Below are 461029 nucleotides of genomic sequence, written 5' to 3'. Positions count from 1 at the left end.
TCTTCGGAATTGTGTTTTTATTTCACGCTGTCATATTTTTAAGCAATATTTTAGCTTTTATCTGCCTGATCTAAAGGAAAAACTTAAAAACGGTCAATAATATTTTCGCACATGCGACACCTTCAGTGTAACGCGAGTTGCATTTGATAATTTTATTTATTTAATTACAGTAAAGAAATCCAGATGGCGGATATTGCTTTCAATAAACTGTCAAACACATTGTTTCTTATATCATATGACACATGAAGTTGTTGGTAAAATCTTTGTTTCATTATTCCTTGTTCCTGAAGACCTGTAGGACATATTTCAATACATTTAATAAGCTCGATAGAGGAGCTTGGACGGTGGACGTGCGCGTTTAACGGGCGTTAGATAGGGGTAGCTTAAACCTACACCTGGGTAGCAAGTCCCAGGCACTGTTGAAGCTCTTCACCCTGCAACGCGGTATACGGTGAATACCTACGTCAATATCTTTTTTCCCATTTATTAATAGATAGGGTAGTCTTAACCCAGTATCAAATCATTTACTGTAACCACCATAAATACTAGTAGTTTTTATAGTAGCGGAAGTCGTAACACCAGTAGTAGAAGGTATACTTTAAATTTTTAATAGAAATAATATTATTAATAAAACAAATCGTTTAGAAAACAATTTTATTACTCTTAACCATATAAATAAAATATTCACACCATCAACAATCCTTTTTAAACCATTTAATACCTTTTGGTACCTTTACCATTTATTTTTTATGACATATATTTTTATATTGTACTAAATTATTAAAGCTTAAGAAGTGTCTGTTTTTTCATTGCTCTGTGTATAAATACTCTGTGTATAAATTGCTCTATGTTTTTCTATCAATTGGCTCTAAATTTTTTTGGTGTATATTTAGTACTATCTCATAGAGATCGCGAATTATTATCTGCATCTTGGTCTTGCTGTTTGATGAGGTTCCAATAATGTCCTTTCAGTTTCTTCAACTGGTCGTGTGTACCCATCTGATATACAAAAAAAAATATACAGATATTTATTGCCAAAAATATTCTTTATATTTAAAAATATGTCTATAGTTCTCTAAGGAGACCGAAATTTCGTAAAACTGAATATAAAATCGCTAAATATTATTGAACGTTTGGATTCAGAGGACGTTACATATTGTTGGACTATAAAAATATTGTGCAAAATTACTGTATGTATGGGCCGCCTTATACGACGTATCCTACATACATACATACTACATAAATTTGAAAATCTGTATGGATGCTTGTTCCTTTTCCACGCAAATGCTACTGAGCGGACTTTGATGAAACTTCATAGTCAAGTAGTTAACACATTAATGCCGATGTTCCGCGGGGTCAGGATATGATAGTTGTATGTATTTCATATGAAGTCCCGTGACACGGACCATAGATGGTTGGTTGACGCTGTTTAGTCGTTACTACATAATTTTTTTTATCATATCTCTGAACAGAAATACCATATTCACACGGACTATGACGTGATCGAAATCTTAAAATGTTATTATGATATTCATGTCTGCACCTCGACTATCTGTCCCTTGTTGAGCACCACTATGACGTCAGCTGATCTAACGGTCGAGAGGCGGTGAGCTATCACAAGGACTGTTCTACCGACCGAGGCTCGCTCCAACGCTGCCTGGACTATCTGCTCGCTGGCTCCGTCCAGGGCACTGGGGATTAGAATATTGTTACATCATTATCATTGTATTTCACTAGGACATTATTTTATATTAAATACATAATGAGGAATGTACGACAGTAGACCCTGTTGCGTGCGCGGAACATGTTGAAAAATAAATGAACATCGCGGTATGGATAAAATATCAAATAACGAGTGACGCCGCTGACTCCGCGGAGCGAACACCCAGCCGTGTGACCCAGGAGATTCCTGATGCCACATGAGCTATGGAATGTCGTTACTGTCCTACATAATGACTCTACTGGCGGTGCTGTTGTTGTCGTTGTTGTTGTTGTTGGACAGCTATCAGTCAGTAGTGGAGTAAGACAAATGATAAGACCAAATATATTTCAGTATATATGAAGTGTTTTAGTATCGGTCTCTACAATCACATCCTGATGAATATTAATGAGGTTGAGTATGGGGATAATTTTCATCTTTCGTTAAATTGAGAAAAATGTAACAATTTTTACAGGATATAGAAATGATATAGAAATTTAAGTAGCTCTGTTTTGTTTACTACGACAATGATTTTAATAAGATAAGTATGCACTGAGAAGCACAAGTCTGAGATGACATCAGGGATTGAATGTGGAAAAACAAGTTAGCGTTACGATAAACTACGTCTTTTATTTTTTAAACCAAATAATTTGCTTGAATCTGTCATGCAATAAATGTCTGGGTTTATATTTCTTAGATTTGTTTTATGATCGTAATTAATTAACTTTCCTGCTTATGACATTATGAAAAGTAATATATCAGTGGTGTGCACACCATATATTCTAACAAGCACTGCTACCCTACCCATACAACTAAACCTACATTGTGTAATTCTCACTCACATACTTTTAACCGCACATTCTGTAATACGAATGTTTATGGACATTTAAAATGTCATTAGATTCATGATCTAGAGGATAAAGGAGGAAATTATGACGAAAATTGCTATATTTTTTTTTCAAAAATATATTCTGCTTACCCTACCCCAAATCTCTGCATATAATAACATACCTCGTAGCTTCGTCTAATATCATAACGGGAGGGTTTTTCAGCACGGCCCTCGCTATAGCGATCCTCTGTTTCTGCCCTCCGCTCAGCGCCATGCCTCTCTCGCCCACCATAGTATTGTATCCGTCGGGGAAGTTACGAATGAATCCATCAGCGTTCGCGGTTTTCGCCGCTTGGTATACCTGAGACATATTCAATTATAAATTAGACTAAATCTTTACAATCAAAATACATACCAATGATTATGTCCCAGCAGCGTCGGCCAGTATATTGATTACTTGTAAATGACCACTTAATTGAAATGAACGAACGCATTCGATTACTTGTACAATAACTTACTTAAAATATAGGTGATTTATAATTGAATCAAAGTAATTATTGAGTTATAATATAATATATATTTAAGAATATCTATGAATATATTAAGATTTTGTGGATCAATTTCCTTTATACATATATAGAATCTGGACAAACGTAAATTTACGATTAATTCAAGAGGGAATCGTAATAAGACGAGTTCGACTGTATGTAAGGCCAAAGCTTCTTTAATTCTAGAACCTTCTACCTCATCGTCGGAGGCGTGAGGTCGTCCGTATCTTATATTCTCCATGACGTTCGTAGCGAACAACACCGGCTCTTGGCTGATCAGACCCAGCGCCCGGCCGCGAAGCCATCGAGGGTCCATCTCTTTGACATCAACACCGTCTATAGTCACGGAGCCTTGGGTCACGTCGTAGAACCTGTAGCGTGACAACGTTAAAGGAAACATACGGAACACTGAAAAAAAATTCTAAATAAAATTATATATTAAATAAAAGTAATTGATTGTAAGGCTAGATATTATTTTGTAATTTATGAGATTTATGAATTATTAAAAGATACTGCTTTACTTGGTATTTGAAAACATATATTATTAGTGTTGTGTACAGATTCTGGTAAGCCATTCCTGAGTTAATAGCTGTTACAATAAACTGTTCAGATAGAAGGCCAGATCAATGAGAAGTAGTTGGAAGGAAGGAATGGCTCGAGGAACGAACCTGTTAGTTGAAACATTAAAAATAAGCTTTAACTACTACAACTAAAAGATGATCCAGGGAAGGATCTATTGACGAGCCGTGAGACGTCTGACCTACCAAAAATACATATATATATATAAAGATATGAATAAGAGTCATAAAGATATGAATTTAATAAGATGGTCGGGAAGCGTAACGTTCAAAGATAAAGTACAACAAATACAATATGAATGAATGGAAAAAATGAATGATTTTCTATACTCTCACATCTGTGTACCTTTCCAATAGAGCAGCGATAGTAGATTTCCCATTACCAGACGTGCCAACAATAGCGACAGTTTTACCTGCTGGTATCTTCAGATTGAAATTTCTTAAGATAACCTGGAATCAGAATTCATAACATCAAAACTGTTCAATAATAGTTTAACAATTATTTCTTACATTACAGACAACAGGAGCGAATAAAGTTATATGTATATATATAATAATCCTTAATTAATTAATTAATTAAATAAAAGTGGTTACATAGTTGAAATAGCTCAGAAAGTTCTTGAAATTTTCCTAATTTTTCAAAATTCATTTATTTCTCGTACCATATTAGCCTCGCTTCATATTAGCGTTACATCATATAGCCGTCCTTTGACTGAAGGCTATAAGACTAACAGATTTATCAATTCGGACCAATAGTTCCTGAGCTTAGAGTGTACAAACAAACAGCTCAGCTTCATAATATTAGTATAAACAAAAAGCATATAAATTATTAAACACGTCACCGCTTCCGGTCTCGTTGGGTATGAGAACGTGACGTCTTTGAATTCAATGTCCCCGTGGAACTCGTGGTATTTGATGGTTCTTTTGCCGGAAGTGTCCATTACTGGCTCCTTATTTATATACTGAAACATGTACATCATATAATATGCACTGTATAAATCTAAAGCAAAATCCAAATGTCCTATTTGATAAAATATTTATAAAAAGAGATTGACTAAAAAAATTAATGCAAACTTATAATCAGAAATAGTTTTCAGAATTCTAGATAAAATATATGACTCAACTAAACCAGTACTGCTTAAAGGCATGATCACAGTAAGTTGGGCTAGTCTAGTTAATAAACGAATAAAATGTTTACCTCAAAAACTCTTCCTCCAGCGCTGAGCCCCTTCACAACTGAACCGAACAGTAGTGATAGCTGTGCTACCGATCTTTGTACGGTCTGCGCGTTAACAAGGAAGGCCATGACGTCACCAGCTGACATCTGGCCGGTTGACATGAGGTGGCCTCCGAGGAACATGGTCGCTAACACCATACTGGAATATATATGGTAAAAGGACTATAGCAGAGCAAAAAATACTGGCATGGCCTTAATAGATTGGTTATTTGAAAATATATATAAGGAAATTCTTAATATATTAATATGTAAGATAAATAAATAGCTCAATGAGACAAAGTTCTAAAATGGAAAAGTTTTCACAAATAAATACATCAGGTTGGCCTCAAAACTATGGTCTATAACGAAAACCAAGGAATAAGGCTCTTCACCCACGAATATGATGATAACATGATAACATGATATTTGTTTTCAGAATGTTGTCTTATGAGAAATTCCAAAAAGGACCAACATATTTTATTGTATCATTTATTCTGAAACACTTATGATTACAGATCAATAGACATGTTGTTTTAGATTATCAGAATATTTTGTGTAAAAGTTAAATTAATATTACAAAACATAAAACTTATATCCAAAATAAATTTTTATGAGTCTAAGAAAAATCTAAGATCTATAGAAAATTTTAAATAGTTTTTATAGTTCTAACTTACCCATTAAGGAACAAGTTGGTCCCGGCTTGGAACAAACCGACTCCGAGTCCCAGTTCCATGCTAAGCTCAGCGGCAGCGTTACACTCATCCCTGAACATCCTGGCTTCATTATCTTCGCCAGCAAATGCTCGGACAGTTTTTATATTGGAGATCGCTTCTTCAGCCACTAATGTTGTTTTTTCTATCTGTGTTAAAATTGTTGTCATTTATCTATTAAAATATATATATATAATTCTGAATTATTGTAACCGAAATATTAAACGTATACGGAATTGTTAATTCTACTAAATAATTAGGACAAAAACAATTTGCTTCTCATCAGTAGTTTGTGCGTTTAGACATATAAAGAAGGTAAGAAGGTTAGGGTATCAATATTATTCGTAATAACTTTATGCAGGAAGGTGAGATCTGATAGAAATGAACTCTATAGTAGTTTTGTTTCATCTTAAAGATATTAATTAGTTCAATTAAAAAGAAATAATGTCTTATATTATAACAGATACAAACTATACCTGAGCTTGTGCCTCTCTTGATAACTTTCTTAATAAAGATCCAATAAATGTGCCACCAATGACCACCGAGGGTACACAGATCAATGTGAGGCCGGTGAGATGGGGCGAGATCACCAGTAGACTCACAGCTGAACCAACTACCTAGAACACAAATACATAAGTTTGATAACGGAATAATGATATATGATTGAAGACTAATACTAATTGCTTACTTTCATGATTTCTTAATCCATGAAATAGTTGTTTTATGATTTCAAATATATTTTTCTATTTGTGAAAAAAAAATACTTTTTCCTTTTTATTCGTAAACATTTAAACTATTTAACAGAAAAAAAAATGATAAAATTTAAACGAATAATAATAATAGCTTGCGAACGTGACGTCATTGTGCATGTTCCATTCATAGTTCGCGCCAATCCTCTCACAGACTAAACAAACACGCATAGGCTATATAATACGCACAATGACGTCATCAATCAATCAATACATCACGTTTATTACATCATATTGGACCAGTTTTATTTATTTATTTATTTAAAAAATATTTGTTAAAATAAAATTTTAATCTTACTTAGGTATTTTATGTGTATCAAAGAATTTATTAACTGAACTTTATTTGCAAAATCGTTTTCATGCCAACACATAAGAGCTGCACAATACATGCTTTCGCATATTCTTGTAAGAGATTATTATAGTATATATGAAAGACGGTAATGTATGACAAAAAGGGACAGTTTTTGATTGAATTTAAAATTTTTGCAATAAAATTCACTTTAACTCACCTGAGTTATGGCTCTTAATCCTCCAGAGATAGTTTGCTTAAAGGAACTTTTGAAATCTTGTACATCTACCGTTATTCTGTAAATAGGTTATATTAACAAATTAAATAATATTAGCAATACAGATAAATTTTTCCCCATCACCATCATCGAAAATCAATCTTCTATTGACTAATTTACGAAATAGTGAAGTATTCTATAAATTTACTGAGTACCTGTTTTATTTAGTTTATACTTTAATGTGACTGTATTGTAGTATAATAATTTTTCTTGTATGACCTTACTCGCCAATTTATAACCCTCAGAATCTTTCTAACAATTTTAATAATTTGCCAGTTTTATAAACTGTTCTCTTAATAAACATACTTTTATTTTAATATTACAAGAATAAGTTAGTTAATAATTGTCACCTATTGACTAATTCTCCGGTTCTCTCTTGATCGAAAAATGCTATATCCTGTTGTAGGATTGACCCAAACAAATCTTGCTTCATCTGTGCCGCAACCCGCTCTCCGACTTGAGCTAGGAGGTGAATGTATAGGAATGTGAATGCAGCCTGGAAATATAATAGTATATATTTGAATATATTTGCTGAACAGTCATAGGTCGCTACAGTCATAGGTGAGTTGTATAACTGAAAAAATTTACATTCGATTTTGTTCCATATATATATACATTATTAAAATAATATTTTTATTACAATTTATATTATATTATAGTTAGATACCTTGTCTTTTATTAATGGTTCATTTTCTGCAATAATTTTATCAATGATAACAAAATTCTTCATAGCGTTGCTGTCTTATAAAATTACAGCACAAACTTTATTCTCACCTGTCCAATATATAATGATATGAGCTTCAGAGCAGGCAGCTTAATTTCGTCAATGAAATCAATAGTGGGATTAGATCTCATACCAGCAAGTATATTCACAATTACACCCAGCATCGCTGGAATATACACATTCAGGAAGGCAACCGCTAGAGCTGACTGCAACAATATCCAAATTAAATAGATACTCTCAACTTACGTACTTATTTTATGTGACACATTTTCTGTTTGATAATAAATTGGAACATAAATAATATAAGTGTAATTAAAAGTACAATATTACCTGGAATGAACATAATGTCGGCAAGAACTATGAATTTGTTCAAAGATTATTATAAATAATGTATATACTTACAGCAACCGCAGCAGTTAGAAGCCATTTATGAGGCAAGAGATATTCCCAAAATCTTTTCCAGTCAAACTTTGAACTATCCTCGTTATACTTTGGTCGACGCTGTATAATTCTAGATGGAAGAGCTTTACAAAATACTGAACTATTACTATATAAAAAACGTGCTGCTAACCCCAAACCAACGCCAGTACATAGCTTCCATGGACTGGAAAGTTGCAGTAAAGTATACTTGACATCAGTTTCCTTAACATTCTTCACGTTTGAGAAGTATCGCTTAACAGCATCCGATGGTTTATTTTTGATTATATTAATAAAGTAACCATTACTCTTAACGTTAATAAGCCTGAAAAATACATTTTGCGTCAATATATTGTTGTATTGCAAGCGGGTTTAATTGTAGAATGTAGAGTATTTACAAAAATAACGCAAACCTTTGCCGCATTAATTGACATGATTGCATTTGCAATAACTGCCACATTTTTTTTTTTTGCTAGTGACCAGGTAGGTTTTACTATAAATATTTAGTCATAATTTCATTGATAAGAAAGATTTATGAGGGGAAAATATTCGGTTACGTTAATATAATTTGTGTCATTTCCAGTTAAAATATAAAACGTTATGTCAATGTCATGTTAACGTCACAAACAAATACTCGCACTAACAATTTTACAAGTTCTTTCGATAAAAACTTATTTTATAATACAACTGAACCAATATTTACCTCTTGTTATCATATAAATAATATATCATTAACTCGATAAAGAATTCTCATTTCTTGATAGTTCAAGAGATATGTAATAGTCGTTTTAAGTTGTGTTGGTGTTGAGTTTTTTAATAAAAAATAAATAACCAAAAATTCTATTTACCGACAAGTCAAGTCTTCCAGAATATTCTTCTTCTACCCCTCATATTTTCCTTTCTCAACCTTCCTCCTACAGTTCCTATATATTATATATTCCAAGTTTTATCAATTATGCATGCAGCCGAACTGTAACTTGAAGTATAAGAAATTATATCAAGTTTTAACAACAAAAAAGTATAAGACCATATTTTACTATAAGTATTTATTTTTCATCTAAGTTATGCCGGAAAGTTAAAATTCATTAATAAGAGATTTTTTTGCGTAGTTGCTTCCACGAGAACGTTTTCTTTTGAAGTCCTCACTTATTTACAATAAAGTAGATACTAAAATGAATAAAACCTAGCTTTTGAAGGAAACTATATTGCAAAATGAGAACGATATATTTATTAGTATCAAGAAATTCTAAAATCTCTAAAACTTGAATTACTGGGTTATAAATATAAATTAAAAGAAGTTGTCACTTCTTTCAAATCAAATTGCTTGTCAGAATCAATATAAACCGGTAATCATTGAACACGAAAGCCTTCCATTTCCTAGAATTAATTAATTAATATAAAACTTTACCGTTTCTGGGATACTGCCAAATGAGAATAATAATTATTTAAAGAAACACTCCTTTATGGTTAACAAAACTAAAAAGTGGAAAATAAGCTTAAATTACAAAGAGTTTCTACCAAAATAGTAAGTTGAACAATGAAAAGCGTGGGTTGATTGATATTTTTAATGTTACAATCATCCTATTGGCAACTATCTATGAGAGGAGAGTTACGAAAATGTTGTAAAAGAAACCCACGCACTTTACTATTAGTTGAATTATTCCATTAATAACTTAAACTTTATTATACTTTGAAGTAGTTAATTATGATTGATTACTTTTTCGTTGATCTTTAGCTTGTATTGAAATATATAACGAATTATATCCTAATTTAATGAATTCATAAAAAATATTTGAACGTAGTTTCGCCTCTTAAATGAGAGCATTCAAGTTCTTCAACCCGAATACCATAAAACGATGTTGGACGACTAAATCCGACGCGAAATAATCTTGTAACAGCTAAAAGGAGGAAACCTAGGAGTATGTTTCATCGACTGAACAAATTTGCAACCTATCTCCCTGACTCCATACGGAAAATACCTATATATAAAAGAACTTATTAATCGTAGCGATCCTAATACTGAAAATATAATTTTATAATATTATTATATTGTGATTAATGTTGTCATGTCCGTAATAACATACTTATTTAAAAGTTTCATATTGATTGGCGTTTTTCTAATTGGCGAAAATTATGTCCAAAGATTCCGTTACATATAAACATAGATTGGTACAACCTTAGTTTATAAAACCGTGTTAAAATATGTAGTTAATTATTGAATTATTTTCTCTCGTGCAAACAGGAAATTTAGGAAATATTAAAAGATAACTTGATACTCATTAAAAACTAATAACCTTACTTTTTTTATTTTATTGACGCTACAAAGTGCCAAACTATTCAGCCCCCAGCGAACGGTGATTAAACCTAACCACCCTTTATTGTAATGCTATAATCCTTTCCAACCCCACAAATGGCCACTACAAATCGGCAATAAAGGCAACGAAGGCCATAAAATGTATTGGTGTTTGACCGCTCTACAGAAAATAAAATAGATATTTGGTATTTGGCTTTTAGCTTTATTAAATTTTATACATTTATAATTGCAATCGATTCATAAGAACATCTTTGAATTAGGCTACTCAGAAATTATCTTAATCAAAAGAATGTGTTCCATTTATGAAATTTAAAAATGATTAAGTTTCAAATTTAATTCCGATCATTTGAAATATGAATAATAATAATAAAATGAAATTAATATACAAATAAATGTCTTTGATTCTTTTACTTTTTTTTAGATGGTATGAAATTAATTTAAAAATGCCAGTACATTCTGATTTATTTAAAAGGAATCTTATTTATTGTATCATTAATTAGATATATTATTTTTCTTAACACAACTTTTCATAGTACATATCATAAAAACATCTGATAATTACATGAAAATAAGCGGGAGTTACTTAAGTATACCTTATTACAATTAAAACTTTAAGATTTACTTTTGTTTCATGAAAACTGTAAACATTTACTTTTACCTAAAATCTTAAATTATCTAAACAGTAATAAAAAAGTATTTTGATTTCTTTTTCTTCAGTCAGTTACTTAATATAAAACCTCAACCTCCATAATACGTCTATGAATTTAAATACATAACAATCGAATCAGAAGTTCCACAATCACAGATGGTCGAGTAGCGCGTATGCACCCTGATTTTGGCGCCAATAAACCCATTGTTTAACTCAAGTGCTGCGAGTTTAACGCAATTATTTGTATATCGATGTTTTTTATTTGATTGTACGCCATTTAAAGTTTCGAAATTCAATCGTTTGATATTTTACAAGTGCTGTTATACAAGTAAGAAAATAAGTTAAAAAAAATATTTAGAATTCTATTAATACCTTAATATATATCTATAGAATATTTTTTTATATTAATAATTAAATATTTTAACTAGTAGCGAGAAAAATTTAATTTTATCAATAGTTAATCATAAAAATAATATTAATGATTATTATTATTGTTATAAACTTCTAATTGTACACAATAGCACCGGACACCCCATACCTAATCTATGAGATACGATTTAGTAGGTCATAATGCCAATAATGATCTATGGTTCCCAGACTGACCATAGACATTGCTTGAATTAAAAGTTTATAGTCATTTTCCAATAATAAATAATTATTGATATCAAAGCAATAAATCCTACCTAATAAAGGTTGTTTGTGCGTAGATGTATCAATAGTTAAACCGATGTATATTTGGACGCTAAGTAATTTGACAATAAAAGGGCCGCTTATTCAGTTTTAGAGAGACATTAAAATTTTATTTTACTCACACATATTCGGTAAAGCCAACATTTGATATGAGAAAAAAATTATCATGCATTTTGATTTTACATAAAACGGTCAAACCATCGTCTTATAATCATTGTAACGAGACCTCCTAAGTCCTAGTCAAACAAATCCCTTCAGACTCTTTCTTGTTGTTATGAACCAGCTTCAGACTATTACCATCAGATCGTAAACCATAGACACAAAGCTAAATCACTCACTAACTATCTCACTAACTCAATCGTATCATAAATATCATTGTTTATCGAAATAAGTTACAGCGTGTAAAGTAATCAATATTTTCATTAATCAATACAAATTTTATATAATTTATACATATTAGACAATACAGAACAAAGGACGCACCAAAGCATTGAAAATATATATATATATATTTTTTTTTTTTTTAATTTTTATAACATAAAGGCATACGCTGAACAGAAAACGAATTAATATATTCTATAACAAACTCTTAGGTATGTAAGCTAGGTGTAAATTTGAGAGTGTGTGTTCTTTTTCCAATTACTATTGATTATAATAAAACTATTTAAATTTTCTATCAAACTGCATCTTTGAGTAATATATAAGTCGTGTTCTCAGCGAGAACGTTTTCGCATTAACACTTTTAGTCTTAACTTATTCAAAACTATTTTTGGCTTTCTTCAAATATTAGCTACCTACGTTTTACGAGGTTTTTATTAAATAATTACACTTAAATTTCTTGAGACTATTTAGATGAAACCTCGCACAGTAAACTATTAGCGATATTGGTTTTGTTGTTTTTTTAAAAGTTATATAACATCATTGTCTATAGTATTGTCTATTGAGCATTCATAATTATATTTGATATTAAATATTTAGAATCAGAATTATGTCACCAAATCTATAGTATAAGGCAAGATAAGGTAAGGTATGATGATAAGGCAAGATAAGGTAAGGTATGATGATAAGGCAAGATAAGGTAAGTATTAATTGAAAATAAACCAATAGTTTTGAATTGCTATGATTTTTTTTTTATTTTACACTACATACTCCCGACGTTTCGGCTACTTTGTACCAACCGTGATGTCTCTGTACGTGATCTCTCACAATATGTACCTCGTTTAAAATAATAAAAACGCGTAATAATCAGAAAATATTTGGTTTAACTATAGTATATGTTTAATGATACCTCCATGTCAGCTGAAGATCGATAGATGCTGCCGGCGGATCAATTTTCTCAAATCTCATTAAATGGTTACTAAACTCGACAATGCGAACTTTTAGTACCTGTCAATTCACTTTCAACACATTATATAGTAATGATTTAATAAATCTAAAAGCATAAAAACGAATAAGCGTATTCTACTTTAGCGATAGTATTACGAAAAAAGTCACCATAAACTGTCGTAAAAAATTCACTCATTTATAGGAATGATCTACCTTTAAAAGTATATGTAAATTGTTTTATACCACACGTTAAACACTAAAATGTATTTCGCAAAGATTATTCGATTGAATAACAATTACAACAAGACGGTAGTGCGAAAAATCAAAGTATTGAAAAATAATATCATCTTCTACATTAACAGCGTCCAAAATATTAAGGGTATTAAATTAATAGTATACCCATATGTCTGTGGAAGTAATATCGGATGACAAATTCTAATAATGGTAATATCTTCTAATACCACAATTTATTGGTTCTGGTGACGTCAAAATATGCAAGCATTTGTTCACTCAAACCCACCCCTAACTCTGAGGGCGTGATGATACAAAATTAAGATAGATTACGCTTTTATTGTACGAACATCACAATAAGAATTTAAGTTATATAATAAACGGCTCACAAGCCGATGTATAATCATGTAATTAAAATAGGAAAATATAAGAAACCTCTTTGGAATTGCTTTATTGATTTTTTTTTAAAATAAAAAATAAGTTTTTATTAAAATAAAGTTCCCCATCCTGTAATTCCTAGTTATTGCTAGTGAGTTCTAGGAGTGATGTCTGCCAATCTCCCTATAGTTGATTTAATCGCATCAAAATACCTAATCCTATTAGAGCAGCACTTGTCCTGCAAGTGTTTAATGAATCAGTTTATGACGAAATTTCAAACATTGAGGGTAACTAAAACGGCGCTTTTGTATATCGTAATAGAATTAGGATATACATTCTATTTAGTTTAAATCTACCATCATATTGTATATTTAGTTGTATTATTATGAATGAAAAAATAAAAATATATTTACACTTAAGTCAATATAAATTTATTATTTTTTTATATAACAGTAAAACATTGTATAAATTTAATTCATATATTTCACGAAACCATATCTATCGAAATAAAAAGAGGGTCATTTTAGCGCTCCAGTGACATCACAGCTGGTAATGGCCACCCGCGAGCTAGGAAGCTCAGTTTGACTTTACATTTACTTAAACCTATTATTATATCTACTGCTGAAATCACCCTTATTACATACAAAATAAAGTTTTGTTTGTACCATTTTTTATGATTTTCGAATCGCTCTTAATATCATAGCAGTAGAGTTCAATTCCATTGATGTTTCGTATAGCAAGTCGACAGATGGCGTTGTATGATAATACCACACGTATTATGGAGTATTCTTTATGAGCAATAAATATTGTTTGTTTTTTAATCGATATGACTTTATGAGTTATGATGGATGGGATGAACAGAATGTATGAGTGTTTAGTTTGAGAATTGTAAACAAAGCAATACTGGATCATGGAGATTTTTTATAATATATATTTTTTTATTAATGGAAGAAAAATTAAAATTAATAAGTATATCCTTTATGAAAATATATTTATAGTGTATACAAATATTCTTAGTTATAAAAACATCTGAATTACTTCATTTCAATAATTATCGAATTTTAGGTATATCACATACAAATCTACAAATTAAGATTTCCAAATACATTTAAATTGTACAGTCACTGGCGTTTCAAATTGACTAAAGAGTATAAAGGTAACTTGTTTATATGTTGATATTAAATAATAAAGTTTGTACGCCTATGATCAAATCAATAGCGAATGTCTGAAGGGAAATTATTATTGGTATTTGCTATTTACAAACCAAACATTATTTCATCACGCTTGATGCAACATAGATTTTTAATCAAAAAGGTTTTATTCATGGACGGACACGGTCAAAACAATCTATATAAAAAATGACTATGTATTTAGGCATTATATGTGTATATAATAGTTATTATACACGAAAATTTAACAGAAATAGGTAGACGAAGTGAAAAATACGTGGTGACAAATCTTCCAGCGATTACAGCAGAGCAAAACTTTTGTAATTAAAAATAGCTTTATATTTAACACTTTAAAAAAATCTTCAACAATGTATTCAGGACTTATAAAAAGTATAATTTAGTAAGTGCGGAGAATATCAACATCAAATATAGATAAAATTAACGTACCTATAACATTCAAATAGACGAGGTAAAAAATCAGTTGTGAATGCTCACATTTGATAAGGCTTAAATATCTGAATTAAAAAAAAATTAAATATTATAATTACTTGACTAATATGCATTGTGTTTGATCGTTTTATTAAAGGGGTGTTAAGAATAGGATATTGAATATATTTTTGAAGTAAAGTGAGCTGTAAAGGAAGCGGAACGTAGGGATTATGTAGACATTAAATAATTAAATGAAAAGTGTTGTATCCCAAACACTTAATAATCATATTTTATACGTAAGTAAGTTAGTAAGGTATACTATTAATTTCAAAATAAAAGACATTAAGATTGTTTTGAACAATAAGAAGATTTTGCTGTTTTTAAAATATTCTAATCAGTGAGTGTCGCATATTTCTTTTTTAATAACTCTTTAATATTAAGAAAAGTTAACAAATACTAACATTATTAGTTATTACCTTATCATTCCGATGAGAAATATTGAAAAAAAAAATTCTTTTATTTTTGTAACAGAATCCAAGTAAAGCATTTTTTGCAGCTTAAAAATGATTTAATTTTAAGCTTTTCTAACAGGACCACAAAATTTTGTTTTTTTGACATATTAATTTTCCGTAGACATCTATGAAACGTCTGTATTGTTTTGACTGTTTGTCATCCGATATTCGACATATTTAATTATTTTATGATTTAATAAAAAAAAAACATTAATTTACGACGAGCAAAGCTATTGATTATAACTAGTTCAGTTAGACGTCCTCGTCTTAGGGATTACGAGATTTTTATTGTGAGAAACTTTATCGTTAATGATTTGGGGGTACGGTACAGTAAACAAATGGGGCAAATAAAAACTTAGGTACAATTACGACGATCAACTAAACTTTATTTACAAACTATAGTAATCCCCGACACATGTTGTTTAAGATTAACAAAGTATATTTGTTTTATTATTATCTTAAATGTTATTAAATTCACCTCGAATCGTTATAAACTACGATTGATTACCTAGTTATTGTTTGCAATTCAATATACGTACAATATGAAAATATAAAACGAACAGTAATATATAATAGAATGTGTTTAAAACGGATAATTAGTATAAAAAACTTAATAAAACCGTTTTTTACATCAAACTGGTAAGATCAAAGTTCACGTAACATCTTTGCCGGCAAATGGTCCCGTAATTCAACACAGCCCTTTGACTCTGCCGTGTATCAAATTCATAATAATTTGAGGAACAATTAAGGTACCCTTCCGCATCATACACCTTTGTGGTTTGAGCCCATTGCGTCCTATTTGACTTTGAGCGCTTAATAGAGAGTAACCTCAAAGAAAAATGTACTTACAAACAATTACACCTACGTATGTAACTATGAGGCACTTGGGCGGAGCTGACTCAGTAGCTAGTGCTGGCAGAAACATCGATAACAGCTATTTAACATACAAATATTTGATGTAAATTATTGAAACTGATATATTTCAGTGAAGCTTTAATATCGATATTTTAAAAACAGTTTTATATAAATCATCTATTGGAAATGCAATTTATATTTTATTTTTAAACATAATCGAATTTATTAGCAGAATCATAATTTGACAAAATTATTTAAATCCATGTTAATATTATATAAAAATTTACTTAAACATTCTTATAATTATGATTTTACAGTTTTAAGTCGCTTCTAATCTGACTTGTTAATATATCGATATAACTAAAGAAGACAGTCGCCTCACTAGAGGAGCCGGCGGGTGGCTTTTGTGGAAGCTCTCCAATATTCGCTTTGTTACTCTGAAAAACGTACCGTCGGCGTCTATTACTCTGTCTCAAATGTTTTCCTTCATAATAAATACATGTAAATCCTCACCAAATATTATAAAAACCATCGGAATCACCTCCTTATCCGTTACTCTGTATGTTGCCTTAATTTTGTTAAACAACATAATATATTATATATATTCTTCTATTACGACCATATAATACACCGCATTCAATTGATATGTGATTAATAAGAAAGATCTAAATATGAAGGGACATTCAAAAATTTTCAATTAATTTGTTCGTTGTTTCATTTATTTTTATTATAAATAATATATATATTAGTTCATTTCATGTCATAATTATTTTATATTTGTCGTATATATAGCTAGCAAAACAATACCGTTCTATTTCTTCACTAACGATCTGTTGTCTGTTGACCAAATATAATTAAAAAAAAAAACAACATGAAAATCAATCTGTGTACGAGAGAATTGGATACTTTTTCTGTACGATTAGCTTATGGCAAAAACATGCTGACACGATTAATAAACGAATTACGAAACAAGATATACGATATTTTTCAGACCAAAAAAAAAATTTTTGCCTTTTTCATTGCTAAAACTACTATGACGAGTTCAATAATTTTAGACAGATATGATTATATAAAGATTTTTTTAATCAAACCCACTAACTGTACGTATAAAGTTAAAAACTGTAATACGTACTAAGGATAACCAAATAAAGAAACTCAAATGTACTAATACATGCGTAGCTTTACAAAAAACATTTTTATTTCTCCTTACTCTTCTCGAATAATTATAGTTTCGCCTTCAGATTAAATAAGTTCTTATGAAACAAACTTTAACGTTATTTATTAAAAGCAACGAAATTATTAGCCGATAGTAATTTTATATGGAATTCCTTAATATAAAATGCAATCAACGAAGATATTGGATAACCGCTTTGATGTAAATATATCGCTAATTAAAATTCACCTATGACTTCAAGAAACGTCCGCTGAACTATAATATTAGTAGTAGTAGTAACGTAGCAATAATATGTACGTTACAAGACGTTCCCAGTAAATTGTCAGCAATATCGCGATGGCCGGCGGCTCATTTAATCACGAGGTGGAATGTGCCGGTATGAAGACAACAGATCGGTAAGGATATGGAATCATTCCTGGAAATTTCTGGTATATATTCTGAAACAGCTAAATTAAAGCCAGTGGATCGTATTCTGGAATTCTGGAATGGCTTCAATAATGCATGAATCGATATTTACTCTATTTTATTTTTTTTTAAAGCGGGAATCGAACATACAACCCTATAAAACAAGACTTTGCTAGCAAAATATTTGTTTTAGCTTCATATAAATTATTTTAAGTAAATATATCATTAAGGCATTTAGGTTGTAGTCAATATAGCAGCGAACTGCGGTCACTATTCTTGGTTAACGAAAAGGTTTGATTGTATTGTATTGTCTTATAAGAATATTGTTTATTGTAGGAAGTCTCTCTCCATGGTTTGGTTCCAGTGAACTGGCAAAAGGCTCGCGTCTTATTGGACGAGTCAATAATGTCGAAGCGGACTGCTGGACGCATACTTGTGTATAAAGCAATAAGCGATGTCTGCCATAACTACGACGTTTTGAGATCATGTTTGGGATCTGGTTCAGCGATTATTAGTCATCATAGATTTGAGGCATTCTAATACGAACACTAGCTTGTATTAGAACGGCTTTGTTTTTAAAAAGTACGTTTAATATTAGTACCGCTGATAATATATTTAAGAATTTCAATAGCAGATACCTATGGGATGGACTATGTATTTGTATAAACTAGCTGGTATCGAACTAGTTGCCTTAAGTCACAGGTTGTAGCCTGTAGGTTCAAACCCGGCTCATCCAACTGAAATCGTTGAATTTTTCATTCTATACCTCCCATTCAAATTTAATTTAAATCATCAGCTCCGCATTCCTTTAATGTTAAAAATATAATTAAATCCATTTTGATAACACATATTATATATATATATAACAAATCGTATTATTTGTATATTAAAATGCTGCCAACCTAAAACACGACGAGTATTGACAGCCGCAATTTCAATGTGTACCAACATAAAAACGTTACAATCAAACAGACTCGTCAATAACTGACAATGCGCCATCTTGGAAACAAATGGTACAACCATTGTCCGTGGAACATCTCCATTGAGGGAATCTTCGCGCTTTCAAGTGTCTAATCTTCAAGAAATCGTCACCATTGTATCTAGTGCAGGACATTAATCCTGCCTTTAGAAGACAAGAGATATCCATCAATTGTCAACATTGGACTGGGGGATTCCTGCTCGGCTCCCCAACGCCCCCACAGACCCACTCACACAGGGAAAAACCGTCAAAGAATATATCATGTAACATTCAGTGGGTGCATTTTCATATACGTATTTACTTTGGAATCATATAAAGTTTAAACCGAAATATACCTTATAAGAATTTCACGGAAGTTTTTAATGAATTCCCACATCAGATAACGATGGCATTTATCTGGTGGATGTCATAGTACAATATCTGTTTGCGAAATAATATACATGAAGAAGGTATTTAAAAATTACACGCTTCTAATTGAAACAGACATTAAGTAACTAAGCTAGTGGATACTCCAAAAAAAATTTTTTTTTTTACTTCATCATAAATATGTATGTACCTATCGCATCCAGACCTTTCCGTCGAATAATCTTTGTCTGCAATCCGCCAAACATAGATATAGCCGAGTGAGCTAGTGATTGTCAAAATTTGGCTTCGTAGAACAAAGCGTTATTTACCGAGCGGGGAGGCCCTTTGTGGAACATTACACCACTCTACATAATATTGTGAAAGTTCTAACAATACACTGTTTGCAGCTAACGTATTATGAGGCTTTCTGTTTGGAATGGCGACTTATTTAAATCTTTCCTCGCCTGTGATTAGTTTTCGGTTACAACTTTTCGACTCCGCTCCGATCCTAATTAAGTGACGGTTTTTGTTTTAGGGACGGTTCTTTCTTTGTTGATAATAATTTCGGAATTGTGTCGTCTTCGTGTTGTGAAAGATAGGTTTGTATTTAAATATATTTCTGGTATAAGTAGCTGTGTATGTAAAGGATATCATTTGTTGACCTATTATTATATGTTATCTTACATATAAAAAGCACAAGGGTTTTTATTAATTAAAAAATATGTATAACCTTATATTAATATAAACATTATAATAAATTAACAATATAATATTCATGTATAAATTTACTCATATTAAAAGCGACCCCAAGTTATAACAAATTAAACAGCGACAAAGCAAAATAGAGGAGCTATAGACCGCATTATTCTAAAATTAATTGGCCGAAAACCAGTTTGGAAATTCGAGCACACGTTCGAAAAGCTCGGGTTCGAAATTCAAATGAGGCGGCACGCCCCACCCCTGCCCCGCCCCGGCGCCATCTTGAATCCGTCCGGGGGGTGAGGGCTGAGGGGTGACGGGTGACGGGTGCCGGGGGGTGCTATTAAATTATTTCATTCTGCATCGGGCCGCGCCAGCTATCGGATTAAAATAATTGCCTGCGAAAGCGTAAACGGATAATGATTTTTGCGAACAAAATAATATGGTATGAAATGTAATTTTGCTTGAAGCTTACCGTTTTAACGGAAGTGGGGATTTTAAATGAGTCATTAACGCCGACAAAATAAAGATGTACGGACAGCAGATTACGATTTTAATTATGTTACATTGTTTTTTTTTTTTAACTGTACTATAATACTAAAACTGAGAAATAGATTAGTAGATGATGATAATTATTTGATACAAGCCTCTAAAACCGCTGACCTGAGTTATAACGTGTATATAAATAAGAACAATGAAATATTAGGTCATATATCACATGCAAGACACACACATATGTATCATAGAAGCCGCTATTTGATCACACAACAGGTATTAAGTTACAAACGAATCCTCGTTTCCGCGGATTAATATAAAAGTATAGAAGATGAACTCAGTTTAAAAGCCAAGTGTTAAGAACATGTTAATCCCACTACAGCTGAACTGCGAGGTGGAAGTGACCTGAACTTTCAAAAACTCGCACCGACTTAAGAAATGTTGCAAACTTGCGGCTAGGCTAGGAGCTGATACCGACTTTATTGTGGTCTCGGAAACACCGACTGACGTATGCTCTACATACGATTTATCTATCGTTTTTAGATTAAATAAACTATTATATTATCTATAATTAATACTATTGGAAAGTATACATACAAAAGACATTTGACACTGAAAAATATATGTTATACTACATATACATACATATTCGATACAATACACACGAAACATTGTTATCGTTGAAGTTAAAAATCGTTAGTCAAGTAGAGCATACTGAAGATGGCAGTTGGAGTCAGGTGCGAATTGAACACGATTTAGCCATCAACACGACACCGTCACCCCCCGACCTCCCCCATACCATGGAATTGGATGGAGTCGCATCCAATGAAGCGGACGACTTCATACGGTAATGCGGTAGAGTTGTTTGCGAACACTTGCATAGATAATGCGGTAAGAGGTGCCATCCAACTGTCTATAAGGGAATTATATTATGTTATGTAGGTAGTTTATAAATATAGATTGGATACATGTGGTTGTACTGTTGATTGGCAGACTGTTTATCCAGGAAGATATTTTATATACAATTATTATGTTATTGCACATCCGATAATACCAAACATATTAATTGAATTAATTTTGCTTGTTTGTTCAATGTCACATTTATTTCTTGTAAATCAATTTACATTTATATATAAACAACTTTTCCTTATTATTTATGGCAACAATATTTCTTACAATTATAACACTACTTGAGATAAACAGTAAATTATAAAATTAATAAAATGCAGATCGAGAACATCTTATTCACATTTATCTAGGACAATCAATTTCTAAAATTTATTTTGTATTACTTAAATTTAACTTATTTTTTTGTTTGATTTCTTAACGAAACAAATACTTATATTAATGTCTAAAACACAATTATTTATGTAACTTTAACATCGTGTAAATAAAAGATTGCCATATCTTTTTCCTCTGTTATGGCAACACGAAAATAACCGGAAAATATCGCCTCACAGCCAATTGTACTCGAAGCTTCATACTGCTAACCTTCCGCGGAAAAAGGGACGCCATATTGAACTATGCTCTTTTAGCGATATTTTTTTTTTTCAGTTTGACACTTATTTCAAGTTAAGCGGACGGATTTTAAAAAAAAGTGAATAAATCTATAAATTTTCTTGGATGATTATAAAATAACAGATTAAATATGTTTTTGTTGTAAGTATATTCTTTACTTGCGATATAACTTCGTTCGAATTTTTTTTTTCATTCCACCCGTAGGTACAAAACTGAAACAGAATCGTTGTGAAATTTCAGTACAAATATTATAAAATCAACAATACAAAACATCGCAAGCTATATATGTAGGTATATTCGGTACAGGGCTGTTAAATTGGGCTAGATGGGGAGCCCTGTTACGACATCAATAATGCAAGCAAGCGGACAAATCACTTAGCGGAGCCGATCTATTTATACATACAACGTATATACAGTTTATTGGCTGGGGTGAAATACACCCGGTTTGGAATATATAATATTGTATATATATTCTTAAGAAGGAAATATTAATAAGTAGTGCACTGTAGTTTGTAAGGACTTCATGTGATATACGTCTTTGTCTGCGACTTCTTCTGAGTGAACTTCTACTTTGGTCTTAAAGAGAAATGTGTAAAGTGTATTTAAGCAATGGATGTAGTTTACAAAAGGTAGTGAGATACATAGTCTATGCCACGGGTATTCATACAACTGTGACGGCCGGATCCCGCGAGGAATTCACAGAATTCCAGGATATATTGCAGCCAAAATCTTATTCTAATGTCCAAGTTATACTACTATAACGTATAATTGAATTGCGGTAACCAGTCTTTGCCAGGACAAAATCAACAAACAACCATACATCCAGACAAAGTTTCACATTTATAATAAAAGTAGGATTGTTTAAACTCAATGTCATGCAGCAAAGAAATATTGACAGCGATGTAAAAGTTGGGTCTATCGTTACTTCACTCGGTAGTTGAGGACTAAGTTGCATCACAAATGCGACTTAAGTTCTCATAGTCAAATTAATATTACTGCTTTAATGTTTTTCATTGCTGGATCTGTGGGTTAAAGATATGATTTTTGGCTTAGCAGTCATAATATTGTTCGGTTCTTGCTACACCCGATCCTAGACTTGTATGATTAGATTATCCTTTGAAATGTATGGAAAAAACTTAAGGTAACCTATATACGGGATATGATGAATTAATAATATATGAAAGTGAATATAACATGACTGCTGAAGGCTGATAAGAAATTTTATTTGCCTAGTTGACTTGACCTTAAAATTACTGAAGAGGAAAAGGCAAAAAAACAAATACTGAAGGAAGACGCCTTTAAAATGGACATTCTTCATTAGAAAAGTCGATGGAATCTCAGAATGTGCGATCTTTTCTTTCAGGATTCCCGATGGATGAAGACTTAATGAAATACCTTTTTGATGAACCCGTGGGGATTTTTTTTTGTGAGAATTTTATTTGTTAAAATATTTCGTGGGTGAGAAATATAAATTGTTTTTTTTTTTCTATTACTTTCCTCTCGAAACATCGAACGTCAATGTTGTAGAACTTATCTCACACATTCGTTTTAATTATATAAACACTAAAACACAAAGAGGATTTAATTGAATCCTATCACAAATAGCTTTAAACTCTCCAGTATTTAAAACAGCGGATAAAGAACACAAAATCTTAACGTAATACCATTTCCATGGGAATGAGCAGATCTCACAAAGAACATTCTCAAATAGTACGCCACTCAAACGCAGCAATATCCGAAGAGTAAACGACAAACAATATTTAAACCAACATTACATTGTAATCAGGACTGAAATACAACACCAAAAACACTCTCTAACACAATATACATAGAGCATATATTAAATAAGTCATCTTTTTAGGGTTGAATATTGACACGGTTGTATTATATGGATACATGTTGACAACTTTGTAGGGGCGTATAGTCAAATAAAAAAACTAATATCGACGCAGTCGGGCCACGTGCCTCAGGCTCAAAGAGCGCCAATATTGAGATGGTGTTGTGATAATTTTAGTTTAATTTGTCGAGATGCGTGTTAGAGCATGGCTTTGGGAAAACAGTACTCGAGTGTGATGCTGTAATCTGTGTAACCATCCACTTGTAACAAATCGATACAGCGGAATTAGTTTACACTGTCTCTTCCAACGTTTGCATAGATACGGATTCTAGATTTTATTGATTACAATTTCTTAATTCAATTATATTATTATATATTAATTGTTGTAGGGGTATACATATACATATATATATTTATTTGTGATGAATAAATATCGCATTGTAATTATAAATCCTGAAATCTTACTAATAGCCCTATTTTTTATTTTTTTATTTAACTATTTTAAATTGATGCATTCCATTTCAGTTACAGAACATTATTGACAGCATATATATTTTGTTTTTAATTTTATGTGTATATGTGTACTTTTTGTTTAACCGAAACGTTAAAAATAAATGAAAAAACAACTCGAGCCACTTGAGACGGAATATTGGTGTAGTAAATTATACACACGAACACAGGCTATGAAAAGTAACGTTTTACTCTTCAAACATAAAACAATAATTGCAAGCTGTATTTTAACGGGCGCGTATCATCCATAATTTGAAAATATTTCAATTACAGACCAGACAGATTCCACCCTGTTTTTAAACGTACAAATTTAGCTATGTTTACTATTTCAGAATTGCTGGGAATGGTTTTTAATTATTAAAAAAAAAAATTCTTTGGTTGTAATTTTGTTTAAATAAAATATATTTGAAATGTAATAATTTATTTAATACTTAGTTATAAATGATTTGATCATAGTACTCAAAGCGTGGCAACATTTTTTTTTTATTCTTCTATAGATAATAAACGTTTTTACCGTCAAATAAATTAAAAACAATAAAGTGTGAATGTTAATAAAAACGCAGCATTAAAATAGAAGCGTTATTAAAGGGGATGAACAATTTTCATTATTTGAGAGTTAACACTCTGATCGTAATAGTGCCGGCTCCCCGCTTAATTTATTTCAGTTGCGATGCTTTTATGTATTAAATAATATTTTATACGAAAAAACATTGATATTAATTAATTTTAATTATAATTTTTGCTTGTGTCTTTATTTTATGTTTATCATCTTTTTAATTCTTTATGTGCTTAATATATATAAATTTCAATGTCAGTCTCATTATTTGTAAGTTTTGTGGCCAGTAAGACTTAGAGACTTGTTATTATGACAGCAAAAATATTGGCCGAATAATTTGGATCGTTCGAAAAATTTTATGCAATATATAACAGATGAAAAAAATAATAACTGTCATAGATTTGTCATAAGCAATATTGTCGGAATTACAAGAGCTCCCTATATCTATTACAAGTATGTAATTACCAGGTCACGTGTCGCTGGCGGGGTGTTTGCTATTCGCACCGCTTTCCTTGTTTGTATCTATTTGTAAGGACTTAATTTTTTTCTGAACACCCCTAAAGTAAAAGCAAGTAAATCAAATAATACAAGGAATATTTCGCTTTAATGATAAGAAAATTTATGTTGTAATATGTGTCATGTTACGGCACGATTAGACTTTCACCGGTAGGCATCACGAATAAAACAGGTTCCAAAGCATAGAATTATAAAATTCTTAAGATACTGAAAAAATATTGGTATTTTCGTACATTTTAAGACAAAATTTAAACTATTTTCTTATACAGCAATGGTGAAAACTGAAGCTAAACACTGTAATATAAAGTTTGCTTTATAATATCCTTTACGTATTCTCTATTAAAAGTATGACAAATTACAAATACATCAAGCTATTAGACGAATCCAAACACGATGGAGATCAGAACGTTTGAAGTGTCGCGTGTCGTCGATCAAGTCAGTCTAGTGCGAATAACACCCGCCTGTACGAGATTTCATTTTCAATTATCGACTTCACAAAACATTAGCTTCTTATATATCATTGGTGTAAATATGGAAATTTAAAAAAACTGTTTCTATGCAATAAGATAATATCTGTTCTGATACAACAATCTAAATAGTGAGTTGCCGATATTAACGACTATCCTTATTTATAGACATGAAGAGAATCTAATGAAGAGACGCCTTTGGAAAGAGAATTGGTATAATTTTGAAATCTATTTAGATAGCCTCATCCTTAGATTTTATGTAACTTAGGTACTTAGGGTTGCAAAAAATTCAATTAAAATGGAAACCAGTTGGAGAAGATGCATCTCTTCTAATGGTGTATCGGTGGTGGATATTAAGATCTTATGAGTGAATTATCAGCACGAACCAAAGAAATTGAACAGTCTGACTTATTTGACGATGTGCTGTTCATCAGAGTGGTGTAAGTGGCCATTATTGATACTTATTTTAATATTTCGTCTATATACTAATACGCTAGATGACAGCAGCGCTGCTCCACCACAACCAGTAAATTTTTCTTGGTCTATTTTCACTTGAAAAAGAATTTAGTTCTTTAGAATGTCATCACTGATAACCGTGGCTGTTGGCGTAGAGTATGATCTCACATCCCAAGTAAGGATGTTTATCAAAACTCACTGTTTATTGTACACAATATGATTGATGTCATTTTTATTTTATAATGTAACTTAAAGAACAAATAATAAGACGGTCCACCTGACGGTATTTTGTTACCGTCACCCGTGAAAAGCTACGGCTCTAGACGAGTTATAAATGAGATGTAGGAAACGTTTTCTGTACAAGACTTATAAAATACACCTACAATATATTATGTAATTAGGTTTTTTTTTGTTTATCATACTTTTTGTTTATTTAATGCTTCTTATAAACTACTACGTGAAGCTTTAAATATACGAAATTGAATTTAAGATACATAATAAATAAAAACACGATTAACTTATTAATTGAATACTTGTAAAGTTTTCGGAAAATGTCTTAAGATTTTGATATTTCAATCTGAAGAGAAAATTCCATGACTGTAGCACCAACTAAAATAGTTAAATAAAAAGGCTTGTGATAAATAGTGATGAACGCTTGGCTGAGATTTTCCAATTCTACGGATAAAGACCGGGTTGAGATTTTTGTTGTCTCAAGTAAATTTCATAGATTCTCTTTTAAACTGTGTACTATGTGGAAATATATCCGTCAAAAATTAACCCGTCCACTCTATCAGTCAATAAAAAATGGATAGCATTTGTTTAAATTTCTATCAGCATCTATAAGCAAAAACAATTGCACCACAGGCTTGTTAATGCATTGATAAAAAAAACAACAATTAACCTCCCTCCTTCAGTAATCATAGATAATAAGTCAAAAATAATCTTCCCTTAACTCTCATATGGTAATACCATTTTTGGGCTAGTTTCTTGCTCTTCCTAGTCCTTTTACTTTTGACTCGTAGACCTGGTTGCCAATAATCAATTGCCTCGACGGAATTTCGGTTAATTACCTGAAACGTCCAAACGCCTCCAATTCAAACGTTTCGCATATCTCTTATAGAACAGTCTATTGATGCATAATTGTATAATATGACCTTGTTTATTATTATGTGTCTATATTCAGGATATATTTTTGTGCTCTAGTTCTAAATATTTTGTAAAAAACCTAATTGTTATACGTAAAATTGCGATCAAAAAACTGAACCTAAATTTTATTTATAAAATTTCCGTCAGTTAAGTTTTTTAAACCCTTACAGTATAGATTTCAAAGCTATTTTAGAGAAGCAAATTCTTAACTTAATTTATTGTTAAAAAACACTTTCAAAATTCCTATTTATTTACATAAATTAAATACGAAACTAGTAATTTATTTCAAATAACATTTATGACGTTACATACAAGACATGTTCATACGAGAGCCTTTTACAGCAAAAAAACCACCCAAAACAAAACTACCGCCATCAATTTGTTTCTACATAGGACACTAGCACTATATAATAAACTCCGTAACAAAAGACGTCATACATGTCATTGTTGTATGTACGTTTGTATGTACTCAGTAAACCGCTGCCTGCCTTAATCTCACTTGAGCACAAAGTCTACTTGAAAATGTGTCATCACACTGAAAGGCACTATTTTCATATGTGCCTAGTGCGACTATTTTGGATTGGTCGATGGGATTTTTTATTTTTACAAATATTTGTTATATACACTCAGATTTGAAAAATATTTTTTATATTGTAAAATCTTTTTTTTTGTTAGGGATATATTATATGCCAATATAGAAATGAATGTTCGTGCTCAAAATAAAATCCCCGTGTAGTTTAGTTTTTAAATTTTAACGAAAAAGGTTTAGATACAAATATTACATTCAAATATAAATGCAGTCATTAAGAATTATCTTTAAAGACATTGTTGGTCTCTTATTAGTTTTGTAACATTGAAAAAGTAAAGCTACTTTCATGAAATAACTTGTCTCACCCTTAAGGCTTTATGCACGCAAGACGTCAGTCCTAAACAGCCTCACTACAGGTACATCCTGGCGCGCCAAGAGATCCGGTTTATTTGCGCTTATATTGTGTGGGCACAATACTTGAGAGGGATAATGTCGCCGACTGTACTCTTATATGAATAATACATATAGATTTGTACTCTGTGAAGAACTAGTAAATACTGTGGATTTGTACGTCTTAGGTGACACGATACGGGGTTTAACTTAGACGATTAAAGTTAAGGTATATCTTTGGCGTGAGAACACAAAACGTATTATATGTATTTTTTAATTAATAAGTTAATAAAATGATTAATCTAATGCGAGTGTGAGATCTCGTCATATTCGTTTAATTCTCCGAACAAAAATTTCACTACCGATTCCCATAATACTTAGGTGTAGCGTCAATTTGCCCATAAATTTTATGAAATGGATTATATTTGAAAAATTAAAGATACTAACTCAAATGTAGTTATCATTTGATTCTAACGAGGTTTATATTAAGAATCATTCACGGTTAGTTTTTTTTTTTTAACTTTTTTATATGATTTATTTCATCTTCAATTCTACACCTTTTATCCTATAAATTCACAAAGCAAAAAAATCTTAATAAAGTAACAAGCAAACTAGATAAGACTGAATGGAAGCATTTTTTTGAAACGAAACTCAGCAAATAAAAACAGCTATAGGTGGTATTAGACCAAAATAAAAACACAAACTATATGATAAATTATATAATACATAACGTGAATATTATTTACTTTTATTTAAACAGAAAAAAACACATAAAATTTAAACCTCTCACTATTTTATTTATAAGAATACGACTAAAAAGACATTTCGAAAGATATACAAATACTACGATCATTTGTAAAATCAATCTTAATTAACAAAAACGAGACATAATGCTTACAAATTAAATGTTATTAAATCTTAATTGTAAATACGAGAACTAAAACGAGTGGATAGAAGAACGTCAAGATCTGATTCCATCATGAGAACAGCACATCTGTTGAGCCTAACAGTAAACAGATGGGGGTAAATGTTTTAGGAGCTCCGCGGAAACATCTTTTATCGAGATTAAAAGACACTCCGATTTTCCTACACAGTATACTTGTGTGAAAAGTCGTTAGTTTTACAACTAATCCTAAGTCTCTAATAAGATTGGCTGTTATTAACCGACTAAAAATAATAAGTTACACATTAATCCAAGTCGTTTTTATCTATCATGTACGTATCTCAGAAAGTATGAACGTGAATCGGACAGATTATATTACGTTATAATACATTTTACAAATGATTTTTGAAATAAACCTCAATTATTTATATCATACTGAAATAGTGAAATAATTGTTTATAATCTTTATATGTGTGATGATTATACACATATATATATATATATATATATATATATATATATATATATGTGTATATATGTGTGTGTGTGTGTGTGTGTGTGTCAACAAGTATTTTCCAGTCCTTCCATTCACAACGTCAAAGCGTACTCTAGGTATACGTATAATATTAAAACGCTAATAAACAATATGAAATCCCCACTCCTATACCCCGAGGTGTTATTTAATTTGTATTTGTAGTTTTTAGTTTGCTCTGTAGACACAACTTATTTGGGGGTAAGCGACAGAGTATGGACGGTATACAGATTAGACCGCTCGACATATTTGTTTATGAGGGAGATCAAAGATATGTTTAAATTCTTTTAAATGATTGCCAATTCAAATATTGTATTTCTTTATTTGGTAAGCTTATTTAATTATTAAACGTTTTGCTGTAGTCGTAACATGTGTAATTGTCCTTTTGACATCGTTAAAGCTAACTCCAAAGTTTCTCTTTTGTCCGTGTCGCTACTGTATAGCCACAAAACAGGAGCTGATGACCTATGGTTAAATTATATGCAACACAAGGATTTCAATGTGTCCCCTTTTGTTTAATTCCACAGATTGTGTGACACAAACTAATCGTTTTCTCTTTAATTCAAATACAAGATAATAATCCGTGAATGTCCTAGATGATCCAAGATTTGTATCATGTCCTCTAATGAGTAAAATTAATATTCAATCGATAAATAAAACACCAAGAGGCTTGCGGTAGTTTCAAAAGTTTGTTATAATGAAACGAATGACTACCTACAAAGGTTGTATATTTTGAATTTTAAGTTATTATGAATCAATAAAACGCGAGGACGTGTATTTTATTGTGCGTTAAATCCACGTCTTTTCGTTTCAATTGTCTGATGCGGTGACACGCCGAATGTCAAGGGTACATCGAGTATACTTTAATGACTGTTTTATTCTTTTATAATACTTTACTGTAGCGACAAAAACGGGAGTTAGTTTCCGCCCAATCTCACGCAATTTTCATGCTACTTTACCGCAAACAATTCAGATGTTTTACGAAACGTCCGGGTTCTACAAATTGGGGGTTTGACAAGTCGGGCGTTATCAAATCTGCCCCACCGGCAAAATATTTCTTTCATTACTCCTATTCATAGGCCCTAATCTACGTTACGGGAGAATCTGACTCTGGGACAAATTTAAACTTTCTAGTTTTTCTTGCTATTTAATTAATTGATGGCAATTTTTTTATTTTTGTGTCCAGAAATTAAAACATCAAAAATCAATACCCGTCAACACTGAAAAAAATTAAGCCTTTTTATACATAATAGGAAGTAAATAATTAAATAAAGTTTAAAATAAAGAGTATTAAAACCAGAAAAAAATAATTTGTATAACTACGATTGCATTGGAATTCAATCTGAAATGTTAATAAAATGTCAAAGTGATCATCACTACAGCGACTAGACAGTATAGAAACAGATCATAGCTTACTTCGCGGGGCGTCGCAATCGAGGGCTGGATTTTTTCGACCCCTGTGGTGATATTGTGACTTCCGCCCTTCGATAACAAACCTTATTCCACTAACAGAATGTTCTAAATCCAACATCAAGTGCACATCAACGTAAGTTCAATTCGAAGCACTATTGTCAGGATAATGCCACGATCAAACGCACTTCTATTGTCAACAAAGTAAGGAAATGATTTGTGACTTTGATACTTTGTTACAAAGATTAAAATCGAGTGTATTTAGTTGTGCATAGTAATAGCGGATAAGGGGTAAGTGAGATTCATTTAATTCGTCCACACTGTCACTGGGCCTCTTAATTTTCATTTTAATAAACATGGGGACATCTTGATGTGTTTTTATTGAAGTGTCGGGCTTTGAGATCCGCTGAAATATATCAATAATACAATTATCAGTTAAAAAAGATACTGTACTTATACCACGCCATTTTTTCAACAAAGAAACTTGTAATGACTTAGGCAGATAATTCTTTGTTCATTTGATGTTTTGCTAAACACTCATTTCAGTTCAAGGACTCAACTATTTCCAAGGAAAAAGAACTATGGATATTTTTTTAATTCTCTACACTGTACTGCATTCTATAACAATGTTACTGAAACTCTTAAGAACTTATTAATCTTCTTGTTCGATAAATAAAACTGAAATTATAAAGAAAAGTAAAGAAACAATTGGAGTGACATTAAAGGGTTTGATAAAAAAATTTGAAATTACTCTGCATATATGAACATCCACAATGAGAAGCACGAAAGTTATCAATAAGTAAAGAAAATGTAGCGAAATTCCTACTTAAAAAAAATAAAAGTTTTGTTCCCAAAATTAATTGTCATATTTGTGATTAAATTTGATCTCGGAAGTTGGAAATACATTTGTCTTTCAGAAAATTGTCTCATCTTCCAGAGAACACAATATAATTATCATATATAACTTAATGGGTAATTCAGTTATTAAATTCTATATTTATTAGCAAAATAGGTAAATATATTTACCGGTATGTAAGTGAACGTAATTTATGCCAACATCGTCCAACACTAGGTATGTGAGAATCAAAGCCTGCACGGACCGGTCTGACGTTAATAGCATTCATGACGAGGGACCATTCCTACTTTAAATATGACGTATGAAAATATGAGATGTTTAACAACAGTTTTTCACTAGCCTTACCTTGTGTTTGGCTGGACAAACTAAAGACTATCAGTTTTCCGTTTTTTTCGTGAATGAAAAAGTGAAAACTGTATGTTTAGTCTGTAGATGCAAAATCTTAGGGAACTTTTGGATGACCAAACTCAAAGTACAAGTAAAGAATAGGATTTTAAACTCCTTTATAATAATTTCCGAGACTATTTTTTTCATTTTTAGGATTCAATGTTTCATTACTGAAAATTAAATGACTTATAAAATTACATGCAATATTCTATATCTAGTTAGTGCATTAGTCTTAAATTTAAAAGATACAGATAACATTATACCATTCAAAAATGTATTTATTACTTTTACTGAATCGCGTGCAGGACATAGATAATAGTATTTTACATAGCAAATACTTAATAGAAAATAACTTGACAATCTTCTGAGACTGAACTCAAACAGAGCTGTAATCCGACTATAACAATTTTCTTTGACGCTTACGATACTAACGTGATCATTCAGATTGTTTTATCCTTTGAAACGAACCAAATTTTATCATATCTGTTCAAAACTTATAACAATTACCATGTTTTTTAAAAATTGCACATAAATATATTCGACACTCGAATGTTCTCCGCTGGTTTTTAAACAAAACCATTTAACAGCGGGGCGCACAAAACATCTTCAGCAAATTCAATAAGAGTTGGACGGTGCATGTGTTCGAGTGCTATTGTCATGTTACATTTGTTCGCAATTTTATAATTGACATGGAAATTATGGGGGCTGTTATATTCTGAGCTTGTATGGAATTGCCTGATAGATGACGTCATTAAACTTGTGAAGACCTGCAGCAGTTCCGAAGGTTTAGATAGAATGACTCAACACGCACACATATACTCAATATATAGAGCTTTATGAATTTGAAGCAATGTCGTTTTGTACGTAGCAAACATATCAGAGCTCTGGTGAGATGTCCGTTGTAGTTTTTTTTTATGACACATCGCCAATCAATAGCTATGATATAAGTAGCACGCATTGTTATGCAACGCAACGGATGTATTGATGGTAAGCCACGCGTGAGTTTTGAGTGCCCAAAACACGGCATTACACACTCGATTGATCCCAAATCAATAATAAGAGCAGAAGCAGAGATTATATTGAATGTTAGCACTCTTACTTACTTGCAAGTGAAGCTTGAAAGGTAGTTGAATTTGATGGTAACCTCGTCTTTGTTATGTCTCATTTGTGTATTTCTATAATAATTTGTCACTCATATAGGTTACGGAATAGAATAGAATAATATTGGAGCTTATAGAATTGTTACGATACAAAATTAAAAAAAATATGCATCGCTTCAAGAGAATCTGTAGTTTATTTATTTAATCATTTGTATATATAAGTAAAACTGACAAATGTACTAGGACGACTAATCTCTTTGAAGATATCTTTTTCTGTTACCATTAAAGGGTGGAAAAAATGTCTTATAACAGAGGCATAATAAAAAAAAATCTATATATACATGGCGTTCAGAATGTTCCCGACCCTTTAAATATAAAGATATGTATAATTTAATCAACCCCTACCTTTCTTGGTGACGCTGTAACCTGAGACGGGCTTTACCGATTTCGTTCAGCTGTTTTTAAATGTTTTGAAATACTTTGTACAGGATTCTCACATTAAATTACGTCTTACGTAAATATAAAAAAATCCAGTAACTTCATGAAAAATTAGAAAATTTAACAAGGCCTTTATTATAACAGTTTAAATGTTCTACTTGCTGAGTAGCTTTGAAATAACCGTTAGTTATTTGACATTGTCTATCAATTGTTCTGACAGATCACTGATATCGTTTACAAGGATCGCATAATTACAACTTGTGTTATATTTTCTCTAGGAACTATTCAGGGGGTTTCTAATATAAATGTACAGTCAGCTTTAGGAACGCATGTCCCTTATCAGGGAATTGGAACCAAATCTTTCATGTCACAGGACAACATTTGTAGGGTGTTCTACTTGCTAGTGTACTATATACATAGGTCAGTCGGGGACAACATATAATATAAAGAAATACTTTGTAACAACTTATGTTATAGATTGTACACATTTTTAAGTAATCATCATAACTCCATAATAATCATTCTACGTGTGTGGTAACAGAATAAAATCTACGTTATTATACTTATCATGATAAGGAGAATTACGTCATGGGAAAAAGGGGATAAAGGGCGTACAGGTCTGGGTGGTCTTCAGGAGATAACATGATATGCCTGGATGTATTTTTTTAAAGATTATGTATATTCTGTTATAATAATAATGTCAATATTTACCGACTCTATTATTTACTTATTACGGCTGACATATATTTTTGTTTGAGTAGATTATCCTGGGTATACTTTAGGAAATAATATTTTGAATATATTGTTTAGTTTTCTACTCGCCATATGTATTCCTTGTATCACCTGTGTATTAAATATTTATTTTAATTTCAGTAAACTTAATAATATGAATTAAGTATCTGATAGTATCAAGACAGACGATCTGTCTAATAGAATGTGATGTCTACATTTAAATATGGTAAAAGGTTTTTGGTTCTCTCGCTTATGAAAAAATTATATCCAATTTATGCTACTTTAAGTTTGTTAGAAGTAATATCACTATAGGTATACGGTAGGATATCCGAGTGATAATAATGTTTTGATAAACCATATTTTAAACTGTTGAATTTTCTCTTACTGAAATGAATAACATAAAAAAATATTATACTCATATAATATGTAGTTCCGATTTTATAAAGAAATTATATATTTTATGTTAATGGAACCGAAACGAAACAAAATTGACAAATTTTAATTATCAAATTCGTATTTTTTTTTTGGCCGCTTGTTTAAACGGTAGTAGCTAAGGTAGATAAAAATAAAAGTGTTAAGTACTACGTGATTTTTAAACGATCATGAATCAATGAAAAACTACGTTCTTCATACTTCAAGAGACCACAGATTTATGTTAGTGAGGTACCAAGCATCCGGACTAACTTGATATCATACTAAGGAGAGAGTCATTATATATCGTTTTAAAGTAAATACAAAGGTTTATTTAAAATACGCATAGGTTTTTTTTAAGAAAAATAACTTTATGTTTATTCCGAAATAAATGTATATTATAGAGGTTTATGCAAATAGATTGCGAACTAAATATTTTTTATAGTATTTTGCTGCGCATTTTAATACTTTAAATGAAAAAGAAAAGGACGTTTTTATAGCACCTTTAGCAAGATTCAATCTCTGAATCATTGTGTCAGTAATACTTCCATGACTTGGTTAGACACCACTTCAATGTCAGGTAACTATATGATATGCACTTAGGAAGGCTTTTGCGAATCCTTGATATTCTAAAGCAACATCCGATAATTACCTCCTGAAAATCAACACATTAAATAAATACATACATACGCAATAAAATCTTTAAAATCCATATAATATATGAAAAGATAAAAAAAATTAATCAGGAAGTATTTATTAATGTTTTTATGATCGTTTTACGAGTCATTAATATATAAATGTATGTATAATTATTAACTTATTATGTTTAAAAAAAAATCCAAAAAACAAGAAAGAAGTCGATAAAATTTTTCTTTATTTTAAAAAAATCACAATTATATTAATGTTATATGTATATAACATTAAAAGCTATTAGCTTTGAGAAAAATATATATATACCGAAGTTCCTAAATCTTCTTTTGTTAATTTTTTTTAACCTAACATGATGAATTTAAAAAGAATCCGATTTATAAGGCCACAACATGATATCGCTTCAAGCCATAATAATAAAAAAATACCAATAAATTAAACTAAGTCATGGAATTTTAAAGTAGGTATAACAAATACATGAAAAAATAGGTTTATCTTATTTACAAAACACGCTTTAGAGCAAATAGAAAAACAACAATTTCATGACACGAGCCACAAACTTCGCTCATTATTTGACTAGAGTTGATACAGACGCGAAGAAAACGACTTTAATATTCACATTACTATATTAAAACCGCGTTCATGTTGCGGCTGTAAATATTAGAACTATTTATATATTAATTAAATTACATAAGGATTGAAAAAAAACACTTATTTAGATGTATATGCTTTGCACTGTATAAATTGTGACAGAAAAAAACTAATACTTTGACAGCTACCTTCAGTGGTTTAAGTTTTTTTAATATACATATATATATATATATATATATATATACGTATCTTTGGATAAAAATGAAATTCTGCTTATTATAAATATAATAAATAAATAGTTATTATCACGAATGTACATCCGTGAGTAATTTATGCTTGATAAACAAACGTGAACTCATTTGAAAACATTTTCAAAAGTGAGTCTTTGATAAAGTACCTCCTAAATACAAACAGCGGAGCAGAGAGTTATTTAAAAAAATTATGAAATCTTTCTTTGAATGTCGTCATTAGTCTTCATGTTTCAAAATGCGATATTTTGTTCAGGGAAATTTCAAGCCTTATAATAACTTCGGCTTGTGTTCTTCTAGAAAAGTTTTATTAAAAAACATATATATATGTGAATGTTGCTTGCATAGAATCGCGCTGTGTTGTTTTTGAAAAACAATGGTTGGTACTGTTTTATGAAATATTTCGCTTATCGAATACTATTTTATATTTATTTAAGATATTTTTTTTTTTGTTATAAGTAATAGTTTTCGATGATTTTAAAAAATTTACCTAGATAACCGCTGCCCTCGCAACGTTGTCAAGGCAATAATAGCACATCTTTTTATTTAAGATATTCCTTAAATATGATGTAATTTTATAATAATGAATACGAAATAAAAATTTAAAGTGTCATTAGTGTTTAAATTTCGGACGTCAAGCCAGCTGTTTCCACACAATTCTTATCAGGGATCCGTTAAGTTTTCGTCAGACGGTATCTCATGATACACCATTCGTCTCCAACATTGACACAAGAATTTCTGTGTATAAGCGACACAATTAAACTGTAAATAATCATAAAGGCATCTTTTTTGGTGTTTCTTACGATTAGGTTTCGTAATCTGACCCTTTGTGCGGGTTTCGTTTAATATTTTTCATTTATATTGAGTACCTAACACCAATTTTTTTACTGATATACGTAATTGTTTATAACCTCATTTGATCTTTAACAATATAACGACAATATTTTTTATGTACATTGAACTTTTATAAATGATTATAAGATCTTGATCTATTCAACGTAATATTGATAACCGCAGATTCCACAGAATTTTTAATCTGTTTAACAAAGATTATCAAACAATTACACATATACATACCTAGTAAAAATATAATATTTTTCTACAATCTCGATATAATTCTCGGATGAACATTTTCTATACAAACAATGTGGAACGGAAAAATTCAGAAAAACCTTTTTGCATATAAACATAATGTAGGGTCGTGATTTGCATAAGTTATAAATAATTAAAATAAACAAATCGTTTCGTTATATCTTGTTAGTGCGTGACGGCGAGATAACGTCTAACACCAACTACGATTTCCATTATATTTGCTAAGACAACATTTATACATACGTGCACTGCGCGAGACGAGGGTTGGTGTTTTGGAATTACTTGTTTATCTTAAAATATCCAAATCTTAGATCAGTTTTCAGAGTGAACAATGTTGTGCTATTTTTGGATTTGGTAACCAAAGACATTATGCAGTGTCTGGTATACACATGCCTGAACGACTGAAAGGAACCAAGAGTCTTAAGACTCCTACACAAAGGAACAAAACCGGCAGTCGTTTAAAGTTGGTGCACGAAAATGATCATATTTTGGTTCTATTATTTTTAAATAAAATTTTGTTTTATATGAATTAGTTTTGTTAGAAAATATGTATAAGTTATTACTATAATGTCAGTGTTCCAAATATTTTTTTAATTTTTTATTACTTTTCGTTTTTTTTCCTTATTAACAGACTAGCCAATTACATAGTATGCATACCAATAAGAGGCTACATGATACAAATAAAACGGATAAAGAGCTCAATTTACTGCAAATTACTATCAACGCGCATATGTACATCTGTAACATAGGAAAAAGCTTTGGCTATCCAGGAGACACCTGTGAACTGTCATTTTTATCTATTTAAAAGCTTTCCGATGACACTTGAGGAAGAATGTTATTCAATCTGCATATGCAGGAGGACGAAGCATAAAAAAATTTAGTCCGATACCATCGACAGCAGTGTACAAAATTCTGAAGTTACCCATATTGCATCAGTTATCCCGAAAGAAAATAGTTAATATATAACCTTAATTCTGACCGGACTCCGCTGCTTTTGATCTTACCAAAAGAATTTAAATAATTAATGTATCCCGTTCTTATCTCGTTATTATGATAGACAACCCTGCAGCAAATAGCAACAATGTAGGATATAATAACAAAATTAGCAAGTTTATATAAACTTATTACAACCGGCTCGAATCTTATGTAAATGTTTGAACTATGATATTTAATAATAATATTAAAGTAACATTGTTTTAACATACAGCATGTGTATATTTCATATGCTATTATTTTGCACACCCCTGGTTTTCTGAAACTTGATTTGTTCCGCATTCGACCCGTTTGTTCGGTTTTTTAGTACGAGTAAATTATTTCTAAAGAAAATAATATATTATCAAACTTTTCGTCGGTATTGTGAATGCTTAAGATGAAGTGTGTATGCTTTAACGAAAAAAATTATTCTTTATTAACGAAATAATATAAAATAAAATATGATGTTTTTGTTCTTGCCTTTTAACTTAGTCATACCGTTTTCATAGACACATAAATTTAATAAAGATTTTAGATATTTTGTTTGTTTAATTTTTATTTAATATAATATACTAATAGTATGGCCTTTGTTTTGTTAAAATCGTTAACAAAAGCTTTTTTCCTCACACAATAAATTAAATTAATATATATATATATATATATATATATATTAATTCCTGGTTATAAATTTTTCAGTTATGGTCAGCAAAATTTTAATTGAATCATTACGAGATAAAACGGTTGCATTCAGATCTTTTGTTAGTTTTAATTTCAAGCCGAACAATTTTGGTAACGTTTCATAAATAAAATATCGTTGAATCTTCTATAGTTATATATTTGGTATTTTAATTAATAATTATTATACAAGAAAATATTCTACAGTCATAATATAACGCAGCGTCGGTTGGGCAAAATATTTTAAAAAGTGTAAGTTATCTACTTATTAGCTAACTAGTAACGAAATATTACAATATATTTACAAAACTATTCTTTTTACCTACTTTGTACAAATGACTAGACTTAATAATTTATACATAGACATTATTTATCGCAACTTTATTTTATTTAAATAATACAAAAATTTTAATTACATGAAAAATATTTTATAATTTTTTAAATTAAAAAAAAAAAAAAACATTAAATAAATAGTCCAGCTTAATATTTACAGCAAATATTCCGTCAAAGTTCATAAACGATTATATTTTGCAGTCAAAAATCATTTTTCATCAAACGCCAAATGGTCGCGATTATGAAAAACCTGGTACAATTTCTACCTTACATTTATATTACGGACGAAATTCAAAATATTAACCATAGACTATATTATAAACATGCTGTAGATGTCTTTTTGCAATAATCACACCGAGATACGTTACTTATAAAAATATGCGATACTGCCACAATCTGGTTTGGTCTTTAAATATGCAAGCAAAATTTTACTTATGAATTAATGACACTTAACGAGACGGTGACCCGTCGCTGTAATGTACATTTGTTTTTACAATGTCACCAGACTATACACATTTCTTTATATACCGTACCGGACACACACAATTCCATAACATTGACTACAGCATCCAGAGCCAGGTCCATGGGGACGTTCTAAAATGAATGGGAATTAGAGACGCACCCGTTCAAAAACATTCATCTGGCCCAGTCGTCGGGCGGGCCGTTACCAAGGTGAAGCGGCGAGAAAGCGCTACGTCGCGGCTCGCTGACGTGGTTCTCCTGAGAACCGATGATAGATTCTATAGAAAAACCGTTTCTTGATCGCTTCCCTCTAGTGTCTGTTGTTTCCGGGACTCGGGGCGGCAAAGGAACGGGACGCAGCGCCGCCGGCGGAGGACGCGGCATCGATAAGAGAGGCGACGGCGGCAAATAACACGGCAGAGGCAGCAGAGGAGCGTAGGCCTCCCGGGCCAGCATAGCGACTACTGCATGGGCGTGTTGGAGGGACGGCGCCGGACGTTTGTATCGCTTCCGACGGCGGAGGAAACTGCCATTGTCAAACATATCCTCCGCTAAAGGGTCAAGCGTCCAATAATTCCCTTTCCCCGGATTACCTGGTTCGCGGGGGATCTTAATGAAGCAGTCGTTAAGGCTGAGATTGTGACGGATGGAATTCTGCCATGCTGGAAACTTTTCACGGTAATATGGAAACCTGGTCATAATGAACTCACAGATCCCGCTAAGCGTCAACTTCTTGTGCGGCGACTGGAGGATGGCCATTGTGATCAGAGCGATGTATGAGTACGGCGGTTTGATGAGCTGCGACGAAGACTTCTGTTTGGATTTCTTGGGGGAGCTCGGCTTGGACTCGCTGGGGCTCGAGGCGTCGTATCTGTCTGAGTCGCTCGACGGCGGCGGTAGTTCCGGTGTGTCTTCGTCCACGGATACGTAAGTATCATCTTGTTGATATTCCTCGCGATCGTCTCGCAGGTAGTGCGGTATGTAGAGCCTCGGCGGCGGCCGGAGGTCCAAGGGCAAGTCTCCTTCGATGATCATGTCGCGGTACTGGTTGAGGTCGCAGTCCTCCATGCTGTACGGTCACATGTCAGAGGTGCGTTGTATCGCGCGGCGCGGCACAGACTGCGGGGCAGGCCCGCCAGGCCGGGCGTTCAGCTCCGCCCCCGGGGGACACTCGCTCACTCACTCCGTTTACGTTTCAGTAAACACAACAATTGTCGTTATTATTACTGCGGGTCGGTGCTTTGTGCATGAATTTCAGGCCGTCAACTAATTATTATTAGGCTGACTATCGATTTAACTTTGTTGTGGTATTTATTTTGGCTGTTTACGTATTTGGAGTACAAATTTCTACGTATAAATTTTAAATTTACTTAACAGTAACAAAAGGCCCATTGATTTATATCACATATTATGGATCCATCCGGAATTTTTTTTTACGTTTTTAAAATTCTATTTTTTTGTTTTAGCCAAAGAAAAAAATAGTTTTTGTTAAAATATTTGTTTGCAAGAATAATATATATTTTTATATTATTACAAGATGTCAAACAGGAGTTGTGCTAAACATTGTCGAGTTTAAAATAAAAGCAAAGCTTTTAAAAGAACCATCGAAAATTGTAAAAGAAGGCAACAAACGAGGAAAAGTAACTGTTTACGGAGATGCGTAAAAAAAGATCCTTTAATCCCGCGCTAAAGAACTCTGAGTATTGAAAAATCTCATAAAGCGAATTCTAACACACAATTCAGGTATCTACGAATAAAATGCGCGTAAAAAATATCTCTTAACGAAAACTCCCCAACAATACGCGGCTCTGGAAAACCCTCGTATGTGTTTCCTACCAAAACATTTACCCCTCGGGCGTCGAGGGAAAAGCTACACGTGCGAGGGAGACGACCCTCGAGCTGGACGGAGACGAACGATCCTCGTGGCCAATGGAAGCCAGCGGCTGACGGGGCGGAGCCGCCTAAAGCTAACATGTCAGGGCGGGGCAATAGATCCTATTATTGTCTGGCAAGGCAAATAATATTTTGCACAATGTACACATTGGGGAAATGGGGGGAGGGTGGTTGCTAATTTATTCTCAACTTCGGTTACGGGTTGTTTTTCAGCTTTGCGAGGTTGTTATTTAAATTGGACGCTGCCAGTTATTTGTATGTAGCCGACTGTAGGCTTTGTTGGCTGTAATGAAGGAATTTTGCGTTTGTTTACCATTTTCAAATTTTACGAACGCGTTGGGTGCTTTTGTTTGTCGTTTTGTCTGAGTGTGTGCTAATTACCTCGCTATTCATTGTCACTGATCATTTTACATTTTTTTTATTCATTTAACGTTATTTTTTCTATTTGAAATTTTACGCTACTATGTACATATATTGTTGAACTATATTTATTATAATATGATAAATATATATAGCTGCTTGAAATTCAACTTTAAGCAAATTATAAGAACTACCCGTGTAAATATAACCAGGAAGTTATTGTTTAATATTCACTTCCTGGAACATCGACCTTGTCAAGATATTCGCTGCACTATAACTGTGTAGTCACTTATCTTAGTTAAATCTACAATATACTGTTATTGCATGATCTTCATTATTCCATTCATTACGGTTCATCAATATAGAAATGTTTTAATACAAAGCTAAATATTTAATTCACGTAAATAAGAGAATAACTTTGCACTATTATTACGGGAACAATACGAAAAACATTATTATTAATAATATTTTGTAATATTCAAGCTAATTTATTAAACTGTAGTGTTAATGGTGCTCGTGATTAAATGAGTATTGTATCATAGTTAAAATTACAACGAATTAAGACTCGACACGAATCTTGTTAGTGCCCTCACAAGGGGGCCTCGATTTTAAGGGGGCCTCGACTGTAAAGGGGCCCCGCCGACATCGTGAACCGTCTTCGGTTGTAAGCAAATTTTTCAAGATTCCATTTTAATATTACAAAGTAGTTTTATGAAAATTTCTTTGAGCGTTAGGTTAGCACATGAAAAGTTGGAGTTCAGTGATCGAGTGTGTAATGGTACGGAATTAAAGACTTTGAATAACTTTCATGAAATTAAATTTCATCATAGCAAGTTATTCGAAGTTCCCATGACAATAACAATTATATAATAAACATTAATGTATTAATAAATATACAAAACAGTTAACTCGCGAACCGTTCGTCTCTGATTCTTTCATGTGATCCATTCGTTTGTATTTTTTAACAGAAGCTCTATTTGATAAGATTAATATCACATTTAATTGTTGAAAAAATTATTTAATGGCATTTGAATTGTGGGATTTTTTTTTTCTTAATTCTTAAAAATCTATGAAGTTTTCAATATTCTCCATGATTTCTGTTATTTCAGTTACAAAAGACGTTTTTCGCGAATTACTACTCGCATACAAATAATACAGTTATTTGAATGGTTGCTACAACGACGCTTGAGACTAATAACTGGTAATTTAATGTAATATGATGATTTACATACATCATATATTGTCTATCTTTAAAAATATGACCAAAATAAAGTAAAGGCTAACCGTGACTTAAGCAAAATAAAATAATATATATTATAATTAGCGCACAAGTAATTTCAAACGTACCTAACTAACAGAATGCAACTCTCTCGCATTCAAAAATTTTTAATTGCATTTAATTATTTTTTTCTTTTGTCTCAGAGATAGACTTTTAAAAAGGGATGTTTCAGCGTACAGTAATAAGTATTTAGCTTATAACCTCCGGCTTACAGTTCACAACTATTTTCTTCTCGGAAGCGGGGATATTGAAATATTTAACGGGAACTAAATCAAAAGCTTTGTAAAATTTCACTAAATAGAAAACGTGTTGCAATCTCGACTTGGCTTCGGGATAATTTTTCATTTGTATTACATAATGAACCTTTAAAAATACATGAACATTACGTAAAACACAAAAAAAATGTCCAAAAAAATTTGCCTCAAGATACTAAAACTTAGCAGTTTCTGTATCCCTGGTGGAAACGTAAAATTGACACCACAGATATAGTAAAATACTTTTAGGTACAGTCAGGATATTCTTTACTTCAACTCTATTAGTTTTTCAATTATAGAAGAGTAACAAAAAGAAAAAAATATCAAAAGGTAATCAGAGGAAATTGGAAATACCTAAAGTTATTTGTTTTAAGCATTTTCTAGTTACAGAGCCAAGAATCTGTTGACGATAAAATTCAATGACAAATAATTGTGGTGTTCATACTTTTGTACATCTAATATCAAACTTCCTATTTTCATATAATTAGATATATTATATTATTTCATAAAGTTCGAATACTTAGTCAATGAATAAACTTAAAAGCTTTTCATATAAACGTGCTCTAGCTGTTGGTCGTTTTGTAAACAATTATCTGAAACATTTCAACATTTGTCTATTTATATTTCATCGGGTCTTTGATAAACGCACTAACTCTCTATAGTAAAATAGCATTTAATAATCAGATTGAATTTGCATTCACGAGATTCTGTTCTATAAATATTTTAAAGGTAATGCAGCTTTCGCCTTAACGTTGGGAGGATAATCCGTCCGCTTATCTTTCAAATAGAAATGTTTGCACGACGTCTCATAATATAAAGCTCCTTGACGGATTACCTCGTCATGTTTGCTAGGCATTACCTAAAACCCCTGTTGACGTTTGTACAACTACTTCGTGAATACCTATTGTGCAATTTAAATAGGGCTTAACCTTCGGGTACAGTTTTTGAGGGAAATTTAATTGAAATGTTAAAAAAGTTGCTTAGTTATCAAACTAATTTATAGGAAAATGAAGTGAAGATTCAATAACCTATTTTAATATTTTTTTTTTATAACTAATTAACTTATTTAAAATGACTATAAGCGCCATCTAGAATTGCAGAACAGTAAAACATATTTATTCTAACCGCCATCTAGTGAAAAAGGTACAAACAACCTACAGCTCCAATTCTATGGACAAAAAGTTTTCTAATTGTATAACAGATGGCACTTTTCTACAAATAATATATGTATGATGACAGATGGCGCTTTTGTAAATTCAGTTCAGTGTCAGCCGATAACTGTCTCTAATCGGAAAAACTTGTAGACGCCATGTAATTCATATTTATCACAGTAATTAAACACACTGTTACATACTATCTATGATTTTAAACAATGTACTTGAAAGTCATTCCATTATATAAATTTATTGAAGTTAATCAAATATTGGGTATACTCTTATTTAAAAACAAAAACTTTTAAAAACTATCATGTGGCCCATATAATTAATAAAAGTTATAATTTATGTCAAGTAATGATTTTGTTAATATGTCAAACGAATTTCTTCCATAAGGTTTACAGACAATTTTTTGGTCCAATATTCGTATAACAATACTTTAAAGCAAACAAGAACACAAAAGGCCCACAGGTGTCACGACTCACGTCTAAAGCTACCGATTACCATAAAAGCGGCAGCCTTTGCTTTTAATAAAAAAAATAGGATTATTGAAACTTCTTTGTCACGTCGAATCTTCACGGCTGCCGCCTTAAACAAGATGTTAAAAAAATAAAACATTTTATCGATGCATATCGGTAAATTAATATTTTTATGGCTTCATTTCTCATGGTTGATGTAACTAATTAAATTACGTTTCACTACCTGGGGTAGCTCTGATTTATAACTTAATACTTTAACATCCGTTTTTTATGAACGGTTTTTTTATACAGAATTTTATTTTGTTCCAGTAAAATTAAAATTTCCTTTTATCCCCCACTAAGACGGAAATTAGATAAAAAATAAATTATCATCAATTATAACATTAATCGGTGTAATTATTATTATCTTTGTATAAATGTGTGCTTTTTGCGTCTATAACTATTATAGTTGCTATAAATTTTTTAATGTAAATTAACAAACAAGTAGCTGGCTCTGAAAACACTCGTTACGCTGCGACTCGCGTGTCCCAGTCGACGCGCGCATGCGCTGTGTGTTTGACGTGTGTATTGTTGACAGTTCGTCCTCTTTTGTTGACGTTTGGTTATGTTAGTATTATAGTTTCGTAATTTAAAAGTCCGTTTTTAATCGAAGTAAGTTATTGGTTTCCAAAATGGAAAGAAATGAACGTAAAGCGAACTCTCGAAATCATTCAATCACTATAGATCGTGATTCGAAGTTTATCTTGCGAAAAGTGTTATTGGATTTCGCGATATTATTTGTCGGTAAGTGTTATGTATTTAAATTACCTTTTACATTATTGAATTATTTATAAAAAGATTGATAGTTAACAATTTTATAAAACACTTACGTAAATAAACAAGTCATTAATGAGAATACGTGAATTGATATTCAAAGTTTCACGAATACAACTATCAGGGAACGAAGCCAAAATTGATATCTCCTTATCACAAGTCGGATAAATTTAGTTTATAACAATCTTGATATATATTTTAGGTACTATGTCCTATAACAATTACGAATGGTTCCGTAAAAAGGAAATGTACATAAATTTATTTAATTTTCGAATTTATCTGTAAAAATATTAGTCCAAGCCATTCTTAGATAAAATAATCACTTGTATCTATTAAAATTTGTTGTATGATTTAATTATTTTACACACTTCTATTGATGTCAATTGATTCAGTCATAAATGTTTTATTGTTTTCCTTTCACTTAATTAGAGTGTATTTCATTCACAATATATTTATTTCCTTCCCATATGATATCATTAAAACAAAGTGTACTTTAAATTTGGAACTTAAAATTATATACTTTTTTTTTTTTACTTCGACTGTATTAGTTGACTGTCATACTACCAATTTACTTGTTTTTAATTTATACCTGATAAATATATTATACATATACATAAGTGATAGTTCCAAATCGAATAATTATTTTATTCACTTTTTTATTCTTAGATTGTCGTTATTATTCTTATATATGTACATTTTACTATACAATTTCCCCAACATATAATAGTTTTAGATATGTAAAAAAAGATTGCGTCTCATATTTATATTTGTCTGTTTGTTTTTGATTATCAAAGTAATAATTAAAAAACATTATATTTATTTAATAGTAATTTTATATTGTTAAAGAATTATAATACTATATAATTAATACTATGAGCCGATGCTGTTAAAATGTCCAATATGATTAGTCTATTTTAAATGGAACATGATAACTGGCATAAAATGATACATTACAGTCTTAAATAATCATAAGAAAATAAAATTTCATAATGCATATATGTTAAATATAAAATTTGATGTAAACTAGATGAAGTAGACTATAGACTAGTCCACGAGTGTACACTCTCATCCAAAGACTAAATAAATATTAAGAAGTTGTTCTACATCTCATTCTAAATTTGTCATAAATGTTACATAGACTTCAGTACACAGCTATTTATAAACTGTACAGACGCAAACGTAATACATATTACACATAATTGTTTTTAAATTCTTAACACAGAAATATAATCCTAAAAAATATTGTACATAAGGTCAATATCTGTATATAAATATGTTATTATATTTATCTAAATAATAATAATTACGTACGTAATTCAACAATCACGTCCAACTAAAATTGGTACATAACATGTATTAAAATTCAAAGCTCAAGTGTTTCAATATTCACAATGCGTTTAAAAATGGCGGCCATATTAACAGAGTTTGCCCACATTAGTGCATGTTCCCAAGCGCACAGAGGGTGCATTGACGCCTCAAGTGGCGATTCATTCTTCGCTACTTGGAAGTGTAGTTTAATTAAATTAGAAGATACTATGTGTGTCAAACGTCCTTACACTTTTTGGGATTTGTTCCATACCTTATATTACGTTTTATATTTAACTTTCTTGAGTTTATTAAATTATATGTGGTTGTTTTTAACGCTCGTAACAGTGTTGTGGTTGAATGTACACACTTTTTAAAACGATATTTTATTATAAAAGTTTGTTATTATATAATAAGGATTTCATTCAAATGATATTATACGTTTTGAACTTTAATTAGAGTTTTCGCGTGTTTTGCATTGTCCGTGTCGACGGTAAAACAAGATGGAAATGTTTATTAAGATAGATGTAAAAACTATACTCAATTTATATATGAAAAAAATGTTTCATTTTAATATGCAATAGATTCGCGTAATTTTTTTTTATGAAATTCATAAAGATTCAAAGTTATTAAAAGTATTTTTTTCTTATATTATATTATGATTTATATGAAATGCTAGAATCGAAATGAAAGGATTTATGGTCTTAAAGCAACGCATATTATCACTGTGAAAATGTTCACAGTCGCGATCGGACTGAACAACAAATGGAGACAGAGACTCGCAAAGATAACATAGTTATTAAGTTGTTGTCTTTCAACTTTTAAAGAGGTTTAACATGTCGGTCAAAATATTGAAACTCTTTAGTGGCAATTTAATTCCCAGGTCATAGCAGTGCAACGAACGCAGGATGTGAACGGTGGGTGGAACCGCCAAACAAAGTGGCAGGTAATTGCGGTGCTGTCAAAACATCCGAGTCCTGTCAGATTAACCGTATCCGTTAAGGAGGTTTTATATGTTGGCATGACAGCAGGATGCTTTGCTCTGGGGGAATTAAAAATATAAGCTGCGGTATGACGGCTCTTCGGCCGCTAATTTCTCGCTCGTCAAGATTGTTTTTCACTGTACGCGAATTAATCGCACCTTAAGTCGTCATACCACGTTAATACGTTTAAAAATAAATTTTCATCTCATCTTTTCTTGTTCATTCAAACTTTTTGTCCACCGATTGTACGTACTTGTCTTAAGTACTGAACTTAACGTTCTAAGTGGCTAAGATATTGGTCCTAATGCGTCTTATCTTTAGTACAAACATGTTCCAAACAATTAGCGGCCTTTTTTTAATAGCACGGCTAAATGACAGTATAATTTTAGGACTTTTTTTTATGAAGAAATATCACAAAATTATTTACTATGACATATAGATAAATATATATTTCAAATTAAACCTTTTCATAGAAACAAGACGGTAATGTTTTTAAACTTTTTAGTACGCTCATAAAGACTGCGCTTAAACAAAATAAACGCAGTACATAATGTGTAGATTTATATATATATATATATATATATATATATATATATTAATATGTATGAATGAAAATACTTTGTATTTAGTTTTACCAAGCAAATTCGTAGTAATGGTCCAGGTATCCGTCACACCCAGTATCCACACCCATAAATTTATCAAACTTCACTTAGAACACAAATAACGTTGCTTATATGTTATGTTACATTTTCTATGAATATTGAATTATTCGAATAAATTTATAATTTTAGATTCCCCCATTGCGAGTGACTGTCGCGTAATGAAATATTGAAAGTTTCGTTTCCATCAATATATTTTTATCATCTATAACTAATGTATAGATGACATTGAAATTGTCTGTTATAATGCAGACTCGTTTATTAATATAAATATATTTTTGTAATTTTACCTAAAGACTGCTTATTTAAGCACCAGCTGTCATCAAAGGGTTAATGTTTTTTTGAATAACAAGAGAGCCAGATACAATCACAATGGTTTGTAGTCATAAATCCAAATAGAATATTTTTTTGTTGAAAAGGAGGTTTATTTATTGGTTTAAAAAGATGTATTAAACATCTTTGGTTTATTAAACTTAACTGGTAACTTAACTTATATCCCCGATTAGTTTAATTTAATTTGGTTTATTAAATTAAACGAATCGGGGGTGGAAGAAGTATTCTCATATATACAACTTAAATAAGTTATATTCGATAAAAACTTAATATTATCCTTAAAAAGTATTAAATTAGCATAAACAATATTAAAATGTATAAATGTAACACACTGTCCCTTTTAGTGCGACTAAGGCCAGGGTCACATTGAGGCTATCGACTGTACATTAGAATCAATTATTGAATGCATGATTAATTTACTACAGCCGTATTACTATTACTACTAAAATAGTTAATAGTTAACATTCCAAATTTAAAAGTGCTTGTATTTTTCTTTTTAATTTATTAGTCACCAGACCGATACACGTGTGATTAAATTAGAAAAAGATATAAAACCTTAAAATTACCGATAATATAATACCTCTTTATAACGTCGTCTATATTTAGGGCCATAGATTATAAGAGCTTTTTATACGTCTAGTAATTAAATATGTTCATTATATCTGTTAAACAATTCGATATTCGGATGCGCCTTCCGTATTCGCATATAGCATGACGAAGTTTAAACGATGTCATCCTGGGCGTGGGTGAAAATAGGTTTCAGACCAATTGGCACACTTAATTATGTAAGGAAATTTTGTATACTATTTCTATGATATACGGTACTTTGCATCCTTAGCGGAATTTCATATCAATTGCACAGTTTTGTGCTGCTGTGTGTGATAGGGCTACTTAGTTAACATCAATTGACACACTGTGCTAGATTGATTGTTGTAGTTTAAAATAAGTAATGCTTTGCGGCTTCCTGCTCACAGAAATAGTCGTTTCGTTTTAAAATATTATTACAATGCTGTTATAAAATTTAAGCGTAATCAATAAAAAAAAAATTACAATTTCTGAACATAATAAACATTTAACTACCAAGTACATTATATTTCTGTATTCTATTCGTCAGTTTTATGACTAATCAAAATATGAAGATTGAAATATTACTAACTATATTGTTGTTATTATTTAACAGTATCGTAATAAGAGAAATGTAATAGGACTATCGATATAGGATCCAATCCAATATCAACATTACGTGGACCACCTACGTGAATCCGTTTCAATACGATTATTACTCAACATATCATTGAAATTGTTCCTTTGGTTTATGTTAAATTATACTTCATGAAACATCGGAGATCATCTTACGATTGTTATATTACGTCTCTTTCTATACCCGTACATAAGATAAGGATGTATGAATTAAAATTCTATGGAACAAACCCATCATGGCATTATCTCGTTGAATGAAAGTATACTGGTTTTAAACAAGCCCAACGTCATATTACGAAGCGCACTTAAGTGCCATTGTTTAAGTATTTTTCACTGCAATTCTCCAGCTATTCCGCCTTCATGAAGAAGGAAGCCGGGTGTATTATATGCTTGCTATCTAATTGTGTTGAACAATTTGTTATTAAATTGATGGATTGAAAATTGCCTGTAATGTATGGCTTGTCTTCAGATGCGTCTCCTCGTGATCCATTGCAATTCTTTCACGTATTTTCTTTGAAGCAATCGGTACCTACATACGAGTGTGTAGTCCTGTTCTAGTTTATATACACATATGAAAAACAATAATGTTATCAGTAGTCCTTAATAATATTAATTAATTTTACAAAGAAAATATTTTTCTTTGTGTTTTATATTTGAGATCTGTACCAAAGTCACGAATGTAAATTAAGATAAAGATGAAGAAATAGATAGATCGTCTTAACAGCACCGGTCGAACCGAGATCAATATATCAACATCACGGTTATCACGCTTTATTGAAATAAAAAGCTGTCTTGAGATGGGAATAATTAATGCCCTTTGTAGATTTATACCTTCTTAATATCCCCACACCTACACCCTAAGGTTTATCTCGATCTAGCTTTGTCGATTTTTATTTTAGACTTTATTTCTTATTGTATAGAGTATATTATTCTATAATAGTGAAGATGGTATCATTCTGAATTAAATGATAATTGCAATACATAAATGTCGGACATTATTTCTGTGATCCTTAAAGGTCACGCTTTTATTATAGGGTTGAAGAAAATTTATTTACAGTTCAAAATGTTTTAATATATATATTTAATTTAACACTTTATATTAATATGACATTATTTTGATTTGTTAGTATATTTTCAGAAAGTATAAAAAACCCACCTAAGGTACCGCGTAACACACTTGGTGACTTAATCTATATTTTATAATAATTTAATTATTTTTTAAAACATAAAGTTAAGTTTAATTTTAGAGTACAACACTGTGAAAGTAGAAAAAAAAATCACATACAAACAACCCAGGTGGTCAGACGTAGATCAGGAATAGGTAGATTAAAACCCAAGTGCCTTCACCATCAGAGTATAGACAATGGTATCATGGATCATAAATCTCATACATTTGTAACACAATGAGATTTATCGTTCAGCGTTCAAATAACATCGACCCTATTGTAATTAATTACGGAGGCTGTACCTACACGCCCAGACGCCTCCGCCGCTCTCAGCCCGAATGCAGTCTGAGTTAATCGTCTTACAAGTCTACAAATTAGGTGTGGGTGTAGATTATGACTTGCTTGCACACAGTACATGTCATAAATGATGTATTTAAAACCGAAATATAATGTCATGTCTAGACTTATATAAATATTATAAGTCTGAATATTTTTAAGGATGTACCTACAAATGTTCACAAGTGTACCTGAAACTACGAAACGAGTACATGTTATAGAAAATGTCAATTGTTATATTTATAGTAATTCCGCTTGATCCATAACACATGTTGCTATGACAAATAAAAAGAATTGTCAGACATTTTGGATTAATAAGACATTGATTACATATCGTAAGATAAAATTATTATAACGGTATTTTTTTACGCTATGGTTTATATTATACAGCCTTATTAGGCGATACCGGGTTGTCAATTTTAATTACTTTACGTTTTAGTGTTATATGTAACCTCCGCGAAGGTATTATATGTTCGAGAATGTAATTTTAATAAACCTCTATACGGTAGATTCGCATGTTGTTATAATTTTTATATCCGTCTTCAAAAAGTAGACCATACATACAAGGAACGACTTTGAGATTGGATATGGCTGATTTGAGTCTCCATTCATATAAATAATCCCAAGGTTTCGAACATCTTTGTTATACAAATATGGCAACCGTATGAAATCAAACAAGAAAGACATCTTTTATAATAAAGACAGAAAATTTATGGTTTGTTTCTTGTTGGAAGTAAAATTGGGCCAAAGAAGGAAGTGACTTGAAAATATATCGACTAAACTCATGTGTATGACTAGTTTCCTATACCAGGATAGCAGTACGGTCGAGAGTCGGGACAGTCCAAATAAGGTCGTGTAAACCAAACAGCAGTTAACAATCTAACAATCTAAATTCATATAGAATAATCGAAAAAATACATGAATGAATGAATGAATGATCGGCTAAATGCCTTCCACAATCTGATATATTTATCTGGACACACAGGCGGCTATATAGATCATTTTATTATGAACGCAATATCAGTCACGTAACGGTCGGATAAATTAGTTAATACGTAGATATTTACGTTGTCATAACTACGATTTCGACGTTATATAATTATAAATAGAAGTGATTTATATTTATGTTATACATAATATGAAAATATATGTTTTCTCTCTCTGTCTCTAAAGATATAAATATTTTGATATATTATGTAATTGTACATGAAATACAGGGTAGAGTTAAAACTTAACCGTTCCGACTTAACTAGTCAATAAAACTGTAATTGGAATTGAAGCTAGTGGCATATTTCCTGCCTTTGATAAAGAGGATGTTACATAGACTATATTTAAGTGACGCACAGACAATCAGTACGTTTACCAAAAGTTTGCATTGTCACACTAAATACGGTGCGTAACAAGGTTTGCGGTAATAAATTTTCGCAAATTATACCACAGATTTATTTTATTTAATAACAAACGTGAAACGCTTCGTATATAGCGTGAGCGTCAATGCAAACTTGTGGTAGGCGTACAGAAAAATTTAATATACTATTTAAATACATAATTAGTGTTTTTTTAAATACAAGTTACATAGCGCTTGAGATTTATAGAACGTTAAGTAACAAAAAAGGAATTTGATATAGATTTTTATATAATTTTTAAGTTACGTTAGGGGATGTTTAAATTTCATGAATTATTACATATGTGTTCTGTTTGAATGTTGTTGTAAGTCAAGTTTTAATGATCACTCACAGTGCATGAAGTGTTCGAGGGAAGATTTACAACGGCTTTTACAACGCTGCGAGTGAAAATATTACATTCGAACATTTAACTAACAAAAATAGTGTTTCTCGATGTTTTATATATATATATATTAATATATGTATATATGAAAATATTTCACATTAGTTTTAAGATTATCTTCCTTTATGATGTTTCGATGATTCGGCAATAATGTAAAAAAAATGAGTTACATTATTGAATATATGAGAAAAAGATGATTTTATATAAAAAATGATATTTGTTTTATTTATATGAGAAGACAGATTATGTTCAACAATACCGCTATTAATACTTTGTAGCGGTACAGTCAGAAGTATTTTAATAATATCACTGCAAATTTCGCATGATTTATGATAGGGAATATATATGGTACTAATCAAATTTCGTTTCTTCATCCTTCGTTATTAAAATCAGAACTGAACATTACATCCTCGTGTAATTTATTTATAGATAATAAACAACATTAATTAAGACAAATGTATGATATCAGACAGTGATGGGATCGGTTCTATTCTTCTGTTGCTTTGATTAATTGTTCTTTTAATGCAGCGATAAAAAAAGCTATCCCGACATGTGTTCTGTCGGCGCCAACATTTTTGTAACTAATTGAAATCAACTGATGTCGAAAGCGCGTCCGAAGGTTCAGAGCTTCAGAGCTATTCTATTAAAAATCACCTATATCCTCCTTACTGTGTAATACAACCAATATATGTATATGACTTTTCCTTTTCCTTCTTGTCTTCTATACTATGAGGTGCAATTGTATTGTTTTTTTTTTAAATAAATTCATATATATCTAATATCTATACCAACTGCTTAAGTAGGAAAGATTTATAAATAATTTATAAATAATATCTCGATCCTTAGTGACGTCATATCAGGTGGAGAAGTGGATAAAATACTAGTATATAAATAGCAAATTTTTGCTTGTTTTGTGCATTGTATTTGTAATTATAAGAATGAGTAACCCTAACCAGTATACTAAGAGGTCTTTTACTATTATTTACCCATACTTAAGTTTCACAGAAGTAAGTGTTGCTGCTAGTTGTTATTATTATATAAATGAAATAAGCTTTAAGCTGATCTGAAAGCTTTATGCAGATGCCGGATGCAGATTTTTTGATTTCATTATATTTTATTCGTTTTTATAAATATTTAACAAAAAAATAATCATAGTGTAGATTGACCTTCATACAAATATGACCTGAAAATAGTGATGACCTTTTATGTCGTCATTATACAAGTAAAGGCATACCAACACTTTGTTACGACTACCCTCAATAAAAAAGGACAAGTTATACTATACTATACTACTGACATAAAAGCAAACGTTGTCGTTGCGAGAACAAGTTAGTAAAACTGTTTATTGGCAATAGTTTTAGGAACTGTTTGTATGATAAAATATTTAAATTTAAATTTCAATTGAATTAAATAAATTTATAAACATTAAATAGTTATGGGACTTTATTACGTGTGATTATTAACAACGAAGTTCTACAGTTGATATCTTTGATTGAGTCTGATGTTTAAGGGCACATGTATAGGATAATCCCAAAACGAATGTAACAGCTTCCCTCCATGGCGGGGTCAACGTGCGATCCCCATTAAGTGACCATCGCCTATTACGTGTCGTGATGGCAATAACCTTTAGTGATTGACATCAAGGACATCGGCTGAAGCGATAATTGTGATCTTGTGCATTTGTATTTGTTTAGTAAATTTGATATAATAAGGTGTTTCAATAAAGCAAGATGTAAAATATAAATATTTAAATGGGATCCATTTAATTTTGATATTAATATTCTTTATATTAAATGCTTTTCTAGAATATATAATAGTGATGGCAAAAATCTGTAATGTAAAGACTTAGTTGTTTTCATACACTGAATTCTGTTTTTCTTTTCAATCCAGTTATTTTAATATACTTCTGACTATATAAAAATATTTTTTTATTATTTTATATTAGATTTAATTTCCGTAATAGGTCAATCGAAGTCAACAGTGCGTCCATTGAGGCGGCAATGACTGTTTTTATTCGAGGGCTCAGCACACGAGGCCATTATTGTATGCAACTGTACTCTCAATGTGAATGCTTAGTATGTTTTGTTACATTCTTGTTAATGTTACGTATAAGAACAAGAAGGTTTTTGGATTTGTTTCTGCTCATTTCGAAGTATACAACTCAAACAACGAACCATTTCACAAGCTTTTATTTAACTTGCGTCTTAAATGTGGATTTTAAAGCGGTTATTGTCGTGACTTTTGATGAGACGTGACATATTTAGTATAGATGTATCAGTGTAATGATAATAACAATATCGAACACCCAAAAATTACCAGTTTGTAATTTAATTAATCGTATTATGTTAATTATAAGAATAGGAATATAAAATTTTACGTACGTATATTTTTAATAAATGAAAATATAACTATTAAAATGATATTTTAACTTACATATAACGTTCCACAATTATTTTTTTACAGCCATATTTGTAAATATGTTACCAATATAATCAATGTTGGAGCCAAAATCGAGTAATCAATCTGTCATTCACTCATCACCGATCTGAACTTGTTTCAATCTCCCGTTCGTAGTTGTTGATTTCGTTCTTCATACATTCACTCCCACTCTTCTATTATCTGTTGTAATATATTGTATTTTAATGTATGATGTAATATTGAGCGGGCGGTGATTATGTCATTGTCGTATAAAAACAATTGTTTTTTTCCAACCGGTTGCAACCAGCGTGGGTCCTTTGTAGGCGGCCAGTGTTGAATAAGTGTCAAAAATTTAAATGATATTATTTATGTTCCAATTTAATTGTATTAAATCGAAGCGTATTTCAAAATGACGATATTTATCTGAAACTAATTTGTAAATTACATAATATTAAGTAAATGTATGTAAATAATTCTTATTCAAGTAAAAGACATTTGTGAAGTGAAACTTTTAATGCGACTTCCAACAAGGTTGCGTTAAACGTTCAACGCTCCTGGGGAGGGGGAATAGAAACAGAAGGAGCGAGAGTAAATGGGCGTGTCAAATGTGAATTAGGGAAATGTTTTTAAAGTTTGTCTTAAAGAGACAATACGAGTTCACTAAAAAACGTTTTCTACTCCTTCCTATTTTCATTTCCACTGCTTCACTTCTTCCATGCGGAGGAACTCCACGAAACCTTTTTTTATTATGTCTCTCTACATCCGTCCGTTTGTTCCATCTGATTTTTGATGGTAGCATAGGCATATAAATATGTAGTGAGAAAATTATAAAAAATAATCAAAATTCCAATAAAATAAGCCGAAGCATACAACGCAGATAAAGTTGCGAGTGACCTTTAGTCTAGTCAAAAACTCTTAACAAACATTTTTAAATTTTCTATATATTCATATATGTAACCTTAAACTTTTTCATATCAATAAGTGCTTAGAACACTAACATAGAAAGGAGAAACTGATAACAATAATATAACAGAATAACATTAAAACAAACAAACTCAATTAACTAACTTAAAAACAAACCGAGCGTGATCTATGATTTTCATACAAAATTTATCTGTAGTTCGTTGAACTTGACAAACCTGAGTTATAGTATGATAATTAAATTTTGTACGTAACACTTTTCATCACATTTACGTGTTATCTGTACCAGGAAGACGATAGAGATGAATTTACCCAACTCCAGTTTGTCATGGCCTTAAATTGCCTCCATAACTGCTTATCATTTTACACCTTTCAAGTTATAAATTCCTCTTTGTAGTTAACCTGTGATAAGGCATGTTTAAATAACGATTCTTTATCGATTGTTTGGTCGTGCTTAAAAAAAATAGTGTTGTACCACAATTATCGTATTTTTTGGTCATGCCTAAAAAAATAGTGTTGTACCAGAATTATCGATTTTTTTGGTCGTGTTTACAAAAAAATGTGTTGTTCCCGAAATATACATTGTTTGTTATAATATCAGTTTATTAAATTTAATAAAAAGAATGTGTACGAAGTTGAGACTTTTGCTGTTGTGTTTTAATGGAGTAATTTATGAATAGTAAAATTAATTTATTCAATATAAGAACATCAATAAAAAACTGAAATGAAGGTATCTAATACAATATAATTCAATCGACTTATATAAATTCTTTTATAATTGTAAATATTACTTGCTTGTACTTAAATAAAGATATTTTTTTAAACTTTTTTCTTTTTAAAGCTGTTTAATAAAAAAATACATGTTTCTTTCTCTATATGTGTAAATTTTTAAACCTATGATATTTTCAAAGCGCGTCCACCATAAATTTTGTTAAAAGTTGAATTATCATGGAAAACAAAAACTCGGTCGTTGGCCTTTAGCTTAATTGTGTTGCCCTTACTATGATTTTGCATCGTTCAAACGCCGAGTCTACAGTTTTTATCCATACATCGTTACATGATGGTAACGAAGTGGATACGTGAGTGATAAAGTCGTAACTATAGTTTTATTATCATCGATCTAAACTGGAAATGGAAATTTATTATAAACGAAAAATAAACATCTTATACATATCTATATCTATATCTTGGTGACGTCTTAAAATATTAGTATAAATAAGTTATTTCGCCTTGTTTATTTCGTAGCTCGCTTATTTCAATTTATCAGAATACTTACTTAAATATATATATTTCGTTAATATTGGCATTACAAACAAAACGATTAGTCATTACGAATTTACATTTATAAGGTTTGGTTTACACACTGAGCTCGAGCGATTTATTATAGCGATAAATATCATTGTTAAAACCCGATTCAAAAAAGTTGTAACTTTGGATTCGAGCTCTGTGTGTGTGGGCCTGTTTTTGTGTAGCATCGTAGTTCTCAAACGGATGGATCGATTTCGATGCGATGTTTTCCATTTCATAGTCAGGTTCTTGGGCCCTGGCGAAGGCTTTAAATTATGTTTGATTAATATCGGTCCAGCACTGTAAAGACTAAGAGTATCACCTCTTTCTTAAATGATGATAGATGTGGACGTGTTATCTAAATCGACATATTAAATAAAACATTTGCAGATAAAAATCGAGTGAGGTAATGTTTACAAATAAAAATATTGCATTATATAAAACCGTTATATAAAAATATTTATTTTAGCATAAAACCTTCGGAAACGTTGACAATAATGTATAGTAGTAACAGTTAAATAACAGATCTCTACAAATGCTTATAATTTGGCCTAAGATTCTTATGAAAAAACCTTGCACTTTTTTTATTTACATAATACGTTATGTTTTAATAGTTAATTTTTATAAAGAATTAAACATAAAAGAAAAAGTGGAATAAATTAATAAATCTCAAGTATTATTCAGTCAAGGTTGAATTATTCCTTGGGTCAAAGCATATTTATCGTTATAAGAAAACAAGTCTATTTTTGGTGACGTCAATTTATTACTAATATAATTTTCAATCATAGCAATCCCTTCTGATAGATTAAGTCCCGGTTCTCGTTCCATTGTAAACGCAGCCTTATTAGCGTTTATTATAATTTTAACCCAGAAACGTTAAATCGTTCTGTATTATAACCGAGACTCAATCAGTATTAAGTGCTCAGTAAAAGCTCGCCACAGAACGTCCCGGACGATAATGTTTTGTTTGTTATTTTTAACTAAGATCAATAACAAAGGGGATCGCTTTACGATTTTGGTGATAGCTGCTCTAGATGAGACAAGCTACCAACGTACTGATACTTAGAATGGATATTTTTATTAGTTTTAAAATACAACTTCAATATGCCATATAGTTTGTCTCATTTAAAATCGTATCATTGTTTAATAAATAATATTAATATAACAAAGAATATTATTTCTTTTTATCACTCTCATTGTGTTAAATAAAACAGTGATCAATACAAATTTATTTTAATAAAATTCTTAACAATATAGCCGTTTCCAGTGACTTTATCTCCGCGTCTCCCTCGTATCATACCTGATGTTTTTTGTCCGTCCCTAAGTTTGTTTTGAGAAGAAACAATCGGAGTAGTTAATCCAGCGAGAATGGGATCACTCTGCACCCATTTAAATTGCTCTCACAGATTTCCATTTGATTTGAATCGTCCTTAATCGTTGTTCCGACGTTATTTATTAGCTGCTTGTTATTTTAAAACCATATGTATTTTATATATATATATTGTAAATAATCCTAATGTAATCACCGTCGAAGAATATATTGATAATGTATGTGCTAGTTTATAGGCGAAATTTTAGAATGTATTTTGTATGAAGCTGTTCAGTGATGTGTACCATTTATCGAGACGCAGTTTAATATATAAGGATATATTTCTCTAATTCCTCCGTTCCACCGACCTAAGCCATATGAATCCGTTATAAAATATGTATTTTATTTCCATGATAAATTTCGTCTTAATATTTCATATTTCTAATACAACAGCGGCTTTAGGGTTTAGAGTTTGCGAGTTTGTATCATCTCACACACAAATTTCTATGGTTATCATTTTCTAATTCTTTGTTATCTATTCCAATTATTTAACAAAAACATTTGTACTAATAGTATTGAACAACACGTAACTCTTACTAAGGACATAGATATATCAACTGATATTCCAGCTATCGTAGAATTGTTGTATAAATGTGTTTTGTTTGTTACAGTCGGTTTTTTGATCCTGGTGTTCTACTTGTGGGGTACACCGTACGAAAGAGGCTTCTTCTGTGACGATGAATCGTTAAAGCATCCATACAAGGATTCGACTGTCACGAATCTGATGCTGTACATCATTGGGATCGGCCTACCAGTTTTATCGGTAATTGTTTTTCCTAATTTCTTAAATACATGTACATAAAGTTGAATGAAATGTTGATATCGTTTTAAATAGATAAGATCTACTTAATTGGATTTAAACGAGTTCCGACCTTAATCCTCTACCGATGCAAGCTTAAAAGGTGGAATTTTTTTTGGTATTTTCACGTTCAAGCATATGTAATAAACTAATTGATAAATCAGTTAAAAGCTGAAAGTGATAATAATCTGTAATTTCGTTCTGGCGCTAATATATCTGAAAGGGACAATCCTGTCGATGTATTTGTTCTAGCGATCTAGTTTTGACTTCGTTTAGGTGTGAGTTATTGATAATGGGCAATATTGATTCTGACGGGACTGTTTGGTGCCCAAATACAATTTTCTCACCTGCCTCTTATCACGGCCATAATATCTGTAAATATTGTTCGTGGGTAAACATATTGGGAAAGTTTTTTGAACTAATTAGTATCTAACGGTTTTATTTCTGTCGTTTAAGAATCAATCAATCAATAGCGACGTTAGAGCGTCGGGAGATTAAATTTCAATGTTTGGTATAGATACGATGTTAAAATAGTTGATAAAGAGAAAGTAGTTTTTTCAGTGAGAACATTTTAAGCCTCTCCGTAACTATGTTTTGGGTATTTATTTTAAAGATATTAGAATATCTCAAATTCTTAATTACGCTCAATGATTGTATCATGAGTGTCAAATTCCTCGGTTTGTCAGATTCCCATGGAGATACCGATAGAATTTTTTCTTCTCAGAATAGCTTCCCGTCTTCCCGTCTTTATGGGACACTCGTAAAATCTTAATTGGATAAAATAACGCTATATCAACGCTTAATGTTTTATTAATGATATTACGATCTTTTTTCGAGGTATCAGATACAAAAATACCAAATAATAATAAAGTAAAAAATAAACTAGGGCTGCCACAAACAATGCAGTGTCGATTTCATTTGTTTGAAAGTTATTTGAAAAAAAATGTTACGCAGGTAGAACAGGAGAGGTGTTCGTCCATAAAAAAAGTTTAATTCTCGTCGTAAGCTGTCAATTCTCCGAAATTCCCCTTCTTTATTTGTCACTACCCTAGATAGTGGATTTTTTTTATAGATTACGTTTCTCCTACTTAAAAAAGAAAAAAATTTACTCATTTTCGCCAACCTTAACAGATGAAGTATCGTTTACATACGTTATTAGTACTTAATTTTGTTTTTAGATGTCAACGATAAGTTAAAATTACGAAAATCCTTGAAATTTTTGCACTCGAATGTGTTGGCAATATTTTATATCGATAAAATAAGTTTAAGTTATCTCAAATAGAAATGATTGGACGGAATTCTTAAAGCATAATATTTAGCAGCAGCCTGAAAAAAAACGTTCAATAATAATAAGTTATTTTATTACTAAAGTAACTTTGTCCTGATCTTATAATTTTGGATACGCAGTATAAATACCAGCAAAAGAAATAACTGACAAGATTAGTCAACATGAAATAGTTGCGTTCAAAATAAGAAACATTGAATGACTAAAATGGTTATTTACACTTGTAATTTACAACCAAACCCGTGTTTGCAATTGTCGGAATTTAGGAGGTGTCAGTTTGGGGAAGGAATGAATTCGAAAGGAAATATTATTAACTTGTAGATATGATATTTATCTGTGATTAAATACCTAAAAACTAAGCATGTAGCTCTTTTAATTTTAAAGTAAAATACTATAGTGTACTCGGTACGGCTGCCAGCATCTTATACAGAACATTGTTAACCCTAACATGAAAAGAGTGGAGTCGTATGTGTGAAATTTTGTCTGTCTAAGATTAGCGTGTCTTTCATTTGCTTAAACCGAATGATGATGTCCTCTACAGGGGCTGGAATTAACAATAATCTGTTCAGGAGTTTGATAATAATTGGCATGAGAAAAGTTTTTACTTCACAAAAGTATCTTACTGACTATCAAAGATCTCTTAACAATATTGTACTTGTAAAAAGTGTTTGCCAAAAAAGGAGGCTTTTTAAGAAGAAACAAAATTGAAAAATTACTGGCAATGTGTAGATTTTTGTTTTTTATTTTTGGAAAAAGGAATGCTCATAGCTGTCAAACATCTGACGTAAATCTAAAGCAGTCCAATAACTTTTAAAAGAAAAAATAAGTCAGGTTAGTTACTTAATTTGAAAAAAAAAAATTAAAACACTTTTTATATCGGCTTCTTAAATTGAATGCGCCCACTACCGTGTTTTTTTACGATGCTTGTGAAGCGATTGAAAAGCTATTCAACTAATTAATTCAGTACGCACCTGCACGTCAAATGTCATTTAGTTTGACAGGTACATGTGTGTGTTTGTGAGTAACAAAAGACAGTGATGTCTTTTGTTGCTTCACTTCAATATTCAAACTTCAACTTCAATAATCACACGTTTCAAACATAAGACTCTGGGTTGTTTATATATTTCTTATTACTAATAATAAGGTCCTCAATAACTTTTTTTTTATGGACTCACGAAAGGAAAATGTTCTTATAAATTGTTCCATTGTCTTTATATACGATATATGAATTCGTTTTTCTATCCCAGATATGCATATTTGTGCTGTGATCTCTGGTGCTAACGTGCTAACTCTTTCTCCATACATGACTCATTACCCACATTTGTTGTAAGGTTTATTATTAAATTAGAGCGCAACGCACTGATTCCCTATAACAGCAATTATAGCGGAATTTTAAACGTTACGCTTTCAAGTTTATACTTAATAATATGAGTCGTTAATGAGTTAGTTACAATGAAAAAAACAACAATATTTATAGAGGAATAGTTTTAACCGGACTTCACACGCACACAGACGCACAAGTGATACAATCTCTCGTATTTATAATAGTTGCCTGGCGTTTATATGTTAGTATATTTTCATTCAAAGTAAAGAATTAGTGTTATTTTTATAAAAATACCTTTCATTTTTACAACACGATAATAGTCTTAAGATTTTTCTGTTTAAAAGAATTGTCGTCACCTTGACCGCACCGAGCTTGTTGGCGTCACGCCATTTTTTTTTATGTTTGTAACATAGTTATCATTCCGTTTCTAAATTATGGGAATGTTTATGGTGTTACAATAGGCAGGTGATTACTGATTAATATTCATTCGTTCCTAAAAAACGTATTTTTATTACAGCTTTTGAAAATAAGTAGCGTTTAATAGCATGACGTGTCATTTTAAAATTATTAATCTATCCGACTTTACATACTCTTTTTTGCTTAAATTAGGTTTTTTTTAAAGCAAGTAATGTTTTTTTTTGGTTTATTTGAACACATTAGTTGTAGTAAGCGTCATTTAAACAAACGCAGCGTCTCATACTAACCGAAGTAGATGTTTTAACCGTTTTACAGATCTTTACTCTGAGATAATGATCTCCACTCAAATATTTGTTTTCCATTAACGCGTTTGTTCCACACCATTCATTGGGTTTTGTACCCGAAATGTTGAACTTGTTTACTCATTGACTGTCAGTTGGTAAGTTTCTTTTTAAACAATCACAGTATTATGACGGCGTATGGGATGAATTTAAACATTCAAAATAATATGTGAATATTATAACAAAATCCTAAAAATAATGTGACCGCATTTTCCCATGTAAAGTCCGATTGTTTCAATGTACTTGTATGAAAACTCACATTAAGCACAATTTTCTCGCGTACATTACTTGGATATCTATTGACTCACGTTAGTGAAATTAAGTTGTTATAAACATATGCAGATCGTGATTCGGTATTCACAGTTGAAGAAAATCTCTCGCAACTAAGTTCTGAGCAAGACTATTTAGATGCTTTTGTTTTACAAATCGATTGTTCTACAAATCGATCTATGGGTCAATGAACTGATAAAAAATCAAAGAAACATTATATAGTCTCCTTATTATGGAGAAGAAAATTATTCAATTTCCATGCCTCTTGTTATCTTGATACCTAATTTCGATCGAACTATTCAAAATATTTTTTGTGAAAATTTACAAAATCAATATATAGCTCAAAATACGATACATTAAGTAGACATAGTGTAATAAGTAGATATAGTGTATATAATTACTATACAAATACTTAACTTTCAATAAAAAAGCCATGTCAATAAAAACATTTTCATTTATTGCTTATAAAAATGTATATATATTTGTTTCGTTAAACGAAAAAATGTGAACGCTCCGTTTGTAGTGTGACGATGCAAACACATGTAGTAAGGATACTGGTCGCGTTTAATTAATTCGTTTCATTGATACATTGTAACATGCCGTACTTTCTACCACTCGTTTTTCTTTCAATACTTTCCTTACTTTCTATATCTTGTTATCTGATATGATAGAATGGAGTATACAATTAATTGCATCGCATTTATTTACGAGACATTCTTTAAATGTTCTACCGTTGTACATATTTGGTGTTTATTTTTTTTTTGCTTGAAGTTATCAAAGAATATTATTATTGATCTCTGTTCGCGATGTCTATATACCTATATAATATACAGAAAGATAAATTTTTACTGGTCACATTATAAATAGAGAACGGTTTTCCAATTTACATGAAACTTTTTTTGTTCCTTTAAATAAATATTCGCTAATAAATCGTTACATTAAAAAAAAAGAAGAACATTTTCCAGAAACTTAAGAAAACTTAAGAAACCTTAACTAACTTTATTAAAAACTCTTTGCTTAGCACGTTAGAAGTAACTGTTAGTCATTTGACAGTTGCCTGTCAGTTGTTCAGACAGATCGCACACCACTCATGTTACAAAGATCGCATCAGTCTGATGTAACATAATATAATATATTAATATTTGATTTAACTGAATGTATCGGTTGGAATGAATGACTTTACCGAAGAAATTCAAGGTCTGTATTAATAACGGATAACCCTTGTTTATGTGTCCCTATGATATAACAAGTCTGTATCTGTTTGGATCTGGTAGTTTGGAACAAGTTTGGATCTGGCAGTTTTTAATAAAAGTTAATTGTATTAAACCACAGTTTAATATACATTACTGCGACATTCAAGCCAGACGTATCTTTTTAATGGTTTTCTATAATTATTATTGTTTTATAATATACAGCAATAAATGCTCACCAGATGTTTGAACGATCCCGTCTTATCTTACAGCGGTCATTAGGAGAAGTACTTTATCTCTTCAATGGCTATTGCAATGCTATTTGCATAAAATTTGTCAATATTATCAACAGCAAAGTGGTTGTAGATATTTTTTTTATTTTATATATCTCTATGGAAATATTACTTTTTGCGGATAACTACTAGTTCATATGAACAGCTTTCATCAAGGCTAAAAATGGCATCGATTTATTTATTATTTGTGGATGAAATATATTCAAGGTTTTTTTTTATAATAATTAAAGGTCATTTATGGATATTTTGTCATCAGTATCCTTACCATACGTCTAAGAATCTTAAGAAACCACCGTTAGGTACGAGCTATTTAATAAATTTACCACATTGATATCAACATATGCGAAGATTTAAGAACAAGAAACTGGAAACTATATTATTTCGTTTACTTAACGTTAAGGACCAGTGGTAAGGTTCTGCTCATTGAGTTTTAATTTAATTTACATATTTCTTTTAAGAAACACGCGTATAAAGACAAATTTATGTACATCAAATAATATCTTTTTACCAAAACTACAGGTATTTACAAAAAAAAAATCTATTTTTAGGCTATTTTCTAAATAGTGTGAACAATGTTTTTTCGTGTCCCTCTATCAAAGAGATCTTAATGTACGGGAAGCATGCTAATAGTTTTTTTTTTAACTTGCAAAACGACCCGCATACTATTTATAGAATGCGGCAATGACACAATTTTACTGTACGTTCTATTGCTATAGAACGAAAACTGCCACTTCTAAGTCACTTTTAGTACAAAAATACGATCGTGAAAATGTGTCTTATTTATATAAGAATAGAGTTTTATTTACATAGATACATGGCTTTGCGCTAAGCTTTACCAATAAGACATCTAATAAATATATTTCAGTGTAAATTATGACATATAAATCTTTTATTAAGGTTTTAAATTCTTTGAACTCTCGACGGGTATTAGCGGCTTAGCCATCTTTATGAGTCTGTCAATTAAGATGTATGCTGAAAGTATTATTGTTGACTTTAACAGACTCTCGTATCCGCTACTTTAACAGACTCTTGTCGTTGTAATCAATAAAGTAAATATGTATATAAAATAAATAACTATATATTTTCCATCGTTATGCAAAAATAACTAATTTCCCCGTTACTTATCTATCCACCGTAATTTTCTTGTTTATTTATGATTTACAAGAACAATTAATGTAACTTACAAGGAACACAACAGAAATTTATATTTTCCTTATTTATTACTTTAGATTAAATTTACTATAAAAATATATTTAAGTTATTCGTGGTTAATTGATTTTACAATAATTTATCTATAGATATTTTTATGGGAATTTTCATCTTCTAAAATTTAGATTAAAGTAGTAGGCAAAAAATGAAAAGAGGATTAGCGAAAACGAATTTTATCAAGATAATTACATCATTTATTAACAGTACACATGTAAAAAAAATCAGTATCAGTACGTTTCACGTCCTTCTAAATATACTTCTCTGGGAGGAACTATTTACTTAATGTATTTATCATAGAAATATCAATATTAAGGAATGTGTCACATTAATATGAGTGAAGTAATCGTAAAACTGTCACTGAGCGACAAATGCAAACAACCAGCGTAAATTAATTACATCAAGATATCACTAAACTTGACGAGATTCAGCACTGAATTGTGTCACCCTTGACAGAGGGATCTTGACATTATACGCTATGTAAATATTATTTATAGAAGTTCGCAAATAGACGGCAATTTGAATTATATTATTATTCATTAATTATAATTTTTGTTGTTTTCTTAGTACTTCCTTTTACCTTTTTTTGTTAAATTATTTAATGCTACCTCAGCCTTAAATTATTGCACGCTTTTTATCTTACGTGCATTTAGACACAACGATTTTTCTATTCGTATAGGAGTGTTATGTTATAGTATCGCTTATCACAGGCCTTTCCGTTTATATGTAGTTTACGTAACAATACATTTTATTACTATGTTAATATAAAAAAATATATTAAGTTACATAAAACCTGATGTAATAGTGTAGATAAGAATAACAAATTCGTCATATTGCTATTTGGTTAGTGAATAACAAAAAGAACATTGGTATCATAGCACTAGTTTTATTCCATGATTTCCTTTCGTATTTTTTTCATACAAAATATATTTATACGTCATATGAAATGAACAAAGAATATCGTATTTGTTATTCTGTAGATACAAGCTTTTAAATGTTATTCATAGTTGCGATTTACATGCTATTGTAAACTGTTAAGTGAATTTTAATATCAATATCATATATATATGTATTGTTGGTTTATTTTAGTGCGCGTGTCCGTTGTTATTTTAATTTATAATCCCGGAAACAGTCCTGATCCTTATTTACGTCCCGTGACATGCCAGTAATCCACGGGAACGCACGCTTTGAAAACGATACTAGGCAATAATAAAATGTTATGCTGAGGTTACTTAAATAGTCCGGAAGAAGGTTTGGGAAATACGAGAGTCATTTCAAAGAAAAGTTTATTTAAAGACCGAATTTAATTAATACAAAAGAAAATTATCCAATTGTATTGAATAAAGATAAACGAGCTGGTGGGGCAAATAATGATACTAGCTATCATTACCCTGGACTTGAAGGTTTATTTCAAAATTTTATGGCATATATATTATAGTAATATATAGGGAATTATGGGTTTGGACTTAAAGGTATAGTCATATCAGGGCTGCCTATATTCTCACTCATCACACAAAACATACCTGTTGCAATTACTTAATCCTTCTTTAAAATGGTCGCACCACCGACATCGAGACAACCCTGTTTCTATTCAACTGACTGGTAATCGCAATCAACTGAACTCGGTTCCAACAACATAATAATATTTCACTGATAAAATAGACATTCTCATTATATTCTAAGAGATTTATCTTAAAAACTAACTTATCTGAATTGAGCGGAAACTTAGATCGAGGTTAAATACGTGTTAAACGCTGAAAACAAGTAATAAGCTGTGATTATGCATTCAACCAGCATCGTATTAACGATTTACGCAAGAAGCGAGTCGCAGAGGATACTTGCATCTCGGTACGGTTGTAATATAAAATTATTCATTTTTATATGTATCGAGAAAACTTGCCATCAAAGAGGAGCTACGGACGTGTTTTTTGGGGGTTTGCGATTAATCTTCAAATAAAATTTATGGGCATATTTACGAAAACAAATGTTTTAGGGAATGTCTCTCATAAATGCTTCCACATTTAGTAAGTACAGGTCACAAAAAAAAAATTCTTTTTATGCCCACTTTTTACAATGAAATGTATTTTATATATTATCTTAAATAAAATTTATCAAAGACTCTTGATCTCATAACAGTAAAATTATTAATACATGCCATAAAATTATATGCATACTTTTTTGTCGGCGGTTCCGTTCTCTAAATATATTTTCTTGTACGTGCTCTAGAAGTATCAAATGCTGATATCTTATATTATCACGTAAAAACAAACAGAATGCTCTCAATCGTATTATTAAGGATGTACGTTATGTTTCCGCTCCAACGCTACGCGACCTGTGTGGCGAGGCGACTGTATTTACGCAATTCTTATCTCGATTTGCATTAAAATCGTAATTTAGAGCACTCGGTATAGATGAGAAGCATTTGTTTTATCTGCTCTTTGGTTTATTAATGTATAAGTACAATTACGATGCTATTTGCAATAATGAAAATCTCTCATACATCGTACCTTAATACATATAATACACCTTATCAAGTATGTTATGTTTTCTTAGAATTTTTTTTATCTATGATATAGATATAGGTCTTATGATTATCATTAAAATGAATCATAAGTATTTATTGCGTGCGAGTTGCTTCCGCCAAAACGTAATACAATTTTTTTTATATATTTTGTGTTATATTAGAATGTAATTATCATTTCCCACTAAAGTATCGCTCCCACACCATCCCATGCATCCAATGTCTGAACGCTCGTAATTGTATTTAGTATCATTCAGATCACATATGATTCAAACATTTAATAAGATTTCAATACAATTGAGTTAGTTCCGAACAATCGGCTGATCAGACTGTCAGATGTAATGAACTGGCAGCCCATTCATGTTTGTCGATGCGAAACACGTCCTGCTGGTATACTAAGAGCCTTATGGTTATATTATAAATCATACCTAAGTTATTATAAAGGTACCTTCAGACGAATATTCGCTCGAGATATCAGTATACGACTGATCAATTCTTGATTACACCAGATGTTTTATGTTACATTGTAAAATATTTAATTTGTCAAAGGATGGGTGTTCCTGTAATATATATTTTAGGTTTAGATAAATAATAAAAGTATTTAAGTCTCCTCTTATTTCACTTATTGTCATCAAGCTTTAGTATTTAGTGTCCATATTTTAGAAATATTTTATACTTAAAAAATATTTAGTCCGCCATGTTGAATCAAGGCAGATGACAATGCATTGTAATCCAAAATCAACGTATAAAAATTCAACTCCATACGTTAAAGATATCTACTTCAAAATCGAGCTGCAAGATTCCATCAGAACACACAGTTACCTACATAGTAAGTTAAATAAAAGATTGGTACAAAACCTTAGGTTAACTACTTTATTTTATCATATAAAAAAATTCTTACTAGTTGAGTGTTTTTCAGTTTTCATGTTCATTTAATATTTTAAAACTTTTTTCAATAACCTTTTTTGTTAGTATATTTATTTAAAAAAAAGTGGAAGAAAATTCTTTTTTTAAAATATGGTCTTGTTTTTATATACAACAATTTTAAAGAAATGTATGTTACCGAATACTGAATGAAGTACATACAGTTTATCAATACCACAGATATTTATCAGAAGATATAAATAAACAAATTCATATTTAAATTACGAGAAATTCACTTTATCTATCGCCTTAACTATGGGATGAAGAGGTAACAGGCGACGGTTGTATGGAATTTTTTATGGTAATTTTCTCTTGTATGGGATTCATTTGCATGTTTCAAATCAAACATGTATTTGGATAAGCTCTAACAATGTATAACGGTAGTGGATACTTACAATATAAATGTTAATATTGTATGGTGTAAATATGGTAAACAAATTTCGGGCCCGTATTCATAGTTATATTTTAGATATATAATTTTATTAATCTGGCTTGCTGCCTGTATTCAAAAAGGAGGCTGTGACTATGTATACGACACAATTTTAATACAAAATTATATGCAATTTCTACCTGAATCTCTTCTCATAGTAATTGGTACATTAACGATGCTAGATTTTGAGCTAGATGTTTTCCGTTTTTTTGCGTGTCATTAAAATATAGTTTTGGTTTATCGATCTTTTTTTATTAAGGAATTTTTGCTTGGACTATTTTCGATTATATTCAAGAACAAACAAATACAAGCCAATTTTTTTATATCCTGTAACTATTAAGAAAATACAGATTGTACCTTGAATAGGTTTTAAATCATTTCTATAATTTTATTTCTCTGTTTCTCATACTTATGTTTAACAAATTTTAAAAATGCTATCCCTTCAATTGACTGTCAATTCGGGCACACAATAATGTGTGTAACTTCCTGTTGCATGTACGATGGCCTCGGCGAAGCAGGTCGGGTCGTATGCGCCCGCGCATGCACGTTATGATATCAACTGTGCAATCTTATTTGGCAAATATAAATATATACAGTCTTGTAATAGCGCTTATCAACTTTACGTGATGAACAAAAATAATTTATTTAAAAAATATATATTTAAATTAAAAACCGTCGTTAATGTCATTTCGTTCAAAAATTTAAATTCGCAAATCGTCAACAAGCTTTTTTTGATGTAATTATCTGAAACATTTTTCACGTCACGAACTCATACAATTTGTTTTGGGGGTCACGCCTTTCTACGTGGAGGTCATTCCCATTGCCAAACGTGTCATACGAATTTATGCCAGCAATAAAATGTCCAAATGGTGTATCGTAAAAGACAATTACATTGCCATTTAACTTGTTTAATAACATTAAATTGCTATGTAATATATGACCTATGAGAAGCTTAGTAGAACTTGTATTTTCACTGTAAAACCTATTTTCCTAATCATAATAACGAGAGCGAGGATAGTGAATCAAATCTGCATATATTTTTATTTATCGTGAAACTTTTCATAAATAAAATCTTCTCGAAGTAGTGCCTGTCTAAAATTTGTAGAGAAATCTCAACCTATTTAATGGAGATTAATAATAATTAAATCATTTGTCGTATCTATATTATGTCTTCTATTCAATACAGATGTGTCTCACGGAATGGATCAGACTCCGTGACTACAAGGGCGGCCGGTCTAGGATGATCCTGGGTAAGGAAGTTCCCGCCTGGTTGTGGGAGGCCTACAGAGTGGTCGGTGTGTTCCTGTTCGGATGTGCCTGCCAACAACTCACCACAGACATCGCCAAGTACACCATCGGAAGACTTAGACCGCATTTCTTCGACGTGAGTATTTTGCGTTTATGTCACAATTTTTAGAATTTTTGTCATTAGTGCCTCATTATTTTTTGGTTATATTTTGGTATCCCCTATTCATTAATTACTTAATTAGATTTCGATCCAATTAAATCCAGACAAAAACCTTCTAATATAAAGACGATTTATAATGAACCGATGCATAAGATTCTATCATAGATTTTTTATTAAATGATCTTATCCTATATAAAGGCTGTCTTCTAGGTAAACGTCCAAGCCGTTATTTCGTAAAACATGTGACATCGGTAAAGTCGATAATTTTATGGACTTGGCCTTTTTCGTTGTGTTCATAACAATTTATATTACATGTCATAAATGTCACAATGCATTACAATTAAGTATTATTTCACGAGAAAATGCTTTATATGCTAACAAGAACTAACAATACGATAACACGAATAAAGTTAAATCTATTTGTCACAATGCTATTGTTTCTAAGCGTTGTTTGTTTTTCTAATCGAATTATCTAACGAGATTTGCGTGAGAAAATGATATTTTTTTTATTGCTCCACTGATAAAGTATGTTCTCGTACGTCTTTAGTCACGTATCTATCACAAATATATAAAAATATGATTTAAATAAAATTTCCAAAGAAACAAATTGTACGGTATTGAACTTTAAAAGGTTTTTTTAAAAAACGATTAACATAATTATTGGCATAATTTATCGTTAATTAAATTATGTACAAAATCAATTTAACCTTTAAATATCATGCACATATCTGATATTCGGGTACATTCCGAAGAAATGCTTACTTAATTCGTGCATGCATGCATTCATAAACTTAATTGGGATGGCAGCATCAGTTTAATATTCACAACCAGATCTATAATTATTGAAGACGGCAAATACAGTATCATTATTATAAATTACTATGTTACTTTTATATTAGCAGTGTTTGTATTTCTTGTTGATACAATCATTTTGATGATACGAATCTTTGTGACTACATAGTATATATGCTTGTGCCCTGAATTTTCTGTTATTGAGTAATTCATAAATTTTCGTTAATTGTCCTGAACACTCTTCATTATAATATTAGCTATTTTTATAAAAGTACCGCTTAATACTATTCGTCAGTTTTAAACATTATTTGTGACAAACAAATTGATTGACGAATGTTTTGAATTTGATCTAATTTAGACAAATTGTCATTTTAATAAACTATAATATTTAGTTTGTAATTATTTACGTCAAAAACACCTTTTTTTTTAATTTCACTTTTTTCTCTGTCTTTTTTTTTTCAAGCTATGGCTTCGTCTATTCTTATTCGTTGAAGTGTTAAACGTGAAGGTGACGTCATCTGTATCTGTAAGCTGAATGTCATTAAGCCTCACATAATGTATGTGATCGGAAGCCCGACTGCGGAATCTTAAGCCGATCTGACTGTCACCCAGTCTATTGTGCTGCTCGGACTTATCTCACTGGTAACGAATAATTTACATGACAAAAAGTTCTTTGTTTAAGTCACCAAAAAGATCGTACATATAATTTAAATTTCTAATTATATGCAGTATGTAGGATTTATTTTATCTTATTTCTAATACAGAAAGGTATTTTTTTTATTAGCTTCACATGTATGTTTGTATGTTTGTTTGTAACCGACTTCTTTGGGCGCGATTTTGACGCACTTTAAACGGCCAGATTTCGTTCAAACTTTGTAGTTTTATTGAATACCGATGACAATACACTAATTTGATAAAATTATTCCATTTTTCAATTTGCAAAATATGATTTTTGTTAATTTATATAATTTTCATCTAAAGTCGATAAGGTTAGAAACTTTATTAAAATTAAATAAACAAGCTATTATAAATAAACCAAACTAAAAAGTAGAAAATAAATTTTAATAAATTTAAATTAAGAAAAAAGTGCTAAAATTTCAATAAATATAAATCAATAATGGTGTGAATAAAAAAAATGTATTTTATTTTAAAAAAAGCGTGGGGTGCTTTTTAAGATATTATCGAAATGATAATCACTCCACTCATATCTGTCAATAAAATATTTATAACTATTGACGCCATGCACTAAATACAATATAATAATATAAAAGTATTTTTGTTCCTCCCCTTTTATTAGGTGAAGTAATATATAACAAAAATAAGATTAAATTTGGAACATTCGAGTGATGTTAATAAGAAAGATCTAAAAACAATCTCTGTTACCTTTAAAACAGATGGTATTGTTACAAATATAAAACTGTTTACAACGTTATAAAATTATCTATGAATTTTATTAATTTTTATATAGGGAAGGTCGCCGCAGTGTTGCTTACACGGTATATATACCTTTTTTATTAGTTTCGGTTGTTGTTGGAACAATTAAATTGGTATAACGTTCTAAATATATTGATCCTACATAAAAATACCATTCATTCATTCATTCATTCATTCGTTCGTTCGTGCCCTAATTTAATTAATTTGTAAAGGAGTAATGCCGTGGCCCGCTTTGCATAATTCTATTGACCGCAGCAATTTCTTAATTAACGCCACTTACTCTACTTATGATCTGACACACTTCACTTCCTTGTAATAAAATAAAATACATGTAAAATTTAACTTCATATCTATTTTCATATAATACTTAAAAAATAAATAACATCAGTGCTTAACAAAAAATTCCTTTGAGATTATTCAATCTTCTTTATGTATTTACAACCAAAATATTTTGTTTAATGTTTGATTTAAAAAAAAATATAACTTGAAATAATATTTTGATATTAAAGTTTATAAGGATATTTCATTGAGTAATATCTCCACGTTCCTCTCTTCAGACCGTGTGACAGGCTAATGTTGGTCTCGTCTCAATATTAATAGTCAATTTGATTCTGATGTATGTCGATTGCTTTTGCATAATCCGCTGATTGATTAAAATAAAGATGACATGATGTATACACTGTGCCGTTGACGTCCTGGCAATAAATAAGACTTGCTTACAAATATTATCTTATGTACTATAATAATTTTAATATAAGTATATTTTTTTAGTTTCAGTTTTGTATTGTTTTTGTATTTTTATCATATAGTATTCTATGTCTCTTTGCTTAAAACTGAATATTTTACATTTGTTAACTCACCACCTTATTTATTGACTGTATTGTCTTGAATAATTAAAATAGTTTGGTGTAATAAAAGTTAATTTTTGTCAAAATTTTAATAAGTTCGTGTGATCAATATAAATTAAACTTATAATGTATTAAGTTCGGAAAGCACCAGTTTCTTAGCTGGTGGCACAACAAAAAAATATTTCGTATTTATGTTATTTATTGTCTTAACTTTTTAGTAAGTTCAGAATAAAAAATAAAAGAGAGTCGGAACAAATAATTCCATCAGCGTTTGTCTTCACTTCTATATTTATAGCTAGTTAAGTTTTGTTCTACCGTCTGGTTTAACAACGGTCTTGTTGTGTGCGGAATTAGACATTGTTTTACTACTTTATATATATATTAACAATGAACAGACCTGCCGTGTGTGCCACAGATAAAAAATTGTGAAAAGTAATTTTCTAAAGAAATATTAATTTCTTATCGTGTAACCTTCATGTAGTGAATAATAAAAGATTATGATCTGTAAAAAAATGGAAGAAGAATTTGTAACAATACTAATCATATCGAAAAAATTATGTTCACGGTCTATAAAAATATGAAATTTATAAAAGTAACGACTTAACTATAATTAACGATTATATAAAAGATACGTGGCTATTATTTTTTTTCGGGAATTATTGTTCATAAGGATTTCCAAGAGCATGGATTGGTAATGATTTCTGCGAATTGATAGGGGTAACTCATTTAAGTATCATTCAGACAATAACACGTAGAAAGATTGATGGAGAGTCTGATGAATAGAATCTTTCGTTGGCCGAAGTCCGTTATGATCATCAGATACTAAGGTAAATTAACATTCAATATATGCAGGACAAGGACGGTACAAGGCTTGAATAATATTTATCTTAGATGGAGAATTCCAAGCTTTCTTTATCTCAAACAGTAAGCGTTTTAAAAATACCGATGGATACCTTTACAAGTAAAGCGTTTAGAAAGATATCTACTTTATTAAGATATGAAAAATAAATAAGAAATATATGTATAGTTGAAATTGTATTAAAATTATATTGTGTCGTTAAAGAGTAGTATGCATTGTGTATTATTTTTGGGACACTCATATTAATAATGTCATCTGATATAACTATTTAAATAAACGCTTTATGTTTTCGTGAGATGAAAAGTCTTAGTGTTTTATTAATTGCTTTCTATAAAGAATTTGAGTTAATTTTTGGTCTTCGTCTGGTAGTACTAAACTGACGTGTGCTGTGTCAGGATTTATTGTTTGAGATTAATTTAAAAGGATTATCGGCGAAAGGATCTGAAGCGGCGTTGAAAGAAAACCTTATGGTTTTTATTACGTAAAATACATAACCTCTAAATACATTAAAGGTTAAAAATTCCTTCACTTTTTTTAGATTTGGATATTATAAAGTCTTCCTTTTCATTCACTTAATTACTCAACTTGAAACGTCTTCATATTATGATTCATACAATTTCTTTGACATAATAAAAAAATAATAATATCAATTAACTGTTTGAATTAATTGATGTTATTATTATTATTATTGTGACAGATGATATAAAAAATATATACCAAGAATAAATAAATAAATCAATAAAGCGTCACAACACTAACGGATCGGATGCATATGGTGTAATACTCAGGTACGCTTCGATGGTCTGTACAATGTATGACATATTTCACTAACGGTATTATGAAAACGTTGGGACATCAAAAGCCTGTTGTCGCTTAATATTAAGTTTATAGCCCATAATGTTGTCTAATGAAATTTATTTATGTAATAATTATGCTTATTTCTAAATACTAGTTACTTGAACGATACTAATGATGTAACAAAATTTGTATTTATATTTGAATTTGGAATTGGAATTGGGATTGTTAGTTCATTAATATAAATTGCTTTCATATATAATAAATGATTAGTCACGGTATAATGAAATAAAACAATATGTCTGAAAAGAAACTCGAACAATGTCAACGATCGCTGTTAAAAAGATATTTTTTTTTATCTGTGACAAATCGTAAACAGCTGATAAAACATTAAAATATATCGGTCAAAATATATATAGCTTGTATTTATTTTGTATTGTATGCTAAAATAAATTTATGTCATATACTATTGCTTAAAAATAACAAAGACGTCTAAAATGTAGACATTATTTAATATGTAAACGGTTATCGTTAATTACCTTTAGAAAAAAAATCACTGTTGAAAAACAAAATATTATTTCTATTATATTTATCATATAATATGAATATACATCTAACCGACTGTTAACGCGGAATGTCGAAAATAAATGTCATGTGCTCTCCCCCTCGTAAAACTATTTCGATGGTGTCCAAATGACTGAGCACAACGGTTCTGCAAATAGTATACAGTTAGCATTTGTGTTGTTCGCGTTATCTTTACATCATTCCATTGTATTGGAATGACATTTGAAAGAAGTTTGAAAATAGAATAAATATATTTGATGTTCGGAAGAGGTCCGTTATGATTTGGCATATTAAAAAAAATCAATTTAGTTTTTTTATTTCGAATATTTTTTGTAAATGACAGAAAATGATACTGGCTAATTAAAATTAATTATTGGTCATACTTGATTATTCATTATTCCTACATATATTTGTCCAATGTATCTTGGTTTAGCATATATGTTAGTAAGACTAGTATAACGACGATCCGATAAACACAAAACAAAGAAATGTCAAAATAACAATACACTGTTTATTTTCACACATTTCATAACCCGCTGTGATCGTTCAAGCAAAATACAGTAGGATACATATTAAATAATCATTAATATTAAATTTCAAACAGTGTCACGTCCGTCCCTTTAAGCTCCGTCACTTTGATAAGCTCTTTGAAGTGTTTGAAGTTTACCTGACAAACTGACAGTTTTATTCACATCTCTGATTGACTGAATAAAGAAGCATGATTTGAATTTTTTATCTTGTTTTTACTCGTTGGCTTTATTCGTTGTGGCCATATTTAAATAATGAGTTTGTAAAAGTTTTATGTATGGTTTAATTAAATATTTATTATCGATATAACTTACTGAAACAATTTAGAGACGAATCTAATTTTATACTCAAAAAAACGATTTTCTAGAAACATCAGCTTAAATTTCTGTGTTTTTATCGAAATTATTACTTCATAATTCTAACGAAGGAGAATTTATTTTGGATATTACTTTGAATTCACTTTAAAGGTTGCTTTGGAAATAGAATACTTAATAAAAGATGCATCTATATTCGCTGGAAGTGTATTGCCATAAATCTGCAAACTATGATCTGCGACACATAATCAATATTAAGTTCTTTTGTTTTCTTTATTCTGACAGATGACATATAGTCTGCATCTTGTTTCTGAACTGTACTGTTATTTCTGGACGTGTACAAATAATTGCCTTACAGAGGTTTTGAGGGATCCATACACTTTTGCGTATTTATACAACAATAGACTCAATGAATACTATAAACAAGGCCTAAAATCATTCAAGTCTTATTTTTATTACATCAAAATGTAATTACGTTCATAGTAACAATTTCAATTGCTTAATTGAATAAGTTTGTATGTAGCCATATGATGTTTTCAAAAATGGAATCCTTTTATTGTTTTGTACTTTTAAATCGCTTCAACATCAATCCAATTAAATACATCCAATGTCGTGACAAAATTTCACTCAATTAATAAGCTCTCTCAGTTCGTTCACTTCAAGGACGCCATTTATAAAGATCTCCGCGTACATAAATTATTTTGTTGCCGCAATAAATAATTCGATATCTTATATAAAGATACACACTTGAACCCGAGTTCAGCTTACTACTAGCAATCATTTTTATTTGTCTTCCAAATATAAGGAGGGAGACAGTAGTTTTATTCAAACCTAACCTTTATTGCATGGCAATAAAAGCGAATTATTTTGATGGCTTTGATGTGATTTGTGTAAAGCGTAATTGAGATCATTTTCGAGGTTATCTGTACTTGAATATATGGGAAGGTTAGTTTTATGTAGGCAGATTTTATTAAATAAATGATTAATAACACATGTGGAGACGTACTTTTTGATATAAAGATAAAAAAAGTGTTATTTCCTGACAAAGGTCACTTTGTAATAGTTCACTATATCATTTATTTTGTTACAATTTGATTTATAAGTAGGTTATACTCTACAAAAACTATATATGCTTTCTTAACCCGTATATATACATTCATATATATTAATTGGCTCTGAAACTCGTGATCACTAATCAAGTTGTAGTCAAGACATATATATCATATGCCGTATCTATTCAGGAGAAGTAAGGATATTTTAGTGTATCTGAGAATAGTCAAAGTATTGTATCTAAGTGAAATGTTTATTATTCCACTAATTCCGTTAATGTTGGTCGAGGTGGGTCTGTGTTCGGCGTTTATTGCGTGCGCATTAGCGGACGGCGTCTCAAACGATCAATTAGAACTATCTGGAGACGAATACTGATAAGGGATTTTAGTTCTCGTGGTGCAAGTCATAAGCGACATGTTCTTTATATTTAATACGTATTTATTTTATGTGTATGTTATATATAGGTGGAAGTTTAGGGCTTGTTATTTTAAGCTAAAACCTATTTTTTTTTGGATCCCGAATGCATTAAAAAAAATTTATCTTTTTGCTGGTATGAATTAGTATGAATTCTCTTACAAAAAGTACAATATGGACTCAGATAGATAAATTCAGTTATATATATGTATATAATCGCTGATTTTTCATAACTTAGCCCAATGGATGCTATTTAATTTCAACCATAAGTTAAAGTTTTGTAATTGAAACTAGTGAGAGTTTGTATCGAAACATGTTAATTGATTTCAAATTCAAAATACAAACCATCGAAGTAAGCGAGATAAAGCGGCTTTATATATATGAGTACAGTGAATATTTTTTAATTGACACGTGACTTATTAAGTCTTAGTCGTTACTTTAGTCGTTGGGCGATTTACGAATCAGATTTTGTTTTGTGTGAATATTGACGCAGTTTTGAATTTGTTATTTAGGAGTTATTAAATCTTCATACTTTTTGATAAAAAAAATATATGTTTTATTTCATATTTATTTATGTATTAGTATCTCAGAAAAAACATTCGTCGGAAATCAAATAAACATTGTACAAAGGATATAACTAGCTTTTTAATTTAAGTCAAATTGTTTTTTTTTTTTCGTAAGATACATTCCAAATTTGAAATGAAATTAATCTGTTGGAGCAAGGTCCGAGGGAAAACATCAGGTTACATATTCTGGTCGCTGCTTCTCTCATCTAACGACAATAAATTTAGATGTAGGTTTGCTCCTGAAGAAGAAGAAGTAGGCTTGATTTATTTATATTTATAATTGCATCAAGTTTTTCTTGAGTAATCGTCTTGACAGATCTGTAGAATAAACTACATTTCACCATCAGCATTGGTCCTGCAAAAATACTCACCAGTACCTTTTTTCGAGTCCACTTCCGCTTGGGGCAGGATTTGACCGGTTCTCCAGCACTCAACCTCTGCGATGAACATTTCCCATTGACTCATATCCACTTTTTAATACAATTAATTTTATGTTCTTCATAAATTCAAGCGTATCTATTTATTTAGCTACAATGATATTATATCATATTCGTAATTCTAAATAATAACAAATAAAAGAAATAAATTTATCCACAGAAATAAATTGCACAAGCATTATTATAAATTACATACAGCTCTGGAATTGTTGCCTTAAATAGGTTTGAGATCAAGGCCTCTGATTCGGTAGAACGCAAACTTCATTTGTACAGAACTAATTTGGATAAAATTGAAACACTTAGTTACATATTGATAAAAATTAATTACGAATGGGTAATTGTAATATGCATAGATTACGTTTATGTGTCGAGGTTTAATTATAAAGAAAAACAATAAACAAACTATTTCGCTTTTAAAAGTTCACAAATCCTTACCACGATAACGAATGTTCCACATATTAAAAATAATCAGTATTTACTCACTGCTTAGCAGTTTACAAAGGTTCAAACAAATTTTGTTGTATAATTTTTTCGTATATTAAAGTAATTACGCCGAGAGCAAAATTTTCTAATTTGTAACTGACACAATTATCAATTCATCATGACATCGGCTGTACATAAATCACAAATCCTGTCCATGTTTCAAACATTATAACGATAGCTGAAATAAATGACGATAGATGTAATAAATGCACCAATCGCTTCGTAACATTCGACAGGATTCCTAAGCAGTTATACGCAAGTGGAAAACAAATTAATTGACCTGTCATTTTAAAGCGTCCGTAATTTCCATATTTATATCAACAGACTTCCAATGAGATAAGTAGTATACTTCCGTTTTTTTTAATCTGATTCGCTTGATATTGTTGACTTTGTCTTTTATATACTCTGTTAAAAAATACTCAAGAAGAACGTAAATCTCACCAACAATTGCATTAACAATTGACTATAGAAAATGATATATTGTTTTTTCGTGTAATTTTGTCGTTTTCGCGATGATTATTATCTTCTTTTATGGAATTTCGTTAATTTTGATGATATTTGTAGGTAGTCGTACAAGATAGGATAGCTTGGCGTTTACTTTTAATTCAAATAAATAACTTGTGGTACAATTCTTTGTTTGTTTTTGTCGACTCGGTTCTGTACGAGCAGGGTTTATGATAATATAATTAATTCAACATTACTTAATAAAACCATTATTTAATCTAATCTCATTCCCATGTTCCTTAAAAAGTCGTTTTAAATTAACATTTACGGCCACTTTTATTCTTGCGATAAAAAAAAACAAAATGACATTTACTGTCCGTTCAGAAACAACAAATAAAAGTATCTGTCCTTAATAGAGTTCTTGTCGCATTTGCATTAAGACGGTTTACGGACATTAAAAAAATATTTATGTCTCCCATGAACATCTTTTTTAAATACATTTTTTACTTTTCACCTATCTAGATGAATTTATTATTGCACTCAGAAGATATTTTATATTATTTACTATCTGGCTCTTTAGTAATACATTTAAATTGTTAATCAAAGCCACACCCACGTGTTTGAAAAAAGAAATGAGATGAAAATAAGGTGTCTCACGTTATTTTCATCTCATTTCAAAGAAAGTTATTTATATTATTTTTAATTTGGATGTAAAAGATATATTAATAGCAGCGTGAAAAGTACCATTGTTTTCAGTCGAATGATTTAATATACGTATGACGACCGCACTTCTCAGCGGTCGTCTGTCAAACGTACTAAGTGCCTCGTGCTGTATGACATTAATATTCTCCAGAAATACTTACCGTTGTGCTTTTATTATTTTTTTTATTTTAACCTCGTACTTTTCACTTCTCTTAAACTCATTACCTAATGTCATTAACCCCATTCCTGTGTTAAAAGTCAAAACAAGTCCGTTTTGGAATTGAAATATGCTTGCCCAGATCTATTGTTTGTGTGTTACGCGTGTGCGTATGTATATACATATATTGTGCCTGTGCGTGTGTTATAAAATGCTTTCCGCGATATCTCATTGAAGTTTAATGTGTAAACAATTGATTTGTAACAGCTATTATGTTACATATCTTTGATGTTGTGTTAATGCGTTAGTGTTATGAAATAGCTACAGAATTGTTAAGAGAATTAAGAACATTGGTTTAATGGGAAGTTTTTTTTAAGTTTTGTTGATAGTCTATGTGATTGATAGACTGCACATTGGTGTATTATTTTACGTAATACTACATACTATTATATTATATAACACAATTAAACATAAGTATATTAATAAAACCATGACTAAAACAGTCTTTACCTAGAGTATCTATAAATCAAAGTGTAATGGGGAATTAAACAGTCATAAAGCAAGGGAAAGCTGGAGAGAATTTACTGAATTGAACTAATTTGATGTCGCAATGTATTTAAACATTAAATAATATATTTGTTTCTCTTATAAAATATATATTTTTTTATAATATTATAATAGCGATGATACAAATTGTAAAATGAAATTACTTAAAATCTAACTAATGATAAAGTAACCCAGATTAAGTGTAACTTAACCAAACCGTTATTATAAAATATGTCCCTTCAAGAAATATTAGATTATAAACGATAATTAATTAAAATCAAAAAGAAATTACCTAAGTGTACTCATTAACGAGTGCGCTATCAATTTAAAGTATAAAAATTGAGAAGGCATAAATTAAAACTCACTCAAGTCTATGTTAATACGACGCTAACTATTATACATTAAGTTAGTAAGTAACAAGTCGAGTCTAGTCCCCCGTCCTACCTACTGATTGTCATCCAGCATCATTAAATTATCTTACAATTAATTCACAATAGCTGTACATGTTTGCTTCTACTCTGAACTTGTTATGTCATCGCCACTTGATGTAGAATAATGCATTGTAAATGATTCTCGACGGACTCGAGTGCTTCACTTTCCATTACGTGATACTCGTTCAAGAGCTCGCTGAGATGCGACTCTCGACTGTTCATGGATTGTAATTATTAAGTATGGCCTTAATTTATTGTTGCACGCTACCGTTCAGAGTGAAATGCGTCTTATACTTCGTTGCAGCAGTTTGAGTTATAACATTAAAAATTTATAGATATTAAATTGATTAAAAATTTTGGTTTCCTAAGTTGAAAACGATGTGATAAACTCGTTCGGATTAAATCCGCCAAAAAATAATCAAGGAATTATTTACAATCTTAAGTTGTCTATGAAGTTTTAAAATTCAATCATAATTTAAGATTAATTTACAAATAATATTTCTTTCAAATCTGATGTCAATGTCGTGCCTACGTTACTATTAATAATCGGTTAACAAGTAAAATTTAACGCGTTGTAACTGTAATTTATTATATGTAACAATGCCACCACCTTAATCGATTACACGCCTCGTATTAAATCACTCTCTTCCTTTTATTTTTTATATTTTTGTTATCCGCCCTTAGTTCCATTCTAATTAAAACTTATGATATATCAGAAGCCCCTACTTTTAACATACAATGCTTTGTACAATGCCGCCCCATTTTGACCTCTATAACACCCAACATACAAAGAGCCCTGACGTATCTGTGATTCAAAAAGATTTTTTCCTTTGCACGGGGTTCTATCGAAGCTGGGTCTTTGTCAAACGAACAATTCCTCGCGTGAATACATCCAAGCAATCACAGTCTGTATTCAATGCTTTCACGGTTTAGTATGGATTAAGTTCTAGTTACAAAAAAATTTACCAACACACGGTTCTTTTATACTATAATAAAAAAGTAATATGAATTACAACGAATAATTACAGACAACAAAACATACATATATAAAAAAAAAATAAAGACCATCGTGTAAAACAATGAATGATTTTATTTGACAGAATTGTAAATACTAGAAATTAATCTTATTAAATTATTAACATAATTAGGATGAGTAAGTTAAACGAAAGTATGTTTTTTTTTTTATAAATAGTGAAATTAAAATAAAACGCGAATCATATACGAGAAATATACTCGGTATATGCTTATTTAAGGTAATTTAGTTCAATATATACAATTAATACTGAAACAAGTGGTATGGTGACAATAAAAATCGGAGTTACTTCAATAAACAGCTGTCAGTTTGATAGAAAGTTGACGTTTAAATTTTAATAGACGTCAATTGATCGTGATTATTGGAGTGAGAGTTGTATCGTTTTCTGATTATAATGAACAGTTTTGATCGAGCGTTGATTCGTATTAATTGAACTTGTTATATGACCTCGATGTTATAGTAATATAAATAATGTTCATGTTCATGACTTAATTGTAAATTAATCACGAATAATAGCATTCGTGGGTAAGTGTTGTAATTTGATATTTTTCTCGACGCTGTATTTAAGTTTTCCTTATTATTTACTGACTGGCTAGTAGTGTCACTTTCGGTTCAGTATTTTTTAATGCAATTGATTCAGTAACGAGACGCTGAGTGCTCTAAGCCAATGTCCATCTTAATGTAAAGAAAGAATATTATCCTAAATCACGATGACGACATTGCATTGTTTTTACCTTTTCCTAAACGATTTTAATGGACTGCTATGCACTGCTATCCAAGATTTTCTCGTCTACACAAATGAAACTATATTTTTTGTATATACGTATTTAATTTTATCGTTTTATTTTAACAATTTCAACACGTTTCTATTACTTTTTAGCACTCTTGATGACGGACAGACGAGATTTAGGTGTCTGTCAATAAGTCTTGTTATTTACATCTACGATTCCTACGTTCACTCTAACAAATTTTTGTTGATATATAAAAATTTATTACGATTACGATTTACTCTTTTTTTCCAAAAAAATATTCTGTTTAAATTTATTTTAGATGAATTACAACAAAATAAACATATGTTTCATAATTTTTGGTACAGAATTTCCACATGTTTAAGACTAGAGTACAAGAAGCGCAACAACGGTACGATTCATTTGAAATCATATCAGATTAGAATTTAATATAGTTTCGGATCCAAGCAGCTTAGTATTAAAGACGGAAATAAATAAAAGAATATTGTTGAATGATAATTTCAAAGCCTTCGGCGGAAGTGTCGGAAAAGCCATCAGTCAAGGTTGGGTTGCTTCTTAAGAATAATTACTCTTCCATTGTTACATTGTTATCACGAACTGAAAACTATGATCGTAATCACATCGAGTCTCAAAGAAATAAGCGTTTTCTTATAGCCTTTCATAGAAAAGACGGCGATAAAGTGGAAGGATTACTTTTGTTTTATAAGTAAGTATGTTGGTATACCACGTGTAGAATGTTTTGGTTCTGTACACGGAACACGAATTCCTTTGTTCATTGTGAAACTCGATACGTATTTTGGATTGGTTATTGCTAAATTGAGGATCAAGTCTTATAAGACGAGGCTGGTAAAATTTCAATCTAGGTATTCCAAAAAATATATATATGAGACAGCCTGCGTGTGTGTGTGTGTGTGTGTGTGTGTGTGTGTGTGTGTGTGTGTGTGATGTGAATAATATCTTCTATATCAGGGTCCCAATTGCTAGAATATTATTTACGCTACAGCCACGTTCTAACAAAAGTATTCCTTGCGATCGTGAACCATGCTTAATTATATGAGAAATCAATAGAGAATTTCTTCAGCAAAACTTGTTATATAGCCCTGAGTTATATTGACTATATTTATTTATTCTTATTTCAATAGTAAAGTCTCCAAACGAGTCGATAGATTGCTAAATCATTCGTTCTCCTAATCAATATCAAATCGTCATTCATTCGTTCCAAATCAATCTTTCAGTGTATTGTCTTCATTTGCGTCACCGTCGTAACTTTCATTCAAGCACCGGAAGTAATTAGCCGTTTAAATATATAATATATCGAGTCTGGCCATTCATTGGTTCTATTATGATAATCTTTACATTATGTCTTCTGAATGCGCTTAAAACAAGTTTGAATCGCCACACTGCACACGAAGCGTTTCTCATTTTTTATTCAATAAGCTACTTTAACATGCGAGGATTTATTTTAAAAAAAAGTAGTTAAAAAGTTCATAGTAAAGAATTTAAATTAAATAATAAACATTCCTTATACTTTTGATAGCCTATATTTTTGTATAGGATAAGTATTATAATCAAGCAAAAAATATATATTTTGCGAAATAATCATAAGATACGATATAATCCTTTTCTGCCTATTAAAATAGTCAAATCGGCAAGTACCAAATTTGATAGAGAAAATTTGCAATCATTTTTTCTGTTATTTTATATGTAGAAATAACACTATATCAACATAATGAGATCCTATGAGGTTGCTGAAAAGTAACCGAAACGTCGGGATTATGTAGTTTTTAAATAATAAAATCCGCGTAGTATATCCGAAAATATATTAGTTTCATTTAAACTATATCAACATATCGAGTGTAGATTCTAATAAAAAAATATGTAAAAATACACAAGGTGTAGGTTATCCAATACGTTACTATTATTGAAACTAAACAATATTAGAGTATTAAAATATCCCATCTTGTTTAAGAACCCTACGTATTATTCTATCGTAGTTTACGCGAGCGTGTACCTTGGGTACAGCTTTACGACGTTGTAAATCCAAACTGGTCGAAAAGCTACGGGACTGTCAGTGTTCATTTTATACAAGATTCTAGTGTGTTTGTCCAAAAATTTTACTTTTTTTTTAAGTTTAGCACAATTTATAAAGGCAATGAAATTGTATGAGAATATACGTATATAATAATAGAAAAATGTTTTGCATCTTTAAACGATCTTAATTCGACATGAAAATCTGAATTCCGTAATACTTTTGTATTTATTTCTCTCAGTTCTTATATTTTTTTATTATTTTTGTTCAATTTTTTTTTAAATATAAACAAAATTGATACAAATTTTTATTTAATTGTAAAGATTGAATAAGAAATAGAAATAATCTTTATCAGTTGCTATTCTGACGACATTAATCTTACGAAGTTACTTAATGTTCAAAACATTAAAATGTCTAGCGGATTGCATTATTACTGAATGGGTAGTATATTTTTGTATTGAGTATGTTCAATGGAATTACAAATTTATATCATGTGTATTTAAAGTATACATCTGCTTGTTATATTTTTCATTTTCTATTATATCCTATATCCGTATGTCGTTATTTCATATAACATAACATCAATATTTTTTTTATTTATGAATAGTATTAACTATTCTAATCGAGAATCGAAAGACATAGAAATCGATATTTACGCCGTATCTTTGAAATCTCGTCTTATCTCGATTAAAGACCAGTTTCGTGTTGAAACACGTTGTTGAATATTGATAACTTTACAATTTAACTGTAGCATATATTTATATATAGCATACTATTTATAGAATCTTTACAAAAATAATAATCACTTTTTCTAGAATTTTATTTAATTTACTTAAATATCTGTCACACTCCTACATTTCATCGTAGGAACAGAGTTGAAACTGGCAGTTTTATTCCCATAACTTTGTCTAACAAAATATTCAAACATGAGACATGAACATGAGAACTTTCGCAGTTATGTATTACCATTAATATTTCCTGAATGATAATTCACGCCTTCACGTATAAAGCTATTGCCTCTTTTATATGTCCATTAAACGCAATGTTACTGAGCGTCTATTCCTCATATCAGATGGTGTCCGCAGATCGCCTCGGGCTCTCTCAACAAGTCCAGTATTTTCACAATTCGTTACTATGTTTTATTTTGTTCGTACATGTTTGTGTATTTCTTGGCGGTTTTAATACTGTCCTTGGTTATTTATTGCTTTGCAAAATTACATTACTCTAGTCTACCGGATTCAATATGTTCTTTTAGTTAATTTAGAATATTATTTCTATTCTATACTATATGTAAAAAAATATATAATATTCTTCATGTGTCATAGACAAACACAAAATATTGTTATCTGTGGTCTATTTTAAAATGTATTTAACGTATAAGGAAACTGATGTCAAGAATAGAACTTTTAAAATAAATAAATTTTATATTAATTGTGATATTGTAACGACATTTTAAATTAATGGCTTTAAATGTCGTTTCTTTTCTTACAGGTTAGTCTAGTAAACTATTTAATGTGAACCTAATATAGATTGTGACCTTTGTAGAAATCCTAACGATAAAATCTTTTAATCGATTGTGTCATCCTAATCACGATATTATATTATCCTTATATATTTTTAATTTACCTTTTCTTTTCATTCTTAACTATTTTCTTTTTATTCGTTTAATGATCATCGACCGTGTCGTAAAGCAATAAATTATCTTTACCGATATCTATACATTCGTTACGACTCGTTAATCATACATCGATTTATTTTACTCAACTTTAATGTTGCGAAAACATCGAAATGTCTTATTATAGCTGCTAATGAATCTTTTAAACCTGGCAACATTTAAAAAAAAAGTAATTAAAAAAGAGATTCAATAAAAAAATCCACAAAAGCTCATCTCAAACCAACCTAAGTACAGAAATACAAAAAGTATTAAAAACCACAGAGGACTCACAACAGTCTTACTCGTGTGTATTTAATAGCTATGATTTGTTTAAATTACACCCATCTGGAAACGTTTCAAAGCTAAAGAAAGGGTTTGTCAATCATAATTGTACATACTCGTTTTAATAATGCATCATACCAGCTTTGTTTTGCCATAGAAAAAATTATATACAATTAATTGTACGTGTAGCTCTGTGTTTGTATAACCAATCTCATTTATTTCATAGGATTATTCATATTTCTCTTGTAACAGTTAATTAAATCTTTTAACTATTTGTAGTTCGAAACACGTAGAATACCAAGAGACGCGAGGTCTACTTTAATATTTTGAATAAATTTAGAAATGTAGACTACTTTGAATACAAGAAAATGTTTTAAGACAATTTTATCGTTTGTTATATCCTTTGACGGTGTCAGTGCCTTAGTACTGACTGTATATCATCCGAAGGTTTAGACTTTCTCATATAAAAACCATTGGATGTATTCAAAATGTCAACAATATGTGGATTAAAAACGTTTTGACTGTCGGTGTCGAGTTAACTATGTAGACTCGCACTAAGGTTACATATACTTAAAATTCATGAGACGTACCTCCACGTTCCTTCATCATCAGCGATAACTTGAATAAAGTATACGCAGTAAATTAAATAATTCAAATTTAGTAAAAGTCACATCACAAAGTTGAATTTATTACGTAAACATTCAAACATATATGAAATCTGATATAAAAGACTACCCTTAGTATTTGCGGGGGTAAATACGGACGGTGTATGATTTTTCATTCAAAAATCATCGCAAATGATATTATAGACAAGATATAAATACACTTCGAGCATCTTATGATATTTAAAACGTAATCAAATTTTATTTCTTTTAAGAGACGATCGTGACGTCACAAATTAATCCTATAGTAGTATGGATGCTGGTTATGTTAAACAATTAACAATAATAAAGTCGCAAATATATTACAAGCATATTATTTTAGATATTCAAATGCACTTAATTTAATTAACGAAATTTTTCTCTGTAATCTGATTAGTTATAATAAAATATTGCCATTTTTTTTATTTACATTAAAATCTAAAATATAAGTAAGCACTTATAAAGCAAACATTTATAATACCGAATGAAGCAAACTAGATTCGTATCGAAATAATAGCTCAATCAGAAAATAAATAACGTTATAGAAGCAACAAATAACCTTTTAAAGTGGAGGGGGACTCCGCCGCTGAGATCCGCGATACAGCCAGCGGCTCACATCTCCGTACACATAATTGCTAAATTGCACCAGCTTAGTATGCAAAATGCGAAAAATAAATACATACAGGCCTTATAAGAGCAGCAGATCGTTAAAGATTTCGGTATAAAAAAACATCATACAATAAACTAGTTGCAGAACCGGGCCTCGTGATTGATGAGAGGAAAACATCGGGCCGTAATAACACGGTGCTGATGTTAACAATCATATTGATACAGCGTAAAACAATCAAAAATCAAGAAGCCCTATACGGTGTTGACCTTTGAGTTTTGTTTGCTTGTTTTATTTTAATTTCGCGCCATAATATTTATAAAATCCAATGAGGTTTTATATATTCTCATTGGGCTGAACATCATGAGTTCTTGTTCGGCTAAGTACAGTTTACGAGATCTTTACAAACCTTTATTTGTAACACGCACGTCCCGCGGCTTCAAACGAAATTGTTTTTAAATTAACTCCGACGTTCTACAAGCGGACGTTATAAAAGAGGTTGTGAAAAGGAGGTTATTTAAATTTATTTATAGAAACTAGATGCCTCGTAGAAAATATTATATTATTATGAATTTAACTTCAAAGCAGTTATTATGACGGCATAGAAGCTAACTGTCTTCGATTTAATTCAATATCATCCCGCAATAAAGTCCTAGAAGGAAAATAGGCAGAGTAAATCATCTTACCAAGGAGGTTGTTGTGTAATTTTCTAAGCTACGTGCTAATTTGATAGTTAGTAATCGGCGTAAGGCATTACACCAATGACGGTGTAACGCTCGCTTAAGTGAATAAAATGCAGTTAACATTTACTTTATTAATCTCCATTACAAAATTTAATTGAAAATATGTATTGCAATATATGTATATATATCAAACAGAATTTAAACAAAAGCAAGCCTTGTTGGGGATGATTCGTTATTCATTAATATGTATTTTCATAATTTATGGTTCATTTCATATATATAACGTTAGACACGAGATCAACCTTTAACCTTTGTGTATCATTTGCCATCACCGATCACATTCTGCTGTATGTGTTTCATTCTTCAAAATTAAAATTTTTATCTAAAACTGTCACATTAAAGTAACATTCGTATCAACAGGTTTGCAATCCAGACATCGACTGCTCGTTGCAGGCGAACAAGTGGCGTTACATCGAGAAGTTCACGTGCCTTGGGACCGACACCAAGCTGATGAAGGAGATGAGGTTGTCCTTCCCCAGCGGTCACTCTTCCTTCTCAGCATACACGATGCTGTATTTTGCGGTAAGTTTATATATGTATGTGTAGTAAATAATATATATATATATGTGTGTGTGTGTGTATGGTTTTGATGTCGGAGTAAATTATACCATCGAAACGTAATTTTTTTTTGTTGCCAGTATTAAATTCGTTTTTGTATACCGTCTTGGATATTAAATATATGTAAACCTTTTTTTTTGTGATTTGCGTAATTTTAGCGACTAAGCGACTTCATGTATTTTAACTATCTGTTATATATTAGATGTAAATTAGATGATTTAAACGAATATTTATATTTCTGTTTTAGATTTAATCGAATTTTACCAACTACAGAAATATGTGTTACAGTTAGTTCTCCAAACCACACAACTTAAAGTATTACGAGCAAAAAATACGTGCTAAAATACAGACCTCCTTTATATTAAACAGTTAAATATTGAGTTTAACTAAAATAAGGTCTCTCTGATGTTCTTCGTAACAAATGTGCTTTTTTCACGTGTACCGCAACCCCATAGCCTTCAACAACTATTCGTTCCGTCCCAATAAATAGGAGAATCACCCTCCGTGGAACCAACTAACGACATAACATTTGCACGGTTAACGGACCAACGTTGCCTCAGACAACTTAAATAAATTCGGATTTTATTCTTAATTAAATCTAATAGTTGCTTATTACCAATATCATAAAATACGCCGATGGCTAAAATTAGTAGATAATTATATAGCATGTATTCTCAATAATAAAGTTGAATTTTCTTCAGCACGCTCTTTTTATTAAGGTCATAACATTTCGTTATTAGCTCGTCTGGCAAAAAGTAAATTGGGCCAAGGACAAAAAATGCTAATGCTCTGAACATTTGATGTCAGACAAAAAGACATATAATATAATCCATTGATAGTTTCGCTTATACCGCTACCACGAAAAAATGCTCATCGTTCCAGATGTACCTCCAAAAGAGATTCACTTGGCGCGGCTCGAAGCTGTTGCGACACGGGATTCAGTTTCTGCTGGTGATGATGGCTTGGTACACGGTCATGTCGCGCGTATCCGACTACAAACATCACTGGAGCGATGTTTTGGCCGGCTTCAGTATTGGACTTCTGTTCGCTATTATTGTGGTGAGCTAAATAAATCTTTCAAATTTATAAATTTTTCCAAATTCTTTTTCTAAATAATTTCTATTGGAGCTTTGGTTGTGGTTCTAGTGACGTATCGCTCCCAGATATCCTATAACCTGGATGAAACTGTAATGGGACTATAACATAATGACGTCACTAGACTTAATCATTAATAAGACAAATTGCTTTAACATTTATCACAACGTTACTAACGCATGCCGTCTCCTCTGCTGCAAGTAATGTACTGAAGTTATAAATCTAAATTTACAATCATTAGTTCACGTTCGTATCTGATCTGCGTAAGACTCCTCGCCGTCAGACATCCAATCATCACGACAACGAGCTCGCCACAAACGGAAACACACGCCCGTGGAACGTCTGACACACGGACACACAGACGACCTCCAACTACATGTGATGCGATATGACCTTTCCATACACACGGGATTCATGTCGATATACAAAACTACCACAAGTTTGAAACGAACTGAAACATAGTATCGTTTTCACTCACAAAACTTCGCAAGTGATAGTATCAACGTAGTTATACGAATGAAAAGTACATAAATACTTTTTATAATAAATTCGGGCAAACTTGTGGTAAGGATTGTTGTGGATGTCTTAAACGTCACTATCGGCGTAACTTGTCACTTGGCATAATAGAAACAGCATATACTTTAAGCATAGCAGCTGTAGTGAAATAAAAAAAATGTCTGTCAGTTAGAAGAGAATGATTTGACTGAATGTACGTTAAATTGTATATATATAGTATTTTTCATGTTTATATTTATATTTCTTTATATTACTTCGCATATTTTACGCCTACGTAACTCGTATCCCTTCTATAATATTAAGATTTTTACACAGTCTATGTTATACAATGTAATCGCATTAATTTAGTGTCAACAAAATAATTGCTATGGGGTTCAATGAACTCTGAAACACGATTTTCGTGATACATATAATGTCTGGCGTCTTCCATCTATTCTAATCTACCAAAATCTTAAAAAACCTCACCAGCAATTACATCTGTAAATATGTTTTTCTTAGAAACACCGTCCCCAGTGTGTTCATGTACATTTCTTATTTTCTTTCACCGAGCATAATAATACTAACATAATCTTCGCAATTTCTGTTTGTAATAGTTTTATTATAAGACGTAACAATTTTTTTTACAGTAATAAAAGACTTAAGTGCAATAATAAATATCACATTGACAGAAACCTGTACGGATAAGTTCGCTGACAGCGGAAATATTTTTAATCTGTGAATGTAAATTTATTCGAGAACAAAACTGTGCTATGACAGAAAATGGTTAAAGTGACAATTCATTTTATGTAATAACATTTAGCAAAAACAATTGTAGCACTAATATAATATTCTGCGTCGGTACAATTATATTAAGATTTTAATATTTCTAAACGAATTCGGTTGCATTTACCGCTAAAACAATATAGAGTGCACAGCTAATCTATTTATTGGTAGACTAAAAATTCGGTCTCGGAGACCGGCTATGTATTTTTACTCTGTGATATAGAAAGGTAAATAAAAAAAAATATTACAGTTGTTTTAGTTGTAGTTATATATATCATAGGTTATTTAAAAACTTATTTATTGTAAATAATTCTTATAAAAGTTTTTGCTCTGAATTTTATGGCACTATGAAGTAAGGCTTATAGGAGTACAACGAATTTTTTATCACATACATATTTAATACCTACCGTGCCTCTAAATTTAGACTTAGCTAGATTTTAAAAATATTCTGTGTGTGTTGAAATTATATTCAAAGATGTATATTTATAGTTGTATTAAATGTATTTTAAGAAATTTACAATCAAACAAAACTTTTAAACCTTTACAGTGGATTACTGCCACTGCATTGCACTACTTTATTTGGCAGCTATTTATTGATTATATTTTATATTGTAGTTAGGTTTTGAGCATAATAAACACGTTCATATTAAATAAGATTTTTATTTTTACTATTGTATTTTAATTATTGAATACCATACAAAAATAAAGATATATAAAAGTATAATTTATTACACTGCAATTGCAAAAAGAAGTTTTTTATTTAAAATGTTTTGTAATTAAGGTGCAAGAAATGGGTGACCAGTGTCGCCATCTATTATAAACATCTAAGACTATCTTGACTCTTATAGTACCCCTTAGTTCATTAAGTCCACCACAGAGGTCACTGTAATAAAATCTTTATTTTATAGAACATTATACCTTAAGTAATAATAATTAATGCAGCTATTACAATGTTATGATTTATAATTGTGGATACGATGCAAGGTGCAGAAAGTCTTCAAGGTCAATGGTGTGCCTACAAGGTTTAAACACGGTCTGAATTCGTAATTTCTTATGAATAAATTGAAGTCAAAGTATCTTAATGTACTATATCATAAAGTTTAATTTGCTTTGTCTTCTTTTACTTTCTAACAAAACGTACAAAATGACATCACGAGTGACTAACATCCACCCTACTTCAGATATGCTTTATTATCAGTGTCCTTTATCAGAATGATTTGCGTTCGCTCGCAAATCACACATCGGTTGATTTGAGTAAAAACAGACTCCGAAATGTCGTATTGTGTTGACTGTTTAATAGTTTAGAAAGCCTTGAAGGGTACAATTTGTAATTAGAATTTACGGCTGGATCGTTTCGTGTAAAAAATGGCAGTGGACAGAATTATATGGAAAATATTATTGGACTTTATCGTTTTAGCATGCGGTGAGTAAATTTCACTATGTATTTTAAACTAATTAATTTAGATAAAATTTTTGTTTGAATTATATTTCTAAATATTTCCCAGTTTATTTACTGTAATGAAAATGTTAAATTTGTATTATGTATTTGTTAAAAAAATGCTAATGTTAAATTTGTTGGTTAAGGAGAAATGTTATGGCAGTGTGAGCGGTGATTTTCAATTAAAATAAGACTTGTCTTGACATACAAGACTTATGTACCTGTTAAAAAAATTACAAATATAGTTTTAAAATCTCCTTATCTAATTATCACACAACTGAATCAATAAAAAACAAAGTTATCTTAAGAAACAGATTATAACAAACCTCATTATACTCAAAAGATAATTTGAAATATTTACACATATAGAAACAGTCTGAGTATGCGTTTTATAAAAAAAAATATAAATATATCTTGTTCATATAAAGATTATTTCTAAAAGGCATATTGTTAATCGCAGTAAGAAGGTAGATTATATGTAATGACAGTAAATTTCTGTCTCAATTCCTACAGAAACATTTATAAGCGGGCGTTGTACCGTTAAATCGTTTTGGTACTGTGTTGGTACTTTAGCAAGTTAAAAATTATATAAAAAATATATATATTTATTATAAATAATCAAACATTTCACACATATGATTTTAATGATTGTGTTAAGAAGGTAAACAAGGATTTAAAAATAATCTCAAGGATGTAACTCGCAGTGAGTTTGAGGTGGACTTAGGTCATAAATGATGCTTGCATCGTTCTAAGTAGTTCCAAGCCTTAAGGCCTCAGTGTTACTTTATAAGACACATACCATTTTTGTCAATTAACGATCCGAATGTTCTAAATATTTGTAATACTTAAAACCAGACATTTTTTTTCCCGTAGTGTTGGAACTCTTTGCCAACCTAAATAAATAAAAAATATATATTAAAAAAACCACCCGCCTCTCCTGAGGCACTTAATCCTTAATTATTGGCCAAAAATGTCAAACATCAATTTGGAAAACAGCTGCTGATAGTCGTACACTATTGAACCGATTTTAACAAAACATAGCTAAGAACCATCGCAAGGAATATAGGTTCCAAATGGAAAAACCGCATCGGAATCGGTGGATCCGTTTGAGAGCCACGAGCTCAAACAGACACACACAGACATCCACGTCCAACTTATAACACCCGACTTTTTGTGTCGGGAAATAAAAAAAAAATTTGGAGAGAAATTGAAAATTAAATTTAGATACACCTAAGTTTGATGTTCTTATTCATACATTAGTTCTCTCTTATTTTAGATATTACACTAAAGGTGGTTTGTGTCGCAAACAATAAGTGAAAAGCAAATAAAACATTCATTCACAATTTTTTTGAAATCATATTCGTTCCAGTAACATAAGTATCGTCACATTCTACTAACATTATAAATGTGACTTTATGAAAATGCACGTATGGAAGTACGGATGTTTGTTGCTCTGTCACTTAAAAAATAATTTACGAATTTTGTTGAAACTCCACACCAGTACAGCTCAGATACCTCAATAAGATATAGGCTATAGACTATAACGAGATCATGCGTGATTACACTCTTTCATACACATGAACTCACGTGACGTAGACTGCTAATGTCGGTGCCGGCTGGTTACCGTATCTATTGTTTAAACACACTATATATTTCTCTCCGAGTCAAGTCCACGCAGACAACGTTGCAGATAAAAACTAGTATTGTAATACATAAAATATGTTGAATATTTTTATACGAATCGAACACCATTAATATTGTAACACCATGTCCGATTATTTCTAATAATTAATTCCACTGTTTTTATATTAATAATATAATTGTCGATAAATAAATACTTATATTGTTTTTCATTATATTCCAGTATATATATGCGCCTGCGCCTTTTTCCGCAGATTTAAACAGAAAAAACACCCGATGAAGCTATGTGAAATTGCTAACAGTAAAAAAATAATATACATGTTTGTACTCCAACAGCGTGTTTTTCTTTAACTTATTTTATTAATGATTCACATAATTTACTTAAATTAAAAAAAAACCTAACCTAGGTTGCTTCTTAGTATACTAGCTACATGACAGAGAAAGTTCTCTCAAAGTCGCTAAAGCTGTTACGAAGACAACTCAAAATAAAAAGACAAAAGAAGAAAGGGCAGGGAAATATTTTAAAACAATTTGATTGCGATAACATATCCTCATATTCTTTTAATTAAAAAAAACTATTATTTAATGTTTATTAAAGATTATTTATTAATGGTATCTAGTATCTACATCAATTTCGGATAATACTGCGCGTTTTTTATTATTTTGTGACTCCAAAATCCCGACGTTTCGGTGCCTATACAGCCACCGTAATCACGGGCAGACGAGATGAGAATGTCTGTCAGTTAGTCTTGTTATCATCTTTTAGCACAAAAGATTAATTTTCTAACGTACCGCTCTAGATGCATGCAGAATGCGCTCATGTGTCTTGAGGTCTTGCGGTGTGTTCACGGACATGGGATTTTACATTTTTAATGAAGGGGTCCCAGCTGATAGATAATATCAGCCATCTTCCCTATTGAAATAAGGATGTTTTAATTTATATAGCCTCTCGGATTAATCGCGGTATGTACTTGACTTCACGAGCGGGGATAACACCGCAAAAATATAAGGCTTCGTTCTCACGGCATTGTCCTGCACGTTTTTTTTGCAGTATACGTCTTAACGTATAAATAGTGACCATACAACGCACATACGTTTTTCTACCGTACAATCGTCGTGTGAATGGATCTATGTGCGTTGTATGGTCACTATTTATACGTTAAGACGTATACTGCAAAAAAACGTGCAGGACAATGCCGTGTGAACGAAGCCTAAGTAAAATCATATGATCAAAAATATCTCTGTCCTCATTATCTTTTCTCTTAGTTAGATATAATTTTATTAATCCAATCTTAACGGGACTAATACTGCCCTTATTCGAAAATAAACTCTATCAGAAGCAAAACAGATGATACAAAACTTATCTTTAATTAAACCTTATGCGCTCATTGAAAGAAACGAAGTCAGGTCGAGATCCGTTATTTTTAATCTATATTTTACATCAATTCTATGTCAAAATATATATTTTGTTATTTAAATTTAGAATATAATAATTCAAAACAAATAAATACTTTTTGGACTCAATATATCAAACAGTAATGAAAGATTAGGTACAGCGTCACGTTACTATATTTGTTAAAATATTATAAGTACTTAGGAATAGTGAGAGAACAAGGATTAAAAGAAAATTATGTAAGGTTTGCGTACTATTGCACCTATACCTATGTATACCTTTTAATGTATGGCCTTTTTAATGTTTTCAAATAATAAAATCGGAATTAGTCTCATAAAATTAGACTTAACACGGAGTAATGTTTTTCTCGTATATAATTTTAATTGTATTACGCTTGCAACCATTATTTTTATACTACCTTTGTGTTTATGGCAAGTTTTTTAGACATTTCAGCGATTAATGCTAAAGAATTTTTTGTCAGATATTCTGGTTTCTATATTTTTTCAATAAATTATTTAAAAACTAAAACTTTTTTTTTCATGTTTCTACGTATATTTTCTTCGTATGTTTCAATGTTCCAACCCGCACAAGAGTTGTGTTGTAAGAATCGTATACAAAGTTATAGATAAAAAATGATAATTATATTTTGCGCCTTTAATCAGCAGCACATATTTTTATAAGAGATATTTCATAACAGTAGGTATTCCCTCAACAATAAAGTACTTATTGCAGTGGCTCTACCCTTACTCCTGATATATCTGTTCGCGGAACCTTTTCACCGTGGGTACTTCGCAGACGATGACTCCCTGAAACTTCCCTTCAAAGAGCAAACGATATCTGAAAGCCTGCTGGCGAGTCTGGGCTTTGCTTTAAATGTAGTAACAGTACGTTCAGGTTTATTTAATATCTTAAAATAAAGCAAACAATAATTATAACTTCAAAAGGATGATTGTTATGATAAGTTGTAATTACAATTACCTGGAAATTTACTTACGTCATCTGATCAGAACATACATAGATATTGATTTTAATATGAAGAATTCTTATTATAAAAAAATAATATATAATTCCAGATAATAATAATGGAGCTGGTACGTGACAAGCGGGGTAAGGGTATTGGAGACAAGTTCGTATCTGGCACATTATTTCCTGGCTGGGTTTGGGAGTCTTACTGCGCTATTGGCGTGTTCACATTTGGTGCAGCCTGCCAACAACTTACAGTCAATTCAGCCAAATACGTCATCGGAAGATTAAGACCTCATTTCTTTGATGTGAGTGTAATAAAACGAAATGAATTTTATAGAATAACTTTATGCCATTAAAATATATAGCCACAAGTATTTCTGTACTTAAGTGTTACGTTACTGATCACATTAGTTACGATATTTGATTTCGACCCGTAAAAATAAGGAAATTGTAATCCTTTGTTAAGCAAGACCTAATTAGATATCGGCCGATTATGTATATGTTCATGTAACACTTAACATTCACCGATAAGATAATAACTAACGCAATTTTACAGATAAAGTCCAAGATATTAATAGACTTACTCTATTCGCTTTACTATTTTAATGAACAATTTTCTGGTTCAAAATCGTTTCTAAATATATTTTGCAAGTGAAGTCTGTCGTCTATTTACATGTACTCGTAATTTCACACATACATACATACCTGGGCATTTATAATAGCAAAAGAATATTAAAATTTTTGTTAACTAAAATACAATGCACATTTCCTTTCTTAACCGGTTTTACGCCATTCATATCCAATAGAAAAGGAGGCCTATAGGTATACGCTTACATAGTTCTCCAGTGTTCCGCCAAAACACGCTTCACTGTTTTCCATTCCCAATGATTATAACAAATTATACTAGATAAGACTTAGATTTTTCACTCTAGAACTACAAAATTCCAGTCTTTGTTGCAAATGTTGCTTATTCCAAGATCAAGTAACCAATACTTGAATTGCATTAGTTTCATCTACTTTAGCTTAGGCTCCTCCACCTGTATTTTTTATCTCCTAAGTCCATCTATGTAAAAATATTCTATATTTTACAGGTTTGCCAGCCAATACCAAACAACGCTTCAAATACAATGGGCTACATCCAAGACTTCACCTGTGTGGGTGCGGACGCCGCCCATCTGAAGGACATGAGGCTATCATTTCCCAGCGCTCACTCCAGCTTCGCTATGTACAGCGCTGTATTCTTCATAGTAAGCTATTATAACAATATATAGAGAATGCTTTTATAACGGCCCGAAATATAAGAGAAAGTTGCTATGTGATATGAGGAGTTAATATTCTATTGCTAACTTTAATTAATAGTAAAGCTAAAGGTCAAATATAATAATAATTTTTTTGTACATTAATTTGTCAATTTCTAACGCTGGAATAAATATTACATGTGTGTTATCAGCTTAAGGATATCCATATCTTTAAATTGTTAGTATTAACATAGATATCTAACATTTACATAGCTTTAGCCGCTATAGTCCGGACTTAAGAGTAATTATTTTTACAAATCACAAACACTTCCACAAACTTAAATATACTTTTAAAACGACCGCTACATCCATGGACAGGAATATTTTGCATTTCCAAAAAGATTCTGTTCCAAAAAAAAAAAAAAAAAAATCGTCGGAAAAGAAGAAAACAAAAGCGTTGTGGTAGTTTTATAAGACACAATATTTTCAGTTATACGTTCAAGTGAAGGGTAAGTGGCGCGGGTCAAAGCTCCTCCGCCACGCCGTTCAGTTCGCGGTTCTCATGGCCGCCTGGTACGTGGGGCTTTCTCGTGTGGTGGACCATATGCACCACTGGAGCGACGTGGCAGTGGGTTTCGCTGTCGGAGCTGTGTACGGAATCATAGTGGTGAGTATTAGATCCAAATGTTGTGTGTATTGTAATGAAGCGTACTGTAATGGAATATTTTGTTGTTAATAGCCATGGTTTGTTTATCTCAAGCAATATATACTATCATCATAGTGAATTGAGAATAACAATTTATTTTGACAACCAAATAAATCTAATTGCTGGTACGAGTATTATTCTTTGTGGCTTAATTTTATAGCAATTAGACTAGTAAGAGTTAATTTAAGGTATAATGATCTTTAATAATATAATAATATAATTTATATTTCTTCTCAGTTCATATTTGTATTAAAACCGAAGAAGTATGGAGATCCAACATGGGAACCGCCTCCTCCTGAGATGTTGCCACGACCCGTGCTCTCGAGATGAATAAAAAATGGTCACCTACTACTCCACTATCATCATCACGACCTGATTTCAAATATATTAATTAATAATAAGACAAATATCTATAACATTCAAACAGGCCATATATGTTAATGCTGTTCCAAAAACTTTTGTCACGATGAATCCAACGAAACAAGATAATTCAAATATACAAACTAACACAAGTTGTGCGCAGCGGATACCTGTATTCATATCACTCGGATATCTACGGATATCTGAGCTAAGTGAATGATCCGTATCCTTTATTTTATTTGGCGAAACTTTTAAGGAGCATTTATATTATTAATTCTCTATACATAGATATATCTCTATATATAGGCGATGATCTAATATAATAAATAAATAAAACGAATAATCCCTGTAATATCACGGAAAGCAAGTGTTGACAAAATTTATCTCCTTTCGTTGGCTTTTACTATGCATAAGATAGGATATTATAAATGAAAACAATCAACAGGGTATAGTTAAATTTTTCTTTGTACTGTCGATCTTGAGATCCTTATATATAGGTACTAATAAATATGGGATGAATTTATTATCTTTATATTATGATGTGATATTAAAACTTAATAGTGTTAATAAAAATAATTTATTTTAAAATACAGGATGACATTCACGCTTCAGTACCGTATTTATTGACGGGAGCCAAGTTTGCAGACATTATTTATTTTTCTTATTTATTTAATGTTTATATGATTATTTAAAAGTTATACATAATTACAGAAAATAAATATTACTAAGACACCGAAACCTTTATTTGAAACAAATCCACAGACAGTGTCATACATTTTTTAAAACTATAAACGTTGAATGAAAATTAATGTATAGGGATTACCTTGGAATAATAACTATAAAAAAATCGTTAATCGCAAACTAGTATGGGGTAAAGTTATATAAGACCCACACGCTAACGGAAGGGTATTCGTTTAATTAAACAAAAAATATGTACATATATTCCTTTAAGTACATACAATTAGAGAACTGACCATAAAAAATTTTCTTAGAGCAACGACTCGGGAGGCAGAAACACAGCAAAAAACACATTTGTATTGATCATCAAAAAACTCATGTGTCCGTTATATTGACCACGTTTTTTAAGGCCAACGTTACTTGTTCTATGGGGCCCGCGGGCGTGGAGTGCTTAGTATACCAAATAACCATGGTTCATCATCAGAAAGGTAATCATTATATATGATATTGCCGAAAAAAGGCATATTAACCGCAATTATCCTACGAATCTAAGCCAAATTACTTTAAAGTAGCGTTTATAGTATGTATAAGTAACCGTCAGGACACAAAAGTGCAAGATAGGAATTAGAGATCACGTAGACAAATTTTGTATGTATTTTCGTGTATCCATTAATCGGTTAAAATAAATAAGGAGACAAAAATAATAAAAGGGCTATTTTAGATATTTTTATATTCTTCATAGAGACTTGAATTTTACTTCACAATTATGTTTCGTTGAAACTAATTTTTATGAAGCGATAGATGTTTTACCATCATTTAGAACAGTACGTATACTAAAAAAATGAAATCTATTCCTTCAGGGTAACTGAAACAAATATTAATATTAGAATAACAGGGCTATTTCTGTTTAAACGCATACCAACACCCTATAAGTTTAGCCTCACACACGTACATTTACGACGATGCTAGCATTTGCGAGGAGTCAAAAAGATAAGACTGAAAACTGCCTCTGTTTAGTTATACGTACACTTCTAGTAAGGCTAGTGATGAGAATCTCTCAATAACTTTACTGCTTGATTTTGACATACCTATTACCTTAAATATTTCTAAAGATGGAATATGAAGGTTAATATCTTTATTACTGTTTCATGGTTGTATCTTACGTTATTAATGAAAGGATTTATTTCATATTTTTTTACTCATATATGTACTAACCGTCAGTTATTGAAGGGATCGTCAAAACTCAACACTAACCTGACGTCTTGATTTTGACTTTCTTTAAGGCTGGATATAAAATTGACTAGTTATTTTTATAATATATTTTTATTTCATTATTATAAAATCAGTCTTAAATATGCTTAAATTTGAATTATATTAGTGAGACCCTTAAAGTAAAAAAAGTTACTAAATATTAAATTTGATTTGATTTGATTTTCTTTGAAGTAAAACTTTTTTTTCCGATTTACTCTCCCTATTAAATTATTGTATAGCGCTGATTATTTGATAATCTTTCACTATAGATAAAAAATAGTACAGATAGTTACTAAGGCGTCGAAAACTTTAACAATAAGTTAAAGCTCTATTTAAGTTTAAATTATTTATAAGAACATCTTAGACGGCATTCACGTTTGTTAGATTAAGAGGTCCGTTCAGTTTAATATTAAATTGAACAGACCTCTTAATAGATAGAATGAGTGATATAAAGTCAAGTGCAACCATCATACAAGCAAAATCAAGTAGACGCGTTCCATACTCTTTTACGTCCAATTTTAATACAACAATATTTATGAGTGATAACTGAATGAAATAGTTTAATGATAATTGAATAATATTTGTATAAAAAAAACATTTGATAATTAATTCTGTTGAATCAAATCAAAATACATTTTTGAATAGTTGACTGTTAAAGTAAATATTTATAATTGAAATAGGTACATATTATCAATTATATCTGTTTTTGCTTTCATATGAATTAATGTTAGTGCTGAAATATTAAAATATTTTTTTATATGAAACTAGAAAGTAGCTTTTATACCGGAACTAAATCATTTTATCCAATTAAAATGAAGCCTTAACAGGTATCAACATAAAATCATTCTATTAGTTATTATGACAACTTACCTATGTTTCATTTTATATTTATTTGTCTCTCATTCCTGTCAAATTTACTTCCACTCATACAAGACTTGGTTACAATAATATTTTTTTCGATTAAACACATTAAATCTTCCTTATTTATAATCTATCGCCAGTAACTATTCCTTGTTTATAGTACAAAGATCAGTATTAATGTCATACAGATTATAGTGTATTGTAAACTTTGCACTCTCCTAGCATTTTCCGTATTGAGTCATTTATAATAATAAAATATTATATTATTATTATTATTATTATTAGTTTTGTTTAAAATATCAATTTTGGTTAAGTATTGAAGGTAACTTTGGAACTTATATTCTCGAAGCCTATGTATCGTCGTCCTACTTTCTATGAGTTGATTGTAAAACGCGAAAGTTCTTGTGAGTGACTGTTGATGTATCACGTAATAAATTAAATGCACCATTCTCAGAACCACTATTATATAACAATCGAATTAAACCCAGAAAACGTAATTTGATTGTATTTTTTATTATTAGAATGCAGCAATCCTATGAGGCATTTCACTTCAAAATGAGACAAATCTCAAGCAAAGCTCCTTTATACAGTAATAGCTGTGTTTTAGATTATTTGTGCCTTAAAACTATGTCTAAATATTCATTTAAAAAAACTTTATTAAAAAAAATGGGTAAAACGGAAAATAAGCGCAAATCCCGTAATTAACGTAACGTTAATAATGCGACTTTGTATAAAAGGAAATAGGGACGAGGTCTTGAAAAATGTATTTTGTTATTTAACATCTGTTGGAATTTTATTCAGAAACTTAAATTTATTGAATCTTTTATAAGTAAGAAATATGTACTTGTTAAACAACAAACAGGTTTTTCAATTTGCTAATATAACTCTTCTATAACCTTAAAACAACGATCACATTGAAACCGAACACCTTATATAGACTTTAATAAATACAATCCTTTGACTGTCAATGAGAAACCTTTTTGCAGAATCAGCTATAATATATGAAAGTATTATAATGTTATTTAGAACGAAATTTTTTTGGCGAGGGCTTTTTAAACATCTACCGATTTTCATCATACATTACGAATCTTACTCAGTGACCGAAATTTGAAGAAAAAAGCTCTTCCCAATTGTACAAAATTAATTGAAATTTATGTACAAAACAACATAAACATTAACAGCTCTCCATAAACTCCCGACTTCTTTGCGTCGTGTCTTAAAAGTAATGAGCATGTCTAACTAATACACCCACAATCTTTGAAAGCCTTGACACATTACAACAAAGGGTCAGAGGGATGGCACTTTATTTATAGATAATAAATACACACGCCTATATTTCATAGAGTTATACAAGTCTGACGTCAGTAAATACATTTAGAAGGATATCGCTGCGACCTTTAGAACCCTGATATAATAATAAAGTCGAATACAGAAATAGTATAGCAAGATAAATTCTAATCAAAACATACACGATTATATCAGATCAGATTTAGAGTTACAGAACATTGTAAACAATAAAAAATCCTCCGTTCATAACATCGAGCGTTTATTGATTGTTGATGAACAGTTGTAGCAAATTGAAGCATATTTAGGCTTGCCTGAGACTGATTGTACATTTTTAAATGCTAAGGCTAAGTGTCAAATTATTTGAGAACCTTAAATCTTTGGTGCTATCCAATATTATACCGATTAGTTTATAATAAACTGGATAAAACTTGACTATCATTCCACAGTTACCGTAGCTTGAAAGTTGAAAGGGAGTTGAAAGAGATACACGTAGTATCCCCGTAACAGCCTATTCACTCGTAACTTGAACACATCCAAACTGAAAGTGGAATAAAACACATTACCTTCTTTCCTTCTAAGAATTCGATTTTCGAATACCTCGTTAAAACTGGTTAAACAATCTTTAAGGTAATGAAAATGAGAGCTAAAAATAATACTGAAAAAATAAAAAAAACATGGCCGTCATATGTAAACATTTAAATTTCAATTAAGTTTTTTCCGCAATTAAAACAGTTTGATTTAAAAATTCTAATACGTCTTTAATACAACTTATCAAATTAAATTATATACAATTACTTAATGTAAACAAAATGTTTATAGATCCCCTGGTTGTGTTTTCATTCACAAAAATATATTGTAGAATACTTACTTATTAACTTACCTATACTCATCAGAGCTATTGATACTATTTAAAATTAGACGTAAGTCTACGTGTAAATAAACACAAGTTAAAATAATAAACTTTGTAAAAACTCATCTTAGAATATGTTTAGCCTAATGGATAGGAATTTATATAATCATTGTAGATTCATGTCTTAATTCACCGTTTTTATTTATCAAAACCGATTGATGAAGAATATTCGGTAAAAACGTGATAAATACATTAGCGAAAAAAAAAACCTCGAGTGATATCTGGAAATACAATATCATTTAAATTGTACATTAATTATATGAAGAAAAAAATGGGTAAAACAAATAAAAAGACAAAAAAATTGGCTAAAATAAGGTAAATATATCAGATATAACTACTATTTCTCTAGTTTGAGAGGTGGCAGTTTACATGTGAGCATTTGCATAATGTTATCACAGATGATTATTGGCATAACATAATCTGTATTCCAATAAACGTGTTTGTCTTTTAATAGTCTTTAACTTTACGACCTTTTCAATTTTCCTAGTTATATGTTTATATTTATTACGTTTTAAATGTCGGCTTTGAAACGTCGTTTGATTTAATCGTTATATTAAAACGCTTATCTTTTTAACAAGACACTTATGGAATTACATAACAGTAAAAAAATATTTATTTCTATATATAGCTTTATATATCGGAGGTTTGATAACTTAGAATTAATCATTCAAATATATAGAAATTTATAAACAAATTTATTTATATTATCTGTGTGTAAATATATTTCATTGTTCTAAAATATTTTTATCTTTCGACGAATTTCCAATAAATGATATCTTCCGTTCTCGTTCCTTGTTCGTTTGTTTTGTTGTCATGCGAGAAAAATTTCATCAACATCATTATTTATATAAAGGTTTTTGACTCTGAACAATATTTCTTAATGTATTATTTTTTCATTAACCCTTATCAATTAATAATAACAAAAAAAAAAGTATTCACGTGGTCATTTCATTGCACTGGCCTTTGAGACAATAAAATAAAAAAAGTACAATGCTAAAATCTCATTACTTATTATAAAAACAAAATATTTAGGTATAAAATATAATGATTATTTATTATTAGTACCATGTTTAAAAAAAATGATTATTTTTGGTCACCATTCGTATACATTTTAAGATAAGAATAACTGTTTTAATGGCCAGTAATATATTTATCCAAACGAAATTTAAAAAAAAAAATTACTCACAATTTTAAACGATTCTGAGTCTAATTACGTTGATCTCTACAATAAATATTTCTTTAAGCGTGTTATGATGTAGTTATCAAAAAATAGGTCTCTGTTATCTGTCACGCCTCCGCTGACGGCAAATCACACGCGAACATGAGATTACAACACACAAAAAATTTATAAAAAAAGATTTGGATATTACATAATTAAAAACTCGTACGTCAACATCGTCAGATATTTGTTTTATGATAGATTTATATTTATAGAGAATTTGGTTAGAGTCAACACACTACAGCTCGATTTGAAGCTGATCCTCGATGAATCAAGCTGTTACTAGCTGAATTTAATACTTCGATAGTGACGGCATTTGTAACCCTCAGTAACTCACAGGTCTTCTGGCTCGATACTATTGTTCTGCCTTCCTAACTGACCGCTTACTATAACAGAAAATACATACAATACAGTGTACTTCATTATAAATCAGAAAGTGTGTACCATGCTTTATAATATCAGTTTTTGTTTAAGAAAACGATCGCTCTCCTGATTGGTTTTTTCGTGAATTTCTATCTTTGGCAAGTATTTTGGTTTTGTTTTCAAACAATTATTTAAATAAAGATCTATATGACATAAACAATATAGACCACATAGTTATCTCTATGTAAATCTATTCGTTCAAACTCGTCAGAAAAAAGCAATATTAGGTCTGAAACTGAAAAAAAAAAATCTTTCTTTTTTTCCCTCAAAGTTTTTAAAAATAAGATATATTAGATTTTCATGTATCTTTATGTATTGGCAGTTAATTTAAATATGCAACTTAAGTAAGAAAAAAAAACAAAAAAATCACACAAGATTTTTAAATTTTGCACTTTTGTTCGATTAATAATTACACCAAATATATTTCAACAATGCTTTAAACAGTGATACATAGTTTGGATAAAAAATAAACACGAAATTACTGGCCAGTTGATAAATCAAGTTCCTTAACCTATAAATATATATTTAAAACATTATTGTTACTTTAAATAAAATTGAATGTTGTTTTAATTTAAGATACGATACGAATCTATACAAGAGAGTTAATGATTTCATCATTAATACACATTGGGAAAACATTACGCACATATAAATGGGTCACTGACGTTCTTGTAACATAAACATTAATAAAAATACGATTTTATATAAAAAAAATATATATGCATAATATTGTTACAAGTGATACGAGATAAGAATGTGACTGTTTTTGAAAAAATAACAAAATTAGTATGCAATTCGTATACCTTGCTTTTTATGAAAATGGTAAACAAAAATTACATAAAAAAAACATAAATGGCCGTATTAATGGGATACATTTGATGTCTGTAATATAGGTGGGTTATAGCTTTAATATACTTGTTATAAATTCTTAAATTAAATTCTTAACTTAAATTAAACTTAAGAAAATAATGGGACATATCCCACCACTCTTACAAATTCGAAAACTTCTAAAGATGTATGCTTGTATGAATGTTCGTTACAATTTCACTCAAAAAAATAATAAATCTATCTTAATGAAAATTGGCAGTAATATTTCTTTGATATCAGATTAAGGTAAAGGCTATGATTTATTTAGAACTTCCGTGTAGTTACCCCAGGGTCCTCTGACGTCACGTGTAGCAGACTACAGACGTCACTGCTTGTTGGCTACCAGATTCATAGTTTTAACACGCTGTTCATGCCTCGGAGCCTTATTCCGAATTCCACACGGACGATGTCGTAGAATATTACTTGTTATAGATACATATATTTGTTTTCATATAATCAATTATGAGACGGTGCAACAACATCATGAGATACGCCGATTAAATGTTAATGTCCTGATAATGTGAATAAAATAATAGCTTCTGTAACTTTCATTAAAACGAATTATTGAATGTCACTAATATATATATATATATATATATATAATAAATTTGTACATAAATAAAAAATATTTCAGGCTTACCAGTAACAATGTAACCTTTGTATTAATATTTCTAGAATGAAATATTTAAAAAAAAAGTCTCTTTATTGGATATAAAACCTCTTTTGTAAGTGGACTTAAAATTATTTTTCATACACTCCGTCACGCCTACTTCCAGGTTTTGTAATTGGTTTAGATTGAGATCATAAAGACAGCCGGCCCAAACTGGAAGCAAATTGCGCAGAACAGAGACAATTGGGCAGCTTTGGAAGAGGCCCTTACCCAATAATGGGATTCCTACAAAATATGCTAGGTTAATAATTAGATATAGTATAAGTATACAAATTAATAAAAAATAAACTAAATAGAAATACAGTTCAAAGCTATAAAAGAAAAATGTATATTATTTTTTAAAATAAACAAATTTGGTTAATTATTAAACATATAAAACGAGCTTAAGTAAATATATTTAGATTTAAGTATATAAATATATATTAAACATGTATGTTTAGGCTGTACAAGTTAGTAAATTTAAAAAGAAAAATTATGTAAAACTAATTAGTAGGAAATAAAAGGCATTCTTATTTTATTTTTTTTATTTTATAGATTAAAAACAGGTTTGGGATTAAAATGGTATGATCGTTTAAAATGTACAGAGTCCTTTATCATGAAAAAGATGAGAACTATGTATAAATGTAAAACATTTACGTAATAAAAAAAACGACATAAATATAAACACTTTCAATGTTAGTCATAAGTTGTTGATCGCATGCAGACGGAAAAAATTTGGAATATTAAAAAAAAAAGTGGTTCTTTATAAGCAGTCCCTAGTAAGAGTTTACGACGGCCAACTAAATACCGGACGTCATCACGTTTTTTATTCATACATTCGGGTCGATAAGATTACACACGGGGATTTGTGATGAAAAAAGTTTGAAAGCTGGGGATATTTAGAAAAATTGCTTATTTGATGGCTACAATACATTTAAAATTTTATAATAATTCTATTTACACCGTCTCTTCAACATTTTGTTAAGTTATAACATTGCTATTACTTAACAATTTTGAACTTATGCAGAACCCAAAATTATGTAACATAAAATCAATTATTTATAATCAAGATTATTATTAAATGTAAACGAACTGTCTGTTCAACACCTGTAATAAAGGCATCTGATAAACATAACATCAATCTATAAGAACATATGCCAACTTATAAAAATATGTACAAAACATAGATCATAATTTAAATTTAGTAAAGAAATATTTATTTTCTAAGACATATTAAGATGAAATAGGTTTTAACACGACCAGCCTCTTCCAGATAATCTATGTTATCTACAATTATTGATACAATTTCCTATTTACAATGAGATGTTATCAGTATATATACCGCGGTGGACCCAAGTCGCCTTCAGTGTTGATTGGAACGTCAAGATGGCGCGGCAAGGCAGAGACATGTTTAGAAAGCTAGTTGTAGACGTATTTCTCATCAGCGCGTGTGAGTTTACAATTTTGACATTTCTATTTATTAATTATCTGTGACTCTGATAATTTATTAAGTTTCGCTATTAAAGTTAACGACTTAGGCGTTAATTGGACAGCCTAGATGATTTTTATCTGAAACATTAAAAAAAATATATAATTTGTCTCGATTTATTGTGATCGTGTTTCAATGTTTAAGATTCTTTAATTAATTAAATAAATGATGTGTTTTTTTTTTTTAAATAGTTTTAATTAATGTGTTATCTTTGAAGAAGAATTTATGTTTGTTTTCAGTGGGACTATCCATATATTTGTTGAATTCTTTGGTGGTGCCATTTCGAAGAGGCTTTTTCTGTGACGACGAGAGCCTCATGTTCCCTTATAAGAACGACACTGTCAGCACTCCGGTGTTGAGAATTTACGGTTTAGCTCTACCAATATTGGCCGTAAGTAGGAATTTCCTTTTATAAGAGATCTTTTATTGTGTCGTTACTGACAGGAGAATCAACACTGCTTGGATTTAATTCCTAACTTTTTAGACAGTAGACAGTGCTAAATCTGTTTATTAAAACAATATCACATGCTAAATAAAAAAGAAACATTTGCTATCCATAATAACATTAAAACTTTTCGAATTCTTTTCCAAATTTGAATCATAAACGATTTCAATTATACATATTACCTCAACATTCATAAAACCACATATTTTCCATCAAATCACATACAACCATTGCCGATGTAATAGATATGTTAAAACCAAACGTGCAAATTATCACGGATATAAGAACAGGTTAATTTATAATGTAAATGTTAGTACAATTACGCTATTATTAAATGGCTGCGAAGCTAGTCTGAGTGCCATTAATTATTATGATACAGCTCTTCGTATAAATGAAGTGTAAAATTTAATAGCACTATTGTAATCCTTAATAATTACAAGCTTTTACAAATCTTATATTGTAGTTGGTACTATTAAAATATTTTACTAACATTTTATAACTATAGAATGTTCGAGAACAATACGTAGGTGTGTAAGAAATATTATAATGTGATTTCTTATAGCTATGTATTTTCTAGTTCCTGGTATGCGAATGGGTGCTGTTCAGAGGGGAGAATGAAAAAGTGAAACTCCTCTCGTTCAGTGTTCCAGCTTGGCTGAGAGGCTTCTATTGTCCACTGGCATCATTTTCATTTGGAGCCTGTTTCATTGAGCTCACAACGAATATCGCAAAAGTCGTAATTGGAAGACCACGGCCACACTTCTTTGATGTAAGTCGATCGATTCATCTCTGTAATCACCAGCTGAGGCATATTGTTTACTCTACCTGTTCTAATCACTTGTAAAAGAGATCAGAGCAAAATATTTTGAAAGTCAATTTAGTAATTTTTAATAACTATCAAATGAGGCAGTTTATGTATAATAACTCTTGTTTGTAACCCAAATTAAATTTTGTGTTTTATCTAGTTATCTTTTTAATGTTTAGTAACTTTCCAAAAGATAAGTTGAGTTTAACGTTACAAATTACAATGGCGACGTCACATTACCTAATTATCCTATGAAAAGATTCTTACAAGTAGGATTAACCTTTAAAACACAGGCATTTCTGAACTTCATTTCATACATCTATTATTATAAAGTCGGATCTTGTTCGTCTTCTGTTTTACAAAATTAAAACAAAAAAAGAAGATTTGATAAGAATTGAAAGTCTCTATGAATAAAATGATGGAAGTTAGCAGTTGTTAATCAACATTTAAAAAAAGAACTGGATAGTTTTCAACTACTTTTATGTACGATTTAGACCTTCAATGATATGAAAAAATACGTTAAAAATACTAATTATATTTAAAATAAACCATAATTGACAAGTTAAGATTATTATTTGTTTTGCAAGTAAGATAAGCTAAAGTTTTCGAACGCGGAAAAATGAAGCACAGTTGTATCTTCATTGATTTATTAATTAATTTATTTATTTATAAAAAAACACGTTATAAGTTCATGGCCGCAGTCTTGTATGAAAAAAAAAATTGTAACCTTATATTAAAAAAAAAAAAACTACAAAAAAGTATTTAGTCATAGATATAAAAAAATATCCAAAGAGCGATTGAAATGACACGTTATAGTTGTCAGCAACGAGTGATAAATAAAAACCACAAGACGCTCTGACATACGCAAGGCTATTTTTTATTCGGTTGATTGATATTCCTTACATTGCTTGTAAATTTTTTACGACACTGATTTAATTTAAGCCCAATGATGTTTCAATTACCTTTCATATTTACTAATTTAAAATCTGTAGTGAGCTATGAATGTGTAAGATAAAATGAATTTTGTATGTATTCAGCTCTGCAAACCGTCAATAGACTGTAGTGCTCCTGAGTGGCAGCGGAGGTACATCGAATCTCACGAGTACTCCTGCACAGGAGACAGGACCGAGCATATGGGAGACATGCACATGTCTTTCCTCAGTGGACATTCGGCTTGGTCTGCTTTCACCATGTTCTATTTGGCTGTAAGTGAACCATTATTAAACATTAATTTATCTTAATTTAATTAACATATTGGCTTAGTCAACCTGAAATAGTTGTTTTTTTTAATTATGTATATGAATAATATAAATAAAATTTCTACAATAAGAGTAAGCTAAGTTACTCATTATTACATCAGCTATTTGCCAATGTAAGTCCCGTCAAAATTTGTCATGTCGTTTCAGAGATTAGCCGTAAAAAACAGACAGACAGACAAGTCGAAAAACAGACGAAAATTTTATAGATTGTAACGTTAGTATAAGAAGTATGTACACATAAATATGCATCAGTAATAAGTGACGATTTAAATATTTCAAAAAGACATTCATATTTAACAGATGTCAAACTTTGAGATTTATTTATTTTTTTGCGAATTAATTCTTCATGTCATTTATGTTTCGTATATTAACATCCGATTCTATTGCGGAATTCGTTTTTCCTTAACAAGCCTCTTAATTTTTTTTATTGCGCGCTGTCAACTAACTAAGCTATGATGATTTTTTTTTTTTGGAAAAATTTTTTCGACGATCATTTTTTACATGCTTCCGTCTAGAAACAGATATATTCATTTTAATTGTATTCACTGTGACATTAGCAATTTTTTGTGACAGTTGTACCTCGAAAAGCGTGTTGTATGGCGCGGGACTCGCGTCTTACGTCACTCCCTTCAATTCGTCGCTGTGATGCTGAGTTGGTTCACGGCCCTATCTCGTGTGTCTGACTACAAACATCACTGGAGCGACGTACTCGCTGGCTATTTCATGGGCATGACCTTCGCTGTACTAGTTGTGAGTATCACAAGATAATGAACATGCAGCCATACACAGCATACATGCATATTTAATATATAATATTATCGTTATTATAACTTCTTATATACATTAATTAATTCATTTTTAATCTAACATATAGGTTACATATTACATAAAATAGTAACAATTGTATATTTTAAAAAACAGACATAATTCACACTTATTAGTTACACTTTTTGATTGTGCTGTGCACAACACAAGACGATTAGGAATGTTTCAAACAAAAAATTATGTAATATATCAATAGCAAGAGTAAGGTGGGACTTTTGTAATTTAACATGTGAGTCCATTTAAACTTGCCCACACATATCTACCCATAGTTATAAATTAAAATAATATTTGTAGTATTTTTATTTTTTTATAGCCATAGAGCTTTTCTTTAGTAACGACTTAGTGAAATAGGGAAATTATGATAATAATAAAATGAATTATGTATTTCATCAGTGGACATGGGGTACGGACATTTTGGAACCAAGACAAAAACACAGGCCAGTGCCGAGCGAACTAGCTTCAATACAACACCAACAGATGGCGCTGCCTGCTTGATTAGAAATATTGAATATGATATAATTAAGATGTATTAGTTTTAAGACCTACTTAGAAATACGCTAAATACGAAAATCTTGAAAACATAATTAAGTAGACTTATTTATTTATAATAAAGGATCTCAATATAAGCATCTACGGTATGATTTATTTCTATGATCCTATGGCTCATACTATTTTCTCTCGTGTCTGATAAGTAAAGTTAGAAATGTTAGGAATATAATTAAATGATGGCATTGTTCTAGGATTTAACGAATATCAAATTTCATAGTTTAAAAATACACAAGCGCCTAGTCAAATATAATAGCAATTTTGTAGATATGTTTTTTGAACAGTCACATTTTTTCCACGTCAGTGGTATGTTATTTAGACACAGATCCCTTTTTTTTTCAAACTTAATGTCATGCTAAAAAAATGATTCACTGCAACACACTGTCGGTATTCTATAGACACTATATTTCAAGTGTTGCTAGTTTAAATATTTTTTATAAAATCGTCCATTACAGTCATCCTAATATGCTTATTCAATTCTCATTAAAATTTAGCCTCTATCATAACTGAAAATATATTCTATACGAAAGACTTTATTACATTAACCTATGCTGGGACCCGGCTCCCGTTGATGTCTTCTATATTAATAGTAAGACTTCCAAAGTTACTCTAAAATCAACATACATACTCATTCATTTATATCCAAACAAACCTCATAAACAAAATATTTTAGGTTCGATTGTAATAAGTACTATAAAAGTTTTATTCGCACACTGAGATGCTATTGTTGATATACGGTTCCACTCACCTGTGTTGACCGTAGATGACTTTGTAGTTTAAAGAAGTCAATTTTGAATCTTATTGCGTTAAATTAAGGTGCAAGTTAGCCTTTAAAGTTGAATTCTATATTAGTAGAGTTTACTTTCTCCGGCGGGCGATTTAGTCCGGAATGCCCGATGTACTGCCCAAGCCGCTTCTTCGCTACCTTTGCTTGTCATAGACTAAAATACTCACATGTTCCGTTACGTATAAGCACATAAAACCTGAATTAAAAACAAATCAGAATAATATGGATATCCTGTAGTACTGTACTGTACTATATAAAAATTTCCTAAATACAATTATAAAAATAAGAGTATAAAATGTTCTGCTACATTTACAAACATTATATTTGTTAAAATTGTTCATTCATTAAAAATGTTCTAAATTACATTCCTGTATAAAGCTTTAATGAAGTATTTCCAGTTTTCTTTTATTATATTATGTGAAAATTAAAAAAAAAACCTTTAATAGTCGTAAACTCGGAGTCATTCAACAAGAAGGTTCTTTATCATTGCCTCGAGTGCCGTAAACAATCGCGGGCAGTTCTCTGCCGGCCCCCGCGAGCGTCGCGCGTCCGATGACCGTACGGCTGACAGGTGGCAAATTAAAAAGTTAAAATGTCACATTCTATGCAATGACATTTTTCGTTTTTTTTTAATTTAAAGTGATGCATAGATTTTCTTACGTGTCAGTGTTGTGAGTGTGCAAGTACGTTACTATAATTGACACCGAGAAGGTTATATATTTCAATGTTGGCAGAGTTTTGCTCTATCATTTCGTTAATATAACCTGAGCTAACGCAGGGACTGTTTTTTGTTTGAAATGTTTTATGTTTAAGTTACTCGCGTATTTGATAGCCTTACGTATCCTATTATAATTAAAGTAATTTTATTCTATTACAACTGCTAGCATAAATTGTTCTTTTTATCGTTGAATAGGTAAAATTTATCACGTCTTTTATGTTCATTTCATTACGAATACGAAGACTCTTTTTTAAAAATATTTATCAAAGAAAGCAAAGTTTAAATTCATTAGTTGTAACATAACAGAAAGCACCTCGAAAATCCGTGTGAATACTCGTAAGTAAATAGCGCGAACGGTTTTTCATGAAATTAACTAGTTAAAATTGAACTAACTGTGCAGCCAGATAAATATATTTATTATTACTTTTAAACAAAGTCAAAAATATTGAAAAAAATACAGCATTAGAACTAATGTGAATAAAGTGCCAACAGTTTAATTCCTTATTTCTAAAGCCCGCATAACGACCGCATTACCATAAAATGTATATATCTCAACATTATCGTCTTCCTAATGAAATTGCATGATTGAACAACAATAAAGAAATTAACCGGATGTAACCGACAACCTTCGGCACAGATAACAATATTTAAAAAACAGAAACCTGTATAATATTTACAATATTTGTATTTGCAAAAACTTATCACTCTAGACATATTTAAAAGATGACATTTTGTTCGGTATTATTAGATTGTATGGATGTGGATTTTAATATTCATAAATAAACACATAAATTTTACCTTATATATTTTGTAGAACATTAAGTATTAAGTAACATATAAGCTAATAATATATAATTTAATATAATACATTTATAAACTTTGCGAACCTACCTTCTAAACTGCACAAATGTTAAATGTAAATTAATTTAAAAACCAAGTCTAGTACATTTATAATAATAACCGAGAAAGAATAAATGAAATATCAGGGATGACTTTATATATTTATAATATACATGTCTCACATTAAGGAAAGTATGGCGAAAAACCTGACCTGACCAACAACAAAAGAATACAGAAATTAATAATATATTTTTTTTATATTCCTAATTATATAAGAACTTTGATTTGAATTATGAAGCTAAAATATTCTTTAATGTAAAGTATCTGTTGATGATGAAAAGGTATTGTAAAATTCACAAGAAGTAAAACGTCGCTTGTAAAGTTTTCATAGCAGAGCAAGTCACGATACTTATCCGAATGTACGACGAATATTATATTAAAACCTAGAACCTATAAAAAAAAACATCTAATCAGTCTAGTAATAACAACATTTATGGTGCATCTTTTTTCAGCGTAACTTTAAACGAATCAGCTAGAGAAATACTACATACACAATACTAGGTTGGTTTTCGTGTTTGTCTAGCTTGTATGTATATGCATATGAAGGACATTATTACGTCAGTGGCTAGTATTTTTAAGGCTTATATAAGGGATTTAATTCATTGAGTAAGTCGGCTTTAACGTCACCCACACGTCACCCACGTGTATTGACCAACACTGGCCAAAACCCACCAACATTCATACAAAATTAATACTGATATAGTTAAATCTAATTAGAAAGTCGTTCGATTTCCTCTTAAATTACAAAACCAGGATTACAGTTTAAAATAAACATTAAAATGAATAAATTACAGAGAGAATATGAAAAAATCTTTTATATTGTTGCAAATAAATTTTTATAAGGCGTAACATTATTTGATTGTGAAATTTTTTAACACTTATGGAATGAGTTGGCGCGCCCGTATCCAATTATATCCATGTCGTAACAAATGCTTAATAACAAAGATTAATTCTATTCGAGATTTAAAAAACAGTAAAATCCAATTTCAAACAAGGCTCAACTTTAAATTTTCAACAGATCTTACTAAAAAGTGAATTTATATAAGTAAAGTGAAGTAAGAAGATTGTTTTATGACACGTTTTAGCACTCGTCACTTCTATAATATATACAACTTAGGTGGTATTAAATATTAGTTCCAATAACCTGTATTTTTTTTTTTTTATAAATTTAACATATTGTAAATTTTCTGTATAATCACAGACGTCTGATGTCATTGTTTTATTATAACGCTAATATTTATTAGATTTGTCTGACTAACCGATTGTAAACCGATTTCATAGTAAATAAAAGGTCAAATTTTCAATGCTGAACCACAAAAAAGTGCGTTTTTAAATATCAGTGAATATAATCTTTTATTCTTTCTGAAAGGAATTTCTTAATGCTTGGAAATGTCCAGCAAATGGAAAATCTTCATTAATATATACATTTTAATTTCCTAAACAATAACAATATAATAATTTTTCTGTGTAAACGATATATATATAGTACATAATTTTTAATTTGTAACGTTTGATCTAAAGCATTCTGCCTCGCACGTCAAAATATACATACAGACTTCAACAGTCGTCTGTTCAACATTGACAGCTAGATTAATAAACCTTCAATAGACAATGTAGACAGAGAGCTTTCCACATCACTCGTCTAATGATTTATTACGTGGAGAACATAATTACAAAATTATAATTAGGATTTCATCTAAATATAAATGATCATTTAATCGTATATGCGTCCTGCATATCCTTTAGTATAATTTTATGAGATTATAAGACTTTAGAAGAGGTTAGAAGAAATTATAAGACTTTAGTATTCATATTTTTCCTCTATCTCAACAGTTTTTTTTTTCGACAATTAATTATTCAGCGTTCGCTTACTTATACATATATTCAATTAAGCATACACAATAGCATACAATGGTTGGTCCTAACAAGGAACAGAACGATCCACGGCCTATCATTACATCGCACGCTCCAATACTCTGTACTAACTGTACTCGAGTGCAAATTATAAGAGAAACGCGATTTCTAGAAACTACTACATACTATTAAATTCGACTATGGACCTCCTTCTTGCCTACCTCGTTTTATTCGTATGTTAATATGCAACGGATAACTATTGTTTCGTTAATTATTGGTGGTATTGTAGCTGTTACGAATAAGTGAAAATCTATAATGAATTAACTTCTATGCTATAGCTAAGATGTCCTTGAGATAAACAAATTTAGATCTCATAACTTTAATTGTTTCACTTGTAGAAATAAGAAAATTAACATGTTAATTTTGTTATAACAAAATTATAGCTTTTGTAATGTATCCAAAGGGTTTTAGGTTTGCATGACAACATCCTATCACATAATACCCCACTAGCTTAAGGCAACGGTACGCGGCGAGCATTAATTTGCTAATAAACAGCACATGCAGACAACAGTGCAATCATAGCGAATAAAATGCTATACGAGCGTATACAGTATAGAGGAATATGTAGGACATATGAGAGAGAGAACATTGATGATTTTGGACCTAAATTTATTCTGATAGTCACTGTAAAATAGGGTAAATAATGTTATATAGGGCGAACCAGGGGTTCCCGGATCGATATAACTTGTAAGCTACCGTGTTAATGTGTGGAGGTTAATGAACTTGATAACTCCCGAAAACTCCTTGGTCCGTATAAAGAACGAGTATCTAATATATGTAAGTGTGACAATGTTGATGTGAGTGTAGTGTTGAATTATGACGTGAACGTAGAAATAGCCATGTATCGGCCAAATTTCTACGAGAGCACGTGCTTTCGTTGCAACGAAATTGTGTATCAAGTGGACAGGGTTGGCCCGTTGAAGGATTTCACATTCTTTCACAGCGGATGTTTCAAATGCGCTGTATGCGGCACCAAGCTGACTTTGAAGGTAAGAAATTTGTTGTTTATTATGTATATAATTCGATTAAAAAAAAAAATAAAGCGTAGTTAATGAAACAAGCCTTTAAAGGACTTCTGCCGTTCACCCCAACTATACATTGTACCCTTACCTTTGGGTAAAATATTCACCGCAGTCATGCCGTAATTATGACATTGAATAGACAGAAATGTAAATGTCATTTAATATTTAAAAAAAAAAACAGAAAGTTTAAAGATTGTAATGAAATTATAATTTTGGATATAACTCACGTACATTTTCCATAATATTTTAAGATTTCCAATTGTATATCTTAAAATGTACGTTTACTCGTGAAAATCTTAGAAATTGTTATTTAAATAATAATTTCTCGGAAACTTTTACCTTTCTCCTAAAAAGTTGTTAGCTTGTATCATAGTACGAATGTTCTCACACAACAATCAAATTTAAACTTAAAACTTCAATGATACCTTACACAATAAGCATCATGAATCAAAATGTTTACTTCGCCTTAAGCATTTGATATACAACCGTTCAAAAACATAAGTGCATTGTGAACTTTTATCATTGAATAAAATTTAAACGAAATACTTTAAAAATTCTTATCTCCTTTTTATTTACATTATACCTGGCACTCGGAACAACAAAAGGACAAATTCGTTTATAGTTTTGAAGGTCATTTAAATGTCAACTAACACTTGTCCCGAAGAAGGCAATACTCAGCAAGGTTGACGAGTAATAAAATACATAAGAGAGATTTCATTATTAGGATAATTTTATAACAACAGAAGATATTTTATACATTATAAGAAAACTATTTTCAATTATAATCTTTATTTAACACAATAAACAATGTAGATTTGTCTTTGGGCGGTGTCAGAATATTACGGCTATTGATAGAATTATTATATGTCCTATATATTTTACATACATGAGACGAAATCGGTCAGCAATCCATGGATTCAACGTGCGGGTCTCGGGTGCATAGCGTTGGAGGGAGAGGAGCTTCAACAGTGCCTCCGACCTGCGGCCCAGGTGTCGGTTTAAGGGGCCTCTATCGGGGCGTTAAACGCTCTCCTCCACCGCGAAAGCTCCTCTCTCTACCTAAACAAATTTGAAACGAACCTACTCAGGCCGAATAAAAAATACTTAAAAGTATTTTTAAATATATTGCCTAAATCTTCTATTATATATTTGTAAATGTACCAGAAGCTACGTGTAAATCCTGGTATTAGAAATTTATATTTTTGTATTTTGTATGTGGTGTCAGGAATCGAATTCATTCTCACGGCGTAGTGACGGTAGAGCAATGGTCAGCATCTTCACACGTTACATGATATTTTGCCCATACAACAATATACCACCCGGCGCCGTTTCCGAGTTTGTTGATTAAAATATCACGTACTTAACGTTATAATAAATATCAATGGTTTTTCACCCAAACTTCGTAATACGATTAGTAAATCACTTTAGTCTATGAGACTGTAGTGTCATTTCGTGTAACAGAAATTATAAGCTATTCTTGTTGATTCATGTATAAAAATGCTACATTTTACGAACGATTTGGCACTTATCTTAAATTTAAGTTTAAATAATATATATATATGGAAATTTTTGATTCCGAGCTTATAACACAGGCCGCTTGTGTTTCTTTTGATCGAGTAACATAAAATTGCTCATACAAAATTAAAACATTTATTATAATGAATAGTAGCTACATATACAGGTAGTACATATTAAGATAACCAAGTAATTAATAATATCAGTCAAACAAATGTATATACTTATATGAATTAGTTTGTTAGCTACTGTATAAATATCAAACATTTAATTCTCTTTGTAAACGTCCTCACTAACAAACAGTTCAGCTTCTCATACAGTTTAAATGAAAATCAACATCATATAGTAAATATAAAATGAAAATGTCTACATATAATTTGGTAAACAAATATGAGTCACAAGTTATTAACCTGTCGGCTGTTACTCACTGTATTGTAATTACTGTTACTTTTACTTATTGTTTTATTTTGGAGGCCGTGCGTTATGTTCACCAAATATGGAACGTATTCAAAAGTGAATTAATATAATCATTACGTACTAATATAATACGATACGATAACTCGACTTTTATAAATGATGTTCGGTATTAATCATATTCGGTTTGGTACTTAAATATTATGATTAAAGCGGTATTATACAAATTATGGCTATATAATATGTAGACAATTACCTGATTCGGAACGTGATAAAAAAGCTATGGATTTTTTTTTTATTCAATGTCAATGTCAAAAAAAGCTGCCTGTTAAAAAAAGATATAGTAAATAAAAAAAAAAACAACCAAGAATAAAGAAATTCATTAATTCAATTCAAGCAAAATAAAAAAAAAATATAACAAAAAACTGAATGGTTCAAAACTCTTCGTAGTCGAATTAAGTTATTAATTCTATCGAATTGAATTCGTAGCTTTATTTATTTATAAATTCTTTATAAAAATATTTTGCAGAGTTTCTACAGATTATAACAAAAATAATATATTTCGCAGCTTTAAGTACTTTAAGCCATAATTATCAAGTTAAACCACTTAAAGGGGTGTGAACAACCGTCTTAACTTTGGAGAAATTCTAGAATATTCACTACCAACCCACTTTAGTTCAGGCCTTGAGTTATTTAATACGTAGATATTATTATAGCTTTATAAAATCATTTTACAGTTCTTTTATTTTGTATTAAAATTAAATTATTATATACATATCTAAGTGATGTTTTTAGGTTTGTGTGTAAGCATACTTATTACTCCAATGTTAATAACAACTAGAACAATTTACGTTTTTATTTGAAGCTAGACGTTAACATTGCATACTTTATTATACTGTTACAGTCATTATATATTATAATTTCAGATACTGTGAATGAGTCGTAATAATACCGCCTTCTAAGACATTTATTACTGACCACAAGTGTGTAATCGTAACACTAACACAGAGTTACCAATTTGTCATAAATAAATCAAAGTATTTTAACACGCTTTTATTAATGAGATCTAAGATTTTCGCGAGTTTTATTCATTTAAATGAAACTAGTATTCTTCGGATAAACTACGCGTGACTTATTTTTGTAAAAAACTACGAGACTACGAGACATCTCGTCTGCCCGTGATCACGGTTACTGAAAAGTAACCGAAACGTCGGGAGTATGTAGTTTTTTACAAAAATAAATTACGCGTAGTTTATCCGAAAAATACTAGTTTCATTTAACACGCTTTTATTAGTTTCACTTGTATGTTTGTTTGCATGTAATCGAAGCTTTGACTCGAATTTGCACTACTTCTAGCGATTCGATTTTATTTAAACTTTGCACACATAATAGTGACTGGTGACGTTGCGATAATTCGATTGATTTGTCTCATTGTCCTGATTAGATTTTTCAGGATTCATCAATGTCTTTCCGCATCTTTTGCGTGAGAATAAAAGAGATAGAGCTGGTAACTAGTAAGGCAATTAGCACACACAAACTCATGGATAGGTAAATACTTGCTTGTGCTCTAATTTTTGTATGAAAAACTTGTAACTTTTTGTATGTAGTGTAAGTATACAAACTTTTGGAAAACTTTCGGAACCAAACGATGATGACCGTCGCTCCTTTCTATATGAAACCAATTAATTCCACAATTACCAATATTTCACCAATCAGCTATGAGATTAATTAAATAGATTTAATACCGCTGTTAATTAATAAAATATTAAACGATTCCGATAGAAAGTTTCATTGATTGAAATATTTTTATAAATCGCCCAAGTCGGCGATATGTTTATATAGCAAAAACTTTTAAAGCACATCAGCGGTTTATGAGAAAGCGATGATCAACAAACTCACAGACTTACTTTTAAACACTAACAATATCAACTTTCTCAACGATTTGGATATTAAATTTGAAATATTTATATGAAATAATGTTGATACTGATTTGAAAAATGTTATGTATTTTTTAAATTGGATAAGTATGGCTTAGTAATGGTTAGAATCTTTGTTTGAGGATTCAAAGAAAAAATACTGTTAGTGTCGGGGTACTAGCAAAATAAGCCGTTTAATGTGTAACAGAAATGTTTGACATCATATAAAATTTTCATGTACCTATGAATGCTACCATGGTAACTTTTTCTTGCCATCGTCTTTTTTGCGCCCATACATCTGCGATCATATCAGAACAGAAAATTTTCCTTGCAGCTCTCCACATAGATTTCATTTTTATTTAAAAAAAACTTTTGACCTCTTTTCTTTCTTTTTTTGACCCATATATTGTATTTCAGACATACTACAATAATCAGCATTGGACGGAGGATAAGGAGGTTTATTGTTCGAGCCACGTTCCTAAGATCGGACCAGGTCACTTGGATAACTCCTCAGTAGGCATTAGGAGTGCGTTGAACGTGCCCAGAAGTAACAACTACGTGAACGAGCAGATCCGAGGTTACGCCAGGAATAGCCATGAAGCTGAACGTAAGGGACTTTCTTTACCTTAAGTAAATTATCTTTCAAAGAAAATTTCGTATGTTTAGCTAAACGGCGCGCGTGATATAAAATATGAAGGACAGCTTACAATTTTTTTTGTACATTTCACAATATGATAGTTTCACTGCTGACATAGAATACAATAATCGAGTTATGACATCTTGGTTAAGTTGGATCCAAGATGTAGATGCCAGAGAATCTTACGGCAAGCCTTTTAGTAACTTCAATTGATTTTATTTAATTACAAGTTTTAATGTCTACAAAAAAAAAATCTAATATTTTCTCGGTGTGTCACTTACCTATTATAGTTTTAAAATGTTTGTGAGTGTACATATTCTCTGACATATATACAGATATAATTAATAAGACGTTCAATGTTTTCTGTATAAATAAGAATGATATACGTATATTATTTTAAAACTGCAAAAAAAAAATAACACACAGACAAAATCAAGTCACACACATTAATTAATTATTTATTCAACAAAAATATATTCTGATCAAGGGATTTGTGTAAAAGAAAGCTGCTCACGTATCTAAGTACGTAATTAGTATTGATAATTAATATAATTTACACGTAGGTAATATTGTTCAAACATAATTATTACTGATAGTAAACTTTATTGGGATATTACAAGTGAAGGTCAAGTATAAAGTGTTTTAAATTCAACTTCAAACATTGATTTTAAACTCGTTATTTTTATTCAATTCTTAATAAAAATTATGGTGTAAATTGGTCTTAAAGACGGTCAATAAATTTGTCAAATCCACACGATGACTTAAATAAGTGCATTTTCTCAAATCTATTTTAATGAAATGTTCTTTAAAAAATAATACAGAAAATTTTATTATTATGCTCATGTATATTAAAAAAAGTCTTACTTCATATTTGGAAAAGAGCTCATAGTATAACAGTTCTTGATAGATATTTTATCCAAAAACCACCGCGAGGAAACTGTCTATCCGGTGACATAAACCTCATCAAAATCGTCAAACGCGTTTGAGAGCTGTGATTAAACAGACATCACAATAATATCAACACTCACAACAACGTCACATTTACAACAACAAATTTAATCGATCTTAGATTACATTTCTTTAATTTTGATAAATTCATAACATACATACGAAAACTTTATTGATACAACGAAACCCATAGATCATGTGAAAATGCAGAACTTGATATGAGCAACAGGTTTATGTGACGGGATGTTAAATAACATTTATATAACATTAATAAGTAATTCACGAGACTGACTGAACGGCTTCACAAGTGTTTCATATATATATTATATATGACAATGTATGTAGGGATGTTTGTTTCTATTCATCGATCATCGCTTTCATTATAAACATAACTTAAGTACTTGAATCATTTGTTGTGGTAACTCAATTTTATTTTTAAATTTCCATATATCAAAGAACCCGTACGACTAACTCTTAGAGTTTATCAAAAACAGACTTTCCGTTTTGTTATAATTATATCATATTTATGATCATTGATATTAAATATTAAATTAATTTACACAACATTTTTAAGTTAAGTTAAACCGATGTCTTGAAACAAAGATTAGAACGTTCGAGCAACAATAAAAGAGATAGCAATAATTTTATCCAATATTAAAAGGAATGATATTATATATTAACTAAGCCAAAACGAAATTATTTTATATCATTGGCTCTTCGCTATAATTTTATTTGCAAATCATCTTAATCAACTGTTCTTATTAAAGACGATTAAACATTATTCATTAATTTATTTATTTATACGGAAAATAGTATGAACCGTAAAATGTAGTATAATATTTGAATTCAGAACAAAACTTAGTTGCGGTGACTTCCTAAAGGTAATTCAGAAAATTTCGTTACCGCCGTGAAAGAGTGAGAGAGTCGTTTGAAAGAGATGGAAGAACTTGTTGCAAAAGCGGTCGCATTCCAAGCGATCGCCCAGTGACCTAAAGCCTGCTTTGGACCCCACAGTGACCCGAGCCATTAAAATATGAATGGCGGAATGGAATTTACTTATTAAAACAAATTTCCGCCCGAAACGTAATAATATAAATGTTAACAGCTTCTGAACTATCAAAAGTCTTCCATGCATAAATTTTTATTATCATTTTGGCTGTTAAATTAAGATTTTGTTCTATTTTATCGAGTCTGTTTTTTTTTTTATTCAATCATTATATTTATTCAAGTTGAGTCCCTGCCGGCAGATATTTCCACGGTAGATATTTCCACTGTAACCTAATTTTTTTATAAGACTTACATATGTAGTAGGTACGTTTTGTAAGATAGTTGCCATATACAAGTATTAAGCAATACAGCTGTTAGAAATTGTATTTGCGTTATAAGAACTACTATTCGATATCTCTTTTTAATTCATATATTATGTGAGGGACAAAATATTAGTTTTACAATACAAATGTACTGTATGTTACGTTTATTTTTGTCAATAATAGAATTGAACGTTCTATGTTTCAGTAATATATAAATAACATTTAAGAACACATTAAAACATGCATTGCTTGCTAACAACTGGTTAAGTTTAAAAAAAAATCATACAGTCGTTTGTAATGAACGCGTACTGCGTACTTAAGATCATAGATTTGAGTTTTAATAGCCAGTGAAAATAATTAGTTGTTTGTTGAGATGCTAGCTGTTCTTAGAAACATATCTCTTAATCTTAAAAGAATCTATGTACACACTACATCCATCAAGTACTTTATAGCTCATTATGGAATATAATAATATTAAAGCTAAAATATATATAAGGTATAATTATTAGCATATAATTTATACATACGTTTGTATAAGTAAAAAGTAAGAGATATGCTGTCAAATACAAAACTCGTATTAGGGATACACAAGAGTTCATTGACATCATTCCGATGTAAATCTTTACATGGGAACTTAAACGCTATGTACATGCAATACGGAAGATATTTGCATAATAACATTTTCATGTTCACAGCCCGAGAATATTAAGAATCACCTATGTATGTAAATTTAATGTCTCTACTCCACATATCTGAGTATGGATATAACGATATCATAACGGAAATTGGGTGTTAAAGTTTCTCCTTATAAAGATGTTTAAATCAATGTAACAAATGTCCATGTATATATGTCTTTAAACGAGAATTAAAAATAAATCTAACAGAAGCATATTAAGTGGCATAACATTCGTACTAATGAAACCGATATTAAAATAATAATGTAGAGTTTAAATGGGCTAAAAAAACCTAATAAAATTATATGCAAAAAAGCTTTAAGTACTACATAGAATGTGTTACCCAACAAATGAACTGACTTATTGAATTATTTAATAGACAAATCACAAAAGCTCTACCAACATAAAATAATTTCACGTAATCAGACTCCAATTATAATCACCATGTTATTGGAATATTACTACATATTTTATTTACAATATAATAACGAAAATTATAACCTGCTTTTAAACAGGTAATTGCTAGACTCATAGTATAATTTCAATGTCACTGTCAACAGTATCACCAACTCGCGTCACCAATGGCAGCGTCAATGCTTCTCCGGCGCGTGAGCTGTCACGTGACACTCCAGATTACCAATACGGAAGGTTTGATGCGAGCGCTCTGCACATCGCCCACGCTCTCAAACAGACGGAACTGCAAAAAGCCTATCACAGACCAAGGGAGAAGCCTATCGACTGTTACTTGGTAAGTAACACGCCTGACCGAAACTTGTTTAAGAATTACTTCTTGATTCATTCGATCTGATCAAATTTACACTCAGACACCAGGAAGCTTCACATTTATAGTCAGTTGAAATCTCCTATTTTAGTTTAGTTTCAATTTAAACTAAAAAAAGTGCCAGCAAAATGTTCCTATGGATTGATGGGCGTTAACAAATAGCATAGGAAACTATTCAAGGAAGACGAAAGTTCTGAACCGTTCCACGGCAAAAACGAATTTCGTCATATAATCGTATGCAATGATACATAAAGACAAACTTTCAAATTAAAAGTCCATCCTTGTGAACGTAGTACAGTGTAAAGTAACCACTACGTAAACTACAATCACATCTTCAACTTTCATCACACAGACGTCGTGTCTGGCGTACATTATTTTAAGGACAATTTGTTTAGTACAACACAATCCTTGTTGCAACCGTTAGGTACATATGTTTTATTATATACCGTGAAGTATATTGAAAGCACTCAAGTAAATAGCATCCTACCCGTCGTTTTTTTTCTTTTAAAGTCTATCCAAACTTTTCTGATATTGTGTCGTTCCCAAAAAAAAATTTGTTTACCAAACAAAATAAGAATACATCTCTATTTCAGACACGCTATTACAACCCAACACATTAATAGGAAATAAACATATCCATATTATTTACCTATATTTTAATTGTAAAGACAACTAACTGATATAGAAATAACAAAATTCAAAGCAATAAGTTTGAATAAAATCAACGTTTGGTAAAAAAATAATACAAAAAGATACAGACAATAACTCTCATTCCATAAAATATTTTTTAAGATTCCAAAACAACGAATGTGAAGCCATCAGTTTTTTGTCTTCAAATTGTAGGTACTTATGTCGAGGTCACGGTCAGAGATTTTTTATGCAATATAATCTCACAACACGAACAATTAAAAAAAAACCATTGAAATTAGAAAACAGCTGACTATAATATATTCATTACATCTCTCTTGAATCTATAACTAGTTGTCATTTTAAAATATCGTTGTTTATTTTAAGAAACATGAACAATGGATGCATTACAAATATACCGAGAATTTTAATGTATAAGCAAAACGTTAAGTATTCATAGACGTGTAGTTTCTTTGTCAGCTGTATATCATATTAATATTTTCTATTACGTTGGTAATATTGCACTGGACCTTGCAAGGCTGTGCTGCTATGAGATCATTGAGATACTTTCACTCGATACAAAGCAATTCATAGCTCTGTTAGGTATAAAGTGGTTCAAGCTACAATATTACTTATACTATTTCACTAAATGCTTCGAGATACTACTCCGTTATCCCTAGATTATTTGGACAAAAAGTACCTAGCATAAAAGTGCATAGCAATGCATATACTCGTATGTATACGAGTGTAGAACAGTCGCTATATTTTTATTCCGATACATCATAACAAAATAATTATTAAACTTTATAACTATGCATGCATAATGAGAGTGATTTAAATAGGAAAGCACATGATATATCGAAACTGCTATAATTAAATAATCTATAACCAGTATCAAATGATCTAAGCATTCCTCGTTGTCGATCGTGAATGCATCGCGTGCGCTGCAGGAATTTAAGAGGCTGGTACAAATTATGCTATGAATTCTTTAGTGTCATTTAGAATCATGAATAGTTCATTAGGATTTAGGAATTACATTTTTTATTACAGTTTGAATAATACACAACAGTTTCTATATAAATTGAAATCAACAACTGTTGGTAATGTTGCCATCTAAACGACGTTCACAAATAAATGTTGAGAAATATAGAGAAATCTACAAACCAGCTGTTAACGAGTGTCAAAACTGTATTTCTCTGATATCGATCCATTATCTATTATTTATACACTAATAGAAAATTTTCCTGTAATTATACCAAAAAAAAAATATACATATCTTATACCGCTATTAAACATCCGATTATGATCTAACTTTCGAATTTATGGTCGAGAAACTTTTATTGCCGATTAATTATCAACAATAATGAAATAAAAGATAACTATATTGAATATATAGATATTTTCGTATATCTAAATTTCTCATGTGACAAAGCAATTATCTGTCTGTCATTACAGATTAAAAATACAAAGATCGACGTAGGCTTTCGAATAACCATAGACTATTGATACTAAAATAAATTATTATTCGACAGCCGGCAACTGCACTAATGAACTTCGAATTTCAAATAACAAAGTCAAATTTATTACGAACCATTAACGACGGACTTGCAGTTTGGTTAATTTGCATTCATTAAATGTAGATGACAAATACTCGAATCAAAACTTAACGAGACGTTTCCGGTTATAGCAGATATATTTACTTCAACTGAAGATTATGTGACATTAGGAGATCTGTTATATCGTGACGCATTTTTTGTTTTTGATGTTTAAGACTATTTTAAGCTATGATCAGGTTTTCCAATGACCACACCGATCTTAAAGCGAACCAAATATAGTACGTTTGTGTAAACGTCTCCGACAGTGATAGCGTTGTCTTTTTTGGTGAAAAACGAATTCAGTTGGCCGAGGACAGTGTCCATAGAAGGACACGTTTGTCGGACCACTCCGGTGGGAGGGTGCTGTGATTTTCATTCCGTCTGACATCCATGTCATGCGATGACAACGCTTTTGAAATTACTATTTGAGTTCAAAATTTCATACTAAATCTGCAAGATGATAACCGTTAAATGATTTTCCGCCAATTCTTAAGATTTTTCACAAATTCTTAGTACCTAAACAGACTAATATTGTCTAGGATCTAGCAGAAAACTTCATGCAATTTTAAAGAATAGTCGTTGAAAAATATAAATTCGTCAAACATCTCAAAAATTTTACATCATAGTAATAAAATGAATATGAGTGATAGTCATATCGACATTTTTTTCTCTTTGACACATAAAATACATAATTTGTTTATAATATTTCGTGTAGTTTACTTTTAATATTTTCAACAACATCAACGACCAAAGTTCATTGACGTTCATAAAATGTATCTGTCAATGCTTGTGCATGCAATTCCTTTTTCGAATCGTGACAGCTGAAAGTAAAAATTAATAATTTATAAATGGCCAGGTCCCGAGGATTTCGTTCGGCGATTTCTCAAACGTGTAATACATAAAACATATTAATAATTTTACACACATATATGTCCTCTTGAACCGGATCCTCATTTTTAATCCGTGGATATGGTGTATCGAAAAAAATGTTAAAAGTTTCGAGTGATGGGAAAAAATATTAAGATTAAAAATAAAGATTAATATATTAGACTTAAGACTTCATAACACATATTTTACTTGTCTATGATTTAAAAATATATTTTTTTATATATTTTTAACAAAGCTTTTAAATAAGCCTCATCAAACAAATTATGATAGAAAACTATAACTATTTAATTTGTCGTCCATAATCACATTTATTGTTAGAAGGGAAAAGTATATTATATTAGAAAAGTCGTTTCGATTACTCGTTATACTCGCTACGTTTTATTGAAAGTCAAGGTTGAAATGTTGCAACTAATGTCACTTTCATTGACAGTTAGTATTGAATATATTGATTATAAAAGGGTGACGTTTTAGAAAAAAAAAACATACGTTTTACGTAATTTTATATTTTAACTGCAACAACAAAAGTAAAATATAATTAAAAAATGAAATTTATCAAATAAACAAAAAAGAGGTTGGCTGTGCAATCTCGAAAAGGCTGGTGTTATTATAAAGCTATCAGGGTAAGGACAGCAATAGATGTTACAGAAAAAATAAATGTTCTTACATTATTTTTTAGTTACAACATGAATATACTTTATCTGTCTACAAAATCCTTTCTACTTAATAAGAAAAACATTTTTTTGTTAAATTAAATGTTCTTAAATGAAATATTTTTTACGAACAAATGCATAAAATTAATGCAATCGTGAATGGAGTGGGTCTCAGCCTTACTCCCACGAGTACGGTGTGATTTGTGCCTTTAAAAATTAGTTTATTTTTATTCACCTGTCTTTTTATGACCCTGGTTGGAAGTCGATGGATATTATTTCACATAGTGCTCTGTTTACTTGTGCTTTTGTTTAGTGAAAATCAGTCGATTCCTAAACGAAAAAAAAAACTTTGGATTCTGCTTACAAATATTCTAAGGATTGACAGTGACTAAAAAGTTTAATACTCTCATGTAATTTAAAATGCCTTTCCTTACCGATTTCTTTTTTCTGACGAGAGCTGCGCAACGTTATAAAAAAACATTCCTATATTGTTTACAACTATTGCATCCAAAAGCTGACTCTATTATACCATTTGAATGTTATAAGATTGGCCAAAAGACAAATAACATTCGAAAACCGAATAAAAAACATTGACAATTAACTTTAACAATATAAAACGCAATTTATGTCACAGCAACTGTATTCGTAACATCCGCAAGCGACGATAAAATACCACATCCCATGAAACTGTTGGTTTTGATACGATATATATTTACAATCAAACTATGGGAACAAAATAATGAGGTCACATTTCACAATTAAGCCAACATGATTCTTATAAAGCTGCAATTTTTTTTTTTTTGTATAAAGGAAAAACCTTTCAAAACTTAGGAGACCAAGGAGAGACGAGATTCACCAAGATTATCGTTTCTCATTATTACCACACAAAGCCACTTAGAGAACTCGTAAATCATCATGCCATTAAACAATTTCTTAATTCATTTTTAAATATAAATGTTACTTTCAAATAGAACGGGTCTCTTTCCCAAAGGAAAACACGTTTAATTTCAATCGCACCGAAATCTCCATTCAAGCCGCTAACATAACAAAAGATCCAATTCTCACGCAAAAATTACCGTAAAGTAAAATAAAGAATAAATATACCTTCAGTTACTTTCTCTCTAAACATTTTTCTATGAACTACTGTCTACTATTAAATGCGTACATGAACTGACATATATATATGTATATACTATATAAATAATATCATATTTTTATTAAATTATCGTCTTACTGTTATAGTCATTATTATTATTATTTAAATATACTCTACATAATATAATATAAAAAAAAATACGCATTTAAAACTTCATTTTCGAGTTTCAACCTCATAATTGTATCAAAATCATTTGAGATGAGAAGTAACGGCGAATAAACGAATAAATTTTTAATCATTCCTAGCGTATGTTTTATTGATAAAGTATAACTTCTAAACAAATTAAATTTATTTTACTCGCGTGGGATTAACTGGTCTGTTAATGTGTAACTCCGCTCTTATGACGTCACAGACTTATCGTTGTTCGCAACTAGGTCTAGGACTTCTAGACTAATTAAGTTTTCCTGTTAAATACACATTAAAACGATGCTACATTCTTTGTAAACTATCGAAGATTAACAGCTTTATTTTTTATTTATCTAGTTCTTTGAAACGGAAATCTTTCAATATTATTTTTGGAGTATAGAACAGCGAACTACGAATGTAATAAGTATTGTTCAGAAGTAGTCTTATAAGAAAGTAGTCATTGTATAAATAAAATTCCCATTTAGATATTTCTTATTAAAATGCTTTAATTTTATGTTGACTATAACTAGATTGACTTAAAGACAGTAGCATCGAGTCAGATGTGTGAATAGCGGTCTGTTTACCGTTTCGTACACAAAGACTAACATAAATCATACGGTTTCGCTCCCGCAGCAAAAACTTGGACATTTATTATGAACAGTTATTTATGTAGCGATCGCTATTACAATATTATTAATATAATGTTATACTTATGAAAATGCCTTACGTTTATGTATTTTTATACTGACGTTTCTGATATCAGTAGTAGGTATTATTTTACTGTCATAGTCATGTCCAGTACGTAAATTTTTAAAGATATATATAGTATTTTATATCATTGATAGAAAAAAAAATAAGACACTTCTAATGTAATATCTATATAATTCTTTTTTCGAGCGTATTTCTTATTTTTCTTTATATATTTTATTACTTATTTCAATCACTACTTCTTGTTTATGATTAGAAATTTGATATATTATTTTACGGTAAAATTGACATAAAAGCCATAGAAGTTTAAATCGAATATTTTACGTCAAAATTTCGTTTGCGTAATTTTTTTACATTTACTCTCTATTAAAAATTCAATACGATGTCATTATATACCTAGGTTTGGTTTTATTATAAACTTGTTACACTTATTTCGTTCTAATTTACTTTCAATGTAACAATCTACTTTAACATTGGCCACCTACTTCTTTATGATAATTTTTTTGTGTTCAGAAAGCCGTGACATTTCGTACATTATATCTTTTTAATCTGTTTTTATGCGTACTACACACAGACGTAGTATTTATTTAACTGTTTATAATATTCCATACTGTTGTATTTTATTTAATTTAAAGTCAAAGGCCTCGATTCATTCAGCCTTTACTGTATTTAGGTTGCGTGTGGGAACACTATTGACATGATTTATATTATAGCACTTGTGCAATGAGTATAAATATATATTTTGTAAACGATTTTTTTTTATTGCGTCAGACCAATAAAATATTCATATTTTTACTCAACATCTTAGTAGTAGAGTTGAAGATGAAAGCTTCTATATCGGAATAACACGGTTTGAAATTTATGGATTTATAATTTGTTGTCTTCAACACTAGAGGTGGAGAACAAAACGCCCTCAGGTTTTTTATTTTGAACACAATTCTCCGCCGTTCATTGACTGTCAGAGAAAGTTGTTAATTAAGAGCGGGTGATTGCTTCGATTGTATAACCGAATACATCGTAGGATTACACCGTCATTGATGACGTAATTACCTTTCAACAACATCAAAGAGGTTCTATAGAGTTATGCCTGTGTTAATATTCTTATATCTCTTTGTGTCAAAATTGAATAGATTTAGTTCCTTAAAACCTCCGTAAAGTTTGTAACGTTAGCTTATATTTAAAGAAAATATAATAATACGTCTGTAATATACCTAATCCTTTAAGAAATCAAAAAGAAATAAGACAATTTTAGGTCAGAAATCATTGAACTACTAAATTTAATTGTCTTAAACATTTATAATGTATTAATATTAACCTAATTAGTAATTAATAGAAACGTTGTTAAAACGTTTTTCATAACCTAAAAACACAAATAAATATATATTCATAAATATATATACAATGAATGCAAATTTATACGTCTTATTCCCGGAAGTACGTCATAGATGTATATTGCAATCTCCATCTTAGCAACAACAACTTATCAGATATAAATAATAGAATTTTCTCATAATGGCGTCCTGTAAACATTCATTTAAGTAACAGTATATACAACGCCCAGTATCACAGATAGTGTTTTTCATCGCGTGTATTTAAATATTTTATTCCTAGCAATAATAATATTGAATGTTAGATTTCTAAGGATGTTCGCGAACGCCTTAAACAATATTAATTGATATTGGCTTGCCTTGAAATAACATGCAGATATTGAAGGAAAAATATAAAGATAATTGGAAATTTATAAAGATAAACACAGATTTTTCTTTTTTTATATTTATGAAACTTACAAATATAGTCAACAATATATATTATAATAATATTTTATGAATGTATTTAAATACCGCTTTGCTTTACGTTATAATTATGATTTTCTAAAATAGAATTGCAGGAAAGCCTCAGAATAAGACATTAGAATAAGTATATGTTGGGATGCTGTAACGTGTTGTGACGGCGTCTTAAGTTCCGTCTTCCTTGTTATAACTATCCGTTATCCTGAACAGCAATGATTATTTATGAAATGCAACAATAATAAGATAAAAATATATACGATTCTTGCAACGCTGGGATAAATTAACGTCACAATAGAACCATCGGAAGGCCAAGGAGTTAGCAGAAACAATAAATGAGTTTTACACGATTGCAACTGACTCGTATCTTCGATAATCGTTAGTAATGATTGCAGTGGGTAGCGAATAATTGTTAGAAAATACCGAATAATGAAGAGGCGATAATGTTATTTGCATTATATCCGACTATCGGGCAAATAACGCGACATAAAATATATAAAATACACATAATCATACTGTTATTTAATTCGAAATGAATATTGAATGACAATAAATGTTGTTACGAAACAAGATGATAGTATAGTATTGTAATATGTTAAAACTCTTAATTGACCACCTCTGTACTATCAAAGGCAAGGTCCAATGCTAATTGGACGATGAATAAAACAAGTACAGTTCATTCGACAACCATTGCTTAGTAATTATGATGACAGAACTCAGAGGACTATTTATACACGGTACATGCCGCTATTATACATAAATACCGCTAAGAATTAATTAGTCATATAAATTCCATCAAGATACGTTCGTATTATATAAGCATCTAACGCTATACGCGTGTTATTGTTGTAAATGTTGTTTGTACATTGATATCATCGTACTAATATTATAAATACTATTTATTTTATGCGACAAAACGAACCTAAAAACTATGTGTAATTTATTATTTTTACAAGTTAATGCGATGATTTGAATAAAATTACAAAGAGATAAATTTTATATTAAAATAAAATTATTTATTGTTACTCACACATATCCAGAACTAGTCGTAACGAACAATTCTTATGCGTTAAAAATAATGTTTGAATAAAATGGTCCGCTTGTTCTCGATACCAAAGTAATTTTCCTTAAGACAAAAACGTATCGCCATAGATGTGCATTCGGCATACAAATCAGCAATTAACTCATCTAATAGCGACCGAAGAATTTCTTATGAAGAATTTTTGCAGCAAAAAGTCAGCGGCTAAGAGTGGAAAGCGTAAAATGTATGATGTATGGATTCTATCGAGGTATGTAACAATCGTGATTGACGCGAGTCACCAGATCAGTCCCGCTGTTTAATTATAAACTATATTAATTTATTTTACCTTATAGAGACTTTCGTTAATACATTTATACTAACTAACTAACTCAGCGAACAGTTATTTTTGATCAATTGAAGTCATGACTTCTAACAATGTTTCCACAGTCCATGACTATCGCTCTCAAACTATAACAAGAGGACAATATGTAACCCAAGATTTGCATATAAATTAAACGGATATTGTTTTTATTACACCATTGTTCTCACTTTTGATATGCTTAATGTCAAGCAATTTGAAACTCGATGGAACGTGCATTAGAGCTTGTTTCAATTTGTTGAGATGAAAGTAATTTAGGGATTGATTGATAGGTTAATGGGAAGTGTAATGATAGGCTTTCTGTTTAATAATAGGTATGTTTTATTATAAAAAATGCCCTCATCATCTTATAATTAGGTTCAATAGAAGATAAAGTACTCCACTTATTTTTTATACTATAACACTGTTCTTAAGTACTCAAAAACTAGCACTTCAGTGACGATAAAGTTCTCGTTTAAAAATAAATATTTTAAGGCAACAAAATTATCACCTTACTGATAACACAATAACAATTAAATCATGTTTTCTATACTCATAAAGCATTGAAATGAGTAATGTACGGTCTGTTATCATTCGTTATCACTACAATGTTAAGTGTTATCTCACATTCTGAATATGCCAAACTTACTGTCCCTAAATGGTGCGTTTAGTGCCGCTGATATACTCAGACCCACTACTTTCCTGGTATCCTTCGGGGCCAAGATCCCATCATCCCATAAACGAGCTGTACTGTAATATGGTCGGCCTTCAAGATCAAACTTCGCTTCCAATGGATCTTTCACTTTCTTTTCATCTTCTTCTGTCCACTCTTTCTTTTCCCTGTTCGCCTTTTCTTTTGCAACTAATGAAAGCACTGTAGCAGCTTGTGGACCACCCATCACAGATATTCTGGCATTCGGCCACATATAAAGGAAACTTGGTGAATATGCTCTGCCACACATGCCATAGTTACCAGCACCGAAACTGCCACCAACTAGTACTGTAACTTTGGGCCCCTTAAAGCAACTCACAGCTGTGACCAATTTGGCACCATTTTTAGCTATACCTCCAGCCTCGGCTTCTGGACCTACCATGAAACCAGTGATGTTTTGTAAAAACAGTAAGGGTATTTTTCGCGCAGCACATAGTTGAATAAAATGAGCTCCTTTTAAGGCAGCTTCTGAATGTAAAACGCCGTTATTGCCTAAAACTCCGACAGGATTACCATAAACAGATGCAAACCCACATACTAAAGTCTCACCATAAAGTTGTTTGAATTCATGGAACCTGCTTCCGTCAACTATTCTAGCAATAACTTCTCGGATGTCAAAAGGTCTTTGCAAATTCGCGCCAACTATTCCGTGTAAGTCATCGATATCATGTAATGGTTCGTCTATATCCGATGCATAAACTCGAATTCTTTGGTCATTATGCCAGTTTAGATTAGCAACCACATTTTTAGCCAATTGCAAGGCGTGCTCGTCATCTAATGCGTAATGATCTGTGACACCTGACTTACGGCAATGTAGGTCTGCCCCACCTAAATCTTCCGCTGAAACTGTTTCTCCAGTGGCTGCTTTAACAAGCGGTGGACCAGCTAGAAAAATTGTACCCTGCTTTTTAACAATGATACTTTCGTCAGACATGCTAGGAATATAAGCGCCACCGGCGGTGCAAGATCCCATCACCACAGAAATTTGAGGGATACCTTCAGCAGACATATTAGCCTGATTAAAAAATATTCTACCGAAATGTTCTCTGTCAGGGAATACGTCCGCTTGATCAGGCAAATGGGCGCCACCAGAATCAACGAGATAAATGCAAGGTAGACGACATTCCTTAGCGATTTCTTGTGCCCTTAGATGCTTTTTAATGGTCATAGGAAAATACGTGCCTCCTTTAATAGTAGCATCATTGGCAACAATCATACAATCCCGACCTTGAACTTGGCCGATAGCTGTAACTATGCCGGCGCCCGGGACCTGACCTTTGTACATGTCCGTAGCGGCCAGAGTACTTAATTCTAAGACGTCACTTCCATCGTCCACTAACCGGTTAATCCTGTCTCTTACAAGCAGTTTTCCTCTAGCAATATGTCTTTTGACTGCTTCCTCGGGACCGCCTTTGATAGCGTCATTTGTTTTCTGACGGAGTTCCTTCACGAGCTCGTCCATTTTCTCCTTGTTCTCAGCGTAATAAGGATCATTTCTATTCGGCTCACTTCCTATCACGTTGGCGTAACTGTAATGCCGGCTTTGGACATTTAATCGCCGTACGCCTTTAAGTAACGTGAGCATTTTAACTTTATATATTAATCATAAACACGACCGGACGCGTTGTGTGTTCGGCTGCACTGACGATAACAAATTCTTTTATCAAGGTGATTGAATAATTTCGTTGTTTTGACCCCCGTTGATAAAAACTTTAAATAATATTACGAAAATGACTTCGTTTTAACATTGCTTGATGTAATGTTTACACTCACAATCGTATTTATCTACAATCGTCACTCAAGTCGCGTAGTCACAGCGTAATTGAAGAGACAATGACATGACTGAATATATATGTATAAACATTTTCTAAGTAATAAAAACATAATGACAAAATTTTAAATCTTAAAATTAGTAATTAATTATAATTTTACTAATGTTTTTCTTGACACGTCATTAGAGATGTTTTAGGTATATATCCACGAATAAACAATATGGGCCAATGACCATTTAACTTTCTATAATCTGTCACTAGATGGCGGAATATTTGAAGTATATAATACAACGAACTCCCAATATTTTATAAAAAAAATCTTGTTTTATGCAGATTAAGCCAATAGATAATTATCATCACATTCAGATTTTCTAAAAAGTCTAATGAACATGAACTGTAAATACGCAAAAAAGTACGTTCATAGTTCAAGAGTTTTCTCAATCATTTATGAAATGTTATTTACAATTTTTATGTGTTGGCACTAACTTTTACTGAACTTAGATAATGTTGGCTTCTGTTATACTTTATTATTCCTGATTAGTAACATTATTTAACTGTATTTACATACAAGCAATTATAACTACGATATTAATTATATATAAACAATATATAATTACATAAAAAAACATTAATGACTTAGGAAATTATAGGAAAGCTTTATTAAGCTCCTATTAGTGTAACCCCAAAATTAACATTAATTATCAAATTTTTCATGTATAATGTATTCAAGAAAATAATATTAATAGTGGATTTAAGATAAATCAAATTTTACCAATTAATTAATGTTTTAATTAAATTATCACCAGTTATTCATAACGAAAGTATTTAGAGGAACTGAATGTATTTATTTATTTCTATAGCTAAAAATAAAAAGTTATATTTATATGACAGAAATCGTTTTCTTAATACGTTAAGAATAAAACAATGATCTTGTAACAACTTAAGTTGTATGTTTATGACAATGAATACTGTTGTTGTAACCATGTTCTCGAGATGTCACACTCCATATATGTAATCATAAAATAGGCTTTGGTCACGGGAGTCATGTTAATATCTCATTACAGTAGAATATATTACATGGCTCGGAACAGCACTGCCTCTTTCACAATGTCCATTTGCCAGAGCGTTGCATACACCAAAACAATGCTAGGTTCTGGTGTCGCCGAACTGTTCAGCATTATAATAATATTTATGTCATATGTTTTATATAAATTGTCAATGGAATTTATTTTGTCAAAAGGTCGTTTCATATCTACATTAGGATCAGCTTGTTAAGAATAATTGCTCGTTTGCATTCTTTTAGCAAAATAAAGTAATTTTTCCAAATAACTGACCAAAGTGAGATATCAATGTTGCTATTGATTAATAACAAACATTTTTTGTTTAAGGATCGTGACGAACAAACAAAACTGGAAATGAAACACAGGCAGGAAGAAGATGATTTGTATAGAAAGTTTTCTAAACACAGAGAGGAAGAAAATCGTAGAATACGAGAAGAAATACAGGTTTGTAAGACATATGGACGTTATTAATTAATAGCATTACAATAACGATTGAAATAATATGAAGGAACATTCGTAAATTGGAAATTCCATGCAATATTATATCAATTTTTAAATGTTTGTTTCTAGGATGAGTGGGAGAGGGAGTTAGAAAGATTAACAAACCGATTCCAACAAGAGATGCAAGTGAAGAAACGAAGACCAGAATCTGAGATAGGAGCCCTGACACTTCGACATCAACAGGAGAGAGCTGATCTGGAGAAGAATATGACTCTCCGGAGAGACAAGAAGAAGGAGAGCTTGACTAGAAAGATGTTAGAACACGAGAGGTAATTATGATAATATTATTTACACCAATTATAGATTACTAATTTGCACTTCTAAAAGACATTTGTATGAAAGGCAAAAATTAAAAAAATATCTCCAATTTACGTGACATAACTTTCAATTTTAATGTCAATACTTCTATTTTAGAGCGGATTTTTAATTTTAAAATCTATAAATTCGAGTACTGCTCACTTGTATTTTCGGACTTTAATTCAACTGCCTATATTTTGTTAATGTTTAATATACAAATGAATTCAATATCTGTGTTAGAAATCTTCTTTTATAATAATATTTTTGATTATAATTTATCTTATGGCGGTTCAAAAAAATATTTAAATGTGCCAGTCATTTGTCAGTCGAAAAGACAAGTGACAACGCAAGTTTATCGGCGGAGTTCAAACAAAGGGGAAACAACTTTCATTAGCACCCGGATGTGTGGTGCGTGCGAATATTGTTCCAACGCTGTTTGATTATGTAGATTATATATCTGACGATTTATCTGTTGTTTTAACTGTACCAAATAACTGCTTTGTAACTAATTTAAAAGTCGAGTTAATTACTGATTCATAATATTTTCTAAACAAAAACCAATCCGCTTTACCAATGAAGCGGTCCTGTTTGAGTGCGTTCTCGAGTCCATGATATAATATTAATAAACTTCATTAATACTATTAATTTGATTTACACTCGTCAACTCGTTGACATTCAATTGTTTATCATAATTAAAAAACTTAGATACACAGACTCACCAATAGAGAAGGATATTATATCGAACTAAAATTGCCAATTTAGGGTTGCCAAAAATCAAGCCTAAAAGTATTTCCTCTATTTCAGGGCTGCTACTGCAGCACTGGTTGAAAAGCAAAGTCACGAGATGATGGAACTGATCCAGGAGCGTAGATCTGAATACATGGCAGCATCCTCCATATTCCTGGACGGAGAAGAAGCACCCCCTTATCCTTCTCGTGCTCCGCCCCCTTTGCCGCCGCTTGTATCCAAATTCCACATATACACAGATCCTGCGGAATTCGCGGATGTTGATAAGATTGCTATTTCCGTAAGTTCTACATTAACATGAGAATTATGATAGTAATTATTACGCGTAATAATACTTTATTTTAACAGCTTTAGAACTGGGTTATATGGTTTTTCATTTATCTAAGCAATACGGATAAGTTATTCTTTAAAATTGCATTTAAATTAATTGATATATTTGTCAATAGGTAGCGCAAGAGGATCAAAAAACTTTTACCGATTTGGTCCGACAACTCGTGGGTAGATGTGCGAGTGATGTCGAGAAAGCGAGAACCATTTTCCGCTGGATAACTGTGAAGAACCTCAACAACATACAATTTGACGAGAACCTCCGAGGGGATTCCCCCCTGGGATTACTTAGAGGCATCAAGCACGGCACCGAGAGTTATCACGTCCTGTTTAAGAGACTGTGCAGGTAGCTATGAAATGATTAGACTCGAAAGCTGTGAAAGAAACGGAGGCTTGAGGAAAAACATATTTTACGTTTAAATGTATTAGTATTATATAGCAATGTTTACAAAATGTTGCGGTTGAATTGTATAGTTTCAATAAGTAGAACAATAAAAGCACTTAAAATGAATAACGTTTTAGTTATGCTGGTCTCCACTGCGTGGTAATCAAGGGGTACAGTAAATCAGCTGGCTACCAGCCTGGAGTACGTTTCGAAGACAATCGCTTCCGCAACTCGTGGAACGCGGTGTACGTGGCCGGGGCCTGGCGCTTTGTGCAATGCAACTGGGGGGCGAGACACCTTGTTAACGCTAAAGATGCGCCCAAGCCAGGAAACAGAGGAAAGAGCGACAGCTTGAGGTGGGATAATTGACGACGATTTAGTACACTATTGTAATTTACGCAATTAAAATTAAACTCTATATACAGTTGCTAAAAATAGAAATTACATTAAAAATAATTACATATACATTTTTATAAATTTTTGACGTAATTATAGCTATATCCTTTTTGTATATTTCTTCATACTGAAAAGTGTTATACAACAGGGTTTGAATCTTTAACACCTACAAACATAACGGCTTCTGAACCCTCTTTTATAATCAATCACTTCGGCTCTAGATATGAATACGACGATCACTATTTCCTGACGGATCCTCGCGAGTTCATCTACGAGTTCTATCCGCTTCAGCCTGACTGGCAGCTGTTGAAGACGCCCATCACTCTACACGATTTCGAGGAACTTCCCTTCGTGAGGTCGCTGTTCTTTAGATACGGACTCTACTTCAGCGATCCCAACACCAAAGCTGTTATGTACACCGACTCTACTGGTGAGAGTTTTTTGGGTTACGGTTCTAAACCTTTCTTGTTAAAAACCGCAAACATGTGTGATATGGCCAAAGAGTTTATGAACGTAAGAGTAATGTTTACGAATATTAGATTAGATATATTGTTTAAATTGCATGTATTTTAAAATATAAAAAAAAAATTACGGAAATGCTACTCGTTATCCATCATTCCACTTTTTATTTCATCGTAATTTTACTTAACGTGTAATATCATATCGTTCTTATGAGTTTAATTGTTAAGAAAAACCTAATTATTTTAACATCAGTTATTGAATAACATTTTTACACTGACACATTTACCGTAAGTTACACAAAGGATTTTGTTAGCAATAATTTTAACAGTCTAGAACATTGCTGTTTTTAAACTTACATAAGTAATTTATTGTATAGTTTTAATGTTCTTTTATGTCCAGGTGCGGCGACTATGCGTATAGCCATGCCGGCACACATGCAGAGCTCGTTGATCTTCCACTATAACCTTAAGTTCTACGACACGGAGGGCGACGGTTTTGACGGGGTCAGCCTTAAGCGGTTCGTCATGCAGGTAAACTAGATATGTGTCATTATACAGAAGCCGGTTTCTTTCGTTAGCTTAACATTTTAAATGCAGAATAAAATAAGTATATTTTAAATTGAAGAATGATTTTTTAGTCCTCTGTTCATATAATAAGTTTTCAAGCAATGTTAAGCCCAACTTGATGCTCTATAGTTTTAATATTTTTTTTATTTTTAGTACGAGGATGACCTTCAATGACTGTAAATAATATTTATTTCTATTCCAGTCTGTGGTTGGTAACGTTGTATCGTTCCGTGTACACGCGCCCTGTTCCGGGGCCTTTCTCCTGGACATTTTCGCGAACGCCGTCACACCCAGGGAATACCTCACCGGCGAGCCCATGAAATTCAAGAGCGTTTGCAAATTTAAGGTATCATGGACTTCATTTAAATGAATAAAACTAGCGAAAATCTTAGATCGAATCATTATTCTTATAATAATTTAGAAAAAAATCATATCCAAGTATTTCAACTTTCTTTAATTTACAATTACTTGAAATTATTTACTTAAATATAATTAATCATACAGATTTGCTGCGCCGAACTACAAACAGTAATGGTGCCGCTACCAGACTGTGCTAGCGGTGAGTGGGGGCCGACTAAAGCGACCAGACTCTTCGGCCTCGTCCCCATCACGCACCAGGTATTTAATATGATGCTTTAAAATCTTAATTCCTAATAAATATATTACAGGGTTTATTAAGATTACACAGTTTAAAAATAAAAAATATTAGAATATATATGTTTTAAGTCAAATAGTTGCACGAAATAGTACTGTTACTATACATCTACTGATAATGTGCTGGTTACGGTTGCAATGCGAATAATCAAGAAAGTTATTTTTGTAATGCCCCGTATACATAGATAGTTAACATTCTATGTATTAATGATAAAGAAAAATTAAAAAAAGCAACGCCATCTTGATTAACTTACGACGACGAAAACACATTCAGCACACTCGAAAGCGTCAAGTATTGCCTATGGTCATTTAAAGGTCACATGACGATCTCGAATCTCGATTGTGTAAATATATTTAAATTCGTAAATTCGTATTCTTATCCAGGGATATTGACAACGGAAATCCTTTATGTCCATGGGTAAATATTTTTAGCGATCCGGCACATCACTATCTAATATGAATAATAAATCATTGTGGAGTGACCTTAATAGAGCTGTATTATACTTCTTTTTATAAAGTTAAATTTGTAAAAAAATAATAACATCCTTTTTTATATAAGAACGTTATATGTATTTTTTTGTTGTTGTAGGAAGCACTTGTATTCGCCGGCAGAGAACTAGAGATTCAGTTCCGAATGTCGCGCCCTCTAGCGGACTTTATGGCGACTTTACACAAAAATGGCATCGATGAGAAACGGCTGTCCAAATACGTGCAACAAAACGTCTCGGACGATATCGTCAGCTTTTACATAACATTCCCAGAGGAAGGTAAAACGTTTAATTTATTATCATAGAGTTTAGGTTTTCATATCTTTATAGTTTAAATCAAAGAACAAAGTTTTCTCAGTATTTTGATTTCTTCTTTGACGTTGTCAAAACAATGTCGTGTACATTTCAAGGTCAATACGGTTTGGACATATACACTCGCGAGCGCGGGGGACCCACGGCCATACACAACGGCTCCAGCGAGAAGGAAAAGCACCTACTTACACACTGCTGCAAATATCTCATCAACAGCAGTAAACGAAACTAAATGAAAAATATGTATCGGTTATACTATAGAAGATATGTTTTGTAACTCATAAAATTCATACGAGCCGTTTAATGTAATGTTTCTTCAATCTTGGAGTCTACTAAAACGTCTCCAAGTACTGTCAATACTTTGAAAAAAAACAGCAGAAGATTAAAAATTTTATAACTATATCTATTGTTAACAATTTTTAATAGTTATAACTATATCCAAATATAGGTAGGTTATAGGAAAATAAAACACCGAATACATTGTATACAGATCTTTGTCAAATTTATTAACTCTAGGTTGTGCCGAGCAATCCAATTGCTAACATATAATTAATATCAAAACATATAGTTCTTATATATTAATTATAAGACATCTAGAATAATGTTTTTTACTTAATAGATATAAAAAAAATAACACTACATTAATATTAAGTGCAATAATTATATAATATATTTTTTATATATATTTTACATAGAACAATCCGGAAAGTCAAGATACGAGACAGTTTAAAGGAAATAATGAGCAATAGATTCTCAGACATTTTAAGTTAAGACTGACAAACTTATCTAAAATATATTACTAAGAAATATTTGATCGAATTAAATAAATTAATTGTACATAAAATGATATTTTCCTATGAAAGTAATAAAAATCCATGACAATATATTAAACAGCTCCCGCCAATGAACTCTAGTAGATTCAAACTGAAATATTTATATTAAAAAAAATTAAAAAATATTCACTACGGAATGTCACCATTACGATAACTGTAAACTTGCTCCACTTACGCTTAACCAAACATGAACTAACATTAAGATCGTACGTAATTTATACTTATATTTAATAAACACTATGTAAATTTTTATATAAAATATATGGCATGTTATTTTTATTAAGTATCTCATTTAAAACTATCAGATCCATATAGATTGAGCACCAAACACATAGGGACGGAATTGTATGTGAACTACTTACAAACCATTCTGAACTTTTTCACTGTTGATAGTGAGGTATAAATACTATACAGTATACGTAATCTACCCCCGTCATATACTGTGACATAGCTTAAAAAATAAAGTATATTAAAATAAAAATTACAGTCAAAACAACCCACCGCTGACTTATACTTGATTTAAGTAGCTGTTTTTGTGATAAAAAAATATATTATAACGATCACACTCCTCAATCAACTGTAAGTAAGCAATTCATTTTCATATTAACATTCAATTATATGTACATGTATATTTTAATATTCAATCAATCGAACCAGCGACTAACGGTGGTTTAACTATTAGACTTAATGAGTACGTCAAGTAGCCGTTAAATTATAACAAGTACAGTTAAACTAGAGTCTTAGTGGCCTTGAGTGTGGCGCGCTGTTCGACCCCACGTATGAGTGTTCCCAGTAATCCCTCTAATTCGTGAGCCGTTTTCTTTAGTTGTGCGTTGTCGAAGCAGGAACCTGAAAAAATATAAATATGTATTGTAATATGATAGGAAATATTATGTTGCACTTGGTAGAGGTATTCTTTGACTGTCCACTAGTGGCAAAGAGTTGTCATGTGATAAAGATATTGGATACTTAGTTTCATCAAATTCAGGGACATGTGTGCTATACATATATAAACCTAAAAAAAGGTTAAACCTTAAAGGTTAAAAGTTAAACACAATCTAAAATGCAACCTCCATTATGCCAAATAACATTGTATTTAATTAAAATCGACTTAATTTTCTGTTACATACAGTCGTCAAGATTGTATGTCTTTTTTTTAGTATTTCTGTTCTAATTCCGTATTAGACAAATTCACCAAAAAATATTTTTTAATTGTTTGTTTGTTTGCTTGTTTGGTCTAATCTCGTAACGGCTGGGCCGATTTCGATGGGACTTACAAGGTAGATATCTAATATAATAAAGAGTAAAGTTAACTGCTTTTATGTTATAAATATTAGTCCGCGTTCAAGTCTTATAAATTAAGCCCGTACCGTCTACAGTGAATGTTTGTGTGACTATCTCCTGGAGCCTGTCCAACACAGAGTCGATGTCTGCGCTGAGTTCTCTCACCCGCTCTGTACCCTTCTGTACCGAGCGCGCGTCACACAAGTAACGTTGTTCTGTACGAGATATACTGTCCACACGACTCGGCTGAGTCTCTGAAAAATCAATTAAAATTTGTAAATTACTCATTGTAAACTAATTTAAATATTTTATTGTATGTTCTTTATCAAAGAAAATATCTCCACTACTGTATTTTAGTTGTAATTTAAAAAGTTCGAATACAAAGTTCAACTAAATGTCGTAATATCAGAAAATAGTTTAATAGTAAAGTGCTCGTTTTTGTTAAATGTATCAAATACGCCTCTAGTATTAAAAATCTTTTTAAAGAGGCATTTCTTTCTATTACATGTAAAAATATGCCACAACAATCATAACTCACCATTGTACCAATTGCTTATATCATTCATTGACACCGTGGAAACGCTATCAGACGTATGACCGACCACAGGTTTCCAAAAATCCCCGGACATAGTGAGTAGATCCTGGCTGTGATGTTTTGAGGTGGCCATTAAATTCTCTGAGTCCATACTGAGAATTTTTTTCTGGTCTAAATTTTTGGTTACCTTCGAATGTTTGTCGGCAACTGGGATCGGACTGAAAATTTCGAACGCTCTGGGCCATACGTCTTTTTCTACAACTAACTCATTTGACGAGTCTGGATTCGCTATATTGTCCTGGAAATAAAATTATCGTATTAATAAAAATATGAGTGGTGTCCAGTATAGGATTTGTCAAATTCCTTACCTTTAAACTTTTCAACCTGTTAATCTGTTTAGATATTTGACTATAGTGTGCATCTACCCTTTCTTTCAGTTCGTTATTTGTATCCTTCCCTCCATCTTGCAATTGGCCTGATAGTTCCATTAAGGCCCTGAAAATTATTTCAAATCTTAAGTAAATCAGCAATACTGATGTTTTAATTACAGCAAAGTTTTTTGGCCACAGATTTTTAATTATAATACATAATTTTAGCTTACTTATTTTGATTTTCCAACTGTGTTATAATATCTTGCAGTGTGACCACTGGATTGTTAGCCTTATTCCCGGAAGCCTTTCCCACAGTTGAGGTAAACATACTCGGCGTCACTTCCTTTGTTTTGATGGATTGGCTTGTTAGTATGTCATTTCTCTCTTGACCTCGCCTGTTTGGCTTCTTCTTTTTAGTTCCCATACATAAAAATAATCTTTCCATATCTTCTACAAATCTACTCATACCTTCAATGAAACCTAAGTGTTCTGGAGGTTTGATCTGAGAATAATTTATTAGTCAATGAAACATTAAGTAATTTTAGTCAATTCTATATGTGTAATTGTAACATACCTCCCCATCAATAATTTCATGAATCGAGTGAGTTTTCTTATGTCCAGATACAACTGTCAAATCTTTGCCATAAAGATAGCACTTCTCACAGAAGTATATGTTGTGACATTTTGAACATCTGAATTTTAATACCTGAAATGAAAAAAATATAATTTTAAATCTATTGAATTTACTTTAGTATAAATTATTTCACATAATAATAGGACACAAAATTAATTTCAGATACAAGAGACTACTGTCAAATATTAATAAAATATTTGTTAGAATTTAGTATGCAGAACACTTAGTGCACTAAGTTTTACTTTTATTTGATCAAATTTTATGACAATTATAAAACAACAGGAACTAAATTCTTGAACTCAGCCATTGTTTTTGTCAAATAGCGTTGAAAACAATACATATAAGGCTTACCAAGATATCCACATGATGAAGGCATAGAAAATATAATGAAAAATTACATGTATATGATAAAATTATACTTTAAAAAATATTCTGTAAATATCTTACTTAGAAAAAATATTATCATTAAATACAGTGCAGTTGTAAAAAAAATTTTTTAAATGTACTAAAAGAAAGAAAATAAATTTACCAACTTTCTGTAGGAATTGAACCTACCTTTAAAAAGGTTTACAATAATAATACACAAGTAGACCTTTGTATTAATACAAGCTACTTAATACTGAAGACATCAATAACTATAGATAATGATTTAACAGTACAAAAGGAAACTTAGAACATGTGAGTAAGATTTGTTCCATATACACAATTCTTTTAACAAATTACAAGAATTTCATCACGAGGAATTGATAACTACCCTCAACTAACGGTAAATATATTTCACATATCCTCTATACAGATTATTATGACAAAGAATAATAAAATCTTTGTTTTAATATCACTACCAAATACTCAAATATGGACTTATGCATATATATAATTACATGAGATATATTCGGATTACTATGTGTATTTTATTATTTTAAAAACTACACACTCCCGATGTTTAGGTTACATGAACCGTGATCACATCTTGTCTGCCCTTGATCACGGTTGCTGAGAAGTAACCGAAAAATAATAAAATACAGGTAATAATCCGAAAAATATTAGTTTCATTTACATGAGATATACCTGTATCAGGGGCTGTGCACAGATAGCGCACGCAGCGCTAGCCGTAGCACAGTTTCTACTGTCCAGCACACGCTGCACCACCCCCAGCCACCTTGTGCTACCACAGTGAGCCCCCCACTCAGCCACTGTGTGAGCACTTATTCCAAGCATACCAGCACTCTAGAATTAACAGTCATTTATTATTAATGTAACAGTGACTCCTATGCAAATGCCATTTCACATACTCATGTTACTAATAATTCATACAGATAAAAAAATAAATTTAACCAAAAAATCCCTGAACAAATTTCTGTAGCTTTTAAAGAAATATGTCACAACTCAATCACTACTACTAGAATAACTAACTCCCTATATCAAGTGATATTTCACTCACTCACTCACATATTTGCATAACGATAATGATATTTGCACAAGTTGAAGTTTACTAGGGACACTTTGAAATTTGTGATCATTTGCTATAATATATAATGTATAAATAAAAAACGTTTATAAAAACTGTAGAAAAGTAATATCTAAAATGTTATCTGTGAACTTGTGCTGCCATCTGTGATGGTTTAGTTAACGTCAAAACTACTTTAAATAAAAACGTTAGTTCTGTTCTGCACTAAATAGCGTTGTTTTATTATAGGTTATGGGCCCAGAAAATTAATGAAAAGTAGTGTTTTAACAAGTATTTCGTCACGGTACGAGTGTTAAAAAGACTGTTTCGACACGCGTTTACACTGTGTTGTGTAGATTGGCTGGACATTCGTGAAATAAAAGTATTTTATTCAGAATTACGATGGCGGCAAACTACTTGGTAAATGTACCCAAATTACGCGGGCGGGAAAATTACAGCGAGTGGAGCTTCGCGGCAGAGAATTTCCTAATCCTTGAAGGCATGAAACATTGTGTAAAGCCAGAAGGAGCTGTAGTAGGAGCTGCAGACGACGAGAAAACTCGAGCAAAATTGATTATGACAATCGACCCGTCTTTGTTTGTACATGTGAAAAGTGTAAGAACAACGAAAGAACTCTGGGATAAACTACAACAGTTATTCGATGACAACGGTTTTTCAAGAAGGATAAATCTGTTACGGAATCTAATTTCGATAAGATTGGAAAACTGCAGTTCAATGACGTCCTACGTGACTCAAATTATTGACACGGCTCAAAAATTAAGTGGCACGGGTTTTGAAATAAATGACCAGTGGACAGGCTCATTGTTATTAGCAGGATTGCCGGATCGATTTTCACCGATGATCATGGCAATTGAGCATTCAGGCATTAGCATAACGGCTGATTCTATCAAATCGAAATTGTTAGACATGGAGTCAACCATAGAGGAACGTGATGAAGTTGGCGGCGCGTTCGCAGCTCGTTCGAATTCTAAGTACAAGAAAAATAAAATGGCGTCAAGAAAAAATGTCAATGTTGGTAGCACTGCCGATACGTCAAAGTCAAACGTGACATGTTACAGATGTAAACAAAAAGGCCATTATAGAAATCAATGTACTAATAACGAAAATAACGCATCGAACTTCAAGGAAAAACCCCGAATGCAGTCTAATGCGTTTAGTGCTGTGTTCCTGAGCGGGAATTTCAGTAAAAATGCATGGTATATTGACTCTGGAGCCAGTGTACACCTTACGGCAAATGAAAGTTTGGTTATGAATGCGTCGTATGATCAGAAACAGGAAATTATCGTTGCGAACAGTGAAAAGTTGTCAGTTTTGTGTTCTGGCGATGTGAAAATTATAACTACAACTGGTGATATTGATTACGAAATTATGGTTGAAGACGTTTATTGTGTTCCAAGTCTGGCGACTAACTTGCTATCAGTCAGCCAACTCATAAGCAAAGGAAACAAGGTATCTTTTTCTGATAGTAGTTGCTCGGTATATAACAAAAATAATAAGTTAGTAGCAACAGCATTACTAGAAAATGGAGTGTACAAAGTAAACTTACAAAACCAGGAACATTTGGCTGCATCAGTTGTATCAGGTGTTACATGGCATCGCAGATTAGGACACATTAATAAAGACTACCTGAATCAGATGAAGACTGCAGTACAGGGTATGTCTTTTGATGAAAAAGTGGATATTGGTAAATCTTCATGTGATACATGTTGCGAAGGCAAACAGTGTCGGTTACCTTTCAAGAGTATCAATCAGAGAAGCAGTGACCTATTAGATATAGTCCATACAGATATCTGTGGGCCTATGGAAAATATATCCATAGGAGGATCCAAATACTTCTTGTTGTTTGTCGATGATTGTAGTCGAATGGTGTTTGTTTATTTTCTAAAACACAAGAATGAGGCTTTGAGGTGTTTCAAAGAATTCAAAGCCCAGGTGGAAAATCAAACTAAGAAGACAATCAAAGTATTAAGGAGTGATAATGGATTAGAATACTGTAATAAAGAGTTTGACAATTATTTAAAAGGTGCTGGCATAATACACCAAAAAAGTAATCCATACACACCGCAGCAAAATGGATTATGTGAGCGATTCAATCGTACTATTGTTGAAAAGGCAAGATGCTTACTCTTTGATGCCAACCTAGGGAAAGAATTCTGGGGTGAGGCTACTAACACGGCAGTATATCTACAGAATCGAAGCGTGGCTGCAGCATTGGGTAATAAGACACCGTATGAGATATGGACTGGCTGTCAGCCCGACATAAGCCATATCAGAATCTTCGGTAGTACTGCAATGGTCCATGTAGCTAAAGAGAAGCGCAAGAAATGGGACAAGAAGTCAGAAAAATGCATTCTCCTTGGATATCCAGAAAACATAAAGGGATACAGGCTGTATAACCCAGAAACAAAGAAAATATTGACTAGTAGAGATGTGGTTATAATAGAGCAGGAATCAAAATCTGAATGTCAGATGGAAGTTTCCTCTCAGAGTTTTGATTCAGTGGGGGAAGAAGAAGTTAATATAGATGAACCAAACTCGGAATCTGACCACACAGATAGCTCAGAGGACACATTTCTGGATGTGGTTGATGAGACATATAAACCTAGTGATTCTGAAGCTGAAGATATCCCGCAGATTAGACCTCAAAGACCTACACGAGAGAGGAAGCAACCAGACAGGTTCAAATGTTCAAATTTTTGTGCTGGTGAGAGCACATATGATGATGTGACAGGATTGTCTCTTCAGGATGCCTTAGCCGGACCTGAAAAAGAACAGTGGAAAATAGCTATGGCTGAAGAGTTACAAAGTTTCAAAGAGAATGATGCATGGGAGATTAGCAATCCTCCTCAAGATGTTAGAGTTGTAAAGTGCAAGTGGGTGTTACGTAAAAAATATGATTGTGATAATAACATTCGGTTTCGTGCGCGTTTAGTGGCGAAAGGTTTTTCACAAGTTCAAGGTGTGGACTATACTGACACTTTCTCACCTGTAGTGAGGCATACCACATTGCGGCTTTTATTTGCTCTGTCTGTTCAACTTAATCTTGATATAACACATCTTGATGTGACAACTGCTTTCTTGTATGGAATTCTTGAAGAAGACATTTATATACAAATACCTGAAGGTTTTTCTGAGAAAGTAGAGAAAGGTCAAGTTCTTAAATTAAAGAAATCTATGTATGGTTTAAAACAGTCTTCAAGAGTATGGTACAAGAGAGTAGAGGAATGTCTTTTAAAAATTGGCTTTGTTAAATCTAAGATAGAACCTTGTATGTTTTTGAAAACACAGGATAAGTTAAAAACTATTGTTACTCTGTATGTCGACGATTTCTTCATTTTTTCAAATGATATTATAGCTACTAAGCACTTAAAAGATGTTTTATCTGACAATTTTAAAATTAAAGATTTAGGTGAAATCAAGAAATGTCTTGGAGTAAATGTAAAAGTAAATAAATGTGAGAAAACAATATCAATAAGTCAGGAAGATTATATTGATCAGCTGTTACTTAAATTCAAAATGAGTCAATGTAAAACTGTTCAAACTCCAATGGAGACTAAGTTACATGCATCTAAAGATGAGAATAATGTAGATAAGTTATTGTTTCCTTATCAACAAATGATAGGTTCTTTAATGTATTTAGCGGTTCTTACAAGGCCAGACATTGCATTTGCAGTTAGCTTTTTAAGTCAATTTAATAATTCCTATACCAAACAGCATTGTTCATATGTAAAACGCATATTGCGATATTTAAAATTGACCAAACATTATGGTTTAAAATTTTCTGCAGATGGGAACTCTGTCATTGAAGGATTTGTAGATGCTGATTGGGGTGGGAACACTATTGATAGAAGATCCTACACGGGTTTCTGTTTCACTTTGTCAGGTTGTGTAATTTCTTGGGAGACAAAGAAACAGAAGACCGTGGCTTTATCAAGCAGTGAAGCCGAGTACATGGCTTTAACTGAAGCATGTAAGGAATCTCTTTATTTAAGAAATTTACAGTTTGAAATAACTAATAAGAAGTACACTATTGAATTATATAATGATAACCAGAGTGCATTAAAGTTAACTCAAAATCCAATCTTTCATAAGAGAAGCAAACACATTGACATACGTTATCATTTTTCTAGAGAATGTGTAAATAATAATATTGTGAATGTTAAATATTTACCATCAGCTGAGATGCCAGCTGACTTACTTACAAAGAGCTTGTGCTCTAATAAGCATTATTATTTATTGGATAAGTTGGGGGTTCAGCACATATGTTAAAGTTAATAATTGTTCATTATACTGATTTTTATCAATATAACATTGTTAGATATAGTGGGGGTGTAGAAAAGTAATATCTAAAATGTTATCTGTGAACTTGTGCTGCCATCTGTGATGGTTTAGTTAACGTCAAAACTACTTTAAATAAAAACGTTAGTTCTGTTCTGCACTAAATAGCGTTGTTTTATTATAAAAACAACACCAAATAGAGCAGTAGTAAAAAGTATTCAAATAAAAAATATACCTTTTCAAAGCAGTTATCCACATCAGTTTCTAAATAATCACATTGGCAGCCGAGGTATTTAGGTAATGCTGTGACATGTATCAATAAAGCGGCAAGTCTCTTCCGTGACACACAACCATTATGATCAGCACAACAATTTGCTAATGCCAACCATTTCTCTGATATTGAATCCTCACTAAGTAATATTAATAAAGTCTTGGCTGCTAGAACACGGATTGGTGATTTTCTCTCTCTGAAAACATTTTTTTCTCCTGATAAACATCTATACAAAATGCTATATTATCATCACATAGTCTTTAATTTTTATACTGATATTTGCATTAATATATAACTTAAAATGAATTCTTATTAGAGTTAAAAATATGTACATATTGCACTAAGAACACTCACCCATCATAAACATTAAGTAATAGGTTAATTAACAGATCCACAGATAAATCCACATCACCAGTAAACAGCCCTTCTTTTTCCGCTGCAAAATAAATGTCTGCGAGTACAGCTTCAAGCTCTGCGGTATCGAGAGAAAGACTAGTTTCAGACAAACTTAACTGGTGACGAGCAAAGACACCAGAACTTATCCGTAGTGGTGGAACTAGAAGTATTATTGAAAAATTTGAAAAAAATAAAGTTTAAAACTGTTTAGTAAACACAATATCAAAAAAACTTATTTTTACCTTTAAGGCTCCGTTGAAGAGCGAATATTTTAAACGCTATTCTATAAGCACTATACTTAATATCATTATACTCGTCCAAGGTTTTCAAGATTTTGCTAAATTGAGGGTGGTTATAACTTTGTTTGCCGCTAGCTTCACTATGATTTAAAAAAATGTTTTAGATTAATAAACGTTTATGTGAATTAGTTTTGCCAAGGGAAACTTCTATTTCTTACTCAATGTAACAAGGATATCCTGCTTCATTTTCTACTTTTTTCCACTTTAGAAGGTCCATTATGGATTATACAAGGAATGTCATTTTAGAAAGGTACACCGTACAGTAATAACTCGAAAGAAAAAAATAACCGACATAATATTATTCAAAATGGATTTAGTGTTCGTCACTATTTTAGCCAATATAATAGTCAATTCTCATGCGGTAAAAGACTATTCTGAATAACAACCAATAAAACGAGAAAGGTTAGTTTGTGATTGGTAGAAATATAAGACTTCTTGTTTTAACAGTTACAGATAAAATAAAGTTGAATAACATCATATGTAGCAATCAATCTTGATTTTTGAGAGTACTATTTTAAAGTTATTACTAATAAAAAATGTAATCTATAAAGTAAACCAGATATCCCAACTCAATGAATGTAACTTTTTACATAAAAATACTAACAATAAAGTCAAACATTTTGTTTACAATATATCTTATAGGATAAGAAAGATATTTCTTGGAAAAAAATATTTTCATATATATAATAAGAGTTATTAATATTTTTGAAATATAGTTGCTTAATGGTTTAAGGCCAGTCCAAAATTTATTTTATTGTAAGCACGTTCTTGCTTTACATCGCAAATGTCATTTTAAATGTAACCAATGACAATCAAGTATTCTTTGTTTACATCATTCAACGACAAATGAAAATGATTTATTTGAAACAAATTTTGGCTCTCTTTTCTTGAATGTAAAAGAGACGCCATTTTGCAAGCGTCACTTGGCGGCGTGTCGGGTTTCGGCATTTTTACCTAACTTACCTTAAGGCGAACAATAATACTGTTTTGTTTTTGTGTAATATGTCGTATCAATCTAGTGTAGCGCAGGATTCTCTTTCTGCAGCACAACTAGAAATGGCCGGTAACCCCAATGCTTTGGCTCTACGTCGGCCATTCGACCCTGTGGCACACGATTTGGAAGCTAGTTTTCGTCTAACAAGATTTGCTGATTTAAAAGGAAGAAGCTGTAAAGTACCGCAAGATGTTTTATCTAAACTCGTTGAATCATTACAACAAGATTACTCCCAACAAGACCAGGATCAGTTTATGCATGTTGCGATCCCGCGTATTGGCATTGGCTTGGACTGTTCAGTTACACCGCTAAGACATGGTGGACTATGTTTGGTGCAAACTACTGACTTCTTTTATCCTTTAGTGGACGATCCATATATGATGGGAAAAATTGCCTGTGCAAACGTTCTTAGCGATTTATATGCTATGGGCGTGACTGAATGTGATAATATGCTGATGCTTCTAGGCGTATCCACTAAGATGACCGAGAAGGAACGAGATGTTGTTATTCCTCTTATTATGCGTGGCTTCAAGGATTCAGCGCTAGAAGCTGGTACGTCTGTGACTGGAGGTCAGACTGTCATTAACCCTTGGTGCACTATTGGAGGAGTAGCCACTACTATCTGTCAACCCAATGAATATATTGTGCCCGACAATGCTGTTATGGGTGATGTCTTAGTTCTCACAAAGCCTCTTGGTACCCAGGTTGCTGTGAATGCTCATCAATGGCTTGATCAGCCTGAACGTTGGAATAGAATAAAATTAGTTGTGTCAGAAGAAGATGTTAGAAAGGCTTATCATCGTGCTATGGACTCTATGAGTCGGCTAAATCGTATTGCAGCTAGACTTATGCACAAATATAATGCCCACGGTTCAACTGATGTTACTGGATTTGGTCTTCTTGGCCATGCTCAGAACCTTGCCTCTCATCAGAAAAATGAAGTTTCATTTGTTATTCACAACTTACCAGTGATAGCCAAAATGGCAGCTGTTGCTAAGGCTTGCGGAAACATGTTCCAACTCTTACAGGGTCATGCACCTGAGACATCTGGAGGACTTTTAATCTGTTTGCCTCGTGAGCAAGCTGCGGCATACTGTAAGGATATTGAGAAGCAAGAGGGATACCAGGCATGGATTATTGGCATTGTTGAAAAGGGCAACCGTACAGCTAGAATTATTGACAAACCTCGAGTTATTGAAGTGCCAGCTAAAGATTGAGCAGTTTATGCATAATTAAGACATTATTACACTATAGTTAAAAATTTTAATTACTGATAAAATCTTAAATTTACAAACACTTTTTAAAGTTATGTATATAACTATCATTTTATTTCAATTTGATAAATACCATGTTGTTATGTGACAGAGTAACAATCGGGTGGGATTTCTTATTCATTTACAATCTCAAAAACTAGCGATCTTTTCTAGTGACTTGGTGTATGTGTATAAGTAAGATATTACTATTAAATGTAAGAAAAAGATTCCATTAGGTATCCCTAATAAATACAATGTTGTTTGCAGCTTGTGAGTTGATTCTGCAAATTCTGATATAAGTATAATTGACTAGAATAAAAATATTTTTCATTCATATGTAGTTTTATTTGTTTAAACCTAATGTTATGAACGTAAATGTAACTTAGTTTCTGGATTGAAGATTTTGGATCTCGTGACAATTTTAATTCTTAAAATATATAGATTAAAACCATTAACATTAATTGCATAAGCTATTTATAGTGTTATTGGATGACCAATAAAACTAGTCTATATGTATATTAAATATATTTATAAGTTTTGTTATATAGATAACCAGTTGCCTGAATTCATCTACAACTTTTTATAATAATGATCAGAAATCAAGTTATATAAAAACTAGTTTTACATTAGTTTACTTAAACACATGTACTATTGGAGTTGACAAGAAATGTATGTGCTCTTTAATTATAAGAGGTGATGACAAGATTAACTCAATATTCATTACGATAATACTTCAGTCACTTACACAATTTAGAATGATTGAAATATCAACTGGCACCTTTGAGCCAAAACAGCACAGCTACTCATGTTACATTTATTAAAATTTACAAACAAATATATGAAAGAAATACTAACATTATAATAAACACTTTTACAACTTGCCCATTCGGTGAGTGCAGTTTGCATTAAAAGTATTGAACACATTTCTACTCAGTAGTACCCAGCAATGAAACTTGCTCCAAGGTGAAAGTTAAGATATTAAAATGGAATGGCTAACTATGCTTTTATGATTTAAAGTCAATCTTATACATAAAAGTGAATTGCACAGAATGTTCAAGCTAATAAGAAAAATAATCTTATTTGCAATCAGCAAAATAATAATGTCATAAGTAAATGTTACTTGCATGCGTAATCAAATTTAAAAGATAATTAAAGCTCCCAAAAACATAGTACCAGTTTGTTTCAACAATTATTTTATAATTCAATCTAAAAATGTGGCATACAAATGTAATTATAAAATGGCCATACACTTTGTAAAGTCTGTAACTCAAGCACAAGGTAAGTGATGTGAGATACATTCATTTTCAGTTGAGGGGTGAGTTGAGACATGGCCTTTTACGTGGTCTGCTTTCATCACCATTTTGTTCTATATGGCTCTGATCTCTTTTTTTGGGTGATGTGTTGTTCTGGAATTAAATGGCATTTATTTAAGATTTGAACATATCTATCATAAAAATACATTAATATAATTAGCATTTCATTCAGGTAATTTTTATTTATAGTTTGCCAACATTACCTTTTTCTCCCATTGTTGGTGTAGATATCTTAATAAGATGTTTGTTTTTTCGGTTACAATAACTGTAAGTGTTAAATAGAAACATTTTAAATGTGTAACACATGCTTTAACACAAAATATTATGCTTTAAAATATTATTTTAATTCTTATTGGACTTAATAGAAGCGTATACTCAACTTTGTTCAGAAGGTATATCTTTGGTGGGCAGGTAAATTGAAGGTCTTTTGGAACAGTTTCTTATACCGTGATCGGTATTAAATAAGGTGAAATTATGTTCGTCGTAAGACGGCAGATCTTTCAAGAATTCCATAACCGACTGCAATAACAAACCAACGTTTAATATAGGTAATGCACGAAAATAATGCACCATTGAAATGTGTTCATCAAAATGTATTATACACAAAAATTACATAAGTATTACCATTATGACACAACGCTAGTGTTTTTTAGGATTGAAATTTCAATGGAAACTACTTTTCTGGAATCATAAACGATAAATAAATCCAAAAATAAAGAAACACGAATGGCTCACAGAGACAAACCAGATGAGAATGACATTTGGAAATGTTGCCTTTTTCTTATTATTTACTAATGCTTTGCGTTTATGAACCAAATACCGACTAGATGAATAAAGTTCCAGGAATATTTAAAAATTACTCCTCTTGATTTTAAAAATTACTCCTCTTGATTTTAAAAATTACTCCTCTTGATTTTAAAAATTACTCCTCTTGATTTTAAAAATTACTCCTCTTATTTTAAAAATTGTTTTTTTTTAATATTTCCCATTCAATAAAATAGTTGATCAATTAATTTGTTAAAATTTTACCATTGTATAAAAAAAGAAATTTAAATTTAGAACTGAACTTAGATTTGGAGGTCTTTATACAACATTATATTCTTAAACAGGAACTTTCCCTAACTCTTTTTAAAACTGAATAAGTTATTTCAGACCATGTATAGTTTAGTCAATTCTAACTTCAGTCGGTTATATAATCCTGGCGGGAAACAAAATGCCTTATGTGATATTAAAAGATTATTAACATCCAGGGATCCGAATGCCCAAAGTAAAGCATGTGGCTACCTTTTAGAAGTAATTAATAGATATGACGTTAACAGTTCCGAGAGAAGACGGATGATCAATTATTTACTAGATAATGATATTACTGTGTTTTTGTGTGAAGCAACTTCGAATTTAGACTATTCTCTCTTTCGGTAAGTTCGTGGAAAATTATCAATACCCCTTAGTTTATGCAATAATCTTATTACCTTTACCAAAGTAAACCTGGATGTAACTAAAAAAAATTTTCAGGTCAGTTTCTGATTGCATACGTCTTATTTGGCGGGAAAAACGATTCTTCGTTGAGGAGCATGCAGCAATCTCATTGGCGGCCGTTGTCCGTGCTTTAACACATTACACAGCCATCGACGCGTTCAGAGCTATTGACACTTGCTTACACTTTACATGCGACTTATTAAATGGGTCTGTGATGTTCATAATAACTATATGACTTAATTAAAGAAGTATGTAAGTAATGGTTATTCTAATCAACAGAATTAAATTTCACGAGACAACTTCACCGCTTTCCTATCAAAGCGCTTACAGTGCCGAACAACTTTTATTTAGTTTTATGAACCTATCAAGTCGAATCTGTAATAAAGAAGGCACTGTTCTGTGCAGTGCTTTAGTACTACATGCCCTTATATCGTATCAACCAGAGAACTTAGACCTAAGAGGAAATGTTATTAGTTCGTTAGTAGAAATCTTAGAAAAATGGTTTGATTTACTATTTGGAGTTTTAAATCATACTGTTCTAGTAGGGGACAGCGGAAGTCTAGGCATGCTTTTTGTAACATCTTGCCAACTAGGAATAGATTCTTTAAAGTAAGTTAGATAATTCTTTTTATTCGTAAAGCAAATTTTAGAATAAAATAAAAAAAAATACAATCTGAAAAAAAAACAAAACATTATCAAGTATCTATTAATTATTTTAGGCTCATAACTGTTCTGGAAAAAGGTAAGGAGCCTTCGAAATTAGTACAAAAAATATTAATCGATCAGCAGGAAATTAATTTGAGAGAACAATGTTCTTTAAAAATTAAAAGTTGCGTTCAGAAACATATAAACGATATCGTAAATTTCGTGAAGGTAATTTATAATAATATTTTATCACATAAAAAATAGTTACTGTTACTGTTGTTGGCATTAAGTGTTTCTCAGAAACGGTACATTTGAATTAAGAATATCATGTTTATGTTAGTACAAATTAAATGTGAATCATTCTTAGTATACTCGAAAGATTAAGTAACAAAATCAAATTTGTTTCTTTCATTATGGCTTAATCATTACATTTTCATATTCGCCTTAAATCGGTGGTATAATTATAATTAATTGTAATTTAGAAAAACAAAGCCAGTAGATTCAATGACTCGGTTAAACTGAAAATTATTGAAAGTCTATTTTGCACTGTCCAAACATAGGAATATCAAGAAATCACAACTAGTGAGGAGTACAGCATATTTTTAAAGTTTCTTTTAATTTTTATGAACAAGAACGCTAAAACAGATGTATTATATGACCTCTGTGACAGTTTACTTTCAAAAGGATATTTAGCGATGTTGCCACAAGCACAGATTAAAAGGTTTATTTATTTTTTTTAATCCGAAAACATTCGTCTGTATTTAAAAAGAAATAAATTCAATAAATATTTTTTATTTCCGCAGAAACGACGTAACTGTACGAAAAATAAGTACCCTCGTTTTGGGTGAAATTCTGAAAGTTTTAGCCGAAAAATATTTATACGTAAAAGACAATAGTAGTACCGTGGCGTGTGTTAACGATATTAACGTTAGATAGTGATACGTTTTATAACAAACTAAATTATTTAAGTATTTATTAGAAAAAAAAATATAATTATATTAAATAATTTTACAGTTAGGTTTAGTTGAATTACAATACGGAGTGGAAAAACCTCAAGACATAGGGAGACAGCTTCAGAAAAATCAACCTTACAGTCTATTGATATATATATATTTCTACTGTCAATCATCTGACAAGTATATATTATAATACAAAAAATCCATATCGCGATTTACAGTTATGTTTATTGAACAACGTGTAACTTTTAATTAATTAAATAAAATACTTTCAGTACGAGCGTCGTAACGGCGCCACTTCTGCCGTATCTTATCGAACACATACTAAGGAATCCGCTCAATTCAAAACCACCGGGTTATATTATAAAGGCTCTGTGGCTTGTTTTCGCTGTAAATGCATATATATATTTTTTAAAAACCTTAACATTATTTGAGTGTTAAACATTTGTTAATTACATAAGAATAATACTAAATGCAATAAAATATTCTCGGTAAACTCTTCAGATGTCAACATTATCAAACGGGTCATTAGATTCTCTCGACCAAAGGGTGTATCTAGAGAAGGCTACGGAGCGCCTTTTGTCATTCTTACATCCAGAACCCATGATATATTACACACACAACCCAGCTATATTGTTTTGGACTTTCACGTCTTTGAGAATACATAATAATTTTAAATTAGTTGTCGTAAGTACTATTAGATGTTGTGATTTCTTTGTTAATAACATTAATTCGTACTGTTATTTTTTAAGTTTGCCTTTTATACGTTATCAATCCAATCTGTACGAGTCTCAGGCTTAAATTTCAGTCCCATATCATTTAACGTTAACTTGATAGGCGTTTATAAACACATATTGCAGTTGTCTGAATGGTTTAGAACAGAGAGTTCCTTACCCGAGGATATAGCTAAGGAAAGATTAGTTTGGGAATTAGTTCTGAACGTGATAATTCAAAGTAAGGACAGGACGATATCGGCGAACTGCATGGAGGCGCTGAACATCATTATAGAAGACGGAAGTGATGCTGACAAAGAAGAATTTGCATCTCTAACCTGGGGATTACTCCCGGAGGTTTTATCGAAAGCCCTGATAGATTCCCATGATGCACTACTAGGTAATACACATGATTACAATTCTGAACAAATAAATAAATTTTATACAAAACACGAACAGAACGAGAAAGGTATGTCTATTTTGTTTATTGTGTGCAACCAAAGAGTTTGTATATATTTTCATATACACCAGACACAAACATCACGTATATCCTCGACATTGCTACGTCACATCCGCCAACTCAGATCGAACAGTCGATATGTATAAAAGTGGCCGTTTTCATCACGACTCTCTTCACTAAGTCAATAACAGATATAGATTTTAAGGCTAGATATGATTATGAGTACGTCTGTTTGAAACTGTGCTTGATACTGCTGGGAATGTCCAAGGAGGAGAGCGATAATAAAGGTATCTCATACAATTTAATATATATCTACATATATATATATACAAGATCAAGCTCTTCAAGTAAGACGGTTTAAAGACTATTAAGTTTGATCTTTTTATTATCATTATCTTAATTTGTCATCGGATTTTCTCGACGTTGGAAATATTTCTGACTTTTCGTTACCTTTGATAACATTAAACTCTTTTAAGGCTTTATAAAAATTTACGACTTTTCTATTTAATATATATATATATATATATATATATATATATATATATATATATATATATATATATATATATATATTTAAATCGCATTTTTATGTGAACCTAATAAGTTTAAAAAGGGGAATGATAATGACTCCTGCAAGTACGGAATAGATAATGGTAAATTCCGACATGCGATAGAGGAAGCAAAATTTTCAGTTTTAAAGTTTCACTTTAAAACAATTTCAGTTACATGAAAAAACTCCCTCAACAACCTTTATACATGCATATAATTTTTAATTAAAACTATGACATAATAATTACGCAGCTTGATTTAATTAATTATTTAAAATCTTACATAGTATTGTGTTAAATAACTATAGTTACTACACGAGTTTCTTAGTAAATATAATTATTCTAGTATCACTAACATATATAAATCGCGAGGGATTTCTATCGTGCGTTTTATCTTCTATCGGAAGCTCCGATGATGGCGTCTCATACGCGGCTGTAGAACTACTGACTTACATAGTATACAACTTTACTAAGAATAACTACCAAGTAAGCAATTCATATATTAAGTATAGCAAATATAATGATTAAGGAATTAATGAAGATATTTGCCTTATATTTTGTTGTAACCCATAACACAAAACATCCGAACCAAAAAATATTAAAACTTCTAATGGCTTACAAAATCTTTAGAAGCAGTCACTATTAGTCTTCTTTTGTCTAACAATCCTTTTTCGATCTATTTGTGAACGCCAGTTGGGTTGCTCGAAACGAGAATTTGAATTTTTGGAATATGTTGTAGAATAAAAGAAAAATAATTTAAATAACAAGCTTCGCCTTAACGTTTAAACTTCGCCTTAATTTGAAACTTGACTCACAGAAGTAATTCATACATTCATGTATAAATAATGTCTCTTCTCTCCATTTCATAATATATTCTTTCAGCCGACGTCAGTTCTAGAAATACAAACAGATGTTATAATAAACTACCTGCGTCAAGATTGTGATAACGAGCGTTCGACGTCTTTATTACAATTAATTTATATGATATTCAACTCTGGTGGCAATACGCCATTGGTTCTGAATTATAATTTCTATACGAATCCTTCGGAAAATCTTAGTTACAACGGTTTGAGAGCTTTAATGTTTAGAGTTCAAATGATGCTCTGCAGTAGGGTTTGTGCACGAATTTATAATTTTATTTTATTTTTTCTAGAAAAATTCCATTAAATAGATTTTCTTTACAGGACTCTAAAAACCAATCACCAACCGGATGGAAAACTCTTAGCTCAATTTTCAAATATGCTATCTCATATAAAAACGATCCCAAACTAGTGGCAACCCTAACATCTCAGCCGTGGACACACACGCTCATAAGATTCCAACTAACACAGAACATAACACAAGAATTCCTAACATTCACAAAAAACTGGTTGACACTACTCAAAATAACGATAAAGAAAAATAGAGACGTTACCAAATATTATATATCTAAACATAGCCTTATTTATCGAACTTTAACCCTGTTGAAGAATAACTTGAACGGCGATGATTTAAAGGAATCTAAAAAGGAGGTTTTAGTTATTGTTAATGACATTAAAGAGTGCGGTCGAGGTAGAGATTAAATAAACAGTAATGTGGAATAGAATTTATTTGTGAAAACCTTTCCTCTAACAGATATCGATCAATCGATAAACATATCGGAAGTTCGATACGGAAGTTATTAATTCCCCAAACCATTGTATAATATGAAAATTTATTAATTTGTTTCCTCGTGTTACAACGTTCGTTCGTAATTTGTTACACGTAACAAATTAACATTGCTTACTTTTTTGTTTTTATCAGATAATATATTATAGAAAACAGTAAAAATACTTTTTGTCTTTTATAAAACGAGTTCTAGAATAAATTTAAAGTCAGCTAGGTTTTTCAAATTCTAATTAATTACATTATTAAAATTTCTCTTAATTATTCATATATGGGGGGCGGTTAGGGCATTAAGGTTCAATTGGTTATAGCTATAGGCTATAACTATACTGGATACAGTATCTCAACAAGTGCAAGTTCAAATCCTGCTCGTGTCAAGGCATTTTCAATTATAAATGCTTTACAATCATTAAGCTCAGTATTGCTTACATGTGAAATATATAATCAGTTATATAGGAATGAGTTAGCCTTATTTGTCAAAAGTTCTAAGGACATTTTAATGACTGTATAAATGTATCAGTTTACTTAACCCTAATTTTTTAATCCTCATATATATATCATATCATATGACTAAAGAACTTTCTATTTCATTGATTGCCCAAAAAAATTCCGGAACCACTTTCCATACATTTTACATTCTAAGGGACGAGAGAAATTATAGCATCACGCATCCATATACGCAGGATACTTGTAATGAATAGAAATGAGCCTGAACGATGTATTATATATAATAATTTATTGTATTGACAGCGTTTTCTTATTTATTTACATATAAAGTATAGTTACTTCAGCCTCCTGTAAACAGTTTCGTAGTTCGCAACGAGTATTTTCTGGTTTTTGTAGGTACCTTAAAGAGTATCCAGATCCTCGTGGCATATCTATATTTTTTATGTATACTATATATGTATATATATATAGAGAGAGAAAGAGAGAGATGAGTTTAAGGTTATTTAAATATACCCAATTGTACAATTTTAAACCTTTGTTATCATAGACTCTAATGAATTTTATATCAAAAATAAAAAAAAAATACTTTTTCCTAAAAGTTTGTGATAAATAAAAAAATAAACTGTATCTGCCTGTACCTATAAAAAAGATAACATACTTACCTTAATTGTATAAGAACTAATTAAAAGCGTTTGTCTAAAAAAAGAAACCGCTTAAATTAAGAATAGCTTCACAAATAAAACCTTTTTCACTTTATCAATCCGTTATTATATTTAATTAAAAACTGAAATAAAGAAACTTAATAAGTGCGATTGAAAATAATAAACGTTAATAGAAGCGTAGTTTCTAAACGTGGACGTGATTCCTTGTTCAAATACCATCAAGTGCCACCACCAATATGGTGAGTTCACAACAACCGAGTCTCAGACGCCGGCTGGCATTGCAACGGTGAGTGCGCGAGTGTTGTGAAAGTTATGATAACGTGTGTACGCAGCTTTATATTGTGATCACTGGAGTAGCCGTCTTAAAATGTTTGGTAAGTTGTATACAGTACTGCATCATTCACAGCATAGTATCGTTCAGTATATAACTGTTTTAAATATTTAAAAAAATCTTTGCGATTTTTCTTTATTAGTACATTCATTAGACTTGTATTTTTTTACATTTTTATTTCTAAACAGGCATTTTGTTCACTTTGTTGTAATTTTTAGAATCAAATATCGCCATTCGCTGAAAAGTTCATCCATTGTGTTGTCCCCACAAAATATATTTTTTAAAAGCTACCATTGTTGAGAAATATCATTAATAGTGGATAAGTTTTTATTTAAAACTTTTTTAACAAACCTAGAGTAATGAATTATTTAGTTTTTCCATATGTACCAGAAACAATATAGATCTATAATTAAAGCAAAATATCCACTATCCGTTAGCAATTATCAGTGCGTCCCGAGATAAGTCTCGATCTAGAACTTACGGGTATTTACAAGTTTTATTAAGTAAAAACGCTATAATTATCTACAACACAAGTGTTCTACATATTGTAATAATTTTAACATGAATAAAATGATTTAAACGAGAAGATAACTTATCTAAGAAGCGAAAACAATTTTTATATACATTACAATACGCATTTATTTATTTAAAACTCGAACAAAACTAAATAGTAAATATCAACAAAGAAATTTTATTTTTATAAGAACACTTTTTCTTTTTTCTACTTTTCTTCCAGTCCAGATACATTAAACATGTTTTATGGAAATGCAACGTACCTATAGCAGGTGAACGAGCACTTCACCAAGGCAAGTTTTTGCAACGCTTGCAGTTTCTAAATGATTATTTGAGAAATAAATACATTTATATTAACATTGCAATACATAATTGTTAGACGGAGGATACTTTGGATTGGTTACGTTTCTTTCTTATATTCATACACATAAAAGTGAAATTTAAATGCATTATAAAATGGTATTTATATAAAATTGTATGCTTACACCAAGTTTGCATGTGGCGAGGTGATAGTTTTTCATTAACAAATCTCCGTACATTATCAACCTAAATTATAATTGAGAAACGGTAAACTTAAACTCGTCCTAAGCGTACTCTTATCTGCAGCGGTTCAATAAATAAAATGCCAATATAAGTATCAATTTGTTGTTATTAAAGAACGACGCAACATACATGTGAGAATATTTTACTATAAAAACTATTTGTAAGGCTTCTTGGGCAAATCCGTGGGAAGATATTACTAAATCATGTTGTGTAAGAATTGATTTATAATTAATTACGAAATACAAAATTTTTCACGTAAAATGTATATAATTAGCAAATAAAAATAAAATCTATTACATTTTTAATGACTCTGTAATTGGATCGCCTTTGAAAAAGTCAATCAATAAGACCTTTACACTATATATTCATGTATTAGAAGTTAAACTATGAATTTCACAGTTTAACAGAGAGGTAATGGTACAGGAAACTCGTTACAGTAACTCGAGTGGAACAAGCTCGTGTGCTAGAGCTATGTATAAAGGTTATATGTACGGAACTAATTCAGACCAGAATTAGGCTGGATTGATTTATATGATATACACGGAAGAATTTTGCATGTTACTTGCAGGCTTTAATGTTCAACGAAAGGAACATGATGATTTTGACGTAAAGATTAACAATAGGAAAAAAAACAGTACACATGGAATTGTATATAATTATTTCATTATATATTTGGTATTCAACATGATATTTAAACGGGAGTTAAAACTCGTGTCTAAACAGAGCTTTCCCATCGTGAGAATTTTCAACAAAGGCTGAAATAGCCCCCGAGTCATGTTTTTCCTTCAAATTGTCATTCAAAGTTTTAATTCAATGGTTTTCCGCACTATACAACTTTCTAATCGCATGGGAACATTGATATCATTAGTTAGGACGATTCAAGTAACCAGATTGTGCCTGCATATGAGACGATTATTGTACGATTTACTATATCAATAAATAATATAAGTTAAATTTCAATTCCTCCGTCTAGTTTTGTTTACTAGGCTAGCTTTTTATTTTAAAACTTCAATAAGTTACTAGTTCGAATTTAAGGTTATATACCATATGCTGAGATAGTCGCTATTTGACATAGATTTTCTTTAGATTCCTTCCACTTGATGACTAGGAATATTTTGTCGCTTATGTAAATTTTGCTGTTCTATGAGTCATCACTACGAAAGGATAGAAATACGCCTGTCAGTTACATGTTAAGGGTTAGTTAGAGCTGTAATCCTTGAGACCAGCATAAAATATTGATAACAAATTTCAAGCTCTAGCCGAAAGTGATCTAGTAATCAAAAATTTTTTTCTGGTAATCCGTGTAACCGTAATAAACTAAACAATAACTAGCTAACACACAATATGGCTTTGCAATATCCTCGCCCCAACCTCTCCTTCCTTAATGATTTCAACGAAACAATATTTTAGGAATGCTGATATTTGACTAGCGCTTCTGCATTTACGAATCCGGTTAACAAATATTAAGACGTCACATTATTAAATGTTATCTACTTGCGGCACATGAAGAGGGAACTTTATATTCAACATGAGAAGACAAAATTGTCTTGTTAACAACAGGAATACCATCCGGACCACTCATAAAAAAGGTTTAGACAGAAGATTGTAGACACAAGGAAAATATTCTCATATATCAATCGATACTCGGCTATGAAAACCTCTTTACAATTGTTTGGTTTGCAATACGCTCTTCTAGCCTAAATACGACGATTCTTATATTTTCTCTCATAAATAACAAAACCCCGTAATTTGATTTTCTTGTATTTTTTCACAAATAGGTATATAAAAATATATTATTATCTTATATATAAAATTATCGTGTCACAATGTTGGTTCCCGTACTCTTCCGAAACGGCTTGACTGATTCTCATGAAATTTTGTGAGCATATTGAGTAGGTCTGAGAATCGGCCAACATTTATTCTTCATACCCCTTAGTGATGAGGGTTATTCACCCTTAAACTTTTTTTTTTAATTTTTGAACGAAATTGTTTGTTTTTATTTTTTTTAAATGTGGCATCAAAAAATACATACAACCCAAAATTTTTGCTTTTTTATCAACAACCCCTATTCTTTTATATATGTATATGTAAACACAATACGAGTGTGTGTTTGTTTCGGCTAATATCTAAAATAGCTGAACCGTGTTTAACGGGACTTATTGGCAGGTAGCTAATGTAATAAAAAGTAATAAAGAAGGAAGGGCGCTTACGGGGCTTTAAAGTTTTGTCATAGTGTCTTATTATTTTTCTTACACAGACGGAGTCGCGGGTAACAGCTAGTAGGTATATATTATTTCTAGTCACAACCCTTGCATACATTAGTCTTGATATATTTTCACTTTCACGGCTCTCGAACAGCGTGTGCCATACATCTAAGTTCCGATGTTAATCAGACCGAATAAAATATCCCGTTTTTGGCAGGTAATTACAATTAACTTTCTAGAATAATGCTGTACCTAAATCGGTAAAGTTTTGTAACATTTATGACAGTCCGTTACGATTCGCACCAAATTTGGTGTGTGAATTGAAATATGATGCAATTTTATGATCGACTATTGTCTATGTGATATTATTGCGTTGTTATTGCTTTTCTGTTGCAACATATGTTATATGTGTACAGATATTTTATTAAAGCAGACATAATAAGTACAAGAGTGACTTCTTTTGTGTTAAAGTTGTCGAAGATTAAGTAATTCAACAAAAACTACCCTTTCTTTTAATTGACCAATATTGTTTACTTTTCTTCCAAATAAATCTTGGTTTTAGATAATGATATGAGAAATTTAATAACATTTACGATGACGTTTGTAAAACCAAAGACGAAGTATAGCTGCTTTTTAACTTAAATGTTCTACTTCAGAACGGTTTAAGATATTACACATTGAGTTGTCAATCAATATCTTATAAATGGTATCGAGCATCAAATAAATGATGCTACGGAAGTGGGAACAAGGTTAATGGATATTTTTTATGTACTGAACGAGTACAGTTATGAATCTTATAATCTTAGTGCGATCATAGTCACTTAAACAGACAGTTTGAAAATTTCTTATTTGTGAAGCATAGAATACATTTGCATAGCCGACGATTTATTATTGAAAAACTTAAATTATCTGAATGTTTCGACGATACAAAGACATTTTTTCATTATAAACCAAAAATGAATCTACTATAAAAATGAGACCTAATACTTTTTTTACTTTGAGATTAATTCTAGTATCAGTGGCAACTGCACTTCTATTAAAAATTAGGACTTAGTTAGACATTATAAGTTCTGTTTTCATACATGAAGCCAAGATGTACAATGATATTAATTATATTTATAATTTTACAAAAAAAAAATATATTTTTATTTATAATGTTAATAAAAACAAAATTCATGGTTTTATAACTTACTTATCTACTAATTATCACGGTTGAATTTCGTGCAATTATTCATAGAATAAATAAAAATAAAGAAAGTGTTATCTGTGAGGGGCGCTGCGAAGTCATCACGTTGTCATGGAAAGTGACCGCGGAAGGTCACGGGCGGTGAATGGTAATGAAACACCAGCGTCCGAGGAATAATGATCACCATTGTTTACTTTTTGAATGAACACGAGAAAGTAATTTTCACGAAGATGACTTCACGAAATTATACGTAATGAATCCGTTTGTCGGACAATACGATAAAAAAATATTCAGTTATTGAGCACTTTTATGGGAAAGTTTAACTGTATTGGTTGCGATACATCAAGTATGTTATTTTTAAGAAGATAAATTATATATATATTTTTTTTTTTACAAAAAAATTGGATGGTGTATGAAACATGTTGAAAAGGCATTCGAAAAAGGGGAGTTTGGAGGGTGTGAAAAAAGGGAACAAACCTGCCTAATTACGTTTTTATTACAGACAAGGATCCCATTATAATAAAAAACGCAACATATTTTTGTGTTTACTAAAAATGCCTTCTCAAGGATTTATTGCCTATTACCCAACGTTTTAATTATTATTATTGGAACAAAACACTCTCAGTTGGCTCCCACAGCCCGGCTCATCTTTTTACGTCCATGAAAGCCCGACGTTACGTATTATTACAATACAATCGATGGAATGTGGGAACATTTTTTGTAGGTCATTGAACTTTAAATAATATCACCAATAATAATATATTATAAATGCGATCCTTTTAAGAATTCGTTGCATTAAATTAAAATTGTTGTCTTAATGAAACTTAACATTAATGTAGCTTTTGAATAAAAATAACGGATAGGCTGAAATAGGAAGTGTGTTCGTTAAAGATTTATAATTGTTCCTATAAATACCTAACCTAAAGGAGTCCAGAGATAATAATTTCCGTGAGTAATTTCTTAGCGTGAATTCTTTATAGATAAAGTATTCAAGTTAAGAAATTGGTAGACTAGTATATTGGATAACGCGTCGAATCTGTGACACACTGAAACATAAAAATTGTAATTACTACTGTCATTAAAACAGCTAAACTTTTTATTATATAATACTAGCGTGTTTAAAAAAAATATATGTCTTAACAAAACCACGGTTAGTGGGTGAATTGTAAATAAACACGGAACTCTCTTTGAGCAAACTTAGCACTTGCTATACTCAGTTTACTGAAGAGACTAAGGAATATTTTAATATCATTAAATACAAGATAATCTTTTACAGTTATACTTTCATTTGGTCACTGGATTTATACTAGATTTTTGTTCATACTGTTATTTAAAATAATGAAAAAAAATATGAAATATCAAATTTATACTAAATATTATATATTGTAATTTTTTTTTAAAAGTTAAAAATAATTTTTGAACGTGAATTACACACAGCAAATGTAAAGTTTTCTATTTTTTCCAATATTTAGTTTTAAAAACGCTAAATTGTAATATTTTTGAGAAATGTACAATGGGCATAAAAATTTATTGGATAATCACTTCTTCATGCTTGCACTGAATTTATTTTTATATTTCATAATCAAAAGGTCTTTTATCTTAAGAAATACCAGTTTGTAGGATAAGTCTGTACATTCAGTGCCATGGATATATACAAGTAAAATATTCTAAAGTACAAGAAGACAGAAGTTCTTCGCTCTGATTATCTGACTCCTGCATGCCCAATTTACGAAGCATCGAGACAGAAGTTTCGAAATTATTGATACAAAACAGATAAATAGATAGTTAGATAAAATGTTCCATTGCAGTCAAATGAAAGTCAAACTTATTCTGTATGAGAAGTAAGTAAAAGATAATTTTGTACATTTTAATAACGTACATATTTAAACAAACAATGAATTTATTATTTAAAACCATCCCATTAAACAATACAAGGAATATCAAGAACAATGTCAACACGCGTTTTATTAAAATCAACATTATCAGCAAATTCTTAACTTTACTTACGAGTATTTAATTGATCGCTTTAAAATATAAGTTGAGTGACAATTTTCAACAAATATATTTACGTCACGTTATTGAAGAAAAATAAGGACTAAATTTTTACTACAAATTTATTAAGTTCGAGTATATATCACATTTAGGTCATTATGTTGGTTTAGTTGTATGAAAAATATACATACTGTTGAAATGGGAATTATTTCTTACAGGAGTTATTTAGATTTAATTTAATGAATTATTTTTAGTTGTATTTCAGTGCGAAGTAATCACATATTCTATGTCTATTTAAAAGTGTACAATTTTATGTTTATTCAGTAAAAGTGATGATTTCTCCCCGTTATTATTATTTTGCATACGATCTCGTTGCTCGCTCACTATTTAACGTCTTTATGATAATTTATTGCGCTAGTTTCATAGTTGTATCTTTATGTCTAATTCAATGCCACTATGTTAAATTAAAATGTCAACAATTACTTTATTATTAATATAAATATAGTCACTTAATCGGTTTTATAATATGCATGTGGCATTCGGACTTCCTGTCTGTGTAATACATAAGTTAAAAAACGCAAAATTATTAAAAAGTAGAAATCTAATAATTGTTTTTACAAGACGCCACTTGATTTTTAATCATTACACGGTGTTCAATATAACTTATCTTTTCCTAAAGATTAACAGATAGTTAGTTATAACAAATCGATTTTAATTATACACAAGTCATTATTCTAATAAACTATCAAATAAAAACAGTCAATTTGTCAGAATATACACCGAAATCGCGTTACCGACGGAGGCACGAGTATAAGTGAAAAATCACTTTTATTTTTAGCACACTACGGTTCACTTTTATTTGTTGTTTTAAGAAGTTTTAAAAATGTAGCTGTTTTCTCAAAGCGAATAGCTAGAGTGAAACGTGCCACGCTTAATGAACAACGATAGTCATGCGAGCTGAGACAATATAAGGGATGTTATTATGTATTACATTAAACGTAAAGGAATAAAGGTAAGTAAAAAATATTTTTTAAAATATTTGTAAACACTCTGATGCCAAAAATATCTACCGGAGATTATATATAAGAAGCAAACAAGGACTAAAGCCTTTTAAATTAATTATCAACTATTGCGTGTTATTAAATATTAACTTTTACTACTAATTTATCATATATTTTTCATGTACAGAGTTATATATAATATTATGATGTATAAACGTACCTACATATATGTATGTAAGGTTATATGTTTGTAAATGTTATAAGCAAAAACTAATAAATAGGATTCTATCAAAACTTATCGTCACTTAACTTAGTTATCAGTAGGTATTGAATTTAAAAACTTAACGGGTGATTTGATTGATCCAAAAATATCCATATAAGCGGAGTCGCAGAATTTAGCTAGTAGCTTATAAAATAAATAAATAAGCGAATAACAGCGTCTGACTCTCAAACCTTTTAACGTCATAGTAAGACTAAGAGTAGACTTATCAAATACCTTTTCTGGATTGATTGTTACATAAGATGTCTGCTGTGTATAAAAAGGTTTTATAACGTGGTACGATAGAAATAATTTATTATTATTAATCGAGATTCTTATGATTACTGGCAGTATTTTTTTTTTATTTTTTTTTTTTTGTAGGGTATGGTTTACTACATTCAAATAAGACTACCTATATATATATGTGCATGTGTAAATGTATCTAGTTTGACAGGGGAGGGGATTAAATTGGTGCTTTTTTTATATTTAACTATCCAATCTTTTCAGTTCAATCTTAACAAATTAATCGAATTAAAAAAAAGATAATAATTCCTTTATTTTTTTTAATTCGTTTAAAATATTAAAATGTTCTCCATTTTTATATAATAGATACTATAGTAGTATTTTTCAACATATTTTAATTTCTACATATATTTTATCATAAAATTTTTTTAAAACTGAAATTTAATTATACCTGAGTAATCGAAGCTAAACATTTTTTAACCTTCGATTTATATTGAAATAAAAAAAAGAATTTTAGAAATAAGTACCCCTAAATTGTACTATCTTTATAGCGGTCACCATAATGAACCACAGATCAAATTAAATTGTGAGTTTTATTTACTTTCAAAACAATCACTATAATATTCAATATCATTTTCAAATAATTTTGCATAGAAATTTTATTTACTTACATAGATAGGAAATATTAAAAACAAGCATATGATTTACTTAAAAAATCATGTTACGGAGATAAGATTATAGCGTGTTTCAATCTACGTCACGTTAGAAGAACAATAAAATTTCTAAATGCATTATATTATTTGGCACATGGTATATGAACCCATGTTCTATGGTCAGACATCGTTATGTCCAATGTAAATCACGTACGTTTGCGTAACCAGTAGAAAGTGATACCTATATAATTATTGTCACTTTTCTTTGAGTCCTGCTCATAAATACGTGTTATGAAATATAAGTACGTACATATGTAATTCTAAATCATTCCTTCGTGTTCCTGTGTAATTTAGCCTATTAAGAATATTTAAAAATAATGTGAAATAATCAGAAGAATATGAACGAATGAATGGAAAATCTAACAACATTGAATGAGTCACAGTCTGAAAGCGGGAACACATTCATTTATTTGTCTAGTTTGACTGGATGTTACTCAGATGCTTTCATATTTTTTCTTCTAAGAATGTAGTGCACACAGTAATTGGGTACTTTTTCTTTGATAAGTATAAAGGTATTATGTTTTTTTTTGCATTTACAATTTACTCAATTAAAATAATTTATTACAATGAATTCGAATAAAGAAAGCATTTTAATGTATTTAAAAGTTAAAAATAAATTATATTTATATAGCTTAAATAGAATACAAATCAAATGTAAATAGTTTTCATCATCCGAAAGTGAACTCTAACCAGAAAATACGGACAAATTTTACTCTTAACAATAATAAGGTACATCACAAATCACTGAATTTAGTTTAAATTGTAATCTTAGCTAGTCGACGAATAAAAGATTTTGTGAATATTCACAAGCTGAACGGTCACGAACCCTAACCATAACTACAATTAACCGTATTGATGATATAAGAAATAAAAATATGTATAATGATTTGACAGAACATCACCACACAGATGAAATTTTGACAACTATTTATATAGCAATTGATAAACTTTAAATAAATTAATTAAGAATATCAATAATATTTAAACACCCCGGTTTTGCTACTCAATATCTTAAAATAGAGCACGTAATTTTTATTGATTTACGATATTCTATAATTAAATTATTATTTTAATTTTTTTTTTATTTAATTGTTTCTCTTTTTCTAACACACTATACTGAGATTAAGATTTATTAGGTTCAGTTAGTAAAAGTAAAAGAGATAACCGTGATTCCGACACATCACATTCCTTCATTATTCATATTCAATATAATTGTATAGCTTCATTAAGATACATTTGGTAGTTTTGTATGGAGAATTAACAAACAAACACATATAGGGTTAGCCTTACAAATTTTCAAGTTATAACAGTACAAGTATTCATATGTATTATGTACGTACGTATATTTGTTTCCATATTGCATACGGACATAAAGCTTTTGAAATAATGTCGTCATTGGTTTCGGTTTGATGTAAAATAAGACAGTCAACAAACAAAAGCGTATCAAAATCCGTGGGAATGAAGACGTTAGCGGTCACGGTCAGTTCCGCTCTATATCCGGTTATTTTCTTTCGCGTACATTTCATATTAACAGAAGTGATGTTTTTTTTTATTTTTAAGTTAATGTCGTTTATCATACATCACACGAGATGCAAAATAGAATTTAAATAAAAAAATATGTATAAGTTATTCGATAAGTACCTTTTAATTAAGGATATTAAGTAGGAAAAATAAAAAAAACTTAAATTATATGTTCCGGCCGGCCAACGGTCTCCATGAAAGTAAATGACAACGGTATTACATGGCTATCGCTTTCCTGTGGCAATTTGTCTTAATTTATTAATGCCGTTATAACGACATAAAAGAAATAGAAAGCGTGACCTGTATGACTCCAAATAACTTATGACTTTAATATGAGTACTGACTCTTAATCTATGTAAAATTTTGCAATACGAACACTATCTGCATATATATAATCTGGGTTTAACCCGCGTTGAACAAAAGTTCACCCAAAACTCAAGTGAAGAATTCAGATGTAACTATTTTGTTTTTCAGGAATGCGGCTATGGTTCGCAGCGCTAACACTACATGCTTTTTTGTCGACCATCGAATGCGGCAACAGGACACCTCATAACCGTCGTTCGGTGGGACATACGGTAATATATTAGACACAAAAATAATTTAAAATCTAAAGTAAGTCATTCTTAGCGATTATTTTGTTTATTTCAGAATTTACCAGTATCTAAGGGTGGCTGGAGACCGGTTGTGGGTTCTGGTGGCCTGGTCTACGGACCCCTAGGAACCGCCCCACTTCACGCTCCTTACAAAATCCCTCTAGTTGATTTATACCCATCATCAGCACGTCCAGTAACCGCAAGAGATGTCAATAAACTAACGTCAATCGCTCAATCTTATCGACCTACCACAATAAGAACAGTGCCAGTCTCAGTATCACCACATGCCTTTCCCAATAATCAGCCAATTAATTCTTATCTTCATCAATTCGCTCTACCAAATGCCAATAACTATTACAAATTCGTACAAAATTTCCCAGCCGAAAATTTGCTCATTCGGAATCAACATAATACTTACTCTGCTCGTCCAGTCTTGCAAAAGCAACAAACAAAGCCGAAACAACAATACCATAACAATATACTGCACCAATTGACTAATATACAACCAGTTCAATTCGGGCAGTATCAAACGGCAAAACCAATAGATATATATAATACGAATGAAGCCAACTCAAGACCGGATGGTAAGCGGCCACAATCGGCGGAAACCGAGATCTTCAAACCCGAAGTATACAAATTACCTGACAGTTACACAGCAAATCAGTATATTAATCAGCCCGTGAAAACTGCTCAACAACAATCTTTCGCTCAACAACAAAAATCCTTTGTTCAGCAACAACAATCTCTTGGTCAGCAACAACAATCTTTTGGTCAGCAACAACAATCTTTTGGTCAGCAACAACAATCTTTTGGTCAGCAACAACAATCTTTTGGGCAGCAGCAGTATTTCGGTCATCTAACAGGACAACAAGCGGGAGGGCAAAAAATAAACCAATATGGACATCCGTTCCAAGACACGCTAGCAAACTTCCAGCAGTTCCCTCCCAGCATATTAGGTAATATTTTAAATTACTTGTCAAGCACCAAATATGACACTTATGAAAGAAAATAAATTATGTACCTCACTATATTTTCAGGTACGTTTGGATCATTTGGCGTTCAGTCCGTTAAAGCAAGAGACCCTTATCCAGCTACTAAAACGACATATGCCCCTCAACAAACAACAAAACAAGCTTTCTTAAATTCATTGAACTATTCCCCTAATTTATTTAAATCTACCCCAAACATATTTTCAACAACCACGCCAAGGTTAACTACAGCACAAAATAACCTATTATTTGGGTCAACGCTTAACAATGTGGGATTTACACCAACGCAGCAAAGTAAATTGGCGAACCAATTAAAAGTGGATCCTAATTCTAATGTTAAAAACTTCTTCAAACCAAGTCTTCAGGACCCCTTTATAAAAAATTTGCACAATATTGATTACAACAGAGTCACCACTTATAATCCTCAATCTCAACATACGTCTACATTAGCAAGTCCACTTTATAAAGATTACAGTTACCAGTCGCAAAATGTTCCTGTTCATAAATATGATAACACAGATTCTAAATTGAAATATAACACTAATAAACATACAATATCGGATAGTGTCGGTCTTACTCAACAAGTGTCCCAACAATATACCAATGCGCCGGGCTTATTCGACTTGGAGAGCAGTCTGGACGCCTTATCACATCGTCCTGCATATGCCGTCGTGGAAAACTTTTCTGAAGATATAATAACAAGTGCTTCACCGGCTGCGTGGACAGTAACGCCGCAGTCCTATAGTGAAGAAGCAGTTACACAACATGAAAAACCAACAACTAGTAATCCTGAAGATTTTTCAATTGTTACAGAGAATGTAAGAGGTTATGAGGATACTGCAATCAATTACAGCACAGAGGTCGATTCTCAAAGTAGGCGCCCTCTAGGAGATGACTTCGAACCAATCAATAAGAATAAGCTAAAAGATTATTATTACAGAGTATCGACGCCAACGTCACATGAAGATAGGCCATATAGAAGATTAAAAAAGCCTACTGAATCTTACAGACAGGAACCAACAACAGAATCGAGTGTCAATAAAGAAATTAATAACATAGATACTGAATCCCTGCCTACACTGCCTCCTAGTCTTCACTTTAAGCGACCCAGTACTCAGGAAACTGTTGATAAAGACAGAATCCGCAAACGCAATAAAATCAGAAGGCGTCGTCCACCGCAAGTAAACCGTTATAGGGAAGAAATTAGTACCAAAAGTGAAACATCCCCGTCTGATGAAATCACTACCACAGTTTCTTCAGAGATACATACAATACGACCACGTATTAAGCCAACCAAGTCACGAACCGAACCTACTGCGACCACTCCTACTGTCACTACAGAATTAACGACTAGTGCTTTACCAACTACGTCTCCCACTAAACCTACATTGATAAAGAAAAAGTTGTTAGGTTACCGCAGGCCGACTACAACTACCACCAGTCCAGTCGAAACTACTACGACTACTGCTACTCAATCAATAAAACAAGACATTCAGCAGGACGTTATTAAGGAATCATCTATAATGAAAATATTTTCGCGCCTTCAAACGCCGAAAGCACCAGAATATTCTTACGAGAGGGTAAATGAAACTCCTGACTATAGTCATAAGCAAGACGAAAAAGACACTCCAACAAGTGACGTGTCCGTCAGTATAACGGATACGTTGAAGACAACCGACTCCTTAAAAGAGTATTCATTCCACAGAGACGCTCGACCACTGGAAAATAAAGAAACGACCACTGAAACTTTAAAACTAAAGAAAGAAAATGAACCAACAACCACACTCCGTACGACTACTTCATCTCAGAACGTTGGTAAAATACAAAGACCAAGGCAAAAGAACAAATTAGACAGACCTAAATTTAGCGTTAAAGATTACAGGAGCCGCTTAAATTCCACTACAAGCACTACTGAAAAAATTGACAGCACCACTAAGGGCAAATTCCCTTCACGTAAAAATGTATACACTGAAAGTCTTTTCAGTGATATTGAAACAACAACTGAAAGGAAAAAATTTACACCAAAAGAACCGCGACACAAATTTAACAGAACTGAGAATAATGAACAGGAAATACATTCCAGACACAATAATAGAAACGGGCAGAAACAAAATGCAGACGAAAATGGAGGCCATAAGATTTCTTCTCGAGTGCGGAACGGTCAGCGGAGACAGAAACCCGTAGAGGAAACAACCGAACAGGGTTCAACGACCCCACATAAAAGACCACAGAGGAAGAAACCTCAAGACTCTCAAATTGGAGAGTCGGTGCAGGACGTATCAGTAGCAGAAACAACATCAAACTTCGACCAAAGAAACGATGTAACTTCTGAAAGAAGTCGTTCTGAGAGCGCTATAATGAAAATAGCGGACAAGAAGCATCAGGATCACATTGAGCGATTATTTGAGCATTCTAAACGAGTGTCAGACTTGACGTTGGCTGCCAGCAAAGACTACAACACTCCGGGCATGTTCAAAACGGTTTCGTCTAATAGTAGACGGATACCCAGCTACTTCACGATAGCCACGGATGACCCCATCCTTCCCATCGAGGCGTTCTTCCCACAGCTTAACCAAAAGAAGGAATCGTAACCCTTCCATGTTTGGTAACAAAACCAAAACATTTTTTCTGCCAAAGCATCAAAATCTATTATCTAGTTTTATGCAATATTAGTGCTAGCATTTACGATACATATTTCTTTGCAACACGTCTTTCATATATTTTATCATATCTATAGAAGATATTGAATAAAATTGCCTTTTATAGGAGTGCTTAAAAATTAAAAGTATGAGTAACAGTATTTAAACATGTCTTTGATACTATAATGTTTAAAAATATGAACTATGTTGGTGCTCATTTTAGTTATAAGTCTTGATAGTATTATGTGCGTGATTATATAAATGTCTCTGTGTTTGTGTGCGTGACTGTAGATCCTATATTTATATTGTACTGCTAGTAATTTAAACGTGTAAATAAAATGATTTTTCATTATAAATAGTTTTTAATTTATTTCACATAAATTATTCATTATCTGTATTCATGCTAAACGAGTTTCCTCTGCTTGTATTTTAGCCATTCGCTGTATACATTTCACTGCCGCCTGATGGATCGTTTTATCTAAAGCATCTGAAACAGATTATACTATATATGTATATATACTGAAAATATTATATATTTATACGTATATAATATAACTTGTATACTAACAAATCTTATGCTGTCCTTTAATTGGAAATCTGAGTCGTAAACTTATTGGATTCGAGCAGATGAAAACATACGGACTGTCACTCTCACCGTCTGGGTATCTGGGAAAATATAATATAAATAATAACGGTTTCTCGTCCTAAATGTAGATGTCCTCGGTGTTGAGTAAACACTTAGAAGGGACGAGGTTATTTAAAAATATTTGTAAATTAATATCGCCTTTCGATTTGGAATTGAAGGAAATTATTGTATGACTAATGCTAGATAACTAATGTCTTACTTCTTGGCGTACTCCTCCTGTGACAGACAGTCGTCAACCGTCACACATCCCAGAAGACATCCCGTCGGATAAAAGGACGGGAACTTTATTTGCTTGTCTGAGAAGAATTTTAAAAAATTTTAGTTGATTTAATTAGTCTACCGTCTACCGTCTACTGTCCTTAACAGTAAAAAGCTTTCAATACTTCGGAGTCCTATATATTAGCATATCCCTTCTTTTCTGAACATTAATCTTCTACGTGTTATATATATGATGTTGGATATATATTTAAGTGGTATTTATCAGCAACATAATTATTTCCTTACCTTGCAAAAATATACGTTGCCAATCACGTATGCCTGCACTATATAGAAATATGTACTATCCATCTCCTTCCCTCCCCAGACCTTTCTCACACACCCACTCACAGTAACTCCTTAGATCTATATTTCTTTCTCTATCTCTCACACACAAATTGCCGTCTCACTTACCTGGATACAGCACACTGTACTGGTTCTCTAGTGCTCGTACAACGCTGTCTTCGGGAGCGCGCACTGTAGACGCTATCCAGAGCCGGCCGCGGTGGGACGTGTACCAACTACGACCTTCGTGCCTTTAAATAAACAAAATATATTCCAATATCAACACGACTGGCATAAGTATCAGAAACACAACATTTATACAGTTTATAAAATTAAACATAACATAACACATTTGAAATTTTACCAAAAATATTCCATTTAAAAAAAAAAAACAAAAACTTTCAGTCATTAGCGTCAAAGTTACAGGCTTCTTAAAACAACTAAGAACAACTGGAACAATAAAACTGAATTTCCACTTTTGTTACAAATCATTACTTGGTTTATAAACACTGTATCTGTCTTTTACACTATTTATAGCTGGAGACTTTATTTTATTTTTTCTATTTGGTACAAATTTTGCACATACTATTTGATTCCGTAATAAAGAAAAAAATAAATAAACTTACATCTTGATTCCCTCCACGAGTAGCGAGGCCCAGGGTTGGTGCATTGAGAGACAGCGACCAGCGTCACTCATCTCAAGCAGTTGTCCGTCCTGAACGCGGCCTGTCACACCCCACGACTGAGACACTCCAACGTTACTTTGAACGGCCACCGATGTATCGAACTGTAAATACAACAAGTTAAAAAAAACTACTTCCAAAACAATTACAATTACGTCAATAATCGAATTACATCAATAGATTTATGTTCTGTTACAAAACAGTGACACATCAACACAAAATAACAATGTAACTGTTTAAATTTGAAAAAGATTAAGTTATATGACGTTAAATGTATTCTGTTATAATATTTAATTTAAATTTATTTTTGAAGAAATTTACTTTTAAAGAAGTTTTATATTGTATTTTGTGATAATTGATTATTTTATCAATAATTATTTTTATTTTTATTACCTTTAATAAAGGCGCGTTGACACCGGGCGCGACGTCTCTGTCGGCCGACGAGTCGAGCAACAGATCCGGTGTCAGGAACTGACTGTTATTTTTATTATTACTAGTAATTTGTCTGATCTTGTCTTCGTCTACCTCGTGGTCTATTGTATTCTCTTCGATTATTTGACGACCTTGTAGTTGAAGAATATATAACAACATAGTCATATAAAAACACAAATATATATGTAACAGTATAAGTACTTATAATAAAATAAATAAAATTGTAACAAAACTTTAGTTACTTTAAAGTACCTATCTAAAATAAATTTGTTAGGCGATCATTCTATTTATTTCTAACTTTTAATATCTATAACAGTATATCCTGTTATAAAAATTTAATTTAATGAGTATTTATTAATATAGAAATATTTTACAGTCCCAACAACCAATACGCATATTACTGTTAAGGATGCTGATCAAGAAATATCAGAAAATTAAGGTGTATAAGTAATAATAACCAGCGAAATCGAAGGTCATCTTCTTGTTAAGTCTAGAAGCGTGTTTGTTTTCGTGCAGCGTCTTCTGGTACGCCTGCAGCTTATCTCGCTCTGTTGAGCTCAGCCACACGCTGTTCGCGCTGAAGTAATCGCTGTCATCGTCTGTCACACGAGTGCGACGCTCGCTGCATTCAAATTAATAATATAAAACCTGTTTATTAAAATGTTTTGTATATAAAACCTCAATACAAGCAGAACTGAAAACATTTGTGTATATATACATATGTGGGTGTGTATTTTGAAGGCTTGACCTCGAATACCTAATCCCCTTCTTTCGCCCTTATGTCATCCGCTTGTCCAATCCCAAAGCACGCTTGCTTTTTAGTCGTTAGATACTCTTAATGAAGACAATATTCCTTAAATGTTTTAGGGCAATAGTAGTTTATTATAAGAATGTCCACTGGCCGTCCCTACACCACATTCAAATGATCATAAAACAACATTACCTAGTTCTATCATATTCAAGTAGCCTATTCCGTTGGGAGATTGCAGCTTCCCATCCTTTTGGTCGGTTCCTTTCCATTAAGGATTCCATTAGTTTGGCGCTAGACTTTGTTTTCGCGTTTATCTCTCTTTGTTCTTCCGGAGTACAAACCTACGGAAATTAAAGATTATAATGTTATTTTATCTCTTTTCAACAGAAATTGTTGTTAATGTCGAATGACTACTGAAATTAAGACAAAATTGTCAATTATATGTGATTATTGCAAACTTATTACAATTAAAAAATTATATACATACAAGACTCCCACAGAACAGACAGGGTCCGGAGCCCTCTTGTTTGCAAACAATTCGACCGCACTGCAAACAGTTATTAACCAACTCATGTTTAGAAGCTTGACAGTCACAGTGATGGCGACCTGAACATAGATAAAAGTTTGTTGCTAAACTGTATTACTTTTAAATTAATTTTGTAAAATTTTTTTAAAGTATGTTATGTTGATTGATGAAACAATTTATTTTATAATGCCAACATATTTGGGGAGGCCATCACAATCATATAGGAGCACAATCGTATAGGAGCCTTGATAATGGGAGGTTAAGGTAAGAAAAAATAAAATGTCTATAAATACAATGATTATGAATCATCACCTCTTACCTTTTAAGAACACAACCTGAGCATTCTTGCCTTCTTGTGAATATAAGTTCACATATTTGGTCTTCTTCTTTGATTTATTTTCAGTCTCGTTAATGTTTTCTTTTGGTGTATCTGTACTGACAAACTCTTGTTGCTGTTTATTCTTTGATATTTTCTTCTTTTGCTGCTTTGATTGATTTCCACCTTTTTAAATAGAAATAAATCAATAACAATATATCATAATATTATAAAATTAATGTACATACCTCTATTGGAAAACTTTTTCTTTATCAATTCCAAGTAAAAGTTTTTGTGTTGTGAATTGTCAAAATTTAATAAAGTTCTAAGGTAATCATTTAGGTCACTTTCTTTTTCAATTGATAAAATGTACCTGAAATAGTAAATCATATTTTTTTATGTTGCTGATCAGATGTAAAACATACAAACCGGGGTAGATTTGCAAATGGGATAAGAAAAACATGCTTTTATTTTATATTTTGAATTCAGCAATATGTTTAGTTAACTTATATTAATTAAATAGATATTGTTTTACTTGCTTTATTAAATCCTCTGGAACCTCAAAATCTAATATTTTAGATAAACCCTCACTAAGCCACTGATCCATTATAAACGGTATCAAGGTTGCACAATAATTAACAATTTTAGAGATTAAAATTTCTAATAAGTGTATGAAGTACGTTTAAACAGTCACCAGAATCCAGATTAACTAACTTTAAGGTTAAATTTTGTCAATGTCATCAATATACCGCTGTCATCAACAGCTGATCAAGTCTACTTTATAAACATACTAAAAACGACACAAACTAAGAGAGAAGAAGAACATACTAAAAATATATAAATAATAACGATGTAGTTCATGATAGAATATTTTTTTTTTAAGTTGTTTAGGAAATTCTAATATCTATTAGCTTTCCTAATACACCAGTAATTTTACCACGTTTTACGTCATTGATGATATATAAATCATACTAATATTGTAAACGAGAACGTTTGTATGGATAGATGTTTGTTACTCTTTTACTCAAGAACTACTAAATCGATTTGAATAAAACTTTACTAAAATAGAACTTATATATCAGAGCATCACAAAGGTTACAATTAATAAAAATATTGCGTGAATTATCCAAAATATGTGTAGAAGTGTAAAGTAAATAGAAAAAAATCTAAATTTTATTGTATTATTTGTAATATATATAATTCTACTGTACGTGTTTGTGTTACTAAGTTCCTTGATAACTGGACCCATTTGAATGTATTTTTTATATACATTTAGCCGTTGGGTGGTTTCCCATGTGGTTTAAAATTAAAATTCACCCCGGCAGATGGCGCTGCAGTCGGTACGGATGTTATTTAAAATGAAAAAGCTGCTATGTAAAACGAATTTTACTATATGTATTGTTTTAACACACTTCATACATTGGGCATCTCTGATGGAGAGAGGCGGCAAATATAGTTAATGTATGTCTATAACCCTTTTAATTATTTAAATTCATATGAAAAAAATTCTCTGTCTCATTATTCTAATCCAACACCTGTCCGAGGGTTTATTTTTAATCCTTATTATCAAATTTACATGTAATAGATGATCAGTATCATATATTAATAATTGCAATCCTTTTTATTCTCTATCAATCTCGTTTAGTTATTGATTTTTTATTTTATTTCAAATTTTATATTATTTTCTACAGATATAAATAAAGAAGTATCTATTTGTGGTCCTAGAAAATGATTATTATTTACTAATGTATATGCTTTGGATAAAATTTCCAGAAATGAATATATTTTTAATTACTCTAACCATCCTTCCGTCTCTTTAAGGTAATCTACCGAATAAATTAATGTTACTTAGTGGAATTACAACCTTATTTTTGAATTGTTAATTATATGAAAGAAATAAAATATTATCTTAAGAATTTCTTTTACACGGTCTATATAAGTAAAGAGTATTTACTTCATAAGTGGAAAGAAATTTAAATAAATTAAATTCCTAGTATTCTGGTATACAATAATTTATATTTACAAATAATACAGAAATAATAATAAAACAGTTTATTTGGCATCACTACCGAGTACTTGCAATAAATACAGCACCCGCTCCCTCACATCCTCCAACGACTTGTCCAAGTTCTCCGCTATCTGTGTCAGAAGATGTCTCTCTTCTATTATCTCTATTATAGTTTTGTCCTTTATCTGCTCCGGAGTCAAGAACTCCTTGAGCACCTCCAGGATGAGCTTGTCCTCATCACGCTTCCACTCGCACGGTTCATGTTTTATAGCTTCATCATCAGACATCACCAACATTGACATGTCTGATGAGTTACTGTCTTGTAGTTCCGCTTTCGTGACGCTCAAGTCCACAGTTTCGATAACTTCCTGCGATAATAATAAAACAGTAATATTAAAAATACATATAACTTGTAAGTTATTGATTTAAAATCTATTCCGTTATTTACTCACATGTTTGATTGTAGAGAATAGTTTAACATTATCATTATCTACTTCCGGTGTGCTCGAGTTTTTTTCAACTAACGTTTTCTCTGCATCCTCTTCATCACTGAAATGATACAAATGTTATTTTCCGTTTTAGCTTATTAGATAGCTTAGTAGCATAAAGAATGTTGTCATATACAAAGTGACATACTGGAATTGATCAATTGTTTTCAGATAAGGTATTAGGCTTGTGTAGATGGGAATAGGATAACATAATAACTACAGACTCAATACATATCTATAGTAAAGATTTAATAATTTAAAGGGAATTATATAAGAAAATATAATAAAAAAATAGAAGGTCATATATTTTAAAGATCACAATAACCTTGTAGAATCATCATCCGCTTCATAGTCCATAGTTACAGCAGTTTCCTCACATGTCACCGCTGTCTCATTGTGTTGATTATCGTTTACTGGTTCTGACATGTCAATGTCATTTCTTTGATTGATTATTATTGATGGGTTTATGTTCGTCACTTTTATGGCATTCTGTTGAAATTCAGAATTAATAAAATCCTGCCTGCAAAACAAAAAATATTAAATAATACCTTTAAATAGATCATACTAGACAACAACTGCATAGCGCCATATATTTTAAACCTATTTTTTTGTGTGTAGACCAGAGAATAAGAAAGACTGTCATATTAGTGACAGTGTCACTTATTTTGAATACGCTTTTTTAGCTTCACTTGTGTGTTTGTTTGCATGTAATCAAAGTCAAAATCTCGTAATATCAAACTAAAAAGCACCAGAAACAAGCGCCCCACGCTTCATCACAATAATATTAATATTTTTCGTTCATTACATTTTCTTTCTATACTAAAAATCTATTTTAGACGTTTTAGTATAATATGCTATAAAATGGTGATTTTTCTAAACTATGTATATATATATTTTTTAATATTACAATTGTACCGTTTTTATAGGTAAATTATTTTTGATAACTTACATCTAGACATAGATAATATACATATTATAATATATATATATATATAATATATTATGGTATAACTCAGTACTTACTGCCTCCATTTGTGTGGGAACAGTTCAAATGTATATCTAGCGAGGTCTGGATGGCTGTGCATGTGCTCTAACAGACGGCAACACATCTCACACGCGGTGAGCTTACTGAATATAAATGAATTCAATTCGCCCAGAAGCTTATCCTGAATTGGATTTCCTTTTAATTGCTCCTATAAAAAAAAATACTGAGATATATTTCTTAGCATAATATAACCTCATATAGAAGCCTTAATAGACATTTTACAAATCAACTAGCCTATTTTCTCTACACAAACCTTAATACTATGTGTAAGTTATGATCATTAATAGTAATTTGTACCTCAGTTTTTTTTATCAAATCCTTCATGCGGCTTGTAATGAAATAATCTTTGAACTTATCGATTTCGTCAGCTTGCTTTGGCGTCAGAAACATGAGGAACTCGTTGTAGAGGTCCGCCAACTCGACATCGAATATTTTATGCAGCTCACTAGCTAAATGCAAAGGATTCCCTTCGTCTGTATCGAACTTGCCCAACGTGTTGTTCACTTTAACCTTCATTCTATTGTCTCTCGCTATGTTGGCCCTTTGAATTAACTTAATTTGATATTTCATTGCGTCAACTGAAAAATTATATATGTCACTATAAAATACATGTCTATTTAAGTTATTTAAATACTTTTCATTGTTCCACTTACTAAAATCTTCTTGATTCGTTTCTATTTCTTGTGTCTCACTTGACCCCGTCTTCATCATTTCTATTCTCGCCTTCAAATCATTATACACGGTCACTGATAACGATTTGTAACTATTTACTAATAATTTCAATTTATTAGTTACGTTTGGATATTTCCTGTTCTTACATTCACAGACTGTTATTGACTTTTTGTTACTATTGAAGTAGTCGGTTATTAGTGACTGTCGAGTTTTACATATTCTACGCAAGAGATGGCAGCACTTGCAATGACTTTGTTTTTCCTTTTCCTTCTCTTTAATTTGGTCTCTGGTGTCGGCGAAATTGCGAATGACGTCATCCAATTTTAACCTCACCGAATTTTCTGGTAAGTTATTTAACACTACCGGCGTGCATATAGGAGCTGTAGCTGTATCGACGGTGTTGGTTGTAACCTGCAATGGCATCAGCTTCGTCCCGTCGCTCGTATTTACGAGAGTGAAGATATTAGCTGCGATATAGACAGTGGAGGTCGGGTTGTCCTGCGTTTCTATGGATATATCTACCTTGTTCGTCAGGACGCTTTTGGGCCTCTGTCTGACGTTAATTCTACCGCTCTCTATAGGTTTCGTGAAGTCTATGGGTAGCGGATTTTTTTGTTGCGGTATCACATTCGTTGCTACATCCACTCCCGCTGGCTGTATTGTCGTTTGAGACTTACGATACAGAGAATCCTGTGAAACGATATATTTTATTATGTAATGAATAAATACAACTTGGGAATTTAGACACAATTTCTATAACCTATAAACCATACAATATTTTTTTTCTTGCTCAAAATACTGAAAACCAGCGGTGAAAGTGGCACTAAGGAACAAGGCCTGTGATCAAAGTAATATATATATATATATTACCAGGTCATACATACTTTAAACCGTTTGCTTCCTTTCGCCAGATATCTAATCCATATTCTTGGTATTTCAAACTCCGGTTGCTCGTATAACGTCAGTGAGGGGTTGAAAGGCAGTAACTTGTGTTTAACGGGGACTATCGTGCCGTCTTGGAAGTATTTCTGAAAATTGTATATATTTCAAGTAATTTAATCTGTGTAATTGTGTTGTTATATATCAGTTGAGAATCGTTCAGTCACACAAGATATGAAATGATCCGTATTTTTTAACCGTAATAGCAGTTTTGCCGCTGCCTTTTATTTCAGACAGTCGTTACTCTTATCTTTATAGGATTCGCTTTAATTCATCTCATATATCCATACACACATTATTTTTGTAACTAATTTCAGCTATATCATATCATCTCATCAAAGAGTTTTGTCACTATACTTTATTCAGTTTATTATCACGAAACCAAATAGGGTTGTCGCTACATGACATCCAATTAACGATTTTCAAACAACCATTAGGGTTGTCACTACACAATCTACTTACAACTATGGGGTTGCTCTTGTCTCCGGTCCTCCTCACCAGGTGAACATGTCCCAGTAGGGAGCGCACGTTCATCCAAGGGAACATGTACTTGCAGGTCAGCTCAGCAGCCGTAGATAGACTCCACCGCTTGCGGGGATGGACGCGAGGCTTCTTATATAGCGAGGGGTTATCTTCCACGTACTTTGAGAACTGATCCAAACCTAACACCATCAACCTGTATGATGAAACATGTCACTGCTATATTCAGTGGGCCTACAGACAAAAAAATAAAGATGGCCGGCAAATATATGTACATACAAGGTATGGTAGGTATTTGTACATATAAAGTTATGACATCACTCACTCGTCTTCAGATATGAAGTAACCGTATTTTTTGTTAGTGAAGTCAGCTCTACAGGGACAGGGCGGCAGGAGGTAAGGGTACAGGAACACGGAGCTGTTGGACACCACTCGCTTGAACAGTTCCGGGAAGTCACCCAGGTGCACACTGTTCTGGGATATCCGTTTCCGACTGGAATAATTAATTAAATATATTATAATGATATCTAAGATATTAAATGAAACTAATTTTTTTTATTACGCGTTTTTTTTATTATTTTATATCTACGTGTTCCCGAAGTTTCGATTACTTATTAGAAGCCTGAAAAGTAATAAAAATATATTATATTTATATAAAAATCAATAGTGTGTTCATTCACACGTACAAATGCTTAAAACTCATACATAGTGTAGTTATCGGGCTTGGAATTATGTATAAAATGAAATTAATGTTTTATTAACAGAAACCTTTTAATGAAATTTCAATTATGTAGTTTATTATAAAAAAAATAACTTTAAATACCATGTACGATCTCATTTCCTACAAAGTAAGCATCTCTTTCACGAATGGAATAAAATGTATAAATCGTTGCTTGTCATCTAGTGTAAGGACACAATGGTTCAATTATCTGAAACGCTGCGAGAGGACGATTCAGATATCGGAGATTCGAGTCCTACGTTTATATCTACATTAGTCATTTCATTATCCTCGAACACAAACATAAAGATAGTACATAAACATACCTTTTCTCGACTTCCTTTTGAATAAACCTGTAATATAAACCATTAAACAATTAAGATATTTCAATGGCCCGCACGCCAAGTATATTTATTATATTATATGTATACAACAATATCCAGACAGCCATAGACTCACTCCACCATTTGCGCGTTCTCCGGTGTATTCTCGGAGACGGAGTCCTCCCAGCCCTTCACCAGTTCCAGAGCTGGTTTCAGATTACAAACATTAGCCACCGAACGCGGATTGGCCCTCGCTAGTTTATCTAGAGATTCCTTAAACAAAAAATAAGCAATATAACTATACTAGCCTTATCTATCTCATCTCATATATCTCAGTGATATATTATATAATATATTCTACGTGGGTTATTCTTTTGTGAAACTACCAATTCGTTTTTACGGACACTGTACTTGTATAGTAATGAGAATGATAAAAAGAAGTCAAAGTTCAAAGCAGAAACGAGCCAAAGCTAGGACCTGCTCTCTGACACGACCTCCACGCGACACACCCATACATTATAATAAAAAATATAAATGTTTGATGTAACCATACCAAGTACTCTTTATATTTGGGAGCGTGCGCCCAATGCACGGGGTGTACGTACAGCTGGAGGAAGTAGGTGGTCGACAGCTGTATGTGCTGACGGAGCTGCTGCTCAAGGATCAGAACCTGCTCCGGATATATCTATAATATATAAATAATATTACTTATCAATTAACACATCGAGAGCGAGCGAGAGGAACTAAGACTTGGGCCTGTCTGGAACTAACACCAATTCATTCTGAGAGCGTACTTCGAAGGCAACCCTTGTAGGTTCGTTTCAAATTTGGTTAGGTTGGTAGAGGAGTTTAGACGGTGGAGGTGAGGTAGATGGGGGCCCCCGTAAACCTACAGCTAAGTCGCAGGTCGGAGGCACCGTTGAAGCTTCTCACCCTGCAAACGCGATGGCCCCGGCCCCCGAGCGGTGAATCCATTGAATGCTGAGAATTTTCGTATCCGTTTTTGTATAATACCTTTGTGTGTGTGTGCGTTCAATGTGTGTATGCGTTAATTTGAGTGTGTGTTTGCCCTCGTATTTATACCTTCGATTGCGGGTGTGGATGTTGTATTACGAGTGAATATGCCAGATGTATATTGACCTGCATGTCTCTATCCAGCTGTACGCGAACGGCTGTGGGCGGGGCGTCCCTCTGTTGCAGGTGTCTGAGGGGTGCGGGCGGCGTCAGGCGCGGGGAGAGGGGCTGGACCCCCGACTGATGCTCTACCACCGAGATCTGAACCGTACCAGGAGCTGTGCTGGAAAAATGTTGAAATTACATTAACGACAATAAATCACAGTTAACAGATATAATAAATATTCATATACTGTATTTGTATTGTTTAATAATTTAACAGTATAAAAGCGAGATAAGAAATGTATTACTTTAACATTTGATATTCGCACAAAAAATATAAGATACATAGTTATAAAACTCAAAGAAATTGTTTGTGTACATAGGGACGAGACACCCACAGAGCATTTCATAGAGGACAGAAGCCACACCTGACCATACCCGCAGCGGGCGCGTGGTTCTCCCCGCCCGCGCCAGCCCGTGTATCATTGTTTCCGCCGTCGTCCAGGTCCGCAGGCTCCTCCTTGCCGACGGATCTCGTGTCGTATCTCTCTACAGCAGCGATCGTTAGCTTCAACTCCTCGTCTGAAGTCGGCTCTTGCTTTCCTTCCCATGTCGCTTTCATCTGAGATGTTAATAATTTTTTCATTAATTTAAATGCAGTAAATATAGTTTCTTTGTTTTGTTTATGGTGATAAGTTACTAATATAACTTTAAGTACGAATTATTTAAGTCCAATGTTACAAAATGTTTTTAGAACGAATAACCACAGATAATTACAATATAAAATTTAAGTATCTTGTTATTTCCAACAGAATTTGATCAAACATCAACATCGAAGTTGCATTTTCTTTCTCTGCCTATCTGTTTGTTCCAATATCTAGAACGGTTGAACCGATTATGATAGGAATTACACTCAAATGGAGGAGGGGGGGGGGGTATTGACATAAGAAGTAACTTAAGCTGTGTTTCAACCGACTTCAAAAAGGAGGAAGTTCTTAATTCGACTAAATATTTATTACGCTATTTCAACTTCAATTGAAGGCCGGCTTTCTAAATAATATTTTAATAAGAAAGGGCATTAATCTTGGGTAGTTCTGTTGTCTCCAAGTTTGGGTACTCAATCTCAAGAGTGGTTTAATATGCGAGCAAAGCCGGAGGAAATAGCTAGTATATAATAAAAATGATCATAAGTACATTTTATTTATTATTTTATCAATTTTACCTAAAACAAGTTAACTACTACTGATTTTATGGATAGTAAAATGATGTGAGGCGAAAACTGTATTGTTTTTACGAAAATTGGGTGGACGTAGGAGTATAAAATTTCGCACCCTTAGAGATTATACAGAGAAGTAGTGACTAATGCTGATATTTAAAAAAAATATAAGTAAAAATACATTTTTCCAAGAAATAACACGCCACAGACACTACCGTTCATCACACACACATAGATATTCTTTTGATTATTTGGAATCCCAAGACAATATAAATCCTCATTTTAAAACTACTATCAACGTTTTCTAAGCCCACCATATCTCCGCTCCCAGCCTCTATGACACCCATTTCACTGGCCAGCTGTTCCTCGGAGCCCTGCGGTAACACATTGAGCAGCTCCGTCACCAGGTCATTGAGTTCCTTTTTGGATATCTTTATTATACTATTCTCTAACGCCTCCTCGTCTTCTTCATCTGCAAAGAAATATAATCACTATTATTCTTATTACCGAAGACGATAATAAAGTAGGTACGTACATTAAATCTGTAGCATACGAGTTGTCATAAACAATGACATGACAGAGGATCGTAAGAACGTTTTGATGCAATGTATAGGCATGGTTGACAACATTATTTATAACAATACAATCAAAACTTATTAATAAAACAGGAGGTGCGAAATACAAAATATATTAACCTAAGACAGAAGGTACATTGAAATAAAAACCTAACGATACATGTACATAACATATAAATTAGCAGAATGAGAATAAAGGGTGAATACAACGAACTGAATTAAACTGAGAATAATAAAAGTATCTAGCATTACGCCACTGCAAGAAAAGTTCTTCTAATAAAACTAATATTTTCCGGATTTACTACGCGATTTTAATTATTTTAACTGCACACTCCCGACGTGTCAAGTGACCACGGGCAGACGAGATGTGAATGTTCTAATGTTCTAGAATCTTTATTTTGAATAATTCTAGATAATTCCAGAATGTTTTTTATGCTACACATATCGTACTAGCATCAGGGTCGGCGGCCACGTTGTACTCGGGGTCGGTCTCGTCGTCGTCCTCGTGCCTCGCGTTCGGGGCCGGGTTGAGGCACTCCTCCAGGAACTTGTTCCAGAGGTCGTCGACGGCCGGCATGGGGATGTCGTCGGGTGGTACGAACGAGCTCTCTATATGCTCTATGGACGTTGACGACAAACTCAGCTTGGACCGAGTACGGAGCGCGATAGTCGCCTCCTCATCCTTCTTTAATGATTTCGTTGTTAATTCCTAGAAACATTGTTTATTGAAAAAAAAACAAAAATAATTGCAAAATATTGCGCAAACAATACAATACACGACCTATTTGTTTCTATTGATAGAAAATTCAAATGTAAGAAACAGGAAGTCTCATAGTAAATGTGTATTTTTTTTACTTGAGGTATTTTAAATGGTCCATCCTGTAAAAGGTCAACAGTTTTCTGTCTCTGCGGCGTTGCCGGGGTCCGCGGTTGGGACTCCAAGTCGCTACAGGATTCTAAAGCGTGCTCGTCGTCGCTCTGAAAAGTAACACATATATTAAATAATAAAACATATTATAATTTTTTACATAAAGGATTTTTTTTTTGTCGCCTCACCTTTTTGACAATCCATGGATTGAAGAATAGTTTGAAATGTTTACATTTTTATTCTTAAGTACTGTTCAAAATTTTAATTTAATTTTTTTTAATATAAAATTGTTAAACATATTTAGAAAACAAAAACGAAAAAATTATTTAAAAAAAAGACCAAAACAAATCTCTCCGGCGGGGAATCGAACCCCGGTCTCCCGCGTGACAGGCGGGGATACTGACCACTATACTACCGAAGATCATGCAAAAGCAGCTAAAAAAGCTGATTAAACTTGTCAAAACATATGATTACTAAAAAAAATTTCAATATATCATAAATAAAAATTAGTAAAATAATCATATAAAATTGATCGACTTATTGAAGTAAAACAAAAAATATACAAAGAATCTCTGTGAAATCTGAAAATATACAAAAAGAAAAAAGTATAAGCAAAACAAAATGGTTTTTGGGTTCATGAACATCTGAATGCATGATGCTACTTCGAGTATCCTATACAGTAAATATGTCTATAATCTTACTGGTACTTCATCATGAGCTGGCTCATATTCATCATCATCTTCATCATCGGGGAGCTCCTGTGCTATCAAAGCCTTCACTTCAGGTCTCGTCTTCACTGGTATATGTTTTATTGGTGTCAATTCTATGGAATTCCATGTTGCTGTACTGGGTGATACTTTCATCAGTTCCCTGTAGAAATATCACAAAATACTATTATGTTCATACATTATAACATTATAAAGATTATATTACTTCAGCTATACAATGTGATATAATATGTCTGTTACATTGTTGTTACAACAAGGTTTACTTACTTGAATTTGGATCTTGTAAGCTTTGGTTGAAGTCCATCCTCCGTTCCTGAATCCATTTCCTCCTCTCGTAATTTCACAAGAGCAAGAACATGATCGTTTGTTACAACTTTCTGAAATACATTTGATTTGATTAAATTACTAAATAATACATATTGCAAAAAGTATTTGATACAGATAAGGAAATTATAAAGATAAGTCAGAACAGTCCCAATACAGTTTCTAGGTTAAAATAGTATTTGTAGGAGATTGTACAATCACAGTTATGGCTTAATTCACTTACTTATAATATGTTAAATGGGAATATTTCAATGGGAGTTAAAGGAATCCATTGAAATATAATATTGAACATTCAAAGATAAGAAACATGGAAATGCTATAATGAAAGATAAGTTTTAATATTTTTTTATATCAAATGACATAGCATGTACCTTTAAAATTTTTTTTACACTAATATCATCCAAATTATTCTTCAATGCCGCAGCATGAAGATTCTTCTCAACATCTAGAGTGTTTTCTGGCAGTACATCATCCAGGTCCGTGCTAGAATTGCTATTAATTCTGAAAAACATTTTCAGTAGATTATAGTTATAGTCAAATAATACTTGTTGTATGGATTAACATAACATAAATATATTTATAGTCTTCCAAAAGATGAATTTATAATATATTCTGTCTAATATAATGTATCATCATATTTTTGTTGTTAATTCTGAAATATTATGTGATAACTGAGGCCAAGTAAGTTCATATATAGTGAATGCTTATGAATATTTCTTCTGTTCTATTACAGATACATCCATCAACATTTATTATTACAAAAGTTATCTAAACTACCAGAATAAATGTTTGCTAAGAACACAACATACAAACCGTTTTCTTTTTCTACAGCGGTTTTTTAATTTGTTTTTGGAAGCTGAGTCTTCTAAAGAAGAGTTATTATCAATTCCATCTTCTTTATTTTTATCCATCTTATTATTATTTTTTTCAACAAACTTTTGGTAACCAACTTTTAATTTATAACTTAAATTATTGAATCAAATAAGTATATTCCGATAATTCAGAAATATATATTTATATTGGTTTATACACAGCTTATTCTTATTAATAAATAGTAAATTAAACTTCCTTTCGTCCGATCGTATAATAAAATATTAATGCTTTAACCCAATTTGATTTAAAGTTGGTAAATTTCAAATAAAACAATAAACTTTGACGGATCACGGAAAGCTTAAAAATATTTGTCAGTTACTACATACAGAAAAAAAAAAACGTTCGGAAAACGAAAGCTACATGTCTAACCTTAAAATTTTTAATTGTTTAATAATATATAATTGTAGTATTTAATTTTTAGTGCAATTCTAATATTTAATAATATGCACAAGTTTAATTATAAAAAGAATGACATATATTTTTTCAAAAAGCTATTTTACCTAAAAAGAATTTTATAGAAAATTATCAAAAAGTGCCTAAGTCAGCGTATTAATATTGAGTTACAAAAAGTAATCCTGCAAAACTAAGGCAAAAAAATGTTTTAATTTTACTAAATTTGAGTAACTAATTATTAAGATAGTGTTTTCAATATCTTAATATAGGTGTTACTAAAATTATTAAAATTCATAATATGAAAGCACAACTTAATTTCATAATGAATTAAGTATTTAAATTAAAGGTAAACAAAAACAGTAGTCTATGATCATCACTAAATTTTATTTATTACAACTGGAAATAAAAATATCACTTATAATAATATATATTTGCTAAGCAAGTTTGAGAGCCTTCACATGAAATTCTTCTAAAAGTTTATTCATATCTTCAAAGCCAGATATCTCTTGTGCTTCTTTCAATTGCAGCCATTTTAGATCTTGATGCTCATCAGACAATGTTATCTTTTGTTCTGGATTTTTTAATTTAGCCAACCAGTAGACAACTGCCTTTGGTTTCCCATTCACTGCATAGTTAAGAGTTTTAGTAACATCTCGATGAATCTGCAAAATAAGACATCATATTGCATTACGACTATTATTTCTTACTACTTCATACATGAGATAAGTATATTAGTTATGGAGTTAGAAATATAATTGGGAAGCAAGAAAAACACAGATGGTGTCTTTGGCAGTGGTTGAAATTGAGTTTGTTTTTTAATATAAATAGGTAAAGGTCTGGTTTAAAACTTTATTGCTTATTGTTGTACCTCTAAATCATTTTCTGACAGTCCAGCTTCTTCTTTTGTTTCTCTTAATGCTGTTACCCAATCTGACTCTCCTGGATCCACATGGCCTATAATGAGACCAATAATATATAAACACTTTTAAGGCTTTTTTTTCCATCAGATATTATTACATCTGCATAATCAAAAGTTAAACTTAGAATATTTGTGGCAGATTAAACAACTATTTAAATTGGTTAAATATTAATATGCCATTTATGTGTGAAACAATTTATATCAGTGAAAAAAATTATAAATTTCAAATAAGCTTACATAAAATGATAAATAAAAAAAACCTTTTGGTGGAGTCCAATGGTGTTGGCCATAAGATGTTTGAAGCAAAAGAAATTGTATATATTCATTGCTTTTTCTGTATATGACCAAACCTGCAGCTCTCGTTGCGGACATAGCCAAGAACTATTTTCTCAATATCAGAACTAAAATATTTACAATTGGATTATTATAATCAAATTACAGCAGTTTCTATTGTATTCTATGCACCTCCAATTATCAACACTTGTATTTTTTATTTAATTTAAAAAGAAACATACGAATACTATAATTTTACGCTTACGTACATTATAATTTGCTTATTTACAAATTTGTGATTAACAAATTCATACTTTCTGATATTTTTTATGTATATATTTTGGCAGACTTGTCTAAATTCCCGGTGAAATCAACCTTTGACAAGTGATGGAAACTATGATTTGTCAAAAGAACAATAATAAGAATAGCAAAATTGTTAAAGAAAACTAAAATATTTCTGATATAATTTATTTTTTAATTTTTTAATAATGTTAGTTTAATATAAATGTATTGACACTATTTACATAAATATTATTAAATACGATTGCAACGACGAACATATAAACTTTTAAGTTTGTCTGTTGAAAGACGGTTGAGTACTACAAAAAAACATTTCAAACTGCAACGGCGAAGTAACAACAACTGATTAAAAAACAATCAAATTTTAAGTCATTTGTTTGCTGGATGTATTATGTATTGTTTTTAATTTCTTTTATTACTTTATCATCATTGTGTTAATTTAAACAAACTGTGTACTCATGATTTAGCCGTTTATTAAAAATAAAGTGAAGATGTTTCAGAAATGGAAAATAATTCTTGCGAACTGGGTAAGTCACGTTATTAATTGTTTTAATTTAATTATAAGAGTGTGTAATGATACTTGTTTCTTTTTATTAGTAGTAAATACAGCAAAAGTTTGAGTTAGTTATTTATGTTGCTTTTTTGTCATCTGTTCCTATTCAGTAACGCCAGGTGTGTTGCGAGAGCCTCGCAATGGGTGAAATTTGTAACGGTCGCTTAAAAAATATATAATTTGCAAAACTTATGTATTATTGCAATAGTCACTTACTTACTATATATTAATGAAAATAAATATAAATATTCCTTAATAAGTCTCTTGTTAATACGCTCTACCTTTTTCTCGTGAATGTTTTATATGAAATGTTTGTATTCAAATAATCTTCCTTCCTTAGATTAACTGCTATTTTGAAGAAAGCAGTAACGAAAAATTTCCAGTCACACAAGAATCCCTATTAAACATTATAGTACATTTGAGAGAAAATTTTAATTTGGATGAATCAAAATCTTCTATACTCAATGCACACACCATACAGGGATTCATATCGGAAAAATTTCCGAGTTTTAGGTTTGAAAATGGTACAGTTGAACCAAACAGTGAAGAAGAAATATACATTGCAGCCTCTTTATTACTTTATTTTGTGTGTGTTAATTCTAAGGATGTTGACATTAAGAAGGCAATGTGTTCCAAACTGGCCCCTGATGATCAGGAGGTTATTCTAAAGTTCAGTAAATGTTTGATGGACTGTCGTAATATATCTTTTAGGGATGTCATAACAGCAATAACAGGTACATTAGAGTGTTTTTTAAAACACTCTTAAACTTATTTTTAAATAGTAAAAAAATTGTGTTTTCTTTCTCTTTGAGTTTGAATTTAAGTTGTTGCTTTATACAGATTTAAGACAATCAAACTTCTTTAACCAAGTGCAAAATCTTTTTTTTATATTTTTTTTTTTTATGAAAACGTAAATAGTTACATTTTATGTTTTAGAAGCGTGTGGGCAAGACACAGCTGGTCCACTCCTCACTGTATCGGAGACGCCTCCAGCATTACGGTCCTTACATAGTGAAGTCAGACACCTGAAAGCTGCTCTGGAAGCCGAGAGATTTGACAGGAATTATCTTCAAGAGGAATTAGCTAGAACTAATTTAAAGATGGAGAAGCTTGGTATGATAATATTACTTTATTGCTTCACAACATTTTACATGCAATAAGTGTTCAGGGTCACTTGTTTGCTTAAAATATTATAATTGTTAGTATCTTGTAAGTATTTAATGAATTAAGAGGAATTATTATTGATTCAAATATTTTATTACAGTTAAAGATAAAGAGCAATATAAACAAGATATAGCAAACTTGAAGTTCAAAATGCTGAGCTATGGACAAGAGAATGAATCTCAGAATGCTGAAGCCTCCAACAACAACGTAACCAAACTCATGAGGGATCTAGAGGAAACGGAGCAGCGCTTGGCCAATGTTCAGGAAGAGATGGATGAAGTGACATACGAAAGAGACACTTACAAGACCAAGGTTTGTTTGGTAGTTGGTTCATCTATGACATTAACAAACTGCTATACGAACTGTTACAGTTATATATTAATAATTCGTTACAAATAGATTTCATTAGTTTCCATTTTTTCTAGAATTATCCGAAAGACAAGCAAGGAGCAAGAGCTTTTATTTCCAATCTCATAAGTACTTAGTGACTCTTTGTTCTTAATATTATCAAAAATTGTTTTTCACTTATTCTAAAATTAATATAGAGGTTTCCACCTTGAAGTAATCTTGATGTTGAATTGATGAGATTTGTTGGCTATAACTAAAATTTTATTACATACATTGTTTAATTAAAAAAAAAAAATTATATGAAATAAATTTGTATTTGTTAATTTTACCACTTCCATTATCATTGAGCTTTAAATTTTTGGAAACTTTATTATGTATCAGGAGTTTTAAAGCTGTCCTCATACGAAAGAGGTTTGTTCTGTTGTTACTTATGACTAAATTAACCATTTGCTGCCACATCAAAAATAGAATTTCTTTTCTAGTATGTCAACTAATTTCACATGTTTATTAGGAGATTTAATTTTAGATAATGATTAGAACGTATTTTTATTCCTATAAGTAAACAAGACTACTGCTTTCGTACAAACTTTCGGAGCTTTATGATAATTATGTCATAGATGTGAAAGTTTGATCATCCTTTCCTATGGATTTTTGATACTCTTTCATCAAAGAACCGCAAGGGTTAAAGGATTTGTATGCAACCTTCCATCAATGTACCGAGGCAGCAGAATAACAAAGATTCTATTTTATGATAAGATGAGAAATTTTATGATAAGACTCGTGAAATTCGATAGGATTTTCCGTACGGTTGATTGCCGTATATTTTTAAAGTGCACATTTTCTCCCCGATCCTAAAATCGAAGTCAACTTGCACAAAGTAGTGAGCAGAAATTAATATTACTCTATACTAAAAAAAATTACTGTCTTAGGTGGAAGAACTTAAACGCGAACGAGATATGTTATCTAGTTTAAATCAGGAGGAATCGCTCAAGAACAGCCAACTGACAGAGGAATTAGAAACAGAGCGTAGACACGTGAACTCTCTGAAGGAATTGGTCTCAGAGCTACGGCAACACAACAGACTGAACGGCTTGGACTCCAGCCAGCTTGAATGTGATGACTTGGATGCCAGCGTACACTCACTACCCCATAATATATGTGTGTAGATTTTCAATCATAATAATAATGTTATTGGTCTCAAAGAAAAACAGGTTACATTTATTCTTCTTCTGCTAATTATACGCTTACATTAAGTACAGAATTGTTATGTTATGTTAGCGGAAAAGATCTTCTGTGCCTTGTGCTAAAAAATTATATTACAGGGCACTTGTGTGACGGCTCGATGAAAACTTAGGTTGTTGTACATTAAATTTATGGTAGAGATTGAGTTTCTGTTGAAGACATGTACTGAAATTTTTCACAGTTTTCTAAAGTTTATCAAGAGTGTTGAAGTTATTTCAATTATATTACAGCCGTTTGCAGCGAGGTATGTGTTAATGTGGTTGAGGTGCAACTTAGCGAGGAGCGCGCTAAGATCGTAGTTCTCAAACAACAGATACAGACGTTGCAGGTTAATAAAATATTTATATAAATGATTTTACATATTATTTGTTCTTTTTTTTTTCAAAATAAACATATAGTTATGATTTTAATAACCTCTATAATAGCTTGTTTTCCTTATTTTAAATTTATATTTGGATTTAGTTCAAAGTTTTTTATTTTTTGTTAGGATCAACTCACGGATGTACAGAAAAAGTTTGAAGAGGAAAGCAAAAAGTATTCGGTGATTGTTTCTGAAAAAGATACTGACATATTAAATTTGAGACATCGGATTAATGAAGAAATTGAAGAAAGAAATACATTAAAAACACAATGTGATAACGAAATGACGAAATTGAATAACGAGGTCAACGAACTCGAGCAAAGGTTGAGAGACACGGGCGAAAACTCTAGGAGGATAATAGATTCTAAAATTCAAGAGATTCAAATTTTACAAGAAGAGAAGCTTTCTTTATTGAAGAGTTTGACCGACGAAACAACGAAACTTGGCAGCATTATACAGGACCTGAAGACGAGCTTGGACACCGAACGAAGCTCTAAGATTAAAATGAGGGAAGAGATGGACGGTCAGATAATGAAATTGAAAGAGAAAGTTCTCAATAGAAACAACGAGTTGGTCGAGTTTCAAAACAAAATATTCGAGAAAGGTGAAAGGATTGAAATTCTGCAATCCGAGTTGAAGAAAGAGAAAGAATCTCACGGGGATTTCGTTAACAAATACAATAACGACATCATGAATTTAAATACGAGAATTCAAATACTAGAAAATGATCTGTACAAAAAGTCTGAAGAATTTAAAAACCTTGATGAACATTGTAAGGCATTACAAACGGAGATACAGTATAGGGATGAGAAAATTATTATGTTACAAGTGGACATTGAAAAACTCAAGACGGAACACGAGAAAGAGAATCGGGAGTTGCAATACAATCTGGACGAGATTAATGCTACCGTTGGTACATTGAAAATACAACTACAGAATGAGATACAGTACAAAGTGACCGTGGAGACAGAACTACAACAGCTCAAAGAACATCTCAACGAAGTTACTAAAGAAGTTGATAGACTGACGAACACGAATACAGATTTAAATAAAGAATACAAACAAGAATTGGAAAAGAACGTCATATTACAAGAGAGATGCGCAGAGTTGGATGAAGTCCTCGACAAGTTGAACAAAGATATTGTCGAAAAAGATTCCATCATACAGACAGCAGAACGAAATCTATTAGAACAGAAAACACAGTTTGAAGAATCATTACACAAGTTGGAAGAAGTTCTTAATTCAAATAACTGTAAATTAATATCGGAGACCAGTGAGAAAAATACATTGATTCAAAAATTAAATTCACTGTCCCAAGAGAGAGAGGCGTTAAATAAAGAAATTAATGACAATCATAATACAATATCTATTCTACAAACGGAAATGGAAAAATCATTAGAAACTTCACAGGAATATATAACAAGTAAGTGCCTGTACAGAAATAATAGAATAGTTTTATTATTACTTTGAATGCAAATTAATATTTATTTACAGCTATAAAGAGACTTGAAGATGACATCGTTGACATCAAGAGACAGAAGGAATTAGATCAAAGGAATTACGATGTTGAAACGACCAAGCTTCTGACGAAAATAAACGAAGCTAACAAGACCGTGAAGGAGCTGCATACACTCAACAATAACACCGTTAAAGCTAAGGAACTAGAAAATGACACTTTGAGAATGAATATTGGCAACATTGAAGCGAGGCTGCAGAGTCAATATGAGGAAAATAATAAGTTAGAACATGAAAAAACGGTTCTGATTGAACAACTCGGACAGTTGAATACACACAAGAACAACATCGAAAAGGAGTATATCAATAAATGTGCCTTGTTGAACAAAGTGAGCGCACAGATGAACGAGGAGATATTGAGGAAAAGCAAGGAGATAAAGATATACGAAGAGGAAATAAAATCTCTGTTGAAAATAAACAACGACAGAAAAGAAGGTACCATCCGCTTACTATATTATATTTATAAAAAAATGTGTTGTTTTTATAAATAAATATACCTAATAGAACATTTAAAAACTTTTGTTTCAGAAATTAACTATTTGAAATGTAATATTGAAAAGGATATACACGAAAGAGATGCCAAAGTGGCGGAGTTATGCAAAAATATTAAAAGTCTAGATTCACAGTTGATTGATTCTCAAAACGAATTGAAAAACGTCATTGAGAAACATTCACAAGTGGTTGAGGCGCTTCAGGCGGAAAATGTCCAGTTGCACTACACCATAGAGGAGGACAATAGCAACCACGAACTGCTGGTTAAAGAGAAGGATGCTGTGATTGAAGAGTTGGAAACACGACTGAAGAATGTTAACGACAGCATGAAACTGTTACAGACAGACTATGAAAACGATAAACATTTGTTTGAAAAGTTCAAAATCGACGTTCAGGAAGAGATATTGAAACGGGAAGAGCAGATAACGGAACTGAATGATAGAATAAGTAAATATGAAAGTAATATAAAGGAGAAAGAAGCAGAAATACATAACGCTGACGCACAGATTAATATATTGAGGGAAGAGAACGCTGTGCTAGTGAATGACTTGAATACTTTGAGGAAGGCGTATACAGAGAGCGCACAGAGCAACGACGTGCTGAAGGAAAGTCTTCACGCTGAGAAATCAGCTAAAGACCTAATAGAAAACGAAAAACTAAGTTTACAAAGAGATAATGATTCTTTAGTCAAGAGAGTATCGGACAACGAACATGCTTACAAAATAATACTTTCAGAGAGAGACAGCCTGTTGAACGAGAAGGCGATATTAGTACAGCAGTTAATGGAAGAACGATCGGTCAGGAAAATAGCAGATGAAGGCAAGGAAGCGTTACTGATGGAGGCCAGAGAGATGAATAGCAACTTGAAGTTGTTTGAAGAAATGAAACATATGTTACTACAGGAAAAAGAATGTCTAACGCAGCAGCTCGTCGAAGAACGACATAGCAAAGAACTGGCTGAACAAGAAAAGGTAAATATCATGGAAGTCAAACACGCGCTGGAAGACAAATTGGCGGAAAATAATTCACTGATAAATAATCTACAAGAAAAGAACTATGCTCTACAAGAACAGGTACAAACACTGTCTACAAGCGTGGATGATTATGTTAGGCTGAATGAAAAATTACAAGGCGATACAAAACAGTTGCAAGAAGAAATAGATGAGTTAACGAAAGACAGTGAAACACAAAAGGAAGAAATTACAAAGCACATCGGAAAAGCAGATGTACTGAAAACTGAAATAGAAGCGCTCAGCAAAGAAAATGAATCATTACTGAACACTTACAACCAAGCGAAAATCACGCTCGACAAGACGGAGTCTGAGAAAAGAAAGGCTGAAAACAAAATTTGTGAAGCAAACGATAAATTTGCTTCCGAAATTGAGAAAAAACAGGAAGAAATAAAGACAGTTTGGTTGGAATACGATCAACTTAAGGCGGAGTACAAAAGTATGCTATTTTTATTATTCCTTCAATGAAAAATACTTAAATAAAAACAAAATGAGAATATCATAATGATTTCATTTATTATTTCAGCTCTGGAAGAAGACAGAGAGAAAATGTCCTCTTTAGTTAGTTGTGGACTATCGAAAGTTATAAGTTGTTTAAAGAAAGATAATATTTGTAAAGAAATTATTCAACATTGCGATAAACATAACGAAACATACGAAGCTCAATGTAACATGATATTCGATATAATAAACAATTTAACGTCAGACTTAGTGCTACGGAAGAATCTAGAAAAAGCTGTCGAACAAGGCAACACTGCTGTTAAGGACATAACGGAGACGTTGAAACAAAAAGAGCTCTTAGTGAACAAACTACAAGTTGAAATGAACGCTTTGAACAAAGTCATAGATGATTCTAAAATAGGTAAGCCTGAAATAAAGTCTATTGATAGAAAACACTCTGTACTAAGATGTAAATGTTTGAATTTAGTTATAAAGATCATCAAATTTGTTTTCACTACCATCATAAGTCATCGATCGAGAAGCTTTAGGGTTAGTCTGTGAGTTATAATAAAGTTTATATATAAGAAAAAAATATATTTTATTTACCATAAACATTGGAGATTTTATAACAGTATGAATATTTCAGAATTTGCAAAAAAACAAGAGAAAAATGATAAATTGCTAGAAACAAAGACAATTGAAATACAACATCTACTATTAGAAAATCAAACGCTTCGTAACGAACTTAACGATGTTAAAATACAGTTGGAAGTTAAGGTGCACTCTCTGAAAGACAAACTGATAGACAACGAGAACCTGACGGACAAGCTGAAGAAAACATACGAGTGCCAGATAGATAACTTGAACATGATGATATCAAAGCTGACGGCCTATCTGAAAGAAAAGACTTCAGAGCTGGACGCGATGAGGAATGACAAGGAGAGATTACAGCAAGCTCTCCAAGACAGCAATACAGGTTCATATTATACATTCCTGTTTATACAGAAAACGATATTACTCAGTCAACACTTATTACGTATTTTAATGATAATCAAACGTATAGAAGCCATTGAGTAATTGAAAAGTAATAATAGTCTGTTCAAGCTCTATATGCGTTCGGTTTTATGAATGGTTTTCTTAATATTAATTACTATATAATATATATATTTTTAAGTTATTCTATGCATATAATTTCAGCAATAAAGTCACTGGAAGAGGAATTAAAAACTCAAAAACAAAATCAAGAAAAACTCATAAGCGACTTTGAATCAGAGCGACTTGTTCTCAAGAATATGGTGACTGTCACTGAATCTGTTATGGAGGATCAGAAGATCGGTCTGAACAAGATTATAAGTGATAATATGAAAGAGAGAGAACATTTGATGAATGAAATAAAAGCCATGAAAGAATCTACAGACAACGAAAGAAAGGATTACGAGAACAAAATCATGGAGAAAGAAGTAGTGTTACAAACGATGTTCAAAGAATTAGCCGACCTCAGAAACGAAAAAGACACTTTAGAAATGAACACGATCTCACAAACTAATATGTATGAAAATAAGATCGAGACTTTGGAAGGAGATATTGTTAAGAAAACACGGGAAGTGGAGAGATTATACGATGAAATAAGGGACTTGAATGATGCATTGAATAAATATAAAGATGGTGAGTTAAATATTTACTATAATTTGTCAAAGTGTTATATTGTTGTTAATAATAAAATGCTGATGATGCTGGTGTAGCACGTTAAAAAGCTTAATCGATAATCCCTGTTGTTATTAACAGATATAACCGCCTTAGAGGAAATGAATAATGAATGGAAAATTAAAAACGATTCAATTGAAAGCGAATTTGGAGATAGAGTAAAAAAATTACAAGAAGATTATGATGTTCAAAGAAAATATACGGAAGATTTAAAAGAAGTCGTAGAGAAGAAATCAAAGGAAAATAACGAACTACAAAAAGTCATAGAGGATTTAACAAATAAGGTGGAGGCAATGAAAAATGATGTAGCTCGGTTTGAAAACAGCAAGGCAGAATTATTGGAACAGATAAATAACTTAAATACAGAATTAGAAAATGAGATAAAAGCCAAAGAGGTTTTAAAGGTTAAAAATACAGAAATATTCAACGTCCAGAAAGAAAAGGAATCAGGTAAAGTTATAAAGTGTGTGTTTTGGCCATTTTTATTATATTTATTTAATACAATCTTCTTTCAGCGCTGTCAGATCTGCAAAAACAATTGCAAATCGAATTAGATAAACAAATAGAAAATGGTAAAGAGATATTAAATCTTAACAACAAATGCTCCATACTAGAAGAGTATCAAATTAAAGCTGACACGGAACTTGAAAGACGTCAAAAGGATATCGATGCTTTACACAACGAGATTAAGACACTCCACGCTCAAGTAGAAAATATAATGAGCGAGAGAGACAGAGATATTCGATGTCTCAAAGAGGAAAGAGACGCAAATAAAGATCTCGAAAAAGAAATAACAGAAGATAAAGACAGTCTAGAAATTCTTAAATGTGAATTGAAATTAAAGGAGGAAGAAATAACAGAATTAAAGAGAAAGTTGGCCGGGAAGGTGGAAGAAGAAGACGTTATACGCATTTTAAGAAAGGAAAATGAGGAATTGATCAGAGCTATTGGACAAAGAGAAACTTGTAAGTAATAATTACAAATAAACCGTTTACACTTATAAGTGATAAATATTAATGATTTAATTGTTTTCAGTCTCCGTTGTCGGTCAGGAAAGGTCAAGCGTTCAATATTCTGGACAAACCGAAGGCCGCGTCCTCAAACAGGTAGATAACACATCTGACACACTTTCGTCTTTGGAGAGCATTAAAACCATTTCAGACTTAGAAAAGATAGTAGAGGACAAGAACAGGACAATAAAGACATTGCAATGTGACGTGGCGTTCATGAAAACCTTGTTCGCCGAGTCTGAAAACAAACTCCTAGACGTGACCAGGGATCTGGAGATGAGCAGAGAGAACTGTCAGCAGCTGTCGAATCAATTGAAGAAGATCGTCCATCAAAAGAACGAGGAGATAGCCGACCTGAAGAAACAAGTCACCAAGATGAGTGTCACGGAAAATAGAGCCACGCAAATAATAAAAGTGTCGGCGAAATATCAAGCTATCATATTGAAGAGGATCGCCGAAATAAAGTCCAATACGGTGCTGAAGGAACTGACGAACTTTGGAAACACGAACTGTGATAACGAGCTACGAAGGAGTTTGACCTCCGGCAGCATCACCATGGAAGACTTGGAGAACTTCCTGGAGACCACCGAGAGACATCTGAGACGTTGCTCCGAGAAGCAGATATCATTGCAGAAGGAACGGGACCGGCTCGCTGAAGTGAACAAAATAAACGAATCTGAAATAATAAACATGCAAAAGTTCCTAACGGAAATGTCAGTGAGCGTTAAGACTTTCAATTCGTTCAAGGAGTTGTATTCACAGAAGTTGACCAAAGTGACGTCCATACAACGGACGGTCAGACGGGAGATATTGAACCTCGAGAACAATATAACGGACTCCGCCATGTGTAGGTTAGAACGCGGGTACGCCGCAGCCATGCAAGACTTGTCAGAGTGTGCTATGAACTTCCAAAGGTGGATGGAACGTTGCATATCTCGTTCGATTTCCTCGGAGAAGATCAAGCAGGCGTTCTACAGTGAAACGGACAGAGTATCTCTGACTTCTGGGAGCTTCCAGAACGCTGGGTTGGAAGTTCAACTGGATGAATTGGATTGTAAGTTCCAGAAGCTTCTAGAAGAAATCACACGAGCGCAGAAGGGCGAGGGCGCTAAGGACGTCCAGTCGCTTACCGTTTTGGAGGTACGAGCGGAATACGAGGACAAACTCAACAGGATGAAGGCGAAAATGGTCAGTACACTCCCCATACTGTTGTTGATACTTGCCTATCAGGTCGTGTGGTGGTTCTATTTGCAAATGGACTTATGACGGACCGCGTTCTCTGCATATATTTATTTAAATAAATGTTTGGACACTTTTTTTGTTTTATTTCTTTTAAATGTAAGTGTTCTTTAAAATATGTGGTAGTTTAGAACTGTTTTGCTTTGGATTATAAAAGGTAATTAGTTTTTTATAAAATAAGCATGTGCATGGATACGATACGGCATGTTATACGTCGCATGTGCATAACGCGTTTCGATATTTCTACGACTCCTGTTGTGTAACTGGGGCTATGTGTTTCAGAAACAATTGTACCAAGAACAGATAACCATATTCAAAGAGAAGCAGCGACAGGAGATTTTGAATTTGGAACAAGAACTGCAAAAGGCACGCCAAGATCTGAGAGAGTCGAGCCGAGGTTACGAGGAGTATATAAAGGAATTGACGAAGGAGCTGTGGAACGTTGGAGAGAAGTTTGTGATGAAACACGACGAGGCGGAGTGGCTCAGGAAGAAACAGAGGCACGGCTCGCTCATGTCACTGCAACATGTACATTCGGTAATATATATCCTTACGGTAACGACACGGTTCCAGTTAACGTATGTTAACACATTAATATGTATTACTGAGCTCCCTTAGAACCTTGCTCTAAAAACATTTTCCATTCATTTAAAAATATAAAGAGAAGTGAAAGATTATCATTTAATATTGTCAATATACTGGACAATCAAAACCTTTCATATTCAGCTATATCAATTAACAAAAGGTAGAAATCTTAAAATTTGTATAAACAATATTAATATTACACATGGTTTATGTATGAAGTAATATAACCTTTCAGTCTGGCCTCGTTCCTCTTCAAGAACCTCCTCGACCGTCAGACACGCATTCTCTCCGGTCGCTGCCTGTGAATAATAACGACAAAACAAAAGGTGACCATTATATGAAACGTATATTTAGTTATAATTAGTGTTGCCCGAAATCGGTCTTGGTCTTGCAAAAATGCAAGAACAAGACAACTTAATTTTAGCAAGACCAAGAGCAAGACATATATAGAAAATGTAATCTGATCCGATCGCTTAGGTCGTGGGTTCGAACCCCAACCGGTGTCAGTTGATTTTTTGAATATCTCTTGAAATTTTTAGACATTTTCAATTTGGTTGGTCTGTACTCTGTACCATTTCTATGTTAATTCAAGCTCAAAATGTACCTACTGTTACGTTGTGCTAATATCTAAAGTAACGTTTAATAAATAGCGACAGGCTAATAGGTAATTGCAGACTTGCGAGATTTGCTGCAAGACCCAGACCAAGACTGACCAAGTCTTGTCTTGTTCTTGCATTTGGGCAACACTAGTTATAATCACATAATATGTTATTTATATTATAATTACAATTCCTATGCTCGATATGTAATTAGGAACTGGTGCGTGTCAAAGTATTGATTGTGTTGCTGTCTCGGTGATATTGTATATTGAAGTTAGCTAAACAAGTTTTGTCAGACATACCGCTGTGAATGTTACATGTGATTCATATTTTATATATAAATTAGGGTGGTTCCCAAACTGTCTACCAAAATGATCAATTAGAAAGTGCGTGATTTTCTAATTACTAAATATATGGAATAATAAATTTCAGAAGGTCGCACCCTTCACATGTCTGATGAGGAAGGAGAGGTGTTCGACAATCGTTGGCTGCGAGAGTTAGCTTCGACGCCGCGAGCTCACCCTCGAGAGTCGCACCCTCAGGAGCCGCACCCCCCGCACCGCTTATCAGAGCTGCGCTGGCGTAACTCACTCTGCCCGCCACATCTGAAGAGCTCGTATCCCGCTGAGACGCAGTTCGTCTCCGCGTTGCACGAGGAAGACATCAAGGTTTACATACTATTATACATTTTTTACATAAGTTGCAATGACACAATTTTTGTGTAATCATTTTACTTACATTTATAGAATCGGTTATAATTTTTTTCCGTCACTTTATGTGACAGTGTCTAAGTGTTTGGTATTTCGTCGATACTTATCTTTTATCTTGGATTAATGCTGGTCGGTCGTCACTCCGGGCGCTGAGTCAAAGAGTGGGGGGTGACCGTCTTTGGGGTTCAGATTTTATTCTCTCACATACCACTCGCACCTGTCGCCAAGGGAGGAAAGCAGTGGCCGGCTTTATCAACTTAATTAATGATGTTTGGTAACAATAGGGAAGATGTTTCATATGAAGTTTAAATTAAGAATTGTTTAAAGAATTATATAGTCGTATTGACCGCATGAGGCTGGCTACATCGTGATCCGTGATCGCGAGTTGTATGTATTGATTAATGTTGTATTATTTTTATTGTTAGGTTATTTTGTCGTCTTTATTACACATATTGTATTACCCTTATTAATATAATTATTTTGATATTTCCAGAACCCCGGCGGTCCGAGCATGTCTCTGGGCGGTCGTCAACGTAAAGAGGTTGGCATCACGGCGTACAAGAAGCCCGGGCCCCCCACACCCAGCAAGCAGGCCGGCCGACTGTCCGCTACTGTGAGTGTACAGACAGACAGCATCGACGCATTTCATAATAAGCGTTGATGTAAAACTACGTTGAAACTGTGACTTGTCATAAGTTTTTTTTTATAAAATAAAATTGAATATACATTTATGTACATAATCCAGGACTCGGAGCTCCGGGAGTGCGTGCGTGAGGCGAGAGACGGAGCTACCAAGCGAGGGACTCCTTCACGGATACGAGCCTTGTTCAGATCGAAGAATGACACCGTAGAGGTGAGGACGGTGGATGATGTCGAGGGAATTTATATAACTATAGACTTTCATTGATTGTTTAAGTTATTTGTCGTTACTTGTTTCAAAATCAAATGTTCCAAGTAAGTTAACTGTGCGAATCAAGACCTACCAGGAAGAGAAAATTTACTGTTATTAACATACTTATTACATTTAAATTATATACAACGGTATTTAATAATGTTCTTTATATGGTTCAAGTAATGTTACGCTTCCAGGTTTTGTTTTTTTTTTATATATATTTTTATTTTCTTCTTCCAGGGCACACCCAAAGGCAGGAGATTGAGCAACATTTTTAGAAAGAAATGACATTCGCCGGATGTCTCGTTGGACTCGCGTTTTGGTTGAATAATAAAATTCTATTAACTTATTATTAAAGATCTTTCAATAAAATGTCCCAAATATTACAGCTTATTTTATTTCAATAGAAGTACACCACAAAATCGCTATAGCACCAAACATTACTTACAAAATGTACAAAATTGTGCCTGTTTACATCTAGAATATTAAAATAAATAAATAAAGTCATTCACAAACGAAATTCAGATTTCGACCCGACGAATGTTACATGTGATGACGGTATGAGTATTGTTTAATGAAGTTTACAAAGTTACCAAAAGAGGCCGAGTCCTTAAAGCGTTCGTGGCTCGTTACTCTCGATGATTTATATAATAATAAAATCTAAAATAATTTAGTAAATTAATAATCGTCGAGTAGAAACGCTCGCAGATCCCATCATGTTTATAACGATATCACTGATCCGTTGATATGCCATTTAGAAGATGCTACACGCTGCGGGCGGCGCGTGCGTGGACATTGTGTTCTGATTACGGTCAACAGATTCATTCGCTGAGGTCAACGCTCGTTGACAGTGACCACACTCACTCCGACTGACCCGGCGATGAATTGTGAAACCCGAACGCCGTACATTTATAAAAAGATTACACGATTAATAAGTGATTGTGGTTTTTGTACTTACACATTAAATCGCGCAGAAATAAATGTCCTATGTGAGGAATTTTAAGATTAAATTGATAGGATTTTCGGTTCTTTCTCATATATATCATAATGTGTACAAAAAAAATCAGCTGATAACAATATAAAACGGCATTGAATTTGAACTTAAATAGATATAAACAACGTTGTTATTAACATATAATATATTTAACTCCCATTACTCGTGTCGTTGGGCGTGTGGAGTGTGCACATACAAATACAGCAATACTATGTTGTCATCGTACAACTAATTCATAATAACATTTTATCACGATCACAAGATTTTAGACAAAAAATACTGTAAAAAACAATAGTGTAAATAAAATAAATAAGATTTAGAATTATTAAAAATAAAATAAAATAAAACATAGCAAAAAACTTGAGAGCCTTCTCTGACGATACATTTTTAACAATTGTTAGCCTTTTTTCATATACATTTGTAAATAACACTACTCCTTGTGTCTGAGACCTTAGCTGTTATTTAACGTCAACGTAAAACTCATTCAGGAATATTTTAGTTAGTTTAAAATTTATTTATAATTGCAACAAACAGCATTTAAGTTCCTTCGTGTTGTCATTCCGATATGAGCTTTTCGGAGCGATGATTTTATTTTCGTAAACGCTAATTTCCTAACGCAAACCATCTCTCACAGTAACGTAACTCTACGAGTGTGCTTTACGACACTTGTGCATACCTCCTACAGGAAATAGCTTTATAATTGTGACTAAGGTGGCAGTCGATTGAACCTATCTACGTTAAATATAATTAGCTAATTTAATCGTTTAGTATTACGAGTACATTTTAATTTATTATTATTAAGTTCAGCTTCGTCTACATTAAGTGCTGTACAAGTCTTAGCTTGTAACTTAAATAATATGATTTTATACAAGTATTTACAAAAAAACATCAACAACACGTAATAAGTAATAGTGGTATTAAGAACATGTGACACATTCGGTATACTCCGTCGGCTATCTAAATTGTTATAACTACACAAACACACTCGTCGGCCGCCGCCCGGCTCCTGTTAGACAGGCCGTCGGGTTTAAACTAAAGGCAGGCGTGAGGGTTGTGAGAGCACCACCGCGGCCAGAGAGGAGCGGCTTGGATCCCTTTATCTAGGAGTCGTGATCGTTGTGTGTCGAGTCGCAGGTAGACGTCGGCGGTGGCGCCCTCGGCGCGGTCCGACCAGAGACGCTCCGCGACCGCCGCAGTCCTCGGCCACACTCTAGCATCCAAACCTCCGGAACCCAGCTGTTCCGTCCACTGACACGTCGCGCCGCCTTCCACTTGCCATGGTTCCACTCCGGTAGACATGGCCGGCATTTCCTCTATCCAGGGTCTGTGCTCGTAAATTTGCTGCCAAGACCGGTAAGGTCCACAGTGACCGTCGGAACTATCTCGCCAGGACCCGAAGCCGCAGTCTAAGTACCAAGCGTCTACGTGAGATATGATCGTTCTGTAGCCCGCGTCCAATACCGCGCGAGATTCCGGCCACCGGGACGAGCCCCACACCTGCACGCCGTGTCTCTTCTTATCTAAACGTTCCAGGTACGGTGTATGAGTTAGCCGAGAAGACCACAGTAACGTTAGATCTGGCAGTTTACCGCCATTGGCACGTTCGAGGGAGGACATGGCGCGACGAGTGAACTCAAACCATAACTCCATGGGATCCGTGTCGTTAAAGTGTTGAGCCCAACACCGCTCCGAGACCTCGTCCCCGCCTAAATGGAAGATATCGTCCACTTCCGTCAGTTGAATGATTTCGGCATAAATCTGTTCAAGAAGTGAGTAAACGTGTGGATTTCGTGGGTTTAATTGCCCACAAGGCGGTTCACCACAATAAGTACTCCAAGGTTCTACTTCAACACAATGCGCTAAGTGTCCTAACCCAGCAGGAGGGCCCCACGACCACGCTCGTCCAACATGCGCCGGCGCATCTACTTCTATCAAGACACGTATTCCTCTCAATCTAGCTCGGCGTACTATAGCCCTTACATCGTCAGTCGTGTATATAGCACCAGGCCCATAAGCTCCGTGCTGAGCTAGTTGAGGAGCGCTGTTCAGTCTCAAAGGAAAGGACTGCGAGTCACTCACATGCCAATGGAACGTGTTCAGCTTGCACGCTCCCATAGCATCGATTGTACGCAATATGTCAGTTACGGGGAAGAAATTCCTGGCTGTATCCAATAACAAACCACGATATCTAAACCGAGGGCCGTCGTCCACGGTGGCAGCTTCGAGTATTAAGAGAGATTCAGCGTAAGGATCCAACCACACTAGTTGAGACAGAGTTTCAAAGCCGTGCCGAGCTCCACAGAAGGAATGCGCTGTTATATCAGCGACGAGGGACTTCCCTGACGGTCTGAGAGAGAGCTTGTAGGTTTCATCGGTGTCTTGTCGCATGCGTGGATCAGCGCTGCCGTTCACAGCGACCCTTACAACAACATCACGAGGAGTTCCACTATCTGATCTCCTATTCTCTACTCCCGCGTTTTTCTCCAGAATTTTCAAGTCGTCGCGCATTAATTGGAAGGCATCGTTGAGGTTTTCTGTCACTTCTCTTGATGGAGAGGATATGACTTGTAGTGAGAAGCCGCTGGATCTGACATGAACTGAGGCCGTAGCGAGACTGACGGGGCCGGTTGGCTGCGGCCATAATTGAGTGGACGCGCAGAGCATGTTGCACGTAGGAAGTGATTGAAGTATAGAGGTCTCTGATGCTAGGAGTCGCTCACAACGATCGTTCCGACATATCCAAGACCACTGTGGCTCTACACCACTGTAACAGATAACAACTGTTCATATAGATGCTATATGAATTAAGAAACAAAGATATAAAATATTAATAAAAATAGCAAACATTAACAAGATTCAAATATTAGTAAAAACTAAAATACATATACTGTAATAATTCTACGAATGTAACCTACATGAATATAAATTCTGGCAATTAATTTGATCATTTCAACATTGATTTAAAAAAAAAGTTAAAATGAAAAATACGAGAATTCAAAAAGCTTATATGAATATGTTGTTAATAATAGAGGAATACTAATTCCCTTATCAAAAGTTTGCATCCTCAAACTGAATACAGAGCGTTTCCAGTTATTATCCATAGACCTAAGTTAGTATTACATGTGATAATATTTATTAACGATAAACTGATACCGCTCCGTATTTAATTTTTATATGCACACTTGTGGTCAGGGAAGATGTAGATTTAAGACTTACGCGTACAAGTGTAGCGGTCGTCTAGCAGAGTCGTCCGTCTGTTGTCTCCAATAGAGAAGGCCCGCAGCAGTACAGGCAGCGGCAGCCAAGAGCAGCAGAGCTCGCCGCAACCTGCCGACTCGGTACAAGTGCGAGGAGGCACTCCGCCATAACGTTTCCCCCCACGACTTCATTTTAAATGATCACCTAAACCATACACAGCTACATGAAAAATTGATTACTGCTTTAGAAATTTTTTATTTAATTTATATTATATTAAAGTTTTACGGGACGTATCGGAGGACTCAATGAAAAATCTTTATCTAATACTATTATTATACAAAAATGTTTCCTCACATTCTGGTAAGAGGTATTTTCCTCGTGGGACAGTTTTGTCTAAGAAAGCCGGGAGACGTGTTAAATTGGCATTGGTTATACAAGAAATCAGTGTGTCTATTTCTGAAGACTGACGAGCTAAAAGGCGCCCTAGATGTGGAGGCTTCTAGGTCAGCCATCAAGTGATTTAAACTTCACATATTTATTTTAAAAGTACTCTATATAGATCCTTCTTACAAATATATTTTGTGTAAGTAAAATTTAACATAATCAGGCATAAAAATTCACCCTATCTTCATGATATAATTCATATAATGTTATCTTATTAGTACATATAATTGGATTATCTTTATCTATATGTGATTATGAGACGATTACGTATATTCTTTTATGTGTCACAACTAACTTGTACCGTGTGTACTTTGTGCGTACTGTGTGAGTGTGTACTTTGATAACTACTATTGATTGAGATTTTCACATTAGAGATACAAGCATCAGTAAAACATCATCTGAATCAGCTGTTCTCTGAATATTACATAAATATTACTCTATACTTAATTGAAGGCAGTAAATACATTTAATTTTATAGCCTGTGTCAGCCAGCCGGCCGCTGAAATAGGACAGTCAACATACGTATAATCCGAGCAGCGTCTGAGATGCTTTAAATGAATTGAAAATTTTTAAAACTTTTACTTTAACTAAGATGTGAATCATATAAAACTATCTAACTATACTGACATGTATTCATAATGTTTTGAGATATGTTCACAAAGGGTCTACTGTAATTTATTTATAAGGAAGGACACAAATTAAATTATAATTTTTTTTATCCTAAAATATTATAACTTGTGGATAAGAATTTTACTGTACCATAACATTAATGAAATTGTGAAATATATATTATGTGGGCGACATTCCATGAATATTAAAGGAATACCTTTCAAGGTAACAATGTAGTGTTTCGTTTTTCCTAAGAAGTTACCAGGAGAGCATAAAGTATGCAGAGCGTGTTAGCGACTCAGGGAACTATGAAATGCACTACCACCACTACCCCAAATGCAATATTGAACAGGCTCATCTCGAGCAGAGACATTTTCATCACTAAACTAGTTATTTAAATTATAATTAGTTCAACGGAAAGTAAGTGATATTATTACAAAAACACCTTATGATTATTTTTTTCTTATATATTAGACTGTTAAAGCTCCTTTTATTATATGATTAAGACATTTTTTATTCTAGCTCAAAAATAAGTAAGTAATATCAAGACTTCAAATAAAGAAAAAAAAAATAGTATATTTCAATAGTAAAATGCAATTTAAACGTAAGCTTTTAAGAAGTGAATCATTTCAAGAGTAGTTTTATAGACGACCATTGACGTGGTTCCGTATCATTGGTCGGACTTACGACTCCCAGGTCATGTGTTCCCGTCTCTTGGGAAACGACACATGCCATCGATATACGTCGTAAAATATATAAAACTTAATGTCATACTTTTATTAATTGCACATGTAACGTAAGTTATTTGGTTTATAAAATAAACGTTATAAAGGTTTTAAAAAGTTTTTTCTTTTGTCAACACGAAAATTTTGTGAGAAAAACAAGTGACTGTATATTGACAGACGGAAATAAGTGGCGATGTTTTATTTAAGAAGACATCGCTCGCGATTGTCTCATAAAATACTTTTGGTATCTCGATCCCGATACGAGGAAAGAAAACATGTCCCATTATTTAGATAAAAGTAAGCGTTTAAAAATGTAATTTAAATACAATTGTAATATTCGTGCTGGCTACGGACGTAGGAGTAACAGTTTATAAGTAGCCGGTAAGACGTCACGTCATGTAAAAGTGTAACCGAACCGGCCGTTGCTTAAATAATTCACGTGCATCGATCAGATAATATACGGGCATATGAGAAGCAGACACGAGTCATAGTCAGTGAAGAATACGGGATATAATAGAATACATAATGAAAGTTCTAGAATACGTTAATTGTTATTGTATGTATTATTTATTGTATTCCGTGTTAATGTCGAAATATATATCGCAATTCATAAGTGGCCGTACAATACGCTGCGAGAAAGATTGGAATTCCTGTATTCCTGAACATTGCAGAGGTTTCCATTGTGTGTTATCAATAGATACATCTTACCTTTGTATTAAGAAGTATTCTTTAACTTTTGAAAATATTCTATTTGTGCAAACACACCGCTACGTTAAATTCTAACGTTTCAGAATGCCGTTTTAATAATTTCAAACACAAATCTCAATTTTCTTTTGCGATGCCATCGAAAACTATTGAATTAGCGGAACTAATCAATTGAATATTTATTATTATTGAAATTTCCACATTTAAAATATAATACTATTTATCCTAGAATAATGTAAATTGAGTATTGATAGACCAAGATAAAGAGCAGCAGCAGTGGAATATAAAATGAAACGAAGTTATACCAGCTCTCTAACGCTATAGAGACCTGTCTCCAGAACAAGAATCCGTGTTCGAGATTAAAAATAAAATGGATCGATTCCGATTCAAGGAAAAATGTAAAAAAACATGAAGACGCTCGTCAAATAAATGAGTCTGGTAGTTCATGGGACGGAGCAAAAATTGGATATTTTGAGAAATTGTGTTCTCATGTAGGAGATAGCTTAGCATTATATGATTTAACGTTTGTATGAAGCATTATTTATTACTTTACTGATTCAATTTTGTTGGAATTCAATTTTCTTCTTCATCGATTCCAAAGATACCATTTTTAAAGGTCAACAATGTTGAAATACTCTCATAGAAACGCTTCAAGGTACAATAAATGGAGGATAAAATTAACTCATTCTTACAATATTTTCGTATTACCACAAAAACACCAAAACACGAACAATGATAACACTAAAAATAGATGCCCAATTACAACGTGTAAGGTAAAATCGTTTGGAATTAGATTAGACAGAACGGCTCTCACCCCTGGTAATAAGGTCGAGAATTGCTAACTACAATAAATACGTACCTTATGACAGCTTTCAGATGTCCTTGCAATAAGGTTTAGAATCGCGTGTGAGTTGACTATTAGGGAACTGGCTTGTAGCGTTGGGGACGACCGGCGAGTGACAACAAAGTTCAAGAGTTGGGAAACACGCCAGCAAGGTTGGACCAACCACACGAACGTTGGCACATTTGTACACTTGCGTGCTTTTAATTTGGTATTTGGTAAAAACATTTATTACTAATAATTTATTTATAATAAAAGTTTTATCAAAATAACATTTTAAGTTACCGTAAATGGCGTCAATCGTCATAAATTACATACAGACTTATAGATTATCTAGATAATCTTAATCTTAATAATGTTCTAGAATATTTCTTATTCTTTTTCATTGTTTTCATGAAATATATAAACGAAAGCCACCTTATAAATATAAAACAAAGAAACTTTTATTTGAAAAATACGTTATAAAACAAACACCTACATTTAATTACTAATACTAACAACACCACAGTACAAGTGTAGGAAAGTTCCTATAGGAACTTATTTCAATAGAAAAATTATGTTAATTTAATATGACCTGGTGACTGTTGACTCCTCACACAGCCGCGGGTGTTATCTGGTATCATTCAGAGATAATGAAACCAAAACTAAAAGTATGTTAAGAAACATAAATATATATATGTAAATAAAACCCGTAGCTTTAATATGCGGAAGTTTGTAACAATAAGTGATCCTGAAACTACTCTCAGTTGAGTCACAGTTTCTGGACATTCAATTTCGACACTCGAACAAAGTTGGAGCGCCGGTTCGTTTTCAAGGCTTATTGGGGTTGGGGGCTGCAGGCTCTCCAATAATATTGGCCAACTTGGGCCAATTTCACGCCGGAGCTTGGTGATGTTGGTCGATCGGTTGGGGTTGTTTGTAGAGTACATTCTCTACCCGCGCTCGGTGCACGTGAGACGTGTTCCCGCTCGTCGTAAAAGTTTTTCGCGAACGCGTTGTGTTTAAATTTAATAAGTTTTTACATTAAGGTAATTGTATATTTATATTGTAATATCAGTATAGATTACTAATCCATTGTTTAGTGTTGATACAACATTTTTTAACTGCATTTATCACAGACGTACGATTCATTTAATTTTATAACTCGTTTTTAACATATAATGATTTGTTTGGGAGTTACATTTGAATTTCATAGTGTACTGTAAGAAAATTGGTTCACATATAAAATATCTTCAAAGATTTAACTACATATATTGTAATGAAAAACGAATTCGTGTTTTTACGTAAAAGTAAGGAAACAAGAGCATAAAATTTAAGATGATAATATTTGAGAAATATTTTATTTTAACTGTGACATATTAATATGCTACTCACCTACAAGTTTATTTTCAGACAAAATATTTTATAATATATAACATTACAGTAACATCAAACAAGATATATTAATACTAAAAAAATATAGATACTCGAAAACTATGTCATTTTTTTGGAATATTTTCTATTTTAATTAATTAATTAATAGATTTTAGATTTTTTTTTGTCTATTAATAAAACTGCATTTCATAGGTCTTATAACCGACGAGTCGATCAAGTCGTGTTTCATACGAACCCTTAGTCCATTCTAACACAACCAACATTATTCTTAAGGCCTCAAACTTAAATCCTTTTAAAAGTTGCCATCGTAAAGGAAAGTTCACTGACATTAATGGCATAAAACTTTCGGATAAAAACTACATAGAGAGCACAAGTTTGCATAATCTCCGAGAGAAGTTTTAATGTATAAACTAGAAGAAAAAAAAACTAGAATTAACGGATTACATGAGATAGCTCGAGTAGAGCTTTAAAAAAATGTATTAGCGCTGAAATAGTAGATACTTTTTAAGTGAATTTCAAATTCAGCAAGTGTTTCGTTTCATTAATAAACTAATAATGAAAAGTCGTTAGTCCGTCAGTAGACAGTTGGCACATTGACTAATGTATATTGATGTAGCATTCCAGGACAACCCGGAATACAAATAGAGACTTGTAATTAGAATTATTGTTCTTCTTTAAATGCCACGGGACGTTCTAAATGCCTCTCATAATTTGATCACCCTCAGTTCTTCATTGAATTCCGCTCACTTCCTTTAGAGATACATAATGGTTAGAATATAATTTGCAACTTTACTAATTAGCAAAAACCCACTTAAAACTCACAGAAAATATTATTGTTTTTAAATTCAGAAATCATAGTATAGACATTAATTAGATTCAATTCTATTGTTGCAGATGTTCAACGATTTGGAATCGACGAATATAAAGCCGAGCTGATGAAAAGAACCGAAACGGAATTATGTTAATGACATAAAAATAAGTAAATAGACTGAGAATAGACGGCGGGTAGAGAGGGTATAGCGGCCGTGCCGCACGCGGTGGTGGCTGGCCGGCGCCTGGTGGGCTGGTGGGCGGTGGCGAGCATCAGTGCCAGCGCTCAGCGGAGCCCCTTGGGCTGGGCCATGGGCAGCTCGCAGCGCCTGGCCGCGGTCGCTGCGGTCTCGCACGCCAAACACTACTACAACCACACGACACCGGACGTCGCACGGACGGTCGACGCTCATTACACTGTCAATATACTCTTCGTCAGGTTTGTTCTTATTATGTATTATATATAGCATTATTGAACAGCCGCTTGGTGAACTCCGTCCTTTTAACATTAATATAATGGTAATAGCGTGTAATGTATAAAGCGTGACTTTCCCGTCCCACGTGTATTTCGAAGTGTGCTTTGAATTCGGACGAATGATTTACAATCGATGATATTTTTAACTGCGCCATTTTAAGCATTGTATCGGATTCGGTATAAGAATAATTTTTATTTTGGTCCCTCTCCACTTTTATATAGTTTATAAGGAGAATCATGTACTTCTATATTCAGACCACGGTATGTATTTTAATGTATGACGGGATTCTATTACTATAGGAACAATCTAAGCCGTTGTTTTGTTAGCGCGGGTTGTAGCAAGTTCGTAGCGTCGTAGCAATCGTAGCTTCCGTATCAATTACAGCTGCCAGAAGTTTGCCAAGTCTGTTAATACGAGGCGAGACATGTTACGTAGTCACTTGGAGAAACCAGGTTGCTACGAGAATTTAAAATTAGAATAGCGCACACATTATGCATCTAACAATTATTAAATAAAAAAGGTTTTATATTATATCAATATAAAATTAATACTTTTAAATATAATGTAATAACATAAACATATACAGTAATTAAAAAACGTCACGGATACGCTTCAATAAAAAAAATACACTTTAAAATTCATCATCAATATGTAACAACTGACATGCATTTTGTAAAATCTGTCATTTTAATTAATTTTAACATTAATCTGATATTGAAATACTTTTATATTTAGAATAAAAAACTGATATGTTTAAAAAACTAATATCGTGAATACATTGAAATCAGATATAAAGTTAACATCGTCAGCGATACGAACTGTCCTGAAACAACCTTTTGATGTAATGAAAAGATTAGATATATATATGACAAAGAAGTATACGATTTGAATAATAAATAAACACTGTAATAAATTAAAAGACGGTAAGTACGGTAACGTACGAGAGAATGATTGAGTAAGAAAGAGAGAAACAGAGATAGAGATAGAGAGAGAGAGAGAGAGAGAGAGAGAGAGATAAGTTATTGTTAAAGGACAAATAAATATTTATTTTTTTCATCGCAGTTCAATAAATTGAGATATTTAACATAATTAAAAGTGTTTATTAAATATAAAGCTACGTATTTTGGGATAATGAATTAAATAATTCTATAGATTCAATAGATTGAAAACATATATATATATATTTTTATTAACGAATTTACAAATATTATTTTCATTTCTTAATACAGCTCACAAATGTATAAAACAATAGTAAAATAGAACTTTATATTTTTTTATGTGAGATAAAAATGTAACAAAGAATTGAAAGTTGAATAAAGTTAGCAAAAATTGAATAGTAATTGAGATGCGGCGAACCGTTGGGTTATTTTCCTCGGTTGAATCTTCACTAATAAGGGAATTTAAAGTCGGGATCCACTTCAATTTATGTTTGGAAGTTACATTGTTTAAAGTAACACACATGTACATACATACAATACAATGATGCAACCGGGACGTTACTTTGTTAGGAGTTTTGTATTCTTAAGAATATCAAACTTTGGAAAATATACAGTTACTATGTACAAGATTTGAGTAAATAGTTTTGGCAATACAGTCAATAAGAAACTGAGACTACAACAAACTGTAGATGGACTACAGTTTACTATAAGAGATAGTAGTGAATAGACTACAGTTCGGTCTACGAAACAGTAGTGGAGCATGGTCTGCAATTCAGTCTAGGAAAAACTAATAGTAGGTGGACTACGGTTCAGTCTACGAAAAAGTAATAAAAAATGGACTATAATTCAGCTTACGACAAGCTGTTAGTAGGTGGCATACTGTTGGGTCTATCAAAAATTAGTAGAAATCGGGATACAGTTGAAACTATAAAAAAAGACATTTGGTAAATAAAGTTCTGTTAAGTGTGGGGCAATAATGATTGTTTGGTGTTTGTACACTCAGGCACTATATTCAGGAGATTATACTTTTGACACGAGAGAGTCTACCTTCAGAGTCGATAAGCCCTGTCATTGATCTGGTAAATCGTGCCGTCACCGGCAGATAAGCCTCAGACGGAAATGACACTCCTATAATATCTGCGTACACCTTGACGGTTCAGAAACAACCTGAGAATTTATTCACACACACAGACACATGCACTTATACACTCTCATACAAGGACCGTCTTCCGGCGAACTCAATTACTGCAAAGAAATCGAAATGTCGGATTAATGTATAGTATGAAATACACGAAGAAGGGTTTTATTAAAACATGTATCCCGGAAAATACAAGCCTGAGAGATCTTGATACCAGTGACGTCATATTATGAACACATAATATGACACGTCACACTTTTGAGAGTCGGATTTAATCGTTTATTTTTTTTTTTATATGCTAAAATTACGTGACTTTTCTTATATTTCGGAAAAGATTTGTTGCTGGAAATGTACACGTGTGGCTTTGCTGGAAAAAGAATAGTAGCGTTGTATTAAAAATTGTAAATATATTATTATTAATGTGCTCGGGTCGTGCGGAGGTGGTAAATAATTTCTACTGTTTTTTTTATCAGAACATCAAATTAAAAAGATTTTGCATGAAGCTTTATTTTTATTTTCAAAAGCACTCAATTAGGTATTTCTCCCATTTGCCCCGTATTCGTATTTTAAGCGTCGAGACGAACTTTTTGTGGCGCTAATTGCTGCGACTGAAATTGTCAATTGACATTTCAAAATTCATTTAAGAACTATCATGGAACACTCGAAACTAGTCAACATAATAGGTTTAGGTTGTGGAAAATGTTAAATTTATTTAATATCAAAGATACATACATGTATTCTGACGAAAAAATACTATAAAAGTAATAATAATAACGTATTTTTGTTACAAAACAATAAATTAACAATTCTATAAAACATCTTTTTTAAATTTTTTTCTATTTTCTATTTTTATATTATTGATTAATTTATTTAAAAATTCAAACATAGTTTGAAGAAAATTTTATTTCCGGACTAGACAACATCTTACGACAGGTTCTAACAAAGTCCCTAAATGAATTCTTATTTTGTTGAGTAATTTTCTTTGTTTTTTATCACTAGTAGGGTTACTTATTACAATCTCTATATATTAACCAGTCCCTACAACAACTTTTAGTCCACATGCAATATTTTATAGTAGTGGAAGACGGTTGGAGTCGTCGAGAAGGCGGTCAAACTGTCAGTCCAAATAATATATCAAATAATTCTTCATACATTTCTAAGGCATTAACTTTGGGGTCAGAAGTTAGCATGTACAACTTATAAAGTATTAAAAATTTTGTATTCTTAGGGCCCTGTATTTTCCAAGTCATAATTTTATATCTGACGATGATATTAAAACTATTATGAGCACTTAGCTCACAAATAAATTGATGTCTTTATGCTAATATAATTCCATTAATTTTCAAACAAGACACTGCTGACTTCACGACTGTTGTTTTTGTAATCCGTCAAGCTTGGTGATAATGTCATCAATGCATCATGTTGAAGTTGTTCGTTTTTTAAATTCCTTCACTAAAATAAAATTCTGAGTATTTTGAGTATTTTCGGAGTATATTATTTTTATGAAATTAATTTTAGTATGAATTTAAAATCTTGAGTATCGTATATCAGTATTATTTGACGATGGTTTAACATTCAATCAATATATTTACACGGCAGTCTTCGTATGAGAAAATATTTAATTTAAACTTCCTTCGTTATCTACAATAAGTTAAACAATTCGTTCGTGTTGGAGATTAAACAAAAGTTAACGTTTGTTAAATCTCCCGTTTTTTTTTGCTTATTTTTTCTCACACACACATTTTATGCAGATTTAGTGAGTGTTAAGAAGTGTACAGTTATTATTCGTACTTTTTCATTCCTTTGTTTGATTTGAGTACTTCAGGTATATATACACATATATGTATATACTTTTTTTAAAAATCTAAAACCGACTTTTAGACCATTAAACTCATAGCTGACAGCCCTGTTAAGTATTTTCTGATAATGTCCGTTATTGGACAGCCCTAAGATATACATATATTTAATATCCGTATTTGTAGTAGTGTGTCTGTTAATGAGGTCAATTCTTATTGGGTAGTGCAACTCTTTGCGGGGTCCTGGTGGCTGTGTGTGCGGCTTGCTGGCGTCGCTCGTCCTCCAACAAGCCGGAGGAGGTGGCTGAGTGTGGGGTGTACACTGTCAGCGCTGACGCCAGGCTTACACAGGTGAGCCGATTAATCTTGTAAGGCTTTGTTTACACTAAAGGCGTTTCATTAAAATCACGCAATATAGCAACAGTTACTATCATTATTTATGAATAAAATACAAAAAAGGTATTACTTCCTGATCAGTAAAGCGATTATAAAAATTCCATTTATGTATCGAATGTTGTCTGAAACATTCCTTATAAAATATATTCATTTCAAAATGATATTAAAAACTGAAATTTGTAGCATAGAAAATATAATATTTATATATGTGAAATGTCAATGAAAAGTTCACAAAAGTTCACAGTCGAAAGTTATTTCAATATTGGCTTTGTTGAGATGCAAAATGAGAATAATATTGGAAATAAGATCAAGTTATCTCTTCAATACACGAACCGACCGAGACCAGTTAATGGCCATTTCATATTTATAATAAGACGACAGTTATCTAACTTTTTATCTTTTTACTGATAACTTTGAAAGGCCGTATGAGATTGATCTGATGTATCAATGAAAATTACAAGTAATTTACTTTAACATATACTCCTAATATAACACAATTAAACATTGTAGTATATTGTGACAATTAAAAAAATATATATATATATAACACCTTTCATCAATAATAAACTTAACATTATGAAAATAATAATATTTTTCTCGTCTCGAAACGTTTCACTCGCATCTTGATTTCATAAAACCGCATTACAAACTTTATATTAATTTTATTTCTTTTATTGTCTAATAGGCTTCTTCTTTCGACTCGGATCGTATAAAAGAATATTTATAGGAAATTCTATAACAGAGTCTTAGAGTTTAGAACTTAATTTTAATGTCACTTAAGTCGATTCAAATAGGATTTTAAATTGATAAATATAAAAGCAGAAAAATTGATATTCATCGAAGATTCAATTGAACCCATTTAGTTTAATTTCATATAAAGTTATTTTTAATGAATATACTTAAATTAAATACTATTTTTTTTAATATAAATCTTTTAAATACGTGTGTTGTGGCTAACCGCGAAAGTCTCCGGACATGTCAACTCAACAACATATTATATTATTTAAGATTTTTTAATTCAGTTTTGAAATAATTTCATTAATCATATAAAATTGTAAATATTTAGTTGCAATATTTGAATGAAAAATTATTCGAAACTGGTACTGGAACGACTGTGTACAGACACCAGCTCGTTAACAAAATCAGATGTAGCAAAATACTTCTCTCACTGTTACTTAAGAATTGAGACGGTGTGCAGTTTGATAACAATGTTGCATTAAGTTAAACTTACTAACTCATACTAATTAGTGTCAACTCTTAAACTAAAATGTTCATATGTTTCCATGTGTATTGTGATTTTTAATGGTCGAATTTAAAAATTTTAGGACTTATATTAGTTTTTGTCAGTGTTAATTAAAAAAATTATAGGATTATAATTAGGCTTATGTTCGTTATCATATCGAAAATATATATCAACTTTCATTATACATGTGGAGAGGGTATACGTTATAAATGGGATAAAAATCATTGAAAAAGCAATTAAATTTGTAGGTAATCGCAACTAATTGCAGATTACATTCGTAATATGTTAGAGCCGTGCGATGAAATGAGATTATCTAAATGAAATTTATCAATAAATAGGTCAAAGGCCGCATTACCGACATCTCTCCTAGTAAATATCAATACGACACCGTGTTTATGGAAAATTTGGAAATGTCAACAGTATTGGAATGATATAGCTTTATTATTAAAGCTAAACTTACTAGGAGAGATGTCAGTGATGCGGCCTTTGACCTATTTATTGATACATTTAATAATAATATTAGTATTACGGAGATCTAGTTATGCGTACATACATACATTTGTTTTCGATCGTGTGCTCTCTACTTTATAAAATTTTATTAGTTTTCCTTGTTAACAGTTATAAATAAAGGGAGAAGGTTTTTTCATTTAATAATTTTTTAATTAAAACAAAAATCTTCTAATGTATTAGATAAGAATTTGAAATTGCATTTTTTATAGGAATCCTGTTTTATGTATGTTCTTTATTTTCAGTAAACCAATAGTGTGTATGTGACATGATATACCTTAATGAGTGTAGGATAACAAATGACAAATTTACAGTAAAAAACTGATATAGACATACTAAACTAATCTCAGTTGTTAACATTTGTCGTTTATCAAACGGCGATGTTTTTTGTACTTATTTGGAAATACTACGTCGATATCGTTATCAAAAATCCTTTTTAATCTAACAAAATGTCGGACAAAGCTTTTAACTTTATCACATGAATGCAAGCAATCAATGGGAATTTGTTTACGGTACTCCACTGACGGCGCCATTTTGTTTTCTAATTTCCTTTATCGAAAACCTTATACTGTATGTAGTTCGTATTCTAAAATATGGATAAAAGGCAAGCGAAGCTTCACAATCCAGTAAAGGGTCTGCAGCCAGTTTGAATGCGGTTTATTGAGAGGAAGCGTTTCAAACAACTTCCGCCAGTGGCGCTGCTAACGCTGTTAGCTAGTTTCCGTTGAGGGATTGTTGTGGGGCTTTCATTGGCGTGACGTCACAATGATCAAACTTTGACGGAAATGTCACGGTTATTCTATTTTCAGGCATATTGTTAAGTTTGATGTGATCTAAATATATTTCTTGTTGGGTGATACATCACTAGTACATTAATATTTGTACTATTCTTTTTGTGCTTTTATAACAACCGATATATAGCGTGTCGTATGTTTGTTAGTGTTCATATCTCAAGACAAGTTGAAGGACGGAGCTGGTGTCACAATAAGGATTTTTATTAACTACGAATCGCGTCATCAATAATCGAAATTGCTTTTGAGTAACGAAAAAATTAATTAAGCTAAAATCATGTAATTTAACGATAAGGATTCGTAGCATCGTGTGTTTCGCTTCGAAAACCTCACGCTGCGAATTAATGGTATGATTTTAATCATGAAGTAACAGTAACCGATACTCAGACGTGGTGATGTTCGCCGCAGGGTTTTTAATTTATCATCACTGATGTACATACGTTACCAATATCCGTTAATGTGTTAGCTCATTATTATAATGGATTTATTAAAGCTTCATACGACTTTTAATTGTTCTGTTATCACTGTTCACTTATTTGTAACTGATTGTTTTATTTTTATTTTTATTTTTTTTGTACTCCACAATCGGATTTCCTAAGACCAATTGATCTTATAATAAGATACAGTCTTCTCCAGTGATGCTTATCAAATGTAGCTGTCTGAGTCTTGTTTGATGGAAATATTTTTTTTTAATCGTAAATTTTATTATTTTTATAAAGCACTTAATTCCATATATTCTTTAATTACTTATCAATACTCTGATCTGTCCAATACACTAATCTTATGTATTTTTATTAAAAATATTATATAAATAATAGTTCAACTTAAAGTATTTATTTTTTGGATAGTAGTAATAATAGAAAAATACCTCATACTACACCAGCGCCACTTTAATGATCTACATGTAATTAGTGTCAGCCTTCACACCAAACAAATTGATTTTTAGTCCACATAGGTTTACTTACAACTCTTGTATAAATGAAGGAAACCGTATGCAATGAATTAAATATTTAATAATTTTGATCGAAAAGTAAATCCGTCAGGTGATGCTAGGAAATTATAGAGCAAAGGATTTAGAAGTAGAAATGTAATTGTTCTGGAGTGTGTAATTTAGTCGTTACGTCCTTTCTACTTTCTGGAAGCCAGTAGTTTCTAGTGTTGTCGAACAAACGGCTTCGTAGCTTTTAACGCGTAGGCTTCAGCGGTAACGTTCATGTACAGAATAATTGCGTTAAATCCTGTTACATTTTATGTATGATATTTACTATGTTTAAAACCAGTTCAGTGTTCATGGATTTTTACTATGAAGTCTTCATTGTTACTTAATTAGATAAGAAGCAAAAAAAAAAAATTACACTAAATTTATACAAAAGATTGAAGCGTGTTAAAAAATTAAATCCTTTGTTTATTATTTTTTTCATAATGCAGTTGTAAGTACGTAATAAACAAGGCGTACTACCTAATTATACTACACGAGTAGGTTTATCTTTTTTGACTTCAAACTTTGTTATTCATTCAGTGTCCATATATTTGATAATTCTTGTATACATACTTCTATAAGAACCTTTGTCGTGTCCGCCACATTTAATGAAATATATTTTGATTGATACCGTGATGTTTACAGATAAAATAAATTGGTTTGATTAAAGTATTTTAATTAAAACGATATGCTGGATAAGAAGGCTTTTTTGTTATCACTTTAATTATATATATGTATCGAGAATATCACGTAATAATATCGGAAACTCCATCCACTACTCAGTGTAAACGAGTCAAGACTGATGGAAGCTCCCAAACATGTCAGCTCTCTTCCCAACCACATCTAGTGGACTCCAGTTGTTTTCACAGTCGTCAGGGCAAATAGTGGAAAGGCTAGCGCCGCTTTGACTTATACTTGCAATTAAGTAAATTAATTATATTATTAACATTTATATTTTTATATATTTTATGATTGTATAAAATAGCATTATTGTAAGTAAAGGAACGATACAAATCTAGTTTTAATATACATATATATATGTATATAGGACATTTGTGCATAACGACATACTTATAAGAGTATTTTGAATGGAAGCGTTATAATTTCTCTTATATCGAAGCTGGTAACATTCTGTGTAAGAGTTTATCATTTGTCTCATTCTAGAACACGATCGGTCACTTTAATGAGAGTGTAAATTGAAACTCTAATTCATTTATAAAATGCTAGACTAGGTGCGGCCGGGTGCCGGGTGGCGGGTTGTGTACTGACATATTATAGGAAGCTGACGGTCTGAACTTAAAAAAGACACGATTAAAATACTTGTACACATATATTGATATATTTAGTAAGGAGTTAAATGATCGCTTTACTTGAGTTTTCAAAAAGGTGCTTTTCAGTTTAAGATAATTGTTATTTCTAACAGGAAATTTTTATTATATAAATTATACTCTAACGAACATCCGTTAGATAATTAAGTTTTTATATACGATTTAATATTAGTACGTCATTGGTTTAAGAAACATACTTGGTTTGATTATTTAAAGTAATAAAAGTACATGTCCGTGTTTACGGGCGAGCTGGTCCACGAGTATGTATCCACATACATTGTTTATGTCGTGTGGAAGGTATAGTAAAATGAATGAAAGGTATTCGTGAGTCGTATTCGATCAGACGTATTGGAGTGGCCTCGTATTCACGTCGCTGGCAATGCATTCTGTAAGCCGTCTCGCGTTAAACACGTCTGACGGAATCGATAAGAACTTATTATATTTCGGATGTGTTTTGATTTATAATAATGTTTTGTTTATAATGAAGCAGATCTATCTTCTAGTTTATATGTTCCTGAATGCATCGATAATGAATTTGAACGTATCATAATTCGTGAATTGAATAAGTTTTCCTATTTTTTTTCACAGTAATGTGAAATATGTTTTTCATAAATAAGGCTATATACATACATATCGATATAATAGTTTCCTTATTATATTTAACTATTGTTTAAAGCCTAGTATATTACAGCACGATCATTTACAAAAATTGTGAAATTATCAAAACATTCCCTCGGCTCATTCGTTTCTTTCGTTTCAACTAGGACACGTATTCCAGATATCTCGATATTTTCGTCTCATTCAAGTCGTATCATCCAGTCTAGGCAGCCTAATTAGTTCCTTCAATAGATTGCGGCTTGCAACGCTTCTTTTTAAGTGACAGCTATTATTTAGGTGCACTAGTTTATAAAACATGCATACACGAGGCGCTTTGATTGATATCTTTGTAATAAAGTCTACACTATATTATTTCGATTCAATCGCTATTTTTGACAGTTGTGTCTTGACATTATAAGTGTGGATATGGAAACGTTTCCGTACATCAGACCCATGTTGTATAATCGATTATACATTCCAGGAGTGAGTATTCAACGAGCACTAGACTAGTTCAAAGCGAGAGATTCAATCTGCATGCCATGGTGAACAAGCTTTAGATTCAAAGAAAATCTCGAAATATACTACATTAGGAAACTATTTCGCGTTATAAAAATTTTAAATAGTGGCTATTAATAGAAATACTTCTTAATCATGATTGAAAGGTATATGTGACATTAAAATTTCGGGCAAGTGAACTCAAAGGATCATATTTTTTATATGTTTTACATAATAAATATTTACTTAATAAAATAATTACGTCATAATTAATATTAATACTGCCAAAGTAAAATAATTGCAATTACTAAATTCCAGATGAACGTCAACCAAAAGGCGACTACTTATTCATGCTCATTAAACGACTAGCTGTGAATAAATTCAGTTCAATCAATATATATGAAATTTAATTTTGAATCATATTAATTGGTGAAAGATAAGATAACAGCCGGTTTTATTACAGTTATTTCAAAACAAACAGTACGATAAATTCAAAGCGTGCTAAAAACGTTAGTAGTATTAGAATCGAACATTCCGGTAGTGAGTGCGACCGGCCCCATAGGGTTAAAATCGGTCTAACGACTGTTCCCCGGTATAAAAATCGCATTTACGGTAATTGGTTTCTGCTAGGAGATGCCCTGATGGATGCTGTACTTATATAATGATTTACGACTCGTTTTACTACTGATGTGGATGCGATTATAATTGTAATGTTAGTAGATAATGTCCCAATTGTTTTATTGCTAGTACTGGGCTATGTTTTTTAGTTTTAGTAAATTTATTTCAACAATGATAACCGTGATTCTTTTGTCATATCAAATAATGTTTACTATACTATTTACTTTAACTTTATAATCGTAATTAAGATAACATTTGTACTATTTCATACACATATAATTTTAATTTAGAACTATATCACAATAATCTCTGTGCTTCCAGTCTAAGTAACTTGAAAGTTGGACCGTTCCGGCTAATTCAGACTTAGGCTAAGGATCCTCTTGAAGCTGTGATTCAGAGGTCTTATAGATAGTAACGAGAATTCATATTATATCCGTATATCCATATACAAAATGTTCATGTCTCAATGATTTGCATATTGTTCAATTATTCAATATTTCAGATTTAAAATTAACATCAACTTCGTATGTGATTTGTGAAATGTTTTTTGTGCATTTTAAATGTTCTTTTTTTCGTATGTTTTCAGTATAATTCAGTATTTATAATTGACGACTGAAGTCCCGTTTTCTCAGTCCTCTAAAGCGACCAGCTGGCGTTGTTAAAACAGAATTTAGAAAGTTATCGCCGTTCGGTTGGATAATTTAATTAATTGCTGAATTACATATCCACTATATTATATTTCATACAAAACAACATAATAATAAAGCCCCGTTTATTTCCTATCTACAATTGTTTTTACATGCTTTTTTAAATATATATTACAAATACAGCGACGTGCAATTAGTAATTTTAAATATAAGCCTACAAAAAAAAAATTGATTCCTTAATATTATACACTGTAGTGTTTGTCTCCAATATAAGATTTTATTATTATCCAAATTATATGTTGAACGAGGTGTACTGATGTTATTGATAAAACACTACTTCATAATGCAAGGGCTGGATTCCCCTCGCCAACAATAATGTTATGTTATCCTTAATAACGGCCCTGAATATCTTATGAGGCATTACTGATAATTGGTTTTTGCTATCTGGTGTTGGAGATATTTTATTTTTGATCTCCTTATAAAACTAAAATAAGAATAATAAAGTAAGCATGCTGTATTGGAGAGTTGTTTTGAAGCTGTCTTAACGTACAACTGTAAGTATGTACGTACATATTATAAATATCTGTTTAAAATTTTCATGACTCTCTTCTTGTCTTAAATTTTAATTTGAAAATTTCTAAAATGTGTACAATCACTGAATTTTTTTTTTTAGATCGATAAAGTAAGATTAAAAGATATCTTTTCTTATTATCAAATCAATTTTAATAATAAATAAATTTTTTTACTTAACATAATTTATAAACTAATTAAATATTATAAGATTGATGATAGACAAATATTAAACTGTAACAATAAATAAAATAACGTAACGGAACCTAACGTAACGATTCCAGTACGAATGAAGATATGGCATAAAAAAAATATTATAATTGGAACGAATTAAATATTTATATAATGATGAAATAGAAAACGGGTCATCAAGGAGGCAGATATTTGGACAATCGAAACTAGAAATAATAAGATTTGAATTAATTATTAGAAATCCTACAAATTGATTCCTGTTATATAATAAACTGAATGATTAACGAATTACCATCGTCTGTGTAATATAATACTCAGTTTAGTGGCCTCGTCCGAATAAATAAGTTATTGACTGGATAAAACCATTACTTAACACAATGATAAATAATTATTATACTATTATAAAGAGTATATTTTTTCCCATCGTTTGAGTATTTATGTATTTCGGCAGCTAATTAGTTCAGTACCTATAAAAAATATATCTTAGGTTTTGTGATCGCTGGCGAGTAATCTCATACAGTTGAGATTTCAGTTGAAATATGATTTGCATTGAAATTATAGAAAAAATAATTATATTGAATGTCATTCAGCAATAAATTTTCTTTGTAAACGCTTTCCATTTAACAACTACAAATTTTTCTTTACATTTGTATTGCAAAAGGCAAGCAGGATCCAATCTACACTGTCGCGTTCGTAAGCTCTTGTAACCCGATACTTCTTAAGACTCGTTGAATCCACAATTTTTTTTAAATTATTAAATAAGATTTATAAAAAAACGTCTTTCTTTTCTTGATGCACATTACTATAGGTTCGTGAAAATAACAAATAAAAGTATTTAAGACTTAAACTTCTTTACTTGTTTAAAATATATATTTATTTATATTCTTTAGAATTTCAACTTTGTTCAAATAAATACTTAATGGGACTTCGAATGATTACTTTGTACATAGATTTCAATGACTTATAGTCATTGTTATTGTGTTGTCATTTCACTGTATGAAGTTATCTGATAACGAATGATTGATGTGTTTTGATTGTTATCTTTGACAGATATTAAATTAAACTTCCAAAATATAATGAACATTAAATTAAGTTTTTTTTTCTTGCAAATTTTTTTTGTTATAAAATAATCTAATAATTTTGTGTTATTTTATTTTATTTATAAACAGAAAATTACATTACCGTGACACAGACGCACTTAGGAACAAATAAATATCTAGTAGTTGTTGTTTTGGGATCCATTCAATGAATAAAGTTCTCCGATAATATTTTTTCTCCTATGTTTTTCACGTGTAAACCGCTATATGTTCCAATTTAATGTAATGTGTATGTGTAAATTAGTTTGTGTTATATTTCTAAAGTGATTGATATTATGTTATTTGTATAATTTATAAGAAATTTTATATCTGGTCGTCATTTTGCTGACCAAACGACCATGATATATTGAAATTATTTCTCCTACACGTTATGCTAACTTTTGGATGTATTCTACTGTACTATATAGGCTATTGCTACCGAGACGGCACCATTCTCGTTAGAGCTCAAGTCGCAGTTCATCACATAGTATCGTCTTTTCGTGGATGCTACTAAACTAATATTCTGGTGTAAATCGTTATGAGACGACAGTTGGTCTTCTTTGAACATTCTCATCATAAATCGATTTGTCCCAATCAATCAATCAATCTCAACACATTTTGTCTCCGTCTTAGTCACCATTTAGATTTTAGTTAAATAAAATTCAGCATTATTATTATTATAACTTATTTTAATTCACATTGACACTGCTCTGGCCTAATCCAAGTTTATATTTGTAATCATATAGTCCATTTTCTTAAACTTAATTCCCTTGCAATATACTCGTATATTTACTTACCATCACAATCAACAAAAATCAAATAGTTCCCTCGGCCGCTCAGTTCATCTCGTCATCTGAAATGAGAAGAAAATATTAACATTCCGTTATGACGTCACAGAGAAGTGACAAGTGTGTTTGATTTTAAGGATTGTTTTATTTCCAGGACTTCAACACTGATGAGATACCCGGCCCGCCGCCGGCTTATGAATCCGTTGTAATAAGTGAAGGCGCTTCAACGCTAAAAGATAGTTATGTCTTAGAGGTACGTATATAATTTTTATCAATAATCTTATAAAGAACTATAATATAGGAGTATTTGATTTCCAGGATGTCAAAACGGAGCCTTGCAATAAATGCAAAATAAGAATCGACAGCGGCCTTCCGAGCTACGACGCAGCGGTTATGTTGCGTGATACAAAATTATAATATTCACGAACAACTATGGCTGAGATGAGTTACTTAGAGCGATCAATCAGGGCTGCTTCATAAAATTTGTTTTTATAGAAATCCATAGCTATACAAAACGCACATAAACAGGGCAAGGAATTAATGCTTGTTGCGTTGTGACATTTAAGTGTTTCAGTTCACGTAGTACGAGTTTACATCAAACTAAATACAGACAGTATGTAGGTTATTCGTTCGTGAATTTTATGAAAGGATTGTATCGACTTGGATTTCCGAACATATAACATTATTACGATCGTGGTTCAGTTTGGCGCTGGAACTCGTACTAACGTTACGGAACATTGTTTCCTCGTCGCTCGAACAGAGAGTGGTCATTAAATATTTTTTATTAATTTCAAGTTCGTATTGTTAGTTGTTAGGGTTTAAAGTGTTTTGTTGTCTGTTGAATTCCAGTCAGATTTTATGTTACCACAGTTTTAATTTATTTCTATAATTAATATATATTTAAATGTTATATGCGTATAACGCTAGTGTAATAGTGTTTTTTTTTTGTTTTTTTCTTATTTTGTGTAACTATAGGCTGGCTGGTTTTCGTTCTTTATGAAATTATATTTTACGTCACAGTTGATAATTTTTCTAGACAATCGCTTGTAACAATGCTTGATAGATTTTAATATCCTGAAAAATAATAAACATATCACAATATTCAAAATAAAATAGGATTATATACACATTAATAGATTTAATAAGGACAATAAATTATGTACATATATAGAGCAATTTATTGTTTCTATATATATTATTGAATTTAATGGAAACGTAATCTTTCAATTAATAATTTTTTCATTCTATATTTTTCATATCCGAATTATTGGGAGAGACTCACTGTGAAAATTTTCAGAGTCAAAAGTTATAAGTAAATGTCAGTTTGTATTTATTTGACCTTTAATATATCTATTTCATTATGATTCCGTTTTGACCTTATATTCGGATATTTTTTTTGGTTCAGTTGCCATAAATAAAATTATAATGTAGAGAAATGAATTGACGAAAACTGTTCATGTAATCTTATGACTAGTATAAGATCAACGAGCTATGTGTAATCGCTTGTAGAATTTACGGAAATATAGAGGAACAATATTGTTATTGCTGCACTGAATTAGAGTTTAAATATGAAGTGCTTAGACAGCATTAGATGAACGCACGGTATAGACATAAGATGTATACACAATAAACGGACACGTATTACGAGCAGTGTTTATTATTGAATGAAACACAAATCAAACCTATAGTAATAATTAAAAATAACATAAATAAAAATTGAACGAGTTAATGGAAGTCACGATTTTAGGTGAAATGAAAATTCGCTATGTCTATTGAACCAGAGCTTTGAGACAGGCTAACACTCATGCGATGCTCAGAGTGATTGAAGAGAATAAATTTATGAAAATTTCCAACAGAAATATCCAAGTATAAAGGCGTCGCTTAGATAACGAAATTGTTGGTACTTTATATACCTCTTCATTAAACTAGACCCGGTAGACGAGTGGGGTGTATCAATGGCCTCCTAAATTGTATTGTGAACTCTATAACATATGGTGTAAGGGCGATATTTGTAAGTAGTTTTTCAAGTGGGTCATATCGTGATTACACACGACATCCATATCCTGAGTTTTTGGTGAGGTCTCGTTATTTATTTGGGTACATTTGTTTTACTTTTGTATGTTAATTGTTATATATTAAACTGATATGTGTTATGTATCATGTCCGGTTGCTTATCTTGGTCGTACGTCGTTCTGTATTTATAAAGGTGCTGAACGTTACTTTAAATTTAATAAACATACATACGGTATACCATCAATTGCCACGTTTCTTACACATTATTGAGGCGTCCATATTTAAAACCGATCGATATAATTAGTTTGTGTGTTAAGTCATTTTTTATGTAAACAATTGGTTTATCAATAATCTATAATCTCTTATCAATAATCTAAATAATTATCATGTCCAGTTCGCTTTTGACAATGCGAACAAACTAAAATTCATACATTCATAAAGATTCCCTACTATTATATTTGTAGGTAGAAGAGTAATTACTTCATAGATATGTGTAGACTTTATTTACTACCACTATATGATAGTAAAGTAACGATTAAATTTTATAATAATTTTATAATATTTATTTATTCAGATCAATATTTTGCTTAATATTGAACATAACACAGCTATATTTGAATCAACACCAGTGACTACATACGTCATGTTTTTATAATTATTAAAAACTTCTAATCTTTATACATAAAAGAATGTTGTGTTAGTTACACTACATATTTATAACTCAAGAACGGCTGTACGAGTTTGGCTGAAAATTTGTGCAGAGATAGCTTAGAACCAGGAAAAGGACATGGGATACTTTTCATCCGACCAAAAAATAATAAGTTGATAAAATCCAAAATACTTTTATTCGCTGCCTTTAAGAAAGAACCGAGTCTACCGGGTCAGCTATACATTTCTAATTCTAAAAAAACGCAGACAAAGTCGCGTGCAAGGACTAGTAATTAGATAAAATTGAATTAAATTAATAAATCATACATCGAAACAAGTTGTAATTATATTATCTCGTTTCATCTGAACACGTCGCAGACTCCAGACGCTCGCTGACTCATTAACTCACCAAATCCTAAACTACTGGCGAGTTACTCGCCTTAATCAGATATTTACTAGAGACCACGTGTCCAGATAGGACGTAACTCAATTTGGACACAGACGGACGCATTTATTGTATTGTGTATTTTATGAAATTAAGAACTTTATTTATATATTAAATCGTTAAAGTATGGAACATTTCGTATTGATCTCGTACATCAGTTTGTTTGTCCGGAATTTTCCAGTGAACTTAAAGTATCTCTAGTTAGTATCTCGATTTACAATGAACCTGTACAAATAAGATTTAAGTATTTTTTTATGTGTATATATTATTTATTTTTTGAATAATAGTATTAAAATTTTAATACTTTTACAGTTTGGCATAGAATATAAAAAAAAATAATACTAAAGATAATTCCACACCAAAAGTGATAATTCAGTGTTTTAAAAGCGTTCCCTTTTCGCTTCAGTAATTGTGGTCAATTCATTTATTCATATGGACACTGAACACAGACAGTGCAATATATTTTTTATGGGTAATGACAAAAATAGAAAACCGTAAAACTGTGACTCAACTCGAGGAGTGACCGCAACTTGTTATTTCTAGTGTTAAATTTTTATTTACAGTTTTTTATAATTAAATGAGCTCATTTAACCCAAAAACGCTGACACGTCTGCAACGGGTTATTTAGTATGTAAATAAATTTTTGTAACTTTAAGGTAGTCTAAGGGAGGTTAAAAAGTTCCAACTCTTGTAACCTGTGACATTTTTAATATATCAGTTTTTGCCTATCGCTTGTTCCCGTGGACATTGGTTTAAAACTTAAAGATAAATAGGATTTTTTAACAATTTTTATGGTAACCAACCGGGAGCGACATCTATAGCCTGCGCTACGTGACTTCATACACAATACTATACCGACTCGACCCTCCGATAACTTCTCGGAATTTCGGAATAAAATAAATCCTACGTCTTATTCTGAGTTCAGGCTACGTTATTATAAATTTATGAAATGGAAGAAATAAAATACGTATTCTTTTTCATAATCTGTCACAGCGATATCGGTCTCAGGAACAGTTAACAGTAAATATAGATTCTCCATTTATTTAACTGTTCAGACGTTTGATTTGCTAATGTACAGCAAATCTGTTCGCGTTGGTTTCGTCATTCATAAGCAGTCAACATAAGTTAAATACATTTCGTATAGAGCTCCGATTACGTTACACTAAAACAAAACATTAAACACGAAATTAATATGAATAAATACTACCTTCAGAATTGTGATTTATACGGCTCTGGAACAAGAAAGGTTACTTTATATATGATTCGTTTTTATTTGATTTGATGAAAATATTAAAACTTAAATTATTTATAATTCTATATTTATGTAGGGACATTATAGTTGAGGTATATGTAAAGTTTTTCTTAGCTAGCACAATACTATTCCTTAGAAACACGATTCGCGGAGTAAAAATAAAGTAATTTTCCAAAGGACGACTCTCCGCTTCACTTCTAGTCCACGGATTAAAGTAAGACGTTCCTAAATATTCTAGAAACGTTGACACGGAATCTAAATAGTTATTTAAGCAAACAAAATATTTAAGCATGACACACTGTAAGGTCTGAGGCAACCTTAGTCGAAGCCTTGAGAATATAATATGCGCTTAGAGAAAGCACGTGAAAATAAGTTTGAGAACAAGAAAAAGGGAACGGAGCGTGCACTGTGAACATTATATGGGGCACTTTTGTGGAAACGGTATGAATATAAAATGTACATTGAAATCTAGCCGCTGAATGGTTATTAGACAGGTTCCAAACTTGTTTTATTGTCAGAACATTTTGTAAAGACTGAAATAGTTATTGTAGAACTCTCCCTTCATTCTTACATGGTCGATGATTTTAACCTTACATATATTAAGTTAAATAAAAAGAATTGAATCGAAATAGCCATTTTCTTGTGTAATAACATTATTTTCGAAATTATATATCTATAATAAATATGAAATGACATAAATAATTCAAATTACATTTTTAAATAATTCAAATACACTAGATTTGTTATATATGCAAATATAATAGGGCGCGGACACACAATTGTTACAAATTATATCCAATGTAATATAAAGCTAAGTCTAACAAACTTCCACAATGACTGTACACACGCGGTCAGGTGAATCTTTTGAAGCGTTATATCAATTTTTATTAAATTTCGTGCCGGCCTTTTAATCACCTGTGTGACTCTATTTGCTGGGAGAACAAACGACCATTATTCCATTATTATTAATCCGAATTTTTAAATTGTTATTTCTGTTAAAAAAAAGAAAAAGGCTATCTTAATAACGAGTTTTATAGAGTTTATTGTGTATATAAGCGGATTATTGTTTAAAGAAGCATATTTTCTTTGTATTAAATTACGATTAATGCAAAATCCGATTCAAGATGATGTTAGGGAAGTGGCAGCGATAGCGTTTCCGGTTCAATAATTTTCTGAAATCAAACAACGGATTTGGTTTAAAGAGCCTTCAGCAACAACAAGCATATCTTGATTAAATTGGATCAAGTAACGGCAACAAAAACAAACTTGGGCTTTCGAGCTTACTTTTACAACAAAACAAATTTTTACTTTACTGTTTTATATTTTATGATACGTATTTAAAAAAAAGTTTTAATCGGTATTATTATAGTAAATATGTTATATTTCAAGAGACATAATTATTTAATAAACATTATGTAAGTATAATTCCAGTGACTATTTTCACACCGAATCCTATATAACTCTTTTTGTACCAACAAACTGCTATAACCATCATATATACATTTTCATATTATACAAACACTAATATTAGACGTGAGTTTAATGAGAAAAAATATCAATAAATTCAAGTGATTAATATTATGGTAAGGCAACATTATTAAAAAGCGTAAGCGGAACACGAGCATTAAAAGAGCATTTTTTTTTTCTAATAGACTGTAGAACTAGGTATAATTGAAATCGAATAGTCCTAGTTAGAATCCATTATATCAATTCTTAATTTAGTGATATTATCATTTCGTCTGCCCGTGATCCCGGTTCGTTAAAGCAACCGAAATGTCGGGAGTATGTAGTATTAAAATAACATAAGGCGTAGTAAAACGAAAATATTAATCGAATTAATAGTTAATACAAATAATTAATACATTTATTTATTTTAAATCATTTCGTTGGTCAAATCTATACTATAAATTTTTCAGAAGTCTAAAGCCACTATAAGGCTCAGCTGACATATACTCTACATTGTTATTGTATTTTCTTAAGAACTCTTTTAACAATACTTTGAAAGCGTCGAGTGAATTCGAGTGAGCTCGTCACCTTTCATTGTTCAAAGTTGCCAGCATCTCAATATCTTTGTAGGTGTCCAAATTCTAATTCGCTCAAAAAACTCTTAGGAAATGTAGAGTAAAAGCAAGTAATCGTATAATAAAAATGATTCGTATATCCGTTTACTTCTTGACCTGTTTTCAATGGCTAGTTAAAATTATTAGTAGTAGCATATTTATAGTGAACAATCTTTTTTTTTTTGTATTCAGTTTAAAGACATTTATTTTTCATAAAGAACACAAAAGTTCACTTATAATAAGAAATTACAATAATTTTGCTTGAGGGTACATTTAAGTCTGCCTTATGAATTATATACAGTAAAATGAAATGTTGCGGGTAGTTATATTACACAATTATAATTTATAAACGGTGAAACTAATTAATTTAAACCAAATTAATTACTTCGATTGATTTGTATTTGCTCGCTATATTTTAAAATGCATTTCTTATATTTGTATGACTATAATACCGCGAACGTAAAAATTGTGAAATGTTGGTATTTATTATCTTTACAGCCGTAAAATTAAAATCGATAAACATATAGAGAACAAATCAGAATACCAATAGTTTAAATGATTGATTACTATTCAATAGTTAATTGATTGATAATCACGGAACCTGAGTACTTCAATACAACAATGAATCTAAAAATATGTTTTAAAAAGCTTCATTTATTAAATCTATTTCAGAGTTACTAATACATTTTTTTGTTACTTTAGTTACTATTGAGATATCCACCATAAATATATTCTATATTTAAATCGATATATGAATCTGCAGAACAAATATAAAATCTAAAGGTGATAAGTAACGGTTACATTTTATTATAAAAAATAATACAAAAATGATTACAAAATATACAAAAATATGAGACCTAATAATAATAATGCTTCTTTCTATTTAGAAGTAAATGAGACGAAACCTCTTAGCATTTAATGGATTCACCGTGCGGGTGCCGGGTCCATCATTTTTTTTATGCGAAAGGCGACAAACGAGCAGACGGCTTACTTGATGGGCAGTAGTCACCGTCGCCCATGGACCTTCGCAAAGTAGATGTTACGGATGCGTTGCCAAACTTGGTTGCTGAGGAAAGGGAGGGGTGGGAATAAGAAGATAGCAGGAAAGGGCAACCGGCTCTCTCACTCATCAGACGAAACGCAGCCATTAAGGGCTACTCCACGCCGATCTTCTGCAAGAGGTTGGTACTTCCCCGGTCGAACCGACCCATATTCGAGCAATAGTACCTTGACCACAGCTAGGCTCTTCCACCTAAAATCAACATCTATCAATAACGTCTACCATCTATCATCATCCAATTAATTTAATATTTATTCCATAGACGAGTGGTTTGAGTAAGATTATAATAGGTAGGTGTCAATAATCTGAAACGTGGTCTAATTAATGCAGTCCCACGATAAATCGAACCTACAACATCTCAACACCAAGATTTAGTATATCAAGATGGTCCTTAGAGGAATCCGAATATTAAAAAGAGATTGCCGGTATAATTTTGTATAAGTGAATGAAATTGCATATACGATAAGGAAAGGGGTTTGTGGATTCGTTACACTGACTTGTGACTAGAAAATACGTTTATCGATCATTAAATCCTACGCTCTAAAACTCTTACGTAGATGGTGTGTTGTAAAATTATAACTTTGGTTTTTGTTAAAGTGATTTCTGCTGTTAATCATAATTGATTGACACTGTTTAACGATTCATAATCAAGCCAAAACAGTCAACAGATATTTCTCAAAGATTGAGGTCAAGGTTGTGTTATGGCTGTAATTTTTTAAACGGAAGAGGAGATTATTTTAGGGACTTCGTTTATGAAAAAAAGGAGAAGGTTTAAGGTACAGAGGCTTTTGGATCCAGCTTTAAGGTCGGCTGGGCCAGCCTAATCTGAGGCGTTAAAAGCAGTTTTTCTGCTGGCATAAATACAGGTAAGAATAAATGATGATCACTAAAGATTTTTTATCTCATTAATAATTCCCGTAAGTATGTCAAATTAATGGTTACGAAAAGCTTTACCCATAAAGAAAGAAGCGAAATATTTTTCTTCTTATCTTTGGTGACCTTGTGGTCATTGCGAAGAAATAATTCAGGGTTTACCCCTTAATCAGGCCCCATGTGCACTAGCATTCAAACATATTCTTCAATATGGCGTGTACTTAATTTTTAACTGTTCAATGTATACCTAACATTAGTTTCTTAAAAAATATTAAAATTAAGACAAACAAAGTGGTCGCACTATGCCTGTTAAGGAGCTCTCTTTCGTCTATAATTTGTTTCCATTATCCCTATTTTTATTTAGGAGCCGCATAGTCTGAACTATTTTTTTACGCTACTAGAAGAATGTTATTTTAGTTATAAAAAAAGTAGTAATTTAAAATTATATTTTAATTCCAAAATCATTTCTTGTATAATGGAAACAGTGTCCATATCACACTACCGCCAGACGGGTATAGGGCATATAATAACCACTATCTTTGAATAAGGATTTTTTCTAAAATGAATTATTTAGTAAATATTTTTAGGTTCATACGAAATATACAAATATTGATAATCAAATAAGGATTTTATGGATTAAAACAATACAAAGATCACTACAAAACTCCAATTACCTAGGTGGTCGATAAATCGTAATATGCCTGCCTTTAATAAGGGTTAAAAATGTTTCTTTGAATTTAAATTTAAATTTCGAAAACATTATAATAGAAAAAACATATTTTGAAATAGATTTAATACAAGAACGGAAACTGATTCAAGAGGTTTGGAGAAATTTAATAACATGATCTCAATTCCATGCGAAATGGAGTAATTTTTGATTTTTAGGGAGACAATAAGAGAGTGTTATAAAAATATGTTTATTTCTTCATTCAATGATTATTATGACATAAATTTAAACCTAAAGGCTGTTTGCACAAGATACAAGTTGCAGATACAAATATATTTTAAGGAATATCAAAGATTTATTGCTTAATTATTGAAAACGATATCAACAATACGAAGAAGGGGTCATTGGTCACGTTTCATACAAAATTATGAGCAGTTCATCAGATAATAATATTGGTATAAACGCTTCACATCAGTTTTCATTAGGTTCGATATATTATTATAGGTTATTACACACCGGAGTGTATCCAAAACGTCACGTTTATTAATAAGGAAACCAAACGCGTCAAATCGTAAACACAGCGGTGTTGCATTCGATTATTTATAGAAATTCGTTTGTGATTTCCTGGCAATGGTAAGGTACTTTTTTCCTGAGATTTTAACTAAACAAAAAATCCAGTGCACCAATATTTGTAGAACTCTCAGGTTTTTTGGGATACGATAAATATACATTCATGCACTGTTTATTCTAAAGGTTCTCTTTTACACATTTCTTGAATATATATATATTTTTTGTTATATATTTCCGTACGAATATTTCTATATTAGTGTAGTGTGTATAATAGGGTACCTTTTATTACGTGGAGTTATATGTATTATGAAAAAAAAACTTTAGGTTTTATGCAAATAATTTGAAGAATTTAAATAAAGAATAGATTTTTTTTCTTATTATTAGAACATGAAAAAGGAGTTAAAGAAGTTATCAGTTCTGTTATATAAAAATTAGAATATACATCACTAAAATAGATAATTTAAAAAATAAAATACATTATAAGTTAAAAAATGCATTTCCTAACTCAAAAGGCTTCGATTAAATAAACACGATGTTAAATTTACGATAGGATAAAATTGTTATTGCGGTCATAACGTCTTTAGCTGGTCTAAACGTCAAAGACTTTTATCTGGATTTTATCAATCTGATGTATGCTTTAGATAAATAAATTTTTATTTGACACTTATTTATTTATTGTTGTTCCCTTAATGGAATGTATACTGAGAAATTGTAACGTAAGTTTGCCAGTAATAAAAAAGTTCTTAACATTGATGGCACTCCTACGAATATGTGACAGTATTCCAAATGACGTTTTGCTTTTATGATACCGGCTCCAGCGATCTGTAAAAGATTATGTTCGAAGTACATGGAACACACATTTCGGTGGGAAATTCATATTATAAAATAACTGTACACTTTTATATTTAAGTAGTAACCTGTATGGTCCAGAGGGGATAATATAAATTTTAGGAAATTTTAATGTATGACTCAAAATATAATCGCATTTTTTTTTCTATTACGTTGAGGATATGTTGGGCGTAAAATGCTATGCAGATTTAGATTTTCGATTGTGTTTCTAGATTTCACTTATTCTATGTATATTTTACAGCTAACTATGTCTACTGGCGTACACATAGTTAGGACACAAAGGAAAATGATGGATTTCAGTGACATCTTTGAACGAAATATTCATCAATATATTTCAACATACAAAGGAGGTCGCAGCACAAAGAGGTCTTTATAACTTAAACAGATAATTATATCTTTTGTGACATTCATTGCTACTGTAACTGCATTGTAGTTTATGACTTTTGAAACGGACTCTTTCTGAATCACTAATTCTATAGATTTCATTTTCTCTTATGGAATTCGCAAATAAAAAAAAAAACTCGTTATATACATAACAATCTTTTAAACAAACTTAATTTGTTTACCTCAAACCCTGTGTTAAGGATGATGGTTATTACATTTTACCCTGACAATCCTTTGCTCCTCTTAAAGCATGCTCCAGATATCCTTGCTCTGGAATTTGTACAAAAGCTTAGAAATTTTGCGTCTCAACGCTTTAAATTTAAGCTAAATATATATAGCTAAGTAATTCCATATTTCTTTAAACTCGGCTTGAATTCTGCTCTCAAATTCTTGTCTTGTAATTAAGAAGCGCTCAAGATTAAAGTAAAAAAATATAAAAAAGACATAGAATTGAAATAATTTAAAAAGATCTTGCATTTATAAATACTAAAGCCATTTTAACCGAGTCTCCTCTGATCAAGATGCTGATAGTTTCTTTTGTGGCTTTTTTTGGAAAACTTCAATCAAAAATAATCTCTGTATAATATGAAATGACTGGATGTCCATCGAATAAATTTATACAGAAATAAATTTTCGTATATATCAAACTACCTTTAAATAAGTATTATTCATTTTATAATATATTGTATAACGGAAGACTAAAGGCTTGATGACACATAGAATTATTTTTGTAATTAATAACCTGTTATAACAACAATCAATAATATCGAGTTTGATATATTGGTGTGTTTGTCTGGTGAGATGTAGATATAGATATACATTATATATCTATATCTACATCTCACCAGATTAGATCTAAGATCTCATTAGAAGTAAGACTCACGAGTATTCATTTAAATAAAACCTATATTTTTTCGGATTATAATAGGCGTATTTTATTATTTTAAAAACTACACAATCTCGTCTGCCCGTGATCACGATTTATTTAGATATATAAACGTTCAAAGTAACATTTAAAAATCTCAAATTTAATCTTCAGTCACATATTTTTAATGTATGTATATATGATATATACAATGAGTTATTTAACTATATCGATAAAAAAACTTAAATACACACGAATAATTTAATTTAAATAAATATTTATACATGTAATAATATTTTTATAATAGTGAGAATCAGAACTCAGCCACCTGACCTGTACCTACAATAATACAGTTGTGTTATGTTATTGAAAAACATTACTATACTTAGGAATATGATTTTACTAATATATAAATAAAATAATTTAGATTTATATTATATCTAACAGCAAAACTAATACTTTCTTCAGTCTACCCTGAAACAGACTTCCTAATTACTTTTTTCATATACAATGACAGTTGTGAATTACTATTGTAAATCGTTATATATGAATATTCGTATAATTGATGTAAAAAGAGTAAAATTCCGTACACAAATTATAGGTCAGTTAATAAACACACATATAGTGGCTTTTACTAGAACCGTTAAACTAATGAGTATTGACTGATTGTCAGTAGTAACCTCTGAAGCTCATAATTTTGAAAATCAAACATGGATTTAACAGCTGCAATGAATTTTATCATGTAACTAGTTGTATATCCGAGCATCGCATTACAGATCTAAAGGAGAAAATAGAAACTCTATGTAAAACAAGCACTGAAAGAAATAATAACTTAATGACTGCACATTAATAACAAAAAAAAGAGAAGCCCTTCTTAATTGGTGTACTCTCTGGCCTCAGGGTTAATCTCAGTCACTCAATGCTTAAGGAGTAATTGAAGTACGGACTCCCGAGGATAGAGGAATGTTATTCTCAATTAAGTTAGATATAGAGCCTCTTATATATTGCAGCTTAGTAACTTAATAATATGTGTACACTGAAACGTTTCCTCATCAAGGTAATTGGGTGATATCCTATTGTTATTATAATTGGAAAGTTTGTGAGGATGTATGGATGTCTGCGGCTGTTTAGCACAAAAACTACTAAACGGAATTTGATGAAATTTCATAGGACTGTAACTTAGACATCGGAATAAGACGTGGCTACAATTTATCCCGAGATCCTGTGTAGTTCCCGCGGGAACAGATTCCAGCAGTTGTATTTTGTATGAAGTCGTGCGACACAGACTATAAATGTATCTGCCGGCTGTTCGCCGTGTTTATTGTTTTAACACGCTTTATACTTTTCTGTCTGAGCCTAATTCCGAAGTCCTCGAGGACGAAGTTGCAGACAAAAACGAATATTTATAAATTCTTCATATGAGCTTATTATGAATGTGTATGTTTCCGCATGAAAATAATTAAGTGAAATTCTAATGTAAAGTGCGTCGGTACATAATCTCTTTATTATAATGAAATAAAGGACCACCGACTGCCGGTCGCTTGGTTCTGACCCGGAGCGTTTTTGTCTAGAACAAAGCTCATCTTATGGTCGAGATAAAAATATAATCCCTTTAATAACAAACCCTAAGAAAGAGACTTACAACTGACCCTTCCTACTTCTACTTATGTATGCTTACATTTCGTTACTAAGCTGAATTCTCGCTGTAAATATATTATGCCGTTCAGTTAAGAAAAGATTTAAAATATTAAATTAATTATACTAACAAAATTAATAAAATTATAGAATTTGTATAACTTTAACATTTAACTAAAATTCAAAGGATATGTAGTTATTTTGTATTAGATAATCTACAAAAAATTCGTTTCTGAAAGGATTTAAGCTGAAAACTGATGTCATGGGAAAATAAGAGGAGGTTTTAAATTTAATACAAAAATATTTAAAGACAGACACTAACACATTTTTTTATTACTATTTATATATCAATATATAATATCAAGATAAAAACCTTTTAACAACTGTTTGAATACGACATGTTCGGTCAATGGTAAGACCGTGTAATGAGATCTAAGATTTTCGCGAGTATTCATTTAAATGAAACTAGTATTTTTCGGATTTACTACTACAACAAGCGGGTGTATACAAACTCGACTGTGACTGTGGCTTGTCATACATTGGACAGACGAAGAGGAGCATCGGTACAAGGGTTAAGGAACACATCTCAGACATCAAAAACAGGCGCGCGTCGAAGTCAGCAGTGTGTGAACACACAATGGACAAACCAGGCCACTACATTCATTTTGATAAACCTCAAATCCTCGCTCGGGAAGACAAGTATATACCGAGATTAATTCGCGAGGCTATTGAAATTAAAAAACATCCCAATTTCAATAGAGAAGATGGCTGGAATCTATAAAACACCTGGGACCCCGTTCTTAAAAATATAAAATCCCATGTCCGAAACCACACCGCAGGACCTCAAGACACCGTGAGCGCATTCTGCCGGCATCCAGAGCGGTACGCCAGAAAATTAAGAAATCGATGGCGGTAGATGATAAATAACAAGGACCAACTGACAGACATTCACACCTCGTCTGCCCGTGATCACGGTTGCTGCAAAGTAACCGAAACGTCGGGATTATGTAGTTTTTAAATAATAAAATCCGCGTAGTAAATCCGAAAAATACTAGTTTCATTTAAAAGACCGTGTAATTAAAATTTAATTGTTACGAAATACGAAGTGGTAGAATAACTTGAATGAAAAAACAACAAAATCAATCTTAAATTTGAAGCGAAGAAGCAAAAATACTATTAGGAAATGAAATAACGGATATCATGCATTATAATATAAATATTTAAATTATAACGTCGACTGTCCTTAAACAGTACTAATAGTTTCAACTATCCTTAAATACTATATACTAGCAATTATGGTTACAAGGTATCCGAGTCTGTTTTTCTTGCGATCTTTATATCAACAGTATAATTCAACTTCAGCTACGTTAGCAGTATTAAATAAAAAATCACATATATTGTAAATTTTTCCTAAGATCTTAAAATTAATATGTATATATTGATTTATTTCATTGTTATTTATATCTACACTTCCAGCATGAACGAGAGATGCTTACCTTAGAAGGGCTCTTTAGATGACTAAAATCTAAGCATATAAATCCAATGAAATATGCAGCTTTAAATAAAATTCTATCCCATATGGTCAATTAATTTTTGAGATTTTTATATATATATATATATATATATATATTAATGATAGTTGAAGTTATTTTATATATTGTATGATGATTATAGATAACATTTAAACTATATGAGTCGAAGCCTAAGCGGGTCCTTTCTGCAGAAAGGATGTTCAGCAGCAGCCTACGATCTTGAATCTCGAACCGTAGATACGTCATGTTTGTGTTTATTTCATCAGTGTTTAATTCTAGACACTGTGCAGTACTAATACCCGGGTGAGATGCTTCTACAGCTGGGATTAACACAGGATTAACACCTTGAATATCAGACAGCATACATTTGATTACATTATCATTATTATTTTCAGACGTGATTATTAATTTTCAACATAAAACAAGTGAGAATTCGTGTAAAGAATAAGTGTGCCTACATTCGTCAGCTATATATAAATTTTAATCTAGATATATTTTAATAAATTTAAAATTAAACTTATATTTTAATTATGATTTTCTAAAGGACTTTTTATTTTAATGAATTGAAACTGATTTTTTTAATACTATGAAATAGAAGTTGCAATCTTTAATTTAAAGAAGGAGTTTAAGTATTATATAAAAAAGGGGGTGTAATAACTTCGACGTGGATAATGTGTGTGTGTCTGTGGCATTGGAGATCTCAAACAGATTCACCGATTTTAACCCGATTTTCTCATTGCAAAACCTGTTTCCTTGCGTTAGTTCTTAGTTACATTTATCTTTTGGTTAAGATCAATTCAGCAGAGTAAGAGTATCAGCTCCTTTCCAAATATGATGTAAGGCATTTTCGTATCATTACTCGATTTATTGCTTCAAAGGTGCCAGTGTAATCGTTAAATGACAGTTAATTGATAAGACGTTAAATAAAATTTACCGCCGTTTAGTTAAATAATGAAAAAAAAACTACGAACAATTATTGATAGCCTTTTTTTCAAAAGACAATTAATTCTCTTAGTATTTCTGTGTATAATATATCGTCGACGTATGTGTGGAACAATGTTATTTATCATAATTATTTTTTATTAATGAAGTTTGTCTCATTTTAATCCATGTTATATTAATTAGGTCAGTGGATGTTGAAGTTGCAAATTCGCGAAACTGAAATTTGTTAACTTTCCAGTCTATCTAGTCCATCAACCATTAAAAGTTTAGTCGATAAGCTAACTTTAATTATGCGGATATCCTTCTTGTTATAATTAATAGTTCATTTAACTCAAAGCCAATCTATCTGTGTGGAATTATTCTTGTATAGTGTTAATATTTAGATTCACTTCTTTATTTTTTTCTAACAAACACTTAAGTTTTTATTCATTAATTCACCATAGTAATTTACATTTTCTTGGATTTTTATTAATTGTAACTGTGAAAAGGAAAGTCCATAAATAAACAAAGTTATAATCAGATCCGCAGCCAGCCGACGGTGTATTTTATTATATTTGAGGAGCCATATTTGCGATCAGCTGCCGGATATTAAGCTACGATTGGAATAAACGTGGAAGTGACGTCAGCCATAAATGTTAAACAGAATTATGACTCCGCATTCAAATACAAAAGTTTAACACTTCCATTTATAGGAATGTAATAAAATATCAAAAACAAGGAACCGTAGATATATTAAATTTTAATATGCCTTTTAAATGAAGAGTAATACATATTTTACGTATGTTACGTTTCCTCACTATGCCTCAATTTAATACTTATTGCGACAGGATCCGACTATTCTATCAATACAAACAAATAAATCTCACTATTAAATCATATTTTGAATACCAAGAAAATATTTTATTTATGTTCAAAATTACATCGAAGTTACACTTAAATTTTATTCTCTAAAATTTTATAACTGTTTAAGTTAAATTCGCTTATTTTGTTACTTTTCTAGTATTCCTCATTATTTACTATAATATATAGGACTAAGTGATATATTTTTTAAGCAACAAGTTCAATGAAAACTTTATTAACATGCTTAAGTTTATCTTTGAACAAACAAACGATTCCCATTCAGATATCTTTATTACATGAAAAAATATTGGGTGACTACTTTAAAATTTTAATGTCCGTTTTATTGGAAAAGACTAATTTTTAAAGACGTAAATCTAATCATATTATAAATTTAACAGCTACATAGACGATAATAAATGCGTTGTACCTGACCTGAATGTGGAGTGGTTTGGATAAAATTATATTATTTAAAAGAATCATATACCTGGATTCCTGTTATGAGTTTTCATAGTTTACCTATACACCGACAGTGTTGAAGTTTTATACATTTTCGTTATGATATATTGTATACATTATTATCGCTGACGGCATAAATGAGAGATCTTGAAATTTGAAAATGTCGGTACTGAAGTGAGGATGCAAATTGCAAAACTGTTACTAAGGTTAAAATTTTAGTTAGACGTAGTTATTAAGTTATAAAGCTATTCAGGTGACATTTGTTGATAACGAAACATCGCTTTTGTATTGTTTTGAGTGTTTTAAATGGTCTGAAATATCTGAAATACCGCAGTTCGATATGTATATAGAAAAAAAAATTAAAATATTTGTACCTATAATGATAAAATTCTAAATCTACTAAAACTTTGAACATATATACTTATATTGAAAGTGATTTAAATGAGATTTTTAATGATTAGGTAAATCTTTACGAAGACATTGATATCTTTTAATTACAATTAATAAAAGTTTAAGCTAAAATACTCTAAACAAAACCTTTAACTGAACTATATATATGTTTAAACTAAAAGAAATGTATGTCTTTGTCTTGTCACTATATATAGAATAGTTTTAAGTTGTAAATTTATATAGTTCCCTATCTTCTTTCATTAATACCTTTTTTTTTTCAGAGTAAACCTGTTTCGTAAACTTATATTTTTAATAAATAAAGAAATAAATATCAAAATGAAATTAAATATCATGTGCAAGTAATATGTTGAGGGAAGTGGGAACCGATATCGAAGGCTCTTGTAAGAGATTCGAATGCGTGCGGTTGAAATAGACACGTGCATACAACCGAGACTGAATTCACCTTAACTATAGATAATATTATATGGATGGAAAAGACTTACGCTAACAATAATAGGAGACAAGTATATATGTATTATAAATTTTAGTACAAATGAACGTTAAATACAACCGGGGTGTTCTAGAATAATCATTGGATAGAAAATCTCTCAAAACCGAATCAGATTCACAATAACTGCCGGGGAGATGAAATAACAACTTGGAAAATTGAACTTAAACATAAGAATACTATGTTATGTATAAAATTACAACGCCTGTCGGGAATAGGTTTGACGTGATTGTCGTTAAAGTTTATTATTAAAGCTGACCGCGACGAAGCTAATTCTAGCGGAAACGCGGATACGGACGATTGGTTCAGATAAGTGATTTTATATGTACAATGTACATGTACATACATAAAGTGACATATGACTGGGTAAAACGAGAATTATAATTGAAACGCTGTGAGGATGAATGATTGCCACAACTAACAATTGCACGGAGATCGCTAGAGGTTAGGATATTAATAAACTTTCAACTTACTGATTAGCTGTGATTGTCACTAGATTTAATCCCGCACGGTTTTATACTTTAATATATTAACTTTTGTATAAGACAACTTACTCATTTTATACACCTTCACTTGTAAATCTCTTCTGTGTTCATGCTTTTTAGATATATGTATAAAAAATATACGTAATGCGCTCGCTTTCGTGATGTAAGCAACTGTTAAAGAATAACTTAAATATGGAGGAGGAACGAGTTACGATTGAAAAAATAAATTATTTATTTCTTCGAGACCTTCACATTCCTCTTTTTTCCCATATTATAGAGAAATCATAGAATTTTATTATGGCACCTGAGTTACGTCTATTGACACGTCGAGAAGTATTTTTCTTGACTCTCTAAGTTTTTTGGTTACAATGATCTGATATATAAAGGATTTTTTCGCTTACTGCTCTCAATAATTACAGTCTCTATTAATAAATGCGACCATCATTTTTAAATTACACAAATCTTTAATTATCTAATAGCAACGAACTATTCCCACATCTTCATATATCAACGAATAACGATAAATTAATTTAGATTTGTAAGAATTTGTTTCCGCATAATAATTAATTAATAACATGAATGTATATCAAAATTCCAATTACGTTTGGTATTAATTAAATTGTGATCCTATTACTTAAATGATAACAAACGTAATTTTTAAGTCGTGACGCTGAAGTTTTGAAATGTTATGTTTAAAATGTTATAGTTCAGAAATTCAAAAAAAGTAAATTAATATATAAAGTGATGTAAACAAAAAAAAAAACAATAAATATTTTTATCGGGAGTATGTCGTGTTTACAATTATAAAATACGCGGAGTAATCCGAAAACTATTAGTTCTATTCAAATAAATACTCGCGGAAGTCTTAGCTCTCATTAATAAATGTTTTCGTTTTTATTTAAAGCCAAATAAAATTTGTCTTCAGTATTCCTATTCCAATACTGTTTGCCACGCCACGCTTGTTTGGTAAGTGGAAGAATAAGTTTGACACTATATGCAGCGCCATCTGTTAGATAAGTTAACAAATATTTCTTCCTGGTCCTACATAACAGAATAATTCCCTGAAATAAATCCCTCGCGATAACATAGATGGCGCTTGTTAAGGAAAAGAGAAATATGATTAGAAGAAAACATTCGTCTGGTTAATTAGAAATAATAATGTAACTTTTATTTAATTTCATCCGTTATCAGTATACTTGGAGAACTAGATATCTGAACTCTATAAGCTAGTTTAAATATATTTAACTCTATAAGTTAGTTAAAGTATTACTTACTCTAGCAAGTAATACTTTAGAACGTATACATACGGTCTCATTGTATAAAAAAAAATCTTTTGAAAAATATACACATGTTAATACTAATAAAAATTACTGTATTAGTTAAGCACATATAAACAATGGAATATGTAATAAAAATGTATTCGATTTAAATATTTCTATTGCATTAAAATATAGTTCACGATAAGTGGACGCTTTACTAACATTGTTATCTGTCACAATATCCGCTCCTGCAATAGATTCACAGTTAGAATATTATAGCGGTTATAATAACATACAGAACGTTGAGGAAAATTATAAGGAATTGACTCAGTTGTTTCATTTTTACTACTCGCAATACATATGAAAAAATGCCGTTTGCCAAAAATCACTAAATACATAAATATCGAAATTATTCTCAGACAAAACTAATAGGTCATTAATAATAGTTTTTATTTCGTATAAACGACACCAATATTAAAATTATACTTCAATGGAAAATTTCGATTAGTTATGGTTCACATACGATTTCGATTTGTTAATTCATTGCTTACATATTCACGTAGTTGGGTACATAAACGTGACCCTGTATAAAAATAAAGGTACCAAAAAACGTGTTTTAAAAATTCTAATGATTTCTTTAAATATTATCACTGAGTTCTTACCATCATGACGCCTTTTAAATAGTTATCGTAATATTAAAAATGTATGTCGTATTATTTGGAATGTTAATGGTTTTTCGTTCATAAATATTATTTAGTATTAACGAAGCTTGTAGAGTGAGAAACGGTAATCGCTTCCTATATAGTGTGATGAACGAAATGAATTGAGAAAAAATAATCATGTGGCAAATAAAATTTATTAACACCGAGAGCAATCTCAATAAGAGGCATGTTTAAAATTCTTTTGAAGTAAGAATATTTGCTTCTATTGAAATATACGATCTTTACTTTACTTTAGATTTAGATACATTAGTACTTAAAGATGTCGTTAATGACTCCAATTAGTTTTAGGGCAGAGGTCGCGTTTGAGGAACAAGTCATTACTGCAATTCAAAGACCTTGGAAACTTGTATGCATCAGATAGATGCTATTCAGAAGTCCATTTAAGGCATTCAACTTTAAAACTTTAATAATAAACCATTTGACCTTCAACATGTATAATCAACAGAGCTGGGGGAATACAAGTGTGATTACTTACGTTACAATGACTATAAAAAAAAAAAAAGAATAAAATTGTTTATAATTGTTCGTATACCATTAAAATAATGTTCGTACCGCGAACAAAACTAATTATCTTCGGTCTAAGAAGGATATGACGTTATAGTTAAAAAGAATTTTGTAACGAACGGTAAAGGAAGTGTTGAATCAACAAAACGAGTTTAAAACTCAACAAACTATATATGGTTCAAATGTTCACATGATACGTCCATAGAATGTGTTGTCACGTTTAATAACAAATTATCTTTACACATATGTATCGATTTTATCTTAATCCTTGAGCTGGCGATTTACGTGAAGTGCGCAAAAAATAATGTTTATAAAGAATAAATACATGATCGACAAAGATGTTTGCAAATATGTATTCGAAGGGCGAAATATGTGCAAACAATTAAGTCGGTTTAAGTGTCTTAAAATACGCACATTGATTTATTAACAACGAGCGTTAGACGAGATTTGCAATAAAAAAATATCACGAAATATTTTCAATGTTTAAAGTTTTAACAACAATGTATTACGAAATAGCTATTTTAGAATTAATTTGAGTAATTAAAATCTTAGTAAAAATAATAAATACGTTAAAATTTTTTTTCGAACAGTCAGAGTGTGTTAAATTTCCTGTCGATCTTTTAGCTGGTAGTGTGTGATAAGGTAACAAATAAAGTAACTTTAGTATATAAAATATCGTTCAGTCAAAATAACCGGTTAACAGTATATTTTTCCTTGTTTTAATTGCAGTTTTCGCGATATCAGCATTTTCGTAATAAAACCGGTTTTATAAGTCTGAGCCTAAAATACTTTTGCTTTATAAAGAGCAAAAGTAAAGTTTAAAATTATTTATATATGCAACTATAACGTACAGGCTAGCGTAGCCATTCATTATTTAATTTAAATTTATAACTACAATACGTGAAGAAACATGTTAGCGTTGGAAGAAACTAGGTAGTTACTATAACTAGCTACGATCAATTTGAATGAAAATTAACAAATTACAATAGAGTGCGTGCGGTGCAGCTCCGTACTTCAAAAACTGTATTGTCTGACAGTCCATAGACACTTCATATTGAATATACATATGAATCAGATCACTTACGTAATATGATTTTGCAATAGAAAATGTCGTAAGCACGCAACTAATATCACGCGGTACACCAAGCAGTTTCAAACGAAACTATATTTTAGTACTTCGATTGAATTCTCTTAAAATTAGTTTACACAATATTTTGAGGCTGTACCTTAAAAACATTAAATTGTATTGACAAAAATTAACAAAAAAAATCGTTGAAGTAATATTCAAAATCTGGAAGACGGTTGTTGAAAGACCATTATAAGAATGTTGCCATTTTGGGAAAAATATAACTAGAATTTAAATAAATAAACTTCAACATTTTAATGTCTTGTGCGTAAATAAAAAAAATTCTAACCCTAAATTAGATTTTAATTGAGGCGGTGCTATTAAGATGATTTTGTCAACAAAGGAGTTATCAGATGGCCCTGACCCGATTCCGCCTTATAATGCGACTATAGCCTATACAATATTAAATTTAAAAAACCTAACTTCCACGGTATTAAAATTAACAATACGCTATTAACAATAATTACTAGAAATATTAGTGTTTAATCTTTTATGGAAATTAGCATTAAGAGTCATAAAATTGAAATCCATTTAATGCAGTCGTTAAATCAAACCGTGGCGATGTGAATGGCACAGATTATAAAAGATGATTGACGGATAAATTGTTTTATATTTTCTTTCTTATCGGCGACGCAAACATAAAATACATGACTAGTGTATGATAACATTTTACACTCAGAGTCAAGTTCAATAGATTTAAATATCTTTATTATTCTCACAATGTTTACATTTGATTCTATTCATCTAATTCATAGATTACGTAAGTCATAACTGATTTTAGATTTGTTTATCATAGACATTTTGTATTGTTCCAATTTTTTTTTTGAATAATTCTGTTGGCTGTCTGATATAAAATTTTTTGATTTTTTTTTTTCGAATGTTAGCACTAAAAATGTGGTAAATGATAATGATATTTGTTAAGTACTACAATTTGTAAAACAACTTCGCCACCAACACAATTTATAACAAAATTCATAAAATTTATAACATTAAATTATTTATTACTCAATTCTTTCCTAAAATTATTATTAACACCATATTACATTATCCATTAATGGAAAGTAATTTGGTACTTAATATAATGATAAAGAAATTTTTGCCGTAACTTGTATTTACAAACACAAATGTCATGACAGAACAAGCCTTGTTTGATGAGTTATAACAACAAATACAGGAATAAGAATCATCATTAAACACATAAGTAACATTTTTTCAAGTTATAAATATGCCGTAACTACTTGAAGTGCCCAAATATTGTACAGAATTATATAAGTCACTATAACAGAAAAGTTTTCCATTAAAACTTAAAAGTGGTTGTATTGTATAGAACTAACCTACTATACTATTAAGATGTTTTATCTATACTAAAATTAATATGACTCAAATATAAAAAGGGATAAATAAATTTCAGAACTTTTCTTTTCTTTTATTTTGATAATGAAAGTTAAATTTGATACGTAACATTGTATAAGTTGCTATACAACCATTTTAATATCTGTTAAACATTTTTAAGTAGTTTACGCACTATGCGGCTTACGATAGCATTCAAAACTTTTGCATACATATATTTTATTTTGTTTGCTTAATACACTAAAAGCAAACGATGTATTTGAGATATGTACATTCATTGATTAAAATTTTTCTAGACATAGATTTTGAAAAACACTTTGATGTAAAAATTACAAAACACTCTTAGTAACATATATATAATATCTCTGAATATTTATATATAAAAAAATATTTTTTTGAGATCTCATTATGGTCTCAATATAATCTACATAATTTTCAAATGTTTAATATTACATATTTTACAAATATTAGATCAAATATTGTTGAGGTATCGAAAAGCAATCATCATATTTAGTTAACTTATTTAATGTAGATATAAAACCTATTTCATATAAACTACAACAAAAAGTCTATGTAAAAAAATAAATTATATTCAGTTTAAAAAATATATTAAAGAAACTTTTTATGAAACATTAGCGGCTGATAAATATGATAAATACTTACAGTTAAAATTTTATCAGTAAATTCATATCAAATGGAAGTTATTACCGTCATGGAATATTTTGTGAATTTCTTAAGATAGGAATATAAATATAAAGGAGACTGGAAATATATATATATGTATATATATATATTATATATATAAAATTATGTATTTTCCATTTTTGTTACAAGGTAAGCTGAAATAGCAAGGTATGGTAGTAGAAAAAAAAAATTAAATTCACCACAATGCTTTCACTTACCTGTATTTCCTTGTTGTCTTTCACAGTGTTATTATTACACGCAATTGCTTGAGATAAAATAACAAATCGGTGTAGAATTCACTTATTTTATCGCAATAACGTATATTATTTCACAGCTACTGTAAAACTGGAACACTAGAATATAAAACTTCACTTCTACCTAACGTTCAGTTTAAAAACATATGAATGTATAAGTTTTATTTAAGATTTTAACTATACGTAGTATGACACAAATAAGTTAAAGATCGCATATCAAAACATCGAATTGCCAAATTCTGACAGCGAGCTAACCTCATTAATATTTTAAAAAGAGAAAGTCGACTTTACATTCTAATTGAAATATTTTAAACAATTAAAATCACTTCAATTATATTTAAATACTCTTCAAAGTTTAAAAGTCGAATGCTTTGATAATATTTAACTTTTGTCAAAAATTAAGATTCTTCGAACAGATAACAAAATCGCTGAATTCAATGTCATTCACATTGCACAGATCATATTTATTTGGGCCACAAGTTGTTTTTAAAAAGTTTTATAAATATACAATTATTAAAAACGGTATATAGTTTTGTATTAATTAAACAAGTCGTTATCGATTAACGCACGTAGCACACAGTAGCGGTAATACAGCTACACTGCCAACTGTAAACTGACATGATGTGGTGATTTTTTCTATTATATCATATTATGTATGATTTTGATGACCATGAAGTTACGCGTACGTTACTAAATATGTTTATATAATTTTTGGACGCACATTTTGAGATTTATTAAAACATTATCGTAAGCCGAATCTGTGACTCATATTTCTTCTTAAGTCCATAAATAGAGATTTGTTTGAGTAAAACGCTTAATTGGATACTAAAAAAAATAATTGATTGTTCATTATTAATAATATTCAGTCTGTTTGAAATTTTATGATTTTTTATTGTAATGTTTACAAGGGAAATTATAACTGTAAAATGTACATATAATAGATTTTATCTTCCGTATTCATATGAATCAGTAAACTGTATTCGCGCTTATTAGCCGTTACGAACATGACAATGAATCTATTTTAATATGCTTTATAAGCACATCTAAATGATGATGTTTGTAATAGAACTCATGTATTATTAATTATCCTCAACGCGTATGTAAAGCGAATTACAAAAGTATAATTACGAAAGAGATTTTAATTTGGTATAGTTGAAATTGATAAATTAACTTATTTTATTTCGCTTACTGTGTGCGACGAATTAATTTATTTTTAAGGTACATTAATGACCGACGAACGTTTTTTCAAAGACATATATTTCATGACACTAATTGAGAAAGGGGGAAGGGATGGTGATATTTACGAAATTCATGTTTATCAAAAAATAAAATTCCTTAACATTTTATATTTTTATTAGGTCACTAGTACATAATCTGCTGAAAGACGACTTAATAACTCGTATAATAAAGTAAGAGATATTTTTTATACTAACATTAATTAACTGTGATTGTCAAGCAATATGTTTGTGATACATTAAAATGGTTTAAGTAAATTTTGAGTTGATACAAACAGAAAACGATAATGTCCTTAATTTATAATAAAATTTGTATAACAGTTTACAGTAAAGGTAAAGCCTTTTAGGTTAATCAAATGCTATTAAATTTCAAGTTTCTTAGTGTTATCAAGTTTGAAGTTCAATAAATTTCAATAACAAAACAATAGTTCCATGATTCATTTATCTTGAGCGAAAAAGCGGATATTTTATAGAAAACGTCAAAGCTTTCAAATTTAAAAAATATCATTTATTGAATAATTCTTTACCTTATTTATCCCACGGCTCACTTTTTTTTAGTATCAACGTAGACATATCATAAATCATAGCACTATAGCTAAATAACATTTATATTAGTGGTTTTCTTTAAAAATATATTAAATTTTATATCACGACACCAAAAGTCCATTTCTTCTTTAACGGCATAACTCCATGGGAGTAACTTTTAATCGTTCAGCCAGAGCGGAGCTAGACTTTATCTGCTGCTCGACGTAGGAGACCGTGCCGCTCGCATCAGTCAGTTGTGCTGCTTCCTTCTCTTTGTCCCCGGGCGCTAACACTGGCAGCTTTTCATCCGCCTAAAAACGAGCATCATAAAATAATATAAAACTAACTTCTATCAAAAACAGTTGTTATGCCATTTGGAACCAAACAGTGTTCAATACAAACAATGCCAAGGTTATTGAGATTAATGATATAACGTAAAGGAAGAGAACTAATTTGAAAGGCTTTTACAGCACGCCTTCCTCCATCATCAGTACTTGTTGGAATATATAAGTATGAATTCAATACTCAAGTTTAGAGAAACTAACTAAACTTAGTACCCAATAAATGATATAACGGCAATTCTAAACATTCCAAAATATTACTTCCAAACTAAAAGATCTTGACTTTGATTATATTTTAATGAATTTTTATAATTGAAGTTTACTTACAAAAACTCTGTACGCGAAATAGTTAAGTTAGTAAACATTAGGGAAATGCAATGATTTAATGTAATTACCGGATCCAAATTCCTCCAATGCGTCATACAATCCGCAAGCCTGTCTTTAAAGCCAGGCGCGAAGTTCTCGAAGTTGACTGCAACGAAGCAGTGTCCAATGTTGGATGATCCGCCCTCGCCGCTGTGGGACCACGAGCGGATGTGGTGCCCGTAGTTTGAACCTGGGACAAGAAGGGCTCAACCTAATTACACACATTACACAATGTGTGCATTCGCTAGCTTTGACTCTTGCAAAAGGGGCCATGACGTGTAACTTGATACTTATATATATAACATAATATTATACTTTGATTTTCATGTTTTAAATATATAACCTTATCCATAATCGCTATCTAATAGTGGGAATTTTATCAGTAATTTTGGTGAATCAAAATACAGGTTTGTTGGTTGTAAATAATATAAACATTGTACAATATTCATTTATACTTATACTTATATAACTCATGTAATCAGTAGGTAAATAAATACGTTTAGGTCAAAAATAAATGTTGTTCTGGAACGGTTTAGTATGAATGATGAAATTAATCATCTACAAATGAAAAATAATTTTCGTTCTAAAAACTTTTTAGCCACAAAGTATTTTCCGGACAAAATAAAAATTATATCGTAAAGTCAAAAACATTGAAACATCTATTTATTCTTAGAGTCTGATAGTAAAACGATATTAAAACATCACTTTTAAGTAATTATATAATCGATAGTTTCAAACGCACCTGACGAGATACCGCAGAAGAGTTCTACCATGGCGGCCAAACCGTAGCCTTTGTATCCTGAGGTTTCTTCCCTACCACCTAGCGGGAACAAACATCCCGTGTTGAAAGCCTAAAAATAAATGTACGTTATTTTTAGTCGTAATTGCTAGCATTGATATATATTTTAATTTTTTCTATTGCACATCATTCATTCATTGTTCTCAATCCGCCCATTTAATTTTTTTATGTTTAAAATTTGTCATTTAGTTTATTTTGTTTATTTGAGCATTGCGAACATTCAATTAATGTTTTGATCAACTTCCATGGTGATTTTTGTATGTAACGAGTATACTCAGCACAAGTTAACTATACTCAACTTACTCAGCACAAGTTAACTCACTCTACATGTGAAGTATTTAACAACAGCAATTGAAAAATCCCATGTTCAAAGAGTGCGATGAAATTGTTATTATACAATGTTACATAAAATGGTTTTTAAAACGGCATGTAGAATGTAACAAATTGTATTTATCAACAAACGTGCTAAAAGAAAAGTTGTTTCGTAAAATACTAATACAAAGACACTTACAAGTTCAGCGTCTTGTGTTTCTTTGCCGTCAGGACCCTGAGCCCAACCATTTGGCAACGTCTCACCTTTCCGCCTTTTCATTTCTATCTGAGAAAAATTAAATTTTTAATGCTATATGGAAACTTTTTGAAACTGTTTAACGTCTGACAACAATTTTAATAATTTGGAAATATAAATAAAAAGTATTTTATATTTACACATTTATAAAATAATGATAGATGATCATTGTTTTATTGAGAAATTAATGAAATAAAAAGATGAGTTGTCCGAGGGTGAAGACTCATTACCAATCAAACCCGTAACTTCAACTTGGTTGTTTTGTTTATTAACAAATTCTTTATATTTCAATGTAAACACACATTACTGAACTTGTAGTGTTTAGAAAAATCTTTATTCCTTTAAGCTTTCACACATTTTCTTTTTTATAATGGCCAAGTTTCTAAGAAAAAATATGAATAAAATATAATTGAAATACAACGAGTACTTTTTGGTAATGCGCTCACGAATACAGATAAATAAAAAAATAAAACACTGAATATAAAAAATACAACCTTTCCCACGGCAACAGCTGTGGTGGCCATGTCCAGGTAAAAGGTCTCTCCATCAGCTCCGGGCGCCACAACAGACAACGGGTTAGTACCGAGAGCAGACTGAAACAGTATAAAACATTATTATTTCCTAGCAATAAAATATATTAAACATTTCGTCATCAAGATCAAAAGACAAGTAATTTATATGGAAAGAAATATGTACGAAAATGCAGCAGAAATTCCAATGACCTCATACTATATGCTATAATTACCATTAAGATTAAAAGAAAAAATGGATTGTTAATGGGTACCTTTTTGCTTCGCGTTGGTGCTAGTAGCGGGGATGTATTTGTGAATGCCATGCCAATTAAGCCCTGATCTGCAGCCTTTTTTGCCCAGAAACCCGCCATGCCATTATGATTTGATGCTATTGAAATAACACATGTGAAACGTTATTATTATATGAAAACTGATCTCCGAAATAGTTATGCCCATAGTTTTTCATTACTCTTCTTAAAATATAACATATGAATCATAATTTATAGATACGGTACATCTATTTGTAGGAATTCTTAAAAAATTTTGACTATGTATCGCATGTCGCATTACAGTGTGACGCGAATTAAGGATAAGGTTAAATGCACCTGTTACATAAGCAAACGCAAATCGCTCGTGACCGATCGTACCCATTAGCTGATAATGTTTTGATAAAAATAAATGAAAATCGATATAATTCAATGACTGTAATAACTACTACACCTAGTTCAAAACATGAATTTATACACCGAATGACTGTATTTATTATAGTAAGCAGATCATTATTGTGAATAAAACAGTTTTTAAAAGAAAAATTAATCTTGATTATTTTCGTCATTAATTTACTCACATACATCATTATCTACCTTTAACAGTTACCCATCCGACGCCTGTCTGTTTTGCTTTCTCAATAGCGATGTCCATTGCAAAATGACTGACTGTGGCCCCCAGAACATTTTGGGCATCAACCCACGCCGTCGACGGGCTCTGCTTTAAGATCTTTGGCTGATTGTTGGGTTGACAGCCACCGCCTAAGATATCATTGACGTAATATTCTGAAAAATAATAGTTTTGAGAATAAAACCGATTGCCTATTTAAACGATTATGCCTGAGTCGTAATGTTTTCCCTAATGAGTCTTGGGTAATATTTAACCATTATTTTATATGATATTTCAAGATGTATATATAATATATTTATAATGTTACTTGACTATCGATATTTCAATTACAATAAAATATAAGATATATAATATGATTGTAAAATTGAAAGTGTTTGAACCTACCTATTAATTTCTATATTTAAAATCTTATCTTATGACTACACAGTGCTTGTGTTGCTATTTAATATTTAATGATTTCAATATGTACGATTACGAACCTAATCTGTTAAGTCCGTGGCTCGGATGTCCAAGTCGATCGGCTTCCAGTAATAATTCTGCTTGTTGGTGTGCAGGATAAGCACGAGCTCCCGCGGCTTTTAAGCAATCAGTCATAAAACGAAGCGCCTCTGAAGTAGCGACTTTACCCATTGTGATTTATTGTATTGAAAAAGTTCCTTATCCTAAAAAGTTTTTAACTCCTTAATATACTGGTAAAACAATGACTTATCTATTCTAAATATTTCTTTCAAACTTCAAGAAGACTATCTTGTGGAGGCCACGCGACGTCTTAATGTAGCATTAGAAGATATATAATTATACATAATCTTTTCATTAGTAAGATCTCCTACTTTTTTTATAAATAATTAAAAAGTTTTATAAATATATAATTAAATTTATATAACTGTATTATTTTTATTACTCAATTGAAACAACATAAACATTTTAATTTTGTATTTGTTACAAGAAACAAATGTGACGAGAGATCAAAATTTAAATTTTCTAATGTTAGTGTGTTTATTTGTATATAAATTGCCTCTTGTATAGTTCAGGGTCAAACGCTATTTATACCTAAATATAAACGTATAATAATAATAAAGGGTTTTTGCTTTAACTAATTGATTTTGTGCATAATCTTTATGTAGTTACACTCAATAATATTACGTCTTTTATCAAACAGGTGCAGTGTCAAGAAAGTTGAACGACCTAAAGTTTTAAACGTCTCAAAAATAATATCTGCCATGACGTCTAACGCAACAGTTTTCCGCAATTCTGTCAATATTGAGTACAAGCACTTTAACAACAATATGAAATAACACTTTTATGCTTACCAAATGAATTGTGTGAAGTGAAAACAAACATTAACAATCTATTATGAGTTAAGAGCGTCTCCCCCACGGAGCTGTACTGAACCGACTAATGGAAATAGTGGTTTGTGAAATGAATGACGTAACACGCATTTCTTGCGGCTTGCCGGCTGGCGCCTATTACACTAGTACAAATGACAGAACAAGTTGTCAGCCGTCACGATGGACTATGTTTGTTATGTATAAACATACCAAATATTTGTTTATGCAATTCTGATAACAGTAGGCTAAGTACTGATTGGAATTTGAACCGTCGACCTTAATGCCTTGTACATGTACACTGTTCATATATTATACAGTGATAAACTGTCCTTGAATATAATTAATTATCTTTCTGGTTTATGATAAGGCAAATATGCATTGCTTGTCAATTATAATTTAAGATAATAATATTCCAAATTGTGTATAATTAGCTTGCTATTCAGAGAGACCTAATGACAAGCTTGGCTATAGGTCGCCCCTTGATGAACACGGTCCTCGAACGAAAGAGAGTCCAGGTCTAGGGAAATGGTCCAACATAATTCTTCTTTATTCATCAATATTAAGTTAAATGTAGTGATTAAAGTATTTAGAACAATTCTATGACTGGAGTTTGGATATGTCTATATTATGTCAGGAAGGATAATTGCTGTCAAGTTACTGACGATTTGAAGACATGCTGAATCTCAGTGCACATGTATATCTCAGGGGATTTACTTGTATTTATGGGTGACCACAATTGAGTAACATCGAAATCGATTCTAGGTTTTGTTATTTCCGTCAATTTACACACAGAAAACTTCAACGATCACGACGGCAGGTAAATCGCAATTGATTTCTAAGCTGTCTGTGGTGACAACTTCGTTCTAGCCTATGGTGTTACCCAACCAGGTTTATAGATCCTTAATTTTGAAAATAGTAGTAGAGTTGAGACTTGCGTTCAGCACTAAAAGTGTTCCTAAACACAATAATGCGTAATTATACATAGGTTTTAGTTATTACATAGCGATCTAGCGTGTAAATGAATAAACAAAATTGTTTTTATTATAATCGAATCGGAGGAGTTCTTCTAACATGATCTTTTCCCTCAATGGACTGAAACCACTGAGAACGTGAAGCTATGGCTGTTTGCTTGGATATCATACAGGACTTCAAAAGGAGCGAGCATTTGCCTTCTATCAAAGTCTTCCGCTGACCAGCCGAGGAATGATGCAGTTGGGTGGCTAACTTTACTATTTAGTGGACAATAAAAATGGTTTTTAAGATTCTTTGTCAATGACCTTTTAAATATTGCGTTATTATAGTTTTGTTGTCGTTTTGAATTTAATATTTAAGTTTGTTAACGTTTTAAAGCCCACGCACACAGAGAACGTCAGGAGTTCCGAGGTCTGGGTTCAGCGTTAATTAGAATATACCGAGTCTATAACAACAACGCACACATAGGGCAGTCTGACCGCGGCGGTCAAAGCAGAACGTCGCTTTCCAAGAGTTCTTTTCCCGCCAAGACAGGGAACGCCTGGAACGCCGCGATGTCTAAATTTGCAAACACGGAAAAGTTGATTGAATTGGTTAGGGAAAGGAGTTTATTACACGATTTAAGTAATATAGACTATAATCACTTGTTAATAATAATTATATTTCCATATAAGAATTATATATTAATATAATAAATTATTATTATTATATTACAATCATTGATGTCAGTCTAATATTACTGAATTCGCCTTGTTCTTCTCGCGTTGTGTTAATTAGGTGTACGGTGCACCCAATACTTCCTTTTCTTTTTAGAAGCTGCTGAACTCCACATGTTTTTTTGTGACATCTTGCATGTGCAAACACCCAAAAATAAAACGCGAGAATTTGAACGCAGCTTATGTGCGCTGGAACTCTTGGACGGTCAACGGTCACTAGAACGCAGAATTCTGACCGCTCTCTGTGTGCGCGGGCTCATAATGTCGGTCAAAGTTAATTTACCCTAAAATTTAACAATCCTGCTCCAGATAGACCTCTTAAAATATATCATGTAATGGCCTTGTGATAAACTCAACTACTAACCAAAGATCTCCGAAAAATTCCAAGCTTACAGCAAAAACGAAAATCGTTTCAAAAACATAGCATAACGACGTTACGTTAACAAATAACTTGAAATTTGAAGATCAAATAAGATATGCAAAATTTAGGAAAACAAATGATAATCAACAAGTTACTTTTAATTTCCAGTTTCACTACTGTTTTCTATATTTTCTGCGTACTTTTATCATAGTATACATACGAGTCTCTGGTAGTCTTAGTGGCTTGATATATGTTATACCTAATTTAAAATTCCTAATTTAATAATTATATGTGCCACAAGTACATCATTTAAGTCCTAATGATCATTTCTCTGTAATTGGAGCAAGTAAATATGACATGACAGCCAATATCGCTTAAAATTAATGCAGACAAATGCCAGGTTATTGCTATTGATACTTCGTGTATAAGGAGAAGGGCTGCACGAATTTATCTGTATAAACATAATGGGAGGGGGGGGGGGGTATAGGCTATATTTGAGTTTACAGCCAGAACTGGACGTCAAAGATGAATAGTGATTGTAAGTGAAGTGACAATAGGTACAAAGTGCACTATGGTGGTTGGAAGTCGATGGTTATAAGAGTGTAGAGGATATGGAGGTTGAAACACGTTAACTGATAATGCAAGACTGAGTCTGGATTGTTCAGCAAATTTCTGAAATCGTCTAGATAGTTTTAATATGTAAACCTGATAATAATCTGATCGATAAAGATTAAAGAATGTTTTAGAAAAAACTAGAATGATCCATAAGTTTTTGGAAAGTTCTGGGAAGTTCTAGACTGATACGGGAAATTATAAAATAAACGTTGGGTTCTGGTTTAATAAGATTGAATTCAGAATATTATAGAATGACCTAGAATAGTGTAAATAGCTTTGAAATACAAATCAGCATTCTAATTGGTCAAAAATATGCTGTATAGTTTCAGAGACTTAAAGCATCCTAAAAATGTAACATTCACAAATAACTGTAAAATTGAAAATGACCAAGCGAAGCGGATATTTACAGATAATTTGTAACATGTATTGCCAAAAATCTAAATATAGGTTGTCTAGACCTAATAAAACTTGGAAATGCTAAGCATTTGCGGGTTGGATATAGGGTACTCCTGCGTAGCGGACAATACTCGCGTCTTCACTATAGGGTTCTAAAATTCATACGTGAAGCGATTAGTCTTTCGGATGTAGTAATCAAGATTTCTTTCCTGCGGGTTAGATTAATAAGTAGAACATATATGACATGTAAAAAGTATTTCACTTGTTTTGTAAGTAGCTATTATAGTTATTATAGTCATGAACCGATTCGTTACATTACATCATATTATCCAAATTTAAGTGGTCCACATTTAATAAGTACGATAGCGGTTGAGGAAATAAAAATTGCTATGAAAAGAAAAATAGGCGCTTAATTTGCTTAAATATAATACGTGTCATGAAAAAAGTTAAATATTTACTAGGAAAAACCTGAACAATAAACCTTATTTATAATTTACATAAAGACAGACAAAGACACTAGACAATTAGGGACCTCTTTCAATAGGCGATAAGTTAGTAAAGGACTGTCTGGCTTTATTCTAAAAAAATTACTGCACTAAGAAGGAATTTCAAAGTATATAGTAATGCTTGAAGGGGTATATGTACTTTACTTACGTTTAAATAGAATTCTACAAGATTTTTAGACCATGTTCAGATCATTATTCATGGAGTTTTGTTGCAAAACATGTTACAACTTAAAAGGTAGTTTTAATTTTAATACATATGATTAAATCATGACCTTAAACGTAACAATACATTTTAGGAATCAGAGTACGAGCTTGTCTGTGGTAAGTCCTTATACTTAAGTAATTTATATTATAAAAAACTTTATTCATTATATAATTTTTCGTTAAAAAGTGTGGAGTAAAGTTTACAGTTTTTCAGTATCCGAATTTAATTTTGGATTTACCTTGACAACAATTTTTTCAAATTGACACATCTTTAAAGATTTAGATTGAACAAAAACAAATCTGAAGTTTTATGATATATGTATAAGTTGCAAGATATTAATTCTTCTCGCGCCGGGCAAAAAGAATTATAGAAAGATAGATGTGAGTTTGACGTCCCTGTCTGTGTGTGCGTGTGAGTGTGAGTGTGTTCAAAATGTTATAAGGTAGTTTTAACTCGTGATTCTCTCTCTATAGTCGTGTCCTCACGGATGAGGGACTTGATCATGGCGGGTTGTCCTTGCCACCATGGCTCTCTAGGAGTTATTCTAAGGAACTCTATTCAGGTGGATATTGGCTATTCTGAGCCAGATGGATATTGGCTATTCTGAGCCAGGGGGATATTGGCCTGCATTTTCTTCCCCGGGTACCTCCTCAAATGCATCGGTCCATCGCATTGGCATACGCGATTCTCTCCTCTTCCCCTCCATGCGGCCAGTGAATATTACTTTCCCTACACTGTTTCATCCACTTCTGGCCACATGCCTGAAGTAAGTGAGAGTCCGTTGTGTATAGATGGAGGCTAGTTTCATGCTGATTTTAAACAAGTTGAGGATAGACTCATTGTTGCGGCGTTTCGTCCATGATATTCGAAGCATTCTTCGCTACCACCACATTTCGAAGGCTCCTATCCTGCGACGAGTCCGAGTCTTCAGCGTCCAGGTTTTCGGGGCGTATAAAAAGATTCAGAAGACGAGCGTCTGTATTAGCATGATTTATGTATAGTGATGATGACCATGTTTCACCAAATAGTCTCGAGCCTCTTTACCAAAATTTTGGACATCTGTGATCTTCGGATAATCTCTTGGTCGCAGTCACAAACGTCATCGTCGATTAAGTGCTTAATATAATATTAAATTGACAATTTATGACGACGGTAGTTTAAAATTTAAAAATATCGACCCGTACATTGTTGCTTGACAATGTATGATTTATAAGTTAACTAGGTACCAGCCCCTGCTTAGCACGAGCTCTTTACGAGAAATATAAAATATCCTATTTAATTTCGAGAATTATTAAACTTATATTATGATAACTTTCAAATGGTACGCCCGACTTAAATTAATAAGAATTTGTACTGTATTTATATAAATAGCTTTTGCAATAAACGCTTTAGGAATCCCAATTTTTAAAAGTTGTAAAATGGATATAGTATGTTATCCTTAAGAGATAGACATATGCCATCGCGGACTTTTCAGTAGATCTATATAAAATACACAAATGCACCATATATTGTTTTGTTATTTCTCAAAGGGTTTTGGCAGTGCCTTCGTTGAAAGCTGACAGACGTCTAATTTTTTCTCGACATCTTCGACAAATATCGTTAATGACACACAAATCAATACAAAACCTAAACAAATAATATATTAAAACCTTTCTCGAGAAACACGCTATCGAGTGGTGAAAACCGCTTGAGAATTTGTGCAGTAGTTTTTCTGTTTATTTTGAACAGACAGACAGACAGAAGCGGCGGGGTACTTAATTTTATATTATGTATAGATAATATGAATAAAAGATATTTGCCTATGTTATCTATATTTACAATAGTAAGAATAGAATAAATTAACAATAACATGAACATTATCTCGTTAAAACACATTTTAGTAAATACATATTTATTTTAATAAATATTTTAAATACAATTAACTTGCAAGTCAACCACAAAAAAAATTGCAATCAATATTGTATTCGTCATAGTGAATCAAATCAAACAAAAAAATATCCGCTTCACGACTCAGTTTAAATTTCAAATAAAATCTTCTGTGCTGTGAAAATATTATTCATTATAATACATTTGTTTTAATAATTTTAAATGTTTTGGATGGACAGTAAGTGATCTTAAATTATTATATATATTTCTTATCAATACGATGTACATTGGTTAAAATGTTATCTAGAAATGTGACGCTATTTAGTAAGAAAAAAAGGATTATTTGTTATGAAAATAATATACAAAAAATATATGTATATATTATAATTTAAATGAAACTAATATATTTCGGATATACTACGCGAATTTTTATCATGGTTGCTGAAAAGTAATCGAAACGTCGGGATTATGTAGTTTTAAAATAATAAAATTTCGCGTAGTATATTCGCAATATATTAGTCTCATTTAAATGAATAAAACTCGCGACCGTCTTAGATCTCATTACGTATTATAATATTGTCATAATATTCATTACTTTAACTTACGTATTTGTATAGTAGAGCTACGAGCTCGTATAATTTCGACCTATACTTTTATATGTTACGTATTCGTTATCAAGTTATCTTCAATGTATAAACAATTAATTTAATCAGTTTTTGTCACACAACGACCTGAGAGATGCCAGTTACAGTTATAACAGTGAATAAATTCGTTTATAGTAATTAAATGTTAGTGTGAAAATATTACAAAGTAAGTAACAGAACTGAGAATTGTTAAATGCAATTAAAGAAGGAAGGAAGGCAATTTAAAAGTTTAATAAGAAGTCTTTACTGCCTTTGATTAGGTTCTTATGCTATTTTTTGCTTCCCTTTTTCCTTCGAACAGTCCGTGACGGATTATAAGGATTTAATAAAACAACTTCCCTAGCATCCCTGTAAGTCGGCTACCCTGTAATTAATCGTTGATGACGTTGGTTATAGCAGTTATAATTTTTTTAATTCTATTGTAACCGATTAATTTTTATATTTGAAACTAAATTATGTAATTAAAAATCTCTGATAACTTTATGTGGATTTTAAATGTTTCCGTTTACTCTACTCGTGTGCGTAAATAATTGTATCAATAATGAGTTCTAAGTAACTTGGTGATAAACAAAAAATGTGTAACCTCCTAGATCGATGAACAAAACCAAATAAATCTAAATAATTACCTAATTTGACAGACAAGAAACCTCTTTATATAAAAGTAGCAAATACTTTTCACATTCAGTTTACAAGGATAGATCTCTAAGAGTTGTTGTATTGATTAATCTAACTAAAATATATATAGATTTAAAAGTAATTCTATTTTTTTTTTAATAATTTATCGTTATTTCTGTTATACTACTTATATCAATAAGTGACAGTGAATTTAAACAGCATGTTTGGAATAATCCCATTATTATTTTTTTCAGTCATGCCGGAAGTTAAAATAGAAGAAGCGAAGAGATTTATGGTTGAAGCTTTGCGGGCTGCAGGAGCCCCTCTCAAAGAAGCCGAGGCTCATTCAGAACTACTCCTGCATGCTGATATCGTCGGACACTATAGCCATGGAATGAACAGACTAGGTAAGAATTGTATAAAGGCACTCCCTTAAATTACTATTTTATTTATAAAACATTTTTTCCTTCATAAAATCCCTCAAAAATACTACTGCTTTAAGGTAATGGACACATCCGAATAGTTTAATTTTTTTTATGGCAATAGGTACCTATGTTCATATGTTTAGTCCACTGATACTTTCCTATACTATATGATTATGTTTTTTGCTACGACATACTAAATTTCATTCATTTCAAATGACACTCTCATGTACTCAATATCACGAAAGTTTTAGAGAATATTCCAAAGTAGTTTCTTGACAAACCTCAATAAATTAATTCCAGAGCTCTACCTAAACGATATGAAGTCGGGTGTTTGTGATGCGAACGCCAAGCAGGTAATACTCAAGGAGACAGCTTCAACAGCCTGGGTCGATGGATGTAGAGCACTCGGGGCCACTGTTGGCAACTTCTGTATGAGCCTCGCCATCAAGAAATCTAAGGAGTGTGGTGTAGGAATAGTAGCGGTCAAAAGTGAGTATGGTTTACAAAAAACAATCGAATTGAAGTTCTTCATAATACATTAAAAATTTACTTCCAACCAAAAATGTTACTATGTAAGTTGATACGTAGATAAATAGTTGCTTGGAAGTTGCTTAACAAAGTAAATATTAAATGTATTAGAGGTAAATGATTTTTAATTATTACATGACATGTTCTTAAAAATTTAAGACTGTAATCACTATGGCATGGCGGGCTATTGGGCGCTAAGAGCTGAGAAGGAAGGTCTTATCGGAATGTCATTTACAAATTCATCTCCCGTCATGGTACCAACGAGAGCAAAAAAGGTATCCATCAAACAAATCGTAGAAAATAACATTACTTGACTTATTATAAGAAAATTATTTTAACAAAATTAATTAAAAAATTTATAACAACATAACAGACAAGAAGGCAAAGATTTTCATCAATGCCATTTTTAATGGCTTTTTTCTGTGCAGGGTGCATTAGGCACTAATCCAATAGCATTCGCGGCGCCTGCGTCAGGAGGTGATTCTCTCGTCGTGGACATGGCTAGCACCACTGCCGCTATGGGAAAGGTATTTATCAAATATATATTGTCCAAGTATCCAAATGTATAGATAATACTTACGGTACTTCAATGTTAAAATAAGTTTCTTTAAACAGATAGAAATGCAAATTCGTAAAGGAGATCCGATTCCAGAAGGTTGGGCTTTAGGTGCTGACGGTAAAACAACAACGGATCCGCAAGAGGTACATTTTTAAGATTTTTTTTTTTTTTAATATTGTAAATATATATACTTTGTTTTGAGAATTCATTCTAAATTCAATTTTTTTTATTGTATGATAATTAATTATTATATTAATTTCATTTTCAACGTATATGTTGTCATTCTAATTAATTGTCATTGTCATTTAAAAATGTTTTAATTTCGTACAGGCCTTCGACACAGGTCGTTTGTTGCCTCTCGGAGGTTTTGAGGCAACCAGCGGTTATAAGGGATATGCGCTGAGTGCAATGGTCGAGGTTCTATGCAGCGGACTGTCTGGTAAATAATAATGTTATTATTAAACAAATGACGTTTTTTAATTTATAATAAATTTTACGGTGCTCCATTTATATTTTAAAGAATAAAACCAGAATAAAATGTTTAAGCCTTTTAAACGATTCCGCGATATTCTGTAAGTCGCAAGTTTGAATCTTAATATTTTACTTATCCCAATTATTCATAAAAATATCGTAGAAAAATAAAATCTGATTTAAATTATTGACAATAAAATCTGCAGGATCCAACGCCGCATACAACGTCCCTCCGTGGACCCACACTCAGACGAAGTCTCCCAATCTCGGTCAATGCTTCGTGGCGCTCGACCCCTCGTGCTTCGCCCCCGGTTTTGGCGACCGACTTGGTCATTGTTTGAACCACTGGAGGGAGATGGAACCCGTGAGTTATAAAGAAGAAACGATTAGTTGTCACAAAGTAGAAACCGAAGCCATTAAGTAACTGGTATCTTATCCCGAAGATAAATATTCTTATGTAGAATTATAGTTACTTACTATCAAGATTATTTTATTATTTTTTTTTAATTTTGTAGTGAAAATTAAAACGGTGGCAGAGTTTTTTTATGTCGAAATTTTCATGCCGCAGATGGATCCCGCATCACCAGTTCTAGCACCGGGAGACAAGGAAAAAATAAACGCAAGTACAACATATGAAAGAGGCACCATTGTGTACCCACAGCAGCAGATAGACTCGTACGGAATAGTTGCCGAAAGAATGGGAATACGAGCGATGGAAATTCTTAACAGTTAAATGTCAATAAAACAATTAAATTTTAAATTTGTCTCAAAAATTCTATATTCTTTTTTTTTTGTCAATAAATCCTATTAATTTCAGTATCTGTTATAGAAAAATATATAATTAGATTTGTCTTGCATAATTAACAAAGATATTTTTTTGTCAACATTTTAATGTTTGTTAGGTACAAAGGGTACATCTTTTAGAGAAAATTGGGTGAGAACATTTTTTGTCATTTCTATTCAATGACAAAGTATATAAAATCTAATACGAAATGACTGAAAATTTTATGTTTATTTATACATATGTGTTTTTGAAATTTATTAAATTTTTATGAAAACGAAACTCCAATCCAGTAAACTGAACAGTAGTCAAACGTCAAAGATTCTTTAATAAAAACAGGTTACTACGGTCGTAGGGCGATAATTTTACGGAGTAAATGGCTCATGAAACAGAAATAAGGAATATAATAAGATGTTATATACAATAACCTTCAAACGAGTTTATATGGCCACAATAACACGACCTTACTGTAACAACCATAAATTGTTGATGACTTGTAAGCCACGATGTAAGGACTCGTATGAAAATTAAATCTTAATTGTTTAAACGTCAAAAATATTATGATAAAATCTTATTCGAGAGCTAGGCATATGACCAAGGACGTGCTGAAAAGGGAAGTAAAAAACGAAATAAAACGCATTGTAAGAAATAATTTATCTTTATTATTCCTTTTTAACGTCTCGAATTCTTTTCTAAGAAATCAAACTTGGCTTCACTTACATCGAAAAATACACAAATGATATATTGATACACAGATATAATACAACGTCATGTTGCAGACCAACTCACTGGTACGATAAGTTGCAAGCGTAACGCTTCCGCGGCGATTCATTTAAAATAATCGTCAGTCTATGAACGAACGAGATCATGCTAACATGTCTCGCACACTAACCTCTAACGGAGTCGCTTTGATAGTTATAAAACGAAAAAAAAGCAATTTAAATTACAAACATCCCCGATATCATAACCGACCAACTGCTCATCATACATTTTGTACATTTTTGTTGATTAATATTAATTTAAACAATATAATAGCGTGCCATTTATGTTCGTAGTCGATATATATTTTTGGTCACAAATCATATAATCAAAGAATTAGGCCCGTGTTGTCCACGTTATAGTGAGCGGTAGACAGGTACATGGTACATCGATTCATTAAAATCGTATTTTGAACCCTACATTCTGCTGTGTTGTCCTGATGATGGCTACTTATTTAAAATACAAACGACGCGGAGTCTTCCAATCTCTGCATATATTCGTGTACTTACAATAAACATAACTCGAACACAAGAACAAGCTAATAATTCGTCGTAGTTGCTGTGACATGAAATGCAAAATATGTTGACGGCGGCCGCCTCCGGGACTCGACTGGAAGACTGTTTAGTAACAGATAATAAAATCGGAACATTCTTTACTAATAGTTGAAACGACGTAAACTGCGCCTCCGCGAGTTCGACGGTGCTCCGTCCTTAACTACAGTGCAGTACACACGCACAGAAACGCTAATCCCTTGTATTCGATAATATTGGAGTATGATATTTACTTGATTGTTCACTAGAAGCCACACATCCATACGCACAGCGACATTTTAAAACACTTCACGACACTATGGGATGCTCTCTACGTTATAAATAGTCGTCACTAGCCCTAGTACTAGTGTCGAGACGGTACGATTTGTGCACGCTACAACTCGACGTTAAATCCGCCACATTCACATAATCTCCCAATCTATACTATTCACTTAATATATATATTAATGTAAAGTTAACGCCTACGTTTTATTCTCGTTTTGTGGAATGCTCTTTTATAAATAAAGATCTCATTAGACTGTATTCGAAATTTTTAAAAATATTCTCATGGGGCTCTAAACATCAGTACAATGCCCAGAAGGAAAATTCGATGTCTATATTACAATAACCGACGCTGAACACTAATATAGTAAGGAATTTACATATCATTCTAATATATACAGAACTAGTTTGTGCTCTCACTAGTCGACCTAAGGTAAGCTCCGTACGAGCTGACAGGAGTCCATGTTCAATCGTCCCTTAACTATTCACCATCTGATCGCCCACAAAACAGTCAGTCACACGACACGAGGTCCGGCTAACCTCTGAGTTCACTTTGTATCAAACAACGCACATCACATACACTCGGGTTCACTGGAGATCAGTCCGCGGCGACACACATTCCCGTATAGTTTTTGTCCGGTCACGTGGTCACCGTATAGTCCGGTACGTAGTTTGTATACGTCAGTTCCGGTCGCAGGCAGGCGAGTTTCGTCTCACGTGCGTCGATTCCTTTCGAATCCTCGGGATTGTGAGGTCGGCTGGGGACTTGTGAGCTTTCCTTTAGCTTTTTCTCATTTTGGCGGCGTCGGGAAGGAGTTGACTACCGCCTGGGTACTCGCCAGTACGGCTGCCGCTGGAACACACAATCTTCTATTAAACTCTTCACAACGTTACGTCCACATCCCGTTAGTATTGAAGAATGACATCTTTCTATTGGGATTAGTTAGACGTGTGCGGGGCTTGGCCGCTTATCGGCCGAATGCTATCGGGCCCCTGCAACCAAACACACGCCAACGTTAGACGGAAAGATGTATTCGGTACAAGACAAGCATTGTTGGAATGTATTGAGTGTTAAGAAGAATAGAGTCCAGATAATGCACAAGTCTTAATGTAGTGGTCACAAGCACATGCGTACTGGGGAACAATTGAATTGCAATCGGGATAGTGATATGATTCACATTGAATGTGAGTCATAAATTCAATAACAAACCATTGTAATGACATTATTAGAAATAACAGATATTAACTAGTCAATAAAAGAACATTAACTATTTTGAAAATTTTTATCATCAGCAAAATCCCAAAAAAATAAATAAGATTTTTAATTTTCCAATATCAACAATATTAATTAATTATTGTAAGAAATCGTGTGAAATATCAATTTCCCGATTGTGGGTAGATGTTAATTTGTTGTCGATGCTTACCAGGGAATGGCGGCGGGTATATCGGGTAGCCGAGTCCTACGTGCGTGTGGTGATGCGTGTGGACGTGGCGCTGCGGGGGCGGAGACCGAGGGGCGTCCTTGGGCGGCTCCGGCCGCGGCGGCTTGCCCTGAGGAGACTTCGCGTGTTCCTGCAGTTCGTGTATCTTGTGTGGCGGCGCGTGAGGCGCGTGCGGAGCGTGAGGGGCGTGAGGAGCGTGCGGCCCGTAGTACTGCGCCCCGTGGCCAGGTAGCAGTTCCAATTTAGCCGGTGCCCCCGGCCGAGACAGGTCCTCGGGCGCGTGATAGCGAGGCACGGTCCAGCCGCCGCCGAAGCCCGGCACTAGCATCGGGCTGAGTGGCGCGCGGTACACGGGGTCGAAGGGCAAAGCTCCGTAGTGCGGCGGTTGCATGTATGGCGGGAGATAGTACTGGGAGGTAGGGGGCGGAGGCGGACCTTGCGTCTCCGTCGTCGGCTTCTGGCCTTCCTGCTTCACCTGCAATACAAATCATAATGTTAGCTCATTAAAATTGAATAACTTAATAAAGAATGAAAAGGTCATCGACACCAGAAGGATTCAAATCTACGAACTCAGGAGTATAGCAACCAAGCCAACTAAAACGAGGTGTCCCAGAGGTCACAGGTCCCAATCCTGCTCGTATGAATTAATTTTCAATTTTATTTTTCAATTTCAATAGAAATCAGTTCGTCGAGATTAGAAACATAACAGGAAGTTAACTTATATTAAGAATATTATATTGTAGTGTATGATTCGATTTATATAAAGAAAAGTATACAAAATACTATTCGAAATATTTGGTAATGTCCAACTACGTTATCAGAGATTTAAATCCAGTTTTAATAAGTCCGATGCTTACTTTAACTTCCTCTTTGGGCTTGTCATCCTTGTCCTTGGGTTTGTGTGCTGGTTGAGGTCTCACTCCCCCCCCTGAGGCCGCGCCGGGACCCACCTGCTTCCCATCGCCACCTTCCTTACGACGTTGGTCGAGACTCATGTAATACCTACAAGATACAAGCAGAAAATTTTATTTCAGTAAACATTAATTTTTAAGATTACTTACTTATATTTCAGGGTGATGTAAATTAACATTAATAGTGTGATCAACGTCGGCTAACCTCCTTAATTCCTCTTCCCTCGCGTGCGGCGGTCGTTGGAAGGCGTAGGGTCCCATTTGAGCTTTCATTTCTATACTCTCTTTCAATATTTGATGGTTTTCATTCGGCCTCGACGGGTCCTTTGCGTCCGAGTTCCTCGACTGTTTACTCTTGTCTAACGGACTGGGAGTTGTTTTCGAACGATCTGATTCTTTGGATTTGTCATCTAGGGGTGCTCCAGGAGGGGGGCCGGATTCCACGTTGTAGGGAAAATTTGGGACATAGTTGTAGGGATAGAAGTGGGGAGGCAACACCTTCTGCGAACCACCTTCGGGTTTACCGTCCTAGAGTAATATTATAGAATATAGTACCAATTGTATCATCGTGTAGCTGATGTTTATGAGAAAATTTATTTTATTACCTTAAGGTCAGCTTTGGGGTCCTTTGACAGGTCTTCTTTCCCCTTATCCGTGGGAGGCGCGGTGGCAGGATGCGACGGCGGCAGGTATGGCGACTGTCCGTAGTACTGAAAACACCAAGATAATGATATGTTAAAATTAACTCCATGAAAGCGTTCTTGATGATATCATTACCATTAGTTACTACAATAAATACGATGACAATAATAGTAAATCTGAAAGTTAGTCCACTGTCTACTTTTGTCGACTTATCTACCCTTTCAAACAATTTTTATTATGCAACTATCGTAATCCAAATCTAATTGTAACTTATTCTCGGTGATCTCTCTTCAAGATGCTGTAATACGTATGAACATCCTTTATATTTTTCCAACTACTCTCCCACTAAGAAAGCTCTCTTGATGATATTTTGCTGCATACGTTTATGCCTATTATTATTTTTTAATTCCCTCTACCAAGAATTCGATCACGATGTAATTCAACACACCTGATGATAGACCGGGAAGGTTCTGTGTTCAGCGTCAGCGGCGCCCTCCGGGGGTGCCGCATCGTCGGATATGTCGGAGTAGGCGGGCGACCGCACGCCCGGGGTCGGGGAACGACGACGACGCTTCCCCGGCGACCCGTCTGGAGACTCCGTCGACTTTCGCTCCTCAGACGGCATTAGTGCCGACCGTGGCTTCACCTGCAAATAAATTATGGACACTTTAGTAAATTTAACTTATTGCAAGAACTGAAAGTTATCATTATGTTTTAACATTAAAGAAGTGTTCAACTAGAATTAAACATCCTATTATGTCCAATTCTACCGTAATTTTAAACCGAGATGCCATCAATAAGGTTTCGTTACTAAAAATCACAGATTGGAATGTTGGAACGAACTTAGTTGGTGAAGCAACTATAATGAGATATTTAGGGGTTGGTTCCTACGAATGTGTTTGTTCGAACTCTTTCATTTGAATTTGCATTTGACCATCCTTTATGGCGTCATATTGGAAATCTAGTTTTAATGACATTAATTCCTGATCGTTAACAGTCAAAATGTTTCATCATACAACCTTACGGTGTTTAAGAAAAAATCTAATATATTGAGCGTATCCGCTTTCTCTGATCACGCTTACCTTGAACTGTGTCAACTGTGTTGTCGGCTGTTGTGGAGGATGAGATTCTGGCGGGGGAGTACTCGGAGCGGAAGGTGTCGGCGGTCGCTCGTTCACTGGAGGAGGCTCCGGTGTCGACGCGAACTCCTCGAACCGGGGTTGTGGGGGTGATTCGACTGGTTCCGTTTTTTCCGGAGACTTTTCTGGTGACTTATCGCTCTTCTCTTCAGGTGACTTAGTGGGTGTAGGAGATTTCACCGGGGTCGCAGGGGTGGCCGGTTCTGAAGGCGGCCGCGCCGGTGACGCGGGCTCCGTTGCAGTCTCTTCTTGCTCTGAGCTGGAGCCGTCTTTGTCTTCTTCATCAGGTGACCCGTGTGCATGCGATCTGTGGTACTTCAAACCGTTCGCGTGCTTGTATTTCTTGGAGCAGTTCGGCTCTGGGCACTCGAGCAGCACCGGGTCAGGAGGTGGAGAGGATGTTGTGGGCGGTGGACGTTTCGCTTTGGGAGTGGGGGGTCTCTCCTCGGCATCGGAGTTCCGTTTTCTTTTGGAGTCCGGTCTTGGAGGTGTGAACGGTGTGGGTGAGGGCAGCGCCCGTCGTCCCTTGGCACCGCCGTTCCTTAATTTGCTATGGACCGAGGAACGCGTCTCTGTGAAGTTCGTCATGTCTGTGGGCGCGGCGCCGCGTCCGCGTTTCGCCCGCCCTTTTGGAGTCCGGGCGTCCAATTCTTCCGTAGGAGAATCGCAAAATCTTTAACAGAATTTTTTTCATAAATATAACAGACAGAAACGGTAACGTTTAATATTTAGAAAGGAATATATATGTAAGAAATGAAAATATTTTTTATAGTAAATGTACAATAAACTAACCGTGGCGGCGCCCAGTCGTGTCTCGTACAGTCCAACAGTGTCCCGACGTAAGTCTTCCCTCGCCACGTCACATTCACCACCAGTACTCCTGTGAATATGGTCAAAGATGTCGAAAAGTTCCAGTGACGGCAGACAAGCCGGTATAGGCGCAATCGAGTTATTCGCAAAGCGATCCAATTTATAACGGGACCGTTCATTAGCATAAAGGGTGAGAGTGCTCCTCCCATCTCTCATAGTTCCAGAAACGTGACTTTAGCGGCATATTTAGATTTTAGGAACGCGTTCAGAATCCCTCGCTTATCACGCTCGCGTGCTAACTTATGCAAATTTAATTAATCAATTTAATCCCCACGATATTCTACTCGTATTATTTGCTGTGTTTGCATAATTTAATAAATGTTAAAATAAAATTTTTAGTAGTCAAAAGCTTTTCTTCTAATATATACCTATTTTCTGTTATTCCAACTTAAGGGCATGCACTAAATGCACTTTCTACTAAACATGCAGATGTCTATTTATATAGTATACTATTAAAATAATCAAATCTGAGAACGGAGTACAATAATAAAATGAAAATCCGTGAAACAATAAATAAATAGCTTAATATAAACAACCAGTTACGATGACTCAGTGCTTATTATTTATAGTTTCACAGAACAATGAAACAAACATGTTATATTACCAAAAGCCATTGTGATTTATAAATACAACTATTAAAACTATTTTTTCGTAAAACATATTAATTAATCTTTAAATCGAAACCTCAACAAAACATAGTTGAAACACAAGAATAGTAACATACAACTATTACGTCACATGTTAAGGAGAAAAGTCGTGTGATAACTTAAATAGCTTTTTTATAAATTAAGACTAGTGGTAATTTTCATTTTCTTTCCTTCATAATGGAACAAAAATTTCCGGTATAAAGGAAAAATAAACTCTTAAATACAATAAATATAAAGAAGATCAAAGTTTTTACAACGTAAATAAAAGGATTATATAAACCGCTTTTTGTTCAAAAGTTTTCATCATTACGGTATTATTATCTCTTTCTTCTTATTAAAAAGAAACTAAAGTTTTAAAGAGCCGGAGCAGGAAAGCGGGAATATTAAAAAGCGGGCAGATGGTACTTCCGAGGCTAGAAATGTCGGACGCGCGCTTCCCTTTTATTATTAAGGGGTGAGTTTCACTCGTAAATTGTTAACATGGACGTTCAGTCACGGAAAAGTTAAATTAGACGAGCGGCCCTTTTGTTTGCGTGTGTGGGATTCGATTAGTACCCTTGTCACTAAAGCTTCACTAAGGGGCTTCGAGAGACGTTTTTATTTCACCAAGTACTCAACAAGAAACACGTCAATAAACATTAACTAACATAAGGTCAACTTAACCTTTCTTAAAGATCTTTAATACTTATCATTTTAATTATACAAAGTAATGTTCTGTGATTGAGATCGCTACGGCAGTACCAGGATAGCAGAGCTTAGTAATAGGTTCATTTAGGGTGCTAATTACACCCGGCCGTAATCAAGTGACTAATGGCTGTCGAGCGCCCGCTTTCACATTTAGCTGCTTTGGTCGTTCCTTTGATCTCCGTTTTAATCTCAGTGCAATAAAATTTATTTCTTTTATGGTAACTCCATTAATTTTAAATTTCTCGAAATATTTAACTTTTATATTATCTTATATTTTTATTATTTGACAAAATACCTTTGTTTTCTACTAGTGTAGTTCTAATCGGTTCAGTGAGTGCTTTGTTCTATCGCATACCTAGTTTGGTTTCAAACATTTATTAACACCCGTTCGACGTCAAAGCAAACTGTGTACTTAAAAGCTTGTCAACAAAACTTAATTAAAATTACCGCCTCCAGGCCACTTCACAGCGGTCGTGTACCTATATGTTATATAGGCTTTTGTACGAACATATATTTTTTAACGTTAATTACATTAAAAGGCTTTCCGATCTCTCATTAAGCAATATTAAACGAGGATAAAATCGGACTTCATACAAAAAAAAAAACCGGTCGTTAAAGTAATGTACAAATTGTAACCCTCGATTCTATTAGGATAAAATAAATAAACAATGGGGCGTGGATCTTCCCCAGTGAGTTGATACATTCAGAAATCTCTGGACAGATGTTGATTTATTATCACGTTTTATAACAATTATACGTGACGCTGGGGGACGTATTGTGCTTCGGATGCAACACAATGAACATTATATTTGTATGTTACTCATAGACGAATATGTTCCTTATATATAGATGATAAGCATTAAAATTCTACATCAATCTTCGAAATATCCATAGTGCGCAATCTACTGATTTCTTCTCTGATGGATGATCGCCGTTCTAATGAAATATATGGGTCATCAACGTACCAATGAATGTATCAGTCAAGAAGTTTTATTGCACCATCTTATTTTTTTTTACATTCATTGTTTTCGAACAAAGAAACATATTTTTTAATTTTGATTTAGTAACTACCTTTTTTAATTTTATCAAATAAATATGTATTACTTAAATGTTGTCTTTTTAAAAGTTGCACCTTTTATTTTTTTAATGGGAAATGGGTACGTATGGGGTCTGCGAAGCGGATCAAAGTACTAGGCGTGCATAAGCGTGCTGGAGGTGTTGGATGAGGCTGCAGTGCGTGGAGCCGTGCGCTAGTAACAACTCACCACCTTCCGTTTCGTGCCACACGATGCCCTCCAGCGTGACCGATGTACCAGGCTCGCAGGGACCGAGGCAGTCAGGCTCGGTGATCGTGCCCACAGACGTCCCCACACATACTTCAGCCGTCTCCTGTAATACGACACACACACGTTATATACACGTACTAATCGATTCTACATTTATTTTCACAAAATCACCGTGCAAATCGCGGCGAGTCCACTGAGCTTAAATAAATAAAATGTTTTATTTTATTCCGCTTGAGGTAACGAATAGTCGAAACATTTTGATATGGTTTATTCGAAATGAAAACAATTTACGATTTAAAACAGGTTTTGTTTGTACGTGTTGTAAAAACAATGGCATAATTTTCCATTCTCTATTGAACTGGACTGGAAATATTATCTATAGAAATAATAAATGTTTATAATTTTTTTTTAAAAACCTTTCATTTCTAATTAAATGAATTAGACAAACTTTTTAAATTTAATGAAATAAACATGTATATAAAATAAATCCATAGGGTTCGGTTATAACTTAGAAGTTAAATTGTACGAAAGAGCTTCAAAGGCAAACCATTTTTATTACATAATCTCAAGAAGTAGTAACTTAGTCTATAAATGTAAAAAGCGTTAGAATTGTTCAAGATAATAAAATGTAATGATTTCATGTTAGTAGCCAATTTAATTTGGACCTTATTAATTATATTATAAACTCGATGTAACGGCACACAAGGGACTGGTTTTATTTTGATGTTAGAACTGTCGTGAAAAGAGAAGAAAAAGCTTTTTACAGAAAAAAGAGATGTCATCATTTTCTTCAACGATTGTATAATTTCTTTGTCTGTTATTGAAGCCTTTCAAACCACGTCGCTTGCGTATTGTTCTGTAAGTTTTGACCCCACTATTAATCCAGTCGTGAGTAAAATTTGTCTCAACGCTTCTTGCTGCTCCACTACTGTGCCATAGTTTCTATGGTTGCTTGAATTTTCCAAGCCATCCTTATGATACTTTAAAAGAAAGTAAACCAGGTCCTTCAACAAACTTCTTTATTTGTTGTAAGATTTCCTATCCTTCTCTGCTTGTACCTTTTCTCTTTATTTCTCCATATTGTGGACTAGAATAGAATGACTTAATCCAAACTGGCTGTCAACATCACCTATATTTTCTCCCGCCTCTTTTACTTAAAACTTTTTCGTTAATATAGAATGACATTCTCTTCCCTGTCATATTCATTGATAAAGTTAATAGCCAACTAGAGTATGATAACGTATGGATAATCCGGACCTCCTAGTAACAGGTTTCACTTAAAGCAAACGCAATTTTTCAAATAAAAGAACAGATTTCTTAAAAAGTCATTTAAGTAATTTACTACGGTCCAGGATGATAATGCGATAAAAGAACGTGACCATTTGAATGATTTTTACTAATTCTGCCAAATAAATACAACTAGCTAGAGGTTGTAACGCTATACTTATGGTATACGGAAAACAAACTGAACCAACCAGTGTCGAGTGATTTCGACGCGTTAGGGACTTTGTCATTAAGTAGAGTCACATGTAGTTTACATTCTACGTCACGCATATGGTGTGCTAAATTTCTGTATCCTGAAATATATTTTATACATCAGCTTTAATATCATTGAAGCACAATGTAACGCTAACATTGTACAACACAAACATTACAACCGCTCCAACAATCACTAGAATGTTTACAGTGATGGTGCATTAACTGTAGCGTCCGTGTGGACCTGGCCTTACGGACAAACTACTTCATTATACATACCAATTGGACCGAGACTAGTGGCGTTCGTGATATTATTACAGTCACAGGACATACATCGTTTAATTTAAACAGCTCATAGTAAAACGAAATCCCCGTTAGTTAATTGGTAGACATCACCGCGTCTGTGGCAAGCGTTAAAATCAAATATTTATTATCCGATACCCACGCGTGGTATATAAATATCGCAAACAGTGTATTGTTAGATGAAGACAAATGTGCTTGTCTTACGCCCACCGCGTCCGTTATCAGACAATGGCATGTTTATATGTAGGTAAAGTTAAGCCGCATATTAATATTTCGACACGGCATGTAGCCATCAAGACTTTTATGAGTTGAAACCTGCTCGCCTAGTAGGGGCTGGGGACTGGGGGCTGGGGGCTGGGGTGGCTTTGTGCGACTAGAACGAAGGGTCCCTGTTATGATCTTTCAAAGCTAGCAACGACTGCAAACAAGGGTACCCAGCTGCCGCTTCATAACAACCGACTCGAAAAACTTCATTTCGAATTAACATTTCAATAAAACTCGAACGTAATGGCGTATCGAACGCGAATAAAAGTCGGAGACGCGGTGTCAAAAGACAATGGCTAGTAAATCAATTCAAGCGGGAGAAAACAAAGGAATGGGACTGGTTGGGAATGTAATGAGAGGGCAGGCTTCGATTAAGATTGCGATGGGTCCTTTGAAGGTTCGTTTGGATGAGGAACTCGTTTGTAAACGATTTCGTCGCCCAACTCCGAACGTAAGTGTACAGAAGTTGACACCCAGTACATTATGTTAATTAAGAATACTCACAAAAAGCTGAGTCATGGTAAAATTTATCATTTTCAGTCTCGTTTAGTTTGCAATACAAACATTTGGCAGCCATTTAGGTGTTTCCAACCGTGTTACAATTTTAAGGAGCGTTTAAAACGTGAAGTCGTTTATCATCTATATAATTTGGTTAAATCTCCTCCTTCCAGGATTGTGAGCACGTTCATGGCAGGCAATGTCGCTGACAAACATAATAAAACAAAAAGCGATTTCGAATATAAAGAAGGTAAAGAGAAAATTTTGTAAACGACATGTATGTTTATACCACCGTCGAGATATGTGAAGACATTCCAATGTAATTAATATTCATTGAAAGCACACGAAACATTTTATACAAAACAAAATGGTTCTCACGATTTGCTCCGAATAAAGACATTAATGAAGCCAGACAACCATAGACACAGATATTAATATGTAAATGAAGAAACGTGATCGAGGCCTCAAATTACTAATAAAAATGTTTTACTTAATATTAAAATAATTACTCTGCCTTCAAAAGCCCTCCGTTGTCTTCAATTTGGACTTTTAACTGTATTTTGTGGCGAAATCTTTTCCTCGCCAAATTGAATCTGATATTTTACTTTAGAATTTAAAGTAGGAATAATTTCCCTGAGACGACATCTAAATATCTTTTGGGAAAAATTTTTTATTAACAAATTTCTGGAACAATTTTGATAGAGAAATTATTGTATTGAACAGTCGTCCCAACCTCGGGAGGGTGACGGGTTCCGAGGGTGGCACCCTCATCCGATCTATTAAAAGCTAATTAGCTTTTAAGAGTTTTTGAAATTCCATTACAACACCGTCTTTAAACACTATAACCAAATAAACCTTCCATGTACTAAGGATAACTTAGTTCGGATAATAGTAGATATACTAGTGTTTACTAGTACTTCATTTCTATCCTTTGAAGTGTAATAAAAAACTACATAAAAACATAAACGAAACGCACTCGAGACGCAATAAAAGTTTACTTCACGATCCGATTGGTAACGAGATGTTATCAACAGATAAATGCAATCGTAAATGAGGCCGAGTATCAATACATATACCTGAGGTTTGTTCAAAACATTACAAAAATATATTTTAACTTATAAAAATATTCTAGTAGGCCGATATTACAGATTTCTTTGAACACATAGCGTCAGTCTGTAGTACCAGTTTTAACATTATGGAAGTCTACAGCCCGTAATGGAAAGACGTTATTGCTTAAAATGATTATACCTTCAAAGAAGAGGTTTCTTGTGAAATACATATTTCAATGAAAACTTTGGTAATATTATCGAGTTGCTAATTAGGGACATTCAGGTCGATTAGTTTTCCCTTCAAGACATTAAGTGTTCAAATCTTAATCTTGAACGAGGAGCTGAGACGCATCTGCGGATTCCATTACTTGCAGCGAACTCTCAGACTATAATTAAACCGTTCTTTATTGCCCCTTTTATGAGGACTTTGTTTTTGTTCCGATTGTTATAATAAATAATTTGCACTTTAAAATCATTTTATTTACGGCTCCTGTTAGAATAATTTAATGCCGGGAATTAACTCCGGAGTATTTTCGTATCTTGAGTTCAATGACGTCGTAAAAAACCATCTCACCCTCGACTTTAATAAAACATTATCTCCCTTACAGTACTTTATAGCGATTCAATCTAAGTACCCCGCTGACGTTATAGACGTAATTGTATGGTTTTAACAAGTTCTAAATATGATCTGTTAAACTTAATAATTATATAAATTTTTAGTTGCGCGAGCAAAACCGGTGGGCGTAGTTAGTTTAAATATGTAACTCTATATACTAGTAATGAATATATATCATGTAATTTAACTTACTTTATATTATTTAATACCTAGTTAGATGTCTGGTATAGCTAATTGTATAATAATTTAGAAAATATATGAGGCGCATCGTAAAAAAATAATGAAGAATAAATATTATCACCCAAATGTTATGTCACATATAAAGGTAGGAGGAAACTGTACGGAAATATGAAACGTAATATTATTATGAAACGTTTAGAAACATTAAACATAAATTAAACACTGACAGATATTTTAATCAAATTATAAGAGAGATATTTAGATAGAGAGCCTGCTTAATGATGATTATATTAAACGAATACCCAATTACACAGCTGAGTTTCTCAGATTCAATTAAAATGTGTATCCTCTTTATATGAACATAAGTAGCTAAACACTAGATTATTAGCCTGGGATCGCTTGCATGTTTTTTCGAGAATTAATTATTATCATTATAATCAGACATCACCCGAAGAATGAATAACGAACGGAACCACGAAACGAGCATTTGTAAAGGATATTTAGCCAAGTGTAGCCTTTACTTGAACATTTAGCTTTACATCAGCGATTTATTATGTGCAAACTGCTCAGTGCTTCCAAAGCACCTTTAATCCTAGCTGTGATTACAGCATACCTTTATTGAATTAGGTCATTCTTAGCCTTGTTTGCAAGTTATACTGTATTGAGGAAGTTGCTCTAAAGAAGACGATCAAATAAATGGATTTTTTGTTTCTATATCAACTCGTTTTGATTTTTTAGTCAGCATTGTCATTGTAATTTTACAATATCTACTTTTGTATCGTCAAATGCGTGTAGGCGAAGATAATTCAGTTTCAAACATTATCTATTATTTATCGTAAATACAACAATAATAGCGAGAGTGCAATATTTCAATACCTTCCCGCGAACGATGAAGTAATATGAAAAAAATAAATTTACTATATATAAAGTTTCTGTAGTAAGTGCATAAGTTACTAAGTCGATAGTTGCAAGAGGTCTGCGATATTTTTTTTTAAAGGAAGCCGCGGGTTTTTTTTCGCTGTCGGCGCGGGCAGCGGAGCGCGTTGTGAACTTTCTTATACAACTCCAACAATTTTCATTCAAGGCGGCGAGAGAGAGCTTTGTTATTACAATTTTAATTGTCGCTTTAAGCTTTGAAATAAACGTTTTATAATGTAATGAGTTTTTTAATTATTATATAAATTAAGTTTAAAGTAACAAACATGTTTTGAAAACATTACATTTCTTAGATATAAAATATATATATATATAATTCATACTGAAATCAGTTGAAAGCAATTTTTTTTTAGTCAAATTAATATTATTGTAACAACAAAACCGAGGGAAATTATGAGCCATGTTAGGATGCATTTATTGTATTCTCGATGTTTAGACTTCAGCATAAATGACTTAGCTCATAAAAATAATAATAGCTTTATACGAAGGTATAAAAATAATGACTGATTTCGTAAATAAAACTCTGTGGATTTCACGTCTTAATCCTTTATCATTTACGTAAGAAATGTGACTAATTAAATAGTTTGAAATTATTTAAATAACAAACGCTTTTGAAATACACTAAATTTATTTATTGTAAATGTATGTGCATTAAATATAACATTGCTAAGAAAATTTAAAAGCTAAGTTAGAAATAAGAGAATAATTCAGAAAAATCATCAAAACTGTCTATGATTCAGATATTCACCCCAAACGGCAAAATAAACGGACGGGCAAAGGCGACGCAAATACCAATTTAAGGAGGGGTCCTTAAATCACCCTCGATGGCTGACAACTTTAGTGACCCCATCGGCAATGTGATATTTATCCCACTTTTAAATCTCTTTACGGACACAATAGAAATTGACTAGTCTCTCGATAAAATAAACTCATTCTACGGCTAAATCTTCTACAGAAAGGAACAAAATATAAGTTATTTTGTGTAACATTCCTCTTCAAAGATGAAGCCGATGTAAATATTCATAATCATCTCATATAAATATCCCCCGAGACAGAGAGCGCTGATGAAACAAGATGCTAACTCTAAGAACAAAGCTTTTAAATTATTCAAGTCGCGTCTCCCGCCTTTGTGCTCTCGCTATTATTTAAAATTATTTTTAATTGCGTAAAAGCAAGCTAAAAACATAAGAATGACTCCGAGTTAATTACTCGAGCAATAAATTATTCAAAGTTGTGTAGACGTCGCGTAACTAATACGAATAATAAAATGGTAAAGTTTCCGCTTTGATGAACCTGTATGAGGGAAGGGAGCGTGTAAATCGCAACACGACAATGGACCGTTCTGGAATCACTTTTTTTACGGCTTAGTCGGGACGGAGAAATTTTAACCTCGTTTTCATTGAAATTCACATTTCATCCGAATAACAAAGGGTTGGGCTCTTTACGTAATGTCAATTGTGAAGAGGGTAGTCGTCGGAGCCCCGGACATGCTCAGAACTGCGGACGGACGAGGATTTGAGAACTATTTATACATCGCACCGCGTACGGTCATACTTCGGTCCGTAACCGATGTTCTGTATACAGTATACAGTGTAGGTATCTCGCACACCGCAGCCACCGCCGACAGATACCTACTGAATTATTCATGAGAGGCAACGAATGTTTTAAAAAGTTAACAAGATTTCCCGAGCTTTTTCTTTGTTCTGCATTTTACAGAGGGAAACAGATTTCCTCCACTCATAAAACGTTAAAAATATAATTTTTATAAGATGAACATACTGTTTTAAAGGAAGACGTAGCGTATTCTTGTAGAATAATCCTATAGAATAGACACAACCGCTTCTATAAATAATCAACGTTATTGCGTGTTACGCGTATTAATCTAAAGCCTTAAAGGCTGAACTGAACGCGTTCATTTAATATGGATAATTTTAATACTAGACACTCCTATTAGCATCCTCTTGCAAACTTGATCACGCGCTAATCTCCTTACTAGGGTAACAACAATTAAAGTGTAGTCCGACTAAAGTTGGCTTTTAGCGTAGCTCTAAAAGTGGCGGTTTACTCCGTACCGCAGGCTCCGGTGCGGATATCTAGCCGATAACAGGATTACCGCGCCCTCCCTTGTTGCTGGGTAATTCGCACGCAAACTTCCTCCTACCTACTTCCTACACGATACTGCTCTCCTGGTACATTAACGTTTTTGTTTTACAAAAAAAATATTGTTGCTTATAAAAAATACTTTGCTGCTGCTTAAATTAAAATGAGTCTTTGTAATTTTGTTGTACTTTATATACAAACAACAACAACATTATACATTACAGAGCTGAGAATTTGGCGTACATAAAATATGTTAGGAAAATATGTAGATGAAATAAACGTCGCTTTTATTCTATACAATAAATATTTAAGATGCCAGCATCATATATTGAATTCAAAAAATGTGTGAGCATTACCACTTACATTTAGTTGCTCATAATAATAATATATCTCGAGCATTCAATTGAAAGATCGTCATCGACATTACAATATGATATTATAATAGCAAATAAAGTTTGAACAGTTGACGGCAGTCGTGAAACCTTAACGACAGTATAAAATGGTAATGGATTAAGTTGATCGCCGCAGTCGGCGTTTAACGAGCGACCTGAGCCAACTTCCTCAATAAAATAATAGTCTTTCGGTCTCGTACCCACGGGCATAAATACGGCTTTTAAAAAAATATTAATGATCACAGAACACGAACGGCTTTAAATACCGAGGGCGTATCTTAGCATACAAAGGAAAATATACCTCGTGTACACATGTTTGCGTTTAAAAGTAATAAAATATATCAAATATTTGAATATTATATTATGATTTAAAGTTGTGTGGATTTAAATCCAAAATTGACAATCAAATGTTTATAATTGGAAAAGTTATAAGGTTCAAAATCGTTTATCTATGATTTGGACCCGTTTACGGCCTACAATGATATTGTAATAGGGGCGAGAGTTGGGACGGAAATTCTAAATAATATTTGTTTTTTTTTTATGCGGACGAAAGTCGACAACGAACAGCCGACGAACGACAGCGGCGCACAATGTTTGCTGTTAATATTTATTTTACGATGGCACTATCGACGCTCGCTAGTGAATAACTTTTATCAACGTTTAAAAATTCATTTTTAAAAACGTTTGCGTAAAAATGTTAACACATTTCATTTGTTTTTTTTTTAATTCTTTATAAAATTAAATACTAGTGCACCGTTCGTATGAGTGCGCGCTGACCGACAAAAAATATAACGACTTTATGGCGCAATAATAATTTCATGTCGGCACACTTTTTTTAAATAAAAATTTATTTCCTAAATATGAAATTTAAATATTAAATGATAAAGCTAAAAAAATATTATTATACTTAATATCGATACCTAATTCACAAATACAAAAAAAGTAAAAACAACTCGCACACCTATTAATTACAGAGCGTACTGTATTATATAATTATAAGACCGTTTCGCCTCTTAAAATTCACTACGTCGGTTCAAAGAGAAAATAATTAAGAGAGGAGGTTAAGAAATGTGGGGAGATCAAAGGAGGAAAAGTTCCCTCTGAGTGGAGGTGCGAGGGATTTTGGTATGCTACTGTTACTACGTAAGATTACTTCACTGTTCACCTTGTGCCTTGATTATATGCCTTTCGGATCTAACAAGATCAACTTTGATTTACAAGGGTTCAAATTAACCTGCTTTATTCTTAATAAGTAAATACATAATATATATAAACTTATAATTTATAAGATTTTATATTATTGTGTACATTTGTAATTCAGAACGGATTGTTAGTTCAAACATTCATATTTAATTAACCTCAGTTTGTCAGAACTAAATGAACTTGCAATTAATTCCAACTGCTTTTTAACGGGTATCCAATTAGGGTGCAATTAAATTGTAATTATATCGTTTTCAATTGGTACGAATTCAATTTCTAGAAGTATATTCACGTTATTCAGACAATAAAACAAATAACATTGATATTTAAATAATTTAAGCAGTTCATCTATTTATACAAAGGTTATTTATATATTTTATTGTGGAAATAAAAACAGCATACTTTTATTTTCTAATTTATGCTTGTACCAGGGGACCATAAAAATGAGGTATAAATAAATATCACATTACCCGCGCGTTAAGGACAACCCGTTCCCCTTGAACACAAGTCATTTGACCGCACGCTGATACCACCACTTACCTGAAATAAACAAAATACGATTAAAAGAAAATCATGTTACAATAAACAAGCATATCCACGTTCAAATGGGCTTTTACAAAAGAAATGTATTTATTATAAATAAAACTTCAAATATTTCCATCATTTTAACGTAATATAGTTAATAAAGAAATCTCTAATCTAATATAACTAGTCACGACTAAGTTGAGTACCGTGTTTATGTAAATAATTCATTTCATATGCAATGAGTTAGTATAGAGTGCTTTTGAAGGAACACCACTCGCCACACGAACCGACAAATCGTAATAAAATTTCATCGCGTCAACCATTTTTGGGGTTGTTTCAAAGGCGAATCCGGCGAAGCCAGGCGTGCCAGAACTCGCTAAACAGCCTTAAATTGTTAAAAATTAACATTCAAATTACGGGAGCGCTGTTAGTAGAATTAAAACGAGTTTTTGCTCATAAATCGTCTGAAGAGGGTGGCGAGAGCGGCTTGCCTCTTTATTGGCTCCAACGTCGACATTGCGCTAATAAATGAAGCAGAAAACTTCTACGAGTGCTATGTAGTGCCGTTCGAGCGGAAGACATCAATCCCCCCGTTCGACCGAAAACTGTTCCTATTCCGTGAGGACTAAAGATGAAATTTGGACGTTGACAATTTTTATAGTCTCCTAATATTATCCCTCTCCTCTAGCAAACACAAAACGAAAGGGACAGCACGAACGTATTATGGGTTATGAAATGAACTCCGCAGCTTCATGTTACTCTGGTAAAGAAAATTAAATTATGACCACCGCTTGCAAAGAAAACGCCATGACAAGTCCAATTCAACGATAAAAGTTGCCTCCGTAATCAAGAATGTTCTCGAATGTTTTCAATGCTTCAACTCTCAGCCCTCAGCGCTAAACAAATTAATCACCCTCTCACAGCGAGTGCTCGCGTAATGTTTATGTGGACTGTATGAAACTCAACGAGGGGTCTACGCTGTATATTTCAATTATAACAAAAAAAGTATTTGTATCATTATATGATTCTATACCTTTAATGATATACTAATAAGAGCGAATATTGTATCCCATTAACGTCGATAACTAGAGAATAATCAGTGTCTATGGTTCAAGCATATTCCGATCATTATTGTAATTAAATTGAAAGCACGCTTTGATGTCCGCGATCACTGAGACATGCTTCGAATAATTGAGATTATTATTATTGATTACAATGTTAATATCATGTCTTAATAAATACTTAATATTATTTGTCACTAATTGACCGATATTAGATATTTATTACTAGTAAGAAATAACAGTTTATTATCGACAACAAAAAATACTTTTATTATGACTAAAAGTACTACCATATAAATTGACAACTTTGCATAATCTACTATAAAACATGTTACTGATATAATTATTTATAAAGTACTTATATCTTCAAGTTTCTCACAATACAGTTTACGTTAAAAAAATTATATTTTTTTAAAACGATTGTTCACTCATTAAGGTATATTCAGACGTAACATGACCGATGTATTGAAATGAATAGGAAACAATACGTAGTAATTAAATCATGCCACAATTATTGTTTTAATAAAAGAAGAACACGAATAATTTCTACTGAAATTATATCCATTTTTTATGAGATTAAGAAATTGTGTTAAATATTAAAAACATTGCACTATCTCCCATTTTATTTGATGACATTTTGACGCGTCACTTTAGATTCCATTACAATATGTGCGAGTGAGAAAGACTTATTAGAAGGAGGGAGACGGAAGATAGCGTTCTGAAATACAGAAGCCATAATTTTTGTGTTTGGAAGGAAAGGTATTTTAAGTTAAATTAACAACAGCTTTATTGAAATAAGTAAAGAGATAAATTAATTAATTTTTTCATACAAATATTGTAAACAGTTGAATTATAAAATTATTTATTGAAATGTTCTCTTTTCATGTCACAGATAATATAAGGGTGAAAGTTGTTGTCACTTTAGTAAATAGCCAATTATTTTCGGCTAATTTTTTTTTGCATACGCATATTAAATACGCCCAAAATTTACGAAGAATTTAAATATTTTTGTAAACTAGGTAATAGTTGGACACCCTATTGCATGTCGTGTTGAGGTTAATAGCGCCATTTGTTGAAGATGTTATCTCGCATTGGACTTAGGCATACTTTTTTGTTTTATTAACATTCTTCATATTATATCTTTCTGTTTGAACATTAAAAATATGTATACAGTTTAAAGTATTAAAAACGGATGCAAAATGTATTCAGACCAAGTACCTATTATACGTTATACACATATGCATTAACTACAAGCTTGAATCAATATACAAATTAATTATGTATATAAATACAATAATTCTAAATTTATATGTAAAAATATATTATTTAAATCATGTACTAAAAATATAAATTTTTAAATAAAATAAGCATTAGGAATATGAATAATTTGATAAAACAAAAAAAGCAATAAAACATTATCATATTAAATAAATATATTTATATCTTAAAATACTTACCTAATTCAATAACATTCATTTATAACTACAGTTAGAAAGAGCTTCAATTATTGGCAGAGCATTTATATCAAAATTATTGAAATGTTATTAAATCACAAACGCTGCTAGTTAGCTTTGAATAACCAATACCTATTTGGTCCTGTCGAACGTGATTAACAAGTGAAACAAACAAATAAATATTTAATCATTGCATAAAATTTACATTTATTTGACATAATTGTTTTTAATCTATAATTTAATTAATGTCAAAAGATTGCGTGGAGACAAAAGATATCGAGAGAGCAATGTAAATAGGTTGACAAAAAAATAATAATAGGTATAAATCAATCTGCTACAAATCTACCCCATATAAAAATGTATATAAAAGGTATGGCAGAGGGAAGATTCAATAGGAATTCAACCGTTAACCACGATTAATCGACAAATAGCCGTCACCGGAGCCCCGGGGGCTCTCGGAGGCTGTGTTAGCATCTTTAAGCCGTTTGTAATAAAGCAAGTAGGTATTTGAATTCGAACGGAGCGAGATTTGCATATGTAAATGACTTTCCGTCTTTATTTGGGCCGGCGAGTCGAATTCGACGTCCTTATGCAAATCAGGGCTTCGGTTTTATAGACAAAAAAATATACGGCGTATCGAATGTTTAATTGAACGAATTGATTTGGTAAAACGAGTTGTGTAGATTCAGTTATGATAGCCGTTATGTTATGTAGAATTTAATTCTGTTAAATAAATAACATTCGAACAAGGCGGTGGCTGAATAACAGCTTGCGAGACGACAGCTTGTGGGGGAGCAGAGGATAAAAAGTGCGGGCCATAAAGCGTGGCTCAGATCGAGAGAGGAGCGCTTGTAGTCGGCCAGGCAGCCGTGCGTGATCATAACGCATTACAAACACGGCGCGGTATCCATTACGTGATGGAAAAACAGCTCCAACGGTCTGTGTAATTGATTAACAGATTGCGACTCTGCCAACCGCAGCAGGACCCTGCACCCTGCACCCTGCACGTCTTAATAAATACACGCTATCAATCTAATATGAAACACTCATGCACAGTGACAACCATGCGTTTTATAACACTGATATTAAATTGTTATAATTTTCATAAATTATTGTATCTTTTACTATATGTAAGACGGTTCGTCACATCCAACAATAAGAAGGTAAGGAATGAATAATTTGTACAATGAAATAGTCGTACCTTCCCGACAGTCATTGTTAATAATTCATGAAGCGACGCGCCATTGAGAAAGTGCCCTGTGATCGCAATAATAATTATGCGAACTTTGAATAGACAATAATACGAACGAAGTCGGAAACATTTACTAGTTATATATTACAAATAGTATTGTTATTGTAGGTAAATCACTCGACAGTAAATCGCGTCAGTTCTAACTCACAAACCAACAAAACAGAACATCGATACGAAGTACAATAAACACAAGAAGTTACTACCGTAGTATAGAATACTTTTATCAACTAGAATGTAACGAACACAAAACATGTGTTCAGTAATGTACGGCTTACGAGTTCACTGGATCGTGTCGCTATTTGGGTTTTATAGGGCTGTCGTCTTCGGCATATAAAAACTACACGAAACACGTTCCCAATTATAAATACAGAAATAGACGGTTAACGTAAACAGGCAACCCTAATAGCCATTCGAGTGTATTAAAATTCCGATACCGGGAGCTCAGACGACTGATTTGTTTGTACATTATTTTTTCTTCGATGACTTGTGAATGTATAAGTTTCTATACACGTTTAAAAGTCCCGATGGATAAAATATTGATGTCAAAGTGAAACAAAATGTGAATTGCTATTGAATAAATAGTTTCGAATCCAATATTTTAGATGTACGTTTAATGCATAGGAACAAGAACAGGTCTACAGGGACATCTATACTTTGCTCCCCGGCGTCTGTTAACCGCGGGGAGGGAGGGAGATGGGAGACGGCTCACCGGATGAGACGTCCCCGGGAGTGCGAGCGAGACGTGTGTATTTCCACGCTCGGTCTTCAAGATGGCAGACTTTTGCGGTTGATAGTTTATAGTTATTGCGAGTGTGTGCGAAGGCAGCTTTATCACATTGTTAGCGTTGTTATCCACGTCCAGGGGATTAAGTGCAGATCACACGAGCTATGGCTTCATATAATGCTCTTAACACTATCAGATCACGATTTATTTAATAACTATTACATTTATAGAATTACATACTAAATATATCAATTACTGTAACATAATACAACTCTTAAAAATATTCCTTCGTAACCCAACAGCGAAGTCTAATGAACGTAAACCTCGATAAAGTATAAAGTTAGGACGTTTATCGGATTATTTTAAAGGTCGGTAGCGATATGTTATTTTATAGTTAATTGTTTCATTTCGTGTTTCGGATTACAGCGACATTAAATTTCAGGAACACGGAGTCTTTAAATATACTTCATTCCGACGACTTCAAAGAAATGTCTCAGGATAAAATAAATCTCAGCGGATTAAACTAGATATTTATTATATAGTTTCTTTGAAAATATTATTATTCCAATTACTAGGCCTTAGAAACCTGATCGTATATCAAATTGCTTATGTTTATGACGCACACAATACAGGTGTTGTGATTGCTTTTTAGATTTGTATGAGGTACGAGTGGGGTTTGTTTGAGGTGAGGTTGGGACAGGATGGTTCGTAAAATAGGTATAAGAGCTGCGTTGAGCCAATTTGACGAGACCGGAAGCCCCGGTGCTCACAAAGCTAAGGAAATAAGCGGGTGCGGACACGACGTAAATCGTAGGGTGAGAAGAATTACTAATACTGATTTACGAACACCCTCCCCATTGTGAGTGATGGATGTATTGTTATATAAAACGACGTCTTAAAAGTCCGCTCTTAGATATTGTTATATTTCATATAAAAAAGCTAAATGATAAACATAATTAATTTTTTTTGTAGTTTAAAGGACAATCCTTATTAATATAATGTAAAATAAGATTCAGATGTACTTCTTTTCGTTCTATATTATTGTATAATAAATTAATCGTTTTTATTTTTATCTTGTTACCTTTATAAATGATTATAGTAGTAAATTGTACGTTTGATACTCCTTGCTGTTAATGTTCTTGTTTATTTGAGTTTAGTTGAGTATTATTTATAGTATAATACTCTATGGAAAAATAACTGTCGAAAATGTTCTGGCAAAGTGTTTTTACCCTAACGAAATAATTATTGTAATTATAAGCTGTATGTTTTCCCATAAATAAATAAATAAATTTGTCTATATCATATCTATATATCAAATCAATGTACAATCTCTATCTATCTATCTATTTCGGTCTATAAATTCTATCAATAAAAAAAGTATCAGCGAACCGAGTATCAGTAGAGTGTGTACCAGGATAACAGATTTAACATGGAGTACTCGGAACGAACACACGCTCGTTCGAAATAGCCCCCACACAAAGGAATCGCAGGCACGTGACTTGAAAATGGAATCTATTGGATTATTGTTACGATTTATCAATAGTGAAGGAGGTTCAGAAGTGGACAACGCTGGCAATACTTTACTTACGGCAACAGAACATATAACATTTACACATTAGTTTTATATTACGGTGTGAATAAAAATTGCTACTTTGATTATTCCCATCATATAGCTGTTATTTTAACTACTTATACATCGAATACTAACCATTTAATACTGAGACTTTTAAGATTATACTCAATAACCATTAATTATATACTAAAGATATATTTTTTACATGTATAAAATGCAGACGTTGAATGATTTTCACTCGTTAGAAATTTAAGTCCATTGTATGACAAGAATACGCAAACAGAAAAGTAAATACTTATGAAATACTTATTGGTGGTTGAATTCGCTTGATATTTTAAAATTGGACAATTTATATTCTTCAACTTAAACATGCAAGATTTATAAAAACTTTGTGTAATATTTTTTTAAATATAAATTTGAGTTTTAGTTAGATTAAACAGTGATTTATGTTTTTTTTTTGTACAGAAATGAAAGACGACTCTTCTATGAGACCTACTTGAACATATAATATTTTAATGTTTCTCATAAACAAAATAATAAGCATAGTTTATTTATTTTAACTTTTAAACTGTCAGTGTTTATGGGAGTCGAAATATTAAGAGGACAGCATACTAAAGTCCCATCGACCGACATAGACTTAATAGTTACAAAAATTTTACTACTTTCAGAATTTTTAAGACAACAGATTTAAAAACTCAATTTACGGTGCACGTTGTGAACTCTTACTAAGACAGCAACTGAGAAACATTAAAACTTAATATTTGGCGCTTTGTCAAAACATCGTTTTGGAAAAGTATCAGAATTGAACAAAATAAAAAAAAAAAAATGTCTATTTTCTGCTTTATTTGAGATATTTTTAATCTTCTCATCTATGTATATAAGTTTAGTGAATCAATATTTTATATTAAGATGACGAACGAATTATAATATCTACACTATTAAATATTCAAAGTCACATCTTCATGACAGTCCGTTATCAAAAACAAGGGATTGTTCAAGTCAAGTCGACACCCGAGAGAGCCGCCTTCCGTTACGATTCAATTAAAACTTTTATTAATTTGGCAAAGAAAACACGAAACTTCTAGACAGTGTTACGAAAGTTAACAAAATTACTTAATGTAATGTACAACGGGACTTCGCTACGTACAAATTATAACATCGAGATATTACTTACGCCTAAAACATGTCGGATATACATTACAGCGCTCAGTGGGCTCGGCTTACATTAATATTAAAATCCAAGGCTTTCACGATAAAAATATATATAAAATTTACATATTTATCATCAAAAAGCACTTTGATGTATGAAGTATTCATTAGCTGAATGGTAGGTGCTCTACATATAGTTCCGTAGCAATCAAAAATAGAGCAGACTATTAATAACGAGCAGTCGGTGATTAGTCAGGAGTGGGGACATCGTAATTAGTGGCACGTTTTGTACAACCAGCCGGCCGGCTTACACGACTGTACAGTGTACACGCTCGCCACGCTTACATACCTTCAATTATTAATTTATATATATAACTTTGCAATAACGTAAAAAGCGAACCGACGTTTCATATCCATGGTCGCTACTAGCTTCTCAAGGTTTATGTCTCCCTAGTAATTTAGATTAATGAACGCTTGCAACCTTAAAAAAAATGAATTCAATATCAATAAATAATGTGTTCTACGACGTCTAGGATGGAGACGTCAGCATCTATAAGAACGATCGTTGTATGAAAGTAGATGAGATGAGAGTCATTGAAAACAAACAGTGGCGAAGTGAAATTACATCACAAGGCATCTGTGCGGCGGCGGAGCGTTCGTTGGCAAATTGCCGCATTAAAATTTTAAAGCAGTATTATAAACGCTTTTGCTTTGTTGAAGTTTACGGTGCTTCATAAAACGTGTAAACGATGTACTCCGACTGTACATCCTCTTCATACAATGTTGTCATAGCACTGAAATGTATTAAAGTTTATGTTGCGAACGCGCCTTTTGAAAATGCTTTTCTAAATAGGTTTCAGTTTTTATGTGGCATTTAATCATCAAAGCGTAACTCGAAGCGAACTCGCTTTAAATGGATTATAGAAAAAAAATACGGATGGAAGGAAAATTATATAGCTTCGTTTAGCAGACATCGCATCATTTGTTGGTGAAGATATAATTTTAAGGAAATTTTGCTAAGACCTCATTTATATGAGAAATGAGACGAAAACGGATAGATAACTCGAACCTAATATGAGGTTTTCCTTCTAAACCTCAAACGACTAGGACGTTAGATATTCCCACAGTTGGCGAACAGTAGTTTTAGTGTCACGAGCGTAGTAATCAAAGAGTGGTTACGTCCACGAACCTCTAGCAATTTCCTTATTTCCTGGTACCTTAATCGTTGGAACGCAAGTCTTTATCCTGTATGGAATAGAGGTGATATTGTGTTTCACACGCCCTTACCGCCGGAGCTTTTTCTGTTGTAATATCGACCCTATTCCCTTATACGTAAGAGCTGTATATAATACTTTATGTAAACTAATAAAATGGCCTCCCCGACGGGTTCGCCTCCGCTTTTAACGTGTCTACAAACGCTTGCACACATCCTGTCCTATTGTTATTTGACTGGTCTTTAAGATTTTTTTTTCACATATTAATTCCGTTCGACGGAAAAAAATCGAGTTATTATAAATAATTCATGTCTGATGTCCTTAATATGTGAATGAAATATTGTATAAGCGATTTGAATTTTTTTTATAGTAATTAAAGAAATAACATTGACTTTTGGCTGTCTTGGAATTTTTATCGGAAAAAAATAGAAAATAAAATCAAAGCGATCTAATTATATATGATTATATGATTCTATATAATTTATATAAGTGCACACTTTATAAAGGAACTGGCTATAGTAGCATATTAATTATCTTGAAAAATGAATTATGGATTCTGTATTCAGAGACAAAGGTTAAATAAAACATTACTAGTAATTAAAAATATGTGTACATATATATATATATATTAATATTTATGTAAATTCATTTTAAAATTATGATTATTTTAGTATATATAAAATAAATTGTTCTCAACTTTCTTTTTAAATATAAAAAATAGTTCTGAGATAACTTTGTGTTTATCATAAAAAAAAAGAAGTTATATGACGTAACATATTGTTTAAATTTATTCATGTTATTGAGAGAATAAAACTTCCGTATCAATGTGGAATTTCTAATTAATAATTTAAGCAAAATCACGAACTCCGTTAAATTTGCTGATAAGTTAGGAATTATATGATTTTATATTAACTTAACTTCATACGTCTAAACAAACATAAAATATTAAAGCCATATACTTTATAAGTGTTTAAAGCAATGTCCTCATGAATGTGGGATCAGATTCGAAGAGAAAAATTTACTATGATCAAAATTTAATCAGAATCGTAGAAATTCATTTTTTTTAAATAGCTTTATATATATATTTTATTTGTTTGTGCATTAATATATTATGTCGTCACGGACACTGAAGATGACACCATGAACATACAATGCCATAGACAGTTTTTGTTAACTTTGTTTTATCCCATAGATATCAGAACTCACCCTCCGTAAAGCTCATCGTCTTACCTGCAAAGATAAAAAAAGTTAGTCTCATACAAATAATAGCAATACAAAAACAATTAGGAAAGTAGTACATCTTATTATGAATAAATATTAATAGAATATAAAAGATCTGTGCACAATGAAGTATTCTGAAGTATTTATATGATCCGCGTTTATTTCACCGGGCGCTTACGAGGGGGATTCAGACAGTTTTGTTTGAACACAGTGAATCCAACTGAAAAGTGACGTGGCTAAAATCGATTTTGCTGTATTCGAAGTGAACCGAGCTCTGTATTCGTGTATTCGTACAATCTCCGCACTCCTGTATTCGACCGTGAACAATCTAAAACTTTGAACGGCTGAGAGCACTAGATAGAAAATCCCATTTGTATTGAAACCGTGTAGTTGGATTTAAAAACTTTACCAATCCAAATTTCGCATGTATCCATTGTTTTATTAGTTAAAAACAAATTTTAGCGATTATTCAATCGAATTTATTGTATTTAACTAACAATCCGTAGCTTTCTAAGAATAAAAATAAAAAAGAAATAAATGGGAGAAGTCCTCTCAAGCGTAATAATAAAACCCCTGTACATGAATATAAGCGACAAATGTTCGGTCGGAGCACTCGTCGCTTTGCTTTTGTCTCCGGTCCCCCGACTCTCGCAAATGTCTTTACGAGTGCCAATAATTCACCGTGGAATTTAGAAGGAAAAGCTCATCATGAGGCACTTAACCGCTAACATTGTTCTGAATAGGCAATGCATTGTGACCGATATAATAAATACATTTGAATTACTTAGACATTAACAGAAATTTGCTTCTTTGTATGATTTTGTCTATGTTACATCTCAAATAAAACTACTACAATAGAAAGAACTATGTTTTTTATAAACAATCGATTTTATAATATCTTAAGGTTTTTTTTTTTTATCTCTCGAATCAAGCGAATAAATAAAATCTATAAAACTAGAAAAGTTAGTAAGTTTCGTGAAAGAGGGAATGTAGGGAGGGGAAGCTGTAAAAATTGATGACACATCGAAAGTTTCAATTTGGTACAAAGAGGTACCAGGAGAGCATCAATGAGAAGGACATCGAGTGAGACGAACAATTACAGCGGCGAGGCGCCTCAACACTCATTTACGATATAACGGCCGACGGTTGTCTGTTTAAATCTTTGAACGCAGACCACTGACTACATGAATACACATTTTGATTTTTGTCCACATCATAAAATATATATAACTCGATTATAAACTGTTTTCTTTTCATAATGTAATGTAATAGTTCTCATGTCATAGAATTATTAAATAATGTTTTAAAACAACAGCCTAAGGAAAAAATACCTAATCGAATACTAACGTCTTACTTTACACGAGTATGACACATTAAATATTCTCTACGCGAATGATATGTATAATGTATATAACTCTTAATACAATCGGTAAAATATTCATTTGCCGACATTAATATAAATATATTACTGTATTATTAATAGATTAATATATTGTTTTAAACACCGTATAATTCCTAATAGTCACATATATCATTTATCGGGTTTAGCAACATAATTAAAATTTAAAATATATTGATTTATAATGAGTTAAAAATATAAACCTAAAATATGATTACCGAATAATAACCGTATTAGATGCAAAGGCAAAAAATATATAAGGAATCATTAGTTGAAAATTTATTAAATAAACTGCAGGATTGAAGCAATAAATCCATCAAGAGCAAAGTAAAGTTATTGCGAACAAGTAAGTGTATGCGAACAAAGTATTTGCGAGTGAAACCTTAAGTAAGCCATTATAATAAGTACTCGAGCCATGTTAACAAGACAAACAAGATCAACACTTGACCGCGATCCCGTACTAAATAACGAATAGGCTTTATTTCTTTGGCACTAGAGGCCATATTACGGAGATGAACTCCACGTTTCCAACACTGCGGAAAATTGGTTACAACTACCAGGAAAACATAAAATAGACGGATAAATATTTGATAGCTACTTTCAGTTTTTAACTCTCATACATTTCATTGGGAGTTACGTAATCGTTCCAACTATAAATATTATGATCTGCAGCTAAAAGTATTTGTTTTACGATCAAATTAGCGAATAGCTTAACGTTTGCCAAGCATTTTGAAAGAAATATTTATGTGATGATCATTTTATTAAGATATTCAACGACTGCTTCTTATTCCATTTGAATTATTCTTTTGAATAATATTTGTGATTTGTATGAAGGCGTTGTTACACAATTCATTTACTTCTAACATGTATGTGATGTTGTATTCTTTATGCGGTTCTGGTTACTTCATTGTAATTTAGTAGCATGTAAAGTCAGTTTTGAACAATCGTCATGCCTTATATAGTTTGTAATGGTGTCACGCGATGTAACATGTCAGTGTGCGGTTGCCTCATCTCGAAGGATACTTTATAACGTTATTAGTTATTATCTGAAAGAGTATACATTTGCACAGCACACGAATCATAAATAAAAGAGGTTCATGTTGAACAGTCGTTATAATATTTTATTGCTGCATACATATATTTTTTTCCTATTTTATCTGTGTTGAAACAGCGTTAAAGTAGTAAATGACACGCGACAAATTCCAAACTAAAACAAATATATTTTCCTTTGTATTTATCTGTGCCGAGTATCGTCTCTTCGCTGCGACTTCAAGGCTACGAGTAATTTATCAATCTGGGTCCGTTCCGTCGCACAAAAACCGACATAACATTTCGCGATGAGGTTCTGTCTGAAGCCGGCTCGTACTGAACGAGTCGTGAAGCATGCACTCGGCATTTTCATTAAAGAAGCCGTCTCATTATAGACGGCCGTCCTCTCTGTTCTCGCCATCCTCGCGGTTCATGGAGCCCCGGTGGCAATTATCGCGGTACGAAACTTTATTCAATTCGTTGTCGCCCGCTGGCTGCGCCCGAGGAAATCATTCCCACAGTGGATTCCGCTTCATTTGATACGGTACTACTCGCGCTCCTGCTCCCCTGGTACTATTCCGCGACAATTCTACAATTGCTTAGTTAGAAGATTAATTTTATTTAATTTATCTGCTCGCTCTCTCCTCTTGTATTCTTTCTACAGAGCAATGAATTCCAGCGATGCAGAACTGCGATAAATATTACGTACCGGAGGCGAGTGTTAACAGAATGGAAACTACAAAGTAAAATAGGACACAGAAAAGAATTTTAAATAATATGTAGCATTCCTACACCACTCATATAGAATAAAAGAGTTTTGGAAAAATAAACTTGCATTTTACGTCGGAAAATGCAACGTGCTGTGTTCTTTTGTTACTCGGCGTTCTGAGCTCAGCTTTGTTATTTTATATTTTAACTGCGTGTGTGTTTTGGATTCATTTGTTTCAATTCTTTCAAAATCAACACATTCTTTATTATCCTTTGTTTTTTTATTCGACTTAGTTCTAAAGAGATGGTATTTCAAACAAACAAAAACGGCGAGCGAGCCGTCCGTCACGTCGGAATTTTTATCGTCTCAATTATAATACCGAGCGCGATGTGAAAAAAATTACCAGGAGATCATAAGATAATAAGATGTATCGAATGAATTACAAGTCAGAGATGGCATAAACATCATTCCATACGGTGGCATTCGTGTATTTTTAATTAGATATATACGGCAGTTGTGTTGGTACATAAATAAGCAATAAAGAAGCGCTCGCACGAACTGAACGGTTTATTTCAGACGAATTTATCTGATAGCCCGCGTCATACTTAGCGCTGCAAAGATAAAAATAAATGAGAAATTTCACACGAACAAACATACTTATACGATTATGAATGTCGAGGTATACAATCTGTTTTAAAATCAGTCGTTAGGATGAATTGTCAAACAGAAAAAAAATTGTCAAATAGTCCGTTAATAAGCTTTAGAGTATGTAAAAATCGCGAATGTTTATCATAAATTATCTATTTATAAATGTTTAAATAATATTAATCGTTACGTTACCTTTCATATTCAGAATGTGAATATTTTGTTTTAGAGCGCGTCTTATAAAAGAACGTGCACATGCTTTGAGAGGATTGTATTTATGGACAGCTTACGAGCAAACTAGCGGGACGTTTTATGTAAATATTTACTTAATTATGGATTAAAAAAGCTATGTAATAGATAAATACTACTACTATGTGTCTTTATATGCATATGATTTGTGCTCTCGATGACTAGATTTCCATAATAATTAAATGTGTCGACATTCTATAATAAATAACGAGCGTTATCAAATCCGTTAAACACATTTCCAAGAAAGTGTACAAGTTACTTAATAATAGTAGGTTGGCAGTTTGTCAGATGACCGAATGAGTTTGGATTTCAGCCACGGATTAAACGTAATACATCACTATCAACACAAATTGCTTCGGCAAACTAGTAACGAGATATTTAAGTTGTATTAAATCGTATCATAACATTACATCACACATTGGAATCATATTATAAATTACGGTTATTATCCGGATTAATACGAAATATAAAAACTTTTTTGAATGATTTTTTTATTTATTCTGTGTAAAATGTATTTTTATCATCACAATTACGAGTCTGTTATATTAATATATTTTACGTACAAGCAAAAGAAATTACTGTAAAGAAATAACAAACAAATAATCCCATTTATAACGTCGTGAAAGATTTAAATTTGAAACGAACAGTTAATAAATCATTTGTCACGAAGCACGTTATTTGAACACAAAAATAACAAACGCGATGTCTTAGCTCAGTCAAACATCATACAGAGATTCCGAATGTTTTTAAGATAATTAATTTTGAACAAGAGTTAGTATGTTTTATTACAAGGCTTATTAAATGTACAACATGATTTATATCCTACATTTATATCAAAACTTTGATTGTCATTTAAATAAAAATCTGTCTTTGAATTTCTTGAATACACGAATTTAATATTAAGGATATTGGAAATAAAACACGAATTAATATAAGCGAGATGACGGTACATTAGAGTCATTTATATCGCTTAAAGAGAACGTTCACAGCTATCGAAGTGTTGAAATCAAATGCACTCTAAAAGATAAATAAAGGAGACCAACTTTAAATCTGTTGTCGTGTTTCAAAAATACGCTCCGTTCAAACATTTACCCACGCTCTGGGACACAATAAAATAAAATATCAAATAAACGGCCGTCCGCCGCTAGGGCTGGGACAACGCGTACATAAAATCACACATTACCTTTTTATACTTATAACTTGCATTAAGTTCACGGTATTCAATTATTGAAATCGAAAACGTATCTCCATAACAATATAGTCTGATGGATAATTATACATTATTATTATATATTAATTTATTTGTTTTGTTTGCTTTTACGGTTTGAAATGCGTAGTAGTAATATTTTAACAGAATCGACAAATTTTATTTATGTCCCCTCATAACTAATTTTGATGACAGGAGATTTATAAAATTTCCATATTATTGTTGGTGTTGCATTTGTATTACTTATTTATTTTATACTTATTTGTTTTTGCAACGTTAACCCTGGCAGCAAAAAAGGATTTGACAACGTAAGTCTGAACGAGCAACGATCCGAGAATCAGTGCTGTAGTACCAGGGGAGCAGAACACAGCAGAAAGTGGCCGTAATATGAGCAGCATACATACGGTGAGGAGTACCGACGCCCGGTGGAATCGATACGAGGCCGCCCCCATCGAGGGGATGGATTTAAATTATTCACAGCGGGTACAACTGCGTGCTGCCGTCTTTGACAAACAAATTACGTATGCGACTCTAATAACGCGATACACCAGCCTCGTACGGCCGAGATACCAGCCATTCAATTATAAACGGGGATAAATGACGTGGGTCTGAACTCCGACCGACCTCAGCACACGAGCTATTCAATTACTGATATCTGCTAGCCGTGTCCCCATTCAGCTAATTACGACAGGAATGCTATAATTACATTAGATAATGAACCTTTAAACACACAGCACACATTAAGGTTATGGAATTGTTTAAAAAACGCATACCTCGAGGAGGGTTGACGTTAGTTTAATAGATATGTTCATCATACGTAGAAATAATAGAAAGAAGAAGGGGCTCTACAAAAGAAAAATCAAGAAATCCTTTGAAAGGTTTATGAAGTTGCAAGCGATGCTTTGCTCTTTCATCTGCCCTAAACGTCGTCAGTAAGTAAGAAAGATAGGGGAGAGTTACGTCAAAGAGATTGAATATCGATTGTGGAGACGACAGCAATCTGAGTACGGGGAGGGAGGGTGCTCGTCAAGATTTATGTTATTGGCACACAGAGCTGGCTGGCGCGATACGGGCCCCGGACCGGACCGGGACTCTCACACGAGGTTGATAGCTGGACCACAGGATATCGGGGAATTAAACCGGAGTGATTGATTGGACGGCGATAACGATTACGGTCAGGGATATCGGCCGCCGTGGAAAACTGGAGGGGCCATGGAAACCCGCTATTAAATAAATGAGGAGTGCAAACACTCCGTCATGAAAGAAATTCACTCATGTATCCGCTTCAAACGAAAATAAAACACGCATGCTGTTGGAACATTTGCTTTTAGATTGAGCCGCGAGATCAACAAATAAATTATAATCCGCCACTCAAGCATTTCCGGCGGCAAAAACTCGCTCGACACGACACATGGGCGCTGAAAAAAAAGTTAAGTTATTATCTTAAGTCGAACCCAACAGAACCCATTAGTAAACAACACGAACACAAAGGAGGGCAAAATAGCGGCTTACAGAAAATAAAAAAAGATAACAAAAAATCGGCTTTTGATCCTCGTCTCCCCTTCTGCATCTGTGAAGGTTTTATTAGTCTGCAGACTAGTTGAGCAAACCATTTGTTCATTTTATGGGGATTAGATTTTTTCTATTTTTTATAAAGTATTCACTAAACCTTTAAATAAATAAGGAAAAAAGGTATGAAATTACGCTCAACTAGCGATTACAATCAGTAAAATAATTTACAATCAAAATAAAACTACTATATCCGACGTTGTTACTGTTATCATAAAAATTTTACAACGTCGACTTCTTGCAGTCATTATGGAATGCCAGTTTCACGAATGAAATTGCTAAGTCTGAGGTTCTTAAAGCGTTAACTGGTAATAACATCGGTGTTTATATATTTGGCGAACGTTTACCGAGACAAATCTGCTCTCGGCAAAACTTTCCATTCTAACAAAGAGACGGCCAGGTACACGCCAGCTGCGGATTATACTCTCGGCCAACGGATCGACCGACCGGTCGCCCGACAAGATCCAGCTTTCATAGGACAGTCCGACCGAACCCCCGATCCAGTCCGGGACACGAACACGGAGCAACTTAAATGGGTTTATGACAACTGAGACGCCGGAATTTATTGTCAAGATACCAATGGTACGTGTTACTCCACGAAACATCCGAACATCTTAATACGAATGAATAATCGCATCGCTAAATAAACACTAAACTGATTGTGCAGTGGTACGAACGTTCGTTCGCGAACCGTTAACTGACTAACTGTAAACGTGATGTATATCGATGTCGATGTTAAAGGAATCATTTGGCTAACAATCGAGCCAATTAATTACTATTTAATTCGCAATCCGGCTGCTGATTTATTATAGTTTCGATCGTTCGTGACATAATGAACGAGTAGCTAACAAACCGCGGAGGTATAATGCGAAACGGAAATAATAATGGCGTCTGTTAGAGCGCGGGCTGTCGACGCCGCGGGCCTCGCCCGGTCTCACATTCTAATTACAACAGTAATTACCCGCACAGTAGTCAACTCGACAGCTGCCGCTATCTCCTTATATCTTCAGCTCTCCTGGTACTTTAATACAAATAAATACGAAAAAGTTTTTATTTCATCTAATTAACGAAGTTATTTGAAGTACATGGGCCGGTTTGTGTAATAAATTATTATTTAAACGTAAAATTGACAGACACGTTATTTAAATTAAATTAACAAGTATTTGTTCGAAGCGTTAACGGGTTTAGTTTGTACGGTACATTTATTTATATTATCAGTGGAGCTATAATGAATTCAAAACAGATGTCATAATCGCAGTTATTGTTATCGCTGTAGTATAAATGAGATAACCCTTACACCGAGGCGATTTATTTTATTACAACGTCAATCAATTATTATAGATACTTTATTAAAATTTTAATACGCAAAGAGCTTTCGCTTTCGGTGGAGGCAATAACGTTTTTGTGAAATGAACGATGATACGCCCGGAGCAAGTAACGCGATACGTCCGTTGTGGGATATAAATAAAGTCGTTGAAGCGAAAAATTCATCTGAATTAATCACTCATGTCAGCATCGCTGTGCAAAAATAATATCCTCTTTGTTCGATATTATACCATTCAGACATTTAAATGGCCGAATATTTTGAACTGTTTAATTATTTCAAATATGGAACGAATATAATAGAATTTGGTTCGTATTAAGTGTTCGTTGTAGAGTGTAATATTGAAATATGTAGTATTTATTAGAGTATAAATTGAATGTCCGCAATCACAGCGACCAGTCGGCAGTCGTACCGTCGAGAACAGATCAACAGCAATCAGAATGTAAATTTATTCAGATCGATCGCATAAACGAGCCGGCCATATTAACCTCATTCAAAATATACATGTTTCGAATTATGTTGTAATATATTACTTATTAATTTGTCGCCATGTCATTCGCTATCAGTAAGGCTTTAGAGTTTAGATGATTATATTGTGTGAATAACACCTAACGTCTTACAGCGTGCTTATTCTTCTATATGATTTGCCGTTTCATTTTTATAAATACACTGATATGTTATTTCCCATGTAACTATAATTCTTAACGTCTAAATGGATCCCTATTTTTCGCTTGCGTGATAACAGGAAATTATTTTCGGGATGAAAAGAATTTGAAACATCAATTTACCGCGTGTATTCTTTTTCATCCTAAATTGAATGCTACAGAAAATAATATTAGTTTGGTAGTTTTCATTAAGTTGTACGAGACAAGTGTTGTATAGTATTGATATTTATCCTTGATGGTTACCGACTTTTTAGAAATACGTTATACGAGGCACGTCAATGCCATCAACCGGATGAGGTGCTGAATTTTAAATTGATATCGTCTTTAATTATCACGCCATCTTAGACAAAGTTTTCCAGTTAGAGGGAGGTTAAATTGATTCCGCGAGCACTTTAGAAATTTTTAGAACCCTTGACAGTGATTAATGAAAGGAATTTCGGAGATGTGTTCGCTCCCCTTAGTTAGAGGGAGGGGATCTTGAGCTATATACAGAAAGCAATTTACTATAATAAAACACGGTTATAATATCTCATTGGCCGAGCAGCTGCCGAGTTGTAATTTAATGCGGTTTAAGCGCTATGAGACCGTGAGCTACACTTGGGATTCACTACTATGAAAGAACATCAGCTCTTTGATTAACGACGTGTAGTGAACACTGGAGCAGGTGTGTGTTCATTTGTACATTTCCTACCGCTCGCCGCTGCCAGTACTACTTACCGAGATAGATTTAACTCTCATTACATTCTGTACGAAGATATCGTTTCTCTAACGCCTCGATCATTAACGGTTCCAGTGAAATAGAGCGAATTAGTAATATAGATTAGGAGATAAGTAACACCGGCCACAATCGCATTAATTTGTAAAGAGCAAGTGGTAGGGGGTGTGAGGGGTGAGGTTGGGGGGTGACGGAGGGTGGCGGTGATTTAATGAACCGCTGCGGCGGGCGACAGCGTGGATTACACCCCGCCGTTTGCACTCAATCAAGCTCGCAAACACCCCTAAGCTCCGACAATTAAATACACTCCGAAACAATCAGATACAAGCTTGATAAGAGCAATCGGACAATTAGCTGTTATTGTAATAGACAAATATAAAGATAGATAGCGGTAAGTGGCGCGTTTGTGCGACAAGGTGCATATATGTATATAGCGGGGATAAGATGATGACGCGGTGTAGATACTGGATCAGATGTTATCAGACAAGTATTAACATATCGTGATTGAGGTTATATTAGACAGGAGTGTTCTTATCAAGATGTTTATAAGAAAGTGAAATCGTTTTGAAAGCACATTAATAGGACTGCCGAAGTACAACGAAAGTGATGATGTGTATAATAATAATATATGTGTACCTTAGATTCAGTTTTTTGTTTCTTAGTCGGCGGCTGACTGCTGTGCTCCTGTCGGGAGTCGTCGGGTTCAGGCTTGGCCGAGAGTGCGGGGGCCGGCGCGGGCGAAGCCGGCGGAGCGGGCGCCGGCGTAGAAGGCGCGGCGGGCGCGGCCGCGGGCGACGACGAGGGTTTTGGTTCGAGTCTCGGCGCGCCGGGGCGCTGCTCGGGCTTCGGTTGCGCGGGCGACGAGTGTGTCGCGTGCGGCTGGTGCGTCGCGTGTGCGGAAGCAGAGGGTAGCGCGGCCGGCGGCGGCGCGGGAGGACCGGGCGCGTTAGGCGGCGGTGGCACCCTCGGCACTCCGTTAACGTCGTGCGGAGGGTGAGGGTGAGGATGCGTGTGAGGGTGATGATGCTTGTCGCGGGCCTTGTCCCGCCGATGGCCGCCGGAGCCCCTCTTGGCGGCGGGCGGCGCGGCGGCCGCGGTGGCGGTCTTCGCCTCGCCGTTGACCTCGTTGGACTTGACGATCTCGTGCTTGGCCTCTGAGCTCTTGGTGCCGGGCTTGGTGCGCTTGATCTTCATCTTGAGCGCGGTGCGCTGCGCGTCCGGCTCGGCGCGCGCCGCCATGCCGCCCGCCTCGTCCGCCTCGTCCGTCTTCTCTATGTCGGCATCTAGGTCTATGATGAGGTCTCCTATGCCGATGTCCCATTCGTTGTCATCGTACTCGAAGTTGGCGTGGTGCGCGTGGTGCGAGGGGTGCGCGTGGTGCGCGGGGGGCGCGGGGCGAGCTCCGCCGGCCGGCGCGCCCTCCCTCATTGGCGCCGCCATGCGCGCCGGCTGCCCGCGCCCGCCCCCCGCAGCCCCGCACACACACACACCATTGTAGCCCTGCACACATCCAAATATATTTAATGAATGGCGTTATATTACATCTTACATCTTATGATAGAACCTCATAAATATACAATGGGTTGCCAAATTATAGGGACAGTCGCAAAATATTGTTTTTTTTTTTTAACTTTATTGGTCCATAACTAATTAAAAACGTTGATTTGATTTATAATTACATTTAATAATATTAGACACATTGTTACAAGTAGTTTAAACAAAAATTAAAATCTTTTGTTATTAAAAATATTAACAGGTATTATGAAAATGGCAATGAAATATTGCTAATATTTTGTCACACTTCCTTTAGCCTGAATGAGTGCTTTGATCCGCCTTGGCATGCTTTATAAGAACTGTTTGGCACTTTCCTTTGTTTTGGGGTTGTGGTGCCACACATTTATTAGTTTTTCGATCAGTTTTACCTTGGCGGTTATCATTTCCTTGGCAATTTCCGCTTTGCTAATTTCCCATTAGTTTTAGATGGGGTCCCTGTCTGGAGAACTGGCAGGCCAAGGTAAAATTGGTATATTGTGGTCTGCTAAAAATTTCTTTACACTCCTTGCTTTATGGCACGGTGGTGAGTCATGCTTGAACATGAATTTCTCCCCCTCTGGGAACCATTCCTGGAGTTGTGGCAACAAGCGAGTTTCTAGGACCTGCTTGTATCAGTCCTGTCTCATGGTTCCCTGGACAATGTAGAGACGCCCAATCCCTTTAGCACTTATAACAGACCATACCATAATTTGAAGAGGGTGTTTAACCCGTTCCACAACGCAGTCATGGTCAAATTTCTCGCCTGGGCACTACTTGACAAAGTTGCTTTTATTGCTTAGAATCTCAAATGTTGATTCGTCTGAGACACACACGAAAAAAGTATTTATAATTTTTATGAAAATGTTTTTAGATAATATACCATAATATTAATAAAAAATATAAATTTACATTAAAACTAACATTGCTCCAGTCTTCAACACTCATCAGACGGTGTTCAGGAGCCCAAACAAGTCGCTTTTTCTTCATCGACTATGTCAGTCCCGGCTTTTTAGCTGGACGATGACCGGTCAATACAGAAATTTGTATTCCAGACTCCTGTACCGTCAAGGTTAACAATCAACCATTTTTTTTCCTGTTTTGCAAACCAATATCCCCGATTTTCCTATCGGACCGTGGTGTTGTAATCCGTTTTCTTCCGTATTTGCCTTTTCTTTTGGGCGAAAGTGGCTGATCATGATCAAGATTTATTTTTATGTTATTTACTACAGACTTAAAAACACCAACCAGTTCTGCTATCTGCCTCTGAGAATGACTTGTGTGCAAAAGAAAGGTTTTAACCTCAGACTTTATTCTTGTAGACAAATTTATCCCTCGACTCATAGTGAAAGCTGTAAAAATAAATAATAAATTATTTTCGTTCTTAAATCAGTCCCAAAATACTTTAGATTTAATAACAATAAAGTAATACTTACTTGCAGTCAATAACTACTTCACAAAATAACTTTATTAAATCATTAGTAACGTATTTCACTTTTACACGAAGGACTATGCGTCTCTCCCGATTATAAAATATTTTTACAAAATAAACAAATCCCATAACACTTGAAATTTACTTTCAAGTTGATTGGTACAGGTGCTGTGAACATAAAAATACATTCCAGGACCACTTACACCACTTGAAATAGCAGTCAAACGCGCCTGAAGAAAAAATATGGTAAAAAATGTGACTGTCCCTATTAATTTGGCAACCCGCTGTAAGAAACTAAAAAACTCCTAAATTATAAATGAATAAGACGATGTATAAAATGAAACTAAATTTGTTTAATAAAATACAAATACTTATTTTCAGGCAAAATATCATTATATGTATACGATAAATCCATTTTCAAAATATATTTTCTCTCAATATTATCAGCTGAGACGTGAGAAAAATTTAATTCCATTCAGTTGCCGTGTCATCAGTGTCCTCTCTATGAGAGTACTAAAGTCAATACATCAATAGATTATTCACCAGGACTCACAAGAATTCCAACTACAGATAAATATAATCTTGAACAAATCTAACTAACAATGTAATTGCTATACTGTTACAGAATTCAAAAACCGTAAATAAATTCCAAATCATCTATGAGTCAAAATGAATTGAACATCTTACAAAGATACGACAAGATTACATAATAAGAGAATCATATACAAAAAGAACATCTGAGGTTAACAAAGTTTAACTTATTACGTTTGATTTTAAAATTCTAATATTTATGTTGTACACGAAGTTTACAAGTAAAATAACGACAATAATTCGTTTTCTTGGTATAAGGTCAATTAAATGCTAACATGATTGCTGATATACTACAGTGCTCTTACTTTACTTCATACTACATATTACTCTCTTTGAGTTTTATGAAAGCCTGGTAGTTGTACTAATATATGTATATCTGTAAGTTTAATTATGCAACCATGATTATCGCGTCAATGGACTTCAAGCCCCCATAGAATAATTACAAAGGGCTCATGGTTTATTGCAACACGTCTGTGGTGGTTTGGTGGTCGTGTTTGTGGTTACATCAACACTAATTTACAATCGCTCTTATGCAAATCGACGCAGTCACGACACGAGACACGAATAACGCTGTAACATACAGACGAACTGACAAAAAAATATTATTAATTGTTGTCATTCAAAAGATTTTAATGAAAGTTGAAACCATATTAGTAACTTTATATTATATATCAATAAGAATCAGAGCAAATTTAATATAATAATTCTATATAACAAATAAAAAAAAGACTAAACATTTCAAGTATAAAATCAACAAAGAAGAAAGGTTATTAAAATAAAATGCCACCATAAAATAAACCCACTTACTTTTCCAGGAAAAAACAAACGAAAACATCTTCACATTTAATAATCGTAACGTTTGGCAGAATACAGTTAAACCTTTTACAACAACAAATAATACTAAAAACCAAAGCAGAATGTATACATAACGATATCTTATCAAGATATTAACTTGAAAACTAAATCCCCAAAGCGAGTATAATTCACCAGTGTTACCATCATTAATTTCGTATTCTCTAATTGGTTTAGAAACATCGTGGTAAAAAATGCGATTGGATATAATTAACTTGTTAAGTAAATAATCGAAGCACAACGAGAACGAATAGATCATTTGACGTTTACCCCAGTCTCTTTAAGAATATAATATTATATATTAATATTACAAAAAAGTTTTCCCATTGTCATAAAATAAAATACAAGTTTTTTTTGTATAAAAAAGAAATAATAATGAACTTATAAATACTGGCAATGCGAATAAATTGCAATTTATTTGAATTTAGAAGACACAAATCTTCAATCGTCATTATGTAACAGTTTTCTTGAAAATTGATCAGAAGTGTGTCTGTCCTACTTTACATATATACGTATATATATAAATCAAATTATAAAGTCTTTGTGATTTCAAAATGGCTGTATTTTCTCAAGCTTTTGCTTTTTCTCGAACCTTTCTGTTTGTTGAGGGTAATCTTCGGAACGACTGAACGGATTTTAATGGGACTTTCAAAGTATGATAGATGAGTTTGTAGACTTAATATATGTCGACTTAATATATATTTTACCTTTAAAAACTTAGAGAAAAATGTAACCAATCTATAGTGATCAATGTAAATATCTAATACCATAACCGGATAACAACTCTAACAAATATAATTATTAATATTAAAATTTGTATTCTATCAAAACATTATAGAACTGTCACAGAGAGTTGCTACTAATTCAATATAAAGAATTAAATCAGGTTAAAGATTTAATAGAAACTAGAAAATAATTGCTTTTATAGAAAATGTTCTGTTCTAACAAAGAGATTTAAAAAAAAACTTTAAATTATCAACTAACAGATTTAAATGTAATATTTTTATGTTTTAATGCTTTCAAGACGTGACCAACCCAATATGTGTTGTGAAACAAAGTTGATTTCACTAATGCACTCATAAAAAAAAAAATATCATTAAATTTCTGATACAGTTATAAATAATTATATAACTGGCATAATTTAACGGCTTTGAATATCAAATATTTACACACAACATCGTTATCACTGTTTGTTCGTAAATATAATAATTTGTCCGTAGCATAAATATGACAAGAATATAATATAATATTACAGTAAATAAAAAGATTTTAAATTTAAAGCAAGACAATGATTGATGTCTTTAATGCCTATTCGTGTTGTGTAAGACGGAGAAATCTTGTCAAATTGTTGTAAATGATAATGTCAACGTAATTCTATAAAATGAATGGGCTTAGTTATGAGCTGCGGTCGCTGTCACGATTCGTCACGCTAACAAATAAAGTGTCAATAAATCATACATAAGCAATAAGCGACGTGTCACAAAATAAAAAGGTGTACAGCAAACAAAATATTTTCATACAACGTAATTTAAAAACGCAATAAAGCTATTCGCATATCTCGAACCACGCGATAATAAAATTTAATCTGCATGCTATTAATATAAAGCCTTTACGTTTTTAATTCTAATATACTGTCAACGAAGCCAAACCGATCGGGAATATAAAAACATTTCTGTTAGTAGTACAGACCGTTAAAAGAAATGACAAAGATTCAGCTATTATTGATGACTGGCAACGTTTAAATAACGATAGAATTGAACGAGAAATTCAAAGGAAAGTGCCGTGGATAAATCGCAGCGGAATCCATTATATCCGAAGCCGTATGTTTGTCAATAGCCGGCTGATTGGGGCTCCTCGACGCGCTGCGAGCCTGCTACCAGTGATTTACGTTCGAGCCGCGCTACTTGGCGCTCTGCCCGCTGAGAACCCGCTCATACACTTACTTTATAACAGAAAAATTGCTTGCGACGCGGAAACGAAATATGCCCGCTTTGGGGTTCACTCTTATTAGTTTATACTATCGATAGATATACTGCTAGTCACATACCAGGTCTTTGTCGAGTTTAGCATTAAATTTATTTAATAAACTCTGCCATGAGCCTACATAATGCAGCCAAACTCGGTGTTTTAATTAAAAAATGTTAAGCAACAAGTAAATTGGTTCTAAAAAGTTAATATAAGCGAACTAATCTGTGAGCGATAATGGAAGGTTGATTATCTCACGTTCTTATAATGGCGTTACTATCAAATGGAGCCGCGGGCGGAGTTTAAACGATCATAACGAACCGGCATTATATTGATAATTATCATTTACGGTACAGAAATAAAACTGATAAACTTATCAGCTGTGACTAAAATATTTATGTGTGATTGTGTTGAATCACTCATTACTATAAAAATGTCTATGAATAATAAAGATTAACTTTTTTATTAAGTTATAAACTATTTGAAGTTCTACGTATTATTTTAATGAACATAACACACAGAGAATGACATTCTTAACGTTTTCATGACGCAACATGTTGAAATTTAAATATCATGTAGTTGTTTTTTAAATCCTTGCCCAATAGATAAAAAAAACTTTAACTCATTAACCTACAGAGGAGGGAAAGATATTTTCTACCTGTTTTCAAATAGTCGCAATACAAAAAACAGGTTTCATAGAAAACAAAGGAAGTACGTTCAGAATATCGACATACTGAATCATAAATTTTTAAATTTATTAATAAATAATTATGTAGAGGATAAAAGTAATTATACTAGAAATATAGACATAAATACCGATGTTAAAAATAAACAAATAAAATGTTTAGACGTGAAATGTTTGAATGTTAAGAAATGAGAATATATTATTAATAGTAATATGATAGGAGTTATGTCGTGTCTTGTGTGAGCGAGTACGAGTTAACATACGTACAGTTACGAAATCCTCGATTTTATTTCACAGATCATTAAATTTATATACGAACATTGAAACTGTAGGTGATTATGTTAACAGTGAATACTCATACTAAACATGTCAAAAGTAATACAACAGTCCAAAGAGAGTAAAGAAATTTATTATGTATTTTTTATACCCTTCCACGTAAGCTTTGTGCTAAATGTGAGTTTCTTATGTAAGGTGTCTAATGTCCCCTTCTCTGCATTAATCATTCATGAGTGGGAATAAGATGAGGGGTCAGGACAAAACTCTTCAAAGGTTATGTTTCCCTTTTAAAATATAAGTCGACCCGATTATAATCTTTAATACAAACTTTTTTCATCTCTTATTCCCAAAATTATTTAAGTAAAAATATTGATATAGTAAAAATTATATTTATAATTATTTAGTAAACTTGAGGGAAATTTCAGTTATGTTAATAAAAAAAACTTAATAATAATAATAATTTTAGCAACTGTAAATGGCATTACCAGGAACTCATGAACCGTCAGGAGGTATGTTTTTGACGCATTCCATTACATGTAATGAATAACAAGACGAGAGTTGTAAAACTTTACAACGATCATCGAGCCACGCTTTCTATTTACATGTTGACATTAGTCACAAATGTGTTTGTTTGAAATGTTTCCATTTAACTGGTAATGCCTGTGTTGAGAAGTCTATAAAAACAATATTCACAATACGCTTGCGGACCGGTTTATAAAGACTTGATAAATTATTGGATATTAACATAATTGGCTTCGGGTATAAATATAAAAAAAAAGGTTTAAAAACGAATACGCCATATATAGAAACGACGTGACGTTAAGTAAGTATGAATTTATAATTATTCCGAGAGATACTTTATAAACAAGAAAATTTATAAGAATTATCAAGAGATTTCTCCAACCTTTGTCCTGTAATTTGGTTCAACAAACTGTCTTTTTACTAAAGCGTAATGGATTCTGACCCTCTTGATGTTACAGAATAAACAAAGGAAACTTTTGAAACGAAATGATTTCTTTAGTGTATTGTTACCACGTACATTGGCTAATAAAATATTTTATAGTGAGGCCTTTGTCTATGATATTTTATAACATGTTCAAGGAGAAATTGGAAATATAACAAGCACCACTCGATGGCTCTTCAATCCTGGTACTATTAATAAAATTGATTAATGACTTTTAAACACAAAGGGCTCTCGTTGTGGTTGTTTTTGTATTATTTATTTATATCTCTTTCATTAAATAACCAAATACAATGACACCCCTAACAAAATCCTACCTTTATCCGTGTCTCAGCTTTTATTACATTACATTTTCTTGTATTTGTTATCTAAGATAGGAATGGGAAACAGCAGAAGATTACATAGATATATTACGTATTATAGAAAACAGTATTATTATTGCCATATACCCTTCTTCATTGTCATATGATGTAAAATCATAAAGTGATCTTGAGTTTTTATTATTCCTTCATAGAACCTCTTTGCGTGTGGTGAAATATATTTTTAGCATAAAAGAGTCATAAACAATATTGTTATTGCTTTATAAGCATATTAAGATACTTTTAAGTACTTTTAGATTAAACGTGAGATTGCATTAGCGATGTTAGCCGTTATCGAAATAGCTGATAAGGAGGTTACACTACACATAATATTTAATATAATTAATACAACACTAGAAATAATAATCAATTAACACATACATATATTATCATATGGCGATGCTTACCGTTCCCAGCTAGATCTATCGGTGACTGGCGATGGCAATCCCAAAGAGACACAATCCATTCAGCACTTAACAGCACTATAGTTAACACTATCACTGCGGAAGCGGCACCATCAATGAACAATCACTTGAACACCATCCTCGCACTACCAGCTAGACTCGCACACCTACGGACAAACGAGCGTATCAACAAATAACACACAACACTGCTGGTGAAACACCGCTCGCCGTTCGCTACTCGCTAGGTACACAATAGACTCGGTGGAAGCGAACTGAAACAGCGCGCATCACGACTGCACGCTACTCGAATACTGAGCGACTAGCGACTAGCGAGCGAGGCGATGCCGGCGGCTCCGCGGAGCTCGGACCACGCGGTTTACGACTACCACCTACCAACAAATGTCTCATACCGACGACCATCACACTACTCTGTGCCGGCTTAATGACTATCGTGTAATACAACACGCAAATAATGCCTATCTAGCATCAACTCACGTTTCTTTTATGATAGTTAGAATCGAGCTTCGGTCTGTCACGAGATGACGAAAAAGACGAGCAATCGATCAATTACGTTTGGGATCTCGCCGGTCGCGGTCGGCGAGATGTTTTCAGCTGACTTATGAGAATGAATAATTAACATAAATGCAATGAACTGGGCCAGGAGCGAGCGCTCGCGGCATTGAAGACAGAGATGCAAGATACTGTGTGAAGCGTGTGCAACATGGCGTGGAGCGGACGAGGGGCAGAGGGGGAGCACAGGGGCGAGGGCAGCGGGGGACACGGCACCCGAAATTATTACACAAACATTTATGCATGAAGGGATAACAAAATGTTACCGCTGTTATACCGTCCTGATTGAAGCAGATTTATTCATAGCCACATTTAACAGTCTGATTGATCATTATAACACATTATATACAATTAGTGTGATGTTGAGACCGCGTGCGGTACGCATACGAGTGTTTCGTTTCGTTACACTGTTCACTGCATTGTGTTGGTGTGGCCAAAAAAGCATGCAAACCAAATATATTCTTTCCTCCTCAGTTTTGTCCATTTTTTATTCATAACTTATACAGCGTTGATAATAGTAACTGACTTTGGCTGACAGACGGTGAGATTGAATAACTTTATATTTTACATAAACCCTAATTAAGCTATAAAAATAAAATATATGACTTTAATATCGATAAAATAAAAATAGCTATGAGCATGATCTTATAACATAAAACAAAGTGATTTAGTAAAGACATTTAGGTAATATTAAAGTATATCAAATGGTAAAACAAAATTGATTTCATTAATGTACATATATACCTAATAAAGATTGTAATAAACATATATCGTTATGATATAACGCTTGATCGCCGTAAACAAGCAATTTACTGTATACGGCGAAATCTATTTGCCATTCCCTTTGATAAAACACGAAAGGGATTTAACTATAGCACTCAGATATTTGAGGAGCAAAGAATATTTTCTGATTTATCCGAACTCTCGATTCGATTCATATTGCGGGGCAGATCTTACGTTCTTTTGTTACGGACGCCGCGGTCGTATCTTTGTTGTGCTTTACAAATAAAGCTTTGATTAAGAAAATGTATAGAAATTCAAGAAACAATTTCAATTTTAACACAACGATAACACAAACAGACGCTAGAATAATATTCTAACAATAACTTTGTATATTTGTTATAATGAAAGTTATGTTTGATTATTTATATGGATTTGGTAGTGGCAGTTAATGTATAGGGACAGCAATTTGTAGCCGATGACCACAACACGAACGACTCCGGAGTGATTGATAGTGAGGTGTCAATAACGTGTTATCGATGACACAACGATCACATGGCCGCGGACTATACGCGGCACAGATAACAACACTATAGACTAAACATTATTATATGGACTATTAGATTATTACAATATAAAGACATTAAATATTTATTATATAGTCTACATTATACGATATAAGATACGATGATTTGTTACGTGAAGGTCGCGAATGAAACGAACGAGATAATACAATATCAGTGAGGAATTATAATAATTTATGTCATTAATATAACCCTCGATGATGAATCTCTACGCGGCCTCATGGCTTCATTTGAACACTATTGTGTTGGAAGTAACAGTTAGCGTCGACTCGGCCGTGTGAAGAATTATTAACGCCCGAAATAATTTCGACAATAGAGTGTACAGCGCTCTGAGAACCCCGCGCCTAAACCCATAAATATAACGCTCTTGAATAAATATTTACGAAGCAGAAATAATAATCGACTCAAGTATAAGTTTCTGACAATTTTCATATTAAAAGGTCCGATATTTAATAACCGTACTTAAAAGTCAGTTAACGAGCTTGTAGCGAACAAAGCGGACGGTCGTTCGAAAAATAATAATTAGCTTCTATTATGAAGTGTCACCTGTCGCATGTTTGTTTCGCCCCATTTTCCCCTCGCTCGGGAATTACTCTGCTACAGTTATTACGCTGACGTTGTACAATGAATACAAATTAAAATTAACATTCTTCACGTCTTCTGCTATCCGCGTACTTTCTTATTGTATTTCGAAATTCCTATTAATTTTCGCAGCGGAGTTCCCTTTCTCCTAGAAATAAATACGAAATTCCCCACCGTACTCGTTTTATAAATTAATATTTTTTTGCTCATAACAAACATCCATCGATGAGGTTATGAAAACTCAGAAATACCTTTGAAACATTTCGCAATATTACTTTTGATCTTTCGTTTGATGTGAAATGTTTTCGCGTTAAAGCGCAATTGAGTGAAAAATTCATCTTTTTCGACTTTCAGCAACAATGTGATGTATGCCGGTTTAAAATATAACGATCATAATAATAACAAAAAACGATAAAATACTTTCAATAATGTGATGACAAAATCGAAATTATTCATTTTTATGTCACAAAAAGATTTTTTTTTAACGTTCGGTTTTGAAACGAACAAATGTAATGTTGAATAAAATTATCTTTTTCTGTAATAACACTAAGGTGTGTTTATTTTAACGCTCGCAGCCCTCGTGTTGTGTTAACGCCAAGTTCATAAATAAATATCGACGTGACATCCATTGTATGGACAAATGGCTAGCAATTCAATTATTACTATGTACGTTACTTAGTGGCTTTTTTCACTCGACCAGAACCGGAAGTAATTCTTAATACACCATACAGTTAGAATTACAAAGAAGAAACATTTGTTTCAGTGGGATGTAAATAAAAATCAAAGCACCAAAAACGTCTAAACGTCGGAGATCATTCGATATAAAAAGTGTACTTGGTATCCGCTGCACCCACGCAACGGACAAAAATTATCTTGCCAAGTAATTTTCTTTGCTTTTATGCTCGCCTGGTACCGAACTAATAGCGGCGATGTCGGAGCAATGAGCATACATAACATTAAAATATTTTTTTTTACTATATTAAGATATATATAATAAAGTAAGTTGGTTAGCTTCATTTTGTATGTAGTATTTTATGAGATTAGGAGTTTAACAAACGGTTCATGTTACTTATCGAACATTAGGAGCTGGGAAGCGTCGGGATATTTATCATAGGACATTGTAGGGGATTACTTTGTAAACTGATTGTTAATTCAATCCTCTATTACGCGCTTAAGATTTATGTTACACATAATGCGATTCTATTAAATGGTTTTATTACGATGGATGCTCTATTTTATTTAAAAATTCTCATGTCATTGACGTGATATGAGTGATCATGATAGTTGTGAGTGTGTGTGTTGTGTTCGGTGTAGTTATTAAAGTCGGTAAAGTTATTGTGAGCCCATCACACGTCAGCCGCAATAAGAAGAAAATAATTGCAGCCAGCTTTATCAGAGAACATTCGACTCACGAACAAAAGCAATTTGTGTCCGCACGAAGTGGCTTCGTACGTGCGTAGCGTCCTAGGTGTTTATTAACAACGATAGTTGTTAGTTTGTTGGTGTAGACTGTACAGCTATAGGATACCCCGGGCATTAGACCACTCGAGACCCCTCGAGGTCAGTGGGCTACTCTTCTCTAATCACGAATTCTCTCAGCTGCCCACTACCCTTCACCCGTCCCCTACCTCGCTGATGGCCGCTAATTAATTAATCAGTTTTAATGTTCTGCGGAGTTTTACATGTCAGAGCATTTCGCAAGCGAGCCGACTCCCCCGAACACGAACTGGCATTTGGCGGATATCCAAAACTTACATTGTGGTTTACTATAGCCGCTTCGCCGAATAAAGTGACTCTAAAGTTTTACAACTCCGACCTAACATTTTGTCTATATATAATTTATAAATAAGTTAAGTACACAAACAAAAATATATTTCAAAAGCTCGCCCACCTGTCTAAACAGTATTGGCGTCACTCCAAGGCATTCTCTCGATATCGATAAGGTAACGCAAACATTCAAATGACCAATTCCATATCAATATTTTATCTCAATCAGGGCAATTGTGCGAAAACGTATCCAATGGCAATGTGTTTCCGAACGTTTTCACGTGTTTAGCGAAACGGTTGTTCGGTTTCGGCGGAGTCGGATTAAAATGAAAACGAATCAACAAACAACTTTGATAAATAACCATTTCGCCGGGTTTCCGTTATGACGAGGGTGACACGTAGCACGGATCACGGGGTACGCTCGTTAAAATGTCCCCTCTTAGCTGTGGAGTGTTTTGATACGAATGATGATATAATCGATTTTATTAGCCGATCGCCATAAACTAAAACGGAAACGCGTCTGTTACACTAATGGCTGACATTCCTCGACACGAGTCAATCACTGTGTTACAACACGACGTAATAAACATACACATACAATATCCATGTATTAATAACATCTGACATTCATTGGCATCACGAGCGTCTGTCTCACGATAAATGTTCTACATTTATTTATAACTGTAATTAATAAACTTTGTATATCATATTAACAACTGGCAGCACAAAATAAAAGTATACAAATAACAATTAAGACACATATCCTGATAATGATATGGTCATTGTTAGACCGAGACGTTATCTTTAGTTCAGCCTCGTTTAATGTACTCTTATAATAATAAAGCGGTTGAGTCAACCCTACACAATGTGCCGAGAAAATTTGCTTTAAATCCACCGCATTCATGATAAAAATATCGGGCTTTCAGGACGCTTCAATAATTTTATATTATCACTGCAACATGTCGCGTAAATCACTTTATACGCAAATTGTGATTTAAAATGTTTCTTTAAAAATCTTAATATTTTTCATCAAACTATACAATCTAAATTTATTTTAATTTCCTTCGAGTTTATATTTTCATAAAGAGGATATGAATAAATTATTAAAACTTAAAGAAGAACAAAAAAAAATTATAACGGAAAAAAAGGAAAGGTAAGTTTTTAAAACCACATTGTAATTGTTTATGTCAGCATCGATTTAATTCAATGCAAATGATGTCAGTAATTAGGTTTAACACAGAGCCAACTAACTATGCAAACGTAGAATTCAAACAGCAATATTGTTACGTGTAACTAATTTGCAAACAAGCTATTAGGGGCTGCAGTCAAAAGCGGCAATAGAATTAAAATACTATTACGCCAATACAAAGTTGATTGAGTCGGTGAGGGGTGCGAGGGGTGCAAAGGGTGCGGGGGTTGAGGGGTGCGGGACACGGTCGGCACTGTGTGCCGGCAGTCGGCAGCCGCTTGCTCTGCTCGTGTAATTTGATTTGGAGTGGCGCGGGAAGAGGGACGCGATCGATATAGAGGCGGAGGGGGCCCGGGGGAAGGGGCACGGCAGAGGGGGCCGGGGAGCGGGGGACCGAAGTACCACCGGGCGCGTGTTGTTATGGAAACCCTAGCTACCCTCGCTTCCAGATTTCGTCCCAGTAAATTAAACAAAGGATCTCGTTCCGTCCGACTCTGCGGTTACCGCTCGGGTGACAATTGTTTTCGGGGATATCCGATAACATAACAACGAGATAAGATTAAGACACGCGGATCATGATTAATAGTACGGAACAATCGTACGTCTTATACTACAATTAGTTACGTTAAAAGATGATAGAGACAGCTGTGTCGCAATATGATGTATGCGTAGCGGGAAATTTAGGACACAAAGGCCCACGCTACGCTCCTTTGGCTGCGTGGTTCAGTGAGCAGCTTTGCTCGTATTAAACCGGCTATTGTATCCGGATCGCATATTAAACAACTGATTAGTTGCCAGATTTACAGTTCCCCAAATGATATAGTTAATCGTGGCTGTATAATATTGTGGTCGGATCGGAATAGTTAGCATAAATCAAATGATATTGTAATCGCACTATCTGTTCTAGGACTACACAGACAGAATTGACCACGATTCAATTAGAACAATGGTCAAGACAAGCTTGTGGAAACGATACGAAACGACAAAACATATATTTTATTATTAAACAATATTCACGCTATAAATGTCTTTATTTAATTTCTCCTTTTGACATAATTACAGAGATAATATCTTATATTTATTTAGTTTCATGCATTTTAAATTACAATAATTTATTTACATTATGAAAACAATGTTACTTATCAACTATTTGAGGTCAAACAGAAAGACTTCTTTAATAAAACGAAGTGACCGATCTCTGATGTCAATATCTTAAGAAATTACCAAAAAAAATATTCAAAGCGATTAATTTTATTAAATTCAGTTAATGCTTTATTTAATTGTTTATCTTTGCACACATATAAACGTTGCACACACCGCGAGCCGAGTGTGTATGTGTCATTGTTAGACCATTAATATTGTTAATGTCATACAAAATATTCATATATTCAAATATATCGCGTTATTGGATTCCAACACAGAACAACGTCATAAAAATCTAAATGAGTCTTCTCTTCGAGATAAATTGAGTACGTAATATTATTGTGAATACTATTTATTATCGCCCGTATATTAATCACACAGCCTTCTGCCGTAAAAGTTAAAACAAAGGATAATATTAATTTCCGACGTATACAAAAACATAAAGCTGGTTCAATACTCGTAAAGTTAACTCGTACATGACAATTTATCGTTGCTGGCGTCTTTCAATGTTGTATCTCAAATATCCGTTATTATCTTGTTAAATGAAACAAAGTACCGTTTAAATGTTAGTGACTTGCCAACTCGCAAGTCGCGACATTATTATGTTTTATCGTGTTTTTTTTTAAGTCTTTATCAATACTTTAATAAGCGGAATTTTACCTTATAGTTTTTTAAAAATACAGTTTTTATGTATCTCGTTCAAGTTTTTTGTCTTTTTTTTAATATATAATTTCAGATTAAGTAATAAACAAAATCGTACAGATTCTAATAATAACTTCATTTGAACTACGAATTAGCTTGTTTGTTGACTTTGGTTTGTTTGGTTTTTATTATTTCAAACAGAGTCGCCTCGACAATTGAATGGGCTCGTTTAAAACGCCTAGACCAGGAGATAAGCAAACACTAAAGGGTGGGCGATGATGGTAATACAGTGAACTTAACCTGACCGCCGGCACCTTGCGCCGTCCCGCCAAACTGGTTCCACCGACCTTCGCACCGTCTCCCTTCCACACACTCATGCCGCCCTGGTACTTCTGATCGCCACCTTCGATTGATTTCTTTACGATCGGAATGTTCGATGAGCCGAGGCTCGTTGTCAGTTATTTTTTTAAAAAGCGTGAAATTTTATTGAATACGTGTCGTACCCGCAGATAGGCTTATATTTAAAATTCAAAATGAAACCATCATGACGGAGTTTCGATTTACACGAATCGGTTAACGAGCACATCTTGTTTTTATATAATTTTATTTTAACGGCTCATCCATAAATATTATTGCATTAATAGTGTAGTCCGCGTCGTAATGGAATGCTTTGAAACTCATCATAAACTATAATATAAATTTAAAAAGCGACTTTTATTTTAATAAAATTTGTTAGCACATATTACAATATTTATGCTATAATATTTCTACATTATTCGCATTCTCTATATCAGTATAAAAATAATCGTATCTCATACGATTTATATCCGCATTGTCTGCGATAAGTGGGCGTATTATCTAACCGATCTGGCCCTAAGCCCTTGCCGTGCCAGCTTCAAAGGGATTCTCGTGCCGCCTATTGTACGTAATATATACTTTTTGTACGTCCATCTTGTAAAACGATAGTTACTTTAGACATGGCGCTTCAATGCCATCATATTCTAAAGGCAAATCTTTTAAACTTTTTAGTGTCACTATTAATGTTTAAACATTACTCCGTTGCTACCGGTGTTTACCTCATACAACGTAATTTATAACTAATATTTCTATTTTCTTCGAGAAAAGCCCACAATGACTACAGCTCTGCCAGTGCAAGTAATTTTCTCGAAGTAATTGGCCTTAATCAGTGAAATGGCGTGATCCCCAGGGTTAGACGTTTTTATTAAACTACTTATAATCTTTATTACAGCGATAAATAAACCTTTTGCTTATATTTTACCTCAAAGCCATTTATAAAGCGCGTTTCACGTTCAATTATTTTAATATTAAATCTTATTAATAAATAAGTGTAAGGAATTGTTATTTCCATAGATCGTCATTAATCATCACGTTGCGTAGGATTAAGATGGGTTCATTAATCGCAGACGATTTATTCACTATAATTACTGTTTGGCAGATGCATGCTATTAGTGCTGCTCGATGATTGAGTATTATAGAAAAACTAGCGTAAACCAAATAACGTGCTTAGGCTAATAATGGTTTGCAGCCTTAGGGCCAGTTTCACAAGTTGCTCATAAATTTTAATGTTGTTCACAAAACCGACATACATCTGACGCTTTCTTGAGATGTAGAATGCCGATATGTTATTCTGTTCCTCCATCAATCTTTGTTAATATATGTAAGAAAACAAAAGTAATTTATGCATAATAACATATTAGAAACGGCATCTGTGATATGCGAAAAATATATATCTGTAAATTTTTTCACTTATCTTATCAGTAACCCTGTAATCGGTCATAAGCTTCTTTAAAAATTCCAAATAATGAGTTTTGAAAATAATATTGATTCCTAAATACCTTTTTTGTATTTCTCGTCTTAAAACAGTCTTACGTCAACGCTAATGCGCCTGAGAAAGTTAGAGATAGGGAAACAAATGCGAGAGCTCTTATCTACGCATTACCGCGAACAGTGATTTAGGATTCTGTGCTACACATGCTCACCACATACTGTGATATAGACCGACCGACCGACCGACCGGTTCCTTGGAGCGAAAAGACAAACCAGCCACGACGTGAATTGAGTGTTTAACAGCCGACCGGCACCAGGAGCGCATACACGGACAGGAGTCAACGAAATACAAGCTACGGACCATAAATAGTGATCACCCAACACGAAAACGTATTCATATATACATCGACGACTTATAAACAATTGTATCGACAAAAAAAAAAATGGAATTCGTAATCCGCTAAATTAGGGTTGTCCTTCTGCGAAATTTATTGCGAATATTGTCAGGTAAACACGAAACAGAGACGGATAGAATCATTCGTTTGAAATTCCAATTAAGATACTGATGTCATTATAACTATAACAGTTAAAATGTTTAGTGAAACCCGTGTTACCATTTCGGTACAAAAACATAATATCCCGAAATACATGAAATAAAACAATAAAACCGTTTTAAACAACCATTCGCGATAACATTTTAAAAGCTCACAAATTATTCACATTTTAATATGGATCGTTAATATTGACAGCGTAAGCGTTAGTGATACCATAATAATGTCGACGCCTTATTGAAAATTTGAAGTTACCCGTGGGTCGTGATTAAATGGAGCCCCATTAAATTAGCATAGCGTTTAGTTCGAGAACACGTCTTGGTCGCTTGCAGACGGCAGACGGCAAATTGAGAGTGGGCGGTGAGATGTGATCCCGCGACCCCTCAGATAAATAATACTCCATAGCACTTGTACAGATAACATCTCAATGTCGACTAAATAAAAGAAAAAAAAACGAACACAAGAGATACAAAAAGACGATGAAAAACAATCTAAATTAAAATTAATCCGCGCGGAAAATATAAGGATATGAAAAGTCCAACAAAAGAATAATTCAAAGAGGGAGATGAAAAAAACACAGATGGTGCTCCGAGAGGAGCCGGCGGTTTGTGTCACGAGTACCAGGCGAGCATACTCACCGAAGAGTATACAATTAGACCGCGCCGAGATCTAATCAAGTGTGATTTTAATAGAGTGCCGCTGATGAAGCAAGCGCGGGCTCGAGCGCCGTCACGAGAACAGATAATATCGGTACAAGACGTTACAAATTTCGCTTAAATCTTTAACGAAGATAAAAGCGTCTTGAATTTTAAGTCATCGATTTCTAACACGATATCATTAAGTCGAAGTCATTAACATTAATACGATCCGATTGTTGATACTAAACATGACAAGTCAATAGCGGTCAGTGTAAATGTAACATAATAAGTAACAAGGATCAGGCGGCGGTAATAAGTGCAGTGCGACGTCTATAGCCGATTCCGCGAAGGGAATAGCGATCGTTTTGTTCACAAAGCCCATGTATCGGTTTCGCGACCGCCCGCGGAGCCCCCTGCGGCTTCGCAGCGCCCTAAAACTTTAACAAATACGACGTGGCGGTGGCTGGGGCGAGGGCCGAGGGGGGCGGGGAAAGGGAGCTCACGACTCGCTAGTGTCATCGCTCGACGTATTTACACTTTTAATAATAGCATGTCTGTTATGAAATGTAATTGATACATTCAATTGGTGGTTACGCAACCATAGCGTGGAACGACTTTAATATATTCATCATTATAAGTGTAATAAAATATTAAAATTATCAAATATTGTACAACGAGCCACCTAACTAACCAGATATATAACATTAATGACCGCGTAATTAATTACATCCGTTTGATCCTATCGCACAACTTAATTGATGGCTGAATTTAAATTTCAAATATTAAGCTTTCATTTCGGCGGAGTATAATTATTAATTGAAAAATTGTGAACTCAAGTAGCCCGAGCGTTTTTCTTTTTTGTAACGTCTTTATTTAGAAGCAATTAAAACTTAGGACGGCAAACAGCACATACATTTTCAAAGTTACGACGTGAATTATGTCAAATCGCGGTTGCATAAAATCAATTCCTGTTAAAATATTGGACAAAAGACAAAATAAAAGCCATTTCGTCCACACTAACCATCTGACTTATCAAATAAAGTTACCTAAGGTGATAATGAAGCTCATATATGTAAAACTATTGACGCTATCTGAAATAACATCATAACTTAACAGCTACATTAAATAGATCGCAAAATATATGAATATATTTCAATATATTAAAATACTTTGCTTGTATAAACAAGTTTTATATCGGACAGCGATTTGAAAAATATCTTTTATAAATCATCTTTTGACATTAATTGCATCTGTTATTCCTATCGCAGTATTAGAGGTGACGTCGATAACAAAGCGGTGGAATTGTGAACACAAAACCCATCCCTCTGTGTGAAATAGATGAGATTGAAAAAGAATTTCTAAAGAAGTGATGTTTAAAACCCAAGTCTCAACCTTGACAGCAAGATTCTTTGCCATGTTTTCTTTGCTTTAAACCGGAATTACTTTCTCGCTTGCTTTTGCATCTCAATTTATTTTTCATATTTTCTTCGGCGCAAATATTAAAATGTATATCATAATTTATAATACATGCTATTAAATGAAAATGTATAAAAATGTTCTATCCCTGACGGAATTGTTGCATTTATATACTTACAGGTAAGATGAATTCTCCATATATTATGTATAGGAAAGTTTGTGTGGACATCTGTACGTGTAGAGGTATAGAAGTTTGTTGGTCTTTCATACAGAACAGATTATATTGAAACATGCCTCTCAGACATCATAATAAGACATCGGCTATAATTTATCCAGCGATTCCGTGTAGTTCCCGCGGGATCACTTCATAACAGTTGTCGCTTATTAAGATATATTTATGTAACCACTTTAGGAGAAATTAGAATAATATCAAAGTCACGTTTCCGAACGGAAAGTATCTTTTTAAAAATTCATTATTTAAAAAAATTATACATTCCGAATGTTGTATGAGATGTTCAAAGATGCATTTGACTTAATTTTCTGACAAAATACAAGTTTATAAGAGTTATTATCTTCTGCAATATTATATTTGTATACATTGCATACTGTAACTATTAGAAGCTGTTTTTAACGGCACATTGGCGTCGTCTAATCGTTTTATTTGTACGAAAGGCTTTAAAGTTTAAGGTTCTTTTGCAAGTGAGATCATTAAACCAATTTATAGATCAATAATTTAACTGTTTATTGTTGTTATAAAATACATGATACCGAGTGTCTTATTAATAAAACTGCGTTTAAAATCAGAGCTTCTGTTTGAGGGTATATTAAGGAACGATGTGAACGTTGTAGTGTGTAAATTTTGTATATCAAATATTTTAAACATGAAATACTGATAGAATCGGTATGTTCTTTCTTTACCGAACAACTTACCTGTATCCATAGAGTATAAACTATTAAAATATTCTATCGGCGACCATCGTTATCGTAGGAACGTTCTAAAACTAGCTTCGATAATGTTATCAATGACAATACCAAGTTCAATGAGATAAAGATCACGGTCTTTATAAATATTGCAAAGTAGGCTTATAAAAATAAATATTTTATCAATTTTCAGAGTGATAGCTGCTTTGAATACATTCTACTTTAGATTTGTAATCTTTTGTAAGAGATATATTTCTATTTTTACGAATGACCATTCATGTTTCGATTGTGTTTTTTTTTATTCTAGAAGTGATAACATAAATATAGCTACCTTAGAGATACATTTAATATACCTATTTGGTGTTACAAAAAACTAGACTATGACAAAAAAATCTACCCCTTACTGACAAAAAAACGACCCTGCTCTTAAAATTTACGTTAATTGTTCTTTAAATGTTGCTCTCGCAAATGCTTAAAATTTAAATGGAAGTCAAATTTAAATCAGTTAGTCATTCCGTAGACTATGCAGGGCATACAATAAAATTAGATTTACATATAAATAAAATTAATATATCATAAATCAAATTTAATTCGAAAATCATTCGGAGATAACGTCTTATAATAAAACAATAGTATTTTATTCGAAGGGAATGTTATAATTTGATTATATTCCTTACAAACGATCGGTTTGTTTTGTAGAAATGAGAGATGGTGCGTTCATCACTCTAATGATTATTCAAACTCGCTCGTAAAATTAATAGGGTATCTGTTACAGCGCGGTATTGAGCATAGTGAGTGTCGTGTTATTAAATTATACTGATTGTATCCGATACAAAGGAAAGACGTTTAATTATTTAATAGCCTTTTATTTTCTTTGGTTTGCGCTCAGACCTTAAAATATTTTATTCATCGTTTGCGATAAAGAATTTTTTATGTTAAATTAAATAAAGCAAGTCTTAGTAGAGTATTTATTCGTGAGCAGGACATTAAGAAAGAATGTAAATGTGAAAAAGTTATTCGACACCACCAACAAACCAAGCAATTAAGAATTAAAGAATGGCATTCTGTGTTAGCCCTTGAATCTTGCCTTATCGGTTTCCTTGTCAAATGTCGTCTAAATGGGAAGGCAAACAGGCCACCGCTTGTTGACACGGAGCGATTCGGCCGCTTTATAAGTATTTCGAACCGGCCAGCAGAGCCATTATCCCATTAGGGAAGGCATTACTCACTCTCAATGTGAAGCTATTAGCCCCAGTAGATACTCACAGAGCGCTGCACATTGCTATTTCAGTGCACACTAATAACAGCTCTACGATTATAGAAATATATATATAAACTCTAATTGAAACTACTGAAGTTCGAAATAATTTACGTAGAAGCTTTTTGAGAGAATGCCTCCCCGCCCTCCCCGGAGCCCACATGCACCGGTTGCGTGCGACGTTTGCATGATTCCTCTGAATTGAATGAATTCACTGCAACAAAATACAAAGAAAGCTCACCTAAAACTGCTCCAGGTTTCCCTTCGCCGCCAAAACAATCCACGGCTTTGTTTCAATATGCGATCGATACGCACCGACCCTCTATACCGTAAAAGCAAAGTAAATTACTTTTAATCACCATTCAGCACAAAAACGAACACGGCCGACCCGTTTTACAATATTTGCAGTTTCAAATCATAAACATGTATACAGTGCACCTCACTATCGATAGTAAATCCTTGAGGTCATGTAATCAAATCCATAGTAGGTATAAACAAATAACACTGGCAATTTCACGGTGGAAACACTAGTTCAGCGTATCGCACGTCAGCGCCGCAACGAGTCGGCGGACGACCGCGGAACTTGCTCAAAGCGAGGAACGCTACGTGTCCCCTGGTCGCGAGGTCTGCTCGCCACGAGAGAGAAAGAGATGCAATATAATTGGAACCTGTTATTAGACAGGGATGGGAGAGATGTTACGATCGGCATAAAAATGTTAGAAGGGCGCATACTGATTAGAACAGCGGCATCGCCTGTCGTATTTATTGCCTTCGCTTATTTACCCAAGAACATTGATAATGATATAGTAGTGATAGTATTACCATGTGGTATTAGTAAAGCGTTCATTCATTTCCAAGAATTAAATCTGGACAAGGGTTGTTGACCTCAGTTCATTGTACAAAATGTATCTCTAAATTTTATAACAGCCAATTTTTGTTTGTTTAATATGAATACATAAAATGTTATTGTACATATATGGATGGTCATAATTACATTTACGTTTATTTATAGTTTTGTATTTCCAAAAGGTTGTATATTTGGTACTATCAAAGAATACACGCCGGTATAAATTAACTGTATGATATATAAAAAAACATCTGATATTTATATGTGGATGCTCTTAGAATAACATTACCTTCACAGATCAAAAGTGGAATCTTTAATTCATTTCGTTGTGTTTCCAACCAGTTTAACAGAAAATACAACTACAATTTCCGAAACATCTTTTAAAATACGGACTTTTATAGCTTGACAGAGTGATCGCTTAAATAAGGAGGCATGTCAAAACTAAAGACATGCAACTTTTTTATTCTTTTTTAAATTGGCAGTCACTTATCGCCGTTAAAATCGTCACATAAATCATGATATATAAAATCTTACCACACCTCGCGTTTCTCATATCGTTAGTAATAATTCGTCAAATTTTCATACGTTTAGATAAATTGATATTTTTAGTGATAAAATAATTTATTGAGAAATGTCATGGCGATCGTTTGACAAGGAAAAGTTGTGATAATTGTACGTTAAGTAATAAAATAATTGTCCATAATTTCTAATCTTGGCACTAAAAAACAACAGATAACAATTTACACGGTTTTTAAAAACGGGGAATTCGCGATTTGATTCCCTTTCTTTTTAGTGTGATGTATTACAACTTTTGTCCAACATAAACGTCATGTTGTGTGTTTTAGAAAAGAAAATGTTAAATTCAAAAAGACAATAATAAGTGTGAATGAAGTCAGCATAAAATAAAAACAAATTTCATGAGATGTAGTGTAGAAGGAAGATTTTCCAAGGAATAATTCGATCCGCAGATTTAACCAACCATTCAAGTTCGATGATCAGTTTCTTTGAGAACAGCTGTTCTGTTTTGTAAAGTTGATTAATAAATTAGTGTAATTTTTTACATACCAGTGTCCCCTTTAGTATGAATAGATTTCCTCACATTATTCACAATTTCAGTATTAGTGAATGTATTTTTTTAATATTTATGATAAAAAAAAACAACTTTAGGAGAGAATTCGTATTTACATTTATTGTTATTCTACATTATCTTATTCTTTAGTGCTACATTTTGGAAATGTGATCTCATTGAAGACCTCTCAGTTATGCTAATAGAATTATGCTAATACTTAAGAATAAATAAATTAGAATAACTTTTATATTTGATGAGAAATTTCAAATCTTGAGAACTAAAGCAACAATTCCCTTCGATGCTGAATACAAACTTTTCTCACAGCAATAAGTGCACATTACAAACATTATCTTTCCGATCAGAGCTCGCTTGATACATATTCAATATATTTAATAAAGAGACCAGTCATCTTTCAGGACAAAACACAAACACATCATAATATATATTTCAAAGATTTTACAATTGAAGCTTGTCTTTAAATAATTCACATCCAAAACGACTTTCATTGTATAAAATAAAAAAAAAACACCATCTTATCATATATGCTATCATTTTATCATCGCAGGATGCTGCAATAAAATGTTTTTAAACACCCAACCCGTACCACAAAGTCTTTGTAGGTTTAAAGAGATAAATTAACACAATTCTCTATTCCTCGGTCCAAATATTCACTTTAGAACAGAATTGCGCAAAAGAGTTCAACTTTTGTACATCATGGTTCAAGCTTAAGCCTGCATCAGGGGCACTTCAGGGTAATGGTCCTGTTCCTCTTCCGAAGAATGGCCGCTGGCATAGTAAGGGCGGCCACTCTTCTCCCTCAGTCAGTACCTAAAAAGACGATATTGATTTTAACCTATATCAAGGCCCTTAGTCACAGCATAAAATTTAAAAAAAAAAATCTATGGCTCATGTAGGGTGAATAAACCTTTCTATAAACCAACTTCCTCAGCCACCAAAATCAATAGAATAATAGAGAATTATTACAAGTGACTTGAATTCAAAAGCATATGTCTTATCAGTATTTGTTTCCTTTCATATAAAATGTCCTAATTTTATGTTTATCTATTTAAAGTAACATGACTCGTTTAGCTACAATTACGATGACTGTAATATCTGTATCACAACTGTAATTTATATCTTAAAACATCTTAATATCTGTGTAAGTGTATTGCGTACCTTCTGTATGTGTCATGTGTTTCCCTCTCTGCGTCAGCATACGGTGCCCAGTGTGTTGGCGCGGAGTCGTTTTCCTCGCGTTCAATGTTGTTACTTGTACCTGCGCGCGCGACAAACATATTAATATGTATACCGTAAGAAAGAAACTGAATACAGATAAACTCTTGTTTTAATGATTTTCAAAATGTGTACGTTAAACTACGTGTGTTATAATTGAACAGTCCTGTCATCTGGTGTTATTAAACAATTAATCAGGTGTTATTAAACAATTTCAAAATTTATTAGATATCAAAATGAAAAAAAGACAGCAAAACTGGCATTGTTACTATTAAGACGAATGGACAAGAACTCTCAAACTTTTATTAAGCTAGCAATGATAGTAATTGTTAGCAAAAACACTCACATATGTCGCTAGAGAGCGATCTCGGCGACACCGCGTCTAATGTCGTGTGTGTCGTGTGGGTAACGTGGGAGTGTGTGTGAGGGGAGGCCGGGGCGGGCGGAGACGGGCTGTCCAGGGATATGACCGCTCCGCCGCCCGGGGAACGGTAGCCGCTAGATGTCACCGCCTCCGCTACAAACACACACAATTTAAGTCATATATTTGAGACACAGCAGCCAGCTTAGTTCTTAAAACGCCACTCATATACCAAGGATTTAAAAAAATTAACCCTGTATATTTCAATATTTTAGTTTGTTAATGGCCGAACATATAAAAAAATAATCTTGAAACCTTTATAATAATAGATAGATAGAAAAGAAAATCTATCATTATAATCCTTTATAATAATATTTTGCTCTTGTTAGGTCTTACGTTTGATATTCTTGGAGGCTTTCCTTTTCCGTATGTCAAGTAAGCCTTCACTTTATTTATAGTGATAGGGCTTGAATATCGATTTTTTTGACAATATAGAACAATCAAACAAACAAACATCAACAACATTGTGATTGACTTTCATAAAATATTATACCTATATGTCAAGTCTTTTTTTTAAATGAATAACGAGATAAATATATTCTACATATTTCATTTGTTATAACAGTTTTATTAAATTTAACCATAGTTACCACTGGATGTAGTGTAGTTGTCGTCTGTCTTAATGTTATCTAAGGCTGGCGGGGTGCTCTTCGGTTGTGGTATTTTCCTCTTAAGTGGCAGTTCATCTTCCGAGTCTGATGTCAGATCGACCAATACTTCAGCAGTTTTTGGAGTACGACTGTCTCCTACAGCTGCGCGTTTGGCTGAATTGTTCCCATCCACGGGTATGACTTCTGTCATCAAAAATGTTACGAATTGTATTAAAAAGTTAATATGTTACAGTAAAATAATGTTTTTCCAATGAAATTGATACATTTTATATTATCGTATAGGAGATCAATACTTCTTGTTTAAAGTAACTTTTCTAGAGTACTCAATAGACATGTTTTGTACAAACCTATTGATCTACATTAGCTAATGATTCGTCCTTAGATTGGTCGTACTTACAAATAATACTATTTCAATCGATAATAATAAAAAAAACGGAAAAAGTTTTTTATTGGAAAACAAGATAGTGCGGTAAGTCCCTCCGGGAGGAAGAACTGAAACTTTGTAATGTGGAAATGAAAATAGGAAGTGGTTAAAATTTATTTTTGGTGATATTTATAAACTTTATTAATATTTTAAAGCGACACACGAGCGGCGGTTACGAGAACGGTCTCGTCCTAAAATGTCTAGTTTGTTGACTGGGATAATATACAAGCCTTCAATTGAAACCTCTCTAGACATGGCAACGTAAATCAACTGTTAGGATTGAATTTTTTCATAATAATAGACCACCTCATTAAAAGTTCCCCCTTGCGACATATGAATCGTCAATCCACAGGCTGGCTAATGGAAAATGATTTCTCTTAACAGACATACTTCTTTTGTCTATTAAGGTTCTAGCATTCCGTCGGCCGATCCGGACAGCTAAAGGATTGAGATAATTAGCAATTATAAAAGAACGAGCGTCGGCCCGAGCTCTTACTCTAGTTCTTTCACAAATCGAAAATATCAACCATACTCAAGTAACTTCCTCGTTAACATTTCTTTCGATGTGATCTAATTTTCCTGTAGCGCCGTTGTCCAATCCATGGCAACTTCAATGTTGGTTCTTATGATGCATACTGCCCAAGGACAAATGTCAAACGTTTCAGTAATCCAACAGTGTCTGCTAGTATTTTTGAATGTCAAGTGCTCTTTTAGTTTGCAAAATTCTTCATTAGGTATTAATTTCTCTCTTCGCTTTGTAATCTCTCGGAATAACCAAAGTTGCCAAACGAAAATATTCGTTGAAGTTTCAATAGGTAACCGCATGCATGTTTCAGAGACAACTCCAATCAATAATGAAGGTGGCTCTGGAACTGCTCTTGGTGGAACTTGATAGTCTACGAGGGCACATTGATTAGTCAGGTAAAAATAAATGAAGCGGTAATACTATTATTCAAGTTATAACTTGTTTGAGGATACATATACTAAATTAATACTGATGTTTAAGTTTGTATTGACTGTTCAGTCATTTAGATCGACAGATTTAGTTAATTAAACATTGTTTTTAAGGCAAAAAATCTATCACACAAAACGAAAAAATACGTATTATGGCGAATCTTCTCCGTCCGTCCCTTATGATAATTAACAAGTGGTTTAGTGAGTTCCGCTGTGGTAGAAAAAGCAAAGAAGACGCTCCTCGCTCAGAACGTCCAATTAAAGTGAACACTTCAGAAATGATCACGTAAATTACAAACGATTCCAGTCTCAATATACACGTAATAAGAACGGTAATTTACACTCTCGAGCGACTAATTAAACTTTCCTCTCGTGCCTCGTCTCGCGACTCGTACGCTAGTATACTACTCGTAGCTTAAATCTCGGGTAAGAGATAGCCAGCACTGTAAACATTTCATATGAATGAGTACAGAACATTATGCATGAACATTTGCAAATGAAAAAGCTTCCTGCAAGATGGGCTCCGCGTTTGTTAACAATTATTGACAAAAAAGTGAAAGAGTACACTTTCCCAGACTAATTTGCTGCATTTTTAACGAAATCCACATATGTTTTTGCGACGTCTCATCACTGTTAATGAAACGATTCATTTTTACACGCTAGAGAAAAAAAAACGAATATAAGCATTGGATGAAAGCCGGTGGCAGTAAGTAAGTCAGCAGGTAAAGTTCTGGCTACGGTTTTCTGGGATGCACAAGGAATAATCCTAATAGATTCCTCCAAAAAAGGGAAACAATTAATGGAGAGTATTATGAGTATTACTCTACACTTTTGGATCACTTGAATCAAGAAATCCAATCAAAACGGCCTCATCTTGCTAAGAAGAAAGTTCTGTTTCAGCACGATAACGCCCTTGTCCATTTTTCTGCCACTACGACGGCCAAGTTGGTGGGTTACGCTACGACATGCTTCCTCAACCATCATACTCTTTGACGTGGACCCCAGTGATAATTTTCTTTTTTCAAACATGAAAATATGGATGGGGGACTTGAATTTGGAAGTTATCTCCGTAACTAAGGCCTATTTTGAAGGCCTTGGAAAAGATTACTACAAAGAGGGGATCAACAGAATCCAGCATCGTCATACCAAGTGTGTAGTTCTAAAAGGTGAATACGCTGAAAAAAAAGACATCATTTCGACTGTTTGTTTAGCTTTTACCGGACTTCAATCGATCAATCCACCCTCGTAGTTGCCTCAATTTGTTTCCTCAAGATATAAAGAGCTGTTCACACAGTGTTATAGTTTCCTCAATATTGATGTTAGATTCTTGGAATTCCTTTCCAATTTCTTTAATGTTCTCATTTTCTTTACAGATTTCCTGAAATTTTGTCTCAGAAAGTAGATCTATCGCTTCGTTGCGGAAAAGAATGAGTGGCACGAACCTTCTCTCTTTTGTATTTTTTAAAATGAGTTGCCTTATAGTAATCGGTATAACTTATAATATATGTGTTAGCTTTTTTTAAAATTATAACTACATTTATAATGCGCACAAAATTGAGCAACGATGAGATCATTTAAATACGGAGGCCGTCTGTCGTATGTATCAATGATTATCCGACCAACTATCGGTGGATTCATCATTAAGGTCTGCCAATTTCCGTGCACACTTTTTCCATTCTTTGTCTATCGATAGGGCACAATGATGGAATATAAGTTATTGAATTGGGTGCATCTGACATCGGTTCATCACGATGCTTCTTAGCCACAAATTTCCGAAGAACTCAATAAATCCACGTACATTTTTATCGTGATTTCAACCACTCCAAATCAAGAGAATTTTCAGGTATCTCAATACTCTGTTTTTGCATATCGCGGTTTAATTTATTTTTTCGTGGGAATAAGTATTTGCGGGAAACAGGAAAGGTACTTCGGATCGACATTTCTGTGGCTGTTCTTATAACACGTAAACACGTGTTTATGCGTCTGCTTGATGTTTCATGAGGAGTCTGAGGTTGACACTGACATCAGAGCATCAATAAATCATACCGCAGCTTGGTTGTAATGAACTAGTGGACTGTTTGAAGCATCTTCACAGTAAAATATATGCGGCGGACTCGAACGATGTTGAAATGTGATTCGTTTAAAAATCTTGCACTTTATGTATTCCAATAGGGCACAGGCCTTTGTTCTGTACGAGGGTTATTAACGTGTTAACTAATTTGCCAAAATAGATGGCATATGTATTGTACACATTTCACTCATTTCCGTTTCCTTTCAGAATTTCTTGACCAATAACTGAAGGACCCTCTCAAATTTTCTTTAACTATAACCTCTCACAAATCGACTCTTAGAAAAACCAAAATTGTTGTCGGTGAATTTTGTTCTAATCTCGTTGCGAGTTTTCTTATGCTGATGGCTGCATTATTCCTATAAAGTACATGTTACTTGTGGATTTATCCTTTCATTTTCGTCACCAGCACAGCCGGTTTGTGCATCAACAGTCTCCATTGAACCGTCGTTATTTTCGCAGCCCTCGCAGATTCCCGTTGAGCTTTTTCTTGGCCCTATAATCTCGCTGATATCCTGAGTTTATCTCCTTCTTGTTGACTTGGTGAACCAATATTCCTACTCGTCGAGGGGCCAGCAGTCGTTGGTGAATTAAAGGGTGACGTCGTTTGCATATTAACAGAAGGCCCAGTAGTTGTTAGATGGTCTTTTTACGTGCTCCGTAACGTTTACCGGCACATTGTTGAAGTTCTATTACAAGTTTCACTTTAGTAAGAGGACTTAACTAACATTAAAATGTAAATACCTGTGTTATACAAGAATACTAAATATAATAATTATGATTGTTTGTGAGGCTAGTACTGACCAAGGTCGTCGGATATGAGAGTGACGGGCTCGGCGGCGGGCGCGGCGGGCGGCGGGGCGCGGGGCGGGGGCGCGTGGGCGGACCAGCTGCCGTCCGCGTGAAGCTGGATCTCGTTACACTCGCTGGCCAGGCGAGGCGACGTTAGAACCTCTTGGAAGTACCTGCACAGTAAGAGAACCTGTTGTTCATATGAACTAGTTTTTTCATTTATCATTACAGTTAAATATAATAAAATATTATTTTTTTTAGTAACGCGCATAAATATGTAATTTATTCATTGATATAATGTTTTAAAGTAAAATGAAAGTTTATTATAAGAGAGTATAAGAGTATCAGCTCTTTTTAAAAATGATGCAAGGCTATATTGAATTATAATTACTTAACTCCTTCAAACGGCATTATAGTCGTTAAATGACAGTTTACTGCGTGGAGTATTTGTTTGTAATAAAATTGAAAAAAAAAAATGTTTAGCATCTAAGCTGAATGTCCAATGGTTAAAGTTAATATCTCTAAGTAACAATGTCGGATGGTACACATTTATTTCCTACCCATCAACGACCAGAGAGTCGTAAGGCGCCGGTCTGTCACAGACGGGACAGAGCCACGTGGGTTTCCGTTCGTTCATCTGAAGGAAGAGTGAGGCGTCGAAGCACTGCAGGTGCGGACAGTTCGCTGGTCGACACGGACACGACATACGCATCTTTCCCAGCGGACACATTAAGGACACGCGGAGGGATGTCGTTGCTATCTCGCTGTCGTAGTCCTCTGATAATTTCTCTTTAACTGCGTTTAAAACGAAATATATGAATCACATGTACGAGTTCATAAAAATACGCTGTCGGAGTTGCACAAGCTTGGCTCGATGTACCCTATGTGTGTAATATAAATAATATTGCATTAGTAATGATTGTTCATGTCGCTCAGTACTTTTGTTTGAATACATTTATATAAAATTTTGGGTTACGATAAAAAATAACATTAAAATTTATCCTGCAACGTTATAAGGTTAGCAAAATTTTTTTTTAGCCGACAGGTTTGGTTTATATAAATTATATTTTTGTCCATTGTATTGTTCATCTGCAGTTTTAATTCAATTCAAGTTCAAAACTATTACATGGCATACATCATTAATTCTTTTTTACCTTTATTAATAAAATAATATTTGATCTGTAGTAGGAAGTACCCAATCAACTCACTCAAAGATCTCGTGTAGTCTGGGTTCTTGGTTCCCTTATTCTTCAGCCTCTGCAACAGCTCCGCTGATGTTAGCTTCCTGACCATGAACACGCTGAGGACGTACGCTCGTGTGAAATCAGCCGCCCACGTCACGTGGATAGTGTTGGCTACTGTAGGAGATAACTTCACGAGAGACGATATATTCACAGGCCGCGGCGGCCGCTTTGGCTCCGGAGTAGGTTTGTTAGTAGGTACTGGGTTCTGAAAATGTATACATTCAATATTTTAAACAGCTAATAATTTACTTGGTTATCATTATATAATCAACATTGCCATACTCACTGGTAACGGACACATCTTATTATTAACTTTAACATTAACACTAGGTGGGAAATAATCCTCTTGTTCGCATGAAGTTTCTAGAAGGCAGAACCTCAATTGCGCCTGCGGAAATAAAAATGCACACAATAGAAAAATTTTAAGATTTTTTCATACTTCAAACTAAATACGAAAAAATTTCAATGTTTGAGAGGTGAGAGTATAAATCATAATGTAAAAAATAAAACCGATAGAGGGAACCACATGTTCCTTCTACCTTTTCATAGAGCTTGACGGTATGAGGTGTCCCACATCAACAAAACTGTTAGAGTCATGACCCGTTTAATCGACATGGTACAATTATTAGCTGTGCCTTTCGGTTCCACACACGGCTATTATTTTTTAATAGCACATTCTACAAAGGAGCTTTCAGCACAATGTCAGGATAGCCTTCCTCATATATTCAAACAAACTTCACATGTATTACATTAGTTACCTGTATAACATAATCGAGTTTATTGCTGGTGCCAACGATGTCTTTCCCTGATGCTATCTCAGTGGCCTGCTGCGGCGTGAGGTGGAAGATGAAGGTGCCCTCCTGCATGCGACCAGCTTGCATCGGCATCATTGTAGACGGCTTCATCAGTTCCGCCAACACATCGTAGAAAGGTAATCTTAAAAGAAGATTGAGTGAACTTAATTATAAATAATCCTTTTTTATACAAAATTTAGTTTTGTATATTAAGTAAAATACATTTTATTCAATGGATAGCGAGAGCATAAAGTTGAGTAAATTGACATACTTCTTAAACTTGACGTCAGGATGCACTGGGAAGGGCGGCAGTGGCGCGGTGGGTGACGGGGACGGCATGGGGGCCAGCGTGGCGCCCGAGCCGCTGTAGTGGTACATACTGCCCGCGTACAAAGGGTTCTGCCGCGCCTGCACCGTGCTTACGGTTTAACACAGCAATGTACGTGCAATAGTTTGTGGTCTCATAGTTAGGTTTATTGTGTTGTCTATCAATGTTTTGATATTTGTTATTGATCCAAATATCGCATGTGTAGTTACTGTGTGGTGCCCGAAGGACTCACCGTGCCGGGCATGGTCTGTGATCGCGAGTCTTGTGGATTGTATCCGCTGACGGCCGGATGTTGGTACATGGCTCTCGAACCCGATATCGCCGGGGCCAGGGGATCCTTGCCCTGAGCGCTGCCGGGCCCGCCCGAAGACAACGCTTGGCTGTTCCTGAGACAATACATCGTTTACATATAACATGTTAAATCTTCCTTACTTCGTTATTAACATTTTCCTTTTTTGAATATCCTCATGCATTACAATCATCGAACCCCCAGACCCACACCACAAGCGATGCATGCATCTATCTTTCTTACATTAAATACAAACTTTTATTAGTAATCGTCAGACACATCACTAATTTTTAATATCTCATACTTTGCTAATAAATTCGTCTAAGTCTCTCAGTATGCACGCATTGAATAAGGTTTACATAAAACTGTAACATTCTATTGAGTCATTAGTATAAATTATTAATACATGTGAATGAATCAATAAAAAGTCATAGTACTATTAACAACCCTAGCTTGATGACTTTTTTATGGACTATAGCCATGCTAACAGCTGCAGCCAGTCTGGACATTCTGTGTGTGACACTTGCCTAGAGGTGTAGTTTTTTTGCTGACGTGGTCTATTGTCACAGGCTTTTAGCCGTTGTCTAAGATCGGTAGAGTTTCCATTTGCGGTGGCCTCGCCCTGGGCAGCGTTCACTACCCTCGCTGAAGAACGTGTTTTAACCATTGTTGACGTTCGACTGTTTCATGTCAACTGAAATTCAGGAGTCCATGAATGGACAGAAACAAACTATGAAACTGCTAGCAACCTATTAAGATGATTCTGGAAAATTTCATGGCTAAAGGGAAACCGATTCACATCCTTATTTCTCTTACCACAACTGGAATTTACGGGACAGGGGGAGGTAGAGAACATCTGCAATTGAATAATTACCCATTAGGTCTACAATGGTTAAAACATGTCTTACAGCAGTCTACTAGGCAAACCTCCAAATCGAAGAAAACCTTGAGACAAGGCTGGTGGTCCCATTATTTTAATATATCAATTATTCCACTGCAGCTGTGAAGCATTGCTAGGGAGAAAAAGTATAATAAAAATATTAAAGATTCTTAGATACTGAGAGCTTTGGGAGGACAGGAACTGAGCAGTAAGAGAAATAAGATGGACATCCTGTCAAGGAAATTTTCCAGATGTTGAATATATAGTTATTTTCATATCAAAGAACATTTACTGCGGGGTAGGACCACCACTTTGTAAGGTAGCTACTGTACTACAAACATTAAATGTTTTTACTGTAATGAAGCAGAAAATGATCTTTAAATGACAGTATAATAACTAAAATGTGTAAAAATATCATTAATCAATAGCCAGACAGTTAGTTTGTATAAATGTATTATTAAGTTAAAACTGACTACATATCTTTAACACTAAATAAAAGAAGAGGTCACTATATAAGACTTAACTATGTGATTAAGATTTTAAATAATAAGATATAAATTTTCAACTGCATGGAAATTATAAAAAGCGGACTTATAGTTGTTGACTAAGTTATATAAATTTACCTAAATATTTAACAAATATTTTGAAATAGTTATTAAAATAAAATTTCCCATATTTAATAAATCCTTACTTAGTATTCAAACTCATTATTTATAACAAACTATTTCTATTTCTAGCCAACAGCTACGTCTAAGGATCTATTATTTTATTACCAAAATTATTATACAGGAAATTTAATATTGCAAAGATCAGTTAAGTCGGCGCTTTCATATGTTAATAACAATAATGATTTCGTACTATGCAAAAAACAATAATAAATAAAAATGACGGCACATAATCCTCGATTATTGTAAAATCCAACAATAATACAGGAACATTAAAATATATATCAAAATTATTAACAAAAACTGAACCGAATAACTATGATTTCAGTAACACGTTGGGTCACCGGCACATTAAAAATATTCTACAGTTAATGGCTTAGATGAGTTTAAGCAATTATATTTTTTTATTAAATAGTTATTAAAGTACCAAACTGAGTATTAATTAATAAAAAAGAATAAAACGTACACAAATATTAAAACAATATGGATGTCAATCAAAACTTTGAATAATACTCACCATGATATCGCGTTACCGTAATCGTAATATCTACTCATGATAAATTTATGTTACAATTTCACTCTGTTATTTATTTAAACGTCTAAACCATTTATAAATGTTCATCACAAAACGCCATCACTTGACGCTTGTTGGTCAGCCTGCAATTCGCCACATTGGTTGGGCATAGACAAGACATTAGCTTCTCTGTGCCCGCCTTCACTCCCTAATAAACCGTTTATTATTTAAATAAATAATCAAAGATATCTATCCATTTCAATAATCAATGTAATCAAAAAGATATCTCCCACGTAAAACCACCGATGTCAGATGTGTATTGCAAAGTTTGCACTTAGCATTATTTGAAATACAATACAACATTGGAGAGCACGACCAGAAACAATAGAATTGAAGACATCACATCCTTTTCCTTTTTATTAGGGTTGAACAAAGCAAAATAAGAAAAATCATAAATATACAATATTATAAAGTGAACGTAAACTTGAATAGAACCTTAATAAGAAAACGTGAACTTTTATAGAATATGTACTTCCAAATTTTACAAATCCTATGTCACGACCAACATATATATTTTATACGGTAACACTGAATAAAAACATATATTAAAATAATACTTCATTATTTTAAACACGTAAATAAATTTTATATAAAAAAAAAATATTATACCAAAATATATTTTTATTGAATGCTTAATGTTGTGTCTTGATAGACTACTTACAGCTGCTATATTAGGAAAATGAAATTTACATTGGTATAAGTCAAAAAAGGTTTATATTCGAAAAATCGTTTAAATTGATTTCTATCATCAAGGTAGGTCACTTTATAAGTTATTTATAAACTACATAGTGTCAGATACATGAAATGGGTTGTTCGGATTATTCTTTTTTTTATTGCTAATATATTAATAGATATTCTTTTCAAACTTTTATAAATTTTATTTAAAGCTTTTTTTTAAATAAACTATTATAGATGATTAATAAAATAAAATGTCATATACCAAAATGAATTATAAAAAATTTATAAATGCAAATGCTTTTGATATAAAATTTAGTAATTTGATGCTCCACAAGCTTGATAATGGAATAAATATTTCACAATGAATGAAAAATCCAACCAAAATTAAAGTTATTCATCATATATTTAAATTTTTTCGTTTATTGATGTGCTTCAGAGTGTAGTTGTACGAATCCTTAATTTATATTATATCTATATAAATAATTAACAATAAATATATACGTATGAGAAACAATATAAAATCCCAGATGATATTTGTGTTCGCGAAATTTAAAGCGCGTTGTGATAATAGAGCTCACGGTTCCTTGGGAAACCAATATCCCCAAAAACCATGCCATCAAGGTCAATAATATCATTTCATTCTTGGAACGTACTTCGAAGCAATCCTAGTAGGTTCTTTTCAAATTTGGTTAGGTAGCGAGCAGAGCTCGGGTGACCGATAACGCGCGTTAGATAGGGGTCCCTTAAACCCACACCTTGCTCGCAAATCCCAGGCACTGTTGAAGCTCTTCTTCCTGCAACGTGATGGATCCGGCAGCCGCACGGTGAATCCATTGAATGCTAAGAGGTTTCCGCTCATGAACCTTTCAGTGCTTCTGGTCACTTTAAAAACAAGTATATCACACAAAAATGTAGAAGAGCTTCATTAGCGATATTAGTAAGAAATTGAATACGTCAGTCTGTGATAAAGTAGATTAGTTTGTGTATCTATTTAATTAAAATATTTTCAAGTTATTAACAAATCTTTAATTAAACTATTTTATATCATTATTTAAGTGTATTGACAACACAAATAAATTATTTTTATTTACAAATTACAAAAACTATTTACTTTAAATGTTAAAAACAATCGAATAGTTAACATTATCACTAGTTATAATTTTGACTATCGTTTAAAAATTATGATAAAAGTTTAAAACAAAATGTATGTACATAAAATATAATAAAAAAAATGTTTAAGTGTTTCATATCTTCTAAAAATTTAATTACAATCGTAACGATTGATTATTTTGAACGTTACGCAATACAGGAAATACGTCTTGAACGCAAGATTTCTTTCATACGTCATTGCCGTTTCCTCTATTTAGGGTTGTCTCTTTCAAAAAAATAAAAACAAATTTTCAACATGTATTTGTGTTATGAGTACACCACATAGACCACATGGGAGCTGCACGTATACCTCGTTCGACCAAACGTGAACGATGAACATCAAGCCTAGCATGAACTAACCTTGTGGCAGCTTCAGCGCGGTCTGACCATAATCTTTCTGCTAATGCAGCAGCTCTAGGCCATATTTGTGCATCCAAACAACCTGTGCTTAATGTCGAAGACCAAACTGTTGCTTCACCTCCTTCCATACAACTAATAGGCTTTCGAGCCCAGGGCCGATGTTCATATATTCTCTGCCACGAGTTATAGGGTGGGCCTTCGGTATCTCCATGCCAGGTACCGTAACCATTGTTCAAGTCCCACACATCCTCATGAGAAACGATAGTCCGAATTCCAGAAACGTATCTTGGCGACCAAGCGACGCTGCGCACCTGGAGACCTAGCTTATGAACGAAAGATTTTAGATCTGTTTTCATACGTTCTGAAAATTGTGACGACCACAATATTGTTAAATTTGGTAATTGTCCATTAACGGCCTCTAGGCGTTTTAATATGTTTTGAGTGAAATGAGACCATAAGACCACAGGATCCGTATCATCAAAATTGTCGAGCCAACATCGTTCAGAAATGTCATCACCTCCGATATGAAACATATCATCAACACCTGTAAGATTAATAATTTCAGTATAAATTCGTTCTATGAGATCGTATACATGATCATTGCGTGGATTTATCTGTCCACAAGGAGGTTCCTGACAATAGGCAACCCAGGGTTCGGACGCAATGCAATAAGCTAACTCTTTAACGTCCATTTGTTGGCCCCAATCCCAAGCACTACCAACATGCGCAGGTAAATCTACTTCTATAAGCACACGAATACCGCGTAATCTTGCGCGGTTTACAACAGCTCTCACATCTGCAGAAGAATATATTGTACTGTGACCATAAGCACCATACTTAGCCAGTTGAGGCACACTATCGAATAGTAACGAAAACGCTTGAGAATCTGTTGCATGCCAATGAAATGTATTGAGCTTCGAAGCGGCCATAGCATCGATTGTCTTAATTATGTCATTGACAGGAAAGTAGTTACGGGCAGTATCCAATAAAAGACCTCGATAGCGAAATCGTGGAGCATCGTCAACGGTTGCTGCTTCAATCATTAACAAAGAACCTGCGTAGGGATCGAGCCATATTAACTGAGATAATGTTTCCATGGCATGTCGAGCTCCGCAAAATGAGTGAGAAAATATATCAACAAGAAAAATCTCAGCTGAACCTAATTTTGGGTAAAGCCTCAACTGATAGCTCTCGTCAGTATTGATAAGCATGCGAGGATCAGTACTTCCATTTTCGTTAATGACGATACGGACAATAACTGATCGCCAATCTTCAAATGCGCGAATGTTCCTTTCATTTGTACGTAACTCTCTACGGAAAAGTGTAAAAGCCTTTCGTAAATAATCTCTTACGGGTTTTGATGTGAACGACATAATTTTAAGTTTGAAGAGGTCAGCTCTGACTGGTACAGCTGTGGTTGCTAAACTTACAGCACCAGTTGGCTGCGGCCAGAGCTGCATGGACGAACATAGCATGTTACAGGTCATTAATGACTGCAGTTTTCCATTCATGGTTGCCTTGCTTGGAACGCATTTATCATCGATACAGTCCCAACTCCATAATGGTAATTTCGTCCTGTAAATGAAAATTAATTGCAAATTTCCATTCATATTTCATTAATAAGGTATAAGACAGATGTAATTTAACTTACGGGGGTTGAGCTACAGTTAAAAATATTACTTGTATCGTAAATAAAGTAATTACTCTACGAACGTACATGTTTGCTTTGTTTTAGTAAATCTCTCTTGTTTACTACTGGAACCATTTTAGATTTTTTACATATTATTTATTCACTATTTGAAACAATTACTTTAGTGAAGTAAACGGATAGTTTAGAACTACAATCGATTTATTTATATACTGTTGCCACTTTTATATTTTCATAATAATAAATAAAATATTTCCATAAGTATGACAGTGATAAAATAACGTTTTATGTCAGAAGACAACGAAAACTACTTTCTAATGGGTTTGATAAGAATTTTTCTGTACAGGATAATCAAAGCATATATTTTTCTATTATTTAAGTACATTAAATAATTTGGAAAAGATATTAAATATTTTTTGACAAATGTTAGAGTCTGGCAAATATTAAGTTTCTATTGATTAGTTTTAAATTTAACTAAATATTTCCTTTACGAGATACAGATGTAAGTGGAAACCAGCAGGAAATTTCGCTTTCTTTTACACGTACCGACCAGTTATTGGTGTGGTGGCTGTATAGCGTCGTAGTTATAGTACATTTGTAGAAGGTTTTGATTTAAATCATAAAAATATAAATATCGATCATGTGATTTTATTACATATTTTAATCCATACGTCATATATTTTGGTACTGGCAACAATGTTCAAAAAGGTTGATATTGACTCCTCTTTAATGAAAAGTGTTTAGAAATTTAACGTTTGGACTCAGAGCGGCTTCTTACAAGCAGTCTGTGCGTGACAGCAATTTTAGTTATCACGAAAAAAAACGTAATATTAGCGACACTGTATTAATGAAGGGATAAATTTGAATAATTAATGAAACAATAAAAATATGCTTAAACGATTCAACTTTTATTTATATAAAACTAGTAAAACTTCTAATACTCCATATAATTATTTATAGCATTCATAGTAAGGATCCTAATGTAAATAAGATCACCGCATAAAGCCACTCCTAACAACCATGCAGTGAGGCCGAATGTTATTATAATGATATCCTTTATCAAATATATTTTATATTTGCCGAAATGATTCGGATATAAAATACAAGCTTCCATTAAAGCAGGAAATACTAAAGCTATTAAAGTAGTGCAGAGGTTTCCAACAAAAGCCACGAACGCACCTTGTATTGGTATAAAATAGCACACGATAACTGAAAAAAAAATTACTAAAATTAATTTTCCTCACATCTGGGGTAAGAGTTCAAAAGTTGCTGACAATTAAATCTGAATCTACATATGTATAACGTTTTGCTAACTGTATAAGGACGTTTTGGACAGTAAATAAAAGCCTGGAATCAATAATAAATTAATACAATGAATAAATGTCGTAGTATTAAATAATTTTGAAATATCTCGCTGCAAAACATTAAATAAATTCACGTACAAGTGGCTAAGACGAAAATTGGTCTTGCTATATACTCAATTTTCTTCAATGTCGTGTTCGATGGAGGGTCGGGAACATCCCTGTTCTTTATTATCTCAATTACGATTTGTATCGCTGGATAGCATTGTATGGGATAAGCGAATGCTATCGACACTAAATATATTCCTATCGCGACCATAGCTGTACTGAAAAGAAATACAAGGTACAGTATGCGTGCTCATTTAGTGCTACGCTTTAAGATGTAGGAGAATAATACAACATAAATTTTTTATGGACGTTCGCTGACTTCATTCTTAAAAAAAAGCTTAAAGCTTTAATTGTGTTTTGTAACAAATTTCTTACTCATCGTCAAACGGAAGGGACCTCAGCACGTTCTCCTCCATAGTACCGAAGGCCCAGTAACCCAACGCTCCAAAAATCGTTAATATTATCGTTATGATGACCATCTCGAATCTAATGACCCCGAAAGGTTTCGTCAAAACGGTCGGGTCTTTTAAAGCTTTATCAAGTGACAGGACCTGAATTTATAAATAAATTTTATCAATCTATAACAACACTAATACTTAAGTGTTGCTAAGATATATCTGGAATTTTGTAATTGACCCGTTATTTTTTTTTAAGCCGTTTCAAAAATGACGCTGAATAACGGATAGGCAAAAAGCGAAACTAATTAACGGCTTATGTACATAAGTATTTGTTACGACTAGCACTTGAAAAGGCATAATTAGATAGTTTGAAATCATAATCAGACATTTTCTTTTTTTGTCTTAATCTAAAGATCAAAATTAAAATAATTAATTATCCTTATTTTTTTAAAATACCGCTATGGTTTGACTTAAGCTTTTAATTTGTTTTTATCGGTTCTCGGTATTCAAGGAGAAAATTTCAATTTTTCATGTTCTTATTTATCAAACTTGCCTAATTATTTCTAAATAACTTTTATATCTAAAGCTTTAGGGACATAGTTGGAATGTTGTATTTTAAGTATTCGGGCACATGTTTGTACACTTTAAAGCTAATCCTTAGCAATAATAAAATTACTTCACTGAATTACCACTCCCACTGCGCTCAAGTTAAATAAGCAAGTACCAATAACAAAGAAGAAATTCAGGTAATTTTTCGCCGCATAAATGAGAACGCCGTGAGGAGCAAGAAATATGTGGTATACCACAAAAATCAATCCGACAAAATTAAAAAGGGTGCCTGAAAAACAATAACAAATAATTGGAAACCTATAAATATGATTTCTCAGAGTAACGTCATTAGGAAATTACCCATCATAGATATATAACTGATGACTTTTAAAGTTTTCATAAAGTATTCTAAAAATAGATAAGGCAGAAATAATACAGCCATCGCCGGTCTGGATGTCGGCCAGTCCATTATCTAAAAAGAAAAAAAAATCTCCTCCTTATTTTCTTACATAGTTAGAATAAGTTATAAATGTAGTCACATATACAAAACTCACATCTCTTAAGCTGTCCGTTGTGAATATTACAAACACAGTACATATTCCAAGTTGGCTCAGCAACATAAATATTGCTATAATAGTACTAAAATAGATATTAATATAATGATTATAATTACTAAATTCGATTTAGTGATTTAATTAAATATAATTTTATTCTTTTATTAATTATATAGATACTTATTAAACGTGTGAGGTGTAAGAATATAAAAATGACGACTTACGGGCCATATTGGCCTATTTTGCGGCAAAAACTTGGTCCATGAAGTAATGCAATACGAAATCCATATCTATATGATATGTTAGGGATTTTTAACTGACGACAAATATCATTGAGACACCACAACTGCAATATATAAAATATACAGTTTGTGTTTAGGAAATAGTTTAATTTGAATGATAATGAATTAAAACTTTTATAATTCGTAAATGTAAATCTGAAGGATATAATGATAATTAAAATTTAAAACATTTATTACCAGTGTGGCATGCATATGCATTATTAAAAGTCCTAAAGACATAGTCATTATTGGACCTAGTATAATACCAGCTTGACTGACTGCTAACGGTAGTCCGAGGATACCAGCACCAAAAAATGTTCTTAAAAGATTGAAATGGGCCATCCATAACCTTTTAAAATATGTGAAAATGTATTTATAAATTCTTTTATGTTATTTTCTTCAAAAACAAAATCCATAATTTAAGTAAAAATGAGCACTTAAAAGTAAGGCTATGTCCTATAAAATGCTTAAAAAATTGTATAAGTAATGGATGGCTATCTAGCCCTCTGGAGAAACAAACTAATAATCACTTATAGAAGAGAGAAAATACTTAGAAGTTATATTAACAATGATCTTATAATTAAAATAAAAATAACTAATTAGGAAAATGATTTTTTTACCCCTGATTCATGTTTAAGTCTAAATTTAGAATTAAGGAAATCATATTATACGGAGTGTAATAATAATAATAATAATGAAAATAATTACGTACTTTTTGCAAATGAGTATAGTAAGAAAATTTATTCTTATTTACTTAATTGGATTTCTAGGGTTTCGGTGGTCAGCTGGATTATAATCATTTAATAAAGCTCGCTCTGGTGGTAACGTTGCATGCCGTACGTCTATAACTTCATCTTCATTTAAAGTTGGTAAAGTAATCCTGCTGACTGCTTCGAATGCGGCCCTGAAAATTATTCAATACAATATGTAGTAAAGAAATCTCTGATATAAAATAAAATAAAAATGCTGGTATTATATTTTGATTGTTCATCTTTAAAAGTAAGTATTTTTTTTTTAATAAAAATAAAAAGGTTTATTTATTTATCTCTGAGACTTATGATTAATAGAGTAATTTACATAGTAAAAATAGTACATTATAAATTTTTCTGACACGAAATTGTTTTATGTTCAAAATACTTTCTGACATACTTTGACAATTTCAGATACTTTAGCAGAATAGAATATTAAGTTCATCTTAATTTTGTAACCAACATATAATGAAAAACACAATTTGAGAACGATTTATTACAACATATTTCAGTTAATAAACTTGCTAAATAAAGTAAATATTAATAAGAATTTATTATCATTTTAAAATGCACAGAGAAATTTTAAAATATCGATTTAAAATCGAGTAATGGGTCTAAATTATTTTTGACAGTTCTTTACATTCTCTGTATATATTATAAATGACAGTTGCATTAAAAACTAGCAACAGCGATTTTAAAGCGGAATTATTGCATTTAGTAAAATATTTTCATGTGCAATTATTATTTAGCTTTACTTAGAAGCCCTTTTTATGATGATGTCAACAACAGAAGGAGAACTGGATGTCGCAGAATTGGATGAATTAGAAGAGGGCGAGGTTAGATCATTAAGTTTTGACTATCGTTTCTGGAGGAAACTTTTGTGATTAGAACATTAATTTGTCGTCTTCAATATAACTCTCTAACGAATCACTATATCTCTTAACGATTTTATTGTGGTAAAGGTCCCGTAATGGTTTGTTTTAAAGACAAAGAAATGGGTGACACCCTATTATATTGTGTTACAGTTAGAAGATTCCGACGTAGAATACGGTACGTATGTTCCACTTCCGAGGCCTGAAGCCATTAAACTTCCGTCGCTCGTAAACATGCAAATTCAGGACGAACAGAGTGATGAGGATTCAGCCCAAGAATCGTCAGGTTCAGAGTCGGACGATGAACCGCGAAGACGTGCTAAACGCACTAAGCTGCGTCCCAAGAGGCCTCAACAGCAGGCCCACAGTGCTAAAAAAGATAAATATAATATTTGGTGCAAAGCATTGGAGGTAACTAAATATTTTTTTTACGAAAATAAGATATGTTACTGTAATAGCTCTAATAACAGCTCTATTACATAAATATAAAACAACATTTTTTTTGTATTGCAGGAAGATATTTTAACAGAAGATATGGTTAGCTGTGATGTGTCAAAGAAAAGTAGATATGGCGTTGAATCTTATGATTACACTATTAGGTATAGATTAGATGACCACTATATTTCCAAAAAAGTATTTACCAATAATCATAAACATAGCAATAAGGAACACTCTACAAATAAAAGAAGTTACTCTGACCGTTCAAATGTTAAACTAAGGCTTGGAAAAAGAACAAACAGTGAACAGCCATCAGAGAGTAAACAAAATCCAAGAAACTTGATAGATTTGTGTGTGACCTCAGAACATCCTATAGAGCAAATTGCTCAAGATATAGCAGAGAAATTGTCAGAAGAAAAAACTGAATTAGTCGGTAAGTATTACAAGACAACCTTTTTCAAGATACATTAAAAAAAATTATATATACCACATTCTAAGATAAAAAATTTATGAGTGTACTATATAATTCAAAATATAATATATATTTTTTTAATTTATTAGTTATTATATGGAATTATATTTATGCTTGTTCATACATTGTAAATACCATACCTTCGTTCTAACTCATGGTGTGTATATAGGTAGGATAGTGGCAGTGCTTGGTGCTAAGAAGGCTATAGAAATATACAAGGAGACACAAAGAATTGAAGCTGATGGAGGTATGCTGGTGATGGTAAGTTGTTTTGAATATTATTGTGTTGTTTTCTTTGATTTGAAATTTCTGTTATGTTACTTAACTTCTACAGATCCTTATTTACAACACATTATTTTCATTAATTACCTTAAATCGTTTTGCTTTTTATTTCTTACATAGTTTTAACATTTACTCTTACAAAATAGACTGCCATTAATGTCATTTAGCATTATATTTTGACTAGAATAATTTCTTTGTCGATATATTTTAGCTCATAAATAGTAAGGTTGTGTTTTTCAAAGTTTATATTTTATTTATTTTTGTAGAAAAATGTAGTAAGGGTTAAATATGTTTAGATTTCTAATTTCACTTTTTAGTATTAAGTGAGTGGTCTGTATCTGGTTTTATGTTAAAAATTTGGTCACACGCTATGTTTGTGAATCTAATTTTGTCACAATAGATAAGGCAAAGCTTGATCTCTTATTGGCCTTTTTTATTTTAGGACAGCCACAAAATTCCTTACCTGTAACACTTATTCTTTTTCATATCTTGGCATCTGTAACATTTAGATTTAATATTAATATCCTTTGAAGACAAAACAGATTGTCCTCAAAGATGAAAACAACACAATAGACATGTAAAATAGGTTGTTTTTATGGAAGTTTTCACTTTTCCTACCTCTTCTATATTTGTAATCCTATTAATATGTTCTTTTCCAACTTCAAGAATGGGACACGAAGACGTACTCCAGGCGGCATATACTTCTTTTTACTGAAGCGGGATGATGACGTGTCTCAAGATATGATTAATCAAATATTTACTGAGGATCGAAAGAACACTGCACGCAGGCTAAAACAAACGCGGGCTCGAAGTCGCCAAAAGGTTATGGAGCAGTTAAAACAAAGTCTCACAGGTACATTTCTGTTGTGTATTAGCAGATATATTTAAATTGTTTTTATACATACATACACCATTTATGTGTAGTATAACTTTCCTTTCCTTTATTACAATTACCTAGATTTTATTAAAAATCATTTTAAAAACACAAACAAATGATTACCTTTCACAAAGATTTTAGTTTCCATAAACTCTTAAAAGTCAGTGATTGCCGCTGTGCATTACAAATTGCCACATATTGTGGCAGTAACTTGTAATGAACTTCCGTAAACTGAAATCTTGGTTTTATGTTATTGTGATATAATATTTTTTTAGATTCAGAACTGCCATCTCTTCTTTCACGAGGTGAGGCTACTGTTCAATCAGAACACGGCTCCAATCCTCCGCCTTCTCCAGCGACCGATGCTCGGGACTGTTCCAGCGACACTGACGGGCACTCACACATAGAACAGCCGCCCTCCCCCCCACGCCCTAGATCTCCTCTACCTGACCGGACCTCCAGGGAGATACAGCAGTACGACGATGATGACTTCTTAGAGGTCATGTGCAATGACGACATGGACATGTTCTAAATTTGAAAATCTGGTGCTCTCAGCCTAATTTCCGTTTAAGAATCCGTGCTAGTATATGACATAAAAAATTATGTCTGTTAGCATTCCCGAAATCTTAAATGTGGCTGTGAACTTTTACTGTTTACAAGACTCTAATATTGCCTTGAAAGTTGAAATACTGTATTGCTTTATTCATCATAAATTCAAAGTATCTAAGACTTAAATTCTAAGTCGATCAGTATATATAAACTGCAAATTCTATTTAAAATGTCTTTTAGTGATTTAAAAATTAAATTCTACAAACGAAAGCCATTATGAGAATGGATATGATAGAGTGAATTGCTATGAACAGTTGACACAGCCACAAATTGTGTGTGAACACAACTGTTTAAATTTTTTTTATGATAAGAATTGTAGATAAAAATGTATATTACTGACTAGTACGATGTAGCCTATTGTTTTAGGTCTCCTGATAATCTGGTGAATATTTTTTGGTTTTCTTATCAATTAAAATTTACCATGATCTCACTATCTCAATGGACTACGAACTTTGAAGCCCCGGCTGCTGTTTGTAGTTACATATCAAAATTTTATATTTTTCAGACTCCTCGACTACTCTACAGGAATACCACATAATATTCTAAAAAATAATAGCTTCTTGTACAACAATTATTTATACATTGTTTAAGTTCATTGTTTTAGGAACTGTTTTGTACTTAGTGTAGTTCCGCTACAGTAATTTTGGTACTTTATATTTTTATAAATATATTTATTATAATTTATGGGCATTAGGGTGCATTTAACATGGACTTCTAATAAACTACTCTCGGTGAATTGCTGTAATAAGTTTTTTCCACTTCTGTTCATGATTATCGATTCAAGGGTTCTCCAAACATGACCTTTATATTGGTTTTGATCAGTGTTGTCATACCACATACCGGATGCATCCTTACAATTTCATATCCGCCTATATTATTATAATCAAAACCATATCTGGATGGTTCCAAAACTTGAGCTGTGTATTATAGCCGATAGCTGGTAGTGTAGACAATAATAGGTATTATAGTATAAGGTGTCTAATAAACATTTTTCATATTGTCATTGTATAATTACAATAGCGTAATAATTTATTCAATATTACTGATTTTATTTGCTGCTCATTTGAGTATTTTTACTAATGTAAAATGGGCAGTTGATTTTCTTAATTTAAAGTTCTTATTAAATAAGCCTAATTTGATACATAATAAAATGAATCCAAAATAGATGAGAATTGTGATCTATTGTAAATACACTATGACATGTAAAAATTAAGGGATTTATCATCTGATGGCCGGTAATACCTTTTTTATTTATTACACGCCACCTGTTAGATCTTAGTGTAAAGCGTGCTTGCGAGTCATGTAACACATTGTTTTCAAGTATATTTATTAATTTGGTCTGTAGTCTGCTGGATTGATGTCATTCGTTTTAAGATTATATAATGATGTTGTGTGAACAAGGAGTGGCACAGTCCTCTGAATGTTACAGAGTGGTCTACACAGACACTGATCTATTTGTATAATAAAGTTTTTTATAAAGCTATATTTTTTTCTTTGTATAATCCATATATTGATTAATATTCACAATATTAAGATAGCTTTCATCCCAATTGATCTGTAATTTGTATAAAAGTATGAAAATATTCCATTACTTGATTGATCTGTTTCCAACCAAATTCTCATAGCAATAATTTTTTTTTTGTTTGAGATTCCGATTTTTTGAGCCTCAATTAAGAGATATCACGAATTCTATAAAAATTGTCCTTATCTATTATTTATGGATCTCTTAAATAAACAATTTTTTTTCAATTAGTGAAATGAGGGAAATAAGTATAGATATAGAAATAAGTGGAAATAAGGGAAGGGCAAGTTAATTACATAAAACTTTTATATATCATCATCTTGGTTTGGCATGTACTATTTACTAAAAAAATATTAATTGTTTAAGTGCTGCTTACACAAGAAAAAAAAATATTGGGATGTAGTTGACACAGTTTTATTATTGAGATTTTTATTATTACCTCTGTCTGGATTATGTAGTTCATTTATTTTTAATTTCTTAAATAAAATAGTATTAGAACTTACAAAACAAAGAGACAAGCCGCAATCATTTAAAGACTATTAATAAAAAATATTAAACTTTAAGTAATGGAACTTGATATAAAAATATGGAGACTAAAGTTTGTAATCATTGTTTCAACCAACTAGGTCATATGAGTGAGGTGGGACGAACACTTAATGGACAACTCATTAATATAATCCAACTATTTACATTTTAAAACTAAAATACATTTGCATATAATTTCTTAATATTACTGTAAATTGTATAAGTATCAATATGAAATCTTAGTTCAATTACTTCTTAACTAAAGCGTTGTTTGGTAAAATCACAGTGAAATATTATAATTAAACTGATTCTTTATCTTCTATGGGAAATCCAACATCTGAAACAAAAAGTAAGACATTAACTTTATGTAACAACTTTCGTGTATTTAATAATTTTACTTACGATTTGAGGAAGACATTTAAGTATGTGGTCGGCGTTAATTACTGAACAGACTTGGCCGTCCTCATTTCCAGAATTTGCTAAGTCAGCTGCCCTTAAACAAGTTTCCATTACAAGCAATTTAGCAATCTCTGTCATTAGGCTAAGAGCTTCGCAACTCAGTTTTGTTTGGGAATCTTGAAAAGAACTTTTTAGCAGCTCCTTGACAATGTCCTGAAATAATTACGATTTCAATATAATATTATGCGTTTAATGGTAATACAAAAAAAATATTGAGATTTCTATACTAACCTGATTTATAGAACTTTGTACTTTAACGGCTACCGATGCTGGTGTTATTTTAAAATCATCGTCACACATACTTGTTGATCACCAAAAACTTTTTAAACGTGTTCTATTACTATTTACTCAATTCAACGATTTGAAACTATAAAATTGTTTATATACCTACGTAACTTACAAACAAAATATATGGTGTAGCCAGTAAATACATACTTGATACTTAATATCGAATATGTAATAGAGGAAATAACCTTTTCTTATTAAAGCTATGGCTTCGTCCACACTGAATTCAGGATTATTTTGTAAATGTCAATCTTTTTGTAAGGAATCACTTTTTTAAAATTATGGTACGGCTTCATTCACATTACAATTGTGGAATATCTAAAAATGTCAACCTATTTTGAACGGATAATAGGCAAAAGAATTTGTCTAATAAATATAGCGAATTTTAAAGACTCCACTTATACTCCAGTGTAACAGAACCTAGAACAACAGTCTCACAAATAACAATTTAACTTAGACTTTTACTAACAATTTAGATACTATATGGTAAAGTGTTTAAGTTGTATTTTAATTTATTAGCATTAATAAAATTTCTACATAAAGTAGCCAGAAGATTATATTTCAATCTTATAAAACAATCAATATTTATTAGTCGGGGTTTAAAAAATACTTTTATGATTAACATTATTTTATAACGAAATTTAATATGTCAAAAGAATTGTTATACGAGTATATTCTGAAATCAGAAACACAGTTATGGTAATGCAAATTAAATTAATTAATATTGTAGTTAACGCAATATCTTACGTAATGGAACTGAGTTCCCATGTACTCTTAACACGTGCTCATTCGTAGTACACAAATTTTAATTCGCTCATGTTTGGAGGTAGTCTGACTTGGTAGTTGTATAGTTTTAGACCCTCATAGCGATTGAGTTATAACATTAAAAGCTACGTTTGGTGACAAACGCTAAGTGCCAAGATTCATGTTTCTCTGTAATAGATATAAAATATAATATAATTTATACTGCTAGGGGTCATCTTGCAGCCCTAGAGCCGATGCCAAGCCGGGTTGCGGGTGCAAGTGCAATGATGTAACGCTTTCTGGCTCTTAGCAAGAGATGGCTCAAGGTACGGGGGGTTTTTAGTCAGTAGGAGTCTGACAGCCCTTTTGCCCTATCCAGGACAAGAGGGGTCATTTGATTATTTTCCCCTTACTGTATCTATAGTTCGAATAACTTGTAAAAATATTTTTTATATACTGCAACACTAAGAAATGTCAAATTTATTAAATTGAAAATAGAATTAAGTTTTCGTAATAGAATTCTTATTTCGAAGGAATATCTTTAGCAAGTAAAGTTGATTGGTTTAATAAAGTGACTAAAGGTACACTTCAGTAACAATAAAAATAAATCTGCTTTATAAATTATTTGTTTACGTAATTCGTAACCTCTGTCACTAAACAAAATCTTTTTAGAAAAAAATGTCTATATCACCATTTTTCCGTAACCCTGTTACGGACATAACGGGTGGGTTGGTCTCCCACCAAATGCTGGGTGACTGTCAGAGACAGGAGATGCGGTTCATGGACTGCCTGGAAGCCTACGGCCTGGATCGTGGTAGAGTAAAGTGCGCTAATATATTTGAAGACTTTCACGAGTGTCAGACCAAGACTAAACAATTTAAGAGATTTATGGTTTGTATTTTCTGTAAAGTTTACATAAAACTATATCGCTCATGAGTTATAGATTTCAAGTTATTTGCTGTTTGAATTACTTTTCTTAAATTTATTGATGCATTACTTAACTAGATCTTTTTAAGTAATGGGATCTAAGATTTTCAGATTACTACGAGTTTTGTATTAATTTATTTCTATATGTTCCTGACATTGCAACTATATTCAAGCAACCATGACCATGGGCGGACATGGGAAAAATGATCAATAAAATAAAAAATGCCTAGTTATCTAATAAACTTATTTTCTTTTTATCTTTATATATAAATGCATAAAATATTGACAACATATTAGAGACTACAGCTATATCTCCTTCTTTGTATTGAAATTAACTTTTTTGTTTCTAATAAAATTCCATTTTTAAATGTCAAATTAACTCTATCTATCTCTAATCTGAAATGACACACATTATTAGTAAAAATTGATAAAATTAAAGCCTCTCATAACTCATAAAAAAAATCTTCACACTTTTATGTTTCCAGGCTATGAGAAGGGAGAGAGACCGACAAATAGCTGAAGGAAAACTCAAGGGTGATGAGAAGTACCTCAGCCCCAAAATTGATAGTTTTTGATATGTTTGTAGTGAGATGTAAATAAAATCAAAAATATAGAAATAATACAATTAATCATTATTAATAAGTTTCTTTTCTTTTCGTTAACCTCAAGAAAATTTTACACAAAGAGTGAATGCCGTTACACTATTTGTCTAAAATGAGAACTACCCTAACTATTTGGTTAGAAGTTTATGGTAATCAAAGTTTAAGCATATCCACTTGATGTCATAATTATTTCTTAGAGCCTGTTATAAATACTGCTTTGTCAAAAATTTACTTTGTTCACACAATATTGGTTATTTATTTCTGTGTTGTTATTTTATAATATACATCGAAAAGGGATTATGAGAAAAGCGTAATATTTTTTGTCTCCTGCACAGTTTAAATAGCAATTTAGTAGTTAACTCTGAATGAACATCACTTTCAATCACATTCAACATATAAGACAGGTTGCATTTGAAAAGATGTGTGATTGACAATCCTGCTTTGTTTTGTATACAGCCAAAGCTTTCATTAAAATTTTAATAAGGATGTTAAGGTGTAATCACCCACCCTGTTGTATTGTTCACAAATCAACATTATATGGTTACAGTTTTAACAATATATGTATATATAAAAATTTGCTTTTTGATTATGAAAAGATTAATTAGAGCTTAAAAGCAATTTTAAAGTTTTATAAAATTATACTGGATACATATGAATTTATTCTGGGACAACATTACTGAATTATGGTCATGAGTTACAAGTTAGCCAGCTCTGACTAGGCTTCCGATCAAAATTTAATATTGTAATGATGATAAAAAATTTGCGCTCATAAAATTTATCTAAATTACTAAGTTATGTTACAGATTATAACAATGATGTTTTTAAAATTTTCTCATATCACAGTGCCATTTTAAAAGTTATTTTTTATTCCGACTGGACAGGGATGGTTATTCTTCCTGTGGGTAGGTGAAAATGAACCCGAAGTTGGTGAACTATGTTAATTCCAAGTGATAACTTTTACATTCAAGTCTTGAAAACATCAAAAATATAAAATGAAAGATACACTGACGCAGGCACAGAGTATTATTTTTTTGTTGTGCTCATGAGGAGGGAGGAAGCGTTGCTCTTCGTCCGGTTGCGAGGAATGTGCGTCCGATTGTTCGATGATAAAAAGAGGAAGCAGGAATTGAAATATACAATTCCTCTCTCAAGAAACTCTCCAGAGTGTATCCTATTGAATACCGAGAGGCTGGCTACTTTTGGCCTGTTTTCAAGGCTGACTAGATTGGTTTTAATCAAGTTATGGTCACTTTGAAGGTATTTTGCAGTCTCTCCAAGGAATCCAAAGCATTGAGGTGACATTTGGAAGCGTCTGCCCATATGTGACGGTAGTATTCCATACATAACTAGACCTGTAATGTGTCTAGACGCAAAAGCTTGGTTAGCTTAGCTTTGGAGTCAAGGAAACCCTCAAAGTTAACGTTATAGAATACCTCAATACTTAATAATTAACAAAGTATGCATATGTTCTGATAAATTGTAGTCAAGGTTACTGGACCTTTTAGCGGTAAAAAGACATGCTTGCTTTTTGGTAGCATTAAATTGGCTTCGTCTCATTCGGAGACTGACTGAAGTGTGAAATTTACACGCTTTACTATGACCTCTCTTTACAACTTTAATTGATTCCGGCTAGACGAAGGGCTGAATTGATACTATTCTACAACTCTGTTGTCATGTCCGTAAAAAAAACACCCAAGTTGTAATAAAAACATATTAAAAAAATTCAAACTTGTTTCTTTAATTTTCAAATATAAATTAAGTTTCGTAATAAATGTTTATTTTTTTATTAACTATACATATAATAAGACGATTAAAATCGAATGTCTGTACATTAAATATTTATCCAAAAAACTGATAGGAGGCCATTAAAGAAGAGTCATAGAAACCAAAAAAACAATTTTTGGAATTTTTGTCTGTCTGTCTAGTACGTTATAACTTCAAAACTACTCAACGGATTTGAACGTGGTTTTCACAGTTGGATTACATATCATTAGGAGCATTGTCAAAACTTTGTTTCATCAAAATCGGTTAAGGGAAAAAGAAGTTATGGTCAATTGAAAATTTACTTCAAGTACTGACTCAAAACTTTTAAACACTACAACTTAATATTGATTAGTTATATATTATATATTACTTAATAGTTAACTAGTTATATTATTTCTATTACTTATTTAAAAAAATATGTTGTAATATAATCTTAATATTAAAACTTAAAGAGGTAACAAAAATAACGCAGTGCGCGCTGGCGCAGTTGAAGTGTTGAACACTGTGCGCGATAGATGGCGTTGATAAAATAAGCCATCATCCTAGATCGCGGTGTTAAGATTCTCCGTTGTGTAATCACAACCATGCGGTTCGAAAGTTCAATGACGTATGCTGGTTGTGGTTGAGATATATATATATATATATATATATATATATATATATGCAAGATATACAAAAAGCGACCAGCACGCGTGCAACAGCTAGTTATTCATAAATCCAGTGTGTATTGTTCCATTGAAAAATCATTGTTTGGTAACCGCTTTGGAGATGTGACATGGTTATTGTTAAATAACGGAAAAACACAAAGATTTTGGCCATTAGTATTGAGCTGCTTATTTGCGATTATTCAAATAAAAAATATATATATATTTTTCTTAACTAAATCATTAGTGAAAGTGTTATTGAAAGCTTAAGGAAAATGCAAGCCTCCAGTGACATTTTGCACACATATTCTCTGTGAGTTGTAAGGCGCTTGTATAATGAAGACTTTTATTGTAAAGATGTATTTCCTTCTGTTGTAAAAAAATCTACATTGGTATAATTTCATAGGAAAATTTATAAATATTTGAAACTTTCCTTATTTGATTTCACTATGTAAAACGTTTCCTTAACAAACGATCGAATCGTAAAACAACATAGGTAGAGTTTCCAGTTGATCATTCAGAGTGACAAGAATTATTACTTAAAATATGTTAAAATGCCGTGTGTAGTGTTAGGATGAAGATTTGGTGTGATGTAGCGCTTCATATTATTAACAGTAGGTTCCAAAAAGGTTTTTAAAGGACTTAAATTATCGTATATCAAAATCGTGTAAATAATAATTGAATTTAAAATATACAATGGGACACGTATCAGCAAAAAATATGATTTATTGAAGATACGCGTATAGGTTTCACTTTGATTTTTGTAAATGATATGAATTCAAACTTTAAAAAATATATAAAAATGGTTATAAATAATTTAAATACAATTTTTTTTTAAATAAAATCATATCTTTTAGGTAAACAATCCATTGGAGATTAATAGATAAAGGAAAGTGTAGGTGGGAAAAATTTCCTAGGTACATAAAAATTTATTTATTACCATTTCCTACACATATACTTTAGGACTACTGAACAAAAATGCATTTAAATTTAATTTGAAATTTTATAATAATACTTTAATGAGTATACATATTTAATTTCGGAATTATTTTAAGATTAAAAAACATGATAGCAAAGTGTCACTATTGACATATCTGTGTAAAAATCATCCAAACTAGAATTATATTTGATAATACCTAAGAACCTTTATAAACATGAGTGATCAGGTGATACCAAGGTTTCGCAACGTATTCACCGATATTACAGGAGGAATCATGACGCACCAGACCCTGGGAGACTGCGCGCACCAGGAGATGGCCATGATGGATTGTATGGAGAGTTACGGCTTTGATCGCGGCTTACTGAACTGCAAGCTGGAAATGGATGACTACCACGAGTGTCGCGCTAAGACTAAACAATTTTTAAGATTTATGGTTCGTAATGAAATCAATATCGGAATACCGTTTATGAATTTGACCCGCGATGTGGTAGAATGTAAATTATAGTTTTAATTGCTTAATTTACATAATCGAAATTAATATATTTTTTAGTTCCTTTTTGCTCTGTGAACTTGACTCTAATATCTTAACTGCCAGAAAGTTTGCTATGAAGATCCGTTTTATAAGTGTTATATTAATATGTATTTGTAATTAACATCAAAAATTCTTTCAAGGCTCTACGGAGGGAACGCGATCGGAAAATTGCTTGTGGAGAATTAACTGGTGATAACAAATACATGTCTCCAAAATTAGATAGTTTTTGACTATAAAGATGTGTTAAAATAAACACTTATTTCCCAATTAAATAGCAGTGTTATTATCTTGCTATTTTTAAGAGAAAAATCTGTACAAAATAAGAGAAATTGTTTAATTTGACCAGTCGCGAGTCACTTGAAGCTTCAGTATAGTTACCACAAACTTGCATCTTCACACGTAGCGTTTCCGTGCATACTTTTATTACGTAGTTTACGTAGTTTATTGAATAAGAAACTGGAGACGCCCCGTATGTAGTGTGATGATAAATAATTGTGCCTAGCGTACTGGAAAAATTCCACATCTAACCCTATCGAATACAAAGAGGTCAAAAACTTGTCATAAATGGAGAAGTTAAGAGCGTACATAAAAAACTTTACAAAAATACAATCTTTGACACTGGCAGAATATACTGTGCACATCTTTGCACGGATGAAGGCCATATTTATTAAAACAACCAATCAAAAAATACACTCAAACTTAAAGCATCTTTTGTATTGACGTCGTTAATTTGGAAACTTATTTTTATAGTGAGCTCAATATTTTTTTATTGCTTATCTGTGAGCATGATATTTCTTATAACTACTATACGTATATATATTTACATATATGTGATACGTAAATTTCAAAACATTTCATAGGTGGGTGTACCCGCGAGGGCGCCGTGTATTTCAATTTTTTTGCGCTACAGTCACGGTCGGTCAAAGAGGTTTTTTTTTGCGGAATTTTGGCGCCAAACTATTTACAATCGATTCTTACTTATAAGTTTATTGATACGCAAATAGCTTAAGGTTATTGCGTTATAATTTAATAATACAGCGGTTATTAATTTATAACAAAATTTATAATATATACCGTAGCCACAGATGTCAATCGAGGTATTTTATTTATATAAATATATATGTGTGTAACTAGGTACCAGCCCCGGCTTCACACGGGCTCTTTACAAAAAATATAAAATAGCCTATTTAATTTTGAGAATTATTAAACTTGTATTATGATAACTTTCACATGGTCCGCCCGATTTCAATGATTAAAAAGCAATTTACAATTAGCTGATGGAGGCTTGAAAACGCAGTAATTTATTTTGATAAGACTTAATACCGTATTTATGTAAATGGCTTTCCAATAAACGCTTTAGGAATGCCAATTTGTAAAAGTTGTAAAATGGATATAGTATGTTATCCTTAAGCTATAGACATATGCCACCGCCGACTTTTCTGTAAATCTAAATACGATACACAATTCCACCATATATTATTTTGTTATATCTCAAAGACTTAAGGCAGCGTTTTTGATAATAGCTCTCAGACGTTTTATGTTTTCCCGATATCTTCAACAAATATCTTTAATGTACACGCAAGTAAATACAAAAGCTTAACAAATTATTTACTAAAACCTTCCTCGAGAGTCACGCTATCAAGTGGTGATAACTGTTTGATAATCGGTGCAGTAGTTTTTCCGTTTATCGCGAACAGACAGACAGACGCGGCGAGGGACTTTGTTTTATAATATGTATATATTGATTGATTATATAAAAAACTTTACACTAGTAAATTTTATCATAAAATTTACAAAAATAATTTATAAATTATACCCCAAATGATAACCTTCTCATACAAGCCTATGAAGAGGTTACAGAGATACCGGTCGTGATGTATGTGCATTTAAACTAAATATCTTATAAACTTATACCGTGGATGACCTAGCCGCGAGTCTCTGGGAGACATGATTCGATCCGCCGTGTAATGTCGCTACCATTTTGCACTAATACGACACAAATAAATTAATCATTTACGACATAATATAATTTAATAATTATGAAATAGGTCTCGAGACTTAAATTCCACGATTTGATTTACATAGGTGATTGACCGGCCTTTGCTTATGAAATATTAGTGAAGGTTATATCTAATCAAGTCCAGGTAGCTGATGAAATCGATCGGTGCCCTCTGGTGAATTGGTATTAAATAAAAAATTCAATGTGAACATACACACGGAAACTACAAAGGCTCTCGACCTTCTCGTTTTTAGATCGTTTTATGTAGAAGCTATTGTCTTCTTATTTGTATGAGGACAAAGATCTTTAATGAGATACCCTTACCCTACTCTAAATATGTACTAACCAGTAATTGGCCACCGGATTCATTTTATTGCTACGAACGACGCTTATCTTCTTTCAACTAAATAAATGGTGAAATGTAGTTACTTTTTTTTAAATCAGGTATAAAAATATATTTTTTTCTTAAATTTTAAATATATATATTAAATCGTAAAACATTTCGTCTATATAATAAATGACGTCTGCAATTGCAATATTTGGACACTGTTCAGGTATGTAGGTGTGTCATTTTTATAACATTGGAATTTATATTATACTGGCGGTCGAATCAATCCTTCGGTAACTTATAAATACTATTAATAATTTATATAAAACCGATTTTGACAGAGGTATTTGAATCACATGTTAATGTGTCCGTATAATTTGCAGACAGGCACACACGACTTCAAAGACATCAACATTTTTGCTTTAAATTTCGTTTCTTTATTCCTTTTGCATGTTTAAAACGGATTTTTTTTTTAAATCTCTATTAGATAATTTCAACATGTCAACCATTAATAAATCATATGTTACTACTTTGTTTTAATTACATACAACATAACATTTTGACGTTATGGCCCATTAATAGCCTCCTCTTCTTGACGTCGCTAATATATCAGTATTTTATGTAACATTGTATATTGTATTTTATTCTGTATACAGTATTCACGGCTTTGCACCATAAATATATTTAAGAACTCGACCGTGTCCGGACTATCATTATAATTTCAAAATCAGTGTTTTGTGAATATTGTTAGCCTCTTACTTCTACAGTTTTGTCGCTTTGAAAACAATAGAAAATATATAGTGATAACTCAGAGATACAATAGGTAAAACGTTTGTTTTAATTTTTAATCTTTATTTAAGGTATCCTCGACTTCAATCACATCTTTAGAATGTTTAAAGATAATTACTAATTTGGTGAGTTAAATCCTAAAAATTTGTTAGTTTAAGAACGTCTAAGCTTCGCAAATAAAGTATAATTTTGTCAAACATTCAATGTTCTTTATATTTCCAAAGCAGATTAATAATCCACGTCTGAGTTATTTCGATTTAAATGAAATATTCATAAAGTGTTGCCATTAAAGAAAAATATATATTTACTTAATCCACATGAAAAAATTAACACGAATGTAGATAAAGCAAATTTCTTTTTTTAAAGTAATGAGGCCAACCGTTATCCAAATCTTGTGTCATTATTTTATTCACCGTTTTCACACTGTATTTATCGACTCGATCTGTTTTTCAATTCATTTCGTTCTATTTTCGATGAGCTGTTCTAGAACATGGACCAAGAAATGTTTCGTTAGAAATATTTATATATCACGCAATAAAAATATTAATTAATGCAATATATTTTCTGGCACGATAATATATCCTAAATATTTGTTGTATAACAAGAAATTAAATATTTGGGGATTATAATAATTTGATCCTTCCCTTTTGTTAATGAGATTGCAAATCTAATTATATGCGAGTTCTTTTTATATTTTTAATTCAGTACGAATTTGAATATCAAAGGAATATTATATAAATAGGTACACATGCTCGTAAAATAAACTACAAAAAAATATAGTAGAAGTGGATTCCTTAAAGACAAAGCGTGGTTGAAACAACAAGTTGAACAAGAACGATGACGACATTTTTTAAGGTTTATAATTTGAAAAAAAAAAATTAAAACAAAAAAAAAATAGACATTCCTAATCAATCATTAAGTATAAGTTTTTGAAATCTGTTAGATTGATTAGTTAATTGTATAGGAAAAATCAACTGACCAAGCAAACTTTAGATACTAATAAATTTAACAGTATAATTAGTGGTAGTCTTAAACTACTCACACTTATTAAAATTCTAGGACTACCTCTGTCTCGGCTTCCTATCTACCTACAAGCAAACTGATAGTCTAGAACTGAGTAGATAGAACTGAAGTCCTTTGCATAAAAATACATGTAGAGTACCTCAAAACTTGACGCTCTAGGGCCTTAACGATTGCTTAATTCGTGTCTACGTTTATGTGATAATGCTCTTGGTTCTATCCATCTATCTAAATACTTTTGCCGGAGAAGAATTTATATTGGTTAAACGTTTAAAATATTTATTTGCCAAAAACTCATACAGGCTAAGAAAAGAATTTCGTATCGTGCTACAAAATATAGAACACTGTAATAAGCTTAAAACTTTATAGGTAGAAGAAACCATAGACAGACTATTCTTTAATAATTTTTTTTTTATTTCAATAGTTTGTAGACAAACTTTCCAACGCTTTTGAAAATAAATGACACAGAATTTTTAGGTCTTGTTTAAAAATTATTTTATTTAAAAATAACCAAATGTATAAAATGTATTATTAAATGTTAAAATAATACTTGGTGTTTATTTCTTGACAGCCTTTCGAAATCATTTGCATGTTTTTAAGTACAAAGGGCCGCTAAAAGAGTATGTTACCTGCAACCTAAAGATATATATATATATCAATCAATGTATATTATATGCATATTATAAAAAATAGTCCCTCGCCACGTCTGTCTGTCTGTCTGTTCGCGATAAACGAAAAAACTACTGCACCGATTATCAAACAGTTATCACCACTCAATAGCGTGACTCTCGAGGAAGGTTTTAATATATAATTTGTTAAGTTTTTGTATTAACTTGTGTGCATATTAACGATATTTGTTGAAGATGTTGGGAAAACATGAAACGTCTGAGAGCTTTTCACGAAAACGCTTCCTAAAGTCTTTGAGATATAACAAAATAATATATGTTGGAAAGGTGTATCTTATACAGGTCTACAGAAAAGTACGCGGTGGCATATGTCTATAGCTTAAGGATAACAAACTATATCCATTTTACAACTTTTAAAAAAATTGGCATTCCTAAAGCGTTTATTGGAAAGCTATCTACACAAATACGTTGTTAAGTCTTATCAAAATAAATAACTTCGTTTTCAAGCCTACATCAGTATCTGTAAATTACTTTTTAAATCATTTAAATCGGGGGTACCATTTGAATGTTATCATAATATGAGTTTAATAATTGTCAAAATTAAATAGGCTATTTTATATTTTTTGTAAAGAGCCAATTCGAAGCCGGGGCTGGTACCTAGTCTGGAGAATTTTTTTTTTTCAAAATAATTAACATACAGCTGTTTTATAGATTTTATGAACCTTTTCTATTTTCCCTTCTATATATTTTTCTCGAATCGTTTTCGAGTTACGGCGAAACCGACAAATAGACATTCATATCAAAATTTAAAATACTTTCTTATTTAAAGCGTTATAACCTCAAGTATAATTACATGACCTATGCTGTAGTTCTTGTCGAAATAAATTATTTTTAAATAATTCACATGAATGGTATTGAAAATGATTACATGATGTCACTGAGTGAACAAATAATATGAAAACTATATTTAAACAATATTTTTATAGTAATGATAGTGTAATCTTAATGATATATAAAATGTGCATTATCCGAATATCAATAAAAGGTCACTCGGCTACTATTGAGATGTTCGAGAGTGATTAAAAATGCGTTGTTTACGATAAAAATTACGCATAGCTATATGAATGAATGTTAAATGACGCTGTGTTGTGTAATATAAGGAGATTATGAGTTATTAGTTAGATGAGTCGGTGGTGAGTTTTGGCAGCGAGTGGTGGCATTCGTGCCGACAGTGTAAAGCTAGGAACGAAGCATTGTGCTCATTTGTTACAGTGATATTTTCAAAATATTCTGAAATTTATATATATTTTATATTATTTTGTTATTCATCATTTTTTAATTATATTGTTATAAATATTTTTTTTTATTATATATAGTAATATACGTATCAATGGTGAAACGAAAACAATTCTAAAATGAATTCGTATTATAAGGACGTCACTGTTAACTATAGTGATTACATTCGTATGAGGTTCCGTTTATTTTTAATTATAACTGTTTTGTGGATAAATGTTTGTCCAACAAAACCCGAAGCTGTCCTGAAAGAATTACTACCAGCGACTCGCTATCAGACTGAAGATCTCGCCCAGACTGTGTGCTATCAAATATTTTCAGACCAGGTCAGTAAATTCAATTATTATGTATTTTAAAGAGAAAAATAATAGAATTATTAACTTTTAAAATGTCATTTACTACCTGAAAATTATGTTGGTCTTTTAATGCCTTTAACCTTTGAATATTTTTTTTTGTATTTAATATTAAAGAATATATTTTTAGATCTCTATTTAAAAGCAATTTCGTCACGGACCAATAGTTAAGTATTCGACCAGTAAAAAATATAATAATTTAACATTTGCTACATCTTGTAAACGTTTATATAACTTTTAAATTTTTACCCCAAATAGGAGGTAATAATTTTTTTTTTTTTTATTATGTCTTATTTCTGTCGGTTCATGTTAAAACAGGATCTGTATTTTTAAAAAATATATAAAAGCTATTAAAATAAATGTGACCAAACAAAAATAAAATACAAATAAATACACTTAGAATCCGTTTAATACTTCCGCATTGTTACCGAGGCTTTTAATTTTCATTGAACCTTCGAACGGTCACCTCTGCTTGTTTATCGCCTGGTTATTACTAGGCCCACTTTTATCTAAATAATCCTTAATCAATAACACCATATATGTGTTACTCGTTTTTAGTATAAATATTGCTTAATAAAAAAAAAATCTATTTTCTATATGTATTTTTTAATTTACTTCAATTAATTTCCCTATAAATAATATTTCCTACGTTTGTTTAATTGTCAAAAATTTACTTTAAAGTTTTTTTTTAATTAAAATTAGAGAAAAGATGAAACTAAGTCTTGAGTGAAAATAAACAGTTCAAAAATATATGAAAACAGAAATTATAGCAATTTTTCGTAGAGCTTTATATCTGTATAGAAAATAAAGGAGCTCAAGACCACACTTGTAACAAAACCATCACCTACTCCTAATTGAAAAGGTGAAGTTAAGCTAAAAATTGGCGGAGAGTATCATAAAATGTTAGTGAAAACTAGAATAATGATATAAAAGATATTATTTACGAAAATGATCAATTGAGGATTTCAAAATTAAATTGATTTTTCATATTTATACATCCAACAACCGTTCACGTTAAGTAAGTTAAAAATATACATTTATATTATGCTTACTTAATACCTTAGTATTATCCAAAGCATGTTTTATTACTTTTCGAAATATGAAATCGGTCATGACCAATGACCAGTTGTGACTTAAACAAAATGACCGTCTAATCTTTTAGTTATAAATGCAAAGTATTTCAAATTTAATCTTCTATTTTGTTTCAATTTTAGTGATTCAATTCAATCAAAAGCATTTTTTTATAGTTTACTCAATTTGATAGAAAATTTAAATATATATATGTTTGCAAATGTGAGTCGCGCCGCAGAAACAGTCCAAATAATGAACAACATTAATAGAATCGTATTTCTAAATGTGATGTTTTGCGAAAATCGGAAACTCATAACAGCGGTTGAATCTTGGAGTATCGGCCTATACGAAAAAGTACATAAAAAACCTTATAAATTATTCTTAATATATGACATACAATTGCTGTATATGATCTGAGGATCTGTCAAATAACGTTAAGTTGACCCTCATACACCGAGATTGCTGTTCATCCAACAGCCAACTAGGAAAAAACGACAAACAGGTCAACTCACACTTGGATAGCATAAAAGTTACATTTAAATTAATTCCCACATGTATAAGCAATGAAACCAATGAGTTTTATTTATAAAATGGCCAAATTTCATTTATTATAGTTATATATATAATGTATATCATAAAAAAACTGATTTATATACACTTATTGAATCTAGTAATCGAGCTTTGTAGATGTATAATATCACGAATATTCAACATTGGACTAAGTAATATGCTAGTATTAGTTTTATTAATACAATTTTTATGATCTAAGATCTGAATAAAATATAGGAGCCAGTCGTTAAGGTTACTAAGTTAATTGCTATTAAAACGTAAGAACTAAATAGACTGTAGTGCAAACCACTAACTAGGTGAGATTTCAGGATATTACGAGCGTTAACCGGTATATTTCAGGACAGTTTGATAAACAGACCTCGAAATGACTGTGAGTCAAGGTGAACTAACTGATGAATACTAAGAGAGAGACATTACCATAAAGCGGCGTGTCGTTATAATATATATTGTATCTATAGATCTGTAACAAAAAAAATCTGAAAGATTATTTGTATAGAACAAATTATCTAGGCTCTGAAACATGATTATAAAATCTTATCGTCAAAAAACATAATATTAAATAATGACCAAAATACTGAGCTACGACTCATAGAAATAAAATCATAACCAAGGAGATCCTCTATGTAAAAAATGGTAGTTGATATAAATAATTAAATATTAATTCAATAAAATTTTATTTCAGAAATCCGTATCCTTATGCAAGAATAATTTCCAATGTGGGTATCTTTGAATATTTTATTTGAAATGCGAATCATTGAAATATTCAGGATGGTTAAAATTAAATAGAAATAACTTTCAGATAAAAAACGGAATGTGTTGAATGAAATCGATGTGAAGATAAAGTGTCAGTCGAATACAACCATATTGGTGTCCGTCCCGCCCTCAAAGGAGTCCATATTGGTTGTTTTAGTCAACGATAAAGACACAACAATAGGAGAAGAAGAGGAAATTGTAAGTGTTTTCTACTTATTTTTTGTTTAGCATTTCCATATTGAAGTGGAAATGCTGATCATGTCTCCAGACGATGGAAACGAAACGTATTAGAGTGAAGACACCGCTTAGATAAACATAGTGGAGGACTGGGACGGTTGGCGAACTATTGGGCATGTTCGTTTCAGCGATAAGCAATAATTAATAATGATATGATAAAACTAATACAATTCCTACATAAAGATTTTGAATAATCTCAACAATTACCACTTTTATCTCAAATGAATAAATGTCATCTTATAAAGGGATAGGTAAAGGAAATCAATTTATATTTTAATGTTGTTTACAATTTAAGGCAGCATATAACATACATTCCATTTTCAAATAAATATACTACTGAATGAGATCGTTTTTTTTTAAATTTACTTTTAAGGCTGCTACGGGATACTTTAATTTAAAAATACTCGATACCTACAAAACTTACAAAACACTGATATTTTTAAATAATTTTTCAGTTAAATTACAGTTTAATAGAAGCGAATCAAGAATTTGGTTCAATATATTACGAATCAACAGAGTATTATACCATTTGGTCGACCATCCTAAGTAGGAGTGGTGTACCATCAGTGTGGAGACGTGGCCCAAGAGTTAAGCCCTGGGATATTTTTCGTGAAAAATTAACATCAAAACCATACAAAATTGAAATCAATTTTCTCTACGATACATACGTTTATAATACGTATCACATTGATGGAAAATTTACATGGAATTCCAGTGATTGTGAGTAAAAATGAATTGAGGAATATTTAATAATATTTGAAAATTATTATTCATAATATTAAAAAAAAAATTCATACTATAATTTTAGCAATAAAACCAATATATTTTTTTCAGCTTATGACTCTTGTTTCGACGTTTTGAATTTTTGCAATAAAAAAACTCAAGGAGATCATTATGATAGAAGAATAAAAGTAAGTTTGAATTTCTCATAAAACTTTTTTAACTACAACTGTTACTTATCTACTTTTTGCGTTTATTTGTTTGTGTTTTATTTGTTTTATCTGTGTCAGATTTCTCTTAAAATTAAAAAAATCTATGAAATGCTTTTTTCACTACCATAGTTTTTTTAACAAAATTTTCCATATCAATAACGATATTAAAATCTACTTTATTTTAAAATCTGATAAGTGATTTATGTACTTTAAGAACAATAACATAAGTAACTATATAGTGATAAGAAAAAATACAACTATTGGGTATTTGTAATACAATGCAAATCGAAAGTTAAATATTTACAACGAAATTTCTGAATAATGTTCATATTAGCTTTTAACTGTTTTTTCGTTGCCAGCCTGGCCAGAATAACACAGCGTTGATAACGCAATTGCCTCTTGACGACTCCTGCACCATCATAGTGAATGGTGCTCATGGTGTGACCAACCTCACTTACAGAACACCATCATGTTTCGATCTAGCCGGCTGTTCTCCATGTAAGTGATGTAATAAATTTTGACAATTCTTGCCTTTTATTAATATTTCTAGTAATTTTTAATAGGTAGTAATTTATTTTTTTCCTTTGTTGGAAATTTATCATATTATTGTTTATAGCGATTTTGTGTTATACTATGGCAAACTAAATAACAATTCTAGGGCCTGAAGTGGCTGAAAACGTGACCTTGGATGCTGTTGAACGAGGCAGTGGGTGGTCAGTGCTGGTCAAATGGTCACCGCCGCGGCACCAACCATCTTACTATAACATAAGTTTGCAGGCAGATGAAGTCTACAGAGCTATTGTGCCGGGAGTAAATATAATGAGTTATTAATAGTATAATATAAAGATTAATTATAAATTTAATATATATATATGTAATTAATTGCTTAATGTTAATCAACATTCAACACTAGTTATTACTTTGTCAATATTTTATGCACAGAACTTTCGTCTTTAATATTTTGGAAGAAATATTAAAATTGTGAAGTTGTGTCGCAGCTGTCAAAAGATTGTTTTTTAATTTTATTTGAAAACTGAAATTAAATAGAATGGTATTCCAGAATCAAACGGAGGCTCAGTTCGACCACGTGACGGGGACTGGCGAGTATGAAGTATTGATGAGAGCAAAAATTGAAAATCGCACCGCCACAACCAGCCGATGGGACATATTTCCTCGTAAGATTATATCATGCGTATTATTCTCATATTTATAGTACTTAAGTATTTCAGGTTTGAAAGTAATTTGAGACAAAGTCACAAATGTATGAAGTTTAAGTAAAACCAGTGTCAAGACTTTAAAACTAAATGACTCGTGCAATTTGTATTCATAACGAATAGTTGAGAGGAACAACCGAGCGGTTTGTCTTCTGTACAAATTGTTCAATACCGCCGCTGTGTGTTGTTACTTTGGGCACCTGGCACATATCCGAATAATGTTTTGCGCTAACATTGACAGCAGTTCACATATTTAATTTATGAATTGAAGGCAAACAGATGGTTATAACTACCCTTGTATTAAACTAGAGGAGTTAGGAGGAGTAAGACAAAAGGTCTATGTGCTATTTCTATTGACAATTTTTTTGTTGGATCAAATCGTAAATGGTTTCGCAAGTGATGTTGTGCAAAAATACATTGAGGTTCTAGTTCCAATATTTTATACGTCACGTTCCAGCTCGTTCTGGTGGGGCGGCGGGTGTGTTGGTCGCGGCGGCATTGCTGATCCTGGCCACCGTACTCTTAGCTGCCCTGCTGTGCTGGCGACGACGCATCCCAAGCGACTCTCATAACTTCTATATACCAGTATGTTGACTGCACGAATGTGTTCTTTTTAAAATGGTTGGTTGGTTGTTTTAAATATAGTCTTCATCTGTTCAAAGATGTGCACAGTATATTTTGCCAGTATTGTGTAGAATGGAAGAGACATGATCTGAGATTAACTTAGGAATATAATAAAATTTAACAGCTCTTTTTTATATTGGGAGGGTACAGACGATTAGAAAATATCTTATGACAACTTCGTTAAGCTCGGTTCTATCAAATATATGTTACTAAATAATGTTATACCTAATTCTATATTAATGACTTCTTTGTTGTTTTCCTGTAGGGACTCCACGACAAATTTCCTGAAAGCTGTGATACAGATGTCGGAGGCCCGGAGTCGGGTTCCGAGGACACGTGGGAGGTCCGTCCGGAGAGGCTTCTGCTACATGAGGTCATAGGAGAGGGGGCCTTCGGAGTTGTCCGCAGGGGCACACTGGCACCCGCGAATAAAGATGTTGCTGTCAAGATGTTGAAAGGTGGCTGGCTTATATATTATTTTGGTAGATCTATATATTTATGACCCTCTAGTATTTGAATCCACAACTCGGGATAAAAGTTTATGCACACATAATATTTGGTACTTATGCAAACATTGTATTATTATGCAATTGTAGATGGTAGAGCCTAGCTGTGGTTAAGTTACTGCAGCTGGAACATGGGCTCGACCGGGGAAGTACCACCCTCTCACTGACGATCGGCGTGAAATAGTCTTTAATGACTGCGTTTCGTCTGATGAGTGAGAGAGCCGTTTGCCCTTTCCCTTTCCCACCCTTTCCTACCCCTTTCCTTTTTCCTCCCTTTCCCACTTTTTCCTCCCCCTCTTCCTTAATCGAGGGTAGCAACATATACGCAATTCTATATTGCGGATGTCCATGGGCGATGGTACTACCTCCATCAGGTAGGCTGGGTTGCCGCCTTTAGCATAAAAAAACAGATTGCAGGCAACTTTTTGCAATTTCATTTAATGTATGTTATATAGCGAAGTTCATTTGTAATAAACAATCGATGAATGTAACAATTACTTATGGGAAGAAAAGTCTGAAAGCAACTTTTTCAGCGCTTAAAAAAGTTATATTTTTATTTCTTATTAATATAATGAATGTATTTATCATCGTTTTAGAATATCCGTCAGTGGAGGAAGTGCGTTCGTTTCGGGCTGAAATGGAACTAATGAAGAGTGTAGGGGCGCACCCTCACGTCGTCAGTCTCCTGGGATGCTGCAGTGGAAGACGACCCTTGATTGTAGCGGAGTACTGCTCACGGGGGGACTTGTTGACTTACCTCAGGTTAACAAATTGTAATTCTTTATATAATACAATGTTGTTACAAAAGTTCCTAAAAAATGATAGCCTTAATTATTTTAAATTTTTATCACTATTTTTTATTCAAAATAACTTTAAGTCAATTATTTACGTTATTTGTTCTAGTGCCCTGTTGCATTTTTTATTTAATTAGATTTTCCTAACAAGAACTGTATTATAAAAGAATGTTTTCTTCTTCTGTCAGGTGTTCCTGGGACATGATGGTGTCGCGTCGTAATGCAAAATATTATAATAACAACAACAAGGAAAATTATCGCAACGACCTGTTCAAGAGCAAGCTGCCAGATATGAAATTCGTCGCCAACCGTCTTTACGACATCCAAGGCGTGTGTGACACGGAACTCACGATGCTGGACCTCCTGTCGTTTTGTCGACAGATCGCTATGGGCATGGAGTTCCTCGCGTCAAACAGAGTCGTCCATAGAGACCTAGCAGCTAGGAATATACTAGTAACAGCCGATAGAACCCTCAAAATAGCAGATTTCGGACTGTCTAGAGACGTGTATCAGGAGAATCAATACAAACAGAAGGGTAACGGAAAGATGCCCGTCAAGTGGATGGCTCTGGAGTCCCTCACGCATAGGATATTCACGACTCAAAGTGATGTGTAAGAAACTATTCGTTGTATTAGTTTTACGTTTTATAATGCGCGTTGATGTCTTTTGAATGAAATTCCTATAAGGATGTATATAATATATTAAGACTAAACTACCGCAGTAAATTGGGAGTTATTTCTAATCAATACAATTAATTTAAATTATTAACGTAATAATGGTTGTAATAAATGGTAATGACGTATGGATTTGTGAGTGAGTCACCATGTACCAACACAACGTGTACCTCCTCAATAGTCAAGAGGTCGTTCAAACAACCAATAATACTCGCTTACTCACGGTCTTCCTCACCGGCCAGATCTATCCTATATTTCGAACCGCACGTTAAACTGTTTCGGAACTAAGGATCGTATTATTTTGGAATAGATAAAAAAAATATTTTCCTTTACATTGTATGTTTTCATAATGACCATGCGCCACATATGGCAGACATTCCTAAACTGGATTCCGCGGAAGCGTATGTTCGATACCGCCAAAGTTATTTAATTTTAAATATAAGTAATGTTTTCGGATATGCTATGCGTTTTTTCAATTATATTAATTACGAAACGAACTGACATTCTCGCAACGTCGGCAGTTTGTAGTCCTAAAATAATAAAAAAGCGTAGCGTATCCGAAATCTTGGTTTCATCCAAATGAATACACGAGAAAATGTTAGACATTTTGTTTAGTATTAGTTTCCAATATACATTTTTGTGTTATGTTTTTATCGTATATTAATGTTAATTTAATAAAACTGAACCTTTTCGTGTCCCCTTATCTTTAAAGTTCACAAACCCCTGATATGTGTTTCTTGTATGCTTATAAGGTGGTCTTTTGGCGTGGTGGTGTGGGAGGTGGTGACTGTGGGTGGTGCGCCGTATGCTGGTGTGGGAGCCGCTCGTCTGCCGCGACTCCTCGCCGCTGGTTACCGCATGCCGTGCCCTCACAACTGCGGACCACAGCTGTTTGTCCCATTACTTATATATAATAAAATTTATTTAAACATCAACTGACGACCTTATAAACATTTTAATATATAGTTTATGCTTCTTTATTAGTTGTTGTGCTTATGTAAAACAAAGAAACAGAATAATTTAGTTTGATGCTAATACAAACTTAAATTTTTCCGTATAGCTTTCGTATGTTTACGTTCAATCAATTGTAACGATATATTTCGAAGAAGGTTTTATCATTTATATTTTACAGCCGAAAAACAAAACAATTCTCAAAAGATAATTATATATAACCTTAATGGAATAAAAGTTTTAACGAATGTATGTGTAACAAATACTTCAGTTACGAGTTAATGCTGTCATGTTGGCGGGACCGGCCGCGATGTCGGCCAACGTTCACCGAGCTGGTGTCCAGACTAGACGCCCTTCTCTGTGCCAGCGCCGACCACTACCTCTCACTCAGTCTACCACTACAGGAAGACAGCCCGGAAGTACCATCTACCACCTACAGATATATGAGAATGCTACTAAGGTGATTCAATATTTAAATAACGTCACTTTCATATTAATTATCTATGATCACGGCTACTAAAAAGGAAACAAAACGTCGAGCTAAATATAATCAAATGTTCTGTAATAAATCCAAGAGAGTTAGTTGTATTTAAATATGTGCTTGCGTAAATATAAGACATCAATATGATACAATATTTAGGTAATAATGTTTACGTTTACCGAAAGGCGTCAAACCAATTTCCTTTTTTTACAAACCATACTTAGTCTGGCCATAAATACGGTGAAAATAAAAAAGTGTAAAATTACTTTTAAATTTGGATTCAAAAATATTACATAAAGTAAATATGGAGCCGAATATAATTTCTATAATACATACACTAGGTATAAGTCAAATGATAGGGTGCCGAGCCATAGACAGCTTCACTAACACCTCCTCTGTTTCTGACAGAAAAAGATCTGGCTTTCCAAGTAAAGTTTATATTAACTGTATTCAAAGAGCCAAGCGAAAGAAATCGAAGAAATTGTCTCCGAAAATGTTTTATCTGTGCATGAAGAGGCCACCTAAAAATGTTTTGCATATGTGTAGATGTCTTAGCACTTGCAGCTTATAAGAAACGCACTGGTTATTCCTTAATTGATAATTTAGAAGAGAATAGAGTCGCAAAAACAAAGTAACTACTTTATTGGTCGATAAAGGGAGGTCACTGAAAAATTTTGTTTACGGAGGAGAAATATTTTACTAAGAAAGAACTAAGAAAACTACCCAACTTTACCAAGATCCCATATTCAAGAAGATAGTTAAGCCCTTTTAAAAAGTTTTGAACAGTGAGTTTCGCTATTATTAATATTTACGGCAAGACGATAGCTACAGCTATCATATGTATAAAATAGGTAATTAAATTATAGTTTTAATTTCAACCTCAACTATGATTAATAAAAAAATAATCGTCATAACATAATACTATTCGTTTAACTCGACAGAGGTAAACTGCGCGGTAAGAGCTACGAGCGTCCCCTGGCGCCCACGAACCATTACACCCAGCAACCAGCGCCCACAACCCACACACCTCCATAACCTCACTTCATATAAACTTACTTACGTTTAGTATTTCCTTCTGCCTAAATTATTATTTATATAATTATTATTAATTACATGTAAGTTAATCTAAGTCGTTTTCTTTATTATAATAAAAGAAAATGTTTTATGAAAACAGCTAGTTGTATAAATATCGTGCTCTATGAACTGTATATTTATAGTCTTTTGGTAAGAATAAAAAGTGTAATTCGGTGTAAATATTAATGTTCTATTTAATGAAAGTTATTTTAAACTATAACGACATATTTTTGATACGTTATGGGGGGGGGGCACTATTAGTTCATAGTTTTTATAAGAGCGAAAACTTACAATGCGCCTGTAACAGTATTGACCGTATGATGACCACTTTATAAGTAACGTAAGCTAAAAATATTATATAGTATTGTAAATTAATTTAATAAAAATGTTATGTTCAATAAAAAAATTGACCTAATAGCTTGTTTTATTAACAACTACAGGACAGGTGTGAGGTGGGTGAATGAAATTAAAACATAATCATCATTTAATATATTACTTTACATAATGTTATCTTAACGCTAAATATAAAAATATTAAACACTATAATATAACATGCCTCCCTTCGATAATCCCGTCCGTGTGTAGCCAGCCTTACAGCGCGTCTCTGCGCCCCAAACAATTAAACAAAGTTCACTGATCGTTTAAAATAAACTGCAGTTAAATCACCACAGATCATATAATTATGAACAAAGGTCTTAGAATATTGACACGGTTTTAAATAAAACTACCCTACAGATTAGCTATATACATGGAATTGACATCCAATTAAAATTATAAAAGGAATCGAGAACAAATATGTTTTGAAATAACAGAACTTAGTGAGCAATACAAAGTTTACTGCCATTATCGATTATTATAAAATCGATTTTTTTTAAGTATAATAATATATAGTACTATGATATGACTTACAATACTCGTATGGTACGTGCTAAATGATTTTATTCCATATATTAATATCACACTAATTCATACATAATAACGACATAAAGCTCGAATATAAGAGCATTATATATCAGATTCCTGTGACATCTCACATTTTAATACAGTACGGTATGTAATTATGTTTTAAAGGTAAGAATAATACAAATAACGCGGTATTTGGGCAAAAAAAAAATACACAAACAATATGATAGTGGAATTGTAAATGTCCAGTCACGTCATGGAAATATGGCAAGACATATGTGTGATGGAAGTTGTTGGCTCAAAGGACTCGTATCCAGAGCCGTAAAAACAATTACAAAAAAATAATACATGGAAATGGTTTAATCTTGACATATGATAGACACAATATTATAATATAATTTTTATATATTAAATTTTGTATATAATATAAGCCAGCCTCATAGTGATCAGCATAAAACATTCGTCTTGTCTTATACGAATGAGATCATATTATTAAAGTTTATATAGAGAGACATCTTGGTGTAATATCTTATATTTATTATGTTTTGATAAGTACATCGGTAGATCTAAACAATTTTTAATATATCCGCTGAATAATATTATATTTGGAAAAATTTGTCAATTGACAGCACTCTTATATATGTACATAAAGTATTTAGGGGAAAATGTAGTGTGTATTTATGTCTTTTTACGATACATGAATAACAATACAAATAAGTATAACAGAATCAGATAAATATTTCTTTGTTTCTGTATTATATACAACGGAAGCTTGTTATAAATAAAATTCTATTTGTGTGATATGATCCATCCATTGTTTTCAAATATTTCTGTAAATAATTTACGTGAACACACTTTGGACAATAGTGAATAGAGATTCCATCACATTGAAGATGTATAACGAACGATAAACAATTCAGCTATCTAACAGTCTGCTGCAGTGCGGGGCATTACATTCGTTGGACTTTGACCACTGTCTCGTGTAACAATGAAGGCTTCTACAGACGACAGCTAACACTGTGGCGGTATCGTCATCCTTTTAGTTAAAAATACAATATATTTTTGACATACTCTAAATGAAAACAAGAAGCAGGTGTAGTATTTCTGCACTTCACTTGTCTCCACACCAGGAGATATCACGAACGGCGAGGTAGTGTGAGCGCGTGTGAGTATGTGTGAAGGTGTCTCTGTGTGTGTGTCGGTCAGTCCAGCGGCGGGGGGTGGGCGGGGGGCACGGAGGGCGGGGCGGCCAAGTACCCCGCGGTTTGTGGAGCCCCTGCTGGATGTACATTATGATTATTAGTTTTGTAGAATAATACAAAAGTTATTCATAAGCGATAGCTAAAGATCAGTAACCTTGAACACATTCATTACCAAGTAAAATGCTTGACTTATAAATACAACTGAGTTATACTAATAGTTACAATTGCGAAGAAGTATCTCATTATTTCTTACTGAGACAACGTGTCCAAGTGAAGTTGACAAGTGTCCAAAAATTAAATGCATTTAAAGAACAGTTCTTTTATGATTTGAAACAAACCCTGTACAATTTATAAGATTATCTGTAAACGTTATAGTTTATCGACTATCCGCAAGGTATGTAAATTTTATAAGAGATTGAGTCGATAAACCAGAAGCACAGTTTAACCTAGTAAGGACCGGGTCGGCTCTAGTGGCGAGGAAAATGATGCAACTACTCATATATTGTATACCAGTTATTGAGTGATGTTGCGGCGCCGATATAAACAGGTCGTGTCTCTGAGCGGCGTAGTGTTCCCAGACGGGTGATCTTGCTAGTATATTTTTCACTCTTTCCGCGTGTAAGCCGGCGCGACTCATAGCTTTTAGGGCTCCGACGACGCGGGCGACGCTCCCGCCCTCTAGCCCGACGCCCGACCCGCGACCCTCGAGCATCGAGAGTAACTCAGTGATCAAGTCGCATTCAAGAGCCTGTACGGGACACGAACAAAATATATTAAGGTACACATACAATTAAAGTAATAAATTTCTCTGTACGTTTAGTACACATCTATTACAAGAAAAAAGGTCCTGAATGTCACATCGGTGTGATGACTGACAATAATAATAAATGTAGCTTGTGCCATAATATTTGCCTCTAGATCTCACCAGGTAGATAAATTCATTTTCTATCAGAGAGCAATATATAATTCGGTCAGCTTTATAACACTGACCTGTAGCACTAGTTTGTCCGTGTTGACCGGAGAGCTGAATATGGCGGTGAGAGCGTCGCAGGCGGGGCCCACCACCTCGCGACACGTCTTCACCGCCGTCTTGAGACCCACCATCGCGTCCGTCTGAACCAGCGCCACCACACACGACTGACACATGTATGTACATTATTAACGAATCGCAATAAAATCATTCCGTTAATTACACGTGTATCACTGTGGCCCGGCATGTTATGATATAATTTACTTTATAAAAATATATGATAAAAATTATTTGATATAAAAAAAAATTATAGTGAGTGACTGAGATGACAGAGAAGCCAGAGCTAGAGTTTACATTCCTCTAGTGAATTAATATCGGCGGTTTCGACGATTTTATGACATTTTTTATCGATTAAAGACATAAAAAGGGAAAATATAAGAGCTCTAATTTATCATAACCGATTATATTTGTATCAACGGATGGAACATTTATCTGTTACATAGTTTATAATGATTGTTACCCGTGAGGTGTATGTTACCTGCGTGTGGGCGAGTGCCGCCAGCACGGGCACGGCGTGTCTGGGGCAGGCGGGCAGCAGGCGGGCGAGGCGCGGCAGCTCGCCCAGTGCGGCGCACGCCTCGCACAGCGCCGGGCGGGCACGGAGCAAGGCGGTCAGAGCACGCGCGCACGTGTCCCCGCGTCCACCCTGGAAACACGTGACGTAAGTATTGACGTAACTGTTGCAATGAAAAAGGTAGTGTGTTGATGTGTTAAAGCCGGAAGCATAATACGCATAGAATTTAACAGCTGATATGACAGCAAATACATCATTGACCCGACGTGTCGCCGGTGGGTCAGTCAATTTTATTATCTGTATAAAGAACACACTTCTGATGAATCCTTGTTGAGTGCCGACAGGGTTTCGGAGACGAGGTCCTGCAGAAAGCTTTTGGGATTCCGCAGACTCCAGGTGGGGTTCTGTAGGAACAGCTTGAGGTACACGCCTCCCACCACCACCTCCCCGGGCGGCGCCCACGACACTTCGCCCGTGTCCTTTTCACGTTCCTCGTATTGGATCGTCGGATCACGGATTTGACTAGTATACAGCCTGTGGTTACAGAAAAATAGTGTACATTTCGAATTTATATTAATATAATTTTATTGTGATATAATTATTATTAGGTCGAAAACATATACTTATTTAGACACTTATAACATACGCTATTTTGCGGTTTTAATATTCCGTGAACCGTCTCTATGAATCCTATATTAAATGTAATGTATGCACGTATATGTGAGTGTTTCCACTGTCACCTGTCTCTCCGCTGCACGAGGCCGGCCCTCACCCTCTGCCGCAGCTCGTCCGCCCACACCAGCTCGGGATGTTCGTGGTTGTTGTCGAAGGCGTGCATGGCGGCGGCCGCGCCCGCTCCCCCCGCGCCGCCCGCCCCGCCCGCCTCGCGCATGGCGTCCGCGAACACGCCCGGCACGTAGCGGCAGATCGTTAATCTCACCTGCAATACAAATGTTTAGTTCACGGTTGTGTGTCAATAGGGAGACCGCATAATGTTGGAATATCTATTATTGTAAACCGAGCTAAGAGTTATCGCTTTATTACCTTGGGTCCATGTAATTTATCAGCCATCATCCGCGAGAGTAGTTCCACCGCCATCTCTCGCATCTCCGGCGTCTTACAGTTACAGAAGAGATCTAACAGATATATCACAGCTCCTGCGAAGCAATTCAATTCAATTAACATTCAATTATAGACAATTACCATTCAAGTATCAACACCCAATTATAAATCATTATATTGAAATTTCTCAACTCAGATTTTTCATAACTCTACGTTATTTATGTCACCTCAGTATGACACATAATCTAATAAGTTCAACATCATTTAATGCGACAAAAATTTAAAAATAATCCAATACTTAGAATCTAAGATATTAATAAAACACCCAATCAGACGGAAAACAACTAAAAAATGGAGAAGAGAAGAGAGAGTATATAACTAGTAATATATGGAGTATGCATAATATAACCTTTAGCCAGCGCCTCTCTAACCAGCGGCGTGCAGGTGAGCAGGGCGGAGAGCGTGTCGAGCGCCTCTCTGTGGGCGGGCGGCGCGAGGAGAGGCAGCACGTGGCCCAGCAGGCCGCCCGCCGACACCTCCTCCACACAGGCCCTGCTGCGGGAACACGCCAGCGACACGCGGAGCGCGCCCGCCACCACCCGCGACACGCCGCCACTCATCAGGCCGAATATCACCGCGAAGTGGCCGATGCACTGGATCTCCACGCCTGGCGACAGAAACGATCCCTCATACTCACATACACACATACATAGTGTTGACATAAGTCGCTGTCGGTCGCTTCATTTACTACCAATATTTATTATAACTTTATTTACTTATAAAACAAGAGAAGGTAAAAATAACATTTTAAATGACCAGTATGACGGTATAGAAGACTTGATTTTTTTAATAAGAATAATTTTGTATAGGAAACTAAATCCTAAATGTCTCACCGGGATTCTTAATAATACAATTGGCAAGAGCATTCAATGCTAAAGTTAAGCGCTCCTCGGTCTCCTCTGATTTGGCGACTTTCGTTTGTTCCTTGATGAAGTGGAGCAGATCCAAAACAAATTGTTGGGGATTCTGAAAAATAGAAGGAACAATTTATACTGGTCGGTTTAATACTGAAACTTAATGTATAGTCGATATGAGGCTTAGAAGTTCATATTTTTAAAGGAGTATAATGAATAAGCACCTCTATAAGGAACTCGGGTTGCTCGTTGTATATGTCGAGGTAGACTCCGCCCACGGTGAGCAGGCCCTCGTGAGCGGTGTAATACACGTCCTGTAGCAGCGTGTCTTCAGGAGGCCGCGAGCGGAGCGCTTCACGAAGCTCCGCGCGAGTGCTGTTATCCCAGACAAGGTACGGCGTCCGCCAGTTGGACGTCAGCGTTTTAAGTAGCTGAAATTATAATAAACACAGAAACAACGATTACAATATTTTCTACTGCAAAACTGTTTAACGCTTATATCACACCGTATTATTATCGTACCTCGTGCGGGTCCGCAGTCGCTAGTTTATCACAGATGTACGGTGTGAGCAGCATCCTGAGCGCCGCCTGGACTCGCTCGTCCTCCTCGCCCGCCTCCTCGTGCGGTCCGTACAGTGCTGACAGCGCTGCAACGCATTGAACCGCTAGACGATTTGCCACTTCCTAGAAGATTACATACAATTGACGATTGGAAAACTCCTATCGTATAGCAAAATTTGAATCGAATTGTTATTAAAGTAGTACATAAAGTGTAGCAGTTTTATTGTAATTATTACGATATTAGTAATGAGATACATTAACTCGGCTGCCCAGTGTGAGAGTCGGCTCACATCGGTCTCGAAAAGAATTTTCAACAGTCTTATATCTACTATGAAGCCGAATATTGAAACCCGCAACCGAATTTGATTATTTTTAGTCTAATGGCAATCGTATCGGGAATGTGACCTGCTTGTTATCTCCCTCGGTGGAGACGCCGGACTCCTTGAGCGTGTAGTCGTACTGCAGGGCGGGCGGCAGGAGGGCGTGGATGACGTGAGCGCGGGCGAGACGGTCGCGGCACCGCGGGTCCGCTGCCAGCGCCGCTGCCGCCTCAGCACCCGCACACGCTGTTTCACCCAACTCCTAGTATATAGGATAAATGGTTAGTTATTATGTATAGGGGAGTCGAAATCACGTCACCTTCGATACGTAGAGTATGTTAACAAAACCTCTTTTAATTATTACATGTTATTTTTATGTCTTATTAATATGCGAATTCTCGTGCTATAAGCGTCAAATGCTAACCGGTCGTCTCAGTAGTGGTACGATATCACTACACAGTGTGGGTAGCTCCGCCGCAGCGTCCCTACAGACGGGGAAGCGTGCAGCAACAGCAAAGCACCTCGCGCAGTGTGTGCACACCGCCGCCGCCGTGCTGCCGGCCGCGCTGCCTCCTAGGACCGACACGCAGCGGGAAAGAGCCTCTTCGAGCACCTGGAGATAAATCATACATATATCTATTTTAAAGCTGGAAACCGTACATACAACCAAGTTTGAAAAGGAAACTATTGTACTTTGTAGTAAATTCTTAAAAGTTTTTTTTGTTTTTTTAATATTGAACATTTATTCCTGTTCGGGAGCATGTGTGTGTATCGCCTCCTGTCTCCTGTCAGTACCTCGAGGCCGCGTTCTCGACACAGTTCCTGTGCGTTGAGCGCTGAGCAGGCGAGTGTAGCGTGGGCCAGTTCGCAGGCGGCCGGTAACAATGCGGCCTCGCTCGAGAACAACGTGTCCGCGGCCGCCTCCAGCCGCGCAGTGCGGAGCAAGGCTGAGTATCCCGCGTACTTGTACGGAGACAACACTGGAAAGGAGTTATTATCGTTAGTATTGAAAATAAATATAACATACATTTAAATTAAATTGATATCTCATCTGCCCGTAATCACGGTTAATGCAAAGTAGCCGTAGTCGAAACGTCGGGAGCATGTAGTTTTTAAAAATAATAAAATACGCGTAGTAATCCGAAAATATTATTCCCATTTAAATGAATACTCGCGAAAGGCTTAGATCTCATTATAATATATATATATTTGGAGAATACTAGATTGTCAGTGTAATACATAATGTAATTGACTAACCTTCAGAATATCTCTGAAATAGTATAGTCTGTGTGCGAAGAATGAGTAGAATGTTATTAGTGTTCGGTCCATCGCCCGTCCATACGTTGCGACTGCACAGGAACTCATACGCTTGGTTAACTGCTTCGAAACGGTCCTGCAAATACAAGAAAGATTACATTATGGCTGTGAACAACACTGTACAGATAATACACTTATAACAGCTATGTTTATGTCTGTTAACGCTTTCCTTGAGAGGAGTAAATAGATCCTTAATAATAATTAAATATATATAACAGCCGTATGTATAGAACGACCACCGACCCGTCCTTCTGGGTTCTTGTCTGGGTGGAACTGCTGTGCGAGTCTGTAGTAGGCCTTCCTGACGGCCGCCTCGTCGTGGGTCGTCGGTTCGAGTCCCAGCGCCGTGTAGGCCTGCTCCGCGGTCATCGACGACGGCTTCTTGTCCACTTCTCGCCTCCACGCCTCGAGCACGTCCTTTAGAAGACCCACCTGACACAAGTTGAAACAAATTTAACGTCACCGACGGTCACATTCCTATCGCGTTCGTTAATCCAAACTAAATTAAAACGGCTCATCGCGACAGCTAACTGATACATTTATAGCGCGGTAAAACAAAATTCTACATCCTCAAGGACCTAATTATAATTCTCCCAAATGATAAATCGATTACCGGGTCAGGTATGGGCCAGTCGGGGAACCTCTGCGTGTCACACAGGTGTCTCAGGTAGAACATGTTGCAGAACAGCTCTCTCTGCAGCTGCGGGTAGCGGACGGCGGGGATCGCGAGGTAGGGGTAGCGGGCGGCCACGTGCGCGCGCAGGCGGGGCGTGAACTCCCCGATGTGAGCAGACACCTTCATGATCAGCATACGTCTGGAATATTCGTATCAGGGATTCATACCATTTTATTTATAATAAACTTTGTATACATTTATTTTTGTAACTTGAATAAAAAGCATAAGCTCGACATAATATTATATTGATATTCAGATATAAATGAGACCGCCAGCGAGAGGATTTTTTTTTAACTATTCGTAGTTTTACTCGTTAATTTTTGATAATCCATTTTAACTAATGATGTAAACTATTGGTATCACCTCATTTCGGCATTCCAAATAGCCTCCGGTGTGTCCCATTCGCCGAGGAATATTTGAGCAAACTTCTCAGCTCCATGATTTTCCAAATAACAGACCATCGCCTCCGGTAGCAGTTGTCCTAATATCGATCGCTGCATTATGTCAGAGCTCGTCTGGAAAAATATTAAAACTGTAAAGTGCTTCTCTCCATGACTGAGGCTTTATAACACTTATACCGCGGCGATGATAATAATGATAAAATTTCATATTCCACTGACTTGGTCGGCCCGGAACGCTTGTTTCATGTGCGTCAACCTCAGAAACCTCGCTATGGGCAACAGGTTGGAGCCCGTGTACAGCAGCATGAAGTAAAACACACCGGTCAAGTACAGCTTAGAGATCTCAGGGTTGTCTTGCATTATTTCATATAACAAAGTCGCCACCTGAAAAAAATATTTTTCACTTGTTTATTATTTATATCACTATTAAAAATTTCAATGGCATTTTTAATGTGTCGTTTACCTTCTCTACCAGTATAGGATCGAACGTCAGTAACAATTGCACCACATGAGCTAAGCACGCGGGTTCGGAGAGAAGTCTCTTAACTCTCGGCAACGGACGTATTATTGCGTCTTCTTCGTCCCTTGAATATCAATATAATTATAATCAGCACAAATATACGAAATCTTTGTATATGAACATTTTCGAGTAAATTATAGAGTGGCCACCAGAGGTTGCAGGAAAACTACGAACTTACTTTTATGTATCTTATAATAAAAATTACATATTAAAACTTATAATCTATACCTAAGACTACATGATTGCCCCGAGGTTAGGATAGCAAGGCCATTCCATAGCTCGTGTGGTATCAGGAACCTCCTGGTTCACACAGCTGGGTGTTCGCTCCGCGGAATCAGCGGCGTCACTCGTAATAAGATATTTTATCCATACAGCGATGTTGCCGGGGCGATGTTAATTTATTTTTTAACATGTTGCCCGTGCGTAACAAGTATAAGACTTCTGCTTGTGTTATATTTGAAAATTGTATACAGTGACTGCCAACACAGCCTGCGCCAGGGAAGACGGCGACGGATATTGTTTGAACAGTGATGTGAATTATTGAACATTTATAATTCCTGGTAGAAGTCAAACGTGTGGCAAAGTTGAAATGATCGCTTGCTTTAGACTTTCCGCTAAATATATATTTTATAAATCGAATCAACTATTTAATTTGTCTCATTATTTGACTTTCTGCCAAATAAAATTTTATAGGTTATCAGTTTATGAAATAATATAATATTATTGGGTGTTGGAATTAATTTTGAATTTAATTTGCCTTATTTACTATTAAAAAATAACGATTTATTTAAAATGGAAATAAAAATTTACATTATTGAAAATACTTGTAGCTTGTCACTAGTTTTCCCATTTTTCGGGTAACTGTCGAACACCCCGTCGAAAAACTCTTCGTCCTTGGAGGCAATCATTGTGTCGATCCAATTTTATCAATCCTCATAAGATGTTAATTTTTCTCCTGATAAACCATGACTCATGAGCCATTGATCGAATCAGGTGGTAATCCGAAGGGGCAATATCCGGAGAATACGGCTAAGTATGTGAGTTAAGCCAATCCCATCCTCCTCGCATATCAATGTTTCCAGGTGTGTTGTCACTGGTCTCGCCACGTGAGGTCGAGAATGGTCGTGCAGTAACATAACTCTATCGCGCCCTTTGCTCCATTCCGGCCGTTCTTCCTTCAATGCACGACTCACGCGCACCAACCGTAACCGGAAGCGATCCCCAGTGATGGTTTCGTTGGGTATTAACAATTCATAATAAGCCACACCTCGTTGATCCCACCAAATACAAAGGAGGAGCTTAGACTCATGAATATTGCGTTTTGCCACTAATGATGACGGTTGTCCGGGCTTAACCCCTGATGTTCTGCGTTTCAGATTGTCATAATATATGCATTTCTCATCGCCAGTACGATACGATACCATACGATGTAGAAAACTTTTTCTTCTGTACTGTGCAAGCGGTAGTTCACAGGTCATAAAACGCTTTTCGATGTCTCTCGATGTTAATTCATATGGCACCCAATTTCCTTCCTTTTGGATCATTTCCAAAGCTTTAAGGCGTTTTCCCACCGTGGGTAAATCAAATTCCAAAGATGTAGACCACTCTTGAAGTGTTTGACATGAATTTTCTTGGAGTGAATCCTCCAATTCATTATCTTCATTATTTTTTTTCGTCCAGGGCGTTCCTTGTCGTCTAAATCAAAATCACCACTCTTGAAACGCGCAAACCCTTTCCGACTCGTTTGATCAGCTAAAGCATGTTCACCGTAAACTTCAACTAAAATCCGATGACTTTCTGCAGCAGTTTTGGTTATATCAAAATAATGTAAGAAAACTACCCGCAAAAACACTTTATTTGGTATAAATTTCGACATAATGAAAAAGCTGCCACTCGTTGTTATTAACAATTAAAAATAAGAGGCGTCGTAAAAGCAGTACCTCATAACAGCTGTTTCACGATCAATTTGTTTCTGAAGCTAAAAACAGAACACTGCAATAACCACGCCATCTCTCATCGAACGCTACGAATTATTTCCGACACCTTAATATATATTCTTAATAATATCATAACTTTAACTAAAACATATATATATATACTAAAACATATATATATATATATATATATAAACGTATATTATAATTTATCCTATGTATATATATATCTAACCTGCTGGGGTAGTATCGTGCGCAGGTCACCAGCAGATCTAGTACAGTCGCGGCGAGTTCTGTCTCGGTGAGCGCGGCCGCCCCCCTCGCCCCCAGACTCCACCGCAGCTGAGGGACGCCCCCGAGCGCCCGCCAGCCCTCCATGCTGTTCGCCCAGCACTTCGTCTTGTTATTTATTTCGCCGCTCTTATATAAGTCCTTGAGCTACAAAAAAACGTTTGATATACTCATCCTGTCCCAACTTAATAGATATCTATCTCTTGTCCCTCGACATATAACCTTTCCTCTCATACCTCGATAACCCAAACCGAATTGATTTATTTTAACCTAGCTTCATTATCGGTACTAGTAACTAATAACTACAAATTTTGTTAGCTAATCCATCGTATAGTATGGTCTAACGCCGGTCTTGTACCTGTTGAAAGCTGACAGGTCCCTTGCGTGTGAGCTGGTCCCCTCTCTCTAAGTTGTAATACCACTCCCTGTCCGTGTCCCCCTGAACATTGGGAGCCTCCAACACGTTACTCTGAGCAGGCACAGTTGCTCGGGACGTGTGGAGATGTGCTAGAGTCATCAGGTCTACCAGAATCCTGTATGCGTATAATATAATAACGTAATTGAAACAGTCAATTTGTCTTATAATACTTCTAAGATTAATGTTGTTGAGAGTTAAATACTTTAATGTAGAAAATAAAGAATTAAAAAATGTTAGAACAGGATTTGAATAAGCTCTAAAGCGACTGCAATGCGAAATCCTTTTTCTTCTATATCTTGTATTAGATTTTTAATTCTAGAAATACGAACTTCATAGCTCTGCCAACCGATTAAACAGTACTGTATTAAGATGAACGCACATCGTGCTTATAACTACTTATCCTGCAACCGTCTCGTAACATAAAATCCACTCACCTAATTCCATTCCACTCCAATATCTCGCTCACATTCTTCTTGTGTAATATTAATTTAGCCAGGAACTGTACGAGTCTATCCCTCTCCATCCTGTCGCACGTCTGTAATAACAGATAATAAATGATAGACACACAACACTCTGCCGGCTCGCGGACATGCATGCTGAGTTACCCGGTCCAACATCTGCACGATGTACTTGGTGTCGGCGAACGGTCCGATGTCCTCGTAGTACCGGCCGTACACTATGGTCATCGCTTGTAGACACATACACTTCATCTCCACCTTGGGAGTCGACAGGAACCGGTGATAGAGGTCGTTGAAGAACTCGTACCTTAACATACGTTACATAATACAGTATGAAATAATTAACTTAAAACTCTTGGTGTAGTAGTATTGGGATAATATGTCATCATGTTCCGGGAATTGGGATTTAAATTGACCTGCGTTTTTAAAGCGAATAGTGCTAGTTTTGAATCTGAGCGACACTGTATTCTGAGAATTATTTAAGTCTAGGAACGGCGGCTGTTGTGATAAATTTACTGAATCTTAACTAATAATCTCTCTATTTCCGGATTCCGTTATGGTTCCTTCAGCAACCCCACTCTCATATTGTCGTACTAATAACTAACTAGTTTTCTTGTAAACATGTTTAAAATAGAAACTAACGATTTCCGTATAGGGCTGTCGTCACAGTCTCGTTGCTCGAGCAGGATCCGCAGGTAGTAGTCGCCGATCTTGACCTCGGCCTGTAGGCATTGGTAGTGCAGTTCGAGTTCCGCGTGGTTCCAAGCAGTGGGGACGTTGCCCGCCGCCTCGCGTTCCAGGGAAAAAGTACGCAATTCGTTCTCCAGCACGTTACGAAGCTCCTCACGAGTCTGGATCATATCAAAATATATTAAACAGGCTACGAGAACATGAATGAACTCTTAATAAGATGTTACTTCGAATTAAACTAAGAAGATGAAAATAATGAGTAAAACGCTAAGAAAAAAGCAAAATAAAAAATATATAAACTTGTTAGCAAACGTTTAACAGCATTCACTTACAGTGTGGTTCCATATTAAGTTAGGAAGGGCGTGATCGCGATGGAACTGATAGTAGAACATAGGCCAGTTGGCGGTAGACTTGACCCTCTCCCGTCTCCTCCTCAAGACGACGGGACGCTCGCGGATCTCCTTACGCTGGTCGGTCGCTCGGACCTTTTGTGCCCAGTGTTGCAAAGCTAGTGATGTGTAATGCTAAAATGTACATAAAAATAAATTAAACACTGATTGAATCGTAATCGGTGACAAGATAAAATTGAAGTCAATTTAGAAGTAAGTTTTAGACATTACTTACTTCAGTTTCGAGACAGTTATTATAAATAAATAAAAATAAATTAATTATAAATGTCATTTTAATGAATAAAACTCGTGAAAGTCTTAGATCTCATTAATTATAAATATGTATATGTAGATGCAAACCTTACAAATATAAATCAATCAAAATAAAGCATCGTTAGTCCTAAATATGCTTCTCACCTCTATATGTTTCTCGACGTACTTCAGCTGTCTCTCGATGGCGTCCCAGTGTGTGTCCCTGGCCTTACCGGCGGCCTGCGCTAGTTGCAGGTTGTCACGCTCCTCGCCCGCGTCCTCCAGCGCGGGCGGCGCGTCCGCGCACTCCAGGAACGAAAGCAAACCGGACGGCTGCGAACATATATTACTAACTAGAGATAGATACTGGTTTAATTTGAGGCGAAGTATGTTTTATGTACAAAAATATATATATATATATGTAGAAAACTAAATTAGACAACTGTAGTTTAGAGTGCGGAAGCTTAAGCTAAAGCGACTGGGACGTATTCTAAGTCCTAGGTTCGAACTCTGCTGTATCGATAACTCAATCTATTCATTTGAATAAAAAAGTTGTACCATAATTCTCTTGAGGAGGTCATTGGCGGGCGCGTGATCAACCAGCCACAGCGCGACCAGATGTCTCGCGAGGTGCCGCCGCTGCAGCCTGGCCGGGGACGGTGCTGTTGTGTATAACGCGTGCAGCAGATGTCTCGGCAGGGCTGCCTCCGCGAGCGCGAGGGCCTGGACCTTTGCGCCGACTCCGCCTCCACCTTCCTCTACCAGAGCTCGTGATACCAACCCTGCGCCTTTCACTATCGCCGCAGATGGATGCTGTACATACAAACATTACTTTACCTCGCAGGAAACTCTACATATATTATGTTAATTCCAAATTCTGCTTAAAGAATTATCTTCAATATATTAAATTTCCTAGTGAATGAATCACGATAAGAATGTTAGTGGTTTAGTATGATTCTAAAAAAAACTTTTTTACTTTTCAGCTTTTTATTACATTAAAAAGATATATAATTGGGACATGACTAACTAGCCGCGATCATCCGGGTTAATGATTAGTGGATTATTGAACAAATCGCAGTAGCTTTGTAACTCACCTCAAATAGTTTAAATATAATTCTTCCCCTACTGGCCACCATCTCCAACAGCTGATCGAACTGTTTCCCGTCCGTCGTCTCACTGTACGGGACACAGAGAGCGAACGTCAGGAAGTCCAACATGGCCGCCACCACCAGCGCACCCGTACCGGCGGACTGCAACACAACATTCATATTAATATTAGGTGCCACATTTTATATAAATATTACGTAAAGTCTAAGAGCTACTACGTGATTTCTACTTCATGTTAAAAGTAATAAGATGTGATGGTTGCACGTCATCCAGACGTCATATTTCTGTCTGTGTTGTGTGTACCTACGCCTATATAATAAATACAGTACATTTTTTCTGTTCATCTATATGTATAATGTGTATACGTGAGTGCGTGTATCAGTTTTTTGTATGCGCATCTGTCCATAGCCAAGAAAGCGTGTGTACGTACAACGTGAGTGGCCCACATGGCCAGAAGTCCGTCTAGGAAGGCGGGCGAAGCCAGCATGGAAGCCTTGTTAAGCTGCTCCTGTCTAAGGTCCGGTTCGGCGTGCATGGGCTGCAGCAGAGCACACAACGCGTCCAGGGCAGCGTGGGAACAAGCGGCACACTCGCGGCGGAGAGCACTCACGGCGGCGTTACCCATCCACTCGCGGAACCTGAGGTAACAGAGATATATGAAATTATATGTACTGTTCATAAAGTTGTGGGACGCAGGCCAGGTTAATGCCCGTAGACCGTCATTTATTCAATAGGAAACAAGTGGCTTGTTAATAATGTAAATTCTGATTTTTGTTCCAATGTCTCGACAGACGTGTCATTCTTCGAGTATTTTATTGCTTCAAACCCCTCGCTCTTAATGGAACTGGATTTCAGTCAGACGGTTTTTTTAACAGCTTTTGGGCTCTGGAGCGTTTTATCAGAGTCTAATCGTAATCTTACATCAACCTCTCTTTATTTTAAGTCATTCATTCAAGTATAAGAATCATTTACTTTATCAACATCATCTTACCTATCTACCTTTAAATATTTTTTTTACGTATAAATTCTTTTTTTTCCAGCCTTTTTTTTTTCTATATCAACAAAATCAACAGTAAAACATTAGATAAACAACACAATTAGTTAATAAACATCATTAAACCAACATCATTTTTTAAGTGGAAAGGGAATATTATAGATATTTTAAGGGAATGTTAAACGAGATACAGAACTATAATGAGATCTAAGACCTCCATCTCGTCTCTGCCCGTGACCACGGTTGCTGCAAAGTAACCGAAACGTCGGTAGTGTGTAGTTTAAAATAATGAAAAAAATCAGAAAATATTAGTTTCATTTGATACAGAACTAACCCAGGGAGTGCAGTGAATGCAGCGAAGCCCACTTTGCTAGCACACAGTCTCCTCAGCGCCTGGAACTGTGCCTCCAGCTCCAGCAGTGTGAGGTGCGCCCCCCCGCCCCCCATCATGGCCGCCAGAGCACCCGTTATTAACTTCTCTTTATTCTCAGCAAACAGTCTCTGTAACCAAACAGTGTGATTACGAAACTTGTAACACATGATTTACACACCTTATTATATTAGCCCTGGTTATATTTAATAATGTTTACTTGACTCAATAAAGCGTATAAGATATCATGAGACGTAATATCGACACATATTTCTTTGCGATATGAGAATATATTAAGCGGTATAAAATATCAGTACAAAATAATACAACCACCTGATGTACAATGCGAATGATATTAATGACTACTGACCACCTAATTCCCAGGGTACAGGGTCATTCTCAACTAATTCAATCTTAATCAATATCTATAAATTCTTTGTCTAGTGGAACAAGATAAACAATGGAAAAAGCTGGCAGGCAATTTTTTAAAAATAAATTAAGGATTTTTTTTTATTAAAAAGATATGCAACCATAAAAATATTCTAATCTTAATACTACTTATAAGGCGCCATCCATAAAGTACGTCGCACCATAGTGGGGAGGGGGGGGGGGAAGTAACACCGAAGTGTGACATCGGGTGACAAGGGGCATGGGAGGGTCAATCGTTTTGTGACGTCACATATTAAAATTAAAAATACTTAAACGCAAAATTTGGATGAAATGAAAATTAAAAAAAAAATCGGTTTTATGAAATGTTGGGCTTTATGTTGATTTTATTTGATTATTATATAATAAAAATAAGTAAAAAATTAAAAGAGCTGTTTTCTCTCGATTATTTTAAATACATACATAAATTTTTTTAAATGTGTGACGTCACATCAGGAGGGGGGGATATAACGTGCCAACCGGTGACAAGGACGGGGTGAGGGGTTTAAAATTTCTAAACTTCGTGTGACGTACTTTATGGACGGCCCCTAATTTACTGGTTTTATATATATTACAATTGTTTACTAGGATGCAATTTAAGAATTGTATGAGATACTTGTCTAAAGGAAGGCTCACGGGAAGCAGAGGACGAGAAAAAATAAACATTTGTAGGGACTTACAAGATCCCACGTTAGAAACAGCCACAACAGGGGACGAGCCTACAAAGCCAACAATACAATTAACATGCCTACAAATTATATGACGAAGCAATGGTGATGAAATATTCTGCCAAAGATGATCTTGATTCGAACCCAAAGAGGTTTATTTTAATATCAAGTCCCACTTTTCATTCTCCATATTGAATCAAGATTACATAAGAACAAAAGCAATGTTTTCATCAAGCTATTTGACTATTGAACATAAATGATTAGAATGATCGATTTGTCTGTTAAATTTTTACTAAAAGATAAAAAATATATGTCATGGAGAGATTTTAAATACAATTCCTGTATTGCTCGCGGGGTAATAATGAAAACGTGATGAATAAGCAATTGAAATAATCAAACCGATCTTACATCTTGACTAACGGAGTAAATGAGGCCGCTGTATCCAACGTTCGCGTTGAACCGTTCTATCACTTCCGCTCTTGACATCCCCACTGGGTTTTGAAATAATCTGTTTAAAAACGTTAAAGATTAGTCTCAATTAACATTATAATTAAAATAGAAAACATAAATAAATGGATGGAGTAAATAACATATAGAGTATTTATATTGAGTACGTTAAAGTAGTAAAGTACTAAAAAGTAAAGAATTAAATTATTACAATTACTTAAAACTTGTAAGAGACAAATGTTAAATGTAGGGGAAGGACAGCTTGACTTTCTCTTTACATCCTATGACGTCAGATGCTTGAAAAAGATAGTCACATTAACATTGTTTATGTCTGTCCCTTTCTATTATATGGTTTGGACACACTCACCTAAGGTGGTTGCTCTCAGTCTCCTCGTCAACGGGGTGATGTAATGGTCCCAGTCTATACCCGCGCGGCGTTCGTGCCGAGCGGACGTGCACGTCGCGCTGTCCGGCCGAACGAACACCGTCCACCAGAGACGCCAACAGTGAATCCCTATAAACTCATAACACTAAAAAATTTCGTTCGGACATTTTTCATAATATGCTATCTATTTGAATTTGCTTGATATCAATCTATAATTTCGACGCCTCCGTCCAGTTGTGGAATGCAAACTACATATTTTAAAAATTTGTGTACCTTAAGTATCCGCTTTTCAATAAATGAAGTAATATGTAATGATGAAAATATTCTTTGTAAAAATTTGGGGAAAAAATTTTATATAACTTATTGTGACATAAATAACGTTATGAGTTTCATTTGCAAGCCGATTTATCTAATTGGCTCATATAACACAAAAGTTTATTTCACATTTATTAGATACAACCAAGCAGTAGTCAAACCAACAAACCTCTCTCCGGCTAAGTAGGTGCGAGTTTGTCCATTCAAATATTCGATAGAAAATTTTTGTGGGTGATCAGGATAGCGAACGAACGCGAAAACATCACTCAGCGGTCGAAGGCAAACAACCTGGAAACGTACCATTGAATCATCATTAATTTATCACACGCTTTGTCTATACAAAAAGTTTTCCTACGCATTTCCCAAATTCATTTTACAGAGCCACATAATTCATATAACGTAATAAATTATTTTTGCAGTATGAATTTTTTTAATAAACATTAAAAAAATTCATAATTTTGATAGACCTTTCCTAGGTTATATACTTATGAAGCTGTGCAACAGGGAGACCTCTTCACAAACAGCATAACAAAATGTCTCAAAAGTAACTGCAATATTGCTTGTAATATGTCAAATAAGAATTATTTAATATGGCATACAACAAAACAAACAATATGTATATACACTAACAGAATAGGTCTGCGGATCTCTCTCCAATATACAAGTATCCGATAGACATAGAGTGCGTCTCATTGGCTCCATGTGTCTTGCAGGATTTACTTTATGTACCAGGAACTCGCTCAAGCTTGTCTGGTGTTGATCACCGCTGATGGACAAAAACACATTTTCTATTAATATTCATTATTATATTTTCTTTCCTTTCTGTGTCAGTGGTAATAGAACGACTAGGAGTTTTTACAGGAGTCTCCGTCAGAATATTTACATATGTATATTATTAATCAGTTCATTTCAGTAGTATTTAAGTTGAGGTACAAATAATGCAATTATTAGCCCTTGAAACCCTTAAAAGTAGAAGGGTGAAATTCAATATGGGTTTAAAGTAACATTTTATTTCCACAAGTTCCTGGCTGGTTATGAATATTTTTATAATCTATTTAAACATTATTTGTACATTAAAATAAAAGAATATAATATTAATTGTCTTAGAAGCGTATAGTTTAAAAATATATAATTTCAGCATATTTTTTTATCAATTATCAGCTTGTAGCACAGGATATTTAGAAATTTCAAACATGAATTGATTATAGCTTTCTACAGTTCATTTAATGTGGTTTAATAACAAATCATCAATATCATTACATGAAACTAGGCATCCACAAGATAATTTCTGTTGAAGGCCATGTGAGTCACACATGAAACGAAACATAAACCACATAATCCTTTTTTAAAAAATATTTATATTAATTAAATGATACAGTAAATGCTGTAAGCAATAGTTTCTAATACTTAGGAATATTTACCTGTATTTCCCGAATCTCTGGTCATGGTAATCGTCCAATGTTATTGTGGCTGACAGGACTTTAATGCTTATACTCATTGTGAGGCTGGCCATCTCCAGCATTTTATTTATTATTATTTGATGGTCCATAGCATTTGAGAACAGATGCAATCGGCTGTAGCCACCAACAGCCAAAACAAATCCTCCTGGTATATCTCTCACTGGCAGGATTCCTTGGATGTCGGCATAGGGGTAGCTAGCTAGAAGAGTGTGGGTGGACGGATCTAACTGTTCAAGTGAACATGGTCCCACTTCCAGTACTATGGGCAGTCTTGTACCACTCCAGTGATGCTTGTAGGCTTGATATCTCTAAACCAAAAAAATTCCATGCTCATCATTATCTAATAATAAAAAACTTTATAATAATGGTGATTATTACATGTTATCATTATAATTATTCAACAATTACCTCTTACAATTTCATGGTTATGTTACTTACATAAATATCTTTAGGCTTCTCAGCAAATAAATGCCTATATTTGAAAGCTTCGGTTAAAATGAGACATTTGTGTTCTGAAGAAAACTTCATGGAATCAATTTTTTTATCCTTCTTCATAACAAGAGTGAAATCATGATTGGCAGCCGAGTTAGAATGTTTTGCTGAAGCTATAGTCACTACATCTGAATACACCCATTTGTTTGTCACCTCCAAACGATCTGGGTTGTAAGTTGTGATTCCATGAGTGCCAATTGAGAACACTCTTTTGTACTTGCCCTTCCAAGAGTGCTTTGTAACAAGGAATGATGCCACATCTTGATTGTCTTTTAATGGAATCATCTTATCATTGCCTGTAATGAAGAGGAAAACCTTTTTGTTGCCATTTAATTTATCTTTTACTACGTTCTTTATCAACAATAGGGTAAACTGATAAAAAAGCAACTTTAAGACTATCACAGAATAGAGGCACATACACATTTTTATACAATAAATTAAATGCTATCAGACTTACACCGCAGAAAGATTCAATTCGTTTACTTCTAATAAGATTTCGCAATAAAGTATCCTCCCCTTTGTAAATAGATCGGCAAACATGAATAGTGAAGACGTGTAAACAATATGCGAAACAATATCCAAAGTAGAGCTTGGTAAATAAAGTAGCGATTATACACTTACAGAGTTTTGACTAGTACTTAATATTATTATTTCATTTACAGTTTGACAAAACTAACATAGTGTACAAAACATTGAGCCTTTAGGAAAATATGAAAAAGATTAGCTCAAAATTTTTCAACCAATCAGCATATTGACATGGAATATAGTGCTGCTACATACAAAAAATGTAAATGACAAAAAGTTAAAAATTTTCTTATAAGAATGAGTTTTGGTGCATAAGAATATTGAGAAATTGTGTATAAACCAGATTTAATTAGAATTGTTCCTTAACTTTTGCATTATCTTATAAAACAATTTCAAATAGCTACAAATCTAATGTTTTTCCATGAAATATTATAATTTGATATTTTAATTGTAAACACATTTAATTGTATTTGACATTTAATACTTGTCAGTTGGCCAGGTGGTGACAACTTATATTATGCCGTCAGCAGAATAGTACACTCTGCAGTGGGACCAGATACTATCACTTATTCAACGACAATATTGCAGTTTCGTAGTTCTTAAATTATTTACTCGAAATGGTGTTAGACCTAGACCTTTTTCGTGCCGATAAAGATGGGGATCCTGAAAAAATTCGCGAAAACCAACGGAAACGTTTCAAAGACGTTGCTTTAGTGGACACTGTAGTGGAACAAGATACCTTATGGAGAAAATTACGCCACGATGCCGACAACCTAAACAAACTGAAAAACGTATGTAGTAAAGAGATTGGCCAAAAGATGAAGAGTAAAGAACCCGTTGGCGCTGAAGATGAGGCCGTCCCTCAAGAAATCGCTGATAACCTTATTAATCTTACCGGTGAACAATTGCGACCTCTCACCGTCAATCAAATTAAAAAGGTAAACTGTTGTTGAGAAAGTCAATCATTCAATTTAGGGTTTACAAAATGTGGAATACACATTATTTTACTTTTAATATTACATATTATTTTATTACCACATTGCATGATGCAACAATTTTTATAATGTATGGTGTGTCAGATTCAAGAAACAATATTCAGCATAGTATTTTTTTTCCTTTAAAGGTTAGAGTAATGATTGATGAAGCAATTATGAAAAATGAGCAAGCTTTGGTAGCAGCAGAAAAGACTCGATCTGCTGCACTTAGAGAAGTAGGCAACCATTTACATGAGTCTGTGCCTGTTGATGATGACGAGGATCATAATGCTGTGGAAAGGACGTTTGGAGACTGTAGCTTTAGACAAAAATATTCTCATGTAGATCTTATATGCATGATCGATGGTAACTTAACTATAATTTACTCTCTATAATCTTTGTAAAGTTATTCAGAAACTCATTTACTTGTTTTATTGTAAAATTTCTCAAAACCATTTAAATTGCTAGGAATGGATGGAGAAAGAGGTGCAGCTGTGTCCGGGGGCAGGGGATATTACCTGAAGGGTCCAGCTGTATTCCTTGAACAGGCTCTAGTGCAACTTTCTCTTAGAATGCTTTTAGAGAGAGGTTATACACCATTATATACACCATTTTTTATGAAAAAAGAGGTGAAGATTAATATTTCTTCAAATCAAATGTGAATTTCATTTAAAAGCTGCCTCTCATACAAATACTTTCACTGTATACTTGTAGGTAATGCAAGAGGTTGCACAACTTGCACAATTTGATGAAGAGCTTTACAAGGTCATTGGCAAAGGTTCAGAAAACAAAGGTGATAGTGCTGTAGAGGAAAAATATCTCATAGCTACTTCAGAGCAGCCCATTGCTGCCTACCACAGAGATGAATGGCTTCCGGAAGCATCTTTACCTATTAAGTAATTTTATTTAATACATATTTTATTTTGTCTCCTTTTCTGTTTTGTATTCAGAACTGTGTTCAGAGAGAAATAAATTATGTGTTCTGGATGCAACTGATATGTTAACTAACTGCTAGCAACATTAGCTGGCTATGTCATGGGATGTTATACTAAATTTAACTATTCTGATCTCCTTTGCAAAGTACTTGCATTGAAAAGATAAATAATAATAGATGATATGTTATTTTGATATATAAGCTACATGATTAGAAAGTTAAAAAAGAAAACCATTTAACATTGATGTTCCCTCACAAAGTTCCACATTTATAATGTTTAATATATATGTATTATAGTTTTGTATAGTTATCTTTTAATGTTATTAAGAACTATTTTGAATTTTCTCAGATATGCAGGTCTATCCACATGTTTCCGACAGGAAGTGGGTTCACATGGTCGAGACACCCGTGGTATCTTTAGAGTTCATCAATTTGAAAAGGTAAACATGACCCTACTATTGATTAAATATAACAAAATTGTTTGTTCTGTTTACCCACATCTTTACCCTTTCTTACAGCTTTATGTAACAAAAATATTGATATTTTTGCTTGCTTATGACTAGTACTGTATTAATGAAAATTAATATGCAATTATAATTTTAAGAAACACCCATTTAGGTTTTTGTCAATTTTCTGTTCAAAAACCTAAATGAATTTTTGACACTTTATAATACGATTATGACTTATATATATTATAACAGCAAAATATATTTTTACCCTTCAGGTAGAGCAGTTTGTTCTTACCTCTCCCCATGATAATGCCTCATGGGTAATGATGGAGGAGATGATAAAAAACGCAGAGGACTTTTACCAGAGCCTTGGTATTCCATACCGAGTCGTCAATATAGTGTCTGGAGCTCTAAATCACGCAGCTTCTAAGAAGCTGGACTTGGAGGCATGGTTCCCTGGCTCTGGAGCCTTTCGTGAACTTGTGTCATGTAGCAACTGTCTGGAGTATCAAGCTAGACGTTTACTTGTTAGGTTGGTACAACCTTAAATTAAAAAAAAAACATTTTGAATAGTTGCACAAACTTTTTCATGTGTGTGAAAATCTACATAAAGGCTTGTCTCTTTAAAGACTGGCTCTCGGAAATTTAAAAATTTGAATTGATCGGGTTTTTTTGTGATATAATATTCTAGTAAAAAATGACTTATTCCAGTATTTGTTTTATTATGCTAAACAAACTAATTGTTTTTAGATACGGCCAAACAAAGAAAATGAATGCAGCAACTGAATATGTCCACATGCTTAATGCCACAATGTGCGCCACCACACGCGTCATCTGCGCTATCTTAGAGGTCAACCAGACAGAGGAGGGTGTTAAGGTTCGTTTTTTATTAAAAGAATATTTGTTAAACGAATTCACTTTCCGGACTCTCAATCTAATGATACATTATTGAGTCAAAGCTAAATATTTTGATTCAAAACCAGATATAGTTTGTTATATTTATTTATATATTGTGAAGTTAATATATCCATATAATTACCAAAATTAATATGTGTATTTGAACAGGTGCCCGAGGCCCTCAAACTCTGGATGCCAGAACAGTATCAAGAATTAATTCCATTTGTTAAGCCCGCACCCATTGACCTAGAGGCCGCAGCTTCTGCCAAGAAAGGCAAGAAGAATGACAAGAAATAGCACCATAAACTATTACGTGCATTCAGTATAAACTGGCATTTAATTTATTTTTTGCTATGCTTTATAATTCTTAATGCTTTATAACATTAAATTTGAATGCATACATGTTAGCTGTTTGATTTGCCCTATTGTATAAGTTAGCTAACAAGGTCAGAATACTGAACTGTAATTATTATAACAGTTAGATAATTGTGATAGTCACAATAAAACATCTTTACCGTTTTATAAATTTATTGTGTATAACTTGTATGTATAATATGCAAAACTTAACACTATTCCTTGAGTTTACCATCAGTTTATATAGACTGAGTGAGATTTGGACAGGTGATACATGCTTGTCAAACAACTTATATATATATATGACAACCTTAATTTACAAGACAAAAATGCATATTCGCATTCAATGCCCTAATGAAGAAACTAAAATAAAAAAATTATCAAATATAAATAAATACATAGGTTCCTCTATCATTTGGTTTGCTAACAAATTAGTTTTTTACTGTTGTTTAAAAAGAAAATCTTTAGCATGGCAATTTTATCCACCCATTGTAATCTTGAAGATAAAAAAAAAATTGAAAGCAACCATTTAAAGCAAAGCTTTATTAATTTTTTCTAACTATAAGAGTTATTCAAACATTTGTTCACTTTCATATTATTAGTGAACAAAATGCAATTTTTTATTAAAAATATCATTCATCAATTTAATTTAGGATTCATGTTTATTGTCACATTATCTTGTGGCTTTAAAGTCGACGGTCATTATACAATACAAATTTGAAACCTGTAGCACTTCATTTACAAGCACATTTACCTAACATAAAAAAAAGTTAGCAATAATTTCATTTAAAAAAATCAGATTCATATGCATCTCACTAGAAAAATTTAACATATTAATATTAATTTTCAGTAAACCTGATACACTCTATAGCTGACAATAAAATAAGTAATCTACATATTATATAAGCTTAATAATTATTTCTTGAATGTTCCATATAATAATTAAAATGAAAGTACATACTGTTTTAAAACATAGTTTCACATTAAGTTTGAATATGAAATTAAATGGTAAAACAAATATGAATGAATTTTCATTATCATTGTTACCTATTGCACAACTTTTTAGTCATTTCTTTTAAATGTGTATACTGCTGTAGTATTACATCCATAATCTTAATATGAAGGATGTGGCACAACACATAATTTCATTTCAATTATCTATTTGCCTACAGATTGTATTAAATATAGCAAGTTTCATAAACAAAGTTATTTTATGAATCATACTCCATCACAAGCATTTTTATTAACATGCAAGCTGGGCCTTTTGCCTACATTTATGCATTAGTGCACGTAAGGTGAACTGTCGTCTAGCAAGAGTACGAACTTGTTTCAAAAATGTATCCAAATCTATGACTTCTTTACGTAAGGCCTCTCCCATATAATAAATAGCATCTTCAAGTGTAGCTTCTTCAGCAAAGGCATTTAGAAGTTGTGAATATAGAGGAGCTGTTGTGACTACAGCTTCATCAACATCAACACTTTCCTGTTCACCTAGATGTTCCACTGCCGATTCCAATTCCTTTTCCTTCTCTTGTAGAATAGCAACATTTTTATCCAGTTCAGATCTCTCTCTTTGCAAACGTGATATTATATCTTCCAATCTTGTTTTTCCTTCTCTCAATTCTTGCTGTGTCCGACGTAATGTTTCGAGTTCAGCCTGTGATTGTTGAGACTGTTCTTTGAGTCTGCGTCTTAGTTTATCTTCTACTGCAGAGAGCAATGACGCCTTGATATGTTCTTCTGTGATAGTGCCACCAGCAACATCTGTTACTGGATTGACAGTCACTGGTGGATATGGAGGATTTGGTCCAGGATATGGTGAACCGTTAGTATTGACTGTGCCAGGATATGGTGAACCAAAACTGGGATATGGCAGTTGGGAAGTTGTCGGATATGGAGTCACCGAAGGATATCCCTGCTGAGGGGGGCTGACTGTGGGATATGGATAACCTGCCGGCTGCGGCATAAAGGAGTTCATAGGATAGGGTGGACGCACTTCGTTCCGTGGTTTCGAATAGACGGGCGGTAATTCTCCAAAAGCAATGATCATTTGCTGAACGAGTCGCTGTAAAGTGGAAACATTAGCTTTCCATTCGTGTAGATACGGTAAATAAATTTTTCCGTTATTATCAACATATTTTGATACTTTTATTGACATATCAGGTGTCGGTTTCACAAAACACAAAGGCGCATTTTGCGGATGCGTGTCCATTAGCCAAATACAAATAGGAATATTGTAATAAGCACCTTTGTAATTAACAGGTATTGTTCCCTCTAAATTCAAAAGGTCTTTTCTTACTCCATTGTTGAATACAAAGCCCTCGACTCGAAAATTCAAACCACGATAAACTTGTATTACGTTAGTCACGTCCCGTGAAGTAAGATCTCGATGTTTGTATTTAGATAGACACACTTTGAGATAGGCGTCATTATTAGCCATGATTTCTACAAGCCCTTTAAGAATATTATAAATTATCGAGATAACACGAAGCTTTGACGAACAGAATTAACATTTAATTTTGATCAAAACTGTCATCTGTCAGACTTACACGGATCTATAGATAAAGACATGATTCAAATTTGAGTCTAATTAAATGGCTAAGATAAATCTAAGTGAGCGTTCATGAAAGTGGAAAGTTATAAGCAAAAATAAATAAGAATACAATGGTAGATTTATTTTATTTGTTAAAATTCTCGACAATAATGATAAATAGAAATACAAGATTTTGTCAATGCCAACGAGTTTGTATAATGGAATAATTGGTATTATTGCATATAAATAGACTCTACTAATATTTCTAGAGAACCTAGAAGAACAATGTTTCTTATTAAGTTACAACAATGACAATTTAATACATCAAATCTTCAGTTAACAGTAAACAACAAGGAAGTTATATTAACAAATAATGAAAGAGATTTTAAATTTTATTTCTTTATTTTTTAATATTATGGTATTTTATAATATATATCAGTTTTATTTATTTCTATCACAGCTTTATTAATCTTCTAGCAACTGACATATTTTCTTGGACATTTTAACATATTTTATTAAAAAATGGGTATTTAGAAAAAAAAAATTACTTTGTCGTTTATATAACAGTTTTAGTATTTACTTTAAAGTGATCTTCCAATTCTCAATTTTTTTACTTTATTTTATTGATAACAAAATTCTATGGCTGAAACTTCTATTATATTTTTTTTGTGTTTAATTCCGAACTGTCAATAGTCAGAACTGAAAACTTATCAGTTGTCAAAGTCATTCTCTCTTTTCTGACGAGCTGTCGTCGTTCGTAGGACGTGAACCTTGTAGTTCGTCTTAAATCCAAAGTAATCGCTTTGGATATAGATTTTTTGTAATAGTAAATAACATTATAATATAACAAAATGCCGCCTAAGTTTGATCCTAACGAAATTAAAATCGGTAAGATATCTTCTCGTCAAATATCTCCTTTTAATTACCGTAACGCATGTATGACGTGATTGTGATGTTTCAGTTTGCTTGAGATGTGTTGGTGGAGAAGTGGGTGCTACATCATCTTTGGCTCCTAAAATTGGTCCACTTGGTCTGGTAAATATTACTTTTAAAAATCAACTACCTCTAAAAACATAACCTCAATTCTTATCATTTACCCTTTCACATGGCAGTCTCAATTTATTAAACCTATGACCTGACTTTACATTATTTGGGCATTTTATTTAACGACTTGCATACCACATTTATAGATAAATGATCGTTAAATGCTATTGTAATGTCAAATTAATATTATGTGATGTATGATCCTGGGGGGTGCCTCCCTACCAGGCGCGTCCTTCCGGGTGGCGGATGGAAGGAACCCGCGACTCAGGATACGATTCCCTGTCGCGGCTACTCCGAATGCCCAATAAGGAGTCGCGGACCAGGCTGTAACTGCCATGCATTTTATTTGTTATCTTAAATTGTTTTATAAGTATTATATATACAATTTACTAATTGTTTTTGCCGTAACAGTCCCCTAAAAAGGTTGGTGATGACATCGCTAAGGCTACTAGTGAGTGGAAGGGTCTGAAGATCACAGTGCAGTTGATTGTACAGAACAGACAGGCTCAGATATCTGTAGTGCCGTCTGCCGCTGCCCTCATTATTAGAGCCTTGAAGGAACCTCCGCGTGACCGCAAGAAGCAAAAGAACAGTAATATTACAAACATTTTTTATTTAACTAAATTAAATTTAATTTAATAGTAATCACTGAAAAATCAAAAGTAATTTTACATAACAATCTGTGTAAATTTTTTTGTTTCATTTATATGTCAGTACAAGTTTAATTATCTCTAATATTTTCTTAAGATATGACAAAAGCAAATAATTTTCAGTCAAACACAGTGGCAACATCACCCTGGAGGATGTCATTAGCATTGCTAAGACCATGAGACCACGATCTATGGCGAGGTATCTGTCTGGAACAGTCAAAGAAATCCTTGGAACTGCCCAATCAGTTGGCTGCACCGTAGAAGGAAGACCCCCTCACGACTTGATTGTTGATATCAATGAGGGTACACTTACCATTGATGAATAAACATCAATTCTGGAATACTCTGGTTATTTTTCTTACACCCATTGCAACTATCATAAAAATAATGACAATTAGTGGAATGCTATGGGAATGGTGGGAAATGTTTTTTAAAATAAAATATTATTTTTGCATAAAATGATAATGTGTTGTAGTTTCTATGTGAAAAAAAGTAATTAATTTATCGTAAAAAATGTCTGGCTAATAAAACTAAGTAAGCTGTTATAAGATTTAAACACACTGAAAAGTTTATAAAAATATTAAATCTTTTTTTAAATATCAAGATTGCTTTGTGGTAAATAGGTTCTGAATCTTCAAGTTTTCAAGTTTAGTCTTAAAATACAAGAAAAAAAAAGTAATATTTAAGTATATAGTGACCCCTGTGACAATATAATTTTCGATGAATTTAAATATATTATTATGTGATAAGTTAACAATTATTAAATTATGTACAGATTACTTTTAATAGAACATGTATCTGTAATTCGGAGCAATGCTAGGCACCTAGCGTGCCCAGGTACATTTCTAAGCAATTCTATTTACCAAGAGGGAATTTAGGTTCTTAAATATATTCTTTTGAGTCTTAAGTCGTAAGGTAGACAAACAAACAGTCTACCTTGACTGTCCTTTTTTTTTGTTAACGCGGTGAAAGGATTTACACCTTTGATCCTCCGTCTAGGGGAGACGGAGGATCATATTTGGGATTCACGGGCCAGAAGGGCCCATGCTATACCCACAAAAACACCAGCGATCACTTTCCTCGCCGCCTGGTGGATGGACGCGTTAATCGCTCAAGGCATGCATCCGCGACGATCCGGCGGCAAGCCGCAAACGGCCGCCTCCCCCGAGGGCTCACTCCTCGTGACAAGGAGCATCCCCCCGCCTGGCGGGCTTAATAGCGAGAGGGTTAACCCCTTACCCCTCCCACCCAAGCCCACGCGGCCAGTATCCAACTACCCACCGCCGAGCGCAAGCGTCCAACGGCAGACAGAGCGGAGACCGGCCATCAAGCGACCCGGACCTCCGAAAAGGCCCGAGTTTCCCTTCGCCGCATTCAGCGGCGAATAAAGCGTAACTAAGCGTAACCTATAAAATACTGACTTACGGTTGTGATAAAGCGGCGTTAAATTTCACAAAATTTGTGAAAATTTTTGCTAAATCTGAAATTAATACACACTACCGTGGCCTCTGCTTTCACTTACTGTGATCCAATCTTTTAACATATTGTACAACTGTGCTGTCTTCTGCTTAAGTCAAACACAGCTGGTGGCAGGTCGTTAATGTGCCAAAGCGAGAGCTTATCATTTCCATATACCATTATTTTAGGTGTTCCTCGGCGGTCCATCCAATTTCAATATGTTAAAAAAACTTACAGAGGACTGAGGTAATTGACAACGGACGACGGACACTAAATAGACAGGGTATGCTTGGCTTTCTTTTCTAGGTGGAAAATTCTATTTCCAAGATAGCTTATTGGTAATAGCTGTTTCATGTGATTGATTGGACAAAAATTGTACTATTTGAGTATAAAAGACTTATTAAAAGATATTGTTCAACAATGTGGACATATTTAAGATACCGATGAATTTGATACACGAGACTCAAAGGTGATTTCTATCTAAATAAGCAGTTATTTTGCTTTTTGATAATTTATATCACCAGATTTATATATGAAGCCGCCACAATTTAAAATATTTTTAAGGGAATTACTTCTGCTTGATCTATAAAGCTAAGAAAGGCAGTGACCTCCGACAAAGTCGGAGATCGATGTGCGAAACATATTCTTTTTCTACTAAAATAATTTACTAACATATAACAAAATATTCGTCTGATACCGATGTAAAAAAATTACTGAAGGTGACGGTGCCCTTTATACCATATTTATAGAAAGTTTATAAACTACTAGTTTTTACCCGCGACTTTGTCCGCGTAAATTTCAGAATTATTTATATATAGCTTTTACCCGTGACTTCCTCCGCACTGGATAGTTTTTTTGTATAGTAGTATGAAAAAACCTTAGCTGTACTTTTTGTACGTATGTTTGAATCGTGCCGAGATGGGATGAGGCCATACTAAGTATGATTGTCATAGGTTAGGTTAATACATTGTAAGAAGAAGATAGGTTATTGCAATACATTTTTATATACGATTTTTTTTGTTTTTCCTTCCTTGGCCAGAAAAGTAATTTTTCCCATAGGAATGCGTTGTTTTCCCACGGTCAAAAGTAACTCATGTCCTTTCTTAAGTGTCAAACTATCTCCTTACCAAATTTCATTTAAATCTGTTCAGTAGTTTAGGCGTAAAAGCAATCGGCCCACCTGAATGTTCCCATGGGAATGCATCATTTTCCCGGGGTAAAAAGTAGCCTATGTCCTTTCTCGGGTATCAAAATATCTCCATACCAAATTTCGTGCAAATTGTTTCAGTAGTTTAGGCGTGATTGAGTAACAGACAGAAAGACAGAGTTACTTCCGCATTTATAATATTAATATGTATATATTAAAAAAAAAAATAGCAAATTAATCATTCCTAATAAAGTGGTTAAATACAAAGTATCACTGTTACAGCTTCAAAAATGACGAATTTACATATGAACAGTCATCCCCTCTTTTTACCCATTCTCCCCTATTTTTTGCGATAAAAAGTAGCCTGTGTTCTTTGGTTTATCATAAAGTGTCTAAATACAAAGTTTCACTCTTACAGCTTTAAAAATTACGAATTTCCATATGAACATTCATCCCCTCTTTTTACCCATTCTCCCCTATTTTTTCAATAAAAAGTAGCCTATGTTGTTCCTCAGGGTCTTTTCTATCTCTGTACCAAATTTTATCAAAATCGGTTCACTGGTTTAGGCGTGAAAGCGTAACAGACAGATAGACAGATAGAGTTACTTTCGCATTTATAATATTAGTATGGATTTGTTCTATATTTTCACTACCGTCAAATATCCCTTTTACATAGACTGATTTTAAAATCATTCCTGTGGAAAGAATAGATATATGTAAGGTTTTACTACTGTACTATGATCACAGATGTGTCTTTTAAAATATTATTTTTTTAAAGATATATATTATAATTATTTATATGCAAATCAAGATTACTTATTTACTGATTAATTTCACTACCTAAAAAACACATTTAATTTGATAATAAAATTATTTTATATTTAATTTATGTCTTTTGCACTCCGTCTTTTTCTATTATAGTAATATATTGTGTAGTAGACATTAAAATAATGCAAGGTAGCAACACTTCTCCCTCCAAGCAGAAATGTCAAAATGGCGTCAACGCAGGACGCTTGGTATATTTCTTTACTTGGTTTAGCGGAACATTTCCGTACATCAAATCCTCCTGACATAAAAAGTTGCATTCAGTGTCTTCAAGCTGTATTTAATTTCAAACCGCCACAAAGAGTCGAGGCCAGAACACATTTACAACTTGGAAATATCCTTTTGACACACACTAAAAACATCGACTTGGCGAGAACGCATTTGGAACAGAGTGTAAGTTTTTTTTTGTTAATTTACCCTTCGTCTGTTAAAGACATATCAATCTTAAGTGTCGTATCAAAAGCTGAAGCTGATCAATGTACCCCCAAGATGAAATTTTGTTAATGATATGTATGACAAGTTGCACATAGAATGTAAACAATGATGGTGAAGTGGGTCATATACTGTTTTTATTGCAGTGGTGCTTATCTCAGACTATTACTGGATTTGATGATGTTAAGTTTGAGGCAGCGAGTGTGCTCGCGGAGTTATTCGAGCAGCAGGGCCAACCAACTCATTCGAAACCTATATTACGAAAAGCTATTGAATTATCACAGCACAGCGTTTACTGGCACTGCAGACTAATATTCCAGTTGGCAGTAAGTCTCTCCACATTGTATCTTCTTAACAATCCCAACTTTGTTTTTACCTTTGTTTACAAGAGTATTATTATAGCTTTTTTACAAGTGAACTGTCATTATATATAAAATGTTTGATTGTAAGGTGATAAAATATTAATTGAAACAGTGATATATTTTTTAAAAATATATATATTTTATAATATTTTCAGCAAATTCATGCAACAGAGAGAGAATATGAAGTAGCTAGTAGTTTGCTTGGTGTTGGTGTGGACTATGCACAGATTTCCAATGCAGCATATACTAGAGTACTATTTCTACTCAGTAGGGTTATGGTGAGTTTAGTAAGATTTATTATCAATTATAATTTATTTTTTACCATATATATTGTAAAGTTTACTATAATTTTTGTAATGATTTACCTTATTATTTAAAAGAAGTATCCAATTTTATTGAAATTTTGCATATTTTAATCATGAAGAAAACCAAACAAATTGTTAGTAAATTTGTTTTGATAATTGTTGTTTTGTTATATTTCAGTTACTATTAATAGACAAGAAAATCCAGGAAGTATTACCGTTATTGAACCAGGCCGGTCATCTTGTTGAGACATGGGCCGGTAGTCCTCACCAGAAAGAATATCTTAAAGTATTTTTCCTTGTGCTGCAGGTACCATTTTATGTCATTGAGTTAAATCAAATACTTTTCCTAATACAATCACAAATATATTGTTAAAAAATACACATCCTTAAATGCTGAATGTAATAAGTGATGCTTGTAGGTGTGTCATTATTTGATGGCTGGTCAAGTGAAGAGTGTGAAACCATGTCTGAAACAATTACAGCAGAGTATTCAGACTATCATGGCTCCGACCTGGCCCGACGATGATGGTTAGTTATGAGTTATGAACTAAGAATGCAAGGTTTGGGATTCCATTGACCTTTGTAGCTTGACTACTTAGAAATACAAGAGTATCAAACATATGACATGATATACATAGCTTTTCTGTATGGAAAATTTATTTGTATTTTGTCTTCGCCAGCAGCTCCGTCATCATGAATGTCTATATAGCCTTTGTTGTTGGTTATTTGTCAATGTATAAAAATAACTTTGTTAATTATATATGCTATATGTTATTTTCATACCTGAGCCATATGATTGCAAAGTTCCATAGATAATCATTAATATTTTTTGTGTGTCAGAATCAGTAGTGTTCCATAAAACTTATGACAGTCGTTTATAAGAATCTGTACAATATAACTTCATAAAATTGCTAGAAAACTCATTGTTTGGGTAAATATTATTTGTTCATATAATAGGAATTTACATCACAAGATGATATCACAATCATACTTGATTTCATCTGTAATTACGACTACTATTTTTTTAAATCAGCTGATGATGAACGGCAATAAACTTCATTGAAGATAAATTATAATCAATTTGTATCATTGCAGCGGTGTGCGGGAGTGCCTCGGGGGAGTCATTTGTGTGGTTGTCAAGACAGCAACTGTATGTGTTGGTGTACCTCGTGACAGTCATGCATTCAGCTCAGGCTGGTTATATGGACAAAGCTCACAAGTACACGGAGAAGGCTCTCGCCCAAATAGACAAGTTGACCTGTGAGTTATTATCACAGATAATTAAATTATTTTTCATTTGATAAACTTAAGTTTCGTATTTTATCAGAGTACTTTAACTTAATCTGCAAAAACAGTTTTTTTTTTGAGGTAGTATGAAATTTATTTGATCCTATAATTGAAAATGTTGGCAAAAAAAATGAGAGAATAATAATTTTATACCACTCATTTAAGTGAAATTCAGAATGACCGTATATATATGTATCAAGTAGATTTTAGACGCTTGGGACAGATGAAAAAAAAAAATATTCAAGATGATAAAAAAAAAAGCAAAAAATAGTTTCAGAAAAAAAAACCTTCACAAACTAAAAGCCGAAAGTAATAGAAAATATTAACGTATATTAAGCTTGGACAAGGAATAACCTTTGAAATAATAAAATTTGTATTGAAAGTCATAAATTAGAAAAACCTTAATGGTGACCATTTAGGTTGGGTTATATTTACTGGCGCTTAGCCGTACGATTCATGTGGTACGTGATGTAATATATTCAGTGCTTATCCATGTACCTACAGCAGCAATTGCTACTTGCAACAAGTATAGCGGGAGCCGCTTTGTACCTATCCAATCTTCTTAATACTAAAAAATCTAAACTCATTTACTCGTAGATTGACTCGAGTATTAATTTGAATTAAACTATTATTTTTGGATTACTACGCTTTAATTTATTATTTTTAAAAATACACACTCACGGTTGCTGCGAAGTAACCGACACGTCGGGAGTATGTATGTAGTTTTAAAAATATTAAAATAACGCGTACTATACCGAAAAATATTAGTCACACTTAAGATTCAGTCAACTGACGCCTAAGACTTGAAACTATAGACATAACGCAAAACGTTGAAAACATTCCAATAGACTTCTCTCGCTCCTTGGTGATAACACCGGATGTATGTTCCAGCGAGTGAGGAGGCGAGCGAGGGCAGCGGGGCGGGCGCGGGCGGCTCGGGCTCGGTGCGCGGCTGTGCGGCGCTCGCCTGGAGGCTGCGGATGGCGCTGCTGGAGCACGCCGCCCTGTGCCGGCTCGTGGCGGGCGGGAAAGCACACGCTCTACACGAGATAGCACGCGCCGCCCACCTGCTCTCCACCGCACCTAATGGTACTTTATCACATTATATTTCAAAAACTCAAAATAGTTTTATAAAGTCATATATATTATATAGAAAGATAGACATGTATGTATGTATTTTTGCTACTTTTTCTGCAACTACTAGTCATATTAAAATTATTTTTTTTTGTAAGAAAACGTTCCTATCTAATACAATAATTTTTTTATTCTTATACAAAAGTAGGTTATAATATTTCTAATATATTACATATTTCTTGTTTCGAAATCGTAATTTTAATAAATTATTTTTTTTATCATTTTAGTTTCGAAAATAAAAAACTCATTACGACCTCTTAATGTTAGCAACAGCATCATAATTTTTTGGTCATTACAAAAAAAAAGTAAAGTTTTTTTTATTGTTTTAGACAATATTTTGAGAAAAGTCACAACTTCTCTGAATGATCCTATTCTTAGTATTTGTCTCGGCGCAAACTGTATGCCTTATTCTGTATATCGTTCTGTGTAGCGTTGCACATTTAAGTCATCATATGATATTAAAATATATCTTTTTTAATAATACAATTTTAAACCCATATCAATATATTTCAACAGCGAACGCGGCGGCGGCCCACACTCCACAACTTCACTGCTTACTCGGATTGTACGCTATGTCCATGAACTGTATGGAGGCGGCCGAGGCACAGTTCCATACAGCCATACATGTAACAAAATGTTATTTAATATACTAGAGTAGCATACACAACATTTGAACATAATCATATTTTTAACACGATTTTAGAAAGGAGGTTTTACTGGGAATTTAAAATGATTATCAGAATATATGTATGTTAATTATGAAATTCGTCTTGTTACAGATGTCACAAGAAAGGGATTTATGGATGTTTGCGAAACTGAATCTAGCTATAGTTTATTTGAGAGGCAGACGGGACAATGACCTGGCACAGTTGATGGAGCAGGTGTGTATTACACATGTGTAGCATACGAAGGACATAGACATCTACCTGATTATAACCTTTGCCAAAGCTACTTAGAACCGTGGAATCCAAGACTATACGCTCTTTTTGTCATAATATATCAATTATTTTCTTATGAATAAAAAAGAAACACTCATGTGTTAAGTATTTTTATGAAATTTAATATTTAATTTATAGTAAATCTAAATTCTTGTCCAGGTTCGACCAGAGGCGTTGCCTACATACGCTCACGGTCTGCGAGCTGCCTCCTACTACGTGCTGGGACTGCAGGCCTTTTTCCAGGCGCGGTACAACGAGGCCAAGTAACTTTAACTTGTTGTATATATAATAGGAATTTATAATTTAAAATAAATGTGTCGAAATATGCACCGAAAAGTATTCTATTCTATAGAGATATTTTCCTATACATTTTTTTGGACATAAAATATTTAATGAAGACTATAAATACATACCTTATTTGTCCTGTGTCTGATTAACGGCACATTTTAACCACCCTACTGAGATCTGTTGTTAAAATTCATAAAATCCTTCAAATAACCACCCTCCTTAAGATAATTTTTAGTTTGAGTTAATTATACTGAACTGTTGTAGAATTATTTTTATTACGTCCTCTGTTTGGTTACATCGCCTTGTATTGTCTGGTCATCGATGAATAAATATTTTACGTCTTGTAATTAATTGCAGACGGTATCTCCGGGAGACATTAAAGATGGCAAACGCGGAGGACCTGAACCGCCTGACGTCCTGTTCGCTGGTATTGCTCGGCCACATCTTCCTGTCGATAAACAACTCGCGGGAGAGTATGAACATGGTGACACCGGCCATGCAACTCGCTAGCAAAATACCCGACGTCCATGTACAGCTGTGGGCATCCGCGATACTAAAAGGTAAACCTGAATAATTTACCGACAAAGAAGCGGTACAGAATTAGGTTAGTTTGATTATATTAGGCGAGTTATAGAGGATAGCTTAGGGGTTCCCAAACTTATTTTGTCTATTGCCCAGTTTGACAGTAAATTTTTTAGCGCCCCATATTTTCATCTACTGAAAAACCACCATAGCTTGTCTGATCTATATGAAATTTCAAATCACCCCCGGCCTGTAAATAAAGCCTTCATTTTAATCTGAGTGTCTTACCGCTCCCTTTTATATCTGCAGCTCCCACATTGGGGCGTTGACGCCAACTTTGAAAAAGTCTGATATAGAGGTATCTCTTTGAGTAGGTCTTGAAGCTTTTCCATCCCAGTTCAATATTCCTTTACGACACCATTACTCTTGTACTCATGATACAAATAACTTATAATTTTTGTCGTTTGTTTCAATAAATACCTATATGTATGTATAAAAGTTTCAAAATTACAAAAATTTTAATCCTAGTGTAACAAACATATAAGTAAGCCTACATTGTCCTCTGACCTTTCACTAACCAGTCCTCCTGCTGAGGTTGAGTTGTGAGAAGGGTGGGGGCGCAAGTGACGAGACGCACATGAGATATTTGAAGTAATTTGAATCTCCGGATAACCATGTTAGAATCTACTTTAATTAATATAATGGTTAAATTATTATAATATATAAATCGGGCGAATTAAAAATAAATCCACAGTTAGAAGAATCAGAAATGTAGACTATAGTCATTTGATATAATGAAACTAATGTTTCCGGATTTGATCGTGAAAATTTCACATCTCGTCTGCCCGGGATTACGCTTGCTGCAAAGTAACCGAAACGACGGGAGCATGTAGTTTTTAAACAATACGCGTAGTAATCCGAAAATATTAGTTTGTTTTAAATGAATACTCGCGATTGTCTTAGATCTCATTATATTCACTATTAGTTACTTTATTTCTCAAGTCATCTATATATTCCATGCTTCTGAGAACAAATGTGTACGTTGCAAATAAAATAATATATGTTGTGGTATCGTCGGACTAATCTTAGGATATTTGTATCTTAAGAAACAAATTGGCCTGAAAATTTTAATTATGTTAAAATCGCAGTTCTCGACGTCAGAGTGAGTTAAACTGCCATGTGTTTACTTCCGGCTGTGTCACCGCTCGCCTACGTCGGGCTGTGACTAGCATCAGTTGCTACAAGAGAATCATAATTAAGTTACTTATAATAAAAACGTCAATCCTCAGATCTGTATCGTCTCGCGGGCGACACGGAACGAGAGAACGAGGCATACCAGATGCATTGTAACTTCTCCCAGGCCTTGCTCAAGGACCACTTCCAAGCCACCCAACTGCCGCAGCACGCGCTCGTGCACTGGACCACGGGCGCGCCCCCCGCCCTGCCCCCTCCACACTCTTAGTGACGTCACGCTCACCCCACTGATACAAAGTGAATTGTGACTCAAATGTCATCATACTGATAGTGACCTCCACCATACCACTCGCCCACGATGCTGCGGCAGTCGGCACGCATCATGACTGATAACGGCTTAATACCAGTGACGATGATCGGCTTATTGTAAATTTGTGTATGGACGATGTACAAATTCTATTACCTACATAAGAATCCTGTATATATTTAAATGGTAAGGTATGACTTATATTTTCGAAATATTTTGTAAAAAATGTATCAATTTTATTTGGAGTTAGTTTATTGTATTGCTGAACTGAACCTATTACCGGCTTTCAAACGGTCCGCGTAACACGTATTTTTTTTTTAACATGGTATATTTTTCTAAGATATCAATGATAACATTCACTTATCTGTACTATTAAAACACCTTTTATTTAAAATGTATCCGGTATCTGATGTCTGTACATGTTTTAGTTGCCTGGTATAACGCCATTATTAAGCCTGATGTTTTGATAAATATATTGCTTGTACTTGAATCATATTAACGGCTCATTCATAATTACACTTGAAATGTTTCAGTGTGTTTAAATCAGTACAAATTTAATGTAGTCCCAGAGCTTGCTGTGCTAAACGCCTGCACACACAACTAATGTAGGATCCCGGACTATAATATTCTAAAGCCAAGGAATGTTTAATGTTATCTGGCATTTGATTCATATGAGGTACATGTTTGGTTGATCTATTAGATATAACTATTGTATTAAATGTCCCTTATTTAGGTTTATTTATTAAATTTGGAGAGTTGATTTATTGAATATTCCAATATTTTTTTTTGTACATACATTATTTTTGTGTTCATTAATTGTCTCGTTTTGATTACTTTTGATTTCTCTAAGGTCAAAAAAAATAAAAAAGAAAATATAAAAAACCATTAATTAAACTAAACAACTGTGAAGTATCTGCCACTTAAAAAGATCCTGCCCATGGTAAATATAATATAAAGTGTTTTTTAAGTTTGTATGTTACCATTATTCTTCAATTGTGACAAGAGTCATATCAAATATTTAAAGCTGTCTAAAATTGAAGAATACTTGTTTACTTTAAAGTGTATTTCTGTTTCATTTTTCTGGAACGGAATCAAGCTGTGTTAAAATCAATTTCAAGCGGAGTGACTCAGTGCATCCTAACTGTTGTTTTGTGTGTGTAGAATTCCAAATGGCACAGCAGATGTCATCCTTATAATTGTTGTTGCACAATTTACATCACTCTTAAATAAATTATATGAAAGTGGGTTCCGCTAAATTCAATGGACTGATATAGCATATAATTGTACATAATGTGTCAAATATGAACTTGAGAATGAACAAAGACGTCTCATATTTATTATATCTTCTTAGTGACTTGTTAGTGTGAGTATGTTGTTGACAGTCTGGTTGATTAATTTTAGTTGTAACTGTGTAATTGTTATTGACGTCACAATGGATGGATCTGTAACTAAATGTTAGTCACATTAGCTGTTAATACTTCTTTCCATTCTAATATTATTTTTTATATAGCGTAGGGAATGATTGCTTCCACATTAAAAGGATCCGTCCATTGGCACGCCCTGCATCGACCTCAAGTCTTTCCTCGGAGCGAAGTTATGTTGTAATTTACACAATCGTAATCTGTACACATTTTTTACTTTAATAATTCCTGGGAAACAGTGAAATGTGGCCTTACACGATGGGTACATTTGCTGTTGTTAAATATGTAAATAAAAGTTGAATTATTGTAAATAATAAAAATTATAAAATATATGTTTTTTGCTATATTCGATGTCTTTTTATTTGGTTACCCCTAGCCAAACATATAACGTATATAACAAGGGTGAAAATTAGTTCTTTTACCAGAAGTTTGGATTGCTAACTTCTAGTTCTTCATTCATAAATCTTCCCATATGAGAGTACTCCGTGGGTTTATGAATTGAAAGCTGCAATAGATGCACTGGTCTGATGTTAATTAAAGCTGCAAGAGTACTCGCTACATATAGAGAACTCTCCGCCAGCGGGACTCGAGTAATGTATGGGGTCTGGTGCTAAATTATTCTTGCGATAGAAGGTGTCCCGTAAGATGGCGCATCGACCGTGGTTGACATCACGTGGCTTCAGGCGGGATTGCTTCTGCTGCCAGCCGTAGTCCCAGTTCGCGGTCAGGCGGAAATAGAATCTGAAACATTAATTAATCGCTGCTTACAAAGCGTTCAATTTACCCGAATGATTTATGTAAATTTTCTTTTATTCATTAAAACAAAGGACCTTTGTTAATATGTAAATAATTTAAGTTATACAGAAAATATTTACAGACATACATAGAAAATTGGCGACCACCTTTCAAAATTAACTCACCGATATTGTTCAATTGATGGCTTAAGGCTCATATGTATGTTCACTTTTAATATTCTAGATAACCTTTTTAATATTGTTATTATTTTCTCTTTATCAAACTACTTTTTACCTATCTTCAGGTGCTTTTTTATATCGTGCTTTCAAATATTTTTCTGCAGCGCCTTTTTCAGTAGATCCATAAAACAAATTTGTTATTTCTGGTTCTATTGGTTTCATAAGACTATCATCTTCCATAGGAGTTAAAACATGCGGAGGGATGGTTATTGCTTGTGGGACAGGTTCATTATACGCCTAAAAAAATTATCTATTTGATTTTTAATGGATAAATAAATCTGCTTGGCGATGTAAATTATTCAATGTTTTATGAACAGTTATAATATAGTTTTATTTTGTTTACAAAAACCTTATATTCATCAAGTTTTTGCATTAACCTATAATTTTTATGTACAAACTTTCAATAGTTCTTCAGCGAGCGCTATGGATACGTCAATATCTCTCGCTTGCCGCTCCTTAGACGCTTGGAGTGCTGGCATCAACTTCTCTTGGTACCATAAACGGTCCCGCCTTCTCGACCTCCGCCAAGCATCCGCAAGGAATGCGTGATTCATATTGTTGTTTTTTAAAATATGGCCTTCATCCGTCCAAAGACGTGCACAGTATATTCTTCCAGTGTATTGCTATTTATAATCTTACATTTTCGTAACGAGAAATTTTGAAAGTCGTCTTCAAAGTTTGACGTTCATGTGTAATAGTAACTAGTACTTGTATTGTCAAATAAGAACAAATAAATAATATTTCAACAGACCTTAAAGGAGGTGAGGTTCCGTTCTATTTTATCGTTACGAATCAAAATGGGGAAAATGAAAGAAATTTATAAATTAATTTACTTGTTATATAATTATTAATAAATAAATACACATCAAAGAACTATCATTCAAATAAAGACAGATCCATCAGCCGGACCGAGATGGTGTATTCCAATGAGAAGAGCGTCGACCAACGTCCAAACACCAAGTCCTCCGAAGCTGAACAACTTCCCCAAACCTTCCTGCCAGTGTCCAAGATAGAATCTATCAGCACCAAAACCACCTAATGTTAATGCAAGTACGAGCGCCGTTCCCCATTTTGTTCCTGATGTCCATGAACATTTTATTTTTCGAAGAAATTTTCTTTTTCCCATGCACAAGACATCATCGGAGACCGTGCAGTTGGTTCTACAAAACGAAGACCAATATTATATAAAACCTTCATGATAAAACTGCTTTAAATGATTAAAATAATTTTTTGGATTGATATTGTATTATATCAAAAAAATCATCTTTTGAAATACAACAGCAATACTTTTATAAATATATATTTTCATATTTAGGTATAAATCTGTTCTCTTGTAGCTTGATTTTATTCTTTCATTCAAATTTCAAACTGTGTTCTCAGCTAGTGGATGATTTTATATCGACTAACAATTAAGGCATTTTTTGAACATTCAATAATATAATTCTTTTAAGGTATTTTAGAAAAAGATTAGTATATTTTTTTTTATGATAAGTGAGAAAACTGCTATAGAATTGTTTTTGTATACAGTTACTGTCAGAAGTAAACTTACAAGTAATATTTGGTAGGAGAAGCCAGTGAATTACAGTTAGCTTTTTGATCACAGCGATGCTCCCACTTTTCAGTTTGATAGCAGAAGCGGCACATTGCTGTTCTGTTGAAAGTTTTGGAACCCTAAAATATTTAAAATACAATAATTAAGATCTGTATAAAATACATGAAAAAGTTTTGATTAAAGCAAAAAAATAAAACAATATTTCGAATCACAATGGTAAGGAATTGAAAAATTATGAGAATAGTTATGAATTACCTAATTTGGCTTTTTTAATTATTTTTAAATACCTAAATAATATTTTATTGTCAGCAATGTTGTTGACTAAAGTCAGGTGGCCAACTGTTTGGTTTTACCTCTCAGATTAAAGAAAATTCAAGAAAAGACAATATATATTTATGGTCAAAATGCCTATTTGCTTTTAATTATATATAAAAAAACTTGACACTTTCTGGTCAAGGCTGCTGTTACTAGATAGACCAATTTTAAATATAGAAAACAGTTTTTTGATAGATTTCAATTTTTTTTGTTCATAATTTTGTTAGTTTTAATTTTACCACTGCTCTTTATTTTTTGAATACAATTTATTAATTATTGGTGATTTTGAAACATTATATTTTTTTTGTTTGAAAATTGTCTTCTGTCCTAAAAAATTAACTTTCCTTGTGCTTATATCAGAAATTAAAGAGTTTATGAGAATTAATGACTGGTTTATGATAGCCCACATTTGTGGATTTAAACCTTACACATTAACTTTAAGTTCATCATAAAAAGGTTTAAATAAAAACATAATGAACAAAACATTGTTTCTATCATAGCCATTTAAAAATAAGTAAGAAGTTTATTCTTATCATGATGTGCCAACCTACTATTTTATTAATTAGTTCATTTAAATAGATTAACTTCACTCACATTACATATAACTTTGGTTTTTACAGTACAAGTGTAATTGTAGGTACCACCATAAATGCAGTCTATATCTCTCATACAATTGATGCAGGGATAATTTAATGATGAACACTCCGGCATGTTTTCCTGATCTATTGGACAGTTCTTTAAATAATCTTCATTACTATTAAAATTAACTATTTTATTTTTGCCATCATCTTTAGTCTTGCTCTGTTTATTTTGGAGATCCATATCATTATTAGCTGTATCAAATAGGGAAAAGAGATTAAAACAAAGCAAACAATTCGACAAGTAATTACGCAAAATTTTCATGAATTATATAAAGAATTTTATTTTAATTGTGTTGTGTTTCTTTAAAAAAATACTCACCTAAATCTGTAACGTGAATTGTATTAAATATAACTAGAAGTATTAAAATCAAAGTATCTCTAAGAGTAATCCGTAATGGTCCAAAATACATTGTGTATTATTCATCCGAAAGTATAGTTCAATTAATTCGTAACTTTAAAAACTCATTGATTATAATTCAAAGCAATATTTCACGATCATCTTCATAACACATTCAATGTAATATGTAATCAGTATTGATGTTTAGTTGTCATCTGTCACTTGATAGTGATGTTAAATAAATATTTGTATATTGGTAATGTAATATGTATCAGAATTTTTAGTTTTCATAAATAATAATCAATATCTCAAATAATAAAGACTCAGTTATTGGACTATTGATTACCACTACAGGTAAAAAAAAACGAAATTCGGCGTTACAAAGACATTGAAAAGATCATATAATAGAAAATCTCGACTTAGTCAGTTTGTTCATTGGAAAATACGTTTATTAAATATAATACGTTTTCAAAATTAAGTTTATTTCAATCCATGCATATATGTTTATTTCTAAAGTAAAATAATAGTTTTTTTTTCATTCCTATTAAATATATTTCAAATTAGTCTAAATTCTCTATCACTGCACTCAGAAATTGAAGAAAGCTCATATCCAAGGTCTGGATCCAGTAATAATACTATGATAAAAGTACTGTGGCTTCAAAGACATCACTTTAAAAATAAATAGGCTTTCTCTTTAAGCCGGTTATGATTCATAAGACTAAAAGAAAAAGGATAACTGCTTATCTTTATTGTAGGTTTAACTGCTTTCAAAGCTACAGAGAAATGGTTCGGGAAAATTAAATTAAACATCAATACTATGTACTAGATATACAGAGTGTAACTTAAACAAATACTTTAAAAAAATAAAATGTAATTTACAGTGAGACGCAGAATTAAACAAAAATTTAAGTTATTAACAGAATAATTTAATTCAGGGTAAAAATAGTGGGGTGCTTGATATTGAGTGTTACAATCATTCTAGTGGCGACTATGTGTGAGAGGAAAAATATGAAATGTAGTCAAATGCACCCCAGGCTTTTTACTTTGAATCAAATTATTCTGTTAATAACTTAAATCTTATTATAATTTTATTTTGAGGTGACTAACCATGAATGATTGTTTGACCCTCTAATACTGTAATATAATTTCTTTATAGTTGAAAATTATTTTTTATTTCGATTAGATAAAAAAGCGCGTTTTTTAACTATTATTTTTTTCTTTAATCTTCCCGTATTATAAAGTTAACCAACCTGGAACACGGGGTATATATTTCTGTGTAGAGAAGTTGTCTTAATTAATGCAACCGTCATGAATAAAATGCTTGTTTGGTGTTTGATATTAAATCATTTATTTTATACAATCATCCAAAATATTTTAACTTAACAATGAATAGCATAATAGAAAAATAAAATTATAATAACATTTTTTGAGAATCGGAATTATTTCTAGGATCGGTTTCTGCCTTACTAAATTTTTTGACATTTTCTTCATTTTGATTCGACGCTTCAGTAATCGTAGATAAGTTGGGTACAGCACAAGTTATGGGAAATATCTGCTCCAGATTTGACGCACAACCTATAGCTAGTGTTGAATTCTGGTTAGTATCACAGAAATTTGAGCTGGTCGTTTCATCCTCTGAGAAAAGGTACCATCGAGTGCTTTGTGTCTTCTTGTTAGTTTTTATGACTTTATCTTCTGACAACTCAGATAAATCTTCTGTTATGAGGCTGTTGTGTTCTGAGACACCGCTCAGCGGTGTATGAAATGCCGTAGCATTGGAAATTTTCTCTGAAAACACAAAAATAATAAATATAATGCAATGATCTTACACATTTCAAGTATACGATATTAAAATACCTTTTCCAAGCTCGGATCCATCTTGAGCATCTTGAGAAAACAAGTTATATTGTAAACCATCAAAATCATCACTGTTCTTAGTAGAGCTGTTGTCGGATTGTTTAGAGTCTACAGATATAATTGATTCAGTGTTCTCTACGAACTGTACACTGTCTGCCATACAGTCGTGAGCAGTGAGGCAAGTCTCGGAGTGATTGTGAATTAAATCTATGGTATCATTAAAGCATTGAAGGAATACTCCTGATTCTGAATCTACATTTGCTTCATTTGCATTTGAAGGGTCGTTATCTGATGAGCCCTTACGTGTTGCTTTAGAAGATCTTGGCTTTGTTATTTTGACTTTAATAATATCTTTTTTCACCCTACTTTTAATATTTCCGCTATCAATTTGTTGGGCAATGTCCATGTTTAAGTCATTTTCAACATTTTGCACGACCGGTGGACAGGACTTTCTGCTGTATGAACAACTTTCTGTATGTTCTTCAATACAGGGCTCGTTGTTGACGAGGTGTAACCTGCGAGAGCTTCTACGTTTTCGTGGTGTGGAACTCCGTTTTTGTGTTTTTTTCTTTTTGTTTTCTTTATCATCCATATTAACATTATCGATGTTGTTGTTAAGGTCAACTTCCTTATTGATTTTCAACTTTTTCTTAGTGCTCTCTAACATTAAGTCCTTCAGCTTATTGTTAATGGAATCCGTTAATGTCGGTTCTTGTATTTGAACTGTATTTATTTTATTTATGAGTGTCTCAGACATCGGTGTATTTTTAACGTTACTCAAGTTATAGTGATATTCCATCCCGTTTTGTCCCCTTGTCTCTATAGCACATTCTCGCTCCATGAGAGGCATGGAAACATCTGCTTCAGTTTTTATGAAATTGTTTAGAATAATTTGGTCATTAATTTGCATGTCATCAATAACGGGAAAGTCATCACTAACGGGGAAATCGTCAACGCTGCTTAGTAAGTCTTTGCTAATGGATATATTTTCTACAATGGACAATACTGGTGATGTCGGTAAGGAAACATTGCTTGTACTGTATTCCTCTGCTTGCGATTTATAATTCTCCTCTATCTTGTTACCGCTTTGAGATCCTACAGTACTAGCAATAATATCTCCGTATGCCTGTGCATTTAGGTCTTTTTGTTCGGTTAAATTGGGACTTTCAGGAATTTTCTCCAAATTTAATTTTGTACGATTCTGTGTCAAATTTTTACCCATCAAAAGGCGGTACGACTCCGAACTGTATACTTCGGAACTTATAGTAGAATTTTGGAAGGTCATTGTCTTTATACGTTGATCTTGACAGGAATTGCTCGATTCGCTTGTAATATCATCTGTTAACATCGGATGTGAATTCGTTCTGTACCTGTGTATATTTTTCCCTCTATTCGAGAGCATGCTATGGTTAATTCTTTTCTTCCTTCTGAGTAACATTCTCAACGGACTCTCGTCCGAGTCTTGGTATCCTTGAGTGCTATCTATTGACCACATTGATCGACTTTCTGGTGAAGAATGTACTTTATATTCTGGCATCAAGCTGTTAGGAATAAATAATGTTATGCAGAGTAAAAAGCATGCTGTAGTGCAGAAGCTAAAGTGCATAACAGCAATTCAAGCGGCATGCAATGGAAGCAGGTATATGTGTAGTAGCTAAAACAAATTTCATACGTGCAACTTCATGTAAATAAAAGACAAATTACTTTAAAATGTATATTTGTATCACCTGCTCCCATTAAAACAATGGAATTGTGATCTTTAGCTCCCTTAACTACTTTTTTAATAATAGTAATTCTCATTTTGTTTCACAAGTGTAATCAGAATAATGATTAGTGTATACAAAACTAAAATAATTCAGTTAAAAACTATGGCTTTAATTTTTTTTTTTTTATGTTACACTGAACTAGCTTGAGTCACCACGCCTTAATATATTCTACATATTAAATAATAAAATAAATATTGTGATTTTATTTCATTTTATTATTCTAAAAAGTTTTAATTATCAATTTCAGTGTAACAAAATCCTTAAAATACAATCTCACTTCTGTACATAACATTTTTCGATTTTTAAAAAAAGGACACATCAATTTAAATATGATCACGGAATGATTTTTTCATTAAAAAAAATATACTGTATTAAATGTTTTGATTAGATTGTACTTCTATTATCTATCTGGCAGCCCAGCCAGTTGCGCTACCGAGATTTGAAATGGAAGCCAGGGTGTTAAGACAGTAGCACATCTGGTAATGCTACCTTATACAGAATTCTACTCACTATCTAACTTTTGCTTTATTGTTTTTCGATGCTTTAGTCTTTCTAGTCGGCGGCGGAGATGGGAATTTGTACCGTGTTTTCTGCGCAGATTCGTTGAATTTTGGACTTTTAATTTCCTTGGACTTTCTTGATAGGGACTGTCTTGTCCTAATCTCCTTTGGAGGTTCTGCAAATAAGTCGTACATTAGTCATAGACGGCGTGTCTATGTCTACTTTATTGTTATTTAAATATACCGTTTGAACTTTTTTTGGGTGATCTTGTTTTCCTCGCTTCCGATGCCTTCGTGTCTGTTTCCGGTTCGCTGTCTTTAGAACTTTCGTTGGTATCCTGTTTTTGTTCATCTTCCTTTATAACTTCCGGGTTCAGTTTAAGTTTCTTATTTGGACTGACGGGGGCGCTGGCGTTAGCGGAAGACTTTCTAGGTCTTCCGCGTCTGAAATAATCGTAATGAGTTATAATAATATTTTTTTTTTAAATATATATTGTAACTATAGAGTGGAGGTCAACGCACCGTTTCGTGACATTTTCCTCTGGTTGCGATGAGTTCGTTTTAATGGACGATTCTTCTTGGTCTCTTTCCTCTATCTCTTTAAAAATCTCGTTTTCTATTTGGTTCACTTTCTCCTTTACTTCTATAATACATATAAAAATTCATTAATTAACATTTTTCGTATGTATCAAAATGTAAATATATTATTTTACCATCTTCGATATCCACTGGAATGACCGGTGTCGATTGCCTGCTGATGTCTCGATTATTTTTGATGTTAATCTCGGTTGCGTTAGTTTTAGTTGCAACTGGTTTTGTATTTGTTTGGTTTCTAATCTCCACTGTCTCTCTACTCTCGGTGGCCGAGGCGTTCTTGTCCTCCTTTACAACATTGCCTTTCGGTTCATTAGACTCTTTTTGTAGTAACTGCATAACTTGTGCCAAAATTGGATTTACATGGGACCAATGACCTTCCAGTTGGACTTCCTAAAATGTGCTTTTTTTTTTAAGTCCAGCTATTATAACAAAGGTTATTCGGTTATGATTTTTTTTGTGAAGTACTTTTTTTTCCCTAATATTTTTTCTTCATTGCTGTATAAAGCAGTTATTCGTGGAACTTTTTGAATATATTTTATTCCACAAGGACAAATCTATGTTATTTTGGTTGTGAATAAGCAGGTTCGAGTTCGTATTTGATTTTTGTATCATAAATTACTTTTTACATTGATTACAATTCAAAAAATATTATTCACTATCACATACCTTCGCCACATTTCTTTGACGAATTGAATTAATTTCTGTATTCTAATAAAGAGACTTCTGCCGTATTATTTCTTGTATATTAGCTTTTTCATCATTTAATAAATTTTATTTCAACATAAAAATTTGTCATTCTCTTACATTAAGTTTATATTATCAATAAAGTTTGGAATGAATAAGATATCTTGTTAAAGATTCCCATGCCCTATGCCTATACTATTTTGGGGTTTTTCTTATAGTAACTAACACTTCATATCATCATTTATCTTAGCTTCAAGAACAGCGATGTACTCAAATTAACTGTGAACGGTTCAACACCGTAAAAATATTGTTGTTAGTAAAGTAAGCCCTCACCTCATTATTCTTAGTGAATTTAATTTTAACAGTCTTATCCTCAGTGTCATTCTTGTTCTGCACTGCTGGAGGTTCTGATGACTTTTTATCTGAAATTATTTTATACCAATAAATTTTTATATTTGCTATGATGAAGATAGTTTTATAAGGAAATCATATACCTTGTATTGCATTGTGTACCTCTGGTTGATTTGCAATGCTAACTCTATTTCTGAAATGTTCATAATGAAATGTTCATAGCGGATCATAGAAGTAATACATGTTTATAGTATATATCTTTAAGTTATATATACTCAGTGCTCAGTGTTAATAGTTACTCACTCGGTTGTGTTCAATGCAGGCACTTGACTGACAACATTTTCTCTCTTATCCTTTATTTGCTTCAACAATCTGAAAATTATTATTTTTATTTCATTATTAATAAATTGTATATAACCTTTTTACTTTCTTATATTTATAAACTTAAAACTATATACTTAGTCAATTCATCAGCCTTTTTTTTCTCCTCCACATACTTCAGCTTCCAAAATGATTCTTCATGGTCTACTTCTTCTGAAAAAATAAATACGGATGTAATTTTAAAAAATCATCTATTATTACAGTTTCATGCAATTCTACATGAGTTAATTTATTTTAAAAATATTATTATTACAAACATTACACTATGTAATTCTGTTTTCAATTAAAGCAATGTTCTGATAGCACTCGAAGTAATAATTTATCCTCCTCATAGTTCAATGAATATTTCACTTTATATTCTTTATTAGAAAATCAGTTCCAATTAATACAAAAATTGATGCGATTTTTTAATATATTTTTAATATTTCCTTACCTTCGGGTGTGTATGTGACGTAGTTTTTTATAATTTTTCCGTCCTTAACAACTGGATATATCTTCTTACCATACATTACAAACAGGCCTCCCTCTTCTTCTAAGGACAGAATACGGGCCGACTTGGGTTTTCTATATACAATGCAACACTTTAAGTAATATGCATATAGCATATAACAATTTAATGTACAATGAAAGAACTAAATTACATTATTAATTTAATATTTTTAATATGTTTATTGAGGTCCAAATATAATAATAAGTGTTGAAATCACTTACAAATACTTCCTCGTCTGTTTGTTCTTACGACCTCGTGGTGGTGAAATAAATTCGGAGCTTGTGTCTGAAGTCCACTCGCTAGAACCGGAACTAATGCGACTGCAAGTAACACATTCGATATCATAAATAGACTAAAAAAACTACTAAGATTGTTTAAAAAATTCACATTTAGACAAAATCACACATCGTGACCTTTTAATGAGGTAATGGAACTAATGAATTTAAATGTTTCAAAATAGATTTGAAAAAGTTTAAGTAAGGCTGAACAAGTATGTTTGTCTGAGTTAGCAGTCAACAGTCATGGCTACCATGAATAACTCTGAAAGTCATTCTTAATTACAGATATTGGTAATTAGATCTTAGAAAAATGTAACAGACAGTGTTCAATAACAGGAAACTTATGAAACATTAATTTTGCTTAATTTAAACAATTAGTAATAATTATGGAAAACAAAACAAAAAAAAAATATAATTGCAGTACATTTCTAAATAACTCACTGTGCTTTCTGACTTGTGGAATGCTTCCGGTAGCTCACAGTTCTTCTAGATTTTTTATGCACAGCACCTGTAGAAAATAAATAGTTATTGTGCAAAAAATAAGAGAATCGTGATTATTGTTTTAGTTTTATATCAGAAAATAGTTTAAAGCCACCAAAACCATAACCCATGTGTATAAAATCTGAGCCCAAATTATTTGCATGCACCGTTCATCGGACCATGACTTACCACGAGAATATCCAAAAACATCGGCCATAACTTTCTCTCGTGTCTTTGTAACAACTTTCTTGTCCTTCTTTGGAGGTGTTAACTCGATTCTTGAACTATCACTCACTGAGTCTGAATGAGACTGAAGTATCACAATATCATTGAGCAATTTAGAATCCTTAATACTTTTTGATTTTGTTTTTTTCGTATTTTTTTCATTCAGGCTTTCTCTGCCTTGCTTGTACAATGGCAGCTCCTCGGAGACACTGACGCGCTTTTGACAGGCGTTGTCAATCTCTTGGGCCATTTCAACATCTTCTTGTACTGCTTCAGTTTCATTAACAGTTGTTTGTTCTGTGACTTTATCTTTCTCCTCAACTATTAAAGCCAATCCGTTATTTACAGATTCATTTTTTTCGTCCAATTGATTAAGATTCTTCTCAATGATTTTAGGATTTAATTTCTTTTTGTCCTTACTTTTAGTGACGGCGTCTGAATCCGATATTGATTGCTTAGGTAAACTCAAATGACTCTTCTTAACGCCCTTCCTCTGTTGAATTTCCTGTGAACTTGCCCTTTTTCTGTTATTTTTATTATCATACTGCTTTTTTGACAACTCTTGATCTTTCTTTGGAGAATCGTCCTTCTTCTTTTGAAATGCTTCCTGATTGTTAGGTATAGATTCAGTAATTGTTGTGCTGTTTTGTGTTACATCTGATTTCCTTTGGTTATTCTCATTTAGAGCCTTAGATGCCGATGCATCTTCTTCACCTTTTTTATCGGCAACATGATTGTCAGTCAATATGTCTGTGGACTGATCTTTTTCAAGTTGAACTTCAGAGGTCTTTGGATTCATATTGTTTTCATTCTCTACGTTCGATTCTTGTTGTTTCGATGCATCATTTGGTTCTTTTCCGCTGTCTGAATCATGTATTTCATTGACTACATCATCTTTGGTAGTATCTCTCCTAGTTGCTTCTTCATTTTCTACTATTTGCATCTGAGGCTCACCATTCGACTCCTCTTCATCTGTAGCAAAATCATCAAGAGTATTTTGTAGCAAATTAGTTAATGGTTCAGAATACGTAATCAAATCACGCAATGATTTCGGGCAAGTATCCTCTTTCTTGTCCTCATCCTCATTGGGTGATAGCATATCCCCTTTAATGTCCTCCACAGTTTCATAGCAGTTTTCCAATATAAGCGTGTCAGTAGAATCCCTGGTATTTGCTTTTAATTTTTGGAGATCCTCACCTGACGGTTTATCTCCTATATTTTCATTGTTTTTCTGTAATTTTTCTTTACCATTCTTCTCCTCCTCTGAAAAATATTATGCTATATTTTTTTTTATTTTAACAAGTTATTAGTATGAATAAGAGTTACCTTCGTTACTTGACTCAATATCAATTGACTTTATTTCCAATTTATTATTTAATCTTGCTTCTATGTCGTTTCTAGAAAAAGAATAATACAATTTTAACAATGGTGTAAATTAATTCTAATTATAGAGAATAGAAGAGTCAAAAACGCTTGCAAGTATAACGATTTGAACCAGATACTTTAGTATATTGAGTTCTAGTTACCTTGCTCATAAATCGATATACTCTTAGCAGAAACTGTGTTAAATGACAATATATGAGCAATTTGTTTTTTTTTTATGAAATTAGGCTGATTATTAATATGAAGGACATTATATATTCCCATTTAACATATAAGCGTAATAAACTACTACATTTAATATAAAGTAACATTATTCTACCCATTTTTAAAACTTGCTATCTGATGTGTAGACAGCTTATAGTATGGATTATTAATGTCAGGTAATATTCTCTTGAGAAATGTCTCTTTTAAACTTTGCCATGTTCTGCTTGTAACCTAAAATTGTAGTTATAATATAAGTAAAAAAACAATATTTATTTAAGATTTTAGGAACACTAGTAAATTCAATATTACAAAATGAACAGCGCATAGACTTTATCTTCTAAATAACAAAAAATGTATAAACAAATAGAAGCGCTTCTTAGAAAATGACGTTGAGAATCAAATCATCAAAAAAATCACTTACTACTTTCATTATATACAATTGTATATTTGTCAAAAACTTCTAGAAACAATGTTTATGTTCATTTTGTAATTATAGTAATATTCTCTTTTATTATTCAAGTAAATTGTGAGAACATAATGACAACAAAAACATTTTATTATTAAGTTTTATTATAAGATTTGTGATTTACAAAATAAAAATAATAATTGAAATTTGAAAAGTAATAGAAATTGAAGTTTCATACCAAATTCATTTTTAATGATAAAAATGCAGGCTTATTTTAGAAAAAATAATAACAGTGGCTTTAATTTTTAAAAATAATGTAAGGAAATAATTTTAAAAAAATTTGCTTGCTTTTTTATTTTAATATATATGATACATTTTTGAAATGTAAATGTTTATTTATTTTTCTTTGTATATTTTAGTTAGTAATATTACGATGATAGCCTTACATCGGAACTAGCCATGTCCATCCACATTTTGCGCCCTTTTATTTCTGAAAAAGCTTTGTGTTCTACTAAATACTCCACTATTGCTTTCATTTCTTTCATTGTGTATGATTTTCTGAAAATGATATTTATTGCATAGCTGTGTATATGACAGATACATACTTTTAGCAAAGATATACAGACGAATTGTGGGTAGGAAAAACAAAAAGAGAAAGTTAGCCGTGCTTAAAAATTAATTAAAGCAATATTTTTACTTAGATAAGTCTTAGAATTATCATTTACTACAGTTTCAAATATCAAATTATATAGACAACACCTAAATAGTATTTTGAATTATCAAACAATAACATGGGCAAAAACTTACCCCGACATTTTGGAGGGCAATTGTTAAACTCCAATAATAGCTTACTAAATGATTGTTATTTATGATTATTCTAGTTTAAACAGAATTTTACAGCTTCCACCTTTATCATTCGAATAATATTTAAGGTACATAAAATACAACTAAAAGAAAAATTGAACTTATTGGCAAACCCGGCTACAACAACAAGCTGTAAGCGCTCTCCAATATTTCAGTGACATTGAAGTCACTACATGACCATAGACTAAAAATGAGGACGCTATAAGTTTCAAGCTCATTGAACGTGTTTGTTAAATTATGATATTGGAAGTATATTGTGTACATACTATATACAATATGTATATTATATCTAATGTATATATGTGTATCAATTTACATCTACAGTTATGGATAAAACAGGTTATTTCATGCTTTTCAGTATTTTGTTTTATTATCTGTCTTCAGCTCCAATATTTTGGCGGGAAATAGGAAAAGTTTAAGCAAACGTTGTATTAAATTTATTCAAATTTTATTTTTCTCTTAGAGTAATGACATTAACATCTATGTATAGATTGATTTTATAATGTAGGGTTACATAAATATTCTTTAACCTATTAACGTTTTAACGTTATATTTATATTAATTCTGACTTTGAGATCTTCCAGCTTTTCTTGCCATAACAGGACTTCCTCCCATCTGTCTTAAAAGGCCTCTGAGCCCACGAGCTTCTCTTATGCCAGTGTCAAATTGTTCTGATGGTATAGCAGAAAAGTCATCCACTAATGGTAAAGGAACACTGAGTCTTTCAGAATATTGAGATATACGTGATTGATGTCCTATTGGGGATGTTTTTTCAGAAGGTTGCTGTGTCTGAAATGTGTATTTAAGAATTTAATTGTATTGTTTGATCAGGGTAGATAAGGTTTTTTTAAGGAATATATTTAAAAAGCCAGTTTAGAAAATGCTGGATTATCTATCGCCTATGAAAGATAATTGAAATTTAAAGCCTTGAAGCTGATTATGTCTAACATTTTAACATTTATACACTGAAAATAAAGCTACCTTTTTCTAATATACATAATTTCAGATCATGTGTTCAATTATATTTGAAAAACACATTTTAATGTGTAGTGTGTAGACATATTTTTTAGATAGAACCTGGTTCATTTTGCAAATATATGCATGTTAAATAGAGCCAGTTTATAAAAACCAATTCTTTAAGAAAGTTCAATGTTAATATATTCATTCTAAAAAGCTTCTTGATGAAATTTGAAAGTGAAAAAAAATAATTTAAAATGATAAGCATTAGAGATACCTTTCCTTTAAGAGTCATAATCTCATCCTGTAACCTCTTTACCAAGGCTGCATCACTCTCATAACTGGTAAGGGTTGGCTGAGGCATACATTGGAAAACAGTAGCTAGCAAATTGTGTAACGACACAAGCACACTATCCTGCCATGCTCTTGTGAAATAGAGACTAAATGAAGGATTCTCTTCAGGTTTTTGTATGTAAGGTAACACTGGAAAATTAACAAATACTTGTAACATATTGATATACCTTCAGTATATATTATAAACATATAACCTTTAGAATTGTTGATGTATAATTACAACTTACTGAACCAATCCCTCCATTCATTTTGGCCTTGTAGCTCTGGTAACATTTTAGATAGAAATTCTGCAACTTTTTCATTTTTTACACCTCCAGTGCTCTGAGATGCTGTGACTAAGTATAGTTTGTAGAGACTGTACTCTATTTTGCGAATCGCTGGAAAAGGATGTTTTGTAATAAAAATATAATAAAAAACTTAGTTATTTTTAAAAAGACTAACCTGGCTGAACATGAACCTCTAACTTTGAGAAAATTAAACTATCGAGGTGTAACCAGTACTCCTTCAGTGCAATGAGGTCAGAAACATTTATATAATGCATAATTTGATCAACTATTTTGTCAACTCTAAAACCTTTATCTTTATCAGATTTAAGGTCAGCGTCGAACGATTTTACAGTTGACGTGAACCCTCTGAAAATCAAATATTCCCGCACCAATTCATCGACTAATTGTATATGGGCCATTTTAATCCATATAGTTAAATATCCTTCCTAAAACTAGAGATTAAAGAAAACTATCAAACGTGATATACAGTTGGCCTTTGTTTATATTTTCCTGTCTTAACTCGCTATAGCTAAATTGTCAAAACTTGACAGTACAGTCACAGTGTCATGCGTTCAATACAGTTACTCTATAGGTGTACATTTTTATTTCAACTTTATATGAAATATTAGGGCTCTAAGGAATGAATAGTTAGATTATAATCGTAAAAATAATTTAGGACTTATTTTTTTTACATAATTATTGATGGTATATTATTGTTATGAGGTGTTATTATTATTGGTATGATATAGATATATAATTTGCATACATATAAAAAAAATCTGGTCACAATTAAAAAATCAAAATGTCAATCAAAATTGTCTTTATTCTCTAATCAGCTGTCGATTTTCATGATCGGTGACATTTTTTTTACTTTTACATTACAAACTTAATTAAGATGTGTGATAAATGAAGAGGTATACAATTTTATCGGTACAGTCAGCATAGTGGTTGTGTTGGGGGGTGGTTTGTGCGGATGGCTGGAACGAGGAGCGGGTGTTGCGAGTGACCGCGGCGGGCGCGGCTCTCGTGGGCCCCTGAGCGAGCAGGCATGCGGGGGCATGGCGGAGGCTGCGGGCACATCGCGCGGCCTCCGCGTCTACAAGATCGTGGTGCTGGGTGACGGAGGAGTTGGCAAGTCCGCGGTCACCTTGCAGTTTGTTAGCCACAGCTTCTTGGACTATCATGATCCCACTATCGGTAATGTTAAGACATTTATTTTTATGAGTATGCCTAGCAAAAAAAATCTATCTCTCTCTAACCATAACCATATGGTACATTATGTTGAATCAATTAAATCTGACCTTGCAATGCAGTTTGTTCCTTATTATTCTCAAAACCTTTATTTAAATGTAAACATAATTATTTGCACATTTGACATAAGATTTTAATAAGCCAATGCATTTTACTAGACAAAAAACCCAACATCTTTTTGAATTTCTTTTCTCAAAACTTGATAATAAATGAATGTAACGGGTTTATAAAAAATGGGCAACAAAAGATATATAAGTGTATTTTATAAATTTGTTGAAAACATAGATTATTTATGAAAAAGGTGGCAAAAATTAAAAAGCATTAAAAGGTATTTAGCTGAAAAAAATATCCAATGTTAAATGTCTTAGCTACAGGTCCAAAATAGCTTGCGTCTATCTTGCAAAGATAATCGATTAACAATATTGTAACTTCAAAATATATTTATATGTGCTAAAGTAAGTTATGATACTGATACTGCAGTAATTCTTATCAACTTAAATATATTTATCAGTACAGGTGCAATTTGATAATCCCTATAATTAAAAATATATATCTCATGGAAGTAATCATACATATATATGATGATAGTAAATTACATTATGTGTTCCAACTTAGGAACTTATAGACCAATGACTATTGCTGTTAGCCCTATTGGCTTTTACAGCGTCACCGGGAGGGGTGGGTGGCCCGATGGGATCAACTTGTTTAATTTGGGCCCGAAGTGCCCTATGTATGATGGAAGATTAATGATGAATGATGATGCCTTATTAGATAATACTAATCCATGCAAATCTTTAATACAGTAGTTTAATTTTTATATTGTAATAATATTTTTATTATATTAAACCTAAAAGACTAACTAAAAGAATTTATATAGATATATTTTTAATTGATCACATAGGAAATATTTTTTACTTTATTATTTTTAAGGATGTATTGAATAAGCTGGCATAAATTGCATTCAGGTTTAAATTAAGGGTCACCTTTTTGTTGACTTTGAATCAAATTTAAGGCACCACATCACTAGCTTAACATCACTTAACATTCTATGTGACATGGATATGTGTTGTCCTAAAATATTTCTTCAGGAAAAAGACTCTTTGTCTTTGATTGGTGAAATGTATTTGGTATCTTAATATATGTAGGCATCATGTACATTTATCCCCATAAGACTTTAAATATTAACACTTAAGTTACTGATCTAGAAATTCTACATGGACCCATTTAGTTTGATAAGCCGGTGCTTCCAACCATTCAAAGGTAAACTAAACCATATTTTACTCATTGGACATTTTCTTTCAGAGGATTCATACCAACAACAAGCAGTCATTGACGGTGAGCCAGCTCTATTGGACATCTTGGATACTGCAGGACAGGTAATAAAACTTCTACAAATAACATTGAATAGTCTAAAAATGTGATGGCAATATAGAAGACGTATTTTATTATTTGTTCAACTGGTAGGCTTCTTAGTTAGCCTGAGTTTCTTTGGCATAAGTGATTAGAATGATATCAAGTTGTCTTAATCCATAGAGCTCTGTTACTGTCCAAACTATCTCAAAGGCAATTAAGGTTTTCCTTTAATAGATGACCATTACCAGATAATATATCTATTCCAGGTAGAGTTCACGGCTATGCGGGAACAGTACATGCGTTGTGGTGAAGGTTTTATGCTGTGCTACTCGGTGACGGACAGGCGGTCGTTTCGCGCGGCTGGTGAATACCAGCGGCTCTTGGCCCACGCTAGACCTAACGAGTCGCTGCCAATAGTACTGGTGGGGAATAAACTGGACCTAGCGCCGAGGTTCAGACAGGTATGGTTATGTTCTCACCTTCCTGTTCTATGCAAGAATAGTGTGGTCTTTAAGCATTATTAATGTTTAAAAGTATCCATGATGTAACAACTTTCATGTTGTTCCTCATTTATAAAAAGAAATTTTCTAAAGAAAAGTTTGATCTCATAGCAAAGCTTCGTTGTTTTCGAATTTTTTTGCGAGGGTTATTTACAGATCCAGGTTTTAAAATCATCTTTCTTATTTACCGTATTTGATATGTAGATGTTGTTAGCATTCGATAAGAAAATATTATTATGTAAAAAAATAGGGTAAATGCAAATAAGTCCGCAATTAACACAAAAGAAATTTGGAAGATTCTTGTGCCAGCGTTTTGGTAGTCTGTGCGAATGTACTTTCCTTGCTATATACAAGACCTTATAAAAGGTCCTTGCCATGTCAAAACTTACTCATTATGCTTTTTCCTTACTTACTAATAATGAGCTTTTAACTAATAGGTTTTTGACCCTGGTCGTAACCACACTGTTTACCACCGACCCCTTATTTGTAATTAGTGTTGCTATTAGCTTTCTTGTACGCGCGTATTTGTACTGTAGCGATCATTAAACCTTTGTGTTAAAATAAATAGATAACAATTACAAATAACTTTAAAATATAATTTAAAATTTTTGGAAAACTCGCTTTATCTCCTAATTCTGACGTTGCTAATAATTTCATGTAATTTTTGCAATATGAGATCATTTAATGATGTGTAACGTTAGCAAAACAATCTCCGATGAGTAACTAAATCGGACAAAACAATTATTGTTTTAGGTAACAACTGATGAAGGTAAAGCCCTAGCGAGTCAGTTGGGGTGTCCTTTCTTCGAGACGTCAGCCGCTCTCCGTCACTTCGTGGACGACGCCTTCCACGCCCTCGTGAGGGAGATAAGACGTTTAGACAGACAGAGACAGGTATATAACATTGTTTATGATGTAGTTATTAATTTTCTGAAATGGATTTCAGTTTATATTTGATAAAAAAATCTTAGGATTTTAGGTTCTTTATAAGCAATTTTACTAGTTTATAAGATTATTTTGTTATTAACTATAAATATTTTTATTTATTCGCTAATTCTGTTTCCTGATGTTGTTTAACTTTTCGGATGGGAAATGGCTCAGAAGAATTATTGTATTAAATTATTATCAATAAACCAAGAGTGGAAATGAGCTAAAATACTTATTTTTCACAAGGCAAATATTTGTAACATAAACATATTGTCTTATACTTGAAAAAAATAGTAAGTTTTTTAATAAATAGCTTAAAAAAAAAACATAATAAAAATACTAATTCCCTCCCTCTTCCCTCAAGAAATGTTAAAAGAAATTTTATTATAATTCAAATATTAATTATATCCCGTTCCCCCCCAGCCTCCTCCCTGTGTGACGTCATCTGGTGGTCGCCGTCGGTGGCGTCGCCTCCGCAGCATCTTCGCCTTCGTGTTCCGAAGACGGCGCCGTCACCACTCCTCTCCATGAAGCGATAAACACCATTATTTGTATGCCCTCAAGGTTGGTTATTCTTTGTTATTATCTATCGGACATTTCCATCCACTACTTCAGAGGTCTTTTAATCTTAATATTTGAATTTGTACCAGTAAAGATTGTACGCGCTATAAACAACTTTAAAGCACTGAAGTTAACGTTTATTTTTCTATGTTATTGTAATGTTGTAGCATTCAAAGAGTATAATAATATTAGGGCTTTTTGGCAAATAATTTTCACTAATAATATGACATGAGGTATAAACAGTAGAATGTTTTTGGTGATTACGTCTGTATATTCATTAGTCTATATAAATAAAGGTACATAACATAGTCACGTAACAAACGTGAGACCTATTTAAACTAATGGTATTCAATCAGAATGATTATGAAAAAAAAATTTAAATGACCAAACTCCAACAAAACGTTATTAATATATAATAATGTCTGAAATATATTGTTATTGATGATAGTAACAAATAAGGTGAATAGGATTCACTGTAGAGATTTTTTTTACGGGATCTTTATAATACAAGGGTCTGTTTGAAAAGAAAAGGGGTTTCTGGTAAACTTATTGGACAAAGCACACCATACGCATACAAGGATGTTGGCAATATGATGATAAAATATAATGTGATACATTTAAAAATTCAGCTTTTATCCATTTTGTATGAAATATGAAGACAAGACGAAATGTTTAACAGCGCTCATTACACTACGGTCACTGGTGCTCTTTTAGTTCCTACGCTAATGATTTTTAGTATATTTTGTTTTTTGGTTTATTAGGAGTCGTGGATAGTCCATAGTCGTGTGTTGTTCCTATTAAATTGCATATTATAAACAATCACGAGATCAGCTTGGTGTTATATGGTTTCCTTTTCAGTGCAGTTTTCAAAAAACCTGTTTGGGTCTTACTTTTTCATACTCTGTGGAAGCCGAAAGTTATAATTTTTAATTAGATAATTTAAAATTACTTATGAACAAGTAATTTTGAACTGCTCCCGAAAAATATGTTCCATAAACTTAAAGATAATTTGTTGGTGATCATTTTTTTGTTCGGATGTAATTCTATTTTATTTCATTTGGACATGTTGCTATGAAATCAAATTGGTCTGATCTAAGGATCAGTAAAGGAGAAGAATTTGGTGGATTTTGCAAAAGGTATCAATGCAAATAAAAAAAAATATATTAGGATCACAAAAAAGGTTTTAGTTTTACTAAAAAATGGCCTGTTTTCTGGACTAGAAAATTATTATCATCAAATAATTTGGTTTTAAATATATGTAAGCGATTGTACCTTTATTCATATAGCGTTTATCGTTTCTTATCTTCATCTGGTGGTTCCTATTTTAAATGTAGCAGTTCCTTGAGATTTCTCTTTGTCATTCAAATGTTATAATTTGTCAACAGTTACAAATGACACAACTCTCCCCTACAGAACGCGATCATCTCTGACTGGACACGCACTAGAGGTTTTTAAGGCATTTAAACATTATTCCTAATTATGAATAGCATTACAACCAAAAAAGATGAATTTTTTAAATAACATTGTCTTGCATCAATACTTCACACCTGTTTCTGTTTAAAGTATTTATAAACGAGACACCAGTTAAGGATTTGAGCAGTATTGACATCAATTCCTCCTTCCTGTGAGTTTTAAATCGTTTGGAACACACGTATAATGTTTTTTTTTTGTTATATTGTTAAAAATCCACTACCTCATTGTGATGCTTTTTATAAGTTAATTTTTTTGTGTACAGTCAACTACAAAGGTTGTATATATATGGAGTTTTATTTTAATGTTTTTTTTTTGTTTATGTAATTTATTTGTTATATGGAGCATTATTATATTTTATTTTTTGCTAGTGCAACACATCTTAACCATAAAACAACGATGAATTTCGGATAAAATGTCACAATTGTGATGCTTTTTTTGAATATCTTGGATAACAATTACACTCCTATCCATTTGACCTGTGCTTTGCATCGTAGAGTTTGCAAAACAGGAAGATGTAGAAAATAAATTCATGAATTTAATTATTAAAGTAAATAATATAAAGAGATGCATATTTTTGTAGCTGATTGTACCTAGTATTAAAATATATTTATTAAATTTATCCTACTCGTAATTCCATTTCTACCTCTTTCTTATAATTGTATCATCCAATGTTCCTGATTGAAAGCCATATATAGATATAATGTTACTGTCAAACTATAAAGTAGGTTACTTCGTTGTCTATGACGGCATAAAAAAAAAATGTTGGAAGTAAAAAAATTTATGGGCCTAATTTTGCCTTAAAACTGTACTTACCCCATAATGACAAGCTCTCGGCGTAATTCAAACATTAACTTATACAATAATTTTCATTGTCTTTACGATGTAATATTAAAAATCTTCTCAAGTAAAGTTGCCTATTAGAAACTGGCCTCGAGTAATGTCTTCCGCAATGGAATACAAAATAAAGCAATAATTTATTTATATAGTTACAGTAATTTATATTCGTCGAGTTTCAGTGTTTAGATTACAATTTGCGTGTTAGTTGTAATTGGTATATGGGTAAAGCGTTACGCATGAATCGAACAGCCGAAATACGTTGAAAATTTAAAATTAAACCTCTTTGGTTTTATTTGTGTATTCAATACTCAAATAGAATGTGTTTGTGTCATGCAACTTACACTTATACCTTTTGTAATTAACTCTTAAAGTATTAGATATAAATTCCAACCCCCTGTCTTAGTGAATATTATTAGGGCACATAACTTCGTTATAGTAGCAATATTAACCCCCAAAATTTATGAATTTTTGCCAAATTCTACGTATAGATATAACACAGTAAATACAAAAAAAGAGGTATTCTAAAATATATTTCGCCGTAGAGGTTAATTTAGGTCGGTTTAGAAAAGTAATGTTTAATTTCAGATGTAATAGTTATTTATGGTAGGTCAATACCAATTAATACGTACGAAGTCTTTTTGTTCGTTATAAATGTCGTTTCACATTAAAGATTTTTTGGGTAGCGTTTTACTTTTTGACCATTTTATATCGAGTTGTATGGAACAATCAATTAATGACTTTGAATAACAGTCAAGATTTAATTGAGACTGTATTTGCGAATAAAACTTGCGGAGAATTTTTTTTTAATTTTATTCGGACGTTTCGATTATTTTGACAGTAAAAAAAAAAATAAAGTTAGCTTAAAATATGCGTACGCTATATACGTAGGTATAGTTTTATTTAATTGGAAGCTAGTCAACATATATAACGATTAATAGCTCTGTTCGTACCAAAGCAAAATTACGAAGTTTAGAACCCCATAAGTGTGTGGATTAATGAAGGTTTTCACTTATACGCTCGATAAGAAATGATTCATATAATAAAAAAAAAGTTAGGGATATACAACATTGACATTATTCCTTTAAAGAAACTCTGCTCTTATAATGCGAGAATAAAAAACGCTACGAGAAAGCAATTAATGTGGAAGGTATCTTATAGTCAATAACTACATTATGCCTACATACAGTTTACATATTCACTGTGCATACGAAACGTTTCTAGCATTTCAGTCTTTAATTTTCGCAAATTCTAGTACTATTGTAGATTTTTGAAGGAGAAACGGGAAACGCTCCGTATGTAGTGTGTCGGTGTAAACGTATAGTAAGCGTAGTGATGGTAATATTATTACGTAGAATGTTTGATAGCGAGCCCAGTAGTGTCCATTTTTATTTATTTTTATAATTTATCTATTAAAATTAATAGATGTACGTGAATTATATTAAATGTCATAAAATGTTTAACTATACGACCTCCGAGTACAATTTACGTCTAGACGTATATAATATGGTCTGTGTGACAGATACAGCAATAAAAATATAATATATATATATATAGTAAGTGATAATTATTATGTGTGTGTGATAGTTTTGTATTAATCGTATATAAATATTTAGATCGATACGCACAAATTTTTAGAATAATTATTGTCATGTTGAGATACAGGGTGATGGATTTGTTGAAAAGACCAATAGCATCATTCCACTTGATATTTGTTTATTGTATTTTTTTTTTATCAACAACAAAAAATTAGCACACCTTATATAAAGCGATTTTTAAATATCTTACCGTTATGATCTAAAATACTTTTATAAAAAACTTAATCATATTTAATCTGTATTACAAATTTTATTCAGTTTTTTTTCCTAATTTTAAATTGCTATCTGTAATGTATTAAGAAATAATGTATTGCACACGCGATTTAACAGGTTGAGAATAGATTTTTATCTGAATTCCAAGTATTATAAGGAAAGTTGATATTGTTTTACTTTTGAAGTATATGCTTATAAATATATTTACCGAAATTCTAAACATAGAAAATAGAATTGAAGTCATGTAAGGTAGTTTAAATTCATTACGTTCAAATCTAAATAAAAGGGACACTTACTTATAACTATATTATATATGCATTAGAAATGATTATGTAATTTAAAAAAAAATTCAATAGGCTTACATATTGTAATGGAGTCCATTCGTCATCTAGTCATTAGTTGATAGTGTGAGTTACGGCTTGTAGACGATACCCGAGTCCGTATGTTTTAAACTGTTGCGATGTTTTAAAAAAGTTTCCGTTTTGAAGTTTGACATCTAAATATAGATGTAGTTGTCTTAAATTGAAATGACAGTGATGTTAACATCAAATGTCACAAAACTTGACAGCGGTAGTGACAGTGATAGCTCAGTATTTTTTGTTTCACTTAGTTTTTTTTTAATTCAGTAAGGTGAGATTTAAATGTGTTTATTCTTTGATCGATGTCCAGCATGATTATTCGAAACATGTTATAAAATAAAACCTTTTTTAAATTGTTTTTTTTTTTATGTTATGTAATTTTAACGTCACTTCGAGACGGAGATTTTTTTTCCAGATTTTTCTTACTATAATTATTTGTGTCATATTATATGAATATAAAAACAGATAAAAAGCTCGTGCTATGTATTTTGCTGAGTTTAAACTTACGAATTTGTTATTGTACTTGTCGTTTTGGACAGAAAATCTGCCCACAGATATATACAACAAATAGCCAGCAAACATTATAATAAAATATACATACATATAATATAATCCCTATATTAATATATTTGTGTTAAAAATATAACAAAAAAAATATTTTAAAATAATGTTGTAATATGTTAATACTATTGTGGATTTGTCTTTATTTATAGATAATAATATGAATTGTTTTTAATTTTATTATTTATAACACCAAATAGTACCTTTAATGTTTAGATTTAATATATTTTATTCAGATATATAAACAGTGTGTAGCAGTTTCGTTGAATAAATGTCATGTTTAATATGTGATTTTTCTTTATTTCCTTAGTACCTGTTCAATTATCGTGCAAACCCGGCTTAAATTTCAGATCTTGTTCATATATATGAAGACAAACTTAATTGATAAAAATGTCCATTAGATTTGATTACAATCAATATTATATTTATCAATTAAATTTGAGCGTTTGTTTGTTATTTTAAATTGAAAAAGTTTTCACTACACTCACATGAAAAAAACAACAATAAATGTTTAAAAAATGCAATGAAAATATGTTTTTTAATTTTTTTTGTCTTCGTTTGTCTGTTTGTTCCGGTTAATCTCTACAACAGCTGGACTGATTTTGATGGGGTTGTCACTCGCAAATAGGTAATATCATAAAAAGGCTACTTATTAACCAAATTAAAAAGAGGAAGTTATCAAATCGTTTTGTGTTTATTACGCTGTAATTGCTTTCGAGAAAGGGCCTTTTTAAAAATATTATTTGGAAGGGCATGTGAACTTTCCGTGGTCATAGTAATACTACGTAGTAATAATACGTCTCCTATTTCCTTTATTTGCTTGTATTTATTATGTATTGTTTATGATCAATATAAATTAAAAACACCTGTGTCCATCCTGCTCCGAAGTTATCATATTGTTTTTGTAGAAAAAAATATATACAATCTAGTAATATTTTAATTTAAAGATAACAATATTTAAATTAAATATGTTTCTGAATATCTTTAAAGTCAAGCACATTCGCTCTTGAAAAGTGCATCACAATGATATTAAAAATTACTAAATTGATCAGAGTTCAATGAAGTTCTGGATGCAATCAAACCTATATTATTAAATATAAATGATTCACTAATTGAAAAAGGAACCTAAAATTTTTATTTCCTTGTAACCTGATCACGTGCAGCTAACGAGTAACGAAACCAATTGAATGAAATTTTGATACTATTGAATCAAATGTGAATAGCGTTGGGTAGCATTAATGAACAGAGAGATTATTTTACGGATATAAAAACTGATAATTACATAAAAAGTCACAGCTATTTAATGAATACAAACAATACATACAAAGCAACATATTGAATAATGTGATGACAACATGTTTGATACATCGGATATTGTGACTCGTGACGACGGCGGCTGGCAACATCGTTAAATGTAACTTTATGGACTGTATTGTTAGTGAGTATATAACACTGTAATGGAGGACATAACGTACCCTTCGCATAAAGCGTAGTAAATCGTTGATCTATCTAGTGTAGCTAAAAATAGTTTATTATTATAACGAAATATCCTATTAGTGCGTTGTTGATTTAAAATATAAGTCTTATGGGAAATAAGTTAAATATATTTTAATTTTATAAATGTTTTTTTTCTTCAATTATCACCTATTTTATGTGCATTGAAACAATACATATTAAATACACTTACAAGAAATTGTATTGTATTCCTCGAAAATATTGCCGGCTGTTACGACTATCAGTTTTTACGACTAAATATCAAAGGTCCATAAGACGCCGTTATAAAATATTTTGACTTGAGTTGAGGTTGCGGGCATTTTTTTATATCTGAATAATCCAAGCGAAGAATAGCTACAGCCAATATAAAGCATCATTCCATGTTTACCATAAATTCGAAAGTCTATCAGGATGCTTTTTCACGCAAAAACTAATCAACGAATTATAATGAAACATTACAGTTATAAGTTTAGCTAAGTCATCAGAATAATAGATAGGCTAAAATTTATCAAGCAATTCTAATTCCCGCTTTGCCATGGCATAAGGTTGTATTTTGTTTGAAATCAAATGACCAATACTTTTGATGTCGTTGTCAGTTGTTACTGTTAACATGTTTTTGAGATGCTACATTTCTCTCTCAGTCCACACGAGAAGACCGCGCTAACGAAATCGGTTGAGCAAGTGGTTAAAGATATGTCTTTATGGTATTCATTTAAATACATTATCACGTTATTAATGTAAGTGAACGCAATTTTTCACGTAAGATATTGAGATCGATTGTTTGTTTGGATGTTTGGGAATGAGTAGTCTCGGTTTTTAAATTATACCGAAATTTAACGAGGCTATTTTGAATATTTTTTTTTAATAACGTTAATCTTAATACATATCTGGGTAATCGAGATTTAATAAAATTGTTATACAATAATCATTTAAGTTTAGGTATTTTTTTATATTTTCCATGAAGTTGTAACATAGGTACTTAGACAAAGCATCTTTTAATGAAATATTTCACATTTATATCAAAATAGTGAACGTAGCACCCTTGCTTACGGTATGGCAACTTATTTAGTAGGCGAGAAATAACAAGACTATAATAGCAAGAGTCTGTTTAATTGAGTATCTATTACAGTACTGAATAATAAAATCATGCGACATAGTATTTATATAGGCACAGTACTTCCCTCTTTTATTTTTAAATTGCGTATTCACTACGATAACTAGTTATTACAAAAGGTATTTATACTAGGCACTATAGTTTAAGTTTAATTTACAAGCAATTTTTTTTTTTTTAATTTTATTTCTTTTCAAATACTTTCACAGACAAAAATTGTCACTTTATATTTATGAACACGTTTAAATTTATAAAATGAATTAATCTTCTCATTGAGTCTATACCTTAAAATGTAACTTCGAAATCCCCGAAATGATATTTAAAATTGTGTAAATGAAAAAATTATAGGATAATAATATAATGGACCTTGGAGCTTGAATGAAATTATTGAGCGTTTTATTATGATTTTTATGAAATAAAATTACTCGTCTTCGTCTTTCGTGTCCTTATTTTTGGTGGCCATGTTTTATGCCAGTTTAAAATAGATATGTAAAATATAATTATATAAAGTTAGATTAAATAAAATATATTTTTTAATAAACTGTCTATCAAAAGCTCTTTGATCACACGGTGTTCGTTATCTCTATCAAAGTAACTTACATATAAATTACTTTCCCTTAGTATGTCTTACTTAAAACGTGCTATACAGCTTAAGACCTGTAAGGAAAGCTAATACTAAATGCATTAGGTTTTCGCCAGACCTTCAAAGTAGCCTTAACACAATAAAGTAAATTCGAACGTGGATACTCCCATCCAAGATTATATAACTCTTATCACAAGTTTGTATAGTCGCACTACATACGGAGCGTATTCAGTATCTCATTCATAAATTTCCGCACGTGATTGCATTAACGTAGGTTTTCGGAAGAACTGGAATGACACTATGTAGTGTGACTAAGAAGACTTGTATTATTGATACGAAGCATTTTCAGTCTTTCATTAGTAAATCGTTACACGTTAAATTACAACCATACGGTATTGTATGACAAAGGGGAAACGCTTCTTATTAGGTGTGGCAATGTTAGCCTGTGAGTTGAGGTACACATACGGATCCTAGGAGTAGCGATGACCTCTTTGTTTTCATTTTTTTTTTGTATTTTAACCTTTAATAATATTAGAAGGAACGTAATTAAGAGATATTATTAACGTAGGAAATATTATTTATATTTTATTGGATACAATGTATTTTTTATCTTTTATCATTTTATATTGTTGTTATAATATTTGATAAAATGACAATGGAAATTGGAAAACGTGTCATTCATTATACTGATATTATTTTTTTAGTAACGCATCACGAATCTTAGTAAACTCTGGTATTTTTTTTGTAACGATCATCATAAGAACTTTAAGATTGTATTTTAGGGAACTTTTTTAAAAATGATGTCAGTAATCATAAGTTTTTGTAAACATTTTTAAACCTCAGATTTTAATTTACTTTGTGATGTGTGTTATTTCATATTCAAATGTTTTGATTGGTAATGTAAATGTAAAAAAGGGATACTTTTTATATCATAAACGAATAAGTCTATAAAAATCGATGACCAAGTCAGTGTCGGCTGTATAATTAGTTATTCAAAGAAACTCACAATAAACAAAGTTAGGTTGCTTTAACAATGTTATCTTTGAAATAACAATTGCATTTGAAATTAGAAAAC

General features: G+C 32.5%; 39 protein-coding genes, 1 long non-coding RNA gene and 1 other non-coding gene across 67 annotated transcripts; 19 read left to right on the top strand and 22 right to left on the bottom strand.

Moving 5' to 3' along the window:
- Positions 1-640: 640 nt before the first annotated feature.
- LOC116772020 (mitochondrial potassium channel ATP-binding subunit) lies at positions 641-8620 on the bottom strand. Of its 2 annotated transcripts, XM_061528321.1 has the most exons (14): positions 8450-8620; positions 8022-8361; positions 7670-7825; positions 7246-7391; positions 6839-6914; positions 6057-6197; positions 5545-5729; positions 4853-5030; positions 4497-4616; positions 4001-4104; positions 3273-3447; positions 2711-2889; positions 1544-1691; positions 641-999 (listed from the first exon to the last, which is right to left on the bottom strand). In XM_061528321.1, exons 1-14 carry the CDS (start codon positions 8494-8496, stop codon positions 901-903), a joined length of 2094 nt encoding a protein of 697 aa, XP_061384305.1. In that variant the 5' UTR covers positions 8497-8620; the 3' UTR covers positions 641-900. The 2 variants fall into 2 exon arrangements, with proteins under 2 accessions (XP_061384305.1, XP_061384306.1); XM_061528322.1 differs by lacking the exon at positions 8450-8620 and having other exon boundaries at positions 8191-8355.
- A 31180-nt stretch (positions 8621-39800) lies between these two features.
- Positions 39801-41488, bottom strand: LOC116772124 (forkhead box protein D3-B-like). Its single transcript, XM_032664171.2, has one exon. The coding sequence runs from the start codon at positions 41447-41449 to the stop codon at positions 40556-40558; it is 894 nt and encodes a 297-aa protein (XP_032520062.1). The 5' UTR covers positions 41450-41488; the 3' UTR covers positions 39801-40555.
- A 4834-nt stretch (positions 41489-46322) lies between these two features.
- Positions 46323-95473, top strand: LOC116771826 (putative phosphatidate phosphatase). The gene is made up of 6 exons (XM_032663804.2): positions 46323-46583; positions 60990-61141; positions 72565-72762; positions 92249-92410; positions 93329-93505; positions 93783-95473. The coding sequence occupies exons 1-6, from the start codon at positions 46472-46474 to the stop codon at positions 93885-93887; spliced, it is 906 nt and encodes a 301-aa protein (XP_032519695.1). The 5' UTR covers positions 46323-46471; the 3' UTR covers positions 93888-95473.
- A 543-nt stretch (positions 95474-96016) lies between these two features.
- LOC116772147 (putative phosphatidate phosphatase) lies at positions 96017-103293 on the top strand. Its single transcript, XM_032664219.2, has 6 exons — positions 96017-96242; positions 100024-100175; positions 100365-100562; positions 101349-101504; positions 101986-102162; positions 102439-103293. Exons 1-6 carry the CDS (start codon positions 96185-96187, stop codon positions 102529-102531), a joined length of 834 nt encoding a protein of 277 aa, XP_032520110.1. The 5' UTR covers positions 96017-96184; the 3' UTR covers positions 102532-103293.
- An 8736-nt stretch (positions 103294-112029) lies between these two features.
- LOC116772126 (putative phosphatidate phosphatase) lies at positions 112030-116160 on the top strand. The gene is made up of 6 exons (XM_032664173.2): positions 112030-112156; positions 112435-112586; positions 113218-113409; positions 114483-114650; positions 115278-115454; positions 115923-116160. Exons 1-6 carry the CDS (start codon positions 112030-112032, stop codon positions 116022-116024), a joined length of 918 nt encoding a protein of 305 aa, XP_032520064.2. The 3' UTR covers positions 116025-116160.
- A 1222-nt stretch (positions 116161-117382) lies between these two features.
- On the top strand, positions 117383-148319 carry LOC116772040 (hillarin). Of its 6 annotated transcripts, none has more exons than XM_032664062.2 (15): positions 117383-117573; positions 121049-121383; positions 125679-125868; positions 129391-129578; positions 142400-142516; positions 142643-142842; positions 143675-143897; positions 144064-144290; positions 144467-144685; positions 144947-145155; positions 145587-145717; positions 145956-146099; positions 146258-146371; positions 146997-147174; positions 147306-148319. In XM_032664062.2, exons 2-15 carry the CDS (start codon positions 121234-121236, stop codon positions 147437-147439), a joined length of 2424 nt encoding a protein of 807 aa, XP_032519953.1. In that variant the 5' UTR covers positions 117383-117573; positions 121049-121233; the 3' UTR covers positions 147440-148319. The 6 variants fall into 6 exon arrangements, with proteins under 6 accessions (XP_032519953.1, XP_032519959.1, XP_032519958.1 ...); XM_032664068.2 differs by having other exon boundaries at positions 117387-117433; XM_032664067.2 differs by having other exon boundaries at positions 117393-117533.
- Positions 138840-141045, bottom strand: LOC116772042 (probable methylcrotonoyl-CoA carboxylase beta chain, mitochondrial). Its single transcript, XM_032664071.2, has one exon. It carries the CDS (start codon positions 140822-140824, stop codon positions 139151-139153), a length of 1674 nt encoding a protein of 557 aa, XP_032519962.2. The 5' UTR covers positions 140825-141045; the 3' UTR covers positions 138840-139150.
- On the bottom strand, positions 147688-157889 carry LOC116772041 (dystrophin-related protein 2-like). The gene is made up of 11 exons (XM_032664070.2): positions 157735-157889; positions 157520-157656; positions 157236-157437; positions 156846-157077; positions 151933-152091; positions 150805-150936; positions 150461-150732; positions 150228-150354; positions 149863-150157; positions 149411-149578; positions 147688-148889 (listed from the first exon to the last, which is right to left on the bottom strand). Exons 1-11 carry the CDS (start codon positions 157791-157793, stop codon positions 148768-148770), a joined length of 1905 nt encoding a protein of 634 aa, XP_032519961.2. The 5' UTR covers positions 157794-157889; the 3' UTR covers positions 147688-148767.
- A 586-nt stretch (positions 157890-158475) lies between these two features.
- Positions 158476-160157, top strand: LOC116772043 (inactive selenide, water dikinase-like protein). The gene has a single exon (XM_032664072.2). The coding sequence runs from the start codon at positions 158579-158581 to the stop codon at positions 159785-159787; it is 1209 nt and encodes a 402-aa protein (XP_032519963.1). The 5' UTR covers positions 158476-158578; the 3' UTR covers positions 159788-160157.
- A 176-nt stretch (positions 160158-160333) lies between these two features.
- Positions 160334-161912, bottom strand: LOC116772044 (DET1- and DDB1-associated protein 1). Its single transcript, XM_032664073.2, has 4 exons — positions 161761-161912; positions 161517-161655; positions 161340-161401; positions 160334-161229 (listed from the first exon to the last, which is right to left on the bottom strand). Exons 1-4 carry the CDS (start codon positions 161761-161763, stop codon positions 161128-161130), a joined length of 306 nt encoding a protein of 101 aa, XP_032519964.1. The 5' UTR covers positions 161764-161912; the 3' UTR covers positions 160334-161127.
- A 366-nt stretch (positions 161913-162278) lies between these two features.
- LOC116772019 (uncharacterized) lies at positions 162279-167496 on the top strand. The gene is made up of 14 exons (XM_032664041.2): positions 162279-162551; positions 162649-162819; positions 162892-163221; positions 163332-163485; positions 163818-163978; positions 164061-164184; positions 164272-164393; positions 164489-164603; positions 164718-164900; positions 165074-165326; positions 165458-165673; positions 166281-166420; positions 166817-167047; positions 167119-167496. The coding sequence occupies exons 1-14, from the start codon at positions 162292-162294 to the stop codon at positions 167494-167496; spliced, it is 2838 nt and encodes a 945-aa protein (XP_032519932.2). The 5' UTR covers positions 162279-162291.
- A 1450-nt stretch (positions 167497-168946) lies between these two features.
- Positions 168947-183770, top strand: LOC116771974 (mucin-2-like). Its single transcript, XM_032663985.2, has 4 exons — positions 168947-169061; positions 179668-179768; positions 179842-180742; positions 180824-183770. Exons 1-4 carry the CDS (start codon positions 169055-169057, stop codon positions 183364-183366), a joined length of 3552 nt encoding a protein of 1183 aa, XP_032519876.2. The 5' UTR covers positions 168947-169054; the 3' UTR covers positions 183367-183770.
- LOC116771975 (activating signal cointegrator 1) lies at positions 183757-188032 on the bottom strand. The gene is made up of 12 exons (XM_061528330.1): positions 187848-188032; positions 187557-187681; positions 187312-187494; positions 186954-187072; positions 186659-186807; positions 186174-186337; positions 185677-185846; positions 185227-185387; positions 184730-184851; positions 184260-184356; positions 183983-184080; positions 183757-183901 (listed from the first exon to the last, which is right to left on the bottom strand). The coding sequence occupies exons 1-12, from the start codon at positions 187913-187915 to the stop codon at positions 183813-183815; spliced, it is 1545 nt and encodes a 514-aa protein (XP_061384314.1). The 5' UTR covers positions 187916-188032; the 3' UTR covers positions 183757-183812.
- A 515-nt stretch (positions 188033-188547) lies between these two features.
- Positions 188548-193501, top strand: LOC133320315 (uncharacterized). Of its 2 annotated transcripts, none has more exons than XR_009753705.1 (3): positions 188548-188648; positions 193017-193222; positions 193303-193501. It is a non-coding gene; the product is annotated as an uncharacterized LOC133320315 (long non-coding RNA). The 2 variants fall into 2 exon arrangements; XR_009753704.1 differs by having other exon boundaries at positions 188639-188769.
- Positions 189346-199895, bottom strand: LOC116771915 (uncharacterized). 2 transcript variants are annotated; one of them, XM_032663917.2, is made up of 21 exons: positions 199622-199895; positions 199180-199309; positions 198752-198861; positions 198458-198626; positions 197744-197866; positions 197339-197597; positions 196628-196785; positions 195526-195719; positions 195122-195278; positions 194535-194666; positions 194118-194254; positions 193985-194011; positions 193266-193433; positions 192923-193136; positions 192406-192549; positions 191503-192211; positions 191147-191427; positions 190828-190997; positions 190130-190324; positions 189769-189865; positions 189346-189684 (listed from the first exon to the last, which is right to left on the bottom strand). In XM_032663917.2, the coding sequence occupies exons 1-21, from the start codon at positions 199717-199719 to the stop codon at positions 189361-189363; spliced, it is 3996 nt and encodes a 1331-aa protein (XP_032519808.2). In that variant the 5' UTR covers positions 199720-199895; the 3' UTR covers positions 189346-189360. The 2 variants fall into 2 exon arrangements, with proteins under 2 accessions (XP_032519808.2, XP_061384308.1); XM_061528324.1 differs by lacking the exon at positions 199622-199895 and having other exon boundaries at positions 198752-198857; positions 199180-199310.
- Positions 198106-198177, bottom strand: Trnad-guc (transfer RNA aspartic acid (anticodon GUC)). The gene has a single exon. It is a non-coding gene; the product is annotated as a tRNA-Asp (tRNA).
- A 544-nt stretch (positions 199896-200439) lies between the features above and the next one.
- On the bottom strand, positions 200440-201679 carry LOC116771650 (bis(5'-nucleosyl)-tetraphosphatase [asymmetrical]). The gene is made up of 4 exons (XM_032663542.2): positions 201536-201679; positions 201254-201394; positions 200943-201028; positions 200440-200736 (listed from the first exon to the last, which is right to left on the bottom strand). The coding sequence occupies exons 2-4, from the start codon at positions 201363-201365 to the stop codon at positions 200509-200511; spliced, it is 426 nt and encodes a 141-aa protein (XP_032519433.1). The 5' UTR covers positions 201366-201394; positions 201536-201679; the 3' UTR covers positions 200440-200508.
- Positions 201680-201875: 196 nt separating this feature from the next.
- On the top strand, positions 201876-215817 carry LOC116771651 (uncharacterized). Of its 2 annotated transcripts, none has more exons than XM_061528342.1 (21): positions 201876-202093; positions 202460-202853; positions 203056-203232; positions 203384-203595; positions 204561-204789; positions 205104-205201; positions 205361-206657; positions 206729-207184; positions 207278-208690; positions 208778-209113; positions 209339-209668; positions 209890-210357; positions 210478-210846; positions 210912-211361; positions 211432-211502; positions 212928-213182; positions 213466-213556; positions 214262-214497; positions 215033-215152; positions 215285-215392; positions 215672-215817. In XM_061528342.1, exons 1-21 carry the CDS (start codon positions 202058-202060, stop codon positions 215717-215719), a joined length of 7194 nt encoding a protein of 2397 aa, XP_061384326.1. In that variant the 5' UTR covers positions 201876-202057; the 3' UTR covers positions 215720-215817. The 2 variants fall into 2 exon arrangements, with proteins under 2 accessions (XP_061384326.1, XP_032519434.2); XM_032663543.2 differs by having other exon boundaries at positions 211432-212594.
- On the bottom strand, positions 215813-264679 carry LOC116771694 (probable beta-hexosaminidase fdl). Its single transcript, XM_061528343.1, has 5 exons — positions 264649-264679; positions 264044-264178; positions 239716-239771; positions 219642-219827; positions 215813-219189 (listed from the first exon to the last, which is right to left on the bottom strand). Exons 4-5 carry the CDS (start codon positions 219812-219814, stop codon positions 217458-217460), a joined length of 1905 nt encoding a protein of 634 aa, XP_061384327.1. The 5' UTR covers positions 219815-219827; positions 239716-239771; positions 264044-264178; positions 264649-264679; the 3' UTR covers positions 215813-217457.
- Positions 223852-241353, top strand: LOC116771695 (uncharacterized). 2 transcript variants are annotated; one of them, XM_032663612.2, is made up of 5 exons: positions 223852-223975; positions 225216-225570; positions 229704-229830; positions 239861-239959; positions 240025-241353. In XM_032663612.2, the coding sequence occupies exons 2-5, from the start codon at positions 225443-225445 to the stop codon at positions 240121-240123; spliced, it is 453 nt and encodes a 150-aa protein (XP_032519503.1). In that variant the 5' UTR covers positions 223852-223975; positions 225216-225442; the 3' UTR covers positions 240124-241353. The 2 variants fall into 2 exon arrangements, with proteins under 2 accessions (XP_032519503.1, XP_061384328.1); XM_061528344.1 differs by lacking the exon at positions 223852-223975 and adding an exon at positions 224976-225089.
- Positions 264680-265414: 735 nt separating the features above from the next.
- LOC116772070 (uncharacterized oxidoreductase YjmC-like) lies at positions 265415-270785 on the bottom strand. The gene is made up of 9 exons (XM_032664104.2): positions 270633-270785; positions 269802-269984; positions 269289-269477; positions 268698-268813; positions 268408-268506; positions 267857-267943; positions 267289-267397; positions 266576-266736; positions 265415-266150 (listed from the first exon to the last, which is right to left on the bottom strand). The coding sequence occupies exons 2-9, from the start codon at positions 269950-269952 to the stop codon at positions 265989-265991; spliced, it is 1074 nt and encodes a 357-aa protein (XP_032519995.2). The 5' UTR covers positions 269953-269984; positions 270633-270785; the 3' UTR covers positions 265415-265988.
- A 385-nt stretch (positions 270786-271170) lies between these two features.
- LOC116771870 ((2R)-3-sulfolactate dehydrogenase (NADP(+))-like) lies at positions 271171-280302 on the top strand. 4 transcript variants are annotated; one of them, XM_061528261.1, is made up of 9 exons: positions 271171-272215; positions 277801-277953; positions 278272-278460; positions 278659-278774; positions 278928-279026; positions 279115-279201; positions 279389-279497; positions 279736-279893; positions 280098-280302. In XM_061528261.1, the coding sequence occupies exons 2-9, from the start codon at positions 277803-277805 to the stop codon at positions 280260-280262; spliced, it is 1074 nt and encodes a 357-aa protein (XP_061384245.1). In that variant the 5' UTR covers positions 271171-272215; positions 277801-277802; the 3' UTR covers positions 280263-280302. The 4 variants fall into 4 exon arrangements, with proteins under 4 accessions (XP_061384245.1, XP_061384244.1, XP_032519752.2 ...); XM_061528260.1 differs by lacking the exon at positions 271171-272215 and adding an exon at positions 273201-273237; XM_032663861.2 differs by lacking the exon at positions 271171-272215 and adding an exon at positions 274201-274537.
- A 1912-nt stretch (positions 280303-282214) lies between these two features.
- On the bottom strand, positions 282215-341611 carry LOC116771871 (zinc finger protein 608). 5 transcript variants are annotated; one of them, XM_061528259.1, is made up of 12 exons: positions 341269-341611; positions 327262-327425; positions 318840-319703; positions 289485-289608; positions 286808-286895; positions 285959-286688; positions 285325-285522; positions 284840-284944; positions 284440-284762; positions 284181-284325; positions 283306-283798; positions 282215-282874 (listed from the first exon to the last, which is right to left on the bottom strand). In XM_061528259.1, exons 3-12 carry the CDS (start codon positions 319641-319643, stop codon positions 282864-282866), a joined length of 3021 nt encoding a protein of 1006 aa, XP_061384243.1. In that variant the 5' UTR covers positions 319644-319703; positions 327262-327425; positions 341269-341611; the 3' UTR covers positions 282215-282863. The 5 variants fall into 5 exon arrangements, with proteins under 5 accessions (XP_061384243.1, XP_061384239.1, XP_061384242.1 ...); XM_061528255.1 differs by having other exon boundaries at positions 282215-282734; XM_061528258.1 differs by having other exon boundaries at positions 282215-282734; positions 289488-289608.
- Positions 341612-343036: 1425 nt separating this feature from the next.
- LOC116771779 (E3 SUMO-protein ligase PIAS3) lies at positions 343037-354493 on the bottom strand. 3 transcript variants are annotated; one of them, XM_032663741.2, is made up of 13 exons: positions 354164-354493; positions 352629-352795; positions 352045-352198; positions 351756-351892; positions 351449-351626; positions 350977-351078; positions 350655-350895; positions 350007-350241; positions 349459-349619; positions 345188-345391; positions 344523-344693; positions 344120-344219; positions 343037-343771 (listed from the first exon to the last, which is right to left on the bottom strand). In XM_032663741.2, exons 2-13 carry the CDS (start codon positions 352766-352768, stop codon positions 343765-343767), a joined length of 1830 nt encoding a protein of 609 aa, XP_032519632.1. In that variant the 5' UTR covers positions 352769-352795; positions 354164-354493; the 3' UTR covers positions 343037-343764. The 3 variants fall into 3 exon arrangements, with proteins under 3 accessions (XP_032519632.1, XP_032519633.1, XP_032519634.1); XM_032663742.2 differs by having other exon boundaries at positions 351756-351883; positions 354164-354492; XM_032663743.2 differs by lacking the exon at positions 352629-352795 and having other exon boundaries at positions 354164-354491.
- Positions 354494-356007: 1514 nt separating this feature from the next.
- LOC116771781 (probable beta-hexosaminidase fdl) lies at positions 356008-358321 on the bottom strand. Of its 2 annotated transcripts, none has more exons than XM_032663744.2 (2): positions 358059-358321; positions 356008-357982 (listed from the first exon to the last, which is right to left on the bottom strand). In XM_032663744.2, exons 1-2 carry the CDS (start codon positions 358124-358126, stop codon positions 356299-356301), a joined length of 1752 nt encoding a protein of 583 aa, XP_032519635.2. In that variant the 5' UTR covers positions 358127-358321; the 3' UTR covers positions 356008-356298. The 2 variants fall into 2 exon arrangements, with proteins under 2 accessions (XP_032519635.2, XP_032519636.2); XM_032663745.2 differs by having other exon boundaries at positions 358125-358321.
- Positions 358322-358942: 621 nt separating this feature from the next.
- On the bottom strand, positions 358943-362401 carry LOC116771782 (proton-coupled amino acid transporter-like protein CG1139). The gene is made up of 10 exons (XM_032663747.2): positions 362340-362401; positions 362001-362150; positions 361445-361595; positions 361190-361311; positions 360966-361050; positions 360772-360883; positions 360552-360700; positions 359840-360015; positions 359498-359682; positions 358943-359264 (listed from the first exon to the last, which is right to left on the bottom strand). Coding segments are annotated over exons 1-10 (1407 nt in total). The 5' UTR covers positions 362342-362401; the 3' UTR covers positions 358943-358989.
- Positions 362402-362654: 253 nt separating this feature from the next.
- On the top strand, positions 362655-367028 carry LOC116771900 (phosphorylated adapter RNA export protein). Its single transcript, XM_032663896.2, has 6 exons — positions 362655-362831; positions 363021-363278; positions 363381-363738; positions 363947-364038; positions 364726-364912; positions 365212-367028. The coding sequence occupies exons 1-6, from the start codon at positions 362766-362768 to the stop codon at positions 365466-365468; spliced, it is 1218 nt and encodes a 405-aa protein (XP_032519787.1). The 5' UTR covers positions 362655-362765; the 3' UTR covers positions 365469-367028.
- A 437-nt stretch (positions 367029-367465) lies between these two features.
- Positions 367466-368868, bottom strand: LOC116772092 (uncharacterized). Its single transcript, XM_032664132.2, has 3 exons — positions 368283-368868; positions 367995-368204; positions 367466-367929 (listed from the first exon to the last, which is right to left on the bottom strand). Exons 1-3 carry the CDS (start codon positions 368349-368351, stop codon positions 367912-367914), a joined length of 297 nt encoding a protein of 98 aa, XP_032520023.1. The 5' UTR covers positions 368352-368868; the 3' UTR covers positions 367466-367911.
- Positions 368869-369507: 639 nt separating this feature from the next.
- On the top strand, positions 369508-370649 carry LOC116772091 (NADH dehydrogenase [ubiquinone] iron-sulfur protein 5-like). The gene is made up of 3 exons (XM_032664131.2): positions 369508-369661; positions 369753-369971; positions 370493-370649. The coding sequence occupies exons 2-3, from the start codon at positions 369759-369761 to the stop codon at positions 370580-370582; spliced, it is 303 nt and encodes a 100-aa protein (XP_032520022.1). The 5' UTR covers positions 369508-369661; positions 369753-369758; the 3' UTR covers positions 370583-370649.
- A 3440-nt stretch (positions 370650-374089) lies between these two features.
- On the top strand, positions 374090-374761 carry LOC116771953 (NADH dehydrogenase [ubiquinone] iron-sulfur protein 5-like). The gene is made up of 2 exons (XM_032663964.2): positions 374090-374390; positions 374630-374761. Exons 1-2 carry the CDS (start codon positions 374172-374174, stop codon positions 374717-374719), a joined length of 309 nt encoding a protein of 102 aa, XP_032519855.1. The 5' UTR covers positions 374090-374171; the 3' UTR covers positions 374720-374761.
- A 5856-nt stretch (positions 374762-380617) lies between these two features.
- Positions 380618-391158, top strand: LOC116772034 (tyrosine-protein kinase receptor torso-like). Its single transcript, XM_061528352.1, has 15 exons — positions 380618-380870; positions 383221-383254; positions 383338-383489; positions 383984-384248; positions 384363-384439; positions 384820-384958; positions 385119-385270; positions 385521-385635; positions 386132-386259; positions 386564-386756; positions 387401-387566; positions 387787-388209; positions 389025-389162; positions 389495-389683; positions 390646-391158. The coding sequence occupies exons 1-15, from the start codon at positions 380667-380669 to the stop codon at positions 390737-390739; spliced, it is 2469 nt and encodes an 822-aa protein (XP_061384336.1). The 5' UTR covers positions 380618-380666; the 3' UTR covers positions 390740-391158.
- A 94-nt stretch (positions 391159-391252) lies between these two features.
- LOC116771638 (dnaJ homolog subfamily C member 13) lies at positions 391253-412042 on the bottom strand. 5 transcript variants are annotated; one of them, XM_061528291.1, is made up of 39 exons: positions 411916-412042; positions 411241-411590; positions 410764-411110; positions 409973-410108; positions 409512-409630; positions 409010-409156; positions 408604-408703; positions 408208-408246; positions 407066-407232; positions 406168-406375; positions 405725-405880; positions 405189-405443; positions 404796-404963; positions 404322-404513; positions 403942-404150; positions 403447-403606; positions 403276-403376; positions 402782-402956; positions 402368-402570; positions 400142-400262; positions 399898-400062; positions 399641-399792; positions 399215-399416; positions 398845-399033; positions 398542-398677; positions 398080-398264; positions 397709-397897; positions 397370-397546; positions 396926-397087; positions 396628-396834; positions 396383-396515; positions 395899-396156; positions 395472-395584; positions 395168-395367; positions 394742-394961; positions 394392-394559; positions 393874-394020; positions 393394-393631; positions 391253-392960 (listed from the first exon to the last, which is right to left on the bottom strand). In XM_061528291.1, exons 2-39 carry the CDS (start codon positions 411577-411579, stop codon positions 392884-392886), a joined length of 6660 nt encoding a protein of 2219 aa, XP_061384275.1. In that variant the 5' UTR covers positions 411580-411590; positions 411916-412042; the 3' UTR covers positions 391253-392883. The 5 variants fall into 5 exon arrangements, with proteins under 5 accessions (XP_061384275.1, XP_061384274.1, XP_061384276.1 ...); XM_061528290.1 differs by having other exon boundaries at positions 411752-412041; XM_061528292.1 differs by having other exon boundaries at positions 391253-392957; positions 411752-412024.
- Positions 412043-412316: 274 nt separating this feature from the next.
- On the top strand, positions 412317-415475 carry LOC116771846 (serine--tRNA ligase, cytoplasmic). Its single transcript, XM_032663831.2, has 8 exons — positions 412317-412757; positions 412943-413159; positions 413262-413422; positions 413508-413689; positions 414077-414167; positions 414452-414708; positions 414927-415053; positions 415242-415475. The coding sequence occupies exons 1-8, from the start codon at positions 412437-412439 to the stop codon at positions 415368-415370; spliced, it is 1485 nt and encodes a 494-aa protein (XP_032519722.2). The 5' UTR covers positions 412317-412436; the 3' UTR covers positions 415371-415475.
- A 721-nt stretch (positions 415476-416196) lies between these two features.
- LOC116772024 (tumor susceptibility gene 101 protein) lies at positions 416197-417977 on the bottom strand. The gene has a single exon (XM_032664048.2). The coding sequence runs from the start codon at positions 417865-417867 to the stop codon at positions 416671-416673; it is 1197 nt and encodes a 398-aa protein (XP_032519939.1). The 5' UTR covers positions 417868-417977; the 3' UTR covers positions 416197-416670.
- Positions 417978-418685: 708 nt separating this feature from the next.
- Positions 418686-419997, top strand: LOC116772114 (large ribosomal subunit protein uL11). Its single transcript, XM_032664158.2, has 4 exons — positions 418686-418848; positions 418922-418995; positions 419416-419596; positions 419778-419997. The coding sequence occupies exons 1-4, from the start codon at positions 418812-418814 to the stop codon at positions 419978-419980; spliced, it is 495 nt and encodes a 164-aa protein (XP_032520049.1). The 5' UTR covers positions 418686-418811; the 3' UTR covers positions 419981-419997.
- A 3226-nt stretch (positions 419998-423223) lies between these two features.
- Positions 423224-431620, top strand: LOC116771774 (MAU2 chromatid cohesion factor homolog). Its single transcript, XM_061528298.1, has 12 exons — positions 423224-423477; positions 423663-423842; positions 424034-424156; positions 424362-424490; positions 424603-424711; positions 425279-425443; positions 426362-426559; positions 427121-427230; positions 427384-427485; positions 427702-427805; positions 428188-428390; positions 429642-431620. Exons 1-12 carry the CDS (start codon positions 423253-423255, stop codon positions 429812-429814), a joined length of 1821 nt encoding a protein of 606 aa, XP_061384282.1. The 5' UTR covers positions 423224-423252; the 3' UTR covers positions 429815-431620.
- On the bottom strand, positions 431603-432944 carry LOC116771773 (uncharacterized). The gene is made up of 3 exons (XM_032663735.2): positions 432647-432944; positions 432304-432485; positions 431603-432015 (listed from the first exon to the last, which is right to left on the bottom strand). The coding sequence occupies exons 1-3, from the start codon at positions 432800-432802 to the stop codon at positions 431805-431807; spliced, it is 549 nt and encodes a 182-aa protein (XP_032519626.2). The 5' UTR covers positions 432803-432944; the 3' UTR covers positions 431603-431804.
- A 120-nt stretch (positions 432945-433064) lies between these two features.
- On the bottom strand, positions 433065-435302 carry LOC116771772 (TM2 domain-containing protein almondex). Its single transcript, XM_032663733.2, has 4 exons — positions 435076-435302; positions 434710-434948; positions 433798-433919; positions 433065-433408 (listed from the first exon to the last, which is right to left on the bottom strand). The coding sequence occupies exons 1-4, from the start codon at positions 435164-435166 to the stop codon at positions 433129-433131; spliced, it is 732 nt and encodes a 243-aa protein (XP_032519624.1). The 5' UTR covers positions 435167-435302; the 3' UTR covers positions 433065-433128.
- Positions 435303-436424: 1122 nt separating this feature from the next.
- Positions 436425-445727, bottom strand: LOC116771681 (titin-like). Of its 3 annotated transcripts, XM_061528253.1 has the most exons (19): positions 445503-445727; positions 445142-445253; positions 444405-444520; positions 444029-444099; positions 443900-443965; positions 442667-443674; positions 442439-442505; positions 441941-442039; positions 441663-441793; positions 441307-441382; positions 441152-441220; positions 440992-441041; positions 440831-440919; positions 439930-440203; positions 439739-439859; positions 439461-439660; positions 439227-439392; positions 436951-438491; positions 436426-436881 (listed from the first exon to the last, which is right to left on the bottom strand). In XM_061528253.1, the coding sequence occupies exons 1-19, from the start codon at positions 445508-445510 to the stop codon at positions 436505-436507; spliced, it is 4641 nt and encodes a 1546-aa protein (XP_061384237.1). In that variant the 5' UTR covers positions 445511-445727; the 3' UTR covers positions 436426-436504. The 3 variants fall into 3 exon arrangements, with proteins under 3 accessions (XP_061384236.1, XP_061384237.1, XP_032519478.2); XM_061528252.1 differs by having other exon boundaries at positions 436425-436881; positions 441307-441379; positions 442667-443965; XM_032663587.2 differs by having other exon boundaries at positions 442667-443965.
- Positions 445728-445985: 258 nt separating this feature from the next.
- Positions 445986-447689, bottom strand: LOC116772162 (WD repeat-containing protein 91). The gene is made up of 4 exons (XM_032664243.2): positions 447312-447689; positions 447098-447247; positions 446794-446999; positions 445986-446348 (listed from the first exon to the last, which is right to left on the bottom strand). Exons 1-4 carry the CDS (start codon positions 447553-447555, stop codon positions 446118-446120), a joined length of 831 nt encoding a protein of 276 aa, XP_032520134.1. The 5' UTR covers positions 447556-447689; the 3' UTR covers positions 445986-446117.
- Positions 447690-447916: 227 nt separating this feature from the next.
- Positions 447917-457052, top strand: LOC116771878 (GTP-binding protein Rit2). The gene is made up of 6 exons (XM_032663871.2): positions 447917-448333; positions 449690-449763; positions 450007-450201; positions 450994-451134; positions 451591-451731; positions 453114-457052. The coding sequence occupies exons 1-5, from the start codon at positions 448195-448197 to the stop codon at positions 451696-451698; spliced, it is 657 nt and encodes a 218-aa protein (XP_032519762.1). The 5' UTR covers positions 447917-448194; the 3' UTR covers positions 451699-451731; positions 453114-457052.
- The last annotated feature ends 3977 nt before the right edge of the window (positions 457053-461029 follow it).

Source organism: Danaus plexippus, assembly GCF_018135715.1.
Source record: "Danaus plexippus chromosome 16 unlocalized genomic scaffold, MEX_DaPlex mxdp_31, whole genome shotgun sequence".
Classification (NCBI taxonomy): Eukaryota; Metazoa; Arthropoda; class Insecta; order Lepidoptera; family Nymphalidae; genus Danaus; species Danaus plexippus.
The sequence above is the reverse complement of the archived record's forward strand: the minus strand, read 5'-3'. Positions and strand labels throughout refer to the sequence as shown.

What these genes read in the sequence shown, in the direction of transcription:
- LOC116772040 (XM_032664062.2), top strand. Translation starts at nt 121,234, where the DNA reads ATGTATCGGCCAAATTTCTACGAGAGCACGTGCTTTCGTTGCAACGAA. An exon ending in TTGATAAGATTGCTATTTCC is followed by an intron (nt 143,898 to 144,063) that starts GTAAGTTCTACA and finishes ATTTGTCAATAG; the next exon opens with GTAGCGCAAGAGGATCAAAA. An exon ending in GGAAAGAGCGACAGCTTGAG is followed by an intron (nt 144,686 to 144,946) that starts GTGGGATAATTG and finishes CTTCGGCTCTAG; the next exon opens with ATATGAATACGACGATCACT.
- LOC116771681 (XM_032663587.2), bottom strand. An exon ending in TCCAGTGGATATCGAAGATG is followed by an intron (nt 439,860 to 439,929) that starts GTAAAATAATAT and finishes TATGTATTATAG; the next exon opens with AAGTAAAGGAGAAAGTGAAC. An exon ending in AATAAAGCAAAAGTTAGATA is followed by an intron (nt 438,492 to 439,226) that starts GTGAGTAGAATT and finishes TATTCCTAACAG; the next exon opens with CTTGATGCCAGAATATAAAG.
- LOC116772147 (XM_032664219.2), top strand. Translation starts at nt 96,185, where the DNA reads ATGGCAGTGGACAGAATTATATGGAAAATATTATTGGACTTTATCGTT. An exon ending in ACAGCGCTGTATTCTTCATA is followed by an intron (nt 101,505 to 101,985) that starts GTAAGCTATTAT and finishes CAATATTTTCAG; the next exon opens with TTATACGTTCAAGTGAAGGG. An exon ending in CTGTGTACGGAATCATAGTG is followed by an intron (nt 102,163 to 102,438) that starts GTGAGTATTAGA and finishes ATTTCTTCTCAG; the next exon opens with TTCATATTTGTATTAAAACC.
- LOC116771915 (XM_032663917.2), bottom strand. Translation starts at nt 199,719, where the DNA reads ATGGATAAAAATAAAGAAGATGGAATTGATAATAACTCTTCTTTAGAA. An exon ending in GAGAACGCGCAAATGGTGGA is followed by an intron (nt 194,012 to 194,117) that starts GTGAGTCTATGG and finishes TTTATATTACAG; the next exon opens with GTTTATTCAAAAGGAAGTCG. An exon ending in AAGGAAGCAAACGGTTTAAA is followed by an intron (nt 192,212 to 192,405) that starts GTATGTATGACC and finishes ATCGTTTCACAG; the next exon opens with GATTCTCTGTATCGTAAGTC.
- LOC116772070 (XM_032664104.2), bottom strand. Translation starts at nt 269,952, where the DNA reads ATGGGTAAAGTCGCTACTTCAGAGGCGCTTCGTTTTATGACTGATTGC. An exon ending in CACCAACGCGAAGCAAAAAG is followed by an intron (nt 268,507 to 268,697) that starts GTACCCATTAAC and finishes ATACTGTTTCAG; the next exon opens with TCTGCTCTCGGTACTAACCC. An exon ending in CAGCTGTTGCCGTGGGAAAG is followed by an intron (nt 267,944 to 268,407) that starts GTTGTATTTTTT and finishes AATTTTTCTCAG; the next exon opens with ATAGAAATGAAAAGGCGGAA.
- LOC116772162 (XM_032664243.2), bottom strand. Translation starts at nt 447,555, where the DNA reads ATGGCCCATATACAATTAGTCGATGAATTGGTGCGGGAATATTTGATT. An exon ending in AGAGGTTCATGTTCAGCCAG is followed by an intron (nt 447,248 to 447,311) that starts GTTAGTCTTTTT and finishes ATCCTTTTCCAG; the next exon opens with CGATTCGCAAAATAGAGTAC. An exon ending in TTATGACTCTTAAAGGAAAG is followed by an intron (nt 446,349 to 446,793) that starts GTATCTCTAATG and finishes TACACATTTCAG; the next exon opens with ACACAGCAACCTTCTGAAAA.
- LOC116771878 (XM_032663871.2), top strand. Translation starts at nt 448,195, where the DNA reads ATGGCGGAGGCTGCGGGCACATCGCGCGGCCTCCGCGTCTACAAGATC. An exon ending in TCTTGGATACTGCAGGACAG is followed by an intron (nt 449,764 to 450,006) that starts GTAATAAAACTT and finishes TATCTATTCCAG; the next exon opens with GTAGAGTTCACGGCTATGCG. An exon ending in GTTTAGACAGACAGAGACAG is followed by an intron (nt 451,135 to 451,590) that starts GTATATAACATT and finishes GTTCCCCCCCAG; the next exon opens with CCTCCTCCCTGTGTGACGTC.
- LOC116771638 (XM_061528291.1), bottom strand. Translation starts at nt 411,579, where the DNA reads ATGATTCCATTAAAAGACAATCAAGATGTGGCATCATTCCTTGTTACA. An exon ending in ACTGAGAGCAACCACCTTAG is followed by an intron (nt 408,704 to 409,009) that starts GTGAGTGTGTCC and finishes GTTTTTAAACAG; the next exon opens with ATTATTTCAAAACCCAGTGG. An exon ending in CGGACAAACTAGTGCTACAG is followed by an intron (nt 393,632 to 393,873) that starts GTCAGTGTTATA and finishes TGTCCCGTACAG; the next exon opens with GCTCTTGAATGCGACTTGAT.
- LOC116772024 (XM_032664048.2), bottom strand. Translation starts at nt 417,867, where the DNA reads ATGGCTAATAATGACGCCTATCTCAAAGTGTGTCTATCTAAATACAAA.
- LOC116772020 (XM_061528321.1), bottom strand. Translation starts at nt 8,496, where the DNA reads ATGTGGCAGTTATTGCAAATGCAATCATGTCAATTAATGCGGCAAAG. An exon ending in GATTAAGAGCCATAACTCAG is followed by an intron (nt 6,198 to 6,838) that starts GTGAGTTAAAGT and finishes TTTGTGTTCTAG; the next exon opens with GTAGTTGGTTCAGCTGTGAG. An exon ending in ATCGCTGCTCTATTGGAAAG is followed by an intron (nt 3,448 to 4,000) that starts GTACACAGATGT and finishes GTCACGCTACAG; the next exon opens with GTTCTACGACGTGACCCAAG.
- LOC116772091 (XM_032664131.2), top strand. Translation starts at nt 369,759, where the DNA reads ATGTCTATATCACCATTTTTCCGTAACCCTGTTACGGACATAACGGGT. An exon ending in AACAATTTAAGAGATTTATG is followed by an intron (nt 369,972 to 370,492) that starts GTTTGTATTTTC and finishes TTATGTTTCCAG; the next exon opens with GCTATGAGAAGGGAGAGAGA.
- LOC116771846 (XM_032663831.2), top strand. Translation starts at nt 412,437, where the DNA reads ATGGTGTTAGACCTAGACCTTTTTCGTGCCGATAAAGATGGGGATCCT. An exon ending in GAAGCATCTTTACCTATTAA is followed by an intron (nt 413,690 to 414,076) that starts GTAATTTTATTT and finishes GAATTTTCTCAG; the next exon opens with ATATGCAGGTCTATCCACAT. An exon ending in GAGTTCATCAATTTGAAAAG is followed by an intron (nt 414,168 to 414,451) that starts GTAAACATGACC and finishes TTTACCCTTCAG; the next exon opens with GTAGAGCAGTTTGTTCTTAC.
- LOC116771782 (XM_032663747.2), bottom strand. An exon ending in TCCCTTCCGTTTGACGATGA is followed by an intron (nt 359,683 to 359,839) that starts GTAAGAAATTTG and finishes ATTTCTTTTCAG; the next exon opens with TACAGCTATGGTCGCGATAG. An exon ending in AATTTTCGTCTTAGCCACTT is followed by an intron (nt 359,265 to 359,497) that starts GTACGTGAATTT and finishes TTTTTTTTTCAG; the next exon opens with TTATCGTGTGCTATTTTATA.
- LOC116771974 (XM_032663985.2), top strand. An exon ending in GTCGTTCGGTGGGACATACG is followed by an intron (nt 179,769 to 179,841) that starts GTAATATATTAG and finishes TGTTTATTTCAG; the next exon opens with AATTTACCAGTATCTAAGGG. An exon ending in GTTCCCTCCCAGCATATTAG is followed by an intron (nt 180,743 to 180,823) that starts GTAATATTTTAA and finishes CTATATTTTCAG; the next exon opens with GTACGTTTGGATCATTTGGC.
- LOC116771773 (XM_032663735.2), bottom strand. Translation starts at nt 432,802, where the DNA reads ATGAATCACGCATTCCTTGCGGATGCTTGGCGGAGGTCGAGAAGGCGG. An exon ending in TCGCTGAAGAACTATTGAAA is followed by an intron (nt 432,486 to 432,646) that starts GTTTGTACATAA and finishes TAATTTTTTTAG; the next exon opens with GCGTATAATGAACCTGTCCC. An exon ending in AAAAAAGCACCTGAAGATAG is followed by an intron (nt 432,016 to 432,303) that starts GTAAAAAGTAGT and finishes TTAATGTTTCAG; the next exon opens with ATTCTATTTCCGCCTGACCG.
- LOC116771695 (XM_032663612.2), top strand. Translation starts at nt 225,443, where the DNA reads ATGGGCAGCTCGCAGCGCCTGGCCGCGGTCGCTGCGGTCTCGCACGCC. An exon ending in GTCAATATACTCTTCGTCAG is followed by an intron (nt 225,571 to 229,703) that starts GTTTGTTCTTAT and finishes CTTATTGGGTAG; the next exon opens with TGCAACTCTTTGCGGGGTCC. An exon ending in CTGACGCCAGGCTTACACAG is followed by an intron (nt 229,831 to 239,860) that starts GTGAGCCGATTA and finishes TTTTATTTCCAG; the next exon opens with GACTTCAACACTGATGAGAT.
- LOC116771975 (XM_061528330.1), bottom strand. Translation starts at nt 187,915, where the DNA reads ATGGATCAGTGGCTTAGTGAGGGTTTATCTAAAATATTAGATTTTGAG. An exon ending in GAAAAAGTTTTCCAATAGAG is followed by an intron (nt 187,495 to 187,556) that starts GTATGTACATTA and finishes CTATTTAAAAAG; the next exon opens with GTGGAAATCAATCAAAGCAG. An exon ending in TCAGGTTGTGTTCTTAAAAG is followed by an intron (nt 187,073 to 187,311) that starts GTAAGAGGTGAT and finishes ATCTATGTTCAG; the next exon opens with GTCGCCATCACTGTGACTGT.
- LOC116771871 (XM_061528255.1), bottom strand. Translation starts at nt 319,643, where the DNA reads ATGGCGGCGCCAATGAGGGAGGGCGCGCCGGCCGGCGGAGCTCGCCCC. An exon ending in ACCCCAAAGCTGACCTTAAG is followed by an intron (nt 284,763 to 284,839) that starts GTAATAAAATAA and finishes ATATTACTCTAG; the next exon opens with GACGGTAAACCCGAAGGTGG. An exon ending in AGGGAAGAGGAATTAAGGAG is followed by an intron (nt 284,326 to 284,439) that starts GTTAGCCGACGT and finishes TGTATCTTGTAG; the next exon opens with GTATTACATGAGTCTCGACC.
- LOC116771694 (XM_061528343.1), bottom strand. Translation starts at nt 219,814, where the DNA reads ATGAAGTCGTGGGGGGAAACGTTATGGCGGAGTGCCTCCTCGCACTTG. An exon ending in CGACCGCTACACTTGTACGC is followed by an intron (nt 219,190 to 219,641) that starts GTAAGTCTTAAA and finishes TATCTGTTACAG; the next exon opens with TGGTGTAGAGCCACAGTGGT.
- LOC116771781 (XM_032663744.2), bottom strand. Translation starts at nt 358,126, where the DNA reads ATGTACGTTCGTAGAGTAATTACTTTATTTACGATACAAGTAATATTT. An exon ending in TTAACTGTAGCTCAACCCCC is followed by an intron (nt 357,983 to 358,058) that starts GTAAGTTAAATT and finishes TTTCATTTACAG; the next exon opens with GACGAAATTACCATTATGGA.
- LOC116772126 (XM_032664173.2), top strand. Translation starts at nt 112,030, where the DNA reads ATGTTATCAGTATATATACCGCGGTGGACCCAAGTCGCCTTCAGTGTT. An exon ending in TAGCTCTACCAATATTGGCC is followed by an intron (nt 112,587 to 113,217) that starts GTAAGTAGGAAT and finishes TGTATTTTCTAG; the next exon opens with TTCCTGGTATGCGAATGGGT. An exon ending in TGACCTTCGCTGTACTAGTT is followed by an intron (nt 115,455 to 115,922) that starts GTGAGTATCACA and finishes GTATTTCATCAG; the next exon opens with TGGACATGGGGTACGGACAT.
- LOC116771900 (XM_032663896.2), top strand. Translation starts at nt 362,766, where the DNA reads ATGATGATGTCAACAACAGAAGGAGAACTGGATGTCGCAGAATTGGAT. An exon ending in ATGAATTAGAAGAGGGCGAG is followed by an intron (nt 362,832 to 363,020) that starts GTTAGATCATTA and finishes ATTGTGTTACAG; the next exon opens with TTAGAAGATTCCGACGTAGA. An exon ending in TTTGGTGCAAAGCATTGGAG is followed by an intron (nt 363,279 to 363,380) that starts GTAACTAAATAT and finishes TTTGTATTGCAG; the next exon opens with GAAGATATTTTAACAGAAGA.
- LOC116771772 (XM_032663733.2), bottom strand. Translation starts at nt 435,166, where the DNA reads ATGTATTTTGGACCATTACGGATTACTCTTAGAGATACTTTGATTTTA. An exon ending in AATTCACGTTACAGATTTAG is followed by an intron (nt 434,949 to 435,075) that starts GTGAGTATTTTT and finishes TATTTGATACAG; the next exon opens with CTAATAATGATATGGATCTC. An exon ending in TCTCCTACCAAATATTACTT is followed by an intron (nt 433,409 to 433,797) that starts GTAAGTTTACTT and finishes TTCGTTTTGTAG; the next exon opens with AACCAACTGCACGGTCTCCG.
- LOC116771870 (XM_061528260.1), top strand. An exon ending in CCACTGCCGCTATGGGAAAG is followed by an intron (nt 279,027 to 279,114) that starts GTATTTATCAAA and finishes TTCTTTAAACAG; the next exon opens with ATAGAAATGCAAATTCGTAA. An exon ending in ACTGGAGGGAGATGGAACCC is followed by an intron (nt 279,894 to 280,097) that starts GTGAGTTATAAA and finishes TTCATGCCGCAG; the next exon opens with ATGGATCCCGCATCACCAGT.
- LOC116772114 (XM_032664158.2), top strand. Translation starts at nt 418,812, where the DNA reads ATGCCGCCTAAGTTTGATCCTAACGAAATTAAAATCG. An exon ending in TCCTAACGAAATTAAAATCG is followed by an intron (nt 418,849 to 418,921) that starts GTAAGATATCTT and finishes GTGATGTTTCAG; the next exon opens with TTTGCTTGAGATGTGTTGGT. An exon ending in AAATTGGTCCACTTGGTCTG is followed by an intron (nt 418,996 to 419,415) that starts GTAAATATTACT and finishes TTGCCGTAACAG; the next exon opens with TCCCCTAAAAAGGTTGGTGA.
- LOC116771774 (XM_061528298.1), top strand. Translation starts at nt 423,253, where the DNA reads ATGGCGTCAACGCAGGACGCTTGGTATATTTCTTTACTTGGTTTAGCG. An exon ending in GCGCGGTACAACGAGGCCAA is followed by an intron (nt 427,806 to 428,187) that starts GTAACTTTAACT and finishes AATTAATTGCAG; the next exon opens with ACGGTATCTCCGGGAGACAT. An exon ending in GGCATCCGCGATACTAAAAG is followed by an intron (nt 428,391 to 429,641) that starts GTAAACCTGAAT and finishes GTCAATCCTCAG; the next exon opens with ATCTGTATCGTCTCGCGGGC.
- LOC116771953 (XM_032663964.2), top strand. Translation starts at nt 374,172, where the DNA reads ATGAGTGATCAGGTGATACCAAGGTTTCGCAACGTATTCACCGATATT. An exon ending in AACAATTTTTAAGATTTATG is followed by an intron (nt 374,391 to 374,629) that starts GTTCGTAATGAA and finishes AATTCTTTCAAG; the next exon opens with GCTCTACGGAGGGAACGCGA.
- LOC116772019 (XM_032664041.2), top strand. Translation starts at nt 162,292, where the DNA reads ATGTATAGTTTAGTCAATTCTAACTTCAGTCGGTTATATAATCCTGGC. An exon ending in ACATGCGACTTATTAAATGG is followed by an intron (nt 162,820 to 162,891) that starts GTCTGTGATGTT and finishes TCTAATCAACAG; the next exon opens with AATTAAATTTCACGAGACAA. An exon ending in ATATCGTAAATTTCGTGAAG is followed by an intron (nt 163,486 to 163,817) that starts GTAATTTATAAT and finishes GTCCAAACATAG; the next exon opens with GAATATCAAGAAATCACAAC.
- LOC116771650 (XM_032663542.2), bottom strand. Translation starts at nt 201,365, where the DNA reads ATGTCCGCAACGAGAGCTGCAGGTTTGGTCATATACAGAAAAAGCAAT. An exon ending in CCATTGGACTCCACCAAAAG is followed by an intron (nt 201,029 to 201,253) that starts GTTTTTTTTATT and finishes GTCTCATTATAG; the next exon opens with GCCATGTGGATCCAGGAGAG. An exon ending in TGTCAGAAAATGATTTAGAG is followed by an intron (nt 200,737 to 200,942) that starts GTACAACAATAA and finishes CTTATTTTGCAG; the next exon opens with ATTCATCGAGATGTTACTAA.
- LOC116771651 (XM_032663543.2), top strand. Translation starts at nt 202,058, where the DNA reads ATGTTTCAGAAATGGAAAATAATTCTTGCGAACTGG. An exon ending in TTTAAAGATGGAGAAGCTTG is followed by an intron (nt 203,233 to 203,383) that starts GTATGATAATAT and finishes ATTTTATTACAG; the next exon opens with TTAAAGATAAAGAGCAATAT. An exon ending in CGAAGAATGACACCGTAGAG is followed by an intron (nt 215,393 to 215,671) that starts GTGAGGACGGTG and finishes TTCTTCTTCCAG; the next exon opens with GGCACACCCAAAGGCAGGAG.
- LOC116772042 (XM_032664071.2), bottom strand. Translation starts at nt 140,824, where the DNA reads ATGCTCACGTTACTTAAAGGCGTACGGCGATTAAATGTCCAAAGCCGG.
- LOC116772044 (XM_032664073.2), bottom strand. An exon ending in AGATATACCTTCTGAACAAA is followed by an intron (nt 161,402 to 161,516) that starts GTTGAGTATACG and finishes TAACACTTACAG; the next exon opens with TTATTGTAACCGAAAAAACA. An exon ending in ACCAACAATGGGAGAAAAAG is followed by an intron (nt 161,230 to 161,339) that starts GTAATGTTGGCA and finishes ATTTAATTCCAG; the next exon opens with AACAACACATCACCCAAAAA.
- LOC116772043 (XM_032664072.2), top strand. Translation starts at nt 158,579, where the DNA reads ATGTCGTATCAATCTAGTGTAGCGCAGGATTCTCTTTCTGCAGCACAA.
- LOC116771826 (XM_032663804.2), top strand. Translation starts at nt 46,472, where the DNA reads ATGGAAAGAAATGAACGTAAAGCGAACTCTCGAAATCATTCAATCACT. An exon ending in TTAGACCGCATTTCTTCGAC is followed by an intron (nt 72,763 to 92,248) that starts GTGAGTATTTTG and finishes TCGTATCAACAG; the next exon opens with GTTTGCAATCCAGACATCGA. An exon ending in ACACGATGCTGTATTTTGCG is followed by an intron (nt 92,411 to 93,328) that starts GTAAGTTTATAT and finishes TCATCGTTCCAG; the next exon opens with ATGTACCTCCAAAAGAGATT.
- LOC116772041 (XM_032664070.2), bottom strand. Translation starts at nt 157,793, where the DNA reads ATGGACCTTCTAAAGTGGAAAAAAGTAGAAAATGAAGCAGGATATCCT. An exon ending in ATGAAATTATTGATGGGGAG is followed by an intron (nt 150,733 to 150,804) that starts GTATGTTACAAT and finishes AATTATTCTCAG; the next exon opens with ATCAAACCTCCAGAACACTT. An exon ending in ACAAACATTCACTGTAGACG is followed by an intron (nt 148,890 to 149,410) that starts GTACGGGCTTAA and finishes ATATTTTTTCAG; the next exon opens with GTTCCTGCTTCGACAACGCA.
- LOC116772092 (XM_032664132.2), bottom strand. Translation starts at nt 368,351, where the DNA reads ATGTGTGACGATGATTTTAAAATAACACCAGCATCGGTAGCCGTTAAA. An exon ending in TACAAAGTTCTATAAATCAG is followed by an intron (nt 368,205 to 368,282) that starts GTTAGTATAGAA and finishes TAATTATTTCAG; the next exon opens with GACATTGTCAAGGAGCTGCT.
- LOC116771779 (XM_032663741.2), bottom strand. Translation starts at nt 352,768, where the DNA reads ATGGTTAAAACACGTTCTTCAGCGAGGGTAGTGAACGCTGCCCAGGGC. An exon ending in AGACTACACGAGATCTTTGA is followed by an intron (nt 350,242 to 350,654) that starts GTGAGTTGATTG and finishes TTTTAAACGCAG; the next exon opens with TTAAAGAGAAATTATCAGAG. An exon ending in TCTCATATCCGACGACCTTG is followed by an intron (nt 345,392 to 349,458) that starts GTCAGTACTAGC and finishes TTTTGATGACAG; the next exon opens with AAGTCATACCCGTGGATGGG.
- LOC116772124 (XM_032664171.2), bottom strand. Translation starts at nt 41,449, where the DNA reads ATGGAGGACTGCGACCTCAACCAGTACCGCGACATGATCATCGAAGGA.
- LOC116772034 (XM_061528352.1), top strand. Translation starts at nt 380,667, where the DNA reads ATGAATTCGTATTATAAGGACGTCACTGTTAACTATAGTGATTACATT. An exon ending in TCTAGCCGGCTGTTCTCCAT is followed by an intron (nt 384,959 to 385,118) that starts GTAAGTGATGTA and finishes TAACAATTCTAG; the next exon opens with GGCCTGAAGTGGCTGAAAAC. An exon ending in TGCTGTCAAGATGTTGAAAG is followed by an intron (nt 386,757 to 387,400) that starts GTGGCTGGCTTA and finishes TCATCGTTTTAG; the next exon opens with AATATCCGTCAGTGGAGGAA.